This window comes from Podarcis tiliguerta (genome assembly GCF_965153285.1).
Source record: "Podarcis tiliguerta genome assembly, chromosome: 4".
Lineage (NCBI taxonomy): Eukaryota > Metazoa > Chordata > Lepidosauria > Squamata > Lacertidae > Podarcis > Podarcis tiliguerta.
In genome coordinates, this window is record NC_139537.1 from 49,652,498 (window position 1) to 50,229,213 (window position 576,716).

At 41.1% G+C, this 576,716-nt stretch overlaps 9 protein-coding genes and 8 long non-coding RNA genes across 51 annotated transcripts; 7 read left to right on the forward strand and 10 right to left on the reverse strand.

The window, feature by feature from the left end:
• Nucleotides 1–11,522: 11,522 nt before the first annotated feature.
• TIAM1 (TIAM Rac1 associated GEF 1) lies at nucleotides 11,523–198,259 on the reverse strand. Of its 10 annotated transcripts, XM_083438587.1 has the most exons (30): nucleotides 198,055–198,257; nucleotides 158,502–158,555; nucleotides 153,341–153,510; nucleotides 102,260–102,438; nucleotides 97,469–97,632; nucleotides 92,216–93,195; nucleotides 69,447–69,891; nucleotides 65,147–65,319; nucleotides 62,291–62,524; nucleotides 60,054–60,239; nucleotides 57,509–57,655; nucleotides 56,844–56,918; nucleotides 53,488–53,658; nucleotides 47,787–47,891; nucleotides 46,301–46,382; nucleotides 44,147–44,233; nucleotides 42,447–42,671; nucleotides 38,913–39,016; nucleotides 31,094–31,273; nucleotides 30,022–30,090; nucleotides 29,587–29,712; nucleotides 28,234–28,342; nucleotides 25,860–26,039; nucleotides 24,376–24,494; nucleotides 23,166–23,274; nucleotides 20,990–21,048; nucleotides 19,592–19,694; nucleotides 17,573–17,660; nucleotides 16,957–17,129; nucleotides 11,523–14,421 (listed from the first exon to the last, which is right to left on the reverse strand). In XM_083438587.1, the coding sequence occupies exons 6-30, from the start codon at nucleotides 93,182–93,184 to the stop codon at nucleotides 13,937–13,939; spliced, it is 4,803 nt and encodes a 1,600-aa protein (XP_083294713.1). In that variant the 5' UTR covers nucleotides 93,185–93,195; nucleotides 97,469–97,632; nucleotides 102,260–102,438; nucleotides 153,341–153,510; nucleotides 158,502–158,555; nucleotides 198,055–198,257; the 3' UTR covers nucleotides 11,523–13,936. The 10 variants fall into 10 exon arrangements, with proteins under 10 accessions (XP_083294713.1, XP_083294717.1, XP_083294716.1 ...); XM_083438591.1 differs by lacking the exon at nucleotides 97,469–97,632 and having other exon boundaries at nucleotides 16,908–17,129; nucleotides 198,055–198,259; XM_083438590.1 differs by lacking the exon at nucleotides 97,469–97,632 and having other exon boundaries at nucleotides 31,094–31,198; nucleotides 198,055–198,258.
• On the forward strand, nucleotides 187,121–193,904 carry LOC310676632. Its single transcript, XR_014510652.1, has 3 exons — nucleotides 187,121–187,183; nucleotides 189,552–189,718; nucleotides 192,528–193,904. It is a non-coding gene; the product is annotated as an uncharacterized lncRNA (long non-coding RNA).
• Nucleotides 198,260–199,390: 1,131 nt separating the features above from the next.
• LOC310676631 lies at nucleotides 199,391–218,820 on the reverse strand. Of its 2 annotated transcripts, none has more exons than XR_014510650.1 (4): nucleotides 218,564–218,820; nucleotides 209,090–209,288; nucleotides 203,495–203,731; nucleotides 199,391–199,985 (listed from the first exon to the last, which is right to left on the reverse strand). It is a non-coding gene; the product is annotated as an uncharacterized lncRNA (long non-coding RNA). The 2 variants fall into 2 exon arrangements; XR_014510651.1 differs by having other exon boundaries at nucleotides 218,502–218,820.
• A 136-nt stretch (nucleotides 218,821–218,956) lies between these two features.
• Nucleotides 218,957–226,019, forward strand: SOD1 (superoxide dismutase 1). Its single transcript, XM_083438656.1, has 5 exons — nucleotides 218,957–219,168; nucleotides 222,612–222,705; nucleotides 223,118–223,187; nucleotides 224,829–224,946; nucleotides 225,718–226,019. The coding sequence occupies exons 1-5, from the start codon at nucleotides 219,094–219,096 to the stop codon at nucleotides 225,826–225,828; spliced, it is 468 nt and encodes a 155-aa protein (XP_083294782.1). The 5' UTR covers nucleotides 218,957–219,093; the 3' UTR covers nucleotides 225,829–226,019.
• A 2,241-nt stretch (nucleotides 226,020–228,260) lies between these two features.
• SCAF4 (SR-related CTD associated factor 4) lies at nucleotides 228,261–272,259 on the reverse strand. Of its 2 annotated transcripts, none has more exons than XM_083438593.1 (20): nucleotides 271,970–272,259; nucleotides 257,163–257,246; nucleotides 256,717–256,761; nucleotides 255,319–255,480; nucleotides 254,267–254,402; nucleotides 252,429–252,568; nucleotides 250,587–250,763; nucleotides 250,203–250,297; nucleotides 249,656–249,764; nucleotides 249,369–249,539; nucleotides 247,661–247,740; nucleotides 247,023–247,207; nucleotides 246,437–246,537; nucleotides 245,104–245,217; nucleotides 244,313–244,469; nucleotides 243,255–243,412; nucleotides 241,933–242,086; nucleotides 241,386–241,481; nucleotides 241,111–241,299; nucleotides 228,261–229,428 (listed from the first exon to the last, which is right to left on the reverse strand). In XM_083438593.1, exons 1-20 carry the CDS (start codon nucleotides 271,997–271,999, stop codon nucleotides 228,608–228,610), a joined length of 3,204 nt encoding a protein of 1,067 aa, XP_083294719.1. In that variant the 5' UTR covers nucleotides 272,000–272,259; the 3' UTR covers nucleotides 228,261–228,607. The 2 variants fall into 2 exon arrangements, with proteins under 2 accessions (XP_083294719.1, XP_083294718.1); XM_083438592.1 differs by having other exon boundaries at nucleotides 250,203–250,300; nucleotides 271,970–272,235.
• A 9,408-nt stretch (nucleotides 272,260–281,667) lies between these two features.
• On the reverse strand, nucleotides 281,668–287,222 carry LOC310676715. The gene is made up of 3 exons (XR_014510695.1): nucleotides 287,148–287,222; nucleotides 283,891–284,072; nucleotides 281,668–282,478 (listed from the first exon to the last, which is right to left on the reverse strand). It is a non-coding gene; the product is annotated as an uncharacterized lncRNA (long non-coding RNA).
• HUNK (hormonally up-regulated Neu-associated kinase) lies at nucleotides 286,389–340,295 on the forward strand. The gene is made up of 10 exons (XM_083438822.1): nucleotides 286,389–287,222; nucleotides 307,172–307,464; nucleotides 312,997–313,052; nucleotides 315,515–315,650; nucleotides 317,262–317,389; nucleotides 324,329–324,458; nucleotides 327,878–328,046; nucleotides 332,456–332,536; nucleotides 335,355–335,532; nucleotides 336,876–340,295. The coding sequence occupies exons 1-10, from the start codon at nucleotides 286,962–286,964 to the stop codon at nucleotides 337,541–337,543; spliced, it is 2,100 nt and encodes a 699-aa protein (XP_083294948.1). The 5' UTR covers nucleotides 286,389–286,961; the 3' UTR covers nucleotides 337,544–340,295.
• On the reverse strand, nucleotides 297,446–301,405 carry LOC310676716. The gene is made up of 3 exons (XR_014510696.1): nucleotides 301,328–301,405; nucleotides 297,754–297,972; nucleotides 297,446–297,574 (listed from the first exon to the last, which is right to left on the reverse strand). It is a non-coding gene; the product is annotated as an uncharacterized lncRNA (long non-coding RNA).
• Nucleotides 340,296–347,596: 7,301 nt separating the features above from the next.
• LOC310676634 lies at nucleotides 347,597–392,137 on the forward strand. The gene is made up of 4 exons (XR_014510654.1): nucleotides 347,597–347,836; nucleotides 347,999–348,069; nucleotides 373,243–373,473; nucleotides 391,436–392,137. It is a non-coding gene; the product is annotated as an uncharacterized lncRNA (long non-coding RNA).
• A 15,559-nt stretch (nucleotides 392,138–407,696) lies between these two features.
• On the reverse strand, nucleotides 407,697–414,325 carry MIS18A (MIS18 kinetochore protein A). Its single transcript, XM_083438650.1, has 5 exons — nucleotides 414,030–414,325; nucleotides 413,218–413,284; nucleotides 411,309–411,431; nucleotides 408,611–408,704; nucleotides 407,697–407,973 (listed from the first exon to the last, which is right to left on the reverse strand). The coding sequence occupies exons 1-5, from the start codon at nucleotides 414,220–414,222 to the stop codon at nucleotides 407,893–407,895; spliced, it is 558 nt and encodes a 185-aa protein (XP_083294776.1). The 5' UTR covers nucleotides 414,223–414,325; the 3' UTR covers nucleotides 407,697–407,892.
• A 77-nt stretch (nucleotides 414,326–414,402) lies between these two features.
• Nucleotides 414,403–424,249, forward strand: LOC310676629. The gene is made up of 4 exons (XR_014510647.1): nucleotides 414,403–415,656; nucleotides 416,248–416,347; nucleotides 419,672–419,806; nucleotides 423,829–424,249. It is a non-coding gene; the product is annotated as an uncharacterized lncRNA (long non-coding RNA).
• Nucleotides 417,035–463,537, reverse strand: URB1 (URB1 ribosome biogenesis homolog). Of its 2 annotated transcripts, XM_083438562.1 has the most exons (40): nucleotides 463,318–463,406; nucleotides 462,846–462,969; nucleotides 462,284–462,423; nucleotides 461,482–461,633; nucleotides 459,850–459,982; nucleotides 458,461–458,557; nucleotides 457,727–457,812; nucleotides 456,906–457,031; nucleotides 456,057–456,187; nucleotides 454,553–454,748; nucleotides 452,518–452,655; nucleotides 450,909–451,082; nucleotides 449,634–449,778; nucleotides 448,732–448,854; nucleotides 448,304–448,416; nucleotides 445,157–445,270; nucleotides 442,647–442,763; nucleotides 441,449–441,587; nucleotides 440,175–440,348; nucleotides 439,699–439,883; nucleotides 438,671–438,889; nucleotides 438,079–438,258; nucleotides 436,431–437,286; nucleotides 435,610–435,811; nucleotides 434,173–434,356; nucleotides 433,123–433,181; nucleotides 432,659–432,852; nucleotides 431,197–431,307; nucleotides 430,425–430,488; nucleotides 429,444–429,615; nucleotides 428,536–428,638; nucleotides 425,562–425,722; nucleotides 424,987–425,098; nucleotides 424,590–424,696; nucleotides 423,621–423,764; nucleotides 422,427–422,536; nucleotides 421,075–421,266; nucleotides 419,514–419,755; nucleotides 417,801–418,391; nucleotides 417,035–417,414 (listed from the first exon to the last, which is right to left on the reverse strand). In XM_083438562.1, the coding sequence occupies exons 2-40, from the start codon at nucleotides 462,853–462,855 to the stop codon at nucleotides 417,197–417,199; spliced, it is 6,714 nt and encodes a 2,237-aa protein (XP_083294688.1). In that variant the 5' UTR covers nucleotides 462,856–462,969; nucleotides 463,318–463,406; the 3' UTR covers nucleotides 417,035–417,196. The 2 variants fall into 2 exon arrangements, with proteins under 2 accessions (XP_083294688.1, XP_083294687.1); XM_083438561.1 differs by lacking the exon at nucleotides 462,846–462,969 and having other exon boundaries at nucleotides 463,318–463,537.
• Nucleotides 463,538–463,705: 168 nt separating this feature from the next.
• On the forward strand, nucleotides 463,706–513,560 carry EVA1C (eva-1 homolog C). 4 transcript variants are annotated; one of them, XM_083438629.1, is made up of 8 exons: nucleotides 463,706–463,821; nucleotides 487,101–487,297; nucleotides 491,379–491,502; nucleotides 499,635–499,787; nucleotides 504,043–504,186; nucleotides 510,418–510,486; nucleotides 510,952–511,041; nucleotides 512,972–513,560. In XM_083438629.1, the coding sequence occupies exons 1-8, from the start codon at nucleotides 463,752–463,754 to the stop codon at nucleotides 513,415–513,417; spliced, it is 1,293 nt and encodes a 430-aa protein (XP_083294755.1). In that variant the 5' UTR covers nucleotides 463,706–463,751; the 3' UTR covers nucleotides 513,418–513,560. The 4 variants fall into 4 exon arrangements, with proteins under 4 accessions (XP_083294755.1, XP_083294756.1, XP_083294754.1 ...); XM_083438630.1 differs by lacking the exon at nucleotides 463,706–463,821 and adding an exon at nucleotides 467,869–468,296; XM_083438628.1 differs by lacking the exon at nucleotides 463,706–463,821 and adding an exon at nucleotides 468,285–468,901.
• Nucleotides 513,561–515,677: 2,117 nt separating this feature from the next.
• On the reverse strand, nucleotides 515,678–527,715 carry LOC310676618 (cilia- and flagella-associated protein 298). Of its 4 annotated transcripts, XR_014510645.1 has the most exons (10): nucleotides 527,035–527,171; nucleotides 525,697–525,837; nucleotides 524,629–524,796; nucleotides 523,469–523,536; nucleotides 522,377–522,535; nucleotides 521,170–521,301; nucleotides 520,716–520,811; nucleotides 520,502–520,618; nucleotides 519,256–519,303; nucleotides 515,678–515,783 (listed from the first exon to the last, which is right to left on the reverse strand). XR_014510645.1 is itself a non-coding variant. In XM_083438636.1 (8 exons), the coding sequence occupies exons 2-8, from the start codon at nucleotides 525,833–525,835 to the stop codon at nucleotides 520,508–520,510; spliced, it is 873 nt and encodes a 290-aa protein (XP_083294762.1). In that variant the 5' UTR covers nucleotides 525,836–525,837; nucleotides 527,035–527,715; the 3' UTR covers nucleotides 520,198–520,507. The 4 variants fall into 4 exon arrangements, 3 of the variants coding, with proteins under 3 accessions (XP_083294762.1, XP_083294763.1, XP_083294764.1); XM_083438636.1 differs by lacking the exons at nucleotides 515,678–515,783; nucleotides 519,256–519,303 and having other exon boundaries at nucleotides 520,198–520,618; nucleotides 527,035–527,715; XM_083438637.1 differs by lacking the exons at nucleotides 515,678–515,783; nucleotides 519,256–519,303; nucleotides 527,035–527,171 and adding an exon at nucleotides 527,203–527,702 and having other exon boundaries at nucleotides 520,198–520,618.
• LOC310676630 lies at nucleotides 527,078–561,993 on the forward strand. 2 transcript variants are annotated; one of them, XR_014510648.1, is made up of 5 exons: nucleotides 527,078–527,208; nucleotides 527,854–528,199; nucleotides 528,470–528,499; nucleotides 556,688–556,820; nucleotides 561,867–561,993. It is a non-coding gene; the product is annotated as an uncharacterized lncRNA (long non-coding RNA). The 2 variants fall into 2 exon arrangements; XR_014510649.1 differs by lacking the exons at nucleotides 556,688–556,820; nucleotides 561,867–561,993 and adding an exon at nucleotides 549,583–549,960.
• SYNJ1 (synaptojanin 1) lies at nucleotides 529,604–576,465 on the reverse strand. 16 transcript variants are annotated; one of them, XM_083438579.1, is made up of 32 exons: nucleotides 576,346–576,460; nucleotides 572,459–572,604; nucleotides 567,896–567,982; nucleotides 566,833–567,100; nucleotides 564,889–565,114; nucleotides 563,016–563,099; nucleotides 561,962–562,023; nucleotides 561,414–561,510; nucleotides 560,872–561,041; nucleotides 559,877–559,958; nucleotides 559,254–559,406; nucleotides 556,375–556,540; nucleotides 551,783–551,974; nucleotides 551,598–551,682; nucleotides 550,191–550,331; nucleotides 549,188–549,380; nucleotides 548,343–548,501; nucleotides 547,433–547,589; nucleotides 546,744–546,861; nucleotides 546,428–546,643; nucleotides 545,442–545,520; nucleotides 544,215–544,380; nucleotides 543,783–543,995; nucleotides 543,127–543,264; nucleotides 542,480–542,518; nucleotides 541,656–541,700; nucleotides 540,540–540,575; nucleotides 540,398–540,450; nucleotides 539,909–540,017; nucleotides 538,666–538,886; nucleotides 535,187–535,207; nucleotides 529,604–532,466 (listed from the first exon to the last, which is right to left on the reverse strand). In XM_083438579.1, exons 1-31 carry the CDS (start codon nucleotides 576,435–576,437, stop codon nucleotides 535,190–535,192), a joined length of 4,011 nt encoding a protein of 1,336 aa, XP_083294705.1. In that variant the 5' UTR covers nucleotides 576,438–576,460; the 3' UTR covers nucleotides 529,604–532,466; nucleotides 535,187–535,189. The 16 variants fall into 16 exon arrangements, with proteins under 16 accessions (XP_083294705.1, XP_083294690.1, XP_083294692.1 ...); XM_083438564.1 differs by lacking the exon at nucleotides 535,187–535,207 and adding an exon at nucleotides 555,492–555,515 and having other exon boundaries at nucleotides 576,346–576,459; XM_083438566.1 differs by having other exon boundaries at nucleotides 576,308–576,439.
• Nucleotides 535,654–538,610, reverse strand: LOC310676636. The gene is made up of 2 exons (XR_014510656.1): nucleotides 538,389–538,610; nucleotides 535,654–537,159 (listed from the first exon to the last, which is right to left on the reverse strand). It is a non-coding gene; the product is annotated as an uncharacterized lncRNA (long non-coding RNA).
• Nucleotides 576,466–576,716: the final 251 nt, after the last annotated feature.

The following is a 576,716-nucleotide window of genomic DNA, read 5'->3' on the forward strand; positions in this document are numbered from 1 at the left end:
CATCTATCTGGGACCTTTTACATGCAAATCTTTTGCTTATCATTAGGCTATGTTGCTTTCCCTAATAAGAGAAATAACTTTTGTGAAACACCAACATGCATTGGAGAACTGGAAAATGGATAAATTCCAGAGATATTGGAGGACTCGCCATCCTTATGGGACTGTGAAAGCTGAGTCCTGAGGAAAGATCACAACCCACAAGCACATAGTATACCTCCATTATTAGATACCAGTGATATTTCCTTAAACAAACACCGGAGAGGCATATCCTGGATCATGAAACACAGGCACTTGAAATATCCAAATATCTGTTTGCGAGGCAGGAAGATTTCATTTCTGCCTCACCCCTTCAACTGTTCAGTTTTTTCTGGCAATTTGGGTCCTGTGAAAGAGATACATATCATGCTATCCCTTGTGTACATTATCCTATGCAGTCTATAGGAGCACTTCTGCCTCAGGTTCCGAAATGTTTTGAATCAAAGGGCCTTGTCACACTTGTTTTTTTCCGTCAACAAAATTGGTCCCCGTGTTGAACCTCATTACACCCTAATGCCTCCTCATGCTCTCTTCCAAATGGCTGGCTTTTATTGTCTGGATAACTGGAAGATAATAAAGAATCCTGACAGCAATATTACACTTGTCAAATCCCTCACCTACCGTGACAGCAGACAGGCATTTGGAGGAGACATTAATGCCATTACATCAACACAATTAATTCTGTTCACTGACTAAAACCTTGCACTCAGGGGAGAGAAAAAAAAAGCATTAGCCTAATATCTTTATCTGTCTGACAAAGCTCAAATTAGTGCACTGCCAGGGAGGTGAACTTCATGTCAACATACAATTAACATAAAGAGAGCAGGCTTTTTGCAACAATGCGTTTTTGTTGCCATGGTGGTATGGGAGTAACAATACCTGTGTATGAACTCTGACACTAACCTCCTGTGACGGCTTTGTCAACTCATGTCACTTCTCTGAAACTCAGTTTCCACTTGTCTTGCTACTGAATTGTTCTTCAACAGCCTGGCATTAGAAGTTGTTAACTTCCACTGCTAGGCATGCGTAGCTCAGGAGAGAAAGAGATCTTTAATCTCCTAGCCCTCAGTCTCTGGGGCTTAGCATTATTATCATCATTGAATTATTAATCACCTTCTACTCCAGTGTTTCAAGGCAATTTACACATAAGATTATCTAACAAGAGTTAAAAACTCACAAAAAATAAATAAATCAAAGACACACCAATTCAGCAACAGCAATCAATATTTAGAAACAGTTTCCCACAAATGTGTCAACCAGCCCAGGCCCACGAAGGGCAACTCTTCAGCTGTTGCTTGTATTTCAAAATCATTTGTTCTCCCTATTATCTCTAGGACAAAACCTGTGTGCTACTGATCAACTGTTTTACTCATTCTGAAGCTACTTATAAAAAGACAGATACTATCCAGTCTACAAATGCTGACCCAGCAAAGTATCGAAGCATTTTTATTTATTTAATAGCACAAGCAATCCCTTTGAAACTAAATAGATGAGACCTACAGAGAAACTTAAAGGTTGGGAAAGTACCCTTAAAACTTTGGGATCAGTTGCCTCAGAGATCTCAGAAACGTCCTCAGTGTGGATGGTGAACACAAGTCTTGCCATTTTATTAGCAGGCTAGATTGATTTCTGTCAGAATTTATTTATTTATTTATTTATTTATTTATTCATACTTATGTATATGCATTCAATGTGGTGGCCATTTCATGCTGTACTATTTTAAAATAAAAATGCCAAAATAAATTGCTGTCAATTTACACACAGCAGAATTACAAAATACACTGTCACAAGTGTGAGAGTACAAGAAGGTACATTGTCTTAAAACTGGGGGGAGGGGGAGGTTGCTGAGAAATGATTAAGCTGCTTGCCTTCTGAAGATGCTTTTTTAAAAAACAAAAAAAGACAACAGCCATGCACCTAATTCTATAAATGCTCATTTTGTTTAAATATATTTACAAAATACTTAATATTTAAAAATCTATAAGGAGTGTACAGTATTAATAAACAATATCAATAACACAAAATGTAAAAGCAGTAAAATAAAAGTATAACAGTGTATAAAAACAAGTAAAAACAGGAATTTATGGTCTGATTTTATGGGTCAGAGAAAGCCTGGGCAATACAGGTATTCATTCATTCATTCATGCATTCATGCATGCATGCACACTTTATTACTACTGCTACCACATTTACACAAGTGGGGATTTGAACTTTGATCTGCAGAGTCCTAAGTCTAACACCAACTATCTTGACGAGAGAGGGGTGCACATAGCCTGAGGCAAAGGACAAGACGGGGTCCTCATTTCAATTACAGAAGCTGGCTGAACTGGCAACTGAATCATACTCCAACAATGGTGACAAAATGACACCCTCCGCTGCGTCTGAGGGCCAGGACAGGCCATGCAGCTTGGTCCTCTAACAGCAGGAAATGGGCAGGGGGCCTTAGGAGAGACAGCCAAGGGGCTGCCACTGCTGCCCTCCAGCAGCTGCCACCTGAGACAGTTGCCTCACTTTGCCTAATATTAGGGCCTGGCCTCTATGCATACCTGTATGTGAAAATAAGTGAGTTGGGCCTACAGTAAGTGGCATAAAGGTTGAAGGGCTGGGCATTTTTTTGCTCTGTTAATTGACTTTCCATTGCTTTGTTTCCATCACTAACAAACCTTTTTGACCTTGGCAGTGTCTGCAAGCATCTGGTGTGTTATGCCAAAAGACTGTGCTGAGGAAAAGAATTTTATTAACCTAAGGGAGACTAAGGAGGAGACAGTATATATGAAGGCCCTGGCATGAGGCCATAGCAATACCCTTCTCTTCAAAGCTGTTTCTTCGAAACAAAAACCAGCTCACATTTCTGTTTTTCCCCTTGAAGGCAGAAGCACTCCCCCTCTGAGTAGCAACTTATTCCAACAGCGTTCAAATTAATTGCTTCAGTTGGAATGATAACTGAACAATAGCTAGCTTCTACCCAACAGCTACAGTTTCTGGAAGAGTGAATGCAAAACCCCTGGGGCTACCCGAAAAAGGTCCAACTTACAGAATATTACATACACAGACTTCTCTCTCTTCGGTATCTCAAGAAGGGCAACTTCAGTTTATTTATTTGAAAAATGTGGTCAGAACAGCAGGGTGAAGAAAGAGAAGAGTCTTGGAGTTTTAAAAAAGGATGTTCAAGGTTACAAATAGAATCATTCCCATCTCAACAGGATATTACTTTGGCCAAAACAAGGATAGACTATATATTATTTATCTTCTGTTAGGAGATGTTGTACTACAAGCAAATCTCTTTGGTCACAGATGAGGTGCGGACACTTTCTCTGAGCAGGTCCTCCCCCTCATAGAAGTTACCTCTATCTGATTTCCTGCGCTCCCTTCCTGCTTCCTCAGCCCCACATACCACAGTTCCCAGGAAAGTTCCAGAACTCTGAAAGGACTGAACGAGTTACCAGAGAGAATGGGGCACCAAAGTTATCCTCCACCAATCCCCTTCTGCAGAATGATCTCTGGTTCCAACCCTTTGTGGATGGGCATTGTGTGTTTGATAACATTTCATCCTCATTCATGACGTTATATTTTAGCCTTCCCCAGACCAGTGCTGTTCAGATTTTTTTTTTTTTACTACAGCTCCCATAAACTCCAGCCAATATGGCCAATGGTCAGGGATGATGGTACCTGGATGGCAGCAAGATGGGGAAGACGGTTATGCACACTATTCTGTATGGCAACTGCAACAAAAATTAGGAATTTATTTACCACTGTTTCCTTCAAGAGTGTTCACTTGCTCATCCTGAATTATTATGATCTTGGCATGAAATAATAACCAATCACAACAGTTTTAAACTCTGAAAACCAGCAACATTTGGGGAGCTGGCTATGCTATCCTAGAAATCTTGTCTGAAGCACTGAATTTTCTATCTGTTGGAGTTTAGCTGTACCTCGTCCTATGCTTGCCTGTATATATGTGTAAATAAACTATATATGCTCCTTAAGTCTCTTTTTGGCTTCATTCCAAGAAAACAGAACCCAGATACATGTTACATCCCTGACGTTCTCACCACTTGAAGAACTGGAATTTGTGAAACAATTTATATTATCTTTTTAAAATGTTCTTTAGTCACTAAATCACCTAGGAAATGTTTATCAATGGGTGGTTTTACAAATTCAATAAATAAAATAATGAGTAATAAAGTTCCAGTGATAAAGTCGAATCAGCACATCTGATTGCAAGACCCCCAATTACTGCTAGGCCCAACTGATTAACATGCTTTGTGTGGGTGGCCAAGAGGGATGGTAAGACATGCTTGCTAGTACTACTTCTGTGAGGCAATTTTCTGTCTAATGTGAACTCCATGCCTCCTTTGCCTCTCCAGCAATATATTATTCCAACCAACTAGTTCCTTTAATATAGCAACAGCTTCTTCACACAGACCTTGATCAAATACAAAATATAAGCTTGGAAGAATCTTGGGCAAGATTCTTAGTCCAAGAGCTGTCAAAAAGTAAGAAACTGAAATCCAGCTTCTTACTGTATTCAAAATATCAATTTTTTTTTTTTTAAAAAAAAAAAACCCACTCTGGGCTATTGCAGTCAGATGTAACCAGTATGAGGTCCTCCAGATGTTGTTGACATCCAGTTGTCATTAGTGCTGCCAGCATAGGCAATGGTCAGGGAAGATGGGAGTTATAGTCCAGCAATTTCTGGAAGGTACTAGGTTGGATAACATCATCTCAAATAGTGAAATGGTGAAACCAATGCTAATAGCAGAGGTGTGTTACCTGAATAATGACTGGACAGAAATACAATGTGCACTTGACTCCAAGCTGCACTGGTTAGAGCGATGCATAAAAGAATCGTGCTTCAGGCATAGCTTGGTGTAAGGATAAATTTGGTTTGTAAAACTCACAGTGCGCAGTCAGGCACATCTGCTAGAGTATGTTTGCTCTCTTGCCAAGATAGTAAACAACCGAATGTAGAAAAAAATTGTGCATCTTTACAAGACAAAAAGTCTTGCCGGTTTCATAACAGGGTGCAAAACGTATGTTTAGCCCGCCAAGGTTTTAAAAACTGTCTCTATAAAATTGTTGGTGTGCAGTCTCCATATTTTCACCTGAATTGTCAGTGTGTATTCCAATTCACCAGTCGATTCATATTTTCCCTTAGATATCTAAAAGAGAGTACAAAACATCTGTCCTGCTCACAGAAGAACATCTGAAGTGTTCATGCCTTGAGGAACATTTTCATGGCCAGATGGAGGTTATAAGCCATCTCTGCCCATGGCTCCCTGAGCAGCAGGAGCTGAGGTCTACTGTCCTGCCAACACCTGTTGAAGACATTTGTCTTCCAACAAGCCTTCTAACTGAAGACTTATGCGTCGTATATCTGTATGGACTTGAATTTACTTCATATATATAGTGTTTATTTAATTATTTATTGAATTTATATACTGCCCTATACCCGGGGGGGTCTCAGGGTGGTTCACAGAATAAAATCAAGATATAAACCACAAAATACATAATAAAAATAAAAACCACCCAATAGCCCCCCCCAAAAAAAACCACATTTTAAAAGGGCATAGGATGTCAGTCAGACCAACCAAAGGCCCAGTTTGAAAGGAACATTTTTGCCTGGTGTCTAAAGGTGTATATGAAGGCAGTGGCGTAGCGTGGGGGGTGCAGGGGGGCCCGGCTGCACCGGGCGCAACATCTGGGGGTTAGGGTTAGGGGGCGCAAATCCACGGGTTAGGGGGCGCAAATTACTTGCCTTGCCCCGGGTGCTGACAACCCACGCTACGCCACTGTATGAAGGCACCAGGCGAACTTCCCTGGGGAGAGCATTCCACAGATGGGGAGCCACTGCAGAGAAGGCCCATTCTTGTGTTGCCACCTTCCGGACCTCTCAAGGAGGCAGCACATTTTAAATTGTGGATATATATATATATATATATATATATATATATATATATATATGCAGTGGTACCTCATGTTAAGAACTTAATTAGTTCTGGAGGTCCATTCTTAACCTGAAACTGTTCTTAACCTGAGGTACCACTTTAGCTAATGGGGCCTCCTGCTGCTGCCGCACGATTTCTGTTCTCATCCTGAAGCAAAGTTCTTACCTGAGGTACTATTTCTGGGTTAGTGGAGTCTGTAACCTTATATATTTTCATTGACATTACTAACAGCCCAAAAGTGAAGTGGCAGGATATTATATCATACCATATACAAAGCAAACAATGAATAAATAATAAGAAAAGGAAATGGTAACACACCAGTATGAACTGAGACATCTGTATTTGCCAAGCTGGCGTGGATGGTGAATATTGACCATCTAGGTCCAAAGCATAAGAAATAACATCCCACCAGATGACATAGAAATGTTTTGGATCCTCCACCCTCCCACCTTGGAAACTCATAGTTGATGTGTATTTCCCCCACAATAGCCAAATTCCGCATGTTCTTATACCACACAAACAAAAGCAGGTTTTTCAAGGTTTTTCATTGCTGGGCTATTGAAATCCTAGCTGTAGCTTACATCCATGTCAAAAGATCTCTAAAGCAACAAGCTTTCGTGTTACCCATCCACATATTCAATAATGACAGGTGATTGGCAAGAGGCCAAGGGGGTTGGCGGGGTTGGCGAACAGACAGGGTTAGTGAGCAACGCAAGCAGGGGTAGAAGCGTATGGTGTGTGTGTGTGTGTGTGAGAGAGAGAGAGAGAGAGAGAGAGAGAGAGAGAGAGAGATTGTTTTCATGTGTGAAAATGTTTTAGCTGTTTTTACGCAATCGATTCTTCTGTGTGTGTTTTTACTGCTTCATTTCATAAAGGAAATGAATACGGTCGTACCTTGGTTGACTTGCGAGTCAAACGTTTTGGCTCCCGAATGCCACAAACCTGGAAGTGAGTGTTCCCGTTTGCGAACGTTCTTCAGAACCCAAACATCTGACGCAGCTTACGTGGCTTCCAATTGGCCACAGGAGCTTCCTGCAGCCAAACAGAAGCCGTGTCTTGGTTTCCAAATGTTTTGGAAGACAAATGGACTTCCAGAACTGGTTCCGTTTGACTTCTGAGTTACCACTGTATATAAATAACGGGAGTTGTGGCCCTACAGATGTTGCTGTGCTACATGTTCACCAACCCTGCCCTAGAGCATTGCAGTCACAGTGGAGAACAGAGGACTAATTGGACAACTAGCCTGACCTGGTATAAGGCAGCTCACTACGTCCCTAAGAAGTCGGCTGCTTTAAACCGGTATTATTACATCAAACACGATTAGGCCATTTTGTGATTAGTGATTAAAAGACTAGAAAGGCGCTCCATTCCTAAAGGAGGTATTAGAGAGTTAATTAAAAGTTTTAATCTTCCTCAAATTAAAAGCAAATCTAAATTCATCCCTTAAAATTGCTTTTTCCTGATTGAATGACGCAAAATTCAAATGCAACCTAGAAGGATCATTGTTCTATATCTATCTGTATTCCGTTCCAGCGGCAAATACAACATCCAAATAAGCAGAAAAGGCCTCCCTGTTTTAATTTAATTTTGATCAAAACCCAAATAGCACTGTGCTTACATTTTACAAAAAAAGTCAATCAATCAAGGTTTTACACATTTTTCTTAAGGAAGGACTGCCCCCTTCTGGCCACACAACAGAAATGTTCCCAATTAATCTTGCTTTTAAGTGTCATCAAATCTTCCTTTCCATGTGAAATTACTACGCAGCAATAAATCTATGAAATCAGAAAATTGTTGAACTACAGGGTTGTAAATTTTACAACCACAAGTATGTTTGGCATCGAATTCACATTTAATGCTTTGACCAATGTAAATGTGTTCTACACATTTTCCAGCATTCCAAAAATGACATTAGCTCTTATCTTATTAACTTGGTGTCTTAGCTTGGGTGCGCAGGCTGCCACCAGGGGCCATATGTCTATTTGATGCCTGTTATCTATATTTGATTACCAACTTTGCCATAAATTTCATGCAACATCAATCAACATAAAATTGCATAAAGGCATCAAAACCTCAACATCTTCAGTGGCTTAAAATTGCAGAGGTCTCCTTGATCCATTACAGTGTATGGCTGTCCTCCAACCATCACTAGGCTGTCCAGTGGTGTTATTTTATCATTATAGGATCTGTGCTTATTCATTGCTCATTTATTATTATTTTTTGTAAAGGATTTCCCCTCTAGTGGCCTTCATTGTAATGGATGCGGTGGGCAGGAAGCACCTATCTAGCTTTATTATGCATTCTTAGGAGAGTTGCTTCATTCAAGTCAACCGAAAGACACATACAAAACACCACAGTGTGGCTATAATTGCATTTCATTATCTTGAAGATTTTGTTTAGTGTTTGAACAGCTTGGTGAAACGCCCTGCAGAGCCAGAGAAGGACTCACAGGAGTTCAAAAATGCAGGGGTTCCAAAGAAAGATGCATCAGGTCTAACAATTTATGAAAGGTTACAAACTTACAACAAAGGCCCAACAGTTTCCTCCTTGCCCCGATCACAGCATTCTGCATGATAGACTCCACAGCAAGGAGATTACTTGTCTGCACTCAAGTAAAGATACACAAAGGCCCTGGCAGGCTAAGTCACCTGGGAACACAGGTGGATGGTATTAATCATTACCTCCCCCTCTAGCTATGCCTGGGGCTACATCAAAGCATGTGAAATGCATATGAGCTCAGTGCTACAGCTGCTACCAGTTAGGTAGGGGTCATCTTGACCATCAATATGCTGCAAGCGAGGCTTCCAGACCAGCTTGGCTTTTTGGGTCAACACATTTGGCTGCTTGACCTATTCACTGTTATGCACACAATTAACTTCATTGAAAAAAAGAGTAGTGTAGAATTATTAAAAGCAGATAATAAAATAGCCAGGGCTGAGCAAGATCGGAAAATACTCCCATTGCTGCCACCCTTCAAAAAGAACAAATTAGCAGGAGAAATTTGTGACATTTGCACAAAATTGGCTGTTTGGGAGGCTTTTAGAGGCTCCAGTTATGAAGGGACAATGATAATGAAGGACAATGACTGGGAAGAAAAATGTTACCAAACATTTCTATAGACATCCAGGCCAGTAGAAAACCATTAGTCTGTTAATGTACAAAGATAACCTGCTGGCCTTTCTCTCTGATAAAATACTCAGACCAATGGAGGGCAGCTTTTTATCAGAGAGAGGCAAGAGTTTGGATTTGATATCCCACCTTTCACTCCCTTTAAGGAGTCTCAAAGCGGCTAACAATCTCCTTTCCCTTCCTCCCCCACAACAAACACTCTGTGAGGTGAGTGTGGCTGAGAGACTTCAAGGAAGTGTGACTGGCCCAAGGTCACCCAGCAGCTGCATGTGGAGGAGCGGAGACGCGAACCCGGTTCCCCAGATTACGAGACTACCGCTCTTAACCACTACACCACACTGGCTCTCTGGGGTCACACAGTTCCTCAAGGGAGGAGGATTCTGGGCTGTTGAGCAAATGTCTCATTTTCAACTGTCTCCATTTCTCTTTTCTAACCAGCAGTCCTGGTGGCATACAGAGCAATGACCCAGCCCTCAATACACAGAGGTCCTGGTTTAAACCCCATGGCACCTGGCATATAGTGTGTGCTTTAATTAAAACTGAGATTGTTTCATTTAAAAAAAATATGTAGACCATTAAAATAGACAGTGGCACATATTAGCTCAGCAAACTTCATTGACACCAACTTGAATCAAATTGCATGTCCCTTCAGTAGCGGACAAGCAAGGAATCTGGAAATCCACTCCTTTCTGGGTGTACAGATGTAGCATGGCATCCAGCTGGCTTACCTCTGGAAGGCTGCCGTTCAAAGACTGTTTAGAGCTGTGCATCTACACACACACACACACACACACCATCATTTTTGTCCCAACAGCTGCTCCCCCAGTGCTTTGATAAAAGTATCTGAGGATGTTCTTGAAATTGACTCAGGTTTTATGAAACAGATGTCAGATTATGCATCAGGTAGAACAGAGGAGATATCAGAAAGGCAGACTTGAACATCTACTGTGCAGACATTTAATTCGGGATTGGGAACAGAATGCTAGATGAACTGGGCCTCTGGTCTGATCCAGTTCTTTCATTAATTTAACAGAAGAGTGAAAACTGGAAAGATAATTTTGTTATTAATGTGTTTTCGAAGTATTTGAAGAAAAGTGGCAGCTTTTAGACTGAAAATCTAAAAGCCAAAATATGCTATTGTTTATCAAATGTCACCCACAGCACCTGTGAACCAAGGGAAATGCCTGTATAAACATCATGATTACTGTGATGGACCAGGTGCAAGTTACTGGATTACACTTACCTTGTAACCTCTTCTCACTAATACTTTCCCCCTGTTAAATCAAATTCATCCTTGTATGGTTGGTTGATTTATAAATCAATGTTTGGTGCAATTATATTAGCCAAAATCCATGCTGATGGTGAATGCTACATGGCGAATTTCAAAGGAGGTAATTCACCAAAATGAGATTAGTTCAATGGAAGTTGAAAAAGAGTGGCTTGTATCCAGTGCAATGCTAAGTAAACATCCTACCAAGGCAAGGATTCCCACTTCCACTATTGGACTTCTCCTCTTCTTCTCCCCCTTGCATACTCTGCCCCCTCCCCTAATCTGCTCCAGAGAGTTGAGGGGAATCCCAAAACAAATTTAGGAGCACACAGGTAAAGTCCCATTGCACAAGGGGAAATCCCACAAAACCCTGTTGCCCTTGAAATATGTTGTGGACCTTTTGTTAATTGGACAGCAACAGCCAATTCAATATTTTGAATTGCTTGCTACCAGTTAACAGATAAAAGTGCAGATGTGTTGTGGTGCTTTCCCAGAGAACTCAAAGAGTCTGTAAGCCCAGACAGACAGTCTATCGCCCAGGGTTCACACTCAAGCTTGTTAGGCTGAAAGGGGTCTCATTCCACAGTGGTCCTTAAGTGGAAAAACGAAGATGACTGATGAAGAAAAAGATGAAATAGGTGTTTATGCATACCCATAGCCTGTGCACCTCTCTTGTTTGTTCACAAGACTTAGAGAATTTCTGAATGTGCAAGCCTGCCCTGTTTGTGGGGAAAGAGTGATGCGGGTGTACACTTTATGTTACCCAACATCCTCTTACAAAATAGATACAAGGACAGCACAGTTGAAACTTTGAGTCACGACTGACCTGCAGTACCAAATCAGGACCAGACCTGCAAGAAATTCAAGGTTCAGATAAGAGGTGTGGTATTGTGCCACATATGTTGGGATCAAGAAACAGGTGTGTCTATTTGAAATGAGGGGATCTACTCGGCCAAAGTTAAGGCCGGTCTAAGTCTCATCAGTTTCAATAGGCGACCTAAACATGGGCTGGAATGTGCTTTTGGAATTTTAAGAATGCTTAGGCTTGCCTGGGTTGTGCTGATGTTCTTTGGGTAGGTAAATGCACCAGTCTATACTGAAAGAGACCAGGATAGCCACACGCAGCCATGACAACGCTATTCCAATATTTTCCCCCGTATTGTTTTATTTGACAGGCATTTACAACGTTCCATTCATATACCTAAAAACATAAAAATAGACCTTCTTTCAGCTTATAAAAGAAATATATAAGAACCTTTGACATTGACAGTTCATGACGTTATGTACAAGAACAATGGCACCCTCCAAGTACAGGACGTTCAGCATTTGACAAGCTTATTGTATTCTACTGGGGACAGCTAAAACATTGTCATGTCTAATAAATTGGTACACAACCCACTTGAATTTAAATATAGTGAGATAACACAGGGTGTAAAAACCTTGCTAAAGCTTTTTAAGAAAACAATGAAGAGATTGCAAAAGTTAAAGACAATAAAACTTTCAAAACACTGAATATAGTGCGGGTGAGACTCCAATATTGGCTGGGACACGAGGCAGCTAGTGCTGCCGCCCGGTAACATTTTCCATTCACGTCTCAAAATATAGCCACAGCTGATTGTATAAAATAGAATCCCTAAAGCTATTATAAAATTTTAGGCTTTCAGCGTACCTACTAATGTGTCAAACATCAATAGGTACAAAAATGATCCCTTCAAAAAACCCCAAACCAAACAACAAAACTCTCTCCCCCCCCTTTTTTTTCGCAGATCAAAACTAAAATGGGAAAGCTATATAAATATTTAAACAGAAAAAGTGCTCTTTAAAAATTATTTGGAAATCTTTAAATTTCGGTCACAACTTTACCCTGTTACAGATGTTTAAATAAGAATTTTTTAATTGAAAAAAAGAAGAAGTTTTATTGTTCAGAACATTGCTCATATTCCACAGTGGGTTGGGGCGGGGGAGCAATCAATAAGTACACTGATATCACAGAGGATAATAATAGGAGGAGGTCAGGTTTTTTGGCCACAAAATGTTCAATTTTTCCTGAGCCCTAACTTCATCAACCACAGAGGATCAAACTCATCCTAGACGCAGACTGTCTATTCCAACAGAATTCACAGCAGGGATTAATTTAACCCTCTTGGTTTCTCAGCTATTTAATGACATTGCTAACTTAATTCCAGTCTCAAATATGTACAGCTGTCCAGTTTTATTTTTATTTTACAAAAAGGAAAAAAAGATTATCCCTAAGAGTTTCCAGTTTAGAATTATACTATAAAACCAACATCCTCAACCCTTTCTAAAAGGGTTGCTTTACATCCTAGAGTTGGAACGAAAACACAATCTCATGCACCTTTACTCGGAAACAAGTCCTGCTGTGTCAAATGAGACTTAGTCCCTAGCAAGTGTGCATAAGATTGCAGGCTAACACTGTAAAATTCCCATCCCTTTGTGCCCTTGCATTTCAGGTAAAATACAAAAAATATCTTTTTCAAGTGTTAAATTTGGATCTCTTTTTCAAATAAAAAAAAGAGTTTGGCATTGTTATAATTTTTTTTCTTTAATGTAAAACTAGAACTTCCAACGTTGACATTAAATCAGACTAGCCACAGACCAAAGAGAACTCGGCACAACATAAATTCCAGATTTTCCCTCACACATTCCTAAAATATACATAGTGTTGCTGGATCCAGAGATCCTCCCTTGGTGACAGTAAGCTTTGTGAATGCTACTGTGTAGAAGTACCTCCCATGGCAAACAAACGTTTGGTGTTGTCAGTACTGATCACTTGTGAAGGGACGGGAGAAAGGGGAGCCTGGTTCTGGTTCCTTCCCAAGCAAGTGACTGGACCATTCCGAGCTGACAGCCCCAACTATCTGTTCAGCAGTGCATGCGCAGTGCAGGTCCACCCCATGCATACCCCTGGGTACTGAAGGAAAGATTTTTTTCCCCTCCACTCAAACGCCAACCGTGGCATCCCATAAATTAGGGAGGTCCATGCGCTGATGTCTGCTTCTTGGCATGGAACTCCCTTGCTGGATGAGAGTGAGAAATGTTGACGTTTAAGGGGGATATAAGAATACTGCAGCCTGAAAGACTTATTCCTTGCAGCTTCCTTGCTTAAGATGAACCCATGATTGACATGTCACATATAAAATTTGTTTGCTGCTTGTGCTATCAACTTAAGCAAATTTGATGCATTTTTATTTTTATAAAAACCCACATACACACAACCACAGCAATGTGTATTCTAGTAAGATCTATGCATCACATTTCAATATGCAGCGCCTGATTAGTTTCGAATAAATAAAGCCCTTGGTAATGTACAGAGAAGGACTCAAGCTCATTCCAGTTTGTTTTGCTCCCCCTCCCCTGTTATGCATTACCTTAAGGGAAACGAGAAGGTGGGGGAGAGGTTGTGTGGTTTCAACCAGTTTAGCTGCCATAACTGTATGTGCAAGTGTGCATTCCATAGGGTCATTCTCCACAATGTGTAAGGGGTGGGTTGGGGGCACATCTATGCCTACCATCTAATGAGAAAGTGGCAGGTCTAAAGCTCAGTGTTCAGTTTCCTTGGTGGTACGAAATCTTCACGGCGGACCCAGATGACCTCTTCACTGTTGCCTTCCATGCTACCATTAATTCCAGAGAGAGCAGCTTGCTTCTTTAGCTGAGTCATTCTGGACGCGTGCGTCCCCAAAGCAAACCGCACTTTGTCGCCTCGGCATGACTGGATGCTTGTAATGGAAGCCGCCTGTAGCTGCTCCTGAAGTTCTTTTTCCACCATGGTGCTCCGCAGAGGCTCGGAGTATTCTTCGTCATCACTGAGAATGTCGGTTTCTTTAATGTCCTCTTGCTCTTCGTACTGGCCGAGGTCAAACTGTTCTTCTACCCAGCGGTCAGTGTCCTTGTTGTTGGAGGCCGGCTGGGGCTCTTTTTCGGGACTGCTGGCGAACACGGCGTCTGAATCAATGGTAAATCTGTTTCGAGCCAGCCTCCTCCGCCGCCTCCCAAGAGACTTGCTTGGGGCAGACACTGTGTGCACACACAAAAATAAAACCCCAGATGCTTTTACAAACAATTGGTTACAGAACACTTCCCCCCAGAATTTGGCTTCCAAATCCTTTTTCATAATTATGTTAGTCAAGGGTCAACTGACAAGAAGAAGGGTGGGCAATTTTTACACCAATGTTTTTTGTGCAGGCAACTCGAATTTTAGACAGTTTCTGGGAATTATAAATTTTGCCAGTGACCTTTGAGAAATCTAACCTCTAGCAGCTCCTCACACTAGGATAATGGACCCCATTTTGTCACCTAATTGTTTGCTTTTCATGCCAGGGCCATAGTGACAAACTGCCAATCCTGCTTTGTGGAAAGGGTGGTTGGTATTTAATGGTCCTCCATTCTTTGCAGCTCTATTATTCTATGGCACAGGTTGGGGAACTTTTGTCAGCCTGAGGGCCGTATCCCCTCATGGGAAGCCTTCCAGGGTCTGCCTGCCAGAGATGGCAAGAGGCAAAAATGGCTGCAGTAGCAAAAGCGACTCTTACTTTTGTACATACAGTGGGTTGCATTCTAGCCATGCAAAAGTCAGAGGTGCGGAGCTACGCTGGTGAAGGGTGTGGCCTGATGGAAGGACTGCAGCTTGCGGAGCGTTCCAAAGGCTGGATTCAGAGGCTTGGTGTTTGGCCCGCAGGCTTCAACGTCCCTGTTCTAAGATCTGCTTAGAGGGGAAACATGCTTTCCCAAGAATTCTGCATGTCTTGCAGTGAATGCCATAGCTTTTGATTGGGGGGGGGGGTGCACTTGTGCACCCAGAAGGAACAAGCAATGGGAGACGCATGAAGAAATGCTGTTCAATAAGATTCCCTGACGCATGCATCTCCCTTCAGGCCATTCACTACATGACAAATGGTGTCCATGCTCAATAGGTTTCTGATGAACTGAAGAAACCCAAAATGCCCCGTGTGTAAATGCAGACCACCCAACTTTCTCATGTCTTACACCCTCTTTAAGGTTTCAGTGAAATGGACCAAAAATGTTTATTTAAGGAAGGGACCAATTTCCTATTCCTTCTTGCTTAATTGTGAGCTTAAGAGGGGAAAGTGAGTTAAGGTTATACTCTCCTCCCCAGAAGTCCTCATAGCACAGGCTAAGTATGGATCAGATCCAGAGACTGTAGGGAACTGATAATGAATAGATGCTAAAGAAGACTGTGAAGATCGTGAAGCTGAGGCTCCAATACTTTGGCCACCTCATGAGAAGAGAAGACTCACTGGAAAAGACCCTGATGTTGGGAAAGATGGAGGGCACAAGGAGAAGGGGACGACAGAGGACGAGATGGTTAGACAGTGTTCTCGAAGCTACAAACATGAATCTGACCAAACTGCGGGTGGCAGTGGAAGACAGAAGTGCCTGGCGTGCTCTGGTCCATGGGGTCACGAAGAGTCGGACACGACTGAACGACTAAACAACAACAAAGAAGACTGTACAAGTCCATGGATGTGTGTCTATTCCAAAGGAGAAGCAAACCCATTTGTTCATTCTCAGGAGGTCCTCCCAGCAACCGTGTAGCTATTCCAGTACAAGTTACTCGCTTGTGAATTAGGCTCAGACCTAATTCTAAGCTGTTTGATACTTAACCACCAATCAGAAACACCCCCCAAACCTGACATCATAAAGTTAACAGTCAGGTTGTAGAATTTTAAAGTGGAGAAAAAGGTAGAGCATTACACAGTTCCTGCTCTCTTGAGACAAATGTTCTGCTATTTAGGAACAAAAGGAGTCAGCAGGAAATTAAGGGAGCTCTACAGCAGAAAGCAAAAGGCCAGTTTGTTTTTCCTCAGCACTCATAAGCAGGCCTCTAAGGTGCAGAGTCTTGCACAAAAAGTCCTGCTGTGAATATTATTGGTCTGTTACAAAAGAGGTAAAAATACCCAGGATACACGGTTAATTTTTCACTTAGATCCAAGATAAAAATCCTGTAAAGATCCATATTTTGCTTTTTCCTGAAGACAGCACAGCTTTTCCTCTCTATTCCCCTGTCCCACAATCATATGCTTTCCAGTTTGTTAGCTTGCTGAAGGCCAACTGATAATGTGATAATGCAACCACCTGCCCTAAGTCATGGGAAATGCAGGTAGTCCCCACCCCCACCCCCAAAAGGCAGCCTATGAAATAAATAAAAGATGGAGACAGAAGCTGAAAAGTCAGCAATTTCCCTCTTGCTTCAAGGTCTACTACTAAATTGTGTAGGCATGGATCCACCTTACAAGGGGTCTTCTGAAGACAGAGACACTTGCTTTGCTAAACGTAAATGTCTGCCTATTGGTAACACATCTGATGGACTTGTAAAGAACCCCACCTGGACAACTTTCAAGCTTGAAAGGTGCTTGCCAAAGTGCAAACCCCCCCACCACCCTGAGCAATGTGCTTTTAAAGGAAGAGTGAATTTGAACTCATGAGGAACATGAAAGCACCACCACCATTTTGCACAAATAAAGAACTCAGGCGTGTCTTACAGCGGTGGTTGGGTTACCGAGATCTTGAAAAGCTGTAACCCTACAGTACCTGCCCTGTTCATAGCTGGCCTTGCACCTTTTAAAGCACTCAGTCTTTTTCCTCCAAAAGGAACATACTGCTGGGATGAAGGCAAACTTTCAGTTTTAAGAAGCTGCCTTCTGTGCTTGTCGCGTAATATTGAGTGAATAGACTTCAGAAAGTCCTTCCGATGATCTGGGGAACTAGATGAAAGAAAGAAAGGAAAAAGGGAACACAAGTAAGGCACCAAGCTAGCAAAACTGTCTGCATTTGCATTCTATTTATTTAGCTTAATTTGCTGTATAATGTTGCAAGCTGCTGTACAATCTTAACTGAGTTCACCCTCACAAGAATCCTGTTAGATCAGCCACTGTTCTAACACTACAGACCGGGAACTAAGGAGCAGAACAATGTCAAGGCCACAGAAAGACCCTGGCAATGATCAGAATTAAACCCAGGTTTTCCAGTTCTATGCCCAGCTTTCCTCAACATTATCTAGTCCTCTATCTAACTATTGATCTGTTCATTCATCTTTTGTTGGCTGCTCTTGGCTGTGGCTTTCAGAGTGGCTTACAATAAATAGTAACAATAAGCTTCATTACAAGAGTCAAATATATTTGTATATTTAAAAACAGCACTCTCTTACCTACAACAAAGGTGGAATGACCTCTCTGGCCTGCCTTCAGACTCAGATTTCACATGAACAATCTCACAGACAGAATTGGCCTCTGCGTCTAGAAGGAAGATAAAAACACTTTAAAAAAACAGTGTTTTGAATTTTCATGGCTACTACGGCCATCCCCCGTGACTGACGAAAGGGAGAGCTATGCAAGATTCACCAGGGCTGTGTGAGCATCAGCTTCTAAAGGCTGCACCAAATGAGAGTTTGAGTACTTCCAGAGGAGCCACAGGCTGCACAATCCACATTTTAAAGCAAAGAGAATGAAATAAGAGAACAGCCAAGGCTACTCCTTTGGGATGATCTCTTTTTGCTTATTCTGTGGCTTCAAGGGCAACATTGCCAGTCGTAAGTTGTTTGCTCGAGGCTGCAATACCATGTTACAGAACAACAGAGAAAAGAATTGTAGGCTCACTTGCCACAAAACTATTCCGCTATCTGTTTTAGGGCTTCATGCAGCTTCTCTGCTTGCTAGTGGGCTTCCAGCTGTTCAACAAGATTCAGCTTTCACCGGAGTGAACCTAACAACTCATACAGCCAGGCCACATGCAGTGCCCACCAGCAGCGCATATTAGGAATACTTGTTTCATACACTTCAAAAAAGTGTCTCTCTGTTTACTCTCCATGACAGCAGTTTCTGGAGATCAGATCAGACAATAGAATTTTTGTAGACCGACATGCAGTACTACAAGACAAGTGAGTTGCAATCAAGGAAGGACCAGATGAACATCAATGCTAACCTAAACCACCTTCCAAGTTGGAAACAATCTGGCAGCTTGAGGTTTAAACCTTTCTTTATATATGTAGGAAATGAACGGTGGGTTGCTTGTTTTAATGGTTGGTCAGCAACATGAAGCCACTGGTTAAAGGGGATTGGAATGCTCTGAAATAAGAAAAACTAACATTGCTATAGCATAGGACCCAGTTGTTCCCAGCAAGTCTTTTGAGTGACTCAAGCTCAGCAGTGATCAACCTCAAATAAGGCTGCCTCCATGCCTAAATAAGCATTTCGCTGAACTTGGCAAATGAGGCCTGGGAGCATGGCAGGATGATTCATTCAGTGCTCAGAAGAATGGCTTTGAGTGGCTTACAGTATATTGAAGAAATCAGTCACAATACTCCATCAAAATAAAAAATTTAACAGGCAAAGATTTAAACAATTCCTCTTTTAAAATCAGTCAAAATTTAGGCAAAGGTTTACTGACATCTCTCACTTATGTGGCGGCAACAGGGAGGCCATCCGTGAGCAAGATGTCTCAGCACCACCAAAGAGGCTCTAGAGTTAATGGTGAACCGCTGCAATTAAATGGCGGTATACTCATAAGAGCCTCCTCAAAGGATCTGGAAGCACAAAAACTGGGGAGGCTTCCTTCAGTATATAGGTCATGTGGGACATTTAAGGTTAAAACTAGAATAATGAACTGCAGTCAGAAAGAAGTAATTAATCCATGTTTTTGGAGTGATATTGTATGGGTTCTACACTCGTGCCAGTTTAATAATGAATTTTGGAACCATGGTAGTTTACAAACTTTTTTCAAGGGCAGCCCACACAGAGTTCACTACAGCAGAGATAGTGTGTTTTAATTTCAGGAGAAGCTGAACAGCCACATTTGCCAAACCAAAAGGCATAGTATGCTAGACAGTTGCTGTATTTTTTCAGTCTTTAATTTGGTTTTACCTCGAAGAGTCTGTTGAGGTTATTTTCTATTTTTCTGTTGTTGGAACTTGCTTTTATTTGCTCCATTTTTTGTATGTATGTTTTGGCACCTGCCTTGAATGTTTAGAAAAGCACAAATGTTTTTAAGTAAGATAAACACATCGTGGATGTTGGCTCATATTATGGCTCTATGATCTGTATTGTTTTCTTTGTACTGTTGCTGTGGGTTGGTTTGTCATGATCTTTGGCTAGAACAAACTTACATTGTAGTAAAAATCAAAATAAATTAAAAACAGATCCAATCACAAAGAAAAATGTTTGCATGCTACCTGCGCTTGCCGGTGCCCGAACTTGCAGAGCTTCTAAAGGAATCATGTGACGGAAACGGAATGGGTCTGAGTCTTCGTATATTGAAGCCCTGTGTGATCCTCCCTATATAAGAGCGGGGAGAGAACAATGCCTATTATTATTTTTAGAGCACTGACTTCACACCTGTGGTCTGAAATATCCACAAAAATAAAGCTAATGAAACTCTTTCCTACGAGTGTGTTTTCCCTTTCCTCTGCCATCTATCTCTGCCCATTTCTTAAGAAATAATGTTGCTAGCCAGCACTGCATTCAGGTTTCTTTCATTCCACTTGCCTAGGAATGAAAGGCAATCACTCCTCTGTTGACCACCCACAGACCTGAGAAAACGTTAGTTTAAATATCTCACAAATACCGTATGTCGGTTTTATTTTGCAATGTGGTGTACTGTTCATAGTATACTGTTTGCAGCTTCTTCCAGATCTGGGAACTGGTAATGACTTATCAAAGTCCTCTCAGCTTCTCTCAGCTAGTAAAGTACTAAGGCGATGTTTCTCAATCTTTTTCAACCCATGCCCCCTTTTAACTAACATTTAAATCCCATACCCCCTTCAAACCTGGCTCCCCTAATTATTTTATTTGAATTTTCAAAAGGATTAAAACACTCCTGGCCCTCTGATCTACAATTGCCCCCCCCCCATGCCCCTCCAAATTTGAGAAACACTGCACTGCACAATGCAAGGTGTGCAATGCATTGTGTAGTTGCTGACTGTGTCCAAAATAGCAACTGCAAGTGCCTGCAATGATTCTGACAATGTCATATGGAATTGAGGAGGGCTGCTTAATATAAGCAACAGTTGCGCTCAGTTCCTTCAAAAGAATTGGGGTGAGGGGCAATGTCCACCTCAAGTTGCCCATCTGACTTTACTGGAAGTCACCTGCAATGTTGACCTATCCATTGGGAGGCTACCTTTGAAGGACATCATTGTGCCCCTCAAAGGCATCCTGATTGCTGCTGTCGCCAGCTTCCCAACTGAGAGGCAACCTGCGAGCACAATGCTATCTGTACACTTGGAGGTGGCATGCTTCTGAATACCAGCTGCTGAAACAAGCAGGAGGAAAGAGCGCTGTTCCCACTTTGTGGGTTTCTCACAAGCATTTGGTTGGCCACTGTGAGAACAGGATGCTGTACTAGATGGGCCATTGATCTGTTACAACAGGGCTCTTCCTGTGTTCTTGAAGCTAACAGAACGATGCCTCTGGAGTCCTTCAAAGACAGTCTGGCTTCTGCCTCCACATCCCTTCCTGAGAGGTGACTTCACATGTGTGACTCTGACTATCTACTGGGAACTGCAGGGAAGTTTCAGCATGTGCCGGTTTTAAATACGGATAGTGTTATTTACTGTAATAGAAAAACTTACCAATTTTTTCTTCTGTTTGGAGCCATCTTTATAGACAAGAACCACAGCAGTTTTGAATACTAGAGAGGGACCAAAATATATAGAAAACCAGTAATTTGTAGTGTGGAATAGATTGTTAACTCAAAGTAGTGGGAAAAGGGGAGGTGGATACATCCCCAGGTACATATCCCATGCGCCCAAACAACTAAGTTTATGCTTGGAAATTTCAAATGCTTATCACATCATCATCATTTTATTATTTATACCCCACCCATCTAACTAGGTCGTCCCAGCCGCTCTGGGCGGCTCTCAAAATACATAAAAACATAATAACATTATCATTGAAATATTTTACAATAAAAAACATGGTTGGGAAATATTATACTGATGTAATGCTGATACATTAGCTTTCAGAACAATCCTGCTAAGGAATATAGTGATGGTGGGGGATTATGAATGCAAAACATAAAAGACATAACTTATTAAAAATATGAAATGATTTATACTGTCTAGAATAGATGCTGGCAAAATCAAGTGTCAGTACACTGTTTCCCCACCCCCACCCCAACTGCTACAGATATATCTCTGATTGGTTTGCAGTAAATAGGCATGGATTTCTGACTTCCCCTCATCCTAACATTACATTCCTGAAATGAAGAAAGATTAAGGTAAACAGGAATGGGTTTGAGCATGGAAGGAGTGTGAGCACCATTCAGCTCTGATACCGAAAGCAAATTTATGGAATTTAATACTAAATTCATGTCTTTTGCATTAGGCTCTGGTTGGTGGATCTAAGTAAGGGCTCTAATAAAAAACGAAGCACATCTCACAAGCCTGAAGTCTGCCCACCACAGTTCTAGATTATAGCTTTATATTAAAAACATTACAGACACTTAAACTGGTTATCATCAAACTACATATTGTGGGAATTATTTTATGCATTATAATGGGATTACTCCAGAGCAAGCAGTTTAATGATTACCACTTAATTTTCTTGATTGAATAAGGTTCCTATAAGCAATCAACATAATAGTAGCTCATATATTTAAAAAGGACAAAATTCAGTGAATAAAGTCCCAGATATCCATAAGTTACAAAGCCAATGTATTACTTCAAAAGAGGTTTTTTAAAAATCCATGCTGCTAATCTTATTAAATTGTCATGCATTCCTAGTTCATCTGCAGGCAATTAATTCTGCCACACTGCTGTGCTAAGGAAAGGAACCAGCATCAACATTTCCATGGGAGTAAAATGTAGGCCAATAGCCCTGATGGATCTAAATTGAGGGTGGAAGGAGAAACTGGCTGATCATGGTTAGTCACCATTTTCACAGCACCTTTTTTACCTAATCATTTTAGATACACTTATTTTAGCCATAAAAAACATATTGCAAGGCTACAAGCAGCCCAGTCCTTTTAAAACAAGAATGACAACAACCTTAAGTATCTCAACTCAAAGTAACTACTTAGCAATTTCACAAGAATGTTTGGCCATCTTAATGGAATTTACTCAGGGCATCAACCAGAGCAGACTGGGCTCCTAAATTTACAAACATGACTGACATGTGAAGAGTAATTTTCAGGATGTGTTGATTGATGTGCTGATTCAGTTCAACCAAAACCTATAAGCTAATGATACCCATGCCTAACCTACTCACAAAGCAGAGGCGATTTCATGAACTATACATTCCACATGGCAGGAGGAGCAATTTTGGTGCATGGAAGTCCTGTGGCACAACAGACACTACTTTTTTTTTAGGGGAAGGTACTTTTTCTTACACTTACTATTTATTGCTAATGTAGTTTGCATTTAAGCACCGGCCTGGTAGTCCACCCCTAGCAACAAGGACTCCTATGCAGACCAAACAGCAGGGAAAGAACACTCTGTCCCTCCCTTTTGCCTAGCATAAAAGCCAAGCTACCAGAAGAGGGAAGCCCCCTACTCTGTGCCCAGCACAAAAATTTAGCAGGCTGCTGCAAGAGGGTCACAGCTCCACATTTCTCTTCTGCCAGGCCCCAGCACTGTTGCAAGCTAGCAACTTTTGTGGGCTTATTTGCAAGGCTGTGTTAAAGCACTAACCTGGAATAGTAGGAGACTCCCTTGGAGCTGTGACCCCAGAAACAATCACTGGCAAATTCTGCCTAAGTTCTAAATGAAAACTATCATTTGCTTTGTTTTTTGGGGGGAAAGCACATACCAAATGCTGCCAATTCAGGTTCCTTTTTCCACTTCCCAAGTGATGTGGGAGGATTAAGCCAGATGACTGTGGTGTGCAAAAGTAAGTCTCCCATAGAAAGATCTGCAACCTGCCAACCAGAGAAACGCAGACAGAAAAGAAACGTCAGTGTGCATTTTAAAAAGTGGTTTCCTAAAATTATCGACACTGAAGCATGCAGGTGAATTCTTGTAATGGGATTTTAAAATGATGGCTTTGCAAGTCTAAACAAAAGACATGATTGAAAAACTGTAATGTGTGTCAAACAAAGGGCCTGAGGGTCTCCATTCCTGGCCTACTGCAGGCTGCACCCCCTGCCCCAAATGGAAGAGAGAAGATGCACTGGCTGGTGCTGAAAAGCAAGGCATGTGAATTTCATGTCCTCAGCATCAGTTGATGCTAGGAACAAGACAAGCAGTTCCAATTTTAGGCATTCCTAGTATATTTAAGATAATGTTTTTCCTTTGAATGATGCATGGGTAAATGTAATCTAACATAAACCAATGAAACCCATACAATTTATTGGCTAAGATTTCTTTGAATGACAGCCCTAGGCCTAACAATTTCCATTTCCAGCTTCCAGATAGGCTTTCTTTACAGGTATTAAACATTACTTTCAAACGCACCATTGGCCACATCATTGTTTCGAGGAATATAGGCTGAAAGCAAAGGAAAGGAAACAAACCCAAGCTACCTGGATATATAGATAGGGCAGTCATATAGTGCATGGGTTGGATAGTCATGTATTATTTATTTTATTTAATAATTTATAAATCACTTCCACTAAGGCATCCCAAAGTGATTTAAAATATAACAAAAATATAAAACAGGTTTATATAAAAGAGTTGCATATATAAAAAGCAAGTACAACTTATATGTAACAGTTTCAGACAACAGCAACACAGACATAAAATCAGTTTAAACCCAGCACAGATATCATCTGGGATAAAGATCTCCTTTCAGAAGTCTATATATAGCATAGCAACACAGTACCTGAACCAGAATTTATACAATTGCCACCAAGGCATGTGTTCTGGAGTGTTTATGTGCTGTTTATGCTTTGTGAGACAGTGCAAGAAAATAGAACTAACAACTAGAAATAAGAGATTAAATTCTTAAGTCACAAAAGATATATCATCCTTTAAAAAAATATATCAAAATATTTTCCAAACTATCAAGAACATGCCCTTACCTCTTTTTTGTCTCCTGTTTGCTCTGCAATGAGCTGGTCAAACACAGCACCATATTCCTCATGGATTTTCTGCATTTCATTAATATGGCTGGCAACTTTATTCATTGTTTTTATGGCCACTAGAAGAAGAAAGGCAAAGAAACAGAAAGCAATGAGAGTAGAGATACCAGAATGCATTACTATCCTTTGGAAGTGTTTATCTGCATTACATTCCTACTGCATTTTTAGAACATTTAGACAATTGTCCTTGTGCTCTTGGTTTGCAACACAACACCTTCCATCACAATGTATTTGACCTGCTGGCCGGGAATAGGTTATTCTTTTTCCTGCGTTATCTTTTCATTATGTTCCTCAGTCTGGAGCAATGCTGTGATTTATCAGCCAAACAGGAGAGTTAGTTCAGGCTGGGCAGAGTGTGTGAAGGAGCAGTGATTAAATTTGGACTCACTGAACTACAGTCTTGATAGTACTGAGGGACAGTAGCTGTGCAATTTTATTTTTAATGAATCACAACCAGTTACGCAGCCATGCAATGCATGCTATAGTATTGCACATACACCATTTTTATCTACTCAGCAACACATGCAAAACTGAATGCTCTGCATGTGTTGAGGCAACAGCATGACCACCCACTGGTGTGATAAATTGCAGAACAAAATGTGTAGGTATTGCCCTGTGTATGCACTCTTAGAGACTATCTTCAAGCACATAGCTTCTCAGTTAAGATCCCTAAAGTTTCCAGGGTGGGTTGACCTTATCTTTTCTGTACTGCTTGAAGGGCTTTGGCGCATATGAGACATGCAACAAAACATCCCTTTCTCCCTACCCTACCTCTTCATAAAAAGGTAAAGGTACCCCTGACCATCAGGTCCAGTCGTGACCGACTCTGGGGTTGCGCGCTCATCTCGCTCTATAGGCCGGGAGCCGGCACTTGTCCGCAGACAGCTTCCGGGTCACGTGGCCAGCGTGACTAAGCAGCTTCTGGCGAACCAGAGCAGCACACGGAAACGCCGTTTACCTTCCCGCCGGAGAGCGGTCCCTATTTATCTACTTGCACTTTTGAGGTGCTTTCGAACTGCTAGGTTGACAGGAGCTGGGACCGAACAACGAGAGCTCACCCCGTTGTGGGGATTCGAACCGCCGACCTTCCGATCGGCAAGTCCTAGGCTCCGTGATTTAACCCACAGAGCCACCTCTTCATAAGCAAGGACCAATTAAACCTCTAGGTGCAGTTCCCCACATACTTTTAGCTATATGAACTCCTTTCAAGAGTTACAAATGTGGGTCACCTTGTAACATGTCAAGTGGCTCTACAGAACACAAGAAGGGCCCTCTTGGATTAAACCAGAGGCCTACCTAGTCCAACATCCTCGTCTCCTACAACTGTCTGTGGGACATGCGCAAGTAGGAAGCAGGAACACATGACAAAAACAAACGCATAATAAAAACTTTAAGCTTTAAAATCACACTCAATATCAGCTTACCATCCAGGTGATAATGCTCTTCACTGTCTGCATCAGTGAGGGCAAAGAGTTCCTTCAGCAAAAGAGGGTACTTCAATATCCTCTGGATGGGTTTGATGAGGTACGACTCTAACGTCGACGAGTGTTGTCGTCTGGGATTCTGAGCATCCAAAAAAGCCTTAAACGCAGTGTCTGTCTTAGCTAAAGGATTGGAAATAAAAAGTAACTCTCAGGACATGATGAAAACATTTCACTTCATTTAAAAAAATATTATTACATATTATTTATCTACCACTCTCTCTGCCTGAAGGTACTCAAGGTGGCAAACAATATATAGATTTACAATAAGATGAATATTATTAAATTTTAAGGTGTAGCCACCACCCACATGGGTTTGTGGGGTGACAGATTTCTCAAGCACCATTCCAACAAGAAAACAGGAAGGCAGGTGATGAGGGTGGTGGGGAAAGTGGTGAGAAAAGTACCCAAAACTCAAGCATGGAAATGTGACTTCATGAAAATGGATACAGAAACAGTTGAATGATGTGCCTATAATGGAATCAGCTGACATGTGCAGGGTTTGTACAGGGAGGTATGGGAGTGTAAATTTGCACATGGACTGCATTTTTTTTAAAAAATCCACTTGGAAGGCACAAGAGAAAAGTATTGTTGGCTGACAGTATTTGAAGATTGTGGTATGCAGCTTCATGGGCAGGTTGTTAACAGAAGGCCTCCTCCCTTCCCTGGAGGGGAGGGGGGCTGTGGCACAGTGCTAAAGCAAACGCTTTACCTGCAGAGAGATCTTAGGTTCAATCTCAGGCGTTTCAAGACACAACTAGGAAAGACTCCTGCCTGAAATCCTGGACAGCCCCTGCTAGATGGATCAATATTGATCTAGATGGACCAGTGGTCCAGAAATAGCTGTCAAGTGTCCCTTATTTGAAGGGACAGTCCCTTATTCCAGCGCCATGTCCCGCTTCTGTCCCTTATTGATGGATGTCCCTTAAATGATGTCCCTTAAATTTCAAAGGAAGCAGCTCCTCTCCCTCCCTCCCTGCTGGGAAGTGTTGCTTGGCTGTGTTGCTCGACTGGGGGGTGGAGCTTGGATGCCTTGTGTGTGGCTAGTTAATGCAAGCGGAGGGGGTTTTTGAATGCTGGACGCCATTTTGTTGCACATGCTGCTGCAAACTTTGCAGTGCAAAGCCAGGCCGGAGAGCCATCTTAAGTTGAGGCTGCATAGGCCTTGTGGTGCATGTGATTCAGATTCTATTCAGTTGAACCTCTGGTTACAAAGTTGGTTGGACAGTGTTCTCGAAGCTACCAGCATGAGTTTGACCAGACTGCAGGAGGACAGGAAGACTGGAGTGCCTGGAACAGGTGAGGCTACAGGTCCCTTATTTTGGCTGCTGGTCCCTTATTTTCAAATCTATAAGTTGACAGCTATGGGTCCAGCTTCTTCCCTGTGGTTTGCCATCAGATATTGAATACTGTATGACATAAGTGATTACATCCTCCCAACGCCATTTGAACTTCCTTGGTTGCCAGAAAGCTGATTAATGTTATACGACAATACATGAAGCATCTCTCCATCTCGTCTCCTACCTAGAGCTACCTGCCTCATCCCACCCATAGCACCAGCCAACACATACTCCATGTACACCATCTGTGATAAATATTTGTATGGACTAGCCGAAAGAAGGCTTCATGAAATGGCTCCCTCTTTAGCCTCACCCACTTGATACCCACTTTCACGCACACAGACCTGAATGCAGTCCAGGGATCAATGAATCCCAGTGCAAAACTAAATTAACCTTAGATTACACTACAGAACTTGCAACTTCCTCTTCCACCCACAAGTCATTCCTGATAAAGATATATATGCATTATGGATATGCAAGCTGTGCTGTAAAGGAACCATTTCCCTATATACATAAATATTTCATAGGAAACTTCTGTGTATGATTAATTTTGCAGGTAGCTATATAAAAAAAATACTCCTCTGGAGCTTAAGAAGATGGAACTGCCTTTCTATCTAGTTTGTTTGGGGAAGAGTTTGCTGATACAAGCACCCCAGTTTCCAGAAGATGAATTACTTAAGCAAAGAGAACTCTGAATAGGTTTGTTACCAGCTAATATACAAGAGTAAAAAAGAGTTTTAAAGTGACACACAAATTGTATCACCCATCATCCTGGTATTAAACCTGTATTAACAGTTTTGAAAGACCTCAAAAGATCGCACAGCAAAATAATCCATGCCTGTATTCACAGGGCTACAAGCACATATAGCTCTAGCATTGCCCAAACCCTGCATGTAGTGATGCAATGTTACGGCTTGAGAGAGGCTACCACACAATTTGAGAATAAGGGAGGTACATTGCGTTCATATAGCTCTTACCTTTCACAAGAACTTTTGGAACTTTTGTATGGCTGGCACAAAAGGCACTGTAGAGCTTGAAACGATCAGCATAATAAAGGAATGACCCACCCAAGGAAAATAACACTTTCTAGGATCAAGAGAATGGAAAGCAGAGAATTTTAGCTGAGTTATTTTTTTTTTAGTGGTGCATTCAGACTTTCTATAAAGTATACAATACTTTTTCTCATCCCTCGGCCCATATCATACGACTAGAGCTTTTGAGACCAGAAGGAGAAGGAAGTTGGTAATTCGGAATACAAGGAATAACCAATTTCATTGGCAAGCCTCAATTTCAAGCACGATAAGAATGTAAAACAAAAATTGCACAAGACTCCACTTAGAACATTTTTCTGAAGAACAACCTTGAAGTGGGGGCCGGGGGGGGAAGGGCCACTCAAGTTTCCCTCTCTTCCTAATAACGTCTTAAAATGAAATGTGAATTCATAGGAAATTTATTTATTTATTTATTAAATGAATATACTTCCCGTTACCCAAGGATCACAGGGCAGTTTATAGTATTTACCCCCCTACATTTTGCCATCTGGACATTCATGACGGATGCTTTTGGGGACTAATAAGAAAATACTGGCCCCTTTGGAGGAAAGTGGACATTTTAATTTCTGAGGGAGGTAGTTCAGAAATCTAGAATTCCCCCCTACCTTCAGAGGGAATGAGGAAAGTTTCTGGGTAGCATCCATAGCAACAGACCATCAAAAGCTGCCTCATGAAGGGAGAGATCACTACCAAGAGACTGACCTTATTATTTATTTAATGCAAAGCCCTACAAGAAACCCACACCTAGGGATCATTTACCACACAATCCTGCTCTCTTACTGAGGTCAGATGAAAGTAAAAAACTGAAGAGAACAATCTGCACTTAAATGGTAAAGATTTATAGAACATGCACATATTCCCGTTTAGTAATGTTATAACCTAATAATGCAATATTTAAAACAGTTTTCAGTTCTTCTGATACTGCTTCTTTGCAATTGGTTTTTACTTTTTTTCTTTACATTTCTTTTATGTGTTATGTAATTCCTGGTAACAGGAAAGAGAAGGGTAATAAAGAAGTGGCTTTCTTTTCTGCCTTTTTGTCAAAAGCAAACAGAGTGCAGTTTATAGTTCAAATTTCCAGTGTTATTTTCTAGAAAATGGCACACTAGCCTTGCCTGAACTGAGGTCTTAAGACAATGAAATTTCTGTTGCTTACTCTTTAACAAAAATACAAGTGAGAAACTGGATGTGAAAACATCCTTACAGCATACTATGAATTGAATTGAATTAATGGAGAGTTAGGAGTACTGCTACTGGTTAATTAAAATAAATGCTTACTTTAAACTGGTCAACTTTTTCAAGCTTTTCCAGATCTGGAACCAACCTCACCCCATCTTCAAGCGTTTTCAGGAATTCAACCTGAAATGCCACCATTTCAGTCAAATTTCCAAAGAGAACGTCAAGCTGGTGAAAAAGAAATAGGGAAACATGGGTTGAAAATTATTCCTTTCCCATAAAATATGTAACAACACATTATCTCTACATTTTTAGACTCCTAAATGCCAGCGAACTGATTTTAGCATAAAAGTCTAATCCTGCTAACCAGCCTTTATTTGAACATGTTTGCCCTTACAAATCCTTGGCCATATCAGTCATCAGCTTCATTATGCTCAAAAATCCATTTCAGAATTTCACGGTTCGAATCTACACTGCATCTTGTTTAATTTCAGCCAACAAACCTTCCTGAACAATGTATTGGGAAAAGTTCCATACCTCTTCTTGAGTGAGGAATGTTTCCTTTTGCAGAGGCATCAGGTATCTCTCCATTAGACAATTTAAATCCTGAAAGTAAAAGAATATTACTTTAGCTGCATTTTCTCCCAATCGTAGAAAGTATAGGTTTAAAGCATCTTCCTGGAGCTGGTTTGCACATGATGTAAACAGAATTTAGCAAAGCGTAAAAGAGACTCAGCATGTCTGATCTAAGCATTGGGCTCATACTCTCCCCGCCCCCCTCTTCATTCAGTGTGGCAAAGAAGGGTTTCTGCCTTGTTAACTGTCAGTTGCAAAGAACCCCTACGTAGTGAACCATAAATTGTGGTATAAAACACAATGATTGGTTAAACAAGCCATCTTAATAAACCATTGGCTAGGTCACATGACACAGTAAACAAAGCTAAGGCTTACAGGGACCATGCAAACAAGTGGGCTCCCAGAGAGAGAGCCATTTGCAGCCACTTAGCTCCTGCCAGAACTTTGACATCAGCAGGGAATAGAAGAATGCCGTGCTCCACCAGGTTTGTGACTAAGAGACAGAAGCTTAACCCTGGGGATTTCACAAATAATCTAATGGGAGTGCTTGCAAAGGCGAACATGCTTGCTCTTGTGAGCAGGATGCAGAGGAGCAGCTATTACTCCACCTGATTCTAAGTGTCCACAACCACCACCCTTTCTCACTAAGCTTATCCAGGACTGGAGAAGATGGGAGATGGCAGTGGGGGATGTTCAGAGCACCCGTGCCCTTGTGAGGATTACACATTCCAGCATCACTTGTGGGAAAACAAGGGTTGTACCAATTTCCCCGCAGGGATGCTAGGATGCGCAGTCCCAAGTGCTTTTCTGTGTCTGCTTCTTCCCTTTCTCCTGCATCAGCTAAGATTTATAGGCCATGGGGTGGGCAGGTGAAGACAATGGAAGATAGTGGACAGTCCAGCTGCCCATGCATTTTATGTGCATGCTTCAGCAGAGCACACGCAAAGCATCAAGCCCCTTTCAGGGTGAGCGCATCCCTCCACACTGCCTTTTATACATGACTATTAAGCATTTCCCAAAAGCAGCAGTTCACCTTGACATATGTGCGTTCTGTTTCAAGGAGTTCACAAATGACCTTGCGCAGTTTGTCAGCATCGGTTAGCTGTCTTGTAGTGGCTTGCTGAGGCCCAGTAAATTCCTGAGGGGTCACACAAGAGTCAGACGAATTCATCTCATGAAGACTGCGACAAAAAGCAGCAACCTGTTCTGTGCTCTTTAAAATTGAAAACACACATATAGCCGACGTTATTTTCCAGAAACAATGGTGCTATCGTTACCAGTCCCATTGAAATGTCCAGATTAAGCTATCATCATTGTTTCTCCGATTTAAAGAACTTCAAATTACCGGGCTCTTCTAAAGCAAAATGTGACATATTACATCGACACCAGAAGAATGCAAATTACACATGATTACTTTTCTAAAGGAACTATGCGATGCTGTACACAAGGTAATTAAAACATGCTACAAGCCCAGTCCTGAAGCCTGCTGCACTAGGAAATAGCTGCTTAGGACAGGGTTTACCAACTGCTGCATCAGCATAACTTCACAAGAGGTTATGTCAACAGTGCAGAAATGTTATTCAGATGTCGCAGTAAGAGAGCTGGCTCAAATGTCCAGGTTTGAGATGCCAATTACTGAGATATTCACACCCTTAGGAGTTTGCTAGAATTGCTTGACACAAGATTGTTCCCAGGAGGCCAAGCTGAGAAGACACTGAATATGCCTTTTATTTTAAACTGGCAGGTTTTACTACCACCCGCTTGTTTACCTCATTTGCCACTTTGTTGTTTCTGAGGGAAAGGAGCATGATGGCACTCCACAATACAGAAATTGCCCAGCTGCTTTCTGGACAGGGATAGCCTAATTTCTGTTCTCTATGCTCTGGTAACCTCTAGATTAGATTACTGCAACATGTTATATGTAGGGCTGCCTCTGAAGACGGTTCAGAAACTTCAACTGGTGTAGAATTGCCAGATTGCTCACTGGGAGAAGACAATTTCAGCATATTACACCAATTCTGGTCCAGCTGAACTGGTTGCCAATTAAGTTTCTGGGCCCAATTCAAAATGCTGGCTTTGACCTATAAAGCCTTAAATGGATTAGGACCTCACTGAGGTGGCTATCCATTTGTGCAATGCTCTCCCCAGGAAGGCTCATCTGGCACCATCATTACTTATCTTTACATGCCAGGTGTTTGTTTGATTAACCTTCTATGGCTTTTTAAATGTGTTGGTGGGAGAAGGGTTATTGATTTATGTTATGAACTGTCCTGTGACCTTCAAATGAAGGGCACTATACAAATTTAATTAATATGACAACAACAACAGAAAGGTCCAGAAGAACCGACAATAAGGAGACTGTTGCTGACCAGAAATGTCAATTAGAGGGTTGCAAGCTTGTAGCCACTATCTGATATCAAGAAAACCGAAGAAGGGGAGTCTCAAAGCAAGAGCTTCTACACAGCCTATTATTAGCTGATAAGCTCAAGAGCAGGAAAGCACAACACATACAGGACATAGTCAGTAGAGCATGAGATTCTTACTCTCAGGGTTGAGGGTTCAAGCCCCATGCTGGGCAAAAGATTCCTGTATTGCAGGGGTTTGGACTAGATGACCCTTGGGTCCCTTCCAACACTCCATTTCTACAATATGCCAGGAGAGTAAACAGGAGCATCTTGGTTGGGGTCAAGGAATATGGAGATCTGAACTGGAAGGGGTGTTTCTGGTTCCAGTTCTTAGAAGAGGGAAGTGTATCCTAATCATCCACAGATCATGAGGACCAACTGAACCTCTCCAGCTACCATAAGCCCCTTGGAGAGCATATTAAAGGCATGTAGGAAACCAGAAAGCAATTGAGTTTGTTTATTGGTGTGTGGGATAGGTAAGGTTGAGTAATTTAAACAGAGACCTCAGCACAAGGTTATTTTTAGAGACTCTCTCCTACTGAATCTTTGCAGGATTTAGCTTGTGCTAACAGAAAGCTGAAAACACACACAAAACACTGACCCAATAAAAGTTATATAGCTTATGAAAATATTATTTCATATTGCAATATGTGTGTGTATGTGTTTATAATACAATGTGTATGTAATATACACACATATTCCACCAAGTCTTGCAAGTTTGCATTTGATTGTGAAGTTTATGGTTTGCTGAACCAGAAACAGAGCTCTAGTGCCTTATTGAATATTGTGTTTTGTTTTTTGTGTGATTTCCATGAAGACCTATGAATTTAAATACATGAGAAAAGGCTTATGAGGCCAGAAGGTTTATAAGCCAGCAGGGGTTATATGGACATGCCTAACACAATTTTGATTGCTTAGAAAAAGGACCACCATGGTTGTGCAAATGGCAGTGGTCACACATAAAGCCAAGCCCCACACAGAGGAACCGTTTGACACACAAGACATCAAAGCACAAACACAAGTTTTAAAGAGAACTACAATCATGGACTTATTGACAGGGCATGTCAATATCCTGACAAATACCGGTTCATAACCATTTTCAGAAGTTTTTACACAAACTTTTCTATCTTTAGACAAATTGCCTGCTATTATATCCAGAAGGAACAACACGTGATTCTTTAACATGCCAAAGATACAAAATACAACCAAAAAACTGTACATCCAATTCTTAGCTGCTATAAGCATGAGCTTTCATAGGCAAGAATCTACTTCATCTGAGACCTGCTTAATCACATATCTTTAAAGTTAACTGATAGTAAAAGCAATAATTATCTCATCCACTAATATGGATCTTTTCTTGAAAAATATGTGTATTAAAGATCAGCATTTATTACATATTTTAAAGAGAAGTAGTAATTGCTGGAGATCCAAATTGTCATTCACTTCGGTTGGCCATAATCTGCATTTTTAGGCTTGCAGAATTGGATGCACCCAAGGACCAATAAAAGCCACATTAAAAATGCTCCCCCCCCTTTCCACAATACAATAACATTTTGCTCCCCAAGATTTCTACCTCATCCAACTATAAAACAGCTGAATCTCAAATTTCACTGCTTATTTAATGTTCTTTCAGCTGGATAACAAATTTCACCCCCATCTCACCTTGTGTGATATTCTGGTGACCCAGATTATTGCATGTTCAAGGCAAGACTTGGAAAATCACTCAATTTGCTTTGATAGCATCAGCCAATTATTCCTTTAAAATGCAGCATAACAACATAACATTCTCTCATTATTTCCGCTATATGGTAGATCTCACCATATGAAGCATATGCCGAAGAGAATCAGAAGCTCTCCCAGTGCCTTCATTTCTGGGCTTACGTTTAACTCTCCAATAAACTGACATCACCAAAACGATGTTACTCTGACAATACCATTATTCGCCATTTTCAGCAATAAAAAATGGACGGAGGGTAGACACACCCCACATCGAGATTCCTTGACCTACTTTACGGGTAAAAAAAAAAAATACATATTCTCATTCCAATTCATAGTATTCCTGACTGCTGGATACCTTCTTGCATGTTAATGAGAATGGGCAGCTACCGGATTCCTCTTGTATTCCTCTTCAGACTTTACACGCTCAATAGAGTCAACTAGAATGAAATTCTCTGATTTAAGCTGCAGAGTCAGTCCTTAATTCTCCCTTTCAAGGAGCTTTCGAAAAAGTACTCAAGCAAGGACAGCTTAAACTTGAAAGGAAGAAGCAAAATCCCCGGTGGAAAATAAATGTCTATTGCCTGAGGCTCCGGAGAGCTGATTGGCTACAACCTGTGCTGCACAAGAATATAAACATTTCCAGAAATAAAGCAGGTTGCCAATTAGAAATCTTTGAAAGCCAATAGCTGGTAAGAAGTTTAGGTAAGATATTTTACAAATCATACTAGTAGACGGTGAGAGAACGTAATTAATGTGCTTTGAATGCAAGAAACAAAATGACTGTCCTTCATTGCTAAAATATAAGGGGGAAACATGTTCAAAATACTTTGATAATTTGAACAAAAATCATGACTCTTTGCTACCATCGCTAGCTAATTAACTGCAGTGCTAAGATACAGCTGCCTTAATTTGGATGAAAGGTAACAAACGACCAGCAGTTTTTTCTCCCCAAAAGGGGATTTGAAATCAAAATATCAAGTCAAAACAGGGCAGAGGGTGCATTTTACACCCACACAACCAAATCAGCACAGCTCATTTCAGGAATGATTAGTACAAAATATATTTGCCCATTCAGAGTGGGTACTATCCACACTCTGATTTAGCTTTGTGATATCATTATGTAGGAAAATTAGAGTTAACAGGTTTCCTGACAACTTCATGCAGAAAACCAGATTTGGCTATGTCACGAATGAAGAAAGGCAGAAAACCAAATCAGAGTATGGACAATGCTTTTTGCTCTTGCTCTGAATTAGCACCATGGTGTTGTCACTTAGCCAATCTGATGGGCTGTAATGACAGGTTGTTATCGTGATGGCCATGTGATCCCTGACTGGCTCAGATTCTCTAAAGAAGAAGCCCTTTGAGCTTTTTGTTTGCTTGCTTTAAATTATACTGAGCCTGCGGATTGGGGAGAGAAGCAGCCCCAAAAAGAGGGGGGCTATACCAGAGAAGCAAGGGGGGCTATATAAAACTTTTCAGCCTCTTGAAATCTCCTTTCCACCCCCAAAAAACATTTTCATGGGTACCAATTCAACCCATCTGTGTGTACATATATGTACATCGTGTGTATTACAGGATAATACAATGGCTCTCCTCCCGCAGTGTGCATCTCAGTGACAACCAGACCACCCCCGGTCAGATGTGAATTGAACAGCACAATGCTGTTAAAGTGTGATGGGGTTTTTTTTGGCAGAAAGCAGAGAGATGGAGTTGGAAACATCATGGGGATGAGAGGTCACCCAAATCCTTCCTTCTAGAGGTTTGCTTTTCCCAGCTTCATCCTATATTGCAGTACATCAATTTTGTCCAAAAGAAATAAATGAATACCATTAACACACACACACACACACACACACACCATACTTCCAATCCTGGATCAAGCCTAAGAAGGTTTGTTCTTTTCTATACTACTGACCTAAGTATTTGTAGTTCAAGGCGGCTAATAAACATTTTGGGTAGGCATTTAAGGCTTATTAGAAACACTGTCCTATGAAGACTAATGATGCAACTGATATAACATAGTCTGCAGAAGAAATCTAATTGTAGATGTACAAAAGCACATTTAGTGTTGTACAAGGAAGGTGCTATTGCTGGAAAGATTTGATTTAATTCAGCACAAATATAATGCTATGATAGAATTAGGAATGAAGTATGTAAAAGAACCACTTTTCAAGCATACACCCACATAAGGTTAACCAAGTGAGCTCCTATAATCTTTTGTTATTAAAGAGTCATAAATCACATAAGAATACAGGAAGAATGTGATGAGTGCTATTGTGCTATGCGGTATAGCATTATATATGAACTATTCAACTCAAAATATGAATTCATTTGCAATGCTTTCTCCAGTGTAAACACACACCTTTAACACAGGTTAAACAAGCAGTGTAAACGCACACCTTTAAAACCTTTAACAAAAATCCAGAATGAATTCAAAAGTATGTCTCGCTTTATAAACAAAACATGCATTTCAGCATATTAAGAGCACATTAAATAAATGGCATTTTGCTTATACAAAGCAAGTTTCCATTCCTTATTGTATTCTTCTGCTACAGAAGAGATTACACAAGTTAGAAAGGTATTACACTCATCTACTGAGTATTAATGACTCAGCTAGTTTAAAAAAGTTGGTCATCAACAATGTATGTTTTGCTACATAGAGCTGACAAGCTACTGCATTTCCCCCTAATATACATATTTATTAACCTTAAAAACATATCTTTATCTAAGAGGCGGGTTCCTAAACTGTAGTCCGTGGACCAGCAGTAGTCTGAGCTTCATTTAAATGGTCCATGGCATATCCACATTAAATATTCATATTGATCCCTAATTGTATGTTTATTGATTCTTTTATTTCTTATTTATTTCTTATTCTATAGAATTCAAATTGTGATGCAATGAAATACGTTATATACAAAACAAAAGAAACATAAACATACAATTAAAAATAATACTTCATCCAGCAAAGTGCACTGCAATTGCTACAACAAGCAGAATAATAATTAAGTGATTTCACCAAGACCATCAGCAATATTCAAGTGGTCTATGGGGGAGAAAGTTTGGGACCACTGATCTAAGACATCTGCAGCTGAAAAGAAGAAAACCTCAGGACATGACCATGACCACTGTAGTTTGCAAAAGGTAAAAATCTAGATAAGAGCACAAACACCAACATAAGAATATTTTAAAACTATGAACCAGTTTCCTACTACTCGCTTTTAAAAATGAGACATACCCTTTATAAACACCTTATTAATCCAGCAAAGACCATACTTAACGTTTTAAGATCTACATACCTCTAGAGGTCAGAACTTCCCTTCTTTTCTAAGCCAGAAAACCCACCCAGCATCACTTACTATAATAGGTCCTGCAGGAAACCAGAGTGCAAACTTCAACAGCCTCCTGCTTGTCATATGAGCTCTGCATCTGAGCTCTAGTAGCTGATGCAATTTTGCAGCTGCTTCAAGCTTGGGAATACCTCCTGCTAGCAGACTTCCACTGTCTAGCTATCAAAGGAAGGGCTATAGGCTAGTTAGACAAAGGGGCAGGAAATCTGAGGCCATGAGGTTTTTCCTTCCTTTCCACTATGATATCCTAACAACACCATTTGTGGATTAATTCGTAACCAAGAGCCACCTCCCACAAGATTAATTTCTTACCTGGATACAATTTTGAGATTGGATATTTCATGTAACCCACATAAATATAGTCACGTATGATAATTACACACACATTTATTTTTTTACGTGTACACCCCACCAAATATATTATATACCACCAAATTCAGCTTCCTGCCTTGTGTTAATAAACATTAAAGTGCTTGTCACATGTGACAACCTGCATGTATTACAAACGTGGAATTTCATTCACAAAAAGTGGCATTCATTTAATCTGTAATATGTGAAGCTGTCTTCAGGCAGAAGTTGTAATTAGTAAACTATTATGGGGAAACCATTGCAATACAGGAACACAAAAGGAAGCTCAGACCTACTTACCTTATCTGTTACTAACTATCAGAAAAATTCTGAAGGGGTTACACGCTTTCAGTGGAGTGTAAAATGAAAGCACTCATCAAACAACTTTTGAAATGCTTGTCCTTTTAAAGCTGAATTGTATTTTTGCACACACAGTTACAAAAAAAACCACCAACCTCATCTTCACAGGGCACCCATAAAAATAAACTCATATGTTAATAAGCTCTCAATTGGGATGGGTATCCCAATTAATAATCCAGTTGCTTGGTCAGTTTAATTTAATTGTTGAGTTCCAATACAATTAAAAGGTAGAACACCTAACATTTCTTTCCATTTAGGATGCCTCCATGCAAACTCTGCAACAAGCTAAAATATATTTGGGCATATCATATATTAAGAATTATAAGCAGAGGCAGGGCTGCATGTGAAAATGTGGCAAGTGGCATTCAGGGAGACTCACAACCAAAGCAAAGGGACTGTAGTGTTTTATATTCAAGATCATTATTACCACACCACACCACACCACCCATGATGGGCAAAGGGGGAGCATTTGGGTACAGCAGGTGGTGTCGAGCTATAATCAAGGCTCTAATTGGGTTCATTCCATATCATGTAAACACTTTAAAAAAAACACCCCAAGGTAAACATTATCCTGGAAGAGACGCTCTAATCGCACACAGCTGTGAAGTCAGCATGCCAGCTTTTAGCCTGCAGTGATTCTGCTATTTACAATGTGAAAATGAAAGTTTCACACCTTGCCAGTTTTATCACCCTCACTGGACGACTCCAAGACATGCACTTCTGCCTCTTCTGGAGTTGTCTCAGCACAGCTGTCCTGATCATTGCAGAACAAGTGTCCTGTTAGGATGAGACAGAAGTGTGAAATAATGGGTTGAACAACAATTCAGAAGTGCAACACAGCAAACACTGTTATTGTCATGAGCAAACACAAACACTTTTTAGCTCTCCAGTGCCATTATTAGAGCACGCTTCACTTAGATCACTTGAAACTGCCATTAATGGAGCCTATTACTATTTGCAAAAAGTATACATCAGAGTGGGGTGGGGGGTGGGGTCAGAGTAAAACTGAGTATTTTTCATAGCCTTGTGTGTAGTGTTGCTTGCATGAAACAACAAACATTTATGACACTAGATCTGCGGGAATGGGAGCAGTAATCATGAGATGACTAGATACATATTTAAAATTACCTACATTCTGCTCTAATAAGTAATACATTATGTTCATATATTGCTTCCAGAAATACCTTGAAGAGCTCAAAATAAAATACTGTATCTCAGATGGGCACAACAGTACTGCTTTTATTGGTCATTAAATGGTTGTTTTAATTTCATTGTCGTTGGCCACGTGAGTTCTGCTGAGGTAAGGCAGGCTACTAATGTTTTAAATAAATACATAATGAACAAGTAGTTCACCAAATGCACCATGCAAATTGCCATGTGATCCACTGGTAAATGCTTTTAAAATTCTGCTGGCAAATTGTTTCTTAACAACCTGAAAATTTGATATAATATTGATATTATTTGATATAATCTGATATAATAGGCAAACTCACAATTGCTATGTGAGTTTTAAGTCTGTTGATGCAACATGCTGAAGAGAACAAAACTCAGAAAGAACAATGGTGTATTTGTTTCATATATGACTCAAATCAAGAAGATAACTCAAATAATTGATATCAAAGCTGAAGTAAAATCCCTAATTGTTCAACTGGCTTGATTACTTGAGAATAGTTTTTAAATAATTATAAAAAAAATCTAACACCATGGCACTGAAAATATATTACTTGAATAATAGATTTCAGTATTTAATCAAAATAGTACCTATTCTTTAAAATGCCACCAACATATCCAATCTTGTTTGAGCAGCTTCATTTTGTCTACTATGATCAACAGTCCCTTTAAAGCCTTGTGGAATCTCACCCTATTCTGATGAGCCTAATACTTTTTATAGTTATCTGGGCCTTCTTTCCTGTTATAGGAAAAACGTGCCTTAATCTACTTCCTGCAGTATAGACTCCAGTCCCAGATGGAGAGAAAATGTTCATTTGGGCCGTAAGTGAACAGCTGAACACATGGAATGCTTTTTACTGTCTGCATCTATTTATTGGCTAATATATGTTTGTGTGTACAAATAATTTCTACTGCTTGATATCATCAAATCCTTAAGCGGTTTACAAAAAAAGGAATGCAAACACATTCAATAAAATTTCCTAAAACCCAAACTGTGTTTCACAAATAAAAATGAGTCATGTGTTATTGTGCGTGTACACACACACATAAACATACAAACACTCACACACAGAGCTGTCCCTATCAATTTAATGAAACCATATATTTTTACAATTGCTATTTAAACACAGTGCAGTAGTGTATGTTTACAGTTCACATTTTAAAAACTTTTTATGGCCCTCTGTAGTACTATGAAAGCCTGGAAAAGACAGGGAGCAACAGCATGCTTCTTGTTCACATGAAACTGCAGCTTCATTTATTGTTCAGTGTGATGTGTGAACCAGACCACCGTGCCCAACCAAAATTGCACCAGGGATTTACGCACATGAATTATTCAAGTTACTATCTGGCTTGGATAATATACTGCCCTCAGTGAGGAGCATCTGACAGTGCAGTGGGTCATGTAAGAAGCTTCCTGGACATGGCCAGAACAATGTTACTTCACAGAAAGTAACCACCCTGAGACCCCCAGGTATAGGGCGTAAAATAAATTCAATAAATGAAATAATAAAAAAGAAAAAAGTGTGGCTTTAAACTCTGCTGGCTACAAAACGTTCACTCTGGAATCCTTAAAAAGTGAGATTTGAAAACAAGAATGAATGTTATTAAAAATTCATTTCCTGCTTCTTGAAGCTTTCCCTCCCTATGCTATGCAGTGCAAAGGGGCTCAGGAACAAGGCTGGCTGATGATCCTGCACCTTGGTGCTTTGCTGATATACAGCATGGGGATAGGGATCAACCATGGAAGCACGTTCCTTCTTCCAACCTAATGCACACTTCTAGGAGATTATATCCTGTTCAGGGCTCAAGCAGGTCAGTTCCCTCTCCCCCTTTTCCTTTTCCTCAGTTTTTACCTTACACTTCAAACATGTTGTTCCTCAACTGACCTCAACCATAGACTAAATTGTGCTTCCGCTGCTGCTCTTTTTCTTCTTCTTCTTCTTTTTGGTGGAAGTTGCAAACATTAGTGATATCCCAGAGTTCGTGACTATCTTTCCTACCATGCAAAAAGCCTTATCTTTTGTGCTGGAAAGCAGAAAAAGGAAAGATCTGGGGAGCTTCCTGTCTAGCTGCTTATTGAGCTTGTGTTTTCACACATAGGTGATACGGCACAGCTAGTTATCCCATACTTTCCACTACAATTTCCCATCACTTTTCTCTCAATACTTTTTGCAGCTTGAAAAGTAACAAGAAAATTGTGCTTAGAAAGTGTAGGATAGCAACCAAATTTCGTACAAACAGCCTGCCTGTTGGGAAGCACCTGGGCTTTTCTGGTAAAATATTCACACAAACAAGGTGAATCCATTGCTTCCCTTCCTTTCTTACCTGAACTCTTATTTCACTATGAACATTTAGGACCACGACGACTTAAAAAGCGTATTTCTTAGGATTCGTTCATGCTTGTTTTGCCACTAGGATACTGCAAGTTTCCTGATGAACACAGTAGTGTATGGAAGATGCTACAGTCTGTGGGCATACAAGGACATGCTTTGAACGCCTGCTGTCGGAGTCTAATTCCTCAGTCAGTATGAACTGCATGTTCACGGGCACTTGACTCCCCTATTCATGTTAGCTGGCTAGAGAAAGGTCCGTTCCTCACTGCATCATTAAGAACATTTTCATCTTTGTTCTGTTATTAACCAAGCATGCTCAGTGGACAAATGAATCCTACACAGAATTGCTTTCACCTAGGACACTGCTGACATCTTGTGGCAAAACAGAGAGACACTTTCGAAAGCTGCCATAGCCCAAAAACTAAGCAATGTTTGGAACTTTTTAAATGTATCAATGTTTGCATCAGGTTTGCCTGGCAGTAGTATACATAAAGAAGTGGTTTTTTAAAAAATAAAAATAAAAAGATGTTTGGAAGAGAGGTGAAGGAAGACACCGCAAGAGAAACATAAGATTAAAAACTAAAAAAAAGTATCATTTAATATTGCAGCAGCTTCTGTTTTTGAAAGCAGCAAGTCTCTTTTATAGAACTGAAGAGTTGGAAGATTCAAAAATGTAAGCCCACAATGCTAGTAAACATGGGTACCTTGGCTATTGCCAACAGAGCGCAATGGACTGTCGGTCAGGTCGAGTGAACCATCTGTGCGGCGTTGTGGCAGCTGCATTAGTTTCTGCCCTGCCTGTCTCTCAGGATAAGTCCGTACTGTAAGGCACAGAGAAGGCTGAACAAGTACATCTCTTAGCATGGCTGAATTCAAGTCTTCAGCAGCTTTCTTATTGATTTCAATGATCTCATCACCAGCTTTCAGGCCTGCAAAGTAAAAGCAGAAAATCAAGAGTCATACTCAAAGTTATCCATCAGAGTTGGATTTCTATTCAGCATTTAAAATTTCATGTCTGCCTAAGGTGGGATTGGCTAACCTGTGGTCCTCCAGATGTTGGGGGACTCCAACTCCCATCAGCTCCAGTCAGGAATGATAGGAGTTGGAGTCAAGAAGCATCTGGAGGGCCAATTCTGGCCTATATGCTATTTCTTTCAAACAAGAAACTTTTCATTACTGAAAACCCCTTTTAGGGCACAAACCACAAAGATGTGCTGTAATGATACAACAGCCCAGTCCAGCCAAGCCAAGTGTGTCTGGCAACATGAGGTTCAGTCCAGCATGGCAAAGCATTCTGGGTACTGTGCTCCATGTTTTACAATCTTGATTTTATTTGTCCATTCAATCATTTTATTAGAAAATAAGAATTATGTACATTTTACAAGTGGAAAAACTAAGACCAAGAAAGGTAAGTAACTCACCCAAGAGCACTATGTCAGTTCATGACTGAACAGAGAGCTGAGCCCCTTTTAATTTATTTAGTATTGCAAGAATACTAAAATTAAGTTGTAATGATTGTGTGAAGGTTTCCAATGGTAGGATAAATGTCATAATTTAAAAAAAAAAATCAAAAGGAATGTATATTGCTGTCTAGTTTAAGTTCTCACGTTAAGATATTCATGTTCTCAAAACATGCATGTAGATAGATATTTGAAAAAGAAGTAAACATAATGTGATTTATCCCTGCCCCAACCCTCTTCAGAGGTTACTTCTTGTGGTCACTTGAGTTACTTCTCCTAAATCAACATGAAACAAAACTATCACAAGCTATGAAGATGCAGCAAAGGGAAGAATATCAACCTTCAATGTCCAGAAACATGTACAGTGGTACCTCATTTTACATACCGTCCCCCTTATGAATGCTTTGGGTTACACACTCCGCTAACCCGGAAGTAGATGTCCCTTGTTGCAAACTTTGCCCCATGATGCAAGCGGAAGTCGCACGCCAGTGGCGCAGCAGCAGCGGGAGGCGCCATTAATGAAAGCGCACCTCATGTTACGAGTGGTTTCTGGTTATGAGCCACTGTGCGATTTCTGTTCTGTTCTCATCCTGAAGCAACGTTTTTAACCCAAGATACTATTTCTGGTTTAGCAGAGTCTGTAACATGAAGCGTCTATAACCTGAAGCGTCTGTAACACGAGGTACCACTGTATAGTCAACCTTCAACATAACTGTGTTATTTAATTACAATAAATTCATCTTTTAAAATTAAGAGACGGACTGAACAGTATCATAATTTGGAAGGTACCGGAGTTACACTTTTTGTCACCATTCCTAAATGATTTTTGTCCTAGGTGCAATGGAGATCTGGTATAATCTTGAATAGCAGAAAGAGGAAAGGGCTTTTTTTGTTGCTCACTGAAAAAGTTTTAAAGGGGAATACAACACCCCCTGGCACCCTACCTTTTTTGAAAGCCAGGCCTGTCTCTTTGACACTGTTTACATGGAGCCGCCGAATCCCCTCTTCTTCCACAGAGGACAGAGAAAAGCCTGTTGAAATATCCAGTGGCAAAACTGAGAACCATTCGATTTAATTTCACAAAAAGATCCATTCCATTAACTTTACTTTAATCAAGTAAAACCATTTCTTTACCCTGTCAAATCTGACCAAACTCCTACCATTATTCATACAGTCTGTATAAAAATAATCTATGCAAGTTGCTCTCTAAAACAGAATACCAGACCCCATGATGACAACAATAATACATGGGGGGGTATTTGTTTTGGGCAAAACATTATGGTTCTGTTTTCCAGAATCTGCACATGCATGATACACAGAGAAAAAAGTGAATATATTAAGCAAAACATAGATCTCACTTGCAGTCAGATCTGTGCACTATACTGAGTTGTGTAATACACAGGCCTGACCAAGATTAAAGCCATGTTACCACTCCACGTATTATACTTTTTCTAAATCTGGTAAGGCACAAGTGGCTCACATATATTTAAAATTGTGGGGGTGGGAGAAAGGGAAACAGACGCAGAGATACAGAGTGTTTCAGGGAAATGTTTTTTCAGGAAAATAACTGCCAACACCTGGATTAGAAGTGTGCATCGTACTTGATATCTGCATTTGACTTTGTCCTGCCTCGAGGTGCATTCAGTTTGTATCATCTGCTCCAAAGTATGCAGGATGTAAATACATGTTAACTATCATGCATTATTTATTGCTTTCTCTAAAACGAGACATTTGCTGCTCTGAAATTCGATGGCTTCCTAGGGAGATGTAGGCAGCAGCTTGCCTTTTTGTTTATTAAGCAAAATATTTATGACCCTCCTGGGGGAAATATATTTAACATACTATTGGCCATTAGCTATAAGGAAGCAGATGTGATAGGATCCAATTCTCAATCAAACTGCCTTCAAAGTAATTTTTGTAGAGGGAAAGATACTTTCATTCATCACTTTCGAAAGAGAAAGGACAAAGAAAAAGTAGAATATCACTGTGTACCATGAAATACAGAAATCTCATTGTGTTTAGGGATTCAAAGCCAGCAAGAAAGGGTAATCCTAAATAATATATTCACTATGAACAAGACTGCCTAAAAGGAAGCCCAGCAGGAAAAAATGAGACCGGTGAATTATCACAGCTTCAGAGATGGATATTTGGGGTATAAAGACAAAAATTGGTTGGGTTCAGGTGACTAGCACTAGGCAATGTCTACATAACAAAGAAGTCAGTAGTTGTACATACTTTTAAAAAGAAGGGGGGGTTAATAAATTGCAATGCAAGCTAAACCATAACTACTCAGAAGTATATCCTATTGAATACAATGGGGCTTACTCCCAGGTAAGTTGGGTTAAGATGGCAACCTTATTTGCTAATGACCAACATGTAATTTCTGTTAATTAGCAAAGACATAGGACATAGACGTATGTAAGCTACTTTAACGTGGGCAAATAATTAAAAGTGTAAGTAATTCAACCCTGATGGTTTTATGCTATTTTTAATTTTCTATTGCTCTGTTCACTTTTACATTTAACAATTATGTATTGCTGTAGAGTTAATAATGTTGTTTGATTGTTCTTGTTCGTGATCGCTTTATTCTAAGCTGCTATGGGATAATCTTTGATCCTGAAAAGTGGCACAAGAGTCATTTACAATATATGAATATCTTTAAATGGATCCAATTAGCAGCTGGTGAAATCCAGTGGCAGAATGGCGCAAGGCAGCTTCTGCTGCAAGAAAAGGCAGCCCTTGAAAAAAGTCTTTCTTGGGGATGATGCTGCGACTTGCTTACTGTGAAAAGTCTTTATTTATTTAGCAAAGAGAGGCTTGTTTCCTGGAAGGACTCAGCTCTTGAAATGGCCAGGCTTTGCACTTAAAATCAACCCCCATGAAAATCTAGCACACCACTTCAGGCAAGACAAAAATGGCAGATTTGCCATGTTTCATTAGAAGGCTTAATACTGAGGCGCACACTGAGACAGCTATGGGAATGACAGTCCTGAGATTTGACCACAGATGGTTTATTCAATAAATCCTCTGAAGATGTATTTAAAAGCATGCTTAGATATGAAAAGGCAAATATATATATATATAAACGTCAAACTCACCATAGTTATCAGACGACGTGTCAGATTTTTCAATCCGAATTTGCTGTGTAATTTTCTCACAGATTTCAATTTCTTTATACAACTGAAAATGCAAAAAGAGAGAGTGAGAGTCTGTTGTGATGACATATATTGTCAGTTGTTATTTTTTCACACAGTGTTCTTTTAAAATTAAGAGTGAAGACAAAGATGTCTAAAGAAGAACCGCAGCAATGTGAAGAGAATCTTGTGTTTTTCATTTTGTATTGTTATGTTGTGTTCCGATGAAGGGCAGTATACAAATTTAATAAAAATAATAACTTGGCAGATCATACTGCTAAATTAAATACTGGTTCACAATGCCATTGTTGACAAGGTGGTGGGAAAGGGATGGGTGTGCACTGAGGAGCAAGCTGAACTGCATGAACCAGAGTATATGCATATGTATACTCTGGTATACTCATAGCATTTCTAAAGAACGACAGCGAATTACTGAAGAAGTGTTGAGCTTCATTTTTAGCCGTTTAGATTTTCAGCCACAACCCTAGATTTCTCCTCAGAAGCAAGCTCCACTGAGCTCAATGGGGCTTACTCCAAGGCAAGCACATACAGTCGTACCTTGGTTCTCAAACGGAATCTGTTCCCGAAGTCCGTTCAACTTCTGAAAATGTTCGAAAACCAAGGCGCAGCTTCCTGCACTCAATCAGCCATGGAAGCTGCGTCAGACGTTCAGCTTCCCAAAAAAAGTTTGAAAACCGGAACATTCACTTCCCAGTTTGCGGCGTTTGGGAGCCAAAACGTTCGAGTCACAGGGCGTTTGAGAACCAAGGTACAACTGTATAAGATTGCTGCCTTGACCTCAGAAATAAAAGCACATAATTTCCCCTTTATCCAGTCGTCCTACTATTCATCTCCACTGGGGGTCAGTATCTACCATCTTTTTCATTGCATCAGAAATCCACATTTCTTTTCTCCATCTTGCTTGGCAAAGACCACCCCTCAATATCCATGGAAGCTTTCACAATGATGTTCCCTCTGTCTGAGAAAACGTAGACCCACCTCCCTTCTTTCCATATACACCAATCACAAGCCATGAATTTTATCACCCTGCTTAAAAGTGAATTATTAAAGTTAGTGTCTCATATAGCAATTAAGAGTGTTGGACTAGGATTAGAAGGCCTTGGTTCAAATCCTCAGCCAGACTTAAAGCCTTGGGCCAGTCTCAAAACTACCCCACAGGGTTGTTGTGAAGAGGGGAGGACCATTTATACCTCTGTGTGCTCCTTGAAGGGTAGAATTCAAGTGGTAATAATAACAACAACAATATCAGAATCAATATCTTTTGTTCTGCCACACAAGTAAATTATCTTGCACTACTAGTTTAAAGTTACTGGTATTTATGAGTATCAATAGCTTGCAATTAATTACCAAAAAAGACCAAGCACTACAACAAGAGTCTTTTTCTCACAAGAAACGTTGCACAGAATTATTATTGAAAGGTGAGCATTACCAATTCATAAATATCCTCTTCTGGCTTTGGTATGTAGGATTGCATTTGGTTTCCTGTCAGGAACTTAAGACGTAGATAGTGAGCTGAGTAATCCAGCTGATGTGCCTGAAAGGGGGGGAAAGGGAGGGGAAAGGGAGAGAAGGTTACTGCAAGATATAGATAAGAGCACAAGTAACCATTTTCTTTTCGTGAAAGATGTTCCTGTAAAATGAAGGGAAGGTCTTCTTGCTTAAAAGGATGTTTTATAAAGATACTGTCTAAACAACCCCGGAATAATTCTTTATTTGCCACTCAGAAAAGAAATGCTCGCTTATCCCCGTCTTGATATTGCAAAGATAACAGCATTCCTCTGAGTGGGAAGCCCTGCTGAAGTCCAGCTCTGCTCACCTACAGTGTGGATGAAAATACAGCTAGCGTAGATAAGAAGTTAATTGTATCATAGGAAAAGGGAACGGCTTGCTCCTAAAATCTGACATATACAGTAGGAGACCAGGGGTACTGCTTTCTGAATCTCACCAAAGTTTGCCATCACGTTATCAAATACTTGCTAATTTTGAATGATAAAGGGCTCCTAAAATTCCAGGCATTACATAATATTATCCCAAAACAGATAACCATGAATGTGTTTACCAGATTCTCTCATTATTATTATTTTTAAAAAGAGTTAGTTATAGTTAGCTGGATGCTATGGCATTTGCACTTCCACCTTCTTATTCCCTATTCCCTACAAGTGGAATTTATATATGCCATTTTAGAATTACTTCAGAAATCTGAAGCAGTTGAGGAATCCTAAAGCAAAGTCAAACAAGTACAGCTTCAGCATTGCAGGGGTTGGACTAGATGACCCTTGGGCCCCTGCCAACTCTATGATTCTTTGATTCTCCTCACAATTAACAGAAGATCTGTTAACAAACAAAAAACGGCCTTCAGAATGGGCCCACATCTGCCTGAAAGGTAATGAATGTCTGGCTGTCCCACTACTACCATACTATCCCTACCTCTGAACAAACAGGTGCTGCTTCTGGCCCATTGAAGCTAAGTATGCAGACACAGCCACAACTCTTTCCCACAGGTAAAAGGACAGCAGTGCAAGGAAAAGTTCAGTGTGGAACAGAAAGCCAACCCAGCTTCCCCTCCTGTATTGAAAGGCTGACAGAAGGATTGGAATGTTTCTTCCCAAGGCCGGTGGCAGAAGTAGCAAGGCCGCATCTCTTTCGAAATTAAAACCCCACTAGTTCTCCAATGCTCTGGCCTTTGGGGAAATAACATAACAGCATCTGGGAGGGAAGGGAGGGCAAATGAGCGCTGCCATTCATCTACACACCTGAGGGCAATCATTACTTGCCTCAGGCCTGTAGCAAATTCTAATCGGAGCCACATCAGCTATTTCATATGACACTGAGTTAACATCAGTCCCAATGTGGCCTTCTGCCTCCAAATCTGTTGTGAAGACAGCATCTCTCCTTGCCTGTTAGCGCAGTTTTTGACCTAGTCAAAAAGCTCTAGGTTGTTTTTCATTTACAGGCACCCCCTTCCTTCCCGCCCTCCCCCAATAAACCCAACTGAATTTGAACCGTTTTCAGCGTTGATGGAATTGGAAGGCAAGTCAGCTGCGTATCAGCGAACAAAAAGACTTGGGAAAGCCTGCCGCTTGAGAAACATTCAGAAATGAAACTTGACAAGGCAGCGCAAGAACAGGCAAACAAAACCACGTGAATGGAACCAATGACCCACTAGCCTCCTTCCGACAGCCTCTTTCTGTCAGTCAGCAATCAGCAAAAACCTCATGTACATTCCACAGCTCATTCAGCTTTAGAGCTGTCAGGAGAAGCGATGACTGAAAGGCATGTCAGCGAGATTTAGTCCGACATGTTAAGAAAACCTACAGGGACTAGTGTCCCAGGCAGCACCAGGCTAACCACACATACCGAGGGCGATATGCTGATGCACAGCAATTTCTAAACTATTTACTCTCTTGTGGGGAAAGCCATAGCTCTCCCAGAATAAGGGAGACCTCCAAGAAAAGGTTGGTTGCTATGCCTATCATCATCATCAACAACATCATCATCTCTGGAACCCTACAATAAACTTCCTTAGTTTTGAAAACAGCAAGCTCATTATTAGAGATTCCCCAAATAGGAACATAGGAAATTGCTCTATGTCAAGTCAGACCACTGACCGTATAGCTCTGTGTTGTCTCTTTAGTGACTGGCAGTGGCTTCTTTCGTGTTTCAAACTTTCTCAGCAAAAACTGGAGGTGCCCGGTATCAAACCCAGCAAAAATTGGGAACTGTTTTCAGCCTGATGGCTGCATTCCCTTCTGGCAACCTTCCGGTGGCCAGAGACAAAAATGGGCAGAGCATGTGAATGCTAACTTTGTACAGTGTAGTAGTTTCTACACATGCCCCTCTCTATCGTCCATCCAGGGCTGGAGAGGAGATACAGCTGGGGAGATCCCTGAGGACCAGACTGAAAGGTCTGGAGGAGCAAGATTTGACCCTCTGGGTCTGAGATTCACCTCTTTTATATACAATGGAACCTCAACTTACATACACCTTGTCTCGCGGATGTTCCAAGTTGCATCCACGGCAAACCCGGAAGTAAACACCGGGTTTGCCGTGATTTGTGCATGCGCAGAAGTGGCTTCTGGCGTCTGTGCAGAAGCGCACTACCGCCGAATGTGCAAGCGCACAAGACACCTCTTCTAGTGTCCTGTTTCAACCAGCAGATGGACCTCCGGAACGGATTATGTCCGTAAGTAGAGGTTTCACTGTAAAGCATGGATTCTACCACTGAGCTACCTTTGTCCCACCACCCCAATGCTCAGTACACAGCACACTACCCAGACAATCAATACAGTTATAGTAGGACAATAATCCTGGGCATCTATTCAATCTAGCATTTGAAACCCTTGGGTTCCCACCGTCAAGGGAAGATTTACAACATGGGGAATCTTAACAACACAATCTAGAGCATGAAGGAGTTCACATGAAATGTTTACTATACCAGAACTCGACTGGTTCTCAGATGGCAGGTGGCAAACTGATGTGAAATGATGTGGATCAGAGAATTAAAGGAAAAAGAATGAGCTGAATACAAGAGACAGAAGAGAGAGATTTATTATTAGATGTTACAGGAAAGAATGCAACCATAAGTATTTCCCTAAGCTGATAATTTGGTACGGAAAGAAGCAGATTCACAGCTTGAACTACAGATCAGTTTAGCCCAGTGGACTTGAAATTAATACAATTCCAACTGTGGCCCAATAGGTTTGTGGCTCAAAGCCTAAAAAGAAGTAGAACATGGGCTTAGGAATTTATCTTCACAAAATGTAAAGTATAGGGAAAAGAGCAGTCAGTATCTGTTGGCTGAGAATCTGGCTTACTGCTTATGTAAAAGTTCTAAAAATAAAATGATTGCTAAGAACATTTTATAATTGTTGCCTATTGTGTCTTTTTTGAAAGTGTCATCTGCCTTTGGTTACAATGAGACATTTCTCACTGAGAGCGTCAGTCCTCTCCAGAAATTCATTTGCCAGTGAATACAATATATAATTACCCATAATAAATGCTTTTCTTCATACCTTCTGTGCAAGACTGGGCTTTTCTTTAAAAGTCATAAAGTTATGTTTCTGAAGGCATCATTTGAATATGAAAGATTCAAAGTGTTAAACAAATTGCCTTAAGGGTTTCAGTTTAGTTGATTAGTGGATGTTACAAGGGATGGACTTATATTTACCTTCCCGCCACAGTGGTACCTATTTATCTGTTTGCACTGGTATGCTTTCAAACTGCTAGGTTGGCAGGAGCTGGGACAGAGCAATGGAAGCTCACCCTGCCACGGGGATTCGAACTGCCGACCTTCTGATTGGCAAGCCGAAGAGGCTCAGTGGTTTAGACCAGAGCGCCACCCGCATCCCTTTGTCCCACACTTAAAAGAATCCAACACTACAACTCAGAAAACAGATTAGTTAAATTTGTTGCAACCCAGCTAACAGTTATCTTTATCTGAAAATTCCTTCTCCTTTTTTTTCAAACCAACAATTCACAAATTGTGACAGTCAGCAGACAAACAATCCCACTAATATTTACTATGATACAATCTTTCATGGCTAATCTAAGTGTGAAAAGAGAGAATGTGTCACAGTACTAGAGGAAATTTCAAATGCTACTTGTATGCAGATTCGAGACCCATTTCCATGTTTGTATAGATCAGGGGTAGGCAACCTAAGGCCCGTAGGCCAGATGCAACCCACAGGCCTTCTCAATCCGGCCAGCGGATGGCGTGGGAATTAGCATGTTTTTACATGAGTAGAATTGTCCTTTTATTTAAAATGCATCTCTGGGTTATTTGTGGGGCCTGCCTGGTGTTTTTACATGAGTAGAATGTGTGCTTTTATTTGAAATGAATCTCTGAGTTAGTTGTGGGGCATAGGAATTTGTTCATTTCCCCCCAAAAAATATAGTCCGGCCCACCACATGGTCTGAGGGACGGTGGACCGGCCCATGGCTGAAAAAGGTTGCTGACCCCTGGTATAGATGGATAAGTCATTAATCCTAAAAAATACACCTGAGAATCTAAATGTATATGAATTCTTGTGCTGATTACAATGCAATGAGGTGCATATATCACACTCACAGCACACCTGAATTCTGTCAACATCTTTCTTAGTTTAACTGAATACCAAACTTTAATTCAAAAAGAGTGAAGTTTGAAAAGTTTGAAAAGTTTTATTGCTTAGCGTGGAAACTGATAGAGAAGATAGAGATGAAAAGTAAGTGAATCACATGAAAAAGTAATAGAACATTAACTGAATGACAGACAAAATGTTTTGCTGAATATACAAATATAATCAATGGAAGCACACTGGAAGGACACTGGCACAAAGTTCATTATTCTAATATGAATAAAAATAAATTTAAATTTTAGCCCAAAAAGCTCTGGGGGAAATTCATTTCCACAGAGCTCACCTACTTTTCCAGTGGATAACAGCATTAAGTTCAGGTACCACAGGTGACAGGAATACTCAGCAAGAGGGTGTATAAAACCTCAAAGTTATACATAAATACAAAATAAAAATGATTCACCATGAAAGAGCTCCAGTGCAGACAATAAGCTCCCGTTCATGTAAAGCTTCCACCATTACTTAAATGGAAGGGACAGCTCAGCAAGCGTGGAAAAGAGTGTGACTGAAACATTTACAGACCTCTGCACTGGAACATCACTATCTTGGATTTTGAACATCTTAATTTTAACCAAACTCACAATTATATGTATATATATAGATATTATACATATATAATTCTATTAAAACTTGTTCTGAAATGATAATAGCATAGGAGAATATAGGCACAAGCTACAAATAAATGCTGAGAAGCCAAAATAAAAGAAAAATGTAAACCTTAAAATTTAAATCTTCCATAAGGAGTGAAAATTTCAGAATGGTTTTTAGGATGTGCAATGACAAACATTTCCATACACGTATGTCTGTCACAGATTGCAGATCATTCAAATGTGGGAAATCCATCCAGTTCTGCATTCTTGTGCAGCTTTTCATTTTTGGTAAAATTAAACCACAAGACGGCTCATTATAGTTAGAATACTCTGAAACTGGGAGGGAGGACGGGAGTAAAATGGCTATAATCACAATTTCAAATAATCATAGAAAATTCAAAAATTCCTATAATGTTTCTTTTTTTACCTTACAAATCATTTCCAGGACATCCCGTGTTGTATCCCCCGGGTGGACTACCGTCAGGGCAGACTGGTTATTTGGCAGGCAGTACCAGGATGGCGTAAAATACTCATGAACCCAGATGTCAGAATCAGGATTATGTGGGTGGACTGTGGTGAGCGCCACTTCTTTTTCTCTCTGAATAGAAATTCACACAGTTATTAACATGATTCTGCTCAAATACAACTGATTCATTTGCCAGTTAAACATAAATATAGGGCCATAAAGTATGCCTTTATTTTCTATCAAATTAAATAACAAAATTAAAGCACTATATTACGGGTAGGGAGCTGGCTTCCCTGAAGGCAACCAATTAAAATTCAACCCCCAGAGGATTGTCAGCTGGCCTCCAAGTTGCCAACTCCCTTTCTTCTTCTTTGACGTCTATCCACTCTGGTAAAGGATAATTATTTGATGCCTGCATCCTTATTGCACATGCAATAGCTGAGTCAAGGGGGAAGCGTGCTTGCAAAAAACGCCTGGAATACATTGGACTTGGGACCAGGGGGGAATGTATGCACACACAAAAACCAAGATGATCAATAAATCTAAGCAGAGACACCACTATTCTCACTATTCACAACAGAAAGAGTTGCAGGTGAGAAAGTGATTGTGGATTTGGTTGAACTGCCCAGTGGCAACCTGCTGCATGCATTTAATTTTTTTATCATTATTATTATTTTGTAGGTTTAAGGTGGACCCCTGAGGAATATAATTCCAAGCAAGTGACAGATGTATGGAATTCTCATTAGTTTTAAATGCAATCACACCCCCATTTGCTCAATTAAAAATATGCCCCCTGGCCCAGACTTAATGGTGCTTCATCTCAGTATTCTTTGGGGAGTTGCAGGGTAGGGCTTTAATTGGCAGAGCAGAAGTCTCTCTACAGTGTAGACATTGATCAAACACAGAGAATGGTGTGTTTGTATGTCCCCATCAACCCAGATTAGCAGTGGTCTCTGTGAAGTCATTTTCCACATAAAAGTGACATGTTCAATCCCTGTCTTTACATATCACATTGCCTGTGCATTGTTATTGTTTGTGATATGGAAGCAATGTGAGGTTTCGCCATGTACAAAATAGTTTTGCGGCAGCGCTGAAATGCATAATGTTGCCAAAGTATTTTTGACCTCATGAAAATCTAACACCTCTTCAGAGGAAATGGACAGACTATGCTTGGCAGAATTAAGAGCAAAGCCACGTTTGGGGGACTGGGGAATTGCTGAATGCAGGAAGGGGCCTTACCCTGAAGAAAGGGTTGCTCAGACCTTGAGAAGGCAAATATGGAGACCAGTTGTGGCAAGGCATCAAGGAATATCAGGAAGCGCTAGACTTGCCCCTAAAAGGAACCGCTGCATGCCTGGTTCTCCAGGCAAATAAGCAATTACAATTATAATCTTAGTGACCGTAATGTGGGGTCCATATAAGAGGAAAGTATTATCCTGATAAGGAGCAGTTGGCTCCTTATCTCTCTCGCCCTGACCTAGCCACTGTGATCCATGCGACGGTCACCTCCAGACTGGATTATTGTAACTCGCTCTACGTGGGGCTGCCCTTGAGACTGACCCAGAAACTCCAGCGGGTGCAGAATGCCGCAGCAAGACTCCTTATGGGGTCGTCGCTGCGAGATCACATTCATCCGGTACTATACCAGCTGCACTGGCTCCCGGTGGAGTACAGGATCAGGTTTAAGGTGCTGGTTTTAACCTTTAAAGCCCTATACGGCCTAGGACCCTCGTACCTATGGGACCGCCTCTCCTGGTATGCCCCACAGAGAAACCTACGGTCTGCAAATAAAAACATCCTGAAGGTCCCAGGCCTCAGAGAGGTTAGGCTGGCCTCAACTAGAGCCAGAGCTTTCTCGGCTGTGGCACCAATCTGGTGGAACGCTCTGTCACAAGAGACTAGGGCCCTGCGGGACTTGACATCTTTCCGCAGGGCCTGTAAGACAGAGCTGTTCCACCAGGCCTTTGGTCAGGGCGCAGCCTGACCCCCTCCTCTGGCAATCTGCGCAGGGTCTTGCTTGCTGGTTGCCATCAATTTGTTTTTGATTGATTTTGTGGTGAAAAGTTTTTAGAATGTTGGATTGTTTTGATTGTTGTTAGCCGCCCTGAGCCCAGCTTTGGCTGGGGAGGGCGGGGTATAAATAAAATTTATTATTATTATTTATTATTATTCAGCTAAAGCCATTTCCCCCTAATGGCTACTTCAGCTCTACACAGCTTTGAACACAGTAAACACAGCCCTGTAATTCCTCCGCAGATTTTTCTTGAACCCCTGAAAAAAGAACTTTAATTTCAGAAACCAAATGAAACTCTCTGAAAATCCCTTCTGGAAGTTTGGAGGCTGAGTATTTGTTATGTTTTTGTTTTTTAGAGTGAGGAACCTGTGATCCTCCAGATGTTGCTGGACTCCGACTTCCATCGGCCCCAGCCGGCATGACCAATGATCAGGGATGAGAGTTATAGTCCAACAACATCTGGAGGGCCACCGGATCCTCACCTTTGTTTTAAAAGACAATATAACAGAAGTCCAAATAAAAGTAAAGAAGGCACAGAAAAGTACAAAAAGGACGGAGAGCAGTCAAGGACAACTTTTAAAAACCTGAGTTGTCATATGAACAAAATAAACAAGCACAAATCCTGGAAAATTGAATAAAAACTGAGGCGAGGGGCTTGTTAAGGAGGGATTATCAGAAACCTGTGTGAAAAATTCCTGGCAGCATGTGCCTGACTACTGCTGGAGGCAGACCGCTGAACTAGACAAGTACTTTGCTCTGATCCACGAGGACAATTACTACATTCTTACATGTCCTGATAAGGAAAAAAAAAATCCTGACTCATATTTATAGGTTTAGGGGCAGAATTAAATGAAATCCTGATTAACAAGTAGCTATTAAAAATGATTGCTCTAATAGGTCTTCTGATACAAGGAATTCCTCCCCCCCCCCCCAATATTCTTCATAGACAAAGGTTTAATCAATGGTAGCATAGGTAAACTACAGAATCAGAACACTACCCACCTCCAGTGGCCAATGACCATGGAACCTACTGGCCTCACTCGCAGAAATACCACTGAAGGTTTAAGAGTTCCCTTCTCTGCAGCACACTTTGGAGCTGAGCAGTGCCAAGCTCCCTCTACCTCATCGCTTGGCCATGTTTCAAACAGGCTGACATCTGGCAGAGCTGAGCTGCTGCAAGACTCTCTCTTCCCTTCAATACTTTTACTTTGTCCTAAAGGAGTGGGCTTCAGTCTAAAAACAGATTCACGAGCTAATTGAACTCCTTTGTGTAAATTAATAAATGTTCTTTTTTTTTTTTTACCTTGCTTTCTTGAACAGTGTCATCAAATATTCCTTCTAAAGATTTCTTTACAGAATCAGCTCCTTCACCAAACACCTGCAGAGGCACAGAACATGCTATTTTAAATTACAATAGGATGATGCAAATGCTTTCTAAATTTGGAAAGATCTCACGTTACTGGGACAAATGAATAAGTGTTTCAAGGGAGGAAATTATCATCTCAAATTAAAACTGGATAAAATTCCTTCCTGGCTAGGAAAACAGCCAAATGCAATGGCTGTCTGGTCTAATCCAACAAGGGTGTGGTTGCCCCATCTAAACCACAACCTACTGAGACCCATTCAGGGATGTGTGGGGAATCAGATCAAGTGGAGAGTGGAGAAACGCAAGGCCAGAAAAGTGCACTTAAGAGGCAGCTCATAAGCTGTGGTGAAATTCTAGCAATACTTCCAACAATTTATGAAGCGGTAACTCCAACTAGTGCCGACCTCATCACCACCCCAAACACCCTGTGTGGGAAACCAAAGGAAGATGCTTACCAAGATCTGCCACACTTCATTCCTGTATTTGTGGAAATGCAAAGTTCAGAGATTGTAGAAAAATTATTCCAGACCCCCCCAAAACAGGCTGGAGCTCAGGATCCAACCAAGAAGTTTACAATTTTTCTCTCTCAAGAGGTAGGCTACCTGATTAATGCTTGGTCTCCCTTGCTTTTTCTTTGAAGTGGTGTCCAAACCCCAAAGGGAAGAGAAACGGCTTCTCCGTTTGCTTGCTGATCTCGACATCACCTGTGTTCTTCTCCTGACACCAGATTCGCCTGTGCGAGCGGCCACCTGCAAGGTGCATTCAAAGCCATTCAACAAAAGACACCACAATCAGAGCAAAGCTAGAGTGCCAGACCTCATAATTTTAATGAGGATACATAGATGTTAAGGCGTGCCAAGATTTTTAAAGAGGTTTGTATAAATTATGTTGAATCAAAAATTACCTTGTATGTGCTGAAGACTGGGGCAGACATAGGGTGGTAGTCAACTAAGTTTTACTCAGAGGAGACCCATTGAAATCATTATACCTATCTTAGTATGTTCATTAATTTAAATGGGTCTGCGCTGAGTCAAACTTAATCAAATACCACCCATCATACTTCTTTTCAGAAATCTATCAGTTTAAACCCATTTTTGGTTTGACTTTTAGAGCCAGATGCTAACACAGTGATTCGTTAGGACAAACTGCTGAACATTAACTATGTTTCACAATCAGAATCCATACACTAGATACATTTCATAGGTGGCAATTCTGTTACCATCCTACAAATTATATAATACTACATAAATATCAATTGCTACTCTCAACAACAACGGGCCATTTTTTTCTCATCAAGGACTACTGCTAGCAGAAATTCCAAGTTATATTTTATTCTGAAAGCAAATTAAGGTAACATCACTTGGTCAGAGGACAACATTTTATACACCTGGGATTTGTCTCCCAACTGGTGAGTCCAAGTGGAATCACCAACTCTTGAGTCAGGTCGCCTATGTGGTCATTTTGTGAAAGACAGAGCAGCGAAAGGTATGACAAGGATGACTTATTATAGGAGTGCAGTTGGGAAATGAAACCAGTATGGCTATACTGTATTACGGAGAGAGCCCAGGGCAAGAGCTATGTAACATGCGTAAGAGCAATTTAATACGAAAGCATCCTTTAGCTATAAGAGTTTATGAGTTAACAGCACTTCTGTCAGTAACCCCTAGAGGGCAAACTGAGACAAAAAACAACAACAAAGCACACCCTCTTGGTTCAGTCTCCATGCCTGCCTAATCTCTAGCTTTCTGCGACTCTCAGGTGCCTTTCTTGCTTAGGTGGCTTAGAAAGACTATCTCTGGTGCCCAGCACTCTCCATCTGCTCCTTGCCTCTGAGAAGCAAAACAGAATGTATTCAAATTGCCTTTCATACGCAGACACATTTTGGCTGCCCCTTCCACTCTGTTCTGGCTGCAGCTGTGGTGAGGGTGGGCTCAGGGATGGGTCATTCTCTTACACAGCCTGAGATAGTGAGGATGCCACAGCTCTAAAGCAGCTAACTACAAACACTACTGGATAACTTCTCACTTTGTTATACATTATCCTCTTTCAGCATGATGAGCTGAGACCAGTCAGTTATCCTTTTCTGGATAAAGTATTATTAACTTGTTATCCAAAAGATTTACACGATCAAATCACAACACTAGCAGAAATAATGTTAAAAGTTACCATAGATGATTATTTCCACTTTTCAACTAAAATAGTTACCAAACTGGTTTTCCAGCAATTGCTTATGCAATAATTGACTCAGTGATAGCTACTTCTATAATATATCTGCATAGGCTCATGGGATATGAATTGATGGTGGTTGAGCAACTCGCTTATGAAGAAAGGTTGCAGCATTTGGGACTTTTCAGTTGGGGAGAAAGGCAAGTAAGAGGTGACATGAAATTACGCATTGCCTGGAGAAAGCGGATGGCTAAAAGCCCCCCCCCCCCCCCAATTCATGGACATCCAATGAAGCTGAACACTGTAATATTCAGGACGGATAAAAGAAAGTACTTCTTCATCCAGTACAGAGATAAAATATGGAACTTGCTTCCACAGGAGGCAGGGATGGCTACCAACCTAGATGGCCTTAAAAGAGGGTTAGACAAGTTCATGGAGGAGGAGAGGGCTATTGAAGGCCATGACAGCTATGCTCTGCCTCCAGAGTTGGAGAAGTAATGCTTCTGAATAGCCATTGCTGGAAACCACAGGAGGGGAAAGTGCTCCTTTGCTCGAATCCTGCTTGCAGGTTTCCCACAGGGATCTGGTTGGCCCCTGGGAGGAAAGGAATAGATGGGCTATTGGCCTGATCCAGCACGCTCTTCTCATGTTCTCACCATTAACAATGAATGAGAATGATAGCCTTTACAATAAGGAATGGCAATAAAAAGGATTCTAGCATCCAAAAATATATGAAACATCATCATAATAATAATTTTATCTCTTTGAGATGTTAAGACTGATTCAAATTGTTCACCCCAAAAATGCTAAAAATATTTGGAGACAGACATATTTTTTGCTGATAGCAGAGACCAAGCACAAATTTATATCACCGAGATGTACAGAGGCTGCACAGCAACAGCACTCAGTTAACCTTCTTACAAAAGCACCAAGTGATTTCTATTTTAGCAACAATAACCTCTGGCATCAGTTTAAACTCACCAGTGCATGAAAAGAAGACACTGAAAAGATTCCAAGACGGCCCATTGCATCTTTAGTTGGGCGACTTGCAAATGCGAGCAACGTTTTTGGATTTGGCAGTTCCCCACCCTGGAGGCTAGCTAAGTAGCAACGATACCGAAAGAGATCCATTTGGAACTGTTCCAGGTTTTGTTCCCAAACAAAGATCTAGAAGAAGAAGATCACAGAGGTAAGTAAACATTAAAGTCCAGATGATACCACACAATAACACACAAGTATATATACCAGATTTTATAAAATTGTCTTTCACTGTCCAAATTTATTATATTTATAAGGGGGATTTAGATCTAAGTTGGAGCAAAGTAAATATTTTTATTTTCAAAGGGGGAGATATCCGAATACAACTATTACTTTGATACGATGCTAATAACATTAAAATTCTGGTTTTAATTTCCTCTTTATTGCAGCTGGATTCTCCTCTCACCGAGAGAGTGTTTTTATGAAACACAATAGAGGTATGAAGACACCAGAACTACAGCAAAAAAAATAAAAAATCCCTAGGCTGTCAGCAGCAGCAGCAGCTTAAAAAGCAATGAAGTTTGTCATTGTACTAAAGAAAATGAATAAAGCACACTGGGGAATACATTAACATCTGTCAGATGCAGAGCAGAATGCCACCATCAGCCTGTGCCGTGCAGATTGCTAGTAGGGAACACTTTGAAAAGGATAGAAATCTCCATAATACTGCATAGTTTTTCTTTGGTTAACATTCTAGTTACATTTAGAGGCCTGGTTAAAGAGCTGCTGCAGCTCAGCAAAGGGGGCTCCATATGTTCCTTTCCATGATTAACACTGCAATCGTAAGTACACTTACTCAGAAGTAAGGCTTGGTGAACTCAATGGGGCCTGCTCCCTAGTAAGCATCACACCATGAGAAGCCCACAAGCAGGACATGAATGCAATAGCACTTTTCCACTTGTGTTCCTTAGCAACTAAGTTTCAGAGACACAGGGCCTCTGAAGCAGAAGGAGATACATGGCCATTGTGATTAGTAGTCACTGATATCCTCTAAGAATTTGTTTAATCTGCTTTTAGACAAGGATGTAGCTCAGTGGCAGAGCATCTGCAGTGCATGCAGAAGGTACCAGTTTCAATTGCTGGCATCCCCACGTAGGGTGGGGAGATCTCCCTGTCTGAAACCTGGAGAGCTGCTGCCAGTCAGTGTAGACATCACTTGGGAAGACAGGCGAACTAATGCCAGTGTGCTGGAAGAAGCAAAGATCACCAGTGTCAAAAGCAATGATTCTTCAATATCAACTTCTTTGGACTGGTCATGTTGTACAGATGCCAGATTATCGTCTTCCAAAGCAACTACTCTATTCAGAACTTAAAAATGGAAGGCGTAATGCTGCTGGTGGTTTAAAGACTCTCTCTCAAGGCAAATCTTTAAAAATGTAGTATAAACACACACAACTGGGAAACACTGGCCTGCAAGTTCTCCAATTGGACAACAGCCTATACCAAAGGTGCCATGGGCTTTGAAGATGCTTGAACTCAGGATGAAAGGGAGAAACGTGCTAAGAGGAAGGCATGCTTGGCAAACCCTCACCGTGATCAACCCCCACCCAAAAACCTATGTCTCCATTGTGGAAGGACGTGTGGATCCAGAATTGGCCTCCACGGTCACTTATGGACTCACAGTTAAAACCATGTTCATGAAAGACAATCTTACTCAGCTACGAGCAATTGCCGAAGAAGAAGAAGACCAACCATGGGTTTGACTCAGTAAATGCAGGTTCCTATGTTCCCTTGCTTACAGCTACAAATGGCCACTGCAATAGTAAGACAGATATTTGCCATCAGAGTAAATTTTCTTTTGGTCAAGTCAGCTGAACGTTGCCAAATCCAAACTGGAAGTATAAGGTATAGAAGATGACCAGAGGCAATGCTCCACGGGGGAAGAAATATATGAAGCTTCTGAAGCACCATTAGCAACGCCCACGCAAGCAACACAGTTGAAAAAGAAAGCAGAAAGTCCAATGTATCCTCAGTTTTACACCAGCTACTTAAGATCATCACAATCGCTCTGTACTACCATGTTGTTTATTTTGGTGTTATGTTGTTTTTAGGATTTATAAAATTCAAAATATTTAATAAAAACAATTTCATTTAAAGAAGGGCAATAACTGTAACAGACACTTGTGGACACCTGAAATTTATTTTATAGTCATAAATTTAATGCATGCAAGTGAGGTTACCTGATCAAGAATTGTCTTCTTCTTCTTGGAGTCCCTGACAGAAGACAAACTGAGGAAATGCATTTCCCCCATTTTCTTCATCTTCTCGTCCATATCAATCTTCTGCTCCAGTTTTTTAATCTCTGTTTTCAACAGCTTGACAGTGTCTTCTTTGTGGTGCTGTCGGGCCACTGCAGTCGCGCAAGCAGAATGAACTGCTGTAATCCAGTTCTCCAGTTCCGTTTGACTAGAAGTCTAAAAAACAGAGAAGCAGAATCATGTTGGTTAAAACATGCTGGGTTTGTAATGATTCCACTTCTATTCATCTCACTTATGAGACATATGATGAAGAGGCATTCTACTCTTAATTTGCCCTTTTGAAATCAGCATTAGAATCAAAATCTTCACCAGTGCTTTATAGCTACAGAAGGTTCCCTAGCAATGGCTCAGGAATTACCTTTTTATCCCATCGCAAATACTACAATAATATTTGGCTCATCCTTGAGCACAATGATTTAGACCTTGAGGTAACCAGAAAGCATGCCTGTATATTTTATAGCGTAATAATTACACAGCTAGTCCGCTACAATTCATAAAATAATTAATGAACATGGTGCCCACTGATATCGTAAGTGTAATGAAAACTATAGTGCTTTGTTGCTGAGAAAGCTTATAATCATTAATTATTATAGCCCCACAATACCTCTGTGAGACTACCAATGCTTTACAGCTGAAGAGGGAAACTAGTAATGAACAGAGCAGCCCACATCAAAGAGGAAACAACTAGATTTTGAGCCACAAGGCAAAATACTCTTGCTCACCAAGCAGTGCTTCCAAGCTGGATAGTAACAACAGCTCTTTTAGCTGTGGAAATCAGGCAGAACAATCCTGATTCAAAATGTACAGAAACCTGGGAGTGAAGTTAATATTATAATGGATTTCCACCTCAAAAAAATCAGTCTTTGGTTATGGCAATGTTTTGACTGGGTGGTCACACAAAGGGGACATTATTATTATTATTATTATTTTAAGTTGCATTGGGGAGGGGGGAGGTGTAGGAGACCAGACTTACACAGCAAGTCTGGAAATAAGAAGGCCACTCTCCTTCCAAAGAAAAGGTGAAAGCCTACAAACAAACTGCACACACCTGAAATACGAGCATGCAATTTTAAGATGCGGTAAGCATCTGGCAACACCAAGGGACTTTCAAATTTAATGGCTCTGTGTAGGCCTCATCACAGCTGCCTGGCTGAGGAGGAAATTAGTAGCAGGCGCGTGGCATGTTTGGATGCAAAAATGCAAGAACAGGACTACAATGAAAAATATCCTTTGGCAGGGCTGGAAGACCATTATTAATGTTGTTGCCGTTGTCGTCATCGTTTTGAATTCAGTTACATCAGCAGTTTCTACTGAATGTAGAGAGTGGTAAATGAGATAAAAAACCGTCAAGAACTTGTACACAGAAAATTCTAAGCAGCAATTCCCGGTAAAGAAACTTATTTATTCTGTTTGCATGTTACTCTAAATGTACATGAATTGTGTGGGCAAGGCTATATTATTGCTAGCTCAAATGATGTACATGCTCTAGCAGTTCTCTGCACAACACATCAAGCTTGTAGGCTACAGTAACTTGCCAATTATTTCCATAATTATGTCCAATTGTTCTTCCTCCCCTCTCATCCATCTCGTGTTTCAGCCTCAAAATCCTTTAGATTCAGAAGGGCTCCAACACACTGCAAACAAATAGCTTTACAATTCAAAAGAAAAGAACCCACTAATTCATTCTTTTTTCCAAAAAAAAAGAAGTTCATTTTGTGCTCTTTCCCATGCGAGGTTACTGGAAAACCTAAGCTGATGTCTCAGCATGGAACTTGCAATAAATAAGGCTCTATGTTGCCATAAAAGCCATGCACTCCATGCGACCTTTCTGCCCCTTCCACATTTGTTTTCTGAGAATTGAGGTTTCCTAAACAAAATGCATCTGTACAATTTTGCAGCAGTCTAAGTATGTAGATACGATTGGGGAGGATCTTCATGGTCTATTACACTAATGCTGTTTCCATATGTTCTTGTACTACCCCCCAGCCCAACCAAGTGAGCCACTCCAGTTTGGAAAATGCACTTCATGCATGAAGGAAGAACCCCTGCCCCCCTTTAATGTAAATTATGGTACTCTCATTCACTGCATATAGGAAAATAAACATAAGGCAGACAGATTAATTTAAAAAAGATAGACAGAAGGCAAAAGCATAACTCTGAGGCTTTGTAGCCCCTGTGCCTTTAGAGATTAGGACTTGTTTGCCAATATCCAGTATCTAAGTGTCAATAAATAACAATGGTGGAGAAAGTATAGATGTACCAGCAGTCTGGCTCTGTATAAGGCTGCTTCCTATGTTCTTAGTTTGCGCTGAGAAGCACAGTGTTCTATACCCTGATCTGCAACATAAAGAATTATTGGTCTGTGAAGTATATTTTCCCCAGATCTACTCAACCCTAAATATATTAACTGCACGTTTTACACATCTCCCTTTAGATCCTAGATATTATTTCCTTGTGGCAGAAGACGGTGCCCCAAATATGTCACAACATAGTGACTGCTCTACATAACACAGTCTGGCCTCCCTAAGAAACTGGAAGCAGATCTTTATCAACTCTAAGCTGAAGAAAGTCACAAAGCCATTTGGTTGCATCGTGACACTGAAGTGTATTGGAACCTGCCACAAAAGCAAAGACTACCCGCTGATAAAATAATTAGGCTGCTAAATAATCAGGTGTGAAGGTGCCATCTTTCAGCTGCTGGGACACCATTTGGGTCTTTGCCTGAAGGAAGTGCAAAGAAAGAAAACAATTATGTAATGAATCAAGGACAGAACAAACCTGAAACAGAAAAGCATCACCAAGGGAATTGCTGAGGCAGAAAACATAGTCTTTCTTTGGGTGCTCAGGCACTGCTTGCACTATGCTGTTTTCCACCCAGACAGCATGTTTCGGGATGCTGTTGTGGTCTATTCCAGATCTGCCATCACTTTCGTAGAAGAATAATGTGCATCCTTAAGAAAAACAGCAAAGTATTAGGAAACTGCACACCTGAACAAGATAACACTGCAACCCTGTATCAAGCTTAGCATTGAGTTTCATGTTTACAAGCTATACAATGTCAATATTTCAAAAAATCAAAAATCTTAACACATGTGGAACCTGCAACAGTGTGGAGTGCTGCTTTCAACCATTCACGCCTTCCTTCATAATACCCCATTCCATTTCACCTCGGTTCCTATCCCCATCTCCAAGAGTTAATCAGTATGCTGTGGCTGCTGAGCTTTCTCTAAAGGTTTCCCCTTGCTTTTTTTTGTATTTATGCAAACCTTGAGACTCTTGTTACAACCCATCTTGTGTGTTGGCCCAATTAGCAAACAGCGCTCTCAGCCTGAACAACAGAAACAGGGAAAATGATGATGATTCCAGAAAAAGAATGCTTTAGCATGACACAACATTGCATAGACAATTTATAATCTGTGACCCTTTGTGACTGTTTTTCACACATATCATGGGTTTGTCTACGTGTCTCTTTCTCAAGAGAGCTCAGACAATCGCAATTCCTTAATTGTGAGCCAGTGTGGTGTAATGGTTAAGAGCGGTAGTCTTGTAATCTGGGGAACCGGGTTCGCGTCTCCGCTCCTCCACATGCAGCTGACCTTGGGCCAGTCACACTTCTTTGAAGTTTCTCAGCCCCACTCACCTCACAGAGTGTTTGTTGTGGGGGAGGAAGGGAAAGGAGGGTGTTAGCCGCTTTGAGACTTCTTAAAGGGAGTGAAAGGTGGGATATCAAATCCAAACTCCTCTTCTTCTTAATGAAAGTACTCATTTGTACAGCATGCTCCAAAAAGTAATATGTTTTATATACATTTATATATGTTTTATAAATGCTGAATATATTTGTGTCAACTAATTGCTAAAAAGTTGTGGTCCTTCAAACCTGATATTGTTTCTCCAGGTATGCATTTTTACCTTGGCACTGGTCTGAAATTTAAAATAAACGAATTTTAAAAATCTCTCTGGCCAGGACTCTACGGATCTATAACAAAAGTAACGTTACAACTAGGCTAGACAATAATAAAGCTACAACATATATTATCCTCAAACACACCCCTGCCAGTACTTCCTGAGGTCTAGACTGGTTCATGTGCAACCCTTCAACCTTCAAAGTACTTTTGTGTGACTCAAAAGCAATTCTGAGACTCAAGGAACCAAAGGTTTTATTTTCAATGTGACATTTCTAGTCTTGATCTACAAGCAGCTCCACAACACAGAAGCAAACATGCTACTGCTGTAATGTATGAAGCCGTCGTAAGGAGATGGAGATATGGAAAGGAACTTTCCTTTTGTCCTAGCATGGTTTTAAAATTTCATATGGTCGAATTTATATTGCCCCTTCAATGCCTATGGCAATATGAGTATAGCCTCAATCAATCTATATAATGGTCGATGCAGGTTAATTCTTCTGTGGGTCCATGGTGGACTGGCATTATAAACTCAGCTCCTCCCAGGGGGCTATGGGGGTTAAAGGCAGGTCAAATTGCAAATAAATTTGTGAAAGTAACAGGCCAATATTAAGTGAGAGTAAAACCAGTTGTTAAGGAGAAACAGACCTGAAACTGATTGGCTTTAATGATTTAAAAGGCTAAAATAAAACTGATGCCAGTTTCAATGTTTTATGGAGGTGAATAAACAGTCAGCATGTAAATAATTTTTAAGGAGTCCTCAAAGGCTAACAAATTTACTTTGGATTTTCTGGACTACAACCCAGTTTTTCACATGCAGGAAATGATACATTGAGTTGCACTTTTACATATGAACCCAAATTCATGTCAGCCTTTACCCATAGGCACAATTTAACATATTGGTTTTTATGCATCAACCTATGAAAAGGGGGGAGTTAGCATGCAAATAAATTGATGCTTAAAAACTATGGTCTGGTCTGAAAAACATTTATTGCATCAATTGTACATGTTTTACACAATTAGATGTGTAAAAATAAATATATTATATTTGGGTGGAGGGGATGCTACTAACTGATGAAGTCCAAACTTTGAGAAATGAACTTTAAGAAATTTTCTGAAAAGATAAATCTGAGCTCATTTTATTAAAAGGCAGCAGAAAACAACCCATAAGGTTTCCATTCTATTAGAATATTTTAGCTGGTGATCAATGTGTTGTTATCAACACAAAAACTAATAGTTACTTAGAGTTAAGGTAGAATTGTAAAATTTGGAAGGATAGAATTGAGGTTGCAATCCGGCACCTACTGATCTGTACCACTGAGAATGATGATGATGATTTATACCCTACCCATCTGGTTGGGTTTCCCCAGCCTCTCTGGGCAGTTTACAGCATGTTTAAAAACATAATAAAAACATCAAGCATTAAAAACCTCCCGAAACGCTGCACTCAATGGAATTTGTTTTGAATGGATATGTATAGGATTGCACTGAAAGCATTCATGCTTTATCATGTAAATATAATAAACATCACTTTGATTTCCTAACAGAAAATTCTCATTTTGTTTGGTTTTAAAATTCTTCATAGATTTTCTGCTGCCAAGTAATCTGCGGTTACCATGTTAACCCAAGACTGGCAGATACAATATTTTCAGCAAAAAGTACTTTTCAGCAAGACACAGCAGATGTTAACTTCAAAGCCTAAATACAAACATTATTAGAACGTTATTAAGCCTTGGTAATCCAAGAAACAAACAATCAGTGTAAGTCACACTTTAAAGTAACACCTCTTTTATGTTCCTCCTTCCCCCTTTCTTTCCTTCCAGATGGCTCTTTGTTTATTTGCACCACACCATCACACTCTCCCATCATGCTGCCTGGACTGGGATGATTATGGCCTCTTCCTTTGCTCAGTCAGCCATGGTAAGTCTCTGATCTATTTCCCTGACCTCAGTTGCAATGTTACATGCATTCAGCTCCTACAAACTGCTGCTCCAGGCAATGCTCATTACCAAAAGGAATAATAGTGAAATCACAAGGCCCACCTTTTATTCCTTGGGCTCAGCAAGTAACCTTCCCGTCTTTTGTGACCTTTCTGAACAATGTAAAACAGAACTTGGTTGCAATGTGACTTCCCCCTTTTGATCTGCTTTGCTCAGAGTTCGGCTTTTGTTTTACTTTGGTCTCAATTCTTAAATAGATAGAATTAGAAAATGTAATTTGGAAGGAATCGTCCCAAACAGATCAAGGAAACCTATTTAGGTAACAGCTTGTCCTCAGTTTTCTCAGCCTGTTTAAGGGAGTAGATAAGACTTTTCAGAACTGTGGTTCTCACACTCCTATTTCCAAGCCCTAACATTTTCAAATACATGTTACATCTTAAGCGGAGAAGCAGAGGCAAAACCGCAAGAAGTATACCTACATTTCATATGAGCAGATTCAGAACCATCTCACCTAGGCTACACTTGGCAGACACACTGGCCCTATATGAAGAGCCAAATGGCCACAGATGAAGAGCCAAAGCATTGACTTTAAAGGACTGCCGTCACAGATTGGTTTCTAACATTCACTTTCATCCGCAGATCAAAGTGGATGAAGAATTCTGGTGGGTTTGAAATTATGCTTATAGCAAAAGCAGGGAAAATAAATAGCCAGTGGAAATAAAGACATGCTTAGAGAAGCTTCATGTTATATCTTGGCAGTTCCCATTATCTTTTACTGTCTGTCCACCTGTACTATCCCCTGTACAAATAGCTCTTCACAAGAAGGAGCACTGGCATGTGTGAGAGGCATATTTTGGGTCTTGGTTTTTTGCATGTCATATCTGTATCTTCTCTTTACTCCAGGAAACTCCAGGTAACATTTTAGCCCCAGAACTACTCTTTTGTACATGTTTCCATAAGAGGCAGACCTAAGACCACTTCCTGAGCTTCCTGCCTAAAACTGGGATGCGAAACTAGACTTGTTTTAAAAAACTGTGTTACATAAAAAAGTAATGCCTAGTTGTGCAACAAGCCTCTTGCAGAGTTATTTTAATAGATTTCATCTTATACTGCACTTTCAGAATATCGTGACCCACCCAATAAGTAAGCTGCTTAAGTAACACAAGATCTTCACTGACACCAAATAGTTTCTGTACTCTCTGATCTCTTAAGTAAATAAGGATGCATTCACAGTACCTTTTAAAGAAACCCAGTACTGCTTCCATTTCCTCCGTGCGGCTAACTCCACCTTCTTGTTCTTTTTGTGTACAAGAAAGTTCTTCACTGCAAGCGCTCCTGCTTTCCGTACCGTCCCCTGGCCTGCTGTAAGAAGTATGTCTGACTGTCCTGGGGAACTCAAAGTCCCACTGCTCTGCTCGTCGCTCAGGGCAGATCCAGCTTCATCCAGGTTATCATTGGTGCTACTCATCTCCAACTCCCTCCGGAAGTTCTCATAGACTCCCTGACGAGCCCCATCTCCAGTGGAAGAGCTGCCGCTGTCGCTGCCAGCAAAGGCCCGGCTGGTCGTTGGAGAGTAGCTGGAGTTTGTGGCATTGGAACGTCTGGAAAGAAGGTCCGTGTCAGTCGTTGCCCCCTCAATCCCACTGTCTGCAAATTCACTCCCTTCGCCTGCATTCACATCCTGTATTAACACAGTAAAGAAAAGCAAACATTGTGGAGAAATGATGTCTCAAAATAGTTATTGCATACTTTTTGAATAATTCTAGTACCATTCTTTTGCCTAAATATAAAAGAAGCTCCATTTCAAAATCAATGAAGTGATTCACTGCCCCATGTAAAAAATCCCTATTTAATTTATCTGACCGACCTGGTGATTACTCTTTTAAAACTTAATTGTTACGTTATTTATTTAACATAATTTATATACTGCTTAACTGCAAAAACCTCTAAGCAGTTACACGGAGCAGAAAATGTACATTTAATCCTCGGTAAAAGTTTATAAAGAACCAATTTGACATTAAAAAAATTTCAAAATATTAATTAAATCAGCAGTTTAAAAACATATGTTACAAAATAAAATTACATACATGTAAGTTTTATATATAAAGTGATTAAATATATTTATTGGAAACAATGCAGCATTTCTAACCCTTAATTATGGTCAGTGTGAGAGACTGAAACATGTGCTTAAGATTTTAAATCTATTTTAATAAATTAAATATTTTTAGTTGAAAAGATAATATATACTCACTGAGAATGAAAATGCAAAAAGCCAACTTTTTTTTTAAGCTGGCCTTTGCTGATAATAGGTTTTGCTGTTGCTTAAAATGGCATGATCCCCTGACTCTCAGGCATATCTTTGGCAGGTACAGGGGGTGCAATAAAAAGGAGGGGGTAGGAAGACTCTATTGCATGGGCTGAGTTCTGTTAATGTTTCTTTGGATCCAAGCCCAATACTGGATGATACCCACCAGTTGCTGATTGCTATGTTAAATCGGAACAACCTAATTTGTGTGCCCATGGTATATCAGAACTGAGGTATACAGTACCTAAACATCGCTTAGGAATAGTCACCATTTGACTGCATGGGACTTTTTTCTATCATGTGCAAAGGTCCGGAATAACAAACAGATAAAATAAAGCATTTTGGTTGCCATTTCAAAATATTTCCTGCATCTTATCAATGTTCAACAGCTGCAGAATATGACCTTCTCTTTTAAATGAACAAAAGATTCCCCACCCCCACCCCAAAAAAGTGAGAGGAGAAAAACAACCTCCAATGGAACGATGATTGCCCCTGAAAATTCAGAGGGGAAGTGCTAAATATAGATGTATTGAAATACGACAATTCGTTTTTGATACCTCTTCAGATTATCACTTTACTATTATTCCCCAAAGTAGATGCCTGTTAAAAGCTGTCAAATTTCCATCTCTTTCTGGCTAGAGGGTAGTTTCAGAACATTGAATTACATATTCTTAAAATATATGCAAAGTAGTTCATAGAGCACTTCCATGGGATAGGAAGTGGGGAGAGAAAACAAGCATCCCAGCTAGCAGATCAAGGAGAATGTCTTACAAATCTGATTGGGTGCTCTGAGCAAAGCTAAGTGGTACAGCTGCTCCCTAGGCAGAGCTCCCTTTGAAATGGGACTGAACAATCACACCACTTGGAGCAAAGAGCTTTCTGAATGCTGGAAAATTGTGAATGGTCGCTGGCTGATGGGAGAGTCTGCTCAGCATACTGGCTTATGAATAATAATTCACATATATTGGAATATGCTTTTCACTTCTGCCCGCCCACAAAAATCAAACTTATGCTTATACATATGCTATAGTGTGACATGAAAAGTACAGGACATAACCCTTTCTCACAGAGAAGATGGAGTGGTGTCATTGGCGCAGGCCTTTGGGACAGAACCCGTGAGTCCCACTCAGAAGAATGAGGAGGACCCACAACTGAGCTTCTCCACTTTCCCAATAAGTCCACCCAGTCCACTGCACCACTGCAAAGAGGTACACAAGGAAGCAGTCTGGTCTTGTGTGACTTCCTGAAAGTCTATTAGATACCAGGTCCAAAATGCAAAGTCTTGCATCATCCTAATTTCTCTACTCCCGGTATTCAGCCTATATTCAGCAATCTGAAGACTGAGGGCTTTGTTCTGTTCTTTATCATTCACTGAACTGGGGCAATTCCCAACATCATAAAATAATTTCCTAGTTCACTGGAACACAATTAGAGAGGAGATTTTAGAGAGACTCATTGGAACATGGTCTATATACCTGCCTATCTATCTATATAATTTAGCCACAGCAAAGGAGCGTGGGAGTTAAATAGGGTAGGTGGGTGGGAAGAGAGATTCCAAGAGGTTGCTTTTGGGATGACTGGCTACCAATACATAGCAAGCCTCATTTCACTACTGTGCAAATGTCAGTATTAGACTGACACAGCCCCTGTGGTTAATCTAGACCAAGCTGTCAAAAAGGATAAAAATAAGAGTCTCTCTGAGGAGGATTAAATGCTTCTTGTGCTTGGTTATTAGAAAAAGTGGGTCATCCTTATATGTAATTAATTTCTAATTCCATCGTTATGAAATGGTTATTCGGTATTTTAAACACCGTTTCTAAGTAAAGGTTACTGAAATATCCATATTTTTGTTTATCGTCTCTATTTTTTTTTAGATGTCTACTTTAATAATACAGTGGTACCTCGGGTTACAAAAGCTTCGGGTTACAAACGCTTCAGGTTACAGACTCCGTTAAGCGAGAAGTAGTATCTCGGGTTAAGAACTTTACTTCAGGATGAGAACAGAAACCGTGCGGCAGCAGTGGGAGGCCCCATTAGCTAAAGTGGTGCTTCAGGTTAAGAACAGTTTCAGGTTAAGAACAGACCTCTGGAACGAATTAAGTTCTCAACCAGAGGTACCACTGTAATTGTTTTATTGAACTACGTTTAGTACAGCTCATTAATATCTAAGTGTGTTTTAAATAAGAGCTATTGAAGCAGAATATTAACCAGAGATATTAAGAGAAATTTTAAACTGTTACATACAAATAGAATGGATTTGATAGTTCAGAATTATTCCCGATCTCTCCAGGACTTGAGAATTACAGCCCTGCAATACTGCTTCTAGCCACCAGCCACACAATCCAAAAAGTGCAGAGCACCCTACAATATTATCTAGGACAGGACCACATGAAGGCACCAATAAATAACACCACATTGTGCTCATACTGGACAATAAAATAGGTATATAATGTAAGATGATGGTGATTATTTGCTGCAGTAAATGGGATAACCTCTCTTTTAACTGTGGAATTTTATTTCGAAATAAACTTTAAAAGATACATGAAACAATGAGGAACAACACCACATAACAACTTCAGAAGTCACTAATTGTGTGGGGTGAGGGGACTCGTTGAATACTGTTCCTTAGTAATACATGGTTACATATTTGGGGCAATTAGAAGCTTAAGGAGAAGTTCCCAAACTATGGAGTAAATTAGCAGAAGCCTGCAGGCCTTCTGCACAGGAAAAAAATGGAAATAAATTTATTTATTTATACGCCATCTTTCATCTGAGGATCACAGCACAGGGTGGTTCTGCAATAAGCTTGCAAAACGTTTTATGTCCCAGAAGTCAATTCTGGAGACAAAACAGTATTTTTGGATTGAACACAATGAGGCTGCTTCCAAATTGAGCTCAACGCTCTAAAAAGTTATATCTGTGTACACCTTATGCCACTCTGTAACGTATTAAACTGTTTATATTTTACATAAACACAAAGAAACCAATGACATTTCCTACAGGCACTTTAAAATGTTGTGATTAACACATTTCTCGCTTTCAGTTAAAAGCAGATCATCTGAAAGTCACATAAAATTATCCCTTGACAAAAATATTTCACAACTAATCAGTTTCACAGTGAGCGAGTGAGTCAGGCATTAAGCAGGTGGGCTTTGTTTAAGTCATCATTTTGGGCACATAAGACACTTGGCTCCATGTTCAGATTTGCTAAATGCTCGCTCATTCACACATCAGAAAATACATGTCAGGTGGTTTGAATTCTCATGGTTCCATAGTGACTATTAGCCCAAAACCTTTGGCCGAAATTCTAAGTAAATTTAGTTATGCTTCACATACTACATTACTGAAATGCACATGGGCCGCAAAGTTGCTGCAGTCAGCTTTTCAGAAGCAGTAAGCCTAATCTGGAAACCCCCTCAAAGTGATTCTGGAACTCGTGGATAAGGTGTAGCAAAGGAGAGCCCTGTAGAGACATCCTCTTTCTATGGTGTAGACTAAGGATAGGGAACCCGTGGTTCTCCAGGTGTTATTGGCCTCCCAACTCCCATCAGCCTCAGCCAGCATGGCCAAAGGACAAGGATGACAGAAGGTGTTGTCCAACAACATCTGAAGGGCCATAGGTTCCCAATCGAGGTATGGGAAGCATGCGGCCTACTATTCTTAACTTGTGAGCATCCCACCTGAAAACTCACATGGGGAGGAAACAAGTAGATACTGAATGGCTCTGACACAAGGTGACTTGAATGAATCAGAAGCACATGAAGGACACATCAGAAATGCCTGTATGCTATCAATATGGAGTAATGGTGATAGGAATTAATCGAAGTAAATTGAGGATAAAAGGGTGTTTTTTGTTTCATTTGGTACTTCTACAAAACTGCTGATACCTTCCCGCTCTTGTGCGCAAGGATGGTGATATTCTAGGACACCTCAAGTTAAAAACTGATGAGTATGTGATAGGCCACCTATTACAGATTATCTGCATTTCCTTTACAGCTCTGCAAATTCTACAGAACTGAATGTACTACAGAGGAAGGAGAGCTGATACTCTGGAAGGCAGACAAGAAAGGTCAAAAAAGCACAGGATGAGTCAGCCTTTTAAGCATGCAACACTTAAAAAAAAATAACACCAATAAGCAATTATAGAGCTTCAAGTGTTCAAAATACCTCACCTACCTCTCAGCAGTTCTTAAAAGAGGCCCATAAGACAATTTTTTACTATCCTCCATCCTATGCATTATTATTTGCCCATATTGCAGGAACTGGGTGTTTGGAGGAGAATAGGGCGCTGAGCCTAACAGAATATTCACTTGCTAAGGCCATCTAGTAAGTTTAATGCATGTGGTGAGATTTGAATTTAAACTTGTTGGCTCATAACATACACTCTCAGCCACTCCATTAGACCATGAAGAAGAAAAAAAGATTTAGGACTGGCAGGATGTGTGCTATATATTGCTATGAAAACAGAAACTCTCTTTGCTGGAAACAAACGCCAAAGCTGATCCATGGAGGATAGTACTTTAACTTTTAAGAGCTATTTTGTGTGCAAAGCCTTCCAAAATATGAAATGTTACCAGGTATTTTACAACTTTCCTGGAAGTGAAGTTCAAAAATAAATCACCTCCACTCTACAAAAAATACATCATCTCCACCTGCACCTGCGTGAAACTCCACAGGATCCATATGCTCATTGCATAACAGCTTCTCTTGCTTAGGTTGCCGGAGGGTAATCTCCAGCTTTTTCTCAAGCTGTTTCTCTAGAAGCAACAATTAAAAGGAGTGAAAGAGGGTTTAACCCTTTCCTCTCACAAATCGAGTATAGATAGCAATGCCTAGGAAATATAAAGAGGAGAACAGGTAAGGCAGTCTTCTTCCCCCCTCTAAATTATTGTTCTTACAAATCCAGGGAGAGCTGGTTAGGTTGAATGGATCTGTACTGAGTTTGTTACATGGAGGCATGATTAGGTGATTGCTTCAGGATAAGCCTCGCCTTCAACCCACAAGTACCACAAAGGTACCCTTATCACAATCTTTGTAGCACAGGAGGGAGCTTCTGCAGTGTGAAGAGAATATGGGAAGCACCTAATCACATGGGAATCCATATTGAGAGTCCTCCCTGCACAAGCAACGCTCTGTCACTGCTAAAAATAAATGGAGGTTCTCTTCCACTAGACATAATACTGGTGTGTGTCCTGTCTGTTTTCAGGTACTGGGTACCAGTAGCTTAAAAAATGGCAAATACTGTATTGGCCCGAATATAAGCCGCACCTTTAAAATTCAAGGTGGGGGGGGGGGAGAAAAAAAGACAATATCCAAATATAAGGCACTCTCATAAAATTCCGCAAGCACTCACACCCATTCCGTTTTACCATATGTCTGTTTCATTGGTGGTATTGTAAAAGCCCATTTTTGTAAGATCATCAATTTAAGCCTCACTTTAACTTTCCATGGTCAGAAGGGGACGGGGGAGTGAGGCTTATATTGAGGTCAATATGGTGACATTATTCCAACACTTTCGCCCTTGTTTTATAGACTCTTAGCTATCTTCTTCTCAACTAGGGAAACAATTCCAACACTGAAGCACATAAACCCCTTCATGTTCTCTGCGAACAAGGCCACAAATTTATGTTATCATCCATCATATAAAATGGAGGAATTTTGAAAGCTACAGCCGAGTTAATTTTTTTTAAGCTGGTATATCACCGAAGGAAGTAAAATACCTCATACTTATAATGTTACATGCAAAAATCCTCCAGGCTTCAAAATTATTTTTTATTAAGTGCATTCATTACCTACCCTTCACCAGAAGGTCCCAGAGGAGGCCACGCGATAATAAAACAAAACACTACAACACAAGAATCATAGCAAAAATCACATCATTGCAACCCTTATAAAAATCACTATCGGTGGGATAAAACAACCAAAATATTTCCAAAAGATATGCCTTAGCATGCAAGAACTGCACTATGTTAAAAAGATAAAGACCAACTCTACTGATAAGCTTTTTGTGGGGGAAGGAAAGAAGAGAAATCTGTTAGCAAAGAAACAAGGTAAGAGTAGGCCTCTTCCATCAGAGAGTCCACAGATCTAGTCAACCAGGGAAGACACAAGGAACAAAGAACTCCTTGCCCAAGTTCACAAACTGCAGTGATCCCAAAACACAGAGAAGTCTGTGATATGTGGCCTGCAGTTCTGTTGAACTCAAAACCAGTCCAAAAGTATTAAGCTACAGTGTATCTTCAACAAGACTGTATGCATATTTACTAAAATAACTTGATAATAGTAGCCCAGTGGAATATAAATCATCCACCTTACTGCCAGTCTCCAATTTCCCCACAGTGTCTGTCGTAGACTCTGCCTGCAATGCTAAACCTCAATATGGCTTAGTTGCTTATTCTGCCTAGTTTTTTCTTCTGCAGAAGGAAGCAGAACCTCACCCATTTCCTAAACTACATAATTCAGTAGCAGAATCCAAAGATACAGAGGTAGGCTTCTTTCCTGACAACCTACTGGGCCCCTCCCTACTATTCACTTCTCAGACCACTGGATCCAATTTCACACTCTCCTCTTAATGCTCCTTCCCCTCTGACCAGCGCTGCCAGAAGACCCCATGGGGGTCACAACAGGAGGAAGGGTTGGCGCCGCCCCTCTCAGGCAGTGCACTGTCTTTTGTGGACCCTGGGCCAGCACCTCCTCTCCTCCACCAATTCAAGCTCTTCCCATAGGTCCAGTAACCTAGAAAAAGGACCACTGAATATCCAGGGTTGTATTTCCCCTGCAATGGGAGGCAAAGCACAGGGACCAATTCCTTTCATCATCTTTTTGTGAACTCTGGACCCCAAAAGTTCATTTTCTCCTCATTCCAAATCTGCACAGCACTGCTTTATGGTAAACACAGGACAGCACTTGGCTGGCTGTACAGTGGCTTTTGATACCATCGACCATGGTATTTTTCTAGAGTGACTGTCCGAACTAGGGTTGGGTGGCACCTCTTTGCGGTGGTTCCAGTCCTACTTGGATGGTCATTCCCAGGTGTTGCTTGGGAAATGCTTATCAGCCCTGTGGAACCTTCAATGTGGGGTTCTGGAGGGCTTAATACTATCCCCCACATTGTGCAACATCTACATGAAACAACTGGATGGGGTTATCCGGAGATTTGGAGTATGTTGTCAGCTGTATGCTGATGACACTCAGCTCTAAATCTCCTTTACATCTGCAGTATAGGCAGCAGAAGTGCTGGACCACTGCCTTGCCTCGGTAATGAGAGCCAACAAATTGAAACTCAATCCAAATGAGGCACTGTTAGTGGGTGGTTACCTAGACAGGATGGGTGGGAGATCGCCTGCTCTTGATGGGGTTACACTTCCTCTGAAGGAGCAGATTCATAGCTTGGGGGTACTCCTGGATCTTCTGCTGTTGCTCAAGGCTCGGGTGGCCTCAGTGGCCTGGTGTGCCTTCCATCACCTTTGGCTGGTGATCCCTATCTGGATAGGGATAGCCTAACTACTGTTGTCTATGCTCTGGTAACCTCAAGATTAGATTACTGCAATGTGTTATATGTGGGGCTGCCTCTGAAGATGGTTTGGAAACTTCAACTAGTGTGGAGCGGCCAGGTTGCTCACTGGAGCAAGATGGTTTGAGCATATTACACCGATCTTGGTCCGACTGCACTGGCTACCAATTAGTTTTCGGACCCAGTTTAAGTGCTGGTTGTGACCTATAAAGCCTGAAATGGCTCAGGACTACAATACCTCAAGGACTGCCTCTTTCCATATGAACCTACCCAAACCCTAAGATCATCTTCTGAGGCCCTTCTCATGTGCCTCCTTCCTTGAGAGGTCCAGAGGGTGGCAAGACAAGAACGGGCCTTCTCTGCAGTGGCTCCCCATCTGTGGAATGCTCTCCCCAGGGAAGATCGCCTGGCACCTTCATTATACACCTTTACACACCAGGCAAATATGTTCCTTTATAACCAGGCCTTTGGTTGATTTGATTGACATACAATGCCCTTTAAAAATGTGGGGTTTGGGGGGAGGGGGGTTATTGGGTTGCAGTTTTAATTTTGATTATATATATTGTGGTTTTATATTTTGTTTTTGTTTTGTGAACCACCCTGAGACCTCCAGGTATATGGCGGTATATAAATCCAATAAATTATATATATATAACATACATTTTCAGTTTCTTCCCTTGCGATTATTAAAATGTCACAAATATTAGTGCCCCAGGCAAACAGATGAGTGGAAAAGATACTGTGTCACAATAGCCAAAGAATGGGAGCAATTGGTAGGATTATAATTAAAGTTTCTTCCTCCCCTACCCAGCTGCATCACCCATCTCCCACTGCATCACTCATAAATTTACATCCTTGTGCAAGAGCTCTTCAGTTACTACAAAAGAAAAAAAACTGGTGCAACAAGATCTGCCCTGCCCCATCATACAATTATGTATGTAGATTGCTACACACTTGCTGAAAGAGGAGTGCTGCTTATTTATCGTACTGATGATGTCATTTGCCATGTTGTATACATGTTGGATAGAGCTGGTAGGTAAGAAGATATAATCATGAGCCTATCCTCTGCTACACTCACTACATTTTTGCAGCAAATTTCAAACACAGTGAAGAGCTGGCAAACTAATGTTACTACTAAAGTTTTCCAACTGTAATATCTAATTCCAGTTTGGGGACAAAATAGAATTAGTGGCAACCACAATTTGCCCAGTTCAGATACAATATCAAATTACGGTTTTTGGTGCAATGCAGGAATATGTGGAAGGCGAATGTGCAAAAGATTCATATAGTTCAGCCTTAATGTCTAAATCATTTTCTTCCTTTTAAAAACAAGATTTTTTTCAACCATCTTACAAAACTACATGGATTGTATTTGAAGAAAACATTCTATTTTTTGGGCTGGCAGAGTTTAGCAAATTGATTGCTAAAGAATGGATATTTGGAAATATCTGTTCCATTTGGGGGCACTCAAAGCACCTGAGGTTTGGAAAGATGAGGGCAGAATTTTGCAGGTCTGTCTTTCTCCTCTCTCTCTTTGGCTTGGCTGCTAATAAGTTTAAGTGTTGAAATGAAGGCACTATTAGCTTTAACCTACAGCCAGCAATAACAATTGGCTTGTCCCACTAGTATCCCTTTGCTGATCACATCAGTGGTTGGATAGCCAAGTGTGCTTAGTTAAGAGCTCATTCTCAAATACATAATACAGTGGTAACTCGGGTTACAAATGTAATTTGTTCTGGAAGTCCATTCTTAACCCGAAACCGTTCTTAACCTGAGGAATGCTTTTGCTAATGAGGCCACCCACTGCCTCCGTGCCACCAGCGCACGATTTCTGTTCTTATCCTGGGGCAAAGTTCTTAACCCAAGGTACTACTTCTGGGTTAGCGGAGTCTGTAACCTTAAGCGTCTGTAACCTTAGGTACCACTGTACTGGGGAATCAAAGAGCTGTAACCCAAAGAGTTTGTAACCCAAAGTGTTTGTAACCCAAAGCGTTTGTAACCTGAGGTACCACTGGAACAGAGAAATGGAACTGTAACCAATCTAGAATTTTGTTCTTAGGAAGTGTTTGCCTATTGATGCAAGACAATGGTTATAATCTATATTGTGCTATGAATTTAGATATGATGGGACTGTGCTGCTGTTATCAGCACTTTCACATAGCTGGTGTCACTGTGTTATGATGAAAGATGTGCCATCTGAGCCCAACAACTCTTTGTCCTACATTTAGTTAGACTATATAGATATGACCTTGAAGGTGGTATCATTTTTGGTGGTCTAGGTAGAAAATGCAGATTCCATGAGATGAACAATGGTCTGACTTTAGGAACACTTTCTTTTTCAAATAATTTTTGTTAAAGGTTTTCTTGGTTTACAAAAGTACACACACTGTCTCTTCTTTCAGACTGTGAAGTCTTTTCTACAAATCAGTTACATTCGATATGAGACATTAGTGTTGGATACAGTATAGGGTTGGGGGAGAAGAGAGAGGGGTGGGAAACCTACGCTCTTTTATATAGTGCGCATGTGGGGTTTTTGACAGCATCAACTGGGTAGGCTTTCTGCATGGTGGTTTGTCTTGTTCAGTCGATCTCTTTAATTCTGAAGAAATTGGGCCATTTCATATGTCAAACCTTAAGTGGCCCATCAAAGTATATATCAAAAACTGTGGATGTGACAACTGTGTTTTTGCAAAGGTGTACTTTGTAGGTTTATCAGGGAGCTCTGATTGGTTGCAGTTCCCTATTTGAATGGTGACTTGATTGCCTCTGCATAGTGTGAGAGAAGGGCCTATGACAGGGGTCACCTACCTAAGGCCCATGGGCTACAAGCAGGCAGCCCATGGGAGTCATTTAACCGGCCCATGGACCCCCGCTGCCCGCTCGGTCGGCTCCCATGTGCTGCACTAAACTGGCGCAGAGCAGGGACCGCCTTCCGCAATGGCTTCCCATTGGCTGCAGAGAGCTCCTGAAGCCAATGGGAAGCTGTGCATGCCTCTTCCGTGCTGGAAATAGCATTTGCACATGCGCACACACGGACTCCGGCCCACCACAGCGTCTGCGGGACCATGAACCAGCCCAAGCCACAAAACTTTGCTGCCCCCTGGCCTATGACTTTGTTGCCTTTACACAAACTATTACATGATCTACATTAAAGCATACTTAAACCTTGCTTTAAGAACATGTTTGGACATGCACAAGATTAAACCAGAAAAAATGCTGAATAAGTGAATAAGACATCTGGAAAAGGTTTACCTGAGCAATCATGTAAATGAATAAAAACAGTGTCTCATGGCACCCCTCTGAAAATGAATGTATGTGGCAGAGATAGATTTCCCAAACCAGATGCCAACTAGGTAATAGAAAAATGCACAAAAACATTCCGAAAATAAATGTTTCAAACATGCACTTAACTGGAAAGGTTAACTGTTGGAAATTACACCCATCTAATCGAGCACAGTACCCCAAACTGTCAGTTGTGGCAACTCATTGTGCATTTTTTGCATGGAGGTCCTTGAAACATATAATATATAATCAAGAGGTTTTCTGCAGTTAAAAAACTACTATTGTCTAAATCTCAAAATCCCACTGCTAAGACATTTTGTACAACAACAAAAATTATTAGAACCATTATCTGGAGCTGACTTTTGACTGATAGCACAAAATAGGAGAGGCAGAGAAGAACAATGTCTATTCTAGGAGTACAAACCATTTGCTATTACATACTAGAATATGCATCCCTATATGTTTTAATACATGATATTATCTCATACACTCAAAGTGTGGCCTTCAGGTCATGCTTTCAGGATAACCTTAAAGCTGTTTGACTGATTTTTGGAATAATTTTATGTTCATTACAGCAAACACCTGGCAGAAAATAAGAGAAATTTTATTTCTCATGTTAAACACAGATGCAGCTTTCATGTGTCAAATATTCAAGGCATAAAAATGATTTTCCTGCATATTTGTTTGCAGAAATTATGCATGAAAACCTAAGAGGGTAAGTGGAGCTTTTCTGGCCACATTAGTCCAGCATCCTGCATCCCACATTGGCCAGTCAGGTTTTATTTTTGGAGCTCCACACTAGACATGAAGGCAGCAGCACTCCCTGCCACTGCCACCCAGCAATGGGCATTCAGTGACTTTGTAGTTAAGCAACACTGACAGAGGGACGCGGGTGGCGCTGTGGGTAAAACCTCAGCGCCTAGGACTTGCCGATCGCATGGTCGGCGGTTTGAATCCCTGCGGCGGGGTGCGCTCCAGTCGTTTGGTCCCAGCGCCTGCCAACCTAGCAGTTCGAAAGCACCCTCGGGTGCAAGTAGATAAATAGGGACCGCTTACCAGCGGGAAGGTAAACAGCGTTTCCGTGTGCTGCGCTGGCTCGCCAGATGCAGCTTGTCACGCTGGCCACGTGACCCGGAAGTGTCTGCGGACAGCGCTGGCTCCTGGCCTATAGAGTGAGATGAGCGCACAACCCTAGAGTCTGGCAAGACTGGCCCATACGGGCAGGGGTACCTTTACCTTTACTAACACCGACAGAATTTGTCTAATCCTCTTTCAAAGCCACCTAAACTCATGGTTATCTCTGCATCTTGCAAAAGTCTAATACCCAGTGCTATTTTTCTAGAAAAAGAGGTGCCAGAACTCACCATGAACACCTCTTTCACTCTCTTAGAATGGCAATGGTGCCCACCTGAGAGGTGCCGGAACTGAGTTCTGGCAAGTTACAGCAGGAGAAAAAAGCCCTGCTAATACCACAAATTAATTATGCATTATGTGTGAATAAGCCATCTCTTTTGTTTATCTCGAATCTACTGCCAATCAACTTTTGGGTGACACCTTCCCATGTTTTGATATTATGAGAGAGACACACTGAACATGATTTTATAAACGTCAGTCAAACCTGAAACACATTAACCTTTCCTCATAGGAAACATGTTTCAACCCTTTTCTCATTTTGCTAGCCCTTTTCTGCATATTGCATGATATATATGCAATAGGCTTTAAGAAAAACCATTTTTTTAATACACATCACAGAAATCTACAAACAACCTGTGTCCTTTCCTTATCAGTATTATCTGTTCCCCAACAGACATACAGAAAAGCATATGCTGCTTTTTCAATGTGGGTTGAATGTGACAGCAACTCTCATTGCACTCAAAATTAATTGCTTTCATTAAAGATTAAATAAGGCCAAAGTTGGATAGAATGTTAAGTTTCAGATCCTGTTTTGCTTTTAAATGCTTTGATAGAGCAGCGTGTGCTTTATATTGGCTTGGTAGCATTTTACTGTTTTTATTACTGCAGACTGCACAGAACTGTTGATAACAGAGCAAGCTAAAAAACACCGAGAGAGAAAAATAAATAAACATACAACATTCCTTGCGCCCTCCAGAAACATGCTGGTCACAGCCCATCTAATGCAGCTACTCAGAAATATTCATAAGCATTTTGCATGTTCAGCAAACAAATGAGGGAAAGGGGCATCATTTTATCATCTCTCAGTTCTCATTTAATTCCTTTTGAGATTTCACTCCCTCCAACTTCTGCTTTCATTTGCCCAAATATTTTCTGTACTTCTGCAACCTGTGGGGTTCCTCCAAGCCTGCTGGCATGTCCCTCTTCAGCATGGGTGGTGCCATTTTAACTAGATAAGCAACAGCTGAACATCACAAATAGAGGAAATGATTAAAAAGTTATCAAAACATTAAACAACTGTTTCTAAGTCAGTTCCTTTGGCATATATTGAAAAAAAGGCTTCCATGCCCAGGAATGATATGAAGAGCTACGCGTCTCCTGAGTTCTCCCTCTGCTAACCAAGCAGGACCTCAAAAAAATAAAATGCTACCCCTTCTGATCACTCCATGCGCCTTTGAAGCAGAGCAGCAGTAGGTGCCTTGAGGTTCACTAGATCTTAGGTAAAGTTCTTAGGTAATACCTGTGCTATGTTAGTCCTGGGAGATTGGATGTCTCAGATCTTCAGGAAAAAAATAAGATCTGCTCTTAGGAATGTATGAAGCTTGATTTATCTTGAGTCACAGCATTGCTCATCTAGCTCATCATTGCTCAGTTGCTCTCAAGGGTATGAGGCAGATGTTTTTCCCATCACTTGCTACCCAATCCTTCCAAATGGAGATGCCTCAGAACTTCTGCAAGCAAAAGATGTGCTCTACAATTGAGACATGGTCTAGCCTTCGAAGGCCCAGTTGACATGTTGCTTGAAACCACAATTAAGCTTAACTGTAGTTTAAAGGTGAAGGTGCAAAGAGCAACTTGCGGCTGTTTTGCTCCTCCTCCTGTTGTACCACCAGGATCTGACCCATCGCTTGCCTTAGCAATACATCCAAACCCAGAAACATGGTTAGTCTCTCTCCAAACAAACCACAAGCTATAACTATCACTTGTTCTTGGCTTACCGCTCATTGTTTGTTTGGAGAGAGACAAGCCTTGATTTGGATGTAATGCAAATCAAACCATAGCTTGGTTTCTGGTAGCATGGTGGCAGCAGGAGAGCAGCGTAATACCACAATTCTTCCCCATACACCAGCATGTGGCATGTTGATCTTTGAACCATTGTTAAGCCAAACTATTATTTAAAGTGAACGGCTTATGTAATTTAAGTTCATCTGAAGAATGTGTATGTGTGCAGACAGAGCAACTTGAGTGCTGGGAATGGCTTTTATTTTTAGTGGATTTTATAGATTAGCTTGTTTTCTCATTATCAGACCACACCCGGAGTAATGTGTCCAGTTCTGGGTGCCACAATTGAAGGAGGATATTGACAAGATGGAACATGTGCAGAGGAGGGCAACTAAGATGATCACGGGTCTGGAAACCAAGCCTTATTAAGAATGGTTGAGGGGGTTGGGTATGTTTAAGCAAGGAAAAGAGGAGACTGAGATGACCTATGATAGCCATCTTCAAATATCTAAAGAGCTGTCACATGGAGAATGGAGCAAGCTTGTTTTCTCTTGCCCTGGAGGCTAGAACCCGAACCAATGGCTTCAAGTTTCAAGAAAGGAGATCCTGACTAAACATCAGGAAGAACTTTTTGACAGCAAGAGCTGTTCAACAGCGGAACGGACTTCCTTGGAAAGTGGTAGACTCTCCTTCATTGGAGGTTTCTAAGCAGAGGTTGAGTGGCCACCTGTCATGGATGCTTTAGCTGAGATTCCTGCATTGTAGGGGGTTGGACTAGATGACCCTGGGTGTCCCTTCCAATTCTACAATTCTATTATTCTAATTCACCTTCATCGATAGCCCAATCCTATAACCAGATTATTCAGAAAGAGTTCCATATACTTATTAAGTAAAAATTTAGGACTATATCTTTCATCCTGCTCCAAACTACTGTACCTAGAAGTCAATCACAGTGGTTTCAATGGAGTTAACTTCCAATAAGTATGCTTGAGATTCCACCTAAATCCCAATGTGGCTTTGTGCCCTGGTATTATTTCTTAGTGTTTTAACTCTAATTAATGCCACTAAATACAAATTAATTACCTTGGTTTTAAACCCAGGGGGATTAGACTACAAAACCTCTTATGGAGACAAGTCAGCAGAGGTGCACAAAGTTTCCCAAATCCCCTTCAGTATGGAGTATATCTATAATCAAGAGGGGTCACAAGTATTTTAAAGGCCATTTCAGGCTATGTGTCTCCACCCATCCTTATTTTTAATGAAAGCTGTGTATAGTCTACCAGACAAGTGGTAGATTTCTCAACTCCTCACAGTTACCTTCTGACAAACCCATCCGATTTCAGTCTTGTCTTTCAGGTCTGAAAAGCCGAAGCTGTGGAGAACTCATTTGGAAACCTAAACAGAACGCAATTACTGCAAAGTGCTCTTACATTTAACCAGTGTGTGTGTGTGTATGTGTGTCACAATTATGTGACAATTTGCTCCTACCTCCAGTGATATGGATTTAAAATTTTATTTTGAAGTATAGCTACTCATTTTGTAATCAAAATGACAAGCTAGGTAACAGCTCTCGCTCCCACCAGCCATTACTTTAAAGGAAGATTCATAGGAGTTGACAATGGGGAATTAAGTATTGATTGCAGAATTATAATTCCAGCTAAAAACCCATCCGCAGTGGGTGAGGGAGGGGAGTTTAAGGGAGCAAAAGCACTTTGCTAAATCTGTACTTTTTTAGGCGCAACAGCTGCACATCAAATCGTTTTTTCAGAAACTTCACACAGTATGGGCATATTATTGTTACTAATTTTATATTGATTTTATATGTACACAGGTGCTGTGGCTTTCACACTGCTTTGAATCCTAGGAATCGAAGCTGGTAAGGATTATGATGATTTTTTGAGGGAAAGAGATCTAGCCCCTTATCAGAACTGCAGTCTGCAGGGCTTCTGTGGTGAAACGGAATGGCTACTAAACCAGTGAGTAAAGCAGAAATGCTCTGTGTTCCTCTTTCCATTGAGAATTTGCACTTCAAAAAGAGGGAGACAGTAAACAGTAGAGCAGAAAAGGAAGGAAAGAGTCACACACAGAGACACATACAGAGAGAGAGAGAGAGAGAGAGAGAGAGAGCGCAATAAATTGTTCCTTTTTTGTTTTCCATAATCACCACTATTCTCAAAATGTGTATTTACCAATTCAGTGGTTTGTAAAACTTTGCCAGAGTTTTGTTTCAGGGAGGAAGGATGTCAAATAAACTGCTCATTGGAACATTTGCTCTCTTGACAGGTGAATAAAATGCAAGAAAAAGGTGGTACCAAGCTGAATGCAAGGAGCTGGTGCTGGTATTCTTCCCTCAGCTGCAAAAGCTGAATTGTATTTTCCCTTCAACTCTCTAGGAGGTCTTGCTCAGCTATAGTGAACACTTAATATTAAAATGAAACTGCTGTGTGGGTGCCCTCAAAACAACTCCTAGATATTAATTGCATGTGCATATTGACACTAATTATTTCCAAAGCACTAAAAGGCTGTCCCAATTAAAGAAAAGCAACTCCCACGTTTAAGCTCCAATTTAAATAAGTGATGCTAAGAACGGGGGGGGGGGGGGAGGAGAGAGTTATACTACTTAGCTTCAGGAAACTAAGATTTTATTCGCTTTCTCAAAAGAAAACAAAGAACATTTCCTTCGGCTATGTCTGCATAATGAGGTCATAAACACTGGTAGACTAAAGGAATACTGGGTTCCCTGCTCCTTTTCAATTTCGCTTTGTAAGTGAAAGACTCCAGAATCCATTTTAGAAGCCAGTTTGAGCACTAGAAAATGGATCTCCCATTTTTTCCAACCAAGAGAACATGTACACAGTATTGATAAAGCAACTTCTGATTAGCACTGAAGGACACTGAGGTAGGAAGTTAGGCTTGTAGTTCTGACAGCTTTGAGGAAGACCAGTACTTTCAGGTACCGTATTTTTTCACTCCATAAGATGCACCTGACCATAAGACACACCTAGTTTTTAGAGGGGGAATGCAAGAAAAAAAATATTCTTTAAAGGGAGCGCTGAGCAGAGCCTGTATGCATCCCAGGCTCTGGTCAGTGCTCCCTTTCAGAGCCTCCCGTCTGCATTTGCTCCATAAGACGCACACACATTTTTCCTTACTTTTTAGGAGGGAAAAAGTGCATCTTATGGAGCGAAAAATACGGTATCCCTTACTTTGTTCTTTTCCCTGTATCTTAAAGCAGTCAAGAGGAATGTGGGCATGTTCAGATTTGTAGCTTTCAATGACTGACTGACTGATTGATTGATTGATTGATTGATTTGATTTGACTTTAAAACCATTAAAAAGATCCCAATGAAATCTACAATACCTAATCAGAACAATAAAAAATCCATTAATAAAACCATTAAAATATACATAAACCAATTACATTTTAAAATGTACCACCTATCAAATTTAATTAGTACAATACAGGCAGCATAATTAATGGTCTTGGGTACCTCAATCTGTCAAAGGACCCAAGTGAAAGTAATGTCTTCAAATGCTACCAAAACCTCAATAATGAGAATGGAAGCTGGATCTCTATAGGGAGGTAATTCCACTGATGTTGTGTCCCACATCACTGCACAGTGGGCTGGGATGGTCGGAAGTAGCATAAAAAGGGCTTCCCCCAACAGACCTTAACAACTGATAATGAGAAACACACTCCTTCAAGCATTTGGAACCAAAATCATTCAGCATAATATGTATTAATTCCAAAATTCTGGATTGGCCACAGTAGCATACAGTATATAGTAAACAGTTGTTATGTGGTCCCAGTTAAATATGCCACTCACAACTTCAGCAGCCATAATCTGCATTAGCTGCAGCTTCCAGACTGTCTATAAGAGCACATTATGGTTGACTAATTGCAAAGTTACTAGAACACTGGTTCTTCTAGTAAGTCTACCTTGATCCAGGAACAGCTGTACTTGGTGTACCAGCCAGAGGTGGAAATAGGACACTTCTTGCCATTGCTGCCATCTACGTCTCCAATGCCAGTGTTAAATTGAAGAGCATCTCTCTTCCCCACAAGCTAAGCAGCTGCTCTTTCAGGAAGAAAGGTTCTATCTAGAACCAACTGTCTCTCCATTTCCCAAAAACAAAAGCTATCCATCAACACCTCCACCATGTCAGGATTCAGTGCCAATTTACTGGCTCTCATCCAGCCCATTACTGCCTCCTGACACTGCCCTTTCCCCTCAAGGAACCCAGATGCTAAAACAGCATAGAGACAAGACAGAGCCCTGTGCTCACAGGACAGAGCAAAATACACAGAACAATTGCCCAGTGGCTGAGCAGCAGCACCCCAAGGATGCTCTCTCAAAACAGCACTGCAGCACTGGAACAGAACCACTACACCGCTGTTCCTCACCATATCATTGTATCTCCAACTCCCAACCTGCAGAGCTACTTCAGGAGGACATCATGGTTGGTGGTATCAAAGGCTGCAGCGTGATCAAGAAGAATCAACAGGCTCGCTCTCCTTTCCAGTCTCTCTACCAATACAGGTTATCACCCAGGGCGGTCAAAGCTGATTTAGAGCTGAAACCAGGCCTGAATCCAGATTGAAATGGGTCAAGATAATTCCTTTCATTCCAAACAAATCTGAAATTGTCCAGCTACTGCCCTGTCCACCACCTTGCCTGAAAAGGGGGTATTAGCAGAACCTCTGGGTCAGTCAACTGATTTCAATGGGTTTATTTTCAAATATGGCTTAGTTGGATAGCGTAGGGACGCAGGTGGTGCTGTGGCTTAAACCACTGAGCCTCTTGGGCTTGCCAGTTGGAAGGTCTGCAGTTCGAATCCACATGACGGAGTGAGCTCCTGTTGCTCTGTCCCAGCTTCTACCAACCTAGCAGTTCGAAAACAAACCAGCGCAAGTAGATAAATAGGTACCATTGCGGCAGGAAGGTAAGCGGTGTTTCCGTGTGCTCTGGCACTCCTCGCAGTCGTCTTTGCACCAGTAGCAGTTTAGTTGTGCTGACCACAGGACCTGGAAAGCTGCCTGTGGACAAACGCCGGCTCCCTCAGCCTGAAAAGCGAGATGAGCGGCCACACTCCAGAGTTGCCTTTGGATGAACAACTATGAGGTTCTTTACCTTTGCCTCTCTAGTTGGATATCACCAACAGCTTTAATTTATGCTCAGCAGCCTTGACAGAACTGTGAAGAGTGTCTATATTGATGTTGCATAAGCGCCCCTACTAAAAGGGCTGATGCTTTTCGGGGTTTTTTGTTTTTAACATAGAGCTTCTGCTGTGGGAAAACAGCCTCATCTGTTTCAGAATGTCATTTTTATATTTAGAAACAGCACATCTTCATGGATCAAACGCAAGCAGCTAATCCAGATACCCGCCTCCAGTTACCTCCTACAAGTTAGTGCCAACTGATGCATTCTCTTTCTTCCCCCCCTCTCTCCCCCCCCCCTCCATCCATTCAGGCTTCTCCTTGCCATCCAGTGGGCATCTTTTGCTGATGTGTTACTTATCCCAACACCTACGCTTGTAGAAGCTGTTCATCTGACCAGCTCACACTGTCAGATCTAATTGCACTTAAGAATGGTGCATTGCCCAAGCTTAACTCAGCATCAGGATGCAAGTCAGATGGTTTATTGCCCCTATCCAATCCCTACGTGAAGTGTTTTTCTTTTTCCGGGTCACAAGATAAGAGTCTGCATTCTCTGCTACATATGTACTAAAATGGAACATAAAATAAAATCAGAGTAGTCACTGAAGCATGCTGTCTAGCGCTAGTCTTGACCTATTTGTTCAGGCTTCTTTCTGGGATTGTTCAATTTCATCCGCTAGCTACATTTCACAACAGATAGCTACAAAAGGCAAATACCGAAAACGCTATAACTAACCTCATCTGAACAATTACGTCTTAGAAGATGAATGCTGTGAAGACTATTAATTACAAATATATGTCAACAGGAAGAGTTGCACATTTAATACAGACAAGATAAATTTCATAGTTTCCTTTTGACCTGACTCATATTCTTACTTAGGTTGAGAGCAGACCAGTACAACATGCAGAATATGTATTCTCTAGAACTTACAGTAGCTACAAAATAATAAAGAAAATAACAAGTGTTTAAACTTGGTCAAGTCAAGAAATTTCTGTTTGGGACAATGTTAAGCCAATGGTTGGCATGATTGTATATTTATGAAAATATACAATTTATGTCATTGGATGTCGTTATTTAAGCAACAGTGGTCCATATAAAGGGGGATAAGAAAGGTATGGTTCTTTCTTTATTAGCCCCAACATTTCCCCCCTTGGTTTGTCAGCTATTATTTGCAGAACTACTTGACAGAGGAAGTTGGCTTATATTTGTCTATTCATGCATGTTGTATTTATACCATACAACGAAAAGGCACTTACATCCCTAGAAAACATGGAGGTGTGGTCTCAATTAATAGGTAAGTAGATTTTGGAGTAATGTTTTGGTGGGAGAAAAGGTACTGCTTTATCCCTAGAAGGCTGACTTGGTGGCTGTGCCTGAAACTGGCACATCAGTTAAAGCTGCTAGCTTCAGGACATGCTTTGTAGCCTATCTCGAAGCCACTCATATCATCTGAGCTAAAAGAACACCTCTATGCAAGGTCACGGCAACTGCTTAAGGCCTAAGAAAAAAACAACAACATGCAAATTTAAGACCAGAGTCTCATATCACTGCTACAGCTGGTCACAGGAAACTGACAAGGGGAAAGAGGAACTTGAGTACATCAGATCAGGGAGGAAATGATGGAATAGAGAAATCGGGCAGCAGAATAAGGCATTTTAGAATTTCTTGATAGCGATAACCAGTATGGCCAGAGAGATGATCTGATGGCACTTTATGCATGCTGATAAATGATGGAAATTCCCACCCTTTGCACTAGGAGTGGAGACATGCCACAGCCAGCACCACACAGGTGCAGGGTTGCTGTATGGACAGCTGCCCCAGACACGAATTCTACACATTACCAAGCAGCAGCTACTGGCAATTCTGCCTACAAACCATCTCACCAGTGCCACTGGTGATAACAAAACAGCTCTCACCTTCACTTTATATGTCAATTAACTGTGATGAATGGTTGTGGTATTGTTATTTTTTATGCACTGAGAATGAAACATATTTAATAAAAAGTAATAGAACATCAGGAAATGTTAGAAGCAGCATTGTTTCAAAGCCTACAGAGCCACCATCTTTCTTTTTGACTGGACAAAGTAGTAGTTTTCTCCTTCCATAGTGAATAATGAATTATCTGCCATTCCAATGAATAATCTCAGGAGTGGTACATTGCTGCTAACAATTAAGCCACTGATAACTAAGGTATTTGCATATATGATCTGTTACCACCCGAATGTTTTGTTATGTGAATATTTTGTCATGAAAATATGACTTTCATGAACCATGGTAGTTCTATATTCTAATAACTGTAATCTGATTCTTAGGCAAGTCCCCTTACCAACAACTCCAATACTAAGAGTGTATGTTGTTGTTGTTGTTGTTGTTAGAATAGGTTGTATATAGATAAAATCACCTAGGAATCAAGTTCTACTTAATCATCAGGAAAGTATTGGTTCTGCCCATGGCAACATTGACTCTTCATTACAAATCAAGGATCTGAATGGAACATAGCTTATTTGTGGCTAGCAAACAAAATTCTCATTTCAATTTAAAAAAACCCAGCATATTTATAGCAGTGAACACCACAGGTTGTCAAGTTTGAAATAAGATATGGGTCTTTTACCTGAGTTGTTTTTGCTCGTCTGCCATGCATACTGTTGCTATGGCTCATTTTTGGGTGAGTGATTCCTTCCGAGAGGCAATGAGATTTCCTGCAGGGGAGCGTGTTGTAATTACTGTAAGAAGGAACATTCTCTGTTGTGGCTGGTGACATTTTGTGGTTCTCCATATCTGGAATATGAGACATTAAATTCCGACAGTACCCTCCTAGCGTATTTCGTGGACCCCCATTGATTGCAGCATTTGAGTTTTTTGGAGTATACAAGTCACTCATGGAATTGGCGCGCTGGCAGGTGACCAATGGCTGGCGACCGCTGCCCGCCTCTCTCCCTCGAGTCTCCTCACTTTCCTTCTCCTCAGTAGAGCCTAGGATTTCTTCGTTGCTTGTCAAATGTTCTTGACTGAGATCAGAGAGTGAAAATTCCAAACTGTCCTCACGCCATATATCCGCAGATTTTGAACGTTTCTTCTTGAAACTTATAGGCTCCAAGAAATTGGTCCCATTTGTTGAATACGAATGTTGCCTGCTACCCCCTTCAGCCAGATATGTTGATTCATCTCCATAAAGTCTACCGCTTTCTGAATTTGGCATACTCTGTACTGAGGCTGCCATGAGGACTGTGCTGCTATCCACGCTGGGAGTAACCGAAGAATCAGTGTGGTAAGAAACTGGCCTTAAGCCCATATCCATCCTGTCTACCCAGATTGGGCTTCCAAAATCCTCCAAGTTGGCTTCTTGGGTAAAGGGCTCCAGGCCATTCTCTGCTAATGACTGAGGAATACTAGGAGTACTGCTAGATCGTGTGCTTACTTCTGAATTCCTGTGAATAATTTTTCCTGAGGAAGCATGTCTGGTCCGGCGAGATGCTTTGTTCGAAAGGCGAAGGGAACGTGATGTATGTTTTCTTCCCAAGCTGGCATGTTTCTCTCCATAAAATTGATGTTCTACATTTTGGCTCTCTGCATTTCCCATGGTTTAAGGGTCTGAAAGAACAAGAAACATGAATGTGTTACAAATGCGACCTATATTCTCCAAACATAAAGTGTTTCCCTCCCCTTTTCGTGTTAATAAAAGATTAGTTTAACCTGCCAGTGTTCTTGACAGACCCACTCATTATCCTATATATCAAGCAGCTGCTCTGTATGGATCTGACAAAACATGCCCAAGTCTCACAATGCTATGAGGTAATAAACAATACATATGCCAGTACTTCCAAATTCATATGTTGATCTACGAAATATAACCTGAATAAAAAGCAACACAGGCTTCACTGAAATAAAATCAAAAGGTAGCCAAGGGGTTGAATTAACCAATTATTTTCCCCACACCCCCACAACAATACAAAATGCTTTTCTGTGACCCATGACTTTGTTTAACCCTCAGTCTGAAACTGAAATGGTTTACATGAGGTGTGTCTGACTGTGAGTGGGTATGTATATACATATATCTTTTTTGTGCTCTCATACACAATTCAACAAATACCTGCCCTCTGTATTATGGCATGTGCTCATATATCAGTGTCTGCTGAAAACTTATTCTCCCAAGATTCAATTGCTAATTAATCCAACTCTGTTATTATTATTTTATTGCTTTTATTATCATCACTCTATAGGTGTTAAGTTCCATTGCAATTTTTGCACTGTGCTGTAAACTTCTTTCAGATTCTTAGAAGAAAACAAGTATTAAAATATTTTTAAATACAATAAAATGTAACAAAATTAATGGGAGTGCTGACTATAATAATCCAATGGAATTTAAGAGTCAACTTATCATGAAAAGAGGCTAAGCTATGTGCAAACAAATCCAAAAGATTCATAATTCAAATTAATGTAGAAATTGTTTTTCAGTAAGAAAAGAAGAGTTGGTTGGGGAGGAAGAGATAAATTAGTTATCTACTTCTCAGTGGCATACAGTTCTTGCCACCTCGTTCTCAGAGCAGCAATACATTGATATTTTATTCAGACAAATTCTGCTGCAGAAGTGCACTTTACACAACTCTCTTCCTTGGGGTTTATATCTAACATAAGAAGAGCCTTGCTAGATCAGACCAAAGGCCCATCTAGTCCAGCATCCCATTTTCTACTGTGGACAACCAGATGCTTCTGGGATATACCTAAGGAGGACAAGAAAGCAAACATAGCCTTCTCTTCTTTATTGTCCTCAGGAACTGGTATTCAGAGGCCTACTGTCTCTGAACATGGAAGTTGTGTTTAGCAATCATGGCTACTGGTCACTGATAGGCCGGTAGTTCATAAATCTGCCCAATCCCCTATGAAATCCATCTTTAAGAATATAAATATAATTATGTTAAAGATTATAGTTGACTATGACATTGCTCTTTTTCAGGTTTTCCCCCAATGATAAACACAATCTGCATCTACATTTTATATCTCAGTAATGTGTCAAGCCGGTTACCAATGAACACACTTGAACACAGTGGAATTTTTATTTTTGAAAAAATTGGACTTATGAGTTTGGAATGTCTTCACAAGCCATTCAGGGCAGTGAGAATGGCAAAATTAGAAATGATGTTTCCCTAAAACAGGATGCATATATGTTGCAGTGCTAATGGGAGCTCAGGATAAACCAAATTACTACTCCTCATGGGGTCAAACCAAACCTGAGTGAAAATCCCAGAAAGAAACTTGATATTTTCTGGACAGACCCTGAACCATTATCCAAAAGCCCCTCTTGAACATGACCTGGAACCACAACTCTCATCACCACCAAAAATCCAGACAAACCGGGCTACTTATTCTGGAATAAGAGCTCAGCAAAAAAAAACCTCTGGTGTGGAAATCTTAAAAGTTCCAACAGAAGCAGAGTGCCTCAGAATAAGTCAAAGAAGAAAACAAAATGTCCCAAAGCGTTAGTGTTTCAGATTGCTCAAGGCTCTGGAATCTGCAGACACCTCCATGCAAATAGGTTAAATGAATGAAGGCTTCCTTGTCTCAGTCACACTAATGAATGGACAGCAGGTCAAGGGCTGGATCCAGAGCTTGCATTCCAAGATGGTGGATGGAAATAAATACATACGTAAAGCTGAAGGGTGCATAGAATTTATTGCTGACAGTTTAATGGTACCAGTTTTAGATCTACTAGCTCACTTCACTGTGCAGATTTATCAGTGTAATAAGCCTTTTATTTAATTTTCTCACATGAACCAGAAACGTATCAACTGGTCCATGTGTACCAAACTGGTTATTAAACCTTTATTGGGCTAAACTGGAACCAAGCTGGAACAACTTTAGTTGCAGCAGAACCTGGAACTGTAACAAAACCATATAGATTGCCTTTAGGCAATTTCTGGGGAACACAAGAAGTAGATCTATTGTACTCCTGCATCTGCTTGGCCACTGTGGAAACAGAAGGCTGGAACAGATGGGCTCTTGACCTTATACGGTGTCATGATACTGCTCTCTGACTGCCCATTCTCAGGGGGAGTAAGACATGGATTAAGAGGACATCTCAGCCCAGGAGGCAGATGCACCCTTTGAACCAGATTTTAAAGTCCCTGCCTCCTTGGGAGTGCCACCACCAAACGGGTCTGTGATGCCAGCCTGAAGAGATTGCATTGCCTACTTTGGACACCAAGGAGTTCAGCTCTGAGACCATAGCAGAACCCTAGCCTTTCTCAATTCCGCCAGAGTCAGAAAGGCCACTTTATGTGTAGATGCTCCTTTAATTAGGGTGGGGCTAGTGGTTCAATAGAAGCTGCAGTCTTGCAGTTAGGCCACAATCTGAGTTCGCTGCCTATTGGAGTAACACTCAAGTGCTGCCTTGTATGTCTTCCAAGCTAGGGTTCACTTGGACATATCCAAGCTGCTACCCACCTTGCTTGCTTGCCTTTTGAAGTTTGACCTCTGCTCTGCCTGACCTGCTTGAACCTGACCTCTGCTTGATTAGACTTTGCTTCCTGGATTCAGAATTGGGGCTAGCAGTATGCAAGCTGGCGTGCCTCAACTCTGTGCCTGGCACATGTCCTCACTCAACTCCTGGCTGGGACCACTGTTTAAAAAAAAAATTCTCAAGGAGTTGCCCCAGTCTTGTAGAAGGAAATTGCAATTTGAAATCTGCTCATGAATGGATATGGAACTGTTTCCCACTAGTAATTTCACTTGTAAACCTAGGAGACAATGCATTCCCCTGCTGCATCCTTTCTCCTGCAGAGGCTCTCCTTTGGACCACCTCCTCAATGTGGTAGGAGTCCTTTCCTGAGCAGAAAGTTGCATGTACCCAGTGGTAGCCATAGGGCAGAGGCTAGATTGGGATCATAGTTCTGAGAACTATGAGTCTGAGACTCCAGAGTGCATGAAGCGATAGAGGTAGAATTCGAACTGTTTGGAACAACAAAAAGGAGGAAAAAACAGGGCTGTGTGTATCCCACAATTCTACAGGAATGCCGAAAAACCAGCAAATGTAATATTCTTAAAAATGCTTTCTAGTTTTAAAATGGTACTTTGTAGCCTCATAGTTCTGGTGATTGTGGGCAATAGCTGATGAAACCTCAGAAGCCAGAGAATTTGCTAAACATTATTCAGTTGTTTGAGAGAAGGACGTTATATAGCTCCTGTCCATCCCACAGACAAACACAAGCAGATTATGCCTAAAGATAGATGCAGAAGCAGAAAGAGCTGCAATTGCTTCTCTTTTTTATATTAAAATCCATTTTTAGCACACCAGTGAATCGAATGGTAGTATGTCATTCTTGCCTCTCCCTGATACCACCTTGCCCAGCTGGGAAAGGAAGTATCCTGCACCTGGGTGCCAGAGATGGCTTCCATCTCAGCATCCTGACTTTCAAGGCACTTTGTTCCTCAGACGGAAGAGGAGAAAGCCAACAGTAGCAACCAGGCAGCTGAGCAAATGTACTGCATAAGGACAAGAATGATATGTCAAGTGTCCAATTTACTAGTACACTGGAGACAGGTGTTAATACCAAACAAAGGCTGACAGCATACTCAGCTCCGTGAAAGCCGTTTCTATATTACATCTGTCTTTAGTCTCAAATATGCAAAATAGTACAACCTACCTATGCAAAATACAAATTCATTTAAAGTCAGTTTAATTTGTTACATGACTTATACAAATTTCCTCGTCACTGAATACTGGTTACCCTTGGTGCAAAATTCTCTCTTAACAGTGTGAAACACACAGTCCTGGGGAAGGTCCACACCCACATACACACACACAAGATACTCAAATGTCATCCGCAATTGTCAGTAGGACATTTCAAGAATTAAATGTTCTACCTACATAGCGAGGCTCCACTGCCATTCTTTTGGAGAAGGGCTTACAAATTTGACAACAGAGCAGCTCCACCATTCTCTCCACCATTTTCCATTTTTGTTTAAAATTCTATCTCCCCCAACAGTGGAAAGGGCAGCAGAAATCCATCCATTTATCACTCTTCGATCATCCTAAGTAGAAGCACAACACAGTACTTAAGAATGTTCAAGGGGCAACTAATCTCTTTCAGGCAACCTTAAGAGTGTGGTCTTAACTGCAATTAGGAGACTTTCAGAACAATCCTATACTTATTTACTCAGAAGTAAATCTCAATGTGTTCAACTGGCCTTGCTCCAAGGCAAGTGTGCTTAGTCTCAACATGTTCTGCTGTGTATTAGAAAGGATACAAAGAGGTTTTACAGTGAAGGTTTGCAACTACCAACTAAAAGGTTTCAAACCAAAGCAGCCAAATTCACCTTACATTCTTTAGAGCTGGGAAAATCTAAGTTCTGATGGATGATTCTCGAAAATTATGAGATCACTATTCTGTGTCAGATGAAGAAGGAGCATGAGACTCAGCTACTGAGAAAGGAGCTGCTAATTTTAGACCAACTTGCTATACAGAAACTCAGTCCCTAGACACGCAGCAACTTGCCCAATGAATAAAGCAACTGCATGCATTTTGCCAGTTCAGCACATGCAGTGAACCCAGCACAGAACATAAATAATGCACAAAATCATAAAAAAAATAAAAAGCTCCCCCCCCAAAAAAAAAGAACCTAAGAGTAATCTCTATTGAGCAAGAAATAAAAGCAGCTAGGAGAAAAGTGCCTTCCCTCAAAGAGCATTCATTTGCTACCACAAAATTCAGTAGCTGTGATAATGGTTCTCTTAATACCATCATCTTTGGGAATACAAATAGAGGTGTTCGTGGGAAAGTTTTAGCAAGAAATAGGTCGTGATAAAAGGCATCTGTTGAGTAGTGCTCTGACGTAAGCAGACCATCCTTAATACGTTGGACATGATGCAAGTTGAGGGTTTTAACTTGTCCTGGATTATGTTCAAAGAATGACAGGCATTACACAAGACTTTTAACTCACCACCCAAGTTAACAAAAATGTAAATCCTACTTTTTAAATGAGACTTTTGGGCATATTTGAAGGGTTGAAATACAGGTTGGACACCAACAGACTGCAGCAATCATCCGAGGGCAGAGGGCCTTCTTGGCAGTGGCACCCTCCTCGTGATACACCCTCCCATCAGATGTTAAGGAAATGAACATTAAGAAAACATCTGAAGCCAGCCCTGTATCAGGTTTTTAAAGTTTGAGGTTTGACTATGTTTTTATATGTATTATAAGCTTCCCAAAGTATAAATAATATATAGCAACAGCAACAACAGGAACAGGAACAGCAGCAGCAACAGCAACAAACACAACCACAACCACCACCACCACCACCACAACAACAACAACAACAACAACAACAACAACAACAACGTGGCATAATGGCTAAAATGCTGACTTAATATATGAGCTTTTAAGTCAACCTGCCTGGTCCAAATGCCCTCCCCTCCTTGGGCTCCCACTAAACTGCAGTCATTATTGGAGCTTAGTGGTGCGGGACGGAATAAGGCCCTTTTCATTGTCTGGTACAACCAGACCCTCTTTTTGTGCTTCAGTAGGACAGACCCTTCTTTGCCTTATTTTGAGTGGCCAGTATTACTTATTTCTTTTAGCTGCCTTGCGTTTCAGTTGGAAAGAAAGGTAGGATGTAAGTATTTTATATCAATCAAAGAGGAAATTGGAGGTTCTTGGGGAAGAGAGGAAGTGGAGTCACCTCCATGGCATGGCTTGAGTGGGAGGAGATGGGGATGGGGGGGGGCTGCATCAAGCCACCATCAACAGGGCAGCCAGCGAAGATGCACGTCCACTGTGGCTGCTTTCCTACTGACTGAGAAAAGCCGCTCCGCCTCAGTGCCAGGGGAAGGTAGTCCCACGGTGCCTTGAAGTGAAGGTAATCAGCAGGCCTGTTCTCCATAAGTGTGAGGGGAAGGCAGCGCCTCGCAATCGGCTGCCCTGTTTCCCCTCAACGTGCGAGAAGGTTGGAGTGTTATCAGCTGCCCAAGTCTCCCTCAGCATGAGGGAAGGCAGCTCAGATCAGCAGTGTCTTCAGCTGAGATCATCGTGCGGTATCCTTGCACGAGGAGCAATATATTGCTGTGTACTGCCAGATCACAGTGTGGTTTCAAAAATTATTTTGGCCAATATATTGAAAAATCACACAGCGTGGAAACAGACTATAAAATTTGTGATATTGCCATGCAAAAGTGACTAAGAATTAATTGAGGGGAGGCAAGGGTTCCCCAGACCCCCAGGGGTCCTTGGATCCCTAATTGGGAACCACTGTTCTAAGGCATATGCAGGTAACTTACAGCTCTCTAAATGTAGTCTCTTACTCCTATCAGTCCCAACCAGATAGCCAATGGTCAGGGATGATGGGAGTTTTAGTCCAATAACTTCTAGAGGGCCATATCCTTGGGTAACAAGATAACAGATGTGACATTCCTAGAATTCTCTCAAGTGCTATAGAAATGCTAAAGTAAAGTGACTGGGTGATTAAATGCAACAAGATGATTTGTTTGAAGGGAATTGGCTATTGGGTTTATTGCTCTCACATCAAAGTCCACCAAAGAAGACTTACAACATTGCAGATCTGCCATTAAAAGCCACAATCCAATACAGAGTTAAGCATGCTTGATCCCACTAAAGGCAAACAAACTTAAAGCGCACTTTGGTCTGTGTTAGCCATTGTTTTGATAATTGAACAAGGACCCCCATACATTACTACTCATACATTTAACTGCAAGACCAAATCAGTCATTATCCATCTTTCTATATATTAGGTATAAGGAGAAGATTTCCAAAGACAGAGAATGCTGATTCTCCCAACCATTCCATGCAGACAGGCATCCTCATCAACTAAGTTTTTTATTCTATTTTCCTGGAACGCTTTTTTATTTCCCAATTAAGCTCCATGCTATATCCCAGGGTTTCTCAAACTTGGGTCTCCAGCTGCTTTTGGACTACATGTTCCCATGATCCCTGACCACTGGTTCTGCTAGCTAGGGATGATGGGAGTTGTAGTCCAAAAATAGCTGGAGTTTGGGCAAGTTTGGGGAACATTGCTATATATGAAAGAACTATGAAAAATTAAATTTAACTACCAAAGTTATAGGCTTCATGAACTTCATAGTTTCACCATTAAATACAAAGTACCTTGTAAGACAACAGATTGCAAATTTAAAATTAGATTCTGGTGGGAGGTTGTTAGCATGAAATCTGTATTTTCTGCTCACAGCCAAGCTTTAATACTGTGAAAATGGGACGAAAGATCCAACCAATAGCATGCCCTTAGTTTCCAAAAACAAACCAGCCATCCACTGAAATAGAATTTACCTTGTTTGGGCTCAAAGAACACATAACAGCAGGAGACTAATTTCTCTAAGCCCAGCTCTGCCATAGTCACCTCCAAAGTCAGGGCCAAGGTAAGATTTTTGGAGCGAAAGGGGTATGCAGGAAAAATATCTGAATCATCCTGGCAGCTGCCATTTAGAAGGAGGGAAGGGAACCTGTGGCCTTCCAGGTGATGTTGGACTCCCAACTCTCAGCAGCCTGAGATAGCATGGCCAATGGTCACAGGTGATGGAAGTAGCCCAGCAACATCTAGAGAGCCACAGATTCCTACCTCTTCCCTATAGCCTCTTGCAATAGGTGCTTTACAGTTACATCAAGAATATAGGAATGTGTGCCATGTGTAAGTGCCTACTCCGCCTTTCCTCTAAAAAGCAAAATGAAACCGAGCCCTCCACCATTCCTCTCTTCGTTATATAATTGGAAAAGACTTACATTTAAAGAAATGGATCTGCTGGCATCACATTTAATTTGTGCCTCAATCTGATAATCAGATAAAATAAAGCACTATAGTCTGTATTCATCAAAGTCTTCTTGTTTGTGCACATATTCCTGTATGCACAAGAGAACTTCTCTTCCCTCTCCCCAATCCCAAAATCTGCACCAGGGGGTTTGGGGAATCCCCAAAACAGATTTGGTGGGGTACATGTGCCTGGATTGAGGAGGGGAGGATATTGTGCTGTACAAGCAGAAGAACTTGTATGAACAGGTTAGCTTTGTTACCCCATGAAGGTCACTTTAAACATACCTATTTAAAGTAACTACAAGGTCGCTTTCACTTTTTAATGATAATGTTTAATTAAGTTTTTAGTTTTAACCTTTTTCTGTTTTCATTTATTTATCCTTTTCAAGTTTATAAATTTTTAACATTTCAAAACTTGACTTCCTTCCCCTCTCTTTCCACGGTTCCTTAAATTTATTTTTAATATCCTCTGCAAATCCAAATTAACTTAATTTGATCATTTATTCATCTACTTTAAATATATACCCTTATGAAACCTGCAGTAGTTTTAACCTTTTTAAAGCCTTTTATTACTCGGCACTTCACAAGAAACCATAACAAAGCATATCACAGGTGTGGGGTTTTTTAAGTTATAAATCTATGGCCAGATACTTTGTTTCATAATCAACACATTGAAATATAAAATGCATTTGGGAAATGTCCTGCAGGCAATTCAAAGCAGAAAACAAAGGGAAGGAGGGAATAAAGGATCTCATCAGTTGCCACCAAATGGAAATTCCAGTTCTCCTATATTGCTCAATAGGTAGACTGGTGAGCCACATTCTCCTCCCAAAACTGCACACCAGGGAGCAAATTCCCATGCAAAATGCTTAAACATACATACCTTACAAGGCAGCACTGGTATGCTGCACTACTTTCTCCAAAAGAAATGTAGGATATAGATGTATATAACTGCAAATGCTATTAAAATGAGCAGTTACTGGAACTGCAGAATCTGTCACCAGCTGCCACCCAATGACTCCATTACTGTCTTGTCGGAGCCTGTGAATATATGCCAAAAACCTGTTGGGGAAGAAAAGAGAGAGAGAAGCAAAGGAAAAGGATTAGCCAGTCTGGATAGAAAGTTCCACTTTAGTAATTTACTGCGTGGAAATGACAAGAATCAACATTAAACTGTATAATAATTACACTTGTATATTATTAGAAGTGTGTGCAGGCAGGGAAACGATTAGGACATTATATAGAGGTACGCCCTGTCTGCTTTTCAAAATGAGGTACAGTATACAGTCATGGTCATTCCATGGGAAATTTATAGAACAAACGGGATATTCTTGCTAATTTACACCCTTCGCTTAAGAAGGGCAAAGCAGAGGGGAAGCAAAACTGATACAGATAGAGGCAGACAAACAAAAGAGGGTCCTATTCAGAGAAGTATTTTTCAGCCATCTTCATAAATTCTTGTACGAGGAGGCTGTCTATGAACCAACCTCAAAAAGCAAAGAAAAGGAGGCATGAAAGCACTCCATTGAAAATGTCTTTATGCATTGACAAAAGCTCAGAATACAAGCTGAATTTTAAAAGGGCGGCAACTGAAGGAACTGGTTTAACTGGATTCTTTGAAAAGAAATTACACAATTAAATACATAGCTACCAGTACAGGCCCCACTGACAGAATGAGACAAAAGCAACAGCCTGGTTTTCCACCCACTTCTGTATTAAAGGCAGTAGGTAAGTGATGGAGGTGCATTATTCAAAACAAAAAGAATGCAACTTATCATTCACCAACAGGGCATTAAAGTCACTGGCATTTCAGAAAAAGATAACTGTTTCTAGAGTGATAGGCACAGTAAGTGGGAGGGGGCAATCTCATAAGAACTCACTGAGTCCTGATGGTTCTTAAAAGTGGGAAAAACAAAAACAAAAATTAAAATAAGCTTACACTCCTCTGTTTAGCCTTGCTCCTCATTTACGGGGATCAGAACAAGAAGGAAGAGGGTTAGTGCCATTTTGTTTACTTCCTTCTGCTCTGTGCTTCTCTCCCCTCATCTTTCTTTAAGCTGCTGTTGAGCTCTGAGTCTGAAAAGGAATTTATGTGTTGCCTAGAAGCTGGCAGAAATTAATATCATGAAACTCCTGTACAGTGAAACAGGCTCATTATCATGCCAGCTGCCAATAATTTACTAGGCTAGATTCCCAATAGCAAACAAAGGTCCTACAGGCAACTCTTCTTCCAACTGCATCTTGTATTCCGTCTTTTTTGTTTTAAAAATATACTTGAAAAGAAAAGGCATTGACTTGCGGAAGGGGGGTGGTTTTAAAGCAATGATAACTATGTCCATAGACTGTAATATTGTTCCAGTAAACTCTTCCATGACAATGGCTCAGTTCTGAAGAAACTCAAACTATAGTTTGGTACTATAGTTTGGTACTTCAAGTGTGTCTATTTTCCTGTCCTCCTCCTTTTATGTACACTACAGTGGTACCTCGGGTTACATACGCTTCATGTTACAGACTCCGCTAACCCAGAAATAGTGCTTCAGGTTAATAACTTTGCTTCAGGATGAGAACAGAAATCGTGCTCTGGCGGCACGGCGGCAGCAGGAGGCCCCATTAGCTAAAGTGGTGCTTCAGGTTAAGAACAGTTTCAGGTTAAGAACGGATCTCCGGAACTACTTAAGTACTTAACCCGAGGTACCACTGTACTATGATTTCCTTCCACCATGGAAGTAGAACCAAAGTTGGAAGGTTCAGATGTAATGATAAACTATGGGTTTGGCACAAACCAGGAAAAGGAATCTCAGAATGCAAGGAGGAGGAAGAAGGAAGGTAGGCGTGCTTGCACCCAAGACTCATTCACATACTGCTAATCCTCAGTTGAGTGTTATATTTATTTATTTATTTCATGAGATTTATACAGCACTTGACTGTAAAGAACCTCAAAGTGGATTACAAAAAACAGTTTGGTACATCTGAACCAAACCAGTATTTGGCAAATAAAGAGGAGAGATCTTACAGCACAATCCTAAGCATCCTGACTCAGAAGGAAGTCCCACAGAGTTTAATTGGAACTTAATCTCTTGTAAGTATGCATAAGATTGAATATTTAATTTTCAACATTTTGTTCTAATAATACCATTCCCTTTCTATGAAGGCTTGGCCACATTACCTAAAAGCCAGAGACACAAGCACTGCAATGCTTCAGGTTCAAGACATTGGAATTTCAAATCATAAAGAAATGATTTTGAACAAAGAAAATACCCAGGAGGAAGCAGATTACTTGCCACTCCTGTTTTTCACCTTCATTGTTTTGTGGTCGTTTCTGCATTGCAAGCTTCTGTTGGATTTTGTTTTCAATTGCGGCACTGTACATACCGTGTCAAGAGTAAAACATGAATGCTTCCACATAAGCTAAGAAATAAAACCTAATGCCCTGCTTGGAAATGGTACTGTCTGGCTCTCAGAACATGTTCCTTGAGATTGCTAGGAACTCAGCACAGAGTCGTAACAGCTATCAATTAAACATGTCGGAAAAAGAGCACACACTAAAACTTTTGCAGACAACTTGCCTTTCTGCCAGCAACTACGGTAAGCTTCCGCTTCACAAGGTGGGTCATGTTGCTTCACCTTCACGAATATAGCTCTAGGAAATGCCAGTTTCAAAAGGCAGGTTTCACTATAGGAGGTCCTAGCAAGAAACATGCCTCAAAATAACCAGTTCTGGTGGGGAAGGGAAAACCTCTCAATGAGTGGAGCAACATTCCAATTAGACCAAACAGCTGAGTTCCTAAGAGAGAGGGTTTTAATATGGCAACTGGCAATTCCATTTAGCCGGAGGGCAACTTTGCTCAGCTGCTATGCTACAGTATATTGCCATCCATATCCACTGAGCAGAGGATCCCATTCAGAAGCAAGCACACACAGTTGTCTCCCCAGTGGTCAACCAGTTTACATCACAACAGCTGTGTTCATTAAGGCAAATGCAGCACTGCCCCACTTGTCTCAGTCTTGATTCCTCCAAGCCCACTTGCCTTCTCACACACAAGCAATCCAGGCTATCTGCTTCTTCAGTCAAATGTTGCTTCTCGTGGAGTTCAAGAGGCAGGAGGATGGGGACCAAAAAATAGCTCTGCCACTCTTGGCTCAGACTCCACCTACTGCTGGTCTCCTTGCTATCCACACCACGCATCGCCAAAGAGCACCAGCCACCATTTAACAGGGGTCTTTAGAAATTTCCAGGGACCACCAGCACCAACCGTTCTTAATTTCAAGTGATGAGCAGCAGTGACTAAGTCAGAAGGTTGGTTTATCTCCTCATTCTCCTTAATACACAAAACGCAAATGGTGATCTTCTAGTGAAAAATCTGTATTCCTTCCTCCAGCCAAGCATGTCTATGATTCCAAGTGCTACTTCTGCTACAGATGTCAAGATTATGAGTACTCTTGACTAGGTTCATATATCACTTGCATTCTCCAATATGTTTTTAAAAACATATTTAATCTCTCCCCGTCCCCCATTCTTAGGCTAAAAGCTCCCAGGCGCACTTCTCCTGCACAGCACCTATTTTACCAGCTGAAAAATAAGAGAAAATAAGAAAGCTAGAAGCAGCAGTTACACACTATTTAGTATGCTTTTTTCTTCTCTCTCCTTAGTTATTGGCTGTGCATGAGCATTCTTGCCCCACACCCCAAGTTTTTGAGCACATGTGTAACTTGCTTGTCTGCAGCAATGAAATGTGATCTCCCGGATCCCAGCTAGGTTCCTTAAAAACAAGGCAACTTTGCCCCACAGTAACTCACATCAGGATAGTGTTTGTTTGTTTGTTTGTTTGTTTGTTTGCACTATCAGTACACGGTCCAGCCTAGAACCAAGAAAGAAAGTGGTTAACTTTTCAGCCACCTCAAGAAGCTCTGGGGTGATAACACATTTTGGAATGCTGCTGTGTGGGAGTAGGTGGCTACATCTGATAAATTTTCACACAAAAATGTTATGCTACAAAATTGGTATCATTTGTGGCTGAAGCATATGGCTGAGGTGTTTGAGCTAATGGTGAACAATTATTCTTGGTAAATGCGATGCAATGTGAATCAGCGTAAAGATTCTTATTGTTAGGTATGTCACTGCAAACCACAGTTTATATAAAACTAGAAAATGTCTGGCTGTCCAAGTCCAAAACTGACATGTATCACAGTTCTTTATACCTCCCCCCGCCCACCTCATCTCTTCATAAACTACATTCACAGGTTTTTCACTTGGTGAATTATTATCATTATTATGTGTTTATTTATACCTCACCTTTTTTCCTTGACAGTAATTGGTTTTTTAAAGTTCCCCGTTGCAACACAGATGGACACATATACAAAACACAAACACCTAAACTTGAGGTGAGGGGGGAATGTATCAAAAAGTGATTTTATAGATATTTATTTGGGGTGTGTGGAAGTCAACTTTCTTTTTCAGACATAGTTGTTTTTAAAGGAACCTTCACAAACAAAGAAGCAGCTAAACCTGTCAAATAAATTATTCCTCCAGCATGAGCATCAATCCTACACAAATTCTATAATTAGAAATATAATTATCCCTCTCAAAAGACCTTGTATCTCTATGTAAGTGACAGGTCACATCCTCCAAACAACAATTAAAACTAGCAAAATCAGAAACGGGAATTAATAGCAACCTATAAAGAGCACAGCACATAGGCAGGCACCACAGCAGGGGACACCCCCTGTACAAATGCTCTTTTGAGTGCAGGGTGCGTGTTTGCGCATAAAAATGATACCAAAATCTAGAAGAATGCCTTGAAGAAAGCGAGAACTGCAAAGACAGGCGTTACAAAACTTGGGAAGCAACGCCACAGTAGAAAAATGTTAAGTGCTACATGACTGGGTACTTTGATTCTGACCAGTGGTTCAAAATGCAAAACAGACCTCCTAACCAGTGGCGTAAAAAGGTCAGGTGGTACCCACTGCGGAAAATTTCTTCTCACATTGAATTTATTTATTTATTTGCCTGCAAAAATGGTTTGGCTTTATTTCATATTTGGGGGGGGGGGGGCTGGAGTTGTTGAACTTTTCTGGGGGAAGCCAAAGTTGTTGAGCCCTTCAGCTGAGGGGGAGCCAGCAGGCGGACCATTTTGGCAGCGCGCCGAAGCCACAGCATCTATCACACCCGGGGCGGACTGCACCTGCCACACCCACCTTGCTCTGCCCCTGCTCCTAACCAGTAAAGAACATTATGGTCACTAACCACCATGGCTATGTTCTTCCTTCAGGGTCAGAGACAATATGCCTCTGGATACGTGTTGCTGAGAACTCCAGGTGAGGAGAGCTCAGGTATCTGGTTGGCCACTGTGGAAACAGGATGTTGGGCCTGATGGGCCTTTGGCCTGACCCACCAGAGCTTTTTTTATAGTCAGGTACAAGATACTGCCATCAAGCTTTGCAGTAGTATGGGAGTACTACAATAAGCCAGAAGCTTTAAGAGTTTGATAATAATAATAATAATAATACTATATTTCAGGATGCTGCCACAGGGAAAGAAACAGGGTTGTTGTTTTTTAAAAGTAGAATCTGGGTCTCAGTTCTACTATCTAAGAAGCCTTCCTCCTTAACAGTGTGGAGATAATATTGCAGCACCCCAGTAACATGGGGAAAGGCAGTCAGATTATTTACTTCATATTATCTGTTGTTTTAAGTAAGTGGAATGGCTATAGACGGGAGTAGTGCTAAATGGGGATGAATAAATAAGGGGGGGGGACTAGAAGGCAACAGCAGCTTCAACTGATTTTTTCTTTTCTTCCTACTGGCTCAATTGCTCTATAATAAAATACCTATATATTTCTAGAACAGCTTCAAGGTCTTCTCTGGCTCTCCCTCACAGAATTAATCTTTGCCAGGTGAAGAATCAAATAACTGTCCCCTGCTAACTGGTGGCACTGAAGATCAGCACAGAATCCCATGTCTTTGTCCTGCCGTTATTGGGTACTTTCACTATCTGAGTTCAAAATGAGTATCTGGGGTTAGTAATGTGCCACACCGCAGTATTCCTGGGCCTTGAAACAAATTCTTGCAAACTGAAAAAAACTGTTAATGGCTGAATGTTAAAAGCAGAGTAGCACAAAAATGTTTGGGAAGAGTCCCAAAAGAAAAGTCATTGAGGATTTATCCTTCTCTGCCCTTAATATTAAGATATAAGAGAAAACTATGAGAACCATGTAGCATCCTAATTCCAGGGAAGCAAACAACAATGTATTACAAGGAAGAGCAAGTGCTGGTGCTATCTCTGAAATCAGAGGAATCTTTTTTGCCCTGGGGCTCCCTGTGTTGCAAGATCAGGATTCCAGAACCTTCCTCCCCACCCCCCTGGCTAGTCCAATCTTACTCTTGTCTTTGTTGCTCCCAAGAGTTAGTAGCATTTTCTCTTTCAGGTATTAGTCAATTTAACTGCAAATGTTATTAGGAGGGGACTAGGTGTTATGAGGAAAATTCACAAACCACTTTGTGCTGGAATCATGCCACTGTTCCAATTCCTCTATGCCAGTTCTGTGAATTGGACAGTGTTGTTTGTATATGATATTTTCCCAAATGTTCAAACTGTTCATGAAGGCTTTAATTAAGAGTTCTATGTAGTTATTTTTGCAACGGCCAGCAAGTAACTATAAAATTCTGCCTAGCTCATTTCTAATATTCTGGTACACAGTGGCGCTGCAGAACCAAATGTGCAGAAAGGTGTCTTGTGGACGTTTCATTGTTTATTTCAACAGGGCTTCTACAGACGAATGTTCAGAATAGATTCTGAACCAGAGTGTTCAGAATACAAGACTCTTTTTGGGTGCAATCCTTACTGGACACTCCTATATGTGCAATACACAAGTTTTCATTTTAGAAAAACAAATACATAGTGCACTGCTTTATGCTGAGCGAACTGATACTAAATCAAGGTATTAACATTTTTTCATTTGCAATGAACACTTAGCATCCCACTCCTAAATATATTTATTTAGAAGCAAGGACTGCCTAGAACAAGGGGAAAATTTTATACTTTCATATAGAAAACAGCACACAAGCTACCTTTAAAAACCTTTATATAAACCCTAATATCACTAACTATGATGACTATACACACAAGTATTTCACTGTGAGTCTATGTGATGAGGGGCTATAGTTAGTCACAACTTTCCAACATATGTACATATAGTGAAATGCATATAATCATTATATATGGCCACAAACAACAGATTATTTTCTACAAAGGAAATGCTTTCTGCATAGGGATTTTATCATATTTGAACCAGCTCTTAAAAGTTAATGCAGCTTTCTCATAGGCCTGTTAGAAAGGGAAGTAGCAGAATTTTAGCTATTCACTGAGCTATGTTACTTGAAAAATACAGGGCATTATCCAGCCAAAGTTAGGCACTTTACAGTCCTATCAATTTCAATGGAAGAATTAGGAGCGTAGAAATGAATTTATCATCTAAGCTGAGGCTGCCAAAAGCTGACATTTACACAAGATGTAGATTCAAAATTGAGCAAAGTTTTACTGCTGTGACAAAGTTTTATTAGCAAATTTGAAAAATTCTACCATGTTCAGGCGTATAAGGGGGCTGGAAAAGGTAGAATCAGGAACAGGTTGAGTAATAGTGCAGATCTTTCTTTTACCTTCTGTAGCTATAATCAAAACAGTACACTCTATCTATACTACGAAAAGTTCTTCATGGGTTCAGAGAACTCTCATGTAACTTTACAATTTGTATCTGTTATCTTGATAAGTAATCCAAATACTGGCTGCTCACATTGCATCTGAAAAGTAGCATGTCACTCTGAAAAACTACTGATATTTTAGAAGATTAACAATATATCTGGCATTCTTTAAGGTACCCACAATACTTTTTTTTATTATTCTGTTGCAGCAGAGTGAACAAAATAGCGTGACTGCCTCTCTGATATTTTTAGATAAAGTGTTACTGAGCGAAAGAGAAATGCATGAACAGAAGTTGCAGAGCAACTATTTCACCTGCACCTGATAAGTTACTTGCAAATTATGCAGTCTAGTTGAAAACAGGGCCAGCTTCCTGGAATTTATGCAAATATGCAAACCAGCTAAAATCTACAAGCGATTGTTGCACCCTTTTTTAATTGATTACGGTTAAATGTTGCAAACTGATGTGGTAGCTTGCAGAATGATACTTAATATTTTGCTCACTGGATAAAACCTGCAATTGGAGGTGGATACTAGAACACCCTGTAGAACTGCCCATTTATAAATGAGTGATATACTCAGGGGGGGCGGGGAGTACAAGGTGCTATCCCCTTGAATCAATCTGCAAAGGTATGGAAAAGTTCAGAGCTGGCTTTCTGTCCTAAAATCTGAGTTCATGCAAGGACTCCAAGCAAAACACAGACGCTCTTGCTTTCATTTCAAACTGTGTAATATACCCAATGAATCCCACACCACCAGTGGGTGACATCTGTAAAACTGTAATTAACTACTGGTATTTGAACAGCGCTCAGAATAGCTAAAGTCACTTCTTGATGCTTCTTGTGACTTTGTGGGGGTGCTTTGAATAACAAAAAATGGCGTTCTAATATCCCACTTCACACCATTAGGATGAAGAAAGATCGTGGTAGTTCTCCATTCTTGTTCACAATAATGTGTTGAAGGGTTTATCACTTATCACCTCAATTTTTAAAACAGTAGGAGAAAGCACATATTGCAAGTTTCTCTGTGTGAATGCATCCCTTCAGTGCAAATTCCTTGACTCACATGTCCTTTTCATTGAAATTAGTCAGTGGGACAGTCCACATTTTTTCATCTGTATATTAGAGCACATTTATTAACATTTTATTATGTTATTCTTCCCCTGGCCCCAAAAGAAAAACAGCTTTGGGAAGAGGTGACATTTGAGCAGGCATTTATTTTATTTAGACCATTTCCACACTGCTTAAACTATAACAAAATCTCTAAGTGGAATACATTTTTTTTTAAGGTTACCAAACTGAACAATGAAACCATGAATACAAATTACTAATAAATATATGCAGTTAGCATTTCTTTATCCTTTCAAAAAACTTGGGAAGCTTGGATAGCTGGGTTGGTAGAGCATGAGACTCTTAATCTCAGGGTTCTGGGTTCGAGCTCCTTGTTGGGCAAAGGATTCCTGCCCTGCAGGGGACTGGACTAGATTACCCTCATGGTCCCTTCCGACTCTATGATTCTATCTCCACTTATGACTTCTCAGCTTCCTGCCTCTCACTCAGGGCCCCAACAAACTCACAGATTGCTCCCCCCAAATCCCACCCTGGAACTTGCTGGCATACTCGTCTCCCACTCTTGGCTTGCTTTTTATGGGAAGGAACAAAGGTAGATGTAGCTTCCTCAGGCTGCTCACAGCTATGATCAGCTGCTCTCAGCACACCCACTTCCAGGCTACAGCAGGTTTGGCCTGGCAAGTTTCCTATGGGGTCTAAAGGGTGGCAAATAGGACACCGCTCACTCAGTTTTTTCTCTGGCACCTCTGCTCACTTCTCCACCTCCAGCTGGGGGTGGGGGTTTCGCTTAAGCTTCCACTCAAAACTATACTCTCTTTCCTTCACCCTGCCAGGAACCCTGTAGGGGGTGGAACAAGAGGGGTGTGGAGGGGCAAGTTTCCATGGAGAAACAGCAGGTGGTGAAAACATAAAGACCCCCCCCTCTGTAAAACAGAACCGTGTCAGGGTTCCCTTACATGTGTTCACGCATAACGTATAGTTAACAGCCAACATGTGTTTAAGTCCCATTCATTTCAATCACGCTTAAGACTGGATGGAGATTTTGGGCCTCTGATTTCAATCAGCCCTGCCATCAAAAGGCAGTGTGCGACCAAAGGTCCACAGAAACAGTGGGCTTTCCATTGGTGGAGTTGTTTGAAGATGACAGATCCTGAGATGAATGAATGACAGAGCACCAAGCAAGCAAAATAGTCTCTCTAGAATGATATATGGCTGACCTCTCAACAAACAATTGCCATACAGATAGATGTTTTGCTGGTTTCAAAAGCAGCTGCATGCCAGAAAGTGCCCGGTGAAACCTGATATTTAAATGCATGCATCTTATCTATATTTACTGAGGGAATGATAAAGGAATTCTATTACCATCTTTTGCATAGGCCTTAACATGCCTCAACACATTTTGAAATTTTGAAACAAAACCATATACAGGATTGTTGACTGCATATTCTGATGCACAGGACATTCCCCCTCACCCTGTGTTATTTGAGAAGCTTACCTAAAGCCACACTGCTAAATATGGTGTCTACAGACTTAGCAAAAGGTAAACTAGACATAATATTTTCATGCAAATACCTCCCTCAGGCAGTGTAGGGATGTTTCAAATTAAGAAAGAGAGGTGTTTGCACATTCTGAAAGGGGCAAATGGATGCATGCTTTATATAGTTGTGCACACATGTGTATATCCATGAACTTATTGAAGTTATCTTCTGCCTGGGAAATCATGGTAAACTGGTATGCTTTGTTTTTATTTTGGCGCATAATTTTTGTATCCTTCACAATAGGAAAACACATACAAGTAATCTAGGTGGGGGGGGGGATATTTGTCGCCTCAATTTCCTGTTGAAATTGACCATAACAGTAAAATTCAGACACTCCTATGAAGTGCAGAACAGCCCTCTTAAAATCTACAAGATTGCTCCAGTATAATTAGCTTCCAGACAACAGCCATCCACTGCCATTTGAAAAAAGCAATCTATATTTAGGCACAGGGTTGGTCATTGGTGTTTTGTTTTTAAAATAAGGTGATTAGGTGAATTAGATGCACAAATGCCTTCTGCATGGGGAAAACAGATTTTTATCCAGCAATTCTACAATGTGGGAGTATATTGCAAGGGCACTAAAGCGATTAAGTTTGCGGTAAGCTACACTCCTGGTTGCTTGTGACCAGTATTAAAAACTGGGATAGAAAAGCTAGGAACCAAATGACTCCTCGGACCTGGGTTGTGGCTGCCAAAACAGAATGTCTAGTTGCCATTGGGGGGGGGGCAGTTTTTATTTATTATTTTGATAAGCATGAACTAATACGCAGTTCACATTAGAGACACATTGTTAATATCACATTTGTATCAGAAATTGTTAATACATGTTTAAATTTGTGTTTATAATAAAAATATTGGTACCGTACTTCAATTTTCAAAACACTCTACTCTTTATTGATAAACTCCTTAACATATAGTCTGTTTTTAACATATACTTTGGGGGTTCAATGCACATTCGTTTCAGTAATCTCTGAGTGTCAGCCAGGTGCAAAAATGCCACTCAGACTTTTTGAGGTGCTTGCAAATGGGATAATCTTTAGGCACAAAATACGTCTGGTGACCTGCTAATTTCAAACCCTGCTTGTGTCAAGAAAAAAATATTTAGAAAAGTTGTTGCTAAACAGTAGGCATGTATGTGTAGGCAGTACATCTGTTGACTTAAGGCCAAACTAGATACCTGGTGGATGAAGACCATGATTTTGAGAGGAAAAGGAGAGGGTGGGGGATAGATACACCAGACATTTCTCCTCTGCAGCCCTCCCACACCCCACCATGCCAAACATGTGTCTGGGAATCAGAGTGGAAGGAGTGGGTGCAGAATAACCAGGGCGACAGGCGAAGGATTGGAGAACCTCATACCTACTTGTTACCTCTACAAACCACAGCTTGACCTACTGCTTTTTTCAGTTAGGTTCCCAGACTCAGGGTCTGCTGAAGCATGTCCTATTTCAGCCCTTATCTGCAAGGCTGGCTCTAGACATTCCTATGTGAAAGGCTGTACATAAGTTTGAAAGCTAGGCCACAATGAATCTGTGAGCACAGTAGTACAAGTTCAGCATTGTTTTGCTCGTATTTAGAACCGGGCAAATGTCATCCCCCCCCAAAAAACAAAAAACAGTGCTCATAACCCTTAATAATTACAATGCTGTCTGCAAATTAGTTAGTATTCTGATCTGTTTCAACAAAAGCAACCATCAATAAATATAAGCTCAGATGCTCCATGGCAACTCTAAAATACAAGCTAACTAATTAAATCTCTTACTACTCATAACTACTGAGCTGTAATTGATGGGTTTCAAGGAGCATTATACATAAAGAAACATTCTCACAATAATTTATAACTTGTAAGGCACCAACAGAATACTTTGGGTGATCATGAACTGCATAGCCTGGAGGCTGAAAACACAAAGTTTGGAATGAAAAATGGCTAATGACTCTCTAAAGATAACTAATTAAACTCACAAAGTGCATTTTAAAAAATTTAAATGGTAATATCATATAATCTATGGCCATCAATGATCTTCTACTAAATTAATTGATATGAAGAAATAATTTGCATTGGATTTTGAGGGTTTTCCTGGTAGTTCTTAGCACCATTACTAGGGTGTTCTCCCTTGCAGAGGATCGCCCAGGCTGCCTAGTCTAAGTCCAGAGCAAAGGCAAACCAGAACAGTAACTCGACAACAGACTGAGCAGACACACAGGTCACCTGGCCACAGTCTTTCCCACTAGAAATTTATAATAATTATTTCTAAATCTGCATATATAAGCAAAAGCAAAAAAATCTGCAAATTTGCGTTATATATATTCAACTCTATTGGGAAAGGGAAATGTGGGTTTAATTGATCCTAGTTCCCAGTAATGTGCTTTGACTGCAACAATATTGTCCCCAAATAGTACCGTAACTGCTGTGACCTGGTCATCTGATCCCTGACACAGCTGACAAAACTATATCTATATATTTATCTGTCTACACACATTTTCACCTCTAATTACTCTTTTAAAATATTGTGCATAAGGTAAATAGAGATTATTATTTTTCCTTCTCCCTCTCATATAATATAAACCTGGGGTCATCCAACAAAGCAGAATGTTGGAAGATTCAGGATAGACTCTGTACAAACTGCACACTACAAAATTCATTACCACACAATGTAGTGGTGGTTTTATAAAGGGTGTTAGAGAAATACATGGAGAATAAGGCTGTCAGTTGACTACTAGACTATGTGCCTGCAATGTCAAGGCATACTGCCTTTGAATACCAGCTCAGGGAGCACAAGTAGGCCTTCCTTGAAAAGCTGGAAATATTAAGAACATGTTTCAGCCCTCTTGAGCACTAGGGATAGGGAAAGCTGCAAAATTGATATGAAACCAAATGAATGGGCATGTGTTTAGAACTAAGCAGCTGAATACTGCTATCAGTGCCTTGGAGTTCTGAGTACTAATAATTGGTTATGGAAACAAAGTAGACATAATTTAGCAATATTCAAGTTAATAAAGATTTTAAAAACCCACAATTTCCTTAGTATATGAACAAATCTTGTAATAACTTTAGAATGAATAGTTCTAATCAACTCACATTGTCCCTGTGTTTGGAGCTGGAGTTACTTACTGATTGTGAAATTGAAACATGATTTTTTAAAATGGGAAACAATTTATAAATAGAATCAAATAAATATCAGAATACGGCACTTATGACTCTCACTTTTTCTGCCTTCATATCCTCTCCCCCATTACCCCCACAAAAAAAAGTTGTTCTTAGCAACTGTGTTTGAAGTTCCCAAAGATGAAGGCAAGCTTTGTGGGTTAACGTGTCATCACTAGATAGACGTTTAGTGGTGCTTTTGGTCTTTGTGGCTTCTGGCTTAACTACATAGCAAAACTACCTCAAGGCTTTTAATTTCCTACTGACTTTGTAACTCTGGGGGATCTTCATTACAGAGGCCTTTCTTTTATCTCAATGGTTTTATTTCAGGTCTGTTTGACCTGACCACTCCCTGTCTAACAGATGCCTTTCCCTAGGCCTTGGCCATTATCATTCAAAAGTTTTAACAAGAGTTTCTTCACAAATGCATATGCTAGAATATACACCAAAGTGAGCAGGGCTTTATTCATGCCTCAGGCTGATGAATGATAGACCAACAGGCCCCAGTGTATTAAAAGCCCCAATCCACAAAACTGTACTCTCAAAGAGCCCTCACTATTCCCAGGGTGATAGCTGTTGCTCAAGTTCTTACTGAACCCCAAGAAAGCAATGTTACAACATTTTCCTTAGACTTCACATAAGCCACCCTGGTATGCCATTACAGCAGTGAAAACCTATACCTTCATTATTCATGACTGTTGCTTGGAGGAAACCCAAGCCCCTTTCTATAGGACAGTTCCTTATGTTGTATGCCTATACTCAACCACTGCTAGCCAAGAACAGTGATCATCCGCCTCGTATGAAACAAAGGCAATCTACAAGATGCAGATGTAGCTTTGCATTATTACAGACGCTTGGAGCACTTTCTAATTAAGCAGTTCCCCCACAAAATAAAATAAAATAATAATTGGGGGCCCTAGACTGGCGTAATTTATGGTCACCACTTCTCTCTCCTACCCCCTATGCTGTGTGTGTGTGTGTGTAACAGAGTAGTCAGGGGAGGGTGGTATCTCATATTGTGTAGGGCTTTGGAGCAGGACAAAGGACTCTCCACTCTTGTGATAGCCCCAAAGCTCAATGCAACATGAGAAATCTCTCTCCACAGAGACTCAGGAAAAAACCCCTCCATCTCAACACAAGTGATACATCCTACCAATATCTGTGTAGGGGGAAAGTGAGGGTTTCTACTATCATGTTTTGAACTCCCAGTTCATCACTCCCAACTAGCTTGGCCAATGGTCAGGGATATTTCATAGATATTGCATAGAATCAGAGTTGGAAGGATCATTTATTCCAACCACCTGCAATGCAGGACTATGCAGCTGTCCCTTACAGGGACTGAATCTGCAACCTTGGCATTGTTAGTACCATACTCCAGCCAACTGAGCTTAGCAACAGCTACCACCCTTGTGGGTTGAGGGAACTGTAGTAGTGTTTTCACTTCAGTGCTTTTTATACTCGTTGCGGAGTATTTTTCCTCTTTCCACACTAGGCTGTTTTTCTTAACCCTTCCTTAAGTGCTGCTACTATTATAGACACATTTCTTGAACTGGTAGAAGCTAATATACCCAAGAATTACCATATTATCTGCTTCTGCTATGAAAAACGGTAGACAGAATATGGCTTAACATACTTACTTTCCATGAGATCATGATCCAACCAGTTAAGCAAGTATGAGGGAGATATACACAAATGCTTTAATCCTGCTGCAGTCTATAGGATTTAACACTAGGCTAAACAACGTCCAAACCTTCAACATTTCTAAACAAAGAAATCCACCCTTTCATATAAAGAAAAGTACAATCAAGTGAGGTAGATTATCATTTTCCCACATTTGCACAGAGTTTCATCAAACAACCCCCTTTTGGGCTGGATTTGTTGGAATTGTTTTGTGTTCTGACTTCTTGAAAGCCTTGTGACTGTCCCACAGAGCAGCCAAACAACCAAAAGAGAACATACCTGCTGAGCTAAAGAAGGGAAATCTTCACATTTGTTTATTTGAGGGGGTATAGCCAGCAGTAAATATTTAAAGGCAAGCTGCATTCTGAGTCTAAATGCAGTAATGCTGAAGTACAATTCCATTCCCAACCGTAATTAAATTATAAATGTTTAAGGGATTTGTGTAACTTTTTCCCTCCGGTTCTGCAGTATCTGTAGCCTGACTCTGCTAATCCTGTGTTCAGTGCTCTGTATTCTGACCTCCTTAATATCTCCATGCAAGAATGCTGAAACGCTATAGTCTATTAATAATTTATTCCTCTCATCTAGCAATGGATTATTGTTCCATAAAACTCACTGGAACATGCTAGACACACACTCCTCCCCTCCCCCTACGCAATCAACAGTCCAGAAATACACTTTAAAAGGAAACAATGGTAAGCCTTGCCCCTTTGCACACTTGCTCTTAAGCATTGTGGTCGCTTAATTCTGGATTCAGCTGTGATTTACAAATTATTATTACGAAAGCGAAAACGGATTAAAAATGCAAGCGGCTGACGAGTTGCCATTTCACCCAGAGAGCTTTATCGCTAGTTGTATCAGGTTTTCTTGCATGATCAGTTTTCATAATAAAGCACAGGTGAACAGCATCAGGGTAAGACTGAGCATTCATTGAAACAGGGGCACATACCAGGTGACACCATAAAAATGAACAGATTGATTATGGAAAAGGTTTTTGTGGGATATTTCTGATGAAGTTTACTCTAGGCCATGAAAGCTTTTGACACAATTATTTTGTTGATTTTAAGGGTGCCGAAAGACTCTTGGTCGATGTTTAGGAATGCCCCAAATTGCCATGAAAGCCAACAGTGAAATATGGGATGCACCAGTCAAGAAGAAAATCAAATGATGTGAACTGAAAGTTTGCAACTCAAAATAAGAACAAGGAGAGAGGATGCTGCCTACATCCTTAGATTAGAAGACAAGACCCAGGCCTTTATTTCTTGTAGGCTAATAGGTGCACAGGGAAGAATCTGTGAATGACCCAAGACAGAGAAGAAGAAGAAGAAGAAGAAGAAGAAGAAGAAGAAGAAGAAGAAGAAGAAGAAGAAGAAGAAAGTAAAAGGATGGCTGAACAACACTGGAATCTTCTAGGCAATATCCAGATAACCAACCTGGGATAATAGCCAATGAATATGGTTCTGTAAACAAGTAGATTAGAGCTGTTCCTCTTAACACCTCACCCCATTCAGTGGCCCAATTCAGACATAACTAGAAAAGTTGGATCAGATTCTGGTTCAAATATGGCAAGCCATGTTCTGGGCAATCCAAAATTAATGGTTTGCTATATATGGATGAATTGGCAAAATGACTGTTCCAAAACACAATTGGGAGCTTGTCACCTCATCCCCTCGTGTGCAAATAACCACTGTTCATATCAACAAACCAAAACTGCATAGTAAAACCAAGTTTGCATATTTAAAATAGTGCATTTTTGTCTCAAGCGGAAGTCAGTGTTACTGAGGATGTTAAGATACTAGACATGCAGTACCAGTAATACTTTACCACTGACTCCATAGAAAGGAGAATCACAAGAGCCAGTTCCATATATGTAAAAGCTGGAAAGTATGGCCCTGACAGCTACCTAGAGTACGTCCTACACAAGCCCCATGAAATGTATGGTCACTTTCATAACATTTGCACAGTACTTTTGAGGAAACAACTAGTAAGGAAAAGTGCTCTAAATAAAGCTTTTTATAGGTGCTACCATACCTAAGCACATAATTGCCACAGCAATTTTCGGGGCATTTCAAAATGAAATTATCAGTTTTAAGCTCAAGATGAGGTGACACACCCACACAAGCATTTCTCAGAGGCTTTTTAAAAAAGAAAATGTTAATCCTCTTTAGATCAGCCCAGGAATGTAACGCTTCTAAAATGAATAACTGTCTTGACAATGGGGTTTTGAGATAATCAGATGAAGCGTCACAAGCAGCAATCACCTGTCTTAATGTATTTTCTGTATTTTATACAGAAAATGTATTTTCTGTCTCTGCCCCTGAGAAATTATTCTAGGTGACAAAGTACCGAGTCAATGGATGACGTTTGGAATCCAGCTAAACTGTAGCTATATAATATCACACAAGTATCAGCAGAGAATATTCTTCTGAACTATATACCTACCATATGGAAATTAACAACTGTACAACAAAAATTTATTTTTACGTGTTCTAATGGTAGCCAAGAGGCTGATATTGATGAACTGGAAGAGTAAAGATATTATCTCCTTTAATCAGTGGATTGATAAATATGATAACACTTGCAACCTATGAATGGACTGCTTACAGACATAGACTCTGCTTGGATAAATACAACAATATTTGGAACAAATGTATACAAAATGTAAAGGTAAATGTACAGCGACCATTAGGTTCAGTAGAGGACAACTCTGGGTTTGCGGCGCTCATCTCACTTTACTGGCAGAGGGAGCCAGCATTTGTTCGCAGACAAATGTAGCCAGCATGACTAAGCCACTTCTGGCGAACAAGAGCAGCCCATGGAAACGCTGTTTACCTTCCCACAGGAACAGTACCTATTTATCTACTTGCACCTGACGTGCTTTCAAACTGCTAGGTTGGCAGGAGCAGGGACCAATCAACGGGAGCTCACCCCGTCGTGGGGATTTGACCTGCCAACCTTCTGACTGGCAAGCCCTAGGCTCTGTGGTTTAGACCACAGCCACCAGCGTCCCTATACAAAATGTGGTATTAATACAAAATGTAGTATTAATACAAAATGTAGTAGACTATTAATATTTCTTTAGTATTAGGATAATAATATCAAATTTATAAAAGGATGTATGGGTTAGGGTATTTTTTGTATATATTTATATAATGTCCCCCCCCCCCCTTTTACACAGTTCTGTGTTTTGTTCTTTTTCCTTTTTTCTTCTTTTTGTATCACTTTACAAACGGGACTTCTCTGCAGTGCCTCCCTGATTGTGGAATGCTCTCCCCAGGGCGGTTCAGTTGGTGCCTTCATTATACAGCTTTAGGTGCCAGACAAAAAAACACTCCCCTTCAACCCGGCCTTGGGCTGATTGACATCTAGTCAATATAAATTGTGCTGTGGAAGGGGGGAGGGTTATTGGTTTGTTTCTGTTCTTATTTTTATTGTGCATTTTGTGTTTTCTATATGGGAATTTTATGTTGTGAACTGCCCTGAGAACTATGGATATAAGGTGGTATACAAATTTAATAAATAAAAAAGAAACTAAATGCAAACTGCTAACCTGAATACTTTTTATAAGCAGGGAAAAGGGCACTGGGGGATTTTGTGGAACCAAGGGGGCAGCAGCCTCCAAAAAAGTTTGGGAACCACTGCTTCAATATCTCATACAAACAATCATACTACAAAACGGCTGTGTTGCCTTAACCCAAAAGTTAGGGGTTGCCTTAATAAAGTTCAGAGTAGCCCTGCAGAATGACCTGCAGCGTTCAGAAATAGTTTGAAAGTCCAACAGCAGCAGACCAGAGCCCGTCGTTACATGTGTAAATGCTGTAGAAACAACCTTCCCGGTTTTCAAGATTTCACTACTCGTAACAGGATCGTGAGCGATACTGGAAATTTTCACAAGACGGCTTTCAACTGTTCTAGAGAAGGTAACTGGTAATTATGGAGCCAGACAGCTTTGGGAAGAGGTGCATCTTTAATGAGTAACATGAGACGCCTCTCTTTCTCTCAGGAAATACTGCTACTAAATCCAGCACTTCTTAACATTCAAAAACCATGTGCCTTTTCCTGCTACTGCCCTGCAAAGAGGCATAAATGCTTCGGAAAGAATGCACCTTTTAATTGTACATGAAGGAGGGAGGTATGCCTCCTTTTCAGCACAGAGGAAAGAACCATGCGGGTTATAATTCTGTCAGCACATAACCAACACCACAACACATAGTGTGTGTACACACACAAACACAGAGGGAGGGAGTCAAAAAAAGAGCTATAAACTATATCCAACAGGAGAATTATCAGAGTTTCTTTTTACAAAGGTAACCACTTACCATTATCAGTAGCACCAACATATCCTCTGGTCTCATTTCACAAAGCACTCAGATCCAGCCAGCAACAAAAAATGAGGAAGCGTGAGTCTTTCATTCCGCTTCTGGCTCAGAATGTGGGTGTAACTTGCTAAGTTTCATGCTAAGTAGAGATGGGTCATTTGGGTGTGTTTAAAAGGTTCTCTCTCATCCCCCTCTCCTCCCCCTCTCTGTAGTCAAGGCTTTGCTTTTGCATTTTTCACATGCAGAAGAGAGCAGGCTGTTGGGATCGTCTTCAACTTCCTCAAATCTAAATACTCACAAACACCACCTCAGCAGGGTCTCTTGAATAGGGATGCCTGTAACAGCGGGTTTAGCCAGTCACTGAAAAACACAGCAACCCAAGAGAAAGGCTAAAGGCTTGGAATGGCACTTCAGCGGCTTTCACACATGTGCCCCATGAGCAACAGACTGAAGCCAAGTAATCTCTAGGAAAAGTCAAAACAAAGAGGAGGTGGGCTGCTCCTGCCTGAGGAGTTGGATTAGGGGTTATGATGTTCCTGCCAAACCATGGCAGAACGAATGGCATGCCCAGAGGTTCAGTCTAAGATCTCTAGTCTCCAATACACCCTTGAATGAATGACATAGCTATAGCCCCATTCATTTCCACAATAATCCTACAGCTATAATCCTTGAAGCATTTTAGAGGAAATCTGTCCCCCATGCAAACTGTTCTCACATTGAGAGCTTGTGCTTCTCACTGCAGGGAGTGTGGGAGAAGTGATGTGAAGCTTCTGTTTTGGAACATACAAAGAAGAAGAATACAAAAAAAAAGCAGCGAGTCACTTGCACTTCCTGTTCCTACTCCTCCACTCCCTCCCACATATTGCATAATGTTCTATCTTGGGAAATGTTCTTCTTCCTCACTAGATCCACACATATCAAAAAGTTCTAGGTTGACCTGGAGGTTTGTTTCTAAGACTCAAAGAATACTTCCATCACATCACTGAACAGTGTGCCAATACAGAGCCATGTTCTTAGTACTCCAGGAAGAGCAGCCCTGCACAGAAAGTGCTGGATGGTCAGAACACCAGACAAGAATTCTTATTTTTTTACTGTATGTTTTATTTGGAAAATAGCATTACTTATTATATTCCCTCAGTCATGCAGAATATGACTCCACATAGAGCTTGAGAAACAATTCTGACATCATAAACATGAGTCTGGCAAAAGAGGACTGTGGTCATCATAAACAAATTGGGACTATGCATGGGAGGGTGAGAGGCGACTCTCCAACACCACATTTAACAGGTCATCACCATCTGGAGGACCTGCTGGGGAATATGGAAAAGAACTTTGTAACCAACTTCACTATTTCCTAACGATATACAGAAATAAATCTTTAGACAAACCCCAATACAGTCATACCTCGGAAGTGGAACGCCTTGAAAGATGAACGTTTTGGCTCCCAAATGCTGCAAACCCAGAAGTGATCGTTCCCAGTTTACAAATTTTCTTTGGAACCCGAACGTCCGTCGTAGCTTCCGATTGGCTGCAGGAGCTTCCTGCAGTCCTGCAGAAGCTGTGCCTTGGTTCCCGAATGTTTTGGAAGTTGAACGGACTTCTAGAACGGATTCCGTTCAACTTCTGAGGTATGACTGCGGACCAAATCTGAGGCCTTCCAACTACCACCCGAAACTCACCCCCAAATAGGCAATTCTATTTAGGAGATACCACTATCTTCCTTAGGAAGCTATAGTCTAGTGACAGTACGCTGGTGAATACTATTTAGGCAGCCATGAATTCTATGCACCAACATTTCCCACAAAATGGAAGGCTACAAGAAATTTTATCTCTGATGATGCCATAATTCATCTGACCACCAAGTTTTGCCATTTTCTCTTCTCTATCCATTGTTTCCCTTGAGGAGGTCTATTCAGGTTGGTGACACTACCATGCAGACTCATTTTGCAATGGTATGCTATCATATTCATGGCTGACTTCAAACAATACTTCTTCAGCTTCTATCTTCAAAAGGCATCTTCTGCACCTGAGATACATCACCTAGACCTACATAATGGAGGACCTTGAAAAATCATACCAGGATTTCCAACATTTTCCATCCCTTTATTAACCTAAGCCTAGAGCAGTACATGTAGCAGTTTCAGTTTGTGGAACTATGCAGTGAACAGATATGTAATTACCATCTTGTATTAAAAACCCACTGAACACAACATGCTTCCAGCTACTGCCCCAAGCATATCACACAATCCATCATCTCTATAGCAGAGCCCTACAATACAACATCAACCACTTGTGCTGGTTTGTTTCTTCTATTCATGTGGTGTGCATTATCCAACTCTGCTGCTACAGAGGATGGAACTGAATCCAGGTTTTGTATGCATCCAAGCTATATATGTACACAACCACACTATATGTGAGTTCCTCTGAACTACATGTAAGTCAAAGAGATATGAATACAACCACACATACTACTCCTTCTGTTGGGGAGAATCTCACCTTATAGGCAATAGTTTTTCGTACACAAGGCAGTGTGAATTTGGAATTTGGTTGTGAAACTGTAAGGCACATGAGTGAGATGCAATGATCACCAAAACAGCAGCACAGATAAGCAATTTTCAGACATTTTCCACTTTCTTCCTCTGAAATACTGCACGATTAATTCACATAGGAGCTTTTCCTAACTTCATTCTGAAATGCAGCTGATTCAGGAGACTGTAAGGAAACCCAGGAAAATCCTTATCCAACTGACACGATAAATTACTTGGAATGTTAAGTGGAACTTTGGGGTTTCAGTACTGAGAATACAACTACACAAATCTGCCATAAAAACTGAGATTTTCCAATATTACCATCATACATTATTGCTACTTGAAACGATCTCTGTGTGATGGCTACTCCATTCAGCAACCTTTGCGTACTGGCTCATCATGCAACTCTTTCCACACTGTATGGTTTATTCCCACACCAGTAACAAGCGGTTGTGATGGCAGCTCACAACAACAAGATAGCAAACAATTTTGCAGGGGACAAGTCAGCAATGCATATAAATGGGTAGATTCGACTTTTAACATAATTAATGGTGCTTGCAAAATGAATCACAGCACAATTCTATCTGGAAGGAAGCTCCATGGTGTTTAATGGGGGTTGTTCACAGGTAAGCATGCACAGATTGCAGCCTTAATGCCCTTTCTATCGTGCATAACCATGCACTTTGACATGTGATAACTCTGGATGTCAAATGGTCAAGTTAAATCAAAGGCCTTGCTTCACTCAACCAATAAAAGAAAGCCCAGCACAAACATTAGCTTAAATTCAGGTTGGGAAAATGAGCAACACTGATTGTGAAATATTATTACCAAGACACTGAATAATAAACCTCATATTTCTTAACAAAATCTACAACAGAAGCTAAAGCATTGGGGTCAGATCCAATGTTGTTGTTCTGTTAGTACAGACTGCCACTTGCTCAAGAAAACTTCATCTCTCCCCTGCAGCCAACCCACACTCTCAAAATATGCCCTAGAGGATTGGAAGACCCGGGAGGCAGATTCTGAGGGCGCTCAAGGAAATGAGACGAAGGGGAAGTCCCAGGGCATGAGTGGAACTTGTAGACACATAAAGTTGGATATACAACTCGTGGTATTCTTAGAATTTTCCTGGGGCTAATCTGAATGTTATTTCAGAGGGGAAGCTACATTATTCAGCTGCATCAAAAACAATGAGTGATTAATTTTCCAACTGTTTGGTGTAAATATGTTTAGTAAGGCCATGGTTATGCAAAAAGAAGAAGTATTTTATCGTTCTAAGAAGATGCACATGAACATACACACATACATGTACTATGATAATCCCATTCACAGGCAGCTTGCGTTCCACATTTCTCCACTAATTTCTCAATTTTCACGCCACTGCAAACACTTTACCTATAGCCCCCTAAGGACCTCCTCCTCCACCACCTTTCCCTTTGACACAAACTAGACGAGAGCAGCCCAGCACACAGAAGTCCTCCTCATCAAAGTCAGCCTTGCTGCTACAGAGGTGTATTCAGTGAGAAGCTGTAGGGGCAGTGATGGGATGGAGGAGGAGGACCACAACCAAAACCATCACAGGCTTTTTGATTATCTAACCTTACTTACCAAGCTTGATGGATTACAGCAGGGGTAGCCAATGTGGCACCCTGCAAATGTTGTGGGACTCCAACTCCCATTATCCTCAGCCAGCATAGCCAATGGCCAGAGGTGCTGGAAGTTGCAGTCCAGCAACATCTGGAAGGCCCCATGCTGCCTGACTCTGGATTAGAGATTTTAAAAATTAAGCATAAAATTCTCTTCCCAAAATCCCAATGAAAAAAAAATGGATGTACGGAATACCTACTTAAAACCCCATTAAAACAGCTAAAACATAATGATTTCTACCCAGCCCTTGTATGCACTTAACCCTGGTCCCTGAAAGCCAAACCTAATAAAAAGGACTTACAAGTGCAATAACAGTCGGTTATTTATAGGCACTAGTCATACTGATGGCTGTAAAATGCAAATTGTTATAACGCACTCCTGTGTTCTGGGCCACTAGGGCACTTTAAATATTTACAAGTTCACAAGACGGAAAAGAGTATCATTCATTATCCAGAAACACAAGCATTGCCGACACTGCAGTTCCATGGAGAAGTCCTATCTATTCCAAATCAAAAGCAAAGTCTAGCAGCTAAGCAAGTGTAGGCACACACTCCTAAGAGGAGAAATATTCCCACCAACCGCAACTGGTAGAGAACAAATGACAGCAGGTCCATTTAAAATTGGCTTTGAATTGAAAAAGGGAAAAACGCCTTTTTGCTGTCAGCACTCTCTTCATTTGCATTTTGTCACAACAAACAGCAATATCATATCCAACTGGCCTTACCATTTTGTAAAGTCATTATTAGAGTCTTGTGCTACCAAAGATGCCTATATAAACTGATGTGATCTTCCTCTGGAGAGCACTTCAAAAAACAACAACACACAGCTAACAAAGGGAGTCATGTCAATTTGACCTTTGGCTCATTTTTAATTAACGGATGAAGGAAAACACAGAGAATCTGACCTTTCAACATTAAGGGGTAAAAGGCATACCAAAAATAAATGCCAACAGGTGCAAAGAGAATGACTGCAAAGCTACAGGTAGAGTAGTATATCTTGCATGTATTTTATACTGACACAGAGCTTGATCCTATTTAAAGTTAAAGGGTAAAGGGTCCCCTGACTGTTAGGTCCAGTCACGGATGACTCTGGGGTTGCGCCACTCATCTCGCTTTATTGGCTGAGGAAGTCGGTGTACAGCTTCCGGGTCATGTGGCCAGCATGACTAAGCCGCTTCTGGCAAACCAGAGCAGTGCACGGAAACACCGTTTACCTTCCCGCTAGAGCGGTACCTATTTATCTACTTGCACTTTGACGTGCTTTCGAACTGCTAGGTTGGCAGGAGCTGGGACCGAGCAACAGGAGCTCACCCCGTTGCGGGGATTCGAACCGCCGACCTTCGGATCAGCAAGCCCTAGGCTCTGTGGTTTAGATTACAGCGCCACCCGCATCCTATTTAGGCCCATGCAAAAGCCAAATGTTCTGATGGAGACAAATAGCTCTTTCCTTGGCCATGCATTTGAGAAAGGTAATTAACTTACCTTTCCTCTCTGGTGAGAATCAGCTGTAAGCCCAGCAGACATGCCTACAGTTCAAGTCTGACAAAGGGAGGTGATTCATAGAGATGACATACTATAGTCTGAGCATGTTCTAAAATAACGAGTGACACATACCAGTTGGGGTAGGTTCACAGTAGAGAGTTTGACTGACAACACCCTTGCCGATAGCCCTTGAAGGCAAAACAATGACTTGTTGGCTCATGCCCGCAGTATTTTGAGAACAGGCCTTTCCAGACTCTCGCTCATCCTATTAAACGGCCAGCGAAGTTGAGATAGTCTGGTAGAAGCCTTCGCGTGTACTGAGGGACCAAACCCCTTTGCCTTTCTTGCCACATTAATCCTAGCTAAAATGCAGTGTTTTTACTACCTGGGCTATACAGTTTTGCACGCAACTTGTAAACTTTCCATATAAACACCAAAATGGCACTCCATCAGCCCATGTCCAAGAGCATGCCGGGTCCAGACTTCATAGTAGATCCTGAGCATGGTGCCAAAAATACACAATCTCAGAGTAGCAAAGTATTCAACAGGTTGCCTCTCTTCTCAAGTAGTGCAATATAAGGTTGGAACAAGTTTTACTTTTAGTGAGACACAGAGAGCAATTCTCTCACCTCAGTGACCTGTTGGCGTTTCCAACTGCATCTCTTTTCCTTCTCCCTACAACAGTCTGAAGAGCAAAGCTATAGGCAAGTAGAGAAAGAAAAGGAACAGCAGAAAAATAACTAGGGGGAAGGGATTGACAGCAGAACTAAAGGCACTGCTCTGCTCTGCTGGCTGCTATCTGCTGTCCCCAAGTGTACAGTGTACTATGTCTTTTCTAGAGTTGCCATATTTCAAAAAGTAAAAACTAGGACACCCTGAAAGTTGTTGATCTTTTTAAAGGAAGACCCCAAAACTGACTTGCCTAAGATTCTGGACAAAGCACCACTTTTCGGAAATTTCCCATGAATGTCAATTCCGCCTTTGAAATCCCGCTAATGTCTGGGGAAATCTGGACGTATAGCAGCCCTGTCGTTTCCCATGCTGTATAAACACGTGCACACACCCGCTCTTGCTCATTACCCATAAAACCAACTTCATCCTGCAAATTTCTCGTGGACCGTCAGGCTTGCCACATCTAACTGCTTCAACTGTTCATGTATTCAAAAATTCTCCCCCCACCCGCACTGTCTATATTTTAACGCCCAGGAGTCCACCTGCCATGTATTTCAAAATAAACCTTTTCCATAGCATGGGTTAAGGCTACGGCTTTTTCTGGACACCTCCTATGCCTGACAAAATGCATTCAAACTAATTAGGCTGATATAAGAAGAGCAAGTTATAATTCAACTGTTTTGCTTCTCCCCCATTCCCATTCCCCCTTTTTCGAAGCTGCTTTGGTACAGAGTCACATTCGCCTACATTAAACACCTGAGTGATGAATAAAGTATTACAATTTTATATCTTCCTATTAATATCAGCTCTGGCAGAGTTCCTTACCCTAATTATGCCACAAGACTAGATGAAGAGTATCCTTCCAGATTCCCAGACAAACTGGAGACAACATGCTCTTCAAAATGCAATCCCGTATCCAAGCCTTGGGATCTGCCTCTGTGAAGTGTTTGATCAACATTACCCTGTCTGTGTCCACACCACGCTGAAGAAATCTCTACCTGACACACAGGGTGGGGAAAACAGGGTTATGCAGCCTACTCAGTGTAGGTGCATGTTTAAACAGAACACTGGGAACAGACACAACTGAACCCTAATAAATGTCAACAGATTGTCACACCCTGAAACACCTGCTAATTAGCATCCACTGTCATGTGTTAACCCATTGCTTAAACGCTATCATTTGGAGCAAAAGTAGGCTTGGGAGTAACTTCCAGAGCCTTTGAAATGCAGGCCATCCTCTGATTTGGGTAGCAATGAAATGTGAAATTTTAAAACAAGGAGCTGACTTTACTGCAGAACATTAAAAAAAGCTTTTGAAGGGAGAGAAAACCGGGGAAACTGCAGCAGACCACTTGAAGCATTCATCCCCCCCCCCCCCCCAAAAAAAAAAAATTCTGGGAAGTATAGTTTGTTAAGAGTGCTGAGAGGAAACCCCTATTCCTCTCACAGAGATACAATTCCCAGAGTTCCCTAGGAAGAGGGATTGATTCCAAACTACTCTTAAAATTCTAGCTATGAGGGGGAGCAGGGTTTCCTAAGAACTCTCAGGATCCCTAACAAACTACAGGTGTTGGGATGGGAAAGCTCTTTTAGACTGGGAGTGTGCTTCCATTCTCCAGCCCTGGTCTCCACTGACTGTCATCCCTGACCATTAGGCATAATGGTTGCAACTGATGGGAATTAGGAGCCCAACAACATCTGAAAGGCCACAGGTTCCCTAACTCTGGCATAGAACAGAACCTGCAGTACTATACTTACATTGGGCAGGGCCAGTTCACGGGAACATCAGTATAGTATAAGTGTGGATTTGTATGAATCTGTGCTTATATGTTCAGGTTACCCAAAAAATATTTTCTCTGAAATGCCAGATTTCCAGCCTTTTCATTCATGCATCTTAGCCAGTAATAAAAGATACTGCAGTCTACCATTTCCTGCAAAAATGAAAATAGTTAAGAAAACCTTTTTACAAGCTATAGGAGCCCTAATGACTATAATCCTGTCTTCTCTTCTTTACATTTTATTGGGAAAATATTTCAGGTACTGAAAGGAAGATTTGTGACGCCACACAGTTCTTTACACCATTCAAAAAGAAATCAGAACTAGTCAAATCCTGATTCCCACCCTCTACCCCAAGGCATTAAAAGTACACCACTTCCCTGTAATGACAGAGAAGTTGTGGTCTGAACAATATGGTTAGAAGGCCAATTAACGGATCCGTTTTGGGAAGTGGTAGGTGCCTCTGTTTTTTTCCTTTTGGGTGTTTGTTCTCTGTACCTTAATTTTTCTCCTTGCAGCAAACTGCAAACCATATTACAGTGGTACCTCGAGTTAAGAACTTAATTCGTTCTGGAGGCCTGTTCTTAACCTGAAACTGTTCTTAACCTGAGGTACCACTTTAGCTAATGGGGCCTCCCGCTGCCGCTGCGCTGCCGCCACACGATTTCTGTTCTCATCCTGAAGCAAAGTTCTTAACCCAAGGTACTATTTCTGGGTTAGCGGAGTCTGTAACCTGAAGCGTCTGTAACCTGAGGTACCACTGTACTGGGGAATCAAAGGGCTGTGGCTCAGTGCTAGAGCACACTAGGGCTGGGCGATGTCAGCTTTTCAACATCACAGCATATCACCAGCCAAACATCACGGTCTGGCGATATACCCCAATGTTGAAAAAACAATCTACAGTGGTACCTCGGGTTACATACTCTTCAGGTTACATACGCTACAGGTTACAGACTCTGCTAACCCAGAAATAGTACCTCTGGTTAAGAACTTTGCTTCAGGGTGAGAACAGAAATTGTGCAGACGCAGCGGGCAGCCCCATTAGCTAAAGTGGTGCTTCAGGTTAAGAACAGTTTCAGGTTAAGAATGGACCTCCAGAACGAATTAAGTACTTAACCCAAGGTACCACTGTACATTGGTCTCAGCCTGTGAGCCGCCGCGTGAAATTGCCACAGCTCTCACTGCAGAAGCTGAGGCGGTTTCACCCCAGTGCCTAGTAAGCTCAGCTGGGGTGCCAGGCTGGGGGATCCTTTAACTGCTCGGCTGAGGGGAATGGCAAGCGCACACTCCTCAGCCAAGCAGTTTAAAGATGCAGGGGGAGGAACAAGATGTATTGACGCCTTGCCGATACAGCCTTTTTCTCCCTCTACGCAGTATGATATATCGCTGGCGAAACCGCCACCGCTCCTCAGTCCCTCTGCTAGCAATGCTCACAGGAGGAAGTCACTAGAAGAGGGACTCAGGAGTGGTGGCAGTTCCACCAGCGATATTCCGCTGAGTGAAGCTGACATCTCGATCTGCTCCTCATACTGGTCCTGGGTGATATATTGATATGTCGTCCAGGCCTAGAGCAGACAGCCCCAGATTTAATCTCCAGCATCTGCAAGTGAGGCTGAGAAAGACCCTGATCTGCAAATACTGAGGGAAGAGGAAAAAATACAAAAAAGGCTCATTCACACATTTTTTTCCAGAGTTTGCAAGAGGACACACACACTCCATTCCAGCTTGCAGCAAAAGCTTTTCTCCAAACCAGGCTGGCAAGCCATCCTGCAGACCTCTTTTGAAAAAAACTAAATCACTCATCTGCGGGTTTTACAAAAAACAAAAACCCTGCTGTGCGCATTCAGTTCTTTGGCAACATGTAAATGGGCTTTCTGGATCCTGGCAAAAGCCACAGCAGAGGCACATCTGCCTCTGCCTTTTAATCATTAAGGCGAGCACAAATTTGTTATGTATTACTCCAACCATTGCTATGAAAATCATTTTTTTTAAAAAAAGGGGCGATCAACAAAATTGTTTTACATAGTGGTGTTGTCTTCCAAGACAGAAATATTTTGCATTTCGGTAGCACCTCAGAAGGCATCATTGTTATGTGGTTGGAGATCAATTCCAAAATTTGCTTAGGAAATAAGTGCTAAAAAAGGACAGACTGTAGCTGGAAATACATTACAGGCTTGCAATGCAAAGAGCTTGTGTCAGTGTTTCAGACAGATATGGCAGTTCTAATGGTAAGGGCTAGGATATGGGTTATTTGTGCAAGGAGAGAAAGTCACTACTAAAAGGTAGAATTCAAAATTTCATTCCAGACAACAAACTATGGTTTGCAACTCCGCTGCAAACCAGGATCACATCCCAGTATACCGTTTTGGGGTTGCAGAGAAAGCACAAACCAAAGCTTATTACTTTGGATAAAACATCCCAATTATAGTTCTGTTAGGCATACAAGATAACCAACCCTGCCTTGTCATGTGAAGGTGGGGAGTGGGGAGGATGGGGCTGTGCAGTACACTTTAGCCTTGAAGAGAGCTTATGGCTTTTCTCAAATGAGGAAGAGGAACTAAGACATACAGAAGGGGAGGTGATTGAATATGAGCCCAAAGCTGAGATATGATACTAACTATGGGACTTAGACACCAGACCACTTCATGTTTTTTTACAGTTTTCACATGAAAGCTAAAAAGAAACCAAAGTGTGCTCCTATATGGCTGTACTCTAGGAGAAGGCTGCAGGTTTTGTAAAAAAAAACTTCCCATCCATGGGTACACCACCCCAGTTATGTGAAGAACCTGCACACCAGCACTGCTAATAAGCTGATAGGTGTTTGCAGTACTTTTCTTCTAGAAAAAAGGGTGCTGGTGCTGTGTACCTTTGAGTAATCCCAGAAAAAAAGCACTGGGTGTTTGGGGAATGTGCCTGTGGTAGTAGTTCTCTACACAATCAGGTCAGCGCAAGCAGCGCTGCTTACAAATGTTATAGTCCCTGCCTAAAGTGCTACCAGACAGAAGTGATTTTCAGGATCCTCTCCATAAGGTCTATGAAATAATAATAATAATAATAATAATAATAATAATAATAATAATAATTTATACCCCGCCCATCTGGCTGGGTTTTCCCAGCTGCTCTCATTTAGCCGTCAGAGAAAGAACATTCAACAGCTATTGGAGGATGTGATTAGAAAGGTTTTTATTCTAATGTCTACCAGTTACATGGAACGTATCTGTCGGTTAAAAATGGCAAAAACAGATTCTGGCTTGCTATCTAGGAAAAGATCATGATTAAACTTCCCAGTAAACACACCTGATTAAAAATAAATCATTTGGTTCATCGTGCCTACTTTGAAATTTGTCTGAGTGTGCATGTGTATGTATACTGTGTGTGTGTGTGGAGAGAAAGAGAAACAGAGAAAGAAACACACACAGAGACACACATATAGGCTAAATAGTATGCCAAATATTGCAAGTTTTTCATTATTAAATCAGAGCACTGAGTTCAGAACAATTAGTTATCTTGCACGTGGGTTTGCATTTGGAAGTCTTTAGAGGCCGCCTGCTGCCAGGCTCTTCTGGAAATCCAGCTGGCAGCCATAAAACTATTACTTCATTTGGTTGCATTTTGTACTTGTATCTGCCTTCTGGGTACAGAAGGCACCGGGCGAGGGCAGTGGGGGGGGGGGATAAATATGTGCAGACCAGAGTTTGATTCCATATAGTACTGTTTCGTTTTAGTCAAGTTGATCCTAAATTTATATTCACCCACAAGAGATTGTGGGTGGTATCTGATCGTGATTGTCTGCTGACACAAAGAAAATCAGTCAGCAAAATGGGGTGGGGGGGTATTTCTGGCGATTCCCTCACTCCACACACACAGTGCCTCACACCCTCTCTAAATCTGCTCCAGAGAGGTGGAGACCCCACAGGAGAGATTTAGGGAGATTTACGGAGAGGGTTCAGGGTGCTGCAGGAAAGAAGATTGCCAAAAAATCTCTCTCCCCCATTCAACTGATGCATCATTCTCTTTGTCCATGTCCTTCTTGACATTCTTCTTCCAACAGGCTTTTAGGAACTGACTCTTTTTAAGGAAAGGCCTGGAACTATGATGTTTTTATTGTAAAGAGCTGTATATAATAGATCATATATATTAATGTTTAATTGTTTTTTTAATTATTGCTTTTTCTATGTTTTAGCTGTAAGCCACCTTGAATCCCTGACAGGGCAAAAGACAGAAAGCAAACAAACAAATTGTCAGATACTGTAATGTTAGACATCACTCATTGTTTTTAGATAGACACTTAGTGATCATCATTCATAACAGTGTAACTGGTGTAAAACACCTTCAGCAGTAAAGTGAGCCCCTATGTTACTATAATTCAAATTTGTAAATACATTTATCTTGCAAAACTATTACAACTATTTAATATTTCGCAACTTATAATCCAAGAACAGAAACATCTGTTCTGTAGCTCTTGTTTTCATCCAACGAAAGCTCCTTTATAAAATTCAGTAAAAGCATCCCACCCCACTTACACTCAGGAAAGAAAATCGAAGTGGTCTCAGTATACTTCCAGCAAAGGCCATGCTAGTTTCCTCAGAGAAGAGAAAGACTTCCACACTTATATTATAAGCAGGCAATCCCAACACCAGTGCAGTGTAACCAGTGCAGAATAGACAGAGGGCCTTTCCAAATACTCTTGACAGCCCATTCTATCTCAGCAGTTGATTTAACTGGAAGGCAAAAGAGACAGAGAGAGAAAATGCCACAGCATACAAATGAAAATCTGAAAGGGTCTCTCTTCCTTGTGTTTTAAAATAAGAGATCTGGCTCTGTGGAGGTGACTCATGAGTAGAATGCCTTATGTGCTGAAGGCTTGCAAAACTAAGGCCTGAACATGCAAATTAAATTGTCAACCTGTGTTGGTTTTATTACAGGCAACATAAATGACTGTTATTGCTTTTATTCTGTCTGCAATTTGTGTACAGCAATCAGCATTTTAAAGCTATAAATATACAAGCCTTTTGCTTTGCTATTCCATACAAGATTTAGTGTGCGGTGGAGCTTGGAGAGGGGCAAGTAACCGGGTGGCTGGAATGGGTAATCTCATTTCCTCTATTAGCACAAGGAAAGAGATGCTGCGGGGGGGAATGGCATCCAATCAAGGTATTTTACACACAGACCAGTTATGATGGAGTAACTACGAATCGTGCGTTGCATCCCTAGAGCTACTGCCTATGTAAAACGCTTCTTGAACTAAAAAAAATTATAAAAATAAATTAGATTTCAAAAGCAGCACAGCATTACTGAGAGTTAGCTCTAGGTTGACAATTTGGGAAGGACATTTTTGCCAACGGGATCTGACTCCTGGCTCGAAGGCTGGCTTTACTTTCCCTATCACTGATCAAGGCAGCTTTGTATTTAAATTGAACACTTTCTGGGTAGCCACAGAGAAAAACAAGGAATTACATACAGGGAACTGAGTGGGCTAGTGAAGGAGGGACTGTGCAAGCCCACTCACAAGGCAAAAGGTTATCAGCTAGTTCAGGAATGGTTCCAATATGTGCCTAAGACCAGGCCCCTCGAAGCTGAAGCAGTAGCTCAAACATTCAAAGACAATCTTCCCTCAAGAAATAGTTTTTGCTTGGAACATGACAAGCAGAAAAGGTTTGTGGTACAGCGGTACCTCGGGTTAAGAACTTAATTCGTTCCGAAGGTCCGTTCTTAACCTGAAACTGTTCTTAACCTAAAGCACCACTTTAGCTAATGAGGCCTCCTGCTGCTGCTGCACCGCCGGAGCACGATTTCTGTTCTCATCCTGAAGCAAAGTTCTTAACCTAAGGTACTATTTCTGGGTTAGCAGAGTCTGTAACCTGAAGCGTATGTAACCTGAAGCATATGTAACCCAAGGTACCACTGTACTTGCTGTTGTTCTTACACAGCTGCTATTTTTCTTTCCCAAACCAAGACTGACCAAGAGGTGAGCCCACAACATATATGTGGGTTTGCGAGTGATATATACCATTTGCTTTGAAGTTAATCACATCCATTTTGTATTGGCTAAATTCCCTGATATCTGCAAATGTCCATGTACTTTTAAACTCTATCCCCGTAGTATGGGGATTAACAACTGGGCAACCAAAGTGGATTTTATTGTGGCGGCCAAGAGACTTGTGTTTCAAAGTTGGAAGGGTAACTACCCACTGTCTATATTAAACGATGGTCTGAGGAACTGGCTCATTCAAACACATTTCTCATAGGCATCGATTCTGTGTGGATACCTATTCTGACAAATGGAGGGCTTGTATTAATTTGCATGTTTCATTTAAGATCCATGTACAGTACTGTATTTGCCACTGAATTTGCAATGTGAACTGAATATTCCTTTTCTTCCTTAATTATACCCCCTCCCTTCCCATGTTAAATTTGCAAATAAAAATAATTCTTACAGACAGGACACCGCTGACTTCTGAGACCGCAAAAGGTCAGACATAGGTGGAACGATGTACCAGACAGCTGTGGTTTGTCTGGGGGGGGGGGGTTCCCTGCACCCCAAGGTCACGCGTGCAGGCAGACTGTGGCTGCCTGCTGGAGGGGAAGTGTGCTCCCTCCGGACCCCACTCCCCGCTCCGCGATATCCCTACAGCTGGGAGTCAGTCTCTTCCACAATACCTGCAGTCCATTTAATGTGCATATGTTGACTGTCAAACAGCTTAACTAAATAGCCTTGGCCCTAGAAGTCCAGTAACCGTTTCCAAAAATGAAAAAGGAATGCTAAGTTCTGGCAAAGAACTGGCAGGCACTTTGACCCTAAAACAGATTCATTTGGCAGTCAGCAAAGCTGTTTTCTAAGGAACTAACTTCAATATGAGTGTGTTCAAGGCAGAGCTGCCAGACTCAACACATGGGAAGTTATAATGATACAATTTGAGTGTGTTGTTTGAATTGTTCCAAGTACACACTTAAAATTATTTTTAAGGCTTTTAAAATTGCATTTATACCATAATAGTTATTTTTAAGTGACATCACCATTATATTTCATAAGAGTAGTATTAAATACTGTATTTCTGAATGGGAATGTAACTTAAGACAAAAGAACATTGGTTTGCTTAGTATTAAGTATTTTTGAATTTTGATTGGGGGCATAAATATTGTTTAAAGGTAAGTCACTGAGAAAGAGCATATTCCCAGTGTTTGTGTGCTGGATTTTATTTATTTATAAAACTTTGGTACAGCTCAACACAAAAAACATTCTGAGCGGTTTGCATAGAAACAGTAAAGAACAAAAATAACATTTCCTAGAAACTACCAGTAAATAGAAATGAGATAGGCACAAAGAACAACTGTATATCACAACTTAACAGTGTACAAAAAAAGTCTAGTAAAGGTTAGGTAGATAAAAGTTTCTAAGCGACATTAAAATGTCATTACTGTCTCTGCCTTATGAGTTACCACCCACCTTCTGAATCACTATCACCAAGAAGGGCCACTTCTGCATTGTCACACAGTGACAATCCACTGGTTGTCAGAAAACCAGTGATTTCTTCTTGGAAGATCATGAAGATTGGCTTGATCTGTACCAGAGGATACTGTCTACTAGGTATCCTTGTTCCAAGTTGTTTGGTGTTTTAAGAACCTGTGACCTCAGCTCACCTTTGGTACTGAAAACAAATTCCTATGTTAAGAATGTGGTCCAGAGGGACCACTAATACATCTTTTGCAGCTGGCTCTGGTTGGTAGATCTTGCAAATGAAGTAAAGCCAAGCAGATTTGATTAGCCGAATGTCTGTCCACTCTTGTTCTCAAGTAGGCTCACTTTTCTCTTTACACCGCCTCTTTGCAAACTCCCCTTTTCTCCATTGTACAAGTGTTGACTTTGAATTGCCATGGGTGTACCCCATCACAGTTGTCTTCTCCCCGCCCCCCACCAGCATGGATTTCTCTGCAGGTGGGAAACAGACCGCAAACAGCTAGTATCTGGAATTCCCAATGGGGCCACAAATTGTTAGGGAAGGGATTGCAGCCGGCCCACAATCCTTGTACAGGCCTGTTCTCTGACAATGAAAAAATAGCTAGAGTTTTAAATCAAAAGCACTACATACATTGAAAGGAAAAGAAACCCAATGCTACAAGTTTAGGTATGCAAAGAATGCTGCCCTTGGTGACCTGAACAAATTGCTTCTAGACCATGAGCCAATTCAGTCCTACCCTCCCAGCACACCAGCAGGGAAGTAATTATCATCAACTTAAGTGAGCAAGTTCTTGACTTGAGAGCATCCAATTTAATACTGAATTCAAGATGCAGGAGGGAAGCCTGACAAGAAACTGACTACCAGTGTTAACTGCATGTGCAATGGAGAACAGAGCTCAGGATGGTTCAAAGACGGCACAGAGCGTGATGTAATTTCCTAAAGAGCGCATCTATAATTCTACACAAAAAAACTGCTGTAGACCAGCTGTGTTAACACCCTCTTGTGAGGCTAATGTTTAACCGTTGTGAGAGGAGTAATGGAAGTCTACAAGAGCCTTGCAGAGCTGTACTTTTTGGTAGCATTTCCACTTATTAAGGCATTAATATTTATATTCACCTTAATTCCCCAAGCTTCTTCCTTCTATAATGCTTCAGTGGGCAAACTGTTTTTCTTCCTGTACCTCCCCCTAGAGTTCCAAAATGGTGCAAACACTGTTAATTTCTAAGATCTAACTAAACATGTTGTCTTTTTTTTTTAAAAAATAATTTTTATTAATTTACAACAAAACATAACAAACAAACAAAGTATATTTCATATTTCATATTTCCATCTCTTAGTCCTTAATTTTTTGACTTCCCTCAGCTTTTCCGCAAATCTTTCGTGGCCATATTTAATTTCCGCATTTCTTTTTTTAACCATTGTCATTAATTATATTTTTCCTTCACTTTCCTTTAGACAATGTCTCTCATATATTCACAGTGCTCTTTTAAAACCTTCTAGCGTTATTTGTCCATCACTTATACTCTCCAGATACTTAACGAATTTCCCCCAGTTTTCTGTAAACTTTTGGTCTCTTAAGTACCTAATCTTTCCAGTCATCTTATCCAGTTCAGCATAATCTAACAACTTAGACCTCCAATCTTCCATTGTCGGTATTTCCTGTTGTTTCCACCTTTGTGCCAATAACACTCTTGCTGCAGTCCTAAACATGTTGTCTTAGACTGTAGTCAAGCAAATCCTGACTAAATCTTTTAAAGTTTAAACTTACAGGTATTTTCTTGATTTTTAAAATAGGCTTTAGAGATACAATAATCTCATGTGTCTGACTAGCCTGGGAGATACGTGAAGAATTTGGTTTGGTAACAGAAATCACAAAGGGGCTTCCCTAGATTTAAATTGCACTTGACAGGTGAAATTCTGTGGTCACCTTAAAACCCTCCAGGGAAAGATTCCAAAACTCTCCTCAGTAGCTTTGTTTTCAACTCATCATGCTCTTAGGTCATATTTCCCAATAGCAAAATGGCTTTGCGGCAACTTGAACTCCTTCTAAATCTTCTGTCAGGGTGTTTTGTGTGTGTGTGTCTTCTTCCTCTTTATTATGACACCCTTTCAGATGTTTCAAATCATCTGCCAGGACCACCATTTCATCTTTTTTTCCCTTTAAACATGAACAGCTCATTCAGAATTTCCTCTCACATATTCCAAAGCATAATTCCTCTTCATATCCTCCAGTTTGCTGGCTGGTAAATGCCATCAAGTGGTAAAATAGAACTAGGCCCTTGGCACTCTGCCCCAACATGGACTGATTAAAGCAGCAGCACCATCTTCTTAATCGTACAAGTTTATGTCAGAAGCAGCTTTTTAAGATATGAGCTGGCTCTGGCCTTTAAGATTATTACTATTTACTATATCCTGCCCTACCTCTCAGAGAAGCCCAGGATGGCAAAACTCACAAGCAACAAAACCATCAAAATATCTAAAAGCAATTCCAATAACAGACACAAATTGGGGAAAATATCTACTTGAAAGGCTTGTTAAAAGAGTAAGGTCATTAGTAGGCATAAAAAGTCAACAAACATGGCACCTGTCTAAGATTTAACAAGAGAAAATTTCAAAGGTAGGTGCCATGACACTAAAGGCTCAATTCCTATATTGTGCAGAATGGACTTCCTAATATGATGGTATCTTCAGGTGGCCCTCTCCTGCATAGCTCAGTGGTTGATTGGGTGGGTAATATAAGGGATAAGACTATCTTTTAGGTATATTGGTCCCAAGCTGTATAGGGTTTTGTATACTGGAACCAGCACCTCAAACTTAGCCCAGTTCCAAATTGGCAGCCAGGTCAATGAATGAAATCCGAGCTGTGATTGATGGGTGCTAGAGAGAAATGTAGTGTCATACAAGCCTCAGGGAAGTCCCAAAAATAGCTTCAAAATAAGCCACAAAGTTCATTCTTCAGGCAATGAAAGAGGATCTTCCTGGTTCGTTTTGAAGCTGCTTTTGGGCTTTCCTTGGTGCCTGTGTCACTCTAGTTTTCTCACTGTAGAGTCAGACAATGGAGAAGGACTACAGGGTTCGTTCTTAACAGACTACTTGTTTAATTATGGAGCTGGTTTTCCATCTTCCCTGGAAGAGAACTGATTGTTGCCCGGAGGAAAAGAATGGAGAAATCCAAGGTTTTAGTGTAGCTGTGACTGGGTAATAGCATGTCCACCCCAAAATCAAAAAGTAGCGACAAAGACACGAGTGCATGCTCTTTCTAGCTCAGGTTCAATTTCATGTAAAAAAAAACTGTGTTTTTAATGGGTAATTAAAAAAGAAAAACCCTCATAATGCAAATGTAAATAAAAACCCATCATTAGTATGTGCATTTTGCTGCAGGGTGGGGGAGGTTATGGTTGAGAAATTATGAACCACACGAAAAAGAGCCCATACTAATATCACTGGGGGTGAGGGCTGTGAGAAAGCAGTGTATGACAACCCTGCAGTATAGTCTAGTATTGTTACTTAGTCCTTTGGTGTGTTGGGCTTTTTTTAAAAAAAGGGAAATGCAATGGGGGGACTTTAGTTGACTGAAGCAGCAATATGGGGGAGATTATTGATTTCTTTTCCATGTGCTTGGTGGGGAGTTGTAGTTCAACAACATCTGGAGGACCAAAGGTTCCCCCCACCTGAATCAAATAATACTGAGCTAGATACACCAGTTATCTGTCCTGATATAAAGCAGCTTCCTATGTAAAATCATCCTGTTATGCACACATGTACCCCTCTAATATGGGAGCTTCCCATACGTGATGGGTCGGGACTGAACCATGAACGAAGTATTTTAGGAGTTCCCTATGCTATAATGTAGCACAGACTCTAGAACTCCCCACACTATAGTGCAATCATATGCATGATTTCTCAGAAGTATATTAGCATAGGATCACAGCGCCTTTATCTTAAGTCTTCTTTTTCTTTACCAGCATCTTAAAATTGCTCCATAACCAGTGATGCCTAGAATATTTAAAGTGCCTGCAAAAAATGAAATCTGTTGTTTTTCACATCTGAAACCACAAGCCAGGTGCCACCGTGGTGTGTGTGGCTTACATCACTTTGCAATGTACCTTTGATGGATGCAGAAACTTATGCCTAAAAAGGAACACCTGTGTTCTTAGCAACCAGGCAGTCTGAATCATACTGCTATATTATACATTTGTAAGTTTACATCAACAGAATATTGGTGAGCAAATGTCTTCTTACATCAAGGTCAGATTGCTAAACAATTTTTTTAAGTTGTTAACAGTACTTATTTTAACTCCAGGAAGGGGGGAAATGATTCAAAGGGAACAAACTGGGAACCAATCCACGAAGAGAGACCATAGGATACATTTATATAGCCATATTTATTCCAACAGAACTGTATCAGTTTAACATACCTCTCAATCACGACACACTATATAGCCATTTAAATATATGGGTAATGCTTCCCTGTCTTCCCACAATAGCCATAATCCATCATCTTTCACTCAAGGAAACATGAAATGTTTCGAGCCCTTTCACAATTCCCCACATAGTATTTTCTTCCATTTATTCAATGGCAGGGGGAAAGCAGATCTTCCATTAATAATAAGGCAAAGATTTCAGAGGACTGTACAGACTGTGGTGTGCATGCTGATTTGCAGGATTCAGGGAAGTGCAATGCAGAAGGCAGCAGGCAAGGTTCTCAACTGCTGTGGCTTCCAGGAGCACAGCTCAAGTTCAGCTGTGACCTTAAAGAGTCTCCACCAATCTTTACATGATAGAAAGTAAAACTCCTTTAGCACAGATTCGCAAGAGGAGGAAAAGTAAGTACATTTTAACATTGGGTGGCCGACCCAGAACTGTCATTCTGCAGAGCAATGCCAACAACACACTGCACCCATCTGAGGGAGCTTTGAATAGAACAATCCTTCCTTGTGCCAGAACTGCTGTGACGATAGGCATTTTGCCAACACTAAATAAAGGACTGATGCAGCTTAGTAATCACGCTGATGGACCTTCATCAGTAATACTCAACGGTGTGCCCCTGATGGGTTACCTGTGGCCCTCCCAACTGGTTGGCCAATGCTCAGGAATGAGTGGGGCTGTAATTCAGCAATGCTTGGAGAGTCACAGGTTCACCACCCTGTTCTATGCCCAACCATCTATGGAGCAAGAGAGAATAGTGCTGGTCCCCACGGTGTGGCCCTAGGCAGCTGCCAGTTCACTTGTCTTCCGGCATGGGTCATGAAGCGCCCTGATCTAGATTACAGAATGATCTATTCCAGCCAAACATTAGTGTTATAAAAATTCTCCATTTATTACTGACCTTTCATTCTTGCATGTATGATGCACGTTTTCTGCTTCGGTGCAACACCATCTGCTACCCCAGCAGCTGCACTTACACCCAAACTTGTGCCCAAATGTACTCTTTTCTGTTGTCCTATTTAGATCAGCAATGAAGTTCTGTGTTCCAAAAACCTCACATTTAATGAATTGTTTGGTTAGTATCCCCAATCATCTTTATACTTTTTCTTCTAAAATTAACTGTTTCAGGTTTTGCCTGTCACAAACAGCCACTATTTAGTAGATTAAAAATGAATATTTGGGACAAACCCAAAACCTAGTTGCACTGGTTCACTCTATGCAGAGCCAGCAAATAGTTTATATTTGTCCTTGGAAACAACTTTTTCTGCAAAATGTATCTCCTCTGAAGCAGAAAATTTAATTTTGTGAAGTACGGTACAAGAAACTACAATTATCACAGTCTTGCTTTTGTGCTTATCAACACAGACTGGCCTCTGCTTTTCCTGGACCCAAGGCCTGCTCCTGGGACAAAAACTTTGCATTTTTTAAATTAAATTCTGGAATCTCTCTCCAATCACAAACTCCTTTTGAAAATAATGGGTTTTTCTTTTCTTTTCAAGAACACTGCACCTTGAAATTTGGTAAGGCCAGTGAGGATCAGTTTTTTGTGTATGAAATGGATTAAAGCCACAAACCCCTATTGCCCCAGAATAACCAACACCAAATTTTGTTACTGGGCACAATGAATAATAAAAAATGTACAGTGTTTTTATAAAATACGTTTTGCTTGATTTTTAAAAGACACAATAACAGTGTAGCCCATTGTTCAGGCTAAGCATTAAAGACAGGAAAACATTTCCATAAGAGCATTTGGAGGGGGAGAAGGAGCTGATGCGGAATTGCTTCAGCTGATCAGTTCCAGTCCCAGCTATGTGGTCCTCACCATAGTAAACCACTTCCTCATGGACTGCCACCACAAGGAGCATTTTTAAACAGTGCTCACTGTAATGTTTTAATCCACCTTGAGTCAAAGTTCCTGCACTTGCTTTCTCAAATTGCAGCAAAATCACACAATGCACACAACTCCCTTTTAGGATGTTCACCTTGGACAGTTGCCAGCCATGCCCAACACTCTGGCAGGGCCCACTGCTGATGCCTCCCCTTGTCTCACCTTAAAAAACTTCTGAGCTAGCATTTCAAACAGTACCCTTTGAATTTCCCACAATGGCCCTGGTTTAGCATCACTCTGTGACAGGATGAGTGCTGGTTGGAGTACAGTGCTACCTCGGGATGCGAACAGGATCCGTTCTGGAGCCCCATTCGCATCCTGAATAGAACGTAAGATGCACCTGCGCATGACGTCATTTTGAGCGTCTGCGCATGCGCGAGCGGCAAAACCCAGAAGTAACACGCTCTGTTACTTCTGGGTTGCTGCAGAGCGCAACCCGAAAGCGCTCAACCTGAAGCACATTCAACCCGAGGTATGACTGTACAGGGAGGTACAGCCAGGTAAGCCTGCCAGAGGGCACTGAAAGAGGAAGAATCCACCAGAACACACTTTGTCCAGGCCCCCTTCAAACCTGGACACAGCCCTGTCTCTTGGGTTTCTTCTTCTATTATTATTATTATTATTATTATTATTATTATTATTATTATTATACCCTTCATCTGAAGATCGCAGGGCAGTTTACAATATACAAACACAAAAATCCGCACCATAATAACGAACAAAACAATAACCCTACGCAAACAGTTTAAAAGGCCAAATACTGTTTATTAGCCAAAGGCTTAGCAAATAATGGGGGTGGGGGGAGCCCTGCACATAATGCTATTTTATTTTATTAATCAGCAGCAGTGCTTCAGAGAGCCTTACTTAAACCTTACTTTCTGAATTTCACTATTCAGTCAATAGCTTTCATTAGTGACTCCATGTACACACAATAACCCTTCAAAAAGTTAAGCAGCAAAATGGAAACCCATGCTGTCTACCAAATGGCTGTTCTGTTCTGGAACACCCTTACACTTCCTGTAACCTGTTCCTGCTGGCAACTAGGAATGCATGCTTGGGGTGTTAATTTTCTAAAGAAATGACCTGCATATGTCTTTAAGAGCACAAACAACTCCCCATTAACACTATTGTTTACGTGAAGACTACCAGCTCTTCCACATTTAGATGTTCTGAATCATCCTCATTTATCTTACATAGTTAAAACTTGTTGAACACTTTTTTATCTTTCTCATATGTGGCTGCTGCACTGGCCTGCCTCTAGTTATCCAATCCATTTTACATCACCTCATTTTTTCACATGGTACTCTCAGGTTATCCTAACTAAAATGAGAGGTAAAAAAATAAATAAATGTTTTAAACAGAGGCAGCTAACACGATTTGCAGAGGGGTCTGATCTGTCACCAAGGAAATTCTTCTGGTCTCTAAATTCTTCTTCAGGACTCTAATTTGGGCAGCATTGGGAAAACAAAAACAAAAAAGTAGACGCAGCACTGGGTTAGATGGAGAGGTTTAACCTCTCCATCTAGATAAGCTCCCTGATGAGGATACAAATTGCCCCCTCCCTGGTCATCAGACTGATCATTACATGAGCAGCATGGGGTGATAATCGCCTGCCCCAGCTCATCTGGGTTGACGCAAACGGTGAATATGGTCTTCCAGACAAAAATGGTTAGCTACCCCATGGTTTTATAGAAAAGTTGTCTATATAATGTCAGTGACTCCAAGAGCTGCAGTGAAGGAACAAATGCAACATTTTAAAACCAAATAATTCAAATGCAACAAAACAGAATAGAGAAAATGTGAGTATTATTAAGCATCCAAATTTACATTACCCATACTCATATTTACATATTAATTCGTGTTTGCTAAACAAATGCTTGATATACAATAAAACACATTATCTATTCAAGAAGTAACATAAATTATTTATTCCAAATTTTATTTTAAAAATCCTTTTTATAGTTCCTTGAAAAAACATGATTTATCATTGTCAGTTTTAACTGGAATTATCTTTCTCGAGCAGCTATGCAAATTTGGTCTGAAATGACCGCTGGAACAGACCAAAAGCCTATTGTGTCCAGCATCCCATAACACAAACAAATTTGTGTTATTTGAAGGGGGGAGATGCACACGCAGAATGCATTATACACTGTTATTGCATCAAATATCCCATGGCTATCCGCTACAATCTTCAAAGATACCGGAAAAGTATATGGTTCAAACATTGTACGGCTTTTTCTATAAATTTGGCTTGCATAGTTTCATCTGTCCCGCCTTTATTTATAAAGCAGAATACTTATAGAAGGTGGTGAAACTTCCAAGTGGGGTCACTTTGCAAAAGCATCCCTTCTACCGAGGCTCCATAGAGAGCATTCTTACATACTGTATTTGTGCTTGGTTCTCCAGTTGTACAGCTAGGGAGAGGAAGGTGCTCCAGAAGGTCATAACCACAGCCCAAAGGATTATTGGTCATCCTCTCCCATCTTTGGAAGAACTGTACGGTTCCCGTTGTCTTAGGAAAGCAAACAACATCCTGCAGGATTCATCTCACCCGGGACACAGTCTGTTTGCACTACTGCCTTCTGGCAGGAGATATAGAAACATCAAGTCAAGGACAAATAGACTGAAAAACAGTTTCTATCCAAGAGCTGTGGCCTTTTTGAATGCTGTAACTCGATAGTGTGACCTGGGAGTTTGATGGGTGTTGGTGTGGGTGTGGCTGGAATGTGGTTTGTTTGGTTGTTGTTGTTGTTTTGCTTTTGTTGTTTTTAAGGGATGGCATCCAATTTCGTTGCACTTGTGCAATGTTGCACTTGTGTAATGACAATAAAGAATCTATTCTATTCTATTCTATTCTATTCTGTGTTATGCCTTCTGGAAGACTGACTGGCAGAAAGGTTTTGATTGTATGATGGCAGCAACTTACTGTAGTACCAACAACTATATCCCTGTTTGGGTATGTTGCTTGCGTATATGTTAGATGCAAGCAAGGTGAGCAGGGATGAATGCACTCAGCTGTCCCTGCCATGCACTCTCCACAAGTTGGAGGGTCAAGCCTGAAGAGGGGACCCTCTTCTACTTGAGGAGCTACCACCGAGTGACATGGAACTCTGCAAAATTGGCATTCAAATTCAGGAAGGGAGTCTTCACTAGAAGGGGGCTTTCCACTTCAGATTTCACCCTCCAACTCATGGACCTTGGGGGGGGGGGGGAAGGGACAGCAATTTGAGGGGAGGCACTATCATGCTCATTCTCACATGTAGCCTTTACACACGAGCAACATACCTGAATCAGATCAACCTCAGACCTGAGTACGCAAAATGCCTAGTTCTTTTATTCTCAAGGGAGGGAGAGGGAAGAGAGAGAATTTAATCTGAACCAAAAGTGTGTAGGAAGAATATTCAGCATGTAGGAGTAAGAGAATAATATTTTAGCTGGATATTGCAGCTGTCAGAGAGAATTCTGAGACTGCACTCCCACACAAAGCAGATGCATCTATTCACTTCTGATTTTAGGTGGTGTTCAAATGTTCTCCCACTTCCCAGTTACGGAAAGTGCTCAGAAAACCCTTTCCTCTACTCATGAGCATTATGCTTTCACTGCTCTTCCAGCTTCTGAAAACTAACAAAAATATAGATTAAGTTTATCTTTTAGAAGTTGGATGCTTGCATTGCAAATTTCAAGAAGCTTTTTCCCTTTAAAACGGATGCACACAACTCATTTCAGAGTTTTGTTATCCATGGCAAAATTAAAACAAATGATGATTTAATGACCACAAGTGTGTTGCTCCTGCCTTGCTCCTGACTGTGCTACACAGGAGAGAAAACAAGCCAGAATCCGGCTTGCCATGAGATGTGAACCCAGGCTCATGGCTGGTTTCTCTTTAACCCAGAAGCGGTAAGACAACAAACCTTTGTTTCTCCTTCTGGTTTGTTTGGTGTGAAACAAGCTACAAGCCATCGTCATCATTACAAGCCTTTCCCCTCGGCTTCCAGTTCTGGTCTGCCTTAATGGAGGCAGCCCCCATGACAGCAGGAGAGCGTAGGTGATGGAAAAAAGAGGATGATAGAGGGTAAATCATTCTTGCAAGTTCCCCCCAAAGATGGGCTTCACTCTCACTCTGGCTCTTGCTGCAACATGGAATGCAGGAGCCAGGGAGGCACTGAGTACAAAAGTACTTCGCCTGGCAAAAATTTCTCCAATGCTGCCATTAAGAAGCAGAGGTTCTCCTGTTAATTAGAGCTTAACTGGACTAAAGTACAGGTGTGTGCTAGAAGAGATGAGATCACAAACTGCAAACAAACCAACTGCAAGGACTTTAAGGTTTGAATTGAGATAAAATTCAATTTGCACTTCAATCGGTGCAAAAGATGGCGGGGGGGGAGCCTATGGTTGGTTTATTTAAAGTTTTCCTCTCTACATTTATGATTTGGCAACCCTCCCCTGAATGTTAGTTCAAATGATACCTGTACAAGTGAAGATGGAAGAATTTGGATTTAAAATGTGGATTATAACATCAAACTGAACTGTGTGTGTAAAAAAGGGGGGAAGGGAGAGAACCTCTATTTTGCAAAACGTTTATGATGGAGACTTAGAGCTGACTCTTCCACATCCTTTATTATCTATGAAGTGAACTGAATAACACTAAGAGGACTTGGAATTTAATTTAACTGGAAGGATAATTGGTCATATATCTTTAGCTGGAAAGATGAAAGAAGTCTGTGAGCTGCCAAGAAACAGATAAGGTTTCTTACTGAGTCATCTATAGTTTGACAGACTACTCTTCTTCCCAGGCTGAAGGGGGGAAATGGTGACAACAGTTTATTTACTGGGACAGAGCAACTTTTGCAGCTGCTGTTAAAGTTCTTGGTGCAAAACAATGAAGCATGAGATGGAGAAAGAACAATGATATAGTCCCTCGCTTGAAGTTTTATAAATTATTTAATGTGTCAACACAAATAGAATTTATTAACATTGCGGTTGTTGTATAAGGGATTATTATTATGACAGGAATGTAACTGAAACTAGTAAGATTTTGGAATGCAGAAATAAAGAAAATTAGAAAGCTATCAAATCTAGCATGTGGGGGGCCTACTTTAATTAAATTATATAATTTGGTATTTGAATGATTGGTATTAATAATTGTATTATAAATTGGCATTGCTATAATGAGGCTGTTATTGGCATGTAATTGAAAACTAATAAAAATATATATCTATGACAAGCCTTTCCTTTCCATGGAACACAGTTAAGGGCAGGAGAGGAGCAAAGCACTTTGTATGCATTCAACCATAGTTTAATTTAAACTGTGGTTTAACATTGCATAGGAAGTGGGTCAGAGGGAGGCTTGATTCACAGGGCTTCTTGGGAGAGTAAATTCCAAGGTTGGAAAGGAGCACCATGGACACGGTCTTCTGCTGTCCTATATAGTATCCATGTCAAGAATAAATTACATATCTGTAGGAAGTGGGTTCATAATAAGACCAATATACTGCTCCTTCCCCACCCTCCATTTACTCACATTTACATGATAGAGTCAGTTTATGTATATCTGACCACAGTCATAGCTAATGCTTTAGCTATGACTCCAAGCACATATGTAAACTGCTAAACCTGTCTCCAAGGGAGGATGACATTACATCTTCTGCTGTACAAGCATCCATATTGTGGATATGGGCAAAAGAAGAATTTGAATTGGAATGCAGCTTCTGCCCTGCTCTTAGTCCTGAAGCACAAATTTTTTATTTAACTTATTATTTACCGTCTTTACTCGAGTCTAATGTGCCGTCGGATCTAATGCACACTTCAATTTTCAAAACCTTGAAACAAAAAACAAAAAAAATCTGCTGGCGAATGCAATGCGCATCAGCAAAAAGTTCACTCTTTACAATAATATTTTTTCCCTTGATTTCCCCCTCTAAAAACTAGGTGCGTCCTGTGGTCCGGTGCGTCCAATAGAGTGAAAAATACAGTAATCATCATACATATGTAGCCATGAAATCAATATGGGGGAAATCGTCATAGGTTAAAGTCCTGTTTCTTTCAATGGGAACTAAGTGCAACAAAAAGGAAGAAGCATTCAGTTGTTACTCTGGATCCAACCCAGAATATTATCCTAACCTGCTTAACCTCAGCTATTAAAACCCAGCCCAACAAGGAAGTCTTGCAACGCCTCTGGAAGGGCATGCAGCTGGTTGTTAAAATTTACTGCCCCTAAGAAAAATGTGTTGTCAGTAAGCAGAGAGTTCCACAGCAAAGACCAATTAATTCCATCCACATAGATAGAAATTCACATCTGTAAGACAGCAGCTCATAAGAAAATACAGACTCCCAGACCCCTGTTAAGGAAACAAGTATGTCCAGCTCAGGAATTCTCACCTCTAACAACACTGCTCTGTCCCTTAAGTTCCACTTCTTGGCCTACTAAGAATTTTTCAGAGTGATAAGTAGCCTCTTGATGAAACATCCCAGTTAAGCGTTGTTGCTCAACTGTCTGACTAGGAAGATCCTTATTCAAACCTCACTCACACACGAAGCTCAGTGGATTACATTGGAACAGTCACTAGCTATTAGCCCAATCTACACCACAGGGTTGTTGCAAGGGGGAAATTGGGAAGTGAGAAGCATGTATGCTTGGAAGAAAGGTGGGATATTGATGTAATAAAAATGGTTGTTGCGCATGTTGAATTAGAAGCAAGTGCCACACTGAAACTTATTACCAAGTGTGCCTTACAGCCTAAATTCCCAAATAGGGAACGGGGCTTGAATATGTACATGCATCTCAAAAGGGCATCTACACAACACTCCTAAATCCAGGCATGATAAATGGTGTTGTGATGTTTTAAATAAACAGATCTTTGAAATGCTGATAGATGTCTCAGTCGCCACACTATTATTACCATCAAGGCAATAACACCCTTACTGAGATGCAATAAAATGGGTTGTTACATTAACAATAGCCTCCACGATAAAATAATTTGCCACCTTCTCAATTATCACAAGGAAAACATTATGCAAGGGAGGCCCAAGCTGCCATTTAAAATGTGGTGCATCAGCTTTGGCTCTGGATACCTGTATATGAGCGCAGAGGAAATGGATAGGAAGAAAGAACCAAAAAATATACCCCTTTATCTGGCAAAAGGGAAGCACCTGTATTTTCTCCTTGAACAGAGGATGGGTTAGATCCAAAGGGACGTTTGTATGAACTGAAGGCACTTCTGCTTGTGCAAAGGGAATTCACAATTGTACTGAATTACACACCTTGATCCCTGTTACAACCCTCCCCCCCCCAATCACTTCTCATGCCATTCCAAAGGGCTTCTCAACCCCCCAGGAGCACCTTTGGCGGGCACAGAACGTACAAAGAGTTATAGCTAGGAAGAACTGATAGAGAACTCATCTTGTGGTTTAACAGATCAAATCTTATAAAATTTCTCTTAACAAGAGCTAACTATGGCTTAAATTGGAATACAGGCAGAATCACTTTCTTTTGTTTAGATGTTCGAATGGTGTCCATATCAGAACAGCCAAATAGCTTCATAAACAAGCCAACTTAATTGTAATTCAGTAATAAAGATTACACTATTTAATGCTAACAGATGTTGAATATTGCTAAACTAAAGAAATTAAGAGAATATGGGGGAGATATGCTAAAGAAAATACAGCTTACTTTTCATTCTTAGCTTTAGTCTTAATGTAATCCCAACTATGAATCACTATACTGATCACAGAGTCATAGAACTGCAGAGCTGGAAGGGATCCAGAGGGTCATCTAGTCCAACCCCCTGTCATGCAGGAATCTCAAATAGATCATAAATGACAAATAGAGCAGCTTCTCTTGTTTTAGATACCAATATGGAGATTAACAATATCACCATGTAGTAAGCATGTCACATGTGACTTGGAAAAGATTTCATCTGTGTTGCTGAGAAGAAAATAGCAGAAAGCATTAAATGTTTTCTGACACGTTGGAACAGCTTACTATAAGATCAATGATCAGAGAAAGGAAATCCCATGTTTCAGGATGCAGTCCTATCCTTGGCACATGTTAGGAAGGAAGCTCAACCACATAAAACACTGCTGCTACTCCCCTCCTTCCTCTAAATATAAAAGGAACTGGCCAGCAATGGAAGGGTGATACCAGATGTGGAAGGAAACGCTTTGATCAATAACTAGAAAGATGTGTTATAATTAAGATCTACCCCTGGAAATTAAGGGACATAGCTCCTCTTCTTTCATTTGCTTTAATCATGTCAACATGACAAAAATCTGTCATCTCCTTGCCTGGTCAATAAGGAAACAGTGGTTCAGATCCAGACAAGTTCTTCCCAATATGGTTTTGGAGAGCAGGTGGGTCACATGCAGCCGTCGACCACTCTATGCAGCCCACCAAGCCCCAGGAAGCCTGTCTGCAGTTCCCAGCTCATGAGTTATATTCAGCTCTGCAGTAGCTGAAAGATGGAAACAGGGACAACAATCTTTTCTCCACTGCCCAGATGATGGCTGCTCAGCAAAGCAGGAGGGACTTTGCATGGAATGCTAAACCAAACAAGGGCATAACACAAACACGTAAGCATAAGAGTTCCGGGAGATAATATCAAGGTCCTCCTCTGGTCCTGATCCTGAGCTGCAGTAAGGTAAGGCATGGTGTGGGCTGAGTGGGTAGTCCAAACCCAGGATTGTGGCTTATCTCGCTCCAGACAAACCACAAGGTGTAACCAAGGTTACATGCTGAGTCAAGTTCAGCAGCAGAAGGTCACGAGGAGGAGCACAGGAGGAGCAATCTGCTCTCTTGAGAACACCCAGTCTTACTAAGCCATCATTTGCCTCAGTGGGATGTGCAAACTGGCTCAGTGTGTTTATGTGCAATGTCCCCAAGTTCTAGTAAAAGGGATAAGGAGAAAGGGGAATATCTGTGCATCTCCAATTCCTCGTTCTAAGTTGTTACTAACACGTCTTTTATAAATATTTCAGCTGGCTATTTCGGAAGGGACTTTGCCCTCAGTCCTCTCAGAAGTCAGTTGGGGGGCAAATGTTCTCCTCACCAAGTGATCTATCTTTGAAGCCACCATTTTTTTTAGGTGCTTGGTTCGTATCCAGCAAATGGTAACTGCAGAGCCCAGAGTTATGAGAACTGAACTATGTAGTTCTACCTGATCCTCATCACATGGCTACTACAAAGTTTAATTCTTATTGGTAGTGTGCGCAGTGTGGACAATGATAGAGACTTGTAGGAGGACAGGAAGCTCCTGGGGCCAAGTCAGCCCATTGGTTGATGAAGCTCAGTACTGTCTACAGTGACCACCAGCAGCTCTCTAGAGTTTCAATCAGGAGACTTTCCTAGCTGTATTTTGAATTCTCGGGGATTGAACCTAGGATATTTTGGCATGCAAAGCATGTACTCAACCACTGAGCTATGGTCCTTTCCCAAAATAGGTATACCATAGAGTTGTTGTTGTGTGATTAAAAAAGGGGGAAAACGAAGTGCCTGCCTTGGAGCAGAAGACTGGACATGATAATTGAGCATCTCTTACAGCCTGAGGTCTCTCACAATGAAAAGGCAGGCAATTCATTATTGAATATTATATATAAAGCATAACAGATTGAGAAAACAGTACAATAAAATTACAGAACGTACCTCTGCTTCATGGGAAAAGCAGCTAAATGCTCTTGAAGTATTGCAACCCTAAAGCGTTGTATTCCAGGGTCCAACAGCAACAATTTATGCAGCTCACATCAAAGAACAGCGTGGCTTTTCAAGGCAATACATGTCTCTTAAGAGGATGTGTTCACCAAGCAGATCACAAGCTGGAAATTAAGTCAAATACATATATACAGATGAGGGATAAAAAAATACACATCGTGAAAAAACATATTTTAAGTTCAATTAACATTTTATTTTAATATGGAAACAGCAAAAGGAATTTCTCTTACGGCTCAAATAACCTTACCTAATTCACAGTGCCAGTCTTACTTACGGTACAATAAGCCTCATTTGATTCAATTACTTGAAGGAGACTGAAGGCATTAAGGGAGACCATAATGCTACATCCTCACATTCAGAGATATTCTGCCACATTTAAGTATTTTTGGTGCTGGGCTTGGGGCTATTATTAGCTATATCTGGTTGCTAGGGAAGGCTTTGGTAATGACATGCACCAGCCAGAAAACAGAATCTGATTTGCAAAAGAAGTTGGGAGTGGAACAGTTTGAAATTATGGTTGAAGGGGAGAAATGTATAGGTCCAGTCATATCCTGTAATTACAAAGTGGCATATCAACAGATCTGGGAAACACCTGCGCCCTCACCTTAGAACTCATAATCTAGCAAGAAGGTGGAGGTAAGCACTGTATGTAACTGACCATCTTTTCCGGGACAAGAAAAAAGTCCTTCGCCAATCGAGGACTCCTATATGCTTCATTCAGGGAAGGGACGAGCAGGTGTTGAATTTCATTTTATCTCTCACATTGTAATTCTACTGAAAAGCAATCCCCATTGCGTTCAATGGGACTTGCTTTCATGTAAGTGTGCATGGAACTTATCCGCACATAGGAATAAGCCCTACTGATCTCAGTAGACCTTTATTCTGAGGAAATATGCTCCACAATCCTCCTCATTCAACCATAACTCCTGTCCAGATTATTCTGGTTATAAATTTTACAGATATAGGAACAAGGCTGAGAGGCAGAATGTCCTGTTAAAAAGGTAACATATTGAATGACTTTGTCTCAGTTCCACTGAAACATTTCACATGTACAGCTAAGTAAAATCAATCAGGTACAGTCATACCTCGTGTTGCGTTCCGCTCGTTACAGACTTTCAGCTTACGAGCGCGGCAAATCCGGAAGTGTTTACTTCTGGGTTTGCCGCCTGCGCATGCGCAGAAGCAATCTGCGCGCTTCTCACACGTGCAGAAGCACTTGATCGCGCTGTGCACATGTGCAGAAGAGGCGCTCTAGTTGCGGACTTTTCAGGGCACGAATGACACTCCGAAACAGATTAAGTCTGCAACTAGAGGTACCACTGTACAAAACTAACACCCCTACAACTTTTTTCAGGTCTCATAAACAAATTAGGTTACACCTTTAGAAAACAATTTTGAAGTATTTAATCCCCAAAGTGCATTTTTTGGAAGGGGAAAAGAAAGGCCAAAGTAGTTTTGACATAAAAAAGACAATGAAGATGGGAAGAATTTCTCAAAATGTTTTGAAGCATGAAGACCTGTTGAACTTCTAGCTTCTTATGAAGGTTGCACATGGATTTAACATATTATCTCGGGCATTTAATCAGGCCACATCTGCTGAAACCTGCAAGCATTAAGCTTCTTCTCAAACCTATACTTTCTGCACTTTTTGGAAGGTAAAATGAAGACAGGAAAAAGCAACTTGTCTAAAAGCATTCAAGACCAATGAGTGATCTACTAAGCTATTAAAAAAACTATCTAACCTTTCCTCTTAGTAGCTGGTGGATCAAGTTTGCAGGATCTTAGGAGCTTCAGAAAATGTATTGTTTTAGCCATTTTAAAATTATCATGTTACACTACATACAGATGTTATTCGTTACATGGCTGCAACAGCAGCAACTCTCCTTTGTACATTTTAATTCAAGAATTGTGTGCTATTCCTTCATTACAATTTATTCATGCACAAAAATAAACCCAACCATTTCACATTTGTTCACAGTGAAGCCTATTGATGCTATTATAATGTGTAGTTTGGAAAAGTCACTGCCGTCTGCCAAACCAAGAGGGTAAAGTTCCAATTGCTCCTCAGAAGGCTTCCCTTTGGACAGTGCCGTATCTAAGGGAAGCGGAACACTAAGAAAGTATGCATATCAAATTTTAGAAAACCGTCAAGCGATTTTTTTCTGGGTGAATGCCTTTAATGGCCTAAGATACATGCAGTAATTAAAAGAATAGTTCCCTTATGGCCAACAATGAAGAAGATTTAATTATGCATTAAGCTATTGGGGATGAAAGAATCATATAACACTTTTGTATTTCTCCTTGGTTGCATTATATAACTGTTACCTAGTAGAATTTAACATGTTTTATGTATGTTTTGTTAGAAATTCAAACCACAGAAACACAGAAATCTCTATCGTATGAAGATTGAAGAAAGGTGTGTGGGTGTGAAGATGAAACAACTTGTAGCATTTAATACTATCTTGCCTCCAGTTGTCTACTCTGACATATGCCCATATTTGGAGCTTTGCCATGACTCAACGTGGCAATTTTTATTAAGTTCATAAGCTCTCTTGGTTTTAAAGAGGGAAAATCAGACCATAATAAGTATCCAAAGATATTGATTAGGCAGACACAAATAACAAGCACAGGACAGCCCAACTTTTCATACCTGTGGGCCGCTGACTGTCTTGTTGCACAGGCGGGGGGAACAAGGTGAAAATTTGACACACACACATACACACACACACACACACCAGCCCTCGCACTGCCTTCACAAAGCTGGCTAAGCAAGGCGCCATGCTTTGGGAAGGAGGCTCTGGGAGGGTCCTAGAGCCTTCCCATCTCCTTTCCAAAGCTGGGAAGGAAGAGGGAGAACTCTAGGACCCTCTCAGAACCTTCACATCTCCTTCTCAAAGCCCAGCACTTTGCTTACCTGGCTTTGAGAAGGCCACCATCAAGGGGCCACATGCAGCCCTTAGGCCATGCGTTGGACCACCCTGAACTAGCAAATGTACCTGTAGTTGATAGCACCCAACCCCAGAGGCCTCGTCAATAGCTTCAATTAGATATTTTGAAATGAGTTCTTGCAACCATCACAACTGCGGTGAAGATTCTTACTTGATCAGTTTCTCTACCCCTTAATATTAAGGACACAGGACAAGAGTAACATACATTTCACTTTTGATAACAGGGATTCCCCTAGTATCTAAATACCAGTTAAAATAAAATAGATCAATCCATGTCCAAGTATAAGCCTTACTCATAAAAAAATAATAATTGACGAATCACCGTTTCTGATCAAGATCTAAGTAATAGGTGAAAGGATCTGAGCAGATTTCAAAGGGAACATATAATATAATTCTGTGCACTGGTCAAAGACTCCAAGCTTTGAACACACATCCCATGGCACATGAAAAGAGGAAGAGAAGAAAGAAGCAGCTTCCAGGAAGAAATGATATACAAAATGTTTTCATGACAAAGGGTTATTATCAACATTAGTGTAGATCCATTGAAATTAATGGACATGACTAAATTAGGTCCACAGATCTACTCTGAATATAACTTGGTTGGATAAAACCCAATATCTTTTTTGATTAAGTTTACCAGCACTTATTCCATATGTAGAGGGATGTCATTTGAGGTCCTTACTGTGAACAGAATATATATAAATATGGCACTAGAAAAGGATACTGTATTTATTATCACATTCCTTCGACTGCTTGTCATTCGGAAGTGTTCTTTTCTCTCAATTCTCTCAAGTTTATTGTAAGTGTTTAAAACTGCTTATCAGCTCAAATGTTGGAGTGAGCCCTCACTGTTAAGGTGAGATGGAGACAATAACTGAACCAATCCAATTGTTATCTTAATTTTCAAGTTATATATGCAGTAATGCTTCTACCTTCTGGTCAACTAGTCACTAATCTTTATTTGAACATAGGGGGTTAGGAGACCTATTACTACAGATACCGGGGTTTAATAAAATACACAGAATCCAGCCATCAAAGTACTCATTGCTTCTTTTACTCAATACAATACCAGACCTTGCACATTTATTGCCCTTACAAAGTCTTAGAAGCCCCACATGCATAGGTATGCTCTAAGACAGTGCTAAGAGGGCAGTTAAGACGGGTCAAGGAGAAGAGGTCACAACTCTGCTGGTGAATGTGGTCCAACAGGTAAAGACCTACAGGAACTTGGGAGGCCCCTGCCCAGGAACTCCAGTCAGGACATGCAAGTTGTAAGGCCATCAGTTATACCTATATTCTGTTATAGCTATACAGAAGCCAGCTCTACCTTTCTTTGGGATGAAAGGCATGGGGCAGGAGATTTCCTGATAAAGGAAGGACTGAGGAACTCATGGGCATCCCTGGCCTACAGAAAGATGAAGGTTATTGCAGGAGAGAGAAAAGGAAACAAATGGTGAATGCCCTATCTCCCTTACACAGGGGCCCCCACTACAAACACATGGGAAGCACATGACAAGTAGCTAGAACATGTTAGGGTCCCAAGTTTAAAAGAGTGGTTCGTTCAATGGGTGACTCTAGAATCATTTCTTTGGGAAAACATCACCCTGGAACTGAAAATGTTCATTTTATTTTAGGGGGAAATTCCAAAAAAAATCTCTTTTTCTTTTTTTTTCTTTTTTTGCAAGCTCCTGATTATAGACCTAAGCTTGTTATTTTCAATCAAGACTGAGCATCACTAAAGAAGTTCATGAAAAGAAGAGTATGTCACATTAGGAGATCGTAGACTATTTTGGGCAATCGGTTAGTAAAACCTAATGTACAATTAATCTAGATGTAGCCCAAATTCCATTTCTTTTCTCCAGAGCTAACAGGACCACCATTTCTCATTTTAATATTTGCTGCTTAGGTGGCTAATCCTTTCTAAAGTTCTCATGACTCATATGTGTATACTGCTGAAATATTCATTTATCTCACTACAGTATTTTTATTCTTAATCCCACACCTCATTGGCAAGATCACCCAATGGAATGCATCTGTGGACGCAGACAAAGAATTATCCAGTCTTAACAAGCACCTTAAACTTTAAAAGAGCTTTCATTTATCCTGGATCTATGTAAACAATGAGAATAGGGAAGTATTATACGTACAAGCCTGGGAAATAGGAAATGCAGGAATCATTTCTTCACTTCACAGCTTTAACCCTGGAAAACAAAATTACACAAAAGCCATCAATGCACAGCATGTGCCAACCTGCATATTTAATAAGTTCTGGTCACACAGTAATTAAATCATCAAAACAGTATCCACTCCAAGAAAAAAGACACATACTTAAGACATCTTGTTCCTTGTGAATAATTTCAAAAGAAAAGAAAACAACTCATGTGCTCTAGTATTGTAATGCTGGACTAAAGTACACTTTTCAAGAAATTATTCTTCAACTAGCTTGAAACCTGAACATTCAAAAGAAGGTCTGTCCATTCTTTATACAGGTAAAATGGCGTTGCAAAAATAGACCGATGAGTGTACTTAACACATAGGTGATATGACCCTCCTCCAGTGCTTTTTTCTGGGGGGACACAGGGTTATGCATACCCCTAAACATCTTGTGAATCTAAGTTTGACCTCATTGAGGGGCAGTATTTCAATATGAGCAGGAAAATGAGTGTACCCCTAAACATTGTTTTAGGGGGAAAAACACTGCCCTCCCCTATATAATACATACAAATAATTTTTCTAGTTGGTTCTATCAAAATGTGGTATCTGCAACAATGTGGCATCTGCAACAAGGCTGAATTTACTTCTTTAGGACAGATACAGGCATATTCTCAACTGTTTCACAAAAATTGATGGGACTTAATGGAGGAGAGCTAGTCAATGTTATTGTGCCAAACTTGCTTAAGCGCTAGATGCCACAACTACATAGACATGTATTAAGTGCAATGTTCCAAAAAGGCTATTTTAGGAACTAATCATTTTACTTGTGAGATAACGATAAGATGGAACACAAGCAACGACAACACTAACAAAATTTGAACCGGGTATCTTCAAAAGGCAAACTTAGGAGTGAGATTTGCTCTATGAAGAGCCAGTATGAGAAAACAGATACAGTCCATTGTAAATAGACACAACTGAAGTGTATGCCACCTTTTTTGGAATGTTCCTCAAAGGGTTATTATTTTGTTTATTATGTTACGTATTTCGTATTTTTGTATTGTAAACAGTCCTGTGGTCCTTGGATGAAGGGTAGTAGATTTAATATTAAATAAATAAATACACAGTCATACCTTGGTTGTCAAACGCCTTTGTACGCGTACATTTTGACTCCCGAATGCCAAAAACTCAGAAGTGTTCTAGTTTTCAAACGTTCTTTGGAAGCCAAATGTATGACGTGGCTGATGTGGCTTCCGACTGAGTGCAGGAAGCACTCAAATGGTTCTGGGAGTCGACTCTGGACTCCCTGAACATATTAAGTTTGACAACCAAGGTACCACTGTAAAATAAAGTATGCACGTGTGGCATCAATTGCAAAAGTGTACTTTCTTTTATGTACTACAATAGGAACATCTCAAAAATTCTTTGGAGGGGTGGCCAGGACCATGCAAGATTTAAACATCTCCGGTGGACTTGTAGGATTGAAAGAAATGCCTAGACTGAAAAGATTGATTGCAAAACACAAACTATAATTAAACACTATGGTTATTCTATTGGGAAAGTTAACAGAGATCACACTTGAAAAAGTTAGATCAGCGGTAGCAACTCACAAACCATCTCCAAAACAATAGAATTTGATTCCAATGTATGAAGCATCACATGATAAGAAATATGGAAGGAAGTAGGTAAGTGAACAAAGTTGTTAAAACATATGTATAGGTGTATTTTTCACCAGCACAACAAATAAATTTCATTTATTATAGTACTCTCTGGTATGTTTCTTTTTTGTTTTTCTGTACTAACAAACTTTTTTCTGTTCAAACAAAATGATGGAGTTATTTATTACTGCATTTTTATTGCTTTTTTAAAATTGGAGGGTAGGTACAAATACCACGCAATGAAAATGGCTTTTCTATTTGGCATGTTCACTACATTATTAGTGAGCAGAAGATATCTACCCATTTTCCCCTGTAAAAAGCTGGAAGATATGTTGGGGTATTTGTAAAATATTATGCAAATGATTATGACCTACATTAAACAAAATTCAAAGACTGACTGAGAAGCAAACCTACCTTTGAAAGGCATTAATGAAACCCTACAAAATGATCCATTGTGGATACTGACCCATGCCTTGCTCAGGGCCCTAATGATTTTATGACTGCAGTACATCGGCCATGCATTACGCATTTCATATTCCAGAAATAATGACTGACTTGACTCTTTCCACCCAGCCCATAAATTAGCCTGTCTCTTCATTCACCTTCCAGAAATTTTCCAAGGAAACCTGTTATGACTCTACACATCAGAAAGTAAGACTTAAAAAATGAATATCTAGCTAACTATAAAACAGAAAATCTCAGATTGTTCAGATTCACATCAATTTGTACAGATTGCATATGACAAAACTGTACAAATGGGGTGTAAATGCTACAAGGGAAGAACAGAAGCCTCTATAAATGTCTGTTCCCTGGGTAGTTGGAGCCCCCTAAACTCCTGCATAGAGAAGCCAGAGAGTCAAAGACAACTGCTTTTATGTTAGGGCTCAATGAGAGTTCATTAGGAAATTTTACAGAAAACCGCTGAACGGTTGCTTAACAGCATAGAGACTTCTGTGCTGATATGACCTAGATTAAGAGATAAACATCTATACTGGGGAAGGGGGCTGCATTTACCCTCCCCCAAATGAATTTTTAGCATACAGTTTTATATTTATATGGGGACGCGGGTGGCGCTGTGGGTAAAACCTCAGTGCCTAGGACTTGCCGATCGTATGGTCGGCGGCTCGAATCCCCGCGGCGTGGTGAGCTCCTGTCTTTCGGTCCCAGCTCCTGCCCACCTAGCAGTTCGAAAGCACCCCTAAGTGCAAGTAGATAAATAGGTACCGCTTTATAGCGGGAAGGTAAACAGCGTTTCCGTGTGCTGCGCTGGTACTGGCTCGCCAGAGCAGCTTCGTCACGCTGGCCACGTGACCCGGAAGTGTCTCCAGACAGCGCTGGCCTCTTAAGTGAGATGAGCGCACAACCCTAGAGTCGGACACGACTGGCCCATACGGGCAGGGGTACCTTTACCTTTACCTTACCTTTATGTTTATAGAAGGGATAATTTATTCTCTATAAAAGGACAAGTGCATGTGGAGTTGAACTGAAGACAATCTTCCAAACCATTTACTCCACAAATAGTGGCTACAATGTACTGTAGTTGCTCAAGAAGAGAAGTACGAACCTTCACTTTCTCGCAAGGGTCACTTGTTCAACTGCACATGGAAAAATTAGGAATGGGTGATTAACCGCTGCAATATGGAGTTTCTTACTGGCAGCTTTTATTAACAACTTCTTAGTCAGCAGGGCTTGAAAAGTCCACTCACTTGTAGCAACTCGGAAGCTCTCCCTGGAGAGCAGAGGACCCACATGCTATCAATCTGACAATACTTTTAGAAAAGAAAAAGTCATAGCTCCAAAGAAAATAAGAGCTTGTTCTAAAGATCCTGCATGTTGCTGCCTGTTTTTCCCCTCCTCTTTTTGCATAGGGTTACCTAGTGGCAAATAGTTATCAATATACAAGCCCTAGATCGATTAAGCACTCCTAAGAAGAATAGCAACTTCACACTGCACTTATGTATCTGGATGTCAGGAACTGTATTATCCAATTCAGGACAGGCTTTAAGTTGCTTGTGGGGCAAGACAGAATACATTCCACCTGTCCTACCCCAGGCACTGGAGCTGAATCAGCAACAGATATGACGTATTAGGAATTGCCACATGCTAGCCAATTATGAAGCAGCTGGTGTTAAGGAAACCAGCCATTACATTATTGCACCTGCATGGAAGAAAACAAGGCTCAGGGAGCCTTCTCCTTTCAATTTCACAGCACCCAGGTGGCATAAGCATTCACCCATTAAAAGAGCCAGCTGGCATCCGCCAACCAAAGAATCAGGTTGTTTTGCCCGCCCAAAGCCTTCCCCTAACCTGGCGGCTGCACAAAAATATTTGGTTGGTTGAACATTGATACTGGGTTACAAACTGGTCATTCCTGGTAAAATTTGTTTACCCCTACACCCCATTATAGTCTGGCCATCGCAATTCTTGCATTGAGAACCTCAAGAATGGATTACTGAAATGTGCTATATGTGGGGCTACCCTTGGGTCTAGTCTGGAAGTTCCAGCTGGTGTCAAAGGCTGCTGCTAGACTGTTGGCAGGGACAGACTACCGCCAGCATGTTACTCTGTTGCTTAAGAGCTTGCATTCACTGCCCATATGCTACTGGGCCAAGTTCCAGTTTCTTGTATTAATTTACAATGCCCTTAACAACTTGGGTCTAGAATGCATTAAGGACCACCTGATTCCTTATATACCAATCACCAAGGTCTAGGGAACAGTTACTGATAGTGGTCCCCAGGGCAAAAAGACAGAGCTTGTATCAAGCAGGAGCTATGTTGCTCAGTATTGTGGGCCCCATTCCAGAGAATTCCCACCCAGCTGAGATAGACAGGTTCCCTCCCTGTTGAATTTCCAGCACTAGGTGAATACCTTTTTCTTCCAGCAGGAATTGTAATTACAATTTTTTCTGATTTTACAGTTAATTTTAGCCTATTTTATTGTATCTTTTGAAACTTTATTGTACACCACTTAAAGACTACAGTGTTAAGCGATGTATGAATTGTTGAAATAAATACATAATAAATATGTCCAAATAAAGCATTTGGCTCAGCTGAAGTGCTATTTACAAAGGAGAACCTCAGTTGCATTGATCCTGACAGTTCAAAATACAGTCTAAGAGATTAAAATGCCAGGCATACCACCTCCCTGCTGCAAAACAGAGCCACCCATCCATCAGCTCCCACACACGCACACAAACACACAAATAGTTCCATGAGTAGAGAGACAGCTGGAAAGTCTGTATAGCGAGCAGCTCCTGATTATTCAAACCACATAAGAACAGCTCTGCCGGATCAAGCCAGTGGCTCATCTAGTCCAGCATCCTGTTCTCACAGTGGCCAATCAGATGCCCACGGGAAGCTTACAAGTAGGACATGAGCACAACGGCACTCCCCACTCCTGCAGCTTCCAGCAACCAGTACTCAGAAGCATTACTGCCTCCCACTGCAAAGGCAAAGTATAACTAACAAACATTGCAGGGACAGGAAAAAACACATGCACAAACAAACACAAAAAACCAGGATCACCAGCAAATCTGACTTGAAGGAAAACCTGAAACATGGCATCCATGCTTTGATCAAAATGCAGCCAATGAATTTTTCCAACGGGACTTATTCTCAAGCAGATTTCAAAGCAACTCAGACTCAGCACAACCATAGAGTAGAGCTTCACTGCTTCTTCAAACCTTAGAAAGCTTGGATACTACTCATTGCTGCAGTTTCTCTTGGCGTCAGGAACGATCAGAAAACATGAACTCTCGGTGCACTTCAAGTGGCCTCCAAAGCTTAGTAATGTCAGAGACAAGACCTTCACTTCCTACAATATTCAGATGGGAGAGGCATGATCTTGTCCATAGATAAATTTTGGCAGACTACCAAACTTAGCTTAAATTGGTAGATGGCTATACTCTAAGTAACTCTCCCCTCATGGATATAAAACGGTCACTAATGTTAAGCTTCAGACAAATAGATAAATAAGAAAAGTGTTCTGAAAAACATTTTTTAAAAAAAACAGTATCCAGGAAGTATCCAACTACTGTACTACCAAATATATTTGGTGACAAGGTATCTGGGCTATTTGCTCAACTGACAAATATCTACCGTAATCACCAGATAGCTGATCTTGGTGGAGGAGCCTTCTACGCCTTTTCCCTTTCATAAGTCAATATTGTACAACACCAAGACTTGCTGAAACTTGTAAACTGTTCTCATACTTTTAATTTTCTTGCATAAACCTAGAAGGAGCAAACAGTCTTTCAAGAACTATCTTTAGTCAAAATGATTTGGATGGTGAGGAAAGAGAGGGGGAAAAGGGAGATAATGAAAAAGTAAATATCAACAGAGTCCATTTTTTAAAAAGTCTGTTTTATTTACAGTGGTCTCAGAACAGTAGGCAATTTTCTCTATGTAGCACAGCAATATGCTACCAGTCCCAACCTGGAATTGAACAGAGGAATTGCTAAGTTTGGTAGGACGCAAACTGTGCAGATCTTGCAGATGATGACCCATAAAATACTTATGTGTCCTGGTTTTACTGCTTGCCTGGGACTGCAAAAACATATGAATTGTCACAACCTGACAGACCACAAGTGTAGCCGGTATGATTTGCTCAGCTTGATGGGTCACAGGTTGTACAAGTCACTGGGGAACGGGGAGAGAGAAAGAGGAGATAGGCAGTCAGCCAATTTTTCACCCAGCTACTTCCCTGCAGAACTTCTGCTACTCACCTCCAGGCAAGTGACAAATTGGAAGAATAGGCAAGGAAATATCTTTTATTAGTATCTGCTCTGCTGGCATGTCAAGGTACCCGAGTTCTTCACCAGACAGTCAAAAGGGAATTCTCTGCTCTATAATACAGGGGTAGAATATGCTTTGCTCTATATATACTCCTCCAATATAAACTCCCAACAAATCCTGTTATTTTCTTTCACGCAGATCTACAGCATACCACAGCTCTGACCCCTGCAACTTCCTTGTTCTATAAAGTCAGTTTATTAACCTTAATAAAATGGTGAGCCTAATAGCAAGTAGAGTACTAAAAGGAATAGAGTTGCTAAGAAAGGTACACAACTAACATGGTGTCTTTCACAGCTTGTAGGTATTTTGATTCCACCAGTGATGTTTGTTGTAAGGATGCTCAAATTACGTATGCTGCTGACAAACGCAGCCTCACTAGGTGAGATCCAGAAATTGGCTTCTTTTATATAACCTCCTGCGTCTGTGACTCAATTATGGGGGAGTGCTTACCATGGAAACTGCAGGGAAGATGCTTTTCTCATGACAGACTGCACACTTTTTTGGAGTGGGGGAAGGAATTGTCGATAGAAAAAGGTACTTCCAACATTTTGATGCAAAGATTTATCCTCAGTAAAGCAACAAAACAAAAGCTGCATCACGTGGCTTTGCGTCTTTCTATTTTCTAAAGCAGTTTTTCATGACTTGTGTGTCATATGCCTCTACATCAGCTTCCCCCAACCTTGTGCTCCCTGGATGTTTTTAACTACATCCCCCATCTGCCTCGGCCAGCACAGCTGCTCTACATCTTCCCTACCAAACCAACAACCCTCCCCAAACCTCTTCTAAACAGTCTTTGACAGTCTGAGTCTCCAATTTAGAGTGGGAGAAGGACAAAGATGTACTTTGCTATATATCTTCTTGCCAAACCAAGTAGCTTAGGAGCAAAAGCTATCCGTGAAGACAGGCAAAGTCATGGCCTCTCTGCACCAATACAGTAGAGCCCGTATGTGGCAAGTCAGACAATATGTCTGTGTTTCGGTCTTTGTATCTACTGCTATTCCACATATGAAAGGAGGGTGACACAGCCCATGAACCTTTGCCCGTGTTACAGGGAACCAGGCAGAGGGCCTTCTCAGTAGTGGCCCCCTCCCTCCCACCAGATGTCAAAGAAAAAAACAACTACCAGACTTTTAGAAGACATCTGAAGGCAGCCCTGTTTAGGGAAGCTTTTAATGTTTGACGCACTATTGTATTTTAATATTTTGTTGGAAGCTGCCCAGAGTGGCTGGGGAAACCCAGCCAGATTGGCAGGGTATAATAAATTATTATTATTATTATTATTATTATTATTATTATTATTATTCCCTGCAGCAACCTGCTGACAAACCAATGTGCTAGTCCTTTATCTCCTTTCCCACTCCCACAGGGGGAGAAGAGAATATAGTACTTCAACTGTGGCTGCAGTCCAGTTTGTGCAGTCTCCTTCCCACCTGCTTGGGAAGTAAGACCAAGCAAGATCAGGCCATGTCAGTCATAGGGGGGTTCTTGCTCTCACCTGCAAGGCTTGTTCCTGTTTTTCCTTCTCTACAAGTTGTTTTGAGATGCCCAAAGTAAGGGAGGGAGGAAGCGGTAAGTGCAGAAGGCTGAGCAGCACCCCATGTGAGTCCAGTGACACATCAGCTGACAATTCCTTCTCTAAGAATAAATCTTGCTAGTGTCAGTAAAGTCATTCTGTAGCAGACCTGCATAATCCCAAACATTAGAGCAAGGCAATAAAGATTTCCATCATCAAGACAACTGGGAGGTAAGGCTTCAACTCTCCAACTATTAGTAGTTCAAGGAGATCTCAAAAATGGATAAAAGGGGAGGTTAGGCTGTTCCTGCTCTAGAGTGCTCAACATTCTGGAGCATTTACATCGCTTCTCAATAGGTGGAAACACCCATTATAAAAGCCTTGCTCATGTGCCTAATTCCACCTTGAAAATACAAAAGCAAGGTATACAGGAGCACTGCAATTCAAAAGCTGTAAAGCAGCGACCATGTACTTTATCGAGTAACATGTCACAGTGCTATCTTCCAACTCCCTGAAGCCAATCAGAAGAGAAGGCACCAGCACAACAAAACATACAGTGCAAAGCACTTCAGAATTCAGACGTCATAAGCTTCCTGTAGTAAGGGCAAGAAAAGCCATGAATTCACAGCAAATAACCTTCAGAGAGATCTCCAACTGCTCACAGAAAGAGGGAAGATAAAGCAATGTAAAAACAACTAGCAGAGATAATCACAGGTGTTAATCACAAATAACCCAGAGATGCATTTTAAATAAAAGGACATATTCTACTTACATAAAAACATGCTGATTCCTGGAGAGCCCGCAGGCCGGACTGAGAAGGCAATTGGGGCCGCATGCGGCCCCCGGGCCTTAGGTTGCCTATCCCTGCTCTTGCCTCTTGCTCACGCAAGAGAATCTTAAAGCCTTTAGCCTGAGAGCAGCATCCCACATTTTCAACCATTTTTTTCTTCAAATTGCAAAAAAGCACAGATAGCAATGTTGACTCATAAGAAAAAATCCAAAATCCACATCAGGGCACCAGGACAATTTAGGCCAATCAAATGTTATAAACTATTGTGCAGGTTTTTGAGTTCATCAGGCTGGGTGGTAAACAAAACTTGGGGGTGTAGGGTAGGAGATGGAGAGATGAACTGGCTGAAGTTGGAGCCATGAATGGAATCTGGATTTAGGTCCCAGTCGGAAAATGGAGTATGGGAAAAGTTAGCAGTCGTTCAAATAAGACTCTGCTAGATGTTTTACAGTTACAGGTTGTATCAAAGTTTATTAGGATGAGGTGGTTGCAGGGGGGAGGGACATACAACAGTCTGCTCAAGTTTTCATATCCAAAATGGCAAGGATGGGAAACCTGTGGCCCTCCAAAGGCTGGGATCCAGGTCCCATCAATTCCGACCTTTCACTGTGCATAGAACAATTGGTAATTTAATTCACAACTAAGTGAATGATTAAGAGTTTCAAAGAGGACCAGATCTACAGAAACGAACATAATTCTGTTTCAGATACTCTTAAACAAGCATACAGATAAAAAAATAAGGTGTATTGTATGTTTATCTACAACTGCCATAAATTCAGTCACCAAAATTTTCAGATATTTTGGTTATTGGAACATAGAATGTCCTGCATTTATAGATATTGATTGTATACAATGGCCAAAGAAGATTTTTATGGCAACTTACAAATTTATTGTAGCATAAGCTCTTGTGGTCCAGAGCCCACGTAGTCAGATGCAGCTAATCAGTGACCCATTCACCAACACTTTTAACTGACGCAAGTTGCTAAGCAACCAATTTTTACTCCAGATACCTTTGAAAGCTAACATAGCACTGGATAAAAGTAAACAAAACCACTACCCTAAGAACCCATTTTAAAATGTTCACACAATCCTACACATCTTTACTTAGGAAAAAAAATACCCACTATGTTCATAGATGTTTAATCCTTTAAAGAGTTGGAAGCATAAAAACACAAAAATGCATACCATAACAACAAACAAATAAAATGCACCCCTCACCCAGTTTAAAAGGCTTTCTTTAATTAGCCAAAGGGCCTGAAAGGGGAATGCTTTTGACTGGTGTCTGAAGATATGTAAGGAAGGCGATAGGCGAGCCTCCCTGGAAGATCCTACCCCAAGTGGGGGGCCACTGTAGAAAAGGTCCTCTCTCATGTTGCCACCCTCCAGACCTCTTGTGGAGGAAGCACATCAACAAGGGCCTCAGGTGATGATTGAAGGGTCTGGGTAGATTCATATGGGGAAAGGCAATCCTTGAGGTATTGAGATCTCGAGCCATTTAAGGCTACATAGATCAAAACCAGCACTTTGAACTGGGTCCGGAAACTAATTGGCAGCTACTGCAGTCAAGCCAGAATTGGTGTTATATGTTCAAATCATCTTGCCCCAGTGAGCATCCTGGCCACTGAATTCTGCACAAGCTAAAGTTCCTGAACTGCATTACAGTATTCTAACCAAGAAGTTACCAGAGCACAGACAACAGACATTAGGCGATCCGTGTAGATAAGGGCAAAGCTGGGCCACCAGTTGAAGCTGATGGTAGGCACTCTGCACCACCGAGGCCTCAAGCTACAACAGTGGATCCAGAATTGGCCCCAAGCTGCATACCAGCTCCTTCAGAGGGAGTATAACCTATCAAGTGCAAACCACCTCTCATCCACCCAGTCTAGGGAACTGCCCATTAACAGTGCCTCAGCCTTATCTGAACTGAGTCGCAGTTTATCGTACAATGCACAAATTTAGGTGAAGTTCAAATAAAATGCAGATTGACTGTAGGTATTCATAGATAAGTCTCTGCTGCCGTTTCATCTTTCTTTTTCTTTCTTTCTGTGTTTCTCTTTTAAGACCAATACTGCTATTAAGTATTTTATAAACATATATGCCTGAGCGAAGTCTCAGACATGCACAGGCATTTCCAGTCTATTGTATTTTAGACAAACTTTTAGACAGTGAAGAGAACACAAGCTCTGTTTAACATCAGGAACTTGTCAGACTTCATAACCAGCATTTTAAACACACCTTTCCAGTCTCACCAGAATGCAGAGCGCGCAAAAGGGGAGCAGATGGCCTTATAGTAAAAGCACAAGGCATAATTCACTGGAGGTGCCAAGAGCAGAACTGGAAGCAGGAAAAGGAAACCACAGCTCAACACCATGACTGATTTTAGTCTTGTATTTACACTACCTCTATGTTGCAAGTACTGCTACCACGTGGTTTGGTCAATTTTAACTGGAATACGTAGAACCAAATACAGCACTCCACAATTACTCTTGTCCTCTCCTTAATGAAATGAAATAACTTTTAAAAGGACATTTGCAGTCATTTTCCCAACTACTTTTCAGCATGGCGGCTGCTACTCAAGTTCATTTCCACCACTAGTGGGCAGGTGAGTGTTGAAAGCAGAACTCTGCACACTATGATCTTTAGAATACCCAGTTCTATCAGACTGTACAGACATGCTGAAACTCAATGCATTCACAATTCCTATGCATGTCATCGCTTTACACCTATTAGTAGTAGCAGTAGTAGTATACTGCCCTATACCCATAGACCTCAGGGCGGTTCACAGTCTTGGAAGCTGGTTGTAACATGGGCTCTTCCAGTTTGCAGTATTTGCAATTTTCTGTGTGCATGGGGGGGGGGGGGAGAGAGAGGCATGTTCATGTTTTCAACGTTTTGTTTTGAGAACTTGCTGGATACTGTTCTCCTGCGCTAAATTTCTACAAGACTATAAAAATCCATTATGCTTCATTTCAGTGGGACATTATTTTTCAGTTTGGTTAATTTCAAGGAAGAGATGTGTAGCTCTATCCTATGGCCTAGTTAGGATGGCTACCACGATGTAAGAGCTGACACAGGCATCAGGTTCACATACCCGCCCAGCAACAAGAACAAAACCACAATAGTAGCAGGGGGGGGGGACACTGACTTAACAACAACCACCATTCCCACAGAGTCCCTGGCAACTGCATTGCAACTATTAATCATGATGATGTTTAATTATGACACCCCCACATACACGGAAGCCACCGATCAGCACATCACACACCATGACAACATCACGGAACCCAGTCTACACAGTCCTCCCACACATGATGCATAAGCACATGGCCAATGAATAGACACGAGATCTTCCCATTGCCCAGGGATTAGGAAAGCAGTTTGCAGAAAAACTATAACAAAGTTATAGTCCTGTGGCAGGATCAAAGCTCCTTGTCTGCCACTCACACAAAGAGATGCCAACATGAAAGGCAGAAGGAAGGGATCCAGATGCACAAAGAAGAATGCACATGCAACAGAAAGATCACAGAAAGCAATACCACAAAATGCCTGGTAACACTGCAGTGTGCAATGAATGGGAACTGTCTTTTTTGTGCAGGGACCTGCAAATCCAGTTCACCAGGGGGAAATGCCCTTGGCCTTCTAGACAGCAGCTCATACTTGCACCGCAGTTTGGAGAATGTAAGAAACAGCAAAATTACTCTAACATGGCTTCTTGCATCCTTTATGCTCAACCACAAATAAGAGAAATTGCTATCTTCAGGCTCTATGCACAAGCCAGATAACATGGGGAAGGGAAAGGAAAGGGGTGGGGGGGTGGGTTGGCTGGTGGCAAGAACAAATAAAGTAAGGTTAATCAGCCCAGCTAATTACTGGGGTGCTAAAGTTACACACAAACAAAACCAGTACTTCTGAATGCATTTACACATGATGGAGCGATTACATAGGTAAGAGCTTCACCGGTGGCAGCCATCTTGTATAAATCAGGCCTTAGTCCACTTTGGGATCTTATTTTTTCTCTGACACATATATTCACACACCATACAACACAACCTAACAAGGGAGGACAGAGACTACAGGCAATTTTTCTCAGTCAATACAAAACCAAAATAGTGAAACACAATTACATATAAAACAGCCACGAATGCTGAGGAATGCCACATTTCATGCATTGGTAAAGCCATGGAGTCCAAGAGGCTGTTTGTAACAGTGTAAGAAATGAAGTCCCAACACATGGCATGGAAACATTCTGGAGTTACCAATCCCTTGGAAACATTCAAATTATGTGTTATCTTTTCCCTCTATCACAATGTTCCATATGTGTTTATAACATGTGGAAATTTGTAATCCTTGCAATGCCTTCCATTCTTGCACAAAATATATTCTGGCTGCTGCCAACAACCGTGTAATGAGTTCTTTTGAATGCCCTTGTTGTGTCTGATCATTCCATAGATTTAAAAGTGAAGCCTGTGGAGTCTTATAAGAAAGGAGAATTTTCCTGATACACCTCAGACTGAAAGTTCTGTACAAGTGGACACTCCCACCATAAATGGAGAAATGTCCCTAGTGCCCCACAGTCACATCAACAACATGTCATTTGTGATGTTATATGTGACAGCTGAATCGATGTTCGATACTGTCTGTGGGAAACTTTAAACTAACATTCAATTAACATATAAACCGATACAATTTCTTCCACACCTTGGGATTTTCAAGAGCTGCAGTACATGTACTGTATTGTAACACTGTAGGTGCTGTAATAAAGACTTTGTTCTACTTAGCTAGGTGGATGAGGAACAAAACCAACCTTATTTAAAAAAAACAACCTATAGCAAAAACTTTAATGTAGTATCATGCTATTGAATATAACATATTAAAGTTGATTTTAAAGCGATGTTAAAAATGTTTATAAATACATCCCACAAAAAAGTTTTAAAATGCTGCCATAGTAAATATTTTATTACATGTACAGATGCAAGACTTTTTTCCCTAGAAAATAAATCACTTGTGCTTATATCCCTTCCTCCTTGCTGCCAGCCTGCATTTCTGTCAGCACAACCAATTCCAACTTCTTAGACTCTAATCCTGTCAGAACAACTTGCGCAAGGCCAATAAGGGAGGGAAAAGTTCACATTAATCCACTTCTGTCCTTCTTTACACAGATCACCCCTTGGAGCTGTAAGACCCCTAAGTTGGATGTGAGAGCTTGGATTTAGTTTGTAATATAACCATATAAGACTGTACAATCAGCTTGTTCGCTGTCTTCAGGCAATGAGAAATTTTCAGAGAGAGTTCTTTTTGAAGAGTCCAGTCAAGCTGAAAGCCCCATCTGTTCACTTTTTAAAAAACTGGCATTTTATACCGTTTTGCTTTAAAAACTTGCTTAAAATTGCACTGAAGTAGAGTTCAAGTATATGCTTAAAGGACTTGCCTGAATTTTAGCTAGTTACAAGGACAGTATTTGTTTAGATTATTTCTATATCTCACCTTTCGGTCAAACGATCTTCATGGTGGAGCTGACTGCGTTTCAACAGGACGAGGGGGCAGCCGGCTCCCTTCAACCGCTCCTTCCCTGGCCAGTAGATGGAGACAAGGTGATCTTCCCCTTGCCAGTACTCGGACACCCAACTTCGTTTTTGCCAAAGGCTTTAATGCATAGGTCAGTACACTATGAAAGTCAGGCTACAGAGCAATCAGATTGCAGGAGTCACAGTGGCCTAAGTTCATGGCTAGGCATATGCTAAGACATTGTCCCAAACTTTACAGTCCCTGAAGCTCACCCTTGGAAGTGTGGGACAGGTAGAACACTGTGTTAGCAGAGTTTGCAGCACAGTTGTCCCCATGACCTTGGTGACAGGGGTGTACAGAGCAGGCTCACTGTCTGATCTATCCCTACGGGGAATGACAACTTTTCACTGGTGAGAGGTGGCACTGGAGTCACATCAGTCTGCAGTGACACGTCACCTGATTTGTTCACATGAAAGTTGGGTGATGCCAGCTATTTACTAAGCTTTTATTTCAATTTGTGTTGGGGGGGGAGGTGACATGATGTTGCATCAAGCTACATATTCCAGTCCATTTTCCTGCTGTTTTCCTTATTGCAAAAAAAATGGGAAGAGGGTATGTTGTGCAAGGCCTCCAAATAAACTTTAATTGCATAGCCTGAATTTGACAGTATGTGCCTGAGCCTCATCCAAAAATAGGATCGCCCATAGTAAGAAAACACTAAGAAAGTTTACTTAATTCAAAACCCCAACATGTAGTTCTACAATAGTAGCCACAACCTTTATTATAAAGCTTATAGATACACAGAACAGTGGCATGCAGTCAGTAGACATGGGGAACTAGGCTAGTCCCCTAAATGTTCCTGCTAACTTAGAGTATTAAAGTATTAAAGCCTGGCGCCTCCTTCCCAAAGCCCAGGAAGCTTCTGCCCGGCTTAGGGAAGGAGGTGCGATGCTCCAACAGGGCCCAAGAACCCTTCCGCTTTTGGAAGGAGAAAGGAGGGCTCCAGCATCCTGTCAGAGGCCTGCCATCTCCTTCCCAAAGTCCAGGAAGCTTCTGCCCAGCTTAGGCCAGGAGGCACAACACTCACACCCACAACATCGCCTTCCCCCACCCCCACAATCACCCTTGCAAGCTGGCACCTCGGCCCTAGCTGACCTCCTACAAAAAATTCACCACACACCACTGATATAGAAATAGGGTTTTTTAAATATTTTGTGATGACAACAGACATTATATTTCCTTTAATATAGTGTTAAGGAAAGGTATTCATTTAAAGTTAGAAGCCAAAGCAACACTGAATTTGATGCAACCAGGATTTCATCCTGAGACACAAACAATAAACAGCATACCTTGCTGTTTAGGAAACACAGAAGGCGAATATGAAGGAGGTTCGTTGGTTGCCTGAACAGCATCTCCCCTTCACCACACCCCCCAGAATGACCTTCAATTTTCATCTGCCTTTCAGAATGATGGGAGGAGGGTCAAATATTCCTGAGGCGACAAGCTAAACTATAGAACTAGACTTTCAGGCTCCAACAGTGACAAGGTTATCACACTGAAAACCAGGGGTGGGGGAAGAAGGAGACCATCTGAATACATATCTGATTTGAAAGCTGCTGGCCAAAATCAAGGATATAGTGCAGAGCAATGGAGAGGGCATTCCTTCCAAGTTATGACAACCTGGATGCAATTTATCTGTCTCGTTATTTGCAGCACTGTATAGCTTTTTTAAAAATTAAGAAAGCTAAACAGAATCTGAGCCATTTATTTTGATGGAGTGTCACCACTTTAAGCCCTCGCTCAAGGTACATCGCCTCTGTGAGAGAAAGGAGTTTGCTGAATCTAAAAATCCTCAGGATTTTTGCAGTCCAACCTGGTGTGAAAAGGTGAGTACAGGAGTCAGTTTCTTGGCCAACTCAAGGCACACCTAGCTTAGAGAGACTGTTATCCTGTAGCAAGGATAGCTAAGTGAACTGGCTTTGCTATTCCTGGGAGGAAGTGGAAAAACATTTCAAGAGGACACTTCTGCAGGTATAGTATTCACTTCTGGTATCTTTGCCACTTGAAGAGAATTAGAAGCAATTTTAGAAACAGTTTCAGAATTTAGAACTAGCAAGATATCAACTACTGCAGGGAAACAAAAAGTATACATTTTTTTCAGAGGAAAGGAACAGATCCACACCATAAGCAAATCCCATATTATTTGAACCATCTAACAATAAACCTGTGCTATGCAGTACCAATAGCAGAAGAGGAATGGGGAGACCCAAGTTCAGGTCCCCACTCAACCATGAAGTTCACTGGGTGGCCTTGAGACAGTTAGCATCTCTTAGATTAACCTACCCACACAGTTGCTGCAAGGATAAAATCATAACCATGTATACAACTCTGAACTCTTTGGAGGAAATGTGGAACGTATTAGGGATGCCATATTTCAAACAGTGAAAATCTGGACAGAAAGTTGTTGAGCATATATCTGGATTTTCCCTGACGGTTTGAAAAGACATTTCACTAAACCCACAAAACCCACAAAAATATTCATTAGAAATACAACGTCCAATGAATTATTCCCTAAATAATAGGATCTGGTTTTCCCAGGAAGAATCACAATTGTTATTTCACACAGAAAGTTGCAAAAGAGCACAAAATTTCAGCCAACGTTTCTGGGGGAGGGAGGAGAGCAAGGAAAGGGGGAGAGGGAGAGGGAGAGAGATTGAGATTTTCAGTCATCATAAATCATCATTTAATCTGATGAGAAGCTGCAGCGAACCTTGGGGTCACATGCTATCTCCTCCAGTGCCCTTCTCAAATGCAGCTACAAGAAGCAGTTTCGAAGCTTCCAGTTCCAGTTCAGCATAACCACAGCTTGTTGTTTCATCCAAGCCTGACAAACTGTGGTCAACTGAAATTGATGCAAAGGCTTCCAAATGCCTCCTCACAGCCATGCCAAAGAGGACAGGGGAAGGGTAAGCACACAAGGCCAAAGCTTTTCATGGCTCGTTATAATCACGGACTATGGGTGAGCTCTCATATTCAGGTTGCTTTCTAGTACTAAGAACCACAGTGTTCAACTTTACTCTTGGGAGAGTTCCTGTGATATTAATAGCCATTTTCCCAGCAGGGTGATGTGGTGACAGAGAAAAGGTCACCTGCTCAAGATATGTAAGGCACACAGATGTTAAAAGCAACTTATAAAGTACAAGAAACGTTTAGAAATGGGTTGCAAAGAAATTGAATAAATAAATAAATATGGCTAAAGTGCAAATACCCTAAAAGTAGGCCATCATTTTATTAGTAGACCTTTAAGGCTTGTATTTTCTTTTCTTTTTTTAAGTGGCTATATTCACCCAGACTCGAAATTGTCTCTGCTCTTTGTTCAATTGCAGTGCAGATGTTATGGCACCACATAAAAATCAAAGTTCTTCTCCCAGAGAAAAATTAACTTGGATGACAAAGAGAAGGTTTGAAGGCAATAAACAAATGAAGGAAGAATCTTGAACCAATATTAGTTGAAAAGAGACTGACAAGCATTTGATAAGTCAATCAATCCTGTATCTCATGAGAAGCAGATCCAAAGATGATGGATAAGCACAGAAGGTGGCTACCTAGCAAGTCTTTCAGAAACACTGTAAACACTTTATTGCACAAGCTGGTGAGTCCCAGCCAAGTTGGCTGACAACACAGCAAATTCACAGATTGGAAAAAATAAAGGCAGACAGCTTTCATGGAAGCTATATGTTCATCCAATTTCACAGCAGTTGGGATTATCAAGACCAAATTATACTTTACCATCCTGTCAAGGGTTTGGGTAGATGGGCATTTCTACTAACCATAATGATTTACCAGCTAAGGGAGCTCACAAATAATTGCTTCTCCTTTCCTGCAATGTATGATAGCAGGGAGGGAAAGCCTAGAGCTTTCTACCAACAAAAGGATCTTTCGATAGATAAGAAAGGAAGGTAAGATGTCTGCCCTTGAAATATAAACAGGTCCAGACACCTCTTTATAGACAGATCTGCTGTCTCGTATAACTATTCCGCCCACAATTTTCAAAGATGGCTTTAATATAACCATGGGAAGGAAAGACGATTTGCCACAGACACTTTGATGGTATAAACAGTTCTGTTGTCCCCGGCTTTACTGCGGCAGTGCTTCTGCTGACCACAAAAGGAAAGAAAATTAAAAAGCCACTAGATACAGCCACTTAAAAAAAAAAAAGGCAATGCCAGATGTGAAGCCTTGCTTGAGCAAACATCTTCCTCTCATATGCTTGCCACCAAGAAAGTGTGAGGAATGTATCAAGGTGTCTTGCATAGCCTTTGGTTTAGCTAGTGTGTCAAATTAAGTGTGGGGACAGAATAATAGGATGCAGCCATATTCCCAGATCCACAGACCACCTTACCTTTTCCAGTGACAGTGCCCCTCTCTCATACACTGACACACACAGACACGATTACAGTTCTATCACAGCTCCATTTCTCTCACACACAAGAGTATATGCTTCTATTTACATAACCTGACAGACCAGAGGAGACCTATATTTTATGAGCATACATAAGAAAGGGATTCCACCATAGTGAAGCTCTCCCTCCCCCTCAAGTGTGTATGCTGCATTGTTCTGCATTATTTGCTAACGGTGATGGAAAAATTTCCAGGGCTTTGTTTTTTCACGGAAAATTTTCAATTTCATCTTAGTAACAATGAATGGGTGCCAACTACAAATAAATATTCAGGAAACATGGCAGTTTCAGAGATTTTAGCTTTGCTTGAGGGTGAAAGAGGAGAGCACAAAATATGGTCTGAAGCTCAACATCAAAAAAACAAAGATCATGGCCACTGGTCCCATCACCTCCTGGCAAATAGAAGGGGAGGAAATGGAAGCAGTGAGAGATTTTACTTTCTTGGGTTCCATGATCACTGCAGATGGTGACAGCAGCCACGAAATTAAGAGACGCCTGCTTCTAGGGAGGAAAGCAATGGCAAACCTAGATAGCATTCTAAAAAGTAGAGACATCACCTTGCCAACAAAGGTCCGTATAGTAAAAGCTATGGTTTTCCCAGTAGTGATGTATGGAAGTGAGAGCTGGACCATAAAGAAGGCTGATCGCCGAAGAATTGACGCTTTTGAATTATGGTGCTGGAGGAGACTCTTGAGAGTCCCATGGACTGCAAGAAGGTCAAACGCATCCATTCTTAAGGAAATCAGCCCTGAGTGCTCACTGGAAGGACAGATCGTGAAGCTGAGGCTCCAATACTTTGGCCACCTCATGAGAAGAGAAGACTCACTGGAAAAGACCCTGATGTTGGGAAAGATGGAGGGCACAAGGAGAAGGGGACGACAGAGGACGAGATGGTTAGACAGTGTTCTCGAAGCTACAAACATGAATCTGACCAAACTGCGGGTGGCAGTGGAAGACAGAAGTGCCTGGCGTGCTCTGGTCCATGGGGTCACGAAGCGTCGGACACGACTGAACGACTAAACAACAACAACTAAATGCAAGTGAAATAAACATGCTAATTTTGATCACTCTCTCGGGTACCAGGACATTTTCTAATGCAAACTGAAAATTTTCTAATACAAATTACTCTACTTTGCACATATATTTTATAATTCAAATTCATCCCCCCCCCCCCCCGCCCAGAAAGCAGACATCGCTGCTTGTGAGATCTACTTTGTCAGACAGAGCCAGATGCAAAGCAGTGGCTCCAAGGTGGAGCCATTTATCTTTGCACATCATGAGCCTGTATAATTGGGATGACCCACATAAACAAATCTACATTTGAGTTACTACAGATCAGAGATTCATATAGCCCAATTTCAAAGGAGTGGGGGGACCTTGTGGTTGTTGCTGTTTAACAGTTTGGAGTCTTGCTATTCTACTAGAAGTTATATATCCATTTACCAGTACATACTGATCCATCTTCAGCTCAACCTTGTTCCAGATCTCCTCCACTTCTCCCAGATAAAGGTAGCCTTGGTGGAGTACTAAGAGGAGGAGCTGATCTCCTCAAGGACTGCCTCTCCCATATGAACTGAACCAGATTCTGCAATCATTCATAGACAAATTACCACGTTTCATTCTAACAAAGCAACAAAGTTGTACTTATTTTAATTTATTCTTTTGAGATAGCCTCTCAAATGTTTCGGCCAGATTTATGTGCTAGTAGCCGGCATATTTTATGAGGTATCCATCCTTGCCAACATAAAACTGGCTTTTGTCTAATGAGTGCTGTAAACTTTGCACAGCATCTTCACTAGATGCTGCCTGGTAAATAAAGTCACCTTAGCCTACTTTGTCATGCATTACCCATGACAAAAATAGAACATATTTTGCCTTAAAATATAACATATTTTGCCAATATTTTTATCCAGAATCACACTGTGTTCCAAGCTAAATTCTGAAAAGTGAAGCAATTTCTTTTCTGCTCACTTGTCATTATACCTAGGCTTCCATGATTATCTGAGTCAACATTAAAATGCAGTATTTACAAATACTTAGGCTTTGATGCGTGTTTCATCCTATAAAGTAGGGGGGAAATTACCCTATCACCAACACCTGTATTGTGTTCTGCAATACCCCTCCCAAACCCTTAAATCTTCATTTGAGGCCCTTCTCCAAGTCCCCTCTCCAAGGCAGATTTGGAGGGAGGGAGAGCCCCTTCATTTGTGGGTCTCCATCTATGGAATGCACTCCCCAGCAAGATGCCTTCCTAGACATCTTTTTGACACCAAGTAAAGATTCCCCCCCCCGCCCCGCCCCGGCTTCTAATAAACCAAGATGACATTGTTTGTGGTGCCAAAGCTTCCTGCAGTTGTTGTTGTTGTTTTATTGATTTTGTTTATATACAATTTTATATTTTTAAGGGGGAAAGTCTCAAATTAGTTTACAAGCTGTTATGGGGAAGCAGGTGTTACATTTTATGTTATGCATAACATACTTGGTTTATAACAGTGTTGCAAGTCACTTGGAGTTTCTTCAGGTAACAAGTAATTAACAACAACAACAACAACAGTCATCATATGTGGCTTATCTGGTAGATTAATAGTTATCTCCAATAAGTGCAAAAGGAAGTTGTGCAGTTGCCTCTTGGTTTATCCTTTGGCTAGTGAACCAGGATTTATGCTTTGACTAATTGCACCTACCAAAAAAAAGCCTGTTATATTAAAGCAAAGTTCCATATTTGCCAGAAATTGTTCAAATGCGGGGAAAGGTGTGTTCTGCTTTACATCTGTGTTAAAAGATCCTGTTCTTTAAACCTGCCTCTTTGCTCCAGAAGACCATGTCCAAGGAACCAGAAATGGTCAATGCACAAAACTCTCCCACACTTCTCTAGCCAGTACTAGAAGTTTATTGGGGTCAATGTCCATTATGTGAGAAATAAACAATACTGAATTCAGTCATTCACTTATTCGCTCAAGCTAGGAAGAATCCTCCCAGTTGTCAGAGGCAAGTCTAGCTGTCAAATTTCTCAGGCAAAAACAACAAAGGAAGTTGCTAAAACACATTCAGATCCACAATTCCTTGGTAATGCTTGGAAGACTGAATGAAACCATTTAGTAGGTGTGGTAGGTAAGTGGCAACATTACTCTACCCCAGCCCTTTAGACTCACAGTTCAGTGGTTTTAACAGTGTCTGCTTTGTAAACCAGACAGCCTCTATTATAATTTAATATATAGATGGAAACCAAAATACAGCAGTTTTCTTGTAATTCAGATTCTATTTATTTATATTAATGCACACATGACTTCCAAGAAGCCCATCTGAAACACAAGTCAACGGTTGTATTTTTCTGCCATATAGGACTTCCTTTCCGAAAAGGATATTCTAGACAAGTTGCTCACTTTTCTAAGGTGGACTTTGCCATTAAAAAAAATCCAGAGTCGTTCTGTGTACTTAAATAAAAGTTACACCCTTGCTACTGGCTACAAGCACAGAGAAATTGACTAAGGGAAAACATATGCTAGGACCTCCTGGCCTGCCCACAGTGAGCAACCACAATTAGTATCAGGGGCTCCACCTCCAAGGAGACAATCTTCACCAATCCCAGGAACAAGTGAGCTTTATTAACAGCGGAGGTTTGTATCCAACGTATTGCTAAGTGAACGTCTCATCAGCACAAAGGCTTTTACTTGCACAACAGAAAGTTCTACGCTCCACCTGCGTGCCCCCTAAATCTCTTCTGAGTTCCCCCAACCCTCTAGAACAGATTCAGAGAGAAAGAGAAAAAACCCATTGCACAAGCAGAAATCCTTGCACTGGCGGAATGTGCCAGTCTAGCCCTACTGTATTAACATTCCAACCTTTTGTATCAATTTGAAATTATTTTTCTCTCCCCTTTAAGGACTTTTGCTTTGTATAACCTTGCGAGACAAAGTAAGTTCGATTAAAAAAAAATAGGATTTTCTAGAAATGATAACATTTGACATTCAATGTGGTCCCAGGAAAAATCTATTGGGACCTGGAATAACAGAGGTCAAATCACTGCTCCAGTTATAAGATTACCATGAGCAAGTCTCTCTGTGTGTGTCTGTTTCCCATCTGTACATGGGAATTATGGATGTCTCTCACAAAAAGAAATGGTACAAGAGGCTGAAAAAGACAGAAAAGCAGTTTGGATACAACATTAAAGATTGCAATAATATGTAGGGTGTTTGTTATAGTTGCTAATGCAATCAACATTAAAAAGAGAGAGAGAGATCCATAATTTGAATTGAGCAACCATATATTGATGATGAAAGTTAATTCTCTAGAGTAGTCAAGTGTCCAGGATCATCACTTATTTATTTATTTATTCACTCATTAGTCAGATGAGCACAGTTGTATTCAAAACTAAAAGCTTTCTCTGTGAGATGTGATAATTGTCTCCAGAGACATCTCTCCAAAAAAACATCATTCTTAGATTTAAAGTAAATAAGAGCCTTTAAAGTTACATTCATCTTATATCAGCAGACAAGGTTTCATCAAAGAAGAAAAGATCTAAAGATGGCTCTTGGGGAAATCATTTTATGCTTAATCTACATTTAATTAAACCTATTTTCTGATAATTAGTTATTGATTGTTTGTTAGCAGTTTGAAAGAACATATTCTTTCATACATATTCCAGCTCATTAATCCTAAAGGAGTTCATCCCATTTAAAGACCAAATAGATCGCTACTCATTTTCAGATTATATCACACTGAAACAGTGACATTCACAAAAGTGAAATAACTTCCTAATCTGCATATCACTTTTGTGAATGTCTGTTTGGTTCACCCTATCAACTTTCCATTCCACATCCCTCCACTGACTTCTGAATCCAGCTGCACTTGCTCAACAAAACCCTCCCTTTTTATTACTTCATGTGTTCCCAGACTGAACCTTGACGCTGGAATCAGTTCTGGCAGAAATTAAGTCCTATCCAAGTCACCTGTATTAAGAAAGTTCCCACCTATTGGTCTTACAGCAGTCTTCTAGAACGTCATGGACTCCTTAATTTGGCCAATTTTTTAAAAAAAAAAATCTAATAAAATATCGCTTTCAAATGTTTGTGAGGTTTGGTATTAAGGATTAAGTAACACAGCAAGGTCTGAACTATTCTGCTGACTCACATGACAGCCAGATCAGGTATATATATTTGTTTCTGCCAAGAAAGTGTTAAATATCACATTCTCCCAGTAACCAGGGAACTCGGATGAAATATCTACTGTAGGATTTCCTTCCTCCCCAGCCCAAAAGTCTGCTACTCATTATTGCTGTGACTCCTGAGGGCAAAAAGACAGATCACACAATTTTAGGAACAGCTAGCAATTTACCCATCTTCATAATAATGCAAATACTTTATAAAATCATCTCTTTTTCTGATTAATTTTAGGTGTGCTAGATAAAAAGAGATAGAGATAGATAGTTAGGTAGATGATAGATAGATGATAGATAGATAGATAGATAGATGATAGAGATGATAGATAGATAGATAGATAGATAGATAGATGATAGAGATGATAGATAGATAGATAGATAGATAGATAGATAGATAGATAGATAGATAGATGATAGATAGATAGATAGATATAGATAGATGATAGATAGATGATGGATGATAGATGATAGATAGATGATAGATAGGTAGATAGAGATAGATAGATAGATGATAGATAGATAGATAGATAGATAGATAGATAGATACCATACTCTGAATTGGATAGTTGCAATTGGAATGTTTCCCTCAGATAATAAATGACCCAATCTGGTTTCTGTTTATTTTTAAAACTAAACACCTAATATGATCCTATACTTCTGTTAATAAAAGAACTGTGTAGTTTCTCTTTTTTCCTCTCTTATACCTTTGAAGGGTCTTGTGTTTTTCTAACAATGGAGACAGACCTGGGTAACAAACATTTTATTTTTCTAGAGATGGGGAAACAGTCACTGCATTATTATTATTCAACTTTCTATACCTCTCTTCATGTGTCTCCATCCCAAAAGGCAATCTGAAACTTGCATAACACTTTAAAAGCTTTTTCTTTTTCAAATGACTCCTACTTCTTCATTTCATCTTAAGAGTTCTTAGAGAGATTAAAATTCATAACTTTGCCGTAAACTAACTTTCACCTCCCTCCCCCCACAGCCCCAGTTTTGTTTATCATTAAATCTGATGATTTAATGAAGCTTCTAGAGATCTTGAAAGCTCACACACTATTTGAAGACATTTTGACTGGCCTGGTATGGATTTGGGATTTTTTTTCCTTATAGGACACCATGCGAGACATTTACTTTTTGTGAGAGTAGAAATGCTATTATCCAGGAATGAACTACAGTCTTTGTCTCACATGAGCAACATTAGTAATCAGACCCTTCCTACATAGTTCCATTGTCGTCTAACAATGTACCATTAAAATGGAACCATTTCACTAAAAACCATTTAAAAATCAATCCTGAAAGGACAATTTCAGTGGAAGTGTTCTATAATTGTTAGCATGGATCATGGGCATGTCTGTCTGTGTAGATTTCAGCTTTAAGAATCTAGCTAAAGCACTGACCCAGAGAATCTTTAATTCTGATAGTGATCTAAAAACAAAAAAACTAGAAGCTTGACTTGAAAAGTAGGTGATTGAAAATCAGTATCTAAAGAAATTAAAGTGACTTGTACGTGGAGAATGATGAGACACAAATAGAAGATAACATGTTAAGGCTGAACTAGCCTAGGAAGATGTGTGGCCCTGGAATACTTTTGCGCAACAATTTTGTCACATTTTAAGAAAAACTTTACAATAATAAAAATTATTTTAAAAAAACAATTTTGTCAGATTTTGAGAGTCAATAAAGTCTCTAGCCCTCAGGATTACAGAAAAATGCTTGAAAAAACCATGGCCAAAAAATGCTGGATTGTTTGAAAGAATGCCTCCTATCAAACATTCCTCCTATCAAATTTTTGCTCAGATATGATGAAGTAGTCTTCGCACGTCATCTTTCAATGTAGCTAATACTCCACAGGACCATGAAGGATTGCAAAAGAAAATATTTTACTTATTAATTGAAAAGCATTTATAAATTAGTTATTATTTTTTAAATCTCTATGTGGTACACCAGCAAATACAAAGTCAGAAAGACAGAATGGGGTTTTTTGAGAAGAGGGACAGAGTTGGCATACTCTGCTCTTTTTCCCAGCTGTAGTGATGCAACATTAAGTGAAATCGTGCAAGTCACCAAAACAGGATATATGTCTGCATGTTAAGTGTTTTCAAGACTAAACTTGATATTCTGCACTTGAGGGTAACTGTTTCAGATTAAGAATGTTGCACAACAGAGGTCCAGACCTAAGCACTCCCCTGTGCAAACTGTGTTTGCCCAAGAGAGGGAGGCCCAGGGACAACCAGTTCAAGAAGTTGCCCATCATGGGGGAAAAATCATCTTCTTAGACCCCTTGATAAACTCCTTTTAAAGTTCAAAATTAAGGGCCATCATGTGGCCACCTTGAGTTATAATCCAACACACTAGATTCATCAAAATAGGTACATTGTCTCACTGTAGATGTCATGTTAAATTAACCATTGTTTAGTATAGGATGGTGCTGTAGTCTAAACCACAGAGCCTAGGGCTTGCCGATCAGAAGGTTGGCGGTTCGAATCCCCGCAACAGGGTGAGCTCCCATTGTTTGGTCCCTTGCTCCTGCAACCTAGCAGTTCAAAAGCACGTCAAAGTGCAGGTAGATAAATAGGTACCGTTCCAGTGGAAAGGTAAACAGTGTTTCCGTGAGCTGCTCTGGTTCACCAGAAGCGGCTTAGTCATGCTGGCCACATGACCCCGCCGCAATCCCAGAGTCGTCTGCAACTGGACCTAATGGTCAGGGGTCCCTTTATCTTTACCTTTTAGTACAGGATATGCATTGCATGTTAATCAGCATTAGCTTTAGCCAGTGTTTCAAAGCAGCTTTGAATGCTGGTTAAAAGCTGGATCACAATTTTTTTATTCATTAAGACATTTTTACCTATGGTTAACACAAAAGAAACAATCACGATTCATGTCAACAAGGGAAGAAGGCAGAGAGCACAGAAGCCTGCTTCACATCTCTTACACCAGGCTCTTGTGTTAATAGCATGCAAGTAATAAGTTAGCTATGCCTTCCAGATTATGCATTTTCTTTATGGCCCACATCTACACTCTTGGATCAGAGTACAGTATCCCTTTAAATTTTCTGCCTCTTTACTGCAGCCAAATCCTCAAGCATCAGAGATTTGCTGCACTCAGTTTTTTTCTGTCTCACAGCAAAACAGGAAAAAGATAAGAACAACCAGAGAGAACACTCAGTTACCAGTTTGTTAACCCAAAAGCTTAGCAGGTGACACTAAAATGAATAAGGTGTGGACAGAGTGAGCAACAACATTCCAAAGAAGAGCATTTTAAACAGAAGCAGGGGAGCAAATATACCCAGAAGAAATTAATGTGAGAAGGAAGAAAGATGGAAAGTGTACCCCACAACCCAGCAGTCTACCCACAACTGGCTGGTCTATGTTGTCCACACTGTGTACACTTGCCATAAAAAACACCAGTTTGTACACACACAAAATGCATTTGTGACATCAAAATGCTGTCCTGACCTGCAGCTTAAGAAACTGTAGAGCCACAAGCACATTGCGGACATTTCCCCATTGATGTCCAAACCTCGATTGACTAGAAACATCATATTCTCCCTAACTGACCAGAGTACAGCCAAAGAGTAGCTCAATTGGCTAAAATGCCCAAGAATATTAAAAGCAGACAGGGTGCTACACAGTTACTCATAAAGACTTTCTTCTGTCTTTTAGCCAATAATTTAAAAAGATGTTGTCTATTTCTGTCCATTGCCAGAGTTTCTATACTTCCCTTGCCAGTAAAAGCAATTTGGCTCCATTTGGCCACAGCAGTGTAATTCTCCTGCACAGGTGGGCATGGATTTTTACAACCTGAAAACAAGTCAATGGGCAAGGACATTACTTTTGACAATATGGAAATAAGCATTATTATATTACTGTTTAGTAAATTAAAGTTTCAATCTTAGGCTTGTACTGCTGTTAAATACTGCCTCAGGCTTCTCCCTATCTACCCTCATGGTGCCATATCATAAAACATGCAGCTACAGGCCTGCTAAATGATGTAATGGCAACATTTAATACACAGGGTAATACAGGGGGATATTTCCTGGCACAATAAGCACATACATATGCCAAGTTTTAATCCTTAGATTTCAGAGGATCTCTGCAGGTAAATCTCTGCACAACTGATGGAAGTTCTTCAAAGTTTTATGAGATCATTCTTGCATTAAAACACCAGTGTTGCAAAAGACTTTTTTTTCCAATAATAGGGTAGGATGCACTGAAGAAAACAATGAACAGTCTCTTGCTTGTTCAGTGAAATGCCAATGGAAGACAAACGTCAGAGTGAAGGAAGCCAAAATGGTGCCCTCCAAGTGTTGCTGGATTACCATTTCCATCATCCCTGGTCAATGGTCAAGCTGGCTGGGACGATGGGAGCTAGAGTCCCACAATATCTGAAAGCTCCATGTTAGCTACATGCACTTTGGAATCACTGGTGGATTGCACCAGTGAACCTGGATGGCATTCTATTTTCTGAAGTCTGATTTTCATCCCGGAAGAGAATGAAAATGAATAAATGTCAAAGTACCGTATTTGTTTTATTAAGCAGTTAGACACATAACTGGTGATTCCACAGAACAGGACATGGGCATGTCCTAGAGAGGCCATCTCTGAGCAACAGGATGACACAATCAAGCTGTCACTGACATTCAGCACCACAACTAGCCTGAACACTCCAAGAATAAGCTACTGGGTGTTCTGGAAGGGCTTGAACGTCCCAACGTGCAGGTTACTCCTAGGAAAAAAGTGGTGCTGTCACACAGAAGATTACTGGGGAATAACAAGCTGTTGGATGTTACCAGGAAAGGTACTGAAGCCTTGGCATGATGGGCTTGTTCCACAATGGCGGCCTGGTGTAGAGGTGTTCTGGAGAGGGGTGGGAAAGCTAAGCTGTGCAGGGGGATACAAAAGTGAGCTGCACCCCAAGATAATTAAGTCCATTTCTTAAATATGATTAATGGATGATTCATATTCAGGTATGGGAATACGGCACAAAGGTCAACCCCATCACTTTATTCAGTTCACCCTGAGCTTTTCCTGCTCTTCTTATGAGCCATGTTCTTTCTATTGACATCTTCTGCACCAACCCACTTATGTAATAATCCCCTGACTAATCAGTTATGAGTAAAAGCCACCCATGAAGAACCTGTTCCGCTGACAACACATGCCAACCAAAAGAGTGTCCCTAAGTGTTGGTTAGCGTGGGAAAATTCAGCTAGCCAGAACCCTCTGTCCACCAAGGAAAGACATTGCCAGCACATCTTGCAACCACCAAGTATGCAATCCAGCCAAATTTAAATGGTTTTGGTTTAAATTTGATTTCAAATGGGAGGCATAGTCATGGCCACAGAGGTTTTCCCTGACCTTTTCAAGACCAGTTTTTGCCTGTGCATCTTTTGGGCCAAGAACAAAGATGCAAATTTGCTTTAATGTCTCACATCTGATTAGAAACACTACTATAAACTAATCCTTAAAATAGGTATACCACCCTTCAGAAATGCTTCTCAGTGGTTTACATAAAATTAAACAAACAAAAATTAGCCATTGCTCTACTTTTGTTGACCCTCTAGATGAGTTTTATGTATAGAACATTCTTCAGATTCTTTCTCCTTTCTATAATGTATACACTAGAGTCTTAAGAAGTACCACAAATACCCACGTCCTATGTATACAACACCCTATGTATCCACCTTTCTTTATTAGGGAGGTTCATACAGGTTTTTCCTCCATACCTTAAGAGAAACTCATTAAAATGAAAATTGTTACATAGCCTACTGTGCAGCCAAAGGAAGACTGGCTGTGCTGAAACATGACTAACTACAAGAGAAAACAAAATCTCCCAAGGTGCCCTGTTCAGTAATGTAATGCTCCTGTATCGGAGCTTACACTTAAGGAATTCTGCCTGGAATTCCCAAGCAACCTTCAGGCTTTATGGAATCACTGCTAATTGCACTAACCTTGGATTTCTAGTGGAGTGATATATAGCTAACGAAATGGCAGCTGCTTCCCAGATAATAAATAATAATAACTGAAGCAACAACAGCAAGTCATTATCGAGTCTATGTAGACTGCCCGTACCACACACCCATATAAAACAAAGCTTTATAGAATATCTAGTTTTAATTGTGACTCTAAATTATAACTTCAAATACTACAGGCATCTAGGAATATCCATTCCAGTTTAGCAGTGTTTTCAATAGATGGATGACCACATTACATAGATTGTAGTTTATAGTTTGTGGTTTACATCACAATCCAGAGAGCAGAGCAACAGTTTTCATGTATTAGAGTTCTGTGTATAGAAACAGTTATCCTGAGATAATTGAATGCAAATATTTGATTTGGGGAGTACTTCAATAATGTACACTTGGTGTGGAATTAAACACATGAACAACAAATTTACTTTTTCCAAAGTTATTTTATTGGAACAGTCGGAAATTATTTCAAAGACACAACTCCTCAACGGCACATCCCTCTTACATAAATATAGATTTTAGGGGGTGGGGAATAAAGACACAGAACTGTATTATTTTTTATTATTACCTTTGCCTGAAAACCATAAAGGCAAGAGTCAGAAATGTTCTTTCCACTATCTTCCACATTCTCTTTCAACTCTATGCGTGTTCAGTGATGCGTTCTGCAATCTGTTGGTAGTTTTGTTGGCATCCTATGTAAAAAAAATCATGAGCTTTTGTGTCTTGGTTCAATGTGTTTTGTGATGCTGGCAAGCACCACTTTTGTGATTTTTTACTGTCAGAAGTTATGATTTGACAGAAGTTTTCTGGAGACCATGAAAATTCAAGAAAATCTGTTTTGAAGATTTTACCGGCTCTGGATTTAACCTGAACCCCATAAAAAATAAAGAATATGCATGTCTGTCTCTCTGGGGTGACATGGGGGCAGGGGAAGCAGCCAGGAAGGGATGGTGCCCATAGCACTCTATCACAATTCCATATGCCCATATTTACCCACAAGCTCCAAAAGACCGACTACCCCCCCCCCAAATCTAAAAGTGACTAAGCTCCTATCTGTACTGTGGAGTGCTATCACACATTGTTTGTCGGAACTGTTGTTGTTTGGGGGTGGAGAAACCCACACAGTTATAACAAAGAGCACAGAGGGGCAACAGACACTTGATGTCTAAGTAGCGATTTTCTGGTCCGTGCATCTTGCAGCTGTTCCAAGAGTAGGTGGAAGCACAAAAGGCGTCATGAAGCTGTTCGTGGGATGAAGAGGAGAAAGCAGGAAAATGAGAAAGGAAAGAAGAGCTGAGAGGAGAGTAGGAGGAATGAAAGCAGGGTGTGGGCAGGAAGGAGGAGTTGACGTGATAAAGCATGAAAGGGTAAGCCTTTTAAAAGGGGGAAATGTTGCATACACCCAAAGAGGCTTCAGTAACAGTTGCTATGGAAACCATAACTTTCAATCCTGCAGCTCAAGTTTAGGAGTAGCTCAACATGATTTATGTGCGCTTGAGTGCTATCTTGAGTAGAGAAATTCTAAGAAGAGGAGCAGTGTCCCTGAAGGGAGGTTTCTGTGGGAAAATACGCAAACTATCACGCAAACCGTTATTTTCATTACCATACAACAAGCAAATAGGCCTCATCTGCACTATATCTTTAAAGCAGTACCATGCCTCGTCATGGCTCCCTGAACCCCAAAGAATCATTTTGTTTAAGCTAACATCCTTTAAAAAAACCAAAACAACTTGGCTCAATTAGACTCTCACCAACAGATTAGGTCCCTTTCAAATTTCAACAGGGGAGGCCAAAGTGGTTGGCGAAAGGGAAAGATTCTCAGCAAGGTGAAGGCCAGATCTTTAACATATTAAAAAAAAACACAACCTTCAAGAACCCAGGTCAAACAGTCACCCCTTAATAATAATAATAATAAAGCCAAGAAGCAGCAAATGTCCAAATGCACTTGTCAGTGGCAAGCACATACTTTATTCTGTAGACTCCTGCTCTAGTCCAAAGAGAGAAGCAGTCAGCAGTTCGTAACTCTCACTTGGTTTTAGAGGCAGCAAGCAGTCCTACCACTTCTGCAGGCCCCTGACTTAAGTTACCAGCCTTCGCCTTGATCCACCTTGATCGCCTTGTGTTGAGCTTCTGTGTGCTTCTGAAACTTAATGAGAGCACAGGAATGTGGTTCTACTCTTCTGCGCAGGTGAGCAGCGAGCTCTTGTATCTTCAGTCGTGCAGAACTTTGGAGGCACTCGGAAGCAGCAGAACCAATGCCAGAGGCAAGATCCTGCCCTTCAAACGAGTAGGGGAAGGGGCAAGAGTCAGGAGCAACCACCGATTTTGCTCCATTATCAATAGCAGTCAAAATATGTGAGTTGGCAAACAATTAGGTACTCTTGATTTATATGGGGAGCAGAAGAAAAACACATGGAGTATGAAACGTTGGAGGGGAAGAAATAGCCTCCCCATTCCCCATGGTATCCATGTTCATCTCTCAGTTCTCAGAGAGGGCTCTGGGAAAGCTGTCACAGCCACTCCCAGATTCTAGACCCCACAAATGGATCTGCAAACAAGAAGCTGGTGGCCTTGACATGGACAGGCAACTGATTTAGAGGTGGTTGATCCTTGCCATTTTTATTACAGTAGGGGCAATACATTTCTCCCCCTAAAAATTCATAATATCCCCAAAACATTTTTCCTATAAATACATAATATCCCCAACACTATAATCCTTTGTACATGTCCTTGTATATAAACTGTGGGGGTGGGCATGAATCAGTGCAACCTATTCCCAAGTAAACGAAGATCACACAAATAGTCTTCAGGAACCCATTTAAATATGATTAACCCAGAACATCTCAAAAGGCATTGGAAAGGGGCAATTTATTACTTTATTATAAAACAAAATGAATTGCCAGTCATATCTTATTGTTCAGGGAACTGAAATCCAAAACTCACCACTTGTACCATTTTACAAGTAGGTAACGTAATATATGTGTGTGTGTGCTCATTTGGTAAGAAATGAGGGAAAACCTGAGAAGAGGGATAAAAACAAGACGTTTGGGGTTTTGTCATTTGTTTTTTAAATTCAAAAAATATAAATATACTTGCTTTGACTTATAAATTTGGTTGCATATGAACATATAACCTATAACAATAAAATAAAAGTCAAAGAAGATCTACAATAAATGCAATATATTGTTATAGAAACCAAGGCTACAGTCCTACACAAAAATTAAATGCCACTGTACTTAGTGAAGTTTTCTTTTGAATAAACAAACATAGGATCATAAGATCACTGTCAGAAACTACAAAGTCCTAACACGAAGCTATACCTTTCAGCTTAACATGCCTCCTGTTCTCCCGACCTTCTAAGTTTCTATAGCCACAGCTGGATTACAGAGAGACTTCTTCAAGCCTGCACATGAAGTATCTGTGTGCAAAAGAAATCCCTTATATTCTCTCCCCCCACCAACTGCACTATGCATTGCACATAAAATGCTGATGAACAAAAATAGCACAAGTAAAAATGTGCAGCCTGTATCCAAGGCTTTCCTTGCTCTTCTTCACTCTGCAGCCCTCCAAATCTTCTCCAGAAAACTGGAGGGCACCTCCAGAACAGATCTTGAAGGCAAATGGGGGAGGAGAGGAAAGTGAAGTCTCGAAGTGCACACCCACCTGCACAACACTGGATTTCACCCACATTTTAAAATAGCATGCCCTACATATGTTGAGACTGTTAACAGAGCAACACTCTGTCCAAGGGAGAACAGAAACCAATGTACACAAAAAAAGGTTTAAATCAAAGTTAACCATTCCTCCAAATGAGAAAGATCCTCTTTGAAGAGAGAGCAGTGAGTCACTTGTTCCTTAACAAGCTTTGCAGAAGTACCCAATGTTGTTTACCTATGCTCATATGAATATTGCCATAGCAAAAGATAAATCCTTCGCTTGTGTAACAAACAGCTAAAATGGAGCGAAGCAGAGGAAGGATATTCTCAAAATGAGTGATAAATGCAAACACATCCAAATGCCTTGATTGAGGAGGCCTGGCAATTCTCCCATCTGTTTTGCACAGTACAACAGTGGCTGGGGCCCATTGGGACTAGTAAGGCAGAAGGCAGGGAAACTAGTGGTAGGCGGAGCCAGAGCGAATTAATTCAAGTTTTGTCCCCGTCTTCCTCCCTGCAGAGTTCTACAAGGACAACCGTGAAGCTAAGAAAGAAGAGGAAGCTTACAGGCATTGCCAACTCCTGGGTTGGTTCTCAGTAAGAGGTTAGGCAGCTGGAGGCTGGCTGAGGGCAGAATGAGGTTGGTGGTGGGTCATTATCCCATGTGCCCTAATGGACAAACTGGGGTAACAGTGACACTCAGCCACAGGGCTACTTTCTCATGAAAAAATGTTGGCCTATTGTCAGGGTCAAGTCTTCTCTGAATGCTCAAAGGCACGTGCGGATTTGTGTGTCTCATTTTAATACAGAAAACTGAACCGCATGTGTAAAGCAGTATACGGATTGTCTCCATTCATTAACATCAATTGAAAAATTATTATTAATCTGGGAGTTGGTGGGGCAGTGCCCCATTTGCCGCAATAGAGCAGCCTGCATTAGCACAGTGCAAGTTTTACATGGTTATAATCAAGGAGCAGTGTGCAGGAGAGATTTCCCTGAGGATCATTTCAGCTTCGCCCATGCTGGGGTTCTTAACAGTAAAGATGACAGCAAGTGTCATTCAACCTTCTTGAATCATTTATCTTAGTGCTGAAGTGTTATTGAAAACGTTTCTGCCAGTTTCAAAAACACGGGAAGAAGAGATCTAATCAGAGACTAGGAAGCAGTAGTATGTACACGCAAATGTGAAAGCGGCAAGTGATCCCCTGGCAAAACACCGACGTGCCAGTCTCCTGTTAGATAAGTACCTGTTTTTCAGCTGGGTTCGATGCCATAATAGTCACATATTGTTTTTAATGACATGGATACTTTTAACATAAAAACTCCAGACTCTTGCAAGTTTGCGTCAATTTATCCCCAGTGTAATCCTCAGACAAGTTAACAGCTGTGGTTTTACTGTGACCCAAAAGCTCTGTAATCTCCAAGCATCCCTTTAATATATCATTGAGTGTAAGAGCAAGTCAATTTTTGTTTTAATACTAGAACAAAGAAGGTTCCAGAACTGGGTACCACAGTCTGCTGCCAGGTATGCAAGGGTTCTGTTCCCCCCACCCTGTTTCACCTAAGCAAGTCTCTTCCTGCATTACATGCTAAGCAAAAAGCAAGGCTTAATGTGAGTGACTGTTTTATGCTTGAAATATACTGTATATCAGCTATATCAGCTATATTTTCAATCTGAGGGCCGTGTTCCCTTGTGGGAAACCTTCCAGGGGTTACATGACAGTGGGGGGTAGAAGGGGAAGATAAGACAGAGCCCTGGATGTGACTCTTTCATTTGTACAGTAGGGTACATTCCACCCAGGCAAAAGATTGGTACACACACACACTCATACCTACATATCTCCATCCAAGCAAGCAAATGGCATTATCACAGTTCATGGATTGATCTCAGCCAAGCAAAAGCACTTACGGAGGTCAGCAAGGGGTGTGGCCTGAGATGGTGTGATCTAGGGAGAGTCCTGAGAGCCACACAGGAAGACTTAGAAAGCTGCATTAGCCCCTGGACCCGAAGTTCCCCACCCCTGCTGTATAGTCGAAAGCAAGTCATGCTTCTCCCAGGAAACTAAGCATACAGGATTGCATCCTAAGCCACAGAACTAATTTTAGTGCTATTTCCGCCTAGCACATCTAGGTTCATTACAAAAGGAAATAATGGATTCTGTCAGAGTCAAGCATAGGTCAGCAATAAAAAAACAAGGTGTAAGTACAGTTAATTATTTATTCAAAGAAACCATAATAGTGCATGACTAGTGAGCACAGCAACTCTTCCCAGTAGGTACTGCTCCAATGAGGCAGTTGCAAGGACTAAAGGTCCCCATCTTCCCACCACTCTCTAAGGCTCCTCCTCTCGAGGGTATTTCCCACACAGTCACAAACTATGTCTGTGCGCAACCAAAAAGAGCTCTGCTCTCTTCATTTCTCTGCATGTTCTAGGAGACATGGGGGGAAGAGAGCTGGTTGCAGCAGGAGGGGGAGACTCCCTGGATTCTTCAACAGCCTGTCTCAACTCTTGCCTCTTGGCCACCCTCCTCTCCAGCCATGAGTCTAAACTGCTCTCTGCCACAGTCTCTTTTTGCTCACTAAACCCTGTTACCTCTTCTGTTTCCAACACCTCCTCCTCCCAGTCTGCTCCTTCTTCTTCCTCTGACCACACATCATTGCCCCACCACCAATCCCCTGGCTCTAAGCCTTCTTCTCCTGGGCGTTCCCCAGCTGGTGTATCCCACCATTCCTTTGCATCCAGCAAGTCCATGACAGATTCATGCCTGTGAGCTTTCATATCTCTGGTTATTTAAGTACCTGCTGGTAGCCTCTCTAAACTATGGATTAGTTGGAAGCTACATGTTCATTTTATGAATAAAGCTCAATTGACACATGCAGAACATGATGTGTCCAACACTTGCTGTTCAACATGGGAATTAATGCCACTGATGAGTACAGTGGAACCTCTACTTACCACCATAATCTGTTCCAGTGGCCTGTCTTTTAGGCGAAACAGGTCACTGGTAGAAGCACCATTGTGCGCATGTGCAGACGGCGACAGCCACTTCTGCACATGTGTAAATGGCAGAAGCCGCTTCTGCGTGTGCGCAAATTGTGGCAAACCTGGTATTTACCATATTTTTCCGTCTATAAGACGCCCCATGTATAAGATGCCGCCTATTTTGGGGGACTCAGATTTAAGAAAATGGGGGGAGATGGCCCCGTGTATAAGACAACCCCTAATTTCTGACATTATTTTTTAGGAAAAAAACCTAGTTTTATACATGGAAAAATATGGTACTTCCGAGTTTGCCATGGTCACGAATTCGATTGGGCCCAAGTAGAGGCAGTCGTAAGTAGAGGTTCTACTGTATTGTGTTGTATGAAGTGTAAGAGGATATGAAAGCCTTACCTTTGGTTTGATCTATAATGGCTCTCTTATATATTAACGCAGTCAAGGAATCATAGTTGCAGTCACTGAACAAGGGACGCGTATGTGAGAACTCAATCTCATGTGCTGGAGAAATGGAACACTTCCCTGTTGACTCTTAGTAAAGGCACACACAATACAGAAAGAGGGTATTGTGAACAATAGAACACATGAACCATATCTCTCCCCAACACTGCAGTCCATCTCTTCACCCATTGATTCATACTGATAAAGGACCACCAGTGAGTTTTCAGACTCCGGTGCACCACAAGAAAAGATTGGTTTCCACTTTATCACCAAGAGTGAAGAAAGTCAGTCTCAACTTCCGGCTTCCCCGTCTGAAAAGAGCACACAATCCTCTAGTATCCAATCAAAAACACACTCATCCATGTTGTTCCTTACCTTGAGCCTCTTTACATTAGAAGTCGGTGGGGAGCAGAGAACTCTGTGTATGGAAACAACATTGCATTCATTCATTTGTATATCATAGCAGCAAGCTGAAGCTACCAGATAAAGAAACACTAGGATTCCATTCCTACATCTGTTTGAAGGAATGAGGTCTAAAAGATTAGCCTGCTACACTACTCTACAAAGATAGATTTATAGGATACAAATACACAAAGCATCTACTTATGTACTGTAAAAATTTGCAAGACTGGACCACGCTGAACATGTATACGGTACACATACTTCTGAAACCCAATACACTGAACAGGCTGGTACATTTTAATTTTCAATAACAATGCTGCAACATATTTCCCCTGAAGCTTCTTCTTATATATTCATATTTACTAAACACACTATACATATGCATTGCATCATCTGCAACTAATACGTTCCTTAAACAAAGCAAGCTGCACTTGTGGGGGGGTGCACAATGCAGAACACAGCATGCAGCAGACTTACAAAATGTAAATTACAGCAGAACTACGTTACCTTCTTAAACTACATACCCACTTAAAGACAGACATTAAATTCTGACTTGTTTTTTAGTTTGTCAAGTAATTTGGCATGTCTTAGCAGCACTGAGTATTTCCACGGAGAAGTGTTCTTTCCAAGCAAGAAAGGGAGAAGTTATGTTAATTTTCAAATCCTATTACTTTCCATGGCATCCATCTACAGCTATTTAAAATGCATTCACTGACACAATGTAACTGATCTGACAAGAAAGCTGGAGAGCAATTTAAAAGAAAAAAGAAAAAAAAACTCAAGTGAAACTAATTTTCCATGTTGATGGGATTCAGTTGTCACAACAAACAGCTTACAAGTTTTTACATAGCATGCAGCACGATCCTATACACACTTACTCTGAAGTAATTCCCTCTGAATTAAATGGGGCTTATTCCCTGACAAGGATTACAGCCAAAGAACTGAGAACTTTCTAAGCCATCCATGTTTCGGGGTCTTTGTGCTGGCTGTATTTGTGCTTTTAAAAAATCCTCATGAAAGCAGGATGAATTATGCAGAGCACCCCAGATATCCAGCGTTGTCCAATCAAACCATCAAAACTCACTACATCCATATTTACATGTGTCCAATCATTGACCGGGAAGAAATCTCTGGAAATTGACTACATAAGCATTGGTTCCTTAGCAATATGTCACCTTAATCCGCCTCCTGCCTGAGTTATGAGTATTTGAATCTAAACACTATTCACCAAATATGACCAAGGATGCAGTCTATAAACAAAAGCAATCCTCCCCCCTTCTCCAATGGGACAGGACATCGCAAGCAGCTTGCAGCAGTACTAGCGGTGTGGCAATGTCGCAAAACGAGGGGACCATAACACACAAGCACATCAGTGACTCCACCACAGGTTTAAAAGGCACACTCCACATTACACTGGCTAGCTCCTATGGACAGTTTGTTGGCTTTGATCTCAAGAGCCTTTGAGATGCAAATGAGAGGTTGGGGAAAGGATTACTCTGTGTGTGTGTGTGTGTGTGTGTTGGGGGGGGGGGCTGTACCAAAATCCCTCTGATCCATCTGTGCCATTATACCCTTTCTGGGAGAACAAACGATTATCTTCCTTTCTTTCCTCCTTGCCATTGTGCGAATGTTTTCCTCGCAGCTGCACACACACCGGCCGCATCGCGCCAGAGGCACAGCAGCCAGAGGTTATCCCAAAGCTTTATCCAGCTTCCTAATCCCTGGACGGCGAGAATGTAACATCGGGTCTGAGCGCAGAAGATTACACTCAAGCGGAGAGACAGACAGACAGAGAGACACCCCCTCCCTCCAAGCTGATGTGCACAACAGAGCGATGGCCCCTCGGGTAGCAGAGAGTCGGGGGGCGGAAAGGAGCTTCTACTGCCCGTAGGAACAAGCACTAGCCCGGTGGGCCGTCTCTCTCGCCCGCTCCCTTCCCGGCCTCCCTCGCACCAAAGCAGTCCCCATTCCGATGACCGCCTGTCCATTCATTGTGCCTGCGAAATGCGCACCGCGCAGGGCTCCAGCCTCGCTTCTACCGGCGAGAGGCACTGGCGAGAGGAGACGGGGACCCCGCCGGGGAAAGGACAAGGAGGGAGGGAGGGGGCGTCTCTCTCCGCATCTCCATTTCTCCCGCTTCCACAGCAGCCAGCCAGCCCTCCATTCATTCCGTCAGCCTCATAAGCCAAGCAGGGACGTTACTTACCAGCACTCGGGGCGCCCCGGCCGAGCTCCGCAGTCCACAGCGGCGGCGGAGGAAGCGAAGCAAGGGAGCAGCGCGCTCGAGAAGGGCAGGCGCTCACGATGGCTCCTTTCCCGCTGCAGTGCCAGAGTCGCCAGTGCCGCCGCCGCCGCTCTCAAGACGAGCCCATTCTGCCAATAGCGGCCGCTGCCATATTGTTACCGCAAGCGCTGCGGAGGGCGGGGCCTGCCGGTTCCTTGGAAACCGAGCTCCATTGGCTGCGCCGCCGGCCAATCTAACCGACGCGGCCCAATGAGCCGAGCCGGCGGCGAACAGCGGGGCGTTTGGAGTTAGGAGCACGGCAGGCGTGGACAATAGCAGGCGCACGCGGGGAGCCAAGTGTAGCGGGGGCGGGGGGGGGGAAGGTGGCAGGAGAATAGGCGCCTCCGACCACCGGAGCGGTCGCTGAGGGGGCGCTGGGCGAGAAGCGCGTCAGCTACGTTCCAAAGCCGCGCGCGCACCTCTCTCTCTCGCGCGCGCGCTACCTGCGAAAGCGGCGCTCTTTCTTTCCTTCAGGGCCAGTGACGCTAACCCAGTTGGGCTGCCAATCTGATACGGAGTTGGCCAATCAGGAGAACGACCTGGGTTAAATTAACGCGGGCCGAGGGAAAATGCTACGTGATTGGCTATTGACCGGGGGGGGGGGGGGAAAGGTGGGTGGCTTATCCCACCCATTTGGGCAGGGGTACAGACGTTTGGTCTGTAACACGTGGATAGGAGGAATGCTACCACTTCTTTTTTTACTTTTTTAAGTGGTGGTTGGGTGGGATACCGTTAGCCCCGTTGAACTGGTAGAGCAATAAGCCGCGCAGTTACTGGGAACTTTTTTCATGTAGAAAATACTGTCTTGGTAATGATCACTGTAACTCCCCCCCCCCCCCAGTCCAGTAATTGCTCCCTTCTCTTTTTCATTTCCCTTTATACTGGCTCTTCCATATCCCACAACTGTGTGTGTGTTTGCCAATTCAGGAAAGTTTATAATGCGCTTGCAATGTACAGCATTTTAGGTTCCTCGTTGTAACCAGTTTGAGACTTGTTTTTCTTTGAAGGGGGACTGAGGAAAATACAAAGTTGCCATTCTTGTAAGTAAATATTAGCACCTTCGAAGACTGTAGTCTATGAAAGCTTATACCGTAAGAAACATGTTCCAGGCATGCTTACATTCTGGTATGCACAAAGCACTGCAGCTTCAATAACATGCCTCAATACACTTTTACCGTAACAGACTTAGCAGGGCCTCTGGAGATTTTTGTAAGTACTTTACTATTTAAGAGTGAAATAAAGAAAGCAAAAACTTGTGTTCAGACGGAATTAAGTAATGTTTATTGAATACTAGTGTAACAAGGCATATTCTTCACAAAACCCAAAATATTTGACATGATACAATGCATCTGTAATATTCAATTTTGTTTTGTTTTGTTAACTTTATAGTGTTGTGGCACCCACCCTTTGGAATTCCCTCCCCTTATTAAACATTAGACAGGTGACATCCCTGTTGTCTTTTTGGTGCCTCCTGAAGACCCTTCTCTTCCAATAAGACTTTTAAGTGGAGATCTTTTCAGGATTTCATCAAGTTTTCTGTGCTGTCTCCTAAGATGAGTTGCTGATTGTTCCCGGAATGTAAGGATCAGACTACACATTGTGTGCAAATATAGGTAACCTAACCCAACTGGTCCATTCCTGTATGGAAAAGCAGGTTTGAGAGAGCATGGTGCTTTTCTGCTGCAACGGCCACTCCCCAACACACTACCTACTTCAACAAGATTCCAGATGACCTGTTTCGTCACACAAATAAGACAGCAGGAGCAGATTCCTGTTCCACCTGGAATGTCCCCTCCTCGTCCACCTGGCCAGGATCGTTATGGCTTGCTAGATGTTGATGTGGCTTGTTGTTTCTTTTCTCCAAAAAAAATAAAGTATATCAATATTAGTTGTAAGCTGCTTAGGAAGGTTTTGTATCCTGAAGGGTGAGATATCAATTATTATAATAAATAATCTTCCCTTGCTACTTCAGCAATCTAAATTGCAACCCCCCCAACCTGTTTTTTGAGGGAAGAAAGGGCCTTCAGGGGGTAGTTACACATTTCCTTTGTTCTGCATCATAGAGGCCACTTTAAATTATTCCATGTGGCAGCTGTCCCTATGTGATAAAACATTTATGTACAGCACATTGTTGCATGGTTGTAACAATTTTCTCTGAGCCTTGCAGGCCTTTCCCTTCTTTTCCATTTATACATTTGCAAAAATGTGGAGAAAATTCAGACCTTGTGAAGAACCACTGCACACAAATGGATTCCTATATGGAGGCAGCAGTAAGGTATATAGATTTCAATGGAACTTCCTTCTATGTAAGAGTGCTTAAAATCATATTGTGAGACAAAATTTGCTTCCTTCTGCTGTTTTTCATTTCTAAATCACTGAACATGATGGGTGATAAGTAACATTCTTACATTTTGCAATGTACAATATTATATGGTAAAGGTAAAGGGACCCCTGACCATTAGGTCCAGTCGTGATTGACTCTAGGGTTGCGGCGCTCATCTCACTTTATTGGCAGAGGGAGCCGGCATACAGCTTCCGGGTCATGTGGCCAGCATTACTAAGCTGCTTCTGGCGAACCAGAGCAGCGCACGGAAATGCCGTTTACCTTCCCACCGGAGCGGTACTGATTTATCTACTTGCACTATGACGTGCTTTCGAACTGCTAGGTTGGCAGGAGCAGGGACCGAACAACGGGAGCTCACCCCATCAAGCTCCCATCGCAGGGATTAGAACCACTGACCTTCTGATCGGCAAGTCCTAGGCTCTGTGGTTTAATCCACAACACCACCCACGTCCCTATAACATTCCACAATATGGCTTCTCCTACTTGTGCCGTTCTATTCATCTTTGGGAGCAATTAACAAAAAAATATAAAAACTAATCATCCAATATTTAAACAATATTCTCCTGAAAATTCTTATCTGTGTGGTGTTAATGAAGAAGAAGAAGAAGAGTTTGGATTTGATATCCCGCTTTATCACTACCCAAAGGAGTCTCAAAGCGGCTAACATTCTCCTTTCCCTTCCTCCCCCACAACAAACACTCTGTGAGGTGAGTGGGGCTGAGAGACTTCAAAGTAGTGTGACTAGCCCAAGGTCACCCAGCAGCTGCATGTGGAGGAGCAGAGACGCGAACCCGGTTCCCCAGATTACTAATCTACTGCTCTTAACCACTACACCACACTGGCTCATTAAATGGATAGTAATACATGTTTAAACTGATCCTATCATGATATGTAACAAACCTACATATCCATAACAGTTATGGCACAAAAATATTCTTGCTTTCTCCACCAGCACAACAAAATTGGTTTTTATTCTAATCCAAGAAATCTGACATGAGGAGTATTATGATCCTGATGTGACTGACATGGCTGTTGGCATTTTACAGTGTTCAAATTCCATTTTGTGAGCCTGCAAAGCTGTCCGTTCCAATTGGAATATGTGTATATTTAGTTTGTTGTGCCTAAACCCTGTCTGTCACCCACAGAGAGCATACACATATATTCTGTCTAGGCTGCTTTTTACAATTTAAATCTGCCATGTTACCTAGCTAAGGTGCAGTTACTTTGCTCTTATGCATGATATAACTGAATACTTGGCCAGCTCTCACTGACCCAGGACCTTTGAGGCATAGTCGTGAACTTACTGCCACATTGAGATGCCTAAGGTTTTAAAAAAGGGGAAGGTAGTTCCTTTTTTGGTGGTGAAGGAGAGATTGGCCATCAATTTATGTTTACGGACTGTAGATGCCTTTGCTGAGAATCTCATATACATTTAGTAATATGGGTAATCTTTTGCAGTCCATATGTCTAATCTCCACATTATCTGACTTTCAGAAATCACCAAGCTTGAAAACCTGGCTTCCTTTAGATTTTCACCCAGTAAGACTATTCTTCTAATACTGGTTCTTCTGTTAGATGATTATTGTGAATGAGTTCTGAGAAGGATATATAGTTAGAAGCAATGGTGCTCTGCAAGCATGTGCATATAATACTATATACAAACACAAAATAATGAGGACAGAGAAGAGATGAAAAAAGCATTTTGCAAATCTGTTTTAAAAGTTGTAGTGGCAAGGATATATTTGTAATTTACCTAATTAGCAATGGGACATTAGAAAGAGGAACATGCTGACCTCTTCTCTATTTTGCCTTTGATGGAAGGAAGTTGGGTAAATCTTTAGGATAAACCCAAGCTTTCCCCTTCAAATTCAAGTGGATTGGGAACTTCCTTGGTTGGCAGAAGGAGGCTGTAGCTTAGTCCTCAAAAATAAAAACCACACTCTTTTATTGGGCCTAGAACAGGTTGTGGCCCTCCAGATGTAGAATTACAATTTGTATCATCTCTGAGCATTGGCTGTGCCATCTGACAACATCTGGGGAGTGACAGGTTTGCCATCCCTGGCTCAGGGTAAAATCCCTCATGCTAGGGAAATTGAAGCTGACATCAGGAGAGGTGACAGCATACTCGCTACATCACCTTCATTCAGTCAACTGTGTATGCCAGGAATAGGATAACTGCCCTTATCTTGTGACTGGTACTAAATGGACTTATCACTGTTTAAACCTATCAAAGCAAGAAAGGAAGGCCCTGTTTTATAATGGAGGCAACACAAGTTAGGCGTGTGACTCTTTTATATTACAGTCAGTAGTTTAGACCAGAGGATGTTTTGATAATAGACGAAAAGGAATGTAGAAAACTGTAATAAATAGTATTACAGCAGCATGGATTGGTCTGTTTAAAAAGTTTGTAATGACACGCAACTCAATTCTAGGCATGTTTACTCAAGAGTCCTACTCTGTTGAATAGGACTTTCCTGTAGAAAGAGTGCAGCCTTTAATCCTGGAATGGTGGGCAGCTGTCCTTTATAATATTTATTTTGCTGTTGTAGTTGTTTGTTGTGTTCATCCACTCAATGACCAATACAGAATAGCTACTAACTAGTAATATCCAGATAATGGAAAGCTGTAATTGGCACATAGCACTTTCTATATTTCTCTGAAGAGTTGGAACAAGTGTGTGAAATGTTGGTTATTGTATTCTTACTGTGGAAGTGAAACATCTTTATATTGTAAAGGTCTGTACTTTTACCCCATGCATCCTTTAAATCTATATTTACAGCAAAGATGGGGAATCTGTATGCGCCCCCCACACCTGCCGCAGATATGTCTGGACTCAGTCTCCCATCAGCCCCAGCCAGCATGGCCATTGATGATGGGAGTTGTAGTCTAACAATATCTAGATACTGATACATGAAGGATGCTTTCCAGAACAAATCAACTAGTTAGAGTAATATAACTGCCATATATATATATATATATATATATATATATATATATATATCACAAAGATTTACTCACCCATTGATGCTAGGCCCAGCAAAGAAAGGATAAAAGTTAATAAATCTGTCAGACATTCTCAGCGCTAGAGGATCAACCAGGAGCCTTCAGATCTTCTCTTATTCTGCTGCCCCGCGTGGCAAGCCAACAAGACTGTATGGGAGGCTGTGGTGTGCTTTTGGATTCTAGACTAGAGCCACTCCACACACCCAGGCAGGCAGCCTGCTGACTCTTCCTGACCTCGCTTTGTGCTGTTGCCTAAGGAAAAGCACTGACTAAATCATGGGATAAATTATTCAGTTTGTCAACTTACATTCTCTTATACTGTATAATACTTTCTGAGTGCTATGATATATTTGTATATTTTTGTGCATTTCAGTCTCTTCATTATTCACAAGTTACCCTTGATTCGTGACAAGTTAAGTTTTTTTTTAAGAGGGTGTCTTTTCCCCCAAACCAAAGACATAAAGTATGTGAGACTAATCAATCTTCATTTATTTCATCCTTCTGCCCTGCCTCTCAATAGATAGTGTAAGCAAAAAAAGAAAAAAACACACAAAAATCTAGAGCAAAGTTTGTGAATGTACATGGCAGTTATCCCTTCAACTCAGTTGCTCCTTCTGCTAAGCTACCACACTCCACCACACTCCCCACCCTTGAGCTCAAAGAATGATTTGGGTTTTAGCTGGCAGAGGGCAGGTAGGAGGAGGCAGCTGTGATGAACAAGAAAATCATGAAAGTGCAAACACGCAGACAGCCTCATGCTTCACTGGGCTGCAGTTATAATTGTGATGGCTTATATGTGCTCATCAAGGAGAATGGTGCAATATTATTTGCAAGTATAACTAGTTATTTCTATCAGTGAAGAAATGAAGAGCTAAGAGTGAAATATGCAATCATTTCATTTGACTAATTTAATATATATGTATTACTGATTCAGGAACTCGTTGACTCCATTTAATAACCCTGGAAGATACCAAGTTTCTTTGGAAACCCAAGTCACTGTTACTTCACCTATAACTGGTGTTTGATTGAAGTTGGAGCTTGGTTTTGGCTGCTGTTTCACTTTCTCTGTGGTTTCACTGTTAAGCAATCGGTTCTGTGGTTTTTCTGACTTGTAACATCAAGGGGGAAGCCCCTGCTCATACAGAAGTGTTGGAGATTCAGATTGCAGCGTAGTTTATTAGAAGACTGCTTTAGCAACATGAGCCACAATCCAGTAAATACATTGAATGCACAGAAGATACGCACACCCACCTTTTTCCACTGGTGTTTGCCACATTTGCTTTTAACACTGAACTCCAACAATTTTACACTACTTTTATTTCTCTCGTTTTTTAAAAAAGTTTTAGTTCTTAGTGCTGCCAAGCCGGTAGAATTCAGAACCAGGGTGGTGATGAAGGGACAACTATGACCAAGATCTAATCAGGCCACTTCACATGTGCCAAGTCACATCCGCACATGAAGGGGTAGGCAGCCACAGCCCTTTGTGCCAACTTGAATACCACTCTAGAGGGTCCCCTGTCACCTTTAAGAAGAAAATCAGGGGCCACAATGAGAAGTAGAATCTGAGCAACCCCAATGTGTGTGTAGAATGCACTATGTTTGATCCTGACCTGCACTTGAGGAAGGCGGTAGGCGATTTTTGTCATTTCCTCCTTACCTCTGAAATGCTGGTAAGCCCCTGGAGCAACAGCAGGAGCCTGCAAAAATATCCTCATGGAGAGTGAGGAGTCTACTGGATCTCAGTTCCTTCCATGAACAGAAATGAGTTATCTCATTCATGGAAGGCACACCCATGCATGTAAATCTTTGGATCCTTGCCCCTGTGTATGCGTGCATCTGTGGCCTGGGATACTTAGACTGGCACTGATCACATCCCTGGATACTTCCTGTATTACCTTCTACTCTCTCCAAATTCTGGCAAATAGGAGAACGTATTTCCATCCTAGAGTCTGTGCTGCTCTTCTGCCTTTCAAGCACACCACCCAGGCACCTTTGGGAGCTTTCACCTGGTGACTGTAATGTTTGAATGGGCCTGTTCTTCCATGAACCATGTTGGAGGTGGTCTGAAATGTACTGATAAATATATTTACATTTATTCTCCAATCTCAAACACTGAGATTGCTCTTGTTTGTTTGGAATTTATTATACTTTTTTTTTTGCATCGCAGATACAATCCAGTGGGATGGGTGGTATATTTGTAGGGCAATGACTTAAAGGCACGTACTGCAAAGATTGAAAAACAGAATTTGGCACTTAGAGAGGCAAAGAGTGCCACCTGCTGGGATTTCCTAGGTTTCATTTTCTTTCTTGGTAATGGCTATTGCACATTTTTCAGTACTAATGTAAAGTAGATGAATTTCAGTGAGATTACCACTTTACAGCAAAAGACTAACAATGATTGTGGAACAAGCTTTTGTGGACAGATGAAATGGGAAGTCCATGAATACTCATGCCATAATAATTGTTGTTAGTCTTTCTAAGATGCATGCTTACTGAAATTACCGGTAATCAATTTGCAGTTGAAAGTAAAGAGTTAGGTACATCATGCCAGTCTTACTGATATTTATTCAAAGGGCAGTTCCACTGAATTCAACAGGTCTTATATCCAAGTAAGGTATTTAATTTCAAATGTATTGATATCCAGTATTCTGAAGGGAGGTATGAAGGTTGGTTTTGGTCAAATTGGATTGGAGACCATTCATCTACTAACAAGGAAGGGCATAGCTGTATGACAGAGCATGTAATTTCATGCAGTAGGTCTTGGGTTCAGTTCCTGGCATCTCCAGGTAAGACTGGAAAAAAGTCTGGCTGAAACCCTGGAGGACCACTGCCAATCAGTGGAGACAATAATGAGCTAGACAGACCAATGGCAGAAGACATTTTACCCTATCCTTAGCAGTCTGATTGGTGGCTTTTCACTCTACCTGTATAAATGGGATCATAACCATCAAAAAATATCTTTGTATATTTAAAAGAATACAAATAAAATGTTATTAAAGATTTTTAAAAAACCAAAACAAACCACATATTGAGGCAGACAAGAGGGAGTGGAACAGAGGCATAATAATAAAAATCCTTGGAGCCTAGGCAAAGTAACTGGACTTCATTGTTGAAGAGGAAATAGCCAAGGGCTAAAGTATGGGGTGCTGGTGGCGCTGTGGATTAAACCACAGAGCCTAGGGCTTGCCAATCAGAAGGTTGGCAGTTCAAATCCCTGAGACGGGGTGAGCTCCCGTTGCTTGGTCCCTGCTCCTGCCAACCTAGCAGTTTCAAAGCACGTCAAAGTGCAAGTAGATACAGTAAATACTGTAGGTACTGCTCCGGCGGGAAGGTAAATGGCGTTTCCATGTGCTGCTCTGGTTCACCAGAAGCAGCTTTGTCATGCTGGCCACATGAGCCAGAAGCTGTACGCCTGCTCCCTCGGCCAGTAAACCGAGACGAGCGCCGCAACTCCAGAGTTGTCCACGACTGGACCTAATGGTCAGGGGTCCCTTTATCTTTACCTTTAAAGGTAAAGTAAAAGCAACAGGTATCACAGAATGCAGGGTCTTAATTGGGAGACCTGTCCACATTTGGCGAACAGTCATGAAAGTGTTGCTGCAAGGCATGTTAGTTTGATCATCACTTACCTCTTCCTCTTTTCTGTTTTTTTCCTTCCCTCACATTTGGTCAGCCACACTGTCCATCCATCTTTCCTTTCCTTGTCTTTCTTTTCCAACTTCCAGTGCTGCAGTCTCACTCTTTTTTTCCAACTCCTAGTGCTTGCACACATGCCTATGCACTGTGCATGGGGGCAGCTGTTGCTGAAGCTGTAAGAAGATGGGCATGCAAGCAAAGAGGGACTACGGCTGACTCCCACTGTTCTTTCCTGGCCCATAGATTGAGAAACACTGGTCTAGAAGGCTAAAGCACTGTTTTAATGGAAGCAGCCAGAGAAAAATAAGAGATAGCCACTTGATGGCAGCAGTGTAGTAAAGGAGGAGGAGGAGGACTTGTCTTGGCTGGCTGGCTTGTCTTCCCTCTCACTTTGCAGTCTATAGCCCTGCATTGTTGCACAAGGAAACTACGTAATTCCACAGTCTTTCTCTCTATATTTGTTATGTTTGGAACTTGGGAGTGAGGAGCATCAATTCTGGAAATTTCTGCAATAGTTAGCAGGAGAAAGTATGCTTTCCTCTAAGGTTTCTGGAGGGGAAGTGGAGGCTAATGTAGATTTCAAGGAAATCAGATATTCCTCCTGTCCAAGCAAATTATCAAAATAAGTAGTGTGGACTGAATCCAGAAAACAGTGCCCATGGCTTGGTAGCTGTCAAATATCTCTCCATGAAAATCTCTACTTTGTTCTTGTCTATGTTTCGCCTGTGATGGACTTTGTACTTACGGCAAAGTAGAGAGGTGTCAGCTGACTTGAAAAGATAACTGAGTAACATACTAAAATCGTAAGGTAGGGATGTTGGTCTAATGGGGGGCAGGGCGCTCAAAAAGCCACAGTAGGGGGATAATCTCTATTGGGACCACCTAAATTTCACAAAGTACCCGCAAGCTTTTGAATTCTCCAGAAATCATCTTCACACTGGATGTAGAGCAAAACAACAAGGAGGCAAAAAATCATGCTGTTTGATCCTAACAGTCTGGGCTTGTGCAGGGCATGTTAGGCAGATGAAGTTTGTAATCCTAACCACTGCTTTCCCCCCAAGGGGTACGCAGTGCTTCCACCCCTTTTTTGTTGTTGTTAAAAAGTGGAGCACTACTGTAACAACTTCATGGTGAGTACCGGCACCTATTTTTCTAGAAAAAAAGGACTGATCCTAACTACACTTTGCTAGATAGTAAGCCTCATTAAACACAATGAGACTTATTTCTGAGTAAACAGGCACTGAAAGACTGAAATCCTATGCTCACTTGCTTCCTAGTAAATGAGTACAGTAAGTCCACAAATTACGTCAGGGTTACATTCTGGGGATCGCACCTAAAGCCAAAATTACATATGGTCAAAACCCATTGGGTTCAATGGTGGGTGGGACTGCCAAATTCATTTTTCCTGGAACACCCACACCTTTTATTTTTTGCAATGTGTGTAAAGTTGAATGTGCACAAGTTAAATGTGCACTAAGTTGCAGCCCTAGGCAGCAAAAGCAAACAGTATCTCATCCACTGTAGATTTGGCGGGGGGGGGGGGATATTTACAGAAACCTTTTGTAGGTGGCATAGGAGGTACTGGTGGGGACACTGGTGCCCACGGGTGCCATGTTGGTGAAACCTGTTCTAAGAGCTTGAGGCAGGAACTGAATCACAAAATATACTCTGCTAGATCTTTCATGCTTTCTTTCATAATTTTGCAGTTTTCACCCTGTGACTTTTGCCATCAATGCATGTTGAGATACAGACAAGGGCTGGATTATGCCTCTGTCATGGTCATTTCATGATTTTCAGCGGGAATTTATTTGTGATGCTTATGACTAGTAGGCACGTTGCTTCATACAGGAAATACAGTTTGTATTCATGCAACTACCAGCTTCTCAATAGCCTTTGGCTGAATTTTCTGTCCCAGATCTCTTTCATTCAGTTATTCTACTATAATAGCAGGACTTTTTTCCAGCCGGGACTCACCCAAACTGAGTTCAGTCACCTCTTTGATGTGTTGCGACACCTCTTTGTAGCATACAGCAGCTGTACAGTGGCAAGGTGCCCAGAGCTGCGTGTTGGAGGCTTCAGACTGCATGCCGCTCATGGCTTTGTTTCTGAGGCGACATTGTAATGCAGTCGCAGTGATGCTGGCGGTGGGGCAATCAGGCGAAGAAGCGTTCCCCTGCAAAAAAGCATTTCCCCCCCTAAAATAAGCTCAACAATTTATTTGTTGTTCATCAAAAAAAAGTGAGAGTTCCTACACCTTTTTCTGGTAAAAAGCACTGTATAATATACAATTCTGCATGGGATGTTAGGGGAGCGGCAGTACCTATGGTGGGGGGGACACATTTTGCTCCTTTTGGGGTAGTTCATCCACTTTCAGTTCCCACTGTAGCAACCCCTGCTGGCACCTGGGGGGGGGGGGACTTTGGCAGAGAGTTGTTGAGCTTTCTTTAGGGGATCTGCAAAAGTTTTTGAGCTTTTTTGGGAAACATCACCAAGAGTTCCTAAACTGACATTTTGAGGGACGCCACCCGCTCTGCAGTGCCCAGCAAATCCCCGTGCCACCCTGCAGCTCCCCTGCTGCTCTAGTGACACCCAGCAGCCCCCATGATGCCCTACAGCCCTCACTGCCCGCCTGCAATACCCCCTGGTGCCCAGTGCACCCTCTACTCCCCCCTCCTTCCTTCCTTCCTTCACTAATGCATTCAGCTCTCTTCTGTGGCTCCTAGAAGCTGTCAGCATGCAACAGTGGCCACACCCCAGGAAACGTCTTTGAGTAGCTAGCTAAACCAGGTAAGGATAGCCAAAGGGGCTTAAACCCTCGGTGAAGGCAGGCTCCAGCAGACTGAGCGGACAGGACCAAGAGAGGGTCCAACCGTCAAAAAGGTGGTTTCTTAAACCTCTGCTGCCTTGTTGCTATATTCATTCACGAGAAAGGTTTCGGGAATAAACTCTGAGGAATGAACTCCATCCGTTGCCTTGTAGGACATTTTTGGGAGAAGAAAAGGCCAAGGAATAAACCCTAAACAAATCCAGAAGAGATCCTAAGGTGGTTGGGTGGCATGTTCTTCTCTACCAAGGCAAAATGATGAGTATCCTGGAGACAGCCAAGGTCAGGCCACTGGCATCAGCTGGGCTTGATTGTCACCAGGTGATCGGCACTGAACTGTGTTTGTGTTACACAGAGCTATCACAGTGCTCACTGTGACAAAGATCAGTCCTTGGCAGATAGCAAGATCCTCCTCCAGCCAAAGAGGACCTATAGCACAAAACAGAAAGTGTGGTCTCAAATTAACATTGCCACAAGAGTCATAGCTGAACTTTGTGGATGCTTTTCTGATTCTGTTGAATAAGCACTACTGCTTGTTGAGCACTAGAGATAGGTTGAAGAAACCACATCAAAGAGGCAACCTACAACATAGCTATGCCTTATTTTGGCAAAAGAGAACCACAGAGCCCCAACTGGTTTGAGGCTGGCATAAAGGACACAGAGCCTGTTATTGCTGCAAAGCGTGAGGCTCTTGTGAACTACAAGCATACAACCTGCAAGAAGACATATACTTGTATTCAAGTAGCAACAGGGATCTGTTCACCTGGCATATCTCCATGCCAAGACAAGAGTGTTGTGGGTTCATATCTGAGAGATGCTGTTTGCAGATGATGCAGCCTTGACAGCACACTCTGAGGAAGCTCCACAGAGAGACTCATCAACCTTTTTGCCCAAGCCTGCAGGAAGTTCAGCCTCACTATCAGCCTGATGAAGACCAACTTCCTTCTCTGGAAAGGAAATTGAGTTGAACACCCCTAATTCTGTCCATACCTGGAGCTGGCCCTTCATTCGGTCTCCTTTTGTAAAATACTTCCCCTATTTCTGCTTCCATAGTAGTTACTTCAAAAGTTTTCTTGCCATTAGCTACTGAGCTGAAAGCAGAACACATACACACAGTGAGAGTGAAGAATTGCCATTATATTTTTTTCATTCTACCATCACATTTTGTGTACACTTAATCACAAAGAAACCAGTTTCAGATGTTATCAACCATTTGTTGAGATGTTATCAACCACTTGACCATTTTATAGCTGTCAAGTAGGGAATTCTCCCTCATGAATTATTTCCAACTGAATAAAAGTCTCACCTGCATTGTAATCCTGTGCAATTACTGGGAAATCTCATTGATTTCAATGAGATTGATTGATTCTGCACAGGACTGCAGAACTAGAGTGTGATTTCATCTTTCAGTGCTGTTGCCTGGATGAGGACAGGATTGTTACAGGAGAAAACAGCAGTCATTCTTTCCATTGCTACTGCTGACCAAACAGCCATGTACCTTTCTGCCGTGGCGCTGGGTAAGAGCATGACCACACAGAGCAGCACAAACAGAAAGAACAGACAAGAGTTCCAATGCAGGTCAGCATACGTTACTGGAAAGTATTATCTCTATATATTACTAACAAACAGAGCTCTGAATATTGGCATTGAGGAATACCACCCAAGAAGTAGGGAGGTAAGGGAAGAGCACTTGGGTGGCAGCATTATCTCAGTTACTTGCTCACTGTCGCCTACAGAGCCTAAGCCTGTTGAAGTTGTTTACTAACTTTTACTCCTTACTGCCCCAGTGTCTCATCTTTTCCCAGGCAGCCTTCCAACAAGGACAAGAGCAAGGATGTTTTCCACTCCCAGTGCAATTCAGAAGACAGTAGACTGACAACTAGACTAACAACAGCAATGGCCAGTGTGACTCCAGCACTTCCTTTGTGGTAATGCCACCTTAATGCTGTAGACTCCTGTAACTTTGCGAACTGTTTAACAAACACATAAGTATCCTAGCATGAGAATGCCAGGATGCAGAGTGCAGGCACTATTCCTCTGCTACCACATAGTTTTCACAGGCACAAGAGCCCTGGTGCAACATAAGAGTTTGGCAACCCTACTTTTCTATTTTTAGTTCTGGTTTTCAAAACAACATCATTGAGGCTAGTCAATAAGAACATTTGCTTGTTTTACAATTCAGAAGTTGAGAGAGTGCTGCTACAATCAGGTCCTTCTTACAGGCTTCCCTTTGGCACCTGGTTGGCCATGGTGACAGCAGGATGCTGGAGTGATGGGTGATTTGCCTGATCCAGCAGGCTGTTCATATGCTTATGTTATGATGATCCCATACATGGCACTGGGGGAGGAAAGAAGGCATATCCTGGATAGGACCACTGGGAGACTGTAAAAGCCCCATCATGTGCTTTTCTGTCTATCTCCATGACCATGCAGTCAAGTGTATTGCTCTGTTGAACAAGAGGACTGGGTTTTATTCTTCATCTCACCAACTCTTTCTGAAATGGTTACTTTTGCCCCATGCAGGGCTTGACTTCCTATATGTTGCTGGTGGGATTCATTCCCTGCCTGCCATTTTTCTTTGTGTCCTTCACAGAACTACAGTGGTACCTCGGGTTACATACGCTTCAGGTTACAGACTCAACTAACCCAGAAATAGTACCTCAGGTTAAGAACTTTGCTTCAGGATGAGAACAGAAATCGTGCGGTGGCGGCGCAGCAGCAGCAGGAGGCCCCATTAGCTAAAGTGGTGCTTCAGGTTAAGAACAGTTTCAGGTTAAGAACAGACCTCCAGAACGAATTAAGTTCTGAAACCTGAGGTACCACTGTATGAGGTATCTCAGTCTTACTTCCTGTAAGCTTGCATGCCTCCTTCCTGCGGGGTCGTGGATTACTTATGACTGGAACAACATTCCTTCAGACCCTGTTCAACCAAGGAAAAAAAGGGCTTTTCTGCCAGTCAGGGGATCCAAGTCCAAGGAAGGAGTCCTGGAGCTTGTTGCCTCTAGCATAGATACTTCCTGCCTAAACCAGTGAGCTGTGGTGTAAGATGAATTGGAGGATGCACTGTGAACTCTTTCTTGATGCATACTTGTGGAATGATTTCTTGCCATCAGTGATTGGTACCTTCCATACGTGGGTTTCCACTTCTCAACCCCCACCTCCAAAAGAAAGCATTTGTTGAGAAACAATCTGTGTCTAGGACAATGTACTGTACATTTTTACCTGTTTTATGGCTTTGCTTGCCTGGAGGATATTAGGTCATAAATGTATAGGGGACTAAAGGTTATTGGCTCAGGATAAGGCTTTTCTTTCTGCTTATTTTATTTCACAACAAATCTAGTTGTTCACTTTCATCAGCCATTCAAAAAGACCCTAGTCTACAGTGTGTCCCCAACCCACCACAAGTAAGACCATCAAGTCCAGAAATTAAAATTACCCAGCTGTGCCACTTATTTTCCATACAGGGTTAGGGAATGACAGCTTTTCCTAATTGATTAAGGCTCTTGTATACAGTATGTGGTGTCAAGCATTAGCACATTATATGTTTTGATAGATAGCCTATATGGGAAGAGATATAAAAGAGTGTGTGAACAGATATTGATAGGATAATCTGCTTACTCATCGAGTGTATTACGAATGTGTCAAGAATGTTTCTGCAGGAAAAACTCAGACTTCAGCTAGTTTCATAGAGAGCAGGCACCCTGTATATGTAGCTGATTTAAGCATAAAGCTCTGATAATGAGAATGGTACTTAATTTCTACGCATGTGCAAAGCTAAGGCAAGAGAATGCCGCTATATAAGATCTGTATAATTTCAGATGCATACCTAGGCTCCTTTGTGCCCATTACACCCTTGGCAAGGAGCCTTAGAGTATCTCTTTCCCCATTTTTTTTCTGGTTTGGCAAATGTTTGTTTGCTGTGACATATCAGGAATGTAGAATAAGTTATAAAGCATGGAATCATGAGGCAGTAGTGGGGGAGGGGAGGAGAGGAGAGGAAAGGAGAGGTTAATTCTGTGCTTCACTTCATTTGAAACAATACACACAGCTATGGTGGTGGTGGTGAGGGCATTAAGACCATTAAGTCCAGGTTCTAAAATCACTTAGCTGCACCACTGGCACATTCAACAGAAAGATTCACTTCTAGATAAAAATAAAGGAGCATCAAATGGTTCCTCTGGTCCATGAAAGCTTCTACCCCTGCTCCCTTTTCCAGATACCCTTCTTCTGTTTCTTTGCTTTTTGTTTTTGCACACATCTTTTCGTTGCTGGATTTTCCTTTCTCATTCATTCCTCTATCCCCTTCTCTTCTCCCCCACACCCCACTCTTTATTTCCTTCTTTTTATTTATCCCCCTCTTTCTTCTCCTCCTCTGTCCCCTTCTATTTTAGTAAAATTTGTCACTCCTCTACCTCACCTGCTGTAGTGCTGCCACCTGCAGTGGCACCACCCTGCCTGCTCACCCCCCCCCCACAGGCCCTGCAGTGGCTGCCCCCTCCTCCTCAACGCCAGTGGAGCTGGAGGCGCAGTTCTCTCCTTGACCCTCGGTACACCCCTGTGAAGGCTTGTAAACTCCACTTTTGTGGGTTCCCAGCAGCTGCTGTTATGACTAAGTAAAGTTGCCTTAAACATCACAATGGTGTGGTTATTGAAGAAATCCACCACACTACTGAGCTTCTTTGAGAATGAGATAACATATAATAAATTCAGAAATACTGAGTCAGGAATAATTTCTAACCAAGTTAGGGTTACATGAATTCAGCATGGTATGGTAGGAATTTTTCCCAATTGGCGATTTCCAGCCTTTTGGTTTTTCGCCTACCTCGTAGCAACTCGTCACAACTTCTCGGCATTGGCGGTAGGCATTGGTAAGAAGGGGTTCAGAGGATGCGTGTGGGGGGGGGAGGAACGCCATCACCTCCCCCCAGTGAACGAAGGGTGGTCCGTTAAAGGATTCCGGGGGGCGTGGCCCTGTCCGAAGCCTATGGAGCTGTGGGCCAAAGGCACGCCCCAGAGCGGTGACCGGGGGAGCTCCTAGCTGACGTGCCTCGGCGGGTGACTCCCCCACTAAGGTGTTAACCCTTCTCCGTGTCTCCAGCAAATGGGCTGGAGCCGGATAGTCGGTAGGACCAATGCCAATGCCTCTCATTCCTGAATTCAATAAAGTTGTGGCCTAATTCGCCCATTTAACCTTATATCATGGTGTCTCGTGTCTTTATTTATCCTGGTGGGGGGCGGGAACTCGCCACGCAATGAGATAACATATAATAAATTCAGAAATACTGAGTCAGGAATAATTTCTAACCAAGTTAGGGTTACATGAATTCAGCATCTAGCAAAACAGTTTTGTCACTATAAAGTTTCAAAATAGCTTTGTGATTTTTATTTTTTAGTTGCACGTGGGAAATCAGCTGAGGGATATGTTGGTTTAAAAAACAACTGGTGTATAGGTGTGCAGAGACCTATGTGTAGAGGAGTGTCCTACTTGCCATCCTTAGGACTCTTGAGAAACTCACCAAACCTGCTGCATCTGAAACTGGGTGTGGAAAGTGAAGCTGGTTGCTAAATGGGACACTGCTGTGGGCAGCCAGAGGACGCTCCATCCACCTTGGTGCCTGCCCATAAAAAGCAAGCCTAGAAAGAGTAGTGTGATGTCAGCAGCAACCCTTCTATTTGTGAGACATTTAAAAATTGTTGGCACCTTGGATAAGAGGCATAAGAACATAGGAATGGCCCATCCAGTCCAGCGTCCTGTTCTCATGGTGACCAGCCAGATGCTGTGGGAAGCCTCCAAGCAGGACGCAAGCTCCTGTGGCTTCCAGCAACTGGTATTTAGAAGCATTGCTGCCTCTGACCATCAGTAGTCTTGTCCTCCATTAATTTGCCCAATTCTCTTTTAATGCCAACCATGTCCATGGCTAGCACTGTGTTCTGTCGGAGCAAGTTCCATAAGCCACCGTTAAGTGCTATGTGAAGAAGCACTTTCTTTGATGTGAGAGCATGGATGAGTGGTGCCCTGGGCGAGGGTCAGGAGGATAAGAGGGGAGGGTGCATCTCTATTTTTTAGTCATTTATATTAAGATTTGTCTACAGTAAGCCTGCAACTGATGCACATTTAACTTATGTGCATTCAGGTTTATGCACTTGGCAAGAAAAAAAAAGTGGGTGGGCATTTGGGAAAAAAGAAAATCCTTTGGCAATCCCACCTGCCACAGCACCCAGTGTGTTTTGACTACATGTGATTTTGTCTTTAGGCATGATCTCCAGAGCATAGCCTCCACATATGTTGAGAGCTTACTGTGTATTGAACTGTATTGTTATAGCATTTTTGTTGCTTTAGTTTTCTATAAACCACTTAGTGATACTTCTGTATATCAACTGGCACCGAAATGGTCTAAATAAATAAATAATGTTTGGCTGAGTTGTGAGCTAGGTTTGTGGTGCAGTATGTAGAGAAGCAGTCACATAACCTTATTGCCATATGCTGAATTGTGCATGGCTTATTCTCTTTCCTTAACATGCAAAACTGGTTGCATAAATTGGCCCTCACCCAGGAACAATGAGATGACAGTACTGTTGAGAAATGTTTCTCTCAGTGAATACTAGTACAATCAGCTGAATACATTATGTTGCCAATAAAACTAGTGCCTAAGGTATGGGCACAGCACACGTTTGCTCCAATGTTCTCAACCTACAACCTACAACAATTGCTGCAACTGTGTCTCTCATGGAAGCCAGCACCTTGAGAAACCATAAAGTTGATGGGTAAGTGGGTAGCTATGTGTTGCACATGGTGTGTGTTTTTCAGGGGGCACTCAGGGGTATGCAGTACTGGCACCTCTCTTTTCAGTTAAAAAGTGTGGCACTTACTGTAACAACTTCATGGTGAGTACCAGCACCTATTTTTCTAGGGAAAAAACACTGGTTGCACATAATGATTATCTCCTCATCATGAAACATCCTTTGTATCAGCAAATGGCATTATGTGTATGCAGGAGACCCTGACTTCAGTCTCCTCTGAGCCACTTGGTCAAATCATTATCCTGCACGGTTGCTTTGTAAGTTTTGAAATTCATATACAAATTCATGTGCAAACCACACATACATTAGGAACAAAGGAAGCTTCCTTATATCAAGTCAGACTGGCGGTCCATGTACACTAACTGGCAGCAGCTCTCCATGTTCCACGTAGGGGGCATTCCTAGTCCTACCTGGTGATTGGACCCGGGCCTTCTGTTTGCAAAGCAAATGCTTGACCACTGAGCTACATCCCTTCCCCTATTCTAGCACATGCCACAAAACACAACTAATTAAGCCTTCCCAGCTCATATACGACTAATGAGTACATGCATATGTAGCCATCACAGATCAGCCTGTACATTCTGGCTATTTATCCCCAGAAAATAGGAAACAGCCTTTTACAAAATCAGACCATTAAGTTTATGTATAGTAGTACTGTCTATGCTGACCAGGCTTTTAGATGGAATATTTCCAGCCTGCTGAGGACATGTGGAGGGTTGAACCTGGGACCTTCTTTAGCGCTGAGCTATGGCGCCTGCAAAATGATTTTTCCTTTTTCTTATAATACAGTGGTACCTCTGGATGCGAACGGGATCCGTTCCGGAGCCCCGTTCACATCCTGCGAAGAACGCAACCCGCGTCTGTGCACGCGCGGGTCGCAATTCGCCGCTTCTGCACATGTGCTTGACATCATTTTGAGTGTCTGCGCACGCGTGACGAAACCTGGAAGTAACCCGTTCCGTTACTTCCGGGTCGCAACCTGAAAAGATTTAACCTGAAGCTACTTTAACCCGAGGTATGGCTGTATTTGAAGCTGTCAGATGAGATTAGAATGGTAAAATCTGATTTGGTTCACCAAACATCGCTAGTGAAATAAGTAGTAGAGGTGGCACTGAAATAATATAGCACCTACATGTTGTTGTTTTTGTTTAGTCGTTCAGTCGTGTCCGACTCTTCATGACCCCATGGACCAGAGCACGCCAGGCATTTCTGTCTTCCACTGCCTCCCACAGTTTGGTCAGATTCATGTTTGTAGCTTCGAGAACACTGTCTAACCATCTCGCCCTCTGTCATCCCCTTCTCCTTGTGCCCTCCATCTTTCCCAACATCAGGGTCTTTTCCAGTGAGTCTTCCCTTCTCATGAGGTGGCCAAAGTATTGGAGCCTCAGCTTCACGATCTGTCCTTCCAGTGAGCACTCAGGGCTGATTTCCTTCAGAATGGATGCGTTTGATCTTCTTGCAGTCCATGGGACTCTCAAGAGTCTCCTCCAGCACCATAATTCAAAAGCGTCAATTCTTCGGCGATCAGCCTTCTTTATGGTCCAGCTCTCATAGCTTTTACTATACGGACCTTTGTTGGCACCTACATATATAAATATAAATACATATACATATACACGTGTGTGTGTGTGTGTATTGGGATGGAGATGCTTGTTCAGTGAAAAGGGACAAGCCAGTGAAGTTCAGGTTATCAAAGTGATACGCTAAGGACCATCAGCCCCCCACTTTCGGAAACGGAGTCATTTGCTAAGTCGACATTACCAAAATAGGTCAAGCTCCGAAACAGGCCTTGACTTGCTCCCTGGTCTCTGAGCACCAGTCACCTGAATGCCTGAGGCGAAAAAGGGAGCAGCCCGACCTCGTGATCCTCCCTCGTCCGGCACATTCGCTTCGGCTGTCACTCGTGAGCATCGCTTCTACTTGTCTCCAAGGGAAATACTGCCAAGGGGGTAGGACAAGGAGTCTCTTTCCCCGCCCGCCACGCACAGGGCGGGCGATAGGAGACGTCTCCGGGCGGGAGGCCTGCCAAGGCCCCCTCGCACTGCCGAGGCTCTGACTAAGAAAAGGCGCTCGAGCTGCCATTGGCTCGGATAAAGGGGCCGAGGTTTTTCTCTCCCCTTCTGGTTGGAGAAGGCGGGAGAGCGTCGGCCGGGCGATTGGCCGCCTCGTTTCGCGAAGGCGGGCGTAGAAGCCGATCCGAGCGCCGCGATTGGGAGGGAGGAACTCTAACCGGAGGGTATAAGAAAGCGACGCGCGAGGGGGCTGCGGCTGAGGTCGCGCAAGCGCTCCGAGTGCGTGGTATCAGGTTCGTGCGCGCTGCGGCGGCGGAGGTGGTTCTGAGGCGAGCAGAAACATGGCGGTGCAGAAGGCTGTTTGCGTCATGGCCGGCGACTCCCCCGTCAAAGGCGTCATTTTCTTCGAGCAGAAGGCGAGTGCCGGGCTTGAGGGAGCGGCTCCCCGTCCTTCGGGGTGTCCGGCGCTGTGAGGCTGCTCGCCCGCCTGGTCCCGCTCCAGGCTGCGCGCCGCCGCCGGGCTTTCCCTCGCGAGGCGGCTGGGTTGGGAGGCGGGAGGAGGCTGCTGCGCCCACTCAGGTATTAGCTGCGCGCTGAAGGTCGCTGGCCGCCCTCCCCTCCGGAGTCAGGGCCGCTCCTGTCAGCCGGGTTCGCCATCGGATAACAGCGCCGCCTCTGGGGCTGCAGCCTTGGGCCGAGCGGTGGGAGCTAGAGCAGGCGCCGTGGCTCTGTGGCATCAGGCCAGGCCTCTCGTGCGGCCTCTGCCTAGCGTGACCTGGCTCCGATAGAGGCGGCGTGCAGAGGTCAGATTAGATAAAAGGTAGCTGGGCGAGTTCCAATGAACTTTAGCCCATTTACAAAACAAAAAGCGTAAGAGCTAAGTCGTGGGCTTTTTAGGGGATGGAAGTCGTGGGGAAGGCTTCTAGGGAAGGGGAAACGGTTCGTTCCAGTTCTGCATAAAATCTAAACCCGCAGGTATTTTGAGGTGCAATAACTCGCTTCCTCCGTCAGGACCGGTAGAATGAGGATCTCGGCTCTTTCAGGCTGCCACTTTCCCTTCCTCTTGGCGCCACCGTTGGGCAAACGATGCCCATAGCTGCTCTGGGGCACCTGTTTCTTTCCCTTCTCTTTATTATATACATAGCCAAAGAAAGGGAAATGTGCTGCAAACCAGGTTCTGTCCTCCCTGCCCAAAAGAAATGGGACAATATGCTGAGTCATGGCTGCTGGAAAGCGTAACTTAAACCAACTTGCTCTTGAGGGAGAAAAAAGAAGAGTGAGAATTGTGAACTCTAATCTCCTGGGCAAACAGGTTTTGCAGCCTCTGCTGAATTTACTTAGGTTTTTGTTCATGTGATGTACACGCATAAGCTAGGGGAAAATGTAATGCGTCGTTGAAATAATGTGAATAGCAGGACAGAAGCATAGCTATGAAGTATTTAATAGTGAATGAGGATCTTTGTGCTAGATCTTTGAAAGTTTGTGTATATGTATTTTATGTGTTGTAGGTTTTAATAAATGTATAAATATCTTTTTAAAAGCTGCTATAGATGATAGTATGAATGCATTTAGAAAGATCTGTTACTCTAGTTACCTTTAACTATGAAGAAAGCATGTCTGGTTCAAAGAGGTTTAATAGACTGTATTAGGTAAAGGTACCCCTGACAGTTAGGTCCAGTCATGGACGACTCTGGGGTTGCGTGCTCATCTCGCTCTATAGGCCGAGGGAGCTGGCCTATATTACTGTATTAGCAGGACTGTAAATGTAATATACAGAGCAATACATTATGGCAGGTGGGTAGCCAGTGTGGTGGCCCCTGATCATCATTCCTGAACATTGTGCAGGCTGGGGAACAACAGGACAGTACCATGTCAACTATTGCTGCCTTATTGACACCATGACTATTTCTAGTTTCAAATATATTAAGTGGGAATTAGATAGAAAAGAATTATTTATATATTGTTGCATTTGGCAGTATATTTCAGAACTAGTATGGAATTCATTGAACCTTAACCTTTAGTGTCACAGTTTAGGCTCCAAAAGTTCTGATGGTGCTTGACTATTTGAGGGACTTTGCTGTATCTTTGGAAATACTTGCATGCTTATAGACATTTCTATGGAGACTTCACTGACACCAGTGCAGTGCAGTCCATTGCAAGCAGGATGAAAATGATTTTGAACATTTGTGCTTTTTGATCATTTGATCCTCAAGATAGATTACAACATCTTACAAACTACAACACAGCCTTTATTCCAAATAACTATATCCCTGTAAAATACTCTTTAATTTTCATGTAACGTATACTGGTGTAGTGATTTTGTTGGATTCCATATAATATTTTTTATGTAGCGGTGTGGAAGTCTGGAAACTATTTGTTACAGTTCAAGCTACATCTTGTCATCCTCAGCAGGTTTGCATCCTATGCAATTTCTAATTTAATGTAGCAGTATCCTGCTGTTGTGAATAAATCGTCTCTGAAGTGAGTGAATAACTACAGTCAACATTAATAGGCTGTGGGATAAATACTTGCCTAAGTGGAATGTAAGCACAGACTTGCATATCATTCATAGCTAAGTTTGTGAATATTTTGCCCAAGGCTATTTAATGTGCATGCTTATCTGGTTAAACAGCTAACCCGAAAATTAAAAAACACACCAATGTGCACCTTTGACATGTTGTCTAGATTTCATTATATTACTACTAACATAGGAGGCCCTGGTTGAAATGGGGCATATCACTTTCTGCCTACCTTAAATAATACTGCTGTTGGACTAAACAGCTTTGCCAGAAGATTCTACAGATCAGCAGAGGGTTTTGTGGATCCACTGTTTCACCGTCAGCCAACACCTGAAATACATTAGCAACTTTTTCTGCCCCCTCCCTCTGGAAGAGTCTGGAACCTGAATGGTCATTGACTGCCGGGGAGCAAGAGACTCCATCGTATGCATGACCTCAAGTTCTTTCTTATAATTGTGAATTGCAGGGAATAAATATATTTAACTATCAGCGGTAATGAAAAGTCAGGTTTAACCATTTTATCAGGGAAATGCTTCATTTCTGAATGCATTTATTAAAATGAGATTGTGTGAATCCAATAAGATAAAATGCTACTCAAAGCAGCATTGTAACAAATCTAGTTTAATCAGAAACAAAATGTTGATTTGTATCTTCAGTTTGAAGTTTATAATGCATCCTAGGGAGTAGTTTACGAAATGTACACTTACTAAGCAACTTGAATTGCTGTTGGTTATGAGCGTTGCTTTATGAGCAGCTTTAAATGTCACGCATGGGATGTCAGGCATCCCATCGAGGTCACTAAAAAGCATTTAACATGTTGGCTCTCCATATAGCAGGTGTAAACCTTGCATTCTTGGTTTTGGCATAAGTGCATGCCTTGTCTGTCACTGGAGAGACACTTATCTGGACCAAGGTGTGCATAAGAAGTTTCCAAACAAATATACCTCTTTGATACACCACCAAAATCCAGTTGTGGGACTGTAGGCATGATGATGATTATGGTAATAATAATAATTATTATTATTATTATTTATTATTTATACCCCATCCATCTGGCTGGGTTTCCCCAGCCACTCTGGGCGGCTTCCAACACAATATTAAAATACAGTAATGCATCAAACATTAAAAGCTTTCCTAAACAGGGCTGCCTTCAGATGAAGACAGTAAGATTTTCTAGGTTCATGCTGAGTACTATGCCAACATTATACTGTAGGATCATACTTAGGTATTGCTTGAAGAATCGGTTCTCTCCTCTGTACAATGTCATTTTCCTTGGAGATGGAAGGACTTTAAAATGGATGGTTTGTCTGAATCTTTCTATTCATACTAATCTGTTTCAGGGTAACGGACCTGTAACTGTTTCAGGAAGTATTAGTGGGTTAACTCCAGGAAAACATGGGTTCCACGTCCATGAATTTGGAGACAACACAAACGGTAACATTATTGCTTTTGCTCTTACAACCTACAAAATGTTTTCTAACAACAGAAACATATATGGCCAATAGTGTCTTAAGAATGTAAATATTAGATTGCTAAGCAATAAATACACTTCCACTCTTGGGGAAGCAGTTTTGTATTTAGCTTGTGATGTGCATGATACTGGCCTAGGCATTAAACACAGGAACTCTTCAAATCTTTAAAGGGAGGGAGGGAGACAGGTTACTTTGACAATCTTCTCCCTCACACTTTTAATTTAAATTGTGTTAGATTATGTTCATAAGCATCCTGATAAAATATATTGTTTATAAAAGATAAAGAAAAAGAGTTTAAGGCTAAGTCCTGAGAGCTATCATATATGGATTTGCATAATGTGGGGAAAATACTGACTTCGGGTAACTTCTTATAGGATGTACCAGTGCAGGCCCTCACTTCAATCCTGAGGGGAAAATGCATGGTGGACCAGAAGATGAAGAAAGGTTTAGTATAAAACAGTTTCCTATTTGTGTATGATCTTGAAGTACCTTCTGCCTTCTAATATAATGGCTTGCTTCCCATCAAGTAACAGTGCATTGCATTATCTCCCAACACAGTGAAGAACCAGGATAGGTTCCTGTGCTGCAGACAAATGTAAAACTGTAGATGGGACCTAAAATTCTGTGTATTTCACTTTTGGGGCATCCCTTTTTTCTATTTACTGTAATACATCTAGGATAACTATAGAAACAACTGGACTGGAAATTACTAGTAAGAAAACTGTCCCTTATTTATTCAAGCAATAGTGTCTAAAAGGACTCCTAGCTGAGTATGTACTAGCGCTGGAGAAATTAAGGACTAGTGCTCATTTTTCTTAAACTTTTCTTATTTGTTGCTCTCTTCAGTGGCACAGTCTGCCAGTTGTGTCTGGGTATTACTGTTCTACCGCTGGTCCACACCTCTTTCGGTTTGTAGACACTGTGCAAGGCTTCCTGTCTCCCAGTGGTGTCCTTTTTCTGTCACCTCCTATTCATTCCTCAGATCCTACTTCATAGCTCGTCCTTCCTGATGCCTGTTTGGCTTTCATAATTGTGGGCACCCAGCTCACTTGGTTCCTCAGTTCATTCCTGAAGGATATTCTGTCCATAGACCTTAAGAATATAAGTCAAACTTGCCTTGTTATACAACTGCTCTGTTGCATAACAATCATTTAGCGAACATTCGGTGATTTTTTGCTGCAACACAGTCAATTAGAGTGGTCTGATGGGGTGGAGGGCTTGAAGGCAACAGCTAATTTTTAGCCTCCTGAATTGGTAAAAAGGCGATGAATAGATGTGTCGAGTACTGTTTCTTATTCAAAAGGGTTACTGACGTGTTCTCAAATAATTTAAAATAAAGCACAGAAAACATTAAGGCGAAGAACCCTCTCTCCTGTGTTAAATTTCTAAATTTAGGGTGCTACGGTCTGTGTCACACTAGTTCGAAGACAGAAAGATTTGTCCTGCATATATTTTATTCAGCATTGCATAAAATAAAAATGTTAATACAGGCACTACTAGAACAAGCAAAATACAGCCATACAATTAGAGGCATCAATAGTTGTGTACATTTGAATTACAGTTAAGTTTCATTTTTTAAAATGGCCATTCTAAATTACATATAGGATCCCACCTGGACTCTTCAGAATTTCCTGGAATTTTGTACGCTTCTAAATCCCTCTCCTTGTGTTGCCATTACATCTGAAGCTATTGGAAGCACATGGGTCGAAAATTCCAGTATTTAGACCATGATAAAAACTCAGCAAAACAATGGCTTTAACAGGAAAAATTAAACTGTCCAGTATTAACAATCACTTTATATAATTTTTTACTAGTGGTGGCTTATTGTCAGGTAGGAATGATGTGGTTTTAGGCATAACTGCATGTTACACTGGTGGAAGTTTTTACAATTAGGGTAGACAGCTTGAGCTGGCTATAATATCATCTTAACACTTGCGTATATATTTCAAGTACCTGTTACTGAAGCTGAAAAGCACCAGCTTCGTATGTGTCAGCAGTTGTGTGTCACAGTAGCACCTCAGTCAACTGCATTTAGCAATTATTACAGGTCATATTCTGCTTATAAAATCAAATCAACTATTCCAGGCATGTTGGTGATCTTGGAAATGTGACTGCAGATGGTTCAGGTGTAGCAACAGTATCAATACAGGACCATGTTATTTCTCTCTCGGGGCCACATTGCATTATCGGGCGTACTATGGTGGTAAGTATTTCTTTGAGCAACTTCCCTACAAATTCTGGAAAAATACATCAATATCATTTTTTTACCTGTGGATGGTTTGCTTCAGTACTTTGACCTAGAGGTCTTGGCACAGAGTTGCTGCTTCTGATTCTCCTTAGACATGCTTGCTTACATAATGTAGGTACGTTGGGCATCACCAGCACCAGAAATGGGCTAAAGCATATTGGAAGCCTGGAATTCTTCTGAGCATTACTGCACATGATCAGAGTCTTGCTATAAATTCTGAGGTGAAGAAATATCCCAGGTATTTTAAGGAGCTCCTCACTTTGCTCCAAAGCTTCATTCTCAGCCTAGCTTGAGAAGCAGTTCGTTATAATATTGCATGTACTTGGGCAGAGCTGCAGATGTTTCTGCTGTAAAATTATCGCTTAAAATATTTTGCTATACACTACTCAGTACAGGCTTTTGGTGAGGTGCTGGTTCTTTTCAACTGCAAGTGCAAATTTGGAAGCGTTCTGTCAACCTAATGGGGAAGCTAGCCAGATCTGGTTGACTATATGTAGTGTGTAGAGCACCCATAACAGAGTGGCAGCAAGCCTTGTGGGAGTACACAGCCACTACCCCTAAACAACTTATTTCCTAACAGTTATTTCTATGATATTTGTAGATTACTAATTATTTGATGTATAGTATTTATCCTGCCTTGGACCATTTGCACCATGTGGTTGAAACTTACTTTCCCTCAAATTATTTATTAATGTAATAATCTCCACCTTATCTATCCCTTTTTAGGTTCATGAAAAAGTTGATGATCTGGGTAGAGGAGGAAATGAAGAGAGCAAGAAAACTGGAAATGCTGGTGCTCGTCTAGCTTGTGGTGTGATTGGACTGGCCAAGGCTTAAGATCTTTGACAGTGGCACTGTATACCAAAACCTACATGCAGAATGTAAATGTACCTATAGAACTAGCAATTATTTGGCTTTGTTTAGGATAAAAAGCAACTGTTTAATCTTACGGCTCTGTTAATTGGGGTTTAAACCAATAAGTTGTCTTATTTTGTATACCTTGTAATTAAAGTGGCAGTAGAACATTAGTTCAAGAATTTTTGCCTTGATGGACCAAAGCACCGCCAGTTCACCTTGATAGAGGTGGTAAAATCCTCTGCTGATTTCATCATCTAATCACATCTGGACAACTGAAATTACCTGATGGTGGCATAAACAAGCTAGCTTGAGAGAACCCTAGTCCTGAATGCTTTGCTCTAAATATGGTATAAACCTAGTGAGTTCTCACATCAGCGTTTCCAAAATGGGGAGGGGTGATTTCTCATCGATTCCAGTACATCAGATAAGTGTAGATAAACACAATCATTAAATGAAAAATTGCTTCTGAAGTCTACTGTTACTGACTCCAATCAAACGTAATCTGACAAACTAATTGCTGCAAGTGAGATAGCCGAGTCTGCCTTTCTTGTGAGCTGTTGGAGAGGACATAAGAGAATGCCGTGGCTTATTTAAAAGATCTGCATCTTGGGATTGTGAGTTACTAGCTACAGAGTAGACATTCCTACTTCCTGTAGAAGCCAGGTTCTAAATCTTTATATTCTTCCTTATTTAGGCAATATGGAGTAGTTTGGGTTTCATAGAAAACATATAGGGAGACTGATAGTGTATGGTCTTACAGGAGCAGTCTTGTCTCAGCAACAACCACTTTGAGCTATCTGAAATAGCTAAACTGAGCTTTGGATAGTGAGCTATTCAGCTGCATAGCTGTAGAGGGCTACTGTGCATATAAAAAACTTGTTTCCACCATGTCTAGCTATTGCTATACATATTTGCCATATTCTATTTGACATTTTAACAAAAGTTCTTAACCTTAGTAGAAATTCATACCAACATCACACAAAGTGAGAGCGGTAGATATTGCAGATGAACATGCTTAATAAATGGTAAATGCTATGTGCCGAACATGTCAATATTAATGTGATTGCCTGCTTTGGAGAAGGGTATTGGCTAAAACCCTTTAATGCAAGAGGCACACAGAAAGCATTTTTTTTCTATATAGCTCTCTTGAAGGTTTGGCAATTGTTTACATGCTTGAGCAGGTTAGACCCTTGCTCACCAAGACTGACAGTCTTACCTGAAGCCCTCTAGGTTGCAGCGTTGCCTTGAAATAAGCTTGGGTATATTGTACTTATTTTCAAATAAACCTTGACAATAGCTTTGTCAAATTGTGTTAAAAACAAGGCAGATGACATACTGGCTCTCAAAGTAGCAGTGACACCTACTGTCAGTAAACATGGGGATTAAATTACATAATCTTACTCACTTGGGCTTTACATTCTAACAGTTTAAATTAGCTCTCCATAGAATTTGGAGGAAGATATTCTCTACCTGGCCTGCATAATTTAATTGTAAAAAGATCATGTTCAATCATAGCCGTAGGTGTTAAGAGTTAAGTTACCGATGTCAAATTTCAAAAAGCAGTTGCAGTTTCATGCCTGTTCAGTTTCCTACTTCATGAAATAGTTATTTTTAAAAATTGAGTTTTGGTGCATTTCCTAAGTGGCTACTAGCATAGAAACAAAGGTCAACGCATGGAAATCGATGTCACAAGTATATGAAGTTTCTCTTTATTCTACCACTGCAAGATAACTTACCTACCTCACATTCCACTTCCCAAAAAATTAAGGGGAAAAACTCATCTGAATGGGAACAGTAACTGAACTGAGCATGTCAAACCATGGGGTGATGTAATTTTTCAATTTGCCAAGTACTGCCTGCATTTCAGAATGCAGCAGAGGGGCTAATAAGTCAATACTTGCTCCTCTAGCTTGTTACAAGCAATTTGACAGTAGTTATGTAGTAGACAAAACAGGAGAGAGAACATCAAAAACAGATTGGAATATAGTGCTAATTTGGTGCCTTACCTCCCTCAAAAACACAATGAATCAAATTACAAAAAATAAGGTGTGCTTTCCACAGGACGCAATGTTGAACTTTTTTTAGGGCAACATTTACCACAAAATCTCTTGGATGGTGAGGAAAAACAAAAACAAATAAAAGTGATTTCACTGCAAACACTAGGTTTCCTCTTGAAACATTTAAGAGCTATTTTTTCCATCTAGAATAGTCATGTTAATTAAAATTCAGAAATCTAAGAACATAACTACCACATATACTTCATTTTTGTGAACTGTTACACAAACATGTTTTAACAGCTTTAAACAAAGTCTAATTTAGACTCCAGTACAGCATTAACAGTTCAAACTTTAAGATGTTGAACAATCCTTTACCACTTCAGTGCAGTGTAGGAAGAATAGCACACATTAAAGTTTGTTATGAAAATAGAGTTTATTAAAAACACATCCCTATTTGTTTTTAGGAGCTTTTACCGTTACCTTCACTTAAATTAAAAAAAATAGCACTTCTAATTCTGACTTGTAAACTTTTTAAAGTCAAAACTTTTAAAAAGTTACAGCAAAAAAAGGGTAATGGTTTATTCATTTCTTTTGTGTTATTTTTGTAGCTATTTAAATAGAAGGGAAGCAATCAAATTGCTTACATATCCCATAAACTATGGAGGAGTTGTGAAATAGCAAAAGCAAATATACAGCATACTGTACAACTCTAAAGCTCTACACTCCAATGTCACTTTTTTTTTTTTGACAAGTATTCCAGTCTAGCGAGGAGCCTCTGTGACTGAGCCAGTAGACTCTTCAGGTTGTTCAAGAGATGAGGTAGTCTCAGATGTTAACTCTTCAGCAGGTTTTGCACCTGTGGGTTCAGCCTCCCCCTTTTTAAGTTCTGGAACAGAGTCTGTATTTTCCACTTTGCTGCTCTGGGGTTCATGGTTTTTAACACCATCTACCCTGTCTGTCAACTCTGGTTTCTCCTTTCCTCGATTTTCGTCCTTTTCTCTGCGAGATTCCCTATCTCTAGAATCTCTCTCTCTCTGTCCACTGAAACGCCTATTTCGTTCCTCCAAGTCTCTGTGTCTATCACGTTCAGGGCTTCTTCTTCCCCATTCTCTCCTTTCACGATTACCGAGGCGTTCATGATCTCTGTCGTCATTGCGGTTACCATAGCGGTCCCGTTCATTTTCTATCCGATTTCCAAAAGACCTCCTTCCAAACCTTTCCTGGTCTCTATTTGGAGTAAACGGCTGCCTATCATTCCTGAACTGTCTTCCATCTCGATCATCGGGTCCACCAGGCCCCCCTCCAGGCATTCCACCGGGCCTTGCAAAGTGGCCAGGTGGGGGGAAAGGGCCCTTCATCCCATGAGGCGGAGGCATCCCAAAACCTCCTGGGCCTGGAGGTGGGCCTCTGTGCATCATATGGGGAGGCATATGCCGAGGTGGCATCATTGGAAAACGTTGCAGATGAGGCGGTGGCATTCCTGGGGGTCGCTGGAGAGGTATCAAACCAGGCCGTGCACCCAAAAGGCCCGTGGAAGGTGTCTGTAGCCCAATCACAGGGCTGGGTGTAACTCCTTGAGTACCTGACAAACCAAAAGAGATAAAGTTGTAAATGGATGCAAGATATGTTCTATTTTTCTGCTGCTCCAGCAAGCTGCAACCTACAATCCCCTAACGAATTCATACACTGTAGGACTTATTCCTGACTTCCTCAACCAACCTTTGCTCCAATACAACTGCCTTCCCCCATTTAGTACCAGCATTTTCACTCAACATTAAGCTCATTTAAGTCCCATTTATTTTAACACAATATATTTAGGCAGGTAACTCTCCCATTGCATTTGGTAGGATTAAAGAGTGCTCCAGTTCAGATGAATCATACCCAAATATAGTTAAAAGAAATGCAACAGAAGGGAGGGCTTTTGTTATAAATGAAATACTTCATCACAAATAAATTAACTCCCCTGTTTGTGTACACGGTCCAAAGCAGCTTTCTGCAGCCTCCTCCCCCCAAAACTTTTTATACTGTAGTCCTACAAAGTCAGTTCTGCATGTCATCTATATGGCATAGCACACACATCTTGGGTTTGTATGAAGCTCAAAGTCAGATAAAAAAAAAAATTAGACACACGTACAAATACCAAACCCATACAAAGATGAGAATTAGTGTATTCAGCTCAAAGGTTGCCAATATGGCAGGCATAAACACCAGTGTGCTCACCATTACTGCCTATGGCACCTGCGAAAGGGCTCAGTAAAAATACAAAATAATAATCTATAATGCATTACAGGCTGTTCTGCTTTTCCTGCTTAGCTCCTGTTTGCACTGGCTTAGCCCCCTCATAATGTCCAAATTTCATTGGATTGGGTATGTACCCTCCTATTAGTTCTGAACAGAGGTGCAAGAGAGACAACAGTGGCTAACATCAGTTCCTGTTTCCTCACTGATGGGTGGAGAGGGGCATGCCTACACCATTTTGTGGCCCTGTTTTCAGCTATTCTGGATATAGCACTTTTAATGTACAGTGGTACCTCGGGTTAAGTAAATTCGTTCCGGAGATCCGTACTTAACCTGAAATTGTTCTTAACCTGAAGCACCACTTTAGCTAATGGGGCCTCCTGCTGCTGCTGCACCGCCATTGCACAATTTCTGTTCTCATCCTGAAGCAAAGTTCTTAACCTGAAGCAATATTTCTGGGTTAGCGGAGTCTGTAACCTGAAGCGTATGTAACCTGAAGCATATGTAACCCGAGGTACCACTGTATTCTTAATTGCTGGCAAGGTGGAATAGAAAAAAATTCCGTATTTTCAAAGCTTGAAACAGAAGGTGCCTGCTGAATCTATTCCACAGGACTGGGCCGATGACAGTAAAGGCTCACTTTTGTGTTGATGTCAAATGAGCTTGGCCAACCTGGGAGACAACCAATGGCAGAGGATCTGAGTGACTGCACTGGGTTATATGGCAACCCACAAGATGCCCTAGACATAAATGCAAGGACCTTGAACCTGGCTCGGTAGTAGACAGGCAGCCAATGAAATGGGCAGAGAACAGGCGAATAAATTTGTATTTCTTCTAGCAATTCCAAGAGAGAGATAACACATGAAAGTATGAGTCCCCACTCCCTCCCCAGAATAGCAACTAGCAGTTATTTTATCCTCTTTTAATATAACAAAATCAGAGTTGTACTAAAGGAAACAAACTTTGATTAGACCCCAAATGGTCTCTCTCCAAAATGGCCTTAAATTTCATCTGACATGTATGCTCAAAAGCATAGTAGTCTTTTAGTCCTGCAAATTTCAAACCTTTTTCCAGCGGGGACCACTACCAAAAAGGCCCTCTGCCTGGTTCCCTGTAACTTGGCTTCTCGCAGTGAGGGAACTGCCAGAAGGCCCTCAGCACTGGCCCTCAGTGTCCGGACAGTACGATCGGGTGGAGACGCTCCTTCAGGTATACTGGACCAAGGCTGTTTCGGGCTTTAAAGGTCAGCACCAACACTTTGAATTGTGCTCGGAAACGTACTGGGAGCCAATGTAGGTCTTTCAAGACCAGTGTTATGTGGTCTCGGCAGCTGCTCCCAGTCACCAGTCTAGCTGCCGCATTCTGGATTACTTGTAGTTTCCAGGTCACCTTCAAAGGTAGCCCCACATAGAGTGCATTGCAGTAGTCCAAGCGAGAGATAACCAGAGCATGCACCATTCTGGCGAGGCAGTCCGTGGGCTGGTAGGGTCTCAGCCTGCGTACCAGATGGAGCTGGTAAACAGCTGCCCTGGACACAGAATTGACCTGCATCTCCATGGACAGCTGCAAGTCCAAAATGACTCCCAGGCTGCGCACCTGGTCCTTCAGGGGCACAGTTACCCCATTCAGGACCAGGAGTCCTCCACACCCGCCCGCCTCCTGTCCCCCCAAAACAGTACTTCTGTCCTGTCAGGATTCAACCTCAATCTGTTAGCCGCCATCCATCCTCCAACCGCCTCCAGACTCTCACACATAGCAACTTTTTGACAAGCTATTCATATTACCAAGAGTCTTCCAGGTGGGTTGATAGTAAGCTTCTAAAGAATTAAAGCTTCTAAAGAATTGGCAACTGTTCAGCTTCCTGTCACCTTTAAGCAGGAACAAGCTTGATAAGTATTTTTCAGAAGAACCATGGGGATTTCATAACTTCTCAGTGTCATCATTCTCTTTAACTGCAAAGTCAAGTGGTCAAATGCCTAGGGAAATGGTAAATGACCACTGGATGGTTAAGTCCACTCAAAGGTGACTGGGGTGTGGCACTCATCTCGCTTCAGGCCGAGGGAGCCAGTGTTTGCCCTGATACATCTTTCCGAGTCATGAGGCCAGCATGACTAAACCAATTCCGGCACAACGAGACACTGTGACGGAAACCAGAGCACATGGAAACGCTATTTACCTTCCTTCCACAGCAGTACCTATTTATCTACTTGCACTAGTATGCTTCCAAACTGCTAGGTTGGCAGAAGCTGGGAGCAATGGGAGTTCACCCTGTCTCACAGATTCAAACTGCCAACCTTCCAATTGGAAAGCCCAAGAGGCTCAGAGGTTTAGACCACAGTGCCACCTGCATCCCTTTGGTCAAATGCCTATTGGTATGGAAACCAAAGGCAGCCACTAAAAATAAGGAAGTCACTTGTATATATATTCTACCTAGCTTTAAATAGTATTTAAGATTCTAAACATTTTTTTAAAAGCGTGCCTGTAAGAAACTTGTGAGTTTCTAAGTTTTATGGAATGTTAATGACCATTAAGCCTGCAGAAATAATACTAAAAATGAGGCAACCCAGTTTTAGGGATGGTATTTCCAGTTTCACATGGAGCAACCACAACAGTGACTTTTCTTGCTTGCTACGGCTACTTTTGGGAGGTGGGGGTAAGCAGCTAAACTACTGCTGAATCACCTATGGTAAAAATCTGAAATTTTCCACCCCGGAGAAGGGGAGAGGATTTAAATCAGGTGAGGCTAGCGTGTGGAGCTCAAGATATTGCTAGATTCCAGCTTCCATTATCCCTAATGGCCATGCTAAGCTGAGGCTGATGAGAACTGGAATCCAACAACAGATGAGCAAACGTCATCATTTAATTCTGTGGTTCAGAGTAACTAAGACAGAGGAAACCAGAGAGATTATTAAGTGGGCTGCTCAAGTCCCCAAGAGCTTGTAAATAGTATTCTAAAGGGACGGAATAGGGTTGGGGATTCATGCTTACATTTGGTGTGTGGATGTGTTACATTTCTCCTTGCACTATCCAGGGATATTTTATGAGGAAGAAAAGGGACGATGACATATTTCTTCATTTTCTGCTGTCAAAAACCATCCAACTCCTCCCACAATTGAGCCAGTCTCAAACGGAAACCCTCTAGGACCATACAGAACTGCTGGGAAAGGCTAGGGTGTGCATTATTTCACCATCCCCTCACACACGGACCCACACACACTCTGAACAGGACTGCAAGGTGCCTATTCCAGGCTGGCTGAAGCAAAGAACACTCCTTTGAAGGGATGGCAATACGCTACAAAATTATCTTATAAGTTCCTCTTGCACTTGTCGTAATAAGATTTGTTCCATGAAGTGGAAGCTTCTTATTTTCCCATGAAGCAATACATGCCATTTACTCAGAGTTCACTAGTAAACTTCCCTTAGGAGTCATTTTCAGGTTATGATAGGAAAAGTGACAGCTAAATGGCATTCGCAACATAAAGAGTTCAGCAAGTTTTCATGCTCTATCCTAAAGAACAATAAAACTGAAAATACCTGTAGGCTTAATGAAACTAAGAGATGAAATATGCACCAACTGTTGTCATACCACCAAATATCTGAAATGCAACAATGTAGTGAATCCAAACAGTTCTTGAAATATCAAGAGCAATGCAGAAAAGATTACGAACTAGGCCATAATTTATCCTAGCACAAACCTTGTTCTGAGAGTTCTGTCCTTGGATTAAAAGTTCACTGATTTGAAAGCCAGGCCAAGGAATTAAAGTTCATATGCTTGCTAAATAGTAAAGGTAAGCGATCCCAACCCACTGCTAGTTAATATTTCACAGAGATGATGTTTTGTAATTATTTGCTTGAACTGATTATATCTGGCACAAGCTACCTTAGCTTTTTCTCCAACAGAATTTTAGCTTGGTTTCAACTTGGCAAGAAAGTTACAACTTGAAAGCTTGCACACCATTCTTACCCAATTTAACATTCTTGTGCACTGGCCATTACAGCAGAAACCATGCTTTATACAGTACTAATACACTCATTTGGACCAAGTTATTGTTTTTACTAAATGTGGTTAGATTTGTGTATGGTTTTTTAAATTGTTAACTGATGGATGACTATTAAATATGCTTTAGACACATTAAAGATATAGTGGTGATAACAATTTGCTTTGACTTGGAGAAATACTACATTCACACCTGTTCTCTATTCCAGAGTTTCCTGTTAATTATAAGACTTGTGGCCAGTTCTCATCATCATTGTTTTGAGAAGTCATGGTGCATTTCTTTCGCACTGGGGTAAGTGCACAGCCCATATGCATTTTACGCAAGCAGGTTTTCTTGCAGTATCCAAGACAATAGTATTTCCCAGCTACACTTTCCAAGAACTTTGTAATCCTGCTGTGATTTGGTTGGTCAAGTACTTTGAACATTTTTCTGTAGCAGACTGAATCCCCTGTCACATTCCTACAAGTTTTTTGGGGTTGACAAGGAGTTTTTGTGCATTTTCAAGTCAGGGTCTCCTACTGTTAAACTTACGAATGTGTTTATAATTTCCAACTCTTCAGGGATCAGCAATCTTATATTCCCCAAGCTCAATTCCATATTTCTTTAAGAATTCTGTGCTACACAGCAATACACAGAAACCTAGACACATGAACTTATTTCAGTGTTCACCTTTCTCATGAGATGGGAGTGAAAAACAGCAGCAAGATTATCCCCCTTGCCAAAGTGGCAGTACTCATGTACCACACAGAGGATAATATGCTAACTGAACATTGTACTCAACGTGGAACACAGGGGTGTGATAATTGCAGAACACATAAAATGTGGCTGGGGAACCCTTGGCAAATAAGTCATGGAAGAATATGGCAAAGAACCATTTCTCTAAACAACAATTGGATTATGAAAAGTGGGGATGTATATAAAATACAGCAAGGCAGAGGTGAGCAGACATCAGGTTTGCAGGATTGACTTTGTTTTGTACTAGGACCTCAAGTTCCACCAACTGGTACCTGATGCAAAAGACACACTTAAAATTAAATAATTTGGAGCCCAGGAATTTGTTTTGAGTATCAGAACTGAACAGAGCTCGTAGTCCTTCCACGCAAACATCCACTCATTACCTCAAGCTATCCTCAATATACTATGGGGTGAGGAGAGCCATTTTGCGGTGACTGTTATGAGACACAGAAATCTTAGCAATCTACTGCAGTTCACACAGATTTCTACCTGTGGATCCCAACCTATTTCTTCCTAATCCTGGACTAAGGTATTCAGATAATAACAGGATCAACATAGTCTTCTGAAATCTACCTCCCTGTTACTCATTTAATAAACTTTTAGTTTTAAAAAGTCAACAAAATTTAATTACTTTTAGTGCTGGCTTAGAACAAAAACTTTCCCATTTCATTGTAAGTCATTAAGTAACAAACAGAACATAAATGAAACACATTTCACAAGTAACATAAAAGATGACAAGCTAAAAAGAAAATTTGTGGAAATTCATAATAGAATGCAACCAGAAGAACTGTGTGCTATATCATTTGATATGGAATCTTCAGCTAGCAGACCGATAGCTTCACAATTATTGGATGTCTTTGACAAGCTGAACAAAATAATTCTTGAGTATCACTGGGTAACTGAAATAATTCCCCCCTCCCAGAGTGCCTCATCATTTAGCTCAAGTCTCTGAATGTTTTTTTAAAAAAGAAACACATGACCAACAAATTAATTAACGCAGGCTGCTCAAAGGAGAAAACATTAATAAAAACTCAGATATTAACCCAGAAACAATTTGCAAAAATCTAATAGTGTAATAATGTAATGTTATAAGTCACCTTGTGTTGGAAATTGTACTGTAAATGAATTCCTATCACTTTGAACAATCACAGAATTTTGAATGTCTGAAAAGCAACAGGAATCTTAGAAAATATACCTAAAATCTGTATAGTATTGTGTGCATGCTGTGACTCCATTCGAGTTCAGGGGGGAAACCAGAATGTGATTGTAGGCACAGAATTCAAGCTTCCCAAGATTATCAGTTTTCATTTAAAACAAAGGGGCGGGGAAACCTAGGCCTTATGCTTCCCCTTTTGGATCATGAACAAAATAAATTATACAAAATTATGTATATGGTTTAGCTGCATAATTCATGCAGGTTGCAGAGTTCATATTTTCTTAATGCAGAATTTCAGTTACTTCCTGTCAACATTTACAGAAACAATGTGGTGTTGTGAACCAATGTTTATGTATATTTCAATTCAAAGTTACATCACACACTTGTTTAATCATTTAAATTCATAAAACTGTGGATTATTTGTGATTCAACTTTTTTAAGCTATCAAATCTGCATTCCCATGTGGAAACATTACTTAGGGGATCAGCCACCCCAACCCTTCTGGAACTGTATCTGTAAAAATGACAGCAATCTACGACCCTTTTTCCTGACACATCTGAAAGCATTATAGTCTGTATGTCACATTTCTACATGGTAGAGATGGCATGTCACTTGAAAATGCTTGGAATGTTGCCAGAAATGTGTCTACATAAGATACTCCAAAGCAAAAGCAACTCTGGGTAGTCTCCTCAGAAGAATCTTCCTGTTTTCCATTCATGTGTGATGCATTCTTCCATGTTGTTCTCTGTACAGAAGATTCTCTCCCTCCAGTACAGTTTAGGCAGCTTTCAGAGTAAGTTATGTTCCTCAAAATTTCCTTACGCTATGATTTCATAGCCTTTAAAACATGCACTTATATGCTATTTGAAATCACAGCAACTTTAAAAATCTGCGAAAGCCTTTCATTAAAATTACCGCATAGAATTTTAATGCGGTAAAGGCCTTGAATGAAAGGCCTTTGAATGAAAGACCTAGCAGGAGCCGCTTCCACACACCTTTAGGTTGTTGGTGGCACCCAGAAATAACTACAAAATATACATAGGGTTTTGGAATCCAGTTGCTCTTAAAGAGGATTCAGGTATTATAAATGCAAGGATACTGCTGCTAGAAAATAATTTTTGAACTGGGCTGTCTCCAAACCACAGGCTCATTTTCAAGAGTAGATATGTAGATCCAGAAGACTGTATACAAGTTCCTATGCCAGTAAAAGTGGCAGGCTTCCAGGCGTACTTTGCTAGCACAGGGACCACATAATATGCCTCAACCACATCAGTACTTTTCAACACTGGTGCAGCATGCGGCTCCAACCATATAGCAGCAGCAGTTGTTCAGCCATGCCTCACTTTGTAATATCTGGATCAAATCTGATTTAACTTATTCAGTATATCTATAGAACTTCATTAAATGGCAGCTGTTTGTCAACAGTGAATATTGCAAACGACCATGAAGGAATGGGATTTGCTTTCTGAAACATCAAGACATTCTACACCTCATCAGAGTGAGAGCAGAAATTAAGACCGACATCTTTGGAAATGTACACTATCCTCTGATGCTCTGCTTTACCCAAAATGTATGTGGAAGGCTCAGGCCAACCCTGTTTAAATACATCCGTTTCATTTAATATGACCACCAGATAGGATACCTGGAAGAACTCCTGCAAGCATTTGTGCACAGGAGTCAAGACTCATATTGACAGATGAAAACCAGTAATTAAGAAGGTAAACTCTTGAGTGGATTCTCTACATTTTTATTTTCCACTTAAGCAAATTCCATCTCCCTTTCAGGAGACTGCCAGCTGGTAGTGCCTTTGCAATTCATATACTCTTGCGCTTCATCCAACTCCTGAGCACAACTTGATATGACACGGAGATTGTGCCCTGAGCCATTCATGTTAAGTAATCAACAGATTTGTTTTTTTAAATTTCTACTTCAAAGACCACTGATATAACGATCAAGTGAATACAAGGTGTCACGAGCATGAGCCTGCTCTGAAGTATTAATCACTGCTTTTTGCAAAAGACTTCTGAGGCCCAAATAATGTACTTCTTGTTGGTATCACTACTGCAGTATGTCATATGACCTCCATTATGTTCAATGTGTGTAAGATGCCAAAGCTTTAGATAGGTGTCAATTTTGAAGAGCGGTACCTCCAGTATATTGATGACACCCAGTTTTCTCCCTTCCTTCCTTCAAAGCCTGCCACGTAATTTCAGAATTTATATAATGCTTGCAGGAAGTAAGCAAGAAAGCTGATAGAAACAGTCTGGAGAAGAATGAATTGCGGGTAGTTGGTAGTCCTTATGTCTTGATGACATCTATTGCTGATAGCCTTCCTGAAGTTCTTTAGGCTCAAGACGTTCGGGTATTCTGAATTCATTGTTACATGTCCGATTCCATGCAGAAGTTAGGGATATTTATCTTACCAATTTCCACCTGCAATGCCTCAGAACTGTGATCTGTCAAGCAGGTCCTCATACCATTCCCCATAAAACTGAACGCTACTTTAAATAAACTTAAATATGTTGATCTAGCTTGTGTGGAATGTAGTCACCTCAACTAGAGAAATAAAAGTTTGTTAAAACACTTGAGGTCCCATATCTCAGCTGGAGAGCTTATATAGCTTTCAAGGCATAACTGCACAGATGTTTTTTACATCAGTCCCTTAACTGCTTTGCTCCAGTACAGCTTAAATGGAAACATTTCAATTCCCTCCAGATTTTCATGTAACACAACAGTACCAGGGATTATAGAATTTGTCTTCCTAGAATATTTCCTAAGACCAGGCATTGTGACATTTGGGTAATCATTTTTTACATTTACAAAAAATATTTATTTTATCCCCCCCCCCAATCACTGATGACAACAATTATGCTTGTACACTTATATGTGATTTCCAACCATCTTGAGTCCTGGAAGACCTGCTCCCTGCCTTGAGGGCTTTTCCCACCTGGCCTGGGAGGGCAGAGCCATGACTGACTCCAGCTACAAAAGCTGAGGCTGCTGAACAGAATCTCAGGCAGTGGTACTGTTTAAGGCGTTTTATTGGAGGCAGGGTTGATACTGTTGTTCTCTTTATTCTTTGTATCTCTATTTTGGATCTTGATTTACATGGAAATTATTCAATTTGTTTGTGTATCTTTTGTTTATTGATTATGACTACTTTTGTTATGTTTGTAGTTATGTAATTTTGTATATGTTGCAAGCCACCTTCAGCATCCTTTTGACTTTGAAAAGGCGGCATACAAATAAAATTATTGATTGATTAACCATATGTATATGGCATATTAAGGCAATATTGTGCTTGGAATGCTGTATATACAACCGAAGCTGTGGAGAATATTCACAATGGGTTGTCAACAGCTAGCATATTCCAAAGTGGAAATAAGGAGGTTTCAAACCAAGGAAGTGCAATTTTAACAAAGCTTTCCCCCCAAAAATTGTGGAAGCAGTAATTCAGGTGATTTGGCAACTGATTGTGATACATTTGAGAGTTGTATGATACACGAATTCTTCTAGAAAGACAGTCTGGGCCAAAAAGACCCCCACTCTCAATGCATTATCCCCTTTCCTGGAAATGTGGAAGAGTATGGAATGCAAGTCTGCACTGGTGAGAAATTCAGGTGACAAAATGGTAGACAATTCTTGCATAAGGAAACAGACGAGGAGTAGAAGGAAAGAAATTGTAGCAATGGCATTAGATCAGGGGTGTCAAACTCAAATTCATTGGGGGCCGCGGCGCCACTAGAGGGTAGATGTTCTCTGGCTTGTAGGCTGCCGCGCATACGCTGAAGAGGCGGCTTTCTTGTGTCAAAAGGGAAAAAAAAGCAAGAATAAAAGGTGAAGGCTGGTGGCCGCCGGCGGCTACACGGGCCACATGACGAGGTCTGGCGGGCCGGATTCGGCCCGCGGGCCTTGTGTTTGACACCCGTTCATTAGATGGTTACATCTTTCTTGTATGCTCAGGTTCAGACTATATTAGTATATGTACAGATGTGCCTAATTGTAGTTGTGAGCACATTCACTGCATTTGGGCAAACGTACAAGGTACTGCTTGGAATTGAGCTCAGGAGAAACCTGTTCTGGGTTTCAGGAGATGTTCTGCACACCACTGATTGCCTGGCTCTTTGTGTCAACCATAAAGCTACTTGCCCATTCTTCCGAGTTTAAAAAGTGTTTTTATTATTACTCAAAATGCCATGTAGCTGAGCAGATAAACATGCTAAGTATCTGAAAACAAAAATCAAACTTATGCATACAAACTTACACGTACCAATATATCCTGAAACATGGAGGACAGAGGATCTAAGTGAGAGGGAGGGACCCTGCTTCCAGTCTGAGGGCTGAATTGCTTCTAGGGGAACATTCTGGAAGCTGCATGTGAGTGGTTGGGGTCAGAGGCAAAAGTGGGTGAAATAATAGATGCGACTTATCTTGATATAGTAAACCTCATCCCAGCTCTACAGAAGTGAGAGGTTTCTGTTTGCATGTACACATACTTTTCTATCCAAAGAGTCCTTACCATAGTTTAAGGACAGATTCCAGCAAGCCAAAAACACTGAAGGAGGGCATAAAGCATGGCCAGATAGGGGTGTGGCCCGAAGAGAGAGAGAGAGTAGCCTGAATGGGGGTGTAGCCTATGGAGAGGCCTGAGATATGCATTTAGCCCCCAGTCCTGATGTTATCCCAGAAGCTAAAGGGACAGCAGAATGCGGAAATGAATATTTTAAGGAATAAAGGCAGTGAGAAAACAGTTCATCTTCAGGGTCATCTACACACCTACACCGACTCCTGGTTTCAGATATTTCTATACACAGCCATAGGTGACCAGGAAAAAAACCATCTCTGGCAAAAGTAAACCCAGAACCCTGAATCTGCTTATATATTTCCTGAGTCCCCTGGATTTGTTTTATTAAAACGTACCTAACATAATCATTTCTCAATACTTAATCACTGCTTCAATCTTTCATTATTTATCGTGGGTACTTGCACCGTTAAATGCTTTACTCCCCACCAGATTACACAGGAAAACACTTTGCTTTCTAAAATTTTGACTTCCTAACTATTGGCAAAGTAGAATAAGTACTTTTGAAAGAAAGAAAAGGCACATATATATCCAGCAACTGAAAAGTGAACTTACCAAGGAGTGGAACTGGTTGGGTGACAGAAGCTGAGATACTTGTAGAAGTTACAGGTGGCAGAGCATTTGGATATCCTTTGGAGCCATCTGCATTTTCAGCATTTCCTCTAGCTGCAGAAACTACTGTTGGAATGGGGTTTCCCACAGAAGAGTCTTTTGTAGTGTCTTCATTTATATTCGCCACAGTAGCTAGAACAGTGATATTAACAGAGATATTTTAAATGGCATACGCTTGCAATACCATCAACTTTAATAACATAACAAATTAGACTTACAGTTTGGGATGTTTACTCCTGGAGAAGGAGGAACAGAGACCGGAGGAACTGAAACTGGGGGGTTAATAGGTGGCGGTGGTCCAGGAGGAAGGAAACCTATGAAGACAGAAATAACAAAGCATCACTACAACAGAAATCCTTTATGTTGTTGTTGTTGTTTAGTCATGTCCGACTCTTTGTGACCCCATGGACCAGAGCACGCCAGGCACTCCTGTCTTCCACTGCCTCCCACAGTTTGGTCAAACTCATGCTGGTAGCTTCGAGAACACTGTCCAACCATCTTGTCCTCTGTCGTCCCCTTCTCCTTGTGCCCTCCATCTTTCCCAACATCAGGGTCTTTTCCAGGGAGTTTTCTCTTCTCCTTAAAAGGAAAGGAGCACCCTTCCACAATTTGATGCCCTACATATGAACTACATCTCCCATCCACCCCAAGCAGCATGGCAATGGTCACAGATAATGGGAGTTGGAGTCCAAAATATCTGGATGTCACTAGGCTGTAGTAGATTCACAATTCATATGTATGAAAATTATGAGAATGTTTAATTACCTGGAGGCAAATGCATTGGGTTGAAGCCAGGCCTCAAAAAAGGTGGAGGTGGAACTCCAGGACCAAATCCTGGAGGTGGCATTCCCATAGGAGGGGTAAATGTAGGTGGCTGAAGTGTACCAACCATTGGAGGTCCTGGCTGGTGTGGTGGAACCTACAGTGGGATGAAAAGATTTACTCACCAATAATTCTACAGCTTTTTACCCATAGATATTGACTTACTGAGCATGAAGTCTTTGTGTGACATTTTAACAGAGCCAACTATTAGAATCTCTCTCTCTCTCTCCAAATAATGTGTAGATATTGTATCTTACTAAAACTCTTTTTCAGTGGAATCATTTACATGTGAGATAAGGAAGCACAAACGTTTACAAGGAGCTTTCTTTGTAGTTGTCATTTCGGAATCTGCCATTAGCTAATGAGAAAAGTTACTTTTAAAAATGAAGAATGTGTTTGCATTGTTATGTGCTGAATAAAAAGCATTACAGAAAGCTCCAGCAGCATTTAAATCAGCCTTTCTCACCCTGATGCTCTCAAAACAATTTGGGCCACAACTCCATCAGCTTCAGCCAGCACTACCAAGCTGGCTGTGGCCGATGGGACAAATAGTCTAAAACATCTAGAGGGTAATAGGCTGGTGAAAGCTGATTTAAAGAGTCCCTTGCTTTTAAGTGGTATCTTTAGATTGTACAGTTAAACTTCACCTCTTGGCGTAGGATTTTCAATAAAAGACCTATAATTGGACTGATCATAGGTAAGAGAAAGACAATTTCACTTGCATAAAATCTTAGAGCAGTTAATTTATCAGATATTATGCACAATTGTAAGAACTGTTTAAAAGTGTTTTTGAAGTGATTTCAATGAAGTTTGCTTTTCAACTAATGCAATTAACACATAAATCAACAGTTTCAATGCTGATGGCCCTGCAGGTTTTGCCATCATTTAACCAATTTGTCAACAAGTTATCAGGTTAAGTTAAACCTATAGTCCTTATGTACTCAATCTAAGGCTAAATTCTCACATTGCTTTTTGACACACAAAGATACTATAGCAGGTTGTACCACGTGATTTCTTCATTTGAATGTGCCTTCAAAGCAACAAATTGTGTTATTTCTTCTGTATCAGGTACTAAATCTTGCTATATGTTTCAAGTGTGAATTTTCATCATGTAAAAGCTGCACTGTAATAACATCATATGGTATGTGTCTCAGCATGTCAAAACAGTGCATGAAATTGCATCTTACTTCTCAACAACAAGATGAACCAAGCTTTAAAATTTCCATGTGCAGAAATGAGAAATCAAAAAGAGAAAAACAACTTACCTGTGGTGGAGGCACTGTTATTGGTGTGGGCATAGGAACAGGCATTTGAACGGACATATTTTTAGCAACCGGAGAAGTTTGTTCATTATGTACAGCATCTCCCGCACCTCCATTCTGGGCTACTTGGTTTTCTGACTTTTTTGGAATTCCTTTCCATTCTACAGGAAATATATAAACATCAATTACAAGAATGCAAAATATTTAATCTCAATTTCTGCCTTATAATGCAAGTGTAACGTCTGCCATTAATTTAATTAATGCATTAACTGATCATATGTATACATCATGGCCAACCCACTTATCTGTCCCAATGGCAAACACAAATACTATCTGAATCTGTTTAGGGTGACAAAAGACAATTTTTGGAATGTGCACATATAGTTTGTTCAGCAAAAGCACAGATTTGTTTGAAATGTTTATCTTGCAGCCCCATTATCTATCTTTATAACAGGCACGTAGGGTAGAATCCAACACTGCACACGCAGACTTCCATTCACACAACCAAAATTCACACTCCTCTTTCTCCTGCAGCCCCTCATAGGTCCCATTCAGCTCCATTTATGTTATGTGAGCGCACACAAAACTCTGCATTTAAATTTTATGCACTTTATACATAACATATTATTTTTATGTAAAATATGGATTTCATCATAAAATATAAATTTTATCAAATTCTTTTAAATATAACTATTTTTGTCCACACTGAAACTGTACTGCATCATCTGCGTGTAATTGGACTAGGAGCTGCATTCCAAACCACAAGCAGGTACAGAAGCATCAAATCAGGTAAAAATTGACTGAATAAACATCTTCACTACTCCCTAATTATCAGCCCTCTTTCACACTACCAAGTAAGTATTTGAATATATGTTTGAATTAGATTTCACGCTCCAAGAGGATTCACATTCAAGTGAAGTTCTACTTAGAAGCATCTCCTAAAGTTCCACCCCAAAGCAAGCAGAGTAAAACAAGTGACTTTTTTAAAACAGATTCAAATTATTTCACTTGTAAGACTTTTTCTTAAATAAATATTTGTTTTCCATATATTTATCTCTTACCAGGACTAAGTGTTTCATTGTCCAGCATTCCTCCTTCACAGAAGCTTTCCAAATCTTCAGGCTTAACTTTGCCCCATGGTATGTAGGTAACGCCTAATTCTACATCCCAATACTGCTTATAGTCTGGTTTAATTCCTTTATTTAAAGCCCATGCAATCTGAAGGAAAACAGCAACATACCAGTGATTTCCTTCCTACAGTGAACTTGTACTTGTTCAGCACAACTAAAGTCAGAAAGCAAAACATTTTACCCAAGAATAGACCCATTGAAATGAACAGACCTAAGTTCGTCATGTCCATTTATTTCAGCAGGTCTACTCTGAGTGTGACTCACATTCAACACAGCCCACATACAATGGGAAATCTGCAAAGAATAACATATTGTAGCCCTGTGAAAAATTCTTGCAACGAGATGACCAAAGACAGTGTCATGTAATTAAGCAGTCCTATGCAAGCCACATAAACTGCCTCCATTTAACATGGTGATCCATTCTGTTTGTAGGAGCTTGCCACATGGCACATCCACCACACAGTTATCATAAATAAACATTCCCCCCACCCTGAGCTGCATGGGGTTTTTCTTACTGCTACCAAATATTTTTTTCCAAAACCCCTCTGGATTAATTGATTGCTACGGATGACAATGGTGTCTGCAGCAAAAGCAATTTCTGTTTTCACATTCCTCTCTTCCCTCTCGAAAATATTATCCCATAGAAATCTTCTTTGGGGAGGGGGTTGAAGGAAAAATTTCATCCTATGAGTTAAGTTTTTATTGAAATATATATCCAATACCTTTATAAATTTCTGATTCACTTTAAAGTTCCCACGACTCAGTTTCTGAAGAGCACGGTATGCATCTTGTCTTTCCACCATTACAATATAGGCACATCCCCTTGGTGGTATCATCTGTTGTCAAAATAAAAACATTGCACTACTATTAAACAGGAATTCCCATAAATTTTGCAAGGAAAAAGTGCAAAGTCAACAATAAATTTGTTTGAATGTGTGCCTTATTTCCATAAATCAGTGGAGAGAAACCTCTAGCCCTCAACCCTAATTGCCAAAGGTCTCAGTTTGGCCTGCAAAGCCATTTGCCACAAACCATGTCCACTCAACAAACACATGACATCATCCTCATGGTGCAGCTCCCTCTTCACTTGCAGGAAAAGGTTTGACCTCAACTCACTACCTCCAAACAGAGCAATTTTCCTCTGCAACAAGCACCTTTGATGTCAGTCTGTGAATCCAAAGTGCTTTCTGAAAATGCAGAAAGCAACCCCGCCCCCATACTCTACTGTCAGCTGCACTAGACAGTTTCCAGCAGGGAACTCACCAGTGCAGCCAATGCCAGACATCTGAAAAGGAAAAATTCTCCATTTACAGTTTGAACCCAAACCGCTTCCTCCAAATATACTTCAAGGGAGCTGATTGGCAATTACAGCAAACTCCTTCGAAGGCATGCTAGGAGCATCAATTGGCACACCTATGAAGTAGGTTGCTGTAACCACTAATCAGCGATTATATAGACTTCAACTTTGATAACTGTCCATCACCTGATGTCCTGCACATCTGTGAAAGTTGGCCCATGGTGGTAGGGAAGCTAAGGATCCTGCCCACTGGCCAGATCCAGTTCTCTACTCCTGACATAAACCAAGATACAATGTCTGTACAGCAATAGAAGAACTGGGACTTGCGTGTTTTTAATATTTCTAAGTTCTTTCCAATTCAGTATATTTTCTTTTAATTGTCAAATAATTCTGTGTACATTGCGGCAGCCTTTGGCTATGTGCAATAAAACTGACTGAGACTGAGACTCAATATTTCTAAGTTCTGAGAGGTTTCCGAGGAAATACACAATGTTGATTATGGGCTTTATTTGTTTGCTGTATCTATTACTAATATTCAGTACTGTTTACAGATATTTCTCACATCAGAACATTTAAAATGTTGGCTTTTAAAAAAATCATAGCTCTCAAAATTTTTGGATACAAGTTTTCAATTTGTTTTTAAACAAGTATACAAATTTGCTAGCACGTGTTGCAAAAAAATACTACATGAATCACTCAAAATGGTTTCAGCTGGATAATTTTATTTTCTCGTAACTTGTATTTCATTTTATACTCACATTTATAGATTCAATTGGTCCAAACTCTTCTAGGAGACCTCCAACATCCTGCTGTGATGTTCGTTTATCCAACTGGCCTACCCATAGTGTGGTACTGCAAACTAAAAAGGTGACAAGTCAAAGGTGACTGGCAACTTGAATCAGGAGCTAGCAATAATTTGAAAAGTATACATCAATCTGAATGGGTAGGATCTAGAGTCCCTTGAGCAAATGGAAAGCTCTTCCAGAAGGAGACATCTCTCATTTCCAAACTCAGGATGAGAAGCTAGAGCTTGTCATCATCGCCCAAAACAGGACACAACTAGTCATGGTGAAATTAACAAGAACATTTGTGCATATCTGGCCCATCTTTTAAAAATATATTCTTAGTTTTACTACACTGGTGGTTCTCAAACTTTCAGAGGACTGCAGCTCAGTAATAAAATGGCACTGAAAAATTGAATTTAACACAGTGATGAAGAGTATCAGTTTGCCATTCTGACTTTGCCTACTGTTCCAAAGCGCTATCTAACAGAAAAAGAAAAACCACATTTGACAGCATGTATTAATACTGTTCCATCTTGCTAAGAAAGACAGAAATACTCACCACTAACAGTTTCTGTTTTGATTGGAGGAAGGCCTTTTGCTCTGCGCTCTTTCTCTCTCTCCCTTTCACGCCTTTCTTGGGATCGGGATCGAGGGGAATGGCGACGCCTGTCCCGGGAACGGGAACGACGATGGCGTGATCTTCTAGTCCGAGAACCAGACCGTGATCTTCTCCTTTTGGGTGATCTAGTATTTAAGGAAGATATTAAAAATACAGAGTAAGTTTTACATTCATAGTTACTTGCTGGCTACTACTGAATTATGCCCATCCCAAATCTGAGAATTGTTATTGTATAGTAAGGCTTGTCCTTTATGAAAACTTACCCTTTTAAGATCTTTATTTCTGGCTATCACTGCCCCAAAATGCAAACAAAACACCTCTAAGAAGCCGAACCTGCCTTAGAAAAACCACACCCCATTTGTCCCTACGTATGCCTTGTATGAAATCACAAAATGCAGATGATCTATTCTTGAATGTAGCACTTACTGCATGGCAAAGTATAAAACCATAAATAACAAGAATGTAGGATAAAAGATTAAAAGCTTTCAGCTTTGAGATTTTTACATTATTCCTGTATCTGGATACACTCTAGTACCTATTAATGGATTATAAATGTACATGTAACTGCTACTTCTTACCTTGATGCAGATCTAGATCTTGACTTTCTGCTCTCATGCCTCTTTCCTTCGTGAACAGGAGGCTGATCCACTTCCATTTCCTTGGGGGGGGGGGAGGCAGGGATTTATTACCACAGCTCTTATTCATTTTCACTTTTTGATCAGTTTCAAATTTATAACTAGACAGCATTTGAAATGTGAAGATTTTCATTTGGTTCAAATTACAATTCATATTCACTTATATGTACACAAATGCACAGATTGTAAAAACATGATTCCTTAAGAAAATGCTGTTTAAATGGTTTAATTAACATAGTTAAGGATGTATCTTACTAAATAATATTTGGAGCAAACCTACTGGAATTGATGGGCAACAGGTGTCATGATTAACTTAATTTCACTGATTTGACTGGGTCTACTCAGAGTATAAATTTAGTTGGATATAAACTCTTGTAGCAAATGAAAACTAGTAAGTGGTGGAAATCAATCAATCATTTTGCTTCAGCAAAATGCTAAACCAATCACATTCTATCTAAAGTATTAGTTGTAAAATAAAGCATGTAAGCTTGACAGGAATATCCAACACCCTTGCTAATACATATATAATTTGAGCTGAAAACAGGTTTATTATATTATCTAAAGTAACTTAAGGTATTTGTATTTCTAATGAGCAAGTTTAACTTCTTTAAGTGAGAATTTACTACCTGCCAATTCTGTCCAATAAAGAATTATACAAAGTGAAAACTTCTACTCAGTGCAGTGTAATGGATACCTCAGTTCAATTAAGAGATTTCTGCTCTGTTACAGTTACTGGACAGTGAAATCCTGGCATAGATGTAATTTATTTACAGTAGCCTCGCAACTTGTGCGGGGGTTATATTCAGGGGATTGTGCAAGCACCCCTACCTGTCCGATGCTGGCACGCTGAGCAGACATTGCTTCACACATATAGAAGCTCTCCGTCTTGCTTATGGGGCTCTGGGAGGGTCTCATGGGAGCTTAAAAGCAAGGTGGAGAGCTTAAAGGCTCTTTCCAGAGTGGGAAAACCTGGTACCAAAATAACTTTTTAAAAGTTCTCTGGCTTATGTGTGTTTCATTTGTGTGCTTGCAGCGAACTGGTCAGCAAATACGTAAAGCTGCGATTGTGCAAGTTAAAGGTGTGCAAGTTTTTTTGCAAAACCATTAAACCATTGTTCCCTGGGTTAAACAAAACAGGAGATTATAGTCAACAGAATACTTTCTAGTTTGTTAGCTTGTTCATATGAAGGAAAGGCATAAAGAGTCTGTGTGCACTGCCAAATGTTTGTTCATGTATCACCTTATTAAGCCAAAGTACAATTGTCTGAATATTGCCTATATTGCCTTTTTGATCAAGGACTAAAATTGGAGATACAATAACTGTAGATTCCTTCACAAAGCACATATTAAAGTATACAGATTCTAGTGCACATTGGAAATTTTTGAAAAGATTAAGCAATTAATCTATCATACCATCATAATGTACTGCCGCCACCACTTTGGGTGACTAAACATACTAAAACACAGTACTCTAAAGGAGTCTAACCTGTACTGGAAAACTAATGTGACAAACACATCCAGATAAATTAAAATAGGGTAAGAAACAGTGACCGAAGCATACACTATGGAAGTCTTGTGAACAGTGCTGAGATTTCTTCCTGGGTGCAACATATGGCATTAGGGCTGGGGGGAAAGATAGCAAGTTATTTACCTGCTGATGTGTATGTTTCTGTGTATGTGGTTCATTTTGTGCTGGAAAAGAAGGCTGGAAAGGTTGTTGCACCTGGGGTGAGGGTTGCATCCCAGGCTGAGCCATGGGAGGAAACTGTGATGCAGGGAGAAGTCCATAACTTGGCATTTGTCCATTGGGAGGAAGTGGGACCTTGTAGAAAAAAGAATATATAGGTATTTTCCATTAATTTAAAATCAAGAACAAGCTTTCAAAGTACTGCATGTCTAATTATTGAGTACTGTGCATAAGGGAAATGTTTCCAATACCTGGTGAAGCATAGGTTCCTGTTGCATTCCAAGCACTCGTTGCTGATACTGGTCTATATTTGGGAGCTGGGCATAAACTTGTTGCTGCATACCTTCACCCGGAAAACCACTGCGCAATAAATATGAGATTTTAAATCAGCATTTTAAGGACATAAAATTTAGTACAGTAACCTAGGCTGCCATCAGTGCTCCCCTCCCCATGATTTTTTTCCATGAATACAAACTTCCCCTCTTTGCTCCCCTCCTTCTGTTGCTTTTCTTTGTCAAGACTCTAGACTGCAGGCTCATTAGGGATGGAAACAGTATTCTAGCTGTTATAATGATGGCACTATTTAAGTATTTTTTAAGCTGAGGTGGTAATATTCAACTGTAACTGCAGGATAGGGGCTTTTTGTTTTGCTTAGCGAACTGATGCATATCAAATATTGCATAATAAAAGAGTTCAAAACAATGAAGTCTAATGAAGAGAACCTATATATGCAACATTAGGCTTCTATAACATCACCTTAAAATTTTAACATCTACTGGTCTGACTCAGAAATCTTACAATGTTGGTTGAGAGACTGCAGGAGGTGTTGGGTCCTCTTTCTTGGTGTCTTCTACTGCTTCTGGTTCATCATCATAGTCAAATCGATCCAACAGCTTCTGAAACATATTACATTGAGCCAACTCTATTTTCTTCAGTAAGTAATGAAAGACAAGTAAACAATATTAGTACCACTGACAATGTAAGATCATTTTAAGTTTTGCATACCAAAGTATGGTTCACCAGAAACCAGAAAGGGGGGACGGAAATGTCACATGCAGTGGAGGTGAAATCAAGACTCCCTGAATACTTGTTCTCATAGCATGAAACAATAATTTGGCATGGCATTCCACACAAAAAACAAATCATTGAGTAAATTCCTTTTCAGTACAAGAAAAATATTACCTTATCAAAAGATGTCTTTTGCTCAGGTGCTGAAAAATCGTGTTTTTGTTCGGATGGTTGCGTTGCTGTAGTCTGCAGCTGGGCAGTAATAGCATGGACCTGAGCCATTACATTGTTATCTATCACAGGAGATTGAGGTTTCGGAGGCTGCTGAAAAGTCTGAAGAATCTGTTGGAGCTAAAATAATGAAACTACAACTATTAATATCTTCTTAGGAATGATCGTGAAAACACCAGAGGCGTAATAAATGTACAATAATTGATGCCTTCCAACAGGTGGATTTCTGCTCTCCCCACCCTCCAATCAGGCAGGAGTTACTGCTATGCCTGGTGGGTATTATGGTACAAGGCAGCTGCTCTTGTGGCTCCTCCTCTGCTCTGTGTTCTTAAAGCTATAAGGGAGCACAGAGGTAGCCACAATAGACAGCCACAAAAGAGAGCTTTCCATGGAAACCTAGTAAAGCACTGATGATCACATCTGCATATTCACACTCCCCCTTCTGCACTTAAAAGTCTACTATTCCTCAAGAGAAGTGCTAGTACTATGCAGATGAGTAGACAGCTGGCAAGAGAATAGAAAGGACATTTCTTACTCAAGCAGACAAAGGTCAGACATGTTATACATATGCATGATTTATTTTCAGACCAGATGTGATCAGTAAACAGCAGAAATATTGATTTCACTATTCACTAATGCAATTCAACATATTTTCAACATCTACATGCAGCTGCTGGGCAAGATCATAAGGGGGTTTGGGTTCAGTGTTCATCAATATGTGGATGATACCCAGCTCTACCTCTCTTTCAAATCAGAACCAGTGAAGGCGGGGAAGGTCCTGTGTGAGTGTCTGGAGGCAGTTGGAGGATGGATGGCGGCTAACAGATTGAGGTTGAATCCTGACAAGACATAAGTACTGTTTTGGGGGGAAAGGAGGCAAGCGGTGTGGAGGACTCCCTGGTCCTGAATGGGGTAACTGTGCCCCTGAAGGACCAGATGCGCAGCCTGGGAGTCATTTTGGACTCGCAGCTGTCCATGAAGGTGCAGGTCAATTCTGTGTCCAGGGCAGCTGTTTACCAGCTCCATTTGGTACGCAGGCTGAGACCCTACCTGCGCGTGGACTGTCTCGCCAGAGTGGTGCATGCTCTAATTATCTCTCGCTTGGATTACTACAATGTGCTCTATGTAGGGCTACCTTTGAAGGTGACCCAGAAACTACAACTAATCCAGAATGCGGCAGCTAGACTGGTGACTGGGAAAGGCTACCAAGACCACATAACACCGGTCTTGAAAGATCTACATTGGCTCCCACTACGTTTCCGAGCACAATTCAAAGTGTTGGTGCTGACCTTTAAAGCCCAAAACGGCCTCGGTTCAGTATACCTGAAGTAGCATCTCCACCCCATCGTTCTGCCTGGACACTGAGGTCCAGTGCCGAGGGCCTTCTGGCGGCTCCCTCAGTGCAAGAAGCCAAGTTACAGGGAACCAGGCAGAGGGCCTTCTCGGTAGTGGCACCCGCCCTGTGGAACGCCCTCCCACCAGTTGTCAAAGAGAAGAACAACTACCAGACTTTTAGAAGGCATCTGAAGGCAGCCCTGTTTAGGGAAGCTTTTAATGTTTAACAGACCACTATATTTTAATATTTTGTTGGAAGCCGCCCAGAGTGGCTGAGGAATCCCAGCCAGATGGGCAGGTTATAAATAATAAATTATTATTATTATTATAATTCACTAACAAATTTCCACTAATGGTTTTAAAACAGAATAGTTATATATTCTGCATTAGATAACCATCTTATTATCTTAATTTGAATTCTGTATTTTTGAACAAAAAGGCTCTGCTTGCCTGTTGTCCTTGTGTTGTCTGAAATAACTGGGCTACAGCTGCAAAGGCATCAGAACTGGGCAATTGCGGCACAGCAGGTACTGAATTGGAAGCAACTTGAAGAGGCTCAGATGGAATCACTGTGGCAGGAGGTGGTGAACCTATAAAATAAATTTAAATGCAACATTAAGATTTCAACAATTCCCACTGATAGAATTGCACTTTTACACTATAATGCAAGTTTTTAAAAATCAAAACTTGGGTGGTCAGTCTGTAGACCATTCACAAATATGGTCAGTAAGTTTTTTTTTAATTCCACGGGCAGGACTCTCAAAATTAGACATCATGTGGCAATGCTTCATTGCCAAACACCCTCATGCCCTGCATGCCACAACACAAAGTATGTATTTTATTGTATTTTGAATATTTTTTGGAAGCCGCCAGAGTGGCTGGGGAAACCCAACCAGATGGGAAGGGTATAAATAGTAAGTTGTTGTTGTTTTAGGGCCAGGTGAATATATGTCTGTAAGTATATGCTAAATATTCTTAGGGCCAAACTAAATTTGATAATAATCATGCAAGTGGTAGTTACATAATTGTGTTCTGTACAGTAAACAGCAGCCACAGTGAATGGGGACAATGATTAGGACTACATGATTAGTTCTAGTTTCATCGACAGTCCCATATAAACTCCTATCTTTTTCTCTTTCTCTGTATTTCAGTAATCATACTTCTTTGTCATACTTCTGTATAGAAAACCATGATGATGACTGATGACAAAGTTCAGGAAAGCCTTTTGTAGCTTAACAAGCCTACAGACTGCAAATTTTTTGGGGAGGAAACCTTTATAAAGAATATTGATGATTGAATGGGTATATGGAGAACTGCTACACTGTTTAAGGTTAATATACTATTACACACCCACCCCAGTATTATTAATGTATTTGCAGCAATTTGTATATCACAACATATAAAATACTAGAGTTATATACATCCCTAGAGGTGTTTTGTCCATTAGCATTTTTAAAGTGCTTACTATTTAAACATCTCTAAGTGGTATACAAAAATATCACGAAAATAAAACAGTAGCAAAGCAGTATTAAAACAAACACAAACAACAGGAAAAGATAAAAAAGAATTCCAGAAATAACAGGATTCAATCTTATGGACCAGGGAAAGCCTAGGCAAAAAGGTATGTCAACACAAGATGCCAGAAACACATTACAGATTATGGTTCACATATGGCAGAGGGAAGGACATTTCACAGTGGTAGAAAATACTATTTGAGGACCAGTAATTTCCCTGTGATATTCTGTAGTGTTGTGCTATGAGTGAAAATTTCCCTGTGATCCTAAATGCGATATTGTGATACTGCAGGAGCAAGTGATATTGCTTAACTACTGAGCAATCTAAGGGGTACCCCACTTATACACAGATGCCATTTCTGGTAACAGAATATGCTGTATAGTATCCAAATCATTGTGTATTTTATTTATTAGGCCATCTTAATATTTTCAGCCAGACTCATCAAGAACACAGCAATGGGTAGAAATAATTCTATTCAAAATATGGGAAGAACACAAAAAAAAATGTTTTCACAGTACAATCCTAAACATACACATGAATAAGACAGTCAACCAAAAGGCTCTTCACAGGGCTCTTATTCTATAATACAATCACTTAGCCAAAACATGAACTTTATCATATTTTTAACACCAAGAGTTACAACAACAAAAATCTATCTCCAACTTTTGCTTGCAATTAATTCAGCCCATTCTATGCAGTTTAAAGCAAATAAAGTCTGAGTTTGACAACATAGGCCCATAACAGAAAATAATGCTTTAACTAAGATTTCCTACCTTCATTATTAGTAGTATCTTCAGTCATTGAAGCAGTACTGCTAGCTCCTGCTGCCATGTCGAGGAGAGGTTGAATTATTTCTATTTTAAACACTCCATTTTTCTGCCATAAGTTGAGGACACGAACTATCTTACTCTGTTCAAAGAAGAGATGTGTAAGTACACTTTTAAAAAATCTTCATTTGCTTAATTAAAGCTTAGGCAGTGTTCAGACAATACTGTCCCCCCGCTTCAGTTTTATACATCATGAGATCAGGTAATGGACACATGCACTTTGTTTCCTATCACCTAAACAAATGTGAGACATCTGAGTTCAGATATCTTCTGTTCAGAGGGGAGACAAAACAAGGTGCATGAAACCAATCAATCTCACAATGCACAAAGATGAGAGCACAAAAATGCCATCTGAACAAGGCCCTAGTCCTTGCATGCACACACACACACACAAAGAGATTAGTACAGTACAAAACTTTTATACTTTGTTTCCTATGCTTTGTAACATTCTGTGACTTCTCCAGGAAATGACTGTGGACATGAGCAACAGTGAGAAGGAATGGAGAGATCAAATCCCATACAGTATTTTTCATGACACACTTTATGGACCTCCGAACTTAGTAAATGATGGCTACTTTATTCTATTCTAGACGTGGGAATCAGTTTTGTCAGCATAATACATACAAGCAGCAGGAACCCAAGCCTGTTCTAAGTCACCAGCCACATCTAGTTTGTGTTGCAGCTTTACTATCAAATAGAATAAAATCCAGCTCACATGGCTTTCTACACAGAAGAGAAAAGTTCCTCCATAAGAGCTTTTAGTCATGAAGTGGTGAGGAAGAAGGGCCTCAAAAATTTAAAAGCCAACTAGAAAAGAAACATTTAACATCAAGGCCTCATTCAGAAATAGTATCCAACAATCAACAATGTGTGTTTGTACATGGTAGACCAAATATAGTAGGATCAGAAGATATTCATTTCTCTCTCTCTCTCTCTCTCTCTCACACACACACACACACACACAACAAGTCGAAATGCTACAAGAAATTGAGTTATACCTTGTCTTCTGTTGGACAGAGATATAAATACTGGAATGTGGCTGTTATATTTTTACAGAATCTTGGCCCAAAAACATCCTTATCTGTTCCAAATTGATGACGAGACTGACGAACAATAGAGTCAATAACATACAATCCAGGAACTTTGTATTCTGGTTTACACTAAAGAGAGAGACAGACAGAAAGTCATATAAGTAATATACATTTTATAAATCCTAACAGTAAGCTCTGTATAATCATAAAACAGGCATATTAATATGAAGTTAAAAGTCCAGAAAGCGGGGGAAAGAAAAACAAACTAGCAGGTGCCATACAACACTATAGACATTCCACTATAATTCCTGGAATTTGAACGTAAGTGCTATTCACTTTTTAAACACTGATCTCAGAAATCCAGTCACATATCAGGCAAGATATGCACTTTAAAAATATGCCTATGAATATACATTAATTTGACTCAGTGATGGTTATTTTTCATAATGATGTCATAACTACGATGTTTTAATGTACCTCACCAAATGTTTTTAAATGACTTGGCAGTTCAAAAATAAATAATCAATGTACAATAGAACAAGCAGACTAAGCCTGCCCCAACATGCCCTGCCTTCGTACTAGTTGCATGTTACTTAGATCACAGGCAGAATTGACACAGCTAAGGTCAAGAATGTAGGCCCTATGTCCCAAAAACTCAGTAACATCAAAGTTTTCTGGCATCTAGAGATGCAAGAAGGGGAGATCCATACACCAGCTTTGCAATTTGCTTTCCAGCTCCCAATCTAGGCAGGCTAAACTTCCTCATCTCCTCTTACGCCTTGTGTGCTTACTTCTTCTTGCAGGTGTGTTGTGTATTAGTTTAGTGGTGGTTAGAATTAGCTAATTCTCACAAACAAACAAACAAACAAACAAACAGCGAAGTTGCAACCTGTGCACATTCAACTTGCATGATCAAAACTTTACACGCTTGGCGGCCAGCCAGCTGGTATCACACAAGTTAAAGCACACAAGGCAGAGAGTCTTGCTTACCAGGCTCTGGGAAGATCTCACTCTGGGAAGCTCCTGCAAGATCTTGCCTTGTTGGGGGGGAGGGGGGCAAGGCCCATGCTTCCAAAAAGTACGAATGATCACACGGGAGTGGTTTCGTGATTTTTCCAACTACACAATTTTAGCTTTACATACAATCCCCCAGAACAAATCCCCATGTAATATGCTATATTTCTGCACAGTTATGGAGCTATTACCATTGCCATAATTAATATATGCAGTTGCTGAGTGATTTCCCATAGAACTGCTAGATGCACGTATTTTGATTGTATGTGCGCTAAAAACAACCCATTTTGGGGGGGAGAATGTAAATTGCTGAATCATCAGTATATACAACTTAATAAATATTTCATTTACCTTTTTTATAAACTTCTCTACAATCTGGACTACGTGTTTGTAAAGCTGAAAGAGAATCAAAGAACATTTGAAATGTTTAATTTCATAATATGTTTAAGAAATGTGAACTTGTTTACCTTAAACATTAGCATATAAACTCATATCAAACTAAGCAAAAGGAAATATATCATAGGTCATTTTATTAACTAGTCCCAACTTGCATTTATAACTATCTCCAAATCATCTCAAAGGAGTGTTTGAAATGGAGTTATTTTTAAAAATTACTTTGACTGTGATAAAATTATACATTAAAAGCATAATTAAAATTATTCAGTATCTGTAAAATATTAATAAGTGAGAATGACTCTCAGTCCATGTGATCTTTGAAAAAACACAAAACATGCTACAAATGTTCAAACCTTTTAAAATTTTGTACAAAATAAAATAAATACTCTTTACCATCTCACCTTAATAGCTTTGATGGCAGCTTTAGTAATAAGAATCATCTTTGCACGAGAAATAGGAGGTTTCATCTCCATCAATGAGAAGAGCTAACATCGTGGGGTGGAGAGAAGAAGAGAAACCAAAAATTGTAAAACACAAGTAACTGAAATGCAACTTTGTTACTACACACCTTTTGATGAACTCTTTCCATCCCAGTTAAATGCTAAATAGCTCCAGAACTAAAAACTAATTACCGTAGTTCAAATAACAGTGCAAGTTGTAAAGCTATTTCTGAAATTATGTCACACTTAGAAAGTGGCATATGTTCCAAACTGCACCCATAAAATGTTATAAAAATGGCTGATCAGACTATTCTGTGCTCTTCATATGAAGCTGAAACCTGTATCTCAGGCAATTCTCCAGACTTTTGTAGTCAAAATGCACTCTAGTCTCTGCCACCACTCAGGGGACTGCAGGTGTACACCCGTTGTCCATTGTGTTCCTCATCCATCTGCCTTCAAAGAAGCAATGACAGGGAGCATGTTTCCCCTACCCTGCCAAAAAGGACACACTGCTCCAACTCCCTGTTCACCTGGGACTGCAGAGCTGAAAAGAAGCACCTTCTGGCATTTACCAGCAGACAGGGGACAAAGGGCAGATGGGTTGTGAAGGGTTTCTATGTTTTTGTGTGAATGTTTTATTTTAATATACTAGAATCTGCTTTGAGGATCATTCAATTGAAAGGCAGGATAGAAATCTTATAAATAATGAATTAATAAAACAACAGGAACTCACATGAGAGGGTGCAGGAGTCCCAAAATATATTTAGGGGGGGGGGAATTAAGGAGGCAATCTCCACCCTCACCCCACCCAAAAAAAGGAAACACAGCTCATTGAGGACTGAACATGCTCAGTTGCCACAGAATGCTGAGGGGGAGTAGCTGGAAGTCTGAACAAAAGCACTCGGCACTGCAATGTTTTGTCCCAAAGGTTCCCTCAAATAATCAAGTGCCTATCAGTTTGGAGGTGAAATGGGACCAACCAAAAACAAGATATAGGTTTCTACATATTCTGGGGACTCCCTAGGAACACAGAAGTATTTAAGTTTGTAAACTAAACTAACAATAAAAAGAATTCAAAACCCAGAAAACAGGCTGCCAATGGTTTCTGAGCTTCCAAGACGTCCAGAATGCCAAGATGGCAGGTGAGGAAGAGAGAAAGAAGCATCAATTGGCCGGCTCAAGTTCCTAAGAGCTTTGTCTTCTGGGAGTGGGGAAGACTAGGGTTGCAGAGCTTGTATATGCCATGAGGTTATAAAAAACCTCCCTTCCCTCCACTATGTAGGGATGTTTTGTAACTTTCGTAATATATAATGCCGCAATATATAATGGAAGCAGGCAGTAATGATGCTAGTTTCCAGACATGCTGCTGTATATCCTCTTGGGGAAAAGAGGCCAGATAACAAGAAAACAATCTCAGAAAGCAAAGAAGAGATTCAACAGAAAGAGAGGCACCAAATTTCAGCAGAACAGTTAGAAGCAGGACTAAGATTTAGACAAATCCCCTGTTATAACTTGCCAGTCTAAATCCATAATAAATATTGATACGAGATCCTCATACACTGTAAATAATTAAAAAGCTACCACACATTGTTAGACAAAAGTTTACTTTAATAGCTTTTTATTCATTCACAGTAGCACACTTGAATCAAAATAGCCTCAAAAAATTGTGTCCTTAAATTTGTCTTTAAAACTGCCTAAGGATTAACTCAACCGAAGGTTTCATTTATACATTTACTTGTTAAAGTTTGCAGCTCCCCCCGCCCTTTTGTAATATCATGTTGGTATTTAAAGGCTAGAAGAACAGTATTCAATGGTTTTATATTAATATACAAATGCCAAAGTAAAAAAGCCATGTCATTAAAAGACATCCACCTTCAGCTAAGTAAGCGATTAGTACAGGCAACTCTCATTTTGTGTGCATCACTTCAAACCCAGTAGTAGAAGAAAAAGTGGGCATAATGGGGCAGGGTGGCCAGAATGGGGCAGGTTTATGTGTACTCCGCCAACGTGCACAATGACTTGGAACTGAACTCCCGAGCAAAACAGGTGTTGACTGTGCTTCCTATGTTTGTGTCCAAAACCAGTCCACCATCACATAATGGCTGTCAGTGCAAGTAAAGATAAAGGGACCCCTGACCATTAGGTGCCGTCGTGACCGACTCTCTCGCTTTATTGGCCGAGGGAGCCAGCAAACAGCTTGCGGGTCATGTGGCCAGCATGACTAAGCTGCTTCTGGCGAACCAGAGCAGCGCATGGAAACGCTATTTACCTTCCCGCTGGAGCAGTACCTATTTATCTACTTGCACTTTGAGGTGCTTTTGAACTGCTAGGTTGGCAGGAGCAGGCAATGGGAGCTCACCCCGTCGTGGGGATTCGAACCACCGACCTTCTGATCGGCAAGTCCTAGGCTCTGTGGTTTAACCCACAGTGCCACCCGCGTCCCGTCAGTGCAAGTACTTCACTCCTAAACCAAGTTTAAAAATCAACATTCCTAACAGCAAACTCAGGTTGCTTAGTACCAACAAAACAGGAGCCAAAAGAGGACCACTGAGAAACTAGAGGGAGATTATCAGCAAACTGAGGTAAAACACAATGATCACAGAAGTACATTTTGTGCAACGGGGGAAGGGGAACGACCCAGCAGCAATCTCATATTGTGTGCCGTATGGGGGCGGGGGAACCAGAAAACTGGTCAGCAGGAGTGAATTAGCCTACATTTATGGTATCCTGACGGAGAACATGGTTGGCCAGCCCCTGAGCAGGGACACTATTGTTAAGGGCTTAAGACAAAACAAAACATTTGTAGGTCTCACTTGCTATGCTCAAAATCAAACAAAAAGAAAGGGCATATCCTTGGCTTTCTAGAATATCGAACCACTGCTGAAAGAATAAAGCCAGGATAAGATCACATACTTGTATAAAAATTAAGAACCTTACCATTTTAGGATCAGATTAAACATTAAAAGGGCCACGTGGCTGCTTGTTGAGAGCTACATCCCCACTTTTCCCCAGTAACATCCTGTAGATGAAGCTGCATGGCATCATCATGCTAATATTTCCTGCCCCACTCTACTAGAAGTCACACATCTTCAGCAGTATACAGGCAACCAGTACAAGTATTGTAAAACCAGTGTTATACAGTTACAATGGTACACTGCTCAGCACTCTGAAGGCTGAATTCTGCATTAGTTGCAGCATCCAAAGTTGCAGCTTCTTCAGAAATAGCAGCATATACAGAACATAATACAAACAAAAGATTACTAATGCATAAGTTAAAATTAGAACACAAGAGCCTGCAGAACCAGGCCAATGCCCATGTAGTCCAGCATCCTGTTCTCACAGCGACCACCTAGATGCCTATGGAAAGCCAAAAAGCAGAACCTGAATGCAGCAGTGATCTCTTCACTTGTGATTCCCAGCAACTGGCATTCAAGGTCATACTGCCTTCAACAGCGTATGCAAGTTACTGTGACCAGGCTAGCTCAGTCCATAAACAGCAGGACCTGACTAAGCAGCTACAGCTGGAAAAAGGCACCACGCGCCACCAGGGCCACCCAGCATCAAGTGCCAATGCTGGAACCAGGAGTACCTCAAACTATGAACCTACTCCTTCAAGGCGACTGAAATCCAATCTGTAACAGGTTGTCTATCTACTTCCCAGACACATGAGCTGCCTACACACACACACACACACACCATCTCAGGATTCAGTCTCAGTTTAAAATTACTCCCAGAATAATCTACAGGAGTCAAAATCACTATATAAGCTTATAAAACCCCAGTATATATATAACTTTAAAATACCTTTCTTTTCCAGTTATAACAGTTACCCAACAAAACTTAGTTGGTTTAATCATTGGTAAGATTTTGCACAAAATTTACAAATTTGGATTGGGGGCTCTTTGTGGCCTCAATTTCATCTACAAAATATATGTAAACCATCAGCAACCTCACTCTGAACAAGAGGCCAGATTTAAGGGTAACGATCAAATATATTCCTTCAAAAGAATCAATAAAGCCCTCAGACAGCCCCCAATTACCAGTGTGAGAGAATGTGGAACCTGTGTGTGTCCTGTAGCTTATGTTTACCAAAATCTTTCCCATGTTTGATGCCATATGAGAATGTTTCAATAACGAACAATTGGTCCTATTCAGAGCAAGACATCCAATGAGGCAATATGTACCATCCAAACCCAAGCATGGCATAAAATTCTGGTTATGATTCCACCAGAAACTAACAACTCATTTACAGGGTTCTGCATGGAATAAAAGTGAGACTTTTTTCACCAGCATGCCATTAGCAAAGGAATTAGCAATGAAAAGCTTAGGTCTGACTGGTACACTGAAAATCGGAACTCTCTCTCCCCCCACCCCCCCAGTTCTTTCTCACTGAGAATTGTCAGCATCAGCAGTTTTAATGTCTGTTAAAGGACCATGATTCTCCTTTCTTCAATGCATATTGAGCAATTTCAGACCAGAATGCCAAGCCTGAGATTGTTCTTTATTATAATACAACTAAAGGTGACATGGGACGTGGGTGGCGCTGTGGGTTAAAGCCTCAGTGCCTAGGGCTTGCCGATCGAAAGGTCGGCGGTTCGAATCCCCGCGGCGGGGTGCGCTCCCGCTGTTCGGTCCCAGCGCCTGCCAACCTAGCAGTTCGAAAGCACCCCTGGGTGCAAGTAGATAAATGGGGACCGCTTACTAGCGGGAAGGTAAACGGCGTTTCCGTGTGCGGCTCTGGCTCGCCAGAGCAGCAATGTCACGCTGGCCACGTGACCCGGAAGTGTCTTCGGACAGCGCTGGCCCTTGGCCTCTTTGAGTGAGATGGGCGCACAACCCTAGAGTCTGTCAAGACTGGCCCGTACGGGCAGGGGTACCTTTACCTTTTTAAAGGTGACATAAGATGGTTTTCATACACTTCCATGATCCAACTGTAGCCAAAGGTGGGTTTGTTTTTCCAAATACTTTACAGTGTATGTTTAAATGCACGTTTTGGGAAAGCTGAACAAACCACAATGGCGTGAACATCCCAAAAGATGTTTCTTCTCAGTAGGCCTTATCCCAAGGTAAATACCAACTTTGGGATGTGTCTAGAAACATGGTCAGCTTACCTGGAACATCAAGACAGGCAGCCTCAGAAACAGAAGGCCTGCTTTCCACTGCTAGCATCTACAGAGAAATGTGTCATCTCCGGAGTCAATGCAATGACAGAAAATCAGAGCCACACTGTTTTATGTAACTTTTTTCTGTCCTACACGCGCCATTGCAAAACGTGATGGTGCCTATATTGCTCAAGCAGTATGTACTATGACTGCCAGTTCTATAAAATGCTTTTGTTATTACATGTAATTTGTAATTACTTATTATTGCACTGCTATAGTGATATCATTTTTCGTTTAGTCGTGTCCAACTCTTCATGACCCCATGGACCAGAGCACGCCAGGCACTCCTGTCTTCCACTGCCTCCCACAGTTTGGTCAAACTCATGTTCGTAGCTTCAAGAACACTGTCCAACCATCTCGCCCTCTGTCGTCCCCTTCTCCTTGTGCTCTCCATCTTTCCCAACATCAGGGTCTTTTCCAGGGAGTCTTCTCTTCTCATGAGGTGGCCAAAGTATTGGAGCTTCAGCTTCACGATCTGTCCTTTCAGTGAGCACTCAGGGCTGATTTCCTTAAGAATGGAGAGGTTTGATCTGCTTGCAGTCCATGGGACTCTCAAGAGTCTCCTCCAACACCATAATTCAAAAGCATCAATTCTTCGGTGATCAGCCTTCTTTATGGTATGCATACAATGGTACAATACTGAAGTTCTTAAAACTGTGGGGTTACTTAGTTCCAACACACTGTCATGTTTTATATTTTAAACTATAGGGTATCCTTCACCTTGATGACTTATGTGCACAGTTTTTTACTTGAAAACGGTGTCAAGCTTAATAACTTCCACCAGGTTTATTTGCATCACTTCCTAGATGTATACTTAATCTCAAACCCAGATTGAAAGTCAGTATTTCTATCAACTGAGGGTTAATCATCTGTGTTCCCCACTAAACAAATTAATCAAGATAAAAACCACACTGCCAGTACATATTCAAGTGTAACAGCAATACTGAGTTAGTTTTCACTGCTCTGACTTCCACACATTTTTAGAAAATACTCTTAATCAAAGCTAAACAGATTAACAACATTCCCCAAGTGTCTGTTATGGTATCAAAAGTATGTTCCTCCAGGTACTGCTAGTGAGACTAATACTTTTAAGATAGACTTCCATTTTCTCCTGCTGTTGCTCTACTGACAGTGAAATCTTGCATTGTAATGGCAAGCTTTCAAGATTAAGAAACTGCTATATTCAGATGAGTGGAAGATGAGGGAAATGGAAGTCGTCTCCTCTCTCCTACACAATGCTAAGGTGGCATGAAGGAAATCTCTTTCTCCTCCCTCCCTATACCACTAGGAATGAGGAGAAGAGTGAGTCACTGAGGAGCAAAGTACAGTATGAGATGCAGAATCTAGAGTCATCCAGTGAAGCTGAGATTCAGAACAGAAAAAAGGAAGTATTTATTTGCATGGCGGATACATAATTTGTGGAATTCACTACCAGAATGTGTATGATAGCCACCAACTTGGATAGCTTTAAAATGAAATTAGATAAATTTATAGAAGATAAGGCTACGAATGGCTACTTGTAGTGATGACTATTACCTCCAGTCTTGGAGGTAGCATTTATATTAATATCAGTTGCTGGGGAACACGAGTGGAAGAATGTTATTGCACTTGTGCCCTAATTGTTGGCTTTCCATAGGATTCTGATTGTCCATTGTAGAAACATAATGCTGGTTTAGACTGATACAACAGGACTCTTATGTTCTTTCGAGGTCAAGCATCTGAGTCAGGGATTGTTTGATCTGAGTGGAAGAAGCAGCTGCAGAAAAAGAATTGTCTGGAGAGTACATTTAGGATCTATTCAAACTTCCTTGTTGTAGAAAAAAGCCCTCTGGTCTGTGAGCTGAGGAAATGTCATCACAGCTGGGGAAGCTTGCTTCTCAACTGTAGGAAAAAGGATATGTGAGGATTGAAGCTCCTTCCACTTCCTGGTTCAGCCCTGGGTGTCCCATCTTCACAAATCCAAAAGCGATACAAGATGGAGTAATGTTTCGAAGGTAATGACATGATTTTTAAGGAAATATAGATTTGCAAGGAATCCCTGCTCTTTTAATACTAAATATGAAAGGACAGATGCAGTAGTTCAGTTTGGGGCATGTATGGAATAGATTTAGTAAAGGAGTATCTGGCAACCTTGAGTTTTCAGCTATATGATCATGAACAGCATACTGGTAGTATGGGCAGGGCTTGCATTGTCCAACGAGGATTTACAGAAAAAATAATTCCCACTTCTGGTGGCAATACTTTCTTTTTGAAGAAGAGACTTGGAAGTTTATATCCAGCCACGTTAATTCCACTGGTGCACACCACTCTAGCCTCATAGCCAAAGTAGAAGAAAACTGCTCATTTTTAGAGCTTCTAAGGTATGTGGTTTTTTTACAGTGTGGAACAACCTATAGCAACAACCAGATTAGACTGGCATCATGGACATCAGAAGACACGTGTGTTAAGCTGACTGTGAAGGAAATTCAACAACACACATTTTAGCACCAATTTTCTGCCTTTGCTAGCTCCTTCTGCCTGAATCCATGCCTTACTCCATTTTGTATCTTTTTGCACACTTATGATTATTTCATTAGGACATTTTTGATGTGCTCATACACAGCAGAACTACAAGTCATTTATTTGTTCCATTCCATTTAAGGAACACACAAGATAGTTTACAACAGGGGTGGCCAACTTCCAAGAGACTGCGATCTACTCACAGAATTAAAAACTGGCAGTGATCTACCCCAGTTGTTGAGCTTTTTGGGGGGAGGGGGAAAGCCCCGTTTTTAGGGGGTTCGGGATGCATAAGTTGCTTAGCTTTGGGAGGAGGGCACAACGTTTTTACATTATTTTGGGGTCAAAGAAAATAGCAACTCACCAAAGGATCGCCGGGGCGAAAACAGCCTTGGTTTGTAAACTCCGTCTTCTGGTGCATGGGTACTGACAATGACAGTCTCCCTGGACCATTTAGCACCTCTCTTGAAACAATTGCACTGGCTACCTATTTGTTACAAAGTCTAACTGATGGTGAATTTTGAATATAAAGCCTTAAACACTTTTTAACAGTTTTGAGCTTTTTGAGGTGTGGTTTTTTTAAAATTAATCAATGTGTATAAATTTTATGATTTCAAACCAGCTTAGGGCTCAACTACTTGAAAGAACACCTCTCCTGCCCAATTATATTCTGTTCTGGATCTGAGATCACCAGGCACACACTTTTATGTTGTAGTATCATCAGTGGGAGTTTGGTTCGCTGGAAACCAGAACAGTGCTTTCTCTGCAGTGGCACCCTGGTTCCGGAATGCTCTCTTGCCTGAATTCAGGCAGGCTCCTACACTGAGCTGTTTTCAGTGACAGTTTAAAACATTTCTGTTCTTCCAAACCTTTGAACAACAGCAGTGAGCTTTTATTTTTGTTTTCAAATACGTGAAATACTGTGGGATTGGTTTTTTTTACTATTTATGCTTAAAGGTTTTTTATTCATTTACTGTTGTGGTTAACTACTGATTTTTTTGCACAGAGTACATATTCTGTAACATTAGGGTAAGGGGTTAGATATAGGTTTTTTATCTATCTTTCTATAAAAATACTAATCTAGGAATACTGGCATAATCAGAGCTAAGCTATGTTCAGAAGTCCCTGGTTAAAATGTCACCTGCCCTGTGCCATAATATTCCCATTCACCCTGAATACCCTCCCACCCCCTTTACAGTTTCAAAGGATTACATAAAGCAAGACATATATAGTATTTTGAACAGTCAAAATTAGTATACTAAGAGAAGATCCACACTATATTTTAAAGTCCATGCAACACACATGACTTCCTCCAAAGAATTTTGGGAATTGTAGTTTTGCCCTACAAAACTAGCTAGAATTTCTATCACCCTTAAGAAACTACAGCTCCCAGCATCCCACGGAGAGTCGTGTGCTTTAAATGTGCATTGGATGTGCTTTAAATGTATTGTGCAGATCTGCCCGAACACATAAGTATTAGTATTGGTTCAGCATTCTGTATTCAAGCAGAAACAACCAGATACTTCTAAACTATCAAGCAGGGCTTAAAAGCTACAGCCTTAACCCACTGCTCACCTCCCCAGCAACTGGTGTTCAAAACCACTGCCCATAAATTTGGACATGTCATTTATTTATTATAGCAAATATTGTTGACAGACCAGTCCTCCATAAATTTCTCCAATGCCCTTTTAAACCATCCAAGTTGCGGGCCATTTCAACTTTTGATAGCAGCGAATTTAATACATTAATAAAATGTTGTGTGAAAATGCACTTCCTTTTGTCTGTTCAAAATCTACTGTCAATCACTTTTACAGCTCAAACTCGAGTTCTATTATTATGAGGGGGTAAAGTTTCTATCTGTTCTCACCAAAGCATTACTGATGTTTCAAAAAACAAACCACCTGACTTATTTAGTAAGCCCTAAGAGATGGGAAATCATCACTATTCAACAAAGGTTTTCACTTCCTACAGAACACAGGGTACAGATCTGAAAACAGAAGACTGTTCAAGACATGATGACAAGCTGGAGGACATTTGAGTATGAAAATGGTTGAAGTTTTTGTTATTTATTTATTTCCTTTCCTTCACCCTAAGGTCAGATCACATTAAAACACAGTATTAAAAACAGCTTAAAACAACTTACAATAACAATAATAAAGTGTGTCCTAAAATATACAACTCATGTCAAAAGCCAGGATAGAGGTGCCTCTTTAGCATTCATTCTCCAGAAGCTGTATAATGGTGACAGACACACCGCTATGGAGAGAGTTCCACAGCTTCCAGGCCGCCACCATCACCCTGCTGATCTCAGCACCTAAGAGGGTCTGTAAGGAAGGAGGCAATCTTTCAGGTATTTGGGGTCTGAGTCATTTAGTGCTTTAAACACTAATGTGACTGCCTTGAATTAGGCCCAGAAATGAACTGGCAACAAGTGCAGTTGGGTTAAATCAGGGGTTATACGAGACCTAAATGGACCCCAACCAGTAATCTAGCTGTTGCATTTTGGGCCAACTGAAGCTTTGTGGTCAGCTTCAAGAGCAGTCCCATGCAGAGCTCATTGCAAGAATCCAATCAGGAAGTTACTAAAGCATGAAGTACAGTGGCCAAGTCATCTCTGTCCAAAAAGGATCGTAGCTGGCAAACCAGCTGGAGTTGAAAACAGGCATTCCTGGTCTCCAATATTCCCTGAGTCTCCAATGTTGAATCCAGGAGCACTCCAGAACTGTTAATCTGTTCGTTCCAGAGGAAGCCACTTCCCCACCTCTTAGACAAAAGAACCTGGGGCACATAACACCTTACTGTTTTCAGGATTCAGTCTCAGTTTAATAGCCCATGTCCAACCCATTACTGCCTCCAAGCACTGGTCTAACACCTCAGCCACCTTTCCTGATTCAGATGAAACAGAGAGCTAGCGTTAAATAGAGCTAAAAGAACAAATCCTAACAAACAGAATGACGGATCTTCATTCTAGGGAAAATAAGATGGAAGGCAAGTGTAAATAGGCTGCCATCAGCTTCCAAATATTAAAAATGATAAAAACTATTGGGTTTTTTTAATTGCATAAGGAAAGAAACAGAAAATGTTTTAAATATTTATTTGTATTTTATTTATTAAATGTGTATACCACCCTTCATCTGAAGATCTCAGGATAGTTCACAGAATAAAACCACAAAGTACATAATAAAAACAAGAACAAAACAAACCACTATCCCACAAACACAATACAGCAAATATAAGAAGAGGTTGCAATTAGGAAATAGGTTTTGCCTTCCTCACCTTGAAATACCCACAAGTGCTACACCATTTGTGTTAATTTATCTAACATCTAATTGCCAACCATATCCTAACTATATTTATCCCCAGCACAAAAATGTTATCTATGGTATTAACGAAAAGCACTATACAACAGATATTACAGCACCTTATATTGACTGCTGTCAGCAGGAAGTATCCAAAACCAGTACCTTCGGATATCACCACTGGAATACCCACTGTTCTGTTACTATTGTGTGTTAGAAACGAGCATCCCCAGAAGCATCCAGATTTCAAGTAAACTATCACCTAGTTCTATTTCTGTTACCCCAAGAGCAGGGGTAGGCAACCTAAGGCCCATGGGCCAGATGCGGCCCATGCCTTCTCAATCTGGCCTGCGGACAGTCCGGGAATCAGCGTGTTTTTACAGGAGTAGAATGTGTCCTTTTATTTAAAATGCATCTCTGTGTTATTTTTAGGGCATAGGAATTTGTGTTCATTCCCCCCCCCCAAAAAAATAGTCCAGCTCACCACATGGTCTGAGGGACTGTGGGCTGGCACACAACTGGAAAAGGTTGCTGACCCCTGCCCAAGAGGAATATAGTGTCTAGATGTCAAAAGCTGAATACACGGTATTGGAGGGGATACTATCAATGAAGATTTCTGGTGTCCTCCAAATGTTTTAGACTACAGCTCTAATCAGGCCCACCCATCAGACCCTAACTATGTTCAGGAATGATGGGAGTTGTAGGACAGCAACATCTAGAAATGAGTAGGGGTTTAAGCACTTGAATCACTGGGTGTCCTCCAACTTTAGAGTCCCACAATATGTAAATAAATTTCACTTTATAGAAAAGAGAACACATATCCACAACAGATGCTAGAATATGTATGTACTCTGAATTATTTGAAATTTTAAGCCCATTACTGCTCCATTTTATTTTCAATTTATACCTTATTTCTCAGGGTTTAAGACAACCCTTTATGACAACACAAAATATGTGATTATGGCATCTGGGCCACAGTCAGACCTAAAATGTAAACAAGCTATAAAAATGTTCAAAAAGTGAAAATCTGCACAGTAAAGTTGAGCTTTTTCTTTTTCTAGTTTTGCCCCCCAAAATTAGACATTTTTGAGCTTTCCTGAGCTAACTCGGCAAAAACAACACTGCCAACATCAGCTACCATACGTCCAAATTTCCCTGGACATTTAGCCGATTTCTACCCAGACACTGCTTGCGGCTCCAATATTCTGGATACGGCAACCCTTGACAGAAAGGAGTTTTCCATAAAGTTTCTACGGTTGCAATCCAAGGCACAATTAGAATTATACTCCACTCAAACCAGTAGGATTTAGGTCTAAGAATAATTTACCAAGTATCACTATTTATTCTGGACTTAGGAAACAATCATTTTACTATTTCTCTGAAAGATAAAGCCTACACAATATACGTTAAATTTGTGGGCATGTAAAATGCCACAATGGCTTGCATTTTTCTTGTCTCTCTTTTTCTTCCGTGCATTTGTACTACAATGATGCTCCACAGGTCTCATTCTTACATTTATATCTAAACACAGACTATCAGAGTAGTACAGAGAACTCTGAAGACAGCAGCCACACACCTGTACTATGATCTCTACCAAGGTGAAGCAAAGAGGTCAGCATAGCCATTTCCTGGCTTTCTGCCATAACACAATGCATGAAGATGCAGTAGCCATTCTAACACTTAGCTGAACATTTTGAGTACAGTGGTACCTAGGGGTAAATACGCTTCAGGTTACAGACTCCCCTAACCCAGAAATATTGCCTCAGGTTAAGAACTTTGCTTCAGGATGAGAACAGAAATTGTGCAGCAGCAGCAGCAGGAGGCCCCGTTAGCTAAAGTGGTGCTTCAGGTTAAGAACAGTTTCAGGTTAAGAACAGACCTCCGAAACGAATTAAGTACTTAACTCGAGGTACCACTGTACTTCATCTCAGGAGCTCACACACAGTAATCTTAGAAAACACTCTGAAATAATACTTACTACCCCAAGCAATTAAGCAACTGTTCATTCTCTTTATGGAAATCTTACACAAACTGTAATGCTTTTTCTAAAGTTGATGATGATAGCATTTATAAAGTTTTACATACAATACTGAAAAGAATCCATTTGTTAATTGAACACATCCCATACACACCCAGCACATGCACTAAAGTTACCCTAAATACTTTTCATGCAACTGAGCATTTATAGGTCTGTGTTAAGACAAATTAGTAGTACTGAACAAGCCCCAGGTGGCAAACTGAACCTGCCACTTATGCATAGCTGTTTTGATATTTCGTATCGGGTTGTGTAGGACCCAAAGAAAGACAACCAGAGGTGTGTATGGCTGTCATAATGCTGTGCTTAAATGAAGGGAAATATTCTGAAGCTTAATGTACTCTTTCAGTTCTGAACAGTTTCGTAACTGGATGTTTAACTGGAAGGCCATTGATATGCCCAAATATAAAAGCATTTACAGTGAGCAAACTTTACAGAGTTTTCTGTTCAAAAAGCATATACAGTGATTTAAACATTAAAGTCTACTTTATGTCCATGTAAACCTGCATTTATGCACACTTTGATTTATCTGGTTATCTGCAGCAGAAATCACATTAAGTTGTAAATTTGCTGCAATCTTTATGTAGTTTAATAACACTTGTATCCATTTTCCAGAATACCACAGCAGTACATAGAAACCTTTTAGAGAAGTAGCAATGTTAGTCCGCTGAAACAGACTTTTATGAATGTCAGCTTTTATGAATGTCAACTAAAACACTAGCAGCAGCCATTCAGTTTCAATGCGATTCACCAGACACTTCAGCTCGGAATTCTTCTGGCATTCTGTTGTGAGAATATGCCCAATGTTACCTTTAAAAAGCAAGTTTCTGATGTTGGCTAGGAACTCTCTGCTCCTTGAGATCAATTCCCTCACTTTTCCTGCCCACCACAACCAGTCCTGAAAAGAAGGGGGAAATCTTCCGGATTTTCTATTCACACTCGCGCCATATGCACGATAATTTGAAAACCATGTTTATTATCTAAGATATAATCAGTGGGGTAGCTTTTATTCATTGCTAGATTCTGCAACGCAAGGGGTTCGCACAGTATCACAGAAACAGTTGGGATGGTAACTTTAAATACAAAACTTTATGATGGGTCGCGTAATAGGGCTGGAAATAACATGCCCTCGAGACGCCTAATCTCTTCGCACGTCCCGGATCTTCATCATCAAATGGCTGCAAGAAAAAGGCCAGAAACTTCCTCTTCACTCCGCCGCCACCCCGCACCGCGATCTCCTCGAAGTGCGCGCTCGCCCACAGACACACACACACACGCACAATATACTTAGGCCCCCTTCCTCCCCACCTACAGCTTAGCGCTACCCGGCACGCGCGCATTACTTCCATTCCCGGCCTCTCCCTTGGCCTACAGGGCTGACCTTAAACGGCCCGGCCGGGTCTCCCCAACAGCCGGGCCCGGGATAGAGGACCTGGGAAGTGTGGCGAAAGTTCTTAGGCCCCCTTCGAGCTTGAGGGAAGTCGCGTGTGCAGCGGAGGGGAAGGGGGCTGAGAGGAAAGCGGCCCGGGAAGCTCCGCGTCACCCGACGCAGCGCCGCCGCCAACACGCCGGGCCCAGGAGAGGCCGCCGCACACCGAAGGGCGCTGGCAACTCTTTCCCGTCGGCTGCTCCGCCTCAGACCAGGCCTGCGAACTCCGGCCTCCAGCCCCAGGCTCCAGAGCGGTATCAGCGGTCGCCAGCCGCTCCCAACCCCCCACCACCAACAGCCGGGGCCTACCCGTCCCGCGCTCCCTTGCCGGGCCCCGTCCCCACCTCTTGGTTGAAGGCGTTCACAGCCTCCATGGCTGTGGCTCGGCGGCCTCTTGCTACCGCGCGCGGAGGAGCCCCGAAGGAAGCGGCGAGACGTCGTTCTCGTCGGCCTCCCGCCTTCAGGGCCTCGGCGCTAACATGTCCGTTTGGCGGCAGCCCGCAGCGCGTCTCGTTGGCGAGGCAGCCGCGCAGACTGTCTCCCCCTCAGCGGGACGGCGGCGCCCACGCCGCGAACAGCACCCTGGGATAGCGCAGGCCTCCGGGTTGCGCGCCACCCATCGGAAGAAAGGAGAGCAGCGGACCAAACCCCCGCCCCGCCCCCGGAGACGGGCATATCAACGAACAAGCGCGCGCGCGTGCGCTTGAGGAGGGCCACGTGACAGAGCTCGCCCTTTTGCCTCGCGCCCAACGCTTTCATCGCCTGTTTCCGGACACTTCCCCCCCCCCCCCCGACGTCGACCTTGCTTTAAGTCTTGGGAAAGGCAGCGAGTTGAATCCTCCGCACTTTAACTGAGAAGGGGCTGGACGTTGTGCCAAAGGAAACGTGACTGCAGCCTCAGTGTTGCCCATTTCATCCCATAAAAGTCAATATTGGCTAGGGTGGGTTTTCGAAGCAAGCAGCAACCGTGGTTTCCCAGGTATCCTTGCAAGTATAAGAAGGCAACGCAGAGCAGGAGAAGAAGAGCCTTCAGAAATGTGTACAACAGCTGAGGGGAGTAGTGTTCCTACTGTGACATAGGAAGATGACAGGGGCATCTAATAAATAAATGTCCCTATTTTCATTACTCAAACTTGGGAGGGTATAGCTGCAGTTGCACAGAGCTAAACATATTGAGGTTTTACTGCCTTAAAAATGCAATGGGTTCAGAAGTCACGTGTCAGACTCTCATGCTTTGTTTTCATTAGTTGTCAGCAGAATGTAACAGGGAACCGTTAATCAGAACGCTCTTCTAGTCTTACTGAGGCAAGACAACGGTCCAGCACATCCACTGCCACCCCTGCAGATGTACAGGAAAGGTAGAGCTGTGTGCCACCAACATACTGCTGACAACACACTTCAAAATTCTGCATGACCCCACTCAGTGGCTTCATATAGATATTAAACATGGGGGATAGAATTGAAGCCCGAGGGACTCCACAAGGGACCCCATGGTGCCGAATGACACTCCCCAAGGATCACCCGTTGAAGACAACCAACCAAGCAGGATTGGAACCACAGCAAAGCAGTTCTACCCACCCACAACTCGGATAGGCTTTCCAGGAAGAAACCATGGTAGATGGTATCAAAAACCACTAATAGTATGAGAAACATTAACAGAGATAGAGTACCTCTGTACTACTACTGACAGGTCATAATAAAATAATAATAATAATAATAATAGGTGTTATTATTTATACCCTGCCCATCTGGCTGGGTTTCCCCAGTCACTCTGGGAAGCTCCCAACAGAATTAAAAGCATAGTAAAACATCAAACATTAAAAACCTCCCTAAACAGGGCTGCCTTCAGATGTCTTCTAAAAGCCAGATAGTTGTTAAATTCCTTGACATCTGATGGGAGGGCGTTCCACAGACAGGGGCGTAGGCAGTGGGGGCAGACCTCCCTGGGTGCCCTCACTGAGGGGGGTGACATTTGGTGCACCACCCACCCACAACTCCCAAGCCTACCCCGAGCCGTCGAGGTAAGGGCTTGTTCTGCCGCCAGCTGCAAGGTGTGCTGAGTGGCTATCCCGCACCTGGGAGGGCACCCTCGGTGCCACGCCGCCCTCAGGAGCGTGCCCTTTCTGGGCAGCACGGGCATATGCTCCACTGCTGTCCACAGGGTGGGCAGCACTACCGAAAAGGCAACCAGGGCAGTTTCTGTGCCAAAAGCAGGCCCACATTAGTCTCCTCCACAAGTGTCTGGGGTGGAATCTAGACATATATAAAAAAATGCTGTGTAAATGCTTTTCTAAAAAAGCGTTTTGAAAAATATATTGAATTTCCCATAAACTCACCATCGCCATCTAGTGTCACATTTGTATAATGCACTTAAAACACACTTAAAATGTTATATTTGCTGCTGTATAGCTGAGTCACTATCTGATCAGCAACCACCTGCTTAAGAATCTTGCTCAAGAAGGGGACATTAGCCACTGGCAGGTAGTTGCTTAGGTTCTCAGAATGTAGGCATGGTTTCTTAAATGTTTTTTTCCTTTTTTATTATTAAAGATTTTCTTGATTTACAGAAGTATGTGTAATGTCTCTTGTATTTTTTCCATGTAACATTTTTACAAATCAGTTTCATTTGTTGAGACATTAGGAAGAAAAGGAGTGGGGGGGAGATGGGGGGGTCAGGTGGCAATATTTCTATTTTGCTTAATGTATGTAGGATTTGGTGTCAGCATTGCTCATGCAGGTTCTCTGCTGTTCACTTGTGTTTCTTTGGTGGTGTGAGAGGTTGGGGTTGGCCTAGGATGTGGTTGTTTGTTTGTGATTGGCTGTGGTGATCTTTGTTTTCGTGTGTGAGTGGGGTGGGTGGGTGTTTTGGATCAGATTAGCCGTATTGATTTGTATGCTGTTGGTGGATTATTGTCATTGTCTTTTTGGGCTGTGTATGTGATAAAGGGTATGTGATAAAGGCGTCTTCTTCTGTTTGTCCCCGTGTCAGTTTCAGTTTGTTGGTTAATTTTTCTAGTAGGCTATTTCCCATATTATTTCGTACTATTGGTCCATGCTTACTCCCAACAGGTCTCTCCAGTGTCTGGTTGTGGTGTTTCTGGCTTCTGAAAGTAGGTGGGTTATGAGTTCTTTGTGGTGTAAATGGGCATTGTTGTCTTGGAAGATGTTTAGTAGGGCCAATTCTGGGGTGATGTCTAATACTTGCTTAGTTATTTTACATATTTCTCGTATGGCTGTTGTCATACGATTTTAGAGTTGGATTTTGGGGCACTCACACCACATGTGTAGGTATGTGTAGGTGTACCCTCTCCAGCATTTTGGTGTATTTGGTTGGCAATGTAATATGCTATGCTGGGGGTGGTTTCTTAAATGTTTAGTGTTTTGGCAATTGATGTGTGTAATTTATTCCCATTATCTTTTAGTTTTCCTCAGGTAACTTTCCTTTCCTTTTGTGCCTGGATCCATGTCTGTAATACTGTTACCTCCAAAAGGCAGTTTATAAAGCTAGTAAAGCAGTCTGGTCTACAGTTCTGCAAGCACCTAGCGTAGAAGAGTAAGATTTATATTACTGAATACACTTTATTCAGGTTGGAGATTCAAGCCTGGGAGAAGTAATTCCTCTGCTAATCTGCTAATTCTGAAATTTGCAAGCTATCAAAATAGAGACTGGAATAATTCTATAGAGATTTGCTACTTTTTGACATGATCTTGTGAGTGAGATGAATCAAACAAAAATACTGAGGGAGAACTAGCTGTGGTTCACTATGGTTGTCTCAGGATGAAATGATGTGGATAACCTATTAAACTGAGTTATTCCCATGAATTCATACTGTTGCATGCCTCCCCAATCTTCCAGGGGTCCCAGTCACTTAGCCAGGGTTCATGTTTCCTTCAGAATGTCGGACAGCAGAGACTGTGGTGTCTTTAGGATATATGGTTTACTTACACACACGTATATATAACCTGAGCCTACGACAGAAGGGTTCACAGCATTACCACCCCAGAAGGGCCATGCTTCTCTGAAAGAATCCACAGTCTTGGATTCCAACAGAAATTAGGTATAACCCTGTCTCTTAGCTGCCTAGCCTACAGCTAGCCGGCTTCTAGCTTTTCTACCACACATACACCTCAACTCTGGCCTTTGTTTCTCTAACTACCAGCAAGTTGAAGGGGGAGGCATTTGTCATCTGCTTAGATATTAACACTTGCCGGATCAAGGAATTAAAAGGGGGCTTAAGCATACAGCCTACCCCCCCCCCCACTCGTAACAATACACTAACATGTAACAGTAAGTATATGAGGCGAAATGTTGATTTAGGAATCGGCTCAGAATTGTTGTATAAGCCTTTATACCCTTTACCAGCAAATATAGAAAGAAAATCTGTATTTGAAAACAGATTAAACAGGAAGTTTACATTTGATAAACAGGCTCAGACACGACTACCGTGAAGCATTTTGTTATGAAGACTGTGATACACAGGAATGATACTGCTACTTATTAACTCATAGATTTACAGAAGTGAATACAAGAGGCAGAAGATGACCAAAGAGGTTAAGACATCTGAACATATTTGAATAGTGTTGCACTGAAGACAACATGCATACATATATATATTTGATACAGTATATAGATCATTGTGTTAAATACTTATAAGTAATCTGAAAGGTTACTATTGAGTTGGATCAAAGTGCTTAACAGTGCACTCCTATATGTGTCTACTCAGAAGGAAGTTTCACTGAATTCAATTGAGACATATTTCCATGCAAATGCAGGAAAGATTGCAATCTTAATCCCTCATAACATCTTTTGTTTCCTTAACCACTTTTGTTTTTTATTTCATTTTAATAATCACATTACGGATAATATTTTGGAAAATTTTGCATACATCTTATGCTATACTGATGTGCTTTTTATTGTTGTTTGAACAAAAGAATAGCAATGGCCAGCTTGCTAAATCAAATTAACGTACAGAAAATACATACTGAAGCAATATTAATAAACACCACCAGATGGCGCTTATGTACACACTGACTAAATCCTCACCAAAGATGTCAACTTCTTTGTACAATGATCCTCCTAGTGGACACCCACACCATAAAACATGTATCTACCATGTATGCTTGGAGGTTCAGTCTAGATCTGAAATAGTTGGTTGGCTCTTGCTGTTTTTGTGCAAGTGTGATCTAGTTTGTGGTCTTTGCAATTCCAACCCCTGACACACACACACACACACACACTTTCAAAAGCCGCATAAGAATTGCAATTTAAAACATCACAGGTTTCATGTTTGTAAAATAATTATTTATTCATATTTATAATCTGCCTTTCACCAAATGGTTACAGCATGGGTTATAAAAATAGTACTACGCACATTACAATCATAAAATAAAATAAAAACAAACAAAATGTGCTTATCCCTACTCATATACTCAGTACAAGCAAATCATAATGTGGAATTCAGTATGGTTGCTTTGAGCAAAATAAATACTAGTCCCTTCCCCCTTTTGGTGCGGGATGGGTTAGTAATCCCAGGATATTTCTCAAGTTGGAATGGGAATCATTTATGTTCCTTTGCCCTCTATTCATGAGAACTGTTCGTGGTCATCAAATGTCCAGTCTCCTCTTCCAGGGGCAACTCAAGATTCATTAAACTGAAGGAGCTGTTGCTTGTCTAGCAAACTAAAATCAGTCTTCAGTCGAAATCAGATTCCTTATGCCCTTGGAAAGGTGCAAGGAATGTTAGGGCCTCCCGGTGTTGCTGAACTACCATTCCCATCAGAAACCAGCAAGCAAGACCAGTGCCCAAAGACTTTGGGAACTGTTGTTTAGCAACATCTGGAGAACCAAAGGTTCACCACACCTCCCCTAGAGAATAGAATCTAGAGTCTAGAAACTCCTATATGTATTTTCTAGGAAGTGATATTGTAAAACAGCTAGCAAAAGTGATCTATGTCAGGGTGATATTGGCAGCTTTGCAGACAAAATATATTAAGTCAAGTGGAGGAATATCGGCAACTTGCTTGAAATTTTTTTTTTCAGTCTTTGCATCTTAATTTCAGCAGTCCTGTGCAAGCAAGTAAGAGGTCTCTTCATACTTCAGTCAGCCTGTGCTTTTGGGAAACTGCACAGAAATCTCTCTCTTCCATAAATATACTTCGGTATATTTCATCCCCATAGTTACAGCAACACTTAGGTGACGAGTGGTGCCAGCACATTGTGCTCTTCCTTCTTCTGAAAGCTGAAGCAAATGCATCAAGCAGACAAATATTCTAATTCTGACTGTAACCAGGTACTGTACTGTGCCTTCATTTCTTAAATGAGCCTTGTCAAGCTGTGTTATAATAAGGTGACCTTGCATCCAGTTCTGCAGGCTTTGTCTCTTTTCCATCACTAGAGAGCTACATTTAGGCCTACTGTTTCTTGGAGGCTTGTGTAAAGTGCAGAGGGGCAGAAACAAGCAAGGCTTCCTGCCAGATTCCTGTCCAAAGTAATTGGCTTGACAAGACAGCTGCCAGAATCTGTCCTGGAGGTCAAGGGGAAAAGAGAATCAGGGTGCAGTCAACTGCATTGGCTGCTGCAAGAAAAGACAAGTGATGCAATGGTGGCTCAAAGCTGATGGTATAGAGCAAGAGTGGGGTGCCTGAGAACCTCCAGATGTTGCTGGGCTCCAACTCTCATCATTCCCAGCCAGCATTGTCAATGTAGTCCAAAAACCTCTGGATGCCACAAGATTATATTCCTACCTCCAGCCGGCATGTGCCTGCCTTCTGAGTATTTGTATAGAAGGACATTTCCAGACAACCTACCTATTGTACATTCATCCTTGCACTAAAAAATAAAAAATGGTGCAGTGGTTATAGAACATTGCCTTCATGCAGTAGTTATCCCACACTTCCTTTTTCTCATCACTTTGCTTAGTGCAAAAAAGTGTGATTTGGGGAAGAAGTGAATTTGTTACACCATTGCAGTGCCATTCCTCTTTATCACAATGGTGGCTGAACCTCTCAATTTTGGTTTCTCTTTGATTCAGTTCAGTTCAGTTCTCCACATCTTCACATCAGTATGTGAATGTTTTTTTAAGTTCTCGTGAAAAATTGTCAACGTTTTTAGTGCCAATTTTCCCTACTATATAGATTTTTACAAGCAACTTATCTTAACGTAATGCAGGTTTTCCCTAATACTCATTCCCCTAATATGCACATTTTTATCCACATTTATCATTTGGAGAACTACATCATAAAATTTAGACAACTGTGAAACTCAAAGGAGAGCTGCATTTCAGTTTGCATTTGGTTTCTAGAAGTGCAAATTAGGTTGGGGCACGTTAAAATGTGAACCACACTGAAGTTCTTCTTAATCCCTAATTTATCACAATGTAGCCGCTTTCTTGGGGGTGGATTATGAAGGCGCCCTTTCTTGTGCAAAGGACATATTCCAGCATCTCCCCAAATGGGTGAGAGATCCATGCAAGAGTCTGGAAGTGACCTAAGACTGTTGTTGTTTTTAAAGTATGTATGCTAAAGCTCTAATCACGTACAGGATCACTGTGGTTTGTCTGATCCTCCCCCTGCCACAGCCTCCCTAGGAGCACTAAGAACAACAAAATTCCACGTGCATATACAAGGCTCCATTTTTACACCTGCACAAAAAGAGACATAACAGGAGTAAACAGTAGGTGTACAAGCATAGCAATATTGCTTGCTTGCTGCCTGTAGACAGGGGCATCATGGATGGGAGATGTGAGCTATAGCCCTAAATCTTTCTCATATTACAGTTTCCAAAGAAATAACTCCATTAGTCTTTTGCAGCAACAAAAACAAGAGTCTTGTGGCACCTTCAAGATAAACACATTTGGGAGGGCATAAATTATTACAGTATTTGTCATGGCATTACTTGTGAGCCCATTCCCTTGAGGAAAATTTGTAAAATCAAGAGAGTCTCAAAATATCTTTTTTTTTTTTTTTGGTCAACCCTTTTAAATATATCAGATTTATAGTGTTTCACAAGTCGTACTATAGGCTTTGTTTCAAGCTCAGCATGGTAGTGTAGTATGACAGTACTTTGTTTTCAGTACTCACTGTATAGTTGCTAGGCAACTAACCAGTGGCAGCAATTTGCATGGCTCTTTGTTTGGATTTTAATATGCAGGCATTAGAGCAATCTGATGCTGGCAATATAACCAGTGACAAATAAGTTCCTTCTGCATGTCAACTTCTTCCATGGTGTATGTGTGTATGTTTGTGTTTTAATTTGTTTGTGTGCAAGTTACCATATATATTACTGTAGTGTATTTTGTGTTATAGCTTATTTGTTCGGGATATATATACGTGTATATATATATATATATATATGAATGACATAAGCACCTGTCACTAAATTTATATTTAAAACATAAAGGAAAATGATTATATGATAGGCAAGATATATTTAAAACATCTGCAAACCTTGTTTGCAATTCAAGTAAATTACAGGAACTGGTTTGTTCATAGATACAGAATAAGGAGAAATTAGTAGTTCAGAGAGAAAGAAATTGAATTGCAAGCTGCAATTATCATGTAAGGAAATCAAGCTTCTCAGTGATATGTAAAAATCATCCTATAATAATAATGAAATCTGTTTCCACTTCAGAGAAATATCTCTGTCTGTCTGAAAATCAAGGAGTCAGCAAAGAGCCAAGAGTGTAGACAAGGAGTAAACATTTTGTTGAAGTGGCAGCAGTCAGTGATGAATTAGCATCACTTTTGGCAATGCTTTGCTTTGCTTCAGACACGTTTGCAGACTCGTTGCTCCATAAACCACAGTGAGGCAGTCTTGGTAACTTGTGCTCAAAAGTTGAAGTGAAGGTGAATTGAGGGCTGTGATTAAAATAGCTCTCTCATGAAAGTGTGCATGCAGACCAAAATGGAAATTCAGAAGATAAGGATGAGTCTCTCGGCATGTGAAATGTCAACTGGCACTTCTGATTGGCAAAATAAAGGCACAAATACATGAATAACGGGGGGATTTCCTACTATAGAAAATGTTCAGCTATAATAATCAGCATGCGATGGGAAAATTCCAGAAGGGTAGCCATGTTAGGCTGTTGCAACAAAACCAACAAAAGGTATTAGGACATCTTCAAGACAGATTTATGGTGGCATTAGTTTTTGCAGACTAGAGCCCACTTCATCAGACACACAAAATCTTTGGGGGATCTGTAATCGCCCCAAACCCAATGTCCAATCATAGACACCCACTGAAGTTCAGACTGTCCTTATTCTCAGAGGAGGTGGGTCTAAGTCTGTCACATCCTATTTCCAGGTAGATTTTAAAGAGGAAACATTTTAAAAATCTACCCAGAAACAAATATTGTAAATATATACTTAAAACCATTGAGAATATATTCAAAACAACTTACAAGGTGGTCCAAGGGTTGTGCTCTGCTTCTGTTCCACCCACCCAGGGGTGCCAACTTGAATACAATATTGGGAGAGGGCAAGTAAGCCCTACCCTGCATAAATGAACTGCATCCTCCACATTCCACCCTCAACATCCCGATCTTTCCCTCATCTCTCTCTCCAAAATGGCTGCCTGATACACCCTTATACACTGAGAGGTCTGCCCCCTCACTGTGCTGTGAACCTGAGGGAGCAGGCAATGGAGGGGCCATTGGTCCAGACCCCATTAAACTCATGCAGGGTCCCTTGTGACATCCACTCCATCTTAGGAGCAGATATATAACAGGGGAAAAAATGTAAGATATCAAATGAACATGTATACAGTATAGCTAAATGAAGCAGTGCTCATCTGCACCTTAAGTTTGTTTTTATACTCTTTATTTCATAATCAGGCTTTATTTCAAAGTATATTGATCCCTCCGTGCATTCAGAAGTCTTCACATTTGATAATAAAAACATGTTCTTCATAACGGAATCCCTTAGCAGTTAATCTCTGGTGTCTTCATTAGTGATGAGAATCGCACAGAGACCCAACTGCATCAAGTAAACTGTGATATGCCACACGATTATTGTTGAAACTCATTTGCAAGTCTCTCTGTATACAAAGGAAGACAGAAAAAATGAAGTTTCCAATTTTAGAGCTCCAGATTAATACAATGGGAAAAGGTTGCATATGTTAATCATTTTGCTTAACTAACACAGTATCTTATACATCCTCTTCATTTAATACTAAATATTTTAACTGGGTTGGTATAAGCATTAAGAATTTTATCAGAGAACTTGTAAAAAAAAAAAGCACTTAAGTTGCAATTCAACCCTAAATATAATGACTAATTCAACCCTAAATATAAATCCCACTGAGCTCAGGATTTAATGCTGCATAAACATGCACAAGATGGTGCCACAGGGCTGCACTCCTATGCACTTACGTGATAATAAGTCCCAACAGCTTAGAGAGTATGCCCTGAGAGCAAGAGCCAGTTTGTTTTCTCCCCTCTGAAAGTTGGCCTAAATTTGCACCTATACATATTAATGAGCATATGCAAATTTTATGCCTCCGCATCTTCTAAGTACCCAACAATGCCCTTTTGCCTGTATCTGTTTCATCACGTATCTGAGTTCAAACACCATGTTATTGCAAAATAAATGGCATCCTAATGTACTTAGCTTGTTTCTGCTTGCAAGGTAGGCTTTACTCAAGACTCCAGTGCTCTCCTACTGCTGGTGTTTGAACCTCAGTACACAAGAAGTTAGCCACAATTCATCTTTACTCCGTAGTTTCTATATTATGTGCTTTTCCTCAAAACAGCTTCCAAACCATTTGAAACCATAAGCCACAGTTAAGGCAAGGTGTTTACATTTTAGGCATCCATTGTGCATGCGTAGATGACTGCTGCATTGAATAGGAGTTGGGGCTGTGGGCGCAAGAAAACAAGCCAGGTAGTGATATGCACAGCAATGTAAAAGGCAAGCTGAAATGCAGTGGGGGAAATGGCATTTAAAGCTGCTAACATTTACGTGCCCCTAGTCTACTCTATACTAAAAAACCTGTGGTCATTTGGGGAGGGGAGAGTGTCGCATTAATTTTGTATGGGAAATTCTGCTTTTATCGCTCCTATGCCCTTCATATCTTTGGCTTTACTTGCATGCTTGGGTCTCTAATCAACAGCCCCTCGCACATACACAGCTGTAATAATGGTACTGGGTGCAATTAAAAAATACATATCAAATTTGGTACCCCTCTTTTTGCCAGCATTCATGCATTCACTCTTCCTACCACATTTATTAAGGGTGTCAAAATGTTATATTTATCACCAGTTTCTAAGGTGATTTCCAGTGGCTGAATCGCTGCTGTAATTCAGCTGCAAAGAGGCATACAGTAAGGCTGTTCTGCCTTCTTTGCTTTTTCATTTTAACTATAGAACTCCTGGGGTGTGTGTTGAGTCAAAACCTAGAAATTTAAGGGCTAGAGATTAACAGACTAAATCATACACTCTGGGTTTACATCAAAGATACTTTAATATATTTGTATGAAATGTGTTTCCCAAAGTGAATTACCTAATTAATGGGGCAATCCTATGGCAATATCCTCCAGGATGAGTAATCGAGGTACAGTGGATCTCTGGATCAACTGGCTGATTCCTGGCTCAGAGGGTGTTAACTCCCCAACCTCATCTCAGCTGAAGATACACCAACATAACTTGCTCATCCCAGCTTAGCCTGCTGAGCCGAGCCCAATGTAAGTCCCCCAAAAGGGGCATTCTGGAGGTGTGGCAGGAATGGGACCCAGAAGGGGACTTAGGTTGGATCCCAAGGTTTTTCAGCTTGGTCATGTGACCCAATAACAAAACCAATTTTAAAGACTTGTTTGCCCTTTCCAGTGACTGATTTAGGGGAGAGTGACTGCTTTGGTTGCACTGGGTACGGAGCTTCAGGAGAACCGTAACTATGACATAGAATGGAAGGGGAGAGGTGGGGGGCACCAAATTTTGGTGTTGCACTAGGCACCACTAAAATTTGAGACCCAAACATCGGCCATTGCTCTGCCAGACTTGGAGAGAGCAGCAGCCCCATTACTGAATGGGTTTTGGATCTGGTATAACTTTATCTTGGCTTCATTTACACTGGCTTGCTTTATGCCAGCTTCTTCTGCATTGGATTGCTCCCAAAATCAGTTTGGCCACCTCTTTGGGTACGCATACAAACACTATATTCTTAAAGACATCACCCTTGTGTAGTCTTTTTGAATTAATAAAATGGAAGCAGTGGCCACATATTTAGAGTTAGAAATTTTAACTATTAATATAGTGTGTGTATGAATACTTACCAAAGTCAACCTTCTCCCACCATCTGATATACTTTTGAATCTGCCTGTTTCAGTGCCACTGATCTGTTTCATGAAAATGGTCCAATGGGCTTTTTTCACTTTCCTTTGGAATACAGAAGGGCTCCATTTTTCATTAGCTAAGGTGTATTTATCTGCGAAATGGTTTTTTTAATTTCCCAAATCTTCAAGACAATCATACCGCACTTATCTTTTCTAAAAATTTTATGGCAAATAACTGAACCCCATGAATGCTATGCTAGAGAACAGAAACACTGATGCCATTACATGTTTATCCTCAGACCACTCTCTCTACAGTCCTGGTTTGGGACTGGGCAGGCAATTGACTTTTGATCCCTGTTCTCACAACACACTCAACACCCTGCGGAAATCCCAGTTTTTAAAATAACTGGAAAACACTTCCTTTAATATTCTAGGGTTGAAGTTAACATATTACCCTTGGATCAATGAATACGCCCAGATGATGTCTTTCTTTGATGTAACAGCTATGCTAAATAAACTGGCCACAATAAAAACATGAAGCAAATAAAACACCTGTTTATCTATTTTTATTATTGCCTTGTGATGTACTCTTAAGCTCTCACTCTGTTTATGGATCTGGAACTAGCCCTATGGATCCCTGTAGAGGCTGGCAATGAACAAATTATAACCAATGTGAAACAGATCTAAGTGCACTATATGAGGCTTGGGATAAGGAACACAAGAACACAAGGCAGATGGAAAGTAGTGTTTCAGTCTATTGAATCTTCAGGGGGCCAATATCAGCTGAAAAACCTGCACATAGCTGGGAGAGAAATGAACTAGATTTGTAGAGAAGGTACCTTATGGAGGGGATAAGCCTTTTCTGGGGTATATAAACTTCATTCAGGCTACTGTGCTGTGCTGAATATGGAAACAGGTAATGAGAACCATATTCAGCCTTGGGATACGATGTAGGGTGATTGGCTTATTAAAATATCACAATTAAAAGACTTAGTGATAGTACTATTGGTGTATGCAAAGTTTTGCAGTATCAGCACACAAGCTAAGGTTACGTTACCATCAGACCTACCATTAGACTACGTTGGGGGAACAAAATTAGATTCTTATATAGCCCAATCCTACGGGTGTTTATTCAGAAATAAGTCACACTGAGTTCAGAGGGATTAATTCCCGTAAACAAAAGCATATGATTTCAGCTTTTTTCCCTGTACACTTCTATATAAAAAGCTTTTCTAAACTATGGAATTAGTAATTTCAGCAAGTGATCAGGGTAATTGTCACACGGAGTGTATTGCAATTAAAACATTTGCAGAAAGGATTAGGGCTATTGATGCCAGCAATTCCCTTTTTCGTCGAAATGCACTCTGATGGAGATGGCAGGTAGCAGATCTGGGGGTACCATTAAAGGACAGCAAATTGTCAATTAATTATAAATGGCATCCAAAGCTCCGCAAGTAGAAGTCCAGTAGTGAAAGGGGGACCTGCCTGCCAGTCCCGCCTCCTGCATCTCCCCCCAAAAAGGCACCTGAGGATTGGCAGACTCTCAATAAAGGCCTAGGATGTGATTTGTGCACATGGAGGGGATGATTGGCTGTCTCTATTTGCCCTGCGGGGGGGGGGCATTGATATTATTTATGAGTTTGTCTCGCACAAGCAATAGTTGTGACTTTCCCCAACTATTCATAGTCCCTGTATGTAGTTATATTTACTCAAGTTGCATCGTGGAAGTGTGGAGCGTTTTAAGATAGCAGTTAGAATGAAGGATGTAATGCTTCCTAAAGCTGAGGTTGGGAATTATTAAAAGCAAGAGGGCTGAGAACATAAAATGGAGGCTGCAGCTCTAAATAAAAATAATGTATAATATAAGGCGGGGCTTTCCTTTGCTTTAAGCTGCCAAGGTAACTGCATTTTCAGCCTCAATTTCTTACAACAGAAAGGGGAGGTGGGGACCGCTTATGCTTTTATTGCCAGGGCTGTCACGATCTGAGCTCTGGAGCACATGTCACCCGCAAAGAAGTGAAAGCAAAGTGAAGTGCTTTCAAGCACAAAAGGGGCACAAAGCAACACAAGAAAAATATTATCGGGGAAGGAATAAAAGAGATCTTGAGAAAAATAAACCAGGCTTTGCTCCGAAAGGAGTCACGCAGAGCGCCTGTCACGGCTTGACTGCCCTAATTATAGAGAGAAATGCAGCATCTTCGTGAATTGAAGGCGTAAATAACTCGCTGGCAAGGGGGCTCCTCGATGCGATTTGGCTTTAGGGTTGAATCTGCATTACACCAAAAACACGGGGGGGGGCAGGGGGAGCTGCCCGAATTTCTAAAGGACCACGACTGCCGTCGAGTTTTCATTGCATCTGTTCTCAGCAGAGGGATCGGATTAAATTACTGCCAATTTAGCCTGAATGAAACGTTTCTCTCCTCCCCCCCCCGCCTCCCCAGACCCCTCCCCGCAAGAGGGGAAGAGAGCCTCAAGCAGCAGCACCAGGAGAAGGAGGCAGCCAGGCGCGGTACGAGAGGGAGGGGAAAAGTGATCGACAGATCCAATGAGGGGAAGGCAGCCAACGGGCTTCCACGGAGACTGGAGACAATTGATCTGCGGGAGCTGGCTCAGGCTCCCTCTTCAACGTGAGGCGTGCACAGCCTCAGCCTCGCAGCTCGCCGGACCTGGCTGCAAAGCTGCGCGGCTGTGATCCGGGGCCAGTTCCTCGTGGCGGCCGAATCGCGCCAGATCTCCACGAAGCCGGCCAGACCCCGTTGGCGAAGCGGGTTTCTTTTCTGTTATTTTGCTTTTTTCATTGCTTGCTTGTTTTGCTCTTTGCTTGACATTTCCCTGAGAGGCAAAGTGCGGCTCAGCAGCCAGCCAGCCGCCGTCGGGTCCCCACGTGCACACGCGGGTGCCGATCACATTGGCAGGCTGGTGCTGCAGACTTGAATTTGGGGAGTAGCGGGAGCAGGAGCTAGAGAAAGAAAGAAGCGAGTTTCTCAGAAGCTCTTTGGCGCAGCAAGGGTTGCAAAGAGAAGGCATTGATTGCACCGAGTTGCGGCGGCGGGAGCAGCAGCAGCAGCAGGATGCCGGCGGCTGCTGGCGACGGGCTCCTGAGCGAGCCCCCCGCGGCGAGCTTCGGCGACGGCGGCGACGAGCCCACGACGCCCCCCCTCAGCCCCGAGGGGACGTTCCTGGCCGCCTGGGTCAACGCGGCCGCGTCCCGGGAGCGGCTCCGCGAGTTCCAGCACACCAAGCGCGTGGGCAATTACCTGATCGGAAGGAAGTTGGGCGAGGGGTCCTTCGCCAAAGTGCGGGAAGGGCTGCACGTCGTGACCGGAGAAAAGGTACTTGGCTCTCGCCCCGCGCTCGAGGGGGGGGGGCAGCCTTTTGTTTTCCCGCCATATGAACCGAGTCAGGCTTTGTTGCCCCTGAGGTGGCCCCACGTGAGGCGACCTCGCCGCCTATTCCGCTGCCCGGACTGCTTCGGGCAGTTGCCTGCTTATCGCCGCTTTGTCCCAGTACCGTCCCAGCCTCCCCCCCGCGGCCGAAATTTGGTTGAATGTCCGGTCAAGCGGTTCCTTCTTCCCCGACAGTCCCCCGCCGCCTCGCCCGTTCGCTCTGTCTATTCGCGCGCCGCGTCCCCCAAATTCCCGTCAGGGAGTCGCCCCCCAGGGGCCGCTGTTCGCTACTTTCCCGCTCGCCCAGACGCTTCTCCCTCCGGTTCTCTTCCTATCCTTTGTAATAAGGATGGACGAGAGCTCTAGCGCTGGCTTTTTTGCTGAAATGGGCAAGCGCCCCCCGCGCTTTCCGTGCGTGGGATTCTTCCTATGGCAAGGGGTAATAATAACAATAATCAACAAACAAAACACATAGCAGGAGGGGTATTCCAGTGTTGAGGTGCACCAAGAGAAGAGAGCCACCAAAGACATAAAATGTGAGGTGGCCGAATGCAACAATGCCTTGTGGCACTTAAAAAAATATGACAGCACAATCCTATGCCTGTGTGCAATGGTTGTTGTATTGTGCTCCACTGAACATACAGCAATGGGATTAATCACTGTATAAGCATGCATAGGATTGTGCTTTTTAATGTGACATGTAAGCTGCCTTAAGAACCAAAGAGGAACTCTGCTGAATCAGGCCAAAGGCTCAACTAGCCCAATATTCTGCCAACCTAGCAGTTCAAAAGCACACCAGTGCAAGTAGATAAATAGGTACTGCTGCTGCAGGAAGGTAAACAGCTTTTCCGTGTGTTCTGTTACTCGGTACTGTGTTCCGTTGTGCCAGAAGTGGTTTAGTCATGCTGGCCACATGACCCAGAAAGCAGTCTGCGGACAAACGCCGTCTCCCTCAGCCTGAAGAGAGATGAGCACCGCACCCCATAGTCCCTTTGACCAGACTTAACCATCCAGGGGTCCTTTACCTTTTACCTTCTGTTTTTATTACAGTGTAGAGGCTGTTGGTCCAATAGAGACTATGCCACACATACAAAAACACAGAAGTTGTGTGGCCATAGCAAAGTACACAGTAATCAGTAGTTGCCCAGGCTTTTGCAGTAGATATGTTATGCATTTTCCAATTAGTAAAAATAAAGCATTTAGTGCTGCGAAGATGCAATAACACTACAACAGACGCTCAATACAGACTGTGTCTGGATTTGACATGACGAATGGGTGACAACTGCACCTAGAAAGGTTCTTGCTTTTGGCATTATTCAGTGTGTGCTCTAAATATAATAACTTTGTTGATAACATGCAGCTTTGCTCAATAGTATATGACACAAATGATCATGCATTAAACCACGTACACTTAAATGGTAGTGTAAGGGAAATAAGTAGGGCCATTCCAGGACAACTCCAAAATGTGATTTGAAGATGACAACTCCAGAATATTTTGGAAACTCTTACCAAACAGGTATGTGGGATAATGCTTGACAGCGACACTGGACTCTTGGGTAATTGTGGTGTGTGACCCAGTGATCCAGATATCTTGTATGGCTAAACTTCAGAAGTGTTTCTGGTTAGATCACTATGGGCTGTCTCTGAAGATCCAAATAGCATATAACAGCCACCAGGATGCTTTAGAGTCAAACGCTTTGATCATGTACACCTATTCCCTGCCAGTTGCATTGGCTGTCTATTCATATTCAAGCTCAGTTTAATGTTATGTTCTTAACCTTTAAATGGTTTGGGACCAATTAATTTGAAGTACCATTTTTACCTACCCAGGTGTTGGGGCTGACAGTAGAGGCCCTGCTCTGTTGCTTTCCCTTAATGAGCTATCTTGCTGGTGGGTATCAGGGAAAAACCTTTTCCAGCACTGACTCCTCAGCTGTAGTTTCTTCCTCCATGAGGTGCATATGACCCCCTCTTTGATTTCCTTTCAGACATCATCCTCAGCTTCTCATCATCCTTTTAGTGAAGCTCACTTGATCGTTTAGCTCTTGCTGTTTGTTTTAAATTTTATTGATTTTCAGTATTTTAATTTTCATAAGAAATATGAATTTTCTTATGCATTGTGGTAATGCACCATTTGAATGGGGTCTCTAAAAAGTATATAAACTAAATAAATATGCTTCAGGTTATTAAATATGCTTAAGGTCACAGTTCACATTACCTGGAAGTAAGCCACATTGAACCAAGTAAATCCTTGTAGGATCAGTCTTTGTAATCAACACATATTATTTTAGTTTAAAAAAAAGTTTCTTTACAGTCTACCTCATTTTTTGTCATTTGAAGGTTCTTTTTTTTTAATAAACAGATGCCAATACAATAAGACATGTTGTTTCTTTTGTACATGCAGTCTGGTCCTGTACATGTTTACTCAAAACTAAATCTCACTGAGCTGAATGGAGCTTGCTCCCAAGCAAACATGCAGAGAATTATCAGGTTCAGGTACCGAGTTATTTCATATCTGCTTCATAGTGTCATCTGGTGCTGTGTTCCTAAAACGTTGGGTCATGCCCTTGTTATCAGGAGACTTGTAAAAGCAGAGGTTAAATGAACAGCAGTTAAAGCAATCTCTTGGGGACAGCAAGAGAAAATAGATATAGAAGTGTTGCTAGAAGAACATCAAGCTTAGATGTTGTTGTGGCAGAAATATTTAACTAGTAGATCCATTTATCAACTAACATATTTATGTCAATCAGAAAGGTGCCCTTGATTTATCAAGCAGATGATTTTTTTAAAAAAGTAAAAACTTTATTTTTAATATTTATACTTCCTACATACTGCAAGCATTCCCTTCATTCTGAGGAGGCAGAATGCATTTTCTAAGATTATACCCACTGCATCATCTAAAAACAAAAGTATTTCCCCTATTTTGCATATGCAAACTAATTTAATTTAATCAATCAAACAATTAATTGACTAGGTTTCATACCATTAATTAAACAAGATTTATTTGGGCAACAGTTCTATTGGCTGACAACAGGGAGCTGAACTAGGACTAAATAATTTAAGGCTCATGAGAGCTCATATATGATTCTAGAGTAGGCACTTTACTACCTCTGTTTTTCTCTTGCCTTCTCGCCTAAGTGAATCTGCCTCATCAGTCCACTTATCCCAGGACTACACACACACACATAGTTCTGAATTTACAACATGCTTTAAAGAAAGCAAGACTTCTTTATGCTTCCATTCATCTAAGACTGGACTTCATCTTCAGTAATACAGACAGAAGACATCAGGGCTCATAAGAGATAAGGCATACACAGGAATGGCAGTGCTGTACTCTTCCTGGATAAGCAATTTTTTAGACTATTTAAGAGTATATGCTGCAGAATCTTCCTAATCCGTAGCCTTCTTTATGTGTTACTCGCATGATGGGTAATCAAGGGAGAGTTGGTCTGTGATGTTCCCCAAGATTAAATTGTTTTCTCTGCCCCTGGTGTGCACCTATGCAGACATCCATGGGTAATACCTAGATGCCAAGGCAGGGTAAACCTCACAGATGAGACCTGTGGCATGGTTCTGCTACCCCTTGACTGCATAGAGACCCCTTTGCATGAGTAGGGCATTACGAACTAGGGTCTAGGTTTGTCACTTTTTCCTGACAGGCTCCCTATATTTCTGCCTGTCATGCAGCAGATAAAACAGGTTCTGTTTCCCCCAACCTGGAGATGTAGTGATGGGGAACTGCTGAATTATGTTGCTATACAGCTGTTAAAAGCACCCACATTCCAACTGTCTTTTTCCAGCAGCCGCACTCAAACTGTCACTCACTCTTAGCTCCGCCCAGCATTCCATTCCACTCCCTTACTGTCAATCATTCTTCCATTCAAGCTTCCTGTCACATTGGACTTATCAAATGCTAAGAGCTGTATACAGAGTGGCAAAGAGCTTTTTATGTCAGGGGACTCAACTCTGAAGAAATCTATGTCTCTCTCATAAATGTGGCACTGATTAATGAGTTGCAGTTCACATTGGTGCATTGTGCAGATCCACTTGTCAAAGTGACTGTCAAATCAAAGTTTTATGTAGGACTACCTCTGAAAACAGTTCAGAAACTTTGGCTGGTGCAGAATTCGGTGGCCAGGTTGCTCACCGGAGGAACAATGCAGAGTGCTGGTTTGACCAATTAAGCCTTAAACAGCTCAGGACCGCAATACCTCAAGGACCTCTTCTCTCCATCTGAACCTACCTGGACCCTGACATCATTTTCTGACGCCCTTCTTCGTGTGCCTCCTCCACATGAGCGGTCCGGAGGGTGGCAGCAGAAGAATGGACCTTTGTGGAATACTCTGGCAGGGAGGTTCAGCTGGTGCCTTCATTAAAAACCTTTAGGCACCAGGCAAAAATGTTCCTCTTCAACCAGGCTTTTGGCTGATTAACATCCAATACCCTTTTTACATGTGTTTGGGGAAGGGGTTATTGGTTTGAAATAAGCACAACAGAATTTATCTAAGCCATTTTTTTGTTACTGCCAGTGTTTTTTTTATGGGGGGGACGCAGGGGGTATGTATACCCCTAAACATTTTAGGGGTCTAAGTTTGGCCTCATTGAGGGGCAGTATTTCAATATGAGTAGGAAAATGAGAGTACCCCTAAACATTTTTATAGAAAAAAGCACTGGTTATAGCTATAGGTTTTGTCTTTTGTATTCTGTCTAAGACAACTCTTTTATACCACTTTCATGTTGTCAGACTATGGTTTCCTTACCCAATATGAATATAGAGAAGATTGAGGCAGTTAAACATATATTAGCTGAAAACAAGTGAGGCAAGTTATTTTTACAGTGGTATTATAATAAAGTAATGTAAACTTTTAATATTGCAAATAACATAATTAGCTTTAGGTGGGTTTCATGAGTGCATACACTCTCTCTTTAAGAAAAGCGATAGCAACTCCGTAGGTTTCCATGGCATTAGTTGCAAAGCTGGGTTAAATAATACAAGGAGCCCAAACAGAAAATTCTCTCCTACCAGAGCTGTGCCATCTGTGTTTCTGACAGGACTGTACAAATGAAATAATGCTTGTAGCAGACTCCTGAATCTTTCATAGCCAAGAGTAATCCAGGACTAGCTTCCTCTGCTAATAGACAAAACCCCTGCTGGAATGTAATGGTCTGTACAATGCAGGAACCCCATGTGTCAAGCCTTATATAAGTCCTCTGATGGGTGTCTATGGATCTCGGAGGGTTCAGTAGCTATTCCTTCTAGTCAGCCAGCCTACAACTGGGATACAGTCTCAGAGAGATTAAAATTCATTCCCAGCTTAAGCAAACATACATTAACAGTTTTATGTTTACCCAGCCGCCCTGAGACCTCCAGGTATAGGGCGGTATATAAATTCAATTAATAAAAAACTAACTTGGATCAATTTAGCTGCAAAACTCTCTGCTACGATAAATAGCCATTGCGGTATATATTTATTTCTGGAAGTATTTAAAATCCAAACTTTTATACAAGTATATCAATTAATTAAGAGCCTGAGGTTCAAATTCCCACTCAGCCATAAAGTTTGTTGACTCTATGCCTGTCATTTTCTTACAACCTAACCCTCTCGAAGGTTTATTATGTGAATGAAAGGGATAATAACTATGCCACTATGGGCTCCTTGTGAATGTTGGTACATACTTGAATTAGAAGAGTGTGTTATCCACCTCGAGCTTCTGATGAAAAAACGGAAAACCTATTGAACATCTCAATGCTGCACAACAGAATTAGTAGAGCCTGCTTGGTGTTTGGATGATTGGTTCCTGAGGCTAAATAATGCTTGAGTAGCTCATAGGTTGAAACCAAGGATAACTCTTGCCGTCACATAGTTTGCCTTGATTTCAGCCCACTAAGAAATCTGTTTATCCATTTCATTAATGGTACTGCAGTGCTTTAAAAGCTTCATTCTTCACTTCTTTTTTGCATGAAATCAGTTTTGAATTACAGTACCTGGTAGTCAGTGTGAAACAGCTGCTAAAGATAAGACTTTCACAGGTTGTTGTGCAACAAAAATAGAGTGACTAATAGTAGAAGTGGTCTCATTTATAGAAAGCTCTGTTTTTAGACTATATTTCTAAAGCAAACAGCTGCTACTCTGTGTATTTTAGAACCTTGGAAATGCAGGGGTGGCTTGTGTGGGAAGAACAAGCACTCCACAGAAAGCTAGAAATTCCTGTTAACCTTTGACAGGTTGATGTTGAATGAGGCAAGCAGCCTCTAAAGACAGCTGTGTAGCAGGTCTTGTTGGATCTGTCAGTGACCAGTCATTTCGCATAGAATTTTTTAAAAATTACATGCTGCCATAGCAGGCACATTTCCTTTGAACTCTGTGCCTTGCATTACCTTTTGAATCACTTCTGAGGGGCTGAAGTATGTATACAAATAGCAGTGCAGTTCCAAATCTTCTCAGCAGGTGTTGAGTTTTGCTTTCAGGGAACCTTAATAAGATTCAGTCCTAGAAGTAGTTACAGGGTATATTGTATGGTTGTTCCAAGGCAACCGTAAATGCTTAAGTGGCTAAATTAACAACCATTTACGTTTAAATATTGAAAATGCTGAGAGATTACATTTGCAGGAATATGGACGTTTCCCCCACCTTCATTTGCTTTAGTTAGTAAAAATGCTGGCAAAAGTGTAATCTTCCTCAGATATATTTCTCCTGTAGTTGTTGTGTTTGAGATAATCCAGTCTTGTGCACTGTGATTATTACATGTGCTTGTTTATATATGTGTCAGACCCAAGGTTCAAGTCTCCACCTAACCATGAAGCTTGCTGGGTGACCTTCAGACAATCCCTGTTTCTCAGGCTAATGTACTTCATAGTATTGTTGTCAGGACAGGAGAGGGAAACTATATAAGATGCATCAAGGTCCTTGGTTATTATTGGGCTATATGTGTATTATCATTAAACCACTGTGCTGTTGATTATCCCATCATTAATTAGCTCTACGGTGGCTTTCCAGGACCTCACCCAGCAGTGGAGAATACATCTTTAAATGCACCAGGTCGGAGTGAGGCTGCAGAGTCTTCTTCTGTCAGCCCTCTCCCCTCTCTTCCTGCCTGCTGTAGTGAGCAGCACTATGTTTTTGTATAGCAGCAACCAGGGGAGAATGGCGGGTAAGGGGACCAGTAGAAGGGCAGCAGCAACTACATTTCAGTGTGTAGACACTGCATATTGGTGAGACCTGGTGATCATGTTTTCCTTTGCATTTGGGCTTTAATCCACCACACTCAATATAGTGGCCTTAAAGTGGATAATCAAGCCAGGCAGGGTTTCTATGACAACTTATTTTGGAGGTACAGTACAGGCAAGTCCTGAGTGTAAGAAAGAAACCCCTTAACTAAATTGGATGGTATGAGTAACACTTCAAAAATGGTAATATTGTGTCTTTGCTCCTTTGTTTTTGTTTCATCGGATAAATTTAATCTTCCCATGTTTTCCTTTTGTAATTCCCTCCGAGTTACTTCCTGTACACACACTTTTAAAGAAAGAAAGTGTGATTTTCTTCACCATCAGTTTAAAGGGAAGTGTTAGGCACAAATTCTTTGCAAAACATATAAAACAACCAGTGGAATTTTTCCTCTCTCCTCATTTTCTTACACTAAATTAGGATGAAGAATGGTATAAGCTGCCATCCCTCTGGCTGGCCAATGTAGGTGAGGAACTTGATCACCTGACTCAAGTTTCCTGTTACAGATGCTTAATCTTTTGATAGCACATTCCTCCCAAGCAGACTAAATGAGATGAATAACTTTATATCACAGTAAGAATTGCCATGCCTTATGTAACTTCTTTTCAGTTCTCATTTGCCTGTAATTTTATCATTAACCACAAAATCTGCAAAAGTGGGCTTAAATCTGGTCAAATGTTGATTCTTTGTTCATTTGTAAAGATACTGTCAAGTTTGTAAAATGTGAAATGTAACTAAATATTTTTATGCTGTATTTTGTTTCCTGTCTAGATACTTGTTTGATATATAAGCCTCGACATAAATAAAAACACATTTTTATCTTTTTCTGAGACCTATTAAAAATGAACAAACACAACAAATTTGGATGAAGGGAAAGAAATCTCAAGTCTGAATGTTGTTGTTGGGATCTAAAGTACATTATCTGTGCATCCAGAGGCTTTTGCATTTGAACCAGGCCTGCCACAGTTCTGCTTTTTCAAAGAAACTTCACCTGCTGAATCGAATCAGAGTTTCCTACCAGTGGTCCCCTAAGTTTGGGGTACAGCTTTTTCAGTTGCATTGGAACTCTGACCAGTGTGTGGGAGGTTTTACAGAACGTTGCTGCACAAGCAACATTCCCCGTTCAGCCATTTGGGTTTTGTAGCCTTGCAAATAGGTTCACAAATACCTTTACTAGCCTGCCTGGCCACACACCTGTACCAATCACTTATGTCACCCTGGTGGCCGGAATGGGGATCAAAAACTTCCAGTGCACAGCAGCATCCCTGCCTGTTCAATGGGAGGCCATTCTTGTTCCGAAAACCTGACTAACTGCCAGCATTAGGATAGAACCTTGTGGCAGGAAATATTGTCTAATATGGCACAATTGATGCTGTAATTTTTATATATATTAAATCTGTGCAAATGTCATATTTCAAGAAAGGTCATATGTTGTTTTAAAACACATCCAGTGGTTGTATGGTGGGGGAGGGGATAGGGCTTATTGCTTTGGTAAGGTAGCATGACGTAACATGTGCAGGAAATTTTAAATAGCTTAATGTTTAAGTCAGGATAAGCACCACGCTGCTGAGGTGCAGTCACCTGTGTATTATTTGTTACATAATCAGTTCTTTCCTTGGCTACTCAAGTAACAAGCCTATTTAAAATTGTCATCCTACACTGCATGTTTCTAGAAAGGGAAATGGTATTTACTACTAAAGTCTGTTGTCTGCAAACCTAGCCTGGATTCTAGGAAATTCATATTAATGTTTTTTCCGCTGAAATTTTCAACGTGTTCTGCAGTAGACTGAATTAATGCACATGTGGCAGGTACTTATCCTCTTGAGATAATCTGCTTTCAAATTTACAGTATCTTCAGCAGTGAACATTGGTAGAGCCTCAGCTCCCCACCCCCTGCACATATAATCATTTCACTTGTGGATGGTCGATGGTGGAAATATTCCAGTGTTTAGGTTAAATTGACACCAGGTGAATTCTTATGTGAAAATCACATCTGGTTTCTTCTGTATGTGTTTGTATTTCTTGCAGTTTTATGATGTGTAAGGTTGCATGCCTGTTCTTGAAGTCATGCTTTTGTATATCAATGTTTTGTTAGTTAAAGCATGCCCTCCACTGGATTCATTTAGGTTTGAAGTCCTTTTGAAGTTAGTTACACCAGGGAGAACACTGACATATTCATTGGTCAATTCTGAAATGTTGCTATAAAGCTTCATAAAATATTCTGTATAAAGTCACTGGTTGTGTATAGTGCGGAGGGTGAGGGAGCAAGAACTTTCCTTTGTCCCCCTTTCTCCAACACATCTGCCCAAAGAGAAAAATGAGAGAGAGAACTCTTTTCCTTGCATGGCCTTCTGTATCTCTTTCCTCTGGATTTTCTTAGCTTGGAAGGACAAGATGGAGTGGGGGCAGAAGGACAGATTTGTGAATATATGTATAACGGAGAAATAAACCTGAAAGAAAGCTCGTTGTTGTGTAATTTTCTCTCTCATGATTTCTTATTCAGCCCAAGCCCTTTTCTGGCTTAGAAATGCAGGAGGGGGGCACCCTGTACCTCAGCTCATAGAGCACCAAAGGTGCATAATGTGCTCTAATTCGTCTCATTCTCCATTTTACTTCTCCTGTTGGGAAATGACAGCTAGTCTGTCACATACAGATACCTGGGAAAGTTTAAAGACGGAGGTGTACATGAGGATGAGATCTCAAGTGCTCTTCTGATTTTGCCGCCTTTTCCAATGGTGTTTATAATATATGCAATTTCACTTAAACACGTGGTGCCTTGGAACATAACCCCCACGTAAATTGGGAGTTGCCTATAAAGAGGTGGAAAGACATTCCCATGTAACTTGGCCCTCATCAGATATTTGAGCCCCATGCTCAAATAATATTTGGACAAAAACAGTGCTAAGAACATTATCAATAACACACTTTTTTGAGTGAAACAGGTTAGGTTCTTATAAAAACAGTTTAATTAGAACCTTTGTTGGCAGCAGATGTGTTCAAGAAGGTTCGCTTCAACTTGAAACATGCCATTTCAAAATGAGAATGCTACCTCTCGAGCTTCTAATCTGTTCCCTGAGAAAGAAAAAAATGGGATCCAAATTAACAACTGGAACATAGCCTTGTTGACTTCCTTGCATGGCAAGGTTCACGTCTTCTGTGTCAAGGGCCTAGCTTTAGCCCGCTTTGTCAACAGTTATACTTGTGAACAAATGCCCCAGCTGACAACATGAAATGGCAGCCAGTCTACTTACATGCAAGTAATTTCTGTGTTTCTCTTGGAGCATCTGGATTGTACAGGAGCACACTGGGGCAAAAGAGTGAGAGGAAGATTGCTTGTGTGCGCACAACTGAAGCATCCTGCTGCCCAAGTCCATAATTCAGCATAGCTGGTAATACCAGAACTGAAATCCCCTGTGTGTCAAAAGAGCAGTACTACTGTTTTGCTATGGCATACATTTGCTGTAGAAAAACTATAAAGAACATTGAGTCATTACTGCTTTGGAATAGCTAAATGTACATTTCAACACCACATCTCAAATGGGAACATTTGCATGTATCCTGTCTTATAGATCAATTAATGTTGTCATTTTGTAAGTTCTGCAAACAAGTATTTTCACATTAGGCTTGACTATTAAAATAACATTATTACTTGGCATGGGTTTTCTGCTTTCTTTTTTTTTTTGCCACATGTAATCTGAGAAGTCTCATCTATCTCATTGTGACAGAAGACATTTGCAACATTAAAAAGGCTAGTTCTATTATCAAAACCAGCTAGGTAGGATACATTTGTGACCCAGGCATTACTTTTGTTTGGCTTTATTTGAGCTCTGTGTTTTCTTAGTTCATCTAACTTAAAAGGACCAGAAAAACCTCTGTTTTATAGCAGTTGGAAACCTGATTTACTTCATGGGCAGTTATGTACAGTATTCAGCTTTGGTCAACAAAAGGAAACAGACCATGCTTGTCTTAACAGGTATTTCATCTGTCACAGCAATCATGCACAAGACTCCTCATTCATTTCTGCAACTGCCCATTGAAATTCCTTTCCTCTTTGTCAACAGTATTTTAAGCTTAACCTGGATTTCTAGTTTTTAATGGCACAAGGAGCATGCATGTTTCACATTATTTATGTAATGCCAAAATCCTTGTTTGGAAAATATCTGGTGAATTATTGAGCAAATTAACTTACTTCAGATGTTAAATTTCTGTTGCTGATACTATAATATGAGAAACGTAATTCTTGCTTCAGGGCTGGGTGGGGGTAGTAATTCTCCTGTCTCCCACTTTAAAGAGAGAGAGAAGGAATGGACACTTGTCGTGAGGGGAAGGTTGTTAGCATAGCCTGGTAACTTAGAAGGGATTTTTAACGACTTAAAACAGGGATTGCCAACCTAGTGGGCACATTTCAAATTTTGATAGTGATGGCGGCACCAGTAACAAAATGGCTGCCATGGGGACTGTAGCATAACACAAAATTAGAGAGACAACCACTCCCAACAGCCTTATGCTTACCATAGGAAGTCAGCTGTATCCTGTTGGTCCCGATTATGGAGATCATCACACACACACACACACACACACAATGATGCTATTGCTGTTGCTGTCTAACAACAATAGGGAACATTCTTCAGCACTAGGAAAAATATGCAAGGTAGCCACACCACTCTAATTTGCCCAATATCTTTCTTTCTAGCAGGGCTGACACCAATCTGGTGCCCGTGGGTGCAGGATTAGCGAACTCTGCCCTAAACAAAGAATTGCAGGTTCTGTTGTGCATGCAGAATGAAATAATATTTATCGGAATAATATAACAACAACAATGAAGTCAGCGATAAAGTAGAAACCTTTGGCTTTACCAAAGTTTAATGCTAGAGAAAGCATTGTGAATGCATGTGACTTCATTGACTTGAATGACTATTATTTAGATTTTAGATAAATGATTTTATGGGATGCATGTGTGTCTGTTGTTGACTGCATATTTTAATAATTACATATTTTAAAATTTGTTGCAATTTATATTTGAAGGCAAATGCATTTGAATGGAAATATTCTTTCCATTTTTTGATTCATTGATTTTTTATTCCATTGTGTTTCTGCATTGAACAGTAGTTTGTTCTTTCAAAAATCATGAAAGATTCTCTCCTATCTACATATAAGAATATGTAAATCGGAATGCATTTTGCTTTTAACCTTTTAAATATATTTCTGAGTGTGTTTTCTTGAAATGGTGCTTTCTAGGCATTTTGTGTATTTTTAAAGAGAGAGCTGTATCACAAAACTTGGATATGTGCAACAGCGGGCGGGGGTTGATTAGCTGTACTCTTGTCTACCACCTTAAAAAAGTTATGAGAGTATACACACCCTAGCAATGAGGGAGATGGGCTTCTAGTCTTCATATAATTTTAAGAAAGAAAAAGCTTCCAAAGTGCCAAATATTTTTGTGGTAGAAGTAACCTTGCTGGTGTTTATCTCTTCATTCTTTTTGAATGGCTACATAAGCAATCCTACTGTTGTGTGCTGCAGTAGTGGAATGACATATTCATAGGTAAGTGTGGATTGTTTAAGCCTTATCATGTAAAAGAGCAGTAAATAAACAATTTATTTGAAAGGTGACCATGGGTGAGCAAATTGTCACTAATCACAAATTATGTCAAATCCAGCAAATACCCATAATGCTCATACTACCTCATTCTACACAGCAGTCATATATGCAATAAATACTCTATGGGGTGGGGGGTGAATAGAATTTTCCTAGAAACAAAATATTGTAATTGGAGGGCTTGGGAAACGTTAAGCCTTGAGGAAAGAAGTAGAAGTACTGTACTGCACAGAATAATCATGTGTTATGGTCGCCAAATGCAAAGAACAAACAGCAGGGAATGTTCTGCTTGTGAATTTTGTAAGGGCATCTGACTGATCACTGTTGGAGGCAAGGTGCTGAACTTCATTGTCCTTTGTTCTAATCCAGCAAGTCATTTCTTACATTCTAACACACGTTCACAACTCATCTATTGAGTCATGGGAACTGCCCTTACAGAAAGTATGGGAGTCACTTAAATTGCTTCCATTTCACTGGCACTACTCCTGAAATTAAAGTAAGGCTCATGTTTAAGTGCCTTACCAAATTTGGCTTGTAATGCAAGAAATGTTATCTTGAAGCAGTAAAAGAACATTCCTTTGAATCCCACCTCTCTTGGGAACAGAGTAGTTACAGCTGTGTGTACACAGTTCACAGCCTGGCAACTTGCACTGAAGGATTTCCCTTTTTTATTTGGGGAAAGTGTTGATCTATTTCAAGACATGGATTTGGTTTGAAAATCCTTTTCTTAAACTTATAAACCTCAGGGTTGGTTGTGTGTGTGCGTGTGTGGTTTTTTGAAAAAAAGCTTTGTAGGCTGCATTGAAATGTTCTGTTTTGTGTCCTTCAGTCTTTTTAATTACCAGAACAAGCAGTAAAGAACAAATACCAAATGAATCTGACACCATCTCTAATCCTTGAATAGTTCCATCCTTAAATGATTAAATCTGAAGATGCAGCTTTTAACTATAAGCCTCCACTCACTCAGTTAGTGTTTACTGTACAATAAAACAGATGGGATGGAGATTTCCACTGCGACTGAATTTCAGTGCTTGTGAGATAGTTTGAACTTCCGATTCAGAGATGACAATATGCTGTCCATTGATCGTGCAGTGGATGAGAGTAGGGGCCACTATCTACCCCTATTTAAAATGGGGCTGGGGGAAATGGAGTAGATGTTTGATTAGAGCTGGAGAGGGGAAACATGCAACATTCAAACAAATTTCAGTGCTAGAAGGGCCACTTACTTGATTTCAGGGTGGCCAGCTGTTGCGATTTGCTGCGGCGCCTCCAAAGCCTTGCCATGTTGTTTTGGCCATTGGAAGCTTCCACAGAGCCACAGAGCATCATGGGTGGCCAGTATATCAAATCCAGCCTATCTGTGGCGGCCTGTGGCAGGGCTTGGGGAGCGGACCTGGAGGCTGCATTCTTCACTCAGGTCTGCTCCAAATTACTATGACTGAATCTGACAATTTGGCACAATGTCATAGAAACATAGAGCTGTGATGATAAATTTAGCAGCTTGCACTGTATTTGGATTTCTGTCCTGATCTGCTCCTATCAGCAATAATACTGTACAGTGGTACCTTGGGTTACAGAGACTTCAGGTTACAGACACTTCAGGTTACAGACTCTGCTAACCCAGAAATAGTACCTCAGGTTAAGAACTTTGCTTCAGGATGAGAACAGAAATCGTGTGGCGACAGCGGGAGGCCCCCTTAGCTAAAGTGGTGCTTGAGGTTAAGAACAGTTTCAGGTTAAGAACAGACCTCCGGAACGAATTAAGTTCTTAACCCGAGGTGCCACTGTATTTACTTGAGTCTAATGCGCCATCAAATCTAATGTGCACCTCAGTTTTGAAATCCTTGAAACCAAAAAAGGTATTTGCTGGTGAATGTAAATGTGTCATCAAATCTAATGTGCATTGAATAATTTTTTTAAGTATTTGATGATATGACATCATTTTGTAAGAGAATCTGGGGGGAGATTGTGCAGGGGAATGGAGTCATTTTATCCTGATGTGTAAAGCATTACAGTCTAATCTTAAAAAGCAGCCTAATCTTAAAGTTAAGCATTGGTTTACACTGTCATAAAATCATGAACTGGTACATGGTTAGACAAGCATCTGAGGAATCTGACCTTAGGTTTTGCCCTCAGATCTTAGGCTTCGGGGATTTTCTATTTTATAATCATGAGACATGAAAGGAAAAATGGGGAATCTTTCAATAAGAAGATATTTATTTTAGGTTTCCAGACCCTTGATCATCTTGGTTGCTGTGCTCTGTGCGCTATCCAACCTAATTTTTAGGTGAAAATCTGAAAAAGTGTTATTATTTAAAGATTCACCACAGCTGGGAAAAGTACATCTCTGTTGTGAATGGTACATGTATACTCGCCCTGCCTGCTAATTATAACATAGTACACCTGTACACACCCAAACTGGATGAAGCACTAACTCCCTTACATGAATCAGAGATCATTTGTATGGCCAATGTGCATCAGTGACAATTCCCTTCCAGCCATTTATTTTGGTCCTTTCCCCATGTGCTTCTCCGAATCCTAAGTCTTCCCTTGATGCTCCTCTATAACCAATGGGTTGTAGGCCCTCAAGCCAGACAGACTGATTTTTTGGAGCACCACACTTCACTCCAGTTTCTGGGAAAGTCCATTGACCTATTTCCTTGAAGCTGTGGAGAAGTTCTCCTGTTTCTCAGGCTTCTCCAGTGGTACAGTAAAGCATCCCACCGTACCCTAGCAATCCTTGCTGTCCCTGCAAGGCAGAGTTTTTCATGCCCACTTCAGGGCACTGAAAATGGTAAACTAACATCCTGTAATCATTTGGATTTGCCATATGAGAAAATAACACAGTACAGTACTGGTAAATATTAGGGAGGGTGCTTTTTTGTAAAAGAAATTCCCAGCTACATTTATATGCATTCAGATTACAGTATACTTTAACTAGAAGACTCTGGGACTTCTCAGGAAAAGTTGTAAAGAGAAATGGACATTTACACTGCAAAAAAACACACCCCAGGTTCTACATAAGGATTTGGGCTCTTTATAAAGCTCAACTGCTTTCAGTGATTTTCCATACCACTGAAGTTCAGCTTTACAGTAAACTTGTCTCTGCTTTTTAAAGCCTTTTCTCAATTAATTGTGGGAGCTGGTGTTTTGTTTCCCACCAGCAGGATATTTTACGAACGCCAGGACTTGAATTATTTATTGGAAGTAAAACCAGAGTTGCACATAAAGCATATAAGGAGAAGGAGCTCCCAGCACCATGGGGTGTTTACAAAGAGCAGGATTAAAGAAAAATGGTCTAAATAAGCCAAGTTGTTGTTGTTGTTTTAAAAAAACTTTCAGCCTTGCCCTTCTCCTACCCAGTTGAACTTTGCAACAGACTTGTGAGGCAAAATTAATTAGCTCATATGCATTTATTATGTACAAGCACACCATAACTTCTAAGAAATAAGTGCTACTTTTAGTTCAGCCCCCTCATCAAAGCATTGTGATGCAGATGAAACAGCTATGTGTAAAGAGCAGTCTGGTGGGCACAAGGTTGTATTGGGGTATGATACCATACATGGAAAGTTGTTTCCATTTCTATTGGGAATAAGCCCCATTAAACGCAGTTAGGCTTATTTTCAAGTAGACATGCATAGGATTGAGCGGTAAAAGAATACAGCAAATTGTCTAAGCGTGGTTCTAGATGGATGCCTATTGTGTTCTTCATGCATGCAGGTTTTTTCCTGCATCCACATGGCATCATTAGCATTCAGATACCAGCTCATATTTTCCCATTTCGTCTGCATTTCCCTTTCCAGGCAAAATCCGATTAGTAAGAAACACAACTATCTGTTTGAGATAACTGAATGATCCATTTGCATACTAAGTCCTCATCTGGAAGTATTCTGAGTGCCATTTTTAGGATGTTAAACTAACAGACCTATGTTTTCAGGCATTTATCACCTATGCACACCTGCTTCAATTTCAGTTGTTATTAATACATTTTAATACTTTGATTTTGCAAACAATTTTAATTCAGTTAATTGTACTGTAATCATATTAGTAATTAAGAGCAAAAGTTGGTGGAAGAATCCTACGTTGGGTTCTGGAGTTTTGTAGGTGGTAGGAAAGCTGTTGTGTTTTCTCCACTCCTTAGCAAATGTTCCAGATGGGTTTAAATAAGGAAACTGCAAGGTTGTGCCTTGAGGTGGAAGACACATTTCTGTGATTATTGGGTCTTACAAACCACCCCGCCCTGGTTGCCTCCACCGACCAGAGCCAGTTCAGCTCCCCTCCCCCCCCATCAAAATTATTTTATTAATTTATTGCTGTTCACTTAAGTCTTGAGGCTATTTACAATTGTACAATAAGAACAACTGTAATAGGTTTTAAAACAATGTGAATGTTAAGATTGCTTTTTATTTTTAAAAAAACTGTCGGGGCTTTCTTTGTTGCATGCATGTAACATGTAGTTCACCTCTTAGTGGTGTTCAACAATGAACTGTTATATTCAATGAGGTAGGGATGACTTGTTGGTATGGGAGAGATGTGATTCATAAAGCACTTCAAACAACAGATTTCTGTTTCTTCCTGTGTCTTTCAATCCTGGGGGAAACCAACACTACTTTTCTGTTTCCGCCTGCAAGTGGTATTTCCTATTCTGCCAACAGGAAACAACCTTTCAATATGCATGAATTAATTTGTCCTCAGCAGACTAATCCTTAAGGATGGCTTGTTTAAACACATTATGCTAATCTGAGTTATTGTTCTAACTTCATTGGGAGAAAAGCACATTCAGTTTTTTGGTTTAAGACAGTGGATTCAGATGACTGTTAACCATGTGGGAACTTCTACAATGCCTCTCTATGTGAACATGGGGGTTTAGTATTTCCTGGTTGCCTGAATCTACCCTCACTCCACATTTAACAGTGCAAAAGAAGTTGTGATTTTCAGTCTTTTAAGTTGTAACCAAACTACCTCATTTCAACACAGTGATATGTTGCTTCCTGGCATTTTTGCAAATGTTAATTTCCATCGTGCAGCTGCCTTGTGAGCATTGCTTGACCTTTGTGTTATCTAGTTAAAACTAATTATTGCTCAGTTTTGCAGGCCTTGTCAGCTGGCCTGGCCAGCCCATCCCCTTTCCATTAGTTTCCCCCAGGCAACTTTTCACGCTGGACATAGAAATATTAATCACTTATTCTCAGGCATAGAAAACTGGAAGCACTGGGAGTGTAAGCTGCCATTGAGTCTTCCACATCAGCAACTCATCTGCTCCTTTTCTGTCAACTGTATCCTGGAGGCTGCTTCTGAGAGCTACTTTTCTTGTTTGAACTAATGTTTATTGTCATCACCTCAGCAGCTTTTCTGGAAAAGGCTATTGAAATCAGGGTGATCCTGTAGTTTGGGCAGTGTTATTAAATGTAGATATAGTGAGGGTTATTGTTGAAAAGAACAAGAGATCTTATAAGTTGACAAGGAAAAGAACATTAAGTGTAATGTAGACTTGACATTGGGATGATAGATTTGGCCTAAAAGTGTTATACTTGAAGAAACGTGTAATTAACAAGAATTCCAAAAAGTGCCTCATGTAACTGAATCCAGCCATCATGTCAGTGTTCCGCAATGGTCAGAAGCATCATGGGAAAGGGTAGTTAGACCCAGGCACCAGCACTGATTGAAACATTTCTGTTGCAGCTATGTAGGTTGGCCTGCCAGAGGATAGGTTGTCTGGGGTCCATCAAAGCTAGAGTCCCATTTGGAGATGCTGGGGATTAAACGTGGGACTTTTCGCATGAAGACTATGTGCCCTACCACTAAACTAAGAGTCTTCACCACTTTGGATTTTGTTTTGTATGGGCAGGAACCTTTTAAACTGATTTCAGTGCAAAGCTCAACAGCATGAAAGAACAGCGAGTTCCCTTTTCCATTCTAATAAGCTGGCAGTAATGAACAATGAGCTAATAGATCTCATTTGCAAGGTATGATCATTTCCTTTGCCATAGGACTCTGAAGAAATAGGCTGCGAAAGACGAATGGTTATTAGCATAATTCTTTTGCTGCTCATACCACAGATGTCACAATAAACATCAGTAGATGCTTGTGACCTAGAAATCTGCTTTTAGGTTATGTAAATGCAAATGCTTAGTAATTAAATAATTGGAATCAAGATACAGAAGTCAATTTAAAATAAAAGGATATTTGTTGGATACCTCACATTTACTTATTTGTGTAAATTAGAAAAATAACATTCAATATGGTAGGAATTAAGTACTGTAGGTTTTGCTTTTGAGGGTTCTGCTGACCACCAAAAGCTTAGCATTGGATTGCTTAAAGGTAAAGGGACCCCCTGACCATTAGGTCCAGTCGTGACTGACTCTGGGGTTGCGGCGCTCATCTCGCTTTATTGGCCGAGGGAGCCGGCGTTTGTCTGCAGACAGCTTTCGGGTCATGTGGCCAGCATGACTAAGCCGCTTCTGGCGAACCAGAGCAGCGCACGGAAACGCTGTTTACCTTCCCGCTGGAGCGGTACCTATTTATCTACTTGCACTTTGTGCTTTCACACTGCTAGGTTGGCAGGAGCTGGGACCGAGCAACGGGAGCTCACCCCGTTGCAGGGATTCGAACTGCCGACCTTCTGATCGGCAAGTCCTAGGCTCTGTGGTTTAACCCACAGCGCCACCTGGGCCCCAATTGGATTGCTTAGAAGTCACAAATTCCTTCTTACACAACTGTGTTGGACATAATTAAATTAGTATTGCATTTGGAGGTACAGTAATATTAATATTAATAATAATATTTATAAATGTACTAGCCACTTTTCACCATAAGGTCCCAGGGTAGGAACAACAACTTTAAACACAACATTGAAAATTGTTTAAAGCAAACACCATACATGTTAAGACCGCATCACTGGAGGATTAAGATTATATTCGTATAATTCAGCTCTCACTTCCCCCCATCCAGTTCCTCCTTTCTGTGTTTTTTCCCCTTTTTTCAGGTTAATGTTATGATTGAACAGTTGGAGTTAGGAGTAATAACAAGAATAGTAATAATAACTATGGCTTGTCTTTCTTTCCCATCAGGTGGCAGTGAAAGTTATTGATAAGAAAAGAGCCAAAAAGGACACCTATGTTACCAAGAATCTGAGGCGGGAGGGACAGATCCAGCAGATGATCCGACACCCTTACATTGCTCAGCTGCTGGATATCTTGGAAACGGAAAACAGCTACTACCTTGTTATGGAGCTGTGCCCAGGGGGCAACTTGATGCACAAAATCTATGAGAAAAAGCGGCTAGAAGAGCATGAAGCACGCAAATACATCCGGCAGCTTATCCTGGCTGTTGAACACCTACATCGTGCAGGGGTGGTTCACAGGTGAGCTTGCTTATTTGTTTAACATGAGTGTTCTGCTTTTTGAAGACCATGGCTTCACAGAGATCTTTACATTCACTGATGCAAATATCATTTAGCAACTATTAAACAAGAGTTTAATAAAATCAATCTGTCGTTACATAAATTAAGCAGTGGCAGTTATAAATAAAACAAGATGGAGCTTGTATGTAAAAGTCTTCCCAAGGGAAATCGTATCATTCTTCTTCAGTTCAGAGTTTCAGGTGGTTGGTTAAAATGTACATTTTGCAACAGAACTTTTGTGGACTCCGATTTTATTTGTTTACAATTTGTTGCTAATTCTTGATACGCCAGTGTTTTTTTAAAAAAATAAACTCTAGTTAGTTCACTGGTTAATTTTAAGTGTTTTTTAAAATTATATTTTGTTTTAACTATGGGCTGCAATCCAGTTTGAAAGACTTAATGGCAGAAAAGGCAACCTCAATGGTTAAATTATATACCTATCTTTTCTGCTTTGTGTGATTTAGTTGACTGGCACAATATCCAGCCAGGAGTGTATGTAGAGAGTTGCTTTATAGGCAGGCTCTAAAAGTGTGCAAGCACTATGTGTCACCTATCAATTCAAGCAGTTTGCTATTATTTTAATTATAACGGACCCTTTAAAAAGGAGTGCTAAATCCATGTTTTAGAAAGTCACAATTCATTCTTGCCTTAAGTGCAGTTGGCGATGAAGTTATTTTAAATCAGCTCTAAAAATAACAGCACTTGCACATCTGTGATCTGTAGGTGTTCACATTCTCTCTTTATGATAAACAAGACATGGCTGTTCTTGCGGGATGGAATTTCTTGCTTCTGTACCTATTACAATATGATCTCTGAGCTTGTTTAACAGAACAGGTAAGGACTTCCACCAACAACAACAAAATCAAATTCATTAGAGATATTATTCAGCCGGCTCTATCACAAATTATTTGTCCTTGTGTGGTAAAGTAGGTAAATAATTAGATTGAGAGAGAGAAGTGATTAAATTCAGTCATCTTATCAACATGAGTCATGTTATTGAAAATAGTGAATTGTAATTATTGAAGAACCTTAAAACTTTTATGACCTTGAATTCAGCTATAGAAAATTTTACTGTCATATGAAAATACTTGGTATTTTAAGGTTAAAAGAAGTGTTCAAGATATCCAACTCTTCAGCTAAGGAAATAATTATTCTTTTGTCCTGCCTGTCATTTTCAGTACTTGGCCTAAAAGTGAAACCTCCTTAACCTTCTGAGCTATAGTAGCCTGGTTCACATGTCACACTGTAAGCTAAACTGTGGCTTACTGAGACTGCCTGAACATACTGATTCTCCTTTCTAGTCCTCTTAGTTTTTAGTGTGCTGTGTTAGTTAAGTCGATGCTTGGCATAGTGTGTCATCCAGACATGGGATTTTGGTTATGCTCTCTTCTTAACCATGATATCTAGCCAAGGTTTGTTCTTGGCTGCAGATCATGGTTAAGGAGGAGAGAGTTTTAAGCACAGTCCCACATTCAGATGACACACTCAGCCAAATCTTAGCTGCCATGTTGTGTTGAGTTGAAAGAATTGAGGAGGAATAAAATGGAAGCAGTCTCCTCCCTGGGAGCCAGCACATTCATGCATTCATGTTAAACCGTGGTTTGACTTAGAATGATGTGTGAACACAGCCTGTGTTCTGTAAACTCTCACTTATGCTACCTAGTAGCCAGTCCACCAGTATCCAGCAATTTTCTGGGTCGTGAGCTCGTCATTTCAAAGCCGCGGCTTCACATAATATGTCAGTGTTTGTAAAAAGCAAAAAAAGGAGGAAAGGGTTCTGACCTCCCTTTGTCTCCTCAGCCTGGTCCTCGGACCCTTGTCGGCACAAAAGAATATCCTTGCAGAGTTTAATTCTTAAAAGTCTTTGTGCAAAACACGACTGAATAACTATACACACCAGCACTAACCAACCAACCCAACCTCCAGCCACCAAACTAACATTTCTCACTCTATATATACAACTTGGTGCAGACCGCTGAGTCATGCTGACCCAGCTTTATTCGCATTAAAGAAACAGCGGCCATTTTAGCCGTGACATAATATGAATCCTGTTTTCTTGTGAGGGAACAGAGAGTTGCCAGTGGAGTGTAAGCTCTTCCTACACTACATGAGCCCACTGCTTCACCTTCCCGTTCCCAACAACTCAAAGGGACAATGGGGCAAACATTACACCAAATTGCTTTTCTAATTTTCTGTTTTGGGAGTTTTAACAGTGAAGTACAATCAAAGGCTGTAAATCAGAACCCAAAAGGAGGGTTTACCTAGCTAATTCCTGATGTTTGTCCACAAAATTCAGTCCTCCCTGGGTGTTTTTCCCAAAGAGATGACGTGAGGTTACCAATATCTTTAAAAGAAATTCATGGGTTCCTGTCATGTGCAGATTGCCCCATGGTTTGTTTTTGTTTGGGTTCTGTGTGTTCAGTGTGGATAGCTTTGGACAGCTTTAAAAGGGGGATAGGCAGATTGATGGAGGATAAGCAGAGGCTGCTGGTAGTGATGATTGTGTTCTGTGCCCAGTGTTGGAGATTGAGGGCCTCTGAATATCAGTTGCGGAGCGGGAAGCGTGCTTTTATTTGTCAGCTTCCCATAGACATCTGGTTGGCCACTGTGAGAATAGGATGCTGGACTATATGGGCCTTTAGTCAGCTGCAGCAGGGCTTGTTATGTTCTCAGAATCTGTTTTGGTGCCAAAGCACTAGGCATCCCAGAGTAGCTCCTCTTTTTTATTTCTACCCTGCCATTCCTTCTAAAGGAGCCCAGGGCTGCTCCTTTTAACACAGTCACCATGTGCAGTCATTTTGTTTGGGAGCTATTGGCTTCCCTAGGGTCTTCCATCATTAATTGGACTTTATTGCATGTAAGATGGGTACTGTAGCCTTCTTCATGCTCTTTTGGATTGCTTGTTGCCAGATTATATTGCAAAAGATGATTCCAGGACTGTCAGTCTGTGTTTGTCTTGTTCTAGCAACGTTTGAGGAAGTTTGGCTGATTTTCCCCTTGACCTAATGAAGTTTGTAATGCCAGATTGAGAACCCCGTTTTAAGAATACTGTACATCCTTTTTACAGCCAAAAGCTCTTACCAAGCAGTCATTTCTGATGCCTGTCCTGGCTCTGTGGGGTCATTTTGAGAAGGTCTGTAAACTTTGGCCTGCGGTTTGTTCATTGTTGAAGCCATAGAAGCATCAATCTCAAATCAGAATTAGATAGCAGTCATTGTCTCTTTGTCTGACAGCAAGAAAACAATCTCAAATGGCAATATATGGGAAGCCTTTTCTTTTTAGAAGATATTTACAGAGGCCTTCATGCTGTCAAAAACAGGATGAGCATTAAGCTTCCTAAGGGAGTAAGAACAACAAAGACAATGAAGTTAAGGCTTTGGTGCTTGCAATAGCATCCCACAGGAAATTCTCAACAACCCTTTTAAAGTAATTTTAACCAAATTCAATCCTATTCAGTGCAATTACTGTCAGAATGTCAGAGAAAGGAATTTAATAATGTACCAGTTGCAAAGACAGCTTCCTGTGTATCTGTTTTTTCCACTATTTCTTTCAATGTGGAACTAGATGCATATCACCTTGAATTTGGTTATTAAGCAATGCTTTGGGAGATGTTAAAATACACACATTTCTGTATTTTGTGAGCTATAATAGCATATGGATGTAAGAGATCAAAGTCTGAATGCTGTACCTCCATGGTATCATCTTGGACAAGCCACTATCCCTCCATCTTCATTTCCTATCTGTAAAAGGGACTAAGAATTACCTTTTCATATATCATTCTCTGCATCATAGGTGCTGCCAGACAGCCTCTTCTGTCTGATAATAGCCCAAGTTTCCCCCATTGGGCCATGTAATGGAAGACTTGGAGGACACACCAGTTGAAAATGTAGGCAACAACTAGTCATAGGACATTCCTGATTCTTTCCAAATACATCTATTTTGTTATTCACCATGTTACCATACTGTCTGCTTGGGTCACTCATGGCATTTGGTTAGACCTTGGTGGATAATGTCAAATATATCTTTCCTTATAGATCATACGGTACAACAATAACGTTCTTCTGTTTGTTTGTTATGACTTTCAATTCACATGGTTGCCCATAGTCAATAAAGAACTTTCTAATCACCTCTGAAGCATTGCTGAGGTATTTAAACCATCCTGACTCTCACTTCAAAAAGTGTGAGACTTTTTGAAGTTCTGAATCTCAATGAGTGGCTGTTTACAGCTGATGAAGCCTATTTGCAGGTACTCTAAAAGAAGAGGGTACACAACTTGCAAGTGTCTCTTCTGAAGTTGCCCCCAATGTGGGCTTTCCTTCCAATGCACATAGCAACTTCAGAAGAGATACTTTCCTTTGGATATCACCAGGGGAGGAAAAGTTAAATTTCCTCATCCATGCCTGGTGCAATCTTGATAGCATCTCCCCCCCTCCCCACAGCTGTTGCTATATGCATTTTTTAAAGTTGATGCATTAAACCTCTACAACATTCAGTTTGGCCTTGCTCCTTCTTGCTATGTAACACAAAGTGTTAGCAGGGTTGTCAAATGCTTAGGCATTTTTGGCAACTTGTTCTGTTCCAAGAGGTAACATTAATAGGCCCTCAGGTAGGTTGTTACGAGGATGACAGAGATAGTGATTGTAAAGCATTTTGAACATTGCAGAGGCCATGGAAATAAAATGCAAACAATGACAAAAACATTTGAAAGTCTCTGATAGCACCCCTCAAGTACAGTTATTCCAGGCATCTTAGATTTTGTTTCTTGGCACCCATTGCTTGATCTCTAGAAGCATTCAGCCAACTAATTTTAAGTACAGTGTGATGGCTAGTGCAATATTTATGTCAGAATTCTGCAGCACTGAGATTTGCTTCTTTTTGAAATGCAAAGTTGGCTTTTCTTACATAGGTTTGCCTTAGGAATGCAGTTTAACTGCACAAGGCCACAAATATACCAAACTATGCTTTGAAGTCAGTGAACCATTTTCCTTCTTCCACTTACGTTATGGTGATATATGTTTTTCAGCCTTATTGTGCCTGTATTTCTTTTCCATGCAGAAGACTAGACCCAGTAAATATCATTTGATAGCATAAATCAAATATACATAGCCTTTAAAACTCTTTTTTCTGTACAAAAACTGTCTGTTCTCGTGTTTTTTCAAATGGAGACTGTCTAATATGGTTTCATGACACATACCACAATGCAGGAAAATACCACTAGACTTCCCAGCCGCAATATTCCGGAGCAACTCTCATTAATTCCAGTCAGTTTTGTGGAATAGAACTGTTTGATGGATTGTGCCCCAACACATATATTAGACCAAGTGTACCCGCATGGTAACTACATTGGACTACAACTCGATCATCTCTATAGCATAACATTAAGATCCTAATAATGGTCTGATGCACGTGGAAAATGACAGTGGTTACTGAAACTTTGAAAATATCAAAAGCTTGAAGGCCTGCATTCTCATTAAACATGTTTGTCTGTTTCAGAGATTTGAAGATAGAAAATCTCTTGCTTGATGACGACAACAATATCAAGCTTATTGGTATGAAACTCTTATTGCAATTTTGTTGACTAGTATTTTTGTTATAATATATGTCCCAAAACATTCTGCGTGGCAATGACACACACACACACACGCTATTAGATTTATATGCCACCTTTTCTTCCAAGGAGCTCAAGGTGGTATACTGGTTCTCCTCCCCATTTCATCCTTACAACAACCTTGTGAGGTAGGTTAGGCTAAGAGGTGTTGACTGGTTCAAGGTCACCCAGTGAGCTTCATGGCTGATTGGGAATTTGAATCTCAGTTCCCAGATCATAGTCCAACACTCCAACCGTTATTCCATATGGGCAAAATTACAAAGTACAAATCAATCACAATGGATATATGTTAGGAATGTCATTTCACCCTATGACAAAAAACAGAAAAAACATCCATCAAATCACCTCTATCTGTCACCTAGGGTGTACACACTCCCCTCCTATCTCTCACTCGGGAGACAGATTCCACCAGTAAGTTTTTACCAGTTGCTGACTTCAGTAAGCTATACTTCCTCATAAAATTGTGGTAATAAAAGCCATTTTCACAAGGGATGTCAACATTGTTTTTACAAAACGATGGAGAGGTTAAAGCAATATGGGGAAATGCCATTTTTAATATGATTAACAGTCCCTGAAAATTAAACAGTTGAAATGGTTGATGCTTGTTTTCATGTACTTGCATGCACATGTAGTCTTAATAATGTGTATTCTCGGCCCCTAATCACTACTTTTACTACAGACAAATGCAGCATCTGGGCTCTGTTCCTGGAAGCATGGATCGCATGGTGTTTTTAAGAACAGAGAGTCTAAAATTTGAGCATGCATAATGGCATATCATTGCAAATATAGTTGGAGTGTGAACATCCTTCTACCACCATACCATTGCTTTTTAATGTGTGGATTTGAGAGTTTCAGTTCTAAGAAAGTTTTGCCTCTCTGTTTTATTTGCAAATGGATTATTTTCTGGAAGTCAGTTACACATAGATGAGTACTAAACTTGTGCTATATTGTGTTACATTTCTGGAAGTGGCTTTTATGTCATGTGAATGCTCAAATATAATGCAGCAATTAACAATTAGGTAACATTGTGGAAATGAAATACACTGTTGTGTGAACACAGCCTTAGCCTCGCAGCATCGGGCAAAACCCCACCCACTCCATATGATTGGCTTACTCATCTGCAGAAATAGAATGTGAAACTGGTTGAGAAGCCTTTTATATTTATATCTAATTTGTCAATGGCCCATTGATTCTTCAACTGCCTATCAACTTCATTCAGAGCACTGTTCATCCACATTTTGCAGACACCATAGATTACTCATCTTATTCTACTATCTGTTTATAGCTCCCATTAATGCTAGTTGTGGGCATTGATAGGGAAATATTCCCCTTAGCAGAACATCTGTTTATGTATTTAATTCTATGCCTACACATTTTCTAGCAGCAATGAGTCTGGGTGCACAGTAGAAGCCAGATGATGATGATTTCATGAGAGAGGCTTCATCACCTCTGAGGTGATGAAAATTGTTGCCTAAAATGGGACCAGAAGTAAAAAGCGAACAAGACATTGTGAACTACACAAAGCTCTGTGTGAGACTGTTTCTGAATGTTTAAGGTGTATAAAACCTTTAAGGGAGATATACACACATATGCATACATAGAACTACCATCCATCAAACTGAAAAGTGGCACGTGCTGTGCCCCCATTTCATTGTAAGCCCTGCCCCCCTTTAGGATTGCTTTAGGATTCTCCCTGAAAATACTATATTGGGGTGCTGCCTTAAACATGGTTTAGGAGTGCATTGTGACCCCTCTGCGCAATCATATATTCCCCGAATGGGTCTCTCCCTCTGACCCAGAACCTTGGGAGCCCCAATGACAAAAAAGATTGTTTTATGGTATTGTGTAACCTCACGGTGTGCTCTCAATCCGAAGTACAGGTTTCAAGTTCCCTTAGCCCTCCTGATGTCCTTAAGAACCCCAGGGCTCCAATGATGGAAATACTATTTTGGCGTGTAAATCCTCTATATGTCTATCACTTCATCCTTGATCCTAAGAAATAGGTTTCAAGTCCTTACCATGCATCTGATCAAATCCTCATGATGTTATAGGTAGGGCTATACTCAGTTCTGTAGCATGCAACCACACACACTGTTGCAAAGATGCAAGGAGAGCAGCGTTGTACCCTTAAGATTCCAGCCTCTCAAATAGTTCTGCCAGGCAAGGAGAAAGCTATTTTATATGCATTTACTTAAGACACTTGAGCTCGTACTGTCATCTTTTTTTCATAAGTGTTATTCCAGTTTCCTGACTAAATTTATATTTAAATTTCCCCTAGACTCAGATAAAAAGCTCTTAACTAAGCCTTTAACTGGGTAAATGATTGCAGCAAAGTACAAATATTGCGAGGTTGTTGTTTCTCCTGTGTAATGTTGAAAGCTTTATTTATTTTCTTTTTCACAGACTTTGGCTTGAGCAACTGTGCAAGTATCTTGGGATACTCTGATCCATTCAGCACGCAGTGCGGTAGTCCAGCCTACGCAGCGCCAGAGCTGCTTGCAAGAAAAAAATACGGTCCCAAAATAGATGTTTGGTCCATGTGAGTTACTATAATTGAAAAAGCTACATAGATGCAGGGGATGGGGGTTGACTTCTCTTGCTTGACTTTTATATAAGTTCTAATTGGAGCTGCTAGTAAATTAAAATATGTAACTTTGGAAAAATAGTTTACAGTGCTGATTTTTGTAAATGTTAGCATTTACAATGTCAGGATTTCAATTTGCCAGGAATTTCCAAACATAAGAGGATACAGTTCATTCTCCAAAGTAATTGCTGCACAGTGTGTTTAGTTGACCTTGGCCATTGGGATTTACAAACTGTGGTCTACAGCTGTATGTGAAGCAGGGACAGAAGTTACCGAGAATGTTGTTGTCAGAAAACAAGGAGATATGTTTGGCTGAAGCAACTTGTCAAATAATTTGCTTTTATAGGAACTGATATGAACTTTTCAGTGACTGCAGTGGAAATCTTAATACTCCAGGGTACTACAAGCAAACAAAGATGAATGTGTTTCAAGAAATGTTCAGACTTCCCTGTCTGGAAATTTGAATTAATTCCATTGATCTCGGTGCAGTTAAGAACAGATACGAGTTTCCTTCTTTGGGATTTTTTGTTTTGCTTTGTCCTTTGTTTGCAAGCAGCTAGTTCAGAGAGCTTTATATTTTGAAGCCCAATTTACAGTGTCTGTGCTTCGAGAAAATCCAAATCGAAACTGTCACACTGCTCCTTAATTGGTTGCTCCTACATAGGGTCACCCATCCACAGCAAGCTGGAGCTGCTGCACGAAGAAGCTCTTACTGTGACATGATTCAAACAGAGAATGCCACCGTTCTTTTTTCTTGCCCTTTAACCTTCTCAGGCAATAACATCCTGCACCATTTAATTTAAGGAGAGAGACAGTTGACTCATAGCTTGTTCGTCTACAGGGAATGCTGTATTATAGGATGTACCTTATAATGCACTTGCTTAGTCCTTGGGGTTTTGCACTTGATTGGTGCATGGAAGCAGCATAGTGTGAATCAATCCTATGTATGCTCCTTTTGCACATAAGCAGATCTCATTTCCATATAACCGAATCACCCCTTAAAACGGTGAACTTTTCAAATCAGAATTAATTCTTAAGTAATGTGATCCTTCATGCTGTGAATGGTTTTATCTCTCAAGAAACTGGTTATGCAGATACTCTGAAGGGAGGCTAAATGCTACTGGGTTGGATTCAGACTTAACCACACTAAAGTTCCATTGGTTTTAGTGGATCTACTCTAAACATGACAGAGACACAAGATCCAGCTGACTCTTGCTGCACTTCTAGAGAATCTTGTGTTATGGCTCCTTATGGGAAGAGCTCAGTGATAGAGCAAGTGCTTTGGGTGCAGAAAGTCCCAGTTTGGATCCCTGCTTCTCCTATGAAAAGGATCTTGGTACTAAAGCTGGAAAAGACCATTGCCTTTAAAGAACATTTGAGACCTGCTGTCAATCGGAATAAACTGTGGTGGGTTAGATGGACCAATAGTAACATCATATGTTCATGTATGTTCCATAAGTGTGATAAACCATAGGCTAGTAAACTTAATGCATTCTTGCATGCCCTGTCTTGTTTCTAAGGGAATTGTTTCTCTTAACAGTTTCCCCCACCACTCTTCTTTTACAGTGGTGTGAATATGTATGCAATGTTGACTGGGACGCTGCCGTTTACTGTGGAGCCATTCAGTCTGAGAGCACTGTACCAGAAAATGGTAGACAAAGAAATGAATCCTTTCCCTACTCAGCTCTCCACAGGTACATAATGCAGTTACTTAAGCGCTACTCCGTTTAAGTCCACACAGCCCTCATAATTAATGTTGTACTGTACATCACAACTTTTGTTTCTGGTGGGCAGAGTGTTTGGGCAGAACTTTGCTGAATCAACCTATTTGGTCTGTTATTTCACACTTGATTTGTACTTTCTGTCTCTCTCCCTGTGTTGGTTTAATCAGAAGGGCTACATACTTCCCAAGAGTAAATTCTATTGATCTTCCTGAGATTCCCTCCTGGGCAAGTTTGCAGTCAGAATGATTTGAAATTCACTTAACCCAATTCACTGTGGAAGTAATAAATCGTATTGTTCCAATGCATTAGGAGTAATAAATAAAAGCCTAAATAAAAGGGTCCATTTTTTACATTCCAAGCTTGGTTTCAGTATAAGATGATAGTGAGAATTACCCATAGGATTTGTTTGAAGTGTGTTTGGTGTGTCAAGCTATAAATTAGTGTCATAATGGTTATGAAGCTCTGTTCCTTAATGACCAATTTTGTACTTTAGCTGCAAGTGGGTTAGAACAAACATAACTTTGCTTGCTTTGTTTCTCTGTCAGAGCTATTGAAACTGTGGTAATTTGACCAATCCAGTTCTTCAAATATTTGCATGCATGAGTAGTTTTCATATCCCAATGGAGTAAATGGAAAGTTTCACTTTTGCTTCAACAGCACATTTGGGGCGGGAGTTACTGCTGTTTTTTGTTACTTTCTTTGGTTTTGTTAGGTGGCATATTTTATTAATGTTACTGGTGTCAGGAGTGGTATCAGAAGATTTACACTAAAAAAGGAGAAAATAATTGGCAGTAGGCTCTTTCTACAAGTTTATGTTCAGTATTATTGCAGAAATTTAACTTACTTCATTGTTATGCTCTTACTCCTACCTGTTCACTATTGCAGCAGTACTGGCAATATTACTTAATAGAGAAGACCTAAGGTTGCTAGCCTTTATGCCGTGTTGCATAACTTTATACATCAAACGTTGATTAAAGTCACATTCAGTTACTGCACGTTTGGTGACTCTTCAGACACTGATTTAATATGACATTTCTTGTTATCTCTTTGTGCTTGTAGCAGTAGAAGTTCTTTGCAATGCTTCACAAATTGCTGCATTAGACAAGTTGTAGAAACAGGGTGAAAGGCTTTATATTTATTTATTTGACTGTTTCTCAGTGGATGATGGTACATTGAAAAGTTTAAATTAGCTGGTAGGCTTCACCAAAGGATTAGTGTGCATTTGCACACTTACTCCCTTTCACATGTTCACATACCCATCCATCCATGTTGATATCTGTCTGTCTTGGGAGATAATGGAGGAGTGTGCCTTGGGGGATGAAGTCAAACTGTTGGAAGGTTACAGCGCCTGCTGTGGCTGTAGAGACAGATTCAGGAGAGACAGGTGAAGGGGTCCAGTTTGTCTCCTGCAGATGCACCATGGCGTTTCTTCTCTCTGCGCTCCTCCCAAAGGTCATCTCTCCTCTGGTTACTGCTGAGGATACACAAACTGACTGTCTCCAGGCACTGCAGTTGTCTGCAAGGGATTCCCCACATGACAGGGTTGATGTTGCCAGCCTTCATGTCATGTTTGCAGACATATTTGTAACACAGAGTTGGTCTGCCTGGGGCTCCCCATAGACAAAGAGCCAGACAAAATAGAGAGGGGGCACTAATGTGGTGTCTAGGCTTGAAATGCCATACACCCATTTGCTGTTTTTGTGTGCCACAACCAAGCTGGGGTCATTGGCAATTGTACACGAAATTCAGATGTGGAAGGTGCACCTCCAGTTCAGAACCATTGACCTGAGCTTGAATCTGGGACCTTAAATGCAGCAAGCAATAACCCTGCTGGATCAGTCCAGAGATCCATCTAGTTCAATGTTGTGTTTCCCACTTTGACCAACTGGGTGCTTCCATGAAGCCCATAAGCAAAAGATAGGGAGGCAGTAGCCCCCCACCCCACCCCTGTTACCCCACTGACCCGTGACATACTGGTTCTGAACCTGGAGTGCCAAAGACAGAAGGCCAAGTGCCTGGTATTTATATTGAACCTGGCCAATCTCAGGCTTCAGATTGCCACCTGGTCACAGGGGTTGATGTTCCCTCCTGGGCTCAGATAGGGTTCTGAGGTTTGAGCATGTAGGAAACTCCCAGCAGATCGCCATGGTTTCAGACAGGTCTTTCCCAGCCCTGCTTGGAGATGTCAGGAATTGAGCCCAGGGCTTTTACCAGTCTATGGTAGCTTATCAGGCTATATATAAGCCCAGAAATCGCCGACCATTATGCATCTCCCTTCCCCCAGCCCCAAGTAATATGTCAAATAAATAGCAACATTTTCTGTAGGCTATTCAGCCCTCCTTCTTGAAGACGACTTTCCACAAAGCCTTTCAGGAAATATTGTTATTCTGTTAGTGATTTTAGATGGGCTGGATTCCAGAATTGTGGAACTTGGCAGAAACCTCAGACTAATTCATGGTTTCTCTTTTTATGACTGCTGAGCTTCAGATGTGTTCCATCTGCAAAAAACTTGAGGGTTAGTGGAATTACCTCCAAAAGGATTGTTCATACAGAGCACTGAACTTTTAACTGTGCACCCATTTTATTCTGAAGCCTTCCCTCCTCCCCATTTCAAATTGCATTGGGTGCAGAATTTATTGAAAATGCATACGCCACAGATTTATCGGTACAGCATAGTTGCTTGTATCCCAGGGATCAACTGTGAAAAATGGTATATTCATGGTAGACAAATGCATGGTCCATTAAGCCAACTTCATGAAGAATTAGGTGCTAGCATTTATAGCAGTTTACAGTGGAGGCTTGTCCATTAGACCAAATGAGGTGCTGCCGCACCAACCCCAGTCTGCCCTCGGCCAACCCCCACACTACAGATATGTTGTTTGTCTTATAACAAACTTGGTAAACATGGAAGCTAAATTAAAATGAGGCTTTGGCTGCTGAGTGACATTGCTAACTCATTTCTTATAGACAGGCAGCCCAGACAGCAATTATGCTAGATCCTCCTGTGAACAATTTCAGTAGATCAGAGCTAGCCAAAGTGGTGGTCTCAGATGTTTTGAACTACAGCTGTAGTTCATGAGAGATACTTAATATGGTACAGTTCCCCAATATTTAGATACACAGGGCTCCATTTCCAAAGCTGATTGATCTGTGCCACACTGGTTGCTTTTTGCGTCCACTTTTTTACAATAGTTTGATTTTTTTTGATGATTTGCATCCCAGCTAAGCGGCAAGTTGTTCTTTTATCCTGTTGTGTTGCACAAGCTTGGAGAAATTCGAAGTGGTTCTTATGAAGAGCGCATGTGCTCAGAAAGTTTCTCAGATGTTGGCTGTGCATCTGTTCTCTGGGTTTGTGATTCATGCTTGCAAGTGCATTGTGCATGTGGGAAGGACCAATGTCAGAACAGGATTTTTCAGTGACACATCATTCCCACCCCTAGCAGTACAGTTTTTCTGTTTCTGCTAGAGCAAGAAGCAAAGAAAGTACCTGGGAAGCTATGTCTTGGTAAAACATGCACATAACAAGGCAAGCATCTGTAAAGGAGGGGCCTGTATTTCTGGATTTATTTTCTTGTTAGCTGCTTGGTCACTTGCCAGAGTGGAGCAAGGGTAATTTATTGCAGTGTTTTTAGACACAGAACTGATCTAAGTCAGGGCCACTTTCCATACATGAAGCCTGTGGCAGTAGTTGCACTCCCATAGGCAGGATCTGTATCCATACATAGGCTTACTTTGTGAGTGGGCCTAAAACAATGGATTTTTCTTTCTGCATGACAGTTTTGCTCACAGGAGTGAAAACTCCCCTGAATGAAAACTCATAACGTAGGAAGTGAGCTTTGGCCATTTTGCACACCGAAACAGGAGGCTGACCTGGATTCTTTGGTTCCATCTTGAAACACTTGCAGCTTAATAAATGCATGCCAGTCATTCAGTTGGTTCTGAACAGTGGCTCCGTATTTTGCCAAAGTGGTTTCAAGAGGTAGACTGAACATCTGTTGTATGTTTAGCATAGAACAAGTGTTTCCAGCTTTCGCTTCCCTGCCTTGCTCTGGGTCAGTTAACTTGAGCATCTGAAGCTAAGTGACATCTGAAACTAAAACCACACACACACACAGTGGGGATTTGTGGGACATTCTTAAGTCTTACTCATATGACAAAGTTCCCTTCTTGAGTAGGATACTGGTACAGAACACATAGGCCCTGCATCTCATGTGAATATTTTTGCTGGTTGCCCCTTTAAAATGCATATGAGTGGCTCAAAACACATTCATGTGCACTTCACATCTGATGCAAGATGGGTGTGTTTCATTCTCTTCCAGCTCCTAAAATCCTGTAAGGTCTGAAGATTGTGCAGGTGTGTAGCCTTTAGTCTGCCAGAGAAATATCCTGTCATGCATCCTCCGGATCCAGTTTCTTTCAGTCCCCCCCTCCCTTTAAGTAGCGAGGAGACCTTGCCCTTTCACTGTCAAAAAGATCATAAGGGGAGGGGAAGCTGGGATTTATTACGACAGGAAGGAAGGGGATTGTCAGTCTTCTTCCTAGCTCCAGGTCAGGATGCACCTGTGGTTCCATATGAACATGGGTAGACAAGGAGCATAAAGGCATCAGGTACAGGAGGTCAGGCACCAGATTAGGCATATGAGGACCAACAGACCAGGGACAATTGGCATGGCGGTCACTGGCAAGTTAAGTGGACATGGATCAAAGATCAAGAAGCAAGTATTGAGCCAGAGCAAAACAGAAAGGTGAGTTCCAAGGCAATAATAGAGGGGTGGAGAGGGTAGAAGCAGGCACAAGGTCAGCAGCAGAGAAGGGTCACAGTCTGTGGCAGTCAAGAAAAAGCAAAGCAGGAGAGTAGGCAGAATAGGCATGCTTAAGACAAATCACTCAAACTGGTGGTCTGACATGGCTGCAAGGCCTTATGGTGTGACCCACGTGGCCTGCCTGGCTCTTTTCAAGCAGGAGATGGGGCCTAGAGGACACCCTTTCCCTTGTTCTAAACATCCTGGCCTTCTGAAGATCAAGAGCGCTTGCGATGTGGGAAGTACTCGTATTGGCTGCTGGAGATCCTAGTTTCAGACCTCTCCCCTTTGGTGCCTTACAGGGAGAAAGGAATCAAGATCTTGCTGCCCCCCCCCCATATCACATACAGTCACTTCTTTATGCCCCCCCCCCAAAAAAAAACCCTACCAACATAAATTATTTTCAGGTCACTGAGTATAAATCTCTGACATAATAAATGCCTTAAATTCCAGGCCCAGTGCAGCAAAAGTAAGATTCTTACAAAACATTTAGTTCAGATTATATGTTGTGAAAATCTCTTGTTACTCTGACTAGATACCACCCAATCCTGATTTATTGGACAAGCCTTTTATTTTTTTTCTCTTCCTGGCACCCCTGATTTGTTGTGGAACATGAGCATGTATTTCCTTTTCCTGGCTTCATGTGGAAAGTGCATGACATCATTGCCTGGTGTGAATATGGCTAAGGGAATGCCCTTGCATAGTACTGGATGACAATGTGGCTGAATGAAGGTGGTAGCCTTTTAAAGGCAAATTTATCTTCTCTTTAGTAAAGGGAAAATCACAGACTGTTTAGGCTGCTGCGAATCTTCTTTGTGAGCAGCTCTCTTTACACGTGAGGTGCAGAAATACATGGAACCCGGCACTTTTAGTTGGATTGATGTTCTTTGTAGCAAAAGGTGGGGGGGAGTATTGCTGTGGTCACGTTTTCTAAGCACTTGTTGTGGAACTCATCCAAGATTATTTTGGCACCCTCTCCAAATGTTTCCTGTAGTCACTAGAGAATGCACCAGATGGGCCACTCAATACAGTTGCATGTGACGGCTGTTTTGGTACAAGTGACATGCAAAGCAGAAATTAGTTATTATGCTGAGTGCAAAGCCTCATTAATTTCTTGTGGCGCACACATTTAATTATACAGTCAGAGAGCAAGATTTATCCCACTGGATTTAGAGATCACAGTCTTAGGTTTTGTACTACTGAGCCTTTCTGTAGCTCAGATACCAACTTGGTTTTTTATCTTTCTTTTCTTTTTTAAAAAAGCCTCCTAACTTAAAAAGGCACATGACCCTTTTAAGATTGGGCTTTGTGACCCTCCTTTAAATCACAGAAGAAAGTGTCAGACTCTTGATTTAAGCTTAGGCATATATAAACACACATTTAATTTAAAAACATTTGAAATAAATTACCATGCTTAAAGCTGACAATGTACTGATGGTGTGAGCAGTTTGTATAAACACAAGAGCTGTTCTTGGCATAAATCAGGCTGATGAAACCACACAGAAGTAACTGCCATTATTTCAATAGGAGTTAGAAACCAGATTCATCAGAGTTGCATCCATAAGTGTGTTTAATTATTCGTTTTGTTATATCTGTCTTACCTACTGAAGTGATCACTATAATGGACTTCCTTAGCTGATCTCAGTTTGTTCACGACGCATCTGATATGATTCCATAATGCTTATTTTGTCATGTATAAAGTGCATGTCAGTTTACCAGGATCAACCCTGCAATCTCCAGTTAAAAGGTTCTGGTGATAAGGAAAGCCTGAGACCCTGGAGTGATGCTGCCAGTCAGAGTAGACAGTACTGGGCTATATAGTCCAGTGGTCTAACTCAGTTTAAGGTAGCTTCATATGTTGTAGTCTTAGAGCTATTTACACCATTTCTGTAAAAGATACAGCCCATATTTGCAGGTTTCTAGAGGTGGTGTGTCCTCCATTTGGAAACCATGTGCTTTTCTAATTCATACTGAATACCATTCATGTTATGTTTGGGGTAATAGCTGATACATTTTTGGTAAAGTTGCTTTCTTGTAATTAATCATCTACAAAAAGGATTTGCAAAACATGTGACACTTCTTTTCTCTCTCCTTAATGTCTTTACAGCGGCTGTGAACTTCCTACGATCTCTGCTAGAGCCAGATCCTACAAAGAGGCCAAACATCCAACAAGCCTTAGCGAATCGTTGGCTTAATGAGAATGGAAAAGTTCTGAATAATGTCACGTATCCAAACAGGTAAACTGTGCAAGATAAGGCTGTTTTACCAACATGATAAAGTTCCACTGAAGTCATTAGGGTTGCTTGAATGAGGAAGGGCTGCTTGAGTGAGCCAGAGGAGGTGTGTGTGTGTGTGTGTTTTCAAATGTTATCTCTCACACTCTGATCCTGCAAAATTCAGCATAAGCCCTAATGATGGGTGAATTCCCCTTGGCTCACTTCTGAATTAGTTGGCATTTATGAGCCTGGAGAATTTTCGAGAAAAGCTTGTCTCTGTTGTCCAAGAAATCTCTCCTGTTTTGAAATGTTGGTACGTGTACTGCGATGATGGCAAGCACGTGAGTTTTATTTGCCCCTAAGAACTGTAGTTCCCAGAACACCAGTCATGACCAAGAATGACTTTGACATTCTGCCGTTCTACCATTACCACCCTCCCAGAACAAAAATACTTGGGTACAAGAGTATCTTCGATCTGGATGAGGAACAGCAACATAAAACATTTGCAGGAAAAAGAAATTGAAACAATGGACTATATACTGGTTAAGTGGTTAAGCCATCTGTCATGGATGCTTTAGCTGAGATTCCTGCATTTCAGGGGGTTGGACGAGATGACCCTTGGGTCCCTTCCAATGCTAAGATTCTAAGTTAAAGGCTGAGCATGAGTTCTTTTGCATCAATGTAGTATGCCTGCAGCTGCAGGGAAATTTGGATTGAGGACTCTCTGGCTCCAAGAGTGTTTGGCAGGGTAGCACAGACAGGGGTATGTTGCTCACCTGCCATCTCATCGTGAGCATCACTGCAGGTTCCTGAAACGGGTGGTGCATGGGGAGCTCAGCGTACTGCAGGTGTGTTGGCAGGTGCATCAGACTGGCTCTGCCATCCAGGCTCCCTTCCCCTCCTCCTTTTGCTCTTAGGAACCAGCAGTGATGGGAAGGCAGGTGAGCAACACTGCCCTAATTGCACCATCCCACTGCCTGCTACTGTCTGGCTTTCAATTCTCGCCCCTTATTTGCTTTACTATGCCAGCTCTCACTTTTGATTCTTCTCAGTCTCTGATATTTCCTCAGCAGCAGGGAGCAAGATTAGTATTCTGCAATGGTTTTAGGGTTGCTAGGACCAATTCCTGGATCAGCCCCAAATCTCTGGTGAAACCTTGCGCAAAGTCGCGTTGCTTCCCCAGTGCCTTTGTCCCAGCCCTGTAGTGCGGAGGATTATATTTCCCAACCTCAGAAAGGGGTTTGTGAGGATAAAAACCTTTAATCATTGTGAGGTGCTAGTTACTATGGTAATGAGGGTTATGTAACACATGGATGGATATTAATACAGCAGAGGAGGCTGGTACCTTTCTAAGCATCTACTGCAGATTTTATGTGATGGATATAAGCCTTATTGTGGCCACCCAATAAATTCATGGGCTGGCTGCTTCTAACCAGCAAAAGTTCGCAAAGTGTGCAAACTGCAAGAGAGAAATGGCTGCTTTAGTAGGTGCATCAGAGGATGAAATAAATCATTGTTGAAACATTGTTGTTCCACTGCCTGTTCTCTGGGGCACTTTAGATGTTATGAGTTTTCTACACAGTATATCTCTTGCAGATAGGAATTACTTAAAATACTTAATAGAAGAAAGGGAACCAGAGATTACCTTAAAAGTGGCTAAATTCTCTGCTGCTGCTGCTGCTGCTGCTATAAAATTAAGGAGACAAACTTTGAGAGAATCAAATGGCCAATGACTTAATACGTTTTAAATTAGTGATTAAGGTTTTGACTTATATATTTTACCTGTTTTATATCTGAATTATTTATTGTCTATTATCATAAAGCTTAATTTTATCTATTTATGTCTGTATGCTCTCTGTTGTTGTATATGTTACACTCTGGTCAGTGACTGAAATAAATGGATTCATTCATTCTTGCAGATAGGAAGAAAAAGCAAATAGTGTATGTAGATCGTCACCCATGATGATCATGCATAAATCTATTTCATTGCGTAAGCACGAATGCAGCCAGAATATGTACCAATCAAATGTGTTGGCCCAGCTTGGTTTTCAAGCATTTTCCAATGTGGAACTGTTTTCCATGTAAGAAAATTGTAAATTTTTCAAGCAGTCCTTAGCCAGGGTGTGTATGTTTGTTTTTTCGTGTTATGTTGAATGGCAGGCAAAATGTGTGAAGCAGATGAGTCATTGAACTAACGTTATAACCTAAGGGCCCTATTGATCATTTTAACAGCACAATCCAGTCCATGTCTACTGAAAAATAAGCACCTCTGAATTCAGTGGGGCTTACTCCCAGCAGCTGCTCTAGCACCTAGAGCAGTGCACATGCTGTGCACCCGGGGGCAGGGGGTGATGTCACCCCTCCCTTCAATGATGACACCCGGGGCGGACCGCACCCCACCCCCCCGCATCCCCCTTCCTCCGCCAGTGTCTCCCAGGCAAGTGTGTTTAGGATTGCAGACTGAAGTTCCCTCCTGTCCATTGTCTTTGTTTCCAACAGCAACCAGGCAAATGCTTCTAGGTATCTCCAAACAATGATGTTTGACCTTTAGCAACTGGTATCCAGAGGTCATCTGCCTTTCTACGAGGGTGTTCCATTTAGTAATTACTGATATTTCATGAATTGATCTAATTGCCTTTTATAGTTCCATGTAAACCACTGTGTATCACCACGTCTTGTGGTGCCAATGGGAACTTCCTTCTCTTTGCAAATGTCCGCTTTGGAGAAGCCATCTTCATCGGGGCTGGAGCAGAGGAAGGAAAGGATTAAACCCCACTCCATCTGCTGTGATCCTTATAATTACCAGCTTCCACAGTGGGTGCTATTTGCATTTAAACAAAACAAACAAACACCCACATGTGTGTTAAATGCAAAGGAACATTTAACATCACTTTGAATTTGGCCCAAAGTGATAACAAATCAAATATAGGTTCCCAGGGAGGCTGTCATTCTTGATGTGCTATTTCTAGGGCACTAAACATTATATATAGTACTTATGCTTACTGTTTAGCACCTTTATTGGTCTTGCGGGTATTCTGAAGCAATGAGAAGGCACAGCAGAAAAATATGAGGGGAAGATGCAAGCTACAGAAACATTTCCCCTCAAAATAGTTGCATATAAGTATGTATGTATGTATGTATGTATGTATTTATTTATTTATTTATTTGTGTTGTAACTAGATAATGTTTTTTAAAAAACATTTCCAGCGCTATTTTATATGCACATTATTTTAACAAAGTGTGTGCAGAATTTAAAACTAACAAAAAGTATTTTGTCTCAACAACTTTGTTATCATCAGTTTGGTTAAAACAGTATATAGTTCTTGTTACATGGTGGCCATTAAGGTTTATATAGCATGTCTGTTGTCACCTCTCCCTGGTGACGCTCCCCCTGGAAGATGGAGGGGGAAAGTAACCCCTTCCCTTTTCTCTTCATGTAGAATCCACATAGAAGACATCAGCCAGAGTGTGCTGCTCTACATGACTGAAAAGCTTGGCTATAAGAACAGTGATGTCATCAATACCGTCCTCTCCAACCGGGCTTGCCACACTTTGGCCATCTACATCCTGCTTAATAAGAAGCTGGAACGCTATTTGGCAGGCCTTAGAGTAAGTTTGGTTGATACAATTTATATCCTATGCCCTTTTAAAATGTGGGGGGGTTTTTTGTGTTGAGGTTGGGTTGTTTTTATTTTTATTAAGTATTTTATGGTTTTATATCGTGATTTTATTCTGTGAACCGCCCTGAGACCCCTGGGTTTAGGGCAATATATATAATAATAATAATAATAATAATAATAATAATAATAATGGGGCTTGAATGACCATTCCTCAAGACTTGAACTCAGGTGCTGAGTTCTGAAGGCAGTGCAGTCAAAATAGGGCTACTGAAAAACAAGAGGGAGCTTACCAGCTCATTCTGGGGAACAACAAGATTTGCAAAAGTAGATTTTAAATAACTTAAGGGGACCCTTCTCACAAAAAAGAAGAAAACCCCAATGGCCACAGAATATGGAGTGTCTGTTGTGGGGTGCAGGGAGGACCAGATGACTGTGTGGGGTATAGAATGGATAACCAGAATGAAGGCATGGCTGGCCAGTGCACATGCGCAGGAGCAATGATAACAGGCTGCAGTCCTCGTTTCTAGTGTGGGCTAAACTGAAAGATATATACTTGACTGATGATGGTTCATCACATGGACTTTTACAAGGAAGTTAATTCAATCAGAAGAAAATCTGCATGATTAACTATTTAATGATGTATTAAAAGTTAGGAGGAATCGTGTTTATATTTTTCTTTAAGGAGACAACACACTTTGCATTAATTTTGCGACAGAGAAGAGTTTAATTTTATAACCTTGGAGAAAGAGCTCACTCCAAGCAGGTTCTCGTAGCATTATAGTGTCTTTATTATGATAGCAAAGGCATAGCGCTATTTTAAAACTGTCCTTAAAATGCAGGAAGTAAGAGCAAGGAGTAATACGATGTGCTCTGTGAGTTAGGAGCAAGGCAAAGCAACCTAGTGATTTTAGTTTATTTGTTATTTTTAAAAGTGGCACTGGAAAGTAAAAGCCTATAGAGCATTTCTTGACCTCTCTGTGCCCTTTTAGCTCACAGCACAAGCCACTTAAACAAAACAGTTCTCGCCTATGACCTCATGCAATAAATCTTTATTACTTGTTTTCCTTCAGGACATATATCTGTTCCATTCTTTGCATTCACTTCCTGCATAGAATTCCCATGGACATCAGGGGGAAGTTTCATGGTGGTGGGACAGAGATTTTATGATCCGCCACTGACTGTTGCTTTGACAATGCATATACAACAAAAGTATGAATTTCCCCCTAATATAGGGACTGTTTTGCTAAGTTAGGTAAATTGCATACACACTATGCCTTTAAAGCATGTTCGAAGCACATTTGTTCCCTTCTTTTTTTAAAAAAAAATCAAATTATTGATTTTCCAGAAATTTTTAAACATAAACAAACAAACATAAATCATAACCTTATTTAAACCAATCTTATTGACATTGTTAAATGACTTCCTCGTATCCCCCTGGTTGAATTTCAGTGTATATCATTTTAACGGTTTTCCAAAACCAATATTCTCATAAAATTAACTTAATCACTTAGCATCTTTCTTTCATTCCCATTCGGCATTTCAACATATTAATTTATCACATTACATATTTAGATCCTAAGCCTATCTGGTATTTGCAAGCTTTTCCAATTAATTTAACTTAATATATTTAACTAAATGGTCTTTAAATTTCATCAATTCCTCCTGGTAATCCCCCTCCTTCTGGTTGCGGACTCTTCCCGTCAGGTCGGCTAGCTCCAAAAAATCCATCATCTTCATCTGCCAATCTTCCACAGTTTGTTGCCTTCAAAGAATTCTGGACACTGTAGTTTACCTCTCTCAGTTGAAATTCAAAGTAACCCATAGCAAACTACAGAACCCAGAATTCTTTGAGGGGGGGAAATGCCCTTTGAATGTGCTTTAAAGGCATAGTGTGTATGCAGCCTTAGTTACAAGTGGGGTCTCCAGTGTAAGAGGTGAGGTGGCAGAGCCAGTCTCTCCGCAGCGGTGGCAGTGGCATTGCCATTTACCAGGGCAGAGCAGCAGCAAGGTCAGTCAGCACAGGCTCACCGACAAAGCCAGTCCCGGCACTCTTGCCAGTTTGCCACACTGCCTTGACTTCACTTGCTGCTCCTGCAACATCCAGGTAAGTGGCAATGATGCCCCTGCTGTCAACCAGGTAGCCATGTCCTCCAAGAGATTATAAGCTATAAAGGGCAGTGGGGGTGGTTAAAAGAGAGAAGATTTTTTAAACAGTTGTAATTTGTATTTCTGCAAATGTCAGGGTTTCACGGAGCCTTCTGATACCGCCCTCTTGTTTCTCAGTGGCCACGTCATTTTGGCACTCAGCACCTGAGTTTACTCTTAGAGGTAGCAATAACTGTCATTTGGGGGCTGTCCCCTATGTTGGAAACAAAAACCTTAATTCATCATAAGAGTATTAGTTGATCAATCAGTTTAAAAAACTGATATAAGTTTGAATTTAAGTGCAAAAGGGGAGGTGAAGAATACCTTTTCAAAATTGTACCTGCTGTTCACAGGTTTTGTCATACCTGTACTAACAAATTGTGTGTGTGTGTGTGTGTGTGTGTGTGTAAAAGACAATTATTTGGAAGCAACTTTTTGGTCAGATTTTTAACTGATATGGCTGTTTAATGTACTGAGGCCAGAATGCTAAGCCCAAATGTTGTTGGGGTGTGTGTGGTTAGAATGGTGAGTCCTTGTGTCTCCTCTGGCCTCTGCTAACTGAGAAGGCGGCTACTAGCCAGGTAGAAAACTCCGAAACTAGATCCAAAGCCTTAAGGATCCACAAGTGGTCCCCATCCTCAAGCCCCTCAGCTGCGCCAACATGGTGCTGGTACAACAACAATAAACAACAACAACCCTACACTCCACCCTTCCAGCAGGGCTGCAGATGTATTGTTGAGTCCATTGCCCTGCACTACCTGGGCTCTTCGTTAGAATTGCTCTTCACATGTTGTCATCTTATAGGCAAGAGTTGCATGGGGAGGGGGATATTGATTTTATTTTTGCTAGATTCATTCCTTTTTACATTTTCTCCTCAGAACATCTCAGTTTAAATAATATTTTTTTCTTCTGCCTCGCTATCACACCCAAAGTATCAGATCTAGTTCATAAAAGCAATTTGGTGTACCAGAAGCTGGTTACATTGCTCAAAGTGAAATAGCTATCATCTTAATAACTCGCTGTGATACCAGGTTGCTTTGTGAGCCTGTAGAAAATCACTCGCCAGCCTTCTGTGACCATGATAGATTTCTATCAGTGAACACCAGCACAATAACTCAGTTACTGTCACCTCAATCTGAAACTCCTAGATTAAAGAAATGGATTGTAGCTGTCACCTGTGACACACTTTGAGAGGGCCCAGTCTTTATCCTCTTCCATACGAGGAAGGTTCCATCAATAATGAAGAGCACTTTCCTCTGTTATCTCTGTCTTCTTTGAAAAGTCCAAACTCCCAGCAGTGCTACCTCAGAGCTATATAAAAGATTATCAGGAAGGAATTGTTAGCCTGTCCTTTTGAGCAACATGATGGTTGACTCTTTTTCTGTTAAAGTAGGTAGAAGTGCAATTAATGAGGAAGTTGCTTGTAAGCCCTCTGCCTTTTGGGTGTTTCTTGTTTAAAAGAGAATTTGGACGCCCTAGAGGCTTTCCAGTTCAAGCATCAAGGAAACTGGTTGCATTTTTAAAATAATTTAATTCCCATGGTTAGTGCTTGTTTACCAACATCTAATTGGTTTCCGTTTTACCTGAAGGTTATTTTTGTGAGTAACAAGAATTGTTAAATGCATCCCTGGTTATGATTATATTTGGGAGGGAAGCATGTTAAGAAGATGTATAACTGACTATTTATTTATTTACAGCAATTTCTGAAGTAAAATAATTGTGAGATTGAGGCTACAGTCCTATACTCGTTTACCTACCATGGTTATTTGGACTTAACCTGTTACTAGACAATTACAAGATTGTAATTTTGTTAGACTGTACTGTCAAATAATAACTGAGGAGGGCAGATTTCAGGCTTGTGGGGTCTACTTGATTTCCCCCCACTAATGTCCTGAGGAGGAGGAACCAGGTGCAAAATAGTGACTCTGGGAAAGGACATATTTTCAGAACGCAAAGTAGTACTAACCACATGCTCAGCCCAGGTCAAAACTCCACTCTTGGCTTTTTATGAGTCATTCTTTATTTCAGCAGCCTAATTTAGAATAGGGAGGAAGCCTTTTAGATGTTGATGCTCTTAACCCAGAACTTGCCAAACTATGCAAATCACCTACCTACCCACCAGTAGATTCCAGTCTGGCCACCCCAATATTTAGAGTGGAAGTAGTGATTGCAATTCTTTTAAACAAGTATTTGAACTAATCTGTGCTCTAATTCTCCCCACAAATACCTTACGATTATTATTTATCCTTCCAGAAGACAGAAGCTCCCGATAATGTGTACATGAACCATTGGTGTCGGATAGAAAAATACAAGTCAAACAAGGACACCTACGAGGTAAACCAGGTTACAATTATTTGGAATCAGGCAATACTTGGGCATTTCCCTTGACTGTTATTTCAACTTTAGTTCAACAAAGAGTACAAACAAAAAGTCATGCCCAGAGGTCTCTTGAAGGATGGCTGTGCAAGAGAAACTTACCATATGACTCACTGCAAAACATGCCAAGGCAACATGGGGTAATCCAGTTTGGCAAATGCTGAATATATCCTCAGGGAGGAGTGGGATATAAATTAAATAAATAAATAAATAAATAAATAAATAAATGGAAATAATACTATCCCCATTTTTAGAAACAAAGTCAATACAAGTCGACAATAGATGCTGTTGATATCTTTTCTTTTCTTTTTTAAAGTAGCAACTGTTAAGCTATTGCTAATGCTGCACCACAGCTTGTTATTTTCATTTAGAGCGGTTTCAGCATTTCCCAAAACAGATTCTGTTTAAGCAATAATTCAATGGCAGAGAACACTTTGCCCAACATTTGCTGTAATGCCATGTTCCCTAATTGCCCCCTACTTACCTAAGTGGAACCATTGTGTTTGATGCCATGTATTTATCACAAGAGCCATAATCCAGCTCTTTGGCTCCAGCTCAGAGTGTGCTGATCATACAGGGCAATTGTACGGAGGTGCAAAGCTGATGTAAGGATACACAGAGTTGGTGGTGCACACATCCCAGGGGATGGAGTCTGTATCAGGCAACAGGCTATTTTGAATACTAAATATTTGGACAATATAGCAGGGCACCAGAAAATTTTAATTCATGAATCTAATTATTAGCTCCCCTTTCATTTTTGCTTTGTTTGGGAATTGCCCCTCTATTGTTTCATAGAAGTAATACAATAAAAAGACCTTAAAAACAATGAACCGTCATAGCTCATTGAAAAGCAAAATAGATATTCTGCTTTAGAAGTCAACCTCCAATTTGGTGTTGTTTAGCAACCAGGTTAGGACGTATCTTCTCTCTGGCAACAGTCCAGAAATGCAGCTACTTTCTTCCTTCTCTGTTCTTGAAGGAGAGCAGAGCTCATCCTGCTTCTGCTTCTGTAACTCGACTGATGTGAACATTCACAGCTGTAATTTAACTTGCAATACTTGCAAAAAGAAAGAAAGAATACTTTTCGAAGATTGCTGTTAAAACCATGGTATTAATTGTGATGTTGTGTTTTTATTAAATTAATTGGGCCAGTAAATATTTTTGCTTCACATTTTTTCAAAATCATTTGCTGGCGTGTATGTGTGTTTTTTTGTATGTAGACATATATGTACATCTATATATAGACACAACAGGTACATACAGAGATACATACATACACACATACAAAAATATGTGTGCCCATGCACATACACCCAGCCCAAATGGATAGAATCAAAAACTAATAGAAAGTGTGTGACTCCTAAGATATTTGATCATATGAAGATTTAATAATTATGCCGGGGGGGGGGGGATCAATTTCCATTGTGTCTCATGTTCTGGCTTACTGCAAAACTTTATCATCAGCACATGTATGTAGTTGAAACCAGCAGTTGTTGGTAGCATGTCTTAAGGGCCCCTCGATAATTTCATTTGATACAGACATGTGAACGAGACACACATCTCAGTGTTCTTCAGCTACTACAGCCAGACAAAACATCCTTTTCAGCCGAGCTTGCAGCTACGGACATCCACTTGCAAAGAGCTTTTCTGAACGTAAGAGATACATGAAAGCGCATCAGAGCGTTACTATGGAGATGCAGCCAGACAGCTCCTAGGGTCCTCCTGCACTTTGCAGAAAATTCTTCCGCATCATTTTAATAATGGGAAAAACAAATGCAAAAGAAGGTTCTTCTGCCCACTAGATACCAGAATCCAAAGTGCAAGTGGTTTTGGTGAGACATCTCAGTGTCACCATCTGAGTGATGGGAATCATAGTGACCAATATCCAATACTTGTCATGAGGATGGATTGGATAAAAATTATAAAGCATGCTTTACATTGAAAGTGCTACGTAAAATATTATACCAACTGTTATTAATCCTAGGTAATTCTTTGTAATGCTTTCATAGCTTCTAGTCCGACAGCTTGCTGAACTTCAGTTAGCATCCTTCCCTGTGCAATCAGAGCTAAACACATAAGCTGATAACATGCCAATCGCTACCAAGTGCTAGATTTCAAGACTGTTGATGGATGCTCCTTATTTTCATCTCGGAGCATACGAAACCTGGGTATCCTCTTCTATAAATCTTGGGTGTCAGATTGTAACCTTGGTGTTCTGGAATCCTTCAATTTTCAATAGCAGTTGGGGGGTCACATAGTTTTCACTTCTTGGCCAATTATTTACGATGATTAGCTTGATGCACCATCAATTTGTGTTCATCCTTGTCGGTGGTGGGTGGTACAGCCCAAGACCTGAGGTGCTGTAAATCCCACCAACCTCCCAGGATGTTTTCCTTCTGCTCCACCCAACCAAAGCTGCCCCTACTTTCCCATCCTAGTTCTATTACTGGTATGATATGAAACCTCCATGTACAGACACATGAATTGCGTTTTGGGAGAAAGAAGATATAAGAAAGTCACACGGTGGCAAATTACTGAAACTGCACTACTCGCAGGAAGGAGAGGGATCCAAAGGGGACATAAGGTTGCTAGGTCCAAAACAGGGCTGGGGCGCCTTTTCCAGCCTGATGAACTTGCTTCCATTAACTTAATGCTGCCTTTTCAAACTTGGAATGCTGTTAAGAAGCAGGGTTTTTACTTCACCTGTTTTTGAAGCTTTCTAAAGCAGATTCCAACAAACCAAACCGTTTTTGTTTATGTGCTTTTAAATTTGAAGGACAAAAAGGTCAAGGAACAGGAAACGAAGGAAGAGCCTCTTCACCCGCTTCTGAAGAAATCTGAGAAAAGTTCCCCCACCTACAAAGAACCTCCTACCTGCCTTCTGACACAGATACAGACTACAAAAGCTCTGCTGAATGATCACAAAGCGACCCAGGGTGGTGCACCAGAGAAAGGTAAGTGGAGCCATCTTTCCAGCTCTTGATGTGATCTAGACTTGCTTTGTAAGTTGCAGATCAGAGAAAATTAGGGCATATCACAGACTTTCACTGCCATCCTGTACATATCTGCTCAGAAGCTGGCCCTGCTGTGTTCAGGAATTACTCCCAGGTCAGTGCATATAGGCTTGCAGCATTTTAGTGTGACTCAGTTCATCTTTACTCGGGTATATGTCCCACTGTGTTCAGTGGGATTACTCCCCGGTAAGGATGCATAGGATAACAGCCATCAACTTGTTTAACACATACTATCTCTCCCTAGGGAATCCTAATTGTGGCAGAGAGATCCTGGGACTTGTAATCTGATGAGGGTGATGATATTTTCTCAGGACTCTTACCAGCTTAGAATTCCCTGGGGAAGCCATGACAGGAGACCTGTCATGTAAACTGTTCCACAAGAGGCATGGGATGGCATTTAAGTTTGGTCTTGCTCCATACTCATATTCTTTTTCTGCCATTTGATTTTATAATTCATTTTAGTGCTGTAGGCCATTCACAAACATAACAAAGAATAGCTGTTAAGAGCATGGTTTTAGCAGAAGTCCATTCCATATTTTACATTTTTTTGCACGTACACTTAATATTGTTTACATGTAAATATAAAACTGTACATTATAAACTCAGAAAGCATGTATTCGTAACTAGGTATATTGCACAGATATACATATCAATGAGTCACATTTAGCCACATCGTGCATGGGCAGTTTTAAATACACGTTCACTGCTGCATAAGTTGTGAAATAGCAGTTGACTTACAGCACTCAACATCAAGATGCATCCCAGAAAGACAAATGTGTTTGGGGATAATTACATGTTCTAAATGTTCTGTTTCCTGACTTCCAGTTTGAATCATCACTGGCTTTTCAGATAAGATTCCTTCCTCTATTCAAACTTCTTAGTGCACAGTTATCTTTCTTTCTGTCCCGGATAATGGTTTAGGTTTGATTAGCTTGGGAAGGGACATGACCACAGATTCCCTTGGGGCGGGGGGGGGGAGAAGGGGGTTGACAGCCTTGACAGAACAGAGAAATGAGAATAGTAGAAAGGTTAGCTTTCTGATGGGGCAGGCAGGCAAAGTGTAAGACAAAGTAGAGAAGGAATAAGCAGGATAACACACCTTAAGGGAAAACACATTTTGGATTAAACTTGTATTTACTGTATTGTTCTGGGGGTATGTTTATGTTTAGGATTTGAATTTCACTCAGACGGTTTCTCACTTGATGACTTATAGCTGGCCTTGTCTCAGGGAGGGGGGATCCATGAAAGGTTTTTCTTGACTCTTTTAAAAAATTGTTTTGTAGATTCTCCTAGTGGCTCGAGCCCCTTCCATGAATCAGCTACAGCCAAGACAGGTTGTGTCACCTCCTATTCTCTGGAATACCTTGAAATCCAGCAACCTGTTCCAAGGACCCCAAGGCTCACCAAGCGGCAAGATTCGCCTCAGCAAGAGCCCTCAAGCCCTGGCAGCCAGAATTTGGATTCTCCTTTAATTCTGAACATTGTGCATTCTTTTGAAACCGGCGACAGAGAGGATCAAATAGACCAAATTTCTCCCACGCATCAGTATCGAATGCTAAGCTCGCCAGTCAATTTTGGTCGGAGGAGTTCCAGTGAAAGGACATTGTCTCCGCTCTTCCAGCCAGGGGGAACTTCTCCCAGTCCTACTAAAAGTCCAGTTCATCCTACTCAACTGTCCTTCACATACGACGAAAAGAGCAGTTCTTTTAGAGAGGAAGCTGTCTCTCCAACCCAGCTAAATAATGCTTCTAATCCTCTGGGGAGCCCTAACTGTGTGAAAAGCAGAGGTCGATTCCCCATGATGGGTATTGGACAGATGATGCGGAAAAGGAATCAGTCAGTAGGGTCACCAACAGAGAAGACGCTGGAAGCAAGAATGCCTCAGCTGCAGCAAATGAGCCCAACACAAATTTCATTCAATATAATGGACCCTATAAATGGCCAGTGCTGAGGTGACTTTTCTGAAAATCTAAATTTGTGTAGTGCCGTTTTCTGGGACTTTCCCATAGAAGTAGTGAAATGTTTTTTCCTGTGTATTTTGTTACCACATTCAATAAAGAAATCACAAGGCCACATATTTCAGTGGCCTAGGACTAGTGTCACTGGTGGGAAAGGACAAATATTTCAAGTGATGTAAAGACTTACTTTTGAAGATCTGTGTAATCTTGCCAAGCAGATACTTTTTGGCTGTGTTCTAATATTGCACATAAGTTTATGTCAACAACAGACCACTGGACCTAACAACTTGCTTGGACAGTGAAAGAAGAATTTGTTGAATTGCCCTCTGGTTTATAAAGCTGTGGTTGATGTACTTGTCAGGCAATAGTTCTCTGTTTCACAGGCATAAGCACCATTCGTATTACTCAAAAACAGGAAAACTAAGTTTTTTCATATTTCTGAAGCAAATGTGCTCTCTTCAGTCATGTACAGATGAAGAAGAAACAGACCTGAAAGGACTTGGCATAAAAGCACAAAAACCAGAGCAAGATGCTAATAACTGAAGCAGTTTTTACTGTCTAATAATTCCAAAACACCTAAAATCATTCTATATTTTTCCTAAAGGAAATGTTCATTTGTTAAGAGATGCTACTATAAAGAGACATGATCATCTCAGAACTAGTTTGACTGTAAGGAAATCTTTGTTCACATTTTCCTCCTCATCATGAGACAATAGCCCATATTTCTAAATGCTGTGCTTTAAAAAAACAAACACCCGGTCATCTGTATAGCTATGCCATTTCTGTGAAACTGCCTTTAGAAAAATTGTATACTTTCAGTTTTAGCAAAACAGCATTGGACATACTTGAAAGTGTTGCTGAGAAACTCTGCACTGCATTCAGAAGAGTTATCAAAGGACACATCTGCTAGCTCCAGTGCCATTTGCAAATGGCAGGAATGGTAATGCAGTTGTCATCAAAAATTTAGTAGTGCTACGAACTGTGATTAACTTTCGTAAAAGGCAAACATGTTCTGTACTCTGCAGCTCTTTTTATTTCACAGTAAAGAAAATGTCTGAATAAGAAAATAGGGGTTTGTGCAAATAATTTGCTATTAATTTACAGGGTTTTAACCAAAGACTATTCTATGGTTTACCTGTTCCCTGCTAGCACATGTTATGTATACAGGATTGCTGATAGTTGTCAACATTAGACTAGCACAGTGGCAGGTTGTCACTAATGGTTTATGTGCTTCCCCTCTTCTTTAGCATACACAGTATCTAGATGTTAATGCCTTTATAAAAGACAAATCAGAATAAGTGCTTTGGGTGGGGGGAATTATTGAGAGATTGTTTTTAAAGGTATGTTTCTGAGTCGTTTTGATGCCTTCTTTAAGAAACCCCGAGATCAGATAATCAGGTTTTTCCCGCTGAGATTCTGTTGATACACATAAAATCTCAGCTCAGCACCAAATATTTCTTAAAAGGTTAGGATTGAAGAACAGCAGTGGACAGGATGTCAGGAGCACTAGCAGTTATTTGGCTGCAGCCATCTTGAAATTGGATCCACCTGCTTGTGCATGAGTACATTCAAAGTAGAAGCACCCATTGGTTGTAACACCATCTTAGGAATAGGTTTATGCATGAGAACAGTTGTTTCTGCTTCAAAGGTAGTGGTACCTTAATCCAGTAACAGTGCCACTGACTACCTTGCAGTTTAAAGTCCAGATCACTGAATTTTCACAAGTGCCATGTTCTATCCAACTGTACAAACTGACCGATTCACATGTAATGCTAAGCAAAACCATCGTTTAGCACAAACAAGAGAAGACTGTGCCTGCTTTTAAGCTCATGCATAGCCTGAAGTTGTGCAAGTTTTAATACATTGCTCTTTGTGAAAACTAGGCCCAAGGAGAAGTATGGGAGCAGGCCAGGCTGAAACAATGTGCAGTGTGCTTGTGTCAAATGAACATCCGCATTGGCATAGGCCTGAATGGCTGAGAATGTTTCAGATTCCTCACCATGAAAGAACAGTATCCTACTGTGTGCCAGAAAAAAATTGTAAGCACATACCATGTGCGGGCATGTTCATGTGCAGCTGGTCTAGGGGGGGAAAACGGGGAGAAATGCCCATATTCTTAGCCAGCACCACCCAATTTCAGCTGCCTGAGATTGTTCTAGCCCTTTTGAACTTGACTTCACACAAGGGTTTTTCAGACTTCAGAGATGAATTTTGAAAGGTCATGGTGTTCCAGAAACTACTACATTATGAACCTCTACTATCCCTGCCACTGGATGGTTTCATTTACAATTTTATCCACATAACCCCTCTTAGACAAAGCAAGCTGCATTGTAAGTTTAATCAAGTTTACAACACTGCTTAATGTAAACAAAAAATACCTTGTTGAAATGGGATTGTGGCATGTTTTGTGTGTGCTTCAACTATGTTTTCTGAAAAACCTCTCAGTATTTCAAGTAGTGTCTTCAAAATAACCCCAAATATTCTGATAAGGACCCACCACTGATGTTTGTGAAGTTATAAAATATAATTGATGGCATTTCCCCATAGAACACAATATTAAGGCACTAATAATCAGCATACCGTTCTGTGCATGCTTCAGACTTCTGTACCTGAATGTCCTGCAAATACTAACTTGAACTATCAACTCAGGTTTATTTGGAACCCAATGAAACGTTGGGGGAAGCAAGAGAGAGCTGTATTTTTTGTGAACAAATGGTAAATACATGTAATAGCAGAATGAAATAACATTGTTGCTGAAACTGTTTTTATTCTGAAATATGAGTATTACGCTAGTAAGTATAACTGCGTATGCAATGCACCCTACAAGCTGCTTCCTAAGGACTGATTCACACTTGCTAACAGCCCACATGCAAATGCACTTTGAGTGGGGATACAGTTGGGATTCATAGTACAACTGCACTCAGTTTGGCTGGTGCCATTTGTGTGAACCGTACTGTTCTGTACAAATTAACAATCCATTTTGTGATTACTGCAATTTGCACGACACATTTCCCAAGATGCAGTAACACAGCCCATCGTCTTCAGTCCACAACCAAGCCTGAAGCAAAATCACTATTATAATAGTTAGCAGTTCCACATAAAGAACTGCTCCTTCACCCAAACTCTTGCCCAATGTTCTGTCATCACAGGTGTCTCCAGTCCTCCCTTCTGCTCCATACGAAGGGCACTGTAGGCCCAGTTTGCGGTGGCATTCTGCAGTGTGTGTGGCCACATAGCACTGCAATCACATCAAGGCAAATCCTTATGGCATGTCATCTGTGTAAAGAAGCGTCTCTGTGGTTCAGTTTAGCTTATGCTGTTCCCAGTTGGAGGGATGGAGGGGATTTGAATTTGCTAAAATGACTGTGCCATTTGGCAAGACAATTCACCCAAGCAGCTTGTACAGCCACCCTTCCACTGTTGCCATTCAAATAGCATTGGACCCTAAGGCCCTAAGTAGGAGGTGAAGTAAAACCTGCTTGTGATAATTAATTCCCTAGAACAGGGAGGAACATTCTAAATGCTGGATCAGTAGGAAAATCGCTGGTGGCCAGTCCCGAAGCTCAAGTCTTGAGCTGCAGACCTTTTGTCACAGTTCTTGATGGATTGTCTTAGCACCTTTCAGTTTTGCTTTATGGTTCAGAAAGAAACACCCATTTTTTTTTCAATTAAAAAAAATATCTGTCCCTATTCAGTACAATGGAAAAGCAGTTCTGCACAAAAGGGCTGTTTTACACACACACACACACAGCATGTCCCATCATCAACAAGCAGTGGAAATAAGCATGCTTCTTTCTTTGCAGCTGTTACAAACAGAATGGTTGGTTATGGTCTGCAACAAGCAAGTGGAGGGGAAGGTGATTAACAGCATCCAGCAGAACATCACACTTAAAAAGAAAAAGAAAAACCTACCCACACAAGGTGCTTCACTGCATCTACATTCAGTAACGTTACATTTTATGTTGGAGGTCCCCCCTGCCAATTACTGCATTATCCATGTATCAGGGAAAAACTGAATTAAACGGAGGGAGTGTAGGCTGCCACTAAGATGAGGACATTGTGTGGGCGACTCGGAAAGCATGCACACGTAGGATGCATAAAATCTACCTTAAATTGCCATCTGTACATACCTGTTCCCTCCCCCCCCCCCTCTTCCTTTCAAAGCTAGGTTCTGAGCTGGGGAGAAAAGGTTGAAAAACTCCAAAACAGTTGTCTACTTTCTGTCACTGACATACCCTGAGCACGACAGCTCATAGTGTGGCATAGAGACATAAGGAAGCAGCTTCTAAAGATAAAGATGAGCAGCCATCTTTTTGATCTCAATGAGACAGCTCATTGAGTAAGTGTATTTTGAGGCTTGCAGGCCTAGGGAATGTGGGATTTCTTGCATCTCTAAATTTACTCCTCTATCTGAGAGTGAGTGCTTGCTTTTCTCCTGTGGACACTCTTCATTGTTGCTCTTACTGTCACTCTAATTCTAGAACATAACAGAAGAGCTACTGAGCAATGCCATTTAAATTTTCCAGTGTCCCAAAGCAATGCATTGTGGGAAATTAGAATGGAATGTGGGTTACAGGGATGCAGTATTAAACTAAAAATCCTGATCTTCAAATCTGATATCAGACACGCTTTCTTGGATGAAACAATAAAATGGAAACTCATGTTTCCTAGACTTAACTGTTCTTAACTGTTTATGTCACAGACTGGTTTGACACAGAGGAATGCTAGGAGGCACCAGGTGGGGACTCCCAAGGAATAAGGCTCAGAGCCAGGGGATTGGTGGTGGGACAATGGTGAGTTGTCAGAGGGAGAAGACTGGGAGGACATTTCAGAAGCTGAAAATGTAACAGGGTTTGGTGAGCAGCGGAAATCTGTGGCAGACAAATCCAGAATTAAAGGCAGAAGCTGAAGCAGAAGAGGGATGCCAAGAGGCAGAGGTAAGTTCTGCTGCTGAAGAGGCACAGGCTGCTCCTGCTCTGATGAGCTCCCCTCCTCCCTCGGTCACCCAAAACCAGGAGAGCCATGAAGAGGACAGAGGAGAAGTTAGCTTCATGCAGGCACAGTCTCAGATTGCTTGGGGAAAACCCTAGAGAAGAGGGGACCTTCAGTCTCAACAACTGCTTCATGGAGGCCAGACCTGCTAGAGTAGAGTTGCTGTCCTCATTAGGCCGAATACTGTGCAGATCCTGTTTTTGCTAATAGAGTTAACTCCAACTTGCTCAATGTGATTTACTGCTGGCTCGCTCCTTTTAGCTTACATGCAGTTGCAATTAACACTTCTTAACTACTTGCAATTGCTTGACAATTTCAGAACATATTGTTAGGAAATAAAATCCTTTAAAAGGTGCACAAAACTAACGGTTTTTCCATTGTTGTAAGAATTGTAAAGTGTTCTGTGTGTAAATTCTCCTAACTGGTCAGCTAAAGCTAATGTCCTATGAACACTTGTCTGAGAGTAAGTCCCCTTTTGTGTTCAATGGATCTTCTTTCTGCATCTGACTGGACTGCTTGCCATGATTTGAAGAATCCACACATTTGGGAAGGTAAGATTTAGTACCCTTTTAACAAGTGCTAAAGACTGTAAAGCAGGAAGTCAAGTTACAAAAATGGGACTTGACACACATGAAAATATGTTTCACTCCCTTCATTTCCTTGTGAAACAATTAATCCCTAAAGGAATTTCCTTTCTCCCCTGCCCCAAGGAAGCAGGTACCCTTAACAAGAATTCCCCTTCTATTTACTGAATGTGCCCCACCTATCATGCTTGAAGCAGCACATGGGTACCGAGCAGAAACAACAACTGGGCTGAAGAAATTTGCTTGGAGCATCAATCAGACGCTGGAGCAGCTCTGAAGGTTTTGAAAAGCTTCCCTGAAGTGAAAGAAAATATTTAGAACAGGCCACTGTGCTGGAGGCCATCCCTGAGTGTTTTACATAGCAACATGCTGGCACAGCAGGAAATGCTGTCTTTAAAGCTATATTTATATACGTAGAAGTTAGTTTGCTGCTGCAGTCTGCTGATACAGGAATGTGATGTACACATTCTGGCCTACATATACAAATGCTGCACCCCCCCCTGCCATTTTAACTTGTGTAGGATTTTCAGCTGTCTATAATAAAGCCCTATGGTGCTGGAGGAGACTCTTGAGAGTCCCATGGACTGCAAGAAGATCAAACCTCTCTATTCTTAAGGAAATCAGCCCTGAGTGCTCACTGGAAGGACAGATCATGAAGCTGAGGCTCCAATACTTTGGCCACCTCATGAGAAGACTCCCTGGAAAAGACCCTGATGTTGGGAAAGATTGAGGGCACAAGGAGAAGGGGATAATGACAGAGGATGAGATGGTTGGACAGTGTTCTCGAAGCTACCAGCATGAGTCTGACCAAACTGCAGGAGCCAGTGGAAGACAGGAGTACCTGGCGTGCTCTGGTCCATGGGGTCACGAAGAGTCGGACACGACTAAGCAACAACAACAACAACATCATAATAAAGCCCATCTAGTTCAGCTGAGTGGGAAGGGTGAAAAAATTGTACCCTCCCTCAGTTGTCTCCATGTCCATCATGTGTCCCAACATCTTAGACAGTGCTGCCAAAATATTATAAATGATACAGTAATATGCATTCTGATTTAAAATGTTAACTTTCCTGCCTATGGCTTTTAAAAATGGCTTTATTCAGTTTTACAGAAGTAAACACTGAAATTCTGCTAATATGTCAATAGACTTTTAGAAATTAAAAATACAATCCCATGCCACCACTGCACTGAGGAAGAACTTGTGTCTGGCGATGGCATTGACACCACAACAGTGCAATCCTATATCCAGGTCTACTCAGAAGTAAGGCTGTGTGCACCTTACCGCTTACTCCAGCTCCAGTGTGCTCCCACTGCTGGTGTTTGATATTGCTACAGCACGAGTATATCAGGATCTTGTACATAGGCAAACTGGGCCCTCCAGATGTTTTGGGACTACAATTCCCATCACCCCTGACCACTGGTCCTGTTAGCCAGGGATGATGGGAGTTGTAGTCCCAAAACATCTGGAGGGCCCAGTTTGCCTATGCCTGATCTTTTAGTTTCTTAAGAAACACTCTTGTCTGATGCACTTCCCCTCAAACTAGGTCCCAACTGATTTGAAAACGTAAACTGTGGTTAAGCTGAGGCGTTGCACACGCCTACACGATAGCTCCATTGAATAGGAGTTTTTTTGGCGGGGACATTGCAGGTGGGGGGAAACAAATCAGGTAATATTGCATACAGTATATCAATGTAAAACTCTGGACTTCAAATGCAAGGGGTGAATTATCTCACTGCTTTTAAAGCCACTAACGTACACATGCCCTAAGTGTGTAGAAAGTTACAGTTACAACTGTCTTCATTATAGTGAGTCCATCAGTGGGTTGCATAATGAATAACTCCCTTAGGTTGTTCATTTGTATTATTTAAATGATTCTTATGTTGCTTTTCAGAACCACCGTCCTTTCAAAGCAGTTCACAATACAAGATTAAAATAATATAAAATAAAATCTACTGGGATCTCCAAGTTTCTAATTCTTACAATTTTTGAAAAACAAGCCCTGACCAGAGATGGGTTTAGGGGAGGGCGACTGGTTTGGTCACGCTGGGAGCGCAGAGCCTTGGGGGCGATGCAGGGGATGCCACAACTATGATTTAGAATGGAGTGTGAGAGGCGGGGGGGGGGGCAATTTTTGGCATCACGCAGGATGCCACTAATTTTTGAGACCCCAAGGTCCACCACTACCCTGACCAAATCCCCAGTTGCCAATGTGCGGCTTCCTAGCAATTTCAATATAGGCATTTGAAATGGCCTATATATGTTCCATGTAAAGTCCATGCCTGAATATGGTGAGGAGACAGGTGAAGCTCAACCTTAGTAAATCTATTTACAATCTCCAAAACTGCTTCTCAGAGGAAATTAAACTGAACAGAAACTGCTCTTAAACATTTTATAATATTCCCATTGCTGACTATGTGCATAGAGATCACTCCAGGGTATGGAACTTCTTTGACACAATTACAGGAATTATATGTGCATGTTTGTTGAATTGTCCTAGAATAGATTCCGTGAAATGTTAGAATATTCCACAGTTCAATATTACATATATTTGTTCAGAATGAGCCAAGCTGCTATATTAATGCACAGTATTAGTATTCAAGTTCACTGTTGTCGTAAGAAAACAATCCATAACCTAGCAACAGAGCTGTTCAATCTCTTATACTCATCTCTGGTTTCCTGTAATCTTTCAAGATGGAACCACTTTCCCCTTTCTTTCCTCTCAGGCATCATCAGAGATAGTTACAGCTTGAGACAGAACATTTTCTCCTAGTGATGTTCAACTGGTGACACAATATGTGAAAAGCGCAATGTATTTATAGATTGCCTGGCTGTTCTGCCATTTATTTATACCTTTTGGCCACAATGGTGAAGCACATTTAAGCCCACGAAATCTATTGCTTCATTTAAAGCCATACATGCATAGAAGCAGATTTCTGCATGTGGGTCTCTAGCTAGATGAAATTCCTGAGGCATATCTGTAAGAAAAACACCAGGGCCTAATTTGAATAGTAAAGTGCTTGGTATCTGGTGGGTGGGGCCTGTGTGTTTCGCTCCAGAATCAGCCCCTCACTTCAATGTGTGTTCCATTAAGAATGTCAGTTAAGAGGGACCAACTGCCTCTTCTTGCCTCTTGCCTCAGATTTGCCTCATGTTGCCGTATTGCGTTTCTCTCATTATGTTATTTTGTTACAGTATTATTAAAGCTTACTTTACATATATGTGAGCCACTTATTTTTCTCAAAGGAAAATAAACTCTGCTGAAGAATGGTGGAATATCCTAAACTTGGGTGAGGGGATATTCCCAGTTTGCCTGAGGATTGATTTTGTTAATCATCCCCCCACGTCCACAACAAGATCAGTCTACTGTTGCCCTCCAACTTCCCATTCAGCCTCAGCCAGAAAAATCAATGGTCAGGGATGATGGGAGTTGGAGTCCAATAATATCTGGAAGGCCACAGGTTCTCTATCCCTGGCCTACACCAAACTAAACACCCAAAGTCCAGCTGATGCAATCTGATTAGATTTTTATAAAAACCATAAAATCTTTCTTATTAAAAAGCTGGGACAGCATTTCATTGCTCTTTGGAGCCTAAAGTAATCCCTGATGATTTAAGACTACTAGAGATTGCATGCATTTCTCCTTGGGGGGGAAAAAGTATTAAATCGGATTAACTTCTGTTTTCTCTAAACATCACCCTTGTAGTTTTTTGTGTGTGTTTTTTTGTAACAATAGCAGTTTATCAGAGAAACAGAGGCAAACCAAAAATGTTGATCCACAGTCTTTTGCCTAACAGGCTTGTTTGCCATGGGGCATTCCTTTTACCCAAATATAATACATTAGGGAGAACATGGAGCCAGCAGGCCAAAATTGATGTTGTATAAAAATGCTATTTCTATTATTAGATACATATTCTTATTTTTTATTTCACATAATTTATATACTTCTTGATTGTAAATAGAATCGATGGTAAAGAGATTGCTGTTAGAAGAGATGCATATGATACATAGATTCATATGATCTTACTATCTTTGCTGCCCCTGCAGCAGCTATTCTTTCCTATTAATGATCAACTACTGAGGTACAAAAAAATATGCACAGGTACAGAAAATCCCTACTTACTACTCCCTGTGCTGGTTTGAGGATTGAACTATCACATTTTCCACACATCTATTATGCAGCAGCTCACCTCAAGTTAACCTTTCCAAGAGGTTTTTGGCATGATGGATGGAGCAAATGTTCCAGCATGCGATACGCTTGTGTCTTACTTACAGTTGCCACATCCAGTTCGTCTGGGAAGTGGACCGGTGTGATATCCATAACGCATGAAAGTATTCACAAAAATCCTCTCCAAACACCAAATGAATAAGTCTAGTTATAAAGTGGCTTCACCATGCAACACGTTGTTGTTTTGTTGTTGTTGTTGTTGCTGCTGCTGCTGCTGCTGTTGTTGTTGTTCTTTTAAAGAGTGCTATAACTCAACCTGTATGCTCTGCTGGTGGATCTATACCATACTACTATTGCTGCTACTGAGTAGGGGCAGCCCTACTATTGGGCAAAGCGAGACAGCTGCCTCAGGCGGCAGACTCTGAAGAATTGGGAGTGACTGTGAGAAGTTGAAGAATAGAGCTCTGTGCCACACAGCTTGCCCTGAACCTCTTAAGCCAGCCTACAGTGAAGGACACTGTCTCATCACCAGTATTGAAATGAGGTTCAACAGCCTGTCTGGATCAGCTTCTGTCCATGGAAGGGCATGGATATAGAACAGCATAGATGAGTTCAGTAGCCACCCAAGATTTGTTTACATGAACAATCATTTTTAGTTAATAAGTGCTTAACTGACTCAAGCCTCTGATTTGTTTACACATTCAAGAGATGATCAAGATGCTGAAGTGAGATGAAAAGAGAAACAAAGGAAAAACCCCTGGCAAACTTGGGTCCTAAGTGACCACAATGTACACAATTAGCAGGATTGTTATCTCTGGTATGCAGAAGTGAGCAGAATTTCCCCTCAAGATACACAATGACCTTTGAATGATCTGAGTTCCTGGGGAAGTAAGTAGGACCTGCTCTACTCCTTATCCATCTAGACTGGGTCCTTGATTCAAGACGGTAATCTTTCATATTGAAACCCTCTTGTTTGTCAACCATTCTTTCGGTTTTTACAGTTGTATTGTATTGAATTGCCTTAAAGCAATTCACTAAGCCCAACATTTTAATGAACTGAGAATCAAAGGATTTGAGGCATTATGAAAGAGCAGCAAATGGTTAGGTTTTTTTGTTTGTTTGTTTGTTTGTTTGTTTGTTTGTTTTTAAAGATTATTTCTGACAAGGAGAAGGAAAGCTACTTGTGCAATTTTCTGCCTCAGGAACAGGTACCAAAATCACTTGGTTTGCCTTTGGTTAATTTCCACTTTGCCTCAGGCAGCAGAATGTTTTGGGCCTACCCTAATCAGGAATTAAAATGGTGTGAGATGTAACAGTACACCACATTTACCTAAAGCAGTGTTTTTATTTCCAAATGAATCCTCTCAACCATTAACACATTATGCTGCTGTAGTTTCCCCAGTTAATTTCCAAGCATGCTTCAGTTTCATAATATATAAAGAAAAGCAAATGGAGGGCAAGTGGATGACTGAAACACTGCTTGGAGTAGATCCTGCTACTTGCTGTAGGAACTGCTTACAAGCCCTGTCTAAATGGGCTGTACACTTTAAACAGAATGAGATGGGAATTGGGTGGCAAAATCGAGAGATGGTACTGTAATATTCCAGAGAGCAGGTGGAGGAATCACATTGTTCAAAACTTCTTCCTTTAAGAAGAAAACTAGCACAGCAGGGAATGGCCTAGGCTGCATTCTTCATCCTTATCATGCTAGGTTTTTACTTGCAGTGAGTGAATAGTTGCTTTTGCTTGGTGCAATCTGCTATATTACCTGATTCCACTTCATATAAGCCAGGCTTTAAGGCAGGGATGGACAACCAATGGCCCTGAAGATGTTGTTGAACTACAACTCCCATAAGCCTCAGCTAGCAAAGTCTGATGGTGGGAGATGTATTAGAGCAATATTTGGAGCCTGCAGGTTCTCTTTAGTTCTTTCTCTGTGCTGGATGTAATTCTGTAATGAAAGTGCATTCAATAGCCAATTTCCTGCTAGCTGATAAGTACACTGAATATGTGGGGTGTTGGTGCCAGGCAACATCTCCTCTTGCTTGTTGCTACTGCCTTCACCACAATTTGAGCACTCAGATGGCCATTTTGCTGGTTTAGAGAACAAGGTTTATGTATAGTTTATGGGCTTCTAAACAGGCATTGTGTCAGCAAAATGACATTACACACAACTTTCCAGGTATGCTGAATGCACACATACCAAGTCTGGAGAATATTCAGAGATTTCATCATATATAAACAGCTGAAAAGGCCATGCTGGCAATACACACGGGGCTTTCTTGCACAAATGAACTTAATTGCACTTCTCTTACCCCTGCTCCCCTAGGACATACAGACCAAATTATTTTTTTCATCAGGGAATTACAGAAATTTACAGCAGAACCAGTGCTGAACAATGCCCGATGACTCTTTATTTCCTGCTCTACAAACTGATGATGCATCTCTCCCTTGAATCCTGGAATGCGATGGCAAACAGGGAGGGGAAGCAGAGGGAGCAGCATAAGATCTCTTTGCTTTTGCATCCTTGCAGGGCCTCCACATTCCCATGGAGATGCTTGAGCCTCTTTTCAATGTTCAGCTTTTTTTTCTGAGGCAGACTCTGGACTTCATGCAGCACAGGGATGGTGCCAGACTTTGAGAGTGTAGGGCAACTGCCAAGGCCTATACCCCAGTAAGATACTGACTACTAATTTCTAAAGCCTCCTAGACCTCCTCATACTACTGCTGGTTGTTGCTGCTGGTTCAGCTGCCCTTGCTGAGCAAGTGAGTTGGGAGAGGACTTGGGAGAAGGAGCAGTAAGCACCACATGCCTTGCCTTCTTCATCTGGAAGATGGTGCATATTAAGAAGAGTTTGGATTTGATATCCCGCTTTATCACTACCCGAAGGAGTCTAAAAGCGGCTAACATTCTCCTTTTCCCTTCCTCCCCCACAACAAACATTCTGTGAGGTGAGTGGGGCTGAGAGACTTCAAAGAAGTGTGACTGGCCCAAGGTCACCCAGCAGCTGCATGTGGAGGAGCGGAGACAAGAACCCGGTTCCCCAGATTATGAGTCTATTGCTCTTAACCACTACACCACACTGGCACCACATTAAGCAGAGAGGACAGGCAAGGGAATAGGAGCAGCAAGCAGGGCTGGGGCCAGACTTCTGTGGGTCCTTGGTAAGGTGCGGCTGATAGGTCCTCACCCAGCACCAGCCTGAATTCCTGCATGGTGCTGCTGTGTGATGTCACCACCAATTCCTCCAGTCATTCTGCTTACCCTGGGACATGTTTGCTGGGGAGGCAGCTGCTATGTTCTGTTGCTGCTGGCACTTCTGAATTAAAGTCAAGTCAGTGTTTGGCTCTGATTTGCAGTGGCTGTCCACCGTGTAGATTACCCAACTCAACATTGATGGTATCATAGAATTATAGAGTTGGAAGGGACCCTGCAATGCAGCTGTCCCATACAGGGATTGAACCTGCAACCTTGGCATTATCAGCATCATCCTCTAACCAACTGACCTCATTTAGGATAATCTAATGATGGGTGGCTGCCATGAATCAGAGCCAAAGGGAAGCTTGTATCCCATGCTGCTGCCTGTCTGGGCTGGAAAGTAAAATAAGGGGTGAGGCTGGACGCAGCAAGCAGCAGTAGTGCTGCTCAGAGCCCTAGCAGGGGCACCCGGCACTGAACATTGGTCCTTAATGATCAGAAGGTTTGGGTTGTTAATGGCTCATTCTAAGCCCCCAGCCCTTGGCAAGTGCCCAACTATGCTGACCTCTGATGCTGGACCAAGTGGTAACAGCAGCGAGGAAGTATGTGTAATCAGGCAAGAGGGACCACTGAGAGCTTCTTGTCTACAGAGCCAACACTGATGAAGAATTTCAATTTAACAATTTAAAAACACAAATACACTTCTCATAGTCCAATATACCTTCTTATTCCCGTGATTTTCAGCTGGTACGTCTCTGACACACATACACAAAATTTTAGTATTGGTCTCCAGATGTATAACATATGTGTCATACTATCAAATTTCTTTTACTCCAGTTCATGAGATCATCCCATTCCTCCTACATAACTTCCAAATCTGTCTCTGCATTAACAATGCCGGCAAACTTGGTGTTAACTGCAAATTTCATCAACTGACTTCTACTTCCTTTCCCCTGGTCACTCATGGAAAAACAACAAGCACAACCCTGCTTGAAACAGACCCAAGGCCTAATCCCTGAGCACCTTCAGTGGTTATTTTCCCCTAACTTTATAGTTTGCTTTTTTACAGCAATACATTTTATCTATTTAACAAAGCATCCTGTTTAGTCATTGACTTTCTCATCTCACTTGCCTTATGCAGAACTTCACAGATGCTCTGTGTGCATAGGGCTTTCTATGATGAACACTTTCCATTTAATTCAGTTGAGGCTTCTTTCAAACAACCTGTATATTGAGCATTTGTCCTGATTCGTTTGCACAAAATATGGTGTATTTTCCTGTCCTGGGGTTATTTGTTGTTTGTAATCAGGGGTTTTGCACAAGAGCACCAAATCCACTTTTAATTGAATCACATCCACAAATAGTAACAATCTGTAAGTGGCCTGAAGTTGTAACTCAGTTCTTAGTTATGTCCAAAAGGATGTCTGCGTGGAGCTGCTGCCTCTGTTTTTAATGGGAAAACTCCTGTTCACAGGATCTCTGTGGCCAAACCAGAATGTTCATCCTTGAAAAGCAACAGCATCATCAGTCACGCCAGTAATAATTTCCTATGTAGCAATCAAGGACATTCAAGTACTTTGGATTAAATAAAATTAATGCAAATAGGTTATTTAATTAATGCAGGTTAATGCAAATAGAATAGGTCTACTGAAACCTCTGTTTCCAGGAAAAAAATCAAATTAAGTAAAAGGTTAATGCTATGAAAGAACACTTTCACAGCTTTGGTTGAAGCAAATGTGCTAATCAGAGAGAGTTGTGTTTCAAGGTCTAAGGGAACTTATTTATAAACTTGATTTTGTTTTTAAAAGCCAAATGTTAATGTACCCAGTGTATTTGGAAGAATTACCGTACATTTATCTAGCCATGGAGGAAGCTAGTTAGATAACCTGTAGTTATTCATAGTGTCTGTACAGGCACATACGTGGTCTGCACAGCGACAACAGTTGCCATTTAATGTGAGTAACTGACCTTGGGGTCCATCGCTTTGTTACTAGAGCAACAGAGCTGATGCTTCTTTGCTGTGGCTGAATCTCATGTCGCTCTAAACAGAATGACTGAAATCCCAGGGCACTACAGAGAACACAATCTCCCAATTCAGACCCTTCAGGCAAAATGCATGTACTGTACACAGAAATAATTCTAGGAGCAGGGTGTAGGCAAGGTCTATGACTTGTAACTACAGGTTGGTGACTTGTCTATTTGCAGTCTTTATATGACTGAAACACTCCCCCCCCCCGCTCCCAATTACATGGTGCTGAAGAGAAGAATTGAGAAACAATGGTAGTCTGTGCCTGAATTGTGCAGAATTGTAAATTTCAGAACTTCAAATTCCTTTACTTTTCCTGTGAAGCTGCAGTCCTACGCACACCTTTCTGGATTAAGCCACACTGAATAGTGTGGGACTTATTTCTGAGTAAATATGCTCTAGGACTGCACTGCAACTTTGTAGTGTAAAGGAAATATTTAAATCTCCCAAGCAGTCTGATCCTAGGGTTTGGTGATAGAGTCACTGTGCTGATGGGTTTGTTCTTGGAGTTGTTGTGGTTGTTTTTATTATTATTATTAATTTATTATTTATACCCCACTCAGCCACTCTGGGCGGCTTCCAACAAAATACTAAAATACAGTAATCCATCAAACATTAAAAGCTTTCCTAAACAGGGCTGCCTTCAGATGTCTTCTAAAAGTCTGGTAGTTGTTCTCTTTGACATCTGGTGGGAGGACGTTCCACAGGGTGGGCACCACCACCGAGAAGGCCCTCTGCCTGGTTCTCTGTAGCTTGGCTTCTCGCAGTGAGGGAACCGCCAGAAGGCCCTCGGCGCTGGACCTGCTCTGAAGTGACGCTGTGATAATTGTGGTAATAGATGCACAACACAGCAAGGCTGTAAAGTGTGCAGCATCCCTCCAAACTATTTATGTGTCATTCGTGGTTTTGTATGAGCCCACTGGAGCTACAGAAGCCAGCTTCAATTGATGGTTGGTACCTCCAGCACAAATATAGCCCTGGTAGACGGATGTCAGGGGTTCAGGAGCAGAGTCACTGGAGAGGGAAGAAACAGAGAGCGAGGGGGAGGAGTCGGAAGGAAATGTCAGCGGCGACAGTAGTCCAAGATCTCTGAGTCTCTCCAGTGACTCGGAGGATTCACAGAAAGGGGCCCCCATGGTCAGGGCAAGGGGAGTGCCCAGGGGGACACCTCGGGAAGAAGGGGACTCAGAGAGTAGCAGCTGGAAATCCGGACCAGCGTCCCCCCCAGAGAGCAGTAGGGGGGAGGAGTCTAAGGCATCGGGATCAGGGAGCGCGCAGGCAGAGGGAGAACGTGAGGCAGGAGTGGCCACACCCTCGTCAGGGAGCGAGGAAACGGTCATCCGGAAAGTAAAACGCGCGCGCGCGCCAAGTTCAAATGTACAGGAGGGCGGCAAGGTGGGCAGCCCGGGTAAGGAGCCAGGTCCTAAAGCCCGCCGAAGAGAGGGGGAGGAGTCAGAGGGGTCTAGCTCCGCGTCGGAAGAGTCCAGGAGGAATGAGACCCCGGGGGGTAGTAAGACCCAGAGGAAGAGAGAAAGAAGGAAGAGGTGGAGTAAGATTAGAGTCTTGAACTGGTGCACGGGGGGTGGAGATCCAGACAGAGCTTCGCCGGTCTAAAGTCCAGACGTAGGGCTGGGACGCTGAGACTTGTAAATGGAGACTATTCTTCAATAAAGACTTTGATACTGTACTATCGGCTAGCGTTGGTCCTTGGTGAGCTGGGACCCGGAGCCAGCCCTGACAGTAAGCTCTGTCTCAAATTTTAAAGTTTTGGCACCAAGAACCTCGCCACGTGAGTCGGCGCAGCGAGGACAGAGGAGGGGTGCTTACAGAGCTCACAAAACTCAGGCAAGATGACGACGGAAGAGAAGATAAAAGCCCTGCAAGAAGCGGTGACACAACTCAGCACTGAGGTAATTGCATCCAGGAAGAGAGAGGAGGAGATGGTTACCTCCTGCCGGGATCTCCAGGCCAGGTTGGACGTGCTTTCCAAAGAGGGGCAAACGGGAGCCAAGGCAGAAGGCATAGGTTTGGGGAGAAGGGGAGGAAGCCTTGTATCGCATTTCGACGGGAGTTTGCAGCAGTACCCCAACTTCAGAGCAGACCTGCTGTTTGCGCTGGATTTACTTGACAAAGACTTTAGAGATGAGAGAGAGAGAGTGGGGTTTATCTTGTCCCATTTGCATGGGGAAGCCAAAACGTGGCTGCGGAATCTATGGAGGGACAATGATCCAGCGCTCCAAGATGCGAAGGCTTTTATTAAAGCAATGGACTCATGCTTTTTATCAAAGGTAGACGTCGATATTGCCAGGAGGGACATACATGGACTTAAACAAGGCAAAGCCAGCGTGCGGCAGTACCATACTCGATTTTTCGGACTGGTTCATGCCCTGGGGTGGGAAAAAGATTCTGCGCCAGTCAGAGACCTCTTTTGGGAGGGGTTGAATGCAGATGTAAAAGCGGAGATTGGAAGAGGGGAGAGACCAAGGAGCACCCAGCAGGTAGTCCAGAGGGCTCTGGAGATCGGGGTGCATCTGGAAGAACGTCCTTGCAACAGGGAAGAAGGGCGTTGGGGAAGGGCACCAGCCAGAGCACCTCCCTTCTTTCCCAGAGAAGCAGCGCGTGCGCACTCCACACCCTCGCAGGGAGGGGGAGAAGAGCCGATGGAGATAGGAGGTGCCAGGGCTCAGTCAGCTAACAGAGCCCTAACACCGGGAGCAGCCAAAACGAAGCCTCCTAGAGGGAACAGGAAGTGCTACATCTGCGACAGTGCTCAACACATGGCGAAAGAGTGTCCCCAGAGGCTCCACAAGCACACTGCAGCCTCCGCAACAGTCGCTGAAGCAGCTCAATTGAAAACGCAGCAACAGTTAAACGACGGAGTCTGGCTGGAGGAAGAGGCACTGGGGTCCAGTCAGACAAGTCAATGAAACAATCCCCAGCACTTTTGCAACCCACAGACCCCCTCCCACCCAGACCAGTGGTGCAGCTCACAGCGTCTCTCCAACTGCCCAATGGACGCACTCTGGAGGTGCCGATCACCATTGACTCCGGCAGCAACGCTGACTTTATAGGACTGGAATTCATTCAGCAGCACAATATACCACTGCTACCAGCCACGCTGCCCCTGAACGTTGTCACGGTGGATGGCAGAGACTTGTTAGGGGGGCAGGTGGTGCAACAAACGCAACCAATGGTGATGCGGATTGGAAATCACCGAGAAGTCATCAGCTTTAATGTCACACACCTGTCGGACACGCCTGTAGTCCTCGGCATGAGTTGGCTGCACAGGCACAGCCCAGCATTGGCGTGGTACCAACGCCAACTGACCTTCGGCTCCTCCTATTGCGCGGAACATTGCATCCTTCCTAGCCCGGAAGAAGGAGGGGACGACCCGCAGCTACAATTAGGCACGCTGCAAGCAGTGCCTCGCAAGTATGCAGCGTTTTTGGAGGTTTTCTGCGAGAAGGAAGCGGACAAGCTGCCCCCCCACAGGCCCTATGACTGCAAGATTGACCTCCTGCCAGGAGCGACGCTGCCAGCCGGGAAACTGTATTCCATGTCTGAGGATGAGCTGCAGGAGCTCAAGGAGTTCATAGACCTCAACTTGAAGCGCGGTTTCATCCGGGAGTCGAAGGCAGCGGGGGGCAGTCCTGTATTCTTTGTGAAGAAGAGGGACACGCCCCAAAAAAGACTTGTGGTAGACTTCAGAATTTTAAATTCCAGAACCAAGCCCGCGGCCTTTCCCATGCCCAAGATAGATGACCTGCTGGCGACGGCGAGGAAAGGACGCGTTTTTACAAAGTTGGATCTGCGAGGGGCGTACAACCTGATTCGCATACGGGAAGGAGACGAGTGGAAGACTGCCATGTTCACGCCCCTGGGCACATATGAATACAGAGTTATGCCCTTCGGTTTACAAAATGGCGCCCACTGTTTTCAAGCTTTCATGCATCACGTCCTGGCGGGTCTCCTCTACAAGACATGCGTCTGCTTCTTGGACGACATCCTGATATTCTCAGAATCTGAGGAGGCCCACGAAGGTGACGTCAAGGAAGTTCTGCAGAGACTGCAGGAGCATCGGCTGTATGCCAAGCTGGAGAAGTGCCAGTTCGACAGGACGGAGGTGGATTTCCTGGGCTACAAGCTGTCGGACAAGGGGCTTGCCATGGACAGCGCCAAGGTTCGCGCAGTGTTGGACTGGAAGAGCCCGCGCAATCGGAAGGAGGTCCAGCGGTTTGTGGGGTTCGCCAACTTTTACCGCAAGTTCATCAAGGGGTTCGCGATGCAGACGGCGGCCATTACTGACACGCTCAGCTCTAAGAAGAAGAAGTTCATCTGGACGGAGCAAGCGGAGCAGTCCTTTCAGAACCTTAAGCGTCTCTTCTCGTCCGAAGGGCAGCTACTGCATGTGAATCCCAGCAAACCGATGAGGGTTGAAACAGACGCCTCAGACAGAGCCGTGGGCGCCGTACTGTTGCAGGAGGACCCGCATGGGGACTGGAGACCGTGTGCCTTCTACTCTAGGAAGCTCAGCAAGTCGGAGCAGAACTACACCATCTGGGACAGGGAGTTGCTGGCCATTCATGCAGCATTCAAGGCGTGGCGACACTTCCTCGTCGGGGCCAAGCACACCGTGCAGGTCCGCACGGATCATAAGAACCTGGAGTACTGGCGCACGGCAAGATTCCTAAACCAGCGGCACATCAGATGGGCGGAATTTTTCGCGGATTTCGACTTCAGGATAGAATACATCCCAGGCGACAACAACATCATGGCGGATGCACTGTCCAGGAAGCCGCAATACCTCGAAGAGGCGGCACCAGCAGCGGCCAAGCACATTTTCGCTCCGAAAGCGTGGGCGTGCGCTGCAGCAACCGTGGACTTGGAGGCGGTCCGTCGAGCACTGCAGAGGGACCCCTTTGCACAAGCCAAGATGGAGGAGGTGCACAAGGGCACGGTGAAGGACGACGAGTTCCAAGTACGAGACGGATTGCTCATCCGCAGAGGGGCCCTCTACGTACCGGGAGACGACCTCCGGGCGAAAGTACTGCAGCAGTTACACGACGCACCCACCGCCGGGCACTTTGGCAAGGAGAAGACGGCAGAACTCGTTGCCAGAGATTTTTGGTGGCCCAAGATGCGGGGGGAAGTCGCGGAGTACGTCTCGAGGTGCGACACCTGCCAAAGGGCCAAGTCAGTCCACAAACCTCCGGCGGGACTGCTCGAACCGCTGCAGACTCCGAGCGAACCGTGGGAGAGGGTGGCCCTGGACTTTGTCACGGATTTACCCAGCTCAAGGGGTAAAACGGCAGTGCTAGTGGTGGTGGACATGTTCACTAAAATGGCCCACTTCATTCCGTGCGCGAAGGTCGCCACGGCAGAACAGACCGCCAAACTGTTCATAGACCACGTCTTCAGAGTGCATGGACTGCCACGGTCTATCTTGTCCGACAGGGGGCGCCAGTTCATTTCGAGCTTCTGGCAGAAGCTGATGGGTTTCCTGAACCTCAAGATCAACCTAGCGTCGGCGAGACACCCGCAGACCAATGGACAAGCGGAACGCGTCAACGCCGTCATGCAGCAGTACCTGAGATGCTACGCAAATCAACAGCCGACGACATGGGTGGACTACCTGCCGCTCGCTGAGTTCGCTTACAACAACACGAAGCACGTGTCCACAGGGGTGACGCCGTTCTTCGCCAACAACGGGAGGCATCCCAGAACCTTCCCGGGATTAGAGAGACTGGGGGAGGGGGAGCCACAGGCAGCGGAAGTCTTGGCGGCGGAATTGCAGGAAGTCCACGAGCAGCTTAGGAGGCAGTTAGAGCTGGCAAAGCACGCATACAAACTGCAGGCTGACAAGCACAGGAGGGTTGGTGAAGACATACAGGTGGGAGACTGGGTGTGGTTAGCGGCCCACGCAGTGCCGACCAGATCCTTAGCTAAGAAGAAACTCGGACATAAGCAGCTAGGACCTTACCTAGTTGAGGCACAGATCAATCCGGTGGCCTTCCGGTTGACACTTCCGGAAGGATCCAGAATGCACCCAGTATTCCATAGGTCGGTGCTCACGCCCTACAAAGCACCTCACCGATTTCAGGCGCAGGGCACGGCACCAGACCAGTATAAGGAGATCCCCCCAAGGAGGGAGTCGCCAAGAAGGGAACCCATCAACCAGGTCACAGAGATTTTGGACTCGAGATGGGGGGAAGAGGGAGTAGAATATTTTCTCGCAAGGGAAGGTACCCCGGCCAGCGCCAACAGTTGGGTGCCGGACTATGCCCTGGACGAGCCTCTCCTCAAAGAGGAGTTTCATGCCTTGTTCCCACACAGGCCCATGCCAGCCGAGTATTTCGACGACTGGCTTTTCACACCCACGCTTTCTACCAGCACGTTCCAGGGATTCACCTCGGACGAAGAACCACCCTTAGACACACGTTCACCGGAGGGCTCGCCCTCGGGGTTTGCCTCAGACCGCTCGTTTTGGTGGGACAATCGAGGAGAGGAGAGGTGGCTGAGGGGCCCTTGGCAGGCAACGGACCCAGAGGGGAACGAGGGTGAGAGGGACATGGACGTGATGGGGGAGGACGTTGGGTTCGAGCATGGCGGCACGGAGATGGAAGCAGAGGAGAACGAGGTCGGCGAAGACATGGAGGACGAGCCGGATTTCTCTAACTGGATGCACGCCACGGGGGACGAACTGTATCCACCATTCACCCCCACAACGACGGAGCACCCAGCACCCCCGCCGGAGGAAGGGGAGGGGGGAAGGGGGGGCTTCGAGGGGGGGATGGATGTCAGGGGTTCAGGAGCAGAGTCACTGGAGAGGGAAGAAACAGAGAGCGAGGGGGAGGAGTCGGAAGGAAATGTCAGCGGCGACAGTAGTCCAAGATCTCTGAGTCTCTCCAGTGACTCGGAGGATTCACAGAAAGGGGCCCCCATGGTCAGGGCAAGGGGAGTGCCCAGGGGGACACCTCGGGAAGAAGGGGACTCAGAGAGTAGCAGCTGGAAATCCGGACCAGCGTCCCCCCCAGAGAGCAGTAGGGGGGAGGAGTCTAAGGCATCGGGATCAGGGAGCGCGCAGGCAGAGGGAGAACGTGAGGCAGGAGTGGCCACACCCTCGTCAGGGAGCGAGGAAACGGTCATCCGGAAAGTAAAACGCGCGCGCGCGCCAAGTTCAAATGTACAGGAGGGCGGCAAGGTGGGCAGCCCGGGTAAGGAGCCAGGTCCTAAAGCCCGCCGAAGAGAGGGGGAGGAGTCAGAGGGGTCTAGCTCCGCGTCGGAAGAGTCCAGGAGGAATGAGACCCCGGGGGGTAGTAAGACCCAGAGGAAGAGAGAAAGAAGGAAGAGGTGGAGTAAGATTAGAGTCTTGAACTGGTGCACGGGGGGTGGAGATCCAGACAGAGCTTCGCCGGTCTAAAGTCCAGACGTAGGGCTGGGACGCTGAGACTTGTAAATGGAGACTATTCTTCAATAAAGACTTTGATACTGTACTATCGGCTAGCGTTGGTCCTTGGTGAGCTGGGACCCGGAGCCAGCCCTGACAACAATGATTTAAAAGAAGCATATATTTTTAATATAGACAAATGTTGAAAGCAACAACTCCCAGAGCACCAGTCCTGTGGGTTAGTGGAGACCCACTGCATCTCTATGTGTGTGTCATTTTGTAAATTGCCAGACTGCAAAATAAACTATTTCAGGCACAGATGAAAATTCCAGTGCTAACTCCTTGTGGTTGCTATTGAAAATCTTGAAGGGTCTCCCCCTGGGTCAAGATGCACACAGATGAGTATAACCAGGCCTTGTGCTCTGCACTGAAGCCCTTAAGCCTTTAAAAAGTTTGTGTAACCCTGAGCAGAATGCAGACAAGTCAGATACACACCTGGAGTTTGGTGATTTGGGACAGGAAGACTGACAATACCAATGCAGTGATATAAAACAGAACTCAAGACGGTTCAGCTGGAGACACAGCTTGGCAGGGAACCAAACTGTCTGCAAAACCAATAGCTTTTAAATGTAATTAACATCACAAAATGTTTAAGATCTGGAGAGCTCCCAGAGCACACTGCTTTAAAGGCCTACAAACTTTCTGACAGCAAATGCAAACTAGATATGGGGAAATGAATATCTCCTTGGCCATGATCCTATAAACATGTATATGCATATGCTTAACATTAAGTACCCAGCACAATTCCTTTTGGGATCAGCTCACATGCAAGAAATTAAAGAAATACACAAGTATTTGGAAGATGATAGCTTTGATACAGAATTTCCTTTTGTTTTCGTTTGATCACGAGACAGGATCCAGAATCAGGAATGACAAAGCAGCGTCAGCCTGTTAGTTAAAAGCCTAGAAGCTGCCAGTTCGTTTCATCAAAAGATGCAGATTTCAGAGATGGAGTACAAAGGAAATAGGTCTTAGGCTTTAGATGTCTTTAAAGTTTACTACAATGTCTTCAAAATGTGGCACACCACAGGGCTGTATATTCAAAATATTTTTTATTGTTATTTCTAACCAGCCCCTATATGAGAAACTGGTGCAACTGCTGGAAAATACATTGATCATGTTTTAGATAGCGGAATGCCACTTTTGTTCCCTGAGGGTCCATTGTGGGTAGTAGAAACGCTTGGTCTTCACTTGGTGCCTGCCACTTTAAGAGCTCTGAGCCAACCTCTGTTCCTGTCCACCCAAACTCATATCCTACTCACTTTAGGGCAAATATTTTGACTCGTTATAGGAGGGGAATGAAGGGGCTAGCAGAGCAATGGTATGTGAGTCACAGCAACTGCAATGTCCATTGGTGCCCCAATGATTTTTAAAGGGCAGGACCAGGATGAGCCCCCAAACAAATGTTGGAAAACAGCAATACAGCTTTCCTCCAAAGCGAATCAGTTAAAGAGCTCTGCTGTGGGGAAAATGGGCCTTTCTGGGGAGAGCTAGATGAATACTTACAGACAATGGGAAACTCTCACAGTCTTAAAAAAAACAAAAAAAAAACCCAAAAGAACTTAAAATTAGTTCATAAAATGTTCTGCATCTGTCTAGCTTGTCATCGGCACCATCTAATAAGTGCTCGTGATGATGCTTCTACGATCACATCACACACCACACTTGTCACATTTGTCACTCTAGCTAAGGGGGAAATTACACATTTCCAAAATAAACATTTTGTAATTTTGAGTGTTGCAAATGTTTTCTTGCAACTGGAGTGCTTTGTGGAGAAAAATGCATTTGAATCCCTCATCGTTAAAAGCAGTAATATGGAACAGGCGAGCATCCCAGGGCTGTTGGTCCAGGCAAATCTGTGCCGGCACAACGGCAAGAAAAGCTAGACAACAGAGAATGGCAATCATTGCCACCATCTGCTCAGTCTGGAACAAACCTCGCACATAGTACCCCCCCCCCCGCCCTGAAAGGTTCTTCTTTTCAGTTGCTACCATTATCAAGGAGGCAGCAGTGAGAGGGTAACTTTGGAGATTCAGCAGCATTTCCCCATCATATAATAGAACCAATTATCCTTTTTTAGGCTGCAAAAGGACCACCACTACACAAAGGAGAAAAACTATCCACTGAGCTATTTCTTAAAAAACAAAAAACGCTGAAAGACAAAAAGCTTTTGAAATGAACTTAAAAATAAACTGTCATCCTGAACTGCCGAGACAGAATAATGCTTTGCAAATGTTTGTATTTGGCTCAAGATACTTGTTTGTTAAATTTCAAGTCAGATGAGATTTGAAGCAGCTGGAAGATCCAAGCCTGTGGTGGGACTGGCCCTTCTCAAATCAAAGCTTTCAGCACCTCTGAGGCCTCCTGGGGCCCACAGAACTACTTGCTGGTAGATCAAAGGGAGAGACACAGGCCTGCAACCAGGGCTGGAGAGCACAATATCCCTGTAGACTTGGCAGCTGTTCCGTTATGGGAGAGGTTGACCTGAATCTTCCTATCCTTTACCACCAGCCGAAGCTTTCCCTCTGATTCCAAAGGAAACTGTGCAGCAGAAATGATTTAAACAGCCCCTTTTGTCATGACCGTGACAGGAAACTGGGGACATCCCTCATTGAACAATTCTACACTAGAAGTCCCTTGGGGTGGGGTGGGGTGAGCTTTCCCCTTCTTCTTCTTCTTCAGCAGCTGTACTTCATGTTTATAATTTCTGTGACTGGTGCTTGGGTGGGGGAGAATAGAGCCAGAGTTATTCTAGGCCGCAACTAATAACAGACTATAGGTTCTGCTTTCTATTTCCATTTCTTCACCCTATGATTCTGTAGCATGGGAGATCTGTCCCATGGAACCAGTCAAAGAATTTGAAATAGTACTTCATAGGCCAATTGTGTGCAGACTATTTGTCTACTTGCCACTTGGAAAGCGTCTAACACCATAATGAAGAACACATTACGTATGGAATCAAAAGACAGGAACTACAAATCTTGAGATACATCTGTGCATTTGGGAGAGGGGTTCTTTTAGGGGCTGGATGCACATCTCTGCCGATATCCACCATACGCGAAGCTTTGGGCCAGGGTGATCCCCTGTCTTCATAACTCCTCAGAGTAGTGTTAGAAATGCTAGTTAGTTTATTAGGCTCAGGGCTTGCTGATGATCCGTTAATGTTTCATCAAAGGGAATTAAGGGCAGGAGATATTCTCGTGATCACTGGAAAACTAGCTTTCGGAATGTAATCCATGTACTGGTAAAATCCCTCTATGATGCATTCTGTGTGGGGCCACCTCTGTTCAGGAATTAAAGTTGGTACAAAACACAGCAGCTAGAACATTGACGAGGATCAGGTACAGGGAATATATATTTGTCAGTCTTAACTGCAATTTATCGTGGTCTATTTCTGAGTACGATACTGTGTTCAGGTTCTAAGCTTTAAAGCTCCAAATACGGTATACTGCGACCTGTAGGGGTTGCCTTTTTCCATATAAGAAGTGTGGGATGAAAATAAGATTCATGACACATGTGTGGATAATTTTTTTAAAAAAATCAGCTGGACGCTGGATTCAAAATGTGGGACTTTGCACACTCTCCGGCAGGTGACAGCCCCCAGCAAAGTTTAAACCAGTCTTAGAGTTAAGCAGCAGTACAGCATGGAAATAAAGGTTGTTAAATCCCTTTTGTTAAATCCCTTTTAGTTTGCTTGCAACTCTTGCGCATTTCTCTATGCTTCTGGCAATGAGCAGACCACACCTTGCTAAGTTTAAAATGATTTACTTACAAAATTGAAAGGTCTGAGTCATGTGTTATTCCATGCAGCAGCAAGGAGAACACAGAATACTCTTGGGTTACAAAATACAGAAAGTTATATTCAGGTATGCAGTCTGAACTCAGGCACGTCCTTTCTGGTCAATTACATGGTGTGAAGTGAATGAAGAAACAAAAGAAAAGCAGCTTCACTTCCTCCCTCATCAGAAGTGAGGGTGTGTGATCTAACTGAGTCTAGCATTACAACTCTGTGGTCTTAACCCCTTCATGCATTAACAAGCACTCTTGCATAGTTATGTTTCACTGCAATTTCCCCACAAGAAGAGCTCTGCTAGATCAGGCCAAAGGTGGATCTATTCCAACATCCTGTTCTCATAGCAGCCAACTAGATGTCACTGAAAAACCCACAAGCAGACCATGAATGCAGTAATATGAGCACACCTGGGTGTGTGAATATCTTTCTCAAAGACATTTCTCTGGGTCACACTGCTGACACATCAAGGTACAGACCAGGTAAGCTGGAGCGGCTGCAGTCAAAAGTTGTGTAGTCAAAAGCTTGTGCAACTTGTGAGCTAGCCCATCAGACACCCAGCTTGCCAATGACTCCATATGCTTTGTTTTTGCTGCCTACTTAGACTGCAAAATTGGGGGGTTGCCAAGCCTCAGCTGCCCCCTCAAAGCACAGCTAATAAGTTTGATGGGACACAAGTTGCACATGCCTGTATGAAGCCCTTAATAAAGTCTGCCTGTGCTGTTCTTCCAAGCATCCCAGCTACCCTAAGAAGTCCCCAGCCAGATAAATCTTTTCTGGGACTCCTCTGGCTATTGAAATTGTAGTAATCTGCTTTCTCCTGCTAGCAGACTCTCTCCTGGGGGTGGGGAGGCCACAGAGCAAATACATTACGTCATACATGCATTTTTCCCATTTTCTCCTGCAATTTAAGCTGGCATTTTGCTCGCTCTAATTCAAATGCTCATCTAAGGATGTCATTTGCAGAAAGGATTTGCTCTTTGCTTAGCTGGCATTAAGCCAATGTGGATTTCATATTAAGATTCAGATGTGACACTTGGGTAGAGCCTGCCACGGCAATGAAGTGAAGCCTTTTGATGTCACCCGCAAATCTCTATAAAGGATTTGACACCTTGTTCTGCAACTCTGTAAAGGAAATTTCCATCAGGGCACCACAAAGATATATGCTCAGCAAGAAATCATGAAAAAAACAAGAGGAAAGGCTGATGGTGGGGGGAGGACACCCAAAATTCCTACATAAAATATTTGCCATTTTTACATAAAACTGAGATGAAAGCTTATTAGAATCTGCACCTTCCACTGAAATGCAGTGTGTGAAAAGAATAGTCTTACACCAGCAAAAATTGGTTGAATAAGAATCTCTCTGCCTCATTGCCTCTACAGCTGGCAATGGGAAAGTAGGTGCTATCCTTGAAGAGTTATTGTCCCCTTTGTTTTTTCCCCCAGGCAGAGTACTATTAGAAGCATTGAGAGGCAGCCATGCCTGAAACGTCATTTGCTAAGCACGCAAAAAATGAGAAGAAATAAGTTTGTTTGTTTAAAGCATTTTTATTATGCTTTTCTGCTGGAAAGGCTTACAAATCGATTTTTAAAATGAGACAATCCCTGCATTTAGATTTACAGTCTGAAAGACATAACACAAAAGGAAAAAGGGATGGGGAGGGTGAAGGGGGAAAACAAACTCAGGTACCAGTTCTTAAAAGTTACAGTTTTGATAACAACTGGTAGCATGGAAAAAGTTTGGGATATTGGACAGGATGGTTATTGCTCCGTGCCAGATGTGGGAGAAATAGAGCTGAAGGCAGATGGTCTCTTAAAAGAGCTGATAGAGCAGCCTTGCTTCCATTCTCTTCCTCTACTGCAGCCTGATGGAATGGCTGCTGCTAGGTTACAGTTGAGGCAGGCAAGGCAGTTGGTCTGTTAGCAGAGTTGATGGTGAGAGTTAACCATCACAGTCTGTTATGTTATCTCTCCCATGTCATCAATGATATGATGTGCAAAGAGTTTTCTAATGGACACTTAGGCACTCACACTGCAAACTCATTTATCATATTCATAAAGTCAGTCACAGTTCCAGATTCTATTTGAAAAATTGATCTCTGAAGCTTTGATTAATTTCCTTACTGGTAGCACATGCTGGCAGAGCACTGATGGGAGTTGTAGTCCAACAACATCTGAAGGTTGGTGACGGCTGGTTTACAGGATTAAACTGCAACTTGCTTATTAATATAATATAATTTTGCACAATTCTTATTTAAGAGAATTGTGGAAGCTCTAACAACAAAATTAGGGCTACTTAGAACTTAGAGTGGTGGTGGGTGCAGATGCCCTGTTTTCAGTAAATTAAGTTAATTTGTGTTTCCCGGTCTTCTCTGTCATTCAATTTCAGTTTAAAACATCATCCAGGGATCAAATGACTCCTTAATAAAGTGCAGTGCAGAAGCATCAAAATCGTCTGACTTGGTATAAGGCAGCTTCCTATATTCCTATGATCAAAGCACACAAATTGTCTGGAGGAAATAGACTATAGACAGGCACAGAAAGACCCTCTGTTGAAGTCACCCCCTGCTTATCCAAGCATGTGATCTCAGCTGGGTCCTCCTGAGTTGGTTCTAGCCTCCAGTGTTCCAAAATTATCCAGTATGAAAAGTTAATAGTGAAAGCTCAGCTCCTTCCTAGTTGTACATAAAGTTCCTTAGAACTTAGCAACTGCAGGTAGGGCTGGAAGGTATCCTTGTCTGAAATCCGAGGAAGCCACCACCAGTCTATGTAGAGACAATACTGACCTAGATGGACCCACTCAGTTTACAGTAGCTTTCTATGTTTCTCCCAATTTAGGTTAGAGCAGGAACTGCTTCCTTCTTTGAAATAAGTGACCTCACTACATTTGTCCATCATCTACATCCACCCATGTAGATTAAAAAGGTAAAGGTAAAGGACCCCTGACAGTTAAGTCCAGTCGCAAACGACTCTGGGGTTGCGGTGCTCATCTCGCTCTATAGGCCAAGGGAGCCGGCATTTGTCTGCAGACAGTTTTTCCGGATCATGTGGCCAGCATGACTAAGCTGCTTCTGGCGAAACCAGAGCAGTGCACGGAAACGCTGTTTACCTTCCCGCCAGAGCGGTACCTATTTATCTACTTGCACTTTGACATGCTTTTGAACTGCTAGGAGGGCAGGAGCTGAGACCAAACAACAGGAGCTCACCCAGTCATGGGGATTCGAACCGCTGACCTTCCGATCGGCAAGCCCTAGGCTCTGTGGTTTAATCCACAGCGCCACCCACGTCCCCTACCCCTGTAGATTAGATTACTGTAATAGAGAGATACTGAGGGAGCGCCTGTTGATGTCACAATGTTGGGTTTCTTTATACTCTTGTGCTTTGTTCTCTGCTATGAGTACATAGGATCATAAGCAGGATATGCTGCATCAAGACTTTCCTATGAATGATCATATGTAGGATTGCACCACTGCTTAAGCAAAACCATAGTATCAGCTTGCCTGTCACAAGTCCAACTAATTTGAGCTGGATGAGATTAAATGCATTTTGAATCCGGGTGTAAGAAAAGCACAGAGCTACATAAATAACTTTCCTCACCAAAATCATTTATCAGTGACAACGGAAAAAGTGAATTAAAAGTTGGAACTGAAAGATACAATGCCCAAGAAAGAACAGCACACAATATATTAAATTACACTAATTCGTATGTTCCATTTTCCTGGTCATAAAATGTCAGTTCCCAGCAAAGGTTTTACAGTGTCGTGGTGTGGAATTTCAGCAGCATGAACACCTGCTTCGCAAGTTGGAGAGGAATGTTTGAGAATGGCTTTTTCTGCAGTGATGATTCAAGTGGCAATAGAGTGGTGGGTGCAACTCACCAGGGACTTGTCCAGCACAAGCCTAATTGAAATGAGCTGGAATGACACAACTGATGCTCTTGCCAATTTCCATTGCAATGAAAAATCTTCAGTAAATAATATCTCCAGCAGTAGTAGCAACAACAGGGATGGTCCATAAAACATTGTTTCTAATAACATGAAAATCCTAGTAATACAAACAGATGATCATAAAAACAGAAATTGTGATCTGCCAGGCTGGATTTGTATTTGCTTCATAATCCTTTTCCCAATCCAGCAGTCTTTTTTACAATCTAGGATCCATCCTTTACCCAAACCTGGAATATGGGACTCACTTTTAATTCTTTAACTGTGTTTCATCTGCGTTTCTTTTTCTTCATCTCCCCTCCTTTTTCTCTGCCTCTTCTTCCCCATCCCCTTGCCTCTCTCCCCTTCTCTTAAAATAGTTTTAATTTGCCACTAAAAGACTTAGCAACAAAGGTAACTCATGTGTACCTCTCCTGGGAGAGAGTTCTGGAGCCCTGGATAGCTAATTTCAGAAGACAAAATATTGAGCTAGTTGCTGTAGGATCCATTTCTCTTTTCTAACCCCTTCCTTTTTATAGAAAGGAGCAATATACCTTATGGTTCCAGGAGGTAATGTGACTTCATTGCCAATGTAGTCTTCTGTGGAAACCAAGAGTATAGGAAGATAGGAAGCTGCCTTCTGTTGAGTCAGACTATTGGGTCCATTGAGATCAGTATTGTCTGCACTGAGTGATAGCAGCTCTGCAGGGTTTTGGGTCTCTCCCAGTCCTATCCGGAAATGCCACCAATTGAATCTGGGACCTTCTGCAGGCAAAGCTGATGCTCTGCCCGAGAACGAGGTTTCCTCTGGAATTCTGAAGAACTGAAGCAAACTCAAACTTTACATAAATTGTAACATATATAAGCAGCCTTCAGGGCTTCTAGCTCTGGTGAGATACGGATGGATGGTGTGGTTTTATAATGTACCCTGAGAGATTTTCTGTGCATATAAATTAAATGAGTTGTGTGTACTTATGGCTGAGGAAATGAAAATGGGCAGGCTTAAAAAAATAAATAGATACAAATGTAATCAAGCCGAGAACGAATGAACTTTTTCATTTCCAGCTTACCCAAGGGACTGACATAATTGCCTAATTGCTGTGATTTGGACCTTAGAGACAAGATGCAGGAAGTGCCTTTGAAATGTCTGTTTGACATACATGCTTTTAATTGGAGATGCACAAATGATTTCATAGTTCCAGTGCTGTTTATATTTCATTTTTCATTTTTCTAAAAAGCTGCTCAAAGGCCAGTCGCCATGTGACTGTATGCCAGTGATATGAAATTAGGTGGTGATAAAGCTAGTAAGAGCAGGATGTGTATGTAACATAGGGAAAGGGACTCTTTGGCCTTCCAAATGTTGCTGGAGCATTGCCTTTGACCATTGGTCATGCTGCCATGCCGATGGGCGGAGGCAGACACCAACAATATCTGTAGGGCCACAGGTTCCCCACCTCTCATTTAATGCCTGTGAATGACCCCTGCCAGAATGCTCTGTATGTCCTACCCTTATGCATGGGACAAGAATCCTCCCTCTGCACAAAGAAATTTACAGAACAGTTCTATAGTGTCTACTCAGGTCCCATTAAGGTCATCAGGGTTTACTCCCAGGCATACGAGAAAGGATTGCAGCCATAAGCCTTGTTGATTCACTCACCAAGATAGGGATATCCAACACATAGAAAACAGGGGTTTAGTATTCTGCATTTGCTTATTCAGGGGGCTGTCTTTACTCGGGGATGCAAGGGGTGTGGTGCATCTGAGTGCTGAATTCTGGGGGGCGCCAAATGTACTGGTGGCAGTAAAAAGCAATGGACCCCTCCGTCACTCTGTTACTCCGTAGCATCAAATATTCCCGAATATTTCTGCTGCATTGTCAACAACTTCAGCTTCTTTCCTCCCAAAAAAGCTCAACAACTTTGAGTCTGCCCCCTAAAAATTTTATGGGCGCGGCTAAACTAAATTTGGGGGCACTGGGTGGATATTTGCACCCCAGTAGTCCATATTCTAAAGACAGCCCTGTGCATATTCAAACACCCCCCCCAAAAAAACACAAGAGAAGTCTGATAACAGGACCTTGTTTGTCTCTTCCCTGAAGCCTGGGATATGAGTTCTGCCTGACAAAGCGCAGATGGGTAGCATGTGGGGCTGTGGGAGTGACACCTTCACTTCCCAAAGTTGAAGCAGCCTAGGATTGAGAGAAGAGAGATTTGCGATGGCAGCCAGGATCATCAGTCTGCCACACACACACACGGAATAGCCCCTATGCACACTTTAAGAGGGTTCCTAGGGTTGGAAACGTATCTACACTTGTAGAAAGTATGCTCTATTTCAGGGGTCTGCAACCTTTAAGACAAAAAGAGCCACTTGGACCCGTTTCCAAAGGAAAAAAAACTGGGAGCTGCAAAACTCGTCATTATAAAAATAATTTTTTTGTCACTTTTTTATTATTTCTTTGTTTGACCCCTCAGAATTACTCCTCCTCATAGAAATAAACGTTAAATTAACAAGTTACCTTTTTGTGTGTGTGTGTGTGTGTGTGTGTTCTTCACTCCCCTTCAAAACAGTGACCAGCGTACATGCCCCCTTTCAATGCAGTAACCAGCATACATGCCCCTTACAATGTAGCGGGCGGGCGGGCGGGCGGATGGGAAGGTGACGTCAGGACGGTGCGTGACTAACGCACGCACCACCCCCATGCGACGTCACAGTCAGTACAGTGCCCGCCACAGTGGGGAGTGTCGGGGCGCACAATGCGCCTCCTCCCCTTGCTAGTATCCGCCCTGGAGCCGCGGCAAAGGTGTAAAAGAGCTACATGCGGCTCCGGAGCCGCGGGTTGCAGACCCCTGCTCTATTTACTTGTACAGACATAACAATACTGAAAAATTAAACTGCCCTTAAAACAGTGGAAGTGTTTTGTTTAGTTTTTTTAAACAGTTGCAGACACAACTCATACCTTTATAAATGTGTCTAAATTCTGAAATACTAAATTTATGTGTTTGGAAGTTGATCCATTCATTAAAAAAAAAAACACAAAAGGATTCATACACAATATCATCATCGCATAAAGTCCCTTTTGTGAGTGCACCTGTGAAGTCTCAAGGCTGAGATTTCAGAAAGCAAATCTTTTAAAATTATGTCTCTCACTCACTATGGTACATTTTCTTCTTTTAATGTGGATTGTTACAGTATACAAGGCTGAGATTTCAGTATACTGAGCAAGATTCTTCCATGTACAGTTTGCAAACCCTAACTGAGAAAACAGCATTGCTGTGTCTATGTAGAAGGCACACAGAATAACCATTGTGTATTTAGCAGTACTTACACCCTTGAATGTCAGGACCAGGGAATAAATGCTAAAGAAGGTGGTTTATCCCTTTCCTCAATTGAAAAGCTGCCACATTTTCTATAAACGTTATTTGGACACCTACCAGAGTCAAATCAAAGACACTTTGGTTTAATGTCTTATGTAAAGATTTAATAGTACTTTGGAACAAAAGCGCTTCTTTAAACTAAACAAACTTTATTGCATTAATCTTAAGCACTATTAATTCATACATTTAATGCCTGCAAATTGGCAGACTGTAAAAACAAAATGTGTATTTAACTGCAAAATAGCCTAGCATAAATCTAATTCACCAAACATGATGAAAGGGAAAACATAATGGATGTGAAATGCTACCCAAGTAAAGCTTAAGGCAGCGGGTGGGGGGTGGGGAGTTGGAATACAAAAGCTTCTAATTCAGGCTTTTCAACACATGTCATTCTTTGGGCTGCAATTAAACTTTTCAACTCTGAAAGCAAACATTTAAAATATTCCTTAGGCTTACTCTGACACATGTGAAAATGTCCCCTTGGCATGAATATGTTGACCCCTGACGTTATTAGGCTTAGGGAAGTATTTCATCCCTAGGGGTTTTTGATTTTTAAAACTGTTCATTCATTCCTATAATAATCTGGTTATATCTTGGAGAAGCCAGACTGAGATTCTGAAGTCACATGAAGCTTTGTGATAGTTCGGACATGCTCCTCCAGCTTGTCAGCATCCTTCTTAACTTGCGGTGCCCAGAATTGGACACAGTATTCCAAGTGTGGTCCGACCAAGGCAGAATAGAGTAGCACTATTACTTGATCTGGACACTATACTTCTGTTGATGTAGTGAGTGCATAATTAGCAGGAGCATGAACGTAACCCAAATGACCCATTGTTAGGGGCTAACACTGCCTGCCAGTGTGCTTGCTTCTGCTTCTTCCATAGTATTTGCTCAACCTGCACATTTGAAAATGACTGAATTACTGCAGACATTTTACATCTACAGAAAAGTCTCATTCTTAAGAATCTGGCCTTGCAAAGACTGCCATAAACTTCCCACTTCTCAGGAGCCAATGATCATGAGAGAATATCATGAGAGCATGTGTTTACAGTTCTAATGAAAATGTGGAGTTTAAGGCACATCCTTAGCAGAAGCAGGTGACCGACTTATTTTATCGGGAGTATACTGCACCTCTTCCTAGCAACATGTTGGGTCTACAGAAAAGAACCATGAAAAGAGCAGTTCCATCAAAGCAAAAAGCCTTCTGTTTATGCAACAAATGAAGCTGTCACTATGTTCATAATTTAGCAGGGCTATTTAGAAGATGCCAAATCCTTGTGAGATCCCCAAGTGAAGTCAACCACAGAAAAATGAGAGAGACTTAACAAAATGTAACTGAAGTCAGTTGTTGGCTAAGGAGGAGCAAGACAAACACTCTAAAAATATCCCAACTTTTATTTCTGCCTCTGATTTTAAACATGAGCTTGATTTTAAACATGAGCTCGATGGTTATTTTTGTGTTAGTGACAAGAAAATGTTAGCGTTAGAAGTTTTTCTGACAACAGCTGGGAAACAGCAGATGTCTGCCTATAAATTATCGGATATCTGGTAGGCCATACATATTTGTTGGATGAAAAAATACAGGTGCCTCCCTTCTGTAGAAGCCTGGAGAGAAGAACAGCTGCACCACAAGCAGTGAAATACAACCCATACCCTCAGTCGATATACCATTATTGTTCTGAGAACTCTATCTTAGCTCTTACAATGAAATCTTGGCCTCCAGTGTGGAAAGCACTGCAGACGTAAAACAGCAAAAGTAGACACAGAAAAGTTTATCCAAATCAAGCCTTTCCTGGTATCCCTTTCTGCTTAAAAACAACAACCCCCAAACAACCAGCATTTTATGGGCTGCTGCCATAGTTTTTCTTTGCAATCCTTATTTGGGCAACCTTGTTTATGAAGTTCTAGAATGTGATTTATTCGTTTTCAGTAGCTCCTTGTGCTTCTGGCAGATCAATCAAATCAACATAAGTTCATTGTTTTAGCCAAAGGCCACGACAAACCCACACAACAGTGCCAATAAACAATACAAATCATACATCCATAATATGAACCACCATCCATGATGTAAGAGGCAGGTTACCAGAGGCACCAACAAGCTCAAATCCATCTTGGTTTCAAATTAAACCTCCGAATCATCACAACAATTTATTGTGATTTCTCTAATTCCTTCTGTTTTTCTTTCTTTCAGCCAGTGCATAGAGGGCCACTCAGTGTTACAAAGCTATTATTGTCACTCAAAAGAAACTGAAACATTTTTGCCAGGTTGTATCTGCTTGTGTGTGTGAACAAAGGTTTCAGAAAGTGATCTCTTGGGTCTCAGATCTTCCACCTGAGGCTGACCACAAATACAAAGCCTATCTGCGTACTGGACCTTGTAGCAGCCATCCAAGACTGCAGTGAGCATCACTTGGAAATGCAGGTCAGTAAAGGCATTTCTTAAGGAAACTGGTGAGAGTAGAGTCAGATAACTAGTGCTAAGATGCTCTGTTCTCAAGAGTGGATTCCAAGGGGAAATTTGGGTGATCAGAATTAGTCGCAGATCCCTTCTGGATTCTATCCAGGAGAGCCAATTCCTTAGCTGATACTTATTCAAGATCAAAGCACAGCTCAGTTCTGGAAAGTAATAATAGTCTGAACCATCTTGACAAGCTGTTTTCCAGAGTTGGTTATCACTTAATTCCATATAGCACAGCACAGTTAAAATACTTTAACTGAGCGCAGTTTGCTCTTGCCTTAATGACTGGCCACCTAAATTCTGTACAAAGAAGACCTGCTCATATTCCTGATGGTAGAGAGTATAGCTCCCCCCCCAAAAAAATGAATGTTTTGCAGTGTTTCCAAAACTATTCAAATCAGAGCCCCAGATTTCAAGGCCATAAAGATTTGGGTAAGCTCCTCACTACCAAATATCTTTACAGTGGATTCAATCAGCTGCTCTCCCTTACTGTGATAGAACTTCATCAATGCTCCAGTGCTTTTCTGTGCTTTGACTTTCACTGCCTCCATGTGACACTTCCAAGAGAGGGTGGTTGGTTGGTTGGTTGGTTGGTTGGTTGGTTTTTGGTAGTTTACATTGTGCAGTTGATGCAGAAGACAACTGCAGAACATGGCATTCTTCCCAGTGGTGAAAAACAACACTGAAACCAGGTCTAAATGGAAAGACTTTTAAAGCTAGAAATTGGCAACGCTGCATCTAACAAGTTGGATTTGGTGTGGTGTTAGGAGGAGAGGGGGAGGGTATCTGAGGGATAGGGCTATCTGAGTTCTGAAATCTCTTTTGTTTACCTCCCACTGAATTTTAAGAGAGTGCTCTGATCCAAAATTGGGGTAGGGGGAGTGGTAGAGGGAGTCCACAGCCCCTGCTTATCCACAGAATGTATCCTTAATCTTTATACATACATAGCTGTCTATATTCGGCTAACATCCAATTACAGAATGATTATTAAACAAGAAAATCAACAATAACATTTTAAAACCCACCTCATAAAAACATATTTTGATTAGAAACCAGATGGGTTAATTTGGGAAAAAAGAGAACAAAGTAAATGCCAGTAATAAAATAATGGTTATTAAAATCATGGGTTTTGTGAATAAATTATGCCTGCGTTAATGAAGGATGGCAAAAAATAATGCACATTGGGGAAGTTGGCAAAGCTGGTTTCTTTTAACTTTGCAAGTGCTATGTATATATTGTTATGAATCTGCTAACTTTCTGAGGATTGGTGTTTGTTGTTTGGTGATCTTTTGTATGAGTTGTGAGTGTCTCTGTGTGTGTTCTTAAGGAAACAACAAAATGGGTATGGTCTCGTCAAAAGTAAGCATGTTTCAGGGTCATGGACTTCAGTGAGAGAAAGTTTAACACATGCTTTTCTCTCACACTGAAATCGAGGGAAGTAAACGTGCCTATTCTTAGTTGGATGTTGCCAGATATCTTTAAAATTACAAAACTCAGTGGCACCTGAAAGCTTTCAGGTACAGATGGACCTTTCTTGGTAAAATATACCTTTTTAAAAAGTATTTTTTTTGCCATGGTGCAATCCTGCAAACATCCATTGCTCTGAACCCCTGGCCTACCTGGCAGCAAGTCAGTAGGTCAAGTCCTTAGTCCAGGGTCAATTCACATGTCCACAGTCCCACAGAGATCTTGCAGCATCCAAACTGAGGTCCATCAACATGGGCAGTTGAGCAGACATGGCACCTCAGCTCTGCAGCCCTTCTTACCTTGTAAACTGATTGCAGCATCTGGGCTTGACGAGGCATGTGACCTTCACCTGTTCTAAGTCTACTCTGAGGAATCACACACCTCCTCCCAGAGCTAGTAAGTCATACTTGACCAGCTAGGGAGCTGGGCTGTAAGCCCTTGCTTGTCTCAGTCTCCTGGATTGCCCCACCCACTTCTCCCTACGTCTCGGAACCCGCTTTGTTTGTGGAGACAGGGGCCCCTCTGGCTCTGGTGATGGGTCCTGCTGCTCTGGTTCCTGTGCACTGGTGCCCATCCCCTCATCATCATCTATCACCCCGTGAATACTTCTTACACTAACCTTCTTACACCAACCTCCTTCCCCATCTCCAGTTTGCTCCAGTGTGTCCCAGTCCTGGCTACATCCCTCACCAGGATCCTCTTCCTCCTTGCCATTGTTCTGCCAGTTCATGACACCCATGTTGATAGATGGTGTGGTATTCTGGGATTGTGTCGAGAGGTCTCTCCAGTGGCCTTTGCCATTGGAGTGACATACTGCTGGTGGTAAGAATCGGTGAGCTCTGAAATGGACCATTTGGGAGCGGAGTGGCAGAAGCTTTGGATCCACTGGATCCAAAGCCCCAAGGGGGCTTTGTGCTTGTGCCTGTCAGCCATGCCAACCAGGATTTGGAATAGTGAAAACTAACACTCCCACCACCACACACATGTTTGTGTGCTTCTGACATGGCTGGTGGTGAGAGCTAAAAAAACTATGGCTGTGGTGGTAGAGCCACTTTTTCTCCCCAGCCCCTCCTTAGAATTTCACTGTAATTTTACTACCCCTTCAGACAATTTTTGGGGGGTGGAGGCAGGGAAGAATGATAATATCCATATCCTACAATTAAAGACCACGGCTTCCCACAAAGAATTCAGGGTACAAACTACTGGTACTTGTCAAGGGTGCTGGGAACTGTAGATCTGTGAGGGGTAAACTACAGTTCATTGAGGGAAGCAATATACTTCAACTGTAAGGTGGGGATGTGGCCTTGTGGCACATTTTGAATCATTTCCATTTTAACTGGAGCAAGGGAGATTACTATTATTTTATTGTGGTTGCCAAAAATACATTTTAAGTACAGAGAGGGAAGTGCAAAAGTTTTCAGTTTAGACCGAGTGTCAAAAGTTGTAAAGAGAATTGCAAGCTGTCTTTTACATGAAGTTGGCACTATGGTTATTTTGCACGTTACTAGTAATTCCACATTTTTCTCGAACTCTACATTTCATTATAAATCTAGTGATACGCTCTGCCTTCATTTTTTAGGCTCGTTAGGGCTTTAAGGTCAGAACAGCAACAATGCAAAACTGATTAATAGCAAATGATCAGATTAATACCACAATAAGACTTCATCTAAACTCACTGACAATATGATAGGCATAATGGGGCCCATTAATACCTCCTGGCAGTCCTTAAAAGATGAGACAATGCAGCTGGCAGCTTGAAATGGGAGCAGCTGGGAGAGGACAACTTGGTTTTCTACATATTTAGGCATTTGGCATTTGGTAGCTAAATGGAACACTGTTCAGCAATAATAAGTAACACATCAACACTAACAATTTGCAATGATATCTTTTGTTATGGCCTGGTTAATCCTCAAACTCAACATAGCTCTTTGGGGCCATCTGTTGTGTAACTTGCTTCTTATTTCTTAAAGTATTTATTTATTTATGCCTTCTCAATTTAATCAACATATTGATGCAACATATCCAAAGATGGGCTCTAAGAGAATTCTTTTTAAGATATGGGCAAGGTGCCCATGTCTCTAAAGATTGATGCAATTTGGATCTTAGACATTGCATGGGAATAGCTACCAATGTCCATTCTCCAACAAAGGTTGCTGGTATCCATCTGACTTGATAGACAATGGAGTGCGCCTCCGGGGTGAAGTCAAAGCGCTGGAGAATCACATCTGGCTCCCACATTGTTTTTGCTGCATTGGTCTAGGCAGTGTGTATGGTAGTCCTGGGCTTCCCAGATGAAAAGACCCCACTCTCGGCCTCACTGATGTGATCCAAAGGAAAGCAGAGCAATACATTTGGCACCAGCTTGTCTGCAGGAGTTGCCAGAAGGAGGCGTACAAGGCCCAACCATCTTAGGGAGTCCATTCTGGATTTGTGTAGGGTTACCCCTTAACCTTTTCCTCTCCCCAAAAATGTCCCACAAGGCAGCAGGTATGGATTTTTCCTTGTAGTTTACTCTCAATGCCTTTTTCATGAATGAGTATAGCTTCAAAGCAGTGGAGAACCTGTCAAAAACTCTGGAAGGTGGGCCCAAGACTTTTGTTTGGAGGCAGATACGGTATGTCTCTGCCATTCCATGTGGCAATTGTGTTCATCTTGAGACATGGATGTATTCATCTATGTTCTAAAAAAGAAGACTATGCCCAAGGATACAATTCATTTATCAATCCCAGCAGAAAAACTACCAGAAATCATATGTGCCTGGATGTATACGGTACTCTGTTTATATACGCTGGATTGATGTGGGCATATGTCCAGCTGAATGCCCTTTCCCTTGGACATTTAAAGGTGAAAATCTGAGCAAATGTCACCCTTTCCCATTGAGGGACTGTGGTAGTTCTGCTCGTGAAATGTGATGCTTCTGTCATGCTTAATGCCTAACAAAGCTTTCAGTCCAGCTTTCAGTCCAGTGAAACTTAATTGCAAAATGAAGGCACATGCACACTAATTGTTTTTTCCTGAGATGTCCAAGGAACAGCTGTTCCAGCCAGCTCCTCTTCCCAATTACTGGTCCAGTCCTGTTATGTTTGGATTTTTGGGGTGTGTGTTTTTCCCCTCAAGGGAAGTATCTTTTTAATGAAGTACTCCTCTCCTTGTTGCAATCCATCTGGATAGAAATCCTAGGGCAACAACGAAATTAATACTGAGCAAAATACAATGCTGTAACTTGTATGGAAGGGTCTTATCCAAAGGATTGTTGTGAATAATCACAGTACCAAGTCACCAAATGTCCGTACGATAAACCATGTTTATTTTGATTCTTGGCAAATAACAATTACAGTCTATGTCAAGTGGCCGTCTATGGTGGCTTTAGTGTCCAACGGTACATAGAGCAATCTTCTGTCTGATGGGTTGACAGAGGAGCAGAGTGCCCTGTCTGTCTCTCATTTCGAGATAAATAACTTTAGGAAGGGACAACGGAAGCCTTAATGTTGCCCATCCACCACCAGCCCCTGGACAGCAGACTGAGCAGGCACACAGGACACCTGGTCAGTGGCCACAGACTTCCCCACAATGCCAAGATGTATTTCTATTTAAAATTTAAATTCAGCACCAAATGCAAGCTCACTACGGTCACCTGCACTTGAGCACTTCCAATGTGAGCTCCTGAGTGGAACCCATCTCTTCCAAAAGCCAGGCTAAATGCAGTGCCCCAGTTGCGTCGTGGATTTTCCTTTGCAGATGTGCTTCAATCCAAGCCATGCACAGTTTGGATGTAAGCGGCTCCTGCAAAGGACCATTTTTCCTCCGCAAGTGCAGCTTGAAGCCAAACCACACCTGCAAAGGAAGAGAGCAAAGATACTGGCAGGCAGGAGTGGGGGATCCCGTTTGCAATTCCTGATTTAAACAATAATGATGACTTCTAAATGTGCATACGTGTATTTTTAAAAATAGGATATGCAAATTTCATTCAAACCTGTGTCCTTTTCTTTTTGGCGATGCCTTTCCTTTGTTTGGAGCCCATCCTATGGCATTCTAGTCCTTCCCTTCATGGACAGAATCTGTGATGGAAGTTGAAGACATCTCTTTCTTTCAAGCACATCTGCTTCCGAAAAAGTGCTTCCATCCTGCCACTTTATACAGCAGTGATTTGGGGGGGGGGGAGTGGGGTGCTAAAAGGAATTCTGGTTGCAATTTTCATGGGTTATGCCTGTGCTGCATTTTGCAGTAAGTACACTATGAACACTAATCATAATAAGTAAAGAACAGATCTGTCTACTGATCATGCATCTAATTATATTTAATAGTGACTGAATATTTATCCAAAAGAGAGAGAGAGAGAGAGGAGGATTATATGCCTATTAGCCTTTCACACAGTAGGTTTGAAAGCCTTGGCCAGATTATAGCATGCAGTTTTAACAGAAGTCATTGTAGATACTGAATTCAATCAAGAAGGATACCTAACCTATAAAATATGTTACTGTGTTCCAGTAATAGTCCAGTTAATGACAAGTAATTCAAAACCTGTTAGAAATAGATTCACATTAGGCAACTTTCATTAGACAGGAGTATCAATCATTATAGTTTTAGGGTGTGTGTTTTAAGCGTTATGGAGACACATTATCTTTTATATTGAGACCGATTAGATTGGGAAACCGCCAGGTCACCTACCACATGCCTTGCCATCAGCTGTGAGAATTTCCAGAACTGTTACAGCTTGATTACATTCAGCCCACACCAGCACAAGGACTGGAGACGAACTTCTTTTGTGCCAGGAGACCCTTAAATCAGCCAGCACACACAGTTTCCTGTTAACATGCTGCATTCACCCTACTGGGCAGACACTAACCATATTCCCACCATGCCATTAGCCACACCATCTGCTCTCTGGGGCAGGAAACTGAGTCACCCAGATAATGATAGCTATATCTCAATTTTCTATTAGGGAACTGCCACATTAATTCACTATTTGTTCATGTAGAACACATAATTTCCGTATATATTTTTTGAAAAGGCCAATATAGTTAGCCTTCCTATCTCTAGCCCTATGCAGTCATATGCCACGGAGGATGATGCAAGCAGAGAGTTGATCACAGCCATGGGCCCCTGCGTTTTATGGGTAGTGCACTTCGAAAGGCTAAGTAAGGTGTTCTCATCACCATCCTGTACTTATCCCTCCACTTTCAAGCAGGTGCCAGAATGTGGGAGGAAGCAAGGGTCTCTAATGCAACAGATGGTTGGCAACCAAGGTGGCCATGCAAGCTACACCCCTCTTCATATTAATTACTCGACGCTTGGCAAATCAGAGTACTAGCACAGGCAATTATTTGGTCCTGTCTCATAGCAGCACCATTTTGGCCAGAGACTCACATTAGTCTGGTCCTGGAGAAACCCTTAAGGTTCTTAGATGTCAATCTAAGCTAAATTGCATCCTGTTGCTACCGAACTTGATGGCAGGACAATGCAGCTGAACTTTACATGTGTTGGGCACCACTGTGGCAAGACTTCCTGCCTCTCAGTGGTCTTGCACTGAGCTTCACTGCATTAGTCATGGCGTTCACTGTGTTAATATCTGTGGGAGGCAATCGCAGCCGTGACAGCTCTGTTTGCTTCTGCAGCTGATGAGGTGCACTCAGTTCAGGTGTGATCAACAAAGCGACAGTTTGTAGTGAGCTGGTGTCTAGTACAGTTTGGGCTTTTCTGCCATTTTTGACGGCAAACCAGGGTCAAAAAAAGGCCACCAGGTACCCTAGATCTTCCAAACGCTGGTGTTTTCTTTCTCCCTCCATCAGCTCCCCCAGAAGAAGCAGGATTCCAAATTCAGTTGTCTAGTTGAATCACATCTTACACTAATCTGTGTTTTGAGCAGAGGAAAGAGAAACAAAATAATATTAGAAAACAAAAACATTTCAGATCCAATCTGATCACGGCAAGCAAAGCCAGGAAAACAAGTGTACGTGGTGAGTGAAGAATACTCTTGCCTGAGGCACAGTGTTTGCAAGCAGCTGAATATGGAAGGATGGCTTGTATGTCAACAGAAAGAAAAACAAAGTTGGCATGCATGAAAACTGCAGGATAGAGGCATTGTATCTTTTTTTAGTTGAAAAGGTTGTATTGTGGGCACTGCTTTATTAGAATTTTAGCAATATAGTCAACTATGAGAACCTAATAATAAAAAGTCAAATGCGAGAATTATATTGGTATCTCCTCCCCTCCCCTCCCCTGAACTGTGTCCTCCCCACCCAACTAGCCACATTTCACACACAAGCTATGGTTTTGTAATATCTAGGTTGCCCTGCTGTCGGTTCCAGAACTACATTCTTCAAACCCTTAATGTTTTGTGATTAGCTAGAAATATGCAATTAGGATTTTTGGTAAAGCATTAGCAATCAGCCAGAAGTGTAGTTGACTCACTGGTAAGCTGTGTAGGAACAAACTCTACAGCAGGGGTGGCTAACACATAGCTTGTGGGTTGTATCCAGTCGCCAATAGTTTTTCTTTTTAGGTCTCCCTAAGTTCTCCCCCCACATTGTCATCTTATAAAAAAGTACGGATTTTGATGTCTGTATTTTTTTAGTGTTCTAAAGAAGCATGGACTGTTCCCTATGGGTCTCCTGATGTGAAGCCATTATGGCCTTCCAACCCCCACTTATTTTCCATTAAAAAGAAATTAATATTTTAAAACATTTTTACTGAATGTGCCCACAGGTCCCCCGTTGTGATACCAAAATGCCCCCCAATTTCTTCTTAATTTTTTTAATAGGTCCACTGCCTAGCCCAAAACTAAATTACTTTGAAAAGCAGCAATTTTAACATACAGTATATTGTGATGATATTATTAAAAGTTGTATCAGTTAACCATATCGCAATTAGGATATGAAAAAAGACAAAGAAAAGCTCATTAATCTAAATCTACCGGTAGTCTAGACCTAGCATTAAAGTGATTTCATCTTATCCTAGTCTATTGTTTTCAGTTCAGCTTTTGTTGTTCCTGGAATGTGGGTCCTCTGCAACATTCTCCATCCTGGCTTCTTATATCAAGATCCAACATTAACGTCAGTCTGTCAATTGGAATGACATGACAAGCTTTGGTTAACAAGAAATGGAAGCAGAAGCTTCTAAAATTCTCAAACCCAAGCTGGGAACGGAGGGGGGAGGGGGGAGCAGGGACAATGAGCTTGAGGCTCATCATGTTTTGTTCAGATCACACTAAACTATGGTTTAGCATGTCGTCCAAATGCGGCCAATGAGAATGACTGAACTTTAGTCTAGAAGAGGACAAAAAGAGAAGGTTTTCTAGGTGCAGCCACTGGTTTCTGTGCTCTTCTATCAAAGAAAGTGCCAATTCGTATGAGCACACTTGTCCACTTGGAAGTAAGCAACTCAGTTTGCTTAGCCCAAGCTGCGGCAGCTGTGACCTACATTCTGCGACACTCCAGAGCAGCAGACAGGAAATTTGGAAGTAGCTCCAATAAATTAATAAAATGGGGGCAGAGGGTTTATTGAATTAAACATGGAAATGACTAGTACAATCAAATCATAATCATTCTATGTCTCACTTAATGTAATTAATACAACCTTGTCCCTAAATGTTCGGCTTTCAAGATGCTGCAGGACTGTGTGTTGAAAATGGATAACCACACTCTGCACTCTGAAAGAATGATGTCGCAGCCTTGAGAATCTGCCCATAATTCAGAGGAAGCAACTGTTTCAGAAAATGCTGTTGTTGATCAGCAAAAATTCAGTGAATAATATTAAGCTTTGGGATGGGGGAGAAATTTGGTTCAGTCCATAAATTAATCTAAAACTATCTAATTTACACACCATCATACAATACACAGACTAAAATGCAGCTATTCCTCAAAATTCACACTTGCAATGTAGTTCTCTAAATGAATATATAAAGTAAAAGTATGCATAATAATGCATATATTAATGAGAAAAGCAAAACTGCATTATACTGGGGGAAATTGCTTGCAAAAATGTAGATATTAGGCAAAATTTCATACAAAAAAATTGAGTATTAGGAGCATGTGCACTAAACGTGAGTGAATTCTAATGATGACTTAAACCCCCCCAAAAAAACCAAACTGATGCAGAAATGAAAAGAGCCAAATTTAAGACTACAATTGAAAAACTGAGAGATTTGTCCAACTCTGAGCTCTCATTGTATAACGAGTTGGCTCCAACACTCAGTGGGGAGGCTGCAAGGTTAAAGATTGTTGTTTAGTTGTCTGTAGTTGGAGAAATATTCAGATTAATGTACTTCCATAGTCAGGTATTCTGGTAAGATAATCTGATTTGTGTCAGAGTAATCAAAAGCAAAGAGAGTGAAAATCAAGGGGGGGGGACAGACCCTCCTTAATTATGGATCTTGATTTGCATTAATCAGAGTTGTTGGTTGGGGATTTATTGTGTTTATGGTTTATTTTCTTACATTTACACTATATCTCACTTTTCTTCCAACATGGCACCCAAGAGGTCCTTACTCAGACCTCCTTAGCTTCAGCAAGGTGCCTTATGACCAAATGTCATCCAAATGGCTATCGATAGGGGAAATATATATAACAGACTTTCAGCAGCTGACATAAGATTCAGTTCTCTTACAACAGCCCCCTGTAGACCTCTAGTTATTAAGAACTGCAAACTGTTTACCATAATGTAGTTCCTCACCATGTCATGTAGAGGTATGCCAGTGTGAAAAGAACCGATGTTAACTTGAATATATGTTTACATAAATATTTTGCAACCCCCTGCTCCCTGTAATACTATGTTCTGTTTCTGAAAGCCTCTTACTTTAGAGAGATTAATCAAAATGAAACTGCAAGCCTAGCATCAAATTATTTCAGCTTTGAGATCTGACGGCATATTTTATACTTACTGTGTGTACTTTACTGCCAGGAGAGAAGTGTCGAGAAAGCCATCCATTAACTGCTTCAAATACGGTTCTTTCTTTGCTTGAAAAGATCAGGTCAGCCAGTTCAGGCCATTAATGTCTTTCCTGATGATTCCATAACTCTTTGTATTTGTGACACCTTAAAATGAACTCAGTTAACTCAGAAATCACAGTTCTATGCTTGAGCACAACATCAGCATCAAAGCACACCATCTTCTGCAGGTTCACTCAGGATTCAGTTGCACTGGATTCAATGGGGGCTTACTCCTAGGTAGGGATGGGCAGATATTTGATTCAGTTTGCATTTCAAGGCAAATCCACTTAAATCACACTTTCCAAAACAAATTGAGAACCAAAACACAGGCATCTCTTAAAGATTCACATTTCTTTGAAACTTGCAGTGCAGCTTTCCAGGCAAGTAATATATACAAATACAGTGGAACCTTGGTTCTTGGACTTAATCTGTTCTGGAAGTCCATTTGACTCCCAAAACTGTTTGAAAACCAAGGCATGGCTTCCAATTAGCTGCAAGAGCTTCCTGCACTCAAGTGGAAGCTGTGTCGGACGTTCAGCTTCTGAAAAACGTTCAGAAAACAGAACATTTGGGAGCCGATTTGTTCGTCAACTAAGCCGTTTGAGAACCAAGGTTCCACTGTATGGTTACACGCCAGCCCCCAATCTCAGAGTGGTGTGAAATTTCAGGGAGTTCCAGGCACGCTTATCCAGGATCTGTGTTTCCTTTTGGAAAACGAGGCACAGCTGTGACTGTGGTGTCTTTATGATATATGGTTTATTTACACATATATACAACCTGAGCCTGTGTAGGAGGGGTCCACTGAATTACACTCCAAGAGGGTCTTGCCATTTCCACTGGATTCAAACAGGTATCAGCCATTGCTCTCCTTTCTGCTTGTCACTTATGTTAACTTCTACTCTCAGCTTCTAACCCACATTGCTTTATCTGTGATGTGAAGGGGGCCCGACCCCTTTGTCGTCTCACACAGAGTTCCCTTTGATGCTCCCCCAGGGGTCATTACACCTCATTTGTGATTTCGTGATCTATCCACTATAGACTCATCTTGCACCATTGCCTCGATTCCTTAATATTTGGTTATTGGGTACCTTATTTATAGGGACGCGGGTGGCGCTGTGGGTTAAAGCCTCAGCGCCTAGGGCTTGCCGATTGTAAGGTCGGCGGTTCGAATCCCCGTGGCGGGGTGCGCTCCTGCTGTTCAGTCCCAGCGCCTGCCAACCTAGCAGTTCGAAAGCAGTCTCGGGTGCAAGTAGATAAATAGGGACCGCTTACCAGCGGGAAGGTAAACGGCGTTTCCATGTGCGGCTCTGGCTCGCCAGAGCAGCGATGTCACGCTGGCCACGTGACCCGGAAGTGTCTTCGGACAGCGCTGGCCCCCGGCCTCTTTGAGTGAGATGGGCGCACAACCCTAGAGTCTGTCAAGACTGGCCCGTACGGGCAGGGGTACCTTTACCTTTACCTTTACCTTATTTATACTGAATGGGAGGAAATGGCAGGCCCAGAAAGATCCTTCCTAGTCCCTTGACACATCTATTCATCCTAGGATGGACTTTGAGATTGTAGGCTTCTCTCACCTTCATCTCTTGTTGTAGCGATGCAGGATCATGCAAGTGAGTTTGCTTATAAGAGCACAAAAAAGTCAGCCTTATAATGATCAGTAATGGGTGATAAGGCATGCATTGACTTCACTTTCAGTTAGCTCTTGCAGCCAAATGTTTTAGAAATAATAGTTTTCAAGAAGATGATAATTTTAGTTACAGCCAATTGTTATCCTGTGTATTCCTGAGTTATGTTCCTCTTCAGTCATTTGAAAATAATAATATTTTGTAAATGTGCATCTCAAGCATTCTAACTTCCATTTCGCTTCAAATGTTAATTATTCATGCAACATAGGAGCTTTCATTTATTACATACAGACATGGATTTATTAAGCAACTAAAAAAAACCCCCACAGTGGTCTGGCTAGTGTCTTCTAGTAGCAGAAAAATCTAGAAAATTATAGCCAGTGGTATACAGTAAGTAACAGTGGCCCAGTTTTCCATTAAGACATGGGTAAGCAAACTAAGGCCTAGAGGCCAGATCCGGCCCAATCGCCTTCTAAATCCAGCCTGCGGATGGTCTAGGAATCAGAGTGTTTTTACATGAGTAGAATGTGTCCTTTTATTTAAAATGCATCTCTGGATTATTTGTGGGGCATATGAATTCATTCATATATATTTTTCAAAATATAGTCCGGCCCCCCACAAGGTCTGAGGGACAGTGGACCGGCCCCCTGCTGAAAAAGTTTGCTGACCCCTGCATTAAGAGAACAAGCCTGATTTCAGAGGTATGAAGTTGGATCCTACAAAGTGCAAATACTTCTGCCTGTGCAATAGGACTCCCTCTTTCTCTACCTGTCCCCCTCCCCACCTGTCCCCTCAACCATCTCTTTGAGATTTGGGAGGGGAAGGGGGAAGCATTGTGTGATTGTGCAGGTCGCAGTCCTTGCTCTAACAGGGTGAGTTTGTTGAATACAATCCTGTATCTCTGATATCAGGCTTGTTCCCTTAATGGGAAACTGGTCCCATGATGTTACGAGTCTTTCTGATACCTTTTCCAGTCCTAAACCTGTATCTTTTTCAAGAAAGTTTTAAAGAATGAGAAAATGTGCCTTTCGTGTTTAAGCAATGGTCTCCATTCTCTCTAATAGCAGCTGAACGGAACAATTTAATGCTGCACTATTAATAAGAGCAAACTGCATTGTCAATTATGCATAATATTTGTAGCAAACCCTGGCATGGACTTAGAATGTGAGGAGCTGAATAACTAAAATACTAGCCTACAGCTGTCGGTTGAGAATCACAGCAGTCATGGTAGTTCTGCTTGGACAGAGGTCTGTCCAGAAACAGCAAAGAAATTACTTTGTTCCCAAGAAAGGCAGGATTGTTCTTTCATTCAAAACTGTGATGGCTTCTTCGCTATGCTTGCCGGTAGGACTGTATCATGAACAGCAAATCTAAGAAAGGAATTGTTGCCTTAAAGCAAACATCTCAAAGGAACAGTGGGAAATCTTAAATCTTTGTCAAGAATGTATAACTTGCTACTAAAATGGAATACACAGGATGAGGAAGTGAAATCAGTGATGATTAAATGGGCACAAGACTTGGGCCATAATATAATGTTTGCTGACTGGGAACGGTTATGGACCACCGGTATAAAATTTACAGCATCTAATGCCCTAAGAGAGAATGTAATGAAAATGATATATAGGTGGTACATGACACCAGTCAAGCTTGCGAAAATTTACCATTTGCCCGATAATAAGTGTTGGAAATGTAAAGAAGTTGAAGGCACATTCTTTCACCTTTGGTGGACGTGCCCTAAGATTAAGGCATTCTGGGAGATGATTTATAATGAGCTGAAAAAAGTGTTTAAATACACATTTTCGAAGAAGCCAGAAGCCTTTCTCCTGGGCATGGTTGGCCAACAGGTGCACAAGAAAGATAGGATTTTCTTTATGTATGCTACAGCAGCAGCAAGAATACTTATTGCACAGTATTGGAAGACAGAAGAATTACCCACTCTGGAAGAATGGCAGATGAAAGTCATCGACTACATGGAATCAGCAGAAATGACCGGCAGGATTAGAGACCAGGGAGAAGAGACGGTGAGGGAAGATTGGAGGAAATTTAAAGACTATTTACAGAAATACTGCAAGATAACGAACATTTGAAGATATCGGACTGAAGGTGACTGGTTTTTAGCAAGAAAGGTGAACAGAAAAAGATCTAAAATCTAGACTGAAGGAAATATAATTATGGGATATGGATTTAAGATGATGAGAAATTTAAATTATGATAGAGGGAAAGAATTTGCAGACAGAACATTTGATTTGGAATACAGAGTAGGGAGGTTGGGGGAAGTCGCAGAAACAAGTAAATGCAAGGTCATTATGAAGATAAAAAGGGTATTTTTTTTTTTTTTAATTTTCTCTATTTTTATTGTTTATTACTGTTGTTTTTGTGTTATATGTTTGTGTATTTTTTCTGTGTTATGTGTTGTTTATGTTGTTCTTTATTGTTTATGTAAAACTTAATAAATATTTATAAAAAAAAAAAAAAAAGGAAATCTTAAATCTTGACATTTTAAGACAGAAAACACCACCCCCAAACCCATGTGTATCTTGTCTCAATTTCTGGGGTTTTTTTTGGGGGGGAGGGGAGGGGAGGGGAAGGGAAGGACACCCCAGTGGAAATTTAAACTATTTATTTTGCTTCTTTTTAAACTGTCTTTCCTTGTGATGGAGAAGGCAGGGCAGGGCAGGGCCCAATTGAACTTCTCAGCCTGGGGAAGGTCACAGTAATTGTTTTTCCAGCTGACTTGCACTGGATTATCAGCTGCACCACCCCCACTGCCCTATTGATGGGAGACCTTTTGTGTGAAGCATCTAAGCTTCTTCGTTTAATAACATGCCTTAGTCAAACAGGAAAAAAACAAAAGCATCAACATTTCTGCCGTAAACAAGATCTGCCCTACTTCCCAGTGAAGTGATGTCCCATATTGAGATGCGCCTTTGGAAATACAGTGAGGAGTAGATGCTAATCTGAACAAAACCATGTGGTGCCCTTATTTGGTCAGTTGAATGAATTCACCTACTTCTTTATTTCATGTCCTCAACACAATGTCACATTTATTCATTTAACTTACGGCCTTCAGGAGAATTTATCAGCAGCTGGTTTAAGAAAGCCCATTTTATTTGCAAGCTGATGCTAATATGACATGAAAGGAGAGGGAAGAAAAGCTGAGTGGTGGGGGGAACCAAGGACTGTGAAACCAACCGCAAATTACTATACAGAAAAATTATTTTATAGTTTTAAAAAATGTTTAAAATGTTTGGTGTTTTATTATGCTTTTATATTTGTTGGAATCCACACAGAATGGCTAGGGCAACCCAGTCAGATGGGCGGAGTACAAATAAAACAACAACAACAACAACAACAACAACATCATACATCTTGTGTTGAAAAAAACTATGACTGAGACATTGATGTAAGAACATAGAAGGCATAGCCTTCAAAGACAGAAGGACTTTATAGCATAGTATTCTTCATATAGGTCATTGATTGTCACAGAGTGAACAAGCCATTAAGTCACACTGTTCAAGTTAGAGTTAATTTTTTATTAGCAAAACCATGATCTCATAACCTCCAACATTTCTCCGATGAAAATAGGGATGTCCCATTCCATAATGATAATTTTACTATTTATACCCCACACATCTTACTGGGTTGCCCCAGGCACTCTGGGCAGCTTCCAACATTTATGAAAACATAATTCAACATTAAACATTAAGGAAAAGTGGTACATTCCAGGATTAAATCAGAAACCAGGATGGCTTCTCTAAATCAGGAACGTCCCTGGAAATTTGGGACACTTAGAGGGTCTATGATCTTCACAGACTTGGTGGAGTGTCAGGCCTAATGAGCACAGCAGCTCAACTCTGATAGGTCTCACCCCATGAAATCTGTTGCCGAGACTGAAAGTTCTCCCCTTCAAACAGCCATCTAAGTCTCTTCTCTCCAGGGCTTTCCCCAAGCAACTGAAGATGATGCCTGTGTGAAGCCTGTCACTGCTCTGCCCTTTTCAGTCCTCTTCTGGTTATGGGAGACAAGGGAAGAGGGGAGCTTGTCACAACAGGAGAGAGAAACACCCTGCCTGACTCATCTCTGCTTCTTGGCCTCCCTCCTTCTCCTCACTGGCTCCAGCTTCTGCCTCTGATTCTGGACTTCTGTCTGCCACAAACTCACCCAGTTCACTAGGCCCTGGAACTTCTTCAGCTTCTGACATCCCATCTTCTCCCTCTGACCACTCATTGTTGTCCCATCACCACTCCCTGGGCTCTGAGCTGTCTTCCCTTGGGGGTTCCTTTCAAACGGCCTAAGCGGATTGTGAGTGCTACCTGGGGCGGTCTGCCCTCCCTGTCCCTCCCTAGCTATGCCACTGGGGTTCCCCTGCTGGTTCCTTCCTTCCTCTGCGTCCAACCAGTCCATGACAGTACAACATATTTTCCCCACTCTGTTGAAAGTCACATTTGCACATTGCTGTACACACCACACCAGAGGGGTTGTCTTCACCTGATGTACATTACCTGTTTGCTTTCCCAGTGCCTGCTACCACCCCAACTTCTATTCATCAAACTGTCATCTGTGTATGTGCAACAACTGTCTCAAAACTATGCACCTCAGATTAACTGTGAAATGAATGTAGCTTATGTTTTCAAATTGGATGGAAGCTGGTTTGAGGGGAAATGGATCAAACAGCAGTATTTCTCAAGAAAGCAGAGGGCAGATATGGATTGTGACTGACATCACTATACACAGCTTCAAACACCAGCAGTGGGAGTGCACTGGAGCTAGAGTAAACAGATGTGGAAACAGCTATAGGCTCTAAACAGAGGAAAAACTTTGACATAATCAATAATCAAAATCCTTTTGGTCAGGTTGGGGAGAGGATCTCAATAGAAGCCTCAAAAACACAATGATTCTACAAAAAAGAAAAATGTCATCGGATTAGCACCTTAATTGCATCTTCTTTAGCAGCAATTTAGAGTCTGCCAGGAAAATAGCATTTTAATTAAGTTAGTCAGTATACTAATCACAAATTATGTTCAGACACTAAATTGCAATAGGCTCCTCCCATGCCTTTTTCTATTTTTAATAATAACTATTTTATTTAACAATAAATGGAAATGCACGATCTTCTAGTATCATAATTCTCCCAAACACTTGGGCCCTGTCCATACTATACATTTAAAGCAGAACCATACCACGTTAAACAGTCATGGTTTCCCCCAAAGAATACCAAGAACTGAAGTTTGTTAAGGATGCTGACAGTTGCTAGGAGACCCCGACTGCTCTCAGATACAATTCCCAGAGTCTCCTGGGAGAGGGATGGTCTGTTAAACCACTCTGGGAATTGTAGCCCTCTGAGGGGACTAGGGTTCTCCTAACAAGTCTCAGCATTCTTAACAAACTACAGTTCCCAGGATTCTGTTGGAGAAGCCATGAATGTTTAAAATGATATGCTACTGCTTTAATATCTAGTACAGATGAGGTCTTGGTCATAAATTAAAGATACACTTTCTGCACTGATAGAATGAGCACAACATTTTCATGTTGGTTTCTTCAGTGAACTTGTTTCCACACACTATTCTTACATCTATCTACTTCCTATAGAATAGACTTTAAGTTAATTTTAAATTGCCTTCAAAGTTAGTGAGGCTGTACTTTCACAGTGGAGTGTATAAAGAGATGGAAGTTGACTATTCAGTACCATTTTATGGCCCATTGCTGCCTTTCTACATGACTAATGTTTGCCTCAAGGCATTACTTCTCAAGGGTTTGCTCACCAGGGCTAGCAAAATATTTGTGCTATCTACTGAGGACGCAAGGTTCAAATAATAAGCTCTCGTGTCTCTTAGTGCTTTCTTGTGCTTTGTATTTCCAGCAACAACAAATTTATTCCTTCCTTTATTTTTCAAACTTCTTTCCCAGTATGGAAAGGTTACAGATACTGTAGCTGCCAACATGATAGTCATCCGAACTGAACTGCACATTTAAAGCACTGCCAACAGTCATGGCTTCCTACAAAGAATCTTGGGAACTCTGGCTTGTAAAGGGTCGTGTGGTGCTCTCCCTGAGGAACGCCCTCCCATCAGATGTCAAGGAGATAAAGAACTACACTACTTATAGAAGACATCTGAAGGCAGCTTTTCATCGAGAAGTTTTTAATGTTTGACATTTTATTATGTTCTTATATTTTTCTGGGCGCTGCCCAGAGTGGCTGGGGAAACCCAGCCAGATGGGTGGGGTATAAATAATAAAATTACTACTACTACTACTACTGAGAGTTGTTAGGTGATCTCTATTCCCCCCCACAGAGCTACAGGTCTCAGAGTGATTTAACACTAAATCTCTCTTCAAAGGGAGCTGGAATTGTAGCTGTGTGAGAGGAATAGGGACAGGCATGGATGCAGCCAGGGGGCGCGGGAACGCAGCTGCCCCCCTAAATCAGATAAATAAACAAAAATACTTAATTAAAAGTAGAAATTGTAGAAAGATTTTGACAGATCTTTCTGAGTACTTGGGGTCAAAATAAATTAATTTAAAACAACTGTTGTTGAGACATTTCATTCCAAATCTGCTAGACAGAGCCAAACAGAAGATGATGACAGGTGGGTGTCCTGCCCCCCTAACATAAATCTGGGGGTGGGGGTGGGGGTGGGGTAAGCTAATGATTCTTCAGCACCCTAAGCAAACTACAGTTCCCATGATTCTTTAGGGGAAAATGTAACAATTAAAATGGTATGATATGGCTTTACACGTGTAGTCCTGATGAAGAGTTGTAAGGGTCATGAAAGGCCACGTAGTCCATGCCGGCTGAAACAGAAAGACTACAGGATTCCTGCATACGCTTAACAAAGTCCAGCCTGTCAATTTGGTCCTACCCTCTGGAGCAGTGGAAAATATATGTGGTCCATTGTCACATGTTTGAATTTTGTAAGACTGCTATCAATACTCAGATGCAAACGTGTTTGCTCTGCAATATGGAACTGGATACACCATCATATCCTTTTATTAATAGGCAAACTGAGAAGCTGAATCAATACCAAGGTGAAAATATACTACTGTATATATTTTGGTCTGCGTACAAAAAGGCAGAGTGAGAATAGGTCTTTCTTGCTCTCGGTGGGGATTAAGAGAAGCTAGCGAAAGGCTCTTTGTCCTGCTGAAAGTGTGCAGGTTATGGATGAAAAGGTGTCCACGTGCACAGGCCTACTTCTGTGCTGGTGTGAAATGCAGAGAGCTAAGAGGTCATTTTATTTCAAGCAGCTGGGGTTGATGTGGAGCCAGACAAACAACAGGAGCCTCTATTCCACCCTAATGGACAAATGAGGTCAGGAAACTCCTCCCAGGCCCTCTGTAGGACCCTTTCGTTCACACAGCATCACCAAATACATATCCCTCTTCACCCGCATCTACTTGACGGGAGTGTCTAACTCTTTCCATATGAGCGCTATTTATTTAGCTTACTGACTAAAGCAGCTGCTTCAGCTCATAGATACGAACCTTTAAAGTTGGGGGTGGGGAGACTTCCCTCCTCTATGCAGAAAACATAATACACTCTTTGTGAAAAGGGCTAACTTGCATTACACTGGGATTACGGAGCCGCAGAAATGGGCATCTGAAGAGGAAATGAAAGTGAGCTCCACTTGAAAGGGATTTCCATGGAATACTTTATTTTTAAACATGGAATTCTGTCCTTTTCTTCTTGCCCACTATAGGGTGGGGATGGAGGAGGAAAAGAAGGGTAGTATATATGGGATGATTCATTAGGGTGGCGGGAATCTGATTTGTCGCAAGAATGAAACAATAAATTAGATCCTGCAATGTAGCTTCTCAAGAACATCCACGTGCATACTTAAAAAAGAGTTTTGTCCCACACTTTTGAACACATACATAGAGACAAGGAGGGTCAATATTGAGCAAACCAGTTCCTTCCCCTGTAACAATTGTAGCTCTGGTTTCAGAGTGTTGGGTGCATAGGACACATAACCGTGATTATAAGTTTGGAAAGCTGTTTAGAAGTCAGCATATGTGTTATATTTCAATATGCATCCACCCACCAGCCCACCACAAATCAACTTGGAGATCACAATGTGCCTCAGGCAGACAATGGATGCACCAAAGAAGACTACTTTGTTTTGAAAACAGCTCCATGTGGCTCAAAGAAAGGAGCCAACCCACACAACAACAGGGGAATTAAACACAAAACCATGGTAATTACCATTCTGTCTGGGGGTGGGGGGCACCAATATAGGTCAATGAATGAGGCCACAGCTACACAGGCCTTAGGTGTGGCTGGAAGAAGCACAAGTGGTCTGTAATGGAAAACAAAACAAAACTTCATTCTTATGGGGCCTACCCATATCTTCCCTTTATTGCTACCTCATAGATGGGTTTCTTCATTTAGCAAGGAAAGAAGCACACACTCAAGAGTTACAAAGGTTCAAAGAGTTACAAAGGCTTATACAACATAAATTAAAAACCTATCCCCCTCCCCCCAAAATCCTGGGAAACATAATTTATTAGGTTGCTAGGAACTGTAACTCTCTGAGGGGTAAACTATAGCATCCAGGAATTTTTGTGGAGTGGTGGAAGAAATGTGCTTTAAATGTATGGTGCATATGCAGCATTTGTTAATTGTAATGCAATTTAATTACATTCCAAGTGTTCAGATGGCTTGGGTTGGTTTTTTTTGGTTTTTTGTTTTGCCCTTTGATCACAATTTAATAGTTTTAACTGAATTGCTCCAGTACTACTTAACTGCTCTAGTACTTTTTTTAATGAGTTTCCAAGGGCTTGTGTGAGTTGTATTTATTCTTGTCTAACAGCTGCTGCTCCCCAAGTGCTGTAAGCTGCCTTTTAAACTTGGGGAAATTCATACAGCAGTTCCTGCAGTACTGAGTACCCCTGTTCAACAAAAGTACATATGGCGTCATGGACCTTTTACTTGGGTCTCCTCTGTCATGAAGTCATGATCCTGTGAGCAAGTATCACTGGGTGGGGTTCCTCAGGCAAGTGGTAACAATTAGTCCCCCAAGTGGGAGCATGTGATGGGGCTGGCTGGTTGCCAGAATTCCTCACCCCTATAAACCTGCCAAGGAGGAGGGAAGAGAATATGCTGTGTTTTAGACTTGCTGTTTGATGTTCTGTATCTGGTGCCAGAGAAGAAGCCAATAAAGGCTGGTAACCCAATGGGTGCCTGCGTGTGATTGATTAGTAGCTTGAAAGCGACCCTCTCCTTGACTCCTCCCCTCCCAATAATAGCTGCGTTGCGATCCAACCACAATTAAGATGGGTGTGAAAGTGGAAAGCACTTAATCTGGCTGCATCACGCCCGGTGTAATTATTTCAAAAGGCTTTATCTTTCGTCCCCTAAGTGCTCATTAGGAACATCTAAAATTAAAGATGTCCCATGCTATACTTTTCTCGTTCCATAGACAGCCACAAAGATTTATACTAATGTGTAGAAAAATACATTTTCTACGTGATCTAGAGCCAAGCACTGTGTTGGTAAGCTTACAACACAAGACCTGCTTTAGGAAATCAGCATATTTCACAGCATGAATGAAAATGTGTGGAGGGTCAGATCTGACCCACGGACTGTAGACTCGCCATGCTTGCACTAGAGTAAGGGCCAAGTTACAACAGAAATGTGGGAGGCCTGTAACTGGATATCCTGACATTATTGCTTTTACGTATCTGCATGTTTGTTTGTTTTTATCAGCAGGACAAATGGCAACTTTGGGTGGAGAGGAAGATGGTGTGAGGAAAAGGTTAAGCCTTCTGCCCACTGGTGAGGCTGCAATTGGTGATGAGTTTGGTGTACGTTCCATGTCAGCCTATAGGAAACCTTTCTTTTATCCATATGTATATATTTTATCCATATGTATATATTAGTTCAAGGGACGCGGATGGTGTTGTGGCTTAAACCACAGAGCCTAGGACTTGCTGATCAGAAGGTCAGCGATTCGAATCCCCACAACGGGGTGAGCTCCTGTTGCTCGGTCCCTGCTTCTGCCAACCTAGCAGTTTGAAAGCACATCAAAGTGCAAGTAGATAAATAGGTACCGCTCCTGCGGGAAGGTAAACAATGTTTCCGTGCGCTGCTCTGGTTCGCCAGAAGCGGCTTAGTCATGCTGGCCACGTGACCCGGAAGCTGTACGCCGGCTCCCTCGGCCAATAAAGCGAGATGAGCGCCGCAACCCCAGAGTCGGTCACAACTGGACCTAATGGTCAGGGGTCCCTTTACCCTTACTATATATTAGTTCAGAACAAGGCAAGCAGGCAGCATGAACAGAAGCCCTGGGTCACACATACTAGACTGCCCCCAATATCCCCACCAGCAATACCCTTAATCTTCGCATGTTGAGCAGGAAGGGGAATTGTCATGTGTTTGCCTTAATGTGCTGAGAATTCACCGCAAGAGCCTTGATCACACAGGGTTTGTATATGCATGGGGGAATCTAAGCATGTTCAACCAAACAATGACTATTGCGTGAGGCTTTTCTGCTCCATGAGTAAATGTCAAGGGCAGAGTCTTTGCTCAAGTGCTGCAACACCTGCTCCCTGCTTTGCTGGCCTATTTCCACCTGTTGCTTAAGGGGACAGAGATCATATGGGTGCTAGTCCAAAAAGACCTGCTGCTGCTGATATCTAGAGACATTAATTTAGACATTTAATTTTTGACGTGCATTATTTTGGATGTTATATCCACAGACATAACAGTAAGCCCTACAAAGAGAAAGAGAAAGAGGGAGAGGGGGAGAGAGAGAGAGAGAGAGAGAGAGAGAAATGTCAAAAAAGCAAATCACATATTCCCCGCAAGTTCCTTCAGCTTTTTACTCCTTTAGAACCTTGCACACCCACTGAACTATCTTTCCATTTTGCCAAGATCTGTCCTGAGTGATTGTGTCACAAACTGGAGGTGCAAAGGTTATTTTATTAGGGCACATGGCATCAAAATTTCTCATCTGTGTCTACAGTAGTGATTCATTGTTTGGTAATAATTACAATTAGTATTCACTGTTCTAGGAGACTGTTCTTCCACGTCAATCTGTACTACAAGCAATACCTATGGAAAGTTAAGATAAAGACTTTCTGGTAATTTGAGCCAGTGTTCACCAACACTCATCAGTTATGTGTCTGTTTTCTTGATGTCAGGTCCTAGCTGCAGACATAGCCTCTGAATATTTGAGAAGTACAAAACCAGCAACATTTCCTTCAATACTGAGTTACTAAACTGCTCCCTTCAATCTTTCTGTTGAACCAAGAACCATTGGGTACATAAAGGTTACAGTAAGCTCATCTTAAAAAAGCTAGAATGAAACTGGTAAAGATTATAATTCACAGGGTTCTTAAAATCAGAAATCTGATGCCGTCAGCTGAAATAACTATGAAGCTTATAGGAAACTGGATTAGCAGAAACTCAAAAATGAAAGAAATACACATTTTCTTGTTAAAAATTGTGTCTAAATTTATCCCAGTAAGAGTGGCTGGTGACCCTGAAAGAAATGTGGCCTGTGTCCCACAGGATTATTCAACAGTAGTCATTTGGGGCTGATCTAAGGCTTTTGAAATATATTTGGTTCCTTTCCTATGTGCTGTAGTATCTTTCAAGTGAAGCAGCACAAGTGATTAGTCTGGAATGTTGATTGAAGGCTCTTATTTTAAGAATGGATACTGTAGAATTTGAATACTAGTGGAGATCAGCATTCTGCAGGAAAGAAAAAAGAAAAAGCCACTTCTAGTCCCTGGAATTTGGCTTCATATAAAATGGGAATTACTTAGAGACAGAGGAACAAAACTCTATACCCCCAGTCTTAAAGGTAAAGGTAAAGGTACCCCTGACCATTAGGTCCAGTCGTGGCCGACTCTGGGATTGCGGCGCTCATCTCACTTATTGGTACAGCTTCCAGGTCATGTGGCCAGCTTGACTAAGCATGACTAAGCTGCTTCTGGCGAACCAGAGCAGCGCACCGGAGTGGTTCCTATTTATCTACTTGCACTTTGATGTGCTTTCAAACTGCTAGGTTGGCAGGAGCAGGACTGAGCAACGGGAGCTCACCCCGTGGTGGGGATTCGAACTGCTGACCTTCTGATCGGCAAGCACTAGGCTCTGTGGTCTAGCCCACAGCGCCACCCGTTCTTACAACACTTTTAAAGGGATACATTTTGGAAATATATGAGCTTCAAAATGCTGAAGAATTCACAATTATTTTTGTTTTTTTAAACTTGCAGTTTAAAAGATGTGAGGTTAGTGTACAGCCATATATCACTTACAGAAAGAAAACTTACAATAAATGTGTTTTGTTTAACCAAACACCAAACATTTTAGGAAGCAGTTAATTTGATAGCATAAGTTTGAATCTGGAGCCTTGAAAGACAGTTATACCATTCAAGCAGTACCCTGTGTAATTTTGAGATATAGGTCAGATGAAAAATGCAAATGCATGTGTGCTTGTGCCTTATGTATTGCAGTGAGGAAAGCAGCACCTGAATTCCTGTGTGTATGTGTATAATGGGGTGGTAACACTCGGCTGGTGTAAGTCAGAGCACCCATTTTCAAATTACCTTCCTTATCCATTACAGCCTCCTGTACCTGCCAAAAAGCTGTTCCTGGGAGTTGAGAGATCCTTTAGAACTGTAGGGGATGTGGCAGGGAGATGCTAAACAGTTTTATAACGTCAAAACATAGCAGGATCTACAGCAAAGGGTGCTTACAAATAAGGGCCTTTTTGCACTTACTGTTTGTAAGTGCAGAAAGGCCCCTAGGATTGGTACTGTACTAGGATGCAAGTGAGAGAATGCCTTAGTTCAGATACTTGATTTATTTATTTTCTGGAAGCATTTTTACCCTACTCTTTAACTGAAAAGCCAGAAAAGACATTGAGGCCCTAATGAGAATGACTCAGTTTTCAGGGATCATGCTATGGTGCTGTTACATCTTTGGCTTCCTTCACTAGACTTGGTTCCCTACACTGGAAATGTTCATAAAATTATTATCTGGCATTAACATATTCACCCTCTCCTCCTTTTTTGCTGTGATGCAGAGTATCTAATGTGTTTCCTGGCAGCTTAAGCTCTTTTTTGCCACATACTGAAGTAGCCCATTTCTCAGGGTCAGTCTGCTTAATTATATGAGCTCCCACCCACAAGCTGGATGAAAGTCAGAAACACAGGCTTCCCTCTTCATCTGCTATCTGTGACAACTAGGCCTCAGTCGCAGCATTATTAAGAGTCTAGACTCTTGACAGCATGTAGCCTAGTAACAGAGCAATGTATCTGGGAGCCTACAAATAAGGGCCTTTCTGCACGTACTATTTGTACAGTTGCTGGTTTTGGGTTTTTTTCTGGCTTTTTCTTTGGCATGCTGTCACACGTCATCATTATTCAGCTGTTGTTGTTGTTGTTGTTGTTTAGCCGTGTCCGACTCTTCATGACTCCATGGACCAGAGCATGCCAGGCACTCTGGTCATTATTCAGCTAGTATACTAATATTATAGTATTATTCAGCTAGTATTCTGAAATAATGTACTAAAAACACATTTTCTTCTACGACAAAAGTCCAACTTTTGTGAAAGATCCAGAATGGATATCCTTCCTCAATCAGTGGTACCTGGGTTCTCAAACTTAATCCGTTCTGGGACTCCCGAAACCATTCGAAAACCAGGGCACGGCTTCCGATTGGCTGCAGAAGCTTCCTGCACTCAAGCAGAAGCCGCGTCGGATGTTTGGCTTCTGAAAAATGTTCTCAAACCGGAACACTTACTTCCGGATTTGCGGGACCCGCTTTGTTCAGGAGCCAAGCTGTTCAAGTACCAAGGTACCACTGTATTTTCATTTGTGTAGTATGTGTACAGGCATCTTCCCAGTTTTTATGTGGAGGGTGAAGTGTAGTTGGGTTCCCACAAAGCAAGACACAGTGATAACAGCAAGAACCTTTACTGAACTAAGAGAACTGGACAACAAGGGGAAAGTGACTGCTTATATACATTTCTGACGGCCTGGGACACTCCCACTCTCAATGTGATTGGTAGTCTAAACTCCGAAGCTCCAAATCATAACTCAGAGTTTAAGGGCCAGTGGCAGTGGCCCAAATCCTGAATGTTCTGTGATTGGATATCAGGTATTGAATCAGAACACAGGGGCTCAGATTCCTTAGTTCAGGCTCAAGCTCAGGCAAACACAGACCACTGAATACATAAGGGGGGGGGGTTGGTGGGCAAGGTTTGGCAGACAAGCTTAGTTACAGAGGAGCGATGTGGCCGATAGAGACAATGGTACAGAGTCAAAATACTGCCCATGACAACAATCGCTAGCTGGAGACAAAATTTCTTCACCATGCCCAGCTTCACCAAAGCTCAGGCCGACAAATAGTTTCTCTTCCAATCTCCTGCACTTCCACATATTAGAATTCTGGAATACTAGGCATTATGTACACACACACAGAGAGAGAGAGAGTCATGAAAGGACGATCCCCTTGCACATACACATAACCCTGACATTTACTGACTAGAGGAACCTGAGGGTGCATAAGGAGTGTGACTACAGCCACAGAACTTTTCTAAATTCAGGCACAACCTGCCATTAGTGTGGAAAGGAAACTCAACCTAATAACTGCCCCATGTGGCCAAAGGTACACCCAATCAGCTATAAATTAACTCTTTAAAAAAATACCGCTATAAGTCTTAAGTGTGGACAAGTTTTAAGATTGCATAGCATTGCTAAAGTTGAAGAAGGAGACTAGAACCAACATGGGGAAAAATAATTAACAATCTACTTAAGGGAAGCAAATTACTAATTCGTTTAACTAAACTGAAATGAAAATTCTCATAAAACAATTGAAGCTGAGTTGTTATTATTTATTTAATTAATTTGTATACTTCCCTATACAGTGGTACCTCAGGTTAAGTACTTAATTCATTCTGGAGGTCCGTACTTAACCTGAAACTGTTCTTAACCTGAAGCATCACTTTAGCTAATGGGGCCTCCTGCTGCTGCCACGCCGCCGGAGCACAATTTCTGTTCTCATCCTGAAGCAAAGTTCTTAACCTGAAGCACTATTTCTGGGTTAGCGGAGTCTGTAACCTGAAGCGTATGTAACCCGAGGTACTACTGTACCTGCAGATCTCAGGATGGTTCACAATATAAAATTAAAAAATTAAAAAACACAAATTGTAGCAAGTTGCAATGAAACAAACAAGCAAGACCCGCACCCTTCAAATTCCCTGCAGTTTTTTTTGTTTTTAAATCTTTATGATTTAAAAATCAGGTCAAGTATGTAGCCTTAAAACAGTGAAGAATATACTGTAGTGTGAAAGCAAAAGAGGAAGGTTAGAGGGCAGATTACACCACCATGTGGTAGAAGTGAGAATATAACAAAATACAGTCCTCAAATATGAATTTGATATTTTATGGGACACATCAAAATTCATTGTAAAGTAAAAACTAATCTGATCTACTTCCAAATCTGTCAGAATACGGCAACTTGCTTCTCCCTTTCCTCTTCCCAAAATAACTCCACGTGGAGGGCATTATTGTGAATGGATTTGAAGTCTCCATGGCCTCCCTCATCATGTTTTCCAGTGAATCTTAAAAACAGCCTTTCCAGGTTCATGATGATAGATTTACTTATATTACCACCTGCAGTGTGTTTCCTCCCACAAGGTAATAGCAAAAATAATCCCACACTTATATTAGTCATATGAAGTTAACCTGAGCTAGGAAAAACGGGAAGCACACTGACAGTGCAATCCCACACATATTTACTTGGAAGTAAGTCCAGATGTCTTCAGTGCTGCTTGATCCTTAGTAAGCATGATTAGAATTGCAGACTAAGGATGGCATTTTTGACATATACCCCACTACTCCATTTGCTCAAATTAGTGTTTAGTTCTAACTTTTAGTCCTACCTTTTAAAGTTTTTTCCTATGCTGAAAAGTTCAAATGTTAAAAGGTATCTTGATAAGTTTCTAAACAAAAACATTGACAGCACTTATTTGGTGATATGTCCCAGCGAATGCAGTAAACACACACAAGATTAGGATTGCAAACAAGAGGGTTCAGCAGCATAACAAAGAATGTTTGAATTGCTCTCTCCAAGCACAATGCTAATTGAAGTTAATGCAGAAACTTCTGGGCTTTGATTGAACTACCTCAGAAGCCAGAACAGCAAGAGGGATCGCTGTGCAGTGAAGGCAGCAATCCCTCTTGCTGTTCTGGCTTCTGGGATAGCTGCGCAGCCTGCATTCGCTCCATAAGATGCACACACATTTCCCCTTACTTTTTAGGAGGGAAAAAGTGAGTCTTATAGAGCAAAAAATACGGTAAGTTTTATTGAAGTAAATAATGGACAGAAGTGGCTGGGCATGTGCTGTCTCTGGGCTTGGAAGATAAGACTCATAGTTCAATTACAGTGGTACCTCGGGTTACAGACACTTCAGGTTACAGACTCTGCTAACCTGGAAGTAGTACCTCAGGTTAAGAACTTTACCTCAGGATGAGAACAGAAATCGTGTGGTGGCGGTGCGGTGGCAGTGGGAGACCCCATTAGCTAAAGTGGTACCTCAAGTTAAGAACAGTTTCAGGTTAAGAACGGGCCTCCAGAACGAATTAACCAGAGGTACCACTGTACAAGGATACTGGTTCAGTGTAATGAAGAGTTGTCAGATATTTTATCATTACAGTGTTTATGTTTTCATGAGAAATTGTATGTAAGCATTTAGTCACTCAGTTTCTGTTCTAATGAGTTGAATCACTAGTTCCACAAATAATAATTCATACAACTTCCCCCTCTTTCCTTACAGCTATAAGCTTAAAGTTCCCTTACGGAACTCATGTTTTGAACTGTTATCAGAGGGAATCTCTAACAGGCACACCTGCTTGACTGGAAAGCACAAAGAAGTGGGAAAACATTTTGGGCTGAGGAAACAATTATGGGAGACATAACAAGCTGACAAAATATGCCTTTGAACTCTTGGGGGGGGGTTATCTCAATGAAGTATTTTCACTAGTGTATTTGTGGCTGTGGAATTGAACTTCTATTCTCTCTCCTTGCACACCCTCTAAATCTGTTTTGGGTTTTTGCCCCAACCCTCCATAGCAGATTTAGGGAAAGCATGGGGACACATTGTGCAACAATTAAGGCAAGAGTGGGCTGCACTCAGTTAAAGTATATTTTAAAAATGGCTACTATGCCTGTTGAGCACTTTCCTGTGCTGTGCTATATGGAACTGGGCGATAACTCAATGTGTTCTTACCAGTGCTTGGTCAGCTTCAGAGTGAGCCCTGCGCCACCAGCGCTCATCTTCATCCAGCCTGTTTCATAGTCCAGAGTTCCTCAGAGTACCAAGGAGGTGCTTGAGCGCTAAAATGCCAGAGAGGATGCTCAGGAGCAATAATTGTCAGTTTGCATTTCTTAGTACAGAAAGTATTGATCTGATGTGTAGACATCGTTCCTATTCTACTTAATTCAAGAGGGTTCTGGAAGCTTCTCTGTGTGAAAGAAACAAGCAGGTTTGTGATGTCTGGGTTTTTTGTTCAGAGAAGCTAAGTGCAGTTGGCTTAAATTGCTGCGGTTATCTCTTCTGTCAAGGTCAGGGTGACTATAATAATAGGCCAGAAGGAGCCTGGGTTTCACTTTCTCTTTCTACTCTATTCCTTCTGGTGTGGTATTCTGTACATAGTGGGATGTGGGTGGCATTGTGGTCTAAACCAGAGCCTCTTGGGCTTGCTGATCGCAAGGTCGGCGGTTCGAGTCTCCACGACAGGGTGAGCTCCCGTTGCTCAGTCCCAGCTCCTGCCAACCTAGCAGTTTGAAAGCACGCCAGTGCAAGTAGATAAATAGGTACCACTGTGGTGGGAAGGTTAAAAGGCATTTTCGTGCGCTCAGGTTTCTGTCACGGTGTTCTGTTGCACCAGACGCGGTTTAGTCATGCTGAGCACATGACCCGGAAAGCTGTCTGTGGACAATCGCTGGCTCCTTCGGCCTGAAAGTGAAATGAGCACCACAACCCCAGTCACCTTTGACTGGACTTAACCATCCAGGGGTTCTTTGCCTTTACCTCTGTAGATAGAATGCTTAGGCTTAAGGTTTTAGACTTATTGTAAGTTTAAGTTCAGTCTGCTGCAACTGGATTTATTATGGACAGTGCCAATCCTGAATGTATTGGATTTGTGATCATTATGCTCATTTGCCTTCAGTAGCAGTAAAGCTCAACCGGACGAAATACAATTAACTCTGGTATATTTTTGGGGAATATTGCAACATGCTTAAGTTTTTACTCCACTAACTATACATTGGAATCTGCTCCGGATCAATATTGAGTAGAATTCCATGACAATAATATCAACCACTTGTTTCATCTTGCCATTCCATAGCGAGACCAGGGCCTCAATAGGGTTTTATGTTGGATCTTTTGCTTCTAGGACTAGTGGGTGTTTTAATTCAGCCATGGATTTTAGTTAATAGGGGATTTTTTATTTTGCAAGCATTTAAATGAACTCACAGGATTTAAAGGAACAGTAGGCCATCTTATTTGTATCTTCTCAACAAGAGCAATTTGCTCTCTATACTCAATTTGCAAAACAATTAGAACTTTGTACTTGCTTACAAATTCATTATTCCACATCCTTCCTCAATGCTCTAACAAGCAAATGTGTGAGGAACTGCACAATGAGTGTGATCTCACTTAAGAATGTGCAAAGCAGTACCTTATTCCATAACCTTCCAATGTCATTGCATGCCACAGCATCACATCTGCTTTTACTAATGACTTTAATAAAGCCATTAATTAAAGCAGAAAACTAGTCAGGTTAGTATTTGCATGCAATTTGCAGACTGAAATGAAAACCCCACTTCCTGTAATATAATCTGAAGATCATTAGCCAATCAAAATAAAAGCACGTACTCCCAAATAACAGAACTGTGTTCCATCTAGAAACAGCAATTTTGGCTGCAAAGGTTTAAAACAAACTTCAGTAGGGTAGATGAAGACAGGGTGCATTATTCTGGCACCATATGCACTATAAATTGAAATCAGTATCATGCCACTTTAAACAGTGAATTCTGAGAACCGTACTTTGTTAAGGGTGTTAAAAGCTGGTTGGAGACCCCCATTCCCCTCACAGGCCTACAATTCCCATTTCCCCAGGAATACGGATTGTTAAACATCATGCAGGTTCCTTCGCTATACTCTCTTTGGCACCTGCTTAAAACATTTTTGTTTAGGGAATCCTGGATGTTGACATGTTTTAATCTCTTTACAGTGGTACATCGGGTTAAGAACTTAATTCGTTCCGGAGGTCCATTCTTAACCTGAAACTGTTGTTAATCTGAGTTACCACTTTAGCTAATGGGGCCTCCTGCTGCCTCCACCGCACGATTTCTGTTCTCATCCCGAAGCAGAGGTACTATTTCTGGGTTAGCGGCGTCTGTAACCTGAAGCATCTGTAACCCGAGGGACCACTGTAGTCTAATGTTAACTTTAATTATCTTTTAAATATTTTAATTACAGTACTTGTTTTTAACTTTTTTAATTGATAATTTTAATATTTCCTGTTATTGGCTTGGGGGGGGGGTTTATTGCCATCAAGTGGTATATACACTTTGTTAAATAATGATTATTTTAGCTGTACAGTGGTACCTCGGATTACAGACGCTTCAGGTTACAGATTCTGCTAACCCAGAAATAGTACCTCGGGTAAAGAACTTTGCTTCAGGATGAGAACAGAAATTGCGCGGCAGTGGGAGGCCCCATTAGCTGAAGTGGTACCTCAGGTTAAGAACAGTTTCAGGTTAAGAACAGACCTCCAGAACGAATTAAGTTCTTAACCCGAGGTACCAGTGTAATGATGAAGTAGGGGGGAAAGGTGCTAAATTAGATTAAGGATTTAATGTAAATCTGGGCTTGCCCTTTACCATGGGTGGTTTCCATTCCCCACTCATATGGCTCCTGTGTATGTTACCTATAGTAAGTTTTCTACAGACATATAGGGTCATCTATCGAATCTTCATGTGACTCTTTATCCTTCTAATGCACATGAAACACCTACAAAATTGTAAATGGCATTATTATTTTTTAAGAGTCCAGCAGATGCTGCAGGAACAGGGTAAGTAGCCAGGGCACAGCCTTGCACCCCATTCTACATGTGCAGGGAACTAATGTCACTTGGGAGTAGAAGATAATGCTCACTTAATGAAGACATGATGATACTACCCATTGAGATTTTGTTATCTAACATTACCGTATGCTACTTTTATTTATAGATCACCCTGCATTATCTGCATGGCTCACAAGTAAAACAATTAAAAATTTCATCAGCTCGAAGATATTTAAATCAGATTTTGAGAAATATACTGCAAAATCAAACACTGTTACATATGTCAGACTTCAGTCACAGCCAGGCTTCAACCTTATTTCCTTAGAACATCCATGCATACGTTTCAACAGGACATGTTGAAGAAAGGATACTGCTGGCTTGCATTTACTAGTGGCGTCTTTGAAAGAGATGTATATTTATCCAGTTTCTTATCTGCATTTTAGAAGTATATTCATATATTCTAAAACATTACAGCTCTACAGTACAATCCTCTATATGTCTATTAGCAAGTAAGTCCCACTCATGTTCAATAAATCAGTCCTAATAGTCCATATTAAAAAGCTGTATCAAGATGCCAAATGTAGCGAAAGATTAGCAATGGCAGCTGTTTTCAGCTTTCATTTGGGTGAATGGAAAGCTGTTATTTCAAAATTTGTTTTGAGATTGCAATAAAAAATTGTGTTTTACATTTCAATCTGAGAAACCAGCTACCCTTGTTATCTGATCCAAATCAGAATCTTCTTACACTGGAGAAAATATCCGACGGTCATAAACATGATCAGGAAAACTTACAAGCATCTGGACTACTTGTTAGTGGTACAAAGAACAGTAACAGGCACAGCAATGAGTTGTGGTAGGAGGGGGGAAATCACCCAAAACTAGGCTGAGTTCTTGCCAAGTCCTGCCCCCCATCTCCTACACCCAATCCCAAATTGTTCAGAAGGGTTCCTCCCGGATTGTCTGGTTATACTTTTTGGGAAGAGGTGATTACATGGGAGGTAAGGGACAGGAAACTCTCAATCTGCAAATTTCCGTAACTTAATGATGCAAATTACCTTCAGTTTTATTCACATGCCAAGATAGAAATCCTACCAAATTAACTTGAAAAGAAATGGCAATGTTTGCTTGAGCTTCCAGCTTCATTACAGCTAGAATTACTACTATATATAAGCATCTATTTTATAAAAGCCTTTTCTTGGTGAACAGTGCCTGTTTTCCATTTTTTTAAAGAAAGAGAAAATAAGGATGAAACAGCATGATGTGCTGCAATTAGATGTGAACAGAATGTGCTGCAGCATAATGAAAACTCTGTGATGACTAATGGCACCTAGGTTATTTGGAATATGAAAGGCATTCAAGTTTGGCAAACGGCATGAAGCTTCAATTTGGAGGACGAGGTGATTAAGAATGAGCACAAAGACCTGCAATAAAACACTTTTACTGAACAGTTTTAAATGCCAGTTCAGCTGTAGAAATTTTTTAATGAAACGTTTACAGCACTAAGTATTTACATTTATTCAAGTGTCACAGTACTAGGAATCAAATCTCTCTAAATAACTTGTACACAATACAGTTATAAAACTGAAGCAGAGTTCTATCATATTTTATTTACAAAAAAGACAATACAGTCAAAGTATCACTTGCTCCTTTTTAACTTTTGAAATTCTCATCAAGCCACTGATAGCATCTTCTGTGAAATTTAAATCTTATTCTTGAAAATAATAAAGGCAGGAATATAAACATTAACACTTAAATCATTTAAACAAGCTTAACAAGTTCCACAGATGCAGGCTCAGCCAACACTGCTCATTATATCAGTACCCACAACTAATAGAAGACTAAACAGCTGCTACTATAAATGAAAGTGTTATTCCATTGATCTATTAGGCAGCTAACACACTACTGCTGCCATTCTTCTTCAGAAAAAGCAGGTTAGCCACACTTGTTCCTAATCTGCGAAAAGCAATGTGAAAAATCATAAAAGAAATATAAATCAAAATATAAAACCAAAAAAGGTACAAGAGAATATTGGTAACAATATTTACATTTCAGTGATTTAGAAAAGATGAGAATAAAAAAGATTTAAAACAAAAAAACACAACATTCATGACCAGAATTTCCAAAGGATGTCTGGCTTTCCAGAAGTATTCTCCTTCCTCAGGTGTCTGCATTTTCAACCTCTAGGACACTGGGAAACACGTGTTTTTAACCAGACAACTCCAGCAGTGATTCAACATACTTCAAACTCAAGTGTCAATATTATTAGTAATATCAATAATAATTATTCAGCCAATGTTGTGAAGAGATGCAAAACTTGATTCAACTACAGATAATCGTTGCTCCAATGCCTTCAAAATCGTTTCTGCCTGTTAAGTAAGGGGGGGAGGGCGAGAAACATTTTAGTTTACATTATAAGTTAATTATAAGTTGTGTCCCAAATTCATGGACCCACAAGTGAATTACAAGCCAGTATACCTGATGCTCATCCTGCCTCCTCAATATGTCATGAGTGGGATCACAGAAGACAGGAATGGATGTCACCCTCCCCCATATGGTAGAGATCATAGAATCATAGAGTTGGAACGGACTGCAAGAATCATCTAGACCAACCCTTTGCAATGCAGGAATCCTGCCCACAGCCATCCCTGGGTGGACTTGAACCACCAACCTTCTGGTTGACTGGCATGATCAGAGGATGACAGCATGCTCTGTCTGTTTGGGTCTGTATTTGCACATTGATCTCCAGCCAGAACTACATGGAGAACTCAGCAGCTGCATGCATATTTCAACACATCTGCATCCCCAGTTGCAAATTGCCATTATTTTCTCATATAGGAGTACAAAAAGAATCTCATGTCTCTTTTCTGCACCGTTTCCCTTAACAAGATCTACTGACATGATTACTGTATTTCTTAAGAAGAGGGATTTTAAGAAGGAACCATCATCACACCATCTTTCACATCTGAAAAAAGTAAAACATAGAACATAAAATAACCATCTTACCCTTCCTAGTGACTCTTCTAAACTAGCTCGACTTTCAAGCGTTAGAGGCTCTTCATCAATTTCAGCTTTTTGTTCCGAGGACCCTAAGGTATAACTTGGACATTGTACAGTTATAAGTAACATCACAATCACCCAATAAAAGTGTGAGCATTTATTAACTGAAGAATAATTTACCAGCGACACAGTCATGACTGTAATACTCAGTACAGTGGTACCTCTGGTTATGTACTTAATTCGTTCTGGAGGTCCATTCTTAACCTGAAGCACCACTTTAGCTAATGGGGCCTCCTGCTGCTGCTGCACAATTTCTGTTCTCATCCTGAAGCAAAGTTCTTAACCCGAGGTACTATTTCTGGGTTAGCGGAGTCTGTAACCTGAAGCGTATGTAACCTGAAGTACCACTGTAATTGAAATGCACACATTATTTACAGACTGGTTGGCCCCTTCCAACTATTTTGTTTTAAGTAACGAGAGCCTGCATTATAAGTAGAGCCTGCCAGGTTACCTGGGTGAAGGTCCACCTGAGAATGTAGGGCTATGTACGTAAGGCAGGTAATGAAATTCCAGAGATGTATGACAAGTGATGATATGCAGCAACATGTTCTGGTGCATCCCCAATCCCTAACAGGAATGTTCCTCTTCAGCCTCAAAGTCAAGCCAGCTCAGAACAGACGTCTTACAGAATGTATGAGGGGCAGGTTTCAGGAGGGGGATGAAGAATGAAATTACATCTTTCTCAACCTTATGCAACTCTATGGCCCTGTACAGGCCCTGAGATTGGCTTCAGAGCCTTTGCTCTCTGGTTCCTGATTACGGACGATGAGATTAGTAGGTACCTGGAACAGGGCATTTTTAGTGGTAGCCCTGTATCTTTGAACACCTCTCCTCACATGGCCCCTTCACAGGTGATTTTAAAGAGGATTTTAAGAACATTTATGTTCTCCTTGATAATTTTATGATAGATTCATGTTTTAATCCTTACTTTACTGGTATAATTTGTTAATACTGGTATTTGGTGTACAGTTAACTCACAACTTGTGTGCACATTTAACTTGCACGATTGCAGCTTTATGCACTTGGCGGATGGCCAGCGGCAAACCCATGAATTAAACGCTCGCAAGGCAGAAAGCTTAAAAATTATTTCCAGGCTCTGGGAGTCTCTCACAAGATCTTGGATGTTCCTATGAGATCTTGCAAGAGCCCACACAACAGCCTGCCAGAACCCAGTAACCTTGTGGGGGCAATGACCCATTTGGCGCGCCAGGTTCTGGAAAGGTAGGGAAGCTTGCGTGGGATATTCCAGGGTCGGTCTGACTAGGTGTCATTTTGCCTTTACATACAATCCATGAAATGTAACTCCTACACATCTTGCAAGCCATTTATATTTATTTTATTGACTTTTCTTAGCTGCCTTAGGAAGATTTCACCCTAAAGATATTACTCTAAAGATACAGTGGTGCCCCGCAAGATGGAAAACCCGCTAGACGAAAGGGTTTTCCGTTTTTCAATGCGCTTCGCAGGACGAATTTCCCTAGGTGCTTGCTTCGCAAGACGAAAATGTCTTGCGAGTCTTGAGATTTTTTTTCGCTCCCCAACCCCTTTTTCTAAGCTGCTAAACCGCTAATAGCCTTTTAGCAGCTAATCCGCTAATGCCTTAAGCCTTTAATAGCCGCTAATAGCTGCTAAACCGCTAATAGCGCTAATCCGCTAATAGGGTTGCTTCGCAAGATGAAAAAACCGCTAGACGAAGAGACTCACGGAACGAATTAATTTCGTCTTGCGAGGCACCACTGTATCAATGCATTAAATAATTAAATTAAAAAGGATAGCAATTAGAACTTTACAAGTGCAATGTCTAAAATTAAAACCAATTGAACAAAATGGTCAGTTCTTGAAAACACCAAAATAACTTAATGATGCGTTGCAATACTTATTACTGTGCTCCCATGCTATGCTTGTATTAAGTTGCATAATACTTGAATTTTGAGCAATGCAGATTATTTATTTACAAATTTATAATCTGCACTTTCATTAAAAAAATAGCAACGTGGAACACAACATACCAAAAATAGTAACAAAGAGATCAATAAATCCTGATGGATTTAAAAAGAAAATGCATGTTGTGAAGACAAGCCTAAATGAAAAAGTTTTCAAAATACATCTGAAGGAAGAGATGAGATCACAATCCTCTATCACAGTTAGATCACAATACTCTATTTGTAGTTACGCATTCAAGGATAATTTTTCAATGGTTGCTAAGGAAAGTATGGTAATTGGATATGTTTCAGAGAACACAATGCACACAATGCACACTATTATCTCTGTGTTAGAAAATGCTACTTGCAAGCAATTGTCAATGAAGTCTCATCTCTGGAAATGACGGGTATTTATTGCACAGAATAATGGTTAAACTTAAAGGATTGGGGGGGGGGGTAGTGGGGAAAGAGAGGAAGAAATTGATGTTTTCCTCATTGTTACCTAGCTGAATGCAAACAAAAACGAAGGCCAGTTTTGATTCATTTTTTCCTTCCATGGAAGAACAGAAAAATATTTGTGCTGCTGTTCCTCCCCTCCCCGCAAAAAACTTTACGCACATCAGAAATAACCTGGAGTATTGAGGAAGTTGTCCGGTTTTAAGAGTATTTAAATAATCAATTATCATCAGAAGAAAGGCAAACAGAACTATTGCTTTGCTTACCTTTCAAGAGCATCAACATTTAAGCAAAATAAATCTCGTTTATAATCCAGATGTCTCGGAGTGCATCTGTAAATGCTTCCAAGGGTCATGTTGCACCCAGTGCAAAACAAGGTTTCAAGCATGCTGTAAAGCAAAGCATCACTTAGAACATATGTAACATCATTTTAACATGTTCATGTTGTAATTCGGAACACAGCAATGTACCACTTCCAGTACAAATTAAACAAATGGCATAAAACAATTAGCGGAAAGTTGTTTTTTACATATATTTTAAATAAAAAGGATTTATCCTCTCCTCCTTCTGAGGAGCTTCTAGCAGCATACCTGGCTTTCCTGTCCACTCCTAGTTATCGTCACTAAACATCAGGAAGAACTTTCTGACAGTAAGAGCTGTTCCAACAGTGGAACGGTCTCCCTCAGGAGGTTGCAGACTCTCCTTCATTGGAAGTTTTAAATCAGAAGTTGGATGGCTATCTGTCATGGATGCTTTAGTTGAGATTCCTACATTGCAGGGGGTTGGACTAGATGACCCTCAGGGTCCCTTTCCAACTCTACAATTCTATGATTCACAACACTCCTCTAGGTTGGTCTGTGTTTTAATGCCTGGCTCCAAAATCACCAACTGGTATTCACAGCCAAGTAGGGATTTTGTGGCAATGCAGTCAAGATATGAATTTATTCTGAAATAGTTATTGCAATCAGACAGAATTATTTTATATACTTTGTTGTATTAATCTGGTTTGAAAAACCTAATAGCATTGCAACCTTTTTTCCGGTTCTCTCCTTTGCTCTTCAACTTAGTTAGATCATAAAGCAAAGACAGCCTAGAGTGTGACTGTGAGTGGGTGACCTTCCTTTACAAGGAAGGCCAAGGGATTACCACAAGTGTCAGAAGCAGCTGTGCATGTGAAGGCCACTTCACAATAAAGAAGACAGAACAACCAAGCAAGTCTGGGAAAAGGCAGTCAGGCAAAATGTAACATATGTGATGCTTTGTAATACAACGCCAGGCACCCTGGATACAGCCAGCTTGGGGCCTATTTGAGAGATAACAGATAAGACAGAAGCTGAACTGTCTTCGTTTGTACAGGGACCCCTTGTTTATGGTCTCAAGAGGGATAGACCCTCTTGAGACCAGGCATCCTAACCCTAACCACTGCATTACATTTTAAGAATCAGTCCTTCCGAAGCACTATGACTCAATGAAAAGGCCTGTTGACAACACATTCTTTATTTATGAATAAATGTTAAAGGCAAGTTGTGTATATTTATCTGTCTGAAAGCAATATTTAAAAAATGGTTTTCCCAGGACTTTTTTTAAGGACTTGGTCAAAAAGGTGCAAATTCCCATGTACTGCATTCATGCAAGTGCGCAAAAAAACAAAACAACTATTCAGAGTGATGGTTAGCAGATGTGAACCAAACTCTTAAACCAGTTTTAGTCTTAGTCAATAAGCACAAACAATGTAGCTTGAATGTTCAAACAGATTCAAAACTGTGTGGAAATTACTTTTCTTGGAACACTTGTAAATATTTTAAGAAGTGACAACTCAGTAGCAAGCACTGAAGATCATTAACCTATGTATTTTTATTATGTATGCACACACTTCCCAAGGAATGTCTCCTAAAAGATCCTGAAAACACTAACATAATAAGATATACATCCCACACTTCCTCAAAGATTCAGTATGAGTAACAGGCTTAAAACATATGGCTTCAAAAAAACAAAAAAAAAAAACCTGCTCTAAAGTGGCTTCCTATTCCCCTTCCTAATAAAAATGAGTCCAAACATATTGTCTATTAGACCATATGGATACTTTTAGGGCAAACCTTTCTTTTGACTTTCTTCTTTAGCATAAAGCTTTATTGTGTGACACATCTGTTTCACTTTGGGATTTTCACCGCTTACCAGCCATATTCGCCTGCTCGGCTTGAAAGTTTTTGTTCCTTGTCCACTGAAACATTGAGCGTAACATCTGAAAATCAAAAGATGTAAGATCAGTAGAAAAGTAGTCTCCCATAAGTACTCCCAGCCCAATTATGCTATTTATCGCCAACACAGAATGGGAAAACACTGAAGTGGGTTGGCAAAAACCTCTGTCCCAACTAAGGGGCACAATAATGCCGACATGCTTTGGTCAACCGGGTGGCAAGGAGTAAGTTTAATGCATATTCCAAAACACTTTGGAAATTAAAAAGTGGCATATACGTCACTAGCACTAGAACTGAGTCCCATGAATTATCTTTGGCTGCAAGTTTAAGCACATTTACCTGGACGAAAACCCCACTGAAAATAACTGGACACACACACAAATATAGGATGGCAACGTTAGCACTGCAGAATCTTTCCCCCGTTCTCTCTTTTCAAGTGTTTTGCTGTTCCTTCTGCAGCTTCACCATATTCACTTTCTTTTATTGCAATGCCTTTGCTTTAATGCCCTCTCAAGTCGCCCAGATAATTTCAAGTGATGGCGCAGCCTAAAACCGCCTCAAGAAGGGAGACTTGGGTCCTAAGACCTACGTAAAGCACACGAGAAGGGCGCGAACAAAGCCAAGAGAGGAGCCACTGAATGCTGGTTTATGGGGGGGGGGGGGGACGAGCGCGCGAATATTTGCACGCGCGAGGGAAGGAAGCGCGCGAGGGAAAGCCGCGGTGCGGGCGGGCGCAGAGCGTTTCCCAGGTGATTAGCCGCGCGGGCGGGCGGGCGCCTCGTCGCTCACTCTTCAACAAGATGCAGTTGGTATCCTCGTCGTTGAACTCCCAGCCGAGCGTGTCTCCTACGGGCCGCTTGCAGCCAGCGCACAGGAACACCATGGGCAGCTCCTCGGACCCGGCATCCTCTCCGGGCCCCGGGCTGCTAGGGGACGCCTCCGTCAACGGGAGAGAGCTGTCTTCCCCCGGGTGCGCCGCCATTCTCTTTCAAAGCCGCCCGCGCCGCGCCCCCTCCCCTCCGCGCCAGCGCCGGAAATAACAGACGCAACGCGGTGCCGCTCTAGCGCGCAAACCGAGCCCTTCTCTTTTGCCTCTCCCGGGAGAAGGGGCGGAGTCGGCGGCGTTCGAGAGCGTGTAGGAGCATGCGCTGTGGCTCTGGGTGATTCAGCACCAGGGAAGGGCCTCGGTCGGGCAGGTTGCGGAGTTCACCATAGCAACGCGGGGGAAGCAGCCGCCTTGAGGGGTCTAAGGGTCTTTGCGAGGTTGCATGGTAGTGATTTCTGAGAGAAGTAGTTATGAAAGAATAAAAACTCCAAAATACAGATTCTGAAGATTATTTTTTTTAAAAAAAAAGGGGAGTCGCGTGATTCTTACAATCTTTTCGACATACACGATTCTCAGTACCACCAACCAACCTCGAGAGATGCAGCTGCTAATGATAACAGCAAGAATATGCACACTGTGCAGGTTTTGCTCAAAAACCTGCTTGAGGTAGCAGTAGGAAGCACATCAGACGTAGCAGTGGCATCATTGCGCCTGCAAAACAACTGACTCCAGTGTGGTGGAAAAGACTTCTTTGAGGAGTCTCCACGTGCCACCCATTTCCCACATTCGTGTTCGTTTCGTGCTCAGTTGTGGGAAAGTGGGGTGCATTGGAGAGGATTGAAAGGTGGAGTTGTTCATTTCCTGCACTGATCACTCTGTTGAAATGGGGAGTAAGTGGGCAGTGCTGTAGGTGAAAAATGGGGCGTCAGCTGTTGCTAACGCCATTTGCTTTATTTTAGTGGGCCGGGTGTCATGTTTGTTTATCTTGGTAATGTGTTGGTTGTCCTCCCTGCATTTAGCTTTGTTTGTTTTATGACAGGGTTCTTATTTATTTGACTTTTTAATTAGTCCTTAATTTTTGTATATTGCCATTTTCCCTGCTGTGGGGTCGAAATATTAAATGAAGAACAGGTTATGAATAAAACGATGATGATGATAGCCTGTCACCTGCTGGCATGGTTTTCTTTACCAACTTGACTGTGTCTTTTCTTATTACTTAGTTCTGTATTAGTGAAAACATAAAAGAGTTAACGACATCTTGTACTTCCCGCAAGGAATGTTCACATTTGTCATTCTGGCACCAGAGACCATCGCCATACACTGACCTTCATTTCTGCTGATTGGGTCTGGTATCTTGGCATTCCTCAAGGATGTCTGCTCAAATGAAAAACTGCACAACTACAGAATCTCTTTATAGGAACACTTAAGTACAACTCATCATAATTGTTGGTTGGGGTTAGAGCTGGCTAGGAGGTTGTACTGAGATGGCTAACAAGACAAATTCATCCAGTTTTACTTACGATTTTGAATATTACATGGATTATTTAGATCTACTTCCAGTTGATGCAAGAAAGCTGAAGGCAAACAGATGTAAGTATTGCATTATGTGAACAACTAAAGCAAAAACAACAAAAAAGAAAACATCCTTTGAAAAGTTTAATGTTTTTGTAAACACACTTTCTGCATGTAAATTGCTTATTTAGATTGGGGTTTCTGACTACTGCATAGTAATTTGTTGACTACCGAATTCAGTACCAGTCTTGTGCAGGTTGACTACTAAGACAGTCCACCTACTTCATTGAAACTCTTTTCCAAGTATGTATACATTAAAATTGGATGGAATGTATATTTTTGTTTTCAAATGACTTAACTGCTGGAATACTTTAATATGTTTTGAACATTGTAGTAAATGACAGCTTCCCTCTTACTGTTACATTAAAACTGAGAATACAAGTCATGCACTTCAAATGCTATACTAATGAAAGCAATGTTTTGCTATTAATTTTTTTTAGTATTTGGAGTTTCAGGAGGGTGTCCTCACTTAAAGCACTACAGCCCCTATTCCTTGGGAAAAAAGCCTTCCTTGAGTGGACATAATATTGCTTAGTAATCTACAATAAATCTATAATAAATGCCTTAAGGATTTGTATGGTGTTATAAATACTGTATTTCTTTCCACAGATTCAATTGTCATAGCCCTTTGGATTGGGCTTGCTTCTTTTGTGGCATTTCTTTTCCTTATTTTGTTCTATATATCTCGGACTGGTTCTACACCCGGGAAGTAAGTACAATGCTTTGTGTTCTGTAGATGAAAGGAAATGTAAGGTCGTATGCCCTTATGAAAGACAGGACTTGGATGCAAAGCAAGCATCCTAGATTTATATCCTTAAGCATCTAATTAATGAACACCTGGGCTACGTTGCTTCTAAAATTCTAAAATACTGTATCATACATTCCCTGCTTCCATTAGGCTCACAATGTCCTGGTTTGGATGACTACTGTGTCACTTCATTGCTGCTTGTATTATTTCTGAATCAGGGAACTGGGGCTAACAAACCAGAATCATGATGACTTATTAGCTGACATTAAATGTTAGTTCCCCAGATCAGATGTAATACAAGCCAGAAATCACTGTCTGAATTGAGTGCATGTCTTGCCTGCTATAACCCATCTCACACTATTTCTCTGAGGGGGTCCAAATAGGAATTGCATGTTAGTGTTCCCAAAAATATCTTCCTACTGGCCCTGGTGTCTATGAAGCCCTAATTCTGCATGAATCTTTTAAAGAAGTAAAGTGAATGTAGAAAATCGATGTAGGGTGATGACTTGAATTTTTTTTTCTTGTCACCTATTCAGTTTGTTTTTGAGTCAACCAACCATTCTAACTGTGAGTCAGGTGTTTTGGTTTTAGTAGGCAGGCATCTTAAAACATAATACATCAAAAGCCTTGAAAATCAGCTTTCAAAACTTCTGAAAAAAATAGCAGTAAATATTTATTCAAAATCCAGCTTAAAAGTACACCGTATCTTTCGTGATACATAATTACAAATAAGTTATGAGTTCCAAAATAGTTCTCTTTATGGCAGCCTCCCCCCCATCAAGATCTGAAAGCATGACACACACTTTACATTTAAGATTGAAAGACAGGGTGATGAATTAAGAATGGGTAAATGTCTTTGCAGAGAGAAGCTATAGCTTCTTCAGGTTCCCGTGTTCTTTGATCATCATTCTTTTGTTTACCATTTGCTGTTCCATGTATCAGTTTAACATGGGTTATAAATGTGTCTGGTTGCTTTGCTCCCAGCCAAAGATCTCCAATGTAAACAGAAGTGAGGAATATGCTTGCCCCTAGGAAATAGGAAAATAATTGTCACAATCAAGATCTTTTCTTAAAAGTTGATCTATATTCATCATTTACTCTGCTTATTTTAAATGGCAGAGTTTCCAATACATTTTTTTAAATGGAACATTTGATACTTCATTAAGCGAACATGGGTTACTGATGTTAAACAACACTTTATCCCTTAGAATATCCCTTACCATACTCAGGCTTATTCAATTTCTGAATCGATTTTAATGTCACCAGAATATCCTACTCTACATTACTAGTTAATCTCTTAGTATCTTCTGGAATTACCATATTATAGCAAAAGGCAAAATTTCAATAAGTTTTATGGGGGAGAAAGATTATATGCTTAGTTTCTCCTCAACTTCCTTGCTGAAAATAACATTACCTTTCTTCGTTCTTTCTTCCTCTGTTACTGCCGAGAGGCAGAACCTTTCCACAGTCTCATGAAAAGCATTTTTGGTCAGGTTCTGGGAATCTAGTAGGTGCAGCATGATTCCATTAAGCAAGGAGAGATCACTCAGTTCCATGGCCTTCTCTTCACAGGCATTGTAGACAGTACTGTAAAGCTTAAATATACCACTTTTGAGAGTTGAATCTTTAAGAATCTCATCAACCACAGTGCTGTTTTGCAAAGCACTCTTTTCAAACCACTTGAAAGTCAAAAGTACATTTTGCACGTTGAAGCTGCTGTCGAGAAGAGACTTCACTAGCCATCTGAATACTAAGTAAGCAATCTTACACGTAAGGCCAGGACTGTCATCTCCACTGTGCTCTTTTGAATGCTTTGCTGGCATATCCAGGAATACAGGTTCCCAGTGGAAAAGCACAGATCTCAGGACAGATCTGCATTCCTCTAAATATTTCTCCCCCCGCTCAGATGCTGTTTCTGGCTCTGTTTCAATTTCATTCTTCTTCCGAACAAGTCGGGATGATGTTCGAAATGGTGCTTGTGCTTTGTTTTTGTCTTTAATGTTTTCTGTAGTAGAAGAAAACAAGCAAAATACTTACAGTAATTTAAAGAAAAATGAGAAAATTTGAACTTTCTGAAAAGTATTTGTTGGTCTTATTGTGAAAAATGTTTCTCAGTGGGCACTTGGATGTCTCCAAGTTGCAGCAAGCAGATATCTTCACATTGGTACAGGAGAGGTTTCAAAAGGTGTAAACTGATTTTTTCACGACTCTGCACAACCATCATCTTGCACCTGTCTTAACCTCTCCTGCACTGCTGCGAAGACATATTCACACCTAAGGGAGAATGGTAATAAATTAATCAATTCAGTATTTATTTAAAAGCGAGACAGAAGGACAGATAGAACCGCTTGCTGAATTATGCTTTTAAAGTTGGAAAGTAACAGGTTAAAAGTTCAACCAAATCCCAACAAAACAAATAGCTCAGTTGCAGGAAGCCCAGACTGAACATTTATCTTGAGATTATCATCACTCCATAGATTTTGCATGAATGCTGCCAAAAATAATTTCTCTAAACAAACATTATTATAAGCCCTCTCTTTTAAATCTACATTAACAAAAGCAATTTCCCACTATCTTAAAAATGAGAACTCTTTCTTTTATTTACCCATCTCAGTGGTGTTTTATGTGTGGGATCACACAAACTAAAATGGTTTCTGCTTCCACACAGGTCTCTGCTCCTTAATTATCCACCCCTACAAAGGCTCAGGAAAGGGAAAAGTGTTTGGGTAAGGCCTTGACTGTCCTAAGCAGATCCTGGCAAACTGACATGATGAAAGTCACTTACACTCAGAGCTTCATTTTATATAAAGAGCATATGGTGATGTTCTATGAAGTTTACCACTAGACAAAAAAAACCAAGGGAGATATGAAATCCTTTTTCTTGGATCATGTCTGATGTTATTAATGAAGTACACATATATTTTAATGATTTCTACTCCCTTTTCAAACTTCCTGAGGAAGCCTGCCTGGGGCCAACAATAATATCTTTTTAGTGTGTGGTTAAGGGCTTCCTCTTCTTCCATGCATTTGATGAAATATGATGAGCTGGCTGTTGCGTTCAGTACTTTCAGAATTCAGCAGAAAATAGCTGACCTTATTTAAAACACATGATATATTTAGAACTTACTAAGCAATTCTTTTATTTGGTACTGTTGAGCAAATATCTGAAGAACATCTTGAAGTTCCACGTCTTTGCCAATTATGCTCCACTTGTGCAAGAGCAGCAGAACATCTTTGTTTGAAAGGACATGCTCATTCACAGTGAATCTTCCCATTTGTCTGAAGGCCTCAAAAACCACAACGCGGTATTCCAATACAGAACTCAACGTGCTGAAAAACTGAATCAATATGGCAGAATCCAAGTTGGTCCTATTTGGCAGGAGATGGAGAAAACAAAGGTTACAATGCTCAACCCAAATGGTAACTAAACTCAAAATTTGCTTTTGTTTGGAAACAAGTGACGGTTTATTTAATTTTTGTCTAACACAAAATAAGAGTCTGAGGCAGATAAGATTGCAGCAAAAAGACAGCAGGGAAACATGAAGGCTACTGATTTGAGTTATCGTTTGTTATCAGGTTGCATAATTTGCTCTGGCTTGCATGCAATATTAAACTGTAGTTTAAATAAACTATGGTTTAGTATACATGAGCGCTTCTTTTCTCTTCCACTGTTACTATGCCCTGCAGGGGAGGATACAAGACAGAGCCTGGCTTGTCATGATGTGCAAACCTGGGAGGAAACAAACCTCAAGGCTGGGTACACAGTTCACATCAAGCCAGACTCTGGCTTGTTTCCTCTCCCATACCGTACAGTCAGGAGTGAGATAGGAGCAACGTGCTTACGGGCATTAAACCATAGCTTATTTTAAATGATGCTTTAATGTCACACATGAACCAAGCCATAGTAGGAATAACACTTCCAAACAACAATACATGTGCTGGTTGGGTTCAAATAGCCAATTCATTTTCACAGGTTTTGAATCTATTTCTTCCTTCCAAGCATACATACACTTTTAGGCAGGGCTACTCAAGTGCTTGATGTACATAGCTTTTAGGGTATGTTTTTCCTGAAAATGCTGGTACACAGTAAACAGAAATAAAAAGCTAAATTTGTAGTGAACTCAAGTAGTGAGTGCATTCTAGTGAACTCAAGTAGCAAAAATTACACAGTATAAGGGTTAGGTCAAATGGAAAACTGGTAATTGAAAAGAGACAAAATCAGGCATAACATCTTGTTAGGGGTGAAAATGACTCTAAGGGTCAAGAACTGCCAAAATTCACTGATAACTAAGGCTCTGAAGAATTGCAGTGGCTGAAAAATACCATATGCAATAGTTTTGAGAAGGCTTAGACTACTGAATGCTAAGCAGACTTCAGCAGTGCTTCTCCATGGCCCCCGCTAACAGCCTTGATTACAATTTAGAAAGGTGAGAAAGATATTCTGGAAAATAAATAAAAGCACAATGTATTGAAGACAGGCTCCCACTGAGCAGAAATGACGAGTGGACCACTTAGACATTAGCAAGTACCAACCAATGCATTTCAGATCTCTGCAGAAAAGCTAATCTTTAGAAAAATGATTGTTGCCATTTACAATGAAAAATCAAAGGTGAATTTTGAGATATTACAAAAACTCAAGGCTCAATGAAATTTAATTCCAGATACATTAAACAGAAGGAAATACATACCGAATGTGTTTAAGAAGCATTAATAAAATGTGAAGAAATTCACTGACAAGCTGGAGAGGAAGGAATCTCTGATTCTCTAGTAGCTCCTTCGTATCAGGTGTTCCAAGTGACTTTTGTTTATCTCCTAAATTGGTTACCCAAAGAGTATGGACTAAAGAGATCACACTGCTTAGCATCTTGGATTCCAGAAACCTAGAATGAAGGAAGGAAGGAAGGAAGGAAGGAAGGGAGGGAGGGAGGGAGGGAGGAAAAAAATAAGTTAAAATAAAAAAAAATGTTCCATGTTTATTTTATAGCAAACCAGATTACAATAGTGCACCAAAATAGCATTTAAAAAATAATATTTCTCAACCATTATCCACCAGTCCCATGAGCTGGGTACACAAAATGTTACCTTTAATATTGTCTTTCACCTGAGGGGAAAAAATTAAATGGAAGGGAAAAATCCAACACTGAATCCAGAGTGTACGTTCCTGTATATGATGTATATTTAAAAGAGTCACTGTAGGATCTAAACCTTGAGTAGACTTTGAACATTCATTTAGGTAATTCACATTTCCCACATCAAACACTACAGTGTGTGTGTGTGTACTGAGAAATTGTGTGAAAACAGAAACTTAGTTCAACAGTTTTTTGGCTGCAAGCCATTTCTTTTAATTCATACCAGTTTAATATGGGACCTAAGCTGAAGAGTGCTGAAGTTGTTAAAAGCAAAGCACAGTAGCAGCAACCATGGGCAGAACAACCCAGTGTCATTTTCCCACTAACAGCATAACAATCCTCAGAACCTCTTCATTAGTCCCTGGACAATTTAAGTTGAGTTTCAAGAACAGGAGATTCAGCTTTTAAATAAAACATTGCTAAAGCCAGTTTTCTGACTATTATTCAGTTACATTACATTTCAGAAACATATTTAGAGGCCAAGTTTTCTTCAACAAACAAGGACGACAGAGTATTAATAAAATGTTTCCCCCAGAGAAGCAATAGAACACTCTGTTAAATTCCAGTTAATGAACTCAAGTCTTTGCAGGCACATGGAGTACAGCTTCAGACTACATGGCAACTATAGTTAATAATCCTTAACTAAGTTGATAATTATATGTACAGGCTAACACTTTAACAGAATCAAAGTTTTTAAAGTATCTCTAAGTAAAAGGATTTAAAGGGCTTAAGCTGTTTGCACGTTTACTCAAAAGTAAGTCTGTTCTTAGGATAGCTGCCTTAGTGGCATACCATGACCTCTACGAGCAAAAAATGCTTGTCCTAATTTCTTGCTCTCTCGCATATGCACATTTAAAAAGGTGAAAGAAAGAAATTATTTAGCAATCAATCATGAATACTCTTCTATGCACCTTTTATCTAGTACAGATATTATCCAAGTTAATAGGCTGTGATCTCTTATTAGCTGATAGGCAGCTTTGGTGATGTATGCAGCATTCTGAAGTATTTCCAGAATCTGATGCTGAAAGACAAAAAAATATATATTATTATTTATGGTAGTTATATAAGATGTCCTTAATAACTTTCACAGCTGCAATTTTAAGCCTTTGGGAATGAAACAAGGGGAAAACAACTAGATCTAATTATCTGCAAACACAATAAGAGTTCTGTGGCACCTTCGAGATCAACAGTCTTTTGGAGCGAATATATCAAAGATGGCGTCACTATGGATATTATCTTATTATTACCTGGATATTATCTTGAGTGTGGGCAGAATCTACAGTATCCATCTGAACATTGTCTTCAATATCTCGCCTTAAAATGCATGCAAAATGGTACCATGACTCTTCCCGAATGCAGACAGACATTCTAAGGGTACTTGGTGACGTATATCTTGCTTCCATGTGTTAATATAAAAAGTACCCCAATATTTTTGGTTCTAGTGTTTTCAACAATTTTACAATACTTTCCCCTCCCTTTTTAGCACACTCCTTGGTCTTAGGAGACAGCTTGTTATTTTCAAATTTTGTCTCAAGCTTTCTATTCATACATAATGACTAAGTTTTATAAAACCTTACTAGTAAATATTGGGGTGAGGTGGGGGAGAGAAACAGTAATGAGATATAAATTAACATACAGGCAGTGACTGATTGATGCACAATCACACATGCACACCAAACCCAGAAGTGACCTGAAAACCTCACTAAAAGGTTGGAACGAGGGAGGAAATGCTTTATGCAGGTCTCACAGACAAGCGTGGGAGTCTGGAATGTAACCCCTGCACAAAACAAGGATTGCTTGTATCTTCATAAATTACGAGTAATTCTATGCACATTCACTCAGAAGTCAGTATTGTGTCCAAGCTTATTCTCAAGTAAGCAAGCATGGATCGCAGCCTTAGAATATTATTACTACAGACTATGTTGAGATCTAAAGATACCCACAGATGTTAAAATTCTTGACACATTAAAGACTTAACTGGATGTTTTTCTTTTAATATATGACTGAATGAGATTAGTTCTCAGAGAAAAAGTCTTCAATGTTTTCTTTTTGCTTTAAGTTAAAAGCTTTTAGGAGTATCTGTATGTGTTTCAGTTGCATTTTACCTGGGAGGATTCATCACACAGTGGACTATGGAAGAAAGACAGAATGACATGGAAAATTCTCTGATAATCATATAATTCATAGCAGTGTTTGTCTTTGAGTCCTTCCCCAATAATTGCAAGAATCCATTCACGCTCCATTTTGTGCTGGAAAATAAAGAGGGAGCATAAATTACTATTGTAACTTTTCCACTCTATTTCCACTCTATAGGAATGTCTCCAACAGACTGGATAAAAATGAAGAAAGAAGGGGAAAAAACCACATGATGCTGCAAACAGACACACAAAAACCTAAATTCCAGATATGCCAGTAATTTGTGATGTTGCTAAATATAATACACATTTCTTATTTTAAACGGCTTAAACAATTTTTATCATTTTTCTGCATTCAGAATGTGCCTTCTTATACAGTCACAAGAAGTCACATACTGAATGTAGGAAAAAAGATGCTCCACTTGCCTGTCTGTATCTTATCGCAAACACACAGATAACCAGCTTCACCATTTTTTCTTGTGAATGTAACATCCCATGCCTGCCGTGGTTTGGTTTAGTTTTTATGTGTTTTGTTTGCTGTATTTTGTTATTTGGGTTATATGGATAACATTTAATAAAAATACTTTTTAAAAAAAAAATGCAAATATGGAATTTGGAATGTGTTTCAAAAATGTGAATGGCAGAAGGAAAAAATAAAGAGGCCATGCGTGAACAGAATTGCATAACAGGAAGAGGTGGCTGCCACATGGACACTAATCTCAGTGTCTGAACAATGACTCTGTTACCATGCTCAGAGTTTAGAAATGAAGATCCTGGGTGCTGCAAGCAACTATAAAGACTATTTACATAGTGATTTGGTTGCAACTGACAGGAAAAGAAAATTACTTGACAGGTACCAGATTTTTGTGTACAGAGAACAGAAAGCAAACAATTGTGCTATTCATGAATGACAGTTTAAACTACACAGATTTCTATTACCTCTGGATCAAAACTGTAGAAAAGCTGAAAAAATCCAGGCACCTTCTTCAAATCCAAATACTGATGAGACAGAAGGAACTTGTTCAGCTTTGTGTACATGTGCTCCTCTGGGAAGAAAACAGAATGGTTACTGTAGCATGAAAAACACCCTTATCATTTCCATTATTAAACTCTAGAAAATTTCTATGCTCATCTTAAAAATCTCTCATTTTACAGCATGACAAGTCCGACACACACATTTCATGATCACAGGGATATCTAAAATGGAAGTAACAATTTGACTAAAAGCCATTGTTTTTCATTCTGAAACAAAACAAACCAAAATTTAACAGACACAAAATGGTTATCTTATGAATTAAGAAAGATTAGAGAGCAGGTGTAACTTGTTCTAGAATACCTGGCTTTAGCATTTGGTGGGCTACTCTTGAAACATACAGTGCCAAAGGGAAAGTAAATCTGAGATTTGGTTGTCTGATTCCATTCTGCACAACATCCATAAGGTAAACCAACTGAAGCACAAGACAAAAAGAGAAAAATAATTAGGAAATTGGTTATATAATCCTATTCAGTAACTGCTCAATTGTACACACAGTCCTCATATGACAACACAGTATGATTTTCATCAGGAACTCCAGAAAGTATATGTTAATCATAGTACAGAAATTATACTCAATTGAATTAGAATACCTATCCTAATATAACTGAATGGAAGTGATGAGGAAATGATTACTAATACAAATGAATGAGAAATATTAAGCTCTGTATTTCACTCGTGGGTTGAGTCCTATACATAATTTGGAAATCTGGGAGGTGGGCAAGGAAGTTACATAGTACCCTGAAAATCAGAAGCCTATTGACATCTTTGGCAGTTAGCAATACAGTTATCCTAGGAGATGCTTTCAGAGCAAGTTTAGTCTTAGGCATGTTTTCAAACCACTGCATACTTTAGGAAAGCTAAAGTTAACGCCTTACCTGCTTCTGTTCTCTAAACCGAGCCCCTTCCAGGTGAGAGCGGAAAGAGCTCAGGACATAGTATGCTGCCGCTCGCATGTTACTGTCATAGCTGCTAAGGGCTGCTACTGCCAGACCCAAGGCATTGACGTCAACAAACTTATGATATGCTACAACACATTCTACATAGGAAAAAAGGAAGGGGAAGGAATGTTTTAAAATGTAAAAAGGAAACTCTCAAAATCTTTTACAAGGTAATTTTTTAAAGGAAGACTAAATTATAGGTATGCACATTAAATCATAGCAATTTCTAGAAGAAGAGTGAATGAATGCCTGATTAGAAAATTGTCCTCTCCTATTCTTCTGCAACAAAGAATTCAAGATAGAATCTCTCTGAACTGCCTCTGCTTAAGCAAATAAAGACACAAACCCTCTTGCACCTGAGTTCCTAAGGAGCCTTCCATTCTGGCACCACCCAAACCATATCTCTTTGTAGCCCTCCTTCCCCTACACCGAGGTGCACATACAGGGTCAATTAAAACAGATCTAATTACTCTTTACCATGCTTTTGTTTGTACCATGTGGTGTTTGATACAGCTTGGTAATAAGGATCTCTATTTCTGTTTCATCAGTGCATGTATATTTGTGGAGCAGTGATTCTACTTCAAGCTAGTGATTGAGAGTTTGGAACTAGAAGGCAGAGCAATTACAGCTGAATCTTTTCCCCATGAGCCACCCCTCTTCCCTTACTAAAAGAGAGATTCTGTCAACAAGGAATCTTGTTCTGTATTTTTGGGGCTAGCCCTAAATTTATGGAGTGAAGATTAATCTGGAAATAGGAGTATAGGTCACGGAAGGAAACAGCAATGCTGGACCCGGCCTTGGCAAAATGAAACTTGACAGCAAGTTTAATTTATGTTGGACATACAGTTTTGTTTACAAAACCTTGGAAAAATCAAGGGGAAACGGCTGCTGAGATAATGATCAGTTCTAGAGGTGTCTTTTTTCCCTTTTGTATTTCATTTGGGGCTTTTACGCCCAGTGAGAAGCAATTATGGAACATTTATTCACAGGAGACTGTTATAAACACATGTAGGAAGCAAAAAATATAACAAAGACCCTTTCGGCCACCTGCTGTCATGGCCCAGCATGTTTGGGGTTGTTCCACAGAGCATGTTCAGAATGAACGGCTGTCAAAAGATTCCATGGAGACAGCAGGTTCTTAAAAGATTATTTGAAGGATAAAAAGAAGGAGTGTGTGATGCAGTAAGTGGGAGAAAGCCTCAGGGAACTGAGGCAGCAAGAGAGGCAAAGAGGAACCAAAGCAAGATCTGCAGCTTGGATGGTGTTAGTGAGAAAGACAAAAATGATACAGGAATCATAATGGGGAAAATATCTGGTTTTGACTGTAGTGGGGTGGGCAGTCTTTAGCTGGATGCTCCCATGTCCTAAGCCGGGCATGGCCAAACATGGTCCTCCAGCTGTTTTGGGACTACAACTCCCATCATCCCTAGCTAACAGGACCAGTGGTCAGGGATGATGGGAATTGTAGTCCTCAAATAGCTGGAGGGCCAAGTTTGGCCATGCCTGTGACCTAAGCAAATGCTTTCACACATTCACAGAGTGCCCTGCTGCCACTGACCGGAAAAGATTTTCTTTCTGTGGTAACGCAAAGTCTGCAAGCTAAGAGAAGCTATGGCAATGAAGGCACAAGGAAAAGGAAACAAGAGTCGGTGGACAGATGAGGTAACTAATCATCCACAAAAACAGAGAATCAAAGCAAGCAGTGCTTTTCAAAACAATATTTTTTCTGGTGGTGGGGAGAGCTTCCCAGCCACTTGAATTCTCCCCGCTCCACCCAGATTTCACATAATCAATCCAGCAGCAACCAATATTCCTCATAGCACTGACAAATCTAATCATTCCAAACTCCTGCAAAACAACATAACAAAATACAGGACAGGAGATGCTGTGGGGGAAAACACACACACACACCCCTTCACTATTAAAAAGAAGCATTGAGTCTTTTTTTCAATTGTTGAGTGAAAAATTTTGGTTGGGAAAATGGAGACGGGTAAGTGGCAGGTACCAAGACGATGCATGCAAACCAAAAACGGTGACTGCCAAGTGCACTGGCGGCCCTTCCAAGCCTGCTCACGATGCAGAATCACAAAACTGTGTGTGCTACAGTGTCAGATGATGTTCTTCCTCCATCTCAAAACCCCTTCTTGTTTTCTTTAAAAAGTGTAATTAAAGCCTTTGGGGTCAATTTGATATCTGATGTCTGCTCTGAATGGAAGAGTAAATAGTTTAATGAGCAATTACATTATCAACTAGCCACCTGTTTCAGAAGATGCCATGACTCCTGGGCAAACGCAAACCAGATGCCATAATGCAAATGAGCTCCGGATTTTGAAGCATTTTATAAACAGATAAGACAGACATATAAAGCGTACTATGTTAGCTCAGCAGATGTGCATAAAGAGCTTGCGTCCAATTACACAGGCCTCAGACTAAACCATGAACACAAATAAAAAGCAAAGGAAACAGCAAGAAATATTCCATATGTTGGCCAACATATTTGTTAGAACCAACCAAAATGTTGTGTGCTTTGGGTTCTGTCAAAACTTTTGATTGGGCTGGAGGTTGTATAAAGCAAGGACAGGGGGAGGAAGAAAACTAACAAAATAACCAACAAAAAATGGTTCAGTGTAATAGCCTGCCTTGTCAATATAAAACCTGCCAGCTCTTTTAGTTGTGCTCTCTACCTTATTGTTTTGCTTAAGGCTGCAGAAAGATCTGGGTAACAGACTTTATAATCTCAAAAATGGAGATCAGCCACTGCCTTTTTTAAAAATCACATAAGCTTAGCTGCAACCTCAGACCTACATAGCAAATCTTTGATACAGTTTTCAAGCCGTAACTTTTGGGGGGGTCTGTATTTACAGTTTCACACTAAATGCTTCCCAAAACACAAGAAAACCATTTCTTATACCTGGTCGCAACAATTCACTGAAGAGATGAAGGAGAAAACAGGGGTCATAGAGATCCTGAAGAGCCACTTCGCTTTTGCTTTTGCTTAGAAGCATCTGTTCTTCCTAAATACAGGACATAAAATAATGTGTGACTGAATTTTAAGTGGCATGTTTTTTAGCTGCTGTGAAAGCCTTCTCATAACAGTCATCATATAAGCACTGCAGGGCATCCTAAAGCCGGGTGATAGCTGTGTTACTGCTTTGGGTTGTTGTTTTTACCTTTCCCTGACCTCAATGACTGCTGTGCAATAAGAAACTAAGATGGGCCTGCTAGATGTGGCCAGTGGTCCACCTTGTTCTCACAGTCACCAACCAGATACCGAGGGAAGCCTGCAAGTGGGGCTTGAGCACAACAGACCTCTCCCTTCCTGCAGTTTTCATCTACTGGTTTTCAGGAGCATGCTGGCTCCGACTGTGGAGGTAAGACCATAGCCTGCTAAAGGGTTAGAAGCCACTGATCCTATGCATGTCAATGCAGAAGTAAGCCCCACTGATTTCAGTTTCAAGGTAAGTGTGTCTAGGATCTGCAGCCTGACTGCTTCTCTCTTTTGCAAGAAAAACCTTTACGTTTCCTCATAGCTGCTACAATTTTGGCCAAAGGGTTTGGTGGTTAATTCCTAGATCATAATTAGCACCCAACTCTGGAACCTCACTGAACTGAAAGGATTGCAGTTTCGCAGCTTTCAAGTAGACTATGCAGTCGTTACATTAAAAAAAAAAAGAAAACAAAAGAGGAATAAGGCCCTTTAATATAAATCAACCAGATGCTATGACTGCCACTGTGAATACTAACAATGCCACTTTCAAGATAAATGACCTAAGACTAAAATGGTTCTACTGTACGTATGTTTTTAAAAGATTAAGGCACCTCTGTGGACAGGAGATGCCGATGCTGTGGGAAATGGAGAATGGTCCTCATCATCATTTCTCGGTCTAGCAGACACAGAATTTCTTCCATGCTTGGCTGCTGCCACAGGGACCTTCCCAGACTCTTGCATGTCTTATGGTGCTCCACAGCAGCTGGACCCCAAAGCAGGATTCTGGAATCATATTAAGATGCTACGTGTTTTCCAACTTTGTATATGAAGAGACGATAGCAATTACACAAAGCAATTTGACTTGTAAATGGTAGAACAATGTTTTCCTTTTCTCTTCACTTCTTTATTTATTACCAGAGAAACCAAAGCTAGGATGTGTTTCCTTGACAACCTTAGTTTTCCTTCCAAAGCACTTTGAAACAAAATTAAACTACGAAGGAACAGTCACTCTGCTGTGTTCCTTTTTAGCCATCTTGGCTCTTAGAGAAAGGCTGCAATACTGCCTCCTACACAATATCACAGTATCAGCAATAAACAACACAGTTGTTTTTGGTAGCCGCCACAATATCGCTCAATGAAAGAAAATCCTTTTTTCTATTAAAAAAAATATTAGAACTCATTTCTAAGTGTTCCACCACCGAAGAAGGTGGGATAAACCTCAGGAGGTGGGTGGGTTCACAGAGGAAAGAATAGATACCTTTTAAAATGAATGTACAGTGTGATGTGAACAGAGAGGCAGACTCTTGGAATAACCCATAAATGATTCAGGGTGAGTTGAAAGAATCTGTCAATGTTCAGATTCTAAAATGGATCAGGTGAGTCAACTTTGGAATTGCAGTCTATCAGATTCCATTCCCATCCCTACCACTAGTTTTAAGGAATATCTGTTCCTCTGCACAGGTTTAAACTCCACTCAAAATGCCCTTTGTGTATGCAAATACCTGAGGCACGTAATCCACAGGAAGGCAAACCTGACACACACTGTACACACTATCTACCCGATACACTGACCAACATGGCAGTCAACTAACCTGAAGTTTACAAGGCTTAGACCATTCTTTTCATACAATTTAAGCAGCTGCAATATCTTCTGGTCTAAAAATAATAAAGAGAAAAATTAGATAGATAGATAGATAGATAGCCAACCTTTGGGCACGTGCAGCTTTTGATTTCTGCAACACTGAGTAAGAACTTTAACCTTAATCAAGAGACATCATTGTGAACACAATACTTTGCAATGAAGGCAGTGCACATGTTCTGCTGCAAGTTATCATCTACAGGCACAGCAGATGACATATGAATGCCTGTGGATCATATTAAGAGCCACATACTGAAGTCTTTGTGGCATTCTGTTATACAAAACACACAACACCCTACTCAGTTTCCCTCAGGCTACTGCTCTGTACTTCCTTTAGCTAAGCCACAACCCTCAGACCAACCAGTCTCTGAACCTCCAAATACAGTTCCCTTGCAGCTACCACTCCTGCTACTTCTTGACCACTACCCCTGTCTCCTAAGACACTGTTTCTTTCTCTCCTTTTATCTTTGTTTAGTCCCATTTCAAATAGTTCCCTTTGGACAATGGGAACAAAAAGAGGATAGGAAAATTACTTCACTTAAACTCCTCAGAATGAATGCATGCACTTATTTCTTTGGTCATTTTCCCGAACCATCCGGGAACAGCAGGATTTGTCTGAGCTACTACATATGACACACATGATAGTTTGGCTGCTGCATTTTAAGAAGTCTCATTTTTTTTTAAAAAAAAGGTCATGCATCTCTTTCAACTGCAAATACACTTACCTGTAATGCTCAGTGTTGCACCGTAGGCTCCAAGCAACACAGCAAAATGGTTGCTCTCACAAACTGCAGGGCAGAGTTTCACTAGAGTCAGCAGGATGTCCACTAATGCCTCTAAAGCAAAAAGTGAAAATATTTTTCTCCCTCTTCCAAATGACTTAGCCTCTTGTCAAACAATTTGAAAATACTACGGTTGCTCCGGCGCTTCCTTGCAACAATGGTGCTGGTCACTCACACAGCTAGGATGTTCTCTGGGGCAAGACCTGCTGAGATGAATGGAGCACCATGAGAGCTTTCATGAAGCTCCCATTCATTTTAGCCACGCAGGAGAACTTCCCAGTGGACAGTGACTGTTGCCAACAAAATGGAAAACACATTATGATATAACTGTGAAATGTTCGTCACTTTCACATAGGGCTTTTTGTTTTTGAAGAAAATTAAGACCTTTTTCAATTCAGAAAACATGTGTTCCAATATGAAGGGAGCCTTGAAAAGTATTATTTTATCACCAGGAACGGACAGTGTGGTGGGGCAGCGCTGCCTTTCTGACACCAATGTCCCTGCCTCTTACCAAGACAAAGGTAAGGGGGAAGAACAAAGTTTAAAGGGAGCACCAGATTGGCTCTAATGGGGCACCCATGGAGCCCTGATCTCACTTCTGGTTTGCCCCCTCACTGTGTAGTCCAGGTAAGCGGCAGTTCTGCAGCACTGATCCACACGGATCCAGCTACTCAAGCTTCCCACACATTCATTCAAGTTTTGTGTGGAAATTAATTGGGCCATCCTTCCTTTCTCCTCCAATCCCCATCCAGTGTAACATGGGAACTTCTGCCCTTGTGCTAACTAATGGGTCTCAGGGTTAATTAAACAACTTTTGCATAGGGGTTTCCAGGGTTCCTTTTTGTAAGCTCTTAAATGATGCCGTGTAGCCCACATCCTTTCAATTTGCATTACTCCACCTATTCCTGCATCTAGGATAAATTCCACTATGTCACTTCCTAAGAAAAAGGGACAAAGCTGAGATTCTGGGGATTTCAACTAGAACTGTCAATACCCCAGTAAGACCAGGTAACCCAAAACAAGTGGGCTATTTTTTAGCATGCTTACTTACAAAACGGACAAAGCTGTATACAATACTGCAATAACTGTTTCAGAAATATATAGCCAAAGAGTAAAAAACAAAGTAAGAAATGCTAAGTTCAATGATAAATAAATGCAATCCAAATGCAAATGAATAGTAAGAAAAGGCACTGGAGCTGAAAAAATATACAGAAAAGGGACAACGCAATGATAATGGAGAAGAGTTAGTAATATGTTAAAAGGTAAATGCTAAAATAATTATGTTCTAGATACAGCAGCTCTGAAAACATCTAGGTGGGCAGGCAAGTGGAAGGATGAAAAACAACACGTGAAAGACACTTGGGTTATATATAGATACACAAGGAAACAAATGAGAAGGTGATACCTCTTTCATTAATGTTTGTGTCATCACCTTCTTGCGACCTCAGCATAGTTGACAAAAATAAGGAGTGCTGCGTGATCATCATATAAAGCACTGACAGCTTCACTAATCTCTGAGCAGCAGGGATTCCTTTCTGGTACAGCAAATTGATAGCTGCATTCAGAGTTTTCAGAAAGCCCTGGTCTTTATAACGATACCTACATGACAGAGATTTAAAGAGACGTTGAGATAAAAATCATGCACTCTGCCTGCAAAGTGAATGAAAGAAAGAATTATATCCCTGGAGTTGGTTTGGTCTGTCAACCAGTTTGCCACACTGTTTTAAAAGTACTGTATATGATATCAATTGGTAAACATCTATTCACAGAAGCAAAACTACTGCCTAGTGAGCCATAAGCAACCCTAAGCTCAGTGTTGTATGTCATTGCAGCAGCAAAAAATACTCTTATAAACCTAAACATGCTTACTTGAGTCCCATCTTCACAAAACTGTGCCAGTCTTCTGGAGCCACCTCAGTTACTGAGTTCTAGGTAGGTAGGAAACAGCAAAACAACACTTAAAACATAAGACAGTGGGGATGTGGTGGTGCAGGGATAACGCTTCGTGGGAATGCAAATTGCAACATTAGAAAACACAAGGGGGAAAAGCAGCAAAAATCCCCAGAATTAAAAACAATACAGTATCTAGCACAGCACATTACAATGGCTACAACAGGCTGAAAAATCATTAAGCTGCCTGTGAAGGCCATCAGCAATTTTCAGGTGGTCCGTGGGAGGTGGGGAACCACTGAACTAAAATCATAAACCAAAATACTAGCATGAGGAGCCAAGACCACAAAAAATGTCCAGGCAGCAGTCAGAATTAAAACATCAAAATACAGCCGAGAGGAAATGCTCAGCCAAAAGCAGTCTTGATGCAGCATGTTTAGCAATGTGTTCCATAGGGGGAGTTCCCTGCAGAAGGGGCCCTGGTCACTGCCAAGCATTCTTCATGGGATCTGGAGGAAGGGCTCAGATGATGATTCGTGTGTGGAGGGAGGGTCATATGGAATAAACTATGCAGATCCTAAGCTGCTTATGCCTTTAAAAGATAAACAGAACACCTTAAATTGAGCCCAGAAGGAAACCTGCCATCAATCAGATCACACAAAACGGGCATGATAAAGCCAAAGTGCCTAGCTGAATCTTGCCCTGGCTGACATTTGTGAACACTTTTCATTGGTGGTCCCATGCAGATCATGTTGCAGTAATCTAGCCTGCAAGTCATTGGACTATGGGTGTCTGTGGCAAGGTTTGGTTTTGTCAGGAGGGTCACAGCTGAAGCTGGAAAAAGGTAGAGAAAGTAGGTAGAGCAAAGAATAATTTTCTAAAGAAATTTGCACTTTCATGTGCAACAGCCTGTGCATAAGCACCCTCTAGTGGTCACATTACTCCCCTGTGGTTGTTGCTTGATACACCTCCACCCTGCTTAGAATAATGTCCAACAACTTGGGGGGGGGGGAATCCCCTAATTCTCACCAGTTGTTTCTCTAGCCTCAACAGCACGGCACTCTCAATTTCCGAGCGGGCTTCTTGTTCTCTGTTACTGCTGTACGTGAGGATCAACCACTTCATGCAGGCAACTAGCAGGCGTTTCCTCCATGAATGCAACTTCTCTGCAGAGCTCTCCAGGGCTCTGGATATAGCGTCAGCAATCACCCAGCTAGAGAGGTTTGAAAAGAGTAATGAAATGGTAGCTTTTGTGTTCATGTCAACTACTGCCCCCCAACCTTAAGCTTGAATTGCTGGGAAATGGAGCGTTTATTAGTTGCTTTCTAGACCTGGAAGGTCTGCTGAATCAGGATAGGATGTAAGTAGTGCCCTGAGTTCTCAGAGAGCCAAGAGGATAGTCCCCCTATTGAAAATACACAGCCACTGATTGGTCTATACTAGTGACTTCTTAGGCATTACGGAGGGTTGCAGAAGTCTTATGCATGTTTTGCTAGACTGTTAAACACAATGGGATGGAATACTGAGTCATCATGACCACCACATATGGTTTCTCTCTTTGTGATAAAATGTCCATCGCTATCCTGATGCAAAAGAAGCTTCGTTTCTTTGGCCCAGTTTACACAAAATGCCAAACTTAGTTTGATGGTACATGGATGAGCCTTTTGCTTCCTCCTCTCCCCTCCCTTGGTTTCCTCCTTCAGTTCAGATTCAGTTTGTCATAACATCTGAATCAGGCAAACAATGGCTTGCACAAACCCCTACTTTGCCTAAAAATCAGGATTGCAAAACAGGTCGAAAACACGGTTTGCAAACCTTGTTTGCAAGCAAATGACAATATCAGCACATTTCAGATCTAATGGTGAACTATGGATTAATGCTGAAGAAATGATCCAGAGAACTGGCAACTGGCTGATCATGGCAGGGGATGATGGCAGAGTGTATGGGCAGAGTTCGTTCAAATAGCGTCAAACAGGTTTGGTGTCATACTTGAAGCAACTCTTTCTCTTCTGATAAGGGACACAGTTCAATGTTTAGAAAAGAAAAATGCAACAAGCATTCTGATCTAGCCAAACTGCAGTAGTGAAGCTTACTACATTTTTATTAAAGTTTATCACATTTTTATTTTATCTTGTGTAAGTTTCTAAAGCGTAGCAGTCATCACATTCGCCCAACATTTTTATCTTATCTTATTATTAAATTTTACCATATTTCATTAATTCTGATTATTAACATTGAACATACCCCCCCCCCCAACATTGATGTTCTGTCTGGTATTTTCCTCCACTGATGGGACTCAGCAAAAGATGATATACTTTAGATGATTTCTATCTATTTGAAGTTTTAAAATACTACCTCACATTGACAGCAGGTACCTGAGAATGGAGGGCATGTGCTTGTGTTTATTGTAATCGACTGGTCAATATGGAGAACTGGAACTAATAAGCAGAAAATAAGTAGACTTACTGTTCATGATTTCCTGCCGTCTCAAGAGATAAAAGTAATTTCTCTGTTAAATTAGCGAATGGCTCGGTTTCTGGAGGCGGCAGTAACTTGGAAAGAACTTGACAGTGCTCAGCGAACGGCTGTGATGAACCACTATTCAGAAGAATGCCCAGCAGTTGTGGCCACAAAGTTTCTCTCAAGATGGACATAACAGCTGAAGAGACTGTAGGAAAGGACAACGCAACAGTCACAAAGGTGGATCCGTCAGCATTTCACAGGCCCACACTGTAATGCATATACCAGAGGCCACTGAACAGTCTCAAGTCCTTGGAATGAGATACTAGAACTACTGGCCTAAAGATAAATCACAGACTCTCATATCTTGGAAAGGCACAGCCAAACAATGTTTACACCAGGCTGCTCCAAAACTGGGTCCTGGTTAAGAGTTTCTCACATAATTTTGGTTACATAATTTTATAATATAGAACCATGGAAGCAAGCTGAGATCGGCAGAAGAACTTGTAAACAAAACTTACAGAATTTAAAGGTAGTTAATGCTTCTGGTCCATGGGGTCACGAAGAGTCGGACATGACTAAACGACTAAACAACAACAACAACAATGCTTCAGATGTTAATTTCCCCGCAACTTTATTACCAGGGAATTTGCCCACTTAACAAACAAGGTTTGAAGTTTTCAGTCTGAAAACCTCCAACCTCTTTACCACTGACATTTACAACTTTATTTTTCAAAATCATACTCTTCATCCAATGGCACAAAAAAGTTGCAAACCCTTTTTTAGAAAAGCTGATCAAGAGTGTTATGTAGGTTGACCATGGTTACCTTCTGACAGGTGGCTCAAAGTGTGCTGCTCTCGACAGTCCAAGTATGTATTGACAAGTGGCAGAAAGAGGTCCACATCTTTTCTCAGAAGCTTGCCAGTGCCCGACTTCAGACACCAAAGCTCAAACTGCAGCAAGTGAGTCCGACTGTACCGAATCAGCACAGCCACAATGGAAAGGGACGTTTTCGTTGAATGCTTAAGGCAGGAAAGCTGCACATCCACTCCAACTGCCTGGGCAAAGACAGGCTCCTTCTGTATCGCATGCAGAAAGACCTTTTCCAACTCTTCTGTGACTGCAGTGGACAAGAGAGTCCCCATCCCTTGAATGTGCTCTCTTGAGAGGAAGAGGTCTCCCTTCAGGGATCCCCTTTGGTAGCTGTCTGTGAGCAGCTGCACCAAAGTCTCTCCGTAAGTGCTCAAGCATGTTTCTTTTCCAGAAATGCTTTCGGCTGTCTGGGAGGCCAGCATCGCCTTGGGAAGCTGCAGCATAGCCAAAGTCACTTCCTTCAGTTGTTGGGTATCCATGTACAGTTGCAGTTCTTGCAGTGCCTCCACCTGCTGTGACCTTTTGGGATGTAACCTGCAGACATCTTTTCTCCCAGCATGCAGTTCTTCCAAGACAGTTTTAGTGACGGCTTCGAAATATCTAGAGAGCGTGTCTAGCTGGTTCCTGGCTTGCAACATTGGGCAGCCCACCTTCAGCAACTCAAGAATGCCACGGTTTAGGTGAGCAGCAAGCAGCTTCACTTTAACTGGGCTTAAACTATGGGGAGGGAGAGAACGTTGTTCTACAGCCAGGAACCAATTCTCCAGCGTAGGGTGTTTGAAGACCAAAGGAAGCACTTCTTCCAGTATCTGCAATGGAGATGGTTACAATTAAAGACACCACCCAACTGATTTAAGATCCCTGCTAAGCTGCCCAGAGACCCAGGACCTGTCAGAAGCAGGGGAAGCTCAGAATCCGTCATGTGACAGGCAATCAGGACTATGGCTGCTTAATATTCTATGGCCTTTTAAATGTGTTTGTGGGAGGGAGGTTATTGTTGTGTTTTTGTTCTAACTATTTATTTGTGCTTTTATCCTGTATTTTTATCTTGTGAACCACCCTGGTATATACATATTATTTTCATTAATGCCCAGTTGAGGCCAGAGAACTGCATCAGCTCCAGTGATCCGTCTGGCCCTTGTTCCTGCAAGGATGCAGGTGCAGCAGTGGCCCTGCCCTTTCATAACCCCCCACCCTAAGCTTGTCAGCTGGCTGTGAGTTTGGATTGCTCCCTAAGAGAGCTGCTTTGGTTATTTTAGGGGTCAAGGAAGTCATGGTCTGGAATGAACTGAGCCAGCTCCCAGACAAATGGCCAGTGTATGGAAGTGAAGGTGCATGATTAATAAACACTGCATGACTAGGATTTTATCTTTATTCAGTCTAAAAATACCTAAGTAACAGAAGAATCAAGTCATTTTCCCCCTTGCATGGCTTTCCACTTCACTGAGGAAACGTAATTTGAACAGAATTTTTTGTCTCACAACAATTGCCTGCACCTGTAAACGTTTATGCATAATTGCCAGAAGGTTTCCCCCCCCCCCTCCAAGGGCCGATTAACTAGGATGACATTCATAAACAGTAACACAGAGAAAAGTTATTACCTTGTCGTTTCCAGTCTCTGCTGCCATCAGACACTCCGCATCCACAAAGAGATCAGATTCGGTTTGTGTATTTTTCTCTTTCTGCTGACCGCACAGTTCTATGGCGTCCCCCCTGTGCAACAAGCTCTTCAGCAGATCCACAAACAGGGTGAGAAGCGAGAGGCCCAAATTTTTGCCAAACTGTTAGAAAATTAAGATATATTTCAAAATAGGGAAAACTTGGAGAAAGGACCAAGCAGAGAAACTACATCATTGCACTGCACTGCAGAGCATGTCAGCACATATACAAAAGTCTGTGATTTTTCTCTTTGTAACACTTAAAAATGTGTTTTTTTAAAGCCAGATGCATGCAACATATTTTGTTAATATTCTTAAAACTGTGACATTTCCATAGAGCGAAAGGTTCATTTCTGCAGTGCCCATCATGCAGGCCTAGGAGCCAAAACTTGATACACTTCTCAGGTGTATGCACCTGTGGTGGCTAAGCACTTATTTACTGCCACATAATCTGTAAAAAAGCTCTTGGTGTGGGAATAGAAGAGGAAGGGATTATAACCAATAATCTTAGAAAAGGGTGAACAACATCTCTTACACTGTTGAAATTCTCCACGGTTGTTTTTAGGCAAAGAAGGACGTGCTTTGAAGCTAACAGGAACTGCTGAGGCTGGAGTTGGGAAATAGCCTCCCTTAGCTTCTCTTCAAAACCCTCTTCCAACAGAATTGCAACACCTTTCTGATAGGCATTCTTCAGCAGGGAGGAAAAGGAGGAATTCGGCAAGAGGCAATCGTCTACGTACTCACTTCTGCTTTGCTGGAAATGTTTAAAATGTATTTCATGTTTTCAGAAAGAGGGGTCGGGGGGAAGAAAGAAACATCATTACAGACATGTGTATAGAAACCTCTGCCTTTCTGTGGCTGGAAGGTAGCCTATGGTACAAAGTTAACAGTTGCACCCATTGCCCCACCTACCTCTGCCTCTGGCGCCACCCACCGCTACCAATGGGCACTGGAATATTACTGCCCTGCAAGGTACATAGCCGTCAGCCAACAGGTTTCCCCACCCTGCACTAAACCACAATTTATGTGACAAGAACACACTGCAGCAAGCCTTGAACTCACACATTTCCCTCCCACTCCATTGTGACAGGAAGGAAGGGGTTTTGGCTAATCATAACTTGTTGTGCTATTCAAACTAACAGGTCATGTTAATGTTAACCAGGCATCCCCCAACCTGCGGCCCTGCAGATGTTTGGGCCTACAACTCCCATGATCCCCTGCTAACAGGACCAGTGTTCAGGGATGATGGGAATTGTAGTCCAAAAAAAAATCTGGAGGGCCGAAGGATGGGGATGCCTGATGTTAACCATGGATTCTGAGACTGGTTAATCTGCCTTAACCACAGTTTAGGATTCAAGCAACATGCTAAACTGTTCTTCTGCACAATCTTCTGAACTCTTTCTTGCTACTGCACCAGAAGCACCAGGGTTGGGGTTGCCATCATGAGGCTTGCAGAGGCTCACTGTCAACACACCAAACAGTGGTTCAGTGTGACATCCAAATGCAGTCAGTGTGAGCTCAACATCAAATTAAGCAGCTGAAAATACTTGTTGCCTTGCTTACCAGAGTTTCCTTAGCTTGCTCTGGTATCCAAAGACTGTAGTAGTGGTTAAATTGACAGAGTTGAGGAGAGACAGTCTGGAGTTCTTTATCATAGAGCTGAAACAGCAAACAAAGGGCTAAGGGGTCTCTCTGAGAATGCAGGAGGTCAGTGAAAACGGTGATGAGATACTCCACTATGCTTTCTCCTAAAGACACAAAACAAAACACAGATTGAATTGTACGGCTTCTTAACTTGAAAAGTCAATCCTCTAAACAATGGGTTAGCACACTGAAATACTTATGAGCATTTTAACAAGCACATGTGGTCGTTAAAAAATGGGTAGGCATGAAACTCAAATCAACAAGAACCCCTGTTGCTTAAAAACCTTTTCTATGACAGCAACAACTAATATTATTATTTTGTCAGAACTCAGAGGGAAGCTTTGCCGATATTATTAAGAATTAAAGCATGCAAAAGAAATATAGGAAGGAAATACCTCTTGCATTCCCATCGGCCTCGAGAAGCAACTTGTTCCTGGCTTCCAAAGCAGCAGGAACGACAGCACTAAATGGGAAAGTGCTGACAATCATGTCTTCATTTAAAGTAGATCCAATTTCTTCATTTAGGCCTTCATTGCCTTCCACAATGACATCGATCATATCCAGAACATCTAGTTTGAAAGGGGAAAAAGCTTAGTTTAGATGAAGGTTGTTTCTAGAACCCAAACAAATGGGTCAACAGTCAACAGAAGCCGAATAACAGGATCTCAAGTACAACATTACTCAAAACGAAACATTCAGCAAAAATAGCAAAACACAATCCTGCGTAGATCTTAACAGAAAACAGTAAATTCTGCTTGCATGATTTTCGAATATTTTGTGTGTGGCAGACCATTTAGGCTTTTTGGTTCATCCCAATAAATCTGCTATATCAAATGCTGGGGTGGGGGACCTCGAAACTCAAAAGAAATGCCAAATTTCGGGTCTATTAACATTAAGTGTGTTCAGTGATGGTCTATTCTTTCTAAATGATTTGCGCTAGCAACTGCTCAATGGCTTTATTCAGACACCATGTCAAAATTATGATGGCTTGGTGTAGTATGTGAACTGACAAACCATGTGTTGCAATCAGCCAGCCTATCAGTATCAGAAACCATGGTCTGTATTAACTCTGATTTGGAGGAGTACCTAGATTGACAAACTGTAGTAATAACTGACAAACCATCTGCAGTATGAACTTCTGTGCGTATGAACAACAACAGAAGGGTATAGAAACTGTGATATAGAAACCTGACCTTAGTCCTGTAATTCGGAAGCAAACCCAAATCCAATTAACTCTCTGGACTGGCCTAGGATCCTGAAGATAAGCAAAGATGCAAAATCCCATTTGCATTTAGAAAAAGCTGCAAATCTATGTCAGCAACTGCAATGTAGCTTGAGAAGGCAACCAAAGCTGCAATCCTACAAACTCTATACTCAGAGGGTCTTGCTTCCAAGTAGACATGCGCAGGATTGCATTGTCGTTGTCATTTAAATTTGTATACCGTCCTTCATACGAAGATCTCAGGGCATTTCATAGCATAAAAATACAGAAAAAAACACAAATACAGAATAAAACCACATAATAAAAACAAGAACAAAACAAAACAGTATTGCTCCCCTCCCAAGTTAAAAATTTCTGCCTGTTTCTAAAATGCTGGCTACATGTAATTTTCCAGGAAAATTGTGGAAGATTTGCATAATGACCCCCCCCCCAAAAAAGTGAACATACCGTCAATGTGAGAGATGGGTATGCTGGCATTATCAACATCTTGCTTAAACAAGTTGACCTGGAGAATGCTGGCTTCCTGGACAAGGTCTGCTGCTTTATCTGTGTATGGATAGGGGTTGGTCACCAGTTTTACCAAGATCTGCAATGGAAAGTGAGCTTTCATTACCAACATTTAATCATAAAGATAGTAAGGGAGCAATGCTATTAACTGTAAGCGTAAAGCAGGTCTGGAGAATCTTTAGCCCTGCAGATGTTGTTGGACTCAAATTCTCATCAGCCCCAGGCAGCAATGCAACATTTCATGGCAGCCTACAGGATTTGGTGCAGAACCTTGCATACATTGAAACATACCCCTGAAAAAACATTTTGCGAAATCTAGCAGTGAGTATGTAAGTTAGATGCCAAAACACATTTCCACACATAATGGCACAGGTGTCAGCCAAAGATATAATGCAGTGGCCTGGAGCCTAAACATTTTATCTTCCTGTATAACTGAACAAAAGTCAACTATCACAGTGGCTGAAAAACAGATGCTTTATCATTGTGTACATAAAACCAGCAGAATTGCATGTATTTTGGTACCTCAGCACATTAAACCATAAACAAAATGTGAATGAAACCACGGAAGACATCTTTTTAAATTCTTCCTCCTTTTATAATAGTGTATTCTTAAATATTTAGGGTTGTCATTGAAGAAAGCAATTTTTTTGGGGGGGTATAATATGGATTCATTTTGATTCTATAATAAAATTGCATTCCTAGAACCAAGTATTACTTTTATTATGCAGTGTACTGCCTGTGAAGTGATCTTTCTAGTCCACACCATGTTTCTTCTGCATGCTACTAACAGCTTCCACACAAAAAAGGATAGCATCGTTGGTAGGATTAAATCACGGTTTACATAATTTTGCTGCATTTCCTTCCCATGTTCTTTGTTCACTCTGCTATAACAGCAGATGCTGATATAAAACTGATGGTGAAAAACAATCTTTTGTCAATGCCACCCACTGTAGTGGAAATCTCTAACAAAAGCCTTTTCCTATCACTCATCTCCTTTGTTCCCTTTCGTGTCTAGGAGTTCTCAGAATCCATTCATGATTTTTCAAAACACTTTCCTCTTTAAAACAACAAAAGGTAATAAGTCCCCACACATGCTATTCTTGGCATTGTTAATCTGGTTAATTTGCACATTTATTACCCTTTCCAAAAACTGAATCACGGCTTCCTTTTTGCCTTCTGCTGTGTTATCCAAGTGTTCAAGCCACAGTTCAAGTTCCTTCCAGGTATACTCAAATACTCCACTGTCGTGCAGAACCTGTTAAAAAAAAACAATTATCATGCAAAGCTTTCAGTTCTATTTTTGTATGTCAGCTCTCATTTTGGCTGTTTGATTTAAAGAACAGCAGCAGATGGCAGAGTCATTTTTACCTTGACCCCTATTTAAAAACATACCACAATTAATGGAAAAACAGGTTCTTTAAAAGTATATAAGCCTCATGTGTTGCTCCCTCCTCAACCACTTTCCTTTATCTATGCCGGCACAAAAGGCCAATCTCGCAAGAGCCTTCCATTCTAATTCCATAGCATACACCAATAGCGCTCACGTTAGTGTTTAAAGCCCATGTAACTAAAATACTGTCTCTATTCCTACTGATCTTCTTGGGTGTGATGATATGCAGAGGGAGCCCTTTCAGCAGTACTGCCCTGCCCTCAGAAGTGGAAACCTGGGAGTGGGCTTTCTTTAAGGCTGTCCATAAATTCTGGAATTCCCACCCCACAGAGAAGTGTTCAGCATCTTCTAAGGGCAGCTTCTGCTGTATGCTGGCAACACACCTCTTTACACGCTGGCCTTTGACAGCTATAGTACAGTGGTACCTCGGGTTACATACGCTTCAGGTTACAGACTCCGCTAACCTAGAAATAGTACCCCAGGTTAAGAACTTTGCTTCAGGATGAGAACAGAAATCGTGCTCTGGCGGCGTGGCGGCAGCAGGAGGCCCCATTAGCTAAAGTGGTGCTTCAGGTTAAGAACAGTTTCAGGTTAAGAACGGACCTCCGGAACGAATTAAGTACTTAACCCGAGGTACCACTGTATTTTGTTTCATGGGACCCACCTCTTGTGCTGAATTTATACTGTTCTGTTCCATTTGGAATGATTTCATGTGCTTTGAAATTATGTTTCTTTCCTGTTTTTATAATATATATATATATATATATATTATATTTTTTTCTTATTTCTGAAAAAAGATGGAACTATTAGTCCAGAGAACATTTTGTAATGATTCCTTTAGGTAAGGATCATTCAAACTTGCTCTCAGGACCCTGAACGACTCTGCCAAAGGGTAGATGAAACCCTGTCTCTCCTTCATTGTAACGCAGACAGCATGGGAATAGCCTGTCCACGGGTTGCGGAGGAGAGTTTTACTGTATGCACCAGCTACCAAATTCAAGCCTATGAAAAGAGGCAGGAACCTGTTTGGGGTGCGTCCTGTTTTTATAATTGTACATTTTATCACTGCAATCCATCCTGGGATCTTAGGGTGAAGTGCAGGGAGGAAATTTTGTAACTAACTAAAAGACTAGCACTGTGAATAATTGAATTATAAACATTTATATGGAAACAATTTTATTCACCTCAGCCTACAAAGGGACCACACACATCTCACACACATGAGCCCCTAGCTTGAAGGGGAATCACATTCACAGTTTCCCCAGCTCATCCAGCAGCTAGGGCCATGTGTGTGTGGCCCTGTAAAAGCTGCAATCACACCAGTCAGCTGTTCAGAAGGTGAAGTGAGGGGCTGGATTTTACTGCTAAATCACCCAGTTTAGACTTCATTTAAAAAACAACAACACTACTGCATTAAAATGTAGGGTGGAAAGCAAAACTAGGGCAACCCCAAGGGGAGTTGTGTAACTTTTGGCAGTGCTTTTTCCTAACAAAAGTGCTCAAGTAACACACTGGAGGTTGCCTTGCAACCACCTGCATGAAGTCTGAACCTCCCCACACAGAAGATTTCATCAAGTATCAGTCCACTCATAACATCTGAAGGAAAACTTGATTTCCAAAAGCAATATATTTTGTGTCCTTGAAGAGCAGCGTATGAGTATTCGCAACCCACAACCAAATTCATTGCCATAATACAGACTTGATAACAGAGACTTGAAGAAAGAATTAAAAAGTGAAGTAACTAAACTAATTTCCTGGGAATACAGCAAACAGGCCACAAGAGGTATATTCTATGGAACAGAGGAGGCTCTAGCCAGCCCTGCAGCTCCATTTCACTCACACAACAGACTTATGTGTGTGCAACCAATTTTGCTGTCCCCTCCAGCTCCCTGCACACCCTAAAAATCAACTCTGAAAGATTGGGTGTGTGTGACAGTTCTGTTTTGTGTGAGTGGAATGCCATTCATGCAATGTTGGATACAAGCCAGGGTGTGAATACAGTGTTCATGCTTATTACAAACCCTAACTCCAACTTTCTAAAGCAGGCTTCCTCAAACTAGGCCCTCCAGATGTTTTGAGACTACAATTCCCATCATCCCTGACCCCTGGGGTCCTGCTAGCTAGGGATCATGGGAGTTGTAGGCCAAAAACATCTGGAGGGCCAAGTTCGAGGAAGCCTATTCTAAAGTGTCTTCACTGTGAACAACTTTTCTGTGGGCACAACAAAATTTTGATAACTAGATAAAAAAAAAGCTCACCTTAATAATCAATTTCTTTGTTGAGGTTTTGAGGTGCAAATGATTGCTTGTTACGAACATTTTCATCAGCAAATAAAATACTGATCTTTCGCCAGAGACCTTCTCGGCTTCATCCTAGGAGGACACACTTTATTGATTACAATTCATAAAATTGTTTTGGGTCTCTCCACAGAGACTGATGCCTATAACCCTGTTACTGACAACCTGTGCCAAGTGCCAACTCTGCTTTCATAGAGCTTGGGGGGTCAAGGTTGAACAATTCAGAGTTCCCCACTTCCCTTGAACACAAAAAGCGAAATATATCTTGTTGGTCCATAAGAAAAATTAAACATTCACAGTTAAGCAATACATTCATAGGACCAAAGTGCCACAAAATAGTAACCAAGTTTTTAAGTTCTATCAGGTTGGACGTTAAGTCTAACCTTAAGAGACACAGGGGAGAGGAAGGAAAGAAAATTCTCTTGATGTTCAAGCCACAAATACTGCATTTGTTTTTGTATACCCTGGAAGCTCCGAGAAATAAAGAAATAAATTCATTAAAAATAAGAGTTCAGTCAAATGTTGTGTTCATATGTAATGGTAAGCCAGATTTTATGGCTTACATTCACCAGGGCAAGTGGTGTGCTGGTGGCACGCATAGCCCAGTTGCATCCACTTTGCTCCTTTCCTGATGTGAGAAAGCCTTGACTTCTCATTACATCCAAGCTGGATGTGCCCTGACACAACCTGAAGCTACAACTACTGATTTGTGACCTGCAATGGAGCAAGAGACCACAATCCTTGGTTTGGATTGTAAAAGGATGCTAAGCCCTGCTGGTTTGTTCATCTAGCTTGCACCAGGGGAGCAGCAGCAAATTGGGAGAGATCAGGTGGTATGTACCAACATGTTTCTCATTCCTAATAAACCACAATAAGACAGAAAGTCTTATTTATCATTATGTGCAAACATGGCCATTGTCTTAAACCGTAGGTGGGGCTAGGTGCTATAAAGCTTTCAAGCCACACCTAGGATTGCTAGACCAGTAACAGCTGAGCCTCCATTTCTGAAAATATAATCATAATTTTGAAAGCTACATAGCACCTAGGAGAACCTAATGCTATTACCTCTGCAGTCTTTACCTACATTATATGATTAAATGCAGACTTTGTGGCTTAAAATCTTAGGAACACAAGAAGGTGTTTTGTGTTGAGTCAGACCATTGGTCCATCTTGCTGCAATGACCGACAGCAGCCCTCCAGCGTACCTGGAGATGTTAGGGTTAAAACTTGGCCTTCTGCATGAAAGGCAGATGTGGTGCCCCTGGGCTACAGCCCTTCCCCAAGCCAGCTTTCTCTTTTTTCTCCTCCACCCCTTTGTTCAACTCCAGCCTAATGAAGAATTCTGGAGAATCAAAAGCTCGCTTGCTTTCCTGTGACATACTGGTTGTCCTAATAAAGGTAACTGCCCAAACAGGACTTTTGTAATTTCACTTTGAATAGTCATTTGATCCGCTGTCTGTGCTCCCGTCTTCATTCAGAAGCTCACACAACTGAGAAAACAGTCCTTTTTGTGAAATTCTGAGCCTCCCAAACAAGTTGTTTGGCATACCTGCTGAAGGGCAAAGCTTTATCAGTGTTTATCCCGTGCCCCAGACCCAATCCTTTTCCATTTCTACAAATGCCACGCCACATGTGTTACAAAAGAGATAAAATAACCACACTCCTAGTTAAAATGCAAAGGGCAGAAGTGGGCACAGACATGGGCACAGTCATGCCTAGCCTCCGCAAAGTCACTTCTTGTTCTAAACACAAACTTTCAAAAGACGTTTCTGTAGTTAAATCAGGGAGAGGCTTTCTCCTTTAGAAAATACCTGTATACAAAGTAAAATCATGCCAGTAGAGAAAATCCTGTGTAAGTATTTTGCTTTAAGAGCCAGGGACAGCTCGCAGCAATTCTTCTTCCTGAGCTACAGTTTATTCTTACTAGAGGACCTAAAGTACGGATGCTGAATCTGTGGCCCTCCAGATGTTGGTGGACTCAGTTGCTCTCCCAGACTTTGGAACTCCCTCCCTGAAGAAGCCAGATTGGCTCCCTCCTTGGTGTCCTTCTGCCAGAAGGTGCAAACTTCCTTGTTCTAACCGGATTTGGGGACTCATTGCTTTTAACAAAAGGGCTAGTGCATATATCTCTGGGCATAGGGCGGTATATAAATTCAATCAATAAAATAAAATAAAATCCTGCTTTTATTGCAATCATTTGTATGGTTTTTAATACATTAGATAGACAGATGATAGATAGATGGTTTTGATTCTATCAATGTTTATTTTTTAAAAAATTATTGATCCCCCCCCCCAATGTATCTAGCTGCTCTTATTCTTATCTGTAATATGCCTTGAATCCCTGTAAGGAAAAAAGGCGGGGTATGAATATATATATTTATGAATTTATATATATATATATATATATATATATGAATATGAGAATATATATATATATGAATATGGATATATGTAGGGACGCGGGTGGCGCTGTGGGTTAAACCACAGAGCCTAGGACTTGCTGATCAGTAGGTCATCGGTTCAAATACCCGTGATGGGGTGAGCTCCCATTGCTCGGTTCCTGCTCCTGCCAACCTAGCAGTTCGAAAGCTCGTCAAAGTGCAAGCAGATAAATAGGTACCACTCCGACGGGAAGGTAAACAGTGTTTCCATGCGCTGCTCTGGTTCGCCAGAAGCGGCTTAGTCATGCTGGCCACATGACCCGGAAGCTGTACGCCGGCCCCCTCAGCCAATAAAGCGAGATGAGTGCCCCAGAGTCGGTCATGACTGGACCTAATGGTCAGGGGTCCCTTTACCTTTACCTATGAATATATATATTATAATAATAGTGATTCCTATCAGCCACCAGTGTTGGGATGTTGGGACTTGTAGTCCAGCAATATCTGGAGGGCCAAGGTTCTCCATCCCTGCCCTACAGCATGTTCAAAGCTTTATTTCTACCTCTGAGAACATCACTACTTGTATAACGTGAATATAATTGCTCACAACACACAGGTCTCTTGACGAAATGGATCTTATGACTGCCTTACAGACAAAGCAGATTAGGAAACCAATGAGTAAGACAGCTGGTCTTAATATAGGAGACAAAAATAACCCTCATGTTCCAACCTGCATTTTGAACCAGGAAAACTTGTTTGCAGGCAATTCTAGAGCCACTTTGATAATGTGATATTGTAGAACAGGTGGGATCTCCTGTCGCAGTCCTTTTTCAGTAATAATGCCTGTGGTTGGAAAATAGTAATATTTTATTCCACGCATTATATTTCCAGAGCTTACATGATTTCAATAAAAACATTAAATCACAGAGGAAAAAACTAACTCAAACAACAAAAAGGAACATAATAGATCAAGGAGTATAAAACGTTTAAGCACTGCAATACACAACAAATATTTAAAACCCTGGGAAAATAAAGAGGTCTAACAGCAAAATGTTATGTGAGGGCTATAGATCAGTGGCAGAGCTTTGCATGCATACATATCATACCAATGATTTTCAAGGTGTGCCTTACTTCAAAATTTGAAGACACTTAAATTACCTTTTATTAATTTGCTAAAGTCAAAGTTGCTCTGTGCTACTAAATGGGGAACAGCTTGCTGATAAAGGCAGATCACGTGGAGTAAGACAGCTTTCAGAAGAGTGGTCTCTACATCATCTGAGCCTAGAGTAGATATATTCATATAATTAAAAATGATATTATTATCAAAGACAGAATACAATTCTGTGAAATAGCAGTCAGGACCAAGGGTAATTTAAGAAGTAACCAAGCTAAACCGTAATCATGGAGCTAGGTTTATGCATTTAACAGTCTAAGCCTGGCTCCCTTGTTTTGGTGCCTGGAACTGGCCCTGCCCCTTGTGCTTCTGCATCAACCACCACAAACACTGTTGCGCTGGTATTGGCTAGCAAAACCCTACACAGTTAAGTACTAATGCACTGAGGGTAGGGGTGGGTGGATGGATATGGCAGTCACAGTCAGAGCTACGAAGAAATTATCATTCTCATCCCTTCTGTGATAGGAAAGAATGGAGGGGGAGCGGCCATGGCGAAAAGGAAAATGGTGCACAACTCCTCTTGCCCCCCTGCAAGCCTTTGTTTATGCAGCAAGAGCTTAAGTTGTGCACAGGATAGGAGTGTAACTTAGCTCTGGAAACCATTTCAGCAGAAATGATAGCACTGAATTTTGTATTCAAACTGGCACTTGCGGAGTCTGCATAGGCTGCACCGTGACTACCCCAGGATAACTCAAAGACGTTTCTTGAAAACAGGAGCTCAGATTCTTAGAATAATATTAGATGCCTCTAAAAGCATCTCTCCTAGAAGAGGTCGTTAACAGGGGTTGTCAAAGAACAGAACAGAGCCACTGTGACTCATCAGATATGAATCATTGTGCTCCACTGTTCACACGCACATGAGATAAGATGACTAAGGTTTTCCTACCATGCTCTCCATTTGTTTCTTTGCCTGTTGTTATTTCCTCCGAAACAGAAGCATCTTCCCCACTCCCTTTCTGTCCATCTTGTCCCTTCTCTTGCTTTAGAAGCGACTGCCAGACTGCTACTATGGTAGTCATATCTGGCAAGAGCTAGATTTGTTAGAAAGAAGACCAACATCAGCCACTAAATATTGTTATACAATTGTCTTATCACTGCAACATGTCTATAGAGACTTATTTACAGAGCAGGAATGGAGGAGAAAAGGGGAAATAACACCCTATGCAAATTCATACAAAAATTTACCAGTCATTGGTTTTTTGAGAAAGTCTGAATTATAAGAAGTATTTTAAAACTGAAAAATAGTTTTTGTTGTGCAACTGCTAATTAAGCCCACTGATGACTGTTCACTTCAGTTGGTCAGAACTAGGCTTAAGTGAATTGGCCTACAGTTTTTAATACTAATTATCACACTAATTATATAGCAGGTCCAAATACATGCATATCACTATGGGCAGTGTAAACAAGCAAGACAATGGTCTAGGTCAACCACAGTTTATGGTTTGGGTGACATGCTGAACTGCACGTAATCTAAAAACTGAAGCAGAGGTTTCCAATATCCCCTCCTGGCTGCATTAGAGAACGAAAGGGGAGCATACAAGCCCAAGAGAAAGATCAACTTGTTCTCAGTTTTGCATGACATCCCAACATAGCCAATGAGATGCCTCAGCTGTGAGAATTGGAAAACTATTACCTTAGCTCTATTTGTACAAATTGACTATCAGTCTATAAGTGTTGCCCCTTATTTTCAGTATCTGCTGAAATGATAAGGGACTGATATTCCCCTAATCTGGCACCCTGATATGTGTTCTTCCCAGTCAGGTTTCCACATTCAGAATTCCAGAGTTATTGAAACTCTATTTTCCCGTCTCTACTAACTGGCTGAACATATCCTGCTATTATAAGCACCAGGACTTAAAAATTGCAACTAGTACCTCGCACAGAAATCATTTCAATAAAAGCATATAAGAAGTTTAAAACATTAGTATCCCAGCATTCAGCAATTAAGCATTAATTAAGAAAGCCTTAAAGCATCAAGAAATAGATAGCATATAAATTATAAGAGGTGGAAGATGTTAAGAATCCATTAGAAATATCTCTGGATATTTTTCACCTTAGCTGTCAGGATACAAAAAGTGGAGGAAGAAATCCTCCCTGAATGGATGTATTTTATGCTGCACAAAACTGCAATTATGCACCACACAGTTTTATTACTTTTTACCTTGCCAAGTGCCTCTCTGTATTGCTGGACGAATTCTTGCATCATAGATGGTGTATAGATTTCGGACTTCTCCCATAACGTCTCATTTAGACAGTGATCAATGTTTTTCAGTGCTCTTTTCAAAACAGTTGATATAAGCGAAAAGATTGTATGTTTTACCGTTTTATTGGCTATCTAAAAGAAAAGAGGAACAAACTGTTACTGTGCTTCTGCTTCATCTTTCCAGGAACTGCTGGTGTGACCCACTGGTGGCATCACTTTCAGTTGCCAGGATGGCGCCAAACAGAATCAAGGTTCCATGTAAGAACTGAGGCAAATAGAAGTGACAAGAGCTCCCCCATTAGTGGAAACAAGACACATTTTACAACCTTTGCCTTTAATCTGCACAGCTCCACATAAATTATCACAGAGCTTCTGCAGAGCCAGACTCACTACTTTGAAGGGAGAGGGAGAAAGGGCCAGACAGAGCACAAGTAAGTCCCACTGGGTTCAGTGAGACTTACCCTCAAGTAGGTGTGCACAGAATGAAAGCCAACAGCAGCCCTGTAAAGTGAAGAGCAAACCAAACAACAGCTCTTGCCGCAAGGAAGCAGGCAGACTGGAAAGGGTCAAAGCATTATGTGGCCAGACAGTTTAATACATTCTGGGTTCTTTGGACTGGAAAGGTTCTCCCTGCAAGATCTTGTAGGCATTTACTGAAGAGGGGATGTAAGGAGAGATTGGAAAGGTAACAAAAGGTGCAAGAGCTCAACTTGGTGCCCTCCAGGTGTTTCGGACTATAGTTCCCATTATCCCTGATCAATGGCCATGCTGGCTGGGGGTTGATGGGAACTGTAGTCAAAACATCTGGAGGACCCCAATCTGTTTTAAGCACTGGAGAATGATCAAAAAGCAGGCAAATAATATTGTAAAGTGGGGTTGCCACACACTGCTACAAGACGCTGAAAAATCATGATTTACTTCAATTATTTCACATATTTAGGCCACGGTATCAAATGAGCTATGCTAAGTTTACTGGCCTTGTACCAAGAACTGTTTCTGTTTGATGGATTCCATGTTGCTACAGTAATGTCTGAGAGGTGGAATCTACTTGGGTTGCCAATGACACTCCTTTTTTTACTATTTGTGCCAATATTTTTGCCATCCAGACAAGGTGGCAGCATCAGGACAGACCTTTGAGATGAAATAAGGCTCCCATGCTTCCCCTCCTCTTGTACAGCCATGAGGAGAAGGCGGTTGGAAGCTTCCACTTTAATTTTTCATTAACCACAATTTAGGGTTCAGTTGTAATACTAGAATTAATGATCATAATGAGCCAGATTCATAAACCAGACTGAAATTGCCCTTGTTTTCTGGCTATGTTTACTAACATAGTCTGTCTGAATGCAGATGCAATGCAAAACTGTGGTTTGTCAAAATCAAAGCAAAATCTTCCTCACAAGCCCAAGGCTTGCACAGGCTCACTCCTAAAACATGAAAATTCAGCCACTGAGTTCTTGCAACTATTGGAACCTTCCATGGAAGATAAGCTTTAAAAAGTATAGTGCCAGCAAAATTGCTTCGTGGAACCAAAAACCTCCCCATCCGGATTATAAAGAGAAGTTCTTACATTTAATCCTTGGGTAAACATGACTTTGTTGCAGACGGCTGGAATGGTTGTTACCATCACCATTGAAAGCAATCTTGGAAAAGGAACAAACTCTGTTGTTTTAAAAGCAGTAGAAATCTCTGGTTGAGCCTCATAGATCTGAAATTTTTATAGAAAATACATATTGTTAAGACAGTGCTAATGAGGCCATGGCCCCTAAAGCCAATTCAGCTAAACATGTACAAAGGTTATTATATTATAAAACAGTCTGAAATGCCTAATTCCCCATGAAGAGAAAGGTGTTTGGGGATAAACCGAACTGGTGTCCATTGACTGTTTATTTGATAAAACATAGTTTTCCACCAGAAGACGAGGAATTTAGGAGAACTTCAGCCGTTTCCTGCTGTAGCCACCTCAAAACAAAAATTCATGGAGGGTAAGGATATCAATGGCTACTAACCACGATGGCTGTGAATCACCTTCAGTAACAGAGGCAGCAAGTCTCTCAGTATCAGTTGCTGAGAATCCTAAATAGAGTGATATTGCGCGCTCTCTCTCTCTCTCTCTCTCTCTCCCGGCAAGCATTTAGTTTCCATAGCTTATCTGTTGTTGTCAATATTAATTCCTCCTGTTTAAGACACTTTATCAGGATGTTGCTGAGTAACAGAAAAGCTATTCATAAGCGTTCTAATAAAAAATAAACTGCCATCTAATTTCTCCATCACTGATCTCATTCTCTTAGTTAATATATTCTATTACTTTCAAAAACATTTCCCCCGTTCATGAAGGTGATATACCAGGAATAAAGGATGTGTATTAATCTCTCTCTAATGCATTTTAGTAAGAAGTTTTTAAAACCCCTCGCCACATTTTCTATAAATAACTAGGAAGACCTAGAGCTAAGTCAACTCACACCAGCTAAATGATCTTTAGCTTGAAGGATGGCCAATATCTTTTTGGCAACTTATGGCTCAGGGTCCCTGGTACAGAACTCAGTAAGCACAGAGGAAGATAATAATATACTGGCTCCTGTTTAATCACCCGTTTTGAGTCGATAATGTACTCTTTCTAAAAGACTTAGAGCAGACAACAGCAATTATGCCCAGAAAAAAGGTACAAGAAGAAACTTAGCCCACATATTACCATCTTGCCTCCTGTTTATTGTCAGAGCTGTATACATGCCCAAAATGTTGTAGAAGCATAGAATGTGGTACCAAGTCCAAAATTCAGTATCCTGGGAATCTAGGCTTATAACCACTCTGGCTTATAATTGTATTGAAGGTATAAAGGCAATGCCTGGCAAAGTTCTAGATGTGAGTAGGTGTGAGCTGGTATTCCCATTTCTATCCCAGGGGGTAGAAATGGAGCTTCCTTATATCTTCTTTCATCTTCCACAACTGGCAGAACAAACACTTCAAAACCATTAGGAAATATATGCAGCAATGGACCCCTATATTAATTTGCATATTTGAATCAAATATGATTTTGCAGGATTGGTACAGATTCCAGTGCACAAAGTACCATTGATTGTTGATTCTGCACAGATGGCACAAAATGGCAGCCAGTTATGATCAGATGTGGTTAATTCCTGTGCAAAAACATTTCCAAACTCAGGACTTGTGCATATGTTACAACGGCAAAATATCAACCTAGTAAAATCTTGGGCTTTCTGTATCATGCTCTTATTAAGTAATATCGTTTCAACTGTGTGACTACAGTATGTCCCTAGCATTCTTTCAAGGACAGATCTGGAGGGCAGATAATAGTCAGAGAGGTATTATGTTCAGATAAATATAATAAAGATAGAAATTATTTACTCACATAGTGAGGTGTGGGAGAAGAGCAACCCAACCCAAAGGTCTAACTCTGTTGGGATTTCTCCACAGTAAGAAATGCATGAACAGGCCCTTAACCAAAATGAGTCTCTTTGCTACTCCCCCATCAAATATAACTACAGGGGGGAAATAAAGATGTTTACTGTGATCCTAACACAGCAAAAAAAGTTGGTAAATGTTATTTTCATGTACAAAGGGTATACTTTTCATAAAATTCTTACCTTCCTCAGCAATTTCATATTGTCTAGCCAAGCTGATTTTAGCCTGGGAACAAAAGAATACTGGGACTCCTTAAAGTATCTGTTCAGTAAATCTGGGCACACTTTGAATATGTTCACCGCAAGATCAGCAACCATCTCATCTTCTGCAGCAGTCTTCAGATTCACGAGAAAACGCAAAAGAACCAAATTCCCTCCTCTAGTAAAGAAAGATTTTGAACAACAATCACTATGGCAGGAAATGCCACCATACAGTTAAAACCAATTCTAACAGTGGCCAGGATCCAAACAACTGCTCTAGGCATGTGCAAGGGGGTCTTGAGCATACCCAGGGGAATTTGACTCTCCCCTGCCCCCCTTTTGACCCCCCATCTGATTCACAAACTGCTCTTGTAAGATTCCTCAGTTTCAAAATAGGTGTGCCATGGAGCAGAAAAAAACTGCTATTAGACAAACAAAACAAAACAAAACAAAACAGCATCCCTACAAAGCTCCCTTGGGTGTATGGAATTAGTAAAGTGGCTCTTTGGGTGCAGGCAAGATGGTAAATAAGGCTCTAAATTCTGCTCAGTTTACTTTTAACAGAGAGAACCCAAAACAATTCTGTAAGCTACTGAAATCACAGAATTGTAATCTAATTGAGACACTTTAGATAGCACATAACTGGCACATTATTGTTTCAGTTTCATTTGCAAGAAACAGTACCAGCTGAGAATTTAAGCAGGAGGTGGGATGGGAAGAATGTCAGCCTAGGTACTGCAAAAACTAGCTAAGGAAAGTAAATCAGTCAAGAAATTCTTAGGGGGGTTTTATTTACCTTTTTACCTCACTAGCAGGGCTACATATAAGCCTTTCTCTTCAACAAAAGGGGTCATAGGACTGTTCATAAAGGAAGAAGCTTATGACAGAGAGGTCCTTCTTCCAGGCAGCTACTGCCTACACATGTAGACCAATCTTTTCACAAGCAAAGGCCAATGCTTCACAGGACTTTCAGCTAAGCAGCCTATATCATATGATGGCAACAACTCCTAAGGGAAACCATATTATATTTTTTAAAGCTCTGTTTAGGCTTCTCACTAAAAATACTTGAAGTATTTTCTTCAGCCTTGTCTTCTGTAGAGTGTTGGGGCTCCACCCTGTGGCCTTCCTTTAAAAAGGAGATGACATAACAATTGTCAATGTTTCTGCCTCAGCCAGAATCGTGGTTTGGGACTGGCTGTGGTCCTACACCCCAAGTGCACTTCCACCCCTGATGCACTTCCACTCCTAGGAAACATTCTGGGCTTTGGGGTAGCTTCCTGGCTGCCCTTCCAATTCTATCTTTCTTCATTCCCTCAGGTTCCTGACAAGTCTCAGTTCCATGGTGGGGAATACCTGCAGTCCACATACGAAACCAAAGCAATTTTTGTACGTTTGGTTGGTCTTGTTGAAAATGAGAATCTTTGATTTAAACGGAGAATAGCTGACGGGACTATTATCAACCACCGGAGTAACTGGGATACTTTACCTGCCAGATGTGCCAAGGCTTGGATCATAAAAGTTAATGCCATGTTTCAGAGAACAACAGAGATCCAGTAAAAAATCATGGACGAGTTTCCTCACTAGGATCTTTCCTGCCTCTTCAGGATCCTGGGTAGCCTGCGTAGAGCACAAAGATCAATGTTTACCAGAATTTGTTTATTTGACCATAGCTCAGTGGCAGAGCACATGCTCTCCATGCTTCAGAAGGTCCCAAATGCAGCACCTGGCATATCCAGGATCAGAGAGCAAGGGATGGGGAGGGCTCTGCCTGAGAAGCTGGACGGCTGCCATCAGTCAGAGCAGATGAGCAATGGGGAATACAAATCAACATTCCCACTGGCTGGGAAGTCAAATGTGAGGGGCAGAAGGGGGTGGCATTTATGAGTAGGACATGGAAAATGGAGTTCCGAGACCTAGCAGCAACCAGCAGATTCTCAGAGGAGAAAAAGGTGAATGGTGAGACACTGTAAAAAGCTGAAGACACTGTCTGTTAAATGCCCGTAAGATGGTTTAGGAAGGATCAGAGAAGACTTTTCTTCCTCACTTCCTTTGCTGTTTTCAGCTGTGCATACTAACCAACCTGGTGCCCTGCAAATGTTTTGAACTCTCAACTCCCATCCCGTTTTGAATTTCTGCCAGCCACCCTCAGACCTGCTGGTGCAGGGTGGGTAAAAATAACAGCAACAACAATCCTTATTCTAGGCAAAATAAATATTGTTTTACTATACGGGACCAGATATAGTTTTCCTCTTTTTCTTGGGTTAGTATAAAGGCAAAACCCTTTCTGCTGAGGTTAAACAGAGAAATAGAAAAAGATGAGAAGAAACTGCTGTACCACGACATCGTCTGTGCTGACGTCAGTAATTCCATTCCAGCGGTAGAGTGAGGCAATGTGGTTCAATACTTCGACAGTAAAAAAACGCACTTTCTGGGTCTTGCTAATATTTTTATTGTGAACTACCTAGAAAAAAATACAATACATACACAAATTTCAACTACAAGGCTGAAAAAGATAATCTTTTATCTTGATAAATTTATAATTCTGCATTTTCAGGCTAGAGCCTACCTTTGAAATTCCTTTGTTCAAGAATGGTCAGGTTTAAGGTCATTAAGCAAGACTGAAATGTTCTCCCATGCATTTCTAAATATTGCCCTTTCTGATGTCAGATTGTGTACATTTAACCTGTTTGTCCTAGGAAGAGTGCAGAGTGGCATTTCTGGTAGATGATTGCTTATACCACACTGGAAGATGGACAAGTGAATGAACCCTTGATTTTGTTAAGTCTTTAAGATGCCACAATACTGTTGTTTTTGCTTCAGCAAACTGAAACAGCTGCCCTTGCCCCCAGAAATTGAAGTTTCAAAAGGAAGCCAAAAGAATATAGTTATTTTTACAGGATGTACAAAAGATTTAAAACTTCCTAACAGTTGCTTTGAAATACTATTTTCTTGGTTGTTTAAAAGCTCAGCAAATTACAGGCTCCAACTCTTAGGGAATATTTTATGATCAAACAAAAGCTCATAACAGAAATGCTGACAAGATCTAAACTATAGCCAAACATTAAAGGATTGGTAATTGGAGAGTCTTTGGAAAACCACAACAGAGTTATTTTCAGCAAATAAGATACAAAGAGTAAAGTCACGTCAAGGTCATACCTTAGTTGCCAATGTGGAAAGTAGAAGGCTAACTGTAGAAATTCTATCTTCCTTCAAACCGGTTCGAAAAATATCTGGGATGAAATCTACAAACCATTTTAAAATGTTAAAAACATAATTGGAAGTTGGGAAGTGTTTTTAAAATGAAATCAGTTTTATCAGGTGTTGCCACTGGTGTTACCGAATGCTTTGGTCTACAAAGTGAACCAGAAGTGAATGGACTCAGAATAAACAATGAACTTGTACCATGGAAGAGGGTAGCTGAATTCTGAACTCTACAGCTTCTACAGTAAGGATGGCCAACTGTGAGGGAGCAGGTGAAATCTGGCCCATAACATTGTCCCCAATCCAAAGACTCAAGTTTCTCCAAACAGAGCTAAGAAACTGGCAAAGAACTTTAACTTTCCTTTGCTGGGATAGAACAGTAAGGGAATCTTGCCCTCATTAAACTCAGCCACTTACTAAAAAACATGAGCAAAGGGTTTTTTAAATCTCTGTCTTCCTCGATTGATGCTACGTGAAGAGCACAGAGGTTTTGCTAAGTTCTCCCATTATGTATCTTGACAGCTAAATGCCTTGTGCAATACAACTCACAGGTGAATGAAAGTGAACTGTTCCTCCCTAAAGTTTGTATCCAATGAATTTAGGTACTCGTAACATCCAAACACGGACTTCTCACTTCACAAATAAGAGGGAGATATTAATGCCTTTAAGAAACAATATTTATAATCTACCTTTTAACTCCAGAACGTGGACAAGGATTGCGTTGTCACCAGCAATTAAAAAAGAAACAGCATACTGGATATATGCCATACGAACATCAGGCTTGCCCTAAATAAATGTTAAGAGACATTCAGCAACTTATAAACTCAAATGCCAACTCACTACAACAGTTGTAATATGAGGGACTTAAAAGAGTGACTGCAATTTTAAACAGTTCACAGTCTTTTAACTAGCAGAACCATTTCTATGTTTATCATATTTCATAAGGTGCACTCTATCAGAAACTTAGGCCCTCTTTACCACTGTGGTGTCACTGCTTCCACGATGGTTTGTAAAAGAGCCTAGATATGTATAACAACAACTGCTGTTGTGGCTTCCTCACATGTTTACATAAAACAAAAGCAGTCAAAATCCCAAGGGCCGTAGATTATTTATGCATTAAACATGGGAGGAAGATGAACAATGTGTTTTTATGTACCTGGAACAATGTAAGATTAACAGAAGAGGCGGTTCACCAGTCATATGAATGAATGAACCTTCCTATACAGTCGTACCTTGGAAGTCGAACAGAATCCATTCCGGAAGTCTGTTCGACTTCCAAAGCATTCAACTTCCAAGGTGCAGCTTCTGATTGGCTGCAGGAGCTTCCTGCAGCCAACTGGAAGCCATGCCGGACATTCGGCTTCTGAAAATCATTCGAAAACCGGAACAATCACTTCCGGTTTTTTATTGTTCAGGAGCCAAAGTGTTCGAGTTTACAGGCATTCAGCTTCCAAGGTTCCACTGTACATGGGAAGCTAACACATCATCTTGATGTCCCTGTTTTTATCAGCAGCTTTCTGGAGCGGAACAGCAGACAAACATGTTGCACTTCTATGCACACCTCCATTTTGCAGTAGCAAAATCCTAGGAAAACTGTACAATGTGCTTTTACGAAACTTTGGAAGGAATCCACAGCTTGAATCACACATTATGGCGTGTGTTTGTGTGCATGTGAGCTTGCTTGCTGTGAAATTCTCACAGGATGACTTTGCTACTTCTTTTTTATGCAAGAAGGCATTTGTGTAAGGGGGAGGGGGGACATAACAGTTACATCCATGTCATACAAAACATAGGTGCCATTTCATACAAAAGCTCCCCCCCCCACAGAAAAATGAGGTAGTAAAATCACGTATATATACATTTTTTTAAAAGCCTAAGTAAATCAAGAATCAAAAAATGTTTCCCCTGTGGATCAGTGACAGTTGAAGCAATAAAACAATCCACATCAATGATGCTCTGCACATGATATAGAAAGAGACTTAGAAAGAGACCCCCAATTCTAGCTTTACTTTTCACACCACAAAAAACAAATACGGTTAAGCCATCACTTACACTGACTGCATATGTCCTCCTCTTACCTTATAATCTCTCCTCTTCACTAAACTAGGAAGGAATTTATTATTGAAATCAAAGTGGCTGTAGACATCCCTTGCAGCATCCGGCCCCTGTGACACCATTGCAGATAGCAAGATGAGGCACTGGCGAGACAGTCTGTATAAGCAACACAGGAGAAGGAACAGTACATAGGCAAACCAGTCAATGGAAAATTAAGAAATGACACCTTTGAAATTAAAATAGGCAAGTTTGAATTATGTCAACTAAGAGCGGCAGATACCTAGCACGTCACCACTAGACGGCAGATTTGTGCAGGGGAGAGAGGAATTCCCATTGTGGAAGCCAACATCCTTGTGGCAATGGGCAACTTTCATCACTTTTAAGACGAATGATTGAAAATTATATAGGCCACTTCTTTATGAATAACTCTACCAGGCTAAACCCTGTTAAATTATGGTCCCGAGGCTGCCCTATCATTAGAAATGCTGAGGCACATCCCAGACTGAAGTGTTTGCCTGAAAACACTTACCAATAAGCATCTAACCCAAATTTCCTCCCCTTTTGTTTTTTGTTTGAAATTCATTGCTGTAGCTTTTCCTTTACTTTTCTGAAGTTTGTAACTGAAAACCATAAAACCTAAAAACTAGCAATTTTGGCTGAAGCAGTCCATCTCAGCAGAAGATTTGAGGGAAAAGATTTCAGTAACTAAAGTGTGCTAGTGTGGTTTTATAATAATAAAACATAATAATATAAATGTTGCACCATTTGAATTTTGTACTTCAGGAAACAAAAATGTCTTGGGCCGTCTTTGCCTGGTCTTTCAGTATTTGTAACAGCTCGCTTATTAGAAATATGGTTCCAGATTCCTTGCCAAGGTGCAAGAGAGAATGTCAAGATATGGGAACATAGCTCCATTTATGGTGGGAATATCCACAAGTTTAACTGTTTTTGAATACTGTGGTTTGTAATAATGCACTCAATGTAAAAGGCAAAATAATGCCATCCCCACAATTAGCCCTTGTAAACCTCTTTACAGAGCAAGAATCTGTTCCATATAGAAGGGAACTGGTCACTTACCAGACTAACTATTGCAAGATTCTGGAGAGTGAATTCTGGTATACAAAAGTGTAGGATATTGCATTATTAGAAAAATTGACTCACAGAGTGCATAAAAGTAGTAAGTTTATTTTAATATGGTATTGTTTTGTCATTTATGTTAATATCCATGGCTAGGACCTACCAACAGCTTTTAAACACATGCGGTTGATGTGAGTAACTGTTATTTTTATACTTTTCTTCCTGTTGATGAGTCTCTTTTTATAGTGGACCCCTGCACTCTGTAATGGATGCTGCACGTTTTTAATTTTTTTAATTTTTAAAAAATGTGCCACCACATTTTTGTAACTATGCTTTGAATCTATGCTGGTGGAGTAGAAGTGTCAAATAAATAAATATATGAACATGGAAGCAAAAAGAAAGGAGAGGAAGGTTATGGCAAATTAAAGTATTCTCCTAAATCAAGTATAAAGAGTACTTTGTGTACCGTTCCAAGATCTGTTCTCAGGATTAAAGTGGCATGATCCTGATCAATGGAAATATTGTTTCATTCAAGTTTTAGACAGTTATATATGTGCTTTGGTTTGCAATGAACTTACCTGTGACTCTCAGAATACAGAGCAGCATAGATTAATCTCATGTAGCTATTGATCAGCTTCTTTACTATGTTCATCCCTACCACACTGAAGTGGGACAAATCACTCGCTGTTCGCAGCAAAATGCTTTCTAGAGCTTGAAAGATTAGCAGCATCTGCAACATTTAAATACTTTATTATACTTTGTTTATTGGGGTGGGTAGATGGGAAAAGCAGCAAATATTAGTAGAACAACTTGAGAAGTCATCATCCTAAATAAAGTATAACATCTAACAACAAAGGAAGCTTCCAAATGTAAAAATATAGCAAGTGCTTAGATCCACTGCTTCCTCCTACAATGGTAATCTCTAAATCAGAATACAAAAAAAAAGCAAAGAAATGTTGCAAATGAATTGTGGGCTCTATCTTTGCTAAACAAGGTCTTCAAGGAGACAATTTCTGTAATAGCAAGTCAAAATTTCCAAGCCAATGCTCCAGTCCTATAGTGTAACAAAATGCCTGCAGCCAACACACAATTGCAAAGGAAGGTGGAACAACAGTGCACATCACAAACGTACAGGGCTACAAATCCTACAATATGAAAATATGAAGGAAATATTTCACAGACTTATTGTGAGGACAAATCAGATTATCATTTTAAGTGTTTCAATGTGTGAAATACTTGACAAACAACAAACGTTAATTTAACTGTGTGAAGGTTCCAGTGGAAAGTTTATTCCTTATTGCTTTATGTTACCAATCAGTACTTGTTCACTGTATACACAACTCATCATAGAATGCTAAATGCAACAAACGAAATACTGACCTCACTTTCAGGCCGCCTTTCGCCATCCAGAAGTTTTAAAATTTCTGCACACTCAACAGAAACTTTTATGTATCCCTCTACAACATCATACTGTTCTGCTGATGGTAATGATTTCGCTCTCGATATGAATGTTTCCAAACCTGGAACAAATCAAGGACTTATTCAACACTTGCCCGAAATCCTTGAGAGATTCAGTACAGCCAACACTGAGCTAGATCAACTAGCTAAAGAAGGCAGCTTCCTATGTACCTAGAAACCACCACCAACAAATTGCTGGCATTAATACCTTGCCAATGCAACCTCTGGGAACAGAACACAGGTGCAGACCGACAAACAAATGGTGCAACAGTAACTAAGTGGAAAACAAATTTGTAATATTGCACCATAACAAAGTGAACTAGGAGTCTATTACCTGGGTAAATCTGAAGATTTAAATATTATGAATAAAATCATTGAATCATAGAATTGCAGAGTTGGAAAGGACCATGAAGATCATCTAGTCCAACCCCATGACACTGAGATTAAGAGTCTCTTTTTTTTTTATGTTGGCAAGCTTCCCTACCTGGGGACATCTTGCAAACTTTCTACCCCATCCAACTGCACACTTCTCGTGCGATATATAAACAATCAGTCCCATTTTGTGCTCTGCATTAATCAATATGCAGATATTTAGAAGTGTTTGTCTGCTAAAATGACATAAAATGTGCAGTTGCTGCCCAAGGATTGGTGTTAATTTACACAACAATGTTAAAATGATTTTAGCTGTATTTAAACTAAAATGGGATTGTTACGAGCTGTACTTTTTACACTGCATTGCCATTTAACTCAAACGTTTACATTTACCATTTTAGACCCTACTGTATATACAACGGAAGCCGGGCTCAGAGCGGCTAACAACAATAAAAGTAACACAGTTTACATAAAATCAATTAATTGAAATGCATTCTAAAATCAATTCATTCCAAAGAAAAGGATAAGGAGTGGCGGAGGACAAGCAAGCGATGTGGCGAACACGTGGGGAAAGCAGCCCTCACCCTTCATGGCGGCGCTGGGGTCGCGCAACGTGGACTTGAACTGGGTCCCGGTGAGCTCCCCTGCCTCGCTGCCGCGGGCCCGCTTAGGCGGCGGCGGCTTCTCTTTCTCCTGCCGCTTGGCCGAAGCCGGGCTTTTGCGCTTGGCGCCCATGACCAGGAGCAACCGCGACCAGAGATGGAAGCCCGGCTTTGCCTCGCTGCTCTCCGCGGCAGCCGGAAGCGGTCCGGCCGCTGTTCTTCCCCCAGGAAACGGACAAGCGAGATGAAGGTTCCGCTTTAGGCCGCTTTGGGAACTTCAGAGGAAGCCGCTGAAAGGAGTCCTTCGCAGTCCAAGAACCAAGAGGCCGAAGCCGACAGTGGCCCCTTCTGCTTCTTCAGATGCAGCCGCCATCCCAGCTCCCCCTTTGTCCTTCTATTTGTGTCGTCCCCGCCCGATGTCTTCGGACTCCAGCGGCTGCCAGGGGTGGTGGGTGCAAGAGATCTGCCTCGAGAGAAACGCAACAGGTTCCCCTGTCGTGCCGTAGAGGCTTTTTCGCTGGTTGCTGCCATATGAAGTGAGCGGTGCACGAGGGCGCGCACTTTCTAGGGGGCCCACCGACCCTAGAAATCTTAAATTAGGATGCGCAAAAAAATCCATTCTGCGCACTAAGTTAGAATAGCATTGGTTTGTGTTTGTTTTTTCTCTGACAAAGCTTATCTGCTGTTACGATCGAAAGAGATTCATAGCGGGGATTTCTTGGAGGCTAGTGGTGTCAGCGTGAATGGCTTATGCCATCGGACTTTCTGCTACTTTTGAATTCGTTTGAATTCAACTCTGGTCTTCAGTGATACGCTTTCCTGCACCGGTGCCTGTTTTTTCTCTGCCTGGCAACCGTAGCTGTTTATATTTTAAGAGCACAGTGGTAACTTGGAGGCTCACCTACTACTGCTGTGTGCTTTTCGTTTATCATGGTTTCTCAAATGTTTGCCTAAACTCTCCAAAGTGGAGCTTTATATGTTTCTAGAAGCATTAGACTGCCACATATAAATGCTGCTGTTAGCGGAGTGAGGTGGCAAATGGGTTTTCTTTACCCTTATGTGTGCTCTCTCCTGCCCACATTTGTTTTCCTTGTTGTCTGGGCACATGGTTCTGCATTTAGTATTACATCACTGGTAGTATTTTGTTATTTTTATCTTGCTGCATTATGTCTGATAAAATAAAAAACTTCCATGCTAGCAGAAATGTAAAAAAGAAAGTGGAGATTGAGAACCCATGCTCCTTCGGATGTTGCTAAACTACAACTCACACCATCCCTGGCCATTGGCCATGCTTACTGGGGCTGATAGGAGTTGAAGTTCACCATCATCTGGCCAGCCAAAAGCTCCCCAACCCTGGCATAGTGAAATGAATTTGCCAGCGGAAGATGTGATGGCCACCAGTTAGGACATCTTTAAAAGAAGGCTGACAGATTTGTGGAAGATAAGGCTATCAATGACTGCTAGGCATGAAGGTTATATACTTCTTTCAGAATTGGAGGCAGTATGCCTCTGAATACTAGTTGCTGAGAAATAGCAGCAGGAGAGTGCTATTGCCCTTATACCCTGGTTGTGGACTTCTCATAAGCATCTGGTTGGCTGCTGTGAGGAACAAGATGCTGGCTAGATAGGTCTTTGTTTTGATCCAAGTAAGCTCTTATGTTTGGCCCCTTCCAGCCCAATTATTCTCCAGGAGTATACATAGTCACAAAAACGTACCCTTACATTCCATGTTAATTGTTTCAGAATAACTAAGGTTGCAGTCATAAACACAGCTGCCATGGAGTAAGTCCCATTGAACTCAGATAAGTGTTTCTGTTTAGACATGCTTAGGATTGCACTGCACAGCCCTAAGCAGCACTCTTCCACTTCGGCACAAATTCTAAACTGTTTATTGGCTTAAAGTGTTTCCTTGAGATTTATTACAGTTGAAAAGGTTAAATTATCATGCAAGCATGATACTCAAAATACCTTTTGAACTTTTTACTGCTAAGAGAGCAGAATGTAAAATTAATCCTTGTAAATGAGAGCCACATATTTCAAGTTTCTCCCCTTTTTATCCATTGTTGGTTATAGTTACTTACACGTATTTACTTCCTTGTGAAACATGTCTGTGAACCTAGCAGTGTTTATATTTTTCCAAGTAATATTTAAGAGGTGTGGTCTGCTAGTCTGTTTCTTTGTATCCACGTTCTAGGAGATTAGTGTATTAAATTTGATTCTGAATCAAGTTGATATACAAAGTGAATGTAAACCTTACTCCAGCTAGAATGTATATTCAGTTGTAGTATCATTTACAATGCAGTGGGCATACACTTTACATGTTATTAAAACTAATCAATTCTTCACCCCATCGTTAGTTATGAGGGACTTCTTCACAAGCAATGCCTTCTTGTAAACTTTTTTATTTTTTATTTTTGTTTACTAATATTGGAGTTAGGTTTATTTCCTTGCTGATTGTGCATTCCTATGCTACATAAATCCAGCATGCCTATCCCACACCACCACCACCACAACAGCAAAGCAATCCTGCATAAAGTCTACTTATAGGAGAGCAATAGATTGTTTTACTGGTCCTGGATAAAAATTACACAAGCATCATGCTAAGGATAATGTGCACACACATGTTACACATACACACACTTTCTAGTAGTGTTTTATTAATGTGTTTTAAAAGGGAGAGAGGAAAGATTTGATACTGTATTCCCAAAACATCACTGCATGTTAACACAGTACATTCCAGTCAGCAATAAGCACTTTTATTTCTATTGATTTTTGCTTACAGGTCTGCCATTGAATTCAGTAGGACTTAAAACCTTGGTTGGATCATATTCATATAATGCAGTGAAAAAGTGAATAAAATAATAACCTCCAGGAGAAATAGTGAAAATCTTTCATTAACATTGTTGTTGTTGTTGTTTAGTCATTTAGTTGTGTCCGACTCTTCGTGACCCCATGGACCAGAGCACGCCAGGCACTTCTGTCCTCCACTGCCTCCCGCAGTTTCATTAACATTGTCTTCATAAAATAAATAAGAGGATTATTTGTACAGCAGGAAATACAATTAAGATGTGATTACTAAGGATCTAATGTTGTAGGAAGCTAAAGGTAAAGGTACCCCTGCCCGTACGGGCCAGTCTTGACAGACTCTAGGGTTGTGTGCCCATCTCACTCAAAGAGGCCAAGGGCCAGCGCTGTCCAAAGACACTTCCGGGTCACGTGGCCAGCGTGACATCGCTGCTCTGGCGAGCCAGAGCCGCACACGGAAACGCCGTTTACCTTCCCGCTAGTAAGCGGTCCCTATTTATCTACTTGCACCCAGGGGTGCTTTCGAACTGCTAGGTTGGCAGGCACTGGGACTGAACAGCGGGAGCGCACCCCGCCGCGGGGATTCGAACCGCCGACCTTTCCATCGGCAAGCCCTAGGCACTGAGGCTTTAACCCACAGTGCCACCCGCGTCCCAGTTTGTAGGAAGCTACATCAGGCATAAAATAAAACCTGCCAGCAGGCTAATGTATATCATATTGCTACTTCAATAAAATGAAGAAAGCATCTGGAAACTATAGGGGAAATGTTAGGCTCTAGTAACAGCAGTTGCAAACAGTTAATTTAGGACCCTGAATTATACTGAGTTAAATAAAACCATCCTAGAGTTGAGCTAGGCTGCAGTCCTTTACAGTAGACATGCCTAGGATTGTGCTATTAATTAACTTTTAGAACTAGAATGAACAATCCCCTATCCTTCATTATTAATTCAAAGCTTTAACTAAAGGGAAATCTGTTTTTCCTCATTGAAAGATGCAAGGGCATGAAGATCAGAATCACTAATTTTTGAAATTTTAATTTTATACAGTAATGTATACGAAAAATAGAATTTGTGGGACTTTTGTTATTAGTTCTGAAATATATATATATATATATATATGAAAAATTGTCTTGGAGTGCTTTGTTTATTCCCATTTCCATAGAAACGGAGACTGAGTCTGCAAACATGGGGTGCCTTGTTTTAAATAACCACCATATAGTGATTATTTTAAACTACTTGCTTTGTTTCAACTAGCCATGACATTCATTTCCATAGAAACAGAGCCAGAAATGGCAGCTGAGTCGTTAAAACTTTTGGGGGGAAGATTTACTTGGTGTCAAAGTGCAGGGAATTAAGTACTTTAAAACGGTCTCACTGGTGAGAAACTTCTGTAATTGGATTCAGACAAACAGAAATTTATCAGGCAAAGGAAGAGACTGAGATGTTTAAGAGAGTTGAAGGCATATCAGCAATCTTAAAAAGGTAGTGATCGACCTCTATAACTTGAAGCACTATTACAGTCATGGTGAGCCTGGCTGTAAATTTATCCATAATCTACATTCTCAGGTTCCTCTTGTTTTTCTGACTGTTGCCTTAGAAAGAAAAAACCAGACAGTATCAATTTCATTTGTGTTAATATTGAGCAAGCAAAGGTTGGATGGTCGGAAAAGGATTGCAGCCCTAGTTCCATTTCCGCCTGCTTGCTCGTGCACAATGCTGCTACATGTCTCCTCAGAAACAAGCCTCAGTGAGTTCCAAGTGGAGTTACGCCCATCCCTTAGTAGGAAGGCCCTTCCTAAACAAATCCGTCAAGGTAACCTACTGAGCTAATCTAAACCAGTTAAGAACAAAATAATAATTATAATAACATTCACACGTGCGCACCAAAACCATAACCTCCCCAGACGTTTGACGCAGAAGGCTTTAATTGGCGGCGTCTTCTGCCTGAAAGTTACCAGATCCTGGTCCTCGCTTTCAAAGCAGCAGTCGCCGTCCTCAGAATGGCTGTGGCGTTTTCCTTTTATTTATTCGCTGCTGTGCTAAGTGCCTTCCGTGCTAACTTTTGGGGAAAGGGGAAAAAAGGGAAGTTGAGGGGCGGGAATGGTAAAGCCGTGAGAGAGAGAGAGCGCAGACAGGAATGAGGCTGAGAGGGAGCAGGTGATGTATACTAATCGGGACGAGGGCTGGGAGGTGCTGCGTGGTCGGCACCCAACGACTGGCTGGCTGGCTGGCTGGCGTTGGCTTTTCGACGCCAGTGCCAGCGGCGGCTCTTCCCTTTCGCTGCCACCCCTGCGCGCGCTCTCTCTCTCTCTCTCTCTCTTACACACACACACACACACACACACTCAGCGCCTCACACGCACTTCACTTTTCCAGCCGGGGGCCAGTCAGTGCTCGCTGAGAGGGACTTCCTCCTCAGGGAAAGAAGCTGCGCGGGGACTTTTTCCCTTTCCCTGTCAGGAGCCTTGCCCTTTCCTTCGCTGGCTGAGGCGGCGGCGTCCCCATTCCCAGGAAGGACAGGGACGCGCACTCTTTCTTTCTCTCTGTCTGTCTGTCTCTCTTTCTCGGCTGGGGGCCGGAGCCGTCATGTGACCGGCTTGGGCTGCAGGGACCCCCCGCCTCCCTCCGCGCCATGAGTGAACTGGAGGCTGCTGGGCAGCATCCAAGCCGGCGCCAGGTAGAGCTCAGGCTGCCGCTCAGCCTCCTCTCCTGCCTGCTCCTGGTCTGGACCAAAGAGATCGCGGCGCTGGCGGACTTCTCAGGTAAGGGCGACAACCTCTGCGTCGGGTGGGCGACGGGCCAGCCCCATCTCAGCAGCATCGCCAGGCAGGGCGGCCACCAGGCAGGTGGGCGCGGGCAGGACCAGGGAGGGGAGCCTCCCGCTGAAACGGGCTGGATGGTTCAACAGCTGGCATATAGGCACACTGTAGGGACGGTGGTTTTCCTTTTTCTTCACCTAAGGCAGGAAATTCAACAGGTACCCGATTCCTCCTGCGCAGAATTCAGTACAAAACTTTGCTCCATAGTGCAACTACATAAGGCTCTACTGGGGGGAAGGGAAGATAGATAAATTCTAATACAAAAGCATTGATATATTTTGCTTAATGCTTAAACCCATGCTCAGCTTATTTAGTTTTTTGCAATCTCTTTCAGGAGAGAGAGAGAGAGAGAGAGAGAGAGAAGGGGTTTTGCCAGGTGAACACAAAACATTTCCAAGAAAAACCAACTTCATTAGAGATCTTGAACTGATAATGCTTTTGAAGTCCATTCCCAAAGCTGCCAGGTGCTGTACATTAGCTAGGGTTGCTATACTCATTACTTGGAGAATCCAGTGTCTCTTACCATAGGCAAAGTAATGTTCTGCCCACCATTTAATCCCCACAACCAACACCTATGGAACTGGAAGTGTAGGTGGGTTCCCATTGAACCTGAACCAAGATCCATTTCATTTTATAAAAGGGAGTACTGGATGTGCTTCATTGGTAGACTGCATGCTGTGAATGAAGATGAACTCTCTGGAATGCTTAGCTGCTGTGGTATAGAAAACCCCCATATTGTCAAATATTGCTGCCTACATCATTTTGACAGCTGAGTTGGGGCCCATAGGGATGGGATGCAGTGAATGAATACATGTGACCCTGAAGAAGTGACCAGATACATGGTGTGCAGCTGCTTGCTTAGGCGTGTGTTTGCGAGGCTTTAGGTAGCTCAAGGCCAGGAAGGAAGGCTGCATCCTAGAATAGTATCACTGTAAGTGGGTGCAGGTTCAGGGCTAGACTAGAATGGCTCATCAAGGGTTGAGGATGTGCTTTGAAAGATTTGCCATGCATGCTTAAGAAAGCTACATTCATAAGTAAATGTCCTGGAAGATATAATCTGCAGGAACCCAGACCAGAGGCACATATAGACAAGATCATGGTGTATTAATTATTTGCTGCTGAAAACTCTTCAGAACTAAAGTAGTCAGAAAGCTTTAAAAACCAACAAACACACCAGCGCAGAACCAAAGAATGCCATTTCAGTACTTGCTGTTGTGTGCAGAATGAGAACTCTAGCCAACTTAAGAAACCTAAACATGAATCAAGGCAGAAATTATTTTGAATTAATTTAGACTGAAATAGCATCATACTGATGATCTTGTATATGTGCTCTATGAATTATAAAACTTTGAAATTGTGAATAGCATTGTTCTAAGCATATGATAGAATTGTTATATTGACATTATTGCCCCAATTTAGATACAATGATATATGTATGCTCCTCTGAGTCGCTTTCAACTCTACAATTTTATGACTTATGATTCTATGTTTAACTGAGTTACCTGTATTGTGGATAAATACAGTACTCAATACTGTACATGGTTTGCTCAGAGGTCAGTCGCATTGAGTTAAATGAGACTAACACCTAAGTAAGTGTGTGTAGGACTACTGTGTTGATCAGTGAAAGGTTAAGGTGTTTAAACTGGGGTTGGGGTTTCACAGCAACTGGAATACTTAAAACACAGCAGAGGAATAAGGCATTCAGTACTGTTTTGGTGGGACTTGCTGACAAATAATATTATTATTACTATTACACCAAAACAGGCTTCTAGAGAAACCATTAGCATGGCTTAAGTGTACCAAAACTCAGACCTCCACCATGAAGCCAAAGGGCAAATATGAGTCAATGGGAATTCAAAGATTTTCCTCACCCACACACAAGCATTAAAAAAGATCCATGTATTAACCCTGTAGCCTTGAAAAGGAACACAACTTAATCAAGACTGCTAGATCTGCACAAGAAATGGACAATAAGAACATGGTTCTTATTCTTCCCCTCCCCCCTGAAAGTAACATTACAGCACTACAAGGCTTTGGTAATTAATAAGTACCTTAAATAAAATATAAAAGAGAAAGCATAAGAGACAACCTAGAGCCACTTTTCAAGATTTAGTCTCTGCCTTGCTATGCTGCAGGCAGCTTTTTAAAAAATTACTCCTATGATCAGAGTTTCCTAGCTGGTTGCCAGAATTATATTTATGGCCCGCATTGGCAATCTGGCAAACCCTGAAATGAATGGGATCAAAGTTACCGGTAATTGCAACTATCTTGATTTCAATGGGATTTAAGCCTAAATTAAGGGCCAAACTAGATGTGATCCGTGCCACATAATTTGGCTTTGTGTAGCTGCTTTTTGTTTAACAAAATTGTCAATAGGAACTTTCCTCCCATTGTAAATAGCAAGCAAAGATGGAGGCTGATTCCTATCATGTCAGGGTTAAAGCCAGCTCCCCTACCACAATGCCATGGCCCCAATCCAGCTCAGCCTTCACCCTGGGCTATTTGTTAAAAATAAACTGCACAAGGCTACTGCTACATGGCAAATATTACATGTAGTTCTTTTGTACTGAGCTCTGTAAAAGCTGCAGAACTACTTGAGCCAGTAACATAAGGTCTAATGATGGACCAGCGCAAATTTGAATGTGAAATTATCCCTTGCATTGAAAGAAAGGTTATCATCATTTCCTTGAGCTACAACCTCTATACATGCAATACATGTAAGACTGGGTTGTAAGTCTTTAAAAAGGTAAAGGACAAGGACCCCTGACAGTTAAGTCCAGTCGCGGACGACTCTGGGGTTGCGACGCTCATCTCGCTTTCCTGGCCAAGGGAGCCAACTTTTGTCCGCAGACAGTTTTTCCGGGTCATGTGCCCAGCATGATTAAGCCGCTTCTGGCGAAACCAGAGCAACGCACGGAAACGCCATTTACCTTCCTGCCAGATTTATCCCACCTATTTATCTACTTGCATTTTTGGCGTGCTTTTGAACTGCTAGGTTGGCAAGAGCTGGGACAGAACAATGAGAGCTTACCCTGTTGCGGGGATTCGAACTGCCAACCTTCCTATCGGCAAGTCCTAGGCTCAGTGGTTTAGACCACAGCGCCACCCGCATATTACGTGCATATAATTCCAGGATAGAGAATATTGGATATGATCCAATATTCCAACACCAGGATATGATCATAAACTATGATGCTATGCTGGCATGCATTGCAGGGTATTTTATTTGGCACTGCACATGGATGTACTAGAGTAAATACTCATAAACAATGTGCCAAGTTTTTTTCTTTCTTTCTTTCTTTCTTTCTTTCTTTCTTTCTTTCTTTCTTTCTTTCCAATAGGACTCTGGTTTTGAAGTGCCTAAGGTTATAGTTCTTGGAAACAATCTCTGTTTAAATTAGTGGAACTTACTGTTCCAGCAGGGCAGTCCTATGGTCCCAGTATGCTGAGTAGCCACTAAACTAGGACTAACATTGACATAACATTGTCATGAGCCTATGCCAAACCAGCAGCAGAGTCAACACCACAACAATAACTTGAGCAACAAACGCTTAATGTAGCAACATTGACCATAGTAACCTTACTATGTAATACCCCCATAGTAACCTTAGCAACTCCACAACCAACTACTGATGACATCCTCATGTTATCCATGTGCAAGGGCACCCACCAGAATGCAGCAACCACATCCTTGCCTTATCAAGTATAAACAAAGTGCAGAAGCATGCTCCAAGGAGTAGACAACTGCACAATCTATGGCCTGAATTGCCAGGAGGAATGTGTGTAGAATACAGAGGCTCCCCAGAAAAAGAGTTCAAGTCCTGCTGGGGTGCCAATGATTTCATACACATGCAATTTTAATGTTGCACAAAGCATGTACATGTGCACACAGACACATGGAGCTGAAGGAAGCCTATAAGTGGGATCTAGGAAGTTGGTCAGAATTAAGAGGGTAAGTCTGAGTCAGTGAAGATTGTAGTAGCCCAGGCAAAGTCCCAGCCTGAGCAGAGAAACCTTACTATTAAGGCAAATCAAAGGCCAGCCTGGATGCTTGGAGCTCATCCAGTACCTGCAATTGCTTTATTGTTGTGACTGGAGGGGGAAATGGTGGGTATGTGAGGCATTTTTTGTGGGCATAATGCTATGCCATTGGGGCTTTTTTCATCAGTTCCAGCACCTTTCAGGTGGATGCCATTGCCATTATAAGAGAACAAGGAAGGTGTTCATGGTGAGTTCTGGCACCTCTTTTCCTATAAAAATAGCAGGGTATGCCATCATAATTGGTAGGATCAACCACTGAATGAATATAGGATTCTGGCTAAGGTTAATTTCTGCCTCTCTCCAGTGGCCTCTCACACTGCGAAGGAATCACTACACAGACATTATTTACTGACAGCATAGCTCTGTGGTTTGCCAAAGAGCTTTGAAGTATCCTGTACTACCCAGGGGGCATAACTTGAAGTTAGGATTGCCTGAGGGCACTCTCAGGCTACTTATTATAATGTATAGAGACTCCCCTACATCAGCGGAGCTATTCTGAAGTAAAAATATTGTGAACAGCAGCTTAATGATTATGGAAATCAAATACTTGTTCCTAAACTATGTACATACTTGTTCACACATTCTCAGTTAGGGGGTGGAATTCAGAGTTTTCACCCTGCAATAACTGTTGACTTATAGGGAAAATAGATACATATTTATAGAGAACACTGTTTATGTTTAAAACAAAATGATTTGAATATGAAAATTTCTATATGTACTTGGGGGGGGGTGAGCGGGGGAAGGAGGGAGGGAAGTCCTGTTGCAAGTGGAAATCCTGGCACTGACAGGGTGGTTACTTAGCACTGTATTGGATACAAGCCAGTTGCTATAATTGAAAAAGAAATAGACCTTACCACTTTGAGGAAGACTGTGACTAGGTCACTCAGTCTGCTTCAAGCCCCTGCTGTCCCTCCCTTTAACTCAGACTTGGACATGGCAGCCCTTAAACAGAGGACTGTCCTCTGTGAAGTAGGACATGTGGCCACCCTAATAGCATGCTCAGAAAAATACAGATTGCATTATCAAAGTCAAATCAGCATCTAGGCTACATTTTGAAATGGGATACTTACTGCACCAACTATTTTGTGATTGGATTTCATGGGAAAGTCTTCCGTTGACTGCTATGAGCTGGTAAACACTGTAGGCCTTGCTGCAAGCTCCTCCTGTATATGCTGTCCTTCCGAAGGCTGCAATCTGCAGACCCATAACGTGATGTCTGTTTGTTCGGATAAAAAATGGTGCGTAGAATTATTGAAGCATTGATCTGTTCAGCAGGAATTAACCTTCGTTATAAGAGAGATCAGTTATGCCCCAAATAGGCATACAAGTCTTTCGGTTATCAGATTTTTTAAAAAATACATAAATGTAATCCTTAGTTTTAACCAAGCAGAGTTAGAAGTCAAATACTCTTTGCCTCTTAAAGAATTACAAACAGCATTACAGTATTATAAATATTTAGCATCTAAAGTTTCTGACCTGCCTCAAACTTTCTCTTCCTTTTTCAGCAGCAGAGGGTAGATTTTCATAAGCTCGGCTGAGTTTGTGAAAGCAAATCCTTTTAAAGAGACAGTCTCTAACAATGAGTGCAGTTAGTGATACCAAGTGTCATTGATCTCTATCTCTCTCTCACTCTCTCACTCTCTCTCTCTCACACACACACATGAACAGCAGCTTAATGATTTTGAAAATCAAATACTTGTTCCTAAATTATGTAAATGTCTGTTCACATACTCTCAGTTGGGGGAGGGGGCCCAGAGTTTTCATCCTGCAGTAACTGTTGACTTATAGGGAAAATAAATACATACCTCTAGAGAACACCATTAATGTTTAAAATAAAATGATTTAAATATGAAAAAATATATGTACTTGGAGGGGGGAAAGCGGGGGACATGTGTGTGTGTGCATGCACACATTTTTTGGTTAAGAAAAACTGTAAAACTTCATCTGACAGCAAAATCCTTAGGTGATGTAATGAACCTGTACTTGGAAAAAATAAATAAAAATTACAATTTGAGAAATTCAAAGAGTTAATCAATTGTGGAACAGTTATCTGTAACAGGTTCCAGTAATGAGAGATTAATGGTGCACATAGAGTTGGGGAGAAAAACCTTGCTTAAGCCCTTTCTTTTCTGCACAGATCTTCAGCTTTCAAATTAAGATTATCAAGTGGCATACTTTCCTGGGTCATTGATTTTTCCACTCTATGTGGTTTTAGCATCAGTACTGTATCTCAGCAGACTTGGTACTGGACTCCCCACCCCAACACTTACCATCACCACTCTACAAAAAATTATTTTCCTGCTGTGACAGCTGGATGAAATGATTGCAGATTTAATTACTTTTGCTCACTTTTGAAACATGTGAAGTTCAACTGTTAGCCTGAGGTGAATGTGGTTCATGTATTAAAGACAAAATATCCACTTTTCAGAGGCCTAAGGAACAGATACCATTTACATCACCATTTGCAAAGGATGTGTTAAACAAGACTATTTAATACTGTACAGGTTGTTGCTGGTGTGTTCAGAAGACTGAACACATTTTTAAACAGCAGAAGTTGATACAATAAGTTTATCGCTTTCTTTCTGTCTCCAAGGTTGCAAACTGTAGATCTTACTTGAAAACAGTAGTGTAATTGAAATCATTGTTACTTAGAGTATATTTTGCATTCTGATCCTAAAACATTGATTAGAAGTAATCCCTGAAGATTTAAATCGGTTTTACTTTCAGGTTAAGCACAATTAAGGCCAGTTTTTTCTTCCTTTCCACATACACATACTTCGGAAGTTCTGCTGAAATTTCTAGGCTCTATTTCCAAGGATATATGTTTAGGGGAAAGGGTCTCTTGTAATGTTTGAAGGGATGTATATGGTTGTTAGGCAGTTTATGACATACAGCAGCTGCCCATCTCTGTACCTGTGATGCACGGGTCATATTCTGCCATTGTTTTGGCAGTTTTTCTATAGAGACTGATCTCCATGAATGAAAATGTGATCTATGAAGTTACATAGCATCTCTACTTGCAGAACCTACATAAACTACATCCCTGCTAGTTGTGCACTCATATTCTTACTATTATGTTCCACCCAGTTTGCAAAAAATGTACATGTGTCTTATAAGAGGATCATCATTCTTGCAGTTTGCACTTTTTTGAAAATCCAAGTATCTAACAATTCAGATATTTCTTTAAAAAAAACAACTGGAGAAAGAAAGCTGGATTCAGATCAGAAAAGGGCTGACATCATATGCATGCGAAAAATGAGAGTACTATTATTCACTATATTTGAATTCCAAAGAAACAAAGATCCATATGTAATCCATACATCTTCATTATTTGTTGCTATTATAATAATGCATCCCATATGTGCCAGGAATTACAATATAGTTACAGATCTCCTTTGAAATTTTGTTTCCCATTTGTTGCAATAACTGATTTGATGTGCTTACACGTTTTTGAAAGAAGAATGAAATGGTAGAACATTGAGCAAATGCTTGATTCTTAGTAGTTTGCTAAGGCTGCAATATTGTGCACACATAACTGAAATGAGTGGGACTTACGTTTGAGTTAACATGCATTGGATTTCTCTGTAAATGCAGTTTGTTTATTGAACTGGGTGTTTTTCTGTTTGGTCCCATGCCACTGGTCATCTCAAGCACTTCAACTGCTGCTCTGTGACTCCCATTCATTTCAATAGGACTTCCTTTTGTTTCTTGGGAATACATTCCTCTGCTAACTGCAGCGGACACCACTCTGGCAAGAGGGACACATATTACATTCCTGTGCAGAGGCAGAGAAATGGCAGAGAAATGCAATTCAGTTCACATTTAAAGATGAACCTAATTCACTCTTTCTGAAACAATATGCAAACTGAAACACAGCTATCATCTGAAACTTGTACTTATCCAAATTTTGCAGTGCGATTTCCGAGCCAAGAAATGTGTGCAGAAAATACATATGCTAAAGGAAGGTGTCATAAAATGTATATATTAGTGGAAACAACATGCAAAATGTATTATATTAGGGAAAATTGTTTTGCATAAAAGTATGTATTAGGCATAACTGCATATTAAAAATATGCATATTAGGAGAAACACACGCTGAAATGCTGAATAATTTTCACATGGGCTTCTTTGCTAAAAAATTGCAAACTGTGGGAAAGTAGAAAACTGAACCTAAGATTGGAAAAATGAGAAACCCTATACTGTGCAGGCGGCTGTCATCACATTATGCATCTCCATGATACTGCCTGTGGCCTCTGGGAACCTGAAATGTTAGCTTGGATACTTTCACAATATAATAGTAGCCATCTATGCTGAAAGATCTTCCATACATTACAATTGGCATCTGGGTAGCTCATCATGGGAAGCTATTTTCAGTGGCATTCCTCTAGCCAAAGTAATGCATAAGCATATGAAGTGGTCTAATGTTGAGTCAGATTACTGGTCCATGAAGCACAGTACAGTGTCTGGTCTGACTGATAGTACTTCTCCATGCTTTGGGGCAAAAGCCTTTTCTTGTGCTACAGGAATTGCGGTGCAAAGCACTATCATTGAGCCATATGTTCCAGAAATCTAGTATGGGATAATATCCACCTAAAAAAGATTCAGCCTGTAAATAATTTTCCTTAAGATCTGCAATATATCCTTGCAGGTATACCTGAAGAACTGACCTTTTAACTACTGAGTTATAAGTATTTAATAGATATAGGTTTGGCTTAGTTCAGTGCCACTTCTTAAATGACACTTAAACACACATATATACTGCCTGTTTTGTAACACACATCCAAGTAGTGTGCAAAATGCAAATACAATATATTTTTAAAATATATATAATAAATTTAAACCAAAAACTTAACATCACTGGCATTATGAGCCACCAAACACCAAGGTGAATAAGTTGGTTTTCAGCATGTACCTCAACTGCAGATTCAGCACATGCTTGGTTTCAGGGTGAGGGGGTTGGGAAAGGCTATTCCAGAGTGTGGGTACCACCACAGAAAATACCTTCTTCCTGGCTGGTTGTTGCCGGATGCATGTCCTTGGCTATGGTACACCTGCACACACCAGGAAACTTATTGGAAAAGGTCTCCTAGCCATGGCCAACTTGGGCAATATGGGTCAGGTTAAGCACAATTACTTTTTTCATTCTTCTTAATCAGTGTGGTATGAAGATCATCCTGCAAGGAAAGGGACAAAAGTAAAGAGAGGGACAGCATGCAGTAGCTTAGGACATTCTGATTCCAAATGGAAAAGGACTGTTGAAGATGCCAGGAAGCAGGGGATGGAAATAATGAGTCTATAGAATGAGGAAGGCTATTTACCGTAAACAAAGGCCAGTGCACAGAGGTGATAATCCCGTCATGTAGTGTCTTAGAGATACTAGGCTGTTCCTTTGAAATTTGCCGTTCTGTTCTACCAAGTCAAAAGGTGGCATGTTCCACATGCCAAGCCTTAAACCTTGGCTGGGTTTGAAAGAATGCAACGACAGATAACAGTTTGCATAATTTAAATAAATATTTTCTGTACTGAATTTTATCTAGGCAGGCATACCAATTGTATTTTGCCTATTCAGTCCTGTTTATTATTCCTTCCTCCACTCCTACTTAGAAGAGGTATTAACATCATATTATGGGGAAAGCGACTGTTAAATGTTCTAAGGTGAACAAAAGACTGCGTTCTTGGCTCAGGTTCAACTGTAGTGTAATTCAATGTTATCTTTGGTTCAGAACAATAACACCAGATATAGAGACACTTGACTTTGGACATGAGTGTGTTCAAAGGCAATGCTGAAGTAATCCACATGGCATGTTACATGTGTTGTTCAAAAATTTGGAACCTATAGAGAAATTATATACTACACAGCTGCAAACCCCGCAAAAGAGATGCTAATGCAACATGTTTTACATTTTTCACCACAGCAGTTCCCACTGCCAAAGTGAGAAAGCACTGAACAGCAGCTTCACTTGTTAGTCAAAGTTGCTGTAGCAAAAGGAATCAAGCACAGCTCTGGTGTGCACACACACTGCTTTTAGGATTATGGCCGCATGTGGATTTTTCTGGACTAAAAAAAACTATAACTTTTGTTGTCTGCACTGCTGCTCAGCAACAGATATTTGAGAACTGCACATTCTGATGATTGCCATTGAAAGCTAGACTTTCAAAGTGAACATCTATCTCCACATCACAAAGGGTTAAGACAATGCCAGCTACTGGCAAAATGCCTATATTTGAAAAGAAGACTATTGTATAAGAGTGCTTTCCCCTGTGTGGCAATGCTGCCCGTCCTGTTGCCACTGTGAGAATGTGCATTGACAACCCACACTGCAAGAATTTGAGTAATGTTTACAATCCACAGCGAAAACAGAAAAGAAGATGAAGATAAAGCGTTAGCATTGTGTGCTATTCTTGGCTGGCTCGCTAACAGAAGGACAGAGGAGCATGGGGAATATCAGAAAGATTAACCAATGCAAAATTTAAAAAGGGGGAGGAGTAAGTTCATAAAATAATATGAGAAACCATAATGTAGGCAAAGACTACTGATTTGCTGAGCAATTTTTTTATGCTAAACCGTAGAGATGGGGTCTCCAGCATGATGCCCTGGGACACCATGACAGCCTCAAACAGTTGCCTTGGTGCCCATTAAGATACCTGCCCCTCCCATTTTTTTTATTTAAGTTGGCTTCTGTTGTTGTTAGGGTAGGGGTTGTTTATTTTTTCTCTGTTTTATTTGCTGTGGGGTATATATAGGTGATTAGTCATTGGCAATTTCTGAACATCAGCTGTTTATCTTCTGTGAAATGGGTATTTTGTGGAGCCAATGAGTTTGTCAGATTTCCAAATGTGCCCATAGGCACAAAATGTTAGTGAACTCCTACTCTAGAGAATGCAGAATAGTGGTAGATACTGAGGGTTTCAGATCAAATGACACTTTTGTACTGTCAATTTGGGTCTTATCCGGTCTAGTAAATTGTTATCAACAGCAAAGACCCCATTACTGAGCAGAGAGAGCCCACTGGGTGGCATTCAACTAAGTTTTACTTAGAGCAGACTCTCTGAATTGACTAATTTAGGGCCATTAATTTCAAAAGGTCTACTCTGAGTAAAACCTAGTTGAATCCCTCACACTGTATTTAATTCATTCAGTATCACAAATGTGAGGCACTGTGGAAAGGGGTAATAAAATTTATGTTACCATGTAGCCAGACAAGCTTTCTTTGAGGTTGCAGTCTCCCTGCAATGAGTTGAAAAGCAGCTATGGCTTAACAGATCACCATCTGTATGTCCTCAGAGAACAAGGAAGGAGGGGAAAGTTTTATTACTGGTCTCATCCTTCCTTGCTGAAATGGCTGTCTTCTGAAATTGCCATGAATATTTCAATGGTAGTTGACACAATTATTAAGGGGGAAAAGCTAAGGGCTTGATGGATGAGACTTTTAGGAGTATGGCTAACAGTCTACCTCACTCTTCAGTCTATTTTGATCTGAAGTAGATTGGCCTGTCATAAAAAATAGATGGTAAATAGAGTGTGCATATTACAAAAACAAACCGCCCACCACAGATTGAGGGCATTTACGTAATTCTCTGTACCTAGCCACGTTCATCTTCAGGCCCTCAAAATAAAAGGCTGTGAATGCTTGCTTTCTGTAAAAGTAATCTGTCACTAAGTGCTTGTCCTTATATATAGCAGGTACTGTTTATTTACTGCAGTGTACACAGTATTGCGGCAGTCCTTTTCAGAGGGGCAAAGTTAATCTGTGTGGATAAAGAATGCATGTTATTTGTCACTCATAACTCTGTTTTTAGAACATAAAGCCTTTAATTAGTACCCTGGATCGGACATTTTCTTTTCTTTGCAAGACTAAGATCACTTCAAAGGGTCCCAGAGTATCCTGATGTAAAAAAATAATAATGCTCCAAAACCCTGATTTAGAAGGTTTTAAACTTTCTTTATTTAGAAGTAATATTTGTTCTTTTTCTTGGGATTTACTTTCAAGTGAAAAATGATTAGGACTGTAGCCCAAGAAATGGCAAGTTGCCTGTCATTTTCCTTTCTCATCCTCACAGTCATGCTTACAGATGGCTGAGTGCACATGCTCACCTTGCCAATGAAGTGTGTACCTCCTTCACCTGCTGTCCTGCCCCCTCTGAGCATTGAGGGAAGGTGAAAGGTGGTTCCAGTTCCTGATAGTTTTGTGGCAAAGCCCTCCCTTGCCTCACCGTGACCCTCACCTGCCCTAGGTGTACTGCTTGCTGGGCCATTCGTTGCTGGCTGAAAATAGGTAGGCTGCAGCCCTTTGAAGAGCCCCTCTACACTTTGCTCTCTCCACATATGGATGGAACATGAGAACGGCCTCATCCTCAATGCATTCTATGGGTCTGCCAAAGCAGTAACTGGTCTCGGGTGTATTTCCTGCCTTTGAAAGACTTTCTTTCATGCAGAATAAGTATTGCAGATACTGAGGCTCGGTGCCAGTTTCTGTATAGGATGTTCTTCAGTGTCCACCCCCACTCCCCCACCATGCCCTCCTTTATCCTCACAAGTAGTCATCCACTTGCCCAATTGGTACCAACTCCCCATCCCTAGAGGGGGGGGGACTTCCGGCCCTTGCTTTTCTCACTGCTTGCTTGCTTGCTTGGACTGTGCAGGTGAATGGGCAGGTAACAGCAAGGAGATTCAGCAGCAGGGTCAGGAGGGTTGGCTGTGGGCCCCTTGCTGGGGTGTTGGCCTTGATCATAGCAATATTTGATGCCAGCTCTACGGAAAGAGATTGCCATTATTACCCAGGTCTGCATTTATGACTGCAGAACTGTCCCACCCTGGTGGGATGCTACTGTGTGTAGTGTAGTGTTTTGTTTTACTTGCCTGGCATCAAGATTCTCTTTGGGTTGTCTGGTCAAATGTATGAGCCTTGGCTCTCCCTGGCCAGCTCTTCACTTCACTCAGGTTGGACTACATGAGTATAAAGCACAGAAGCTTCAAGTCAATTGAGAGAGGGCCAGGAACATTGAGAGAGGGCCAGGAATACCACTATTCTTGGCAAAATACAAAGGAGATGGGAGGACAGGGGAAAGAACAGGCTCCACCTCCAGGTATTCCATGAAGAAAAGTGACTACCTTCACTGTCATGGGTGTATACATTTTTCTTTCTATCTGAGTACAAAATGTAAAATGAAAAGCAGGTCTCTGATAACATCCCCGTTTCTGAGTGCCTTACAATGCAAAACATTGTTTAAAAATCTACTGACACTGAAGCAATGCTGTTTAACTCTGTTGATGCTGTTTCGTTATGTTTTTTAACTTTGCGTGGGAAATAGGAAAATAGCATGCGCAAATTACCAGTGTACAATCTTTCTCCTTCCTCTGTTGAACTCTTGTTATTTGCAAATAAACAAGACTTTCACTGATCCTAGCATGGCCCCTCAAGAGATATTTTGAATGAGCTGCCTGTACATCTGTTTTGATCTGGCCAATAGGGAAAGGGGAGAACAACCATTCAAGTTCCCACTTGTCCCTTGACAAGTGAGAGGCAATGGAGCCTGAGCCTGCCAAAGAGCAGTTTAAAAGAGCTGCAGTGGCATAATGGGTGATGCAAGACAGCTTGAAAAGGACCAAAGGACCGAACCAATTGGAAGTGTCCTTTTTTGATACTCTCCTTTGTCAAATGATGGAGCATGTGAAGGGTGTGTATGTGGCTAATAAATAACTCTTTGGCAATATTCTCAGAAAGCTTTTCAACAGCCCCTGCAGATACAGATCTACAAGACAGAACCTGAGTGGTCTATCCAGGAACTGAAGTAGAACTGCCATCCCTGAGGTCAATGCAAATCTGATGTTTCACCCTAAATGAGCTCCTGTTGAGGCTTGCTGATCTTGTGCACTTCTCCTGAAGCACTGTTGCTAGAGACTCCTGCATAGAATCCTCTGCTTTGCCATTCACCGAAGTTAGCAGCAATAGCTTTTGAAAATTTAGTTTAGGAATTTAACTTAAGGATATGGGAGCAGTTTTGCCTATGTATGTGAACCAGGTCTCTGATGTATTCAGTATGGTCTACCTTCCACACTAAATGTAATGCGACATTGACTTCATGACAATGCCAGTGTGCCCTTTTTAAACAAGTTTCAAAGCCTCATGAACAAATATTGCAGGGCTGGAGACCAAAGAGGCATTTGTTGTGTGTCTCAGGAGACGGGACTTCAGCATCCTGCACATCTGACCCTCCATAGAACATCAGATTCCCAATCTAGTGTTTCCACAAGCACATTCCTGTCATCCTTTCTCCAGCCCGTTCTTTGCCAAAATGTTTAATATTCCACAAAAACAAAATGCAGATATTGTAATCAGAACAAACAGTTTGAGTTCCTCCGTAAACGACTATGAGATTTTAGCTCTGCCTGCTGTGCATGATATGTAGAGGCAAGACTTAGCTGTGTGAAATCTGAAAAGCAGAACTCCGTGAGCTATTAATGTCTCCACAGAGTACAGTGCCTGAGTGAAGCAATCCACATACCAATACATTGCCAGTTTTTATTATCAAAATCTCACGACTATTTTTATTCCCTTCGTTGTGTAAAAGTGTGGACTTACTGTAATAACATTACGGATGTTTTAAATGCCACCTGGAGGGATAAAATTTCTTTCCTATCAAGTCTAGGTGACTTATTAAACAAATAAAATGTACCTGCACACATGAAGCAATGGGAGACGGTTGTTTTTAAGCCATTTTTAGAACTGAATAGTGTAATTGTTGGTGAAACTTGCTTAGATACTGGAATAGGAATTTGCAGGATCAAAGTAGCAGTTAAGATGCTCGGGAACTCATTCAAAAGTTTGCATAGCTGATATTCTCTAGGGAATACTGGGCTTCTTTGTACATGGGAACTTCTGGTTCCAAGCAATTTGAAACCTAAACTGTCACAGATTTAGGACCAAATTCTTCAAAGTCCTGAGGGGATGCTGCTGAGAAGAGTATCTCTAACTATGCTGCCTTTAAACCATGTTGCCAGCACACAGGTGTCAGAGCGCGCTTTACATGGAGACTGTACACACAGTGAATGCTTAATAGATTCTGGTCCTAATTCTAATTGGAGGGAGGTGGATGGGAAAGAAAGGCAAATAGTCAGAGGAACTAGTTCTCTACATTTTGACATCTGGCTCTAAATTTCTGAAGCGGGCTCCTCCAATAGAAGAAGCTGTACCTGCCAACCTTTTCCTGTCAATATTATATTAACAGTAACAGCACAGAAGCTCCCTTCTTCTGGAAGAAGTTGGCAACTCAGTTGTGCACATTTTTTTAAGGAGTAAATTACTTTGTCTATGTCAGGGGTGGGGGAACATTTCAGCCTTGAGGCCACATTACGATTTGGGTAACCTTCCAGGGGCCACATTCCTGTGGTGAGCAGGGCCAAAGGTGAAAGTGGGCAGAGCAATGGATGTGAATTTTACCTTTTGTACAGTAAGCTGGTTTCTATACACACTCGCACATCCCTCTTTAATCTTCCATTCAGACAAGTCAGAAGCATTTTCAGTGTTTGAGGGGACATTCTAGGCAGGCAAAAGTACTCCAGGAAGGTGCAGAGCAAGGCTTCTGAGTTGTGGCCCTGTGGAGAGTCCTGAGGGTCAGAAAATGAGCCTTGAAGGGCTGCTTTTGGCTCCTTGGACCTGAGGTTCCCCATCCTTCATCCACATAAACAGCCACATTTCTTCAGGGTTAGCTCTCTCACCCTGGGGAGATTAGTCATCAGTTTATCATGAATGGAAGAGGCTACAGCTGTGTGGTGCTGGTTAAGTGCTAATTTGTAACTAACCTAAGTCTTGCTCTCCATGAAAATATAATAACAACAATAATAATGTATTTCTTACATACCCCCCTCATGTGAGTGGGTTGCCCCAGCCACGCTGGCTGGCTTCCAAGAAAAGTAATATGATTGCTTATCTCTTTGACATCCAGCAGAAGGGTGTTTCACAGGGCAGGCACAACTACTGAGAAGGTCCTCTGCCTGGTTCCCTGTGGCTTCACTTCTCTAAATGAGGGAACTGCCAGAAGGCCCTCAGAGCTGGGCCTCAGTGTCTAGGCTGAGCAATGCGGGTGGAAACGCAATGTATCTTGTTGGGACGACAAGAACAAATTTTAATGTTGAGCACCAAGGAATAGTAGACTAGAATGTGTTGTCCTTCTGTTTTGTACTCCATGCCAATTTAAAATTAATGGAAAAATATGGATTTGGTGAGTCACATCTGGAATAAGGAACAACAGTAAAAAAATAAATTGATGTTTTCCCAACACACCATAAACTAAAAGGCTTCAAAGTTTTATAATGCATTGTGTGTAGAAATTAATGGGAAATATATATCTGTTTTTATAAGAATTACTATGAAATTTCCAATGTTGACTTGGTTTGTGCCTTTTCATGGGGGAGTTTGGCTCTAAATAAAATACAAGTAATTTTATAGACTTAACACTGACAATTTGCCATGTTAGTCTAAGTGTGTTTTAAAATTTTACTGATACGTTCAAAGGAACGTTGGAGTGCATGAAAAGTGCATGCATATTGAAAAGGAACATTCCTAGGGCTGATATTTAGCAAACTCAGGCTTTAATTATACATCTATTTTTCAAAAAACCAAAATGTAGAGGTATTTTAATTTTATGTGTGATAATGGCCAGGGGTGGTGCTATTCAATGGCAGTCCTACTCAGAGTAAGCCCATTGAAGTTAATGGATAAACCTATCATTTCTTAATGAATTTTTGGAATTCACTACCACAAGATGAGATTACCACTGGTTTAGATGGCTATAAAACTGGATTAGGAAAATTCACAGAGGATATGACTCTGAGTGGATATTTTCCATGATAGATAAAAGGAAATGTCATGTTCAGAGACACTTTGTCTCTAAATACAAGCTGCTGGTCCAACACAGAGTAGTGGAGGGCTATTGACTTTGTGCTTTTCTTGTGAACTTCCTGGAAGTTCCTGGAAGACAAAGCCATGTGTCTGTGTGCATCTAGTGTAGGTATGGGAACCGCAGGCCCAGGGCTGAATGTGGTCCTCCAGTCCTCTCTATCTGGCCCTCAGAGCTCTCCCTAGCCACACCCGTCCTTGCCCTCTCTTGGAGTGTGTTTGCCTGAATTGAATATGTCCCTAAACTCTGATAATGCTTCTCTGGATGGAGATCTAAGAGGGGTGTGTGAATGAATAAAAACTAGCCTAATGTGCAAGACAAAACCTACTTTTGTCGCTCTGCCCACTTTTGCGTCCCCCACCCCAAACGTTGCCCAGAAGGGAATGCAGTTCTCAGGCTGAAAAGGGTTCCCCTGTCCCGTTCTAGTGGGTGCAGTTCTATGAATTGGGCACACAGTGCAGAAGCAAAACCCTCTCATTTTAGTGGGCACAATTCCACAATATGTTTTTGGTTAAGCCTGAATACATGAAATACTAGATGAGTAGAAATGAGTGAATCTTTTTTTTTTTTTTTTAACATCCTACTTGGCTCTCGCGCAGCTGGAAAATTACTGAGGGAGGGATATGGTTGATTAACTGATATGAAGTTTAAAGATTCAAATAAGCATTGCCACATTTAGCATTCTCTTTCCACGGGCCAGAAAACCATCTAATCCTCTACATTAAACGAGAAAGAAACACTCAGTAGACTACTGCAGATCACATAATGCAAACCAGTGCTTTGCTCTCTGTCTCGCCAGTTTACAAGAGAGAAACAAAAAATAAAACGCTTATAGCAACTTTGACATAAAGCTGCCTTTTTTGTAACTTTCTCAGGAAATCTGTAGCAGAGCAGAGAACTTAATACAGGCTGTGGCAACAGGTTTATTTATTTATTTTACTTGGGCAAATTTTCTGTCGTAAGGATAAAACTAGATTAAATGGGAGGAAACTACGGGCTGGCATTTTGATGACAATGACAAAAATATCCATGCAGGAACAGCACCAATTCCACAATAAACAAGAGTTTGGAAGTGCTCAAGAGTCTTGAGGCACGGGTTAAACCTTTTGTAACCAAGCCAAGCGATGACTGCAGCTTTCATTTTAACATTTGGGGGAAAGCTATTTCCTCATTAAATGTAACACAGGTAAATGTTTTCTAGGTTATCTAACCAAACTTCTGCAAAACCACACTGCGTATGCCTGTGATGGTGATCGCTTGAGTCTGCAGTGTCCTCGACATTCAACAATAAGTGTCCAATCTGCATATTACGGGCAAGCTTACCAGTTGTGTAGTGAACAACATCCAGAAGCCACGATGAAAGAGCCCATAAACTGTGTGGCATCTACTACTTTGCAGGTATTACATATTGCAGTATTTTTATTCTTGTTTTTTTAATAAATAAACAGCCTTTCAGAATGATTCAGTGATATAAATTGTATTTATTAAAATGCAAGGTAAAGGCAACATTAATTGACTGATGTTCAGAGTGTAACTTTTATAATAGAATAGTTGTTATTGTGGGAGGAAGGATGGTTCAGTTGTGCATATGACTAAGTTTTAGTGTTTCTGGAGGTCTAATGAATATGCAGACGCTTATTAGGACCCCTCCTCAAAGAAAATCTCTCCACCCCTTTGCTCCTGAAGAATATGCAATGCTAATTAATCCTGACACTTAAGAATGTGTTTGGCTACTTTTGAAATTCATATTTTATTGTCACTTCTTAATTTTTGAATAGCAACAATTTAAAGTAAATTTTTAAATCAATATCTGACTACATACCGTATTGGCTTGAATATAAGCCGCACTTCTTTCCCAGATTCTGATCGTGAAAAGTGCGGCTTATATTCACGACCTTATGCCACCAAAACAGCGCAGCTCCCTCCCCCCAGGAAGCAGCCCGGGAGTGCAGGGCCACAGCGCCTGTCCCGTCCGCGGCTCCCAAGCCGATTTTTAAAGGTGTGCCTTATTTGCGGGTGGGGGCCAATACAGTAAATGAAACTGGTTGCAATTTGTTTGCAACTCAATACAGTGGCACAAATCTTCCCAAACAGTTCTGAGTGGTGACTTAGCCAACCATGCATGATCTATAGATCTGTGGTGCAAGCCTCACAGGACCTGTTCATCACAAGCAAACTGAAATCCAGTTTGGGGGATTGGGTGGCTGGCCACACACTCAGTAGTTGTATGGGCTGTCTGACGTCTCTTGCCAAGCAGACTGGGACAAAAGAGCCCTGAACAATGAGAATGCCCATTAAGATTAACACCCAATGGTCCAACTTAATTTGTCTGTGCCAGATTGATGGAGTTGTTTTGGCACTGAGCTTATGTTAATGGATTTTCCTGGGAGAAATCTAGATTGCCAATTAGTTCTGGCTCCAATTTCTAGTAGACAGCAGTAGAATCTACAGCCTAATTTTGATTAGGATTATTGAAGATTACCTCTGAATCACTGGCTTGCCATTGTATCAAATGCCCCAATGATTAATAATATATTTGAGACCTGTGCTTCATCTCTGTTCCCTTGCCACATACACTGTTCTGATAGTCTTACTGTAGACACATAAGAACAGTTATATAGACATAGAGGCAAGCGTTTAGTCCTGAATCATGGTTATTCCCTGCCTCAGAAGTCAAGGCAATCATGTTCCTCATGTTAGACAAACCAGTAATATTTAAATTTCCCTCACATGGGAAAAATGCTAACACAGTCATGTCCTGTTGTGACAAATTGGTCATTATTTTGTAGGTTTAGAGGAATTTTTAAAAACTGATATACAAAATATGCAAAGATCATTTCCTAAACATAATTAAGATCTGATGATGCAGTCGGGTTCCTGACCTCATGGGAATCCTAAACTGTAGCATCCTTAATCCTTTGATTTGACACCATGTACAGAGCAATGCTGTGCAATTTCTACTTAGAAGTAAGAGCTGCTGTGTTCAGAGTGGCTTATTCCCATGCACGTATGTTTAGGATTGTAGCCTGAGGCAGGAATCCTATACAGACTTACCTTGGATGTCTACTTTTGAGAGCACATCCATAGGATTACTCTGTACATTTAAAGCTAATGAGCCTGAACTGGCAAGCAAAGGTTATTTCCTGAGGAGCTACTAAGGATGATTCTTGTATTTTGTTATTTTACATGGCATCATTATTTTTCTTTTTCATGAGAGCGGGTATTCACTTTTCACTATCTTTGATAGAAAGATGGTATGTTTGTATGGTTTAGGATCCACTGGTGGCCTAATTCACAACCACAGTTTTCTCCTTAAGAAGATATATAGGCAGACATACAGTAGACATTAACAGTGCAATCCTATGTGTGCTTACTTGGAGGTAAGATTCATTATGTTATGTTATGTTAAATGGACTTGCATTATACAATAAAGATAATTTCCAGACATTTCTATAAAGTGGTGATTTTCCAAGCAGTTGGCTAATACTGTCAGGTATATTTCTATGCCTTTAGCAGGTACATAACCACAGTGCAAAAGTTTTACTACTTATTCAGGAACCTAGTGTTTGTAGAAACATTTTAAAAATCAGTGTCATTAAAGAAGGGATAGGCAAATTGTTGCCATTCAGATGTTGTAGGATTTACACAGGTCCCTGCTCTGTCCCTCTATAAAGAAGTTAAATGTTATTGTTTAGTGTAATACCCTGTTTTTTTAAATGAATATTGCTTGGAATAGTGGTTTTATAAGCATGGCCTGTATGTGCTTTAATGCATCTAATGGCTGAAAAATGATCTTTGGTTCAAGCTGTCCTCATGAAAATGGGAGTGTCACCCCTTCTCCTTTGTGTCCTTAACTAGCATGGCACCAAGACTATTTTGAGTCCTTTGAATCTTTGGGGATTTAAGCTAGGCTTGCACAGAAAGATTATTTGAAGCCATCACACATCCCAGCTGCACATAGATAGAATGATAGGATGTTTTACAGATATGTTCACATAGCACTCAAATGCAAGATACATGTCTGGCTTTGTCTTCTCTCAAATCTCAGACACCTACAGTAAACCAAATTGTTGGAAGCAAATCTGCATGATCTCATCCTACCTATTCTCTCTGGAATGGAGAGATAATCTAAGCATAGTATTATTTTACTGAAAGAACAAAGAATGCTATACAGGAATCTTTCACTGAAGGGCTGAAAGAAAAATTAAATCCCTCCTAATCTGTGACTGTTCTGACCATATATTAGTTTTGAACATATTAGTGGCCAGATCTTGTTGCACAGCAAATTCAACACCGGCAATGTTATCCTATACATGTCTGCTCAGAAGTAAGTTCCATTGAATTCAATAGGGTAAGTGATTAGGATTGCAGTTTTAAGCTTACATCTCTTATAAAACACAGGGTAAAACATGAAGAGATTTTTTTTATAGACAATGATTCTGGCTAGCATAACTAGAAGTAAAGATCACTAGAATATAGTAGCAATGCTTTATTGGCTGCTTTTGAGCATTGGAGATCGGATTTTTTTCTCCTCTTGGATGCTAGTTAAAAGGCTTTTTATTGTTTACTTGTGTTCTAAAAATAGTCTATGAGTTTTTTTCGTTTTTTTTTTAAGGATATTGGCACTTTTCTCAATCTATTTTGAACTACTCTTTCTCTATAAAACTTTTACTGCTTTGTGGGCAAATTGTAATAGCCTGCCAACCTTTCTAATCTGGAACTGCTGCTTCCAGGAATTTGAGGACAATTGCTAAAAACAAGATGTTTCTTAGTGCTAATAGTAGCAGCAGGCCCATGATGAATCCAATAAACCTCTCATATCCAATAAACCTCTCATATTGGTTGATTCATTTATGACAGTTAACAATACAGCAATGTAGCATTTTGCTCTGTGTAAACAAAAATTTTGTTCTGTGTAAACTTCAGTGATTAACACCTTTCAAGGCATCAGTTATATGCAGTGTGATAAATTGGTTTTTCATTTACTGGTAGTTCATGTGGGGTGAAAATTTGTAACAAAGCAGCAGCCACTATCAAAAAAATTCAAGCGTGAAAATAAGTCCCTATCTCCTATTTTCAAAGGTTACATGAATTCTTTATATTAATATTGCTTCACAGCTGACAAATTCTGGAATGCCAGCTTGTCATAACAAAATCTATAGTGTCCTATTTCCCCAACTTATCTGCCACCTTGCAATACATCAAACAGCTCTTAAGGGGGATTTCAAAATAGGTTCGTCGCATCCAAACTTGAATGGTAAAACAAAGGAATTTTGGGGAACTCAGATCATCCCATAATTTCACAACTCGGTTTGTCTTGGAAATCATTGTATTGGCATTGTATAGATTGTTATGCCTATTTTTCTGGTAACCAGTGGGCAACAGCTTATCACATATAGATTTTAAAATGTCAGGGTCTGAACTGTTATATAGTTTGAATCTGTTTTTCAAGACTATGCTTTTTTGCTCATTGTTTTAGAAAGTACTGGATGAATGCCAGGATCTGAGAGCCTGCCAACTCCTTGTCAATAGTCGGGTTTTTGGACCTGATCTATGTCCAGGAATCACTAAATACCTTCTAGTCTCCTTTAAATGCAAACCTAGTAAGTAATTTGTAGAACAGGCAAGTGTCATTTTTGTACTTGTTTTGCTTTTTGTTTTGACTGCAGTGCCGGCACAGACATCTTTGCATGAATCTATGCGAAGCTCTGAAGTGGATTCACCCAGTCCTTGTACCAAAGTTTGTGGGTTTTGATAAGCATGTTATTCACCACTTTTCATAAAAGTTTATGTCCATGTGCAAGTGAGTTATATCTGGCAATGTGCACAGAGGTCCGACAGAACCAAAACACTACCCTGCAGCCATTTTTCAGAAGTGACTGTATGGAAATGACCCTTCACACATGCACATCCATCATAAAAGAGCATAACCCATCTAGGGGGGAAAATTTGCTGTACATATTAGTTTCTGCTATAGATTGTTGGGGGTCTTAAAAATAATTCATTACAAGATGGGACATAAATCATTAAGGTGAATGGGGATAAGCGCAGGTGCCTTTCTATAAAGGTGGAAACTTCACAGTGCAATCTATGCATGTCTACAGAAGTAAGTCCCATTGATTATAGGATAGAGACTAGTGTGCCTATATATTTTATTTACTTCTCATTATTTCTATTTTGTTTTCCCCCCAATGTAATCAAAATGGCTTATTAATATAAAAGAGCAATAAGATACTAACCGCTGCCCCCCTGCAGATCTCAAACCGTAGGTTGTCAGGTATGGGGGAGTTGAGTTTTTTAGGGCTTTGTACAGGAGTACCAAATATTGGATTGGGCCCAGTAATACACAGGCAGCCGGGACTGATGATTTGTTTTCCCATCTTACTGTCACATTTAACAACCTGGAAGCAGCATTCTGCACCAGATATATGATCTAATCTTCAAAGTTAGCTCCATGTAGAGTGTATTGCAGTAGTCTAATCACTACTTGCAATAGTCAAAGTCTTTGGTGCAGAAAATTCAAATAACAAACTTTGGGAGCCCAATATAGAAAAAAGTTCATTCCATTAAGGGCAATGTGACTTAATTTCTACTTCATGAAGATAGTAATGGCTGGCTTTCTTTCACTAGATTCTGTCACTGTTTTTTAAAAAAACAGCAACACAGAAAACCTAAATGCCAGTGTATTTTATTTAGCAGTCTTCTGTCTTTTGAATGACCTGAAGAAAGTGTTTTGGTGAGTGACTAATACGGTCAAGCTAATGCTATGAATTTAATCAGGTTGCACTGCATTTGATTTAGATACAGCTAGATTTGCAAGCCAACTGGCTGCACATTTCTCAGAAGTTAGTCCTACCGAGTTCAGTGGGATGTACTCACAACACAAATAAGTGTGCATAGGGTTTTAGACCTAACAACATTCATTTTGTTGGTCAAAGCCTTACAATTCAGAGTTGGCCTCATTGGAAACCTAGCTGGTAGTAGCCAGTACTTGTGAGTGGGATAGGGATACATATTGTGAAAGTAGGAAGTCACATCCTCATGCATATAACCTGCAGTACAAATGGTGATTGCATTGGATGCTTTGCATCCAGAGATACATCACAGAATATGCAGATGCATATTCTCCATATTCAATCTCTGTGTGGTTCCCAGTTCAGGAAGGGATTCTGTGTATAGATATACGTTTCTCCTTGGAGATTTCTCTTGCTGGATCAGTGTGTAGATATCAGTCTTCACCTAATCAAATCTGGTTGTGACAAAGCCCCAGTAAAACTAACAAAACAAATATGACTAATATGAGTCCCCTTGCTCTTGATGGAGCTTAGTTTTTCTGTGCTTATAAATAGACCGAGGGAGGGGGGAAGCGCTTCTTCAATCATTTGCTTAATTTCACTTATTCACTTTAAATCCAAGTAGTTATTGTTATTTTTGAGAATAATCTCTCGTTATCTTATACTGCATTAGCCTCATTCTTTTATGTTACCCTTTAGGACCAGAAAACATGTGGATTGTTTGTCTGCTGGGCAGCATATGTAGGGTTCAGGCTGCACAAATAATAGACAGTCATGAGGGAAATGCCAAGGACTTTTGAATGACGTTGTTTCCTGCTGTTGATAAAATGTACTTAAAGTTTTTCACAAATAAACAAAGCCCTTTAGACTGTTACATTTCACATTAAATAATAATGATAATAATAATTTATTATTTGTACCCCGCCCATCTGGCTGGGTTTTCCCAGCCACTCTGGGCGGCTTCCATAGAAACCAAAAATACACTAAAATATCACAGATTTAAAAACTTCCCTGAACAGGGCTGCCTTCTTGACAGATGTCTTCTGAATGTCAGGTAGTTAGTTATCGCTTTGACATCTGATGGGAGGGCGTTCCACAGGGCGGGCGCCACTACCGAGAAGGCCTTCTGCCTGGTTCCCTGTAGCTTTGCTTCTCGCAATGAGGGAACTGCCAGAAGGCCCTCGGCGCTGGACCTCAGCGTCTGGGCAGAACGATGGGGGTGGAGACGCTCCTTCAGGTATACTGGGCCACGGCCGTTTAGGGCTTTAAAGGTCAACACCAGCACTTTGAATTGTGCTCGGAAACGTACTGGGAACCAATGTAGGTCTTTCAAGACCGGTGTTATGTGGTCTCGGCGGCCGCCCCCAGTCACCAGTCTAGCTGCCGCATTCTGGATTAGTTGTAGCCCCACGTAGAGCGCATTGCGGTAGTCCAAGCGGGAGATAACTAGAGCATGCACCACTCTGGCGAGACAGTCCGCAGGCAGGTAGGGTCTCAGCCTGTGTACCAGGTGGAGTTGGTAGATAGCTGCCCTGGATACAGAATTGACCTGCGCCTCCATGGACAGCTGTGAGTCCAAAATGACTCCCAGGCTGCGCACCTGGTCCTTCAGGGGCACAGTTACCCTATTCAGGACCAGGGAGTCCTCCACACCAGCCCGCCCGCTGTCCCCCAAAAACAGTACTTCTGTCTTGTCAGGATTCAACTTCAATCCATTAGCCGCCATCCATCCTCCAACCGCCTCCAGGCACTCACACAGGACCTTCACCGCCTTCACTGGTTCTGATTTGAAAGAGAGGTAGAGCTGGGTATCATCTGCATATTGATGGACACCCAGTCCAAACCCCCTGATGATCTCTCCCAGCGGCTTCATATAGATGTTAAAAAGCATGGGAGAGGACGGAAACCTGAGGCACCCCACAAGTGAGGGCCCAGGGGTCTGAACACTCATCCCCCACCACCACTTTCTGATTACGGTCCAGGAGGAAGGAGCGAAACCACTGTATAACAGTACCCCCAGCTCCCAGCCCCTCTAGACGGTCCAGAAGGATGTTATGGTTGATTGTATCAAAGGCCGCTGAGAGATCCAGCAGAACTAGGAAACAACTCTCACCTTTGTCCCTAGCTCGCCGGAGATAACCAGCGCGACCAAGGCAGTTTCAGTCCCATGATGAGGCCTGAATCCCGATTGGAAGGGATCCAAATGGTCTGCATCCTCCAGGCGTGCCTGGAGTTGTTCAGCAACCACGCGCTCAATCACCTTGCCCAAGAATGGAAGATTTGAGACTGGGCGATAGTTGGCCATACTGGCCGGGTCTAAAGATGGTTTTTTAAGAAGCAGTTTAATGACCGCCTCTTTCAGTGGATCTGGGAATGTTCCCTCACAGAGGGAAGCATTCACCACCCCACAGAGCCCATCGCCCAGCCCTTCCTGGCTTGCTTTTATTAGCCAGGATGGGCAAGGATCAAGGAGACAGGTGCTTGGTTTCACGCGTCCAAGCAGCCTGTCCACATCCTCGCGGGTAACAGATTGAAATTGATTCCATGCAACTCGGCCAGACAGAGCTGCTCCCACGGTGGTATCTAGCTCCTTCCGAATATGAGTGATTTTATCTGCAAAAAACTTTGCAAAATCGTTGCAGGAGATCTTGGGGTCTTTACAAGGTCCCGGTGGTAAAGGTGGTTCCGTTAAATTGCGAACCACCTGAAAGAGTCTCCTGCTACTATTTTCTGCAGATGCAATAGAGGCGGTGAAGAAAGTCTTCTTCGCCGTCGCTATCGCCACTTGGTAGGCTCAACATTGAGCTCTAACCTGTGTCCGGTCAGGTTTGGAGTGAGTTTTCTGCCACCGATGCTCTAGCCGTCTCAGCGATTGTTTCATCGCCCTTAGCTCCGAAGAAAACCACGGGGCTGTCCAGGCTCCATGCAATCGGAGAGGGCGCTTCGGAGCCAGACAGTTGATAGCCCTGGTTAACTCCGCATTCCAGCGGGCCACCAGGGAATCAGCTGAAAGGCCATCAACATGGGATAAAGCATCCCCTACCACTCTCTGGAAACCATTTGGATCCATTAAGTGGCGGGGGCGGACCATCCGAATTGGTCCCACCTCCCTGCAGAGGGGAAGGGTCGCGGAGAAGTCCAGTTGCACCAGGAAGTGATCTGACCATGGCACTTCTTTTGTTTCACTTTTACTTAGTGTCAGATCACCCACGTCACTAGAGGTGAACACCAGGTCTAAGGCATGTCCATGACTATGAGTTGGGCCAAACTTATTCAGGGACAGCCCCATGGAGGACATGCTTTCCACGAAGTCCCGAGCAGCCCCTTGTAAGGTTGTGTCGGCATGGATGTTAAAATCCCCTAGGACAACCAAACTAGGTGTCTCCAGGAGAAAATCCGCCACGACCTGAAGCACCTCAGACAGGGAATCCTTGGTGCAGCGGGGAGGTCGGTACACCAAAAGGAATCCTGTACTGCCCCTATTGCCCAACTTCCAGAACATGCACTCAGAAAACTGGATCTTCCCAGCAGGATGCCTGGTGCAAGCTAGTGACTTCCTAAAAATCACTGCAACCCCCCCTCCCCGCCCACATGACCTGGGTTGCTGTGCGTAAGAGAAACCTGGTGGGCAAGCAGCGGCAAGGACAGGCCCATCTGCTTCCTCCAACCAGGTCTCTGTCACACATGCCAGGTCAAATCCTCCATCCACAATCAGGTAATGGATGGCAGTGGTTTTATTCATCATTGACCTGGGCTGCATTACACAGCAACACCTTCAGGTCATGTGGGTTTCCCCTGTTGATTCCAGTATCCATCCGGTCAAGGCCTGACCCGGAGGCAGTGATAGTCTTCAAACCACGACTAAACCTGCCTCCTCGGTAATGACATGGTCTGGTCTTAGCGTAACTCCGCCTCCTGCCCATGATCACCGAGATCAGATGTCCCAGTGCTTCCCCCCCTGTGGAACTTGTCCCAGCCATCGTGTTGACTGGGGAGCCACTCCCAGGCAGCCCTGATCCCACCCCTTAAAACAAAACACAAACTATACAGAACCAATAAAACAACAACAAAAAGAACAGAACAATTATACTAAAATTAATCCCCAACAAAATATCCATCCCACCCACCCACCCCCAACAAAGGAAAAAGGGAAAAAAAGAAATAAAAATTTAAATTGTCACCGACTGCTTGAGGACATTTTAAAGCACATTAACCACCTGGAACAGGGAAGCAATGGCAGAATAACTGATTTTTACATCTCTGGAAAACGGTTCTTAAAAACATTGACTTGAAACTAAATCCCTTTGGTTTCCATAGAATTTGCTTTCAGGTGGATGTGTTTGGGATAGTGTCTTTTCACCAGTTTCATCTTAATACTTATCACCTGTATCCTGTGATATGGCCAAAGGTTAAACTCCGTATCTGCCTCCATACTCATAGCTCTTCCAGATGAACAAATTCCTTGGCAAGATTACCACTGTAGCAAAAAGTTTTTTTTGTGCAGGAAGAAAGCAGAGTTGTCCTCCAAAAGGACATTGAGTCTACTACACCAACCCCTCCCCATCTTTACTCTTAGCTGCTCCATACAAGAACTTTCGAAGAACAGGGATCATCAGATGAGGAGGTAGAAAGGGAGAAGGGCCAGCCAAATCCTATAATTTGAGAGTCTCTCTTACAAAACCTTGTCTTGTCCCAATAAGATTCTTCCCCCACCCCCAGCCTCTCAAAAGTAGATTGATTTCTAAATGAGGGCCAAAAGAATTATCTCCATAAGGAGATTAGCCATAAAGCTGCTATGTTCAGGTGTTATTTAATCCTGGATACCTCTCAGATTTAGGCACAATGAACATTATTTAGGGAGCCTGGCTATATTATTAGAATTCAGTTCTATCCCAAGTGCATTTTCTGACATTCCTTTGAACTACCCTTACCTTTATTATTAAGACATAAAATTTATCTAACTAAATATTTAAGTTAGATTCAGGATAATATATATTAAGAATGTAAGAAGAGCCTTGCTGGAGCGGACAGGTTGTCTGTCTTGTCTAGCACCCTGTTTCCAACAGTGGACAGATAGATGCCTCTGAGAAGCCTAAAAGCAGGACATAAAGACAACAGTCTCCCCACATCTTATATCACCAGCACCACTCATAGATTTCTCTTCCCCAACCTGGGGTCCTTGAGATGTTTAGGATTGCAACTCCCGTCAGCCACAACTGCAATACCTCAAGGATCACCCCTACCCATATTAACTGATTTGGCCCTGTGATCATCATCTGAGCCCCCTTTTTGTGTGCCTTGTCCACAAGAGGTCTGGAGAGTGGCAACATGAGAAGAGCCTTTTCTGTGGTTGCTCCTCATCTGTAGAATGTTCTCCTCAGGGAGGCTTGCCTGGCACCTTCATTACACATATTTAGGTGCCAGGTGAAAACATTTCTCCTTAACCAGGCCTTTTGGCGATGAACATTCTATGTCCTTTTAAATGTGTTTGTAAGAAGGGGGTTAGTGGTTTGTTCTTGTACTTGTTTTTATTATGTATTTTGTGTTCTAATTTTGTATTTCTATGTTGTGAGCTGCCCTGCGATCTTCAGATGAAGGGCGGTATATAAAATTAGTGAATATTATTATTATTACTATCTGGCTGGCAACTGTAGCCCAAAACATCTGGAGGGCACAAGGAGAAGGAAGGCTGGTCATCTCCTTTTCTGCATAGTTTTATATGCATTTTGGGCAAAGCTGCACATTTTTGTAAGCAATTTTTTTCCAAGATAATGTGTTTTTCTATGTTGCTTTCACAAATAAATTCATTTTTATGCACACTTTCCCCTAATATATGCGGTTTTGTGAATGTCATTTGGAAAACCGAATGACAAAACTTGGATAAGTGCTCATTTTGAAGGATGCCTGTGTTTCGGTACTCGGTGTTTTGGAAAGTGTGGGCTTGATCAATTCTGCTTTAAATGCAAAGAATAGAATTTGTTCCCCATCCCTAACCCTAAGAACTTCATCTCAAAGGTGGCTATACAGATATATCTGGAAATGAACTCCATTGGTGGGGGAAATGAAGTTTACTTCTGAGTAGACATATATAGGATTGCACTGTAAATTTCTTAAGCAAGTCATGTTCTTTAGCTTCAGAGGCCATAAATAAATAAATAAATAAATGGTTTGACAAACTGTTGAGGCACCTATGGCTGAGGTGGTCAGCTCTGCCCAATTTGCTAGTTTGTTTGGTTGTTTATGTCAGGGGTAAGGAACCTTTGCCTCTCCAGATGTTGTTGGACTCCAGCTGAGATCAGCCTTCAGCCAGGCTGGACAGTAGTCAGTGATGATAGGAGTTGGGCTCGAACAACATTTGAAGGGCCACAGGTCCCCTATCCCTAGCTTCTGTTTTTATTCTCCCACACTGGAGGTAGGATTCCCCCCCCCCACAAGCCAGCTTACAAAAATGCAACAAAAATAACAAAATATAAAACAATAAAAGAACATACAATAAAACATTGTATAAAAGTAGTCACACAAAACACAGAAATCAAATGCATAACACAATGGACAATAGCGTCGTAGTAAACAACAAAGAATTCTAGCAGCATTTGACAGCCATGGCATCCAGTTACGTTTTGTGGGGTGGGGCAGGTTTTCACTGCATGCTCAAAGTAAGCACTGACTGAGCTTGGCTGGGTTCTTTTGGGAGGTTATGCCATAATCACCATCTCTCAACTAAAAAGGCTTTTTGTGGATCCACCTCAGGTCAAATGACTTAGGAAGTATGTGAGCATATTAAACAAGTAAATTGAGATATTATGGGGAGTGGGCAGCAGGGAACATCACAAAAAGATTGCACTTTCAGCAGTGATCGTAGGTTGTTTTTGTAAATGGACCAGACTAACAACCAGACTAAATCCCCACCAGTAAGCAGTGTTTTTCTCTTTCCTTTGCAGCTGAATATAAAACCAGATTAGTGTGTGAGAATGAAGAACTGAAACTCCACTGTAAAGAGTCAAAATTCCTTAACATCTATTCTGCCTCATATGGCAGGGCTGCACACAAGGAGGACACCTGTGCTACAGAAACGGGCCGCTTCCCTCAGTTTGGTAGGTTGACAAAAGAGTATCTGTGTTAGGTCAGATTCACTGGCAATGACCACTGGCATCCCCCAACCTGATGGCCTCCGTATATTTTGGACTACACTCCCACCAGTCCAGCAAAGCTGACTGGAGTTGCATTCTAAAACATCTGGATGGGGAAGGCTGGAATAGTGGGTTAAACCACAGAGCCTAGGACTTGCCGATCAGAAAGTCGGTGGTTCGAATCCCTGCGACGGTGTGAGCTTCTGTTGCTCGTCCCGACTCCTGCCAACCTAGCAGTTCAAAAGCACGTCAAAGTGCAAGTAGATAAATAGGTACCACTCTGGCAGGAAGGTAAACGGTGTTTCCGCGCACTGCTCTGGTTCGCCAGAAGCAGCTTAGTCATGCTGGCCACATGACCCGGAAGCAGTACACCGGCTCCCTTGGCCAATAAAGCGAGATGAGCGCTGCAACCCCAGAGTCAGCCACGACTGGACCTAATGGTCAGGGGTCCTTTACATTTACCTTTACATCTAAGCTGTATGAATGTATGCTTGCGAACACAATTGCCCTGATTTTTGGACAGGAACTATAGACATGGAAAATAATTATTTTAAAGGCAACCTAGCTAAAGTTCTAACACTTTTGTTTGGCATGCCAGGGCACTGTCTTGGAAAACTATGGTAAAAAAAATGCAGGATTCAGTTCTTAGTTAATATTTAACTGTTTAACAGGATTCAGGATTTCAGCCAGAGTGCTGCTTGTTTATGCCTTAGTTCCAAGTATGCGGCATGGATGCATTTAGTCCTATTTTCAGCATATTACGAGACCAAAATATACACACAGCTTGTTCAAAACCATCTGGGTTTTGATGACAACAAAAACCCATGTGGGAATTACTGATGACATAGGCCTAGTTCCCAGGGCCATATCAGGCCACAGAGGCCCCCTGATCAGATTTCCTGCTGTCTCTTTACATTTTGGAAAAAGCTTGAAGGTTATGTCTGCATGCAGAAAGTTGTTCTGTGAAGCATCCCCATGTTCCTGCTTTTGCCTAATATAGAGGTTGAGAAGGAACCCCTTATTTTTTCTCCCCTTTTTTAGAAAAAGGCTGGCTGTCAGAGGAATTTGGGGCAGAGATACATAATGCCTGAAGTTGTGTTAAAGGAAGTCTGTGCCCATGTGGTATTAGTAATAACAATGATCAATTCGTTTTCAAACAGGAGAAGGGGGGGTGAAATGATGAGATCCAAAAAAGAATGTGTATGAAAGGAACGCAAGCTTTTTTCTTGAGGGTACGATGATGTCACAAAAACATAAGGGAATTATTCTCCAGATATCTGGGACGGTTGCTCAAGGAGATCCTGCTGCCTGAACATTATTTTGACAAAATATGCCATGTGTAATATTTATAAGTAGGTCCCTCGTGCATCTGCTTACACAGCAAAACTTTAACTACAGTTGTACCTTGGTTTTCAAATTTAATCCGTTCCAGGAGGCCGTCCTGGAACAGTTCGAAAACCAAGGTGCTGCATCCTGCAGCCAATCAGAAGCTGCACCAGACGTTCGACTTCCGAAAATTGTTCGAAAACCAGAACATCACTTCTGGATTTCAATCGTTTTGGAGCTGAAACGTTCAAGTTCAAAGGCATTCTTCGGCTTCCGAGGTTCCACTGTACTTGAGTGAAGCCGAGATGAACATGAATGTTTGTATGTTATTTTCACCACATTTGCTTGCTATAGGCTCAGCTGCACCAGCTCATGCACCAAGTGGACAGCTACATCTGTCTATCAAGGTTTCCATTTCCTTTTGCTGCCCCAGCCTAGCATTTGGCTGGATAGCCATCGATATGTGCTCATTGGCAAGGCCGCTCCAGATCTTTCATGGATTATTTTCTCTCTATGGACTATAAGGACCATACTTGCCTAGCCCATAAGAAGATTGTAAGGCTCAGTGCATGAAATGAATACCTTGGAGAACCAGGCAAGCTGGCACATGTGCATATTAACGTATTGCTTATAAAAGTGAAGGGGGAAAATGGAATTCTATGTTAAGAGGAAGCAGGGTAATAAAAAATCAAGGCTTGGTTACTTTGACTTCATGGTCTACACAAATTACCTCCTCTCTACGCCAAACATTATAGCCTGCCAACTGTTCTAAACTTGGCTTGGCCAAGTTCTTGTCTGTTGTGTTCATCACCCTGCTTTCAAACCAATCATTTTCCCAATAAGTCACAAGATTTAAAAGACAATTTATTGGCCAGCGAAAATGAAATACGATGCCAAGCTGAGAGAATGGGGAAAGTTTTAGGTTCCCATATGTTCCTGAAGCTATAAATTGTTCTGGTTAATATTACAAATGCTTGAAGGAAAGGTTATGCAAAAGACAATATAACCTGTGAAAAGGATCACGTTCGGGAGCCAAACTAGACCTGATGTTAAAAAAGCATGATTGCATTTAACAAGTATTATTTTATCCTTTCAAATGCCTCAAACATTATATCCCACTATTTGAAGTGTTGTTGTTTTTCCATATTTGATTTGCTTCTTAAAGCTCCCAGGTCCCAAGTATGGTGAGCCCACGAATATGCAAGCTTTTATTTTTATTTTCTAGGAAATTTCTAGCACCAAGATTTAGTCTTAGAGAAACATTTTTTAAATGGATCAACAAGCAGCAAGGGAAACAGTTCAAATCACATGAATATTGTTTGTTCTGTTTAGTAAACACGGCTATTTGGGATAAACTTCTTTTTAATTATATCTTTCTTTCCAGCATCACACAGTTGTCACTGCATGATATGCAGTGCACACATGTGAATGTGTGGAGTGCCCAATCTTTGCTATACAGTTCGCTCTGGCTAGTCCATTGAATTGAAAGCTTTTGTGCACTACAGAACAGAAAGAGAAGTCTACCAGTGTTTGAAATGGGAGAGGCTTTCAGAATCGAAGAGAAGGATTGCCAGTCTCATTAAACTCTACACAATTTATGGCTCCAGCAGCTCTGAATAATTTGCATGTCAAAACGTGTCTAAAATAAAGCCAATTAGTACCTGAAAAGAACTTTCCTTCAGAAACAACAGACTCCAATCTGTTCAATAGCAGCTCAAGTCAGAGCTGATATTTTACAGCCATGTTTTGGAAATGCTTTTATGACCTCGTCTTTTCAGTGTCAGATGGATTCATGTCCACTACATAAAAAAACACCAGCATTGCTTGGCACCCTTGTGGTTAGTAACCACTGATCACAGAAGCAAGGCATCAGATTAAAAGAGGTTAGACAATGGACTGTGCTCTCACTCCTGCAGTGATCACAGAAGTCAATATGTTCCTACCATTATTGTGTGTGTGTTGCCATCTCCCTTCATTTTGGCATTGAAATAACGACTCTCTGAAACTTGCCTGTGAATTTCTGAGCCCTAATCCTAGTCAAATCACTTTACTTCATAGATTTCCTCAGCCAAATCTATGCTCAAAGATAGATATACACTCATATACAACACCGTCGGATCAGACAGGACAGGGGTAGCCAATGTGGTGGCCTTTAGATGCTGCTGACTAAAACTCCCACCATCCCTGGTCAGTGGCCGTGCTGGCAGGGGCTGATGGGAGAACATCTGGAGGCCACCATGTTGACTTCCCCTGAAATAGCAAGATGCAAGGCATTAAAAGGACATGTGTTGCTGAGTCCTGGTGTGTTTGTAGTCTGCCTCCCAAATTCTCAGAGCTGCATTAGGGCTGCCCACCTGCACCTGTCCAAACTTGAGGCATCATTCTCCTGTTCTGGAAGAACTGCTTATCTCAAGAGACTAAAGAGAAGGAAGGAAGTAAGGAGAAGACGGGGGAAAGTTGGCATTACTCCAGATCTTCCAGTAATTTGGGTTTGTTTTTTGGTTTGCTTGTTGTGCAGGGGGGTGGGGAGGCAAAATTTGATGCCTCTCCCAGCTCTCACACTGCCTTCCCGAGCTGGCTAAGTGAAGTGCTGGGCTTTGGGAAGGTGTGAGGCACTGGCAGGGTCCTGGAGCCCTCCCACATCCTTCCGAAAGCTGGGAAACTGCTAACTAGGCTTTGGGAAGGAGGCGCGAAGACTCTTGGACCCTGTCACAGCCTTCACATTGAGCCAAGCTATTACTGCAATGAGTAGGTTTCTTGAGTTAGCACTGTGTTTGTAACAGCAAGTATATATTTCCAAGCACACTTGTATATAATAGCTCCTTTCTTTGAACAAGTCATTGGTATCTATATTTGTATGACTGTTTTTTTACAAATTTCTCCCACATTTCAGATTGCTTTTCCTACTCAGCTTTAGCAGTATTATCTAAGATGTGTTATGGGAAACAGAGGTGCAAAATCTTTGCTAACAACCATAACTTTGGAAGACCATGCCTGCCTGGTGTGAAAAAATATCTCAACGTCAGCTATGCATGTGGTAAGAAAAAATTACGTTACAATTTTTTTACATTATAAAATCTGGATTTTATAATGCCAGATTGAGAAATCCACATGTATATAAGGAGGCATTTGTTTCTAAATCTGGGCTTCAGCTTACACCTGTGATCTGTATCATTCCCATATTTTAACACCAGAGTTGGGTACATTCATACAGATTTATAGTACCTAGTTACTATTAATAAAACCTTGAAAAGAATAAAAGATGAAAATAAATGTATTAGCAAAAATATTGCCCACCCACAAAATGTTGTTCAGTGACAATTAGTGTGAATGTATGAGTGTGAGGGCTCCAAGGGAGGAGATTGCAGCTGCAGCACTTCCATCCCATCTTCCTCCTGCTACTCTGCATGAGCTAAGGCAAGGCTTGTCTTGCTCCAAGCAAACCACAAGCTGCAAATCACTCTTGGTTATACGTCTTGGCTGTTCAGAAGTAAGACATACCATGAACCTGGTTTCAGATGATACACCAAGTCAAACTATAGCTTAGCTCACAGCAGCGTTTATAATGTTTGAGGTATTTTGTGTTTAAATATTTTATGGTAGCTGCTCAGAGTGGTTGGGGTAACCTAGTCAGATGGGTGGCTCATCATCAACATCATCATCATCAATTCAGTCCAAAGTGTTCAATTTGTTGACCAGAGGACAATAAGTGTATGTTAAGGGAAAGAGCAGGACGTGGGTGGCACTGTGGGTTAAACCACAGAGCCTAGGACTTGCCAATCAGGTTGGTGGTTCGAATCCGCGCGATGGGGTGAGCTCCCGTTGCTCGGTCCCTGCTCCTGCCACCCTAGCAGTTCGAAAGCATGTTAAAGTGCAAGTAGACAAATAGGTACCGATTTGGCAGGAAGGTAAACAGCATTTCCGTGCGCTGCTCTGGTTTGCCAGAAGCGGCTTAGTCATGCTGGCCACATGACCCGGAAGCTGTACGCCGGCTCCCTCGGCCAATAAAGCAAGATGAGCGCTGCAACCCCAGAGTCGGCCACAACTGGACCTAATGGTCAGGGGTCCCTTTACTTTTACTTTTAAGGGAAAGAGCATTTATTCTGCAGTGTATTGATTTTGCAATCACACACACACAGAAACTATCAATCACATTTCTCTTTCTCTCTCTCTCACTTGATTAATTTCAAATATGTTTCCTGCCATGATAATTTGATGCAGCCTGGAGCATTTGCAAATGATTTGATGCTTTAACTGTTTTCCACATGGCCTAATGGCTTTGGGTAAGGCAGAGTTTTGGAATGTGTGAGATGCCACACACACCAGTGGGGGCTTGTGTTGACAGACTTCCAGGGAATGAATGCAATAATTACTGTAAGCAAGTCTGTTCATAGACGTTTCTGATCATAGCATTAAGTTCGCTTTTCCTTTGTTGGTGTCTGCAGATGAAGATTAATGCATAGCAAGTGGCAAGGTCAAGTTCTTTTGTCTCTAGAGTCAGGAGAGAGAAAATACTGAAAGCACTTTGGACTAAAAAGAGCAACGCATTTAAGTATCAGCGCTGTTTATTTTTAGGTTTCTTTTCAGAGTGTTATTTATTGTCTAGCAGCCAATTTTCTTCTTCGGTTTTTGAAGCCCTGTTTTAACTTACCCAACCTTTATATGTAATTTTTAAAGGGATAAATAGATCCATTCATCCCATCTTAAGAACTGCAGATTCCAGTGGGTGGGCTGCATCAAAACTGGGTGTGCCGCTCAAATGGACTGTAAAGCAGATTATGCAGGGCTGCTGATTGGGCTGAGCCACCTGGATGAGCTATGGGGCGGAGGTGGGTAATACGGGCTTCACTATCTACACACACTATAGGCACGATAGATGTCTGCTGAAGGTGTTGAGTCAAGTATAGTTGACATAAACTCTCAAATGGGAATGGGAGGGAATGTTTTCTTTCTAAATTCCACGACTCATAGCCTTAACCTATGCCAGCAGCTCACCTTTTTAATTACTACAGCTTAGAGCATAGATTCCAGAACTGTGTTTTGCACGCCGGTGTGTCATGAGAGGTGCTGGAATGTGCCCTGAAAACTTAATCCAGCACATTGAATGCATTGACTGTTCTGTGGCCTGTGGAGCAAGGAGGTCCCATAGTGAAGCTTTGATCCTCCTCCTTTCCACCAAAATATGAACCGTGAGTCACCAAATCCCAAGGGAGGGGTGCAGCTGATAGGTATGGGTGAATTCTAGCACCGTCCAGAAAACTCTGTCCTCCCAACCTTGAGCCCTGATGGAGTAACTAAAGGGTGGGAGACAAGAGGCTATATTAACTCGACTGCCCTGAAATTCCAAGGAGAAGACCTGCCTATTGTTTTGGGAGCCGATTAAACATATGTGCAATGTATATGTAAAATTTAGACATATACATATACATATTAAGCACATATTAAATGTAAAAAGGTAAAGGTAAAGGTACCCCTGCCCGTACGGGCCAGTCTTGACAGACTCTAGGGTTGTGCGCCCATCTCACTCAAGAGGCCGGGGGCCAGCGCTGTCCGAAGACACTTCCGGGTCACGTGGCCAGCGTGACGAAGCTGCTCTGGTGAGCCAGAGCTGCACACAGAACGCCGTTTACCTTCCCGCTAGTAAGCGGTCCCTATTTATCTACTTGCCCCCGGGGGTGCTTTCGAACTGCTAGGTTGGCAGGCACTGGGAGCAACGGGAGCGCACCCCGTCGCGGGGATTCGAACCGCCGACCTTTCGATCGGCAAGCCCTAGGCGCTGAGGCTTTTACCCACAGCACCACCCGCGTCCCTCCATATTAAATGTACTTCTGGTTTTAGTCCAAAAAGGTGAATCCCACATATCAAAAGTGTGAAAAACCCTGCTCTAAAGACATTGCGCTATTCCACACGATATTCAAAAGCCAAACCAAAACAAGAGGGGATTTGCAACAGAATGTTGCCGTGTGTAGTGGGGGGCTGCTATTATTGCACATGCTGGACTTCCTGTAATTGCTCTCTTGTGTCTGGGTGGTGCTGTTTTTGTTGCATAAGGAAAGGCACTCAGGTAATTGAGTTGACTATTAATATTATAGGATCACTCACATATTTTAAAAGCACTTTAGCAATCATTCAGAAATCTTTGCCCAAGGCATTTTATGTACATTACCACCATTGACAAGTTATGGTTTCCCCATTTTACTCCCTCCATCTAGTGTGAATGAAGGCACTCTTCACACCTGACTTCCTACCCCAGATGCTAGTCAAGACTGCCCTGCAATAAAACTAGGACTCAGTTCAATAAAACAACAAAACAACAATTGGAAGTCAAACCAGAATTAGCTTAATTAAATATATTTCAAGACAACAATCTGGATTTACATAATAAAGAACTAATAAGTCATTTCTTACAAGCATTGAAATGCAATATAACCAGAGACTGGAAATACCTTTTGCGCACAACAGACAATTGGTATAGACCAGTTTGAGAAACTGCCCTCCTTGAAAGATTATCCAATAAACTACTGTTGACACATGGACAGATTAAGAAAGATGGCTTTATACCAGTGTGGATTAATTTCAGAAAATGAACAATCCCCCATCAGCATTTTGCTCAATCTGGTTGATCTAAATTTAAATTTAAACATACATTATTATATTCACTTTGAATCCCTCCCCCCATTCATCAATATAGCAACACTTTATGTTGCTTCACTGGTAACATAAGAGGAAAAATGGTCATTACTCATACTTAATCTAAGCAAAACTACAAGGGCTCCTGATTAGGCATTTAGCTGCTGTGTGATGTTGACTGTTATCTGTTAACTTTGCTCTATCCTGTTTCCCCCTTTGTTTTTGTTTAAACCAATTAACAAAACAATAACTTATACATTGAACCATATGTTATAGATATTACTGCAAATTTATTATGCTATGTTTGTGATATACAAGTGGCAAGAGAAGACTTGGTCTATTTATTTGTATCATATATTATTCCTATGATCCTTGTTTACAGAACCCGATTGAAAATTATTATTATTTTATATATAGAAAACACCTAGGATGTAATTCTGTTATAATGTAATTTGTGACTGGATGGCAGTGATAACCTTCAGCTTTATTTGACCATCTCCGACACTCCTTCATTCCTCTCCTCTCCCTTCTGATATTTTTCTTCAGGATTGTATGCCAATTTTTCTAATCACTTCATTGCTCTTTTTTGATGAGAAAGCTGCATTTAGTATTACAACCATATACAAGCAAGGAAAATAATTTAGCTTGGAAAAGAGTGCATGTAACCTAGAGAGTCTGTGTGCATTGTCAAAATGTCAAAACAGCTATGATACAAGATAATGTCTGACTTCCAAGCAGTGTGGAAAAAAATCTGACACCTGAAGAGCTAGTCATATACATGATATGTGCACCCTTTTTAATCTTTGTTGGAAGAATGTGAAATATTTCCAAATTAACATCCCAAAAATGCATTGGGGCAGACATGGATTGAAGAAAAATGTTCGCTGTCTGCTTAGACTGATAGCTATTCCACTTTGGAGTTATAATTGCCTAAGGGTGTGTGTATGAGTAGCGGGGAGAGGGCCCTGCCGATTGTTAAGTGCCAAACTACATGTTGCAATGGAGAAGAGAAGATGTAGAATTAAACAGCAGCTAGCTGAAATGCATGAGTCCATTTCTTCATGAGTCTCAGGCCTAGTCATTTTATCCATGGCACTGCAGACCAGATGTCGTTTTCTTGTCTTTGTGGCCTAATCCACATGGTAAGCCGTGAACAGTGTGCTTATTTGGTGACAGCCACCATGTGGACCAATGGCACCTGTAAGGGTCATGTGCTCACGACGTAGATCCTAAAATGAAGTTGGGCTTCATGCTAAATATACACACCTAGATGGCACCACTGAAAACAGTTAGACTTACCGGTACTTCTAAGAAGACATGCATTGCACTGTTACAGTCTTGATGTTTCAGAGTCTTTAGTATTTGTGGCACCACATTTTTATTCTATTACAGCGTCTTCGGGGACTAAAATAATCCGTCTCAGAGCCACAGGTCACATCATAATAGAGTGTCATGGCCATTCTAAAAGCATCCTCAATGTGTTTAGCCAAACTAATTACAACTCTTCATGATCAAGTTTGGAGAGAGGAAACATTTTGTCAATTTGAAGAGGAAGCCAGCTAACCGGTGTAGCACTGTCTAGCCCAGTCTTCCCCAATCAGGTGCTCTCCAGATGTTTTGTTCCTATCAGCTCGGGGAAGGCTGGGCTAGGCTATCTGATGCCACCAGGAACTCCTGCTTCCCTGCATCAGAGTACATTTCCCCATTTTTAAAAAGCCGCCCCACCAAAAAAAGACAAATTAATTGATAAACACATGTTGTGCTCCCCCCTCCACAAAGCATGGGAGTTGGGAGAGGGAAGGACTGATTTGCAGACACCTGTCTCTTCGGCTGCAAAGCTGGGAGAAAGCCAGGCTAGTCTGGTGGGTGAGGGATGCGTTACGTTATGAGCTCTCTCTTCATACGATGCCTGTCTTGACCCTAACAGGAACTCTCGGACTATTCACAGCACAGCTTGTGTTGGAGACAATGGATACAGAGAGTTACTAATAGAGCATGACTTCCCTATTGATGTTGTGCTGAAGATGTGGCTCTTGAAACAAAGGCAGACTCATGTGGTGGCACCTTATAATGAAATGTTTCTGAGCTTGTTTCTGTCTCAGTTCGGCAAGGGAGATGTGTGCACAGAAGTGCTGCATGCCTCGTAAGCTGTGTCAGATCAGTGCTGTTTTTGCTAGACTGAGCACCTATTTGGAGAGTGGGGCTGCTCTATTTAGTGTCCTTCTCCTTCCCCCTCCCCAGCAGTTGAGTGGCGCTGTTACACACCATCTCTTTCCTTGGGAGACAGATTTGTGTGCAGAGCCTTATGAACAGCCTACAGCTTCAGGCTGGGATTTGTGAATCTGCAGGATAAGAACTTTTCAGAGTTGACACCCATCCCTGGGGAAAATAAGCAGCCAGTGTCCTTGGCATATCTAGACCTATTCCATTGCCTAATATGGAGAATGGTATCTTGACGGGAATATTCAGGGTGGGGAGTGAAATGTGTTATCTGGCAGTTAATAATGGTTTAGGGGTTTTTTTGTCTTACCTAAAGTTGGTTAACCATTTTGCCTCACCCAATGAATAATGCTTCTGTTGATGTCAAGTGCTTTAAAATATTAGCATATAATATATTTTCTTTTCTTAAAATTTGCAGTTCCCAAATTCATATTTGCAGCAGTTGATCCAATGGTTAATCTAAACCCTTCTTGGAAGCCAAAAGAAGGTGAATATGGTCATTTTTATGGATCGCTACCAGCATTTGTCTTTTAAGTAAGACCCTACAATGGTTTGATCATAAAACATGTAAAAAATAGAATAGACTACCAACCAAGTGAAATGAGACCTTAGCAGGCATTTCAAATCTAGGTGGCAGAAAACATCAGGTTCAGTTGCTAGCATTGCCAGATAAAATGGTATCAGGACAAACACATTTTTTCCTAGAGTTAGGCCTCTTGAATTAAATGATTCATTAACATCTTTAGGATAAAGTTACTTTTTAAAAAAGAACTCGTATTTGACTTGAGATCACAGAGAATCATGGGGATTTTAAAATTAAGAGCTCCTTTTGGGTAGGATATAAAAAAGTCATTTGGTTAACTTACACACACATTTTCTAACAATTTTTAAAGTACTTTGCTGGCCCTCAACTGTGATCTAATCTAACAAACCTCTCATTTGTTTTTATCAGGTATAAATTTTGACCCAAAAGAATCAAGATTTCCAAAGAAAGAAGGAATTATAGTTAGCAACAGTTTGGCTATGTTTGCTTACATTAAAGGTAGAAATTGTGTGTTTTGTTTCCTTGCATTCTTCTTACCAGTAATCCTGTTGAGTATAATTATACTGTTCCAGTACAGAAAATTAAATCCATGTATAGACCATGGCTGCAGTCTATAGAGTCTGCACATTTAGAAGGACATCAGGTGGACACTTTTTGATATGTAGGGATGAGGGAGAAAATCAGTTCCATTGGTATTTAAATGAGAACCTACCAAATGCACATTTCTTGAAACAAAGCACAGCCATTTTTCGAAATCCTGAACTGCCAACTGCTGAAGAGAACTGTGCTGGTCTCAGATTTTGTAAACTCAAAAGAGTTGTGCTTGTTCAAAAGCCTCCCTGCCTTTTATCCATACCTACAGGTCCCTTGCTGTGGTGCTGTAGTGCTAAAGGATTTTGACACCCCCACCCACCCAAGACTCCCAAACTTTTGACATTTTGTCTACACCCATTTTGATCAGCAGCCCTTAGAGGGTTGACCATGGGTAGCCCTTGCCCTGTATGTACCCAATGTTGCCCTTAGCCACCCCGTTTTAGTGAACTTTGGTTGACTGCTTTTCATTGCTGTTCGGATGTTTTTATCTTTCTGATTTCTGCTGCTCTGTTCTTTCTTTTAAAATGCTTGTTTGTTTATCACCATATTTCTATCCCACCTTTCTTCTAAGGAGTTGGAGGTGGCATACACACATCTCCCCTCCCCACGGTACCCTTACAATGACCTGGCGAGGTAGGTTAGACTAGGAGATGGGAACTAGCCTAAGATCCTTCAGGGAGCTTCAGTACTGAGTGGGCATTTGGATCCTGGTCTCTAAGGTCTCACATTGCCTTTAGTGTTTTATTGTATTTTAAACCAATGTATTTCTGCCCTCCTAACCTGACCCGGAAGCCTCCTTTAACTATTTTGAATGGCAGGAAATAAACCCGGAATGGGGGACCTGTGGCCTTCCAGACATTGCTCTAAACTCCCTTCCCCTTTGACCAACTATGGGAGTTGACATCCAGAGGGATACAGGCTCACTATCCCTCATATAAATGTTTTAAATAAAGAAATAGAATCTTCCTAGGCCCATAGACTCTGACAGCTGCTCATTTCAGATCGTTCTATGGAGATTTGCAATCACATCTTAAAGTAATTTGGATGCAGTTTATCTAGAGCTGCCTTATGTAACATTAATGCTGTTTTCTATGAACCTGCTTGGTTCTGTCTCTGTCTGCATTGACCAGAATGCCACACATTAATAGACCAATGTGCTATACAGATGACAGATACATTGTTGTGCTGCTTTCTTAGCATGCTATGGGTGTGGGTCAGAGGGGGGGCAATAACATGTGGTTATCCCTAATGGCGGGTTAAAAGTGCTTGCTTTGAAGAGGTAAAATGCGCTTTTAGGATTAAGTGCTTTGGGATGATCATTAGAACTGTACAGGTAGGATTTAGAACAGAGATACTCAGATATTGTTGCATGGTCTTTGAAGCCAAATAGTACAAATGCCAAAAGTAAAGAACTAACAATAGCTGGCGAACCTTTCCAGAAATAGGCAGCTCTGAGGCAAACAGCTTTTCAGCAGCAAAGCTTCCCCTCTGCTTTCCCCCTAGAGCAGCCAGCTTCCTAGTGAGTCACACATTTGGCTGAAGTATGGTACCGCCTACACCAGGAGAGACGCACTTGAAGATCTAGCCTTAGGCTTTAAGGATTATGGTGCCCAGACTTAGACGGCTCAGCTGTCTCCCTGTGCCATGGTGCTTTGTGGTCAAGCAGGCAGGATCAGCTAGCCAGAGACAAGTTAGCAGCGCCTGGTGAACCTTGTAGGCTTGGACTGGCACAATAGGACAGGGCCTTTTCAGAAATGAAGATCTTTCATCTCTACCCCCTTGTCTGGCCCTCCCTTTATAACCCTTTAGTCTGGGATTTTGTTTCTAATTTCAGATCACCCTGAAAGAGCTGCTCTCTTGTTTGTGTCTAGTGTTTGTGTTGGCCTCGTGCTCACACTCTGTGCTCTGGTGGTCCATGTGTCATGCTCTAATGACCTGGAAAAACTGCGGAGGGTCAGAAAGCGCTTGATACCAGAGGACAAAAAGGCTGATGAAAACAGTGAAGAGGAGGAGGAGGAGGAAGAAGACGACGATGACGAGGAGCAGGAAGAGGAGAGAGAGGAGTCTTCCAGTTCTGATTTTCCCGATGAACTAGCAGGGTTCTGCAGGACTTCCTATTCAGCTTATTGTTCAATGGACCCAGCTGAACTTGCTGAAAGGATAGAGCGGAGAGAACAGATCATCCAGGAAATCTGGATGAGCAGTGGGTTGGATGCATCTCCTACTCGAAGCCTCAGTCCATTTTATACCAATGAACAGCAATGCATTTGTTTTGGATGAAAAACGCTATTTTTGCAATAAAAAAGAAGAAAAGAAAGGAGGAAAGATGTACTTTCTGTGAAGGGACATTTGCAACTCCTAGAAATAATTATTTGCAAAGTTATATTATTAATAATTATAATAATTAAATGCTTTAAAATATGTGTATGTTGCATATGCTGACTTTATGCCTCTGATTAATTGTACATTATCATTCTATCTAAACCATTTCTGTTTGAAAATGAATGACCGTATTAAAAACCAGCAGAACACACATTTCCACTAAGGAAATTACATTTCTGAAAGGTACTGAAGATAAAAAGAGAGGCCACTGCAGAACTAAATGGGTCACTTTGCAGACTTCTTTTCAAAATAACCTTTAGAAAAATCCCGTATGGTATGGGCCAATCAAATCTAAAGTTAAATCAGAAATTATTCCTTTAGAGAAGAATGTCTCCCACATTTAGTCACAATCTGTAGGGAACTAGAAGAACAAAAGGAGGAAAAATGTCACTTCCTACTTGTGATACTTAGGAGTTGTCCGTTCTTTCGCTATGCAGAACTCACACATTAATGTAGTAGCATAAAGTATACTGGGGTGGAGTGGACTTTGGCTTTTCATTTCCTATTGTTTTAAAGGAAAATTGGAGCTTGGGAAAAATTAATAAAAGGGAACATTTCCCAATTACTAATTAGTGAGCTCATACTGAATCAGAAAACCTTCAGCCTGATTCATTTCCTAGTAAGTCAGGAAGCTAATAAACTTGCCAAGAAGTCCTTAAAAAAATAGAAGAATCAAAGAATTGGAAAGGACAGAAAAGCAGACTACTGCAAGGCCAGAAAATGCATTTATAACCCCCACCCACAATGGACTGATCCAGACTGCATGTCACCAGCAGAGCAGGCACACAGTGAGAAGGTGTTTACTGAGCAATAGCTGGGGGGGGGGGGGGGGAGGAATCATGCAAATTTATCCAACAAAGACACAGTTCAAACACTTACTAAGCAAGTGTTATAACTAGCCAAACCAAGAGGCAGAGAAAGACATATTAGATCTGCTCCTCCTTCTGTTCCTTTCTCCAACCAATAGGATCTGGGTTGCCCTGCCAACTTGTCCTTTGGTGCTGCTGTTTTGACCCCAGGTCAGTCATCTGTCACCTATTAGGGGACTGACCTGTTGTTTCACTGAAATCTTAGTGGATCAGCAGAGGCCAGGGTGCGCACCACATCACCACCACATGTGAAGTGCTGCTTCTGGGGGTGCCTAAACTGCTCTACCATGATATACATTTTAAGAGTCTACTCTTATGTCGGTAGCGTTAGTTTTTGTGGCCCAGGATATCATTAGATTTACTGGCAAAATCAGTTAGCTGGAATTTAGGTTTAATATTATGCGTACCAGTGGTGGGGCTGGGGAGGCCATAACCCTGGGCATGTTTTTTTGAGGGAGCGTGACCAGGCACCCCCACAAGAGGATCATGGAGGCAGCGAGAGGCTGCAACGTGCGAGGTGCCCAGCCCCTGACACCCTCAGGGGCGCGGCCCCAAGTGTAGTTTAGCTTAGACTCCACCACTGATGCTTGGAGCTATTCTGCTCCAAAATATCTAGTTCTGAAACTGAAACCTGGAATTCGTTCAATAAATCTGCCTCATGTAAAACTGAGTTTCATAACTTTCCCAGCATTGCCAAAGTTCATTAATTAGTAGCATGTAGACTTACAAGCTTATCCTGTGTAAGAATGGTTGCATTTTCACTGCCTGGCAAAATCCGGATTCCCTGGCATATATGTATCCTGATGAGTGGAGGCTGGTCTATGAGGGAAAATGGGGCACTACCCCACCAACCTCAATTCTGACACCAGTCAACTCCTACCTGCTTGTCTTCTTACTTACCTGTCCAAAGGATGGCACTGTCTTCTTCTTGCTTAGTCTCTGTGCCACCTCTTGTAGAAGACAGCAGGGAGGATGGGGACAAGTATAACTCATTGGCTGTATCTATTGGCTCTGGCTCCACCTACTGTTGGTCTCCCTACTTTCCACCCTATCAGCCCCAATGGGCACCAGACACCCTTATTATGCACGTGGTTTGTAGTGTGTACACGTTACATTTTCTGGGATAAAGATCAATGGTTTTGAGTATACTTTTAAAAATGCAGTTTGTAAAGAAGTCCCTAGAAGCATTCTAAATTAAACAGTAAATAAAGGGAGAGGAGCTGGGGCAGAGGGGGGAAAAGGAATAACTTTTATGAAATGTCCTGAAAAATTGTCAACTTGCAGAAAATGAGAAGCCTATTGGAAAGTCCTGCTTTGAATTTTTGTTTTGTTTTGTTACTGTTTTAGCTCTGAGGAAGAAATCTGTGGTAGTTGGATATCAGCAGGATGCAAATACTGAAACAACAAGAATGATAAAGTTGCCAGTATCTTAAAAACAAAAAACAAATCTAAAGTCAAAGGATACAGTTGCACAAGGGGGCACACAGTGTCACTCTAAAGGTAAGGACTTCCAAAGATAACAAGAAAGAAGAGGCTTAGCAGTGCGTTTTGTATGCTCAAATACAGTGGCATTGCTTAAGAAACAAATACTATAAACATGGCTTGCAAGTTACATGTGTCCTAAAAACATCTACCGGTACCTATTAGGGTCATCTTACCTTCTTACTTTATGTTTAATGACACTACATTCTGTTACAACAAATAACTTTTAGTATTTGTGGTTCAATGTAAACTTTTAATGGAGATCAGTTCTTTTTAAAATTATATCATTTGCCCCTTTGAATAGCTAGGCCACCTAGGAATCAAATGTTTCCTATTGGGACTGCCCATTCTAAGGATGAAAAAGAAGTTGAAAATTAATCCTTTTTGAAACCCAAGCCTTTTATCCAAACTCATTCAGCTGTTGCATGTACAACATTTCTCTGAGGCCCAAAGCATGCAGCTGCACCTCGGAGGTTTTTCAGGACGCTATTGTGATCAGCCAGCCAAGGCACTGCTGTTTGAAAGGTGTGGTAAAGATGACAATGGGAAAGGTGTGGCATCACATTAAAGCAACCTTGAGGTTTCCTTTCACTCCTGCGAGGACCTGAAACAGTTGGAAAAATATAAAATGGGGGTGTCAAGGAGGGAGGTGGATTGGAAACGGAAATGCCTTCGAAGCCAGTCAACTGGCTTGACTCAAGCACTGTGAAGTGCCTAGGTCTGCCTTGTAACACAATCTATTCTACTGTAACATAGCTGAGCACCATAGACAAACTTGGATGCTTTCCTTCCAAGTAACACAATGAAAGCCGTTTGGTAACTGAAAGGACTTGCTCCAAAGCGCCATTGACATTGAAAGGATGGAATGACTTTGATGGTGGTGTTTGTTGTTTTTAAGATTAGATTCCTTCTATGACTCAAAGTTGTTTTTAATGTGTGTGGGGTTTTTTAAAAAAAAGTTCACTGAAGTTTTTACTGGTTCTGCTTCACAGAGAATCCTCTCTCAAACTGAAAGAATGTACAGCTCTTAAAGGAACACTGAATTAAGCTGCATAATGGAATCAATTAGAAATGGAGGGTAGGAATGGAGGAGAAATTCGATTCAGTTGGTATTTAAAGCTGAATCTATTGAATTCACACTTTCTAGAACAATATGCAAACCAAAATACAGCTATTCTTTGAAATTCACTCTTACCCAAATTTTGTAATGCAGTTCTTCAAACAAGCAATGTCTACAAAAATGAATATATTAGGGGAAAGTGTGCATACAAATGAAGGTATCGGTGAAAGTAGCATAGAAAGGTGCCTTATATTTGAAAAGTTTGCTTGCAAAAATGTGTACATTAGTCAAAACTGCATATGAAATGTGTCTAGAGAAATTTGCACAAAATGCTGATGAATCCTCAAAAGCTTTTTCTTTAAATGCAAATTGCTGCAAAATGTGAAGAACTGAAGTTAGTATTGGAAAACTAAGAAACTGAGATCTTTCCATACCTAATGATGGATATGTTGATTGCCCACACAGTAACTTAGTTCTATAGCAGATGGTAGTGGGGATGAGGCAGGACTGCGGATTAGCTCTTTGAAGGAGTCATTAGTGGTACTGTACATCCACTGAAATTAATGGCACTAATTTAATTTCAGTGGGTCTACCTAGAGTAAAACTTAGTTGAATGCCATCTATTACTCCTATCTGCAGATGGATGATATCCCACTTTCCTGGCCCCACAAGAACCTCCACTTTCTTCTCATATAGGGTACACTGTATTAGTATCAGCACGGGCAGACATAGAATAATTCATCCAAATTTCAATCTCACAAAATATCCTATGTACCTATAGCATTGAAGGGAGAGTGGAATGCATTACTAATACCCAAAGTCCCCTCCTCCATAACATTCAGATGACCACAGGCAAGTAGTTAAAATCAGTAAATGCCCACATGGATTTCTCAGTAAAATACTACTGTACTGAAAAGTTATAAATGGGGAACTTTTTAAAGGAGTTAATTAAACTTCAATTTATTATTTATGTTTCCTTGTAAGTTCTCTCCCTCCCACATTATAATCTTGGGATAAGAAATTAAAAGTGTGCTTTTTTTCCTTGTGAGGGAAGTGCCAAGTTTCCTCATTTCTCTGTAAACTTCCTCATTCCAAGTGCCCAAAATTTATTGCAGTACAGCATGTACTTGTTGGTGTACAATGAAAGGCAAGTCATGTCCTTGAAGCTGACAAGCAGCATTTGTATTGTAAAGTATGTACTAATTCTGTCATGCATGTTTGTTTTTGCTTCATCTCAGCTATGCTTTTTAATAGTATGCTTTTGTCCATGGTATTGTATGGCAGAAAGAGACAGTACATCAAGAATTAATCTCTAGGTCACTTTGCATTTGATCTTCAAGGGTTTCCAATTCCCTTCTAAATTAGGCGACTTAAATGAAGAAAGTAGGGTGCATGCACAGACCAGGAGTGGCTTTTTGAGTGACAGAATTGGGAGCTGTGCTTAGACACTGTAAACAAAGTTAGAATCCCTGCTCTATAATAACATCAGCTGGCTGGAACTGATGGGAGTTGTAGTCCAAAACGTCTGGAAGGCACCAGATTGGAAAAGGCTGTTCTAGACCTTCCAGCTAGTAACAGCAACTTCCTGTAGCCACCTTACCTCTTGAACACCCTCCCTGGCATCCGATCTCCTCCTCAGTCAACCTCCATCCTCTCCTTAAGTGTTGTGCCATTTCTTCAGTCTTCCCTAATTCAAGTTGCCTGCTACTCCTCCAGGTTTTATTTTCTTAGCCCAATCCTTCCTCTAACTTCCTTGTCTCCACCTGTTTGTCCCTTAAATTCCCTACATGCCCAGACCTCTTTTCACTCCTCAACCTGCCTGTGTGAGGTTTAATCCTAGCCAACCTGACTTTTCCTTGCTTTCCAGAGAGCACTGTAAACTGCTTAATACCCTCAGCGACTGAACATTCTGTATCACTAGGTGACCAGAGCACGCCAGGCATTCCTATCTTCCACTGCCTCCCACAGTTTGACCAAACGGCGGGAGGCAGTGGAAGACAGGAATGCCTGGCGTGCTCTGGTCCATGGGATCACGAAGAGTCAGACACGACTAAATGACTAAACAACAACAGGTGACCTATGCCAGGATCTGGAGGCTTCACCAACACAAGAATAAATGCAATACGGATGGAGCAGAGGACAGAAATTCATGGACACAGACATTGCTTCATGGCACTTTTCCTTCTTCTAAAAGTGATCGATAAGCGCTATTTCAAAAACACTGTTACTAGTTTTGCCTTTGGGTCTTTATTAAACAAATCACACACGTTCAACATGTCTGTTATGGTTGTGCACTAGCCTGGACATGGATGTAATGAGCCTTACCTTGGGCAGCAGTTCTGGCTCAGACTTAGATGTATGTGGAGGGTCCAGCTAGATTAGAAAGACCAACAGCAAAAATCACAGAAGAGCATTCTCACCAAAGATATCAATCTTCACACCCCACTTTCCACTTATTTTTTAAAAAGGAAATAAATTCATTTATTACTCTGATATCAGATCCCCTTGAGAAATTTTATTCAGATTACAGAGAGACTTCCTGGTGTTGCCTTTAAGATACGATGTTATTTAAAAAGAACAAATTATCTTTGAGTTCATGGAACTCATCGTTCTTTTAAAAATATCAGTTGACTTTCTATTTCAGCCCAAGTCTACAATATTGTTGACTGCAAGGTTTTCTGGCAGGATAGCTATTTACATCCTAGCAATTATTTATTATGCAGTATTTATTTCCTGCCTTTCCTGCCAGGAGCTCAAGGTGGCATATAGAGTATCATTCCCATTTTATCTTCACAACAATCCTGCAAAGCAATTAACCTGAGATATTTAAAAAGAACTGATCAAATTGTCCTTACTGTGGCTGCTCAGGTGACCAGGTTCCATGAACTGATACATATTTTTAAAAATATTCTACACCGCCCTTCAAGGCAACAGGGCTAGATAGATCATGTCTGATAAATCCACGCTTCTTTCAACCATAATTTAAATAATACCTAATGATTATGTATGGCAGGAGTGTAAAAATGACCTAATTCTCCACATGGTTGGAGCTATAATGGGAGAGATAGTTGTTTGGCCATTCCTCTCTGGAACAGTGTGAGTGGTAATGCTGGAGGCTGCATAGGGAGGGCGAAATTGGCACTGTCGGGAGTGAAGTCTGGATCCAACAAATGGTCTACACATGAAAAAAAAGCGTTGCCTTCTAAAAGTAGTTTACATCATTTTCAACAGCATAATTGCAATGGACAAACAGAAACAAGACAGCTGTAGAATGACGACAACCAGTTTAATAATATGACAGCCATGCTGGTGAACTAGTTAAAAATATAAACATCCAATTTGTAAGTCTATTGTAGTGGATTCACAAAATAAACCTTAGTTTTTTATTTCTGAAAGGCAAGTGTGCCAAAGAGGCTGAATATATTTTGCAATCAATCATAACAATTGATCACTTCTACAAAACTAGAAGCTAATATTTCACAATAATTATAATGCACATTTTATCATCCATGTTATTTGTAAACCTCAGCGGATTAATTTATCTTGTAAAAAGGAAAAAAAAACTGCATACATAGCTTCATTTGGGTCTCCACTTAATGTCCTTTACACCATGAAAATGTCTTTTCAAGGCATGACTGTCAGCCCATTCCGAGTCTAAAAATGAATCATCATCATTTTCTTCCAATTTCTGTTGGGGAAATGGCAAAGAAAATGTGTTTAAAACTGCAAAAATGTTTACCTGTATTGTTTTCAACAGCATAAATACCACAACAAACCCTAGATACCTTGAGTTCCTCTTGCCTTCTGTGATAAAAAAGGATCATCTGTTTGTGTTCTTCACCACTTATGACAGGCTCACGGGCTGGAGCTCCTTGTCCTTTCTGTAAAAATAAAGCAAGTTTGTACTCACTGGCACTTTTAACTATTCTGTGACATAATAAACCAAGGTTTAAGTCACTGCCTGCCAATTACCTGTGAACCTGTTGTGAAAAGATCCCTGTCCCCCATGACAGCCAGGGCCTAAATGGCATTTCACAGGAGATCAAGTAGCACATCTCTAATACCCCCTGTCATGTATGCCTCAAGGGGTGCTGTATAATATAATAAAAATTAATTCTTACACTGCACCCAGGTTAGAAAAATAGCTATTCTTGGCTCAGTGAGAATGGTGCCATGGTTTGTTCCAAGACACCAAAAGAGAAATGAAACGCACTGAAATGTATCAAGAGTTTCACTTACTTTCTGTATCTTCACAATAATTTTGGTTTTCTCATTTTTGCCCACATAGTCAGAAAGCTGCTTTGTTCTCTTCAGTTCTTTTGCTGCCCACCACAGTTGTGCCTCTGGTTCCTCAATAACCTCAAGTGCAGCCTATGACAAATTAAGTCATGAAATGCTTAGCAGTTTCAACAAATATACCAGCCTGTTCTCCAGATGTTTTGGACTACAACTTCCATCAGCCCCAGTCGGCACAGAATTACAGTCCAAAACATCTGGAGGACACCAGGAAGGTTGAAATACACAGATTGCAGAATAAACTTCTTCAGAGCAGTGGGGACAACTTGTCTAACAGACAGATACCCATTTCATCACTAAAAACTAAATAAATATAATGACTAAGACAAACTTTGCAGTGTAGGAAACTGTCCCTCCACCCTTTAAAAATAATCCATAGGTATAAAATCCATTGCTGGTGATGGAAAGTAAACACTCTCAAAGAGTGCACATATTCAATTATTGGTGAAGTACTACTATGCAGAGGGTATAGCCTCACTTACTATTTTGTAAGTGAATCATGAACTAAAACAGGCAGCCTTAAGTACAACATCTTCACTGATTCTGTGAGACGACAAGTACTGGGATCGAAGGGTACACAGATTTCATCAGTTCTAATTAATTCATTGTATTCTTGCTTAGTTTTTATTTATGTGTGATGTGGTATCAGTTTCATCAATACAGACTTCAGCATTTATGTTCCAATTTCAAATCCATTTTTAAGATGGATCTTAAATAAACAAATAAACTGTGTTATCCTAGAAAAAAAGCTAAATGGTAATTAAAGGGAATTTCATGATTTCTAACAAATGTTTATTAACTCACCGAATTTTCACAAACCTGAAATCATTATAATATACTACCTCCCTGCTGCCTTTCAAAAAATATGTCTGCAGAAATGGTTACTTGCCCTGCAGTATACAGGGAAGGCAAAGGACACTTTGGTCCCAGTCTCTAACCAGAAAAACAACTGCAGCAAGAGGAAAAGCCATTTTTAATTCAAAACATATTCAGTTGTAAAAGTCACTTAGTTACCTTTGGGATGGAGCAGGATCTAAATCAAATAATTATACGGATAACACACAAATGACTACATGTTCTGCAAAAGCCCCAACTTTTTAATTCCAGGAAGGGCAACATTTTTAAAACTAGAAACCAAGTAAATCATTACATGAGTTCCTGACAGATCTTCTTTATCTTCAAACTCCATTCTAATTGGGTCATATGGAGGGAGTCCCATTGGGTAAACAATCATTACAGCTCCTCGGAGCTGGTCCAGTGCATCTTTCACCATATCCTTATTAACACACACATTGGCTTGCACTTGTTTCTGAAATACAGACAGAAGACATTAATTTAACAAACCAACAAAGCACAGAGGAAAGAATGTTTTCCTTGCAGTTCACAATGTGACTCAGCATGACATTTGAGGAAAGCCAAGTAACAAAGAACGCCACACTTAGTTTTTCTGCCTGATGCATAAAGGATCAAATGTTTGTTTTACTGTACGCTATATTGGCTAAGATAAAAATGAAATCTCTTGTCAAAGATTCTATTTAAAAGATCTGTGGCAGATATGTGTAAGACCCAGACTCACAGTCAATGCAAAATTGGATGCAGAATCACCTCTTTTATGCAGTATTTACCATTTTTTCCAAAGTGATAAAAGTTTCTGGAGCAAGCCAGCAGCACGGTTTACACAGAGGACAATAAAAGGCTCACGGACCACTATGGGAGGAAATCGAGCATTTGCTCTGCTTTTCCACTAAAATCAATAGAATGTATAGATTTACATTATATATTTTAATGGACTTTTAATTCACAACTCCACCCTCAAAATGAAATGTGAAGCTAGGAGAAGAGAGACTCCTTGTGGACAATACCTTTATTTCTACTCCATGAGATATTTTTGATTGGGAAGAATGGGGGGGGGGGGGTTAAACATCTACAAACTGTTTTTTCTATACAACTATTCAAAAGAAACTTAAAATATACAACAGTCAATACGGTCAAAAGCTATTGATATTTCTAATCCACACCACCAAGCCATGGGGTGATATTGTTCATTGGCTTGCAATGTGACTCTGCCACAGCAACACTGGAGTGGCAACGATTACCCATGTTGCTGACTTTGTTCAGAGATCCTTATGACCTTTGAACAGGTAAGTTAACACGAGCTGTTTGATAAAATTACGGTAAGTCCAAATTTTAAAATGTTAATTAATTGCCTCAAATGCCATACAAAAAAATAGAAGTATCTTACCTTAGATATTAGTGCCTTGGCTTCTTCTACTGTTGCTTTTAAAACCTGTTGCATTTTTTCATTTGGAGCTTAAAATAAGAAATCTGCATTTAATATGATATGGTATTATATGCAGGCTGACTATATAAAAAGCAATATTTTTACATAAAATGCTGCCACTGTAAATATCTCTCTTAAGTCAGGCATCATTAAACCTCATATTCTTATTCATTCCAAGCAGACCCATTGATATTAATGATTGGCATTTTTTAATTTTAAAAAATATAATATATACATTTAGTAACTATAAAGACTGCCTTGTATGTTAAATTTTGCACCTATTTCTTGGTACAAAATAATCTGAATGATGTCATTTCTGAATGGTGCAGACAGAGAATTGGTTCTAAAGAAGTGAAAATGATCTTCCACTCATACAGCAGTGCTTTCCTAATTTCAGCCACTCTGCAGCCTCTGGAAGACCCTTTGAAATGGGGTGAGATGGTGGAAAAGGGGTGTGAACAAATGGAAGTGACTTTTAGCTGCAAAGAGAACTTCTGAATCCAAATAATGAAATGTGCAGCTTTTGTTAGAGGAATTCAGGCTCATCTGATGCTAAAAGATTGAACAGCTCCTTCCCTTTCCTAGCAGTACTGCTTCATTTTAGGCAGCCAATTTAAGTTTTCTTGCTGGCTGCATGTACTTGCACTTTATAACAGGTCACAGTTTTTAACGTGTGATATTTTACTGTATTTTTGGTTTCTATGGAAGCCGCCCAGAGTGGCTGGGGAGGTCCAGCCAGATGGGCGGGGTATAAATAATAAATTATTATTATTATTATTACTTATCCAGAACATAATAGCTACATTGTCCCGCTGTCCATTATAGCATGTATTTTGCTACTGACGTTGAACTCAGCTTGCCAGAATATAGCGCTAAGCATAAAAAACAGGCACACTTTTTGGATTCAATAGAAAGGTCCTGAGTATGGTTTTTATATACCCTTGCAAATATGTAAGTCTGATAATGAAAATAACATAACTAGCATTATTTACATAACCTACAGTCATTTTTCAACATGAAAAAGTATGCAGTATCAAAATACCAAATAAATTTCTTATAGAATCCTCTCTTGGCTAATTATATACAAAAAAGTAATGTATGCTTAAGGTACATTCATTTACCATGACCATTTCTTCGTCCAATTTCATCTTTTTTAAAAATGCTTCCACCACTTGGAATACATTTTTCTGCCCATTCATCCTTCAGCTTCAGCTCTTCTATTTGCTCATCTGTCAGACCTTGCATGTTAGGAGGTAAGAAAATACCATGTTCTGCCAGTGTTTCTATTTCTATAAAAAAAAAAAACCCAGAGAATGGGATAAGATGATAAAATTATGTCAATTGCCCTTTATTTATTTAAATTATTTAAGAAAATCATATACCTCTTGATTTTAATAAAAACTTCAAAGCAGTTTACAAAAAACCAACATTACAATTATCAATAAAAACAGTTAAAAACAGGTACAGTCATACCTTGGAAGTCAAACAGCTTAGTTCCTGAACATTTTGGCTCCTAAAAGTCGCAAACACAGAAGTGACTGTTCCAGTTTGCAAACTATGTCCGATGTGGCTTCCGATTGGCTGCAGGAGCTTCCTGCAGCCAATCGGAAGCCGCACTTTGGTTTTTGAACATTTTGGAAGTCAAACGGACTTCCGGAACTGATTCCGTTCGACATCCAAGGTACAACTGTATTTTAAAAACATTCAAAACTAAAACCAACAATAAACTAAAAAGAGATAAAAGCACACATAATTTCTTCATGTCTGGCTAGGCATGCTTAAAGAGAAATGTTTTAAGCAGGCAACTTTGGCTCTCTTATTTGGCAGAGATTGCTAAATATCTGAAAAACAAAAATTGGGCTGTTGTAGAATTAGAATATTAGCTCAAATTATATCCTACAGACACGATTTAAGAAGTTTCTTGCTCCTTCATCTATGAATCCTATGTGGGTAATTCAAAGAAGCATTAAAAGGCTTTTATTTTATTTTATTAAAGATAGCAATTCCTAACAGAAAGAAACACCAAACTGTCAGCAAATTTACGCAGCTCGTCAGTGCCATCAAAAACACTAACCCTTGCATGGCATAAGTAATCCATAGGGATTAGGAAGGAAGCATTGCCATAGAAAATGCTCATTTTCCACAAGAAAGTTGGGGTGGGTAGGAAGGCAAATGGATACATTTCACACCTGCACAAACACGATGAACTTTGAGCCTTCCATTGTAGATCTTGGTCACTTCCTGTGTTAAATCTTCAATGGAAATGCTGCCTGTTGTCTCCAGCAGAAATTGGCTCTCATCACCATTCTTCACATGGAGCAAAACCATTTCTGCAAGAGCAGAGAAAGACAGACAAATACTAAAGAAAATGTGTCACCATTTACCAGACAAGAACAGGAAAAAGGTGTCAAGAACCTTGCAAATAAACATTTTGAGAAACTGACTACGAGAGCCAAACACTACAGACAGGAAATTTGTCCGATACCAAGTTTACAGTTGCACAGTTTCAAAGCAAAATAAAAGGAAATAAAGTCCCCTAGCCTCCAAAACAGGACCAGAATGTCAAAGGTTCATTGCAAGGCTTGAGAAGAAATAAGAGTAAGCAAGCATAGCAGTAATTAATAGGTAAGAACTTCAGAGTTTGGGTAAAATAATTTTGTTTTTCCTTTCTTTCCTTCTTAAGAATGTGCCCAAGCACAAGGTTTCAGATCTGTTTCAAAGATAAACAGAACCTCTACTATGGGGCACATAGTCCACTGAATTCTTGGTTGCAGGGATGCTCAGAATCCTATCCCTCCCTGGAATTCCACACTAAAAGGTCCTAAAATGCCAAACCCTACCCTAGTCACTTAGGAGGATGAGGACGTGGAAACTGTTGTATAATTATTTATTGTATTTAAAAATCCTACAGCTGAGTGTGGTATAGAGACCATTCCATAAAATGGCACCGACTCCGCCGTATTTTGTAGATTAAGGGTTGTTATTGTTTATAAATCAAAGTTATTGTTTCATTGCATGAAGCTGTGATATTCTGAGATCACTTTCTATACAAGATTCCTTTTATAATAAGGGTATATGTAGCTCTTAATTTAAGCCAAGACTCATTCTCCAAAGCTATGAACTCTGCCTTAGAGCCTAGTTTCACTAGAAGTTCCATACCATGAAACATGGAAAGTGAACAGTGCCTCTGAGCATATAGTTTCCTTGTTTCACTTCTTAATTTGCACCTACATTTATGCCAACCCAGGTGGGAAGGCTTCTTCCCCAAAGGTGCATATTGTTTTTGTCTTCCTAAAAAATATTGTTTTTGTCTTCCTAAAAAAACCTTAGCAACTTTTGGGGTGTCCTGGTTTTTACATTTTGGCAACCCTATTTTAAGGAACTATAATTTCTCTAGACTCAGCAGCCAAACATTACTTTCCCCGATTTTCCTTATAGAATCTGTAAACCTTACCCATCTTCCCTAACTCCCAAAAAACTCTTGCCGGAAAAAAAAAGTATTTTAAAAGTGTAAATTGGGCTCTTACTTGAAAGTGACTCATTTGCTCATTCCAGTTTACAAAATGTAACCTCCTCTGGCGTTTCTCAGATGCTGCAAAGGATGTAAAATGGCATGTGAGGTTGCTACAGAAAAGTTCCAGCCTCTGGTCTTTTACAACCAAGGTCTAGCCTTGTGCTTTTTACTCAGCGGGTACCTGTGAGTTGGAGGAACACAACTGGTGACAAATTACGTGCATTAATATATATGGGGAAAGCAGAAGAGTGGGTCTTCCAGTATATTCTGTGGCCACATTGGTGCGAGGCTGGGTTAAGGGATTGCAACTGAGCTGCTGTGAGGTCGCCACCTTTCCTTTCCTGACAAGATGTAGCTTCTACCTTCCTTTTCTTTTTTGGAAATCAGCTCACGAGTCAACAGTCCCCATCACCGCATCTCCATCCTGGAGGAGGCAAAGCTTCCTGATTTAGGAGCCCTTTATAAAAGGCCCAATAATTCTCAAAGGTCTTACAGGGCTCTTGAGCCTTTTAAACAGTTTCTTAAGAAAAGAGAAGCAGGAAAACCAAGAGTGCACAAGGGAGGTGGGAAACCGGGAAATCTAGGAACCGGGAACCAACTTCAAGCTTTGGAAATAAGCGGCCGGGTTGAAAAAAGCTCTTCCTGAAACAACTGCCGGTAGAAAGATGGAAGGGGGGGGGGGCTCGTCCACTCAGCGGCTCCGCCCCTTCAACGGTTCCTTTCGTTTCTATGGAAACCAACCGACGCACGCAAAGCAGCGCGCGCGACCGGCTCCTTCGGCTTTCCGTCTTCCGCAGCGGCCCCCCAAGCTCCCAAACCCCGCTCACCTGAGTCGCCGGTAGGAAAAGCCCCTCAAGCCAACTTCCCGCTGTTCGTTCGCCGCCGCCGCCGCTAGAGCTCAACTCGGTGCTCTATACTAGCAACTTCGGCGACCCAGGAAGTGTTCCTCACCCGACCAATCGCGCAACGCGAAGGCTCGCGGCTTCTCTGTCACTCAGCACTAGCCCCGCCCGCCCCCAGGGAGGGGGCGTCGAGAACGGGGCCGTTTTTAAAGGGCCCGCGTCTTCCTTAAGGCGCGCTTTGCTAGCGGGAGGAGGACGTCGAGGTTTGGCTGGAGCGCTGAGCAGCACTTGGCTCGGGGGAAGCGTGGCCGCGGAGCGAGGACGATGATCGCACCTGTGCGGGCCTCCTGCCGCAGGAGGTCCTTTTCTAGAAATATATTGTCCAGTAGCAGCTTGGAGACCAACTAAGTTTGTTCTTGGTAAGCTTTCGCGTGCATGCGCACTTCTTCAGATCTGAATAAGTGTGCATGCACACAAAAGCTTCTACCAAGAGCAAGCTTAGTTGGTCTCCAAGGTCCTACTGGACAATTTTTTTATATATTTCGACTGCGTCAGACCAACATGGCTACCTACCTGAATCTTTTCTAGAAAGGCAAAGATATTCAGATGCTCATTTGCCAAAATGGGGAGAAGCAGGTAGGTGTGTGAAAATGAACGACAGCACGGCTGGGTTGGGGGGGGGGGGCGGAGAGAAAAGGATCCATGCGCATTTCATGTGCACAGGGTGGTGGTGATCAACACCAACAACTGGGTCACACTGGCCTGCGAGTGCTCCAATTGGAGAACAGCCTTTACCAAAGGTGTTGTGGGCTTTGGAAACACTCAAACTCTGGAAACAAGGGAGAAACGTGCTAAGATGCTTGGCAAACCCTCACCGTGATCAACTCCCGCCCGGAAACCAATGTACCCACTGTGGAAGGATATGTGGATCCAGAATTGGCCTCCACGTAAACACTGTTAAAACTGTGTTTATGAAGACAATCTTACTCGGCTACGAGTGATCGCCAAGGAAGAAAAAGAAGATCGATGATCAACCAACTCTGGAAAGGGTTGTGCGTTCCGGCTTAAGGGACAAGGTGTGCTGCCTGGGGGAGCTATTCACTTTTCTCTCAGGAAGCCTAGGAGGCATGTTTGTGTTGACGTCCACCCCTTCCTGGCCAGAGGTAGCCTAGCCAATATTATCTACACTCTGGTGTCTTTTGAGGTTGGCAGTGCACTTTGTTGCATGGGGCTTCCCTTGAAGACAGTTCAGGAAATGCAGCTGCTCCAGAACACTGCAGTTCAGTTGCTTTACTTGCCAACAGGAATCACGGAAGAGATCTTACCCTTGCCTGTATTGAAACAACCACAGTGGGTCCCAGTGAGTTTCTAAGCTCCATTCACAGGGCTGGTCTTAATCCATATACAGCTTAAGACTGACCCAGGTAGCTGTTGGGCTGCTAGCTGCCATACCTAGGCCTCTGTCCACCAGTCCAAAGATGTGTGAATTGAATAAGAATACCTCATGACAAGAAAAGGTTGCCCTCTCTCCCCAGCACCTCTGTTATTTGCTCTGCAACTGAGCATGGTGCAGTCACCCTAGATGTGAGCATCTGATTTTTTTTAAAAAACCAACCAACTAAGCTTTTCTTTGCAGGAGAAATCTATGTCCCTTCCTAAAGGCAAGTTGGCTGCACATTTGAGAATGTCAGGCCACAAGAGAAAACCAAATCTTGACACAGTCAATTAATGGATATTATATTCTGAAAGATCGATATATTTATTTAATTAATGCAACACCACATTTCACAGGATATGTATGGAATATTGTAGACCACTGAGTTAATACTGTCATTTTGCATTGGATATAGTCAAATATTGTGTACCACAAGCAATAATTTGTTACACATTAACAAAGCAACTTGCCACAGGGAACACACTCCATGAAAGATATAGCTTTTTTTTTTTTTTACATAGTTTGTAAATTTGACGCCACTAGTAAATTACTTTTAGCAATATATTATGATTAACTATTTATCCTATGCTTTTAGATACTTTGTTGCAATTTTGGTGGTACTTTGCTGCCAGATTCTGTAATCTATTGAAGGTGTATGGGGCTTGTATTTTAAATATGTTATAGAAAAACTGTAATAATTGAAAATAAAAATCTAAACAAGGTCTACATACCACTGAACTGTAATTTGCACTAACTTTCCAGAACACAGTTGTTTTGCTAACATAAGATTATTCCAAAGCACTATCACACAGATGTTAATAATCAGAGTTTTAACGAGTTAAATCACATACTGAAGCACAAAGGTTATAGTACCACTGATGTTTTAAGATGTACAAGTACTTTTAAATGAACTTCACTGTAAAAGCACAATACAGAAGTCACTGTATTTACTTATCTATCCAACTGTAGATAATGGTTATGCACTGCTAGCTGGGATGATTTATAGAAATATGCTGGGATAGTAGTAAATAATTTAGAAATGGAATTTTATTTTTGCTGCTCCATGGAAAGCTGTGCTTCACTTAGATGCTACCAAAAGGCAGAGACTTTGCTAACAGTCAACAGAAGAACAGACAGGTTTGGCGAGGCCCTTCTCAAAAATGATTTTTCACAAGCTTTTAAAAAAGCAATCAATATAAATAGCTGTGACAATATGTATAAGAGAATCTATAGCTTGCCTAATGACGTATCATTGAAACCATTAGCGTTTCCTTCATGACACCAAAATACTACAAATGACATTTGTTGCAAAAACCATGGGGGACAGGACCATTTGCAAGTTTACAAAGCATTGTGCAAACAGGAACAGATTTAGCCTCCATAAATATCACATGCGGCATTGACAGCTTCTGTCTGTGGGGAGAACAGTGATGCATCTAAAAAGCTTTACAGAACAGTACAAAAACTATCTGTTGAAGCCCAATTTAAGACACAAGCACTTCTATACATAATAAGGGAGGATGCAAACAAAACTGAAATGCATGGACCACATAGCAGATTACTTCAGATTTTTGTATCAAAACTGACTACATTGTATTGAGTCATGAAATTCTGCTCTTCAAGTTAAAAAGCAAATATTCATATTTTTCTGAAATGAAAGTTCCTTAATAGTAGTATCCAAAGCAAAAGTTGAATAACTGGATTATAAGTGACCACAATATTTCCCATGTGTGCAAAACAATAGTACATATGCAGTTGCAGGTAAAATATATTACTATATGCTGTGTACTTTTAAAAAAATCTTTCGACTCTTTGTGGAATTCACCATTACAAATCTTCATAAACCTCTGGTATATAACATTTCCCCAACATTACCCTTAAACAGTCATTAATTAAACTTTGGCAGTTCTTTGGTAAATACTTATAAATATACCAGTTTTCGGCTACTGGAAGTGACTCTAAGTTCTACCAGTCAGGAGGGTATTTAAAATAGTATTTAAAATATTTTGTAATAAATAAATTTATGTGCACTAAAAGGATAAACGGTGCTCATGTTTTGTATTTAAATTAATTGGTGGGAACTTCTAATTTTGAACTTGAGTCCTGTGGGTTAAAATGGGATTTAAATATGCATAAACTTCCCTGCATTGTGCCCTATTAGTAGTGGCATAATAAAATCACATGTGGAATTAGCTTTGTGAAATACCATATATACACACACACCTTTAAATTTTGTACATAGTGACATATTTAAAGTTCAGTGCATCTGACAAAACTATTGCACACAGAATTACATCAATGCCCAATTCTAGGAGATAATACTCTTAGCAAACAAGTTTAAAGAATTTATCTTTCAGTAAAATCTTGTGTTGATAAAACCTTAGGTACCTGGGAAGGGCCTGCAGTTGATTTAGTGCTATTGGACCTGGGGGGTACAGGAGGTGCAGGTGGGGGTCTTGCTGGCAAAGGACAGAAAGAATCAGAGCTTCTGTTCCAGTCATTGTAAATGGCAGAACCTGAGCCAAATATATTTTGTTCAGTGCCCAGTGAACTTGGAAAAGACGTTGCTTTCATGGAACTTGCTCTTTTTAACTCAGTGTGATTGTCCGGTGACTTTAACTTCATCACACAACCCTCTTCATCAAATGTTACCCATCCTCTTGGTTTTACATTGTTCGCTATAGAAGATGTGTTTTGCAAACTGAAATTGTCTTCAAATGCATTAACATAAAACGAGGCCTTGCTTTTATGAAGAGGTGGGAAAGGATAAGCAGCAGGTCCTTCTGTTGAACAATGTGAAGTAGCTCCAGATTCTTGGGTTTCTGTTCTAAATGGATTTCCAGCAGTAATAGTTTCTTCGGTGAATGGATTTGTGCTGTTTAGTCTGGGAGCAAATGGATTTGGAGAATTGCACATACGTTCTTCATGTTTACTATATGTTGGAATAAGTGGCATTGCTGGCATGCAATTTATGTTACTTAAAGTATTAAAATTGTCTGTTGCAGAAGGCAACTTTGTCAGCTTCTTTTGGTTTAAAGGTACAACCGGTGACATTCGGACTGATGACTGAATCTTGGATGCAGAAAGCAGCTGAAAGGACAGATCTTCAAAAGGATCATTGTTTAGCTGTGTTTCAAGCTGAATGGCATGAACTCCATTTGCTCTAATCTGAAAAGTAAATAAAGTGCTCACACATGTCACTTGGCTGTGAAACAGCATTTCTTCATTGTCCATGGCATAAACAGTGGATCTTGCATTTCCTAATTTACTTTATGCTTGCTTTCTTATTTTAAAGGTCCTGTTTGATTTATTTTATAATCAAAAATTTTTTAAACCCCCACTACCCTTTCATTGGCAAAACAGACACATGTAGACCTACAAAGCATTTTATTTATCTCCCTATTAACTGATACAATTGTAATGTTTCAGATTTCTGAACACAAAAGAACAGTACATCTATACTGGGAAAACCATTATGCTTTATTACTTGAAGAACTAAAATAGTATATAAATAATTAAATGTAGTCACTTTCACATGCAAAAATGGATGATGTTATTATGAAGTTTTATCACAATGAAAATGTTAGTAACATTCTATGTTTTAAATTGGCTCCCCAATTTCTATGCACTAGTTTCTTTAAATACTATAAATTGTATTATTTTTTTTTACTGGGCCAAAATAGAAAATTTTGGGAGAAATTCAACATTGTGCTAAGGCCATCATTCTGTTAGGGCAAGTATTCTGCCTTGGCAGATTCAATGATCCCCCTTCTCCTTCCCCTGTGTGCTATTCTGGGGATTCTCTCAATACCCTCCCCAAGCCAAAAGGGGAGCATGGCAGGAGGAAAGCCCCATTACACAAGAAAGTCTGTGCACAGGGTTTCTGCTGGCAGGTCTCATTAATTGAATCCTGCCCTTCATTGAACTTCCAGATAAATTTTAAGCACAAGGCAGAGGTGTTTTATTCTCCCAGGCATTTGGACAGTGCTAATGGCCCAGCTTTTGGTCATTTATTTTTGGCGGTTCTTTCTTATGTGGGTGTTGTGGTTATTTTATGTAATCGGGTAATTTTCATAGATGAACACTTAGTATGTTTGTTTTGTTTTAATGAATTTTTATTGCATATTGTCCATGTAAATTGGTTCAAAACTCATTTGCCAGTGGACTGGAGGACATTCAGTGAATAAATTGACTTCTCCCACTCAACTGGATGGGCAGGGCCTTTCAAGTCTTTTTCCTCCTCTGACAGGGAGAGAAGCCTGTTCAGGGCAATCCAGTCAGATGGGCAGGGTACACATAATAAATTTATTGTTGTTAGGATGGATGGGTCTTTTTCTCCTCTGGGAAGAATCTCAGTATTTTAGCTAATATGCAGTCAATGTCTTCCAGTTGACTCTTCACCAGAAATTCCTAAGACTAATATCTGGTTATTTGTGGGAAATGTTACATAAACTTAATAAATCTAATCAAAAGTATTTCTCACCATTTTAAACTGAAATAGAACTTATCAAGAATGGAGACAAAAGAACAGGCCTCAGTCCTAATAGAGAGACTTGAGGATGTCCCCTCACACACACACCCAAGTTAATATCACGACATGACATCCACCTGAGGAGTTTGGCAAGTTCAGTACCCAACCCAGAATGCTGCCATGTTGAATCAAATTCCACCAACCTGGCTCCCTCACCCAGCATGGGGATGAAAAGAAGGCTTCCCAACTGCAGGGGGTACCCTTATACATAGAATCAAAATTCTCCTCATATTTAAGACACATTCTACATTTTCATTTCTTCCAGTAATTAAGACCATAACCCTAAACACACCTAAGAGTAAGCTCCAATGAACTGACTTCTGAGTGACTATGCCTATTCTAGTGTAAGAGTAAATTTCCATGTTTTTACATATATTAGACATACGCCAATCCTATATTGTTTTATATTCAACCATTCGAAACACAAAGTTTTAAATCTGAAGATCCATTTTATACTTACCTAAACAGCCTGCTTAAAATAATAATAAATCAATTTTGTCAATGTCCAAGTATAACCATGTTTAACTACAGAATAAATGTACATCAAATGCAATTTTGCATATGGCACATGGCATGCTATGTTTATGGTGTAATTTAAAAATACCAAGACCCAAAAGAGCAGCACCACTGCTTTGTAGGTTTTAATTGAATGTGCTTAGTAAGTTGCATTGATCTCAGAAGCAAACCAATTTAAAACTAGCTTCATATTAAAACTAGAAATAGATATATTTTACTCTAAAAGGGCAGCTTTTTTTCATGAACTTTTGAGTGTGAGAGAGCTGAAACCAATGTTACACTTTTTGCCGCAATATTCATTTTGTTTCATAAAGTAGTCTTGTTATCAGGGTTGAGTAGTGTTTAAAAGTTTCAGAAAATGGGACCAAATTAAGTACTTCCCATAGCAGTGGTTCTCAAAGTGTGAGGCAGACCTCTTGGTGAGGTGCAAGTGAGGTTTCCAACTTCATCATAAGGCATTTTTTGTGGATTTTTAGTTATTTTAGTGTCCTGTATTAGGACCCTCCCCTCTGATTTTTGAAAGCTGGCAACAATCAGACATTTATTTTAAAAACTTCTTTATGCTGTTTTCTTCATTTAAGGAGAGGCTTACTTGGCACAGTTTGAGAACCCTTACTCTACAAGGCCATAGCATACCAAGCTAAATAAGGTGCTTTATGTCAAGAATATGCTACAGAAAGCAAGAATGAAACTATGGCATGTCTGCCTATATATGCAGGCAGGTGATTTCAATGCAAGTGCAGATGTATGAAGCAAAATTGTTCATACATCTTTTTTGCTACAACTCATGGAGAACAAATAATGGATGGAAATAACAAAATACTAGTAAAGAGTCAGGTACCTTTTACCCTGATGGTTGATCCTGCTTGTGAGAAAGAGACAGACATCAAAGGGAAAATATTAGGAAGAAATCCACGGTAAAATGCTTCAAAAGTGACCCAGCACTATGTCTGTCCAATTATTTGAGTGTTAGATGTTACTTTGATAACACATACATGCAGAAACACTCTACTGTACTAATTGGATTTGCTATGATATAAAGCAGGGAAACTAATCTTGTTCAGGCTGAGGGCTGCATTGACCCACAGTCAACCCTCCGGGGGCTGCTTGTCAAACTGGGGGCAGCCAAAGTGTAAAATGCTTTCCCGTCTGTTATTTTGCATTAATTTTAAAGCTTTTATTATTCATTACTAAATTTTTTTTTATAAAATGGACAACTTTGTGGGAGGCAAAGCACATCATCATAGTGGGCGACATATGAGAGCAGTTGTTAAAAAGCTAAAAAGTGTCAATATGAGAGCAGTCAATAAAAAGTAAAAACTGTTGACCTTGAGGGGTGCAAATTTGGAGGTCTTGTGGGTACAAAAAACCTGTAGGGTAGCCACTGCTGATATCAATAGTCCTTCACTTTGGCTTTGATTTTACAAAGAAAGCTGCCTCAGCTGGCAAGCTATGTTTGAGTCAATGATACCCAACAAGCATTTTGCATATTTAAAATATATTGCCTTTGGGCAGTAGTCTAGTAACTCATCCCGTCAGCACAAGGATTACTTCTAGTGCAACAGAACTACGCCCTCTCCTGTGTGTGCATTGCCATGCCCTCTCCTAATCTGCTCTAGACGGCTGGGGAACCCCTAGAACAGATTTGGGCGGTTCACAGGGTGAGGAGGTGGGAAGTTCAGCTGCGCAAGGATTTCCTTGTACTGAAGGAACTACTTAGTGCTATATTGAATACAACCCTTAGTGATCAAGTGACTATTCATACGACTGGGGCGGCTGCATTTTAAACCCGCTCCAGATGACATTTAGTCATGCTGCTATGTGAGAGCGAGATAATCATATAAGTGACTAGCATGTTCAAAGGACTGCATGGATTGGTTTTTGATTTTACAGATTTAAAAGCAGGTTGAGGACATTAGGCTGTACTGGCTTCAAAGACTCAAAAGCTCTCTTTCCGAAGCAAATCATTACTAAGAGATTGCATTTTGACACATTCTGTTAAACTTTTCTATGTCTGATTGCCAGTGGATAAACTAGTAATACTGTTCTAGCACTGCTCTAAATACCTCTTATATATTCATACCAGGTTATTTGGGGAAAGTGTATAGAGGACTGTGTTTAACTGCTTTCTAACTTCACCAAGAAAATGGATGCTCAGCATTAGACATCTTTTCTAATATTTTGCAGGTTTTTTTGACCCAATTTATAAGACTTAGAAGCAGCAACAGTGGAAAGGATAGTTACCAACTTACCAACAGTGGAAAGGATAGTTAAGTCAGTTTGAATATAAGTGTGACCATATTAATATATTGTTAGTAAGCTAGTCCAGTTGAAACTTGGCCATAATACATGCTAAACTCTACCCATGTCTTAAGACATCTGTTTACCACCTAGGCTGTGATATAGCAGCTGCCTACAAGAATAATATCCATCTCAGCCATGTCTTATCACTTATGGAGTGGCCTCCCAGAGGTTTGCCTACTTTAATGTCTTTTAGACAATCCCCAACCACAGCTCTGCTAACTGGAGTGTGTTAGGATGGGGTGGAAGTGCCTCTTTGCCAGCAGAGGTGGGGGTAATTTTGGGCTAGTGGCACCTAGAAACTCTATGGGCCTATGATTAGGGATGTTCCAAGGGCAGGTTTGAGCTGGTCTAGAATCTGCTGGCTCCAAGATTGCTCTGTTCTCCCCAATGGTCCCAGGACCTAAGTGAACTTGTACTGTCTATGCCTTCTAATTATTTGAGCTCTGCAATTTGTTCATTTCTTAGATTATGAGTATTTATGACTTATCAACCAAAAGCTATACAAATTTACTTCCTATGTCATGAAACACACGCACACACACGACTGTGCCCAATAACTATCGGTCCTTTGTTCTGGGAAGTTCTGGATACTTATAGTCGTTTACATGCTGACATTAGAAAGTAAGAACCTTTAAGTTCAGTAGCCTATGCTCCCAAGTATGTCCTAGTCATCAAGGAAGACCTTGCATAGGTACAGATGCAAAGAAAAACACTTTCATTTTGCACTTGTCTCCTCCCATTTCAATTCTAACCAGATATATAATTGTGTAGTGCAACAGACATGTGGACTGCATTACAACAAGCCTTTCAATTATTCTCCTAAGGAACATAAAAGCCTTCTTTAGCTGCTAATCAACATGTTTTGTTACAGGAACCAAATAGTTTGTACATAAAAAACGTAAATAAAAAATGGGAAACATGATTTAAACCAGTCTCTCTATATGATGAATCCATTCCTAATTAATTGTGTTTTTTATGAAACTAAGTTTGTAAATCCTATGCAGACATGCTTAGGAGTAAGCCTCACTGTACAGTAGGATTTGTTACTGAGTATGTATAGAACTGTGCTGGCTGAGATTCCTTAACACACTAACTTGCATGTAAGTCCCAATAAATTCAGTAGGACTTAATTTCAAAAATATCATAAAATCATTGAATTGGAAGGTATCTCCCAGGCTCATCTAGTCCAACCCCCCTGCAATGCAGGAATCTCAACACACAGTTCTCCATCCCCATACTAGACCCTGCTTAGCTTTGCAAATGTGCTAGCAGTTTTATTGCTGCACCAATATAAACAGATCTGCAAGTGCCTCAAAGTAAAAGCGTATCACACTAACTAGACCCCCACCTTCAAATTTCAAACATCTGTATGAATTTTAACAACCACAAAGAGGAAAGCTAATATTCACAGCACTATTTTTTAATAGTTGGTTTAATATGTTTCATTTGTGTTTTCTTCTCCATAGTTTCTAATAGCTCTATAAAGTTGACTTGCGTCTAACACGGGGATTATGTTCTCGGGATGGCGCATAAATCTGAACTCGTGTATAGTCGAACTGCTTCCACATGAACAATTTTACATTCCAGAGCCGGCACACCAAACAGGTCTTGTCCCACAAGCAAGACAGAGAGCTTACCAAGCTTAGGGAGATTCTTGCAATATTTTGCTTACTGGGCTCAGGGATTTGTGTACCAAGCTCAGGGAGGCTCTCACGAGATTTCATGGGAACTCGGAGGACACTATGAGATCTTGCAAGAGCCTTCCAGAACCTGGTGAGCAAGTCTGAGAGCTTAAAGGCTCTTTCTGTGCCAAGAAAACAAAAGGAGCTTTTAAGCTCTCCACCTTCTGTGTGTTTAATTTATGTGATTTCAACTGGACAGCACATGTAAAACGTGTTTAGGTTGTGAGTCGACTGCACTATATATTTAAATGTAAAAGTTATCAGCATGTGAATGCTGCTGTTAAAGTGTACTTGTGCACTAAAAATAAAGTATTAAAAATAATTGCATACATACTTGTTTCTGTGAAGGGACGGGTTCAGAAGGCAAGCTTTGGGATGATTTGCTACGAGGGGGAGGCTGCGGTGGTGCTTCCAGGTTTTGTGGAGAAGCTGTCTGAGATGTTACTGTCATAGGTACAAGAGGTTCCTGCATTTTTAGGACGGGGGGCTGCTGAGTGGTGGAATGAACAGGAATGGCAGCCTGTGGCTTAAGTGGTTCAGGAAGCAGAGGGGATCCTGCAAATACACAGAAAGTGTTTTTTAATGGAATTAGATTTTCTCAGTTAACACAAAGTTCTCTTGACAGTGGTCAGCGTCTCAACCCTTGGATGGCATCCCATAGGAAGAATGATTATCTGTATATATGGAACTGCACATACCAAAACATGTAAGAGTAACCCCAGTTCAGGAAAACTGCCAGGGGCCTGGATTAAAAGAGCTGCTCATTCAAGAACTTACACTAATTTGGATCTTTGCCCCCTTTGAACAGCCAAGCCCTCTGATATCACAATCTGCTTTTGAAATTCACATCAGTTTCAAAAGCAGTTTGTCATGAAGGGAACTGCTCTTTGAGAACATCAGATCTAAAGTCTCATTGGGCTCACAGAACTCATGTCACAGATATTTAGGTTCTGAGCAGAGATAAAGTCTTCACACATTAAGGAAGTAGGAGGTGCATACATTTGAATACAGCATATATATCTGGTATTTCCCATGAGGTTAAGAACCATTCATGTCTTTGATCACACACTATGTAGCCATGCCACAGCAGGGGTGAGAACTACTATCTTTAGCTGTAATAAACATCTCCAAAGTAGTTAGCAACAAATTTTCCTGAGGTTGCTCATCAATCTAGTTCATTCTCTTTATTTCATTCTATACCTCTGAAATACTTGTGTACCCATGGGTAAAGGATCTGTAATTATTTCCATTCATATGGATAAGCAGATTCTCTTGCAGTATTTTAAAAACAGAAGTACTGCACAGAAGTGGCTACAAAAATTCTAAAATCTTCTCTGCATAGCAGACCTATAGTTTACAAAATTCGTTTAAGTGCATGACTGAGACTTTATTCCATTAGCAACCTTGAACCACCTATGTTATGTGCTGGTAAGAAACTCACATTATTTCTGAAAGAGATGTGAACAGGACACTGTCACAGAACCAATTCTGGGAAAGTGGGAAGAGTAGACTGTAATATATAGGTCTCGCCACTAAACCGCACGATAACGACATTAAAGCAAAAACAAACAATTTACCTCTTGGTGATTCTGCTGGCTTGGGTTGAACTTCAGGTGTTTGTCTCCCCACAGGGGGACGGGCGTGGCTTAGTGGTGCACTGATGACTCCAGCTCGGGGAGGAATAGTCTGAAATGCATTAGGTGCAGAGATTCAATATGGTTACAATTTGGAAACCCTAACAATTGCCTGTGAATGGAAGTTCAGTTCACTTCAGATTGCAATGACTGTGCAATCAAGGTCAAATATTTTAATAGCTTAATATTTAGGGAAATGGGAAAAGCTAAATCCTGAAATCTTAGTGCTGGGATTCAAATTAAATAACACAGATCCTAGAAGTCTTATAGGGAAAATGAGGATTCCTTGGCTAGCATCACTAAATACGAACAATTATTTCAAAAGATTGCACGATAAAGTTTCATCGCATTCTCTTCTACAAACTTTGAAGTTAATAAACCCAAACACAGGATCACAATATCACAACCACATCACAAGCTCTGATTGCCTACCGGTCTAGTTCCTATGCTTGTAGGTCCAGCTGGAGATGGTGAATGACTCTGAGCTGCAGAAACAGAAAGAAGTCACCAATTTACAATATATTTCAAAATCCAGATTCTCTGTAATTAAGTATTTAACCTCAATATATAGTACCTATGTCTCTTCTTTGTGGCCCAGGGCTTTTTTGAGCTTTGTAATAAGAACAAAAATAAACAAATAAATCAGTTTATACTAGTGAATATTTAGGTTTACAAATATGTGATTTTATATTTAGATGAGAAAGTTGCAGACATCCTAATTCAAATGTTTACATTACTGTACCTATCTGTACAGTGGTGCCTCGCAAGACAAAATTAATTCGTTCCGCGAGTCTCTTCGTCTAGCGGTTTTTTCGTCTTGCGAAGCAACCCTATTAGCGGCTTAGCGCTATTAGCGGTTTAGCGGCTATTAGCGACTATTAGCGGCTATTAAAGGCTTAAGGGATTAGCGGATTAGCTGCTAAAAGGCTATTAGCGGTTTAGCGGCTTAGAAAAAGGGGGTGGGGAGCGGAAAAAATATCAAGACTCGCAAGACATTTTCGTCTTGCGAAGCAAGCCCATAGGGAAATTTGTCCTGCGAAGCGCATTGAAAAACGGAAAACCCTTTCGTCTAGCGGGTTTTCTGTCTTGCGAGGCATTCGTCTTGCGGGGTACCACTGTATTTTTAACATTATATTTTGATAGTCTTTAATGGCATAACAATTGCATGCTTTATTCCATCAGCATAGCATGATGCTAGAAGAATGAAATGCTCCTAATTGTTAGGAATCCTCTATGAATGATCACCTTAGATGCACTGTAACTGATTTACAGAATTGTTTATTAATGGTTCCAGTAAAAAGCAAATTGACTCCAAATTAGGCTGAATATCTCCAGTGCTTACAAGGAGACTAATCTGACAGTTCAATGCTTAATCTAAACCATAGTTATGTGGTTTTCACTTTCTCAACAAAAACTAGTACATTTTCAGAAGAAATATGCCTAAAGCATATTCACATTTGCCTGACTATTGACTCAATAGAAGTTTTGATCTCACACAATTTAGCACTTGCAATTTAGTGCTTTCTTTAAAAAAAACACAAATTTGACGTCATTTGTCATGACTGAATTATTATCTCAATAAGTTAACACCGAAAATTATAAAGTACAAATAGGAACCCTCAGGCAAGAAAGTCAGGACAGCTGTGCACGAATATTTGCATATACAGTTGACAGGAGGAAAATTCATTACCTTCTTCTCTCCTGGCTACACCAGGACTGGGAGGAGCACCAAGACCTTATCAGAGAAAAGCAGAAAAGCAGTATATCGGCCATGCAGCAGGGCAAGGAAATGTAAGAAAAAACAGAATTGCAAGGCTTTTGTTCTGAATAAAGTGATCAACTCAAACAGTATATTGCTGCGATTTGAGGGGGAAACAAGCAAGCATGAAGTTCACATTTAGAAATATTAAAGAGCTTTCATTTTATTTTTCATTGATAGGATCATATTTAAATCATAAACAAGATAAAAAAAAAAGGTTTAAGAACTTGTGTTTCTTTGTCAGGACCCTAACTGTGAACTAAATTTCAGTATGCCTTTCCCCACTTTCCACAGGGATGTGAACCTGGCACCATATGTTACTAGGCACCAGGCAAAAACTACTTTTTTCACCCAGGCTTTTGGAACAAACCAGTGTACCTCCTCCTGTCCTCCACACATAATCTCAGTTACAGGTTTGTTCACATTTGCAATTCATATTTAATCAGGCATATTACTACGATTTTAGCACCATCTTTAACATTTCAAAGCCATAGGTAACTTTACTACTTTTAGGAAAATAAAAGCATTCTAAAACTAAAACTGTGTCATAAAGCCTTTGTTAAAAACAAAGAATGATATCCAACTCACTCTTACTCAGAGTAGCTCCATTTCAAGTCCAATGATTTAAATGGAGCTTCTGTGAATATGAATGACTAAGACTGGATATCAACAAAAGTGTTAACAAAGAAATATATTATAAATTAACACAAAATATTTTGCCCACTATTGAAGTCATATTTGAACACAAACATTACCTCCAAATTCTTTTCTAGCAGGGGCAGGACTTTTACCTCCTTAAGGGTAAGAAGCAGATGCAGCAATAAATAAAAAGTATGAATTGAAAGAGAAGCATGAGACAAAGGAAATCAAGAATCAGGAACAATAAATGCACTGTTTGTAATTATATAGTCTTCGAGACCTTCATACTCAAAGTTATAGACAGAGAGCTAGAAAAGCATCAATAGGGCAGCAGTGGCTGTATTCAGCAGGCTAAAGCATAGTTTAACATGATAAGAACAAATGTAGATGAGCCTTGGGGTCATGCACTCCCCCCTCCCTTCCTCCAGTGGGTGACAAGGAAAGAAACAGCTTGGAAGTTTTTGCTTCTGTTTTTCCTTAAGTGCAGGCTATTGTGCCATCCAAACTGGCAAAGCTGTGTTAATGGTAACTGGTTTGTTTGAAACCATGGGTTATAAAGTTATTTCAAACAAACCATAGTTACCATTAACCATGGTTTTGTCAGTTCAGAAGGCACAGCAAGCCGTGGTTATGTACAAACAGAAGACAAAGCTCCCCAAACCCTCTACACAGTCACAACAAAGCTATTCTTAATTTAAGCTAATTTATCACCAACAATAGAAGAACTTTCTTCAGGTATTATTTTCACATTTTACCGGCTTACCTGCTGGTGGAGGTGGTCTCTGTGGTGGAGCAGGGCGAGCGGGAGGTGCTCCAGGGCGAGGTGGAGGCAGGCGTTTGGGTTCCAAACTTTGGGTAGACTCTTTTTGTTGGGCAATTGGTTGAAAATCTATTGGGGAACCTGGCGACAGTAATTTATATACAGTAATTTATATAAAATAAAACATTCTTACGCCTAGTTATATAACAACTATTTTTTCACATTACATTATTCAAAGTAGCTCAGCACACAAATCCTGTTATTTCTTTTAGGAAAGGAAGTACCATCTCCTCAGGCAAGTATAAAGCTCACACTTCCTTGTATGTAAAACTTGTTTTCAGTAGTACTGTTAATACTTGTAGTATTTAATATAAATTGCTAAAAAGCATTTCCTTGAAGTTTGCACACTCTGTATGACTGTAATATGGAATAGTACATCATTATATTAGTGTTGTTTATTTCAGCCAAAAATAATCTCCCAGAGCAGGTTACCATAGCAATAAGATGGTTATTGCCCTCAGACTCACAAAGTTCTTGAAGACCTTTGTTTCAACAATCTTTGGTACTTTGTATTTGAATATCCATATACATGCATCTAACTGAATGTACAAATAAGTACACACACATATGGACAGGATATTGGTAAGATGTGGCAATACCTTGAGAAGATGTAGGTGGTCCAGGAGTCTTGTTAGGTGCTCTGCTTGGTCTTGATGGAAGAGCTGGAGGTGGCCCATCTGATAATGTAGGTGACTGACAAGGGCTTGAACGAGGGGAAGAGGCAGGTGAGGCTCCAAGACCAGAACCTCCTGCTAGCTGGAGATGCTGTGGAAGAATTTCTTCTACTTCAGCACTATAATCATCAACATCACCTTGAAACAAAGTAAAATATTATTAAGTAAACAGAACTACAAATCTGTCAAGTTGTACCGCAATTAATACAGCAAATACTGTAGAGCTTTTTTAAAAAAGCTACTAGAGCTGCTACCACTTTCCTACAAAATATCAATAATCAAACTTTTATAATGTAAGATTATGCATAACGGATGAAACCTAGTTAGAATATAGATTTAAGTTTGAGTTCAACAAACCTTCCATATCATCATAGTCTGCTGAAACCTCCACATCTTCACAAAGTAAAGTGGAACTGGTTGATGAAGGCAAGGCAATATTCACTCTCTCCAGACTCATCTCTTCCTCCAAGCTCTTAATCCAATCTGGGTTTTTCAAATTAATATTGATTGTCCTCCCAAGAAGCTGAATTTCAAACAAATCAGAGAATAATTAATATAATTATTGATTATGGTTTGTGCAACTACTTAAAAAAAGCCTACAAATATAAGTCATAATTCTAATTCTAACAGTGAAAACAGAAGTAAGATTCTTCCTCATGATATAATGGGAGGCTGAATTTGCTCAGCCTGAAACTCATCCACAGGTTAAGTTTGTGCATTAAATAATTAACAACAGAACAGACCTGTGAGAATGTGTTGAATGTTAAAAGGCATAGAGTTAAGAAAATATATTATAAACTCATCTTGTTTCTGAAAAGTTTTGCATTGACTGCCAAAGATGTAACTTGCTTGACAGCAACTTTTTATGGAGGACACATAACATGCTGCTGCTCAAGCATACCTATGTAAAAAAACATGTTTTTCAATCCTCTGTTGACAGCCCTCACTTCAATCCAGGGTGAGGGGAAAAAAATCTATGGTCTAAAGGATCAGGAAGTTGGTCAGACAATGAGTCAAGTAATTTAATCTATGGTGTGTCCATTAAAAACAGGTATCAGTTGGAAACACACACACAAAAGGAAATTGGAGAAAAATGGGAGGGAATTAGCCTGGCTGACCTGTTGGAGGTGAGCATTAGGAGGGAGGGGAGTCATGAAGGTACAAACATTCTCCTCCATGCAAACTATATTTTCCCACTTCAGCTATATAGAAATAAAGCACTATTCAAAGCTGAAAGTCCTGAACTTGAGGCTTCTAGCACTATGTAACACAGCAGGGTGGGAAAGGAAATGATGGTCCTCTGCAAGCTCCACAAAGCACTACAAATGCTTTTGCTTCAGGTTGCCTGATTATTATTATTTTTAAAAAATATATTAGCCAGACAGTTTACTGATTATTTGTATTGTTTTAATGATATTTTATGTTTCAGCATTGTAAACCACCCTAATATTTTATGATATGGTGATACAGAATTCCTTTTATAAATATATATATATGTAGAGAGAGAGGGGGGAAATAAGTAAAAGATCACAATATGCATAAAACACTGTGACATAGCAGAATACATATAAAAATGCTTATTACCTCAATGCCATTCATGTTAAGAACATTTAAAGCAGAGCTCCCTTCCAAGAATGTCACCCACATTTTGTCTTCTACAAATCTGTGAAATATAGCCAATGTTAAAATGACAAATCATAAAGCAAACATTCATACTCCTGTCACTGAGCACCCACCTTGCCTCCAAGTTTCTACTGTGGTCTCAAAGACAAAGATTGGTAAGAGACAATTATCTAGTACAGGGTGCCTTTGCAGGACTGCCCACCATACCCTACTGACATGCACAAAACTGTATCATGGTCCTGTGTGTCTTGGGCTAAGAAGTTTGCTAATTAAAAGCTCAAGTTCATTTATCCTGATACAATCAGGGTAACATTTTGCTGTTCTTGAAGGTCCTGACCCTCCAACTAGCACCAAAAAACCCCAACTAGAGTCAAGTAACCCTTTATTCAAAAAGTCACCATTGCCTTCCCTTTGGTTCACTTACAAATCCTCCTTACGTTAACCATGCTGCTTCTATCCCCCCCCCCCCCGCTAAGACTACAACTCTTCTTGGGATGTCTGAATGGAACATTATTCACTTGTCATGAATGTTCCTTTTGGTTTGGGTGCAGGAAGCATCTAGTATGGCTTAACACCTGGTATTCCCCAGGACAGGTCACGTTACCTAACTTTGTAGACTAGGCCTCATTCAGAGGCTCCTCCTCAGTTCTGGCCAGTGGCCAAGCTGAAGAATAGAGTACACCTAAGAGTCTGACCTTATGAGAAGGCAAAAAGGGAAAGTGGTATCCGCTAGCACATGTTGGAACACAGTTTGGGCTATGGCCAAAATGAGTACCAGAGTCAGGTTAGGTTAGGTGAGGACTGAATGCCTCCTACAAACACCAGAAGGAACTTGCATTGCAAGTGACCAACATTCTCTTCCCTGTTTGTTGTGAAGGAGACAACGAAGATAAGACATACCCAAGCTGTCCTCTACAAAAATGTCCTTGATATGAAGTTGCTCTAACCTTATGAGTATAACTTCACCATAAGTTGCAAACTTTTGAAGAAGTTCATCAATCAAGCCATCATCAAAATAGTTCTCTTCTGTTGAAGACCCTTTGATAGAGACCATTATAGTACCATCAGGTGGTCCCTGCACTGCAATCACTTCCTTGTAAATTTTGTGTCGTTCCTCTGCATCAACTTCAAAGATATCTATATCAATCAACCCAACAACAGGCCTGCAAAAACACAAATAAAGGATGCACATCAATGGCTGAGGAGCATCAAAAAATAGATTTTTAAAATATTAGAAGGTATTACAAAAGGCCAACTTCAAACCTATGATCAGATGTTTTCAGCTCTGCCCTTCCATAATACAACAAAGTTCCAGGACTCCATGTGTAAATATGTTTACTTTCATCGTGAAAACTGGAATTAAGAAGATCCATGTCTTCCGCTACAAAAGTCATATAAGAAATTATATGAATATGCTATAATAGTCAGAATATAAACAAACAAAGGGGAGAAGAAGCCTGTGAGAAGGGGAGATTTATATTTCATTTTATAATCAAATAAAGGTCACCTCTTCAAATGAGAAGAAAATCTGTATGTTTCCCATAACTGCTTGCTAGGAGAATATTGGGCCTTTGCTTTTGCTTCTTTAAGAAAGACCACACAAGTCTACACATGGGCTGCAGCAAGTATGAAGAGTGAATATGTGAAAAGTGAATAATTTGTACTTCAGACTTGGCATTTATATAGCTCGTTTCAAGTGTTCAAAGTACTTTATATACCTTTCATTAATTTGGGCAAGCATATCCATGTACAAAAGGGTGAAATGGCCATGAATTCTGCAGAAAATCAGTATTTTGTGAATGGCTAGCTACTATAGCCCATATCCTAATAAATGAACAACTTAATTATTTCAATATTAAATAAAAACTTGAATGTTTAAAAATCATACTACTGTCCTATCAAAAGTTGTTTTATCACTTTGCACCGGTTAATATTCAATACTATTATCTGACCTGATCGGTCAAAAGGCCATTTTCTTCTCCTCCACAGCACACGGTCTGTCCAGGCTGGTGTACGGCATTTTTCACTGGTATCATAGTCATCCGAAAATAAGTCATATTTGTATGTAGGAGCAAAGGCTATTTTTCCCTCTATAAAGCCTCTAAATATCTGTAGAAAATTGAATAAAACTTTAGCTGTATACAGGCTTGTAAGGAACACATATGGTAAGTCTGCAGCAACTTTATAATATGGCCCCAACAGCTAAAGCTTCTAACAAGTTAGTCAAAAGACCACACACAGAGAACGCATTACAGCAGACCAATATGATGGCTATATAGATCCACTACAATTGATCTCAGCTTTCCTGGTGAAAGACACTCTAGTCCACTTTTACAATGTGGATCCCTAATATTGTGACTAATCCAGAAGCAAAACAGTGCTACAAAATGTTGTGTAACTAGGGAGACTGCAACCTATGAATTAAAGCAGTTCCTACAAACCTCATCTTCTATGGGATACAAAGCCCTAGCTCTGAATGAACTGTCTGGGCTGTACCTGCTTAGAACTTACAAGACAATGTTTTTCCCTACAAAAAAAAAATTCCCTCCAAAGAACAAGCATGTCAGAGAGAAGAGTTGTGACCTAGCCTTTTCAATGATCTGCTACGTGTTCTATGCACATCAGATTACTTGGTGAGAGGATTCTGAACGAAACTAGACATGGCAGGGCAGTCAGATGTGCCACTCTACATACGGAGCAGAGTGGTGGCAGTGATGTGTGAGTGCATTAATGCACTTCAAAAAGGTAATGGAAGCTCAACCTGCCTCCAGCCAGGAACCATGTCAAAATGAAGGTTGTCAAGTTCTATATCAGGTTCTACATCAGAACAAACACCTCACTAAAGGAAACCTGAGATGTTACCTGTCCAGCATTTTTCTGATTAACAAGTTGATCGCCTGCAATGAGAGCATCCCAATTTTGTTGCCGAATTAGTTCCTTTACTTCCTCATTAGGAAGATCTATGCGGTAATTGAAATCACCACACCAGAATACATAGTCATGGGAAAACAGCATTCTTCCCTGAAAAAGGGGGGGGGGGGAGAAAAATGACACCTGTATTTACAGCTTTGTAAAAATAAATAAAATCCATATTTTGTCAGTCTTTACTTAAAAAGCCATAGTTGCTATTGTTATTTACGTTTTAATACCCCCTAAGAGTTCATCATAATCCCATCATTTCTCCTCAGCATAAACCTTTGAGACAAGCAGGCTAAAAGAGACTGACATGCAGTATTGTCCTGTTACACAGTGCCTTTTATGAAGGGGAGCATTAATAAGAATGTTCATTCTTTAAACTCTAGTAAAGTTATTATGCGATGACTCAGACTGCCTCATCAAGTTGTAAGGATGAGTGCAATCATGGGCTGCAAACACACTACCCACAAAAATGAGTTTGAAATTTATCAAATTAATGTGAAGAGTTTATACTATAGACTTGCATCTGGAAATTTAAAATGTTATCTCTATCATAACGCCGTCACCATAAAGATGAAGTATATTGTGCTAACGTCATAAAAATGATGACTCTTAACTGTTGATCTCACAGAGGTAACAACATAGAGGTAAAACATAATGGAAAGAAATTAAATACAACTATGGAAAAGAAGTGGATAAAGGTACATATTGGGAGTAAGTATGTTTTTTAGGTATAGGCTCCCTTCCAACTCTACAATTCTATTTAAATGAGAGACTGAATTATTCCTTACCATTGGGAAGCTCAGTTTTCGACATATTTCCATGAAATCCTCATTTCTCTCTTTGACTTGTGACTGTCCTGCAGCAAAGTGACTGCATACAAAGCAAAGGCTGGAAGTATGAAACAGCATTCGAATTGCTACTGCACCCTTATTACCAGTAGCTCCTCCCATGCCAGTCTTTACAGTATCAACGGCAACATCCCTAAGAATGAAATGTAAAATAAGTTCATTTGAGTATTCAAAATCTTGGCAAGAGCTTCTACCAGCTTCAATTATTTTTAAAACAATTTAATTTTTGAAGATTAAATTATGCTGCTTTGCCTGCACGTGCCTATGTTTGTTATTTGTGGCAGCTGGAAGAAAGCAAATTATTACCCATTTTATGCATAATTCTTATTTTTCAGACAGGAAGTTGGTGAACTGGCATGGAAACAAATGAGCATAATTCAACAGTCGTGCAATGTACTATCAAGGGATACTGGCACTGAAGCCTTCTGCCAATTTACCATGGCAATCTGGCAAGTTTAGACTTCTGCAACTGCAAAGATTAACCAGGTTCCTACATCAGCTTCAAACCCCATATGTTTCAATTAATTCCTGCCAGGATCTTTTGCAATGGAACCAGAATAGCAAAGGGCATGTCTCTATCTGTAACACCAGCCATTGTTTATTAGCGTTTTCAGATTATAGTCAAACAAGACAGTGCTTCTCCTGCCGCTAGCAAATGACTTCTGTTATTTTAAAGCAGATATTAAACATGAACAAATCCATTCTCAAAGAAACATTTGCTTTTGACTATTATTAATTACTACTACTACTACTACTATTAATGTCTATACTGCATTATATTTTAAAGAAAATATAGTTTCTTATGTTCCTAAGTAAGACGGTTGGTCCATCTAGCCTAGTACGGTCTGCAGTGACTGACAGCAGTTCTACAAGGTTTTAGGTTAACATCACTTGTTTCACTTTAAATGACCTGAAATATGTTTCAGCATGTCAATTTACTCACCTGATAAATGGTGCATGTTGAGGTCTGATGAATACAAAAAGGCAAACACCCACCAACTGTTCTGAAGCCAGCAGAACATATTTGCAATCCCTGGAGATGGTCTTTTGCAATTCAGCAGCCCATAATTTTTGATTTGTTGTACTGCCAGTGTGGGAAAAAGAAAAGTTTTTACAGCATGCAAGTGCTCACAAACTTTGCCAAAGAGAACAAAGAGACTGCTCTTGTGTGTGTGCTACAATGAATACCAGATAATGTTAAAACAAAAACAAAAAAATTAAAACTATATAGCAAGGGCAACTTGCAAGAACATTTTATCCAAATTGGAAATGAAACTGAGATTCAGCAGAGACTTGAAGGATTTTTTTTTAAAAAAAAATGCTGTTCTCATTTCCTGCTGAGCAATAGAAGGAACAGGAACACACATTGAAACCTCCCACACTCAAGCTAGAATCAAATTGTAACACCAATTCCTTGGATAGCTCAGTTGGTAGAGCATGAGATTCAGTTGGTAGAGTAGGGTTGTGGGTTCAAGCCCCGCACTGCATTGCATGGGGATGGGACTCTAAATCTACCAGAGTACAAGCTTTGCACTGGAAAATGCTCACTCATGCCTCTGCAGCCTTATAGTACAGTAGGAATAAATATATTCCTTTTAAAAATACTTTAAAAAAGGAGGGCTGTTTAGTTGAAGTCTGGTTCACAAAATAACCTTTTCTCATTTGACTTACTACTTTGGAGCCAGCACAAACCAATGTAGGGCTGCAATTCATAAGAAAGCATTCATAATGCTAAGTTAAACATTGCTTTTTAAAATAGTTTTGTGTCTCTCCCCCTCCCCAGCAGTGGCGTAGCGTGGGTTGTCAGCACCCGAGGCAAGGCAAGTAATTTGCGCCCCCCCCCCCCGCTGCACTGTCCCTCCCCCAGATAGTCCCTCGCTCTCTCTCCGCACCGCACCACACGCCTGGCACCCTCCCCTCCACAGTGGGCGGCGACCCGGCGGCTCGGATCGGATTCGCACAGCCAGCACTGCAGTGAGAGAGAGTGAGCGAGCCAGGTAGGGGCAGAGAGCTGCGAGTGCGAGTGCGCCCCCCCCAGATGTTGCGGCCGGCCCCCCCGCACCCCCCATGCTACGCCACTGCTCCCCAGGCCCCATTCCCACTTGGTATACTGCAAAATGTTCTGTGATGCTATTGGCAGTTTAAAAACTAGCTTGTGGTATGTTGCGTATGGGCTGCCAGTAGCAAAAAAGATTAAAGCCTTGCTAGACACCCAGACAAATCCTGTGTTCAAGCTTTGATGATTAGGTTTTGAAGTGTTTAGTACTGCAGTAAACTTTCACATAAATTTTGAAAGTTTGACAAAATCTGATTAATTTGCTTCTGTGGTTTCCATAACAGTGACACTTACCTTGCACTCACAATGTTTCCTGCATTTAGCTCTACCATTTCCTCAAATCCTATAGCAAAGATGTCAATCGGCTTACTCCGTCGATCTGAATTAACATATGAGGTTTAGGTAATTACTTCAGAAGGACAAAAATCAGAATGGCTAAAAATCCAACCCAAATTGATTAACATGGTAAGGACTCTCACCTTGGAATTCACTGATGCCAGCTACCTTTGGTGCATCTAAAAGCCAGTCAGTGAGAGTCTGGTTTCTAAAGGCAATGCTTCGAAACTGCTTTCCGCCATTGACGTTCCATGTTCCAACACAAATGCGAATTTTTTTGGGCTTTGAATACTTATAAAAATTCTCACACATGCTCTTCAGTATTTTTGCTGATGCTACAAAAGGAATATTAAGACTGATTTGCTTACACAGAAGTCAGCAAGTGACAGATAAGATTGTAAGCTTTACATTTTAAAAAGTTACTGATCAGGATAGCAATTTATTGAAAAGACATGCACTGCTCAGTTGACATAGTTCCATTTGTTTTTAAATGATAGTTCTCCTGATTATCCAATATTAAGTTTTGTGTATTTTGTATGTGTATATATATATATAGTATTTTTTTGCTGTAAATTGTTCTGCGATCTTCAGATGAAGGGCAGTATCTAAATTTAATAAATAATATGTTCTTCAAAACATTTAAAATTGGAATCCTTTTTATATTTCAGTTAGTTCTGTATAACAATAATCAATTCCCAACATGCTTTGCTCCATGTCTGAATTATTCTTTGAATAGATGGGATCAAATGGAGTAAATTTATTTTAACAGTAAGTTTTCAAATTAAGTTATCCATTGTATGTAATTAAACAGCCTATTAATCCAACTGTAATTATTTTAGGTTAAAATTGCTTGCACATGTACTGTGCTTCAAACATGCACTTCATCATTTATCAAAGCAATGTTATTGGGACAGTTCTCCTCCCACTTTCTTGAGGGGCAAATTGTGCCTTAACTTGTTTTTGAACGCTTAAGGGTTTACTTCAAGTATATATTGTATGAACCAAGTCTTCTAACAAACTGTAGAACACTGATGAGGAAACAGGTGGCAGCAGGGCTCTTTTAGCTTAACAATGATCAAACAGCTACTCTCTCTAGATTAATCCGTTCAAGTTACATTGGTAGAAACTACTATTGGTTGAATCCAGAGGAATGCATGCATAGCTAGGCTGGTAAAATATGGCTTTCCTTTCCCCTCCTCATCCCAATAGTCTTTCCAACCCCCTGCGAAGGTGCTCGCAAGAGTGCTTGCTAAATGGGAAGGAGTTTTCATGCGTGGATGGTGCCTCTGCCTGATATTCAGATATTCTGCCCCTTTCCTCTCATTCCCCTTCACCGCAACCCACACCATTCAGCAGACTCCCTCTAGGAGTGACAGCTTCCTAGTCCCTTGCGCAGGCTTTTCTCTGGATCAATCCCCAAATGTTTTCTCCATCTGCAGCCCATAAACCAGAATAAAGCCAAACTTCATAAATCAAGAAGCTAAAGCAAATGAGGAAAAAATACCAATAGAAGCAGCATGAACATCAGCTAGGTAGTTAACTCTGAATGCAGTAAGCTGGATCTTTGAGTTTTCTACTATGTCTATAAGTTTATCCCTTCTCTAATACAGAAAAACACATCAAGTCATTTCAGCGCTTTAATATTAACAAGAATGTTCATAGAAATAAAGCTAGCATATAGGCAAAGAGGATTTTGTCAAGATGTTCCTACACTGAACTGCTTCTCAGAGGGACTTCAGCTATTAAAATTGACAATGTTTTAGGGATAAGGCAGTATTTTTAATATAGCATGTAAAACTACTATGGTGTATTTTAGTAAACACAAGTTAACAGAATATGCAATAACCAGATCCCTTTTAAGGCATTTGAAAATTTTGCAGTTATGTTTCGTTAAAAAACAGCACACCACTTTCTGTTGTTCATGCCCTTTGACTGTACAATATTGTTATTCTATTAGTAGGATAAATATGCATAAGTGTATTTCAGTCAATTGGGCATAGTTTATTCTATTTGAAATTCATTTGCCTAAGGGAAATTCCCCCCCTACAATTTTTTCTTTGAAATGTTGTCTTGGTCAACAGCACTCAAGTTGTAATGGGAAAATAGGGCATTTCAGAGTTTCAAATATTATGCCAACTTGTTCAATTTTAAGATTTACTAGTGATCTTGTGGCCCTATGAGAAAGCTAGAAAGACCAACTATATGCCTGAGTGCAATAGCACAAGGAATCTTTTGAATACTGGCAACTCCGTTTTTTTCATGGGTTAAAGACACACCACATAAGTTACTTTTCAAAAATTCATACCCACAATAATGTATTTTTTATTTATTTCATCAAATCTATATACCACTGATTGCAAGAAAAAACCTCAAAGCGGTTTACAGAATGAATAAAGCAATAAAATTATCAATGGAAAGTTAAAACCAGTTGCTCAAAACAGACATTCAAAGCCAGCCTATGATTTGTTAAGTATCTGTGTAATACTGATAGTAAGTTTTTCAATCCATAACTGATTATGGTCTAACCTGCAGGTGATGTGGCACTCCAGATGATGTTGAGACTCCAACTCCCATCAGATCAAGCTGGAATTGCCAGCGGTTAAGGTTGATGGGACTTTTAGTCCAACAATATCTAGAACACCACAGGTTAGCCCCCACCCCCTTCCATTACATTAGATCATGGTGCCTGGTGGTCTAAAAATACTGTAATGTAAAGAAGCAAACTTCTAGATATCAATCTGTGCTGCCTCCACTCCTCTCAAGAGGGTGCGGGGAATAATGTGCCCAAAGCATCTGCAGAGCATGCCTCTCATCTTTATTGATTTCAGACATGCTGGCAGGGAAGATGTATGGGGAAGGACCATAGTTTTATGATAGGCATATGCTTTGCATGCAAAAGGTCCCTGGTTCAATCCCCAGCATCTCCAGTTAGGAATGGTGTCCTGGCTCACACCCTCAGATGAACTTTCAAGCTCAGGAAACCCCAAAAGTTTTTTTTCAAAAGAATTCTGAACACAACTTCTGCATCAGTATGGGAGGTAGGTTACAAAGCTCAAAAGGCACCTTGGCAGAAACTAGAATACATGGCTAGGCAAAAAGCAAAGACATCCCAATGCCACTTCCACTCTATTTTTAAAGTAGTGGGACCTGTCACTCATACAGTTCCCATCCCAGGTCAACATTTCTACTGTTCATGCCTGTGCTGACAAACCACACCTGGTCAAGTGTGTCCTTCACCCACCTCCCACGCCCTCCAACCAGATTCTTTGGATCTGTGTTGGAAAGCAACATACAAAGGAACATGCAAGGGACTTGTCTTCACTTACAAGCAACCATTTCTCAATGTCTTGCAACCCAATATTTCAAAGCTTTTTTCTGTGTTGCGAAAGGTCCCCTGTTCAAGCCTCAGCATCTGCATGTAGAGATGGGAAATACTCCTGTCCAAATATCTAAGATGCCACTGCCAATCAGTAAAGACAATACGGAGCTAGACCACCCAATGATTTAACTCAGGTGGAATCTGCATCCATGTTTAGGGGTAGGCATACCCCTGCATCCCCCCCCCCCCGAAAAAAAGCACTGTGCAGGACCATATGAAAACAGGGGGACCCTATTCTCTTTCTTCCTCCTCAAGGCTTGCAGAGAGGTCTGACCTGCCAGCAAACCACTCTATGAGTGCATAAGATGAAGAAGTGGCCTGCCACTTTTCAATTGAAGTGGCTTGTAGTGCATCTCACTGCCAACCAAATACATAAAAAAGATTCTCCTGTATGCATGTATTTCAGAATGAGAAAAAAAAATAGAGAAAGTTAACATGATAACATTTCATCCCAAATGGGTGCTATACTATACCTGATTGCAATGATTGCTCTGAAACTATGGATGCATTTGGAGAAAAGAAAAGAAATTAGTTGAGGTGTTATATGTTAACCAAGCAACAGTTTAAGTTTCCAGGACACTTTAGGAATCCTTTTATGTGTCAACTTTGAACAGTTAGATCACGTTGCTGCGGAATTACACCTCTCACTCTTAAACATCTAGACACTATGAAGCAGTTCCTAACTTTAGCTTCTCACGTATTATTCCATTACTTCACAATGACTTTGTAGTGCCACACGCCCCTGAAAAGTACTGCAAAATTTTGTTTACCGAGCTTTGCAAGTACCATTGAGACTCCCAAAACAGATTATCTAGATGCTCAAGCCTTAAAGTATAAGCATTTATTGTTATACATGTTCTTAAGATATTTAACAATGAATGCATAAAGTAATGCATATTATCTAATAAATCTGATTAGGAAAGTATTCATTCCTTTATCCTACTAGATTCTTCAATAGTAGTAATCCCAAATTGTTAGTTTAAAAAGAGCAGACTATTTATAAACAGATTGCTATTAAGATGACATTAATAATAGTTTTACTTGAACACAGAATGTATCAGGATGGATCCAAAAACTGCAAGAAGAAAGAAAATGGATGCTAGTGATGGCCCACAAGTGCTAGCAGAAAAAATTGTGCAGTGATGGAACAAGGAGGCTCTAAAGAAGTTCTCACCCTTCTGCAAGAGCCTGCGCAAAGGGAAGAAAGTCTTTGCATTTAGGTGCAGTTTTCTTACACAATGCAGCAGCACAAGATGTAAAACAACTCTGCAAGTGCAGAAGGGCAGCTTTGGATCCAACCACAGCATTATTAGTACTAATTGTTGCCATATAAATTAAGAACCTAGAAACACATACCACGTAAACTGCCGGTGGTTAAGAGAGCCCGTGCTTTGTCTGCTAAATCACTATTTAGGGTATTTCCCAACAACAAAACGTCAATAGCTTCCTGCTTTGAGCTATCAAAAAAATTATTTTGAATTGTTCTGGTCACTGAACGTGCACCATCCTTCAGCTTTCCAGCCTGTTAGGGAGGAATATGTATAAATATTTTATCAAGTTACTTACAGAACACTGGCAAATAGCATAGAGTTTTAGGCTGCAATCTACAAGCTGGTATTAAACCAATTTCATTTCTGTTTATGCTGCAGTAAAATTTCTTTTTTTGCAGGATGAGAATATAAACACAACCCAAGGAATTTTGCAGAGAATGGGAGGCGGACAGAAGTCACACAGAGCAGCCATGCAATACTTTGCCTTTACCCAAAATAGTGAGGTGTGTACAAGCACTGGACACATAAGAGGTATGTATATATTGCATGCAAATATATTTTAGAAATGTGCTTTAAAAATATCCAGTCCTTTTAAATGCTATATTTTTACAGGAATTGTCACTTCTGCTATGGAATGAGTAACAATCAAAGCACATATTGAGTGGCAATATACAGAGCTTTATTGACACATTAATGTGTATGGAAATACTATACACAAATCAATATGCTATGATAATATGTATATTATATGCATGTGTACTGGTACATATCCATATGCACAAAATAAAAATATACTAGCTGAATAAATTGAAATTGCATTTCTATCTACCTAATCATTACGTTTTAGAAATCAGGCTAGCTATGCTGTATGCTCAAAAATCTACTTTTGGCTGCTGTCTATTTTGCTGCTGATTTATATGTTACAAGTGCTGCATGTATATTTTGAAACTGAAGACTTCCAGCTCATGAGGACTGCTGCCTGCAATGAACGGGATTTGGGCTTGGGTTTTTCAAACAGTCCATCATGCCAAAGGACTTTTGCCACTGAAAGGAAATTTCAAAACCAGTTTGTGATATGGCATGGGGATATGTTCAATGTCAAATACTCTACTGAGCATGACAAGCCCTTAATCCTGTTTGAACTAGTTCTTTAGTTCACAGGCAGTATTTTTAAAAGAAAACCCACACATGTAATAACAAATTAACTCTATTTTAAAATGTCATTAGGTTCAGTATAGGAGAATCTAGTCATTAAAACCAAATCTTTAGCATTTTGTACCTTCAATAATTTTGGTTGTGATACAGATTTAAACACTTACAATGTTCAACATTTAGCAGTATTCAGGAATTACACTCACCAATTACATATCAGGTAAATAATTGAAATGAACCAAAAGGAAAGCAAAAGAAAAGTTAGTTAAGATGTTAAATAGTAACATAGTACTTAAAATTTGAAATAATCACTGTTAAACACACATTTCAAGTTAGTTGTAGTTTGAAAAGGTGAATACAATTAAGATTAAACTGCAGAGGTTTCACCCAGTTGAATCACTGCATGCACGTAACAGGTTCTGTGTATGCAGTGGAACTTCCTTTCCCACTCTTACTCTTGCACCGCTCCCAAATCTGCTCCGGATAGTTGGGGGGCAGGAACCAAAACAGTTCTGGGAAGTGCATGGAGAGGAGAGGGAAGGGAAGCTCTGCTGCACTTGCAGATTCAGTCTATGGAGACAATGAGTTAGTTGGATACAACCCATAAGAAACCACCATTCCCACATGCAAAGTACTAACAGACAAAAACTGGCAATGAAAATATTGTAAAACCTGCTGTTTAACACTTGTGCCCGGGAAAGATACAATTCTTCAAGGCCACAAGCAAAATACATAGAAAACCGTAGCTAAGAATACTGTATCAAATTCTGTTGTGTGATATAACACACAACCTAGGGCTGAGTGATATCTAGTTTACAACATTGTGATATGTCACCAGCTAAATATCACAATATATTGATATAAGGATGGAACTATGTAGAAGCGAACAGTAGGGCTTGGTGATATCTGGTTTTTAATCTTGTGATATATCACTAGCTAAACATGGTGATATAGCAATATATCACGATGTCTGAAATAAGAATGGAGCTCTGTAGAGGCATTGGCTGGCTTCAAGGGTTTTCCTGCATTGCGATATTCGCTGGTGCCTGCTCTTGTGATTTGCTGCCTCCTGAATGAGGCAGGGGAGAGCCGAGCTGGCTGAGTTAACAGGGGCTGAAGGAATTGAAAGAAGAATTGGCTGGCTTCACGGTTTTTCCCACATCGTGATTTTAGCATAGCACATGTGCACACACACATCATGATTCACAATGTATTGCCAGGTAAAAAATTATGGAACTGATATCACAATAGAGACTTCAAACCGGTTTTGGATGATATATCGATATATCACCCAGCCCTAATACACACACTACCCAATTAAAGGCAACTTGCATGGAACTCTAGGTTTGAGTATTGGCAACTACCAGCTACTGGTGCCTGTGTCAGCATCACTATTGCTTTTTGTATCAGCAGAAGATTTTTTGGCATTTGAACTTGAATGAAATAACTCTAAAAAAATATCAGGACTAATAAGTTACTGTGGGGTGCAAGGTAATAGTTTCATCTACAAAACCTAGGAATAAACCTTGATTTTTGGCTCAGACATTTTAGATGAACTTTGGATAAATGAGTAAAGTTAAATAAAGCACTGCAGGGAATGAAGTGAGTGAAGTTTTTAGTTGAAACATGCAGATTCAAGACTAGTAGATAAAAACAGAGCCCGCTTCAACATTCAGTAGAAAACAGTGAGAAATAATGGAAAACTCATACCCAGACACTTAAAAGATTAGAAAATAACAGCTGTATACAAGAACACTATTTTGCCCTTGAGAATTACAATATTCAAATTTTACTACTAAAAACATTACTTACCTTCGCTTTTCCTTCAAGAGCTCCAGTTCCAGCATATATTTTACTGACTGAGTCACCATTAACAGACCACATGGAACGAAAAACTTCCTGGAATCGAGTAACCAATTGAGGTTTTTCAGCTAAACCTAAAACTTCTAGTTGTTTTGACAGCATCTGCAAAAATGTGGAAGGCAAAACCAAAGGTAAATACAAATCTGTATTAAAACATTATATTTTTGAAAGCTTTCAATTGGTTTGGTTTTCCCTTTTTTCTGGTTAAGAAACTATAGATTATACAGTTTAAATTGATATAAAGCTATCAGTGGACAAGGCACTTTACAGAATAATATAAGAAATAATTATGATTGTATCCAACACTGCTGTTCTGCTTGTGCAACCAACTTCCTCTTGTGCAATAAAAATTCCCCTACTCTTGCCAGCAGCCCCCTGTGTACTCTCAAAATCTGTTGCAGAGGGTTGGGGGACCTTCTGAAGCAGATTTTGAGGACATGCAGGAAGAGAAGAGGAAGAAGAAGTCCCATAGTGTGAGAGTAACACAGGTCAAGCAACACCTGAACAGTATGTGAACTTTTCAAATGTCAACATTAAAACACTTCTAAAATATAATACCTTTATATTCTTACCTCTAAGCCAACAAATGCCTGCACGGAATTTGTTCTATCCAGACAATCCAAGCAGTTTGTTCTTATAGTACCACTTTGAGTTCTGTGCCAAGTATACAACAAACACACGATTTTAAAATTGCACACAACACACAAAACTTTAAACAAAACTTTAATCAAGGTACTAAACAGAAGTATGATCATTAGCCAAATACCTATCAACACAAGCTTTACCCACTATTTTACCCACTAGGTTTTTGGAGTTAAAAAAATAAAAAAAGCCATGCCATAGCACATTCAGATGTATTTGTTTATTTTAATAAATGAATAATTTTGAATAATGTTCTACTTTTTTTAAAAGGAATTGTATTTTGAAAAAACAACAATGATTAAATGACTTCATAAGAACTCAACTTAAAGGCCAAAAAACACACTGTCAGATTTCACTCCACGTCCCCCACTGCAATCAATGCATTTTAGAAACAGTACAGTGCCAAAAGACTCTAATTTCCACTACCCCCTTTTAACTGGCTCTATGGAAATTCAAAATAAATACAAAATAATTCTGGCTTGGTAGTAAAAAATGTAGCTTTTGCTTTTTGCTTGAAGCTATGGCTTTATGAAAATGTATCAGACCATTCCAAAGCTCAGCACTTTGGTTTTAAGGCTAAGGTGATCACATGCACCCCCCCCCCATATGAATAGCTCCTTTACTTGGTTTTAACACTGGTTTAACATTACTGCACTAAGATTAACCACGTATTAATCAGAACTTTCTTCAAACCCTGGTTAAATTTGGTGCAGGTGCCACACCAAACTGATTAAAGCAAAGAAGTGAAGACAGAATTTTCACTGTGGATATGTGTTACAGCTGCAGCATGTTCAGTCATTTTCCTCATAAATAAGTAGTCTCAACTTTTTTTATTAAAAAAAGTAGTTCCCCTTTTCTGACTCTTCTTTCATTTCCAAAAGTGCTAAACCAGCTGTATCTGGTAACAGAAGACAAGTATCCAAACCTTTGAACTTCGTTTCCATCGAAGTAAAAAAACCCACACTCTAAGAATTTCTGGATCTGTGGTTTAAGAACGCTATGTAGTTTTTCTGCCTTTCCACCCTTGACCATTTGATGATAGTCAAAGTTCACCATTTTGATGTCATCAGCATGTTCAGAAGCTTTCAAATGGCTCTGAGGAAGTTGGTGGAAGAAAGGAGAAACAAATATATTAGCAACAAATGGGATATAGATGTCATGGAACAAGATTTTGGTAGTAGCAAAAAATGTGATACTGCCAATTGGTTTTAACAGCTATTCCGGTTTTAACATCTATTCTGTTATTGCAATATTTGTAATATATTAATTTCTAGACAGAGCTATGCTTGAAGAAAATTACATTTGAAGTGGTCCTTAACCAGCTTTTGATTTACAAAATCATTCTTGTTATTAAAAGTCAAATAACACAACATTAATAAAATTACTTATATACTGAAACTGAGATAATTATTTGCCATTTATGAGACAAGATTTTCCTTTACAAAATAGGTCTAGATCATATTTTACCTGAAAGGCTTTGCTGAGCATATGCTCCCCTTCTTTTGAGCCAAGAAGATTCACAATTATTTGCTTGCCATATAGATTTTTAAGGGTATGAAAGTGCCTACAAGATGGGGGGAAATCTATTATTATTGGATCTAGTAAATAGCATCTTTAAGTCAATGAATGGAATACACACATCATATTTAACCACTTATATTGAAAAGGCAAAAGAGCAGCTAAAAGGATGAATGAAATTATGAAATCAGCCACAAGAGAAAACCCAAAACCAGTATAAGAATTGTGACAACTTACATACAATGTAGAATTCACTAACACAGATGAATCCCACTCAACAGAAAATGGAAATATGGCTTTTAAGTTCATAAGAATCTCATTTTAAACCTTTCATTTGTTACTTTAGTTTAACAATGTACATGCTAACCTTTAGTTACTGGTGTTATTTCATCCCATTCCCAGTGGGTCACTCATGCATTTAAGAACTTCGTGGAAATATTGCCTACTAGAGTACTCAAAATGAATAGCTCCTGCTGGAAGGAAGAAAGGACTTTTACCTGTCAAACGCTGGTGCATTTGCTTCAAATCCTCTTGACATTCTGACACGATGAGATCCAACCTGAGACAAAAGAATGTTCAAGTTTTTAAAAAAATTGCATGCATTATTGTTCCACAAACCTTTTGGATGTAATCAAATTTTATTAATAAAGCACTCAAATTATTACACTGTGCAGTAATTTTAAAAGACACAAGAGCATAGTGCTTCTGATTTTTTTTATTTTTCTTTCCTCACTTCTATTATAACACAGTGGTACCTCAGTTTTTGAACGTCTCCGCTGACAAATGTTTCAGAACTTGAACGACGTAAACCCAAAAGTAAATGCTTCGGTTTTCGAACGCGCCTCGGAAGTTGAACCGGAAACGTGGCTTCCATACTGAGTTTTCCATATTGAGATTTCCATTTTGAGTTTTTGATTTTTGAACGTTTCAGAACTCGAATGGTCTTCCGGAACGGATTATGTTCAAAAACTTAGGTACCACTGTACTTACAATCCAATCCTACCACTACCACTCCCTGCTCCAAACGTTGATAGCTGGGGGAGTTAGGAATGTGAACATCTGTCTCCCTGCTGGCCTTCAACAGTGGGCCCTGCGACTAAAGATGCCCAAACTTTTTGGGGCAGAGACCACGACTCAAAGTGCCATGGATCTTTGGGTCCCTCAGCTGTGCAGCACCCCCCACTCCAAGAAACTGTCCTCCCAACACACCCTGCCCCTCCCAGGGTTTCAGGTGCAGTGGTGGATCAACTGCGTCCAGCCAGGGTTTTAGATTGCTCTGTCAGGTACATTTCTGATCAATCAAAATAAAGAAAATCATATACATCTAAGAGCCAACATAGTTTAAGGTCACTTGAGGCAAAAAGGAATAGGCCTGAAGCTACCTTCATTCCTGCCTGACCAAACAGTTGCAATTTAAACAATGTTTTTCTATTATATCCTACATGACACTGAATTGTATATATAACTGGGCTTTGATTCTGGAAAAAGGTAGTAGAAAACTTCAACTAATATGGGGAAATGAAATTTGAAAAAAAGATATAGTCCTCATACTTGTAAGCCAGGTTGCTCCCAAAATAATGGAACAGATCCACGAATTTGTATAAAGGATGACACACATTCATCTAGAAATATCACCTGTTGGAGAAATAAAACTTATTGTATTAGTTGTCTTAAGCAATTAGTTACCTTATGCAGAAACTTTGTTCAAATTATTCCATGCCATTTGCTCACACATTAAAACTTATTCTGACCCAACATCATCTAAGGCCAAAAAAAGAAATTTGAAAGCTTTGCACCAAGGTTGCTCCAATACAAAGTGATTTTAATGAAAAAAATGAGATCATTTTCTAGCTACATAATCTATGTATTAATCCATATGAAATAGGCAACTGTGGAAATAATATATTGTGATAAATGATGGCTTACAGTATACAGGCAATTAGTGTACTACTTAATCTGTTCTGTTGGATCTCAGCTGACAGCAGAATATTTTATATTTTATGCTCTTCTTTATGTTATGTTTTGATTTTATGAAACCCCTGTTGTACGTTGCTTCAAAATGTTTAAATTTTAAACAATTAATACATTTTGTAAATATATAAAAGCTGAGGCTGCGGAACAGACTTTTGGGTTGGGGTGTTATTTAGGGTTTTTTGTTGGCACAGGGAGTGTTGTCGCTGATTTTTGTATATTTTGATTTTTTTGTATATCTTTATTTTATACTTTATTATGATTTAATAATAATAAGAACAATAATACAACAATTGTATGATTGATTGTGTCCTTTTGGATGTTTAATTGCTTATGACTACTTTTGTTATGTTTGTAATTATGTATTTTTTCATGCTGTAAGCCACGCTGTGAGCATGGTTTTATCAATGGAAAGGTGGCATACAAATAACATTATGTATGTATGTATGTATGTACCGTATTTTTCGCCCTATAGGACGCACTTTTCCCCCTCCAAAAATGAAGGGGAAATGTGTGTACGTCCTATGGGGCGAATACAGGCTTTCGCTGAAGCCTGGAGAGCGAGAGGGGTCGGTGCGCACCAGGCTTCAGGAAGCTCTGCGCAACCCTCGGGAGCCCGGCGCCAAGCAGCGCCAGGCTCCGGAGGGTTGCGCAGAGCTGCCTGCATTCTGAAGCCTCGGGCGCGCTGAAGAGTGCACCCGGCCTTCGCGCAGCTCTCCGCAAGCCTGGGGAGACCGGCTTGGCTCCCTAGGCTTGCGGATAGCAGGCTGTTCTGGGGGCTGGGGTTGGGGGAAGCTCGGGCTTCCCCCGCGCCAGCCCCGTGTCTGGGGGGGGGATAATTTTTTTTCTTTATTCCCCCCCCCCCCAAAAAAAACCTAGGTGCGTCCTATAGGGCGAAAAATACGGTATAAATAAATAAATAAATAATGTATATTTTCTAAACCATGGCTTAGTGAATGCAGCAGAAAAAAAACTGGGGAAGAGCAAAGCAGCCACCACCACATCCCTGAGAACCTATACAGCCAGGCATCCATGCTAAACCATGGCTTGGCTTAGCATGTCATGGAAAATGTGCTGATGTCTACTATTAAGATTGGAAGGATGAGATACGCACATCTGTCTCAACAATGGTTTTTTAATTTTAACAAAGGGGTAGATCTGAATTGTGGAAACAGTCCTCATTTTCACCAACTGAGCATTACCATTCCATAACGTGGTTATGATGCAAGAAGTGCAACCTGTCTACCACAAATGTAGGTTTGGTAGCCAATTTGTTCAAGACTATTATATACGAAATAACTGCAGTTGGCAGCAGGTAGAAATCAAGTTGGAATAGCCTTATGTGCTAAATATGTAAACTAGATGTCACGCTCTGTACCACGCAATGCATAACCACTATTTGTATAGTTTAGTGAGAATAATACAAAGCAGCAATACAGTGCACAGGCCATACCTGTTCAGTTTCAACAAAATTTGCCACGTGACCATCGTCATTTGTTCCTCTAACATTAAATCTGGTCCCAGCTCGTTCACAACTTAACCGTGAAATGATGCAAGCCTTTGCTTGCTTGTGAGCTGCATAAATTGTTCTGATCTCTACTCCTCCACACATGAGACGCAACAACCATTCATCACAGTTGACTCCATAATGTTTAAGATGAAGGTGCAGTGATTGATTCCTATTGAAGAAGTGATTCAGATTAACATTAGCTGGAGGAATTTCAATATAAAATATGAAGCATCGAAGACTAAAATATCATTGTAAACATAATGGCATCCATATATAAGCAAGTATGCTTAAGTGGAACACAGAGCCATTTTAAACAATTCTAAATTATGCAAGTCTTCTGTAATGACTTTCAAAGCAATAAACATAGTCCAGGAAAGATTAAGGGAAAATGTAAAAACAAACATTCAGCAAATTACATTTCAGAAAGTCCAGTTTCACTAGGCTGGCTAACTTGCACATTCTAGTAGCAAAGTGGCAGCATAAAGAGACAGCATAAATTAGAATTTCTCACAGTGCAAGCTTCCAGTTTCAGAGAAGATACTGTTTATTGAACTACAGAGAGTTTTTGGGGGGGTGGGGTTAGTGTAAATCATGTAAATCTGAAACAATTAGGTACATTTCACATGAGTAAAATCACCTCCAGTTGAAAAAGGATTTCCCCCTCGATGCCTGCGTCTGACAGTTTCATGTGTGGATGGTACAGAAACTAAATGTCACAGCCCTGGGCAGCAATCCACACCCATCTCAGATAAATATGCTGATCCAGATATTGAACAGTGTTCCTGATGTTACCAAGAGACCACAGCATTCCCAAAGCAGTACTAAACTCCAGTTCAGAATGTGTCTTTTGGGGAGGCGATCCTTTTAAAAGTGTCTGGGACACTCCAAAAATAGACAAAGGGCCCACTGGTGTTTCTCTATAGAAGCAATCCTGGTACTCAAACTATCAGGTGATCACAGTTTAAATAAAAGCAGGGGTTTTTTGGTGGGGTCAGTGAACCCCACTTTTAAGCACAGTCTCCACTATCTTTGCCAGCTTAGATAGATCTAGTGTCATTAGTATATTAGAAGCAGCTTGGACAGTTAGAAACGATTCATTGAGGTAAGTGAACAGCTTCTTGGGGCTCTGCATGTTTCATGAATGTATCATGCAAGTACAAGAAATTTGTATTCTGTGCAGAACGTTAAATACTGAAAATGTTTTAGCTACAAAGGCTACTTACTTTGTATTTTGCTTCTTCTAATCACAGGAAGAAACATGGAGTCATGTAGGACTAGAATGTTACTTGGGTTTAAAAACTGGAGGAGTTATCATTGCTTTCTTTATCTTTTCCTTAGGAACTTGCTTTCTAAAAGTACTGAAATTCTTATCCTGTATAATTAATTTCACCAAATTTCAAATTCTCTCCTGCTAAACTTGTACAGAATTCGCTAAATATACACAACCTTGAATATTAGACAAGGCATCTAATAGTTTACACAATTATAACAACAATGACCATTCTATAAAAAGAGACAGAATTTGCTGTGTGTATCTGAACAAGCACAAAACAAATATTTTTAAGTTACTAGTATCTGTGACTGTAATCATTTGAACTTAATGCAAATACTGGATTTTCACTTCTCCTTTTAACACTTGTAAAGTATTTCCCAGAAGAGCTAAGCATGAGTTTGCAAAATGGTTCGTTCTGTGTATGTACTGTATTTGTGTGTGATTTGCCCATATTAATATTCATAAAAAACATTAAAAAACATTTTATGTGAAGAAATACTACTTCAAAAAAGTAGAACTGCAAGCAGTATTTCAACACGTGCAATGACAAGAGATTCAACAACTCAAAATACAAAGGCACATGGTATCAGACTTCCTAAAACTTATCAACTCACCAGAAGAACCTGTTATCAGTGCTCTGTTCTTGCATGCTACGGTGGGCATTAAGACTAAGATCTAAACTGACCCCAGAAGAAGACCATGCAAAATAAAAGTTTCCTGAATTCAAAACTTTGCGCACTTCAGAGATGCGTTCTTCATCAGATGGGTCACTTCGTAATGATATTAAATCAGTGGAAGTAACACGAAAAACTTCAGATTCTTGAATTTTTCCTACAGACATACATCCTGTGACAAGAACTAGATAATGTAACAATGTGTCTCCTGTAAGAAACAAATGTAAATGAACAATCAATATGTTTTTAAACTTTTGCAAGGCACACTTTTGCATTTCCCTATTTTAACTATTAAACTTTTAAAGAGAGGTAACTGCATAATTCTAAGGTTTACTTTTGCACATAAGACTTTCCAGAAATTGATTTTGCATGAACAGTAAAACAGCAGTTTTTAAATAAGTGCTGGGCTGCAACCATGCCAACTTTTAGGATGAGTATGCTTATTGTTTTATAATTACTGGTAGGGTATGTGTAAACTGAAATATTAGAAACCTCAATTCCAATGGCATATTTTACATTTCTCAGGAAAAAATGAACTTCATATCTTAAGGAAAAATATACCACCATGCCTCATATGCTTGAAAGGAACGCCACTGAAGAGACAATGTAATTTACTACAAGCCCAACAATTATTTAATGGCTAAAGGCTCATGTATGCCATCAGAACTTTCAGCTTCTGATCCCCAAGGCAATCCAATCCTCTCTTCATGTTATATATGCCATGCCATACACATCTAATTGCCTTTCAGACTCCAAAGTTTTGAAAATGATTTGCTGTTCAGTGTTGGAGAACAGGAGGGGCTACTTAGAAAACTCAGCAAGCATCACCAAGGGGAAAAAGGGGGGGATTCCCGCTGCACATACAAAACTAATCATCAATTTATCTGGAGTGTGGTGATCACATACCAGCAATTTTACCGGCAGCAAGATGGCATGAGCAATCTTTTAACTGTTACTGTTTCATATGAAAAGAAAGGGCACTCCCAAAATGAGATTTACTCACCAAGATTTAATCTCAAAACACCTAGCAGCCCATATGCATCCATCACCTTGGTGTACATGTTCTTGATTGCCTCTTTCTCTGCAGATGCTGTTTATAAAATGTGAAGGATTCAAATTATGGCAAAAGAACTATACTTATGAAAGACTCTTCCACCTCATATCATATATATAAATGTTTTAAGTTCATTCTTGCATATACCACATGGTACTTCCATTGTCGTGATGAGATCTGAGGTTCTGCTTTTCCCCATAAATACTGAGTTGGACAGAATACCATTTTGAGTAACTTTCTGTCTGACTTGGAAGCTTTTTGTATTTTCATCCATCTGTCTGTGGTCAGGAAGCCATTAAGAGTACTGCAGCATCCTGTTTTAGCTCCTACTTTAACAGGTCTTTGCACAATTTCTGGCCATTACAAAGGATTGTATTAAACAAGTTATTCGGAAAATTCCTCTTCAGTTAAATTCAAAGAAATGAAGTACTGCAAAAACAGCCTGCAGTTATTCTCCTGCTGCCTGTATCAGCAGCTTACATGTATAGTACAAAGATTCTAGAAATGTCATAGAACTGAAGCTCAGTTTGTAGGTGTACATATGGATAAGAGAAATGGGGAAAGGACTTACTCTTCGCCAGCCGAGATTAGAATCCAACTACAGATTACAAATTGACAAAACTCATATTTCTGAAGAACAAATACAAATTATAGTAACATCACTAACTCTTAAGGTTCTAAGGGATGTGGGGAAGAAAAAGAATTTCTCCTTGTCCACGACCTTCTACTCAAATATAACATTCTTCTAATCCTTATTACTGCTTTGCTAAGCCAAGATTTTGCAGCCATGATAAACTGATAGCAAGAGATACAGTGAAAATCCACTTCAGTAGCAGTAGACTCACTTGTACACAATGAAGCAGTAGACCTGTGACATCATAATCACACAAATTAATGAGGGGTGTCTTTCTCTGGGATTGAAATTTCAAACCAAATTTAAAGCATTTTTAATGGCAATTCTTGTTCCTCTAAATCAGGGGTGGATCTCCATACATTGCTGAACTACAGCTTCCAGAGTTGCAGATGCTGGTCATGATTAGGCAGTCTTAAGAAGAAGGGAAAGATGCCAGTTAAGCTCCATACAGAGCACTTTGATGAACTGAGACATAAAAGGGCATATATAGGAGACTGAAAAAGGTATATGTAACAGGGATGTTTACAACAGTGCACCCCAAACTGTACGAACAGGAAGGATAAGACAAGAATGAGCTGCAAGGAAATGGCAGGTCTGCTGCTTAGACAAGACAGTAAGTATAAACAAGTGATACAGTGAAAGAAGAACTACTCAAACTCATAGTTTGCCTCAATCTTCTACCACAAAACATACTGTGTTCTACCTGAGAAGAGAATGACAAATGATATAAGGAGAGGCTTGAACCCCAAGAGATAGAGAATCCTTAGCAACTGTAAACACGTTCAAGTCTCCAAGGCCAAATGAATTACACTCCATGGTGCTAAATGAGTTTGCAGGTATTTTCTCAAAACCACTGACTAATCTTATGAGAGCTCTTGGAGGATGAGTCAAGTCTCAAAACACTGGAGATAGGAACATTTGAGATGGGGACACAGGGAATCTGGAAAACTACAGGCCAGGCACCCAAACACAGAACAAAGAAAGGTTATTAAGCATTTGGTCTATAAGCATCTAAAAACATTGCATCAATTTCTATGAGCCAGCATAGGTTGCAAAAATAAGGAATGTCAGATCAACCTTGTGTTCTTTTTGCTAAGAGCTACTAGCCTAGTATGTAATCATGGGAGTATCACATATACAGTATATCTTGATTTCAGCAAAGAATTTGACAGGGTCTCCCATGGTTGCCTTGATGACAAAATGGTAACTGAACTGGGCAATACTGTAGCTAAGTGGCAGCCACAGCTGGTTGAGCACTTTTACCCAGTGAGCACTCATTAATAGCTCTGTATCAAACTGGAGGAAAGTCTTGAGCAGAATATCATAGGGCTCAGTCCCACGCACTGTGTTGTTCAGTATTTTCTTAAAGACTTGAATGAGGGAAAAGCTTGTAAGATTTGCAAATGAGAAAGTTGGGAGGAATACACAGAAGACAGTATCAAGATCCAAAAGAAAAAGATATCCTAAAATACTGAAACACTAGGCTGCAACAACAGGTGAAATTCAACAGAGATAAATGTAAAATCCAGCATGTAAGTGGAAAAAAGAAAAAGAAAATCAAAGGCAGAATACACTATTAAAAACTAATGCAGACTCAGGCTGCATTAACATAGTACCTGTATAGTGTTCAGATCACAGGTAGTAAACATAGCATTCTATCTAGTACTGATGAGAATGCATCAGAAATACTGTGTCCGGTACTTGATGCCACATTTTAAGAGAGGGTACTAAAGTCTAACAACTGCTCCCTATCTAGCTATATTTTCATTCTATTAAAATGTTCTAAAGCTGCAATCTTCGCATAATTACTTGAGAATAAGCCCCACTGAACTAAGTGCTGCTCAGTTCTGAGTAAACATACATGAGAGTGCACTACAAAGATTGAGGTATTAAATACCTACCCTACATGCATGTAAATAAACCCTCTTTTGCTGTGTTAATGCATACAGGCACTTGAACACTTCCATCCCTAGAGAGTTTATTCTTTCACTTAGCTACATCCATAATTTAAATCCCCTGATGGTAGATTAGATGGTGTGTGTTAATAGAAGTGCTCAATATACATTTTAAATCTAAATTCCTTTTAAGAGCTGCCAACTGTTTGTGCAGCTGTGGCAAAAGCAGAAGTTCATGTTATAGTTCATGCTACAACATCTTAGAACATCTGCATCCTTTCCAATACAAGCCAGGCAATGCTATTAAGCCCTATGCCACTTCCCTCTAAATAAGTAGGACTAAATCTTTATCTCCATCTTTACTGGATATGTTGTTCAGCAAAGAAAAAGTATCTTTCCAGCTCATTAGCACATGAAACTGTACCTTACATGCTTATGCATAGAATAACAACTTTGGGGGTTTTTAATATAGAGAGAAGTGTGTGACACCAAGGTTAGTGCACTATGTTATACCCAAATAATCACAATAATATATTCCTTTCTTGGAGGAATTAAGAAACAACATATGTTGCTATAAATTTAAATAAAATGTTATTTTACACAGAATAGTGGGAAATGAATAAAATGGTTTTAGAGCTTAAAGACATGCAGAATAGTAAATTGGTTAGTTGTTAAAAGTTACACAGGCTACCCAAGTTCCGGACCATAAGCTCAAACAGTTTCAGTTACACAGACAGATGGAGGGAGCAGAGCTTATCTTACATGGAACAAATGTGGGTGCTAAGGAGCCAGGAAAGTGGCATTAGAAGCCTAAACACATCTTGGGGGGATTTCAAATACAAATGACTGGATTTTGAACAATTACATGGACTAAGAGATAGTGAGGTTGCAGAAAAGAGAAAGGTAGAGATGCTTTGCTCCACAGTGTCAGAACAGGGTGGGGAGCAGTCTCCTAGGCAAAATAAGCACCGTTGAATAGCCTCCTGAGTTAAAAACTATAGTTAAGGCAGCTGCAAGATGTCCAGTTGCAGGAAAGAAGCTTCCTGACAGGAATTAGCTCTAGAGCAAAGAGTTATTATCTTAATGAGGATGCTGGATGGAAAAGGTAACTGAATGCTAATTAACTCAATCATCAAGTAGGTTACCAGACATCAACACAAATTTCCTCGCGACAGAGTGGCACAGGGGTCATGAAGAGCCTCTGGCCAGTAATAACTTAAACCCAGGTGTGCCATTTGAATTATCTCATGGGAAAAGGCAGTAATATTTTCCTAAGAAATGTAAGTTTAGGCTTAAACTAATTACTGGTGGAAATTGCTTGTTGGAGGAAGCCCCCATTAGATATAGCAAAGATTCTGGATACTAATTAGGCTTGCACTTACGTTGCAGTAATTGCAAAATTTTGTTTCTATGCATGGTTGCTATTATGGGAGAATATACTATTTAAACCAATGTTGCCTTCTCTTATATTGCAAGAGCACCACACTAACTGCTGAGAGGAATGCCAAAAGAGACACCGTTCAGGGGCATTTGTAGCTTTCCAGTTGAATTGAGCTTCTAGGTTACAGGTTTGAACACAATGCTGAACTGCCTAGCTAAAAACGGATGTGAAAACTTCTGATGTTCCTTCAGGCACACTGGAGGGTACCAGAGGGAAGATGAGCCCAAGGCTCATACTCAAAAATGCTAAACAGTCACAGTTTACCTTTACATCTGCTTATGTTACAAATAGGATAAGTAGACTTTTAAGGCAAGTTTCAAGAAATAGCAATACAGTAAATTCAAAAATGTATTACTCTGAAAAATATAGTAGGGCAAAACACCTTTAAGCAAAAAAGACCAGGAAATATACTAAGGACATTTAGATCACTGACACAACAGATATGGTGACTCAACATTTCTTCATCTGTTTTCATTTTTTAGCATTAGGAGTTTTTTTATTAAGTTAGCCATCTGCTGTATTTGCAGAGTTTTGCTACTTACAGAGAACAGCCACAGCACCAGACTCGAACATGAGACATTCTTCCTTGTTTCTGGCTTCTACTATCACACTGAATGGCGGTGGGTCCAGCTTATGATAGATACGATAACCTTTACTGAATGCCATTTTTCCTTTATCAGAGGCAGAACTGTGTAACAAAGTACAAAAAAAAAGTGTTAGTGAAGGTTTCTCAACATACAGAGACATCATTTCTAAAGCAGTGTGAAACTAACCTATACAACTGGCACAGCTGCATTAATTTCTACTAGCTGGAACCCAATAACTTTGCTGGAATGTGTTTTTAATATGCCTACCTTCTAGCATCCTTCCCATGATGCAAGAACTACATCAGGATTAGTTAAGAGAATCAACGTCAGCTGAATAACAGATATATACCACAGGTAAATTGTGATAAATGTTTGCATGAAATATAAAAAGTTATGCAATGCCACTGGCTACAGTCACTCATGCCCTATTCACTTCCAGCTTGCCTCATAGTGGGCTGCCTTCAAAGACAATTCAGGGCTTTTCTGATTTGACTAGAATGCAACTGCCTGGCTACTGGCTGTAACATGACGGATCCATGTTGCTCTATGAACATAAATGGCTGCCTTATACGGAATCAGACCATTGGCTGATCTAGCTCAGTATTTTTCAGACTGGTAGCAACTCTCTATGGTTTTAGATAGATGACCTTACAAGTACTACCTAGAGATGCTGGGTATCGAACCAGGAACTTTCTGAATGTGAAGCAAATGCTCTGCTAGTGAGCTACAGCCCTTTTCTGATTATATATTACCTGCACTGATTACCAATTGTTTCTGGGCTCAATTCAAAGTGCAGTTATAACCTTTTAAACCTTAGCATCTTGGAACCAAAGCATTTTAAGAATCTCCTTCACCCATCATAGCAATATGCCAAACCTTTGAACAGTCTACCACCCTGCTCCATTATGTGCTACCATGGTACATGGGGGGGGGGGCATGAGGAGGAAGTCACCAGTGGAACACCATACCAAGGAAAGTATGTTTGGTCCCATCATTAGTCACCTTTTAATGAGCAACAACATGCCCCCTTTAATGTCTCTTTCGGTTGCTGCTTTTTTAAAAAACTGCTTCACTGGCTACTGTTCTTAAACTGGCTTATTTTTATTGTTTAGTCTAATTTTGTAATTATTTCAATTCATGCAACTGGACAGTGCATATTGTCTGGGTTATTTATTTTTAATACTCATCCATAATAAGTGGCTGGGGTGTTGTTGTTTTTTCGGGGGGTGATTTTTGAGGAAGAATACTTTTAGGAGATTTGTTTTGTTTTAATGGATTTTATTGCCTACTGCATGCTGTTCACATAAATAGCTTCACTTTGGGATTTGTGTGAGAAGCAGTACATAAATTGAATTAATCTAATATTTTACAACATTATTTGTCATCTTGATAGAATGTTAGTGCTTCATGAGAAAAATACAGTTCTCATACAAGCAAATTCTTGGAATGGATTAATATACCAGTATCTAAATATTCATCAGATTCTTAATTGCCACAATGCAACCTAAATGTGCATCTGCATCATCTGCTTTCTGAGAATATATCCCAAGAGGCTCAAGAAAAGTGAGTGTAGTCCATATCTTATGACATTCCTAATTATGGTTGCATATCATATTTTGTAGGAGGATTAGCACCATGCAAAACACATACTAATGTCTCCATAATTTTACAATGGACAAACAGGCATTAAAGAAACATTGTTCTTGACAAGCTTGCTACATTTCTTTAAAAATGCTTACTCATGAGGTAATCCACTAATGGCACACACTCCAATTTGCCACTATCTTATCAATTCTCAAGCACATCTATTCACAAGTGCTACAACCTGTCACTGTAATCAGCATGCTGCCTTGCCTCCTCCCAAGGATATCTACTTGCAAGAAGGCATCTCAAACCATATCAAGTGCAGGCTAGACATCTAACAAGTTTTCCTGTGCCTCTTCTTTGATCATATGAGCTGCAAACGCCAAAAGACCATTTCCCAGAAGAAAGCTCACAGCAGTGAAGTACAAGCAGAAAAAAATAAGCAGAAATAAAACCCAAATGTTATGATGGTCTATGAACCAAATGAGACAAATAAGGTCATGAGGTATAAATTAGCAAAACTTATTTTATTTTGCACTTTCCAGAAACAATTGAAGCCATTTTGTTCTGATAGACTTTATGGCTTGGATAAATGTCAACATTGTATGTTTTCTGCCTTATTTTAAATGCATTTGTTGGTTTTCTGTTCTTAACTGTTATAAATTATTTTCGGTGTATATTGCCTTGATGGTTGTTTAGAAGGCAATTAATTAATCAATGATGTTAAAAAAACAGTAAGAGTAACAATAACAATACCTTGAGTCAGAATAGGTTTGTTTTTAAGTGTAGCAAGCTTAAAAACACAAATTAAGGGTTTAATATTTCATTACAATTCTGCATTCCACATATAATCAAACTGCTCAGTCAGGGCTTAACCTAAGCTAAGGATCATCAGGGCTCAGTTCTAGAAAATGATACTATATTTGCTTCAGTATGTTCTGCTACAGGATAGTTAACAAACATCTATTCTACATCCATACACAGACAGACAGACCAGACTTCCTGGCCTCTATCAGCAGCACACCAGGAGCACATAACATGTAATTTGGCACTTGATTCAGCTATGAAACTAGAAGCAACCAATTTAACACCCTATTTCCTTTTATGAATTACATCCCATGTGTATTTTATTTATTCTGTACAAGAAAGTATACCAGCAAGCAGCCTCAACCGCTCCTCTCCGTTGCTGCTTATGCATACATTCATAAACCCCTAACGATTTCTTTTTAATTGCATCCAAAACATCTTTGTTATAAGAGCGCCAAGCAGTGATTTTGCTTCGAGCATTTCAATGTTTATTCCCTTGTCATCTGTTATCACGGAAATACCGCATCACCGAGTACGGTAATCGGTTGCTCAATAGAACACAACCGAGAGAAAAATGATTAGTAATCATAGCAGTAAGGGGTGGGTGGGAAGCAGCGTAATTATTATTATTTTTTTAAGCGATTGTCTCGAGCAGTGAAAGCAACACTTCGGGGATGATACATAAAAAAATACGAAGTAGTGCAGAGACGCTTCCCGCAGCCACCTGCCTTGGCAGTTCCTTCCTCCCCACCTCCCACCTTGGCCCCGCACCCGCTTTAGAGGAAAAGCGACCCTCTCGCTTCTCCAGGACCGGGGAGGGGGAGTGGCAGCCCAGCGAAGCTCGACCCCCGCTTCGCCCCGGAGGAAGAGCGCCTGCTGCCACCACAACATGCCCGGCCGCCGTTTCTACCCAGACAGGAACGAGGCTAGAGGGCTTCTTTCCCCCGCTTCCAGGGGTAAAAAGAAAAAGCGGGGCGGGGCGGGGGCAAAAAGGGGAAAGCGAGGCAACCGGAAAAGGTTCGCGGTCTGCAGACAGTTATGAGGGAGCGAGACAGACGGCTCGGCTCCCTCGACAGGCACGCTGCTGCAGTAGGTGGGTGGGAAAGCGGGCACCCGCGAAGGGAGAATAATAATGATAATGATAATAATAATAATAGGAACCGAACCCGCGTCGCCCTCCCCGTGACAGACCGAGGAAGAGCCGTGTGGGTGTCGGCACGGCTCAAGAAGCGTCCATCTTGTGCCGAGGGAGCCGCTTCCCTTCTCCCCTCGCCAGCCCCGCCAAGGTGGCTCCGGCTTCCTACGCACCGCGGGGACTTAGGCTTGTCTACACGGAGGCAGGAGAAAGCGGGAAGTGGTGTGAGGATTTGGGGGGGGGGGAGGAGAGAGAGAGAGAGAGAAATATATACTGACGTCTCGCCTGCTCTCCTGCTCAGCTCAGCTTCCCTTACCGGCTCCTCCGCCACCTCCAGGGGCGCTTCTTCGTGCCGCTGCCTGAGGCGGCTGCCTCACTTCCTCTCTGGCAGGGCCACCGCTTCCGCATTGCACCGCCCCCCCCTACACCCACACCGGAAGTAGTGCGGAGGTAGGGGGGGAACGGAGGGCAGCGCGAGCGCCTAAAGGGCGGGCGGGTTTCGTGCCAGCCGTTCGCCAAGGCAGCGGCGGCGGCGGCGGCGCGTCTTTGGCGCCTTACATAAGCGCCCCCTTTTCGCCCCTGAGGCTGCGGCTTAAGGGACGCTGGCTTGAGAGTAAGCTCCACTGAACTCAGTAGGGCTTACCTCCGAGTAGAAACGCCCCTCATTCTGCTTGGCAGGCGCCGAAG

Bases quoted from the DNA above. Each gene is read 5' to 3' on its own strand.
- TIAM1 (XM_083438582.1), bottom strand. From the start codon at position 93,184: ATGGGAAATGCAGAGAGCCAAAATGTAGAACATCAATTTTATGGAGAG. The intron at 56,919-57,508 runs GTAGCCTACCTC...GTGCCTCTGCAG, and splicing joins GGAGACCAAGCATTAATCAG to GTGTTTGGTGAAGGAGCTGA. The intron at 42,672-44,146 runs GTAGGGTGCCAG...TTTACTTTGCAG, and splicing joins AGGCCTGGCTTTCAAAAAAG to GCCTGAAAGCTGGTGATGAG.
- SOD1 (XM_083438656.1), top strand. From the start codon at position 219,094: ATGGCGGTGCAGAAGGCTGTTTGCGTCATGGCCGGCGACTCCCCCGTC. The intron at 219,169-222,611 runs GCGAGTGCCGGG...AATCTGTTTCAG, and splicing joins TCATTTTCTTCGAGCAGAAG to GGTAACGGACCTGTAACTGT. The intron at 224,947-225,717 runs GTAAGTATTTCT...ATCCCTTTTTAG, and splicing joins TTATCGGGCGTACTATGGTG to GTTCATGAAAAAGTTGATGA.
- SCAF4 (XM_083438592.1), bottom strand. From the start codon at position 271,999: ATGGAGGCTGTGAACGCCTTCAACCAAGAG. The intron at 252,569-254,266 runs GTAGGAAATCTT...TTTATTTTATAG, and splicing joins AGATACTACTAATAATGAAG to GTTCACCACCTCCTGCCACA. The intron at 243,413-244,312 runs GTAAGAGATAAA...TATTTCCTGTAG, and splicing joins CAATGAAACACTTAGTCCTG to AATGGAAAGGAATTCCAAAA.
- HUNK (XM_083438822.1), top strand. From the start codon at position 286,962: ATGCCGGCGGCTGCTGGCGACGGGCTCCTGAGCGAGCCCCCCGCGGCG. The intron at 313,053-315,514 runs GTATGAAACTCT...TCTTTTTCACAG, and splicing joins CAACAATATCAAGCTTATTG to ACTTTGGCTTGAGCAACTGT. The intron at 315,651-317,261 runs GTGAGTTACTAT...CTTCTTTTACAG, and splicing joins AAAATAGATGTTTGGTCCAT to TGGTGTGAATATGTATGCAA.
- MIS18A (XM_083438650.1), bottom strand. From the start codon at position 414,222: ATGGCGGCGCACCCGGGGGAAGACAGCTCTCTCCCGTTGACGGAGGCG. The intron at 408,705-411,308 runs GTAAGCAAAGCA...ACAATGTCCAAG, and splicing joins AATGTTGATGCTCTTGAAAG to TTATACCTTAGGGTCCTCGG. The intron at 407,974-408,610 runs GTAAGATGGTTA...CTTACTTAACAG, and splicing joins TAGAAGAGTCACTAGGAAGG to GCAGAAACGATTTTGAAGGC.
- URB1 (XM_083438561.1), bottom strand. From the start codon at position 463,468: ATGGGCGCCAAGCGCAAAAGCCCGGCTTCGGCCAAGCGGCAGGAGAAA. The intron at 432,853-433,122 runs GTAAGCATGTTT...TCTGTCATGTAG, and splicing joins TTTGTGAAGATGGGACTCAA to GTATCGTTATAAAGACCAGG. The intron at 430,489-431,196 runs GTAAGTGTATTT...TATTATTTTTAG, and splicing joins TGCAACACTGAGCATTACAG to ACCAGAAGATATTGCAGCTG.
- EVA1C (XM_083438628.1), top strand. From the start codon at position 468,772: ATGAGTGAACTGGAGGCTGCTGGGCAGCATCCAAGCCGGCGCCAGGTA. The intron at 468,902-487,100 runs GTAAGGGCGACA...AATGTTTTCTAG, and splicing joins GGCGCTGGCGGACTTCTCAG to GTTATCTAACCAAACTTCTG. The intron at 487,298-491,378 runs GTATTACATATT...TCATTGTTTTAG, and splicing joins TGGCATCTACTACTTTGCAG to AAAGTACTGGATGAATGCCA.
- LOC310676618 (XM_083438636.1), bottom strand. From the start codon at position 525,835: ATGGTTTTGCTCCATGTGAAGAATGGTGATGAGAGCCAATTTCTGCTG. The intron at 524,797-525,696 runs GTGTGAAATGTA...TTTTTTTTATAG, and splicing joins AGTTCATCGTGTTTGTGCAG to AAATAGAAACACTGGCAGAA. The intron at 521,302-522,376 runs GTAATGATTTAC...AATTTGTCATAG, and splicing joins AAGATCTGTCAGGAACTCAT to GCTGCACTTGAGGTTATTGA.
- SYNJ1 (XM_083438564.1), bottom strand. From the start codon at position 576,437: ATGCGGAAGCGGTGGCCCTGCCAGAGAGGAAGTGAGGCAGCCGCCTCA. The intron at 555,516-556,374 runs GTATGTGTTTCT...ATGCATCCATAG, and splicing joins AACCACCGGCAGTTTACGTG to TTTCAGAGCAATCATTGCAA. The intron at 546,862-547,432 runs GTCAGATAATAG...TGACTTTTGTAG, and splicing joins ATGGCCTTTTGACCGATCAG to CGGAAGACATGGATCTTCTT.